Source organism: Corella eumyota, chromosome 7 (assembly GCF_963082875.1).
Source record: "Corella eumyota chromosome 7, kaCorEumy4.1, whole genome shotgun sequence".
NCBI lineage: Eukaryota > Metazoa > Chordata > Ascidiacea > Phlebobranchia > Corellidae > Corella > Corella eumyota.
The window spans coordinates 5270124-5794502 of NC_137496.1; the positions used below are offsets into that span (position 1 = coordinate 5270124).

Here is a 524379-nt window from a genome sequence, read left to right on the forward strand (position 1 = left end):
AAAAGTTTCATAACTTTTATGAATATTGATATTTTCGAAAAATATTTTGTAAACACGGTAATTGGACCTGTGCGGTTCTAACACAACAATTATTTTTCGATTTAAAATTTGTTGTTTTTTTTAAAAAAATTTGTATGCAATATCATTGGCCAAAAATATCACGTGACCTAATTAAACCCAAAAAAAAATTACCTCAAACTTTTGTTTTACTGAAAATTTTCGCGAAATGTTTTATCTTGAATGTTAGTTAGGCCAATGCTCGTCTAATAAAATATAAAATTTTAGGTTTTGAGATTTCATAAATTTTTAATAAAAGTTTCATAACTTTAATGAATATTAATATTTTCGAAAAATATTTTGTAAACACGGTAATTGGACCTGTGCAGTTCTAACACAAGAACTATTTTTTGATTTAAAATTTTTAATTTTTTTTCAAAAAATTTGTATGCAATATCATTGGCCAAAAATATCACGTGACCTAATTAAACCCAAAATAAAAATTACCTCAAACTTTTGTTTTACTGAAAATTTTCGCGAAATATTTGATCTTGGATGTTAGTTAGGCCAATGCGCGTCTAATAAAATACAAATTTTTAGGTTTTAAGATTTCATAAATTTTTAATAAAAGTTTCATAACTTTTATGAATATTAATATTTTCAAAAAATATTGTGTAAACACGGTAATTGGTACTGTGCGGTTCTAACACAACAATTATTTTTTGATTTAAAAATTTTAAATTTTTTTTCAAAAAATTTGTATGCAATAACATTGGCCAAAAATATCACGTGACCTAATTAAACCCAAAATAAAAATTACCTCAAACTTTTGTTTTACTGAAAATTTTCGCGAAATGTTTTATCTTGAATGTTAGTTAGGCCAATGCGCGTCTAATAAAATACAAAATTTTAGGTTTTGAGATTTCATAAATTTTAATAAAAGTTTCATAACTTTAATGAATATTAATATTTTCGAAAAATATTTTGTAAACACGGTAATTGGACCTGTGCAGTTCTAACACAACAACTATTTTTTGATTTAAAATTTTTAATTTTTTTTCAAAAAATTTGTATGCAATATCATTGGCCAAAAATATCACGTGACCTAATTAAACCCAAAATAAAAATTACCTCAAACTTTTGTTTTACTGAAAATTTTCGCAAAATGTTTTATCTTGAATGTTAGTTAGGCCAATGCGCGCCTAATTAAATATAAAATTTCAGATTTTGAGATTTCATAAATTTTTAATAAAAGTTTCATAATTTTTATGAATATTAATATTTTCGAAAAATATTTTGTAAACACAGTAATTGGACCTGTGCGGTTCTAACACAACAATTATTTTTCGATTAAAATTTTTAATTTTTTTTTCAAAAAATTTGTATGCAATATCATTGGCCAAAAATATCACGTGACCTAATTAAACCCAAAATAAAAATTACCTCAAACTTTTGTTTTACTAAAAATTTTCGCGAAATGTTTTATCTTAAATGTTAGTTAAGCCAATGCGCGTCTAATGAAATACAAAATTTTAGGTTTTAAGATTTCATAAATTTTTAATAAAAGTTTTATAACTTTTATGAATATTAATATTTTCAAAAAATATTTTGTAAACACGATAATTGGACCTGTGCCGTTCTAACACAACAATTATTTTTCGATTTAAAATTTTTAATTTTTTTTCAAAAAATTTGTATGCAATATCATTGGCCAAAAATATCACGTGACCTAATTAAACCCAAAATAAAAATTACCTCAAACTTTTGTTTTACTGAAAATTTTCGCGAAATGTTTTATCTTGAATGTTAGTTAGGCCAATGCGCGTCTAATAAAATACAAAAATTTTAGGTTTTGAGATTTCATTAATTTTTAATAAAAGTTTCATAACTTTTATGAATTTTATTATTTTTGAAAAATATTAAACAAAAACGATAATTGGACCTGTTCGCTTCTAACACAACAATTATTTTTCGATTTAAAATTTTTTATTTTTTTTCAAAAAATTTGTATGCAATATCATTGGCCAAAAATATCACGTGACCTAATTAAACCCAAAATAAAAATTATCTCAAACTTTTGTTCTACTCAAAATTTTTGCAAAATGTTTTATCTTGAATGTTAGTTAGGCCAATGCGCGCCTAATTAAATATAAAATTTCAGATTTTGAGATTTCATAAATTTTTAATCAAAGTTTCATAACTTTTATGAATATTAATATTTTCGAAAAATATTTTGTAAACACGGTAATTGGACCTGTGCGGTTCTAACACAACAATTATTTTTCGATTTAAAATTTTTAATTATTTTTAATAAATTTGTATGCAATATCATTGGCCAAAAATATCACGTGACCTAATTAAACCCAAAATAAAAATTACCTCAAACTTTTGTTTTACTGAAAATTTTCGCGAAATGTTAGTTAGGCCAATGCGCATCTAATAAAATACAAAATTTTAGGTTTTGAGATTTCATAAATTTTTAATAAAAGTTTCATAACTTTAATGAATATTAATATTTTCGAAAAATATTATGTAAACACGGTAATTGGATCTGTGCCGTTCTAACACAACAATTATTTTTCGATTTAAAATTTTAAATTTTTTGTTCAAAAAATTTGTAAGCAATATCATTGGCCAAAAATATCACGTGACTTAATTAAAACCAAAATAAAAATTACCTCAAACTTTTGTTTTACTGAAAATTTTCGCGAAATGTTTTTTTCTTGAATGTTAGTTAGGCCAATGCGCGTCTAATAAAATACAAAAATTTTAGGTTTTGAGATTTCATTAATTTTTAATAAAAGTTTCATAACTTTTATGAATTTTAATATTTTTAAAAAATATTTTACAAAAACGATAATTGGAACTGTGCGCTTCTAACACAACAATTATTTTTTGATTTAAAATTTGTTATTTTTTTGAAAAAATTTGTATGCAATATCATTGGCCAAAAATATCACGTGACCTAATGAAAACCAAAATAAAAATTACCTCAAACTTTTGTTCTACTGAAAATTTTTGCAAAATGTTTTATCTTGAATGTTAGTTAGGCCAATGCGCGCCTAAATAAATATAAAATTTCAGATTTTGAGATTTCATAAATTTTTAATAAAAGTTTCATAACTTTTATGAATATTAATATTTTCGAAAAATATTGTGTAAACACGGTAATTGGTACTGTGCGGTTCTAACACAACAATTATTTTTCGATTTAAAAATTTTAAATTTTTTTTCAAAAAATTTGTATGCAATATCATTGGCCAAAAATATCACGTGACCTAATTAAACCCAAATTAAAATTACCTCAAACTTTTGTTTTATTGAAAATTTTCGCAAAATGTTTTATCTTAAATGTTAGTTAGGCCAATGCGCGTCTACTAAAATACAAAATTTTAAGTTTTGAGATTTCATAAATTTTTAATAAAAGTTTCATAACTTTTATGAATATTAATATTTTCGAAAAATATTTTGTAAACACGGTAATTGGACCTGTGCGGTTCTAACACAACAATTATTTTTCGATTTAAAATTTTTAATTTTTTTTTCAAAAAATTTGTATGCAATATCATTGGCCAAAAATATCACGTGACCTAATTAAACCCAAAATAAAAATTACCTCAAACTTTTGTTTTACTGAAAATTTTCGCGAAATCTTTTATCTTAAATGTTAGTTAGGCCAATGCGCGTCTACTAAAATACAAAATTTTAGGTTTTGAGATTTCATAAATTTTTAATAAAAGTTTCATAACTTTTATGAATATTAATATTTTCGAAATATATTTTGTAAACACGGTAATTGGACTTGTGCAGTTCTAACACAACAATTATTTTTAATTTAAAATTTTTAATTTTTTTTCAAAAAATTTGTATGCAATATCATTGGCCAAAAATATCACGTGACCTAATTAAACCCAAAATAAAAATTATCTCAAACTTTTGTTCTACTCAGAATTTTTGCAAAATGTTTTATCTTGAATGTTAGTTAGGCCAATGCGCCCCTAATTAAATATAAAAGTTCAGATTTTGAGATTTCATAAATTTTTAATAAAAGTTTCATAACTTTTATGAATATTAATATTTTCGAAAAATATTTTGTAAACACGGTAATTGGACTTGTGCGGTTCTAACACAACAATTATTTTTCGATTTAAAATTTGTTGTTTTTTTTAAAAAAATTTGTATGCAATAACATTGGCCAAAAATATCACGTGACCTAATTAAACCCAAAATAAAAATTACCTCAAACTTTTGTTTTACTGAAAATTTTCGCGAAATGTTTTATCTTGAATGTTAGTTTGGCCAATGTGCGTTTAATAAAATACAAAATTTTAGGTTTTAAGATTTCAATAATTTTTAATAAAAGTTTCATAACTTTTATGAATTTTAATATTTTTGAAAAATATTTCACAAAAACGATAATTGGACCTGTGCGGTTCTAACACAACAATTATTTTTCGATTTAAAATTTGTTATTTTTTTGAAAAAATTTGTATGCAATATCATTGGCCAAAAATATCACGTGACCTAATGAAAACCAAAATAAAAATTACCACAAACTTTTGTTCTACTAAAAATTTTTGCAAAATGTTTTATCTTGAATGTTAGTTAGGCCAATGCGCGTCTAATAAAATACAAAATTTTAGGTTTTAAGATTTCATAAATTTTTAATAAAAGTTTCATAACTTTTATTAATATTAATATTTTCGAAAAATATTTTGTAAACACGGTAATTGGTACTGTGCGGTTCTAACACAACAAATATTTTTTGATTTAAAAATTTTAAATTTTTTTTCAAAAAATTTGTATGCAATAACATTGGCCAAAAATATCACGTGACCTAATTAAACCCAAAATAAAAATTACCTCAAACTTTTGTTTTACTGAAAATTTCGCGAAATGTTTTATCTTGAATGTTAGTTAGGCCAATGCGCGTCTAATAAAATACAAAATTTTAGGTTTTGAGATTTCATAAATTTTAATAAAAGTTTCATAACTTTAATGAATATTAATATTTTCGAAAAATATTTTGTAAACACGGTAATTGGACCTGTGCAGTTCTAACACAACAACTATTTTTTGATTTAAAATTTTTAATTTTTTTTCAAAAAATTTGTATGCAATATCATTGGCCAAAAATATCACGTGACCTAATTAAACCCAAAATAAAAATTACCTCAAACTTTTGTTTTACTAAAAATTTTCGCGAAATGTTTTATCTTGAATGTTAGTTAGGCCAATGCGCGCCTAATTAAATATAAAATTTCAGATTTTGAGATTTCATAAATTTTTAATAAAAGTTTCATAACTTTTATGAATATTAATATTTTCGAAAAATATTTTGTAAACACGATAATTGGACCTGTGCGGTTCTAACACAACAATTATTTTTCGATTAAAATTTTTAAATTTTTTTTCAAAAAATTTGTATGCAATATCATTGGCCAAAAATATCACGTGACCTAATTAAACCCAAAATAAAAATTACCTCAAACTTTTGTTTTACTAAAAATTTTCGCGAAATGTTTTATCTTAAATGTTAGTTAGGCCAATGCGCGTCTAATAAAATACAAAAATTTTAGGTTTTGAGATTTCATTAATTTTTAATAAAAGTTTCATAACTTTTATGAATTTTAAAATTTTTGAAAAATATTAAACAAAAACGATAATTGGACCTGTGCGCTTCTAACACAACAATTATTTTTCGATTTAAAATTTTTTATTTTTTTTCAAAAAATTTGTATGCAATATCATTGGCCAAAAATATCACGTGACCTAATTAAACCCAAAATAAAAATTATCTCAAACTTTTGTTCTACTCAAAATTTTTGCAAAATGTTTTATCTTGAATGTTAGTTAGGCCAATGCGCGCCTCATTAAATATAAAATTTCAGATTTTGAGATTTCATAAATTTTTAATAAAAGTTTCATAACTTTAATGAATATTAATATTTTCGAAAAATATTTTGTAAACACGGTAATTGGACCTGTGCAGTTCTAACACAACAATTATTTTTTGATTTAAAGTTTATTATTTAAAAAAAAAAAAATTATATGCAATATCACTGGCCAAAAATATCACGTGACCTAATTAAACCCAAAATAAAAATTACCTCAAACTTTTGTTCTACTGAAAATTTTTGCAAAATGTTTTATCTTGAATGTTAGTTAGGCCAATGCGCGCCTCATTAAATATAAAATTTCAGATTTTGAGATTTTATAAATTTTTAATAAAAGTTTCATAACTTTTATGAATATTAATATTTTCGAAAAATATTTTGTAAACACGGTAATTGGACCTGTGCGGATCTAACACAACAATTATTTTTCGATTTAAAATTTGTTGTTTTTTTTCAAAAAATTTGTATGCAATAACATTGGCCAAAAATATCACGTGACCTAATTAAACCCAAAATAAAAATTACCTCAAACTTTGGTTTTACTGAAAATTTTCGCGAAATGTTTTATCTTGAATGTTAGTTAGGCCAATGCGCGTCTAATAAAATACAAAATTTTAGGTTTTAAGATTTTATAAATTTTTAATAAAAGTTTCATAACTTTAATGAATATTAATATTTTCGAAAAATATTTTGTAAACACGGTAATTGGACCTGTGCAGTTCTAACACAACAATTATTTTTCGATTTAAAATTTTTAATTTTTTTTTCTAAAAATTTGTATGCAATATCATTGGCCAAAAATATCACGTGACCTAATTAAACCCAAAATAAAAATTACCTCAAACTTTAATTTTACTGAAAATTTTCGCGAAATGTTTTATCTTAAATGTTAGTTAGGCCAATGCGCGTCTACTAAAATACAAAATTTTAGGTTTTGAAATTTCATAAATTTTTAATAAAAGTTTTATAACTTTTATGAATATAAATATTTTCGAAAAATATTATGTAACCACGGTAATTGGACTTGTGCGGTTCTAACACAACAATTATTTTTTAATTTAAAATTTGTTATTTTTTTTTAAAAAATTTGTATGCAATATCATTGGCCAAAAATATCACGTGACCTAATGAAAACCAAAATAAAAATTACCTCAAACTTTTGTTTTACTGAAAATTTTTGCGAAATGTTTTATCTGGAATGTTAGTTAGGCTAATGCACGTCTAATAAAATACAAAATTTTAGGTTTTGAAATTTCATAAATTTTTAATAAAAGTTTCATAACTTTTATGAATATTAATATTTTCGAAAAATATTTTGTAAACACGGTAATCGGACCTGTGCGGTTCTAACACAACAATTATTTTTCGATTTAAAATTTTTTATTTTTTTTCAAAAAATTTGTATGCAATATCATTGGCCAAAAATATCACGTGACCTAATTAAACCCAAAATAAAAATTATCTCAAACTTTTGTTCTACTCAGAATTTTTGCAAAATGTTTTATCTTAAATGTTAGTTAGGCCAATGCGCGCCTAATTAAAGATAAAATTTCAGATTTTGAGATTTCATAAATTTTTAATAAAAGTTTCATAACTTTTATGAATATTAATATTTTCGAAAAATATTTTGTAAACACGGTAATTGCCCCTGTGCAGTTCTAAAACAACAATTATTTTTCGATTAAAATTTTTAATTTTTTTTTCAAAAAATTTGTATGCAATATCATTGGCCAAAAATATCACGTGACCTAATTAAACCCAAAATAAAAATTACCTCAAACTTTTGTTTTACTGAAAATTTTCGCGAAATGTTAGTTAGGCCAATGCGCGTCTAATGAAATACAAAATTTTAGGTTTTAAGATTTCATAAATTTTTAATAAAAGTTTCATAACTTTTATGAATATTAATATTTTCGAAAAATATTTTGTAAACACGGTAATTGGACCTGTGCCGTTCTAACACAACAATTATTTTTCGATTTAAAATTTTTAATTTTTTTTCAAAAAATTTGTATGCAATATCATTGGCCAAAAATATCACGTGACCTAATTAAACCCAAAATAAAATTTACCTCAAACTTTTGTTTTACTGAAAATTTTCGCGAAATGTTTTATCTTGAATGTTAGTTAGGCTAATGCACGTCTAATAAAATACAAAATTTTAGGTTTTAAGATTTCATAAATTTTTAATAAAAGTTTCATAACTTTTATGAATATTAATATTTTCGAAAAATATTTTGTAAACACGGTAATTGGACCTGTGCCGTTCTAACACAACAATTATTTTTCGATTTAAAATTTTTAATTTTTTTTCAAAAAATTTGTATGCAATATCATTGGCCAAAAATATCACGTGACCTAATTAAACCCAAAATAAAAATTACCTCAAACTTTTGTTTTACTGAAAATTTTCGCGAAATGTTTTATCTTGAATGTTAGTTAGGCCAATGCGCGTCTAATAAAATACAAAAATTTTAGGTTTTAAGATTTCATTAATTTTTAATAAAAGTTTCATAACTTTTATGAATTTTAATATTTTTGAAAAATATTAAACATAAACGATAATTGGACCTGTGCGCTTCTAACACAACAATTATTTTTCGATTTAAAATTTTTTATTTTTTTTCAAAAAAATTGTATGCAATATCATTGGCCAAAAATATCACGTGACCTAATTAAACCCAAAATAAAAATTATCTCAAACTTTTGTTCTACTGAAAATTTTTGCAAAATGTTTTATCTTGAATGTTAGTTAGGCCAATGCGCGCCTAATTAAATATAAAATTTCAGATTTTGAGATTTCATAAATTTTTAATAAAAGTTTCATAACTTTTATGAATATTAATATTTTCGAAAAATATTTTGTAAACACGGTAATTGGACCTGTGCGGTTCTAACACAACAATTATTTTTCAATTAAAATTTTTAATTTTTTTTTCAAAAAATTTGTATGCAATATCATTGGCCAAAAATATCACGTGACCTAATGAAACCCAAAATAAAAATTACCTCAAACTTTTGTTTTACTGAAAATTTTCGCAAAATGTTTTATTTTAAATGTTAGTTAGGCCAATGCGCGTCTACTAAAATACAAAATTTTAGGTTTTGAAATTTCATAAATTTTTAATAAAAGTTTTATAACTTTTATGAATATAAATATTTTCGAAAAATATTATGTAACCACGGTAATTGGACTTGTGCGGTTCTAACACAACAATTATTTTTTAATTTAAAATTTGTTATTTTTTTTTAAAAAATTTGTATGCAATATCATTGGCCAAAAATATCACGTGACCTAATGAAAACCAAAATAAAAATTACCTCAAACTTTTGTTTTACTGAAAATTTTTGCGAAATGTTTTATCTGGAATGTTAGTTAGGCTAATGCACGTCTAATAAAATACAAAATTTTAGGTTTTGAGATTTCATAAATTTTTAATAAAAGTTTCATAACTTTTATGAATATTAATATTTTCGAAAAATATTTTGTAAACACGGTAATCGGACCTGTGCGGTTCTAACACAACAATTATTTTTCGATTTAAAATTTTTTATTTTTTTTCAAAAAATTTGTATGCAATATCATTGGCCAAAAATATCACGTAACCTAATTAAACCCAAAATAAAAATTATCTCAAACTTTTGTTCTACTCAGAATTTTTGCAAAATGTTTTATCTTAAATGTTAGTTAGGCCAATGCGCGCCTAATTAAAGATAAAATTTCAGATTTTGAGATTTCATAAATTTTTAATAAAAGTTTCATAACTTTTATGAATATTAATATTTTCGAAAAATATTTTGTAAACACGGTAATTGCCCCTGTGCAGTTCTAAAACAACAATTATTTTTCGATTAAAATTTTTAATTTTTTTTTCAAAAAATTTGTATGCAATATCATTGGCCAAAAATATCACGTGACCTAATTAAACCCAAAATAAAAATTACCTCAAACTTTTGTTTTACTGAAAATTTTCGCGAAATGTTAGTTAGGTCAATGCGCGTCTAATGAAATACAAAATTTTAGGTTTTAAGATTTCATAAATTTTTAATAAAAGTTTCATAACTTTTATGAATATTAATATTTTCGAAAAATATTTTGTAAACACGGTAATTGGACCTGTGCCGTTCTAACACAACAATTATTTTTCGATTTAAAATTTTTAATTTTTTTTCAAAAAATTTGTATGCAATATCATTGGCCAAAAATATCACGTGACCTAATTAAACCCAAAATAAAAATTACCTCAAACTTTTGTTTTACTGAAAATTTTCGGGAAATGTTTTATCTTGAATGTTAGTTAGGCTAATGCACGTCTAATAAAATACAAAATTTTAGGTTTTAAGATTTCATAAATTTTTAATAAAAGTTTCATAACTTTTATGAATATTAATATTTTCGAAAAATATTTTGTAAACACGGTAATTGGACCTGTGCCGTTCTAACACAACAATTATTTTTCGATTAAAATTTTTAATTTTTTTTTCAAAAAATTTGTATGCAATATCATTGGCCAAAAATATCACGTGACCTAATGAAACCCAAAATAAAAATTACCTCAAACTTTTGTTTTACTGAAAATTTTCGCGAAATGTTTTATTTTAAATGTTAGTTAGGCCAATGCGCGTCTACTAAAATACAAAATTTTAGGTTTTGAAATTTCATAAATTTTTAATAAAAGTTTTATAACTTTTATGAATATAAATATTTTCGAAAAATATTTTGTAAACACGGTAATTGGACCTGTGCGGTTCTAACACAACAATTATTTTTCGATTTAAAATATTTTATTCATTTTCAAAAAATTTGTATGCAATATCATTAGCCAAAAATATCACGTGACCTAATGAAAACCAAAATAAAAATTATCTCAAACTTTTGTTTTACTGAAAATTTTTGCGAAATGTTTTATCTGGAATGTTAGTTAGGCTAATGCACGTCTAATAAAATACAAAATTTTAGGTTTTGAGATTTCATAAATTTTTAATAAAAGTTTCATAACTTTTATGAATATTAATATTTTCGAAAAATATTTTGTAAACACGGTAATCGGACCTGTGCGGTTCTAACACAACAATTATTTTTCGATTTAAAATTTTTTATTTTTTTTCAAAAAATTTGTATGCAATATCATTGGCCAAAAATATCACGTAACCTAATTAAACCCAAAATAAAAATTATCTCAAACTTTTGTTCTACTCAGAATTTTTGCAAAATGTTTTATCTTAAATGTTAGTTAGGCCAATGCGCGCCTAATTAAAGATAAAATTTCAGATTTTGAGATTTCATAAATTTTTAATAAAAGTTTCATAACTTTTATGAATATTAATATTTTCGAAAAATATTTTGTAAACACGGTAATTGCCCCTGTGCAGTTCTAAAACAACAATTATTTTTCGATTAAAATTTTTAATTTTTTTTTCAAAAAATTTGTATGCAATATCATTGGCCAAAAATATCACGTGACCTAATTAAACCCAAAATAAAAATTACCTCAAACTTTTGTTTTACTGAAAATTTTCGCGAAATGTTAGTTAGGTCAATGCGCGTCTAATGAAATACAAAATTTTAGGTTTTAAGATTTCATAAATTTTTAATAAAAGTTTCATAACTTTTATGAATATTAATATTTTCGAAAAATATTTTGTAAACACGGTAATTGGACCTGTGCCGTTCTAACACAACAATTATTTTTCGATTTAAAATTTTTAATTTTTTTTCAAAAAATTTGTATGCAATATCATTGGCCAAAAATATCACGTGACCTAATTAAACCCAAAATAAAAATTACCTCAAACTTTTGTTTTACTGAAAATTTTCGGGAAATGTTTTATCTTGAATGTTAGTTAGGCTAATGCACGTCTAATAAAATACAAAATTTTAGGTTTTAAGATTTCATAAATTTTTAATAAAAGTTTCATAACTTTTATGAATATTAATATTTTCGAAAAATATTTTGTAAACACGGTAATTGGACCTGTGCCGTTCTAACACAACAATTATTTTTCGATTAAAATTTTTAATTTTTTTTTCAAAAAATTTGTATGCAATATCATTGGCCAAAAATATCACGTGACCTAATGAAACCCAAAATAAAAATTACCTCAAACTTTTGTTTTACTGAAAATTTTCGCGAAATGTTTTATTTTAAATGTTAGTTAGGCCAATGCGCGTCTACTAAAATACAAAATTTTAGGTTTTGAAATTTCATAAATTTTTAATAAAAGTTTTATAACTTTTATGAATATAAATATTTTCGAAAAATATTTTGTAAACACGGTAATTGGACCTGTGCGGTTCTAACACAACAATTATTTTTCGATTTAAAATATTTTATTCATTTTCAAAAAATTTGTATGCAATATCATTAGCCAAAAATATCACGTGACCTAATGAAAACCAAAATAAAAATTACCTCAAACTTTTGTTTTACCGAAAAGTTTCGCGAAATGTTTTATCTTGAATGTTAGTTAGGCCAATGCGCGTATAATAAAATACAAAATTTTAGGTTTTGAGATTTCATAAATTTTTAATAAAAGTTTCATAACTTTTATGAATATCAATATTTTCGAAAAATATTTTGTAAACACGGTAATTGAACCTGTGCGGTTCTAACACAACAATTATTTTTTGATTTAAAGTTTGTTATTTAAAAAAAAAAAAATTATATGCAATATCACTGGCCAAAAATATCACGTGACCTAATTAAACCCAAAATAAAAATTACCTCAAACTTTTGTTTTACTGAAAATTTTCGCGAAATGTTTTATTTTAAATGTTAGTTAGGCCAATGCGCGTCTAATAAAGTACAAAATTTTAGGTTTTGAGATTTCATAAATTTTTAATAAAAGTTTCATAACTTTTATGAATATTAATATTTTCGAAAAATATTTTGTAAACACGGTAATTGTACCTGTGCGGTTCTAACACAACAATTATTTTTTGATTTAAAACTTTTAATTTTTTTTTTTTAATTTGTATGCAATATCATTGGCCAAAAATATCACGTGACCTAATTAAACCCAAAATTAAAATTACTTCAAACTTTTATTTTACTGAAAATTTTTGCGAAATCTTTTATCTTGAATGTTAGTTAGGCTAATGCGCGTGTAATAAAATACAAAATTTCAGATTTTGAGATTTCATAAATTTTTAATAAAAGTTTCATAACTTTTTTGAATATTAATATTTTTGAAAAATATTTTATAAACACGGTAATTGGACCTGTGCGCTTTTAACACAAAAATTATTTTTCGATTTAAAATTTTTTATTTTTTTTTAAAAAATTTGTATGCAATATCATTGGCCAAAAATATCACGTGACCTAATTAAACCCAAAATAAAAATTACCTCAAACTTTTGTTTTACTGAAAATTTTCGCGAAATGTTTTATCTTGAATGTTAGTTAGGCCAATGCGCGTCTTCAAAAATACAAAATTTTAGGTTTTGAGATTTCATAAATTTTTAATAAAAGTTTCATAACTTTTATGAATATTAATATTTTCGAAAATATTATGTAAACACGGTAATCGGACCTGTGCGGTTCTAACACAACAATTATTTTTCGATTTAAAATTTTTTATTTTTTTTCAAAAAATTTGCATGCAATATCATTGGCCAAAAATATCACGTGACCTAATGAAAACCAAAATAAAAATTACCTCAGACTTTTGTTTTACTGAAAATTTTCGCGAAATGTTTGATCTTGAATGTTAGTTAGGCCAATGCGCGTCTAATAAAATACAAAATTTTAGGTTTTGAAATTTCTTAAATTTTTAAGAAAAAGTTTCATAACTTTTATGAATATTAATATTTTCGAAAAATATTTTGTAAACACGGTAATTGGACCTGTGCGGTTCTAACACAACAATTATTTTTTGATTTAAAATTTTTTATTTATTTTCAAAAAATTTGTATGCAATATCATTGGCCAAAAATATCACGTGACCTAATGAAAACCAAAATAAAAATTACCTCAAACTTTTGTTTTTCCGAAAATTTCCGCGAAATGTTATATCTTGAATGTTAGTTAGGCCAATGCGCGTATAATAAAATACAAAATTTTAGGTTTTGAGATTTTATAAATTTTTAATAAAAGTTTCATAACTTTTATGAATATTAATATTTTTGAAAAATATTTTGTAAACACGGTAATTGGACCTGTGCAGTTCTAACACAACAATTATTTTTCGTTTTAAAATTTTTTATTTTTTTAAAAAAATTTGTATGCAATATTATTTGCCAAAAGTATCACGTGACTTAATTAAATCCAAAATAAAAATTACCTCAAACTTTTGTTTTACTAAAAATTTCCGCGAAATGTTTATCTTGAATGTTAGTTAGGCCAATGCGCGTCTAATAAAATACAAAATTTTAGGTTTTGAGATTTCATAAATTTTTAATAAAAGTATCATAACTTTTATGAATATTAATATTTTCGAAAATATTATGTAAACACGGTAATTGGACCTTTGCGGTTCTAACACAACAATTATTTTTCGATTTAAAATTTTTAATTTTTTTTCAAAAAATTTGTATGCAATATCATTGGCCAAAAATATCACGTGACCTAATGAAAACCAAAATAAAAATTATCTCAAACTTTTGTTTTACTAAAAATTTTCGCGAAATGTTTAATGTTGAATGTTTGTTAGGCCAATGCGCATGTAATAAAATACAAAATTAGGTTTTGAGATTTTCATAAATTTTTTTAGGTTTTGAGATTTCATAAATTTTTAATAAAAGTTTCATAATTTTTATGAATATTAATATTTTCGAAAAATATTTTGTAAACACAGTAATTGGACCTGTGCGGTTCTAACACAACAATTATTTTTCGATTTAAAATTTTTTTATTTTTTTTTTTAAATTTGTGTGCTATCATTGGCCAAAAATATTACGTGACCTAATTAAACCCGAAATAAAAATTACCTCAAACTTTTTTTTTACTGAAAATATTCGCGAAATGTTTAATCTTGAATGTTAGTTTGGGCAATGCGCGTCTAATTAAATATAAAATTTTAAGTTTTGAGATTTTGTCAATTTTAATAAAAGTGTCATAACTTTTATGAATATTAATATTTTCGAAAAATATTATGTAATCATTATAATAAGACCTACGGTTCTAACACAACAATTATTTTTTGATTTAAAAATTTTTTTTTTTTTAATTTGTATGCAATATTATTGGCCAAAAATATCACGTGACCTAATTAAACCCAAGAAATTTTCGAAAACAATTAAAAAAACAAAAATAAAAGCATTTTTCATTTCACGTACATAGAATCGTTTGCGTGACCTTTTGACCTATCAAAACTGTATACTTAGCTCGACCAATGATCATACAAGGTTTGTATGATCATTGGCTCGATTAAAAAAATTTTTTGTCGCAAAACTTAAAATTTTATAGTTAATTAGAATTGTAATGACGTTACTAAGATTCAAGATAAAGAAAGTTTTTCAAAAAGTCTAAAGAACAAAAATTTAAGCACTTTTTTCTTTGCGTATTTATAACATAATTTTTTTTTATATTACAGGTCGTAACTATAGCTATGCGTGAAAAAAAAATGAAAAAAAAGTTATTTTCAATGGGGAAGCTGTGTTTCGAACGTTAGACTTTGCTACTTACAACGTCTAGCATTACGCGTTGAGCTACCGGACTCGATATATAAGCGTTACTTATTTATATACATATGTTTGCAAAAGACTTTCGATAATAAAAAAATATTATGATCAATTTTATTAAACAAAAATGATTTTATAAAGTTGAACAACCGATGTTGTTATGTGTTGTAATGATCAATACTGCCTGTAAAACAAAAAATATATTTAATAAAATATTACATAACGTAATTTGAAAACTTAAATTACACGCGATATATGAATAAAAACTGTATACGTAATATAAAAATGATGTAATTTTTGTTCTGTTCAATATTTTTTGAATTTTTTTTTATCTTAGGTGTTCTTTTGAGTGTTTTAACATAAATATAATCTCAAGTTAAAGTAACGACATCCAACTATTTTGAAATACTTTAAAAATAAAATTTTACTATGATTGTTTAAGCCAAACACATTTTAAAAGTTAAAGCAAACAAGCCTAACCCCTAAAAGTAATCAACAAATTAAATTTATTTAAACTTGATAAACGCAGAAATGAAGTTTTGTGATCGTCAGTAGAGATATAACAAAATTAGAGATATAACAAGACACTTTGGCGCGAAGAAATACTTTTGTAAACAGTTAATATAAATAACATGTTAAAACTATGAATTTAACTTCGTCATTTTTAGGTTGCACTTAATGAACTTCTTTTGTTAACCTTCCAACTATTTACGTGAAAGCGAGAAAAACCTAATCAAAAAGAAAAAAGAAATTACAATTTTCTTCAAGACGCTTCGTGGAACTCCCCGATTTCTGTTTTTATTTATCACGCTCGGACGGTTTTAGATGTAAATTGGTTTATCCTCGATTATATAATATTTCATGTTAATTAATATTTTACATTTTTAAATATAAATTAAATCACAATGTATGTAACAAATTTTTGTTCTTAATAAGTTATTATTTTTTGTCTTAATCAAAAAATTTAAATACAGTTAAATATTTCAAGGGGTTTAAATGTAAGGGGTTCAAGTGTAAGGGTTCAAGTGTAAGGGGTTCAAATGTATGGGGTTCAAGTGTATGAGGTTCAAATGTAAGGGGTTTATGTGTAAGGTGTTCAAATGTTAGGGGTTCAAATGTAAGAGGTTCAAATGTAAGAGGTTCAAATGTAAGGGGTTCAAGTGTAAGGGGTTCAAATCTAAGGGGTTCAAATGTGAAGGATTCAAGTGTAAGGAGTTCAAATGTGAAGGGTTTAAGTGTAAGGGGTTCATATGTAAGAGGTTCAAGCGTAAGGGGTTCAAATGTAAGGGGTTCATATGTAAGGGGTTCAAGTGTGAGGGGTTCAAGTGTAAGGGGTTTAAGTGTAAGAGGTTCAAATGTGAGGGGTTTAAGCGTAAGGGGTTCAAATGTAAAAGGTTCAAGTTTAAGGGGTTCAAGTGTAAAGGGGTTCAGATAAAGGGGTTCAGATGAAGGGGTTCAAATGTAAGGGGTTCATGTGTAAGGGGTTTAAGTGTTAAGTGTTCAGTTGAAAGGGTTCAGATAAAGGGGTTCAAATGTATGGAGTTTAAATGTAAAGAGTTCAAATGAAGGGGTTCACATGTAAGGGGTTTAAATGAAGGGGTTTAAATGTAAGGTGTTCAGATAAAAGGGGTTCAAATAACTAGCCACCATTTGATCGACTCATTTCAGAAATAAATTTTAAAATTAGTTAATTAAAGGCTAAAGTTTTAAACATTGTTGTAGTTTTTTTAATTGTTTACTTGTTGGGGCAATTTTAAGTTATAGGGGCGCCCAAATTAAAAAATAGGGAATTTCCAGACTAGAATTCTGTCAAACGCTGTAGAAAGTTGGGTATTAAATAAAATATTAAGTACTTTATCCCAAAACTATATAGTACTTCTTTTTGAAAAAGACATTATATTGTTTGTTTTTCAAATAAAATGATAGGATAGGCTAAATGAATTACTACAGATAGGCATTAAACTTTTACTAGTTAGAAATTAAAAAAGTTAATAGAATGGTCTTTTAAAACAAAATTAATTAGGTAAGTTTAAAGATTCATTTCTTTATCTAGATTTCTAATAATACATGTTGAATCAAACGTTTTGTTTTGTTACCAATACGGAGGCCATTCTGCGCGTTAAGTTCGTTAAAATACAACATTCACAGTGCGTACTATAAATAGATAGTATTGGTATCGGAAACCACTTGGCTATTATTAAAAGAAAGGAAAAAGTGTTACCAGGTTACACGTGTTGTGTGTGTAAGCGATATGTATTTAGATTTGAGTATACTAGGTCTCCGTTGGAGTTTTGTTACATTCATGTGGGTAAAGTTTACGAAAATGGTAGGGGCCAAATGCCGTCTGTATTATATTTAAATAAGTAGTTAATACGTAAGATCATCAAATATAATATTAAAACTTTGTGGCAAATTTTTTTTTTTGTAAATTTACAAAAGTTTAGAAAAGGCAAGTAAAGCGGTAATAAAAAATCAAAATTTTTTTTGTAAAGTGATAATAAAAAAAATTATAGCGCACGCTTTTCTAGGAAAAAAATTTTATGTAGGAATGCAGTATTAATTAACATAATTAAGTTATCGAAATAGCTTGAGTTATATTTTAAATCGGTTAAGTGAACGAACCTAAAAACAAAACTAGAGATTTGGGTTAACCCACCTTCAAAAAAACACTTCCTGTTTAACGATGGCTTAGATAACAGGACTATATGTATAAAAGTTAAGCTGAATATTGAAGGTAAAATCCTACATGCGTAGGTTAGGTCAGTGAGTTAAGTTTTTGGCAAAGCCGTGGCTTATAAAAACACTTTTAGAAATTAAGTTGGATTATACGTGCCCTTTTAAAAAAAGCAACATCAACTGCCTTGCTTGGTACGCATTGAAAGGTTTAAAACCATTTTAGCATATTATTTATCAAACTTATATTTGCAAATAAATGCAAAGAAATTGGATATTTCGACTCAGTCACTTGGCTATGTCAGCGCTATCATACGTTTGAATATAATAGATGAAACCAATTAATATTTACTTAACGATAAAAAAGTTCATTTAATGACCTTTTGAAACGAGTTTTGTTACAATAAATGTTGAACATTATGTTTTGTTTGAGAGAGGCATTCTACGCGTTAAGTTAGTTAGAATATAACATTTACGGTACTTGTAAATAGCTAAGGTATTGGTATCGGAAACCTCTTGACTTTTTTAAGGGAAAGAAAATTCCCGATCTCAGGTTACATGTGTTGTCTGCGTAAGCGATATATATTTAAATTTAAATATATTATGTGACGGTACTTGATGAAAGTTTTGTTATATTCATATAGTTGAAAATTCACAGAAATGGTATGGGTCATATGCCGTTTGTGTTATATTTAAATGGGTAGTTATTTACTCAAGACTATTAATTGTAAATTTACGAAAGTTAAGTAAAGGCCGGTATAGGTATAACAAAAAAAATAAACTATAGTGTACGTTTTGCTAGACAATACCTTTTTTTATAAAAAAAAATGCAGAATTGGAAAATAGATTTAAGTTATCGAAATAGCCTAAGTTGTAATTTAAAGCGGCAAAGTTAACGAATCTCGCAACAAAGCTAGACATTCGAACTAATTCAAGCTACCGAAATACCATCAATTAAGCTATCTTTGCATTTTGATTATAAATAGCAACATTAACTGCCATGCTTACTGTAACGTATTAAAATATAGTTTGAAATATTTCATAACTATTTTTAAATGTTTGCAATGGTTTTAAAGACATTAATATCGCAAAAGTAAAATTGAAAAATGATACGTAGAAGTCTCGTTAACTATATTGTATTGATGTATTTTGTAGCATAAAACTTTAAATAAAAATGAGTTCATCTTCTGAGTTGAAAAATTTTCTAATCCTGAAAATAACGGTAAGTTTAGCCAAAGCATTGTTCGATCTTGTTTATTTATCTTATTATTTTGCCTTAGTATTGTGCAAACTTATCAAAAAACTTATCCGTTTTGCTATAATTGCTTAACATGTAAGTAACCGGGCTTATTCTGTAGCCCAATACTAAACTTGTTTATAAACATTTGACAATATATGACAACAATAGACTTTAAATTGACATACACAATTCAAACCAACCTTTAAAAGATCTAAAACCATCATAACATATAATTAATCAAACTTATTTTTTTAATATTTTAGGTTTAACATATTTACTTATAAGTTTTACAACGTGCGTTTCAGAATACCGAAAGCCGCCCGGTCATTGAAAACGATGCAAGAAATTTAGACACAACAGCTAAGTCACTTGGCTATGACAGCGCTATCATACGCTTGGATACAATAGATGATGCCAATCAATATTTACTCAATGGTAAGTTGTAAACATTTCTACATTAAGTATAACGGTCATTACTTTTGAACATATTTGTTAAAATGTTTTTAAATTAATTATTTTATAACAACTTGGTCAACCGTTAAAAGAGCTTTTATTTTTAAGATTATGGTTATATTAACATGTGTTTGTAACTTGACATTTAGTTGTACGAAATGTACCAGAGGACACTTACAGTCATTGGACCGAGTTCTGTTGTGTTATTTTAATTGACGAGAATGTTCAAAAAAAGCAACTGTCGCATTCAGAAGAGGGGATAATGGAAAACTTCACCAATCCTTTGAATGGAAACAACTGTCCTGCTTTAGCGATAACACCAAAGCTTTTTATTATTCATGTATGTTACTGTTATACTTTAAAAAATTTATATTGATGAATTATTTTTTATTACTTATTTAAGATTTATCCAAAAACAAAAAATCCATCTCCTTCCAACAAGAAAGCATCAGCGTACATAGATTACAAAGTTCCAGTTGAAGCTTACTTCTTGATTGTTTTTGATAAAGTTAGATGTAAGTGTTAAAACAATCGCAATCTATTAATAAATTTGTTAATTTTTGGTTTATATATATTTTTCTTCTACGTTTTTTGCAAACATAATTAAAACATAACTTACTAATAAGAAATATTCTAATTAGTTTTTGTCAGTAACAACCAAGAGTCAAGATTTATCAACACTCTGTGTGAAGAGTTGCAAAAAAGTGCATCTAGAAACATGCTACAGGTACATTGTAGATTGTTCCAATCTAATATAAACTCATATAAAAATACACTTTAACATTTTTTAACTTATATGTCTTTATTTATTATATATTTTTTATATTTAAACTCTAGTGAAATACAAATACAAAAGATACTTGCATTAGGTGACTTACTTGCATTGGGTAAAGATCTGTTTTAATTTATAAATTGACCAATATTTATTTGCTTTTCAGATTCTAAACCAAGTTAATTATCGCATTAATGATGAAATGAATGCTGATGATTCACAAAAAAAGTTCATGCTTCCAGTAATTTTCAGTCGAATGGTAGCTGCAATGGAAATAAGAAGTTCTAATACAAATCAAATCAAGAAAGACTTACAGCCTATTTATGTTAAAAAGGGATTTTTTGTGATTTTCAACCAACATGTAATTTGATATCTATGTAGTTTTTTAACGTTATATTTGTTAGTCTAAAGCGATAAAGATCCATCAATTGTCCGTTTTGATTGGCAAACGTTTTTACCTGTTTTGCTAATCAGTTTATGCAAAAATTATACGAACAAGTTAGATTAAAATATTAAAACAAACATTTAAAAATTTTAGGATTTTGAAACTGATGAGGATGGAGAAGTTAGAACCAACCCGGGCTCTGATAAAGACAGTGACAAACTTAAAACTACAATGGGCAAGTTAGGGTTTGAATGCCATATTAAAACAAATTTGACAGAAGAAAAGATCGAAGACGAACTGCAAGAAAGTTTGTATTAAAATTTCTTTTTTACAATAAAATAATAGGAGTATTTGTAAATTAACCTTTTAAAATTGTACTCAATTTCAGTAAAGAAAAAAATAGAGAAGGTAAGTTATGATTGTGTCGGTTGTGCTATCCTAACCCATGGAGATAACAATCATCTTGAAGTAATGAACGACTACGGCGAGCTCAGTGAACTGACTTTAAAAGATTTTACAAAACATTTTGACATCTTTGAGGGCCCAAAGCTATATATTGTAGACGTACGTTGTTTAAAGTATTAGAAGACCCTTTGTATTAAAAGACTGACAAAAAATAAATATAATTAAAAGAGAATTTTAAATCATATTAATTTTAAGAAACTTGCTATATTATTTTAATTTTTACACACGAATAACAACAATATAATTAACCACGCCCAATAAAACGCTAGTACAATATTCTTGCGCCAAGAATCAACAAAGTTCAAAAAAAAAATAAAGCCGTATTTGCTGTTAAGGCGTGTCGGGGAGATAACTATGACGATGGAGTAAAGATCAGTGGAGGTAGGGTTGAAGACCCTGACGCTCCAACAGTCATAACACCTCTTGTATCCGATGGAGAAAACGTTCCCATTGATATTAAACCCAACAATATAATCGCACGTTCAACACCATTCGGTGGGTAAACAGATGGGTAATTTTATACATCATGGGTTAATCGTTTGCATTTATTTTAAAAGCGTTATTTAAAAGGGTATAATTTAATTGAATAGTTTTTGTTGCTTAGATTGATTCTGGTTTAAACAAAAACTCGGAATTTTTTAAAGGTTATTTTGGGTATGGGAATGAGGAAGAAGGTTCAGGTTTTATTAACCAACTTTGCAAGGTTTTCGATCAACAAGACGGCAACAAAGAAATAACTGAGGTAAATGTCACATAACGATTTATTTTTTTTATAATTTTAACAGTTTTTTTAATTTATTACACTTTTTGCCAGTTTTTTAAGGCAGATATATTATAATATCAAAATATAACAAACTAAAATTATATCAGAGGCTTTTTGCAATTTGTTCTTTTTTCTAATAATTTTAATTTTTCATGAAGGTATTAACTGAGGTTAACAAGAAAGTGTCCGAACTTGAATTGAAAACTTCCGATGATGAGGATGAAGAGAACAAGAATGTAGCAAAACCTGATCGCGAGGTAAAGCAGATCCCAGCTTTCTGTACAACACTCACCAGACCAATGTTTCTTGAAAACTTCAAAAGAGCAGCAAACTAGAAGCAAATTAAGATTAAAAACAGATGCTGTAAAGTTTTTAAATCTGTAAAATCATGGATTTTTTACAAAGCAGACTTTAGATTAGAGACTTATTTAGTTTTTGTGTAAATAATTTATCATTTTGTATTACCTTCTATTTAAATGTTAAAAAAAGTCATATAAAATGGCTTTTAATTAAAAGTAAAGGACATATATCTAGTTTGAATCACTTTAAAAATCGTAAAAAAATTAACTTGACTTTTTAAGTTTTTTTCCTGATTAAGTTTAATAACATCGTTTCCATCTGCAAAATTCTGTAATTATTAACGTATTAACACATTAAAATTGTTTAATTATTAAAATTTTGTAAATTATTAAATAGAAAACTAAAATATAACGTTATGCTCAATTTTGAAATTGAAGTTTTGCTGTAAATCACAACCGAAATAATATAGTTCAATTTTCATAAACTGCGAATAAACAAGTTAATTTATTAAATTATAGATTAAATATAATAGTTATATTAATTTAAATAACATTAAAAGGTTAAAAATTTATTAATCTCATGTATTTATATAAAAAAAATTTATTAAAATTTTTTATAGCTGAATAAAATCTCAATTTAAAAAAATTTAAAATACCTTAAAGTTTTCTATTAAAATCTAGTGTTCATTGCAAGTTAATAAAAACATTAAAAACGTATTTATTATGTTACCTAAAAAAGTTAAAGAAAATATAAGTTACTTAAAAAAGATGATAAAAAAATGCTATCCTCAGTAACAATAATTACGGGTTGTAAAATCAATTATTAAAGGCCAAGGTAGGTTAATATATGTAACAACTAAACCATGTACATATAAATGCAGAAGATGTAGGCATCCAACTAAGCACAAGTCAATAACGCATCCACATAAGCAACAGCTAACAAAAAACAACCACATTCAATTAACACAAAACATGCGCTTACGTTTACCAATCAGCAATTCTCGCCAAGACGTGGTTCAAGTTTTAACTAAATTTAATTTAGCAAACGCAACTTTAAAATAAACAAAATTAACATTTTAAAAACCTTTGTATTTGAATCGTAATTAACTAAAAATCCATAATATTTTAATCAAAACTTTCCTTACACATTTACAAATGTTATATTTTTTAATACAACTAATTAAAACATACCTTTAATGTGTTAAATCCAATAATACATCCATTTTTTCTACAATAGCCAATTATTATAATAAAACTATTAATAACCTTAATTTTAACAATCCAATTTCATCCATATTTTAAAATTTAATCCATATTTTAGTTAGATAACTTCTATATACTCAATGGTTTAACATAATAGATATAACAAACTTAAAATAAACTGGTATAAATAAAACAACATATTAAACCATAAAACTATATTCTATTTTACACTATTCTTTTTCAAAATTTTCCCTATAAAACTAGTACAGTGCAAAACCATGCCTTTAATAAAACGTGCTACGAGTTAAAAAGTCTCGCCAGAAATTTGTAATCAACGTTCTCTCTTTACTTCTCAAGCTAAAAGCTCTTGTTAAATTTGTTATTTAAAATAACTTGTCCTCGATGTAAAATTCAATTATAACCGGCCGGTATATCGAGTATGTCAAAATACTTTAGTGAGTTTTATATAAAATTGACCTAATAATATTGTATACTGTATTAAGTCATATAATTTTCGGTTAAATTTTGGTTTCAGGCAAGTGTCAAATTTTGGTAAATTAGGCTTTGTCATTTAAATTAATTTTTATGTTAACAACGTACATTTTTTTCGTTAAAAGATTTCATATACACAAAGGAATAAAAAAGTTTAAGTAAGCCAAAGAAAAATTTCTTAGACTTATCTCGCTTTTTTTCGAAAATAGGTTGTATATATTTAAATCTCTACCCGATAATTAAAAAAACTAAAAAGGATTTAAAAAAGAAAAAAAGGAAAGTTTCATTGCTGTGATTAAAAAATTAGGCCATCTTTGAAAATCTTTTACAGTTGCATTTTTTTAAAGACAAAAAATGTTATATTACTAAGGTTAGCGTGGTGAAACACTTGGCTTTACCACATAATGTCTTGGGTTCAATTACCACTGCTTTCATGCTGTAGTGCGCTTTGTAAATTGTTAAAAAGAACTTAAACTTCTGCTATCCCTAAATCCCATTAGCAGTGAATAACAAATGTTACTTTATTTTTAGGCCATAAATTTCACCTCTCGTCCTAACAAATTAATACAAAAAAGACAATAAACAAGCAGTAACCATAAAGAATCAATATAAACCTGTAATATTTGTTACCAGAATATTATAATCTAACCAAAGCCATCTGTTTAAACAGTACTAGGCAAGCTCCCATAAAATCGAGTAAACGATGATCGTCAGTTATTGGCATTCGTCAATATTTGCATTTCCTTCATAACGACTCAGGCCTGGCCCGAAAACACTGTGAAAACCAAAAATAAACAATGGAGAAACTTGTAGAATAGACTAACATCAAGTATCTATCAAGCTTATACCTTTGCTATGTAACTGGGTCAGGCCTTTGTATAACAACAGAGCAAGCCAAAATTTGCGACTCGTAAAACAGTATACTTATCGTGTAACAACACGTCACAAATAATAATAAAATAAACAACAACAATAAAATAATAATAATGAATTAAAATAACAAATTTCAGCATTAAAACCATGCACCAATGGGATGGATAGTTTAGGAATGCTAAAACGTATAAAAAATGTATTTTTTTAAATATATAAAATGCATCTTAAAAAACATTTTAACTCGAAACGACACTGTCGTTCATGTTGTACTATTGTTAAGATGACAGCTTTTTTAGACAAACTATTAAGTCGGTATATTGTGTATAAAAATATAGAGAAATGAAAAATTGATAAAATTATTAAAAAAATTCTTTTTCGTAGCAGCGCATCAAACTGTTATTTTTTTAACATCATCAAGAAATATCAAAAATAAACCTAAGCCAAAAAGCTCCATCGACCGAATTATGCTTAAATATTAACAAAATTCAAGTACAGTATATAAACGAACGCCAAATAAAAATTTTCGATTTTTTTTAAAGTACCACCAATCAAAAAAAACTTTGTTAAATATTTTTTATTTTAAACTTTATTTGTAAATTTGAGATAAAATATTATTGGCTTGATAATGTGTTGATGGGCCTTCAGAACCAGTAGAGAGAAAACTCTATGGCTGCAAAAAGAAAAAAAACAGTTATCAACAATTTAAACAAATGACTGAACAACTGACCACTTAAAAAACAATAAGTAACAAGTAGTCCATAGATTAAATTACATCACAGAGTTTAATTTGTTTTGACAAAAAGTTGTTAAAGATAGGTTTAAAAAAACAGTTTTTTATAGTAAACAAACAAGCAGTATGTTAGGAATTATAGTTTTTTATAAAAAAATTTTGGTTTACGCATAGTTAAAACACTAAAAATTTTGTTTTTCTAAATGTGGAGTCTTGAGTTTGATTCCCATTCTCACCGCTGCTGTTTTGAGACACCCTTACAGAAAAGGTACGTATATATATCAAAAGTACACCAAACTGGCAAAGACAACTCAAAACCAGGGCTTTACTAACAAAGTTTTAAATTCAAAATTTAATTTTAAAATAAATTTACCTTATTTTGAGGGCCTTTGTTTTGTACAGGCAAATAAAGTTTGAATTCAGCTGGAAGCTCGTCTTCAGAGTACAATCGATCGGAGAAATAAACTCGTCGGATTCGGCAATTTGCATGAATCTAAAACAAAAGTGATTAAGATATTAATAAGTGTTTAAAAAACAATGCTTTTGTTATATTATATTCTAAAATCGCCTTACTACAGCAAATTGTAGGTTTACAAGTTAGCACTTAGAAGTAATGCCTCCACAAAAAGTTATCTTAGTATCAGTTATTTTGAATATCTGGTTATCTTAATAAAGCAGCCAACATCACAGGTTTAATATGGAATGCCTATTTACTATCTAGAAGTTATATATTTGATTTAAACATCTTTGGTTTATATGGTATGTCGTTTTTCTTTAATTGGGCAAATTAATTTAAGTGGTTGTATATACTAATATTACTTTAAAAAAATGTGGTATTTACTACCTACACTATTTTGCCTTTCTTACCTGTACTCGTAAGGTTTCAATATAATTTGTTCCATACGCTCTTCTCGTGAAATCAGAAAGGTTAAATTGAATCTGATTCCAGCCGTCGTCCAGTCTCATTGGCATGGTACAAATAAATGGTTTAACTCGAGTTGTGCTCTGGTAGTTGGAGGCACGGAACCGTCTGCGGACGTTCTTGTCATCAAGGACCTATGTAAAATTAAAAAATATTTGTCAAAATTCATTTAAAAAATTTACCAAATTATTTTGTAAACATTTCTTTTCTTTACATATTATGAACATTTTTATTGAAGTAATTCTATTTAGTAAAAAAATGCAAATAACTTGATAGCATTTTGGGAGTTGTTTGTAACTGATAGGATATATTTAAAATCCAGACGATATAAAAAATAATAAAAAGTTTGTATGCAAATTGAGTTCTTTATTTTACAAGTTGGAAAACCCAAGAAACCCTAATTTGTTTTAAGAAAGCGAAGTGTCTGCTTATTTCCATGTAAGCGCCCTATACTTAAAGTTAATTTTCAACAAACAAATTTATTTTGAATTAAAAGGAGATAAATTCATTGCAAATTTTTCTACAATTTATTTCAACCATTTACCATTCTTTAAATACATACCAACCATTTAATAAATAAACCAAGAACAAATACAAGCAAATATCAAATCTATAACATCGAATAATAATTACTAAATTTAGGCAAAATTACGTTTAAATACACACCTGTACTTCAAAGGTGAAATACTTCTTCAAATTCTTAATAATCATAACTAGAAAAGGAAGTTTGATTCCTAAGGTTTTGTTGGTGTCAGCTGGGCATGTAATGTACGTCGTACTGACATTGGTACCTTCAATTTCTAAAACTAGCGACTGAATGTCGTTGTCTGTTATTCTTTTAATGTGTCCATTACGTACCTGTAAGCATAGAATAATTAAAACCGCTTTAACATAGAGTCGTATACAATATAAATCAAATTTACATTAACAGGTTTAAAATTAATCCCTATTTGTATTCATAAGTTATGGACGGTATATGTTAACTATAGTTTTAATTAATAAAATTGTGATGTTGACATTGACCCAAAACTAGCATATATTATAATTAATAAGCAGGCAAACATTATGTATAGATTTTAAATTATACAGACTTGAATTTTAAAAATTAAAGCTAGAATCTGACCTCATTATATAAGTTATTATTTAATAATTTACCTTTTTATCCCAAATCTGTAAAGGTTTGCTTCCAATGCTGTATAAGATGGACAGAAATCCACTTTGAAAAGTATTTTTAAACATTCTTTATTATTTGAATTATACAGCGGCCTATCTTGCAATTTTTCTGCTAAATACGCTCGTCTTATTACTGTCTTCAAATCAAATTAAACTGAATGCGGCAAAACGAATCAGATCAAACTATAATACATGAAAACCCAAGTACTTTAGCCTGACTTCGATAACTCGTAGTTACCGTTCACGTTTCTATGAGAGAATTGGTTGTCAAGTAGTAGAAAAAATTGACAGTTACTAGGCAAGTGGCCGTAACGACCGCATATTCATCCGCCGCTAACGTATTTTCGTAAAAATTAACTGATTTAAACCGATTTTTGAATTATATTTATAATAAATTATTTAATTAATAAATTTTCATTAATATTTTAAACCTTAAACCTGTTAAAAATGGGTTAAAATGTACGCGATTCCAATAACAGGGAATGGTAATCGGCCAAGCGTAAATGTGGTCGTTAAGGACAACAAGGTGAGATTGGTTAGAAAGAAACAATCGGAGAGACAAAGCGAAGACGAAAACGAGCCGCCGTAATGACGTTGCTAAGCTACTAAAGGTGCGCGAAAAGCAAATGCCATGAAAAATGATAGCGTTCTCACACATTTCGTTGTTTACCAACTTTGACATTATTGGTGTGGTGCCATAGGCCACCAATAATTGATCACACGCAGCTTATCAGAGATTACATCGCTAATAGATACTAATAGCTCTTAGCAGTTGCCAGGGTTTTAGTATTTAATTTATTATAGTATTACATTACTATTGGTAGTTTATAAAGTATAAGTTATTAGGTTAAGAAGCTTAATCTAAATTTGATTATTACGAGTTTCAATTTATTACAAACTAAACATTGTTTCTTTGAATTGTTTAGGTTTATTCAGGTAATGTACTGTTTATAAATGTATATTTATATATTTATTAAAGTAAATTAGTGAATACTAGCCTTGTGGTTTTAATATATTTATCTTTTTCATTTAACTAATATTAGCCTTAAAAGTCAATAAAAAATTCTAATGAAGTTACATTTTCTATTTTTCACACAACAGTTACGTTTCCTCTTTTTTAAATCGTATTTGAATTGTAGTTAAAAAATGAAAATAAATTTAATTAAGTTATAATTGTAATTTTAATAGCATTTTAGTAGAACAAGCAGGCAAATAAATAATGGATTTGAGGTTTGGTGATTATACGATGATATGCTGTTAAATCATGTTTAAGTATTAAAAATAAAATTATAAATAAATATTTATTAAATAGGTTTTATTAATTGTATATATACTTCTTTTTTGTTTTTATTTTAATTGTGTAAAAAAATCAAATAAATAAAATGCGATATATTGAAATTTTAGTATTTTATTAGTACAAACAAGCAGGCTAAGGAGGTATTTAAAATCTGTCCTATATCATAACGTATACTTTAACGTATAGGTTTGATTCTGTCAAAATTTTTTTAGCATAAATTCCTAAAACCTAAAGTGTGTCTTCATTAAAGCCTACAGGGTTAGACACATAATTTTTGCTGACTCATGGGGCGGAGGTACTTTCAAAAACTCTTTTTCTCCAGTGACGTCATCAACATACTCGTCATACCTGACCGATTTCACAGTCACAAATCCTTGTTTTTCGTTGATCTTTTGAGTAAATTTTGAGGTGGACGTTGAAACTAAAAACTTGCAATCATTCTGTCTGGATATTTCAAACAGTCTAAAAACCATTTGTTTAATTAAAACTAGAAATTTATAAAGCAGACTATAACCTTATTATGTTAGCACCCTACTTAGGGCGTTACAGCCAAAAAATACGGGGGGGGGGGGCACCCAGGACCCCATAAAGGACATCTCTACATATATCACGTTTTTTCAACTTACCGTTTACGCAATTCCCCCATTATTCCTAACCTTGCGAACTTGCTTTCAATTGTGCTTACATTTATAAACATAAATTTGTGATTACCGATAATCGTGTTTGGAATACAGCTTTCAATCTTGTTCAAAAACTGTTCAATAAATAATTGTAAATTAACTAATTTACAATAATAACCGTTGGGTATACAAAAATAAGTTATTGGTAAGCATTTACCCTATGTATTTTTGCTACTTTGTTTGATAATATGTTGAGGTCGAGAGGTTTGTTTGTAGATGTTGAAAATAAGCACAATATCACACCGATTAGTTTTTGAGGGTCGTGTTCGTAGACACCAAGGCTTGCATTACTTGGAAGGGTGTTCTGAAAGCAACAATATGAGATTATTCACTAATATTATACCTTGGCCTGTATTTTTTAAAAGAAACTATCCAGAATTTAATACTCTTGTACTAAATAACAATAGGAAAAATACATATTAATAAATAGACTACTATGTCCACAATGCGCACAGTGTATACAATGTCCACTATAGGTTTTTATAACAACTTACATTAAGCGTGTGCAAAAAAACTTCGTCTCCAGAGTCACCAGGCTTGAGGTTTTGAGATTGATTTAAAGGTTCCCCGGCTACGAAATTGGTTAATATCAACTGTAACACTTGTGCCCGATCTTCATTTATCAAAACTCTAAACCTAAACTTTCTGCCGTCCTTTGCAGTTATTTCGTTGTTCATTGTAAACGCTATCCGATATAACAATAGCCTGACGACACTTTAAAAGCTAACTCAAGCCTTTTAATGTTTATATAAGACTGATTGGTCAAAAAAACGTAAATTAGTAACTAATAAATAAGTTATAAATAATTAACTTGGCCCTAATCGCCGTGACCTAATTTCTACTATAACAATCCTTTGGGCATTGAACCGTATTACTATCAGACAAACAAACTTTAGGCTGTCTTTTTTTGTCTAAACTTACCACCCTTAATGTAAAGGTGCGTAAAAAGCCCTATATTTTGATATAACATGTTAGTTAGGCTATTATTCAGCAAGGGATTATGACATTATAACATATCTAATTACTTTAAAATAGTTTTAATTTTTCAAACATCTTATTCTGCTGCTGACCTTTTAAAAGGTACCACCTACTGTTTAACTAATTTTTCCCTTTTAAAACGGTAGGTTATAAATAAAAGAATATCTTACGTTTGCAATGCATAAATAGTGGTCTACCTGCCTTTTTTACAAGCTCTTGCTAAGTAACAGGCCCATTAAACATACAGAAAAATTAATGCCTTTCATTAACGATAAGGGGGGTTTAAAATTAAAAAATACCCTGTACATTCAAGTATAGTCAATATTATTGATATTCTTCTGTAATCAATAACCTATTCCTTAATCAATAAAAAACAAAACAGACCAGCCTTTTTTGTCCTTTATCTTTAAGGAAAACTTCTAAAATTTATGTAAAATATTTTTTCATTTGTGATCTCTTCGAGTAAGACTTTATTATTTCTACAATAAATAAACAAACAAAAGCATGCACGGCGCGGAGCTTTAGCATGCACGGACGAGCGAAAATAAATAGAAAACGCCCTGGGCTTGAAGCAAATTCACTAACTAGACGTAGAGAAAATTAGCAGAATTCGTTGAAAATGGCGGCATTGAAATGCAGTCCTTAAACAGGTAAAGCTTGGTACGACAAAATGTGGTAGTTTTTATTAGATAGATTAGCTAAGGAGAACACTGTGATTTTAAAGTGCGATTAGTGGTAACACTAAACGCTGGAACAGAAAATAGAAAAGTGGAAAACTCGGAATTAAAATGACAAAAATATCAGAAACAGAGTTTAATTGTTAACTCTTATCCAACCTTTTAGTTAAGAGTAACTGTAATCTAATTTTTCTTGGCATTTTTCTTCGTCTTCGAGTTTTCCGCTTTTTCTACCTCCCATTTTTCCGCGTTTTTTTTCCATTCGCTGTTATAATTTACCCAAGATAAATAAATTTTAAAGAAAGCAGGCAACATACAAAGAACAATAGTGAAAGAACAAAAAAAAATCACAAAAACGGCTGATAGCTGTGTAGACATGCTTACAATTCGTTATTTCTAAAAACAACAAAAACTAAATATTTTGTTTTTGAAATGACAAACAATTCGAAAAAACACGATTGCAAATTTCGAAAATTGAAGGGCCTAACTGGACAACCACAAAGAGTAAAACTGTAGCAATTCAGAAATATTTAGGGTTCGTTATTCCATGTAAATCCACCAATCCTTATCGTATCCTTCGTGCACGTGGCTAAGCAAAACGCTGCGTCGCGAATCACAATATCTACGAACATTTTTTTGGTTTATTCAATTACTTACATTATTAGCTTATCCTTAACATGGGTGTGCCAGCATCAGTTGCCTGTGGTAGTTTGGGATATTAGAGATTATAATTCCCCAATAATTTTTACTGATGATTAGGCTCAGAAGAAGTTTATACTGTTTATAGCGCCTTACTCAAGGGCGCTACAGCATGAGAGCAGTGGGGATTAAACCCACGACCTTATGTGTGGTGTAACAAGTGATCTTACCACTACACCACGCTGCCGGTGTTCACTTGTTTTGACAATTGTGTTTTTTTGTGGTATATGTGCAAACACATTGTGTTGGTGTTTTAAACGTGGTATTTATACCATACTTTAGCAAGTAACAAAATAAGTGAATGTGGGTACCTGTATTTGTCTTGTACTTTCTGTTTGATTTCCCGAAGTGAAGCAGTTGTGATATCGCGTTCGAGATACTCACTTAACGTTTCAGTTGCTTTCTCTACGTCAGCTTGATTGCCCTTATTTTAAAACAAAATAAATTAAAAAAACAGCGAGTAGCAACCCAACGAAAATACATAACAAGTTAGGATGGGTTAAACACCCTAAAAGTCACTCCAAAATAACCCTCTTTTAGGGCAGGTTATTAAATAGGACAAGTCATTGCCAAAGATAAAGGACCCCTAAAACTACGCCTGATTATGCTCTTACAAAGAAGGTCACCTACAAGTTGGGTTTGCAATCCAATGTCAAAGACCCATAAAAGTTCCACCAAAACAAACGAGTTTATGGCAAATAGTTCCATAAGAAGACCAAAGATCTCCAAAAATCCCCCAAAACAGGCCAATTTTGTGGGTAACCCCATATAAAGGATTATTTTCTAAAGTTAGGGGCCACAGAAAACCAACAAATGAACCCCTTTTGATCAGGTAACACAACAATTTTTAATAGTTAAGTTAGTATAACTAACTAATAATTTTGTCTGGTAATTAAGTTGCTACCTTGTTAAAATCAAATCGGTCTGTCATATCTACCTCGAAAATTATAGACTGATTGTTCCGTTCCAGAAAGAAAGCAAACACGTAAGTGTACATTAACGTCTGCCTGCACTGACATAAAACGTCAACAGCTTTCTGCAAGAATTGAACCTCGATCCAACTCATATTTAACTGCTGCATCTCCTCCATTTTTCGTTTTACACGAGCGTATAGCTAAAGTATTTTAACAGATTAATCATAGTAACAATAAATACAATAAAGCCTGCTGGCCTATGTATACATGTATATATGGATCGATTACCGTTGCTGCTATTTTAATCTAAGATAAATAAATACTTGAAAAAAAAAGTTCTGTAAAGAAAAACGATGTTAGTATATGCGTTTTTTGTTATATAAAAAAAATATAAAAACTTTCTTACTTTATGTTCGAATCTGAGGCTTTGTAAATGGTTCATGTAGCGATTACAATAAAACAAATATCTTTGCAACATTTCTCTTGACCTCTGCAAAAAAATACAATAGTAAAAAACACAAGGAAAAAAAATTTTTAAACGTTTTAAAATAAATCTTTTTTATTTTCTTTTTTTTTTTGTATGAAAAATTGGAAAAAATTTAGTTTTAAATTGTATCAAAACACTTACTACACTACATGAGGTAGTTGGTTGGATCCCCACTGCACTTATGTTATAGCACCTTTGAGTAAGGCGCTATAAATGGTATGAGCTTCTGCTGAGCCAGCACTTAATCAGCAGCTTAATTATTGGGCAATTATAATCAATAGTATCCAAAACTACCAAAGGCAACTCAAGACTGGGTCGGGATGAGAGTTGTAACTCTATGTTTAGGCCGCAAAGTCGACCTTCCCACATCGAGGATAAAATATAAAAAAAAGCTAAGCTAAGTCGGCATAACCTACCTCTTGTAAGTCCCTGGCCTTTTTGGCATCCACAGCATTGTACCGGTTACAGTTGTACCATGATGCTCCGTGTGGGTCCCAGGCACCTAGACATACCCAGCAAAACTCATGCTAAAATAATGTAAAATAGAAAAAAAAGTTTTAGAAAAAAAAATTACTCAATGAACAGAATATTTAAATTATTTTAATGAACAAAAAAAATATGTTTTTAATATTTTATAGCAATTTGAACACTAGATTTAATAAGTATAACCAATTTTAAATACCATAAACATAAACAAAAAAATTATCAGAAAACAATTCATAAAAATCTTAATAAAAAAAATGTAAGAATTTGCGTGTCAAAAAAAACAAGACTTTTTACCTTACAGACTTGGTTCCTACACACCATGTGGTTACAACCCCCATCTTTTTCGATGGTTACCTGGCACTTCGGACATTCCTTCGTGTTGGCCGAAATCCAATTTGAGGTCTCACTGTCATCATCGCATTTCTTTAACCACTTTTTTAATTGCTAAATTATAAAAAAATGAATTAAAAGTTTTGTTTTAATAAAAAATGTGCATTAGCTATCAGTAAATGTCGAGCTTAAGGGCGAATAGTGTGGCATTGGTGCAACATAAATCAGAAACCTTTTTAGCATTGATATCGATGCTGTATACCGCACTATTGTATCTATATTTATTAGAGTTAAGTGGACAATATATATAAGTAAGTATGTCTAATTTATAGGCCTCTGAAAATAGAAAAAAACCTTCTTTTGTGGTGTGCGGGTAAATAATCATGGGCAAATATTAGTTGGGTTGCATTTTACAACAATTAAAATGCACCATACAATAATAAAATTAGGCAAATGGGACGTTTTAAACTAGAAAATTGATTTTGAATTAATAATTACCGGACATAAAACAGGATCGTGCCAGGACTCGCTGCAGGCTAAACAAAACTCTCGTCCACAGTCACACTTGACTGGTTTTCGGTCCAGATACTCCACTTTAATCACGTGGTGGCAGTCTGGAGCAGGGCACCATTTCAGCAAAGAGTTACACTAAAAAAAAATTCATTTTCAATGTCAAATAAAAGAAGGTAAAATTCTATAGCCTGGCATAGTGTAATGGTTAAAAACACTTGGCTTAACTACATAAGGTCCTGGGTTCAATCCCAAATGCTTCCAAGCAGCCCCTTAAATAAAGTACTATAAATGGTATAACATTAAGTTGCCTTTGCAATTTTGAAAATTTTATTTGAAATAGTTAGGTCCATAAGCCTCTTACACAAAATTATTACATGGAAACTGTGGGAATCAAATACAGGACCCCGGGTTGTAAAGTCGAAAAGACTGTACACACTCGATTTCAAATATTTTTTGAAAAAAAAGTCTAGTTTTAAAATTGTCAGATAAAAAGTTACAAAACAACTTAGGTTTACCTCTACAAAACTGTTTGTAATAAGATGTTGATATTTCAGTCTTACATTCTGATCTGTGATTAAACCCCTGCAAAAAAACAGAATCCTTTTTACTTTTAGTTCCATGCGATAAAATACAAAGATTTTACACAATTATACATAAGTGTTTTTTAATACTTTATCCATCATGAATAACAAAAAGCTAAATTCATATTTAAATAATAGGGGGTTTTATGTTTAAAAGTTTGAAATGATTTTGTTAGTTAGATATATGGTTAATAACAAGATGGTATTAGTAGGAGCAGAACTAAAAACCTTGCATTTAAAAACCTTAAAGCAAGGGTGTGGTTCGAACCTAGGACCCTCTAATTACATTAACAATAAATGTCCAATAGCCTATCTAAATTATCATGCAATAATCATTACCAAAAACATTTTTTATAAAATGGAAAATATACAATTTGAATGTTTTTTATTATTATTATTGTCTTTACTTACATTACAATTTTGTCGTCTACAATAATATCGCACTCATATGATGGACAGGAAATAGTCTGTAACATAAATATATAACATTTTAAATATACTTTAGTTTAAATTAGCTATAGTTATTACAGATTTGAATTCAATTTTTTGTTGCATAAAAAATGTTGAGTTTTCTAAACTAAAAAGACAATTAAAAATACGAGAGTCAGTCTATTAAGATATTACAATGGCTGTTAGCAAAACGCAATAGGTTTGAGCCGCACCAATGTCACACTATACGCCCTTGACCCAGGCATTTACGGATAGCTTAAACACAGCACAACATAGAAAAATCTAACACCTTAGAGTGACATGGAAAAATATTAAGTAAAATGCTATAAACTCGGAACTAGACAGAGGTTACAAAAGTCACCCTTTAGGCCAAAAGGTTGCCCTTTTTGATAATAAATTTATATACAACAGAGCTCAATAAACACTTCAATTTATAGGACTACAAAATAAATAAATCTGCCTTTTATGGCAGATGGGTAAATCATTACATGCAAATATTAATTGTGAGTTGAGACCATTTTACTGACATTAAAATGCAGCCTGTAGGGTGGGACATTGACTTTAAAAAACTAAAAATTTACCTGTGACATTCCCTCATCCATTATCTTAGTGTATAAATATTGTGACCAGCAACCTTTGCAGAACATGTGACCACAATCTAACCCAGTCATAAACTGAAACAATAAAATTTTGTTACACATTTTTATATAAATGGTAGATTTAAAAATTAAAAGTTATACATTTGATTAGTTTAAAAAGTAAATTAAATTACCACTAGCTAAAAGTTTTAATTGATAAATTGTATATATCTAAAACTTTTTTATTATTTTTTCAAAAGAATTTGATAAACTGGTTAGGAATATAAGCCCAAAGTTTAAGCTTTTAAAATGCACAAATGCCACACTATTCACCCTTGAATTCAGTCTTTACAGATAGCTTAAACACGCCCTAACCAACACACCCTTACCCAACAAAATCCCTAAATAATATGAAAATAAAAATTAGACATTTCTGTAAGAAAAAATTAAAATTTTCTTACTGTTTCTGAATAGGAACTAAAACAAATTTCACAGAAATTGTTCTCAAGTCTTTTGCTGTCTTTTTTGTTCTGCAAAACAAGTTAAAAGCTAATTGATTACAGCATAAGCTAGGTAATTAGGCAATCATATAGAATATACATCTAAATGGATTTTAAGTGCTATCTAAAGTGCACAAAAGTGTATATAATGGTGGACAATATGTATATATGACTAGTGTATGTGCATTAAAAGGCCTTTATAATACAAAAAAACTGCCGCTTATGATGTGCGGGCAAATTATCCTGTCCTGACTAACTGTTAGTTATGAGATGCGACCATAGTACAAAAATTAAAATGCAGCCTATGTGGTGGGCAATCGACAAGTATTTTAAAAGCAACTTACTATTATCTTTTTGTTTTTAAAAGGTGAAATAACATGCGCTTCATCAAATATTTTTTCCTGGTTGCCCTCGTACAAATAATATTTTTCCAACAATAATTCTTTGTCCCAATTAAAGTGAGCAAGAAGTATCCGTAATGTTGTCAGCGGGATCTTAAATATTGTTTAGTACTAGTTAGAATTTTACTTAATTTAGATAAAAAATAGGTTTTAAACCGAGTATTTTTTAATTAGATGTGATTATTGTTATATTATTGAAAACCATTTAACGGAATAAAAAAAAAACAAAAAAGGTTTAGAGAAGGAGGGGACAATATATAGTTAGAGTAAAAAGGGGCTTTTATGATAATCTAAATGTTGGTAAAAAGTTCTTATTTTCAGTAATATGGTCATACCTTTGCAACCCTACTACAACATGCAATGTAATGGTAACCTGCCACTTTAAATTAACAGTATAAAAAAAGAGTATGTTACTGCAACACATTGGTATGCTACTACATTTATGTTGTTTGAATTAAAAATCAATACAATAGGATTAAATATCAAAATATTAAAAATAGACAAAAAAAATAAGTAAAAAAGGTTGTATAAGTAGCGTTTAACCAGCAAAACCATGACAAAATGCATTTTTACAAGTTTGTAATAAGTAAAAAAAAAAAAAATCAAACAAAAATACTCACGTTAACGATATCGTTCACCTCCTGGAGCATCTCAGTCATAAGCTCGACAATCTGTTCTGTCGAGAGACATTTAAACGGAAATACTTCTTCCTCCTCCACAACCTCCCGACTTCCTCCTGATCGGTCATCTCCAACATCCCCTAAAAGTTTGAAAAAATTTAAATAAGTGAAAACAAAATTTTATTTGCATTGGTATATACATTATTCAAAAACATAATAAAGAACTAGTTAGAAGGGGTCAAATTTTTATCACAAGAGGGGGTAAAAAGTTTTTATCTCATTGGGTATATCGATAAAAGCAAGGGTTTTAATTGTAAAAGATTGATAGAAGTTCTGTTATCTTACCCCAGTCTCATAAACTTTCATTTTAATGATCAGTCTTAAGATTTAGTTTTAATTTTAATTAGAGCCAATTTAAAAAAAAAACTTAGTTTAAATGGCACCTCACATAAAGATATTGTGACATAGCATTAGTGGAAATTAAACCCCCTTTGCCAGGACTACACAATTCATGGGTTTGTCTCAAATCTATCTAACATAAATTACAAACAAAATGGCATAAAACAAAGTAAATTTCACTAAACTAAGGGAAACTATATTCAATTAAGTTTGTATTTGTAATAGTGCCTTGAGCTTTAGGCACCCATGCTGCTTGTTTTTTTTTACTAAAAAATGTTATATAAAATAAAAAAATAAGTTGGTTTACCCAGATATCCTTCGTCCTCTTCATCTTCCTCATTTTGAATTACTTCATTATCCTCTTCCAGATCATATTCATAATCGTAACAATCTTCACCAGAGTCCATAACAACTTACAAAAACTTAAAATTAACAACCTAAAAATATGTTAAACTTGAAATTTTTTTATATGGTTTTTGGTCTTAATTATGTCTTAATTACACAGAACTTTTTTTTATTTTTTTTTGTATTTATTTGACCCAACCCAGTCTTAAGTTGCCTTTGTCAGTTTTAGATTATAGATTATAATTGCCCAATCATTAAACTGTTAATTGGTTATTGGCTCCGCACTTAGCAGGAGTTCATATCATTTATAGCTTTTTACTTTTTTAGCTTCGTATTTATAGGCACTACAACATGCTGACATAAAAGCAGTAAAGATTGAACCCATGCAGCGTTGTATATTAGTAAAAACACTTGCTACACCATACATGAGGTTGTGGGTTTAATCTCTACTGCTCTCATGCTGTAGCGCCCTTGTGAGTAAGGTGCTATAAACGGCATGAACTTCTGCTGAGCCAGCACTTAATCAGCAGCATAATTTTTGGGCAATTATAATCTATATGATATCCCAAACTACCACAGGCAACTCAAGACTAGGTTAGACTGTTAGAGTAACTGATGTTACTCTATGTTTAGGTCGTGCATTCAGCCTTTCCATATCAAGGATGAAGATATGAAAAAATACCCAAGACCTCAGTTTAGCGCAGTCCTTAAACAGTTAAAAGCAGAGGTGTTTATATTGCTGTACTGCTGAAGGTCTTTTCTAGAGACCCTTAATTTCTACACAAGACATAGAATTTCATATTACCAAGGTTAACAATTTAAAACACTGGTCTAATCAATACGCAGACATTAATAAATGAACGAGCAGACGAGCGAAGTAGATTATAGTTAATTACTTACATTTAATACCATTAAACGTGTTACTGCATTATAATAATCATTTAATCGCAAGGGAATATACACTACGCCGTTCTATCATTTCTGTTTCGTTAACCGTGACTCTGACTACATGTGACCTAAACAAAGAAAACATAACACGCTACGCTTACCTGGAAATCGCCGAGGGATTTATTATGTTATTGTTTTTATGACGTCATGTTCAACCAAATGACGTATTTTTGCTGACGACATTTGTCCTCATTGTTTTTAATAAAATTTTTACAATTTAAAAAATCTAAAAAATTAAATGACCATGGTTTGTTTTTCGATATCAATTTTTGAAACAATAAAACATTTTCAAGTGAAATGTTGCAGTGGGTAAAACATTTGGCTTTACAACATGAGGTGATAGGTTCGATCCCTACTGCTTTCATATCGTGACGACTTAAGTAGAGTGCTACCTACAAACAGTACAAACTCCTGCTAAGCTAAAAAGTAGTTGGAATATTAAATACTGGTCAAAATAAATTTAACGCTAAGTTTAGGCCGCCAAATAAAAGATAACGATATCCAAAAAAGTTTAGTATTTAAATAATTAAAATAGTTAAAATAGTAACCACAAAACCTTTATCATTAATTTTTTTATTAAAAGTGCATATTAAACAGTGAAATAAACTCAACTACTGCAAATAAGTAAAATACTGCATTTACACTTTTACTATTACTTTATAGACAACCACTTTCAATATAGAAAAGCTAGATGCAACATAAATGTAAATCATAAAGGTAGAAATAGAATTAATATTTACTACATAATTTAAAGGAATTGTGTATATAAAAACAATAGAAAAGAAAAAAAATCGACAATATCAGAGAAATAAATTGATTTTTATTTTTTTTATCAAAAATTTCAAATAAATAAACTTATAAAAATATTTTTGGTACACTGAAATTGAATTAAAAAATTAAAATTTTTACATATCATTCAAAAATTTTTTCTACAACTTCTGTTACCCGATTTCAGAATTACCAATTTTAAAATAAAATTAATTCGATTCATCAGAAATTTCTCGGTGGTGAACAATAATGGTTGGAAAATTTCTAAGAGAAACAAAAAATAGGTTAAAAATAAGATGTTATAGTCAACTTTAAAAAGGTGGTAAATTGAATTATATTTAATTTGATTGCTTTTATTAAACATTTTACAACTTGCTGGCGGGGGTAATTAAACCATCAACCACACTCTTTAAGTAAAATGCTGACTATGGTTACAATACCATATCCCTAATACAATTTGCATGTAGTTTTTCAATCAAAGTATACCTAATGGGGCTTGGAAGACATATGTATGTTTAATTTAAAATAAAAAAACTGCCATCTGTAGTGGGAGGGTAAGTTATCACAGCCATATATTAGTTGCAAGTTGTGACCATATTATGACAATTAAAATTTAGCCTGTAGGGTTCGCAACCTACTAGTAACACTATCAATATTTAAAACTGACAAAAGCATCGTAAAACTGGTTCAGAGGAACAAATAATATTATAAGCTTTAAACTTGGACTTCTTACATTAAGGATAAATCAATAAAAAAACTTACTTATCATCTTTCTTCTTTGGAGCACTTTCATCCAACTTGACATCTTTATCGAGCAAAACTTTTTTGTCCTCCACAAATTTTTGCATCCAATCTGGAATCGATCCATCTTTACCCTCTTTTTCTTTCTTCTTCTTAGGTCGTCGGTGGGGTGTTTCAGGCAAAGTCAAGGTGTCTACAACACAACATTCATTACCGTTGTTACTTAGATTTTAATTTCAAACCTATTTTTTGCATCCTACCACCTTATGATAATATGTTTTATTTTTTATTGAGAAAAGCACTCGTGATCTGTTAAAGCTAACATTAAAAGCTGGTTTTTTAATCCAATGCAACTACTGGTATATCTGTATATAATGAAGTTCAGTGAGCGATATATCTATATATATATATATTTGTGTGTATGACCAATTAATAGCTCTGAAAAAAAACAACTGCCATTTGTGGTGTGCAGGTAAATTATCGCAGGCAAATGTTTGTTGAGAGTTGCATCCTTACTATTATAACTAAATGTTGAAGAACAGAATATGTGTGTGATTTGCATAAGGTACTAGTTTTAATTCCCACTGTTTTGCAAAAACAAGACATAACCTTGAAAAAAGCAAAAAAGTTATTTTATGATTACCCTTAGCCCTCTTACGTAAAGAATAAAAAATCAAACTAACTTGTGTCACTTGATCTTCTGTCTGTTCCCTTTTTAGTTGGATGCGGAACTTCTGATATTGTCACCTTAGGAAGCTCCCCCACTTCTTCGTCGGCTTCCAGAAGTGCTTCGTTGTCCCTGAGCAAGGATGAAGCAAAAAAAATATTTTTTTTAAAAAAAGGGTAATATGGTGTTAAATATTTTTACAAGTTGGTAATTTGTATTAAAAATTAAAACAAGAAATAAAAATACTTGAGGTTAAGTTGGGAAGGAATGCTTCTTAAATGTCGTCTTTCGAAGCCACCGCTAATCTTGTTCCGGAAATAGTTCATCTGTAAAATAAACGGGTATAAAAAAAAGCCCCAAAAAAACTAAAAGTGCTACATCAAAATGCATAGTATTAGAATTTGAAGCATTTGATCATATAACCCCTTATATACCCAAAAATGAGAAAAATCAAAATAACCCCAAAAACAAAAAAAATCAAATAACCCTCAAAAAAAACTTTAAATATTTTTAACCCAGTTAACCTTTTTTTAACACAGTAACCCCAGATTTTAACTTCTAAAAAAAAGAAAGTGCCCTTTTTATATATTTTTTAACAAAGTAACCCATTATTTTAACCCCTAACCAAAAAATGAGCTTTTAAATATATAGTAACCCCACATTTAATGGTGTCATGATTGAAGATTGTAAAAGCAAGAGACACCCATTTTAAAGAGTAATTATCTTAAAACTTAATTAAAGCTTTAGCTAAAGTTCTGGAAAACAAAAAATACCTCATCTTTGTTCATAACAGTCATGTCTCCATGAATTGTTGTTCTCCAACCAGATCGATCGTTTTTCTTCTTCATTCTGGTGGCTCGAAGGTTTGGTTCCTGCAAAAGTTTATTAAATTTATTTGTGAAAAATCAAAAAAATTTAAGATAATTTTTTTTAAATTTGTAATCTAAGAAAAAATGTATCTGTATTCAGTTAACTGTCCAATTTTGTACAAAGACTTAAAATGATTAAGATTAGGGTTTTACTTACTTTAAATTTAACATGATGTGCTTCAGGTTCTTCACTTTCAACAGTTATTACTACAGAGGGTTTTCTGCCTAAAAAGACATTTTAATATATTGTAAGACTCTAATAGATATTTATGTTTTCCCTTTACCACTAACCCAATTTATTTAATCCCTCACAACTTAACTCCTTTTTTTAAACATCCTCATTTAAGCACTTTTTTATTGGAACATCGTTACTTGTATCCCTTAAAACTAAACCCTTTTAAAATTTTTTTTAATTTAATTATAAATAAATATTAAAAAAAGGGAAAATATTCAGGACAATACATTGTGTTTAAAACACTTGATTTTACATCATTAGGTAATTGGTTCGATTCCCACTGTTTTATGTAGTTGTGCCGTGAGTAAGACACTATAAACGGTTTAAACTTCTGCCAAGCTCAAAGCATTTTTGGAGCTTTAATATATGGCAAAGTGCTTAATTGCAAACCCGCCAAAGTCTACTTTATAATGCTAAAGTAACCAATGTTACTCTATGTTTAGTCCACAAAGCAAGTCTTCCAACTTCAAGGATAAATACACACAAAAAAACATTAAATGGAAAAATAAACACAGATATAAACTATTTACTCTGCTGTAAGTTATTCTGCTTAGCAACAGGCACTACATGGTCGACAGGAAACCACCCGTTGGGTCCCAAGTACATTTTCTCGTTTCCTTTCGTCACTGAAAATGTTTCTCCCTGATTTAAATTCATCTCATGCGAGTGGCGAGCTGTAAATGACCTGATTACTCTAACTGCTCTTTTAAGTTGAACAATATCTGTGAAATTTTGATTTAAAATTAAAAAATTTGAATATTTGGCTTAAGTACATAAGATCCTGGGTTCGATCCTAACTGTTTTCCAGTTTTAAGTGGTACTTACTACTGCATAGCTCAATTTAAATGGCCAATCTTAAAGCAATAATATTTTTAACTCCCAAAAAAAATTAATACTGGACTGGAATAACATATGTTTCCCTACATTAGTATAGCCTGCCTTTCCACATTGAGAATAAACTTATTAAATTCTAAATTTACAAGTATACAAATTTTTTAGGTTCAATGTTACTCTACCATAAAGATACAAAAGTGCGACATTACTTTTATATTTTTATAAGAAGACATAAAAAATATAAAAAGACATAAAAATTTTAATTGCAAAAATTAAAACGTTTTCTAAAAAAAATCTTACTTTCAATTTTAAGTTGTTTTTCTTTCTGTTCCTGAGCAAGAATTAAATCTTTTTCTTCCTGCTTTGTTTTTCGCCGTTCCTTTCTTTTCTGTTCGTAACGTTGTTTTAAAGCTTTTTGTCTGCGGTCAACTGCCCCGTTTTCCTGGAGTTCAGGCCCGGGGGTTGGGGATGGGGTAGGGGTAGGTGTTTGGGTTTTCATTATCCTAAAAGAAAATAAGTAAAGTTTTTCATGTCACCTTAAAGAGAAAGATAGGTTTTATATTTTATTAAAAATGGATGTGTTCGTTGTGAGCTATCCAATAATGCCAGATAATTTCATGATATCACTGGTCTTCAACATAACTTTTTTTTACAAGATATCTATTCGTAAATGTGCTCAATGGACAATATATAAGTAGGTCCAATCAATAGGCATTCAATACCGGCGGCGTGTTGTAGTGGTAAAAACACTTACTACACCACACATAGGTCTTGGGTTCAATCCCCACTGATCTCACGCTGTTGCGCCCTTGAGTAAGGTGCTATAAACAGTATAAACTCAGCATAATTATCGGGCAATTATAATCTATAATATCCCAAACTGCCGCAGGCAACTCGAGACTTAGTTGGAGTAACTGATGTTACTCTATGTTTAAGTTGCGCATTCGACTTTTCCACATTGAGGATAAAGATTTATAAAAAAATAAAATAACCACTTGTGATGTGTGATAAAGTACCATAGACGAATATTTTTACAACTGGATTGTAAAAATGGATTCGGCAAAAAATAGCAGACCCTTACAGCAGCGACTTTAATAGTCTTTATATATATTGGAGCTAAGTAAATAATATGTTTGTATGCATGTTCAATTTAAAAGCCCTTAACTGCAATTCAGGGTGGGCTGGTCCATGATCGTGTAAGCATTTATTAGTTGGGATTATGATAAAGTTGCAACCATATCACAACAATTACCATATTATAGATAGTTGCAACCATATTACAATATTTTAAATACACTTCATAAAGTGGGCAATTAACTACTACACAAAAAAAATTTAAAAAACTAACTAACAAAAATTTAATTTTTTTAAATGTTAAAATTATTTAACAAACCTTTGGGAATGAATTGAGTTGGTTCTGCTTCGCTGCCTCATGGGTTCATCAATGTCTATACCTGGGGTTGGGGTTCGTATTCCCAAAGACCCCAAGGTACCTCTTCGGACTTGGTTTGGGGTACCAGCATACCCGGTAAGGGTCCCAGTACTAACACTTGCTGATTTGCGAGAACTCGCAAATATTTCAGTTAAAGTGTGTTTTGCAGCAGATGTAAATGAGGTATCCATCTTAAAAATAAATTGCTAGAATTATTCTAAAATTAAAATTAATAAAATAATAATAAAACGCAAAATCATAGAAAAAGACTAAAATACTAAAGGTAATTTAATTTCAAATTCATGAAAAAAAATAAACTGCTAGAATACCTACTTCTTGATTTAAAAAACATCGAAAAAATTAAAATGATTGAGCTACTCTTATTTAAAATCTATGAAAATAAGAGATATTTAGAACTAAAAAAAACGATATTGCATTCAACAAAATTTATGTAAAAATATTCTTAAATTTACTAATTTAATTGGTTTATGTCATTGACAGGAGTTAGTAACATTAATGGAGCCCCACATAACAGTGCTGTGACATTGAAGCAGTGCAGATCAAACTAAAAGCCTTAGGTAGAACAAAAAAATCACCTTGTTATGATTTTGTTCGTTATTTTGTGTCAAGGGTTCATTATCTTGTGCTAGCTTCTTGTAAGCCTCGATTGTAATAGCAACAAACAAGTTCATGACAATCATATCAACAATTAAATAACAGGAAACAAAATAAAACACAGCCGGCCATCCTAATAATAAAAAAAAAATATTTTTTTTAGTATTTTAAGGTGATAGGTTTTATAGTTTATTGTAGAAGAGTGTGACTTTGTGATATTTTTAAGCTATTCATAAATAGTGTGGCATTGGTGCTGCTTCACCAAGGAATCTTTTTGCTCTTAGTCTACTGCTGTATAACAGTATACCAAACTAACACACTGAAAAGCAGAAAAAAATGTAAAATTATAAATATTAGCAATGGTGACATGGTGTGTTGGTAGAACATTTAGCTTCACTACATGAGGTCCTAGGTTTAATTCTCAGTGCTTCAAGTTGTTTAGAAAGAGACTTTATCTAGCCAAAACAACAATTTACTGAATGATTATTGGGCATATGCTTAAAAATATTCCGAACTGCCACGTTTACTTGGGACTGGGTCAGATTAACAAATGTTATTTTGTGTTTAGGACAAATCAACCTTTTTTACATCAAAAATATATTTACGTTAGAAAATTATTGACAAAAACTACAGTTTGAAGTGAGTATGCAAATGTATAAAAATGTTAAAATGAAGCCCAAAGAGCGTGCACTCAACTAATACAAACAAAGATAAGTAGAGTCAACTTATTATCCAAACCAACCAAATAAATTTACAAAAACCAACATAAATCAAAAATTGACTACATTTATTTTACAGCACCGGTACATAAATTTATACAAGCCTTAAAACAATATGTCTGCAAAATAAACACAAGCGCTGAAAATAAACTACAATTGCCTATTAAAATTGTTTAAGTTTTACAGTAAAAAGTGCTCGTAAATGTAGGCTTTTAATCGATTCTGTAAAATACACATTATGTAGTGAAGGCATGCCATATGCCGTGTATGTAAACAATACCGGTGGTGGAAAACAATTTAAATTTTCAATCTGTAGAGGTTGAATCAAAGACAGATTAAAATAGATAAAATGAAAATTTAGAATTATCTTTCTTATTTTATTTTTAAACTGTAGATGTTTCTGATATTTTTGTTTTCAAATGGAAAAATTGTTATTTTTTATTATTTAATTGCTTTCATAAGCCTTAATTTTAATATTAAAATACCAACCAAATATCATTGTGCAAATATATATCACAAATAAACAAAAAAACGAAGACAAAAAATGAAAATACTAATTTCTTGTTTAAATATATATCTATTATTATATTATATAGCCAGCAGCGTGGTGTAGTGTTAATAACATTTTGCTTTAATACACTAAAAAAGTTAATTCTAGTTACCTGTATCTAGCATAGCGCCAAGCATAATCTCATGCCAGTCGTTGGTGGTAACAATTTGAAATACAATGAGAAGGGCACAAGCAAAAGTCTCAAATCCGACCCCACAACCATATTCAACATAACTCCCTTCATAGCCTTGTGCATTGCTTACTGCTAGAGTACTGTAAAAAATGGTTTTAATGTTAGAAAAAAAGAAAATCTACAACCTAAAAGAGTAACTAATACTATCACAGTAATTAAATCATTATTAACCATCTACCATTTTTACAGTCTTACTATAGGTGGCTATGCTGTATCACAGCTGGGATCAAACTTGAGACCTAATTTGGTGATAACCAGTACCCCAACTCATATATCATGCAACAGATACATCAATATAAATTGAAATCTAGTTAATGATTTAAATATATGTATGTCTAATTAAAATATCTTAAAACTTAATAAAAAACTGCTGTTTGTGGTGGCCGGGTAAAATTTTAGAGGCAAATGTTGGTTGCAAGTTGCAACTATATTACAACAATATAAATGCAGCCCATGAGAAGGACAATCGACCAGTAGAAATATTCACATCTAATATACTAAATATAACTAATGGTTATAAAGAGTATACAAAGAAAAAAAAAACTTACTCATTTTGAAAAATCTCTAACCCAATAACCGCATAAAAAAAGATGATAGAAAAAACCAGCAATATCAGGTCGAACATGACAGGGTAAATGTTCTGTAGCACTCCTACTGCTACTCTGGCATGTTGGGAGTTAAACACGGCTCTAATTAACACAGCAAGGCCAGTAATAACTGCACATGCTCCTAGATCGATTGGTGCCGCTCTTGGTGTTTTAAACCACAGAATATACCTTGATAAATAAAAAAAAAATTTATTAAAAATTTTGTATATATATTCCATGATGTGGAAAATCCATTTGGCGACCCAAACAGAGTAACAAATGTAACCCCAACCTAGTCTTGAGTTGCCTTTGGCAGTTTGGAATATTATAAAATGTAATTGCCAGATAATTATGCTGCTGATTAAGTTTTGGCTCAGCAGGAGTTCATACCGTATATTTAAAAGTTTCAACTTGAGAATAAATAAGGAATTTAAAACAACGACACCTCAAATTAAAAATCACAAAAATTAGCCAACAAATATAAAAGTATGTGTATATATATCACAACAAAGAAGTGTTTTTTATAAAAAAGTTTTTTTTTTTAAATTACCCCATTTCTAAATTGGTGTATAATAGCATATAATTTAAGTCCTAATATACCAAAATTATTCTATTGTAATAAACACAATGCCATTGTTATAAGCACAGCTGTTTAATGTACAATGTCAGGTATTTTAAATCAAGTCTCGAGTACAAAGACAGTAAATAACAAATTAAAAAAAAAAATTGTTTTTTTAAACAACTTAGAAGGAGTAAGAACTGTTAAAACGTTACTTTTAAATGATATAACTTAACAGAAGTGGGAATTAAACCCAGAACCTTATCTACATAAAATAAAGCTTGGGGAAAATATAATTAGATTAAGGGTAAGTCCAATTTATGAATAAAAATGCCATTTGTGGTGTATTATGGGTTTGTGGGTAAATTTCTTCGAGCAAATACTGGTTGAAAGGCACGCCAATATTTTGACAATTAAAATGCTAACCGCATGGCAAACTAAATTCATAACCTACAAAACTACCCAAAGTGCTCTTACCGAGACTTGAACTCAATATTCAAGATTTAAATCAACACTTACCATGCTATATCACCAACTGCAGCAATTACAACCATTGAAATATCCAAAACATCAAAAACGTTGCAAAGCATTTTACCGTCGGCAGTAATTCGTAATATCATTTCCATTACAAATAGAATAACGATAAATGCTTTAAGGCTTTGTATGGTCAACTGTGCAACATCTGTTATGCTAACCCACATTAAGCAAAATAGCAAACTGTAAGAATAAAAAAAAAGTTGTTATTTTTTTCAAGTTGTAAATCCTAAGAAAACTATTTATTTTAACTTTATCAAAAAATAAAATTCTCAAAACAAGAAAAAAACTAAAAAAATTAAAATAATAAATACAAAATAAATAAAAAAATACTATTTATAATGGTGCATAATTTTGAATCTGTGAGTGTAAATAGCAAATTATTTAATGATAATGATAGAGATTTAAATGTAGTACTAACAATCATTTACAATAGTTTTCGGTACCATGCTGTGGTTCATTTGAGTAAATACTTAATCAGCAGCTGAAATATCAGACAGTTATAATATATAATATCCCAAACTGCCAAAGGAAACTCATGACTAGATCGGGGTAACTGATGTAACTTTATGTTTAGGTCGTAAAGTCGACCTTCCCACATCGAGGATAAATAAATATAAAAAAATACTTATACTTTAATTTAAGAATTTAAAATTACAACTAACAAGTTGAACTTAGTATTGGTATAAGTTGTGACCAATTAAAAGTGCCCAATAACTTAAACTATAAAGTGTACATGCCATTACAAAAAAATTAAAGTTATGTTGTTACCTGGTAATAAAATAATATTTACTGATATAAAACTTAACAGATTTTAAGAAAAGCATAAAACGTGACATTTTGACCTTTGTAAAACTCTATTTGAGAAAATAAATTTAACAAGGACTCTGTTACCAGAAAAATTAATGTTTTGTTTGAGTTTAAGCCATTAAAAAACTGTTGTATAACAACAGACTTATACCTGTACAAATTTTATCATTTTTTGTGCTTATAAAAATTCAATAGAACACTATAAAAAATACTATGCAAAAAATACATGAAAAGTTTAATTAAAATTTTTTTTGATAATTTTTTGTGAAATTTAAACAAAAAAAATAAAGGCAATGTATAAATTTTATGTAAAATTTAATATTAAATATAATTAAATCATTTATTTTTTCTAAGCTACCAACTCTACAACAAAAATAGCAGTAAAATTAACTACTAAATTATGAACATGCCTAATAGATGGTATGATTAAAATTGCAAATTATTTTTAAAAAAATTAAAAATTTTTTATTTGGACAAAAAAATTTGTTCTCAAAAAAATTTTACAAAAAAAATTTCAATTTTGCAAATTTTTTAGAGTCTAATTGATGAATTATACTAACATGCAAAAAGCCAAGACATTTTTATACTGCGTGTTATACAAACCTGTGTATAAGTATTAAGACTAAAACGGAAATTGATATAACTTTCCCCTGTAAAAAACACAACAGAAAAAGGGTAACAAAAAACCATGCAAAAAATGATCTATAATTAATGTATGGGCCATAGGCCTATTAAAAAAAGGAATAAAAATAAAAGAACTTTTCATAACCATTTTTTTCAGGCTATATGCTTGAAGGAAAATATTTGGAAAACCACACAAAATCTAAAATTAGAAAAACCACACAAAATCTAGATTTAATTTATTCTAAATTTTTTTTATTTATTGTACTTCCCAAAAAATTTAAAAAAGGTTTTTAATCTTAAAAATAAAAATTTTAAACTATTAACTAAAAATGATTAGGTAAAAAACAAGAGTAATAATGTATAAACTTGTAAAAAAAATATTTTAAAAAATTAAAAAGAAAAAAAAATTCTAACAAAAAAGCAATTTCAACCAATTAAGGGAGGTCCATATTATCAAACAAGTGACTACTGAATAGACCTTTAACAAAGGGCCATAATAAGCATTGGCAAATAAAGACCAAACAAAACGTGAATCTCAATTGCTTGGCAAACAAGACGACACTTTTATTATTTTCATGTTTTTTAATATTGACTCTTTTTGGTCAGGTCCTTTGCCCGCACAAATTTTAAGCCATTTAAATCCCGATTAGGAATAATCTGTTTGCCTGTTGGGCGGCCATTGTTTACTTAAAGTAAATAACAAAGGCACTTTTTTGATGACGTCAATTCATATTTTATTCATATTTATATGTTAAACAAAAAACAACTATAAAAAAATATTTTTTGTGTAGTGTGACCTAACTCAAATAAGTAAAAAAATAGAAAAAAATTTTTTTTAATTTTTTACATTGTTTTAAAGCATACAAGTTCTAAAATTTAAAATAACTAAATTTTTTAAAACCAATCAATTGCAATTTAAAGTTTTGTCAATAAAAATAAGTAAACAAATGGACCTCCATAACAATCGATTCGAATTTTTACATTTGGTTGACCATAAAAACAACTTGAACAAAGGAACACAATAAAAACTGAATAACGTCACAATTTACCTTTTGCCCAAAATCAAAAATTTGGCATCAAAATACCTTATTCAAAAAAAACAACTTAATTTTTAAAGATTAAAGTTACTTTTGTAAAACAATGAACTTACAGTTAGAAAAATAACTTTAAAATTAAGTTGTTAGACAAAAAACAGATACGCCTATTTAAATTTAACGCAATAAAAAAAATTTTGATAATATATTTGGGTATAAAAAAAAAATTAAAACCAAAATTAGTGTAACTATAAAATATACTGGATCAAATAAAATAAATGAATATCAAATAAATCAAACCCCAATCATTTTAAGTCCATTTAATCCTGTATATATTACAAGTACTGCTAAAGTTAAACTAAACTGTTTTATTATAGCACACTAGTCAATAGGCCTACGGTTTGGATTTTAATTGTTGTAATATGGTTGCAACCCTCAACCAATATTTGCCTGCGATAATTTACCAGCGCACCACAAATGGCAGTTTTTTTAATTTTGCGAGGTTATAAATTGGGCATCAATATAAATAATATCCACTAAGATTTATTATATATATAAAGATAAAAATTGTACTTACATGAACAACTTTTTTGCTAAATTTCCGAAAACTATATAAAAAAGTTTTCCACTTTGAATTGGTCGGCAAATTCTCTACATTTTCTTCCTTATTTTCTTCCTCAAATTCGAAACTTAACGCATCGATGAGTTTGGTCGTCCAATCAAAAGAGTCGATTAATCCGTCGCCGTACATACTCAAATAATTTATTAGTTCCTCATTTTCCTCAACTGAGTTCTAAAAAAAAACAAAAAATGTAAAAAATTTAAATTTATTGCAAAAAAATGATTAATATTTGACAGTGATATTTTGAGCATTTTTTTACGTTGACCAGCTTTATCTTTTGAGTTTTGAGTGCTACTACATGTAAGCAGTAAGAACCAATATTCAAACCTCTAGTTCTATGTAGGTAAAATAAATTAAAAAAAAGCAATCGAAATAATTATTAGTAAAAAAATTTTAAATATAAAATGCAGTTTTTATTTTCAGTCTATATTGATATTTTAAAATTTAAACATTTCTTTTTTACCTTGGGCTTAAGAATATGGAAAAGTTTAGTGAGTAAAGGATCGTTTACACTTAATTGCCCACTTCCTAGAGGGTCCAATAGGTTCCATGCCTTAACTAACTCCTCTCTTTGCCTCCTTTATAAATATAATAATATAAATTCATATAGAAGCAATGGTATACAAATCTTAAGTCTTTTCAGCAAAAAAAGTATCAAAAATTTATTTTTATTTTTTGATTCGTTTTGTTGGAATAAGAATAAACATTTAATATTTTTTAAAAAATAAAATTATTTGTGACCAAGAAAATAGTGTACACCAACATTAACATTTAAATATTAAACCATTTTAAATATAAAAATATTGATTTTAAATCAATGTACTAGACAATTTTAACTATTTTTAACATAAATAAATATTTTTATTATTTTTTCAATTTTACAAAGTTTTTTTAATTTTTGTAGCTGATTTTTTTTATTAATTTTACCTTCGTTCTTCCTTAACATGTCTTTTACTATAATCCCAATAACTTTCGACAATGATCGCCAACAGAATTGCAGTAAGGAAGAACACGCCGGCGTATAAATACAATCCAAAATAAAAAAAATTCGCCCAATTCTTTACAAAGGCTGGTATAATAAACTCCTGCAAAATTTTAATTACATTTTTGTAAACACTGACAATAGTATAATGTACGTAAAACAATAAACAAATTAAAAATTAATGTTTTTATTATAATTTTTTTTGATTTTAATAAAATTACCGGATAATTTTCGGTTGACATTAGCACAAACATGTGTAAAGATGCTGATGCTACTTGATCAAAAGCACTTTAAACAAAAATTTTATTTAAAATTTATATTAACAAACAAAAATAAGCAAACAAATGGTAAAAATAAAATTATAAAAATTATTGTTTTTAAAAAAAAAAAAAATAAAATTATAAAAAATATTGTTAAAAATTATTGTTAAGCCAAGTGTTTTAACCACTACACCAAACCGCTGGTGTACAATATTAAAATTTGCAAATTACATTAGGTAATACTAAAAAAAAAACATTGCTCACCCGCTATATATGTTTGTACAATTCCATCTAAAAACAATAAACAATAATATTAAAATGCAAAAAATGCAAATTTAAAATAAAACTTTTATTAACAACCTAGGTATTGGTTTAGTGACTATATTATAATATACTATAGAATATAGATCCTTTATGTAAATATTATTATTTATGGCATGTTTTAAATCATAAAATTTATTTTGTCATTTTTTTATGTCGCATTATTGTCATATTTATCGTATATATTTTTTTACTTTTATAAAAACAAAAATTACCTTGTAGTTTCATTGTAGCAGGTTTGGGAAAGCGAATGATAATCAAACATAAACAAATGTAAACCAATCGATGCAAAAGTGACAATAAAAATCAAAATAATCAAAAACACCTGAATAATATCAAGTTTTAATTTGTATTTCTAAAAAAAACTAGAAATGAAACATCGTTAAGCTGCTATGAATGGAACTAACTCATGTTAGGTTAAAAACCAATCAACAGTTTAATTAAACGAATGTTACTCTAAGTTTAGGATGTAAAGTAAGCTTTTTACATCAAGAATAACAAAACCGGCAGCAGGGTGTAGTGGTAAGAACACTTGCCACACCACACATGAGGTCGTGGGTTCAATTCCCACTGATCTTATGCTGTAGCGCCCTTGAGTAAGGCAATATAAACGATATGAACTCCTGCTGAGCCAGCACTTAATCAGCAGCATAATTACCAGGCAATTATAATCTCTATAATATCCCAAACTGCCACAGTCAACCCGAGACTGGGTCGGAGTAATGTAACTCTATGTTTAAGCTGCGCATTTCGACTTTCCCACATCGAGGATAAAGATAAAATCCATGAACAAAAAAAAAATTACACAATTAGCAAAATATTGTATAACCTTTAAAAAAAAACTTATTTGCATAAAATATAAAATTTTAACATAAATACAAAATTCTTTAACATTGTTTACCTTTCCTAGTTTGGTAATAATACTAATTAGTACATTAAAAATATGAGCAACATTTTTCGACTTGCACAAAAGCATTGAAGCGCGGAGGCAGCGAAAAGGACAAAGAAGCCGCTAAAAATAAAAAATAAAATTTTCAACCTTTTTTCTAATTTCAATAAAAAATCTATTTTTTTGATTATACTAATATAACCCATGCAATTATCATTATAACTAAGTTTTTATTACAAAAAAGCTACTTTAAGGAAATGGTAATCTAGTTTAAACAATGTATTTACCACTAATGTGACCGCTTCTGCAATAAGTACAAAAAAATCCACGAAAAATAAAACCACAAGTACAAACTCCACTCTGTTACAAAATAATAGAAATTACTTAAAAATAGAAAAAAATGATTATTTAATTTTTAACCATACTAGTCATTTGCCAGTCTTAAGACTGGATTTTGATTGTTGTAATATGGTCTTAACTTGGTCTAAAATATGCCGGCTATAATCTACCCACGTACCACAAACAGTCTTTTTTATTTTAAAGGACACATATATAGCCTTTACACATATGTTGTACACTAAGCTTCTTTATATTAAAGTTAAATATATTTTTAAATCTATTTAAAAAAAACATTTACAAATTTATAACTTTATTTTATTTAACTTGCAATTATTCGGTTTATGACACTTCTTTATTTATTTAAAAGCTGGCTGGTAAAACTTTATTGTAAATCAATATTAACATAAGGCTTTAAATATACTGCCATAAATTTTAATAATAAACTTATTATCCAAAAATAATGCTTAATTTAAATTTAAAAAAAATACCTTATCCAAACATTTTCTTTTGCACTCCAAATGTTTCTCCAAGTAAGAAACAGGGTGTGTAAAATAAAATCAATTAAATAAATAAACAAACATATCGAGTTGGCCACTAAAACTGCAGGATGAATGTAGCCAATTGGCCTAGAAAAATTTAAATAATTTTTACACTTTTGAAAAGAAAAATTTTTATTTCTTTCAACAAAATTTTTAGCAATTTTTTAATAATATGGTTTCCAATCAAAACATATCAAAATAAAGAATATATTGTCTGGCACATGGTGTTGTGTTTAAAACAATTTGCTTAACAGCATGAGGTCACTAGTTCAATTCCCACTAATTCTATGTTGTACAGCACTTTAGTAAGGCACTATACCATTTTCAAGCGAAGTCCAAAACCAATCCAATCAGCAGCTTAATTATAAGGCAATATAACCAATAATATCAAAAATTGCCAAAGACACTTTAGACTGAGTTTAGGTAACAAATGTTTAACCCAGAAAGTCAAAAACAAAAATCCACTCATACAACTTATTTAACTTACCATTTTTGGCCAATAGAAGTTGGTTTAAATGGTTGCTCCCAGAACAGTAATAAACAATGAACTGCAATAGTTAAGTAAAGTACCCAGGCCCAGACTCCACTAGAAATTACACGAAAACACCTGAAAATAAATATTTAGGAAAAATGAAGAGTTAAAAACAGATAAATTAATTAAAATTAATAAAATTTTTATTAAAATGAAAAAATAAACCTAAACTAATAAAATCGTGTATTAGTTAAAACACGATATATTACACCAGATCCTGGGTACGATTCCCAGTGCTTTCATGCCATAGCTTAAACAACTAAATACAGTTAACCCAAAAATAAAGTGATTTTTACTTTTTTTCAATATCATCAGGTCAATAATATATAAAACTGGCAAAGGCAACTCACAAGTGGATTGGGGTAAAAAATGTTACCACATGTTTTAAATGTAATCATCCTTTCAAAAAGTTAAAAAAATAGTACAGTGGGTTACTCGAGCTATTAACTTACTTTTGTAGTGCCTCAGATTTAAATATAGCCCTTGCTTCACCAAATTTTCCGTATCCATTAATTGCATCGTTAATATGTGCAGCTGCTAACTTTAGTTGAAATTTTTCGCCTAAACTACTCGAAAATTTCTTAGTGAAATCATTTTCCTGAAAAATTGTTAAGGGAAAACTTAAGAATAAAGTCAAATAAAAAAACCACTTGCAAGTTTAAAAACATTTGACATATTGTCTGATAAATATATATATCCCTAATTTTTTTTTTTACTAAATTTTAACACTTGGTGTCAAACTAAATAAGAGATTGCCCGCAGTACCAGCAGCGTGGTGTAGTAGTTAGAACACTTGCTACTATACGTGAGATTGTGGGTTCAATTCCAACTGCTCTCATGCTGTAGCGCCCTTAAGTAAGGTGCTATAAACAGTATTAATTCCTGCTTTACCTAACACTTAATCAGCAGCATAATTACCAGGCAAATATATTCTATAATATCCCAAACTGCCAAAAGCAACTTGAGCCTGGGTTAGGTAAACTGTTGTTAGTCTATATTAAGATCGTAATGTCTACCTTCCACATCGACAATAGAGATATACATAAAAAAAAATTAAATAAAAAAAATTACCTCATGTAGTGAAGGCTGTAATATCCATGCAGGAGTTAAAAAACTAATATGGCCAAAATCCTCGGTCGAATTTCTTCGTTTTAGTTTCTGTTTCGAGTTAGATTCTGTCTTATTTTTTCTCGAAAAAAGAGATTTTAAAAATATCAGCGGCTTTAAAATCAGTCTTTTTTGAGGTTCTGGTACACTAGGCAGTTTATCAGATGCATTGTTCTTTTTTTGAGAAATTTTTGTATTTTCCTTTTTGATTTTTGGTGAACTTTTTTGCGTGGGAACAATACCGTTCGTTTTTTTGGCATGTCCATTGATTTTGCTTTCTGGAAATACGACATCAGGCCCTGGCAGTGGTATCACATTAACGGGTTCTGTTGCATTTTTCTCGAAAGCTTTTTTGGTTTTGAGTATAGGGGATTTTGAGGGTGTGGGTTTACCTCCTATACCAATTCTTCTTTTCCGTTTTTGAGTTTTTGGTTTTGTGTTTTTATCTGTCTTTAATTTTGAATTATCCAGTTTATTTTCCGCGTTGTCTGCTTGGGTATTGTTCTTAGTCAGGTTTATTACTGAAACTTTGGTTAATTCTTGTGCATCATTCATCTTTTAATATCATTTTAATCATGTAATGAAATTAATTTCTAGTAAAAAACCCACTGCTGTTAAAACTAAGCTGTTATTTGACTTGTCTAAAGTTTAGGCATTAAGAAGGTTTGACCTATTTTTTTGTATATCTTTAATCTTAATGTAAGAAAGTCAAATGCTTGACCTAAACATAGAGTAACATCAGTTACTCCGACCCAGTCTCGAGTTTTCTTTAGCAGTTTGGGACCCGGTAACTGTTCTTGATTAAGTGCTGGTTCTGGCTCAGAAGGAGTTCATACCGTTTATAGCGCCTTACTCAAGGACAACTCGTTTAGGTCGCGGATCGACCTTTCTACATCAAAGATAAAGATATATACAAAAAATGTTACTCATTTTATAATATATATCAAACAGCACTGGCGTCGATCCTGGGGGTGCAGGGGGTCCATGCACCCCCATTTATAATTTCAATATGTGCTGAATATATGTGGCACCCCTAGGTTGTTTTCAAATGTTGCATTTTTTGCGTATAATTGATAGCTATATAAGCGATTTTTTTTTTGATATATTGCCAAAAAACGGCATATTCTGCGTGCACAAACGGCATATTCTGCGTGCATAAAACGGCATATTTTGCGTAGATTGTCTAAAACTGGCATTATTGCGAAACAAATACCGATTGTCCAGTGCTTTATTTCACGTAATAGTTGTACTTCAGTTAGTTAAAGACTAATGTTGTCTGCTATCTTTGCGAATATTAAATTTAAGACTGTTAAGAGTTAAGTTTAATGAGCACTTTAAAACAGGATTTTTTAGCGAAGATTTTACTATTTTTTGGCACCCCTAAATTTATTTATTTATTTAATTTGGATTGACGCCCACGTCAAACAGTCATTATATGAAAGAGCTAATAATCTTTTCTAAACCTTTATTAGTTTTATAACTGTATTTCAAATTATCACAAGTCAAATTCATAGTTAAGTTAAAATACTTTTTGGCCTTATAGTACCTTGAGTATAAAAAAGAAGTAAAAACTAACAACAAAACAGTTTTCAGATTACTGATTACATTTAATTCTACAAAACATGGGGGATAACCCTTTGTTGACTTCGTATTTCAAGCTGTTTTTATTTTATTATGTTTTTTGTTATATGCTCAGCACTTGTTAGTTTACACAAATGTGTAACTTTGTTAAATAAAAATTCGTTACACAATACGTTAGCTTCGTTAACTTTAATTAGTGAAATTAAATGCAAATTAACGTTAAAATTTAAATAAAACAACCCTTTTGCTTCAAAACGCAGTTTAGTTAAACTTTTTCTCCACAATTTGAACTCCCTATGCAAAAACATTTAAATAAATTACGTTATGCACATATTTTGCAATTTTGGTAAGAAACACGTTATATATAAAGTTAAGTCGCCTTTACAGGTAAGTTTAAATTCCTTTGCCATTTAATTTAAATGCCTATATTATTTGTTTTAACCATATTGAGAAGGTGATTTAAAAAAAGTATTGCTAAATTTTTGCAATTGGTGTATATTTGCCCCTTAAGGCCTGTTCACACGAAAAGCTTGCGTTACGTTGCGCTGCGTTGCGTCACGTAACTTTACAAGTTCTAGGGATTAACAATTACAAAATATCTGGTTAAAGTATACCGCTTACGAAATCTTGCGTAAATTTCGCTTCGGCTACAAAACTTTACGAAATCTTACGTAACTTACGCAAACTTCCGTACGTGTCAACGACTCTGTTCATTTTAAATGGTTGCGAAAACTTACACTACGTTATGTTGCGTTTCGTACGCCGTGTGAACGGGCCTTTACGTGTTTTGCTAAATTTTTGCGATTGATGTATATTTGCCCCTTACGTGTAATTTTAAACCAAGTTTGAAGAGGCCTTTTGTTAGGATATTTAAAAAATGCAAAGTCCATTTAATTCTTTTTTAAACTAAATCCCCAAAATATTTTAAGTAAGCTAGCAGTAAAATAAGAATAACAAGCTTTTTAATTGGGTTTAAAAATACTAACTATCAGTTTTAAGTCGGCATTCAAATACAAAAGAACTTTTGCTGCAAATAAGTATTTGCTAGACTAAAGCTAAAGACACATTAATATAACAATCTTTGACTTTTATTAACAAATGTGCAAACAAAAAAAACAATTTTTAAATTTGATTTCATGTCATTAATGCCATGATAAAAATTGACCAAAAATTGTAAACAAAATGAAAACCTTTAAACATTAATAAATAAAAACCTATTAAATAGGTAATAATTAAATTTTTTAAAAAGGGGGATCATTTAATATGTCCAACTAATTTAGGTTTAATCTTTTTTTTTGTAGATATCTTTATCCTCGATGTGGGAAAGTCGAATGCGCGACTTAAACATAGAGTAACAACTGTTACTCCGACCCAGTCTCGAGTTGCCTTTAGCAGTTTGGGATATTATAGATTATAATTGCCCGGTAATTATGCTGCTGATTAAGTGCTGGCTTACCAGGAGTTCATACCGTTTATAGCGCCTTACTCAAGGGCGTAACAGCATGAGAGCAATGGGGATTAAATTCACGACCTTATGGTGGTGTAGCAAGTGTTCTTACCACTCCACCATGCAACCTTATTAAACGAATCTGAAAAAGTTTTAAACTTTAGCAAATAGGTTCTTTTTACTTCTTTAGTTTGCCATTGCTTTATGGTTTTTCAGGAACAATGGCCTGGTTAAGGTTGAATAAAAAGTAGGGATTTGTTTTACTTTACAAAAAGGTTTATGTCCATATTCATTGTTGTCATTATTATTATCACCAGTTTCAAGTTCGGATACTTTTTGGTTAACTTTGATCAGTACCTTAACAAAATAGCCAGTAATTAAAAAACTAACTTTGGCGAACTGTAGTAAAACACAACTTAACGTAAAAAATACATTGGCTACATATTTTGTAACCAATTCATCGACAGCGTGGTGTAGTGGTAAGAACACTTGCTTCACGACACATGAGGTCGTGGGTTCAATCCCCACTAATCTCATAAACGGTATGTACTCTTACTAAGTCAGCACTTAATCAGCAGCATAATTATCAGGCAATTATATTCTATAATATCCCAAACTGCCACAGGCAACTCGAGACTGAGTGGGAGTAACTGATGTTACTCTATGTTTAGGTCGCGCATTCGACTTTCCCACATCGAGGATAAAGATATATACAAAAAAATGAATAAATTTAGTAACCATTACCTCGGTTATTTCTTTTTCTCCATTTTGTTCATTAAAAACCTGGCAAAGTTGATTAATAAAACATGAACCTTCCTCTTTATCGGCATGTACAAAGTTAACTAAAGAATCCCAAGTTTAAGTTTAAACCAAAATTTGATATAAAAAAGTTTTCAAAACAATTCGCACATTGTAAAAATAACTTAAAACAATTTTTTTTAAAGTAAATTGTCTATGGGCATTAAACTTTGTAACAAAATTTGTTTTCTTTAATTTTAGCTTAATTATTACAAGCCACTACAGTTTCATATCCGAAAGCGTGGTGTAGTGGTAAGAACACCTGCTACACCAAACATGAGGTCGTGGGTTCAATCCCTACTGATCTCATGCTGTAGCACCCTTGAGTAAGGCGCTATAAATGATATGAACTTCTGCTAAGCCAGCACTTAATTAGCAGTATAATTATCAGGCAATTATAATCTATAATATCCCAAACTGCACAGGCAACTCGAGACTGGGTAAAATATTGCAATAGTAAATTACTGTTTAAAATATTACCAAATGGCAGCGATTGTATGATTAAAATGTTGGGTTTGGTGTCGATAGGTAAATAAACTCCTTCTGATTCAGTGTAAGTTGTTGATGGTTGATCGCCAGGCTCTTCAACCCTACCTCCACTTACTTTTACTCCATCTTCATTGTTCTCTCCTCTACTTGCCTTTAAAATTTTTTATGTTATTAAATTTATGTGTGGACTGGTTAAAGGCTACAGTCAATGAAACAAATTAAAAATAAATAATTAAGCAACTTTGTTAATTGTTAAAATCTAAATCAAGAAATATAAAAAATATTGTGTCTTAGTTATCTTAATTTTGTTTAAAAATAAAACCGATTGATTAATTTTAACAAACATACATCCACAATAAAAAACTTTGGGCCCTCAAAGATGTCGAAAAATTTTGTAAAATCTTTTAAAGTCATTTCACTTAGCTCGTCGTAGTCATCCATTACTTCAAGATGATTATTATCTCCATGGGTTAAGATAGCACAACCGACACAATCATAACACGACTGCTTTAATATCTTTGTTACTAAAATTGCAAAAAAATTAGTGGTAATTTAAAGAAAAACTGAATTCAATGTTTTAACTTGATATCAGTGAAGTAGTGTAGTGATTTAGACACATAGTTTAACTACACGACATTCTTGGTTTGATCCCCACTGCTTTCTTTCTGTAGCACCCTAAGTAAGGTGCTATAAACAGAATAAACTTCTGCTAAGCCAAAGATCAATCAGCAGAATAATCAATAATACCCAAATTTGCCCAAGTAAACTTAAGACTGGGTTGGGATAACTTAAGTCACACTTGAAGGCCATTAGGTCGATCTTCCTTTAACATGCGTAAACGAACACAAAAAAATGATATCGTTATGCTGAAGGAAAAAAACAAATTTAAACAAACTTTTGTGCAGTTCGTCTTCGATCTTTTCTTCTGTCAAATTTCTTTTAATATGACATTCAAATCCCAAATTTTCCATCATAGTTTGAAGTTTTTTACTGTCTTGGTCAGAGCCTGGGTTGGTTCTAACTTTTCCATATCTATTGATATCGAAATCCTTAAACATTAAAATGATGAATTTACCTTTTGCATTGAACTTGTTTAAATTCGCATCATTTTTAAAAGCAAAATAGTTTTTTTTGTATAAATCTTTATCCATGATGTGGGAAGGTTAAATGCGCGCCCTAAACATAGAGTAACAACTGTTACTCCGACCCAGTTCCAAGTTGTCATTAGCGGTTTGGGATATTATATAAATTATAACTGCCCGGTAATTATGTTGGTGATTAATTGCTTGCTCAGCAGGAGTTTATACTGTTTAAATAGCCTTACTTATGGGCGCTACAGTAGAAGAGCAGTGGGGATTAAACCCGCGACCTTATGTGTGATGTAGCAAGTGTTCTTATTACTACACCACGCTGTCGGTTATATTTTTAAAACTGGATTTTAAATTTGGTATTAAAACTGCCCAGGCAGACAGAGTGACTGATGTTGCAAAATTTTTAAGCTATAAACTACATGTTTACACATGAATATAAAAACAAAATTAATGTAAAAAGTTTGTAACAAACCTAGTGTCTGGCATGTACTAACATCAAACCCAAAATTTGTTATTATTATCAGAAACTTAAAAAATTGTATTTACATGTTGATTAAAAATTACGAAAAATCCTTTTTTGACATAAATAGGTTGTAAATCTTTTTCGACTTTCGTTGCATCTGAACTTTTAATTTCCATTGGAGCAGTCAAACGATTGAAAATAATAGGAAGCATGAACTTTTTTTGTGGATCTACAGCCTTCATATCTTCATAAATGCGCTTATTAACTTGGGTCAAAATCTAGTAAAATAAAATTAAATGTTTGTTAATAAAACCGGCAGCGTGGTGTAGTGGTAAGAACACTTGCTACACCACATATGAGGTCGTGGGTTCAATCCCCACTGATCTCATGCTGTAGCGCCCTTAAGTAAGGCGCTATAAACGGTATGAACTCCTGCTGAGCCAGCATGTAATTAGCAGTATAATTATCGGGCAATCTATAATATCCCGAACTGCCACATGTTACTCTATGTTTAAGTCGCGTATTCGACTTTCCCACATCAAAGATAAAGATATATACAAAAAAACAAAAAGATATATACAAAAAAAAAAAAAAAACAGACTGAACTATCAAATTTACATTTCTAATTAGTTGTGTATCATAAATGTGTAAGCAGACATTTTTTTCCTGGCTAGGCAAAATTTTTTACTCAAGGGCCAGTGGGTAAAAAACCTAGGAAGCAGTGGGTATCTAACCCAAGACATCATGTGGTGAAGTAATTTTTTTATAGTTGCCTAACTAATGGTAGATAATATTAATCTGATTTAATTGTCAGATTATTAACCCTACCTATAATTTGTTTTTTATGTAGTTGTACTGGTTTTGCTGAATGCTGCTTCAAAATAAAAGCAGAAGTAATGTATTGCGGAATTTTTACCCACTTTACTAAGTTAACATGCCTGTAACTAAAAACTAATACACGTTTTTCAATGTAGGTATGTGTTAATTGGTAGTGTGAAAAAAACAGTGAAAAAAATTACATACCTGCATCATATTCCTGGAAACACTTGTCTGCAACTCTTCACATAGAGTGTAGATAAATCTTGACTCTTGAATGTTATTGATAAAAACTAAATAGTTATTTTTTGTGTAACTACATGTTTTAGTCTTCAAGGCGATTATATGTACATTTTGACCACAAACGCTTAAAGATTTGTAATAAACAAGGTATATAATTGATTTGTATTAAAGTTTTAGTTATTATACAAATTAAAACTTACATTTAGCTTTATTGTATACAACCAGAAAGTCAGCCTCAACTGGTACTTTGTAATCAACAAACGTTGCTAATTTTTTATTGGATGCAACAACTGATTTTTTTGTTTGTAAATAAAGCTACAAAAAAAGAAAAAGGGGAATTTGATAACACAAAATCGAGTTAAACTCATAGTAATAATATACCTTAAAACATTTGTTTGAAATTATTAAGCATTTGTGGTCAGAACACTAGGCTTTACTACATAAGGTTCACGGTTTGATTTCCACTGCTCTTAAAGTTTAGGTTCTCGAGTAAGGCACTAAATTATATTCCTTAATATCCCAAACTTCAAAATGCAACTGAAGACTGGGTCAGGGTAATTTATCTTACTCTATTTTTAGGTTGTAATCAACCCTTAGACATTGAGAATAAATAAATAAAAAACCTGAATTATAAAGAATTTTGGTTTTGTAGATAAGGTAGGGCAGTTGTTTCCGTTAAAAAGATAAGTAAAATATCCCAATATTTCCTCTTGCGAATTTGACATCTTATCGTGTTGTATATTTTCTCCAATTAGTACAGCACAGCACAACTGAGTGCACTGGCTAAAATCCTTCATTCTTTCTAGCAAATTTAAATTACATTGCAGGGAAACAAAAATGGTTTAAAGCTACCCAAATGTGTATAAGCTATAACTTAAGTAAATATATTCACTACAAAAAGTATTGGGTTTAATCCCCACTGCTTCTATACTTTGATATTGTTAAAGAAAATCGATATGACTTACATATTAACCAGTCTGGAAAGTAGGGCAGCGTGCACGCACGAGATTTTTTTCAGTAGAAAAAATGAACGCCTTAAATTGCTGTTTTGCACGCCTGGCTTTAAAAGTAAATACAAAATTAAAGGTAATTACGCTAACATAAATCACGCAGGCCCGCGTAGACCAAAAATTTTATGACGTGTGCACGCGCGGTCATGCCGATTTTTACGCTTGCACGCACGAGATCTCGTCGAAAACTGCCCTACTTTCCAGACTGGCATATTAATAGGTAGGGATCACCAGTTTAGACCATAAAGTCCCGCTTTTTACAATAAGGGTTATTTTAAATAAAATTGATTTTTGAGTTACTCTTTGATAATAAACTTTGGATCTCTATTAATTTCGCACGCCGTACATAAACAGGGTTTGTAACCGAAATACGGCACATGTAATTAAACAAAGAGGTTGCATAAATTAAACCCTTACCCTAACCCTCACCTATTCAGTTTACCCATTAACACATCTGACTCGTAAAGCGGACTAAGTTATACTCATTAAAACATATTTCAACTAATTTTTAATGTCTGGTTGAACAATTGCCATACTTAGGTTATAACGCCTTGTTAAATTCGGGCGTGCGAAAGTAATAGAGATCCTAAACTTTAAATAAAAATAAAGTTTATATAAATGCTTTAACATCAATTTTGTTAAACTCACCTTTAAGAAGATACTGATTGGCTTCATCTATTGAACCTAGGGATGTGATGTTGCATTTATATCCAATTGCTTTAGCTGTGGACTCCAATTTTTTTGCATCATTTTCAATTACCTTACTGCTTACAGGTTTCTTAATGTAGTATAACAAATTAAAACAACATATTTAAGAAATAAATATTCAATAAATACAAAGCTAAAAACTTACTGTTATTTTTAATATTAGAAATGGATTTTCCACTTTGCTTGATAAATTCATTTTAGTTAACTGACAGCTTAACCTAAATAATTTAACTAGTGTTTAACGATCAGACTGTCAGACTGTCAAACGATGATCAGATGATTGATTTACAAACCAGCTCAATTTTTTGTGGTGAATGCTTTTACAATAACTTTAAAAGCGACCTAAACATTGAGTAACATAAGTTACTTATTAAGTGCTGGCTCATACCGTTCAAAGCGCCTTACTAAAGAGTTCTACAGCATGAATGGAGTGGGAATTGAACTAACGACCTCATGGTGGTGTAGCAACGGTTCTTACCACTACGCGACGCTGCCGATGTATTTATTTATCCTCGATGTGATATGGTCGACTTCACGACCTAAACATAGAGTAACGTCCGTAAACCCGACCCAGTTTTAGTTGGCTTCGACAGTTTAAAGTGTTATAGATTATAATTGCCAGAGAATAAAGCTGCTGATTAGGTATAAATAAAATGTTTATAAAGATTTATTTATTGTAACGTAAATTGCTTAATGTTTTTTGTATTATAAGCCGTAGTAATATTTACAGTATTTTATTGCGCAAAGTTTAGCGACAATCGTACATAAGTTCGTATCACGAATACCTAAACATAATTTTTCAATACATTTTAAGTTACAGGTTACGTAGACGTGGTACAGCTCAAAGTATATATATATATATATACTTTGGTACAGCCCACGTGATAGAGAGAGAGAGAGATGGTGAAAACGGGTAAATAAGATAATGTCGGATTAGTTACAATATATATATATATATATTAATAGGCAACCGGGGTGTTTAAAACCCATGTCAGATTTAAACAATTAACTCGTAGTACTTTATATTTGTTAAACACGCTTTTTTCCATAGATATTACATCACAAAGCTTTGTCCATATTGAAACATATGTCATGTTTTGATAACAACAAGGTTAAATGTTAAAACAAAAAAGGTTAACAAATAAAAAGTAAATTTACAAGTCTACTGAAAAAATAATACTTCTAAAAAGTGCCATAAAGGCTTTTATTTTTGCAAGTTTTTACGAAACTGTAAAGTTAACAGTTTTACAATAAACGAAACAATGAGAAAAATGGCAACGTCACTGTCTTGGTAAAAGTTATCATAGTCTTTCATAATTACTTACATTTAAAAATTTCACTTTAAAATGTCGTACGACATCTTACGTAAGGCAAGTTACGGCACTTAAAACAAATAAATTTTAATTGGCCTTTGTTGTTTAATTAATTTGTGTTTGTTTTTTTGTGCTTATAATTGCGTACTTGCTAATTATTGCGTTGGCGCTATAGTGGTGTCTTGCGGATCATTTGTGCTTAGGGTAGGGGGAGTTGGTGATGGTGAAACTGGTGCATAGGTTGGTGGGATTGTTGGTAATGTTCTGGGAGGTTTGAGTGTTGGTGTTGTTGTAGTGGATGTCTTCGTGGTTGTTACAGGGTAAGTTGTAGTTGTAGTTGTTACTGATGTACTAATCTTAAATTTACCACCAGACGCTTTGGTTGAAGGAATGCTTTTTCCATAAATAATACTAGAAAAATAAGCAGGAATTTTATGCGTTGGCATAAGGTTTAAGTACTATTAATTAGTACTATTAACTAAAAACACTTTAATTAACATTTAATTAATTTTTTGTGATATTCTTACCTACAATGAATATAAATATAAATCAAAATCAACACTGCTCTTCTTACACTTTTCATATTGAAATAGTTTTTGCGTTGGTTCCAATTTGAAAATAATAGGAAGCATGAACTTTTTTTGTGGATCTACAGCCTTCATATCTTCATAAATGCGCTTATTAACTTGGGTCAAAATCTAGTAAAATAAAATTAAATGTTTGTTAATAAAACCGGCAGCGTGGTGTAGTGGTAAGAACACTTGCTACACCACATATGAGGTCGTGGGTTCAATCCCCACTGATCTCATGCTGTAGCGCCCTTAAGTAAGGCGCTATAAACGGTATGAACTCCTGCTGAGCCAGCATGTAATTAGCAGTATAATTATCGGGCAATCTATAATATCCCGAACTGCCACATGTTACTCTATGTTTAAGTCGCGTATTCGACTTTCCCACATCAAAGATAAAGATATATACAAAAAAACAAAAAGATATATACAAAAAAAAAAAAAAAACAGACTGAACTATCAAATTTACATTTCTAATTAGTTGTGTATCATAAATGTGTAAGCAGACATTTTTTTCCTGGCTAGGCAAAATTTTTTACTCAAGGGCCAGTGGGTAAAAAACCTAGGAAGCAGTGGGTATCTAACCCAAGACATCATGTGGTGAAGTAATTTTTTTATAGTTGCCTAACTAATGGTAGATAATATTAATCTGATTTAATTGTCAGATTATTAACCCTACCTATAATTTGTTTTTTATGTAGTTGTACTGGTTTTGCTGAATGCTGCTTCAAAATAAAAGCAGAAGTAATGTATTGCGGAATTTTTACCCACTTTACTAAGTTAACATGCCTGTAACTAAAAACTAATACACGTTTTTCAATGTAGGTATGTGTTAATTGGTAGTGTGAAAAAAACAGTGAAAAAAATTACATACCTGCATCATATTCCTGGAAACACTTGTCTGCAACTCTTCACATAGAGTGTAGATAAATCTTGACTCTTGAATGTTATTGATAAAAACTAAATAGTTATTTTTTGTGTAACTACATGTTTTAGTCTTCAAGGCGATTATATGTACATTTTGACCACAAACGCTTAAAGATTTGTAATAAACAAGGTATATAATTGATTTGTATTAAAGTTTTAGTTATTATACAAATTAAAACTTACATTTAGCTTTATTGTATACAACCAGAAAGTCAGCCTCAACTGGTACTTTGTAATCAACAAACGTTGCTAATTTTTTATTGGATGCAACAACTGATTTTTTTGTTTGTAAATAAAGCTACAAAAAAAGAAAAAGGGGAATTTGATAACACAAAATCGAGTTAAACTCATAGTAATAATATACCTTAAAACATTTGTTTGAAATTATTAAGCATTTGTGGTCAGAACACTAGGCTTTACTACATAAGGTTCACGGTTTGATTTCCACTGCTCTTAAAGTTTAGGTTCTCGAGTAAGGCACTAAATTATATTCCTTAATATCCCAAACTTCAAAATGCAACTGAAGACTGGGTCAGGGTAATTTATCTTACTCTATTTTTAGGTTGTAATCAACCCTTAGACATTGAGAATAAATAAATAAAAAACCTGAATTATAAAGAATTTTGGTTTTGTAGATAAGGTAGGGCAGTTGTTTCCGTTAAAAAGATAAGTAAAATATCCCAATATTTCCTCTTGCGAATTTGACATCTTATCGTGTTGTATATTTTCTCCAATTAGTACAGCACAGCACAACTGAGTGCACTGGCTAAAATCCTTCATTCTTTCTAGCAAATTTAAATTACATTGCAGGGAAACAAAAATGGTTTAAAGCTACCCAAATGTGTATAAGCTATAACTTAAGTAAATATATTCACTACAAAAAGTATTGGGTTTAATCCCCACTGCTTCTATACTTTGATATTGTTAAAGAAAATCGATATGACTTACATATTAACCAGTCTGGAAAGTAGGGCAGCGTGCACGCACGAGATTTTTTTCAGTAGAAAAAATGAACGCCTTAAATTGCTGTTTTGCACGCCTGGCTTTAAAAGTAAATACAAAATTAAAGGTAATTACGCTAACATAAATCACGCAGGCCCGCGTAGACCAAAAATTTTATGACGTGTGCACGCGCGGTCATGCCGATTTTTACGCTTGCACGCACGAGATCTCGTCGAAAACTGCCCTACTTTCCAGACTGGCATATTAATAGGTAGGGATCACCAGTTTAGACCATAAAGTCCCGCTTTTTACAATAAGGGTTATTTTAAATAAAATTGATTTTTGAGTTACTCTTTGATAATAAACTTTGGATCTCTATTAATTTCGCACGCCGTACATAAACAGGGTTTGTAACCGAAATACGGCACATGTAATTAAACAAAGAGGTTGCATAAATTAAACCCTTACCCTAACCCTCACCTATTCAGTTTACCCATTAACACATCTGACTCGTAAAGCGGACTAAGTTATACTCATTAAAACATATTTCAACTAATTTTTAATGTCTGGTTGAACAATTGCCATACTTAGGTTATAACGCCTTGTTAAATTCGGGCGTGCGAAAGTAATAGAGATCCTAAACTTTAAATAAAAATAAAGTTTATATAAATGCTTTAACATCAATTTTGTTAAACTCACCTTTAAGAAGATACTGATTGGCTTCATCTATTGAACCTAGGGATGTGATGTTGCATTTATATCCAATTGCTTTAGCTGTGGACTCCAATTTTTTTGCATCATTTTCAATTACCTTACTGCTTACAGGTTTCTTAATGTAGTATAACAAATTAAAACAACATATTTAAGAAATAAATATTCAATAAATACAAAGCTAAAAACTTACTGTTATTTTTAATATTAGAAATGGATTTTCCACTTTGCTTGATAAATTCATTTTAGTTAACTGACAGCTTAACCTAAATAATTTAACTAGTGTTTAACGATCAGACTGTCAGACTGTCAAACGATGATCAGATGATTGATTTACAAACCAGCTCAATTTTTTGTGGTGAATGCTTTTACAATAACTTTAAAAGCGACCTAAACATTGAGTAACATAAGTTACTTATTAAGTGCTGGCTCATACCGTTCAAAGCGCCTTACTAAAGAGTTCTACAGCATGAATGGAGTGGGAATTGAACTAACGACCTCATGGTGGTGTAGCAACGGTTCTTACCACTACGCGACGCTGCCGATGTATTTATTTATCCTCGATGTGATATGGTCGACTTCACGACCTAAACATAGAGTAACGTCCGTAAACCCGACCCAGTTTTAGTTGGCTTCGACAGTTTAAAGTGTTATAGATTATAATTGCCAGAGAATAAAGCTGCTGATTAGGTATAAATAAAATGTTTATAAAGATTTATTTATTGTAACGTAAATTGCTTAATGTTTTTTGTATTATAAGCCGTAGTAATATTTACAGTATTTTATTGCGCAAAGTTTAGCGACAATCGTACATAAGTTCGTATCACGAATACCTAAACATAATTTTTCAATACATTTTAAGTTACAGGTTACGTAGACGTGGTACAGCTCAAAGTATATATATATATATATACTTTGGTACAGCCCACGTGATAGAGAGAGAGAGAGATGGTGAAAACGGGTAAATAAGATAATGTCGGATTAGTTACAATATATATATATATATATTAATAGGCAACCGGGGTGTTTAAAACCCATGTCAGATTTAAACAATTAACTCGTAGTACTTTATATTTGTTAAACACGCTTTTTTCCATAGATATTACATCACAAAGCTTTGTCCATATTGAAACATATGTCATGTTTTGATAACAACAAGGTTAAATGTTAAAACAAAAAAGGTTAACAAATAAAAAGTAAATTTACAAGTCTACTGAAAAAATAATACTTCTAAAAAGTGCCATAAAGGCTTTTATTTTTGCAAGTTTTTACGAAACTGTAAAGTTAACAGTTTTACAATAAACGAAACAATGAGAAAAATGGCAACGTCACTGTCTTGGTAAAAGTTATCATAGTCTTTCATAATTACTTACATTTAAAAATTTCACTTTAAAATGTCGTACGACATCTTACGTAAGGCAAGTTACGGCACTTAAAACAAATAAATTTTAATTGGCCTTTGTTGTTTAATTAATTTGTGTTTGTTTTTTTGTGCTTATAATTGCGTACTTGCTAATTATTGCGTTGGCGCTATAGTGGTGTCTTGCGGATCATTTGTGCTTAGGGTAGGGGGAGTTGGTGATGGTGAAACTGGTGCATAGGTTGGTGGGATTGTTGGTAATGTTCTGGGAGGTTTGAGTGTTGGTGTTGTTGTAGTGGATGTCTTCGTGGTTGTTACAGGGTAAGTTGTAGTTGTAGTTGTTACTGATGTACTAATCTTAAATTTACCACCAGACGCTTTGGTTGAAGGAATGCTTTTTCCATAAATAATACTAGAAAAATAAGCAGGAATTTTATGCGTTGGCATAAGGTTTAAGTACTATTAATTAGTACTATTAACTAAAAACACTTTAATTAACATTTAATTAATTTTTTGTGATATTCTTACCTACAATGAATATAAATATAAATCAAAATCAACACTGCTCTTCTTACACTTTTCATATTGAAATAGTTTTTGTCTCTGTTTGGAATCGTGTTTTTGTTTTAAATAAAAACTAATTAACAAGATTACACCAACATATGCTCATTTTGTATTTCTAAAAACTTTCCCAAAAGGGTAAAACTCAAGTTATTATTATGGGATGGATAGCATAGGGAAATTTATGTTTTTTCTAGTTACGGAATTGCGTTGGTTCCAATTTGAAATGTTGTCACTACTATATAGGTTATACGAATTTAAACTTTATCGAATTACTAATTGTTAATATTGTTTATACATTTTTACTAAATGTCATTTAAATTGATTTTTATGTCATGCACATATTTTTTAAGTTATTTTAATAAAAAAGGTTAAATTAAAATTTTATTTTGAATACATAATTGTACAAAAATTAAATTCTGTAAAGTTTTTTTAAGTATAAAAAATACTATAAAATAGTGGAGTGATTTTGTTTCCAGATATAAATATAACTTTTATATGACTTCAATACTTTTTTTAGTGTGAAATTTGATAATGCCATAGTAAAACGGGCCAACGGGCTGCATTGTTCATCTCAATTTAAACTGAATACATCACTTTTCGTAATATTGTCGCGATCAATATCACGCTAGCAAATGTTACCCTTTTTAGATGAAATTCCTAAAAATGTAGGATTACATTACCCTGATCCAAATGTAAAATCTATTGTCATTACTATTTCACCACCAGATTTAAATCGGGGCTTTGTAAGTTTAAAATTACCGCTGGTACAGTCCAATGTTAAAGTACAATGTAGTTTAATTGTTAAAAATTAAATTTTTATAACGTATGGCATCGGTAGACCCCTTGTTAGTACATCTATCTGCAAACGTAGGACAAAGAAAATTGGTTAGGCTTGAAATCAATACCAAGACCGAAATGTTTCGTTTCATTTGTGTAGTGCTCCATCTTCTACCCAGTAATATAAAACGATTTTATACATAGAGGTCCCACCCGAACAAAATTTTACGTAAAACATGTTTTTACACATTTTGTACTTAAATTTCTTACTGTTTTATAATATCACTATACCACCAACATTTCGCATAACCATTTTTAACAGATCATGAGTTTGGATCAAAAATATAACATATACTTTAAAAAAAAAATTTAAGTTAAAAATGTTAAGTTGTTACGTGTTTTTATATAACAAAACAGTGTATACATAAACCAGAGAGCTAACACCCACACACATTACAATAATTTTATGAGTCAACACATAAAAAAACATAAAATGTAAGTAAGTATTTTAATTTTTTCTTCTTTATTCTCAATGTGGAAAAGCCAAGCAAATATATAAGTCTAACTAAATAAAATGTTAAGAAGAATTATGATCACGTAAACGTTTGAAATTCAAATATTCGAGGACGCTGTCTAAATACAGTTTAGTTAAATTGTTTCAATACTGCGTTAATCTCATAAAGCCGTTGGACAATTATTAAATCTGGTAAAGTATCCTACACTTGAACAAACTAACGATAAGCAAGAACACCCTTTAAAATTAAAATACGTAGTAGGCTATGAAAGTGTTTTAGTTAACTTTTAAAATCATTTAATCAACAATTTTGTCTTTATAATTTTCAAAATAAAGTTAGTGGTGAACAAACGCAAAATAAAAGAAACAACTTGTTACAAATATTTTGTAAAAAAGAAAAATTAAAGCTAGTTGATTTGGTGATAATACTTTAAGAATTAAGGTTAATAGTTTACATAACAATTTTAATTATCCTTTAATAGGTGGAATAAATGACGTTAATGTAGTAACGTATCAAAAAAACAAAATTAAGAAAAAAAAGCATTAAGAACGTATATATTAAAAATCTTTACATAAAAATACGAAAATTGTTATAAAAGTCCATGTTGTGCAAGATTAATATTAATTTTTTAGAATAGTATTAATTTTTTTATTCGCTGGATGTTATAAAAAGTAAATCATAGAATAATAATTTTAACAAAAGTAAACAGTTAATGTTGACAACCTAAATGTAGGTTGTGGGTCCTAGTTAATTTACCCCATTTTAATAATTTTAAAGTTTAGTTGCAGTTTTTTATTCATAATATATTTGGGAAATTCCAAAACAGTTTAATGTTTTTCTAAAACCATAATAATTCTAAAATACACATTAACCATAAGATTAAACTTTTACAATTGATTAAGATTAAAATTCAGGCATACAAAAAAATACATAATTTATTTTGTAATTTGGTTTATAGGTTTTATAGTACAACCACATATAAAAAGTTAATGTAATAAAACGAAGCTGAGTTAATTATAGCCTACTAATCCATAATTTAATAAAATGAGAATTTTAAAGGTCAACGAAATTACAAAAACGTAAAACTGACAAAAAGTTAGTTCATGTTGTTCACATCAAATTATAGTCCATATTTAATGGTCAAAAGAGCAGTAAATTTATATTTCGCAGCTAGATTTTGTAAGTTGTTCTCCACTTGTTCTTGCGAACTGCTACAACTGCTGTTCTGAGGCTAGGAAGGCCCATAATTTGCATTAAAATTATTGCAATGTAGGGCGCTCTTCTACAGTTATCACAAAAAAATTTTTTTTAGTGCTTTTTAACTTTAAAATATCCCAAATCAAAAAAGTTGATTGCAGAGCATCCTTATAAAATAACCATAACCCAGTTGCAGTTTCGGATCAAACTGCCAATTGTTTTTAGTCAACATCATGGATCGAGACAGGGACCTTACCTGTTCTAATCGCTACATTATGCCACATCATTTCTTGACAACAAACTTAAAAATATATAACATAGCATCACAATTTTCAATTAAATCGAGACAACACGAAATCATGTCATCACAATCTCCTGTTTGTTGGAGGATTTCGAGTGAAGTTTGAAATTTTTTTAATGCTACTTCATATTGACCAAAATTATATTTACAAAAACCAATCCAAAATTGACAATGAGCAACATTGCTGCTTTTTGTTGGCTCATCAACAATATGTTGATGTATTTCAAGTGCGGTTCGAAATTCAAATAACGCTGCTTCGAATTGATTAAGATAACATTTGTGCAAGCCATTTTGATAATGGCAATCAGCAGTATCACTGCTCATAGTTTGATCATTAACGATTTGTTGATCATCATTTAAATCATCCACAGTTTGTTGTTGGATACCTTTTGAAGTAAGAAAAACGGATAATGCAATCTTATTTTTGCAGTCTTCGATCCATTTAGGACGACTAGCAACAATTGTGTTTTTAGTGTGCTTCATACTAACTTGTTGGTGGATTTCGAGGGAAAATTGAAAATCGGTCACTGCTTCCTTATACTGACTAAGCTGATACTTGCAAAAGCCAATCAAATAATGTCGATAAGCAACAATACCAAGGCTCTTTGTCGGATCATCAACAACTGGTTGAAAGGTATGAAGAGAGGTTTGAATTTCAGGTAAAGCGTCGTGATATTGATCGAGGAAAAAATTACACAATCCTAAAAAATAATGACAATCAGAAAGCTCATTATTGTTAATCACATCTATGTTATATTGTTGATGGATATTAAGTGAAGTTTGAAAATCGATTAAAGCTTCCTCATATTGCCTAGACTGCAATCTGCATCTTCCAATCTGATGATAAATGTTGGCTTTATATTGGAACAAATCAACTTCAAGATTGTCGTTAAAAACCCTATCACTAACTTGATGAATGATCTGAAGTGCTAATTGAAGTGAGGTTAATGCTTCTTTATATTTACCAAGATTTCTATTACAACATCCAATCAAATAATGATACAAAAACAAGTCATTGTCTTTTTTTTTTTTTTGTCTAAATTTAAGTGAAGTTTTAAAATCGACTAAAGCTTCTTTATGTTGACTAAGATGGCATTCGCACATTCCCATCATAAAATAAGTATGGCCCATTTTACTGTTATCACTTATTTTCTTGTAAAGGTGTTGGTAGATTACAGAAAATTTTCGGTAACAGCCCAAAGCTTCATTATATTGACCAAGTTTATAATTCGATTTTCCAATCCAATAATAGATAATGGGTATGCTGTGGTCCTTGTCATACCAATAATAAAAGGAATTACCATCGGTACAATTTAAATTAAATTCTTTGTATATTTTCAATGAGTATTGTAAATTAGATAATGCTCCTTGATAGTGACCAAGTTTATATTTGCACAATGCAATTCGTAACAGACCTCGAGCAACACCAGCGACATAAGAAATTTTTTCTTTTTTACTATTCCCCATTTCGAATTTTTGCCGAAACCACCATTTTATAGCAAAGGTATAATGACCTAAAACAAAACATATGTTTGGAACTAATGAAATGGGTGATGTGCTTATATTGTCTAAGTTGAAAATGTTGCCTTGAAAATTTTTTATTATTGTGAAATATTCTATGCAGCTTTTTATTCCAACTGTATCATTCATAAATTTATTTTGAATTTCTAATGCCTGAAACATATCATCTTGTGATTTTCTATTCATGCAAACTCTTAATCTTGTCTCACATGCAACAGCAATAGCAAATTTAAGATGATGACCAACTAATTTAGTTAATTTTTTGGCTTGCATAAGACTTTCCACGATGTCAAAACAACCAGATTCTTTAATGCTGTGAATTTTACCTACTGCTGAAATAAATACAGTTGAACTTCTGTAAAACATCTTTTTAATGTTCACGTCGTTACCAAACCTCAATTTATTTAGTTGAATTGATATATGAAAAACCTTTTCATTTTCTTTTATTTCATTTTCAATTGATAAATGATGAAGGCTTTTATCCAGCAACAAAACTTCACGTTTTACTAATTCTTGAAACTGTTCATAAATTTGTTGATTTTCAGCAACAAAACATGATGTCATTAACATAGCAGCCAAGTGGTATCCATTTTTTATATCTTCCCGAGATCCTACAAAACTTGCCATTTTACTGACAGTATGAATTAGTTCAAGAGTAAATGGTTTCTTTTTCGTTTTAACTTGTCTACCTAGTGGAAATTTACAAGCATGTGGCATCATTCCATCAAAAGCAATACCTAAAGGTGTTACAGCATCGTAAAAGTTAAATTTGGTTTTATCTCCATTATTTAAACTTGGGATTTGAACTCGAGAAATGTTTGTTTCCCCTAAATTTATTAAAATGATTTGAAATGTTACTGTAAACCACCTGAAATATTTTTTTATGTTTTCTTGAATATTTGGAGAAAAGCTTGTGATTTCGTCATCCAAAACTATGACATTTTCAAAATCAGAGTATGGAGTTATTTCTTTTCGTGCAAGCGATCCAAGTCCCACCAAGGCATATTTACATGGAGGATTTCCTAAAGTTTCTTTACAAAATCCAGCAACATGTTGCATAATCTTTTTGTAATCTTCACTTATAGTATTCTGAAGACTTCGCATAGTCTCAACTTTTTTCCTTTTAAGTGTTGTGAAATCTTCATCAGATATGTCTTCAGCAATCAAAGAAATGGTTGCAAGTATACTATTTACCTTTCTTCTCATTTCTGCTATGTCATAACCAATTATTTTGGAATATTCAATTAAATCTGCTTTTTGGTTTGCTGCTTCTGCAATTTTAAGTAATGCAAAACAAAAATTGTAAAGATCTTGTGTAATTTCTTCAACATTTTCCGGTTTCCGAACAATAGCTGCATTCAATAAGGCAGCACTTTGAATTAATTTAATTTTGTCACCCTGTTTTAAACCTTCAGTTTTGTAAATAAGACCTAGTTTATGAAAAATTTTTGCTGATTGTTTAGGAAATTTTTCTTTTCCATCTTTTTCACAAATTTGTTCAAGCTGTTTACTTAGTGCTTCTTCCAGTTCCATTTATATGTTACAAATTAAAAGTTAAGTGTGACCAATTTTTTTGTAGAACCCTATTATATACACATAAACAATATGCTACTTTTTTCTTTGGTTGCAATTAAAAGCCTAAAACTACAATCAAGCAAAATTTAAGATGAAAATAGATGCCATTGTTAAAAATGATAAGATACTAATACAATCCTTATTAAATGTAATATGTTTTTTACTTTAAGTTTATTTTATTTGCCAAGCAACTTTATAAAGTAAATTAATAAATCACAATTTTTGTAAAAATAGTATTCTGATTTGAGCCAATTTATTTACTCTGTGAATATCAAGGATATGTTTCTAACAAAGGCAGGGCACATTTTAAATTATTTTTTTACTCAATTTTACGAACTTACTTCTTAATTTTATTTAAACTTTTTTAAAGATGTTATTTCCAGTTTTTTAAACTACTTCCGTCAAAAGTGAATGCCTTTTTGGCATTTTTTTATTGACACCATAACAACATTTAATTTAGTCATACAGATTAGTTAGTTTTTACACAATCTTCAATAGTAACATCATTGATTACATATTTTTACAAAGTCTTAAACTGTTTAAAAATATAACTTACAGTCTAGTTAGTCTCTGCCCCTTTTTTACTTCCTTGTATGTGTAAGAGGAAATAAACAGAACAATAGATGAATAAAGTGCTGGAAAATATCTAATAAAGGTATTGAATTTGTTTTTAACATCAAAATACTTTTTCCCTTTAAAAATTGTGTTACAGTTTGTGGTTTATTTATTGTATTTAAATATTTTGGTCTAATAAAATCGTTGGTTCAACTTTTGTAAGCATTAAATAGAAAGTTTTGTAAACCAATCATGGCATCTGGTTGCAGGCTGAATGGTTATGACTTAAAGCCACACCTTTGCCACACCATTCACTTTAAGCACACATTTACAGGCAGTTTATACAAGTAACCCCTTTTTAATAAACTTGAATAAAACTATCACCTTACTAAGCTTGTAAAAGAATTCCATAAACTTAACTTTAACAACAAACACAACATTACCTACCAAAGGGATAAATTTGGTATAAACTAAGTAATTTAAATTAAATGATTTTGCATTAAGTTGAGGTTAGGGCAAGTTGTGCAAATAGAGATATTTCAAAATAAAGAAAAGTTGTAAATGCTGAAATGACAAATCTATTAGCTTTGGAAACAAAAATATAATTTTAAAGTAAGTTTTTACACAATCTTGGGGGGGGGGGGTGTCATTTAATAAATTTTTGTAAAGTTACTTTAATACACGATTGAACTGGTAAAAAAAACTTTATTGGGCCGTTTACACAACATATAAATTAGATTAAGGGATACACTTTAAAATACCAGTTGTTTTTAAAACCTTTGTTAGGCCTATAAAGAAAAAGGTTACCGACAAAAATTAATTAAAATTAAGAAGTTATGTTTTTTTTATAAATGTAATCTATTTTTAAATTTGTCAACTGGGTACATTATTGAAATATTCCAAACTAAAATTCAACCTAGTAAAATTTATATTATTTAGCAATAGGTATTCATATTTAAGTTTTTTTATTTTATTTATCCCCAATATAGGAAGGTTGATTTTACAGCCCTTTTTTCTTTTTGCAGCCTTTTAAGTGTTGCATCATGTTTTTTTGCAGTCTTATGAACCAATTGGTTTTTAATTTTATTAAGGTAAGTTATGATGCTAAAAGAGTTGTGGATTAAATCCAGGATCTTGTGTAGTGCACCAAGTGTTCTAACCACTACACCATGTTCTTACTTTTCCTAACAACAAACTTTACAATATACGAACTAGCACAGTCATTAATAAGGTCACAACAACGCTGAATCATGTTAAAGTCGCTTGTTTGTTGGAAAAATTTAAGTGCGATTTGAAGCTCGACTAATGCGTCTGCATATTGATCAAGAGTAAATTTACATTTTCCAATCCAAAAATTACAATAACCTAAATCAATTTGATAGATTTTAGTATCATCACTATTTCTAGTTGGTTGCTTACCAATTGTTTGGTGAATTTTAAGTGAAGTTTGAAAATTAGTTAACGCTTCTGAGTTATAATTAAGCTGGAATTTGCACATTCCAATCCAATAATGACGATATGCAACAACACTGCTTTTAGTTGGATCATCGACAACTTGTTTAAAAATTTCAAGTGAAGTTTGAAGTTCGGTTGATGCTTCTTCGTATTGATCGAGTTCATATTTGCACAAGCCAATCCAATAATGCTGAGCAGAAGTTTCAACGTTTTTATAACTATCCTCAGTAATTTTTAAAAGTATTTCAAAAGAAGTTTGAAAACTGACTAAAGCATTCTCATATTGACAGAGATAAAATTTGCACTTTCCAACCCTATCATAAAGATTAAGCTGTTTGTATAGTAAAGGAACATTTTCCCCAGCTGAATTATCAATAGATTTATTGACAATTTCAAGTGAAGTTTGAAGGTGAAATAATGCTATTTTGTAATGACAAAGTTCATACTGGCAGAACCCAATCCAATAATGATGATCAGCATAAAATGTGATTTCATCTAAATTCTTATTATTTTGTATGTGAATCGTAATTGATTTTTGAAAATCAATTAAAGCTTCTTTAAATTGACCAAGCTGGTATTTGCATTTTCCTATCCAAAAATAAAAATATTTGTTCTTAATTGGTCCCACAGAAAATTTTTTGTGGATTGCAAGTGAGTTTTGAAAGTCTGATATCGCTTCATTATATCGACTAAGATTCAATTTGCATAATCCAATTCGGAAGTGACCATCAGCAATATCAGTTGCAACGTAGATATCTTTATTGTTAATATACTCCTTAGTTAATTTTTGCTGATTCCACCATTTTATTGCGAAGTTATAATATCCTAAAACTAAACAAATTTTAGGAACTAATGATAATTCAGGTTTTGATATTTGGTTCAATTTATAAATAAATTCTTGAAATTGGCATATTATTAGAAAATATTCCAAAATGCTTTTAACTCCAAGTGTATCATCTATAAAATTTTTTTGTATATCTTGCGGTTCAAACATATCATCTTGTGATTTTCTATTCGTGTAAACTCTCAACCTTGTCTCGCATGCAACAGCAATGGCAAATTTAAGATCACAGCCATCTGTCGTGGTTAATTTTTTGCACTGCATCAGACTTTCTAGAATGTCAAAGCAGCAAGGTTCCTTAATGGTATGGATTTTACCTATAGCTGAAATAAATACAGTTGAACTTCTGTAAACCAATTTTTTTATGTTAACGTTTTTACCAAGCCCCAAACTGTTAAGTTGCAATGCAACATGAAATTCTTTTTTATTTTGAATTACTTCATCTTTAATCGATAATTTATAAAGTCTTTTATCTAACAAAGATATTTCATGATTAACAAATTCCTGAAATTGTTCATAAATTCGTTGATTTCCAGCAACAAAACATGATGTCATTAACATATCAGCTAAATGGTAACCATTTTTTACATTTTCATCAGATCCAATTAAACTTGCCATTTTGCTTACAGTTTGTATAAGTTCAAGTGTATATGGTTTTTTCTTTGTTTTAACATGTCTACCTAATGGAAATTTACAAGCATGTGGCATCATTCCATCAAAAGCAATACCTAAAGGTGTTACAGCATCATAAAAGTTAAATTTGGTTTTATCTTCACTATTTAAACTTGGGATTTGAACTCGAGAAATGTTTGTTTCTCCCAAATTTATTAAAATAATTTGAAATGTAACAGTGAACCACCTAAAGTACTCCTTTAAATTTTCTTGAATATTATTAGGCAAACCTTTGATATTGTCATCTAAAACTATGACATTTTCAAAATCAGAATATGGAGTTATTTCTTTTCGCGAAAGCGATCCAAGTCCCACCAAGGCATATTCACATGGAGGATTTCCCATTATTTCTCTACATAACCCAGCAACACGTTTCATGATTTTTGTATAGTCTTTACTTATAGAACTCTGAAGGCTACTTATAGTCCCAACTTTTTCCCTTTTAAGTGTTGTGAAATCTTCATCAGATATGTCTTCCGCAATTGGAGAAATGGTTGCTAGTATACCATTAACCCTTTTTCTCATTTCTGCTATATCATTAGCAATTAGTTTAGAATATTCAATTAAATCTGCTTCTTGGTTTGCTGCTTCTGAAATATTAAGAAACTCAGAACAAAATTGACAAAGATCTTGCATAATTTCTTCAACATTTTCTGGTTTTCGAACAATAGCTGCATTCAATAAAGCAGCACTTTGAATTAATTTAATTTTATCTGCCTTTTTTAAACCTTCAGTTTTGTAAATAAGACCCAGTTTATAAAAAATATTTGCTGATTGTTTCGGAAATTTTTCTTTTCCATCTTTTCCACAAATTCGTTTAAGTTGTTTACTGAGTGCTTCTTCAGTTTCCATTATTAGTATGTAAAATAAACTTTTTTTAATTCAATTGCAAAAATAGCATAAATGTATAAGCCTTATGAGTTTAGGATTCTGGATTTAGTTTAGTTCCTGTTTTTTATAAATTTGGCAAAAACTACAGAGATACATTTACATTCACCACAGAGAGCGTTGCCAAGTCGTTGCTACGCAGCGCCAGGACTGCCACTTGTATTTTTTTTTAATTTAACATAATGTTTTTTATTTTTTTTAATTTCATAATTACTTAACTAAAATAAAATATTTAAAAAATGTCTCAAAAAGATTGTTTTGTTGGTGATTCAAAAAGTAAAAATGTTTCTTTTTCAGATAAACAATATGGTAAACAAGTATTTAAGATGTAACGGTGTAGCGAATTATTAATTTTAATTTTTAAAAACTGTCCTTAGTTGTTGGTTGATACAAGAATATAAAATTCTGGCTAAATCTTACGGAAATAAACTCTGAATTTAAGTAATGTCTAAATCCATGTTTATTGAGTGGCGTCCGTTCAGCAGAACGAAATTGCCTAACTGTTTTTAAAACGAGCATTTGCACTTAATAAAAAGCCAAAAATATCGTTGGAAAAATAATTCAATACCAGAAAAACGAGGTTAGAGTTCCCATGTGAAAAGAGTTGTTAAATAACCCGCAAATTCGATAAACAAGTTATAGTTAAAAGCATTGAAACTTATTATTTAAATAGGGAGGAAAAATACGCCAAAGCCTGACAGCAAATAAATAACAATTCAATTTCAAATCAACATCAAAAACTGTTTGTTTATAAAATTAAAAGTTCGCTTATGTGGATTTATCCAAAATAAGCTACAACGGGAAATATTATGTTTTTTTAAAACCTTTATTACATTTGTAAATAACCACATTATCTCGCAGTAAGTTTTTTTTTTTATATTTTACAACATATACGTTAATATAAAACCAAATTGTATGACCCTCGGCCCAATTGTTAAAATGCGTTAATCGCGTATGACTAATAAATAAATAATAATATATTTTATGGACTTTTAATTAATATAGAACGTCGCCTTTTCCTAAACCTATCCATAGCACCAGCAGTAACTTTTACTGAATATATGGTATTGCTTCAAGGGTGAGGGCGCTTACACAGACTTAAATACAAAACAAATAAACTGTTGAATTTGATTGTAAAATTTGTATATGACACAACATTACGAAACAATATCAATTAGCAAACTATAATACACCAAATCAAGAGTAACGAGTTAATGTGACATTTTCTGTGATAAGAAATAAACCTGTTTATAGAAGTAAAACAAAAAACTCACACAAGTTGTTTAAAATAAAAGTTAACAACAATGCTTTAAAAATCACTTACGTCGACATATGCAACAAAATACTATTAACTAGAAACCTAAGGAAAAATAATGCCAACAACATACAGAAATGCTAGAAGACTTGATCAATTAGAACAAAAGATAATATTTTTTTAAAAGTTGGTAAAAAATAAAAACGGATGATAACAATATGTTTTAAAATCGAAGATCTCAAATTATTGATTTGTATAAAAATAAGATGATAATAAAATAATATTTATTTTCAGGGCAAACAATCGCCAAGAGATAACACTTCCTATTAAGAAAACGAATAACATATTGATTGGTCAAGTGAAGCAAAATTAATTCTAATACTAATTGCGTAATAAAATTATTCCCCAAAAAGCCCTTGTTTAATTTTCGTTTTTATGTTTACTTTTACTTTCTTACAGTAAAAGCTTCCACAAGGTGTGCTAAAATGGCAATGTTTTCCGTTTTCTTATCAAAATCATCATCCAATTTATTATCTAGAAATTCTTTCACATTTTGTAGCTGCAAGCAGAAGTATTCACAATTTTGGTCACTAAATGTTTTTCCAGTAATGTTGGTCATTTCGGTTGGTTTTGCAGGCCTTGGTGGTGGAATTATGAAAGGTTTTGAAGATATTCCTAAACACAGTTGTTTTAAAAAAATACTAATAAAATGCAACACATTTAATAAGGTTTTGTATAAAAAAAGCAACACATTTAATAAAGTTTACCTGGTAAAACACTATTAGAATGTTGTGGGGAGGTCTTAGGTTTGATTGGCAAGGCTGGTTTTTGTGGTGTTAATTGTCCTAGTACCTGGCTTTTTGTATGACAGTCTATCTGTCTTACTAACTGCAAAACTTCATTTAACTTTTCATTTACTAATATACAATTAGCACACTTTGGCGGATGTGCTTCAAAATACAGACCATCATCTGTAATTTTGCTATACTGGCCTTCCATTTTTTAACTTTAATCATTAAAAAAATGTTAGTAAACTTAAATGTTAATACATATGCTTTTTGTACGAGTAATGTTGCTTCTTGTGAACGTACGCGGTTATAACGTCTGGCTTTCGCGGTTATAACGTCTGGATTTTAATTGTGGTGCTTTTTTAGCGACTTACACAAACAGTTGCGAGGCATATGAGTACACACGAGACAAATCCGAACTAATGATAATAAATAAACACGAAAATTGCTTTAATATCGCGGTATATAAATAAAGTGTCATAAAAATAATAACCTATGTACTGGTAAAATCAACTGCGTTTCAGAAAGACAAAATTAGATTAAATTAATATTTCAATGTTTCGTTTAACAAATAAATATAAAATCTTTATCAATAAAACGCTATGAAAATTCAACAACAATGTGAATACTTAGCATGCTTGTCAACTTTGCAAAACTTCACATTTTACTACCTTGCAAAATATATTTTATAATACACTTTACATAGGCTGCTGTTTTATATCAAGGCAATATTTTATTAAGCCGGTAGCGCGATGTATAGTAGTCAAAGCACTTGTCAAAGCACTTGCCAAAGATTTAAGATTTCACACCCATGATAGTTCGCATTCAGTTTTAATATAAACTGGTTATCATTAAAAAGCGCTTTGTCTGAGTAATCTCTTTCGCCATCTAACTGACGTAAATCATTAAACCTCCGTGTAAAAATAGATGATATTACTTGTTATGGTTTTTTATCATTTTTTCATTTCCGCACGGGAAAAGTTATTGTATCTAAATAAAGCATGTGCCGTGCTCTCATTGGCACTTGTATACGGAATCGTAATGAATCGGGATGAAGCCCAACCCCTATATGCAGTGACAATGCACTTTCCTTACCTTAAAGCGTGTTTTTAACATTCAAATACAGCCTTGTCTAGGAACGGCGGCTGCGGCAAATGTCAACAACGAATTAAGCCTGAATCTTTAATATAAACAGCGATTAAACCATAACATAAAACCGCCAGTTTGTTTTGATAGCTAGAAAGTAAAGGCGAGGCTGGGTATGAGATCGCGTTTATTAGTTGTGCTAAAAACAGCAAATGGGTTACGTATTGCTCTAGTATATACAGTCGCGGTGTTTACATCAAGGTCACGAATTGGACACAGAAGTTAGTTTTTTGTCACGACTTACCGGTAAGTCGTGAGCTGCGAACAATCGGATAAAGTAGTTGCAAACCGCGATATTGCCAGTTCTAGGCTTGCAAAGTCGAGCCAATAAGCAGAAAAGCAGCAGGCCCAAACAGCGCCTGCTTATGTTGGCCTGTATCTATGTTTGGTTCTCTTTAAACTTGCGGGCTTGTGATTAGAGATAGCGGCCGAATTGGCCCGCTCACGTTTTCGAAATTCCCACAGAAGGTCCAGGAAAACGGCTGGCACAAATATTATGGTAAGACTCTTTTCGGGGCAAAACAAAACAAAAGAGAAACGCAGTGACTGTTATACCGAGCAAGTAAATAAACTGCGGATCTTTCCAAGAAGTAACTTTGTTTTATAATTTTTTTTTTTTAATTTAGTCAAAGCCAATCAAATTAAGTGTTCGAATATTTATTTATTGATAAATAAATAACATTTTGTATATGTTTTTTAATATAAAAAAATGTTTTTTTTAATAAATGTCAGGCTATCTTAATAACTCTAGCGTTTAAACTTGAGTACATTTTTTTGACTCGTAGAAAAATTTATACTTTACCTCGTTTTTAAAAAAAAATATATTTAATTTATAAAATTGAAAGTCTGCCACTTTTAAAATACTTTATCCAATAATAAAACCTTGTCAAAACTTACAGTGTATCTTCCAAAAAAAATGAAAAAAAATAATAAAATTAACAACGCCTGAAAACCAAATTACAACAAAATAACTGAAGTGACCTATATAATAGAACATATAGTTTGAATGTATAATTATATATATAGATATAAGCGCGTTAATTCAAACACGTTGGGACGTTTATAACTGACCCGTGACGTCATCAATTTCCCATCCCTAATTTAAAAGCGATTAAAATGTAAAAGATGCATAGGGAGGTGTTGTAAACGTAAATATCAAATGAATTAGTACCACCTACCGAAGACTAATAAGACCCAAACCATAACAACTTTTTAATCAAATCTTCGGGAATTTTTTTTGAAATTTTTTTCTTTTTTTTCTGTAAAAATAAAATGACTATTTTTAATTTGGTTGTAATACTTTTACGCCCTTTTTAAATTAAAATATTAACAGATAAAATTTAAACATAGAGAATTTTAAGATAAAAAAAAAGCTGTACATTTTAATAAGTTATACAAAAAACAAAATCTCTTAAACAGCAAAAAAATAGAAAGAATAATATATTTGATATTTTATTTTAAATCTTTAAAAATATATTTTTTTTAATAATTAATTTAAATTTAATGGTAGATTAGAAAACCGATAGTCCTTAACATTTAACAGAAAATAGTATATAACAGAAAAAAGATTGGAAAAAAAACTTCTATTTTTATTCAATTTTTTTTTATTTTTTATTCTAAGATTAGGTAAGAATTCAAATATTAGTAACTCAATTTATAAACATTATATCAATTCGTTTTTTAAATTAAAGATTAAATAATAAAATGGCGGCGGTTTCAGAAAGTATAGGTCAACTCGATTAAAAGTTTGTTTTTCAAAAATGATCCGACCAAAACATGACCGGTAGGGTGCGCCCGTCTGACAAACCCGCGTAAAGTTCCGGCACAAAAATTATAACATAAAGGCCGTTAATATCGTTACCAGAAGATTTTAAAGCATATTTAACTGAGAAAAAGGAAAATTAACACAAAAGGGTATTGTTTGGCGATACTTATTTGATTATGACATCATAAGGCATGGCGGTTAATGCGTCGGCATACTAAACGTTCTCTTACAAAAAAAGATATTTTTAGATTTCGTTTTTTGCGTGGATTTTTTGGGGAAAATGCAACAATGGTCGTGTTATTTAAAATATGCATTTAACGAAAATTAAATGCAGTTCGTTTTTTTTTAAATTAATCTATTAAACTAACATAAAACACACCCTTTACTACGAAAATCACGATGTAAAAAAGAAAAATAAACTTTTCCTGGAGCAAGTTTTAAGGTGTAGAAAAACATATTTTTTTTTAAATTTTTTTTGTAAGTCGCGTCTATAAACAATAATGACTATTGCGTTTTTTTTTAATCAAATTTTTGAATTCTTACTTTAAATTGAAATACAGATTTTGCATTAAGCATAACTGCATTTAAAACTCGTAACTTAAAATGCAGTAACAAAAAATATTATAATAACATATTTTTTAAATATTTTTTTTTAAAAACAAATAAATCTTTAAACCTATTATTTAAAAAAAAAGGTTTTTAACCCATAGTATATTTAAAACTACAAAGCCAATGGCGTGCGTTATTTTTGTTTATTTAAGTTTAGTGGATCATATTATATATATATATATATATATATGTTTGTCCAATTTATAGCCGAGCAAAATAAAAAAATCTACCGTTTGTGGTGCGCGGGTAGATATTAGCTAAAAGTTTAAACCATATAACGACTGCTAAAATCCCGATCGTAAGGCGGGCTATCGACTCGTAGTTTAAACGCCACAAGTGCTCATACCGTTTTATTAATCCAAGTCCCTATAGCATTACCCACACGATACCGGCAAACGAATTAGTGTCGCTGATCAATATGTAGTGTCAATCTAGTTAGCGACACTAATACAAGTAATTGATTTTTTCCTTTGTCCAATTCCGCGTGGGCAGAATTTAATTTGAACAGGGTGGCAAAAAGGAAAAGGTCTCGGAAAAAACTGGACAAAATAGAAACAGATTTTGTTTGCAAGTACATTTTGTAATCAATCTTGTTGCAAATCGATAATTTTAACGCCATTATAATTTGGCAAACCAAAATTTTGTATTTTAAACTTTTACGAGTTTACTTTTGCAAGTAATGTATTTTCATAATTTTCAAATTTTTTTACCTTATATGTAAAAAAGTTAAATTTAAAAAAAAAAAATTTTAAATTAAATTTTTACAAAATTTACGAGAAAAACTCGTTATTTTGGGTTGTTTGTTTATGTGCATTATAACAGTAGCATTACTTTTTTAAATGTTAATCTAGTTTTTCTCTTTCCTTATATAAACTTGCGAATAAATATAAAACGCCAAATTTTTCCTAGTAAAATTTACCAGAACATTGCCCGTAAATAAACACCTGCAAAAAATGTTCTGACATTAAAAAATCTTCAACCAAAAATTTAAAAAATTATCGGATATAATTTTCCCGTTGATTTATTAATAAATCGTTCTATTGTAGTGGCTGAATCACGTAGACAGCTAATCTTATAAATTTTGATTTGTTTAAGGTTAATGCAAGAGATCAGGCACCAATAGTACAAGAAGTATTGCCTTACTCCAACGTCAGTCCGCTCATTATAAATGCCAGATTTAACACATTTAGAGCGCACGTTAAATGTCATTAGAAATTTCATGTTAAATTTAACTCTTATAAATAACAACAAGGGGCTTTTTTGCAAATGTTAAACAAAAAAGGGTAGGATTCGCCTATATAAGCGCGCTGATCTAAATTGAGCGTTGATTTGGCACGAAAAAAATTAAAGGTATAATATATGTTCCTATTAATTAAACTCGGCAGTTTAAAAATAGGTAAGTATTAAATGTAGAAAATTTTTCAAATTTTAAATTTACTAAAACAGGAAATTTTTTTTTTACATATGGGAGAGTTAAAAACATTGAAAGTCATAACATTTACGTATTAACGTTAAAAATTATTAGAAATGTAAGAAGTCTTAATTGATGTGGGAAAATTTCAAAATGGCGAAACTATTATTTATCATTTCTTTGGTGAAAACTGACTTTGATAAATCGTTCTATTTACTGATTAAAAGAATAGCAACAACAACATCGGTCAAGCGAAGGTTTCGTGATCAACTTGCGTAAATTTGCGACCACCTAATTAACAAAAAGATTAAAAAAATCAAAACCCAATAATTCAAGACGCAATTCTCAACGACCAAGAGCGATAAAACGGGCCACCGTAAACAGAAAAACAAATAAGAAAAGGCTGATTGAAAGTCGAAAGTAAGTTTCTTGGAAAATCTTAGAAAGGCGCAATAGGCAAAAAATCCGAAGTCTCCAGATTTTGGCTTTTTGATAAGATTTTGCAAGGTTTTTAATCGTCACGTTTTTTTCGTTGCAACGCACGAAAAGCTCCGCAAAATCGTAAATAATGACAGACTATGTTGACCAACTCAGGTTTCGGTTATAAAATTTTAATATTTTTCAAATAAAATTATTTGGGAGAAAAAAAAAACTAAATATCTCCCAAAAAATAATATTTTTATTTTAAATAAAACTCATAATTTTTTTAATAATTTTCAATGTGTATAAATTATAAATACTCAAAAATTTTTAATATTAAATTTGTGATTTTTCAGTTATTTTCAATATAATTTATGAATTTTTAATATTTTACAAATACAAAATTTATAAATTATCCACATTTTTTTTGAAATTAATTAAATAAAATTATAATTCTTAAAAAATAATTTGAATGGTAAAATTCCTAATAAATATATATTTAATTTTGTTTGAATATAACAAAAACTGTTAATTAATAACGCACAAATAAATAAATAACAAGGAAAAAATTTTCAAAAATTAAATTTTTTTCTTTAAAAATTAGGCTTAGCCTGATTTACATTACAAGATAAAATAAAAACTTTAAAAAACCATTAAAATTTTTTCCAAGAAATTTTAATTTCGGTATATCGCAATAACGTTACAATAATATTTTTGCTTGTGGAACGTTAAAATTTCTCACAAATCGTTATTATCTTTTTAAAACGTTGTTGTCTTAAGTGATTCAACAAATGTCGAACAAGCCTATTAGGATTTTGATATTGACAATACTCTTTCCTGTTTCAGATAAAAGTATTTCTATCGGAACATAGATCATAAACAAATTGAGATTTTCTCGAAATAAATTAGCGAAACTAGGTTAAAATTCCTTAAAGGCGAAAACTATCAAAAGCCGTCAATATTTATGATATCATATTTACCAAACAATCGAAAGCACTATTTAATACCCGTATTATCCTTTAGTATATGCAAAATAAATAAGCAAATTTAAGAATATCGGGATAATATAGCATAGAATATTTAGGATTTGTTTATCGGTTTTTCGCGCTTAAAATAAATTTGTAAATAAACTTTTTAACGCGCTACGCGAGGCGAGACATTTTTTGTTTACAAAATGTCTTAAAATATTTATAAAATAATCGCAAAATTTTATCTATTAATACCTAATAATAAAAAGAAGTTTGCCAAAATAAAAAAATCTATGCCCTAAGAATTACAAACTTTTGCTTAAAATTTTTTTTTCAAATAACTATTTCATTTTACAATTAAGTAACATTAATTTAAATATTTTTGGTTAAATTTTGGATTATATTTAAATAAAATTTACTTTGCGTGATATAAAAATATAATTAGATCAAAATATATTTATTAATAACTATAATTTCTAAAAAATTGTTTTACTAGATAAGTTTATTAATTTAAAAAAAATGGAATAAATTTTAGCGGCAGATTGACATCTTCTACGATTCGCAAAAAAATACAAAAAATCTCGCTAGAGAAAACTTACCATCTCGATGTTGGACCTGTCTCTTTTTTTGAGCTTTTTTCTTTTTAGCGAAAACTTCTCTTTTTCGCCTGAAAACGCGATAAGTATTGTGCCGCCGATGAAAGGATGGCAAATAAATTAGTGATCAAATTAGTAGGTTGTCTTAGCAGAACCAACTAGACAGAAATAGAAACAGAAAATTATTGAATGCCGTTTTTTATGTTTTAAAATTTGAATGTTTGATTTAAAAAAAAATGTTAGTCCTTAAGAGGATAACAAGTTTAATAATAAAACATAAATTATTGTTTTTTATTTTAGGTTTAAGAAACTTTGAAAATACTTATTTACAAATTAAGATTTTTAATTGATGAAAAATAAAATGATATCAGTTCAACAGCCTTATATGAGCAGTCCGATCGAAAATCAAGACTGCGGAAATGTAATGTTTTTCCCGGAGAATCGGGCCACGATTCCCGGTCGAATGCAAAGCGAATTGCCGATGTCTAATTTGCCGAAGCCAAATGCGTTGGGATCGCCGTTAAGTTACGCTACAAACAAATTACCTATTTCAGTGGGGTCGCCTACAAACTTTTCAAACCCAGAATTTAACGGTTACCCATCTGACATATACAATTCGGCTATGGTAAATATATATTTTTTTACTTTATACAACATTTTATATTTAGGTAATGTATTACCCTTTACAATATTCCATTCTGATATTGCGCAATTCTTATTGTGCATTTGCAAAAAATTAACATTTTCAACGAAAATAAATTACTAAAAAATATTTTTACGTTTAAAATTTTGCGCATTTATGGATAATTGGAATCATACGATATCGGCCCTTAATAGAGAATCAGTCCGACGCCCTATAAACCACAATTTTTCTCAAAACAAAATTTTAAACGGCTTGTCGCTAAAGAGAAAAGTACATGGCAAAGGCTTGTAATTAGTCGATGCTTCGCCTATGAAGTATGGCTGGGACACTGCGATTAGGCAATGTCGTATCTAATTATCAGGCTGTTAAGACGTGACTTGTTAGGTATAACTTGTAGAAAGCGTTACGTTATCGGATCGATACGTCATCAGTTATAATTTGAGCAGGTATTAATGTTTATACCCCGCCATATTTGTTTTAAAGATTTCGTTTTTTTTTAAGAATTAGGCATTAATATATTTGTGTGGGAAAATCTTTAAGATTACTTATTAGATATACTTTAAATAAAGTAAACGTACCATAGAGTAAACAAGTGCACTATCGTAAAATTAAGGAGACAAATACCAAAAAAATAACACAATTTGTTTTTTTTTCAAGATTTTTCTTATTTTTTATTAACGCCATTTTCATGAACATTCTTTTAGGGATCGTGCGATATTGTCAACAGTGGAGATATGTGGAATTCCGGAGCGACCTTTCAACAACAACAACAACAAGTACCGTATTACTACCACCCCACATCACCGTACAACCAGCCCTATTCATATGATAGGTAAATATATAGTTTTGTTACTTGTGTGATCTTGCAAAAACATATCATTTGAAACAAAACTATTGAAACTTTTAAAGGACTTTACAAAAGAATTACTTAGACTGACTTTATATAAGTTCTAATATTGCTCAAACAACCTTATAAAAACCATTTTAATGTTAAAATGTCGCTTTTTCTTAAAAAATCTCATCCGGCGTGCGCCGGTTCAATCCGGGTCACGTGATTATAATAAGATTTGCGCAGGCTGCGAGATTATCACAGCGCGAAGCTTGACTCGCCGCTTTTGTGCTTAGCATAAAGGCGCGCTTGCCTGCCACATCCACTTGCAACGTAAACAAACAAGGCCGGATTTAGGCTGGGCGTTTGCGACAAATCTTGTTGACAGCAAGGCGACAAATCTAACCATAACGTAAACGCTAAGCTGTCATTGGAACGGCAACATTCTTACTCGTTTACGCACACGGGAAGGGGAGTGTTTGTTATCGAACACTGACTGACGTGTTCGACCATTACGTCACCGTAAACGTGACTTATTAATATTATTTACCTATCCTTGAACTTATATAGGTACGGCATGACCGATATGAATAGTTCCTCGCATCGCAAGAACGCCACCCGTGAGTCGACTAACACGTTGAAGGCATGGCTACAAGAACACAAAAAGAATCCCTACCCGACCAAAGGAGAAAAAATCATGTTGGCAATTATTTCCAAGATGACATTGACTCAGGTAAATTAAACTACCAAGTCTTTTTGTGTAAGAACACCAATGCCAGGATGTTTATTAACATGTAAATATAACATCAAGACACAAGAAACTAGATTTAAATATCTCCAGGCAAATTATTTACCCTTCTTTTCGTTTTCCAGGTGTCGACTTGGTTTGCAAATGCGCGACGTCGTCTGAAGAAAGAAAACAAAATGACCTGGATCCCAAAGAATCGATCCAACGAAGCTGGAAGCGAGAAAAGGGACGAGGAAGAGGAAGAAGAGAACATCGAAGACGATGTCTTCTTACAAACAGCGAACAAAGGTATTTAAAAACAGTCAAGTACATATAAACAATCACTTTAATATTTATAGTGATACACCTTTATTTAATCTTAACAATAACATCTTAGTTCATAAATTCTTTGTTTATAGATCAGACCAGCATTTCAGCATGCGGTGTTACACCAAGTTCTCTTTCAAACACGTCACCAATCCTGCCACAAAAACACATATGGTCGCCCTTAAACGACTCACGTTCTCCAATGTTTAATCAACATAACAACAACATGAACATGTCTCCAATCCAAGGCGATCACAATGTCATGCCAACATCGAAGCCAACTATATTTTCAAACACTTTCCCTACCCTGCCAAGTTCAGTTGCTGCAAGTCCACCTGCGTTTAGAGTGCGCAACAACGGCTCGTTCTACAACGAACAGACAAGTGCACAAGTTTTTCCTAATAATCAACAAAGTAGTCAAAGCCAAGTTGAGATTTTTTCGCCGGCGTCGCACACAACAAGTGACTTTGGTAAATTTCCAACGCCGCTTGTAAACCAACGTGTTAGTCCTTACACGGTTCCTGGAAATTCGCTGGCTCATCAACCTAACCTAAGCGCGACGCATTTTCAACCAAACACCCCGTATCAACAAATGGAACCCCAACAGGTGTATTCACCGACTCATTTACAACACATTTCACCCAACGCTAGTATGCCAACGCATAGCTATGTTTCCCCGAACGACTACAACATACAGAGTCCAAACCAAAGTACATTTCCACAGCAGCAGAAAATGGCAACAGATGATTTTGGCCCCCGATATTATAATGGCGGCAGCAGAGGTAAGATTAATTAGATATACCTTCCTTACAACTATATTGCATATGTAAATCTATGCGACAAATAGTATTCATATTTGTATAAGTTAAACACTTTTTTAAACATAGATTGTTTTTTACAGGCTCTTCGCCACAAGACAACAGCTCAGTCGTTTCTAGCCAGAACAGCACGTCGCTTTCCCCATGGTAGGTTATATAACTTTATTATATAACAAGACGGTAGCACAAAATAAACAAAAAAGTTTTAAAATTGCCACAGCCAAAAATGTGACAGATAGTAATTTTTATCAAAGCTAAATCAATCGACCAGGCATCCAGGTGTATTTGGGAAAATTTTTGGGGGATTTTGTTATTCTATTTTTGCACTGATTTAACGGCTTTTAATTGTTTATTTTTTCAATGCTTTAAAGATAAGCTGATATTAATAACCGTCTTACAGTATGCGGTCCCTTAAAATCGGCAAATTCAGGCGCCCTTTGTCTCGAAACCTCGGCAGTGGAAAAGCAATTAGGATTTTCGGAGTTAAAATATTTCGGCTTAGACCCGCATAATTATCGTATCACGATATCGCCAATACCGTTTAAATACCATAAGCATTTGCTTATCATAATAGTCCTGGCGACATCTACTCTATAAAACGACGATCTCAATATTATTTTAATGAAATCTGGATTTTAATCGCTAACCGGAGTTAATGCCGGCAGTCGACCATTATATAAGTTTATATTTAACCAAAGAACAAAGCATTCAATATTAGCAATAAACTTATGAAAAGATGAAAGCAAATTAATAGACGAATTGACAACATAATCAATATTAAGTTTACAATACAACGAATGAACGAAGCCATAAGATTTTGCTTTAAGATAAGCCAGATCGTAATCACTAGGCCAATATCTAAACTGCTCTATCCTCATTACGTTGAGCGGCTTCAGATTAAAACAAAAAGCACGAAAATTTAAGGAAGTGACAAATGGAATTGATCGAAAAAATTCGAACACAAATATAGCGCGTCATGGCGGCCAAGCAATCTGGATACACATGTTTATTAAACAGTTCTAATCCGACTTAATCTGCCTTGGCTACCTGGTAAAGTCGTGACTATAGTCATGACAATACGACCGCATAAGTTTGAAGGAATTTAGAGTTAACCAAGCTTCTTTAATATATAAAAAATCGGTTTTATAAGGCGTGCAAGCAATTGCAAGAGGCAAATAATTAAAAATTTGTTTAATAATTAAACTAATCTTCTATGTTTGTGTTATTCCCCAAAAAAACAAAAAAAAACTCTAATTGAACAATTAACATTGTATAAACATTGTGTCTCAACGGAATTAAGTTTTCAATTATGTATTTTTATTTTTAGGAATTGCGGCCAAAGTAATGAGATTGCAAGTACCAATAACCGAACTTTATCCGAACTATCTGTCCGGTGATGGCAGTAAAGAGCTACTTACATTTGCCATAAACTTGACCTTGAATTACAAAAATTTTTAAAAAAAACTTTTTTTTTATCATAATATTTGTTGAATTTTTAATTTTATGCTTTACATAAAAACAAATTGTACTATTGATATTTAAATTTACAAATACGTACTTACAATATGCCAACAAGTGCCGAAGTTTATTTATTTTTCTTTTTTTGTTTTTATTTTGTTGTTTAGCGACGAATGCGTTCTGCGCCAATATTTTGTTTTGTAAAATAAACGAAAAATCGCTTTACACCATGTTTTAATAGCATTATATTTATAACTTTGTAAAAAAAAAACAAGTTAAAGACGAAGTAAACTTGTTTAGATAAAGGCAAATTCATTTTTAGATTCAAATATACGTTTGCTAAAGTTACCAGTACAAGCAAACTATCTTTGTGATTTTAAATGTACCTTTTTATGATTTTTTGAGCATACATAAATTTAAAAGCTTTATTAATTCTAGCAACCTATTTAGTTTAACTTATAATTCATGGCTTAATTTTAGTTAAATGCTATCATTAATGTTGAGATGTCCTTTGTTGGAAAAAAACTAATGCTGATTGATCTGTATTAAAAACGCATTTCTCCATTGCAATTCGCACATCCTTAACAAATAAGCACAATTTCAAACAAGGGAATAAATAGCTGGTATTTCTTTCCGATTGCCCACACTCTGTTTACGTAATCAGGAAAACAACGAAGACATGCTACGTCAGGCACCACGCATTACACTTGGTCATTTGGCAGAGACTTCGCTTGCAAGTATCTGAAGAGAATCGAATCTCAATGCGATCAAAGGTCAACTTTTTAAAGCCCTGAATGACGTTGGTTGTGCGTAATACCCGGAATTTTTTACCTAAATCAACGTCAACGGAGCCACTGGAAAATGCGATTTATGCCGTAAATGTAACCCCGAAATAGAATTCATAAGGATAAACCTTTGTTCGTTCCAAAAAACAAAAAACGATAAAATCAACATGTAAAACCTTGACACATCCAAAATACCTACAACAACAAGTCTTTAAAATTTTATTTGATAATTCTCACGGCCTAAGATTTAACCTTGCATTTTTGGGTCCAGTAGTAAAGCGGCGAGTTGAAAGGCTGACGCGCGCTTAATTATAGTGAAAAATGTCCCAATTAATTCGCGAGATCATTAAGCTCGAAATCGAAAAAATGATTGTGTCAATTAAAGTGTTTTGTCGTTTTCTGGTGAGCAGAGAATTCTGGGTTTTTGCATAGAATTAGAATAAGAGGAAACCGAATGGACTACATTGATTGGTTAGAATTTAGATATGATTGGTCACACCCAAATTAATATTTTAATCGAGGATAAAGTAAATATTTAATTCAGTTACAGAAAAGTTTAGAAAACTTGCATCAAAAATCAGTTAACCAATCTTAAGAAACAATTAAATTTAACGGCCCCATTACCAATACCAATTTTCAAGATAAGTTAACTAAAATTAGCCTACGTTGAAAATTGTTTATTATAAAACGTCGAAGATAATGAATATCGCAATTCGTATCTCAAGTGTTAAAATTTAGCAATTTTTAAAAATCCTTAGTGTCTTAGATAAGCAAATCAATTAGATTGAGTTTTTTTCAAAAGTTAAAGCTTTCATTGAAGATAATATATCTTTACAAAAGCATACGAATCTGATACAAATGTCAAAATAATTTTAAAATATTTTGCCTTTTTAAAAATCTTAAAAATATTTTAATTTTTATGATTGTTCTACCTTTAAAGCAACATTTTTTCTTATTTATTTCAATTAATTAATAAATATTTGTTTGAAATAATTTTTTGGTAAAAAAAAATTCAACAAACGGGCGTATACCCTTATACAATAAATACGATGTATTTACATGTATATTGAAACGATTATTATAGCTTGCATCCTGAATTCGGATTATGCATTAGAAATATCACACGTTGGAGTACTTCTATTTTATATACTGGCCATGTGTTAGACAAGACAATACGGCGCGATATGATTTGAAAGCTTATAGGTATCAAAGAGGGAGACGCCATTTTTGTTTTCGGTCACTTAAGCTATAGGCTATTAAAGAAAGATTAAAAATTTAAAAATTGAAATATTGAAATTTATATTGGTTAAGTCAAGCAAGGAATATGAATAAGGCTATTGTGTATTTTTTCCTAAATTTGTGTGAAGAATTTATTGTTTTAGCGGTATAAAGGTCATCAAACCATTTCAAGAATCTTTACTATTTTGCATAAAATAAATAAAATACATTCCTGCAATGCCTCTGAGCTCGCCAGCCGCAATTTATCGAAAGTTATATCAGATTGTCTAAACATTCAAATCAGAAGCGTGGATTTTCAAAGTTTTTACGAATTTTCAGCGGGCAGAAACGACGCCATTAATACAATAAGTAAATTAAAATCGAAGCGATGTAGCCTAGATAGTTCGTTGAACTTAAATCAATAAACAGGACTGAAAGGGCCAGATCGCAAATAGATAATAAGTTTAGGAATTGCCCGAAATCGCAAAGGTTTTTAAATTGCCGAAAAATAATTTAGAGAGAGTGACAAAAAGGTATAATTTGTTTCAGTGGGTTTTTTGTATTGGTAATTTATCAATAAAACAATTTTAGAAGTAATAAATATAGCTAGTTTCAAAGTTAAACAAAAAAAAATTAATAAATAAAAATTAGACCGTTTTTTGTATTTTAAATTTATAAAATATTAACTTTAATGTTCTAAGTATAGTAAGCGGTGCTTATTTTTACAAAATTTTGTAATTGGTTTATTTTTAAAGACCGTATGAAATGCTAAATTTATAAAACAAATTAATGCATCATTTCGAATTTTAAATTGCAGCAAAGCCCAAAAAATTAAATTTTTTTTAAACTGAACCAAGTTTATTTTCTTAAGCCTAGTCAAAGTATAGTTTAATTTAGTACCATGAAAATAAATTTAGTAATTTTTTTTTAATTCTTTTTTTGGTTATTATTAACTTATTTATAATTTTAGTTTCTAATTCAAAAGTGTTTGAACGACATATACTTAAAATCAAAATATTTAAAAATATAAAAAATGTTTTAATTTTTTAAAACTGTTGTAATAAAATAATTTATTATTAGTTAATATTATTTTCACATATTTTTGTAGAAATATATATTTTTTTAATATAAAAGGGTAAATTTTGAATCTGTATTATGTCACTGATTTTATGCGTAAAAAATTCAATATTTTGGTATACACAAAATTTTCCGCTCAACTTAACCAAAAATAAAACCCGCAATATCTTCTTAAACCCGATCTATTTTCGGTGAATACACCAGAAGTGTATTGCCCATTGAAACGCTTCTATAGTTCGCTTACCTTCAAAAGCTATCGGGTAACGGCCGCATTTCGATTAATTGCCGCCGAGATTAATCGACTGAAATCGAGTAAAAAGGCTGCCAGTGCTTTGATAAGACAATGCGTTTTGTAAGTAGAAAGTGACACAGTAACGTTAGATGGGTCTTTGATAGCGCAACTCTCAATAGAAATAAGCGCCGATGATAGGCTAAACGCTCCATAAAAGGCGGCTAAATTATCGCAAAAAGCCTAAGGTTTTGTATGTTGGGAAAACAGCTTCATTACTGTTTGCAAAACAAGACTGACGCCCCCCGAACCCCACCTGCTTAGCTACTGACGGTTTTTAGTGGTTGTTTGTGGTTAAACTAAATGGTTATTTGTGGGCGAGGCGAAGGGCCGAAACTGTAAACTATAAGTTTACCGTTTAACGAAAAAACGCGTGTTTTATTCTATAATTTCCGATCGCGTTGTTTTGGCGTAAAATGTTGATTATAACTGCTGTACGTGTTTAATTAAACCATGTTTTTTGTCATTGTGATAATAATTGTTTATTTGGTTTTTGTAAATAACATAATTTTATATAATTAAGTTTGTCGTTGACAAGGCTTTTTTTGTAATAAAAAATCACCATATGAACTAAAAATATTCCAAGATAACCTAAATTGTTTCTGTCATTTATATTTTTAATGAAAAATTTTAAATAAAAAAAAATTAAAATTCTAAAATGGCAAATAAACAACTTAGAAGTAGTCATTTAAATAGTTAAACAGAAACATTTATGTTAAACAACAAAAAATACAAATACAAACCATTTAAAAAAAAAACAATAACGCGACATATTTTATTTGGTTAGCCGGATGTTAATTAAGAATCGAGGCGACCTTACTTGTCTTCCAGTTGGAATAAAAACCGCCCGTTTTTCTTTTTGTTAGGCCGCCAAAAACCATGTTCGATTCTGCGATGAAAGGATCGACTATAAATGGCCACCGCGCTCTGAAAGCTACAAAAACATGAAATCTAGCTCTGAAAAACATTCTTTTAAGGTCCGTTTACATGTTCGTGGGCTGTTGACTAAAGCCGCGCATAAAGGCTACGACATTTTGTGTATTATTCGCAGGTTTTAGGGCCTAACGTTTTCGTGTAATTTAAGTAAGAGCAAGAAACGACCTTAGCTATGTCAGGACGCGTTACCAACACGTGAGAACCGACAACTATTTCAACGCGACGCAACTCGTTTTGTTTTTGCTCGAAAAATCGGTTTTACAACGGGTTAACAAGTTGGATTGGTGTTTTAGGCTAAGAAATCGCCGTTTAGTCGATGTAAAACACAGAACGTTACTCTTCACTCCTATAATGGTGTACTTGTATGTAGCGAGCGTGTGCAAGTAGTTAGTACTCCGTAAACACGAGATAATACATATGTCAAATTCATTGTGATGCTGGAACATTTTTGTTTGTTTGTTTGGGTCAAATTTTGTACAACTTACACGAATAACATATCTTACAGTTTGTAAAAGATAGAAAATCACAAATACCCGTTTACTGGATGTTAAATAACATCATTACAACCAAGATTTCTAGTAATCGGCAAACACAAAATATTCCTTTAAAATCAAAAGTTCTCAAACGCCAAAATAAAAAATTATTCTTGTTTTAAATTAAAGCCTTGGTTCGACATTTTGTTTGTTATTTTAGACCAATTAATATTATATTTTTATAATTTATATATTTTTTTACAATTTTTTTATACTAAATACTTTATGAATTTGGTTTTAGATTAGAAAGAAACAAATGTGTTGAAATTGCTTAATGAATAATTTTAAATAGTATGAATTTTGGAAATATATAAAAAATTTTTATCAAAACACTATCTTTGGCAAATTAGGTAAGTGAGTATTTTAATACATAAAAAAATTAATTTTAAATTTAAATTTTTTATAAATTAGTCAATTTTTTTATGACGATTTTACACGCATCAATGTCGTATTTAAATTGCTAAATAATTCGCGTAAATATTGACGATATTTTTCCCACAAAATACACAATGAATAATATAGTACCATGAACTTCTGGTCCTCGGTCAAATCGTTATAACGAAAAAAAAGTGTCGTTGATACAATTTGAAAAAAAAAACGCGTCAAAAATTAGGATAAAAATTTAATTTAAAAAATGCATAATAAATATAATATTTATTGTTAACCCAAAAATTTAATTTCTAAACATAGAAAAATATACATGTCTTTAGGTATTATTTTTTAATTTTTAATAAAAAAAGAAAAATTAAATAGTTAAAAAAATGGACCCTCCGACATTTCAATCAATTTTAACTTATTTTGACGCTGGTATTTAAGCTAAAGGGGGAATAATGTTGGGTTAAGGCGACAGTAATCGACAGCTGGTATCCAATTAAGCAAAGATAAGGCGACACCATAGATAATTCATCCAATACAAATTAAATGAGAGCTGAAAGATCATTATAGAAAAGTTTTAAACCAATTTAAGCGAGGCGCCGGCCCTGTGCATTTAAATTCGCCAGTCTATTTTCAAACAAGCCTTTTTCATAATATTTAAAAAGTTAAAATGTATTTTAATAAAATTAAAAATTTGATACTTTTGGGTAAAATTAAACAACATTTTTATTTTTGAATAATATTGCCATTATCAAATGTCTTATATGTATTCGATTAATATACAAATTTAATATAAATATGGCCTTGTATACCAATATATTAAAACAGCACACTTTACGAAGTATTGTATCTATAAATGAAACACTAATAATAGTTTAAGCCATTTGTCATCTCCAAACATATTAGAATAATTTCAAAATGAATTGACTTATAACTATAAACGGACATATTATTCCGATAAGACCATAAGCCTACAACACAATGCTGTGACAAATCTAAGCGAGTCATTTTTCGGCGTGAAATTGACGTGGGAAAACGGGCCTCGCGATTTTCATGGTCCCGCGCAAACGGTTATGGGAAATGTAGAATTAGCTTTTTCCAATGGCAGAAGGCCACTGCAAAAAATTTTAATAAAAACCTAATTTTTTGTTTTATTTTTTAAGAAAGTATGACTATGTAATTATGGTTTTCTTTCATGGCGAATTAGAAAAATAAATGCTACGACTTGAGTAATATCTAAAAAATTTAATTAAATTAAAAAAAAAAAAAATTTTAGTATTTAAAAATGCTGTTTATTTATTTTTGATAAATACTGAATAAACGCTTTGTTTACTTCGCGGTATGTCATGATATGCTGATATGCTTTAAAACTATGTGTATAAATTCATTTATGACTTGTTTTAACCCATAAATATAGAACGGGGTATGTTGTTTTATTCAACCTTATAACATTTATAGTTTTGGTTAACTGTTTTTTTTTTACAAGCAAGTAATCAAACAGAAACATGTCATTTTAATAAAGTAGTTAAATCTGTCAAATTGTTCAATATTAGATATTTAAATTTCCAGCTATTTGAATGGACTTACCATTACCTTACTTTTTTATCACAAAAAAGCACAATTTGAATTTCTTATTACACACATGCAAAGCAAAAACGTTTAATCACGACCACTTAGGTAAATTACAAGTTACAGCAAGGACCCAGTGAATGCAAGGTTCTTATAACGTTGACATAGCCAACAACCTACTGACTACATCAAAGCAAGTGTGAGGCTATTATAATTACACCATAGGTTGCTAGAGTTCAAAAGTGACAGTGTGACTTCATGGCAAAAGTATGAAAAGAATTTCAATTTCTAGTGAAAGTAGAATTCGACTTTAAATAATTTTTTTAAATTTACAAACCAAAAATTAATATGCGATAAACTCAATACACCAAACACTTTGCAAATTAAATAAGCAAATGTTTGCAAATTACATAAGCGAGTCAAGGGGCAAACTTTTATATTTTACACCTTTACATGACATTAAAATGTTGCTAAAAATCAATAATAATATAATAACTTGTTCAATGGCGATTTTTATTATGCAAGTTTAAGTCAAGAGTTTCACCAAAAAAAGATTGCTTTATCAAGACTATCGTATATTAATTAGCAATTTTATATAAGTAAATAAACGAAAAGTGCCTGTTTAGTTTGACTGATTTACTAATAAAAGATACTTCTATAAAAAAGTGGAAGTCCTAGTTTCGATCTTGAACGACTTTTTGTCCGATCGTTTTGTCCCAATCGGTTAAACAATTAGTGTCGCGTGTGACAACCTAGAGTAATTGGCGACAAGCGAACTATCGACCGCATCGAGATGACGTCACTAAAATTCCGTGACGTCACGAAGCGCTCGATAAAACTAACGACGACGAGGTCGATCTATTGACCACGTGACCTAGCTAGTAAAGTCACGTGACCGTTATACGTTGATCAGTGCAAAATTGTTTTACAGTGATTTTAACTTTGAGAAAATTTGTTGTAATTTTTCGTGTACTAAAACCGGTTTTTACAAAGCATTTGTTGGGTATATGGAAGGTCGTATTTACTGTTATTATCTTTGAACCATCTCGCAAGATTAGCCCGAAATTTCATAATATTTATTTTGACTAAAATATTAAATTCATTATTCGTCGCCTTTTTAAAAAAAGGCGTTTTCGGATGCACGCACATGCAAAAAACAAATACAAATAAAATCAAAAGTCGTGACTGCTTTATCAAAAAATTAAATCATTTGGTTAAATATCAAATGAAAAATCAAATAAAAAATCAACTTCTGTTAAAAAAAATGCATTTACTAACCTAATGAAAGATTTTTTTTCGCGTCATAAAACCACTTCTTCATGTAATGTAGTTTTTAAATGAAGTAGTTAGATTATTCACTATTTGATAAAAAAAAAATTTCTATTAACTGGTTTTTGACGTTGAAATGCTGACCTAAAGTCTGTGGGACAACTTAACGACATAAAATTTGTTTTTAATATAATTTTTTTAAGTGATTTGTGAAATATTGTTGTAGCACATTTTATTTCGCAAGATACGAAAATCAAAAACATAAAAAAATGTGGTGCCATATTTTCTAATAACAATTTAAACATTGCAATAACTTAATGACACGACCAATCTAGGGTTAAACCATGCCATAGTTGATACATTTTTAAATAGTATATGGCCCAAATTTTTTTTTAAATAGTATATGGCCCAAAAGCATTTTAATTGTTATAAGATGGTCTTAACCCTTGACTAATATTTAAACGCTGTAATTTACCCGCGCACCACAAATGGCAGTTTTATTTGTAATTTACCCGCGCACCACAAATGGCAGTTTTAGTTGTAATTTACCCGCGCACCACAAATGGCAGTTTTTATATTTAGGCCTATAAATTGGACATACTATATATACATTAAAATATATCGTCCACTTGGCTTTATTATATGTAGATAGCTTTAAAGGAAGTCTTGACGTGTTCACATAACCCGCCAAGTATACTTAGATCGAATACACTAAAACTGAATCTTGTTTAAACCGACAGACGTGAACTTTCCGAGGTTAAATACTAAGCAATTGAAATCGCGTCCCGATATCCAATTAATAAACATGACGGATGAAGACAAATGAGCTTTGCGTTTCTGAAGCGACCGAGCAATTCCCAAGCCGAGTCGCATTTGTTTTATAATCTCTATCTCGGCTTTGCGAAGTAAGGGATAATTAAGTAAGTGTGGCAAAGAGTTCATTAAATAAACCGGACCAGATTGAATTAAAAGCGCGACATTTTTTTTGGTGAGACGTAATGCAATATATCACTGGGCTAAATACAGTCAATTAAATTCGAATTTTAACAAAACCAATGGCAATACTAAAGAATTTTAAAAATCCCTTAAATCTTGAAAACTAATTTTTTTTTTAATTTAGAGAAATTAAAATACTATTCAAAATTAAACATTTTAACATACTTAAAAACACAACGACGTTACGTATTAAACAGACTGATAATACTTCAATATTAAACAACATTTTTAGGCAATGAAACTGTATTTAAAAAGTGACAACAAAGGCCATAACCACAAATGTATTATCGTAAAAAATATCTTGTAACAGCTAAATTATGTTATGGGTAGGACCACCTGTCTTAAAACACATTTAAACGTAATTTTGCAACTACGTATATATTAAACCTAAATATAAAGCGACATCGCCAAATTGATCTAACAAGATAATACAAATGATTCACATAAATAATTTTACCATGTTAATTTATACCACGTTGCTTTGAACATAAAAATTAAAATGTTAGCGATATTTCAAATCAATTAAGACTTTATATACGTTATCATTTCGATCATCACATTTTATTTAACAAAATAAAACGAAGACAGAGTTAAAATTTTGAATGATATTTTAACCCAAAGACTATGACTATATTTATGCTATCAATTTGATCACCGAATTTAACTTAACAAGCTTAGTGGCAAATTAATAAACTGGTTAGTTAAGTTTTTTTGGTAATGGATTTATCCGGTCAGGTGCAAAAAGGAAATGCTTAGAAAAATTTTTTGGAAGAATTAATCATTTCGAAAAAAATTAAATAACTAAATATTCTAGTTTGCCTAGTAACCACCAAAGAATAACATGCAAAATATAAGATTTACGGAGAATCCAAATAACAAAATCACAAAAATTTTTTTTTTAAAAATTACAAAAAATATTTTCTAAAAAAAAATAACAAAAAGATTATAAAAATTTAAATTATTTTTTTTAGTTTGCGCACTTGCCTATGCGCACGTGCATTTTTACCCCTTGGCCATGTACGTTGCACCATATTAGGGTCATGTGTCAAATCGTGATAACTGTAGAAAGCGTTTAATGTTTAACATTAAACACTTACGGGTTATTAATAGACGCTGGTCTTTATACTAGCGTGTGTACGGTATGGAGATTAAATCGTTTCTTACAATAAGTTGGTTTAGTTTTTTCTTAAGCCAGCCAGCAAAAATTGAAAATTCAAATTTTTTAAAATAAATCATTTTCAAATTTTTTATTTTTGAAAACTTATATTTGTGTATTTATCAAAGCGCACAAAATAATTTAACCCGTAAATTCAATTTGATTTGCTACTTGAATTACAATTTAAAAGTATGTTAAATGAAAATATAAAAATATATAGTTTTTAGAGTAAAGTTTGATGTAATTTAAAATGTTTTTTTCGAAACTGAAACCAAAAAAAGGACGGTGCTCTTGCGCCGCTTGTGACTATTTTGAGGTCGAAATTTATCCCCAATGCGTATAAAATAAAAAATAAACTACATAAAATAAAGTGAGTCCCATAATATGAACTGTATTTGTAAACCTTTAGCGTTAAGCAAACTTAATTTTTTTTTTTAAATTCGTGATTAAAAAAGTTTTGATAAATGCTAAATCAGCGTTTTAAGATTCTCCCAATCGCCGAGTGTTTGTTACAAAATACAACCACACTGACGTCATATTTACAAAAATCATAACTATATATAAAACATCATCTTATCGTAAACCGACCTTTAATTATAGCGATTATTGGTAAATACAAAATTATCAATAGGAACCAAATGCAATTTTCTCCTAACGCAGTGTTTAAGCGATAACCAAAAGGGGTAGTTAGCCAGCAGTGCAGTGGCCGTAATGTAAAGCCTTCTTAGGCAAATACATTAGTTGATAAGCCCGTTTGGCTCGCAACTAATTGGCAACATTTGTTTACTGAGGCTATGTTTACGAGGGTTCACTTATAGCATCTGAGCCGGTTTGTCCAAATCGGAAATGTGCTAAGCAAGCGCGTTTAGAACACAGGTGATAGTTGTTATAAATGCACCCTTTCTCTTAGAGACGTGTGTTTGTAATGTTGGTTTATCAGTCTATGATTTCTAACCTGTAGGGTGGCTTATACGCGTGCAAAACCGAATACACAAACTTAAATTGGTAGTTTCCTAGATTCGCACTTTTTTATATTTATCCTCGATGTGAAAAATCTACTTTACAGCCTAAACATGGAATCCTTTGTCATTTCAGCCCAGTATTGTGTTTATTATAAATAGTCATGTAATGTATTGCTTTTAATAGCCCGACACTTTTGGCTTAAAACTATTTTTCTTAAAAATTAGGTATAAAAAAAATTTAACTGTTTAACAATTACAAATTATTTAACGCAAGTATAATATTATAAATTTATAAATCGTTTATATTTTTCTTAGTTTAAAATACAGAAGTACCTTAAAAACACTCACAACTTTATAAGACCACCTTAGTTACATTTGCAACATTTGTAAATTACCAAAAACGATTAATATCTTACCGGAATTTATTCACTTTAAAATTAAACCCCTGTTCCAGGTGTACAAGCCTTATGTGCTTTAATTAAACATTGTAATAATCCATGTCATTAAAAACGCGACGCAATTGTGTATTTGAAAAATAGTTTTTAGGTATGGTAAGTTGCTATATTTAACTTTAGGTAAGGCGGTACTGTAAAGAATAAAAATTTAAAAATAGGATGTTATACTTTACAAAAACTCTAACGCAATAATTAAACCAGTACGGTTTATTTAACCAACAGCCTAAATTATAGCGCTATAATAGGTATTTGGCCAAAAAACGATCAGCAGCTTTAATTGGAAGCATATATAAATTTATAAAATCACAAACTGTCGAAGTTGGCTTGATACTGGGTCAGGGTAACTGATGTTACTCTATGATTAGGTCGTGAAGTCGATCTTAATAAATACTAAAAACGCTAATTTTTAATTCCAGTAGGGTATTTCTATTTTACATTATTTCTATATTAAATAAGCTGCGAATTTATTTTAAAAATTACAACGAAAAGTTTAATTATTTACATGGTCGTGATTGAAATTCTATGACAAAAAAGCGCGTTAATTAATAGCCAATTTATCTCCAAAACATTTTAATAGGCAGCATTATACGGTAGAGCCTAATTTTCATTCAATATTAATCGAATTACGTCATCGCCTGGCCTCGTGACGTCATAATTACATCACGGAATCGACTAACATAAGTTTTGGTCCTTTAAAAATTTACGAGGGCCCCTAAATTTCGTGACATCGCTTAAAGTTTATCAAAAAATCAATATTTCTATTTTTAATCGGTGCCAGTAAGCGCAGATTAACTGACCTAGGTTATAAACAGATTAATTTCTAGGTTTATTTAAGAGTCACGTGGTTGTGTATAAATTTTATTTCCGAGTTCACGCAAATATGCTTGGTAATATTCGGAAATAAATGTCAATTTCTCAATAATATTTCTAAGGGAAAAGTTATTAATTCGAAATTTTTTTTCTTTTTTAGATTTACTTCAGTTCCAAAAATAAGTAAATTTTTCTTTGCATTTTTTGCGCACGACCATAGAAAAATAACTAATTATTCTCTTCAATTAAAAAACAAAAATGTTATTAAAAAATTCAATAAATTGAAAACAAATTAAATTCTAGTACAGCAATGGTTTAGCTCCATGATTTTAAATTTAGGTCTAATTTTTGGAAATAACAAAATTAATTTAAAAACAAGCTCGTCCATCTTGCAGAGAAATGCAAATTACTGCAGGAACCGAAGTTACGCAATTTTCACTCCGTTCAAGCGCTACCTGACATTTAAAATCTCATATCTCATTGATCAAAACTCAAAACTGTTATCTCTAGATTTCACGCTAAAGAATTGCCTCTTGGCAACTCTATAACAACCGAATAACACCTCGCATATGCGCTGGATATTCAAAAATACGCCTTTTGCGCGGCAAAGGGTTACCACTAAAGCGAAGAGAACGCGTAAACAAAATGAAGGGAGCGGAAAACTCGTGCCGCTCTTTAATTATGCAGGTATCAATCGGCCATCAAATTGGAAGATTAAGTCGCTCTCAGTTGATAGGGTGTCGTAGCTAAGCATATTTGACCGCAAAAAACGCGCGATAGCAACTCTTTAACAACGAAAGGCAACAATATGCGCCAACAACATTTTAAAACTTCTGTTTTAAAACGTAATTGAAAATATTTAAAGAGTCGTGTTTTTGGCGGGGAGCGGATATAAAATTCGTATTGTTTTAATAATTACACGCAACTTTGCGAGCTGTCAAATGCTTCAAGGAAAATTAAAAATACCGAAGATAAATTCATCTCAAATCAAGAAGTACAAAAATTCAAAAAAATGTTAAAAATTTAAATTTGAATTTTTTTTGTATTAACAGTCGCAAAATCATATTTTTAATTAATTCAGAAACTTTTATATGGCAATAATTTATACCAATCTAAATTTACCCAATAAAGATATCCAATATACAGTTTAAAGTGCCATACTAATGACTTATACAGACATAAAAAACCACAACAGATAGACCTTACTTGTAAGTATATCACCAATTCAATTTACACACTTTAGTTTCGAATATTGTAAAAACACTTGTTAAAGAAAAATGTAAGCAATCTGACATATATATCTAATCAGTAGCTAATATCATTGAATACATAAATGCAATTTGTTGATAAAATGCGTTGGAATGTTAAATAAAAAGACGTTTTTATTGGTTAAGTTGTTAAATTGTTAAACAAAAATACAGTAATTCACAATAGCAATTTTAGTAACATCTGCTTGTTTTATAATTTTGAAAATTACAATTTTATTGTTAAAAAATAGTTTCATTTAATATGAGTTTATACCAAACAAAAACCTGACGCCCTTTTAAATTACTGAGATTACAAAGTTTCTTAAATTAGCAACGTCGCTTATCTTACGTCAAATTAACAGGGAATAACGTCACTATAGTTAACATACTACCATTACCTAATCAATCACATATGTTAACCGTAATTCGTTGTACAAATTTAAAAAAATTAACGATGTAGCGAACTTACGTAAGCGCGTATCTTCCACTACTATCACGGGACCTTCAAATTTACTATAAACTTTATTTAAATAGGGGATTCCCCCGCGAAACGTGACTCGTTAACATGTTAGCGGGCGAAGCGATAACGGTAAGCAGTTCGACTGCTTTGGAAGGGTGACCGTTTGTACAGAGTTCACGACTAGTTTTGATTCGCTTTAACTAACTGAGTTAACATTTATTAAATTTTTTTGAACTCTTTTTCGTTGGATTTGTTGTTTATTTTCGAGTGATAAAATCCTTAGCGAAACGAGTAGGCGGAAGAACAGTTCAAAGAATAGAAAAAAATTCCGTGGGATTTTGCGAAACTACCAGCGGCATCGTAGTATGTCTTTATTTACCACATCAACACTCAACTTTAAACTCTACATTTCCAAAAGGTGACGTCACAGCAACGTGACGTCACATACATAATAGGGCCGTAATAAACACACGATCGCTCGCGTAGGCTCTGGACGCGACGGCGAAAAATGACGATTACGCGCTAATAGACCGAAGCCGTGTCACGTGTCCAAAACAGAAAATCAAGTTTCCCACGCGCGGTGACGTCACGTCCCAACACGACATATTACTTTGGCCGGGCCACCGGGTTTATGAATAAAATATCCAGTCACAACTGATTAACGAACAAGCATATAGCATTCCGACGGCCTATCTCCTATACAGCACATTCATTATGCATTGCGCGTCTGATCGTCATTTGCCGTATTAATTCGAACGAGTTCGCGTAATACCCATTTCCGCAAGGGATTGGGCTGTGTAAGCCTGGGATAACATAAATTTCCCGCGGAATTTGTCTTGAATAACAGATTAACAAAATGTATCTTAAGGAGTTACTAAACGACATGCAACATTAAACTGTTACAAATCGTCGAATGCTTGCTAAAGAGATCAAAGTTATACAAACCCCACCTTAAAAAATTCACACACGTTGCGCAAAAACACAGTGTTGTAACTTATGAAATGTTATTTTAAACTACTGGCAAATCACTCGAAAACAACCCAATTAGCCGAATTAGTCAGTTTGTTGTAACCTGATTTTATTAGTTTGTTTTCTTGTAATGAATTAGGATACAAATTTGATGTGCGCGTCAAATCGTATGTCAAATGCAAGTGCGATCCCGACAAAACATGATACCTTTATTTGAGAGAGGTATATAGAACAACAAATTAATTACAGAGCCCACCACACGACCAATAACATTTAGGTCAAGCCTATGTGTTGATATTAAAAGAAAAAAAACGGCTTGGTATGAGCACATAATAAAAAAACACTTTCAAGAAAAGTTACATACTTGTTCATAAAAGTGTCCTCAGTTTACCTGTATTTTGTTCTGTAAGTCGTCAGTAGCCTGGACTTATTACTTGTCGAGTATGGATCGCTTTGATTGACTCGAGCAGTTGATGTTTTGCACGCTTACGCAGTCGCCTTTGCCGATTTACGACAGAGTTCGGCGATAAGGAAACGCATTGAGTTACCGCATGTCGAAACAATAGCCTAAATAGAAGAAGAGTTCCTGAATAGCTTTCATGAATTCGATACCGAAATAAAAAACGATTAGGTGTAATTATTTTATGACGTCTTGCAAATTCGATAGAAAGGCCAATTTGCAGAGTTAATAAATGCACGATAAACCTTGTACTAAATTAATACCAAATACTTCAATAAAAAAATATTTTTGTTTTTTTTCTCTTGTACCAAATTTGTTTACAATATTATATAATTTAAATATCTTTGCATAGGGTATTCTAAAAAAATAAAACCAAAATAGCAATAGGTTACCGCAATATGCGTAAAAATGGCAACTTAAGTTTAGTGGTCGAATAAGTGCCACATTTGTTAAGCTATGATTTTCACAATAAACTTTGTATTATAATTTGATTAAGCCTTAATATTATACAACATATAAATAAATAAAACAAGATTTTAAAATTTCAAGGTTTTTAGCATTAAAACTTCCACTGTCAATCAAACCAACAAATCACTTGCCCCAAATTTGTTATTTGATTATTAGCCTAATCGAATCGTATTATATCAAGCCTCAATCATATTAAGCTTGTGTTTTTGATATCAGATCGCTCATAGGCAGAGGTTAAATGGATCAGATTTTATTATGCATAAAATGAGTGCAGACAGCCTGACATTAACGCGCTTGGAAAAAATGCATTAATGATATTCGAGCCGAGAAAAAAGCTAAATTGAATATCAATGTTCGTTTGGTCGGTTTTAACTCGCTAGTCGATACGGCCACGTCTCCAAGGGAAAAAAGTCAAAAATTAACTCTTTAAACAACCAAATATAGGCACCCTTTCGACGTAATTGTTCATTTATAATTTTAAAATACAGAAACTATGACTTTTTCAATATTTCGGTACGCTTAGTCAATTTTTTGTCATAACGTAGGTAGGTACTAAGATTTAAAATTATCTTAATTTAAACACCCCACAAATTTATAGTCAATACAGATAATATTTAACCCTAACAAAGTAATTTTTTTCACCTTTAACAAAGAAGATTAAGGTACCTCAAGTCCTTAATCACGTGACATCGTTTAGTTTGCTTAAAATAACTCTAATAAGCTAACCAACAAAAACTTCCAAATCGTTTAAAACATGCAAGTTTAAATGTCGCTTGCATGCACACCTTTGTTGGAAACTTTACTTTTCGATTGTGTCAGAGCACGACATTGCACCATGTTCATGTATAACGGTTTAAAACCAGACTGCAAAAATGTAAGGGGATTTCTGGGGTGGCGAAATTATATAAAGAATCTTTACCGTCTTGCCACTGCCTGTCTATTTTTAACTCCATAACCTAAACAAAATGTAAAACGCACTGTCACAAGACCGATGCCTACGCATGATGATCGCGCGTAAATTTTTGCTACTAATCGTGAAAGAGTATGATTTTCTAACTAGTTTATATACAATACAAATAAATACAGCGGCTTAGTCAAGATTTTAAAAACAGTACGACAATTTGACCTTGATTTCAGAAAATTTGAGCAATAGATTGCAAGTTACTTGGTGCAATATTTACAAAGTTTGGTGTAATAGATTGCAATTAAATCTTACATATTATTTCAAATTTAGTTTAACTTTTAAACAAAGAAATACATTTAATAACCAGACAACCAAATGTATTTTAATATTAACAAAACTAAAAACTAGTTTTACAACAATACTAAAACAATATTAATAAGGTTTCATCAACTGCTTTTAAACTTGGTGCATGTTTTTTGATTGTTTAAATCTCTTTGATATGATATTTTTTTGCATATGTATTTATAGCATTGTGTGTTTATATATACATTTATTAAATTTGATGTTAACATAAAATTGGGTTAAATTTGCACGATGAGAAAAGTTTCCAACCAAAATAAAAATACCCAATGGTTCTTTTCTTAACTTTTGCTTAAAATTCTCCACTTATAACAAATGCTACATAATGTTAAATTAATAACAAAAAATGATATATAAAAACAGCAGTAGAAATTTTGCCGTGTTTGATTGTGGGGCCTAATGACTTTAACATTAATCAAATTTTGACATTTCAAGACAAAAAAAATGCATTTCCGGAAAAATATTAAACAAACAAATTGCAATACCATTCTAAACTTGAAAAGAAAATACCCTCACGACTTTACTGTATTTTATATAACGTTTATTACACAACTCATGCAAAATCCATAGCCTCACTCACGGTTTCAAATCTTAACGGAAATTCTCCTTAAATGTGGGCGTGTTTAGAGTATCAAGTCGTGCCAAAAAGTAATGCCTTTTTTAAGATCATTTCAAAACGGAAAAAATCGCCCGATTAAAAATTGGAAATTTTCAAAAAAAAAATTAATCAAGATAAGAAGAACGTATATATATTAACGTCAGGACGCTGTCATAGCATTTAGATTAAGGTTTTGAAAAAACCCTTTATTAGTAAACATGTGTTTACGGAACAACAGCAATTGTATTAAGGGAACGGCGTTGTATATCACGTCGAGTTTTCTGAGTCAAGTTATCAACGACCCGAAAGATTTAGTTTAATGTCAGTTTAAGAGATTAGGTGATATAACGAATAACCTTTCTGCTCGATGTCTAACATTCTAATTAAAACGTATTTAGCCTATCTCCGAATCAACACAAACAGAACGGAAATGCTACAAAATTGAAACTATAATATTAATAGATATAATGGGTGAAAAAATTTACATATACTGTTTACCTGTATTGAACTTTGATTAAAATGTGTGTTTGTTGTTGTAATATCGACGCTTGTATATACAAAAATTTGACATTTTGATAAAACTTTAGATTTTACGTACGAGGGTTATAAGATTTTGCGTAGGTTTTTAAAAATGTCACTAAACAACGTAAAAATGATAAAATTATAACAACTACTTAATATCCAAAAGTAGATTTTTTAATTTATAAAATTTTGACAAAAATGTTTTTTCTTTAAATGAAATATTATTACATATAGTTTACAACTATGGCAAAAATGTATTTATATAAAAGCAAATTTTACGTGTTGTTGCGTTATTTAGAATTTAGAATTTTAAACGACACTGGAAATTTCACTTTAAATTAAATTATTTTAAAATTCAGCAAAATCCGAATCACAATGTGGCTTTTTAATCATTTAAAAAAAAATTATATTACCAAAAATAAAATACAGATTTAGTCAGTTCTAATAATAAAAAAACGCTTTTAGAGAATTATCGAAAAAATTAAATTTAGCAAAAATAAATTTTATATTAAAATATTTCTACAAAAATATTAGAGTAGAATAAATAATGTTGTATTAACCAACCTTTAATATTTGTCCTTTATATTTTTATATAAAATGCAACAGGTTAAAAAAGGTAAACAAGGCTTTTTTGTTTGTATTCGATGGACTTTTAAACAAGGTTTCACAGCAAATGGTTAAGAGATCTAAACTCGTAGGTTATTAAGATTGGCGTCGAGCAATTAGAACAAGTCTGCACAAAACCGAAAGCAAGCAGCCTGCTAATTTCTGAACACCTTTCATTGCGCATTTACGAAATTGTTTTATTTGTTTAAGAAAACGAAGACCCAGCGTCGCCATATACGTTGCCGTGCCTCTCGTTTTTATCTCACTTTCTCCCCGCCTTTCTCTTTGGTTCTCTCGCGGGGAGAGATTTTTTTCCCTATATCGTACGCGAAAAGTTAGTGCTCGCGAGATATTCTTGACTACTAATCAAAAGCGTAGTACGGAGCACATACATGCTTTGTGGGCGCTCGTAAAAGTATAATGACTTATATAATTTATTAAATTAATCAATTACTGTTTTTTAAATAAGGTATTTAGATTTGTCTGTAAAGTAACTTGAAAAATTTTGCTAGGAAAATTGTCAACTGCAAGCGTTGCATATGATGCTAATTCCGCAACCGGTTGGACTGGGCCACACCGAAACACACAAGCCACCAAACTACTTCATCAACCCAGCCCGGACGCCGCCTTCGATTTTGACCGGAAATCTGTCCAGCGCGCCTGGCAACATTACGAGCGAAACACCGCAGGCCGCCGGGACGTATCCGACGGGAGAAGGAGGCCTTATTCCCGGCCGAATGCAGCCAGAATTACCGGGATTAGGAATGTATTCAGGGCAGGCCGGTTCGTCGGCTCTTGGATCCCCCGTCAGTTACGGATCCACACCAGGATCAGTAGGGGCCGCACCCGGACTTATGGCGCCCCATTACGGCACGACAGGAATTGATCCCACGCCATATTACCCCTCTTTGGTAAGTGAAAATTTTATATTTCAAAATGGCGACATTAGTTTACGTCCACCCAAATAACAAAAATTAAATTTTGAAGATTTTTCAAATAAAAAAAATGAAATTATATCCTTATTTGCGTTTCCAATTTTAAAGTTAACGCGTAACCCTAGCCTGGGTTCAATGTTATTGTTATCTTAATCAATACAATATGTATAACACGAAGATTACATAAGTAGATTAGACGGCGTATAAACAAAAATAAAGTGAAATTATTGGGATACTAAAAATAAATTATTAAATTTAATCTTGTGGTTATCTTCTTATTAAAAGACATTTCTAAATTCGCAAAATTTTTATTTTGGATGAATATTAAATTATAGGATAGCCATTTTATTTCATAACTTTAGTTTTTTATGAGCAATTAATAAAAAGTTTTATTAATATTGTAATGTGGCTTTAACATTTTGTAAAATTAAACAGTAACCAAAGCTCACAAAAAGGTTATTATAATTTGGAGTATTCTGTAAGAATTTTAAAGTAAGATATATTTTTAAAACTGAATGCTTGTGTTTTTGTGTTTGTTATTAGTTTTGCGTAATTTTTTATGGTAAAACTTAATTGGCTAACTTGAGAGCACACACAAAAAAAAATACCAACTAAAAACTGCAAATTGAAGAGCGCTTTTTAATTTAACCAATTGCCAATTATAAGGCAATCACGCTTAGGCTACCGACAATCACTGTCACCCGAACTAATTAATCGTTTTTGCCTCATTTCTACTCGCGCTCAATTTGAAGCAGTCATTTTTATGCGGTTTTTGACTTTTTGTCGTCTGCCAGAGTTTGTGCGTAGCGGGGTATAGGTGCCCGAAGCGTGTTATTTTTCATTATTGGATCATTATTAAATACCAGGCCAATAATTAATGGCCGCATATTACAGAAGAGAGAGAGAGTCGCGAAAGTTCAAATTAAATATAGAGTTTTCGGTGTTTTTAATAAATAGTTAGGTATTTTTCTGCAAACACTTGAGAAATTTACATTTAAATTTTAAACAGTTTAATAGTTAGTATATAGATCGGTTAAATATCTTCAAAATATTCAAATTCAAATATCCTTTTTTGTACAAAATTTTAAAAAATTAAATAAATAAATACCAATAAAATATAATTTTTTTAATGTGTTTACAAGTACAATTAAAAATTAAAAATTTAATATAATGAATTTCATAATTTTTCCATTTTAAAATGATATATGACTTAAGCCATTTATCTGTAATATTGCTTTAAAATCACAAAAAATTTAAATGTTAACTATTTTTTTTAATTTTTTAGGGTCCCACTTACGACATGGGTTCAGGGGGCGGTGAAATGTGGACAGGAGGATATGCCCAGCCCCCGCCCGGGTACTACCCCTACGAAAATACGTTTGGACCCCAATACCCATACGACAGGTAACATAAAAAATTAATTTAATTTTTTTGATTAAAGTTGCAATATTTTTGTTGGGGAATTACATTAATTAAATTGAAATTATTACTTAATTAAAAGGACAAATAAGTTGAATAAATCATTTACAGACTTTCTAAATTACTGCATTTTACATATTAGCCATATAATAAAATAGTTTGAGTTATTTAAATCCAATTTTTAAACCCCCACAAAACAAAATAAATTAACCTTTTGCGTTTCATTTAAATATATTATCAGATCGCATCCTGAATTAAATAAAAACCACATAAATAAAACTTAATGAATAATAAATAAAGCTAATAGAAAACGCATTAATTATTCCAACTGTAAAAGATGAAATGAAAGAATTCCAGAACGAAATGTGACATCCGTCTAATTTAGTGAAAGTTTTAATTTTGTGCCAGATATATTTTGCACAATTTTAATTAATATTAATATGGTTTATCATAAAATTATTTTTAACACTTTGCAATGATTGTGGCAGTAGAATTTTTGATCTGTTAGAAGTATTAATTTACATAAAAAAAAACTTCTTTGCTGGGAGTGCCAAACATTTTTACAGTATTACAATATAAAACCTTTAATATTAAATTATTTTAACACGCCCCGTACACAATTTATTAAATTTATTTCGGCAAATAAGTTAAATATTGCGTAATCGAATCAACCTTAGAAAATAGAAGCGCCAAGTTACTCGAAAAACAAATCATGTTAATAAAACAAAGAGTATACTACATGCATAGTAAAAGTCATTAATGCAACTAACATAACTAGCCCCATTCCCACATAACAAAAAGACAGCATACTGTTATGTTAAATATACCAGTCGATAGCCCACCCACGGTCGGAATTTTAATTGTCGTAATATGGTCGCAACTCTCAACTAATATTTGCCCGCAAAAATTTACCCGAGCACTAAGCTTTATTATATATATATATAGCATATGCTATAATATGTTGTTCAACAAAACGACCCTGGTCCAACAGTGGAAAATTTCACGGGAAAGCCACGGTTGTCGAGGCGGGGAAAGACGAGCGTGTGAACCGACGTCGTGGTAAACGCTGAGATAGATTATTCGGGGAGGCAAGATGAAGTAAATTGAAAACTATGCGGATATCAATTGCCAACGCGAATTGATGTATAATAAATATAATATGCATGATGACTTGAGTTAATATTCGACCTCTAAATCGCGATCGTTGTATACAAGGAGGAGTTATTGCTGTTTTATGACCTAAAGTATGTTGAATAAAAATTTAATGACAGTGAACTTAAAGAAAACAAGATTAATACCAAAAGATCTTGATATAAACTATCAAAAAAAAAACGATTTAATATTGCCGCATTTTTTTCCTTCCAAAATGGCCTCTAAATACACGAAACCAAAAACCCAATGAAAGGGATCTTTTAGACAGATAGAGAAATATATGAAGGTTTTCGCGCCGGCGGTCATCGACCTTAGCAAAATCACACAGAGGGCACATTGTCTTAACTTTCAAATCCCTATCAACTTCGCCCTATATGAGACTGGTTGTATTTAATCATTCCTTCCTTGTTAGCTCACCTATACGTCATAATTTACCGAAAGCCATCAGTGGGCGATTAATGAATTATTTGTTTGTTGACATGTCTGGCTGTAGGTCTTGGTAATTTCGCAGATTGACATGTCATATGTAAATGATAAAAAACCACACCCAAGGAGAAGTACAGAACTCTTTGGTAATTGGAATAGTGCCACCTTTATCTAATGTGCCCCCAACTGACTGGAGGCTATTAACACACTAATTCATCAGCAAAATTCCCTTTAAGCATAATATTTTTTTCACATAAATAAACCCAAACTGTATTGTTTTTATAGTAGGTATTGCGGAATGGATATCAACGATGGGGTAAGAAGGAAGAATGCTACCCGGGAGTCGACTAACACGTTGAAGGCATGGCTACAAGAACACAAAAAGAATCCCTACCCGACTAAAGGAGAAAAAATCATGTTGGCAATTATAACGAAAATGACTTTAACTCAGGTATGCTTTTAAACAATAATGAAACACGCTGTGGTGTTAGGAAGAACGTACATGCTTAAAAATATGCATCTGTTTACTTATCTTAAAGAATAATCAATATACAAATCAAGCCCAGACGCACGACTATGGTTGCTAATGATTTTCTAAAGCACGATTCTTAAACGTTTATTTAATGTTTTTCTCAGAGATTGATCCAGAGTTAAAAATAGCTAGGACAGGTTTTTATCTGTATGGTTGCTTAATGCGATTATAGTTTGAGAAAATAAACATAGTGTTTATAGGGGCCTTGTGGAAAGCACGCTTTTCGTAAACCGTACGAAATTGCAATTTTCTACATATAAACAGAGTCAAAAATATCTAGGGCAAATATTTTTTAAAAATAAATAAAAAAGGAAAACAACCTGACTGGTAAAAATCAAGACTTTCATACCATGAAGTTGCATAAGGGTGTTAACAATTTTGAAAAAGACCTTTTTTTAAAAGTAATTTGGCTATAAATAGGACCAGGAATCAATTAAATGAACTGTATTACAATAGAAAAGATTTCAGTAACTGTAAAAAAAAATATTTTACAGGTGTCGACTTGGTTTGCAAATGCGCGACGTCGTCTGAAAAAGGAAAACAAGATGACCTGGATCCCAAAGAATCGATCCAACGAAGCTGGAAGTGAGAAGAAGGATGGAGACGAGGAAGACGAGGAGGATGACGATATTTGCTCCCAAACTCCGGACCTAGGTATTTATTTTACTGCGAAGTATTAAATGGGTACTGACTTCAATGGCAAAAGATTAAAGAGAAACTTTAGTAAAATATTTTATGGAAAATATTAAAGGGGAACTGAACTTTTTAATAAGCAGATCTTGGGCTTTGGACTTTACCCTAAAAAATCGATTACATTACAGACTTGGAAATAACCACAGTTAAAACTACTACTTATTTATGTATTGGTCTAACTGTAATATAGCTTACATGTACAGTTACCCTATAAACATGTTACATGAACTCGAAAGCATGGCGAAACCAAACCCTGTGACGTAATCGACTCCTAAAGTCAAAGTCCAATGGCCAAAAACATCTAAATATTTTTATGTTTTGTTTTTTCGTAGATAGCAAACCAGACGTTAGTCAATCCATGGATTCCGACGACTCAGCAGACAGAGGCGAAGTGACTAGCACTAACAACGGTGACGTCACAAACCCACATACACGTGACCTTGCTTCGTACGCAGGAGCGAACAACGAAAATAGCAAACTGGACGTCGAGGGCGGTGTACAGGGAAATCACCAACGAGCGGGTGATTTTTCTTTTCCACCACCTCCCCCGCTTTCAAACAATTCAGAAACATCGCATCCGTCAAGATACGAAGGCAGCGAAGGTTCGAATCCTACCATCTGGTCGCCGGTCAATGATGCCGATCCGTCGTCTTACAGGGCGCCTTTAGAGCAATCGGTAATGGCCAACGCGCCATACCAGCATTACCAAACTACCGACCATTATTCTTCATCGACCAGAGCCCTTCCCAACCACCCGATGATTAGTCCATGTCGTATACCAGCGCAATCCTGGGCTACTGGGCCGTTTCACAACATGTCTACTTCAATGACTGGTAGTGTATCAAGCCCATGCGAACAAGACTTGAGACGGGAGCGCGAGCAGGACTCTAACGAGTACAGCCAGTCCAGGCAGTTTGGTAACGATGCAATGTACGCCCGGCTTTCTTGTGCCGAACAATACGGGCCTCCTCAGGGTATGTACAACCCGGCTAAGCCTGGCGAAATGGCGTCATCGCTAAGTCCAAATCCAACGAGAATGACGTCAGGCACACATGACGTAAAATCACCATACTCATACTCAGGGTACCCAAACTCCGAATATTACCCAGATCGGGTGCTACCCCCGCCCCTCCCGGGCCACGTACAACCGTACTACCCCCGTTCAGACATTTCCCAAAGGTATAACCCCAACATCTTCACCCAGTCTGGGGAAACCAAGCCGCCGGTTACCCTGGCAGATAACTCTCCGGCCCCCGGGATCACGAATTCGCCGTCTAAGAGACACGCAGCGGCGCATTCGCCCTACTATGAATCAGCGACCATGACTGTATCGTCATCACAATCCGATTCCAATTCCTACCAAGCCCCATATTTTCAACAGCACGACGAAATAAGAACAGGCAACCTTCCTACTGCGCATGCGCCCTACACTATTCGTAAGTTTAACATAAAACGTGCTAACACTTTTGTAAAAACAATAGAATTAAAATTTTTGCACGAAGTACTTTAGGGAAGGTATGACTAAAGATAATATCCATAGGATAAGACCTTTTTCCTAGAACAATTCGAAGGTGTTTTTTTTCTAATACATAAATTGTAATCTTAAGTGTTTGATTTTTTGGTAAGATTAATTAAAATCCGTAGTTCAATAGTTTACTCAAGTTTTTATTAGCTTTTTAAAACGTTGACTTAAAATGAAAGTGTTGTAAACGTTTTCAAAATGTTACAGGTTCTCCGAATCAAGAAAGCCCAACCGTGGATCTTAACATTTCTACTCGGTAAGTTTATCTTACAATTATACAACTCATACAGTATATATTTATATAATAAAGGAGCCAAACCAGTTTACTATTCGGGTATTTTTACATGCAGTTATTACAGCTTCCTATTCTCATAATAACCAGCAAACCACACGCGACTGCCTTTCGAAATAAGGCGTTAGAAGGCAATATGAGAATGGGCTTGACATGCACAGTCAGATTCGCTTTAGCCTTTACCAGCGCTTAGGTTATGGCAACGCTGTGTTATGGCAACATTGTTCTGTAAACACCCAGTTCTATAACGTAAACGGTGCAGGCTTGAGTGGCGATTGTGAGAACGGTTCCTTCTCATGCGATGCCAAGGGAGAATTTAAATTATGTTGTGATGGTTGCGAATGGTACCACCGAAAATATAAAGCCGAAATTTTCGAATAATTTTAACCTGATTTTTTTTAGAATTTGTGGAATTGTTGGTTATGTTCAAAATGGCATTTAAGCTATGGTATTTAGGGAATGTTCGTTGAAATTGTTTTATTGTTGCACCCCCGGCGTTAAGCTCTATAGGCTATATATGAACTTAGATTTAGAAAAAAAAATTTAAAAACAAAAATATATATGCTAATATACTGCTGGATGTTACTCCGTCGGCCTTTTCGTGTTTGTTTAGAGTTCCTTAAAAGCTGAGTAAGTTTATTTACACAAAACGGATAAAAATGCGGACAGACGGAGACGCAGGATTCGGCCGGAATCGCGCGATTTATTTCCGCCGGGCATTTTACTAGACACGGCGTTGCGACCTCTAGATTCACTGGCGCCTACCCTAAAGGGTTCCTAATCGGTGTGCCCATACACCACAGTCATAAACTACGTGTTCGTAATTCCTGATTATCGGGGATTGATAGAGTAACGCGTATGCGTCGAAATAAGCCGGCGCCATGCGCTGCAGATTCGATACAAAGTCTACGACTCTTAACGATTTAGAAATCGCGCAATATTTTGCAAGACTTATCGGGTTTGTAATCCTGCGATTTTCGATCATTAGCTGTTCGGCGATCTTTTAAATATAAACAAATTGTAGGTATTTTTATAACGCCTTAGACAATAATTGCCGTATAGCTTTAAATGCAAGCTTTTTATACCGCATCATCCAGTTGATAGTTAAAAGCTATTTGCATGCATAATAAAGCCCTAAGCGTATTTACATTTAACCGAGGCAACGTTTGTAGGAGAAATGGTTTAAGGAATTATTTTTCACGTAGGCAAAAAATTAATTTGCATATAAACCTACAAAAACAACAACAACACCTTTTTAAAAATTGTTTATCATGAAAAACAACAACAACGCTTGTTTGTTAGCAAAAATGTACGTAATACAATTTTCAAACCGACTTTCAAACTCTTATTTTCTCTGATCTAGCTAAATTTATTTTTTTAGAAAAGGCAAAATGTCAGCCTTTGTTCTGGCTTTACCACCAACTAGATTTTTATTTCCCATAGATATTAATATTTAAGTTGTTGACATGGCAATAACATATACAAGACACGTGATTAGAAGCGAATTTGAAACTAATAAATAGACCTTTGATTGCGACTCGATTTCGGTCACGACTTTAGTATTGTGTGGTTTCAAAGTCAAAACAAAACCCAGCCTAATCTGTATATGATGCAATAACTTAATCGCATTTTTACCGGTTAAGAGAGCTAGGCTAAGCGTATTAGGGCCTGTCGCAGGTCGCATGGGAAAATACATGACAGGTTAAATCGTGAGGAATGGACATCACGACCTTTTAAATCGTAAAATAACAAAAACTAATCTAGGCTTAATGAACGTCCACGTCAAAATTAAGTAATTTCGTCAAGTTTAGGGCTAAAGACGTCCAGTTAAGTCATCGGTCACGTTTTCAAATTTAATATTCACATAGCGACAAGGCAATTTTTGGCAGAAGTCCTACTTATAAGACAATTTGACCGTCCTTGTGTTAGCCTATAGGCTGGTAAACAAGATGAAAGCAGCGCACGCACCTGACTTGATCTACGGCAATTAAGTTCAAAATTACAGCCTTGCGACTGGAATGTCGAAAGTAACTTTAACGCGGTCGCTCAGGCACTTGTAATTATCCTCATATCAAAGATGAACATTTGACCTTGTTTCAGTTTTTGGCACGACGCAAAATATCTTAGGTCGCGCGCTTACCCAAAAATATATATATATATATTTTTATAACAAGTCGTTTAACATACAAAATAAAATAATTGAAAATTAATATACACAATGCAAAAACGGTAAAACGGAAATTGCAAAAACTTACGGTAAAATATGCCTAACCGCTCAATTGTGACCAGTAATTAAAACTTTGCAACAAAATGGCAAACAAACTAATTTTTTTTTCTAACTTTGACACTACGCGTTAACTACATAGTATGCTAGTGCACAAAATTTTAAAATAATTTAATAAAAGTTAGGTTTGGTACCAAATCCTAAAAATATTGACCGCATTTATTAAAGATGTATAGAAACATATGTTAAAGATTATTAAAAATTTTGCACGTCCATTATCAATATTGATTTTTTTTTGTTTGCATTTTCTGATTAAGAAGAATAGGAAAGAAAGTTAATTTATTTATCAAAAATTAACAAAACATTTATAAAATTTTCAAATGGTTTAGTACAAGATATAAATTAAATTTAAACATTTTTTTCTTTAACAGAGAATAAAACAACAGCGGCCACAAAACACGTGATCAAAATTACGTCATAAAAAGTGACATCATGTCGACAAGATGACCGATCACGAGGGGTCATAGAAAAGGAGGTGCAAAGGGGTGTGGCCCAACTTTAAAAAGAGGCAATAAACAAACTAGACCGTAAGACGCCGTTCAAAAATATTCATCCGCCATTTTGTTCAGATTTTACAGCAGAACAAATGTTATTCCGCGAAGCGCTGCGTTTCAATAATTACTTGGAATAACAAATTACACTTAGTAACGTTTTCGGATTAATTTGTAATTGTAATGGCCGGCGTGAAATGATATAACCAAACACCACTAAGTAAAAATCGCATTACGTTATGGATTAAATAGTCTGATATTCTAACCATTCTTAATCATATTATTATTTATTTATCTTTAAAAGTGATACTCTTACACTAATCCTTCAAATCAAGAAAAATGTCCTTTAATTTTTGTAACCTTTTTGAACGTGTCCATATTTAAGCAATTTATCATTAGGTAATTTCAGTAATTTTTGATTTTATCAATATTTTTTTATTATTTTTGGTTGACCAATATTGTTATTAACGTTTTCATTAAAAGTTTCAACGATCTTTAACCGTGTATTTCGTTTAAGGACAGGCAGTTATACGTTTACACCTATTTAGAAAAAAATAACAAATACATAACCCTAACTAACTAGAAGCAGAAATACTAACGGCTAAGTTATTTATAAACAAAAGTTTTATTGATTTATGACACAATATTTAGGCACTTAAAAGCTTTTAAGATTTGGTTTTAAGTAATATCATTATATTTTAATTAAGCCTTAAAAAATTGTGTCACAAATTATTCATAACATTAATTTGCGTATAGCCTTTGCATATATACCGCCAGCAATTAAATTCGAAATAAATCAAATACAAAATGACACACAAGTTAAAATTTCCAGTACCACTACGCCTTAATAAAACCACGTACAAGTTCTTATAAGGTAAAGCAAGCCCATTCAATCTGAGATTAATAAAACCGTAATAAGCGCGCCTTGTTTTGGTGTTTATACAGCACACAATAAACCTATAGTTATGTCATCGGTCTGAACTCTGCACATATATATATATATGCTACTGTCAACAAGTTCATTTATGTGTCATAGGTCTTAAGTTAAGACAAAAATAACTTAAAAATTAAGAAATACGAATATAATTTGACGTTTTTGTGCTTGGCAAAAACATATTGAATCATTAGCTGAAAATGTATCTTTAGCAAGCCTTTATACTTAGACCACTAAGCATATTAAACGTTAAAGACTAAGTAATAAATTACACGTTTTATTTATTAATGCTCTGCTATCTAGAAATGTATGCTTAATAATAAAGGTAATACACAAATCAGTTTTCCTATTCAAGAAACTGTTTTTCCCATTTAAAGTTATAACAACATTTGAATTTAGATTAATAGGCATGTTAATTTATCAAATATATCATATTTAAAGAAAGTCTTGCTTCATCAAAATAAATATTACCATTTGCAAATTACTAGTGAGAATATATTTAACTAAAGCGGTGTCACAGCGACCTCTGACGGACAGTATTTTAAGGTGGATCATTTAAAAATAACAAACGCATGAGTCACGCAATAATTAATTCGACATGCACCAACACAAAGTTTAAAAGTGATTCACGTAAAAAACTTGTTTTTTATATAACACTTACAAAAATAAAGGATAAATCCAAAAAAATATATCTTACTACATTTATAACTGGTACCAAAACTGTTAAAATATTAACATCGTTTACTCCTGGTTTTAGTAAAACATAATATTTTAGTCGATAAAGCAATATATTTTAGTGTAATATGTACAACAGTTATTTAAATATACTACAAAATAACATGATAACTTACGTATCAGCTTGAATATAGCATCTTTCTCAAAAAATGTAAGGTATACAGTTTCTCAAACATGATGTAGTTTTGTTTTGCAGTATTTCTACAACCCTACATAATAACTTAAACTAAGAAATTTAGCCTAAACTTGCTAAAAAAATTAAGTTAGTTTGTATAGTAATACATAACAACAATATATACGTGTTTACCAATACAAGATCCCGTCTTACAATGCATAATCACATATTATTACAATACAATATCGCATATTATCTACACAACATCGCATAATAAGTAAGTAATTTACGCTATTATATAATTACGATGCCTGTTAAAGCATTAGCCTACTGACTCACCTATTAGTAAGGCATTCTTGTATATAAAACGTTAAACAGGAATTCTATTATTAATCGCAGTATCTTAAGGCCAAAACGTTTAGGCGAACGTACGTGTTTTGCCTAAAAGGAAAAATGTCCGCCCGTTTGTTTTGTTAAAAATTTGCTCAGCTAAAGTTGTTTAAAATAACGCATGTTACTAAAGAGAAAGCTTAATACTCATCACTAATTTGTTTTTAGATGTCGCTTTATCAAAGATTTAAGAGATCAGCTAATAAGGGGATTTTCTTAGCCTGCTAAGAACAACATTTACACAGTAGCTCTGCCCAATGATCATACAGGGTTGTATGATCATTGCTCTGCCAAACATTTTCGTGGCTAAGTAACGAAAAAACACACAATCAAAATGCTTTACTACAAAGTGTATGTATTGCAAAAAACTGTTTATCGATTGGAAGTATTATCAACAACCATAATTTTAAAAATAAAATTTGAAATTTGTTTTTGTTTTTTAGTAATATGTTTATTCAGTAAATTAGGGATATACTTATAAATAATAGGGGCGGTTACCTAACCAACCTACAAAATCCATATTATGAATACATTTTTTAAATATTTGTGATAAAAGAAAGTTAAAAATAGGGGTTATTTTGCTCAAATCCGTATTTTGAATATTTAAACTTATTAACAGGAACAGTCTTTTTTTTCACGTGTCAGCACTCTCATATCTTTACCCACGTGTTCCTTAACCCTTTACATCAATAAAAAGTTGACACCGAAAAATTGTAGCCTTTAATCTTAATTTACCAATGTTTCGTAGTTCAGACATCTTACTAATATGTTTACGAAATTTTGCGGTTTTAACCACGACTTTAAACTCATTTGCACCTTGCTTACGTGTTGTGATTTTGATACCTAGTAACTATTACCGCAAAAACTGGTTTTCAGTGTGAAAGAAGCCTAGTTTTAAGATAACAAATTTCAGTTCAGGCCTACTGGTAACCTGCTAGTACGTACAGCTTTGTCTATGATTCAACTGAATAATGTAACGGGTTTTGTTATAAAATCACTTAATTTTATTATGTAATCACAGTTGTATTAACTTAATTGTCCTTATTCAAATAGAATCAAGGTTAAACACAATACATATATACAATAACGCAATATAATATAATATCCCTATTCCAAATTTAACTAAAAGATTATACTAAACTATCAGATCAAAAGCATACACTAAAAGTACCAACACTTTACAAAAACGATAAGAAAAGTGGCTCATAGATAAGGTAAATTAGAGCCACAAGGTAAGTTAGAGTCCCCGAGGAAGTGTAAGCGTCAAAAAGCGCACAAAGTTCGCTACATTCCTCCCTTCCCAATATTTAAATAAGAAGATAATCAATACATTACACAAGTGATATACATTAAAACTACATAAACATTAACACGCACCACATAATACAAATAATAAAACGATAATCAAAATGCGAACTTTATAAAGACGAAACAACAACCATTTAACGAAGAGAAATAATGATATATACAACGATAATAATAACAATGAAGTAAATACGATAACAATATTGAATATATATTTATAAAGGAAAGTACGGTAGGTTTTTAACGATAACGATGTGGTATATTAATGTTGCGGCCTCTGCGCGAGGTTGGTAATTTAATACCATCAATAATAGTTTAATAGTTTGTACCGGTGTATTGCTTTGACCATTATTGTTTCGATACCAGTTGGTTGGCAATTTTAAACTATAACGCCATAACCGGTTTCGATTCACGACTTTTGATTGATGTTTTGGTGAACGTCTGATTCGGTACACCACGTCGTTAATACGCTTAATTATCTTAAATGGACCTTGCCACGGCGACGACAGTTTTGGGGATAGACCCTTTTTTCTTTGGGGGCAATGCAGCCATACAGGTTCCTGTTCGTTTAGTAACTTTGTCGCAGTTGAACGATCGTAATACTTCTTCATTTTTTGGCCGGATAAATGTAGTTTTGTTCGAGCAAATTCGTGAGCTTCATCAATGTTGATTTGAGCTTTTTTGGCAAATTCCCACGCTGAATATTTAGTGATTTCCGGTCGACCGAATATAAAGTCTGTAGGTAAATTTATTTCCCTGCCAAACATTAGTTTGGCGGGGGTATGCTCTGTACTTTCATGTACTGCTGTACGATATGCCATTAATATATATGGCAGTTGTTGATCCCAATCGCGTTGGCCTTTTTCTACGAACATTGCTAACTGAGCCTCCAAAGTTCGATTAAATCGTTCGACCATTCCGTCTGCTTGCGGCCAATATGGTGTGGTTCTGGTCTTTACAATATCAAAAGCTTTCATCATTTCTTTAAACAGGTGGGACTCGAAGTTGGAACCTTGATCGCTTATAATTTCGCAAGGCACTCCGAACCGTAGAAAGAATTGCTCTATAAGTAGTTTAGCCACTGTAGCAGTTTCTTGGTTCGGCATCGGGTATGCTTCTGGCCACTTTGTGAAATAATCCATTACCACAAGAATGTATCGATTACCCAAATAAGATGTCGGTAATGGCCCCATTACGTCAATGGCTACTCTTTCTAATGGATAGCCCACCTGGTGTAATTTCATTGGCTCTTTTTGTTTATTTAAAGGTCCTTTTCTTGAAGCGCACTTGTAACAGGTTTTGCAATGAGCTGCAACATCCGTCTGGCTATTATTCCAATGAAATTTTCTCCGCAATCGTTCTTTTGTTTTTTTAATACCAAAATGTCCGGAGCTTGCATTTCCATGCATTAAATCCAGAATTAGTTGTTGGTGGCACTTGGGCACAATTAGTTGCATTGTTGTTTCTGTACCACTGGAGTTTTCCTATGCCCGATACAATATACCATTTTTTACGACAAGCGAAGCCCATTGATGGTAATATGATTTAGCTGTTTGGCTTAAGGATGACACTTGGCACCAGTCGGGTCGAACATCGCTGGCTTCCTTCCACAGCAGAATACATTTTATGTCGGGGTCGCCTAGCTGAGCCTCACGCAGATCAGTGTCGGAAACGGTGTTTGAGATACACGAATAAACACAAGTATCAATTGGTAAAAAATTACTTTCTGCTCGATTACAGTAGTTGCAGTTATCACCTATGCATGGTCTGCGCGACAATGCATCTGCATTATTATGTTGCACACCAGGACGATGAAAGGTTTTAATGTCGTATTGCTCCAGCCTTTCAAGCCAGCGAGCCATTTGACCATCTGGATTTTTAAAATTCAAAAGCCATTTTAGGGAACCATGGTCACTCCTTATGTGCACTGTTCGACCGTAAATATAAAAATGAAAATGTTCTACGGCCCTAACAATTGCCAAAAGCTCTTTCCGGGTTGTGCAGTAGTTTCTTTCTTGCCTTGAAAAGGCTTTTGCATAATATTCAATAACACACTCGTTACCGGTTTCGTTGCGTTGGCTCAACACAGCTCCTATGGCGCTGTCACTAGCGTCAGCGTCAATTATAAACTGACCGTTAGGGGTTGCAAAGCTTAAAACTGGTGCTGTGATAAGTCCAAGCTTTAAGTTTTTGAAAGAATTTGCGCAATCCCGCGTCCAAACAAACTTTTTATCTTTTTCCAAAAGACCATACAACGGTTGAGCTAAATCCGCAAAATTTTGTATAAATTTTCTATAGTAGGATGCTAATCCCAGGAAGCTCTGCAATTGCTTAAGGCTGGTTGGTTGTGGCCATTCCTTAACAGCTTTTACTTTTTCTGGTGATGTTGATATTCCACTGGCCGAAATGACGTGTCCCAGGTATTCTACTTTATTGCAAAATAAGTTACACTTTGCTGAATTTAGCATAAGGTTAGCGTTCATTAGACGTTTAAAAACTACTTCCAGGTTTTCATAAAGTTGGTTAAACGTTTTAGCGTGAATTAATATATCATCCAAGTATAGGAGACAAACAGAGGATGGTATACCTTGCAACACTTATTGTTCCATCAATCTCTCAAACGTACTTGGACTACCACAAAGTCCAAATGGCATTACGTTAAAATGATATAATCCATTTCCAGTTGAAAAGGCTGTTTTTTCTTTGTCAACTGGGTCAACCAGCACCTGCCAATAACCGCACTTCAAGTCAAGCGTGGCAAACCATTTTGACCCATTGACTGCATCTAATATAGAATCTATTCTTGGCAAGAGATAGGAATCCTTTTTAGTTATATTGTTTAACTGGCGGTAATCCACACAGAACCGAGTTGTGCCATCTTTTTTCTTCACCAATACTACTGGTGAGCACCAAGGACTAAAAGACGGAGAAATTATTCCGTCTTCTAGCATTTTTTTTACAAGCTTGTCAGCTTCTACTTGCTTGGATTGCGGCAACCTTCGCAGCCTTTGTTTTATTGCTGCTGTGTTACCGGTATTAATATGGTGAAAGGTAGAATTCGTAGGAAGTTTTCCTTTAGCATGCCTTACAAAACTTTCAATTAAGTGTTTCACTTTTTTACATTGATCCGAATCTACAAACTTTACGGCTCTTTTTATCATGTTTTGGGTATCGTCGTCATTGGTAAACACGCCTTCGTTTTCTATTTCGATCATTTTTGGGTATGGCTTGTTTCTTGTTACCACTTGAAGTTTTACTTTTTCAAGGTCATTTTGAAGAAAGGTCGATGTAAGATTAATGTTGAAGCGATATTTTTGTAAAAAGTCCAGTCCAATGATTCCTTCTTCTAATATATCCGACACTAACACGTTGTGGTCATAATATATGGCATTGAATCTACACTTGATGGTACAACTTCCTTGCACTGGTAATTTTTCATTGCCTATTCCATTTAAAACGAAGTGTGAAGGCTCCAGCGACAGTTTGGCTGCTTTAAAGGCTTTAAAGCTTAATACCGTGGCGTCAGCGCCGGTATCCACGAGCATAAAAAATTTACAATTATTAATAAAAATATTACAATAAAGTCCATTTTGGCGACTGTTAGTTGTCGCACTAATATTAACAGTTGGGATGTTCTTATTTAAAGTCGAGTGCCATCCCTTAAACTCGACTACTGGCCGTTTCCCTGTCGGCCAAAGCTGCCATTTCGCGCTCGTCTTCCACTTTGGGGTCGTTCATAAACGTTACTTGGCCTTTTGCATAAGGTGTCCGTTAATTCGTTAATGGCTTGGCGCATAGAGATTATTTCGCGAGTAAGGCTTACGTCATCTTCCTGCTCAGAATTTATTGCTCGAATCAGTCGCTCTTTATTGTATCTGGTCCTTCCTTCAATTTCCAATCGTAAAGCTACTTTTAAAGCTTCGTCCATTGAAATGGGACTATACATTTTTATTGTCGAATATAGTTCCCAATTGCTTTTAAGGGCATTGGTGAAGCAATTTGCTTTTAACAAGTCTAGCTGCTCTTTGTCTACGCAGTCGTAAATGGGGCACTGTTTTACGATGTTATTGAGTTCTTCGGCTAAATTCACTAATTTTTCATTTTTTCCACGAACTCTTGTATGCAACAGAGATACCGGGTCAATAAGCTTTTTTCCAAACTTTTGGTCTAACTTCGCACGAACAATTGAGAAGTTTTTTCTTTCTTCGGGGCGTAGGCTGGTTACAACACTCGACGCTGAATTTCTTAGGTGTAGGGCCAATCTAACACCTTTTGAACTTTCTGACCAACGGTTAAATTCAGCCGCTAATTCAAACCTAGCGATGAAATCTTCCCACGACGACTGCCCATCAAATGAGTCTACTGTCACAGCATATATATTGTTGGCTGTTTCTTCCGCGTCAATTGTTGCTTCATTTAAAATACCTTGCAGGTCTTGATCTTTTTCTTTTTGTTGAAGTATAACTTCTTGTAACTGCTTCATTGTTTCGTTGTTTTCTTTAATGAAGACTTTAACCTTTGTTTCTATGTTTTTGTATCTCGTTATTAAATCAGATACCACCTCTTCAACTCTATTATACATTTTAGCATGAAATTCTCCCATTTGTTTTTTTAATTGTACATTAACTTCTTCTATTATTTTTTTGTGTATTTCATTAGTCTTTTCCTGAAGCAAATTTTCTATTTCTTCGTGCAATTTAAAAGAAATTTTCGAATCGTCCAACACATTTTCTTGAGATCTCGGCAGGACCTCCATTGTAACGGGTTTTGTTATAAAATCACTCAATTTTATTATGTAATCACAGTTGTATTAACTTAATTGTCCTTATTCAAATAGAATCAAGGTTAAACACAATACATATATACAATAACGCAATATAATATAATATCCCTATTCCAAATTTAACTAAAAGATTATACTAAACTATCAGATCAAAAGCATATACTAAAAGTACCAACACTTTACAAAAACGATAAGAAAAGTGGCTCATAGATAAGGTAAATTAGAGCCACAAGGTAAGTTAGAGTCCCCGAGGAAGTGTAAGCGTCAAAAAGCGCACAAAGTTCGCTACAATAATATGTTTTAATTTATATGTAAGAAAAGTCTTAAAAGCGTTTTTTTTTTAAGTATGCTATGGTACATCAGTTGTTGTAATCGAACCTAAAACCTCTAGAACTACTTTTTTTTTTTTCTAAAAAATTGCTATAGGGTACGTTTAATAGCGTTATTAATGCTATTTATTTGCCTTACTCTTGTTAAATTAGACTATTGTACAATGTACATTGTTTATTTTAAGTAAACTACTTCTTAAAACTGCCTCGCGAAATCTGATTTAAACTTGAAATGTGTTTATTTATTTTTAAAACTGCAAATCTTTTCCGTATAAATAGAGTAAAAAACGTAACGGAGTATAATAAAAACTACAAAACAACACACATATAGTCTACACAAAATGCAATATTACAAATATACAAAAACTTGCATATAAAAAACACACAGTGAAAAAATAACCTCTTGAAAAAAAACTTTAGTGCGTTTTCATGATTTATTTCCGTTTTTTTTCCAAAAAATTGGATTTTATTAATAAATAAGAAAAACGCCGTATACAAAACTAGCCCATGGTATAAGATGACTGCATATAGGCTTTAAATAAAATATTAAAAAATTGATTAATTTTTATAACATACGCCTTTGTAGAGGTAAGAAAAAAATAAAAGCACAATTGACACTTTAATTTTGGTATTTTGAAAATTATTAAAAAGACATTAAAAAAAGTATGATTTTAATATAAAAATTGCATTTTAAAAAGCAACCTAATAACCTTAACTTGTGTTCTGCTTTTTAGATCTTTTTCGTTTACATATTTTTTTAACAACTTGCTTGCGGCAGCCTTTACCAAACCAGGCTGGTACCAAGGTATTAGGCGGACTCGATACCAGTGAGTTTTCAGTTTTAGTACTTACAGTTTTTTCTTCAGAATCCCATCTAATTTCAGTAATTTTAGATAAGGATTCCGAATTTTTATTATTATCCAAAGTTACTGCCGCATTTTTAATAGACCCATTAACGGAATTTTCATTAAAGTTAGGCATTAAATGAGTGGAGTTAAAATCAGTATAAGAACTACTGCATTGGGCTGTATGACCGTTTATATGCTTAAGATTATTCATACTTAAATCCAAAGGTAAGATCGAAATTTCCGAACCAGATTTTTCAGTATTTAACTTTAAGTTCGATTCACTAATATCTAAATTCCCATCTAAAATTTTTTGATTTTTACTGCAACTTTGTTGTACTGGTATTGTATGTAAATTTTTGGTTGCATTTTTATATTGGTTTGCTTCTTGAAATTTGTATAAATGTTGAGGTGGTATCGTAATGCATTGAGTATTAAACGTTGCATAATCTGTTGGCTTGATGGAGACTGCTTTTTCGAAGATAACAGACTTGTCGCTAAAACGTATGAAATGTAATGTAAAAATTTAATTTGCTTTACTTTTTGTTACCTTTTTCATTGTGACAAGGTTGGCGTTAACATAAGGTTACAATTGTTACAACCACACAGTCTTAGGTTGTCTTAGGCAGTTTAGATTTTATTAATCGTAATACCAGATAAGTAATTTTTTTCTATTGGTATTGACTCAGCAGGAGATGATACCGTTTATAACAACTTACTTAAAGGCGCTACGATAAAAAAGCAACAAGGATCAAACCAATGACCCCATGTGGCAGAGCCAAGTGTTCTAACCATTGTATCATGTTAACAACTAAAATTAGAGAATTGTAAACTTAGACTGGGACGGGGTAACAGAAGCATAGGACCACGAAGTAGTTATCAATTATATATTACCTATTATATTCATCAACTTTGAGATCCAAAAATTTAATCACTCGAAGCAGAACGTCGTCAACTCTTCCTAAAAATATGTTATTTTATGATTTAATTTTTATTAATAAATGTTTTTTCGTTTTTATTTTTCTTGATGTTTAAAAGGTCCACTTTAAGACCTAAACATAAAGTAACATACGTTACCCAGACCCAGTCTTAAGTTGCAGTTTTGGATATTATTAAGCATTTTAACCTGATAATTAGTCTTCGTGTTGGTTTTGAATCAGTAGGAGCTTATACCGTTTTTACAACAGCGTTTATAGCATCGACGCAGTATGGATCAAACCCCAACCTTATGTATTGAGTCAAGTTTCTTACCACCATTTAGAGCAGGTTATATATTTAACCAAGTTTTAACTTACAATACATTTTTTTTAATTACCGTTTATTTTAAGTGTGGCTTGGGAATCCTTGGGTGTCCACTGTATGTTAATGATTGCAAGTTTAGGCCTAAGCGGTTTAGGTCTAAAAATTTAAAAACAAAAGTTGTTATAACATATAAACGGTGTTGCACCTTGACTAAACACAACAAAAAGTCTGGATTTCAATTATTGTATTTTTAAGTAAAAACTACCAATTTATCAGCAGTTAAAGATTAGAAAATATCACCAGGTCAATAAGGGTAGTAAAAAATAAATATTCCCACTATTTTTACTATTTTGCCCAGTCTTCGTAAATATGTTACAAGTTACCCAGCTTGCCCTAACTCTGAGTAATAGGTAATGGTGAGATTAGTATTAAAAGTTGCAATATTAGGAAGGGTAGTACTGGTAATAGCAAGAAGAGGGCCAATAGTCGAAAAGTGGGAATAGTGGTATAGCAATATTGGTAATAGCAGAAATTAAAGCTTATTCTTCCACACTAAATTAGTTTTCTTTACCTGTCAGTAAGCCACAACATCTTATATGATCTTAAAACTTTTAAGCTTGATCCCAGACATAAAATTAGGTCAGCTTTTTCAGCATTTTGTTTAGCCTCTTGCCAGTTGTGAGGCCAGCTAGAAAAAATAAAATAGTTAGAAATCCTTCAGAATGCAATAATTACATTTTATGTCTGTATGGCTTTGTTAAAAAACCAATATATTCTAAAAAAGAAGTTTAACTATTTTTTTGTATATTGTTATCCTTGAGGAAAGACCAACTTTACGACCTAAACATAGGGTTACATGTGTCACCCAAACCCTGTCTCAAGTTGACTTTGACAATTTTATATATTATACTATTTAAATAACCTGCAAATTGGTTTTAGACTTAGCAGAACAACATTAAAACAGTAAAAATTAACCCAAGAACTTTATGTTGTAAAGGCAAGTTTTCTTACCACTACACCAAGCCACTAGCTAAAGCGAGCATATTTAAAAATTAAGTAGAAAAACTCCTTAGTAAAAAAAAAAATAAAAACATACTTTTCGTCGCTATGTTCACCAAAATGAACAATTGTATCCCTGAGTAAACCATTACATTTATCACAACTACGGTGGGTGGAATGTTTTCTTAATGATGTGTGTTCAGTGACATCAAAAATTCTGTAATACGGCTTCTCACATTTGGAGCAAACCTTATTAATAAAAAAAATAAGTAATAAATCTAGCTATTTTTCAATAAATCTAGTTATTTCTTTTGCCGAGGCAAAAAATAGTCAGCAGGATAATTTTCTGGGAATCAAATCTAAAGTTACCCAAACTGCCAAAGTCAGCTTAAGATTGGGTCACTAATGTTACTCTATGTTTAGGTCATTAAGTTGCCCTTCCCACATAGAAGATGGATAAATGAATTAGGTTGTAAATATGGTGTAGTGATAAAAACACTTGCTACACCACATGAGGTTGTGGGTTCAATCCTCACATGCTGTAGCGCCTTTGAGTAAGGCGTTATAAACAGTATTAAGTTCTTCTGAGTCAGCTGCGAAATTGTTGGACAATTATTATTAATAATTTCCCAAACTGCCACGGGCAACTCGAGACTGGGTTGGGGAAACAGTTGTTACTCTATGTTTAGGTCATGCACTCTATGTTTCAAAAAATTAATGGACATGTAACATCAAAAATAAATGGACATGTAACAAAAAAAATATATGATCCCAAAACCAAAAACATCAAAAATTTTTTTTAAACTAGATGCAAACCTCACAAAACATGTTTCCGTGAATTTCCGATAAATTTCTCTCCGAAATTCCGCTTTTGACATGAAGTCCATCACAGTTTTGTGATACAACATGTTTGACAATTCCTTTCTCAATCAGAGCCTTTATACACATGTGAGTATAAGTAGGTATTGCATTTACTAATCCACTATCTAGACAAAACAATTTTGAATTTGTTAGAATGCATATGGGTGTAAATCAAAAAAGTAAATTTGCCCAAATAACCGAAATCCATTTGAGGGTTAAACACTTTTAAAAAAATTAAAATTTTAAAATTTACATTTTACCAAAATTTAAGTCAACATTCTTTTAGAAATAAATGAGCTTTTGTTAAATAAGGGTTAGGGTAAACTTGGGTTATAAAAAATCTTTTTTATTGCTGATGAAATTGTGTTAGAAAATAAATAACTATAGTAATAAACAGTAGTACAGTAAACGGGTAATGGGTTGCACTAGTTAAAGACAATGTGCATTACCAAATGAGGCCCTGAGATTGATTCCCAGTGCTTCCATTTTTGTGAAGTCCATGAGTAAGATGGTATAAAAAATAAAATTTTTAAGCCCAAAAAAATCTACCAGCAAATTAAAAATCGAAAACTGCTTTGAAACTTTTTCTTATTACATTCAATAGCAAAAAAACTTCATTAAAAATTTTAAAAAACTTACTCATGACTATATTTTCTCCTGCTTTAAGTTTTGTCCAAACTCCATCAACCCCTCTGTAGTCTGGTATATTAGCTGAAGTACTTATACCAGCACCAGTATACACTATCACATGGTGACTTGATAATAGCAGATTGGCTAACACGGCAGATTTTTGATCCAAGGTAACATCGTCATCAAGCATCTGAATAATAAAATAAATTCTTTTTAAACTTGCCCTAGATAGGCTTCAAACTGAAGGCTTTGGGTATTGAATTTTAAACTACATTTACCATAAATATGTGACATACTTAATGCCATGCATAATTTTAATTTTATAGAAAATAGAAATATGATATTAAAGTTCTTGTTTTAGTTACACAAATTAAGTAATTTTTATTTTACAACATGATAATATAATCATCTATATATAATCTATATAATGGAGCTAAGTGGATGATCTATATGTATGTCTAATTTATAGCCTTGCAAAATAAAACTTCGGTTAGTGGTGCAGGTAAATTATTGCAGAAAGTATTAGTTGAAAGTCATGACCATATTATAAAAATAAATCAAAAATTTAAAAGCATAGCACTAAGGAATGGCATTTTTATGAAAATTTGGCATTTTTTGAGCTTTTAATAAAAAAAAACAATAACAGTAAATCTTACTTCTTTTGCTCTTTCTTTTAGTTTTTTGTAGCTTGAGCGTCTTTGTTTAACCAAAGAAACAGATTTGCGATGGTCGTCCAAGTATAATAGATCCTTTTTGTCTAGGTGTTGTTTCTTTTCAATTTCTCTGATCTAAGAAAATATATAGTTTTTTATTTTTTATTCTCAATGTTGGAAGACAACTTTCATAGTCTAAACATAAAGTAACTAATGCTGCTTTCACCCAGACTGTGGATAACTTGTTTAGTTTGAAATATTATTAAGTGTGCTTTTTAGTTAATTTGCCATTTCATTTTTTGGCGCTGGGATTTATATATATTATATCGCCTTAATCAAGGGCACTACAACATATAAGCAGTGGGATCAAATACAGGACCTCATGTAGTAAAGCCAAAAAAGCATTTTATTGAATCTCAATAATGTATCATTAGTGGTAAAATTAGTAAAACTTTTTAGTGTATTCACAAAATTCAAAAATATTTTTTTACCTTTTTGCAAATTTCGATTTCGCTGACAATACTCTCTTTGCGAGGCCGTAGTTTTCTTGAATTAGTTGGCAGCTCATGAAAACCCTGTTTTTCCTTAGAAACAAAAACATCATCGTTTTTCGGTTGACTGATCTTGTTCGATGACATCATTATGATGTCATAAAAAATGTTGTGTTATCCAAATCCTTTCATTTTCAAATTTTGAGCAAATTTTACAGTTTTAAAAAATTTAATTTTTCCTAATACCTAAATACAAAACAGAAATATTACAATAACACAGTAAAATATTGAGATAGTTTTACATAAATTAAATATAAAAAATACAAAGTTTTAAAAAAAAATTGATATCTAAAATTTAAAATTATTATTTTTAATCCAATTTATCGAATTGCTATCTATTTTAAACAAATTTGGCAATTTTTATAGAAAATTAAAATAGTTAAAACAATAATTTAACAAATACAACACAATAAAAATAGTTTTTTTTTAAAATGCAGTGACTTAACAACAACAACAACAAAAATTAAGTGCAAATTTTATACGCAGTTGAACAATAATTAAAACACTTACAGTGATTTGGATTTTAGAATGAATTTAAGTTGGTAAAAAAATAAAAAAATTATAGCACAATATTTTTAACACTTGATTAAAATAGGATGAATTGACATTCGGATAAAAAAATATGTAAAAGGTAATAGGTAAGTTTGTAATCATATTAGAAATAATTCAACTTATCAAAAAATACAAATATGTTATAAAAATGGGAAAAAATATAAAATAATCTAAAAATTTAGAATGAAAATTACACAAAATGCTAAATAGTACATATAGTTAAAAAAATTACAAAAATAGCAAAAATTTTTTGAAATTATTTTTGAATTCTAAACAAAAATATCTTAAGTATATTCGTTAGGCAGAAATCTTTATTGATTCTTCAGGTTTGTATTTTCTTAAGTAAGACAATCTTCTTTCCTTATAAGAGGTCTCGCTAAGACTACTTTTTGACTTTATGCTAAAAGAAAATAATTTTATAAATTTTTTTCCCCTTTTTTAGGTTTTTTATTTGTTTTCCTCAAATTTTTATTTTTTTTATTTTAAGTTATTTTTTAATCATGATGTTTACTTTTTTTTATTCCTTTTTTTCATAAGATTTTCATTTTTATTAAATATTTTAATTACCTTTTTGTATTTGAAGCAGTTCTCAATGGCTGTGCTACTATTTCTTCAGTGCCTGTTGGCCTTTTTCCTTTTGTCATGATAGCATTTTCTCTCACTTTTATTATTTCAGCAGTACTCTCTTTTTTCAGAACAGTTGAAGAAGATTTTTTCTTTTTTAAAAGAAAATCACTTTTTTTGGAGCTGAGACGAGTGCCTTGAAATTCCTGTAATAATAAAAAAATATATAAATTTATTTTTAAGCATATTTCCATCCAATTGTCAATAACAATATCCGCTTTTAACATTTTTTAACAACTAACAATCTCTTATGCCCTTCCCAGTCAAATAAATTGAATGTCTGGCCAATACACTAGACATTCTATGTATGCCCAATACACTATAACCAGTATTAACTTTAACAATAATAACCTCACTTAATACGTAAAAGTACAAAGCTAATACATTGTTATTGAAAACTAAATGCTATGCGCAATTTGAGCATATTGTTTTCGAAATCGCAAAATAAATGTATTACACAACTTGGTATCTTAGTCAAATCAAATCTTTATATAATGGAGCTTGGTGAACAATATTTATGTATACATATGTATGTCCAATTTATAGCCCTTCAAAAAAAAGAAAACTGCTACTTGTGGTGCACGAGTAAATTAACACAGGCAAAAATGTGTTAAGAGTTGCAACTATATTGTGAAAACTAAAACCTGACTGTATAGCTAACGACTTAAGTAAGGCACACAATTTGTGTAAAAAAGTAAGGCACACAATTTGTGTAAAAAAGTAAGGCACACAATTTGTGTAAAAAAGTAAGACACACAGTTTGTGTAAAAAATTATAAAAACAGAGCAAGAAAGTTTAAATTTAAGATTACTTGGGGGTATAGAATGTTGCTCTGATACATTTGACTCTGTGATCCGTACAACCAAGTCTTCGAGGAAGAGTCAAAGAGCTGATGAGCCATCAGTTGGTCCTCGGTCGGAAGATCGCACTTCTTCATCGATCCAGCTCTCTTTCTCCACTAAAAAAAAAAAATTTTAGTCAAAAAATAATTTTTTTAAAAACAAAATGAAACTCTGCATTATTAGCAAAAGTCAAATTTTAAATAATCTCTTAAAATAATGATAAAACAATTACGTAAAATGTACCTGGAATAAAAATAGTCTTCTTTCGCTTGATTTGTGGCCAAATTGCGCAGCTGTTAACAGGGGGCTTTGTCCGGCGTTGTCTTTTTCATTTATCAAATCACCTGAAAATTAAGTAAACATTTTTATTAACACATATATAATTATCAGTTAATATGGCATCAGTTTTACATAATAAAACTGCATTTTTATAAAGCGCAGTTAATTGCCCACTTTACAAGCTGCAACTTAATTAACATAATATGCTCGCAACTTGCAACTAATATTTGCATGTGATAATTTACTATAGCCCCACAAACATCAAATGTTTTATTTTGTAGGCCCACAAATTCGACTTACATACATATATATTATGTCAACTGAGCTTTATTATACATAGAGATGTAGTGTTATAAGTAGAGTGGAAAGCTGTGCACATTTTTAAGTCAAAATTAAAACAGATAGAATAATAAACAAACAATAGTATCGCTAGGTTAATTAAATACCTGGCAAAATACGTTTTGAGACAGAACCACAATAATTAAATGTTATATATACTGGGACTTGTAGATGGCCTAATTACATTAAAAATCACTTTATGTATTAATATCTGGTCTTACCTGCTCCTTTATCCAACAATATTTCAATTGCTTCATCTTGTCCACTGGCTGCTGCCACTTGCAGAGCAGTTCTTCCGTTTTTTGTACGAGCTCGAAAGTCAACACCTAAAATTCAAAATTGATCATATTTTTTGCTTGAAAAGTGTTTTAAATTTATTTTAACACCCTACTTAAGGGCCCTACAACATGGAAGCAGTAAAAATTAAACTGATGACTTCAAAAATCAATAAGTGAACATACCAGTATTAAGTAGGGATTTTATAAGGCTTGTGTGGCCCCTGTGGGCAGCAACATATAATGCAATAGCAGCTCTGTCAAGAAACCATTTCTTTCTGTTGGTTGGATTCATTTGTTCGGTGTTTGGATTTTTAAACGAGCTGTCAGCCGTGACCCCTGCAGCCATTACCTACAAATTTTAAAAAAATTATAAATTTAGATAACTAACTTTAAATGTTTTTAGAAATCCTATTTTCAAGCTAATGAGAAATGATAAAAAGCTGTCCAGTACCATGCTAAGGACATAATAAAAGTGGGTTAAACATGAACCTGCTATTGTTTTAACTTCACAATCCTTAAATTGACCTTATCTTTCTAAATTTGACCTTTTCATAAAAAAAAAAATTTGTATTTGACCTCTTTATGAAATGCAACAAATGTAAAACAGTAGACTTTAACATCACGTTATTTACAAGACATAATTTTTTTTATCTTCAAAGCCAAAAGGTCAAATTTACAGCCTAAACATAGGATAACATTTTTCACATTCGTTACCCTGACCCTGTCTTAAGTTGAACTTTGGCTGTTTGGAATATTATTTTATTATGATTGCCCAATAACCAAACTGCCAATTGGTTTATGGTTCAGTGGGTTTATACTGCTTTTTACTTAAAATGGTACAACATGAAACCATGGAGTTCAAACCAAACCCCTTTAAGCTAAGTTTTCTAACCACTTAACCAGAATAATAGTTTACTTACATCTCCAATATGACCTCTTGCACTTGCTCGTAACAGAGTTGACCATGAACTCCAAATGTGCATGCTTAATAATGCTCCGTTAACTACATCATGATGCCTCAGTGTACTGTTGTCCTCCATATCTCCTGTTTATAAGTTCAAAGCAATTACAAAAAGCTCTACAAAAAAGCACATTATGCTTTACATGTTTAAAAAGATCAAATGACAATCATATGTTGTTTCTATTTTCCGCATGTTTTGACCAAAAGAATACTAGGTCAGTTGGTTTTACTACATGTAGTCCTGGGTTCAATCCCCACTCGTTCCATGCTGTAATGTCTCAAGTAAGAATTAGAATTATAAACAATATGAACTTTCACTAAACCAAAACTTAATTAGTTTAATTAAGCAGTAATATTTAAATCTGGCAAAGTAAACTCAAGACTGGGTCAAAGTAACAAGTGATTTAGGCATAAAGACAACCTTCCCACATTCTTATTTCACATATAAGCGGTACAAACAACAAACTGACAAAAGACAGAAAGAGCTTATCTGTTAATAAAAACAAATAACAAATTTTTTTAAAATAACATTACCTTGATCTAAGTACATTATACGTTGCAGATGAGAAGGTACGCCAGCAATCAATTCCAACTCCATCTTTAATTCAGCAACTTTCATGCTGTTGCTTGCATTTTTTACTTGAAAAATTTCGTTCGTATCGATCGACTTAACTTCAATTGTAAAGCGTTTGTTGAACGCCATGCTGTTTAATTTATAACCTTTCAACCAGTAATAGGAAGCAGGCGGGCTACAGCTTTAAAAACAAATATGAACAAACACGAAACATTTACATAAGCAACCTGAAATTAATTAATTTAGCAGATTGCTATTTTATTTTTGTTTCTAAGCAGAGGAACAAGGCTTATTAAAGAACGTGACAAACTTTACAGTTTGGTGGCGTGCCACAAATTGTTCTTTTTTGTATTAATTTTTTATCGATGTGGGATGGTAGTTTGAAATTTTAGTAATCGTTATTGCTAGATAACTAACCTGCTTATTGGTTTGGGCCTGACAGAAGTTTATACCGGTTATAGTGTCTTACTTAAGGGCTCTACAAAAGGAAAGGTGTAGGAACCAAACGCAGGACCTTTAAAGTGAAGCTAAGTATTTTAATCACAACACCACGCCGCTGGCCAAGTATCTTATTACCTCTTTTTAAATCGTTTTATCTAAATGTTATTATGGCATAGAACCATTTCCAATTGTTATAACTTCGACTTTTATAATTAAGTGCCAGAAATTTATTTTTTACCAACTAAAATCTTTTTGAAATGTGATTTTTATAAAAGTCATTTTCTGCTTTAAAAACAACTCTATTTAAAAAAACCTCTTATATATATGTAAACCAGATGTATTGACAAAAAAAAGCAACACAATTTACAAAACAGAAAAACTAAAAAAAAGTTAAGCGATGAAAAGTAAAAATTACTCTCAATAATTACATAGTTTTTACAATGGAAATCAAAGAAAAAATTTTTTAACAATATGAAATCCTGACAGAAGAAATTTTGTATATAATTAAACAATCAAAAAAAAAGGAGAGATATTGATATAGTAATCCAGTTTAAGAACAATGCATCCAATGTAAAAGTCTTTGTTACCTACGCATAATAGATACATTATCCATCCAATATTTAGATTAAAAACTGTAACTAACTTCCTTCAGGTATTGGATAACAGTTTAAATTTTTTTCGATTTATTTATTGTTGTTGCTTCTTCTTGTCAGCATCAGTTTCCGCATCAGCGCTGTCTGTAGTTTCTTTTTTATTTTCACTCGAATCACTACTTTCTGATGAAGTGCTACCCTGATCACGATCGGCAGCCATCTTTTTGTAAGCCATCTCGAAAAGTTTGAGACTCTTTTGTTGCAAGCTTGAGAATGCCTCGCGAATAATTTCGTTTGACTGAGTGTCTTTGTTTGCGAGGACCTCACGCAATTTTGTAATTTCTTCTTTAATCTGTTCGCATTCGTCTTGCGGAAGTTGATCTTTAAACTCGTCCATTTTGGATTCTGTGTCGTGAATTACGTTCTCGGCTTGATTTACAATCTCGACCTTTTCTTTTCTTTGTTTGTCTTCTTCTGCAAACTCTTCTGCTTTCTTGACCATGTTTTCAATTTCGTCTTTGCTGAGACCGCCCGAAGACTGAATTACAATTTGATGTTCTCGACCTGTTCCCTTGTCTTTGGCAGAAACGTTTACAATACCATTTGCGTCAATATCAAAAGTAACTTCGACTTGTGGGACCCCACGTGGGGCTGGGGGAATTCCTACCAACTGAAATTGGCCGAGCATTTTGTTGTCCAAAGCCATTTCTCTCTCCCCCTGGTGAACCTTAATCTCAACTTGGGTTTGTCCGTCAGCAGCGGTACTAAAAACTTGACTTTTTTTGGTTGGGATAGTTGTGTTTCGGGTAATAAGCTTCGTGAAAACTCCTCCGAGAGTCTCGATTCCCAGCGACAAAGGAGTAACATCCAGAAGCAAGACATCGGTGACATTTCCAGCAAGGACTCCTCCTTGAATGGCAGCACCCATGGCAACTGCTTCATCAGGATTAACAGATTTGGTTGGAGCTTTTCCGAAGATACCTTGAACTGTAGATTGAACTTTGGGCATTCTTGTCATGCCTCCGACAAGTACAATCTCACCAATATCGCTTTTTGAAACTTCAGCATCAGTAATGGCCTTTTCACAAGGCTTAACAGTGCGTTTAATTAGGTCACCAACCAATTGTTCCAACTGAGATCTCGACATCTTTAAATTCATGTGTTTTGGTCCACTTGCATCCATGGTAAGATAAGGTAGATTAATATCGGTCTGAATAGAAGAAGAGAGCTCCATTTTAGCTTTTTCAGCCGCTTCTTTTACACGTTGCATTGCCATTGGATCCTTTTTCAAATCGACACCTTGTTCTCGTAAAAATTCTTTAACCAAAAAGTTTAATATTGCGTTGTCGAAATCTTCACCTCCGAGCATGGTATCTCCGTTTGTCGATTTAACTTCAAAGACACCCTTTTGAATCTCGAGAAGAGACACATCGAATGTACCACCACCTAAATCATAAACAGCTATAACTTTATCGTCACTTTTATCAAGGCCATAAGCCAACGCAGCAGCAGTAGGTTCGTTGATTACTCGAAGAACGTTAAGACCAGAAATTTGCCCAGCATCTTTAGTGGCTTGACGTTGCGAGTCATTAAAGTAAGCTGGTACAGTGATTACAGCATTTTTCACAGGTTGGTTCAGGTAGCTTTCAGCAGTTTCCTTCATTTTAGTAAGCACAAAAGCCCCGATTTGCGAAGGGGAGTATCGCTTTCCGTCAGTACCTTCAATCCAAGCATCTCCATTCGTAGCTTTGACAATTTTGTACGAGCATATTTTGCGCTCTTTTTGGATTTCGGCATCGTCAAATCTTCTTCCAATCAACCGCTTTGTAGCATAAAATGTATTGCCTGGATTGGTGACAGCCTGGCGACGAGCTGGAGTACCGGCAAGGCGCTCCCCCTCATTTGAAAATGCAATCACAGATGGTGTCGTACGAGATCCCTCGGCATTCTCAAGAACTTTTGCCTGTTTACCTTCCATAACAGCTACGCAGGAATTCGTCGTTCCCAAATCGATCCCAACAACAGCCCCTCGCACAGCATCCGATGAATAATTTCTTAATGAAGATAAATAATTTTTGCAGATAATTGAGCCATTGTTTCTTTGTGGTTTTACATGCAAATATCTTTGTGTTAAATTTCGATAGATCTTGTTTTGAAGGCGTAAGGTTCGGCTAACATTAGAAAACATTTTTCGAGTTTTTTATTAAATAACTAAGTTTGTAAATTTAATTAAACCAAGTGTCACTGTAAAAAAAAAATCTTAAATTAGCTTGTTATATTTTTTTTAAATCTATTTTAATTTATTTCACGATCACCTTATATATTTTTACATCATAAAAAAATAAAATATTAAAAACTGTTGCTTTATCAGTTTATGGTCAGCCAGTCAGGCAGTAAGTAACAAAGTAAGATTAGCCATTAATTGTTTTTTCTTAAAAAAATTTAATGTGAACGTTATTTATCCAAAATTGCCGTGGTTTAAACCGGTACAGTATATTATTCTGTCTGCCTGTTGTTAATTGTCTGATTGTATTTAAAATAAAAAATCACAAAAACAAAAAAATCCGATAATAAACTTGCAATAAATTTATATTAAACAAATGTCGAATATTTTGCTTTTCAAATTTTGCATATAACCTGTAGATATTTAACACAAAAATGTTTAACTATCTTATTTTAATCTTTAATTCAATTTAAAATGAAAAAATGCAAATTCATTGATCTTAAAACGTAACACACGCTTTACCCTTGCAAAATGACTGTAAAGTCACATGTGAGTAAGCCAAAGAAAAATCCAGCATGGCGCTAGCCAATCAGAGACCTCTAAGGTTGTGAAATTATATGACGCAATAACCCAGATATTATGGTCACAGTCGCTGTTCACTCTTTTTTATTCAATAAGTTTAAAATATCAAAAACATGTTTAAAATTATAGAAATAATTTAAATTAATTAAAAATTGCTAAAAAATAAAAAAAGCATTACAATTTTAAATACCTAGGGTTAAAAACCGTCAAAGGGTTTTCCCCGTTTCCTCTAACTGACCGAACATATTTTTTGAGTTAGGAAATTTAAATTTTAAAGGCATATTAATTTTCTTAAAAGCCTTATAGGCTTAATAATAAAACAATATCAATATTTTAAATACCTCCGCTAAAGCCAACCGTCTACGGTATCTAATTTTGTTTCTATACCTTTAAATTCTTAACACCCAACATTTTAAATATATCTAAAAAGCCCTTAACACCAGCTTAAATATAAATAAAAAAATGTTTATATCTTTAAAAAAAAATTAAAAAAGTGACATAAACTATAAAATTCAAGCGACACAATTTATAAAAAGTACCGCAAGAAACAATAGAGTTAGCACACTTAGCAAAGAAAGAAATAGGGCAGTACCTAAATGAATTATATTTTGAAATAACTAACAAATAAACGATGGCTTCGAATACCCAAATGACTCAAAATCAACTCTGTAAACCTCGTACAGTTTTTGAGCTAAGGCCTTAGGTACCTTTTTAAAATGCTCATTGACTACATCGTTTTTTGTTCTAACTTGTCGATAATTGGCAAATAAAACATTTCTATGTTCCTTTGAAAATTTAAGACGGTTTTCTAAGTAGGCAATGTCACTTTGAAGCGTCTCAAATTTTATTATATAGTCATAGTGATAAATGCAAGGGCTACATTTAACATTATACCTAGTCCAATGGGCGTCATGTTTTTCTTCAATCAACGCGTGAACAAAATCCTCGAACGAGGCAGTCCCGACGTCGTCGGTTGAATTTCGTTCTAGCGGGTTCGCTCTCAGATGCCGAAATTTTCTCCAAATTCGCTTCGACATTGGCCCAAACACATAGGTAAACCCCTCTGAGCCCGGAATCATTTTGTCCAGATACGCGGAAACTATTCTTTCGAATGGATTTCGAACAGTTATTATCTAAAACAACGTAGAGAAGGATAACTTTTTGACAATTTAGTCAAAGGATTAAATTTAATTAGTTCCTACATTTACAGCATTGTCCCAGAACTGTTGTTGCATAGTTGCGTTTCGATTGGTCTTGACCCTCATTTTGTCCAACCCAAATACCAGTACAGGGCTCGAAACGTTCAGGGCTTCCGCTTCTGCATAAAGTTCATCAATAGTCAGAAGCCCCAGTAACCAACTGGTACTGCCACACTTGTATATCTCGCACACTGAAAGCTAAACAATTAAAAGAGTCGCTAGATAATGTATCAGGTAACTTAATACTACCACTTCAAGGTTCTTTTGACTACCATTTCATTTGTAATTAAATCGGTTCGCTGAAGTGTTAACCGTTATCTCCTCACATAAAAATAATTTAAACTATAATATTCCAAACTGTCAAAGCCAACACGAGACTAGGTCGGGGTAAATGTCTATGTTTAGGTCGTGAAGTCGACCTTTTCACACCAAGGATAAAATAAAAAAACACTTACTGGGTAGGTCTTAGAGACCATGGCGTTTGGATTTGGCGTTTTCAGAAACGAAAAGCAGTCTTTTTTCTTTAACGAACGACAACTGTTACGCAATACAGTTTGTCGTTCCGCCTGAACGGACTGTATGGCTGTTTCGAAGACCGTCCAAGCAGCGCTGTTGACAACCGGACAAGCTGTTGTGGTGGTTTTTCCTTTTGTAGTTAGGTGATCCGGGGTCGTAGTGGGTGTTTTTTTAACTGTAGTCATTGCTTTGTCATTCTAAACACATCAGCAAGTAAATGTCTTTATCAGACGATCTATGAAGCCAGTTATCGTGTTTAATGTCTCCACAAAGAAGTCTTAAATCCTTAATTGATATTTTTGTTTAACTTTGCCAATATAAAAAATAGTCATTTAACATTATATATCATAATGGACATTTTTTAGTCTGTATGATAAAGGACAAAAATGTTGGTTTAAGGCGATATCTAAATATTTGTACTTTCGCTTTTTAAAAGTGCCATACTATTGTATGTCGTAATTAATAGCCACAACTTTAAAATTAATGAATTTTAAAGAACTTTTAAGTTTTGGCAATTTCAAATATATAAAAATACAGTTTAAACACTATTTTAATGCCTATAACCCACTAAAACACTTTAATTTTGTTCAGGTTATTTCTTTTACCATGTCAAATTAAGTAATACAGTTAATAAAAAGAAAAGTAAAAAATGTTACCTTTTTAAAGAATTTGACTTTGCTGTCAAAGGTGAGCACAAACAATCCAAAGGATAAACTTGCCCCCATCAGAAAACCCCAAAATAGTTGAAATAGTGAATTCCTGCGCATGACTGGTCAAGCCTAAGCACTTTTTGTTTCATAAGTTACATGTAAGTATCTAAACGTATAGCTATTACCAACATAAAAAATGGTTGGCCTTAGTTTAATTTTGCACAATCACTTCAGTATTTTAAAAGGAAAACGCAGCTGTTTTCTTGACTAAACACTTTCTCACCATTAAAATGGTTTATTACTTAATCTATAAAATCTTAGGTCGTTGACTAAACATGTTTGGGCTTAAAAAAAGCTTTATTTACTTAGATTTACAAGTAAATAACTAACATTTCGTTATAACACTGACTCCATAACAAAAAACTCAAAAAATAAGCCAGCACAACCCAGACTAAATAACTACGCCATTTACCGGTCCAACCAGAACGACTTTGTGCGCCGATCCCCTTTGTTTAAATTTCAGGCGTGTTCACGTAGCTTTATCTATTTTAAATTACCATATGCCTTCTATCCGATATACTTTATGCCGTAATTAAGACCGTATTGCCTGTAATTATTCTTGCTTACCTAAAAACCAATATTTTTAAACCTGCGTAGGTTATAGTTTTTTCCCGTTTATAATATAAAGGAATTGCCCACACAACCTGGTTCAAAAGAGTATTGTGTTGAGACTAGATAAAAATACAAAAGTGTACATTTGCATTAAAACACCTAAGAATAGCGTACATTGTATTGGTAATCTTAAAAATAACTGTTAATTTCTTTTTTAACAAATTCAATTAAATTTAAACTAAGCACATTTTTTATGTTAAGCAACGCATCACTACGTTTTAAAGGAAATACCATTGTTATGCTCAGGTATTGTAATTTTATAAATAAACGGATTTTACCATACAATCTCTGTATGGACAATGTACGAAGTACTTGTAGTGTATTGTGTGATTTGTCGAAATCGGTAGGTAAAATTTCTTACCCCGACATAGTCTTACATTGCCCCTGGCTGTTTAAGATATAATCAAATAAGTTGACTTTCGGGTGTGTTGTTTGTTAAGCAAACGCCCACGTGGCCAAGACATTGCGTATTCCGGATACGATAAATTATTTTAAAGTATCATTGGTGTTAGTTTTAATCTATATTTGTTGTTATTGTGTTTGTTGTTGGTGATAGCCCCTACAAAATAATTTTCGATTGCAAATAATAATTGTTACGTCATCACTACGTAACCGAAACAGCTTTTAAATAACATTTTTTATTACACAGCAAGCAAATATTATGTAAATACTAAATAAATAAATTTAAAAATAGATTTATTCTTTTGCAAAAGCTTTAGTACAATGTTATATTGGGTCGACTGAAAATGAGGGAATGGAAATTGAAGGAACGGAAAATGAAGGAACGAAAAATGAAGGAACCGGAAAATGAAGGAAAGGAAAATGAAGGAACCGGAAAATGAAAAAACGGAAAATGAAGGAACCGGAAAATGAAGGAACGGAAAATGAAGGAAACGGAAAATGAAGGAACCGGAAAATGAAGGAAAGCAAAAAAGGAGAGGGCGGAATCTTAAATACTAAAACGCTGAAATACCGTTGACTGTTTATTTAGAATTACTGTCATTTATTCGAGAATTGATAAGCGATATTGAGTTAATTTTTATTACCCAAGCATACCCTAACCTTCTTCTATAAAAAGCCCGTTTATTTCTAAACTAATATTGATTTAAATACAAATAAACAGTCAACGAAATTTCCGCGTTTTATTTTTTTTTAAATTCCGCCTCTCCTTTTTTCACTTTCCTTCAATTTCCGTTCCTTCATTTTCCGGTTCCTTCATTTTCCGTTCCTTCATTTTCCGATTTCTTCATTTTCCGTTCCTTCATTTTCCGGTCCCTTCATTTTCCGTTCCTTCATTTTCCGGTTCCTTCATTTTCCGTTCCTTCAATTTCCGTTCCTTCATTTTCCATTCCTTCAAATTCCGCGTCCCCGTTATATTATCATCGTTCTGTATTTAAAAAAAAATAAAAAAATGGGGAAGCACTGATCAAGGCAAATTTTACGCACTGTGATTGGCTGATAGGAACCGCGATATTTGACTGTGTATGCTCAAAACAAAACAACGCCACAGTCCGACAGTTTAGCATTTTTAATCTTAAAAAGCGCCATTAACTGTTTTGTTTTGTAAGATCTTTAATTTCAAAGGAACTTATAGCAAGTTTTTCTGTGTGTTTAAATAACTGTGCTAAGGGACAGCATTTAAAAGACAGAAAGACTTAAATTAAACGTTCTGTTTTTTTCAGTTTTCAGTTTTTGACGTTCTATAACTTTGAACTTTTCATTTTGTAAGATCAGATATAAAAACAATCAGCTGTCAAACTTTTCATTTAAGTTGACAAAATGGAAAATCTTTCCTCCCACAACTGGGATTTTAAAGCCCCATCTTTTATGGATTTTAATGAACCAAATGCAGGGAGACTTGATGATGGAGCTGATAAATTTTTTGGTAAATAAAAATTATTTTTAAGTAAAATAGTAAAAAATATTACATTTATATATAAAATTATGTAATTACAGATATTATGCCAGATGATAAAACTGCCCAATTTGCACTGAAAGATCAAGATTTTAATAACAATTCACGTCTCACATTTGATATTGGACCAAGTCGAGTACCAAAAATTGCTGCACAAGTAAATGAAAAATTAGTAATTTCAACAAGATCAAGTAATCTGGACATCACCGATCAAAAAGAAAATGTTCCGGAAGTTGTGAAGGATAAAGGGATCCCTTCAGAAGATGTTAAACCCCAAGCAAAAGCTTCTACTAATATTATGACCCCTAGTAGACTTGCAACCTGGAATGAATCTACTATCAATAAGAAAAATTTAAAAAGTATTGCTCTTTCAACTAAAGTGTAAGAACTGTTAAAGATATCTATAGGCCTATACAATATTTTTACAATATTTAAATAAAAGTAACCCAGAGTATTAATATTTTAGTGTTCCTGCAATTAGAAGAAGTGCTTCTGCTTTAACAAAAACAACTTACAAGTTAAGGGCAAGAAGATCAGCACAGTCGATCCTGGATGAACCAGCCGCAAAAAAATTAAAGAGTTCAAAGACTAACAGCACCACTTCTACTTTAAAGCACAAAAGGGTAATTACTAAAATTTCTTTTTAAATATGGTAATTATTGCCTGCATGGTGTAGTGGGTAAAACCCTTGGATTTACATCTTGAGATCATTGGTTCAATCCCCACTGCTTTAATGGCATATCGCCCTTAAGTACAATGCTATAAATAGTACGAACTCCTGCTGAGCTTAAAACCTAAGGCAATTTTAGGCTGGGTTGGGATAGCAAATATTTCAACAGGAGAAAAGGCCTTGCCACATTGAAGATAAATTTATACAAATAAAATATAGTTTTTTTTTTGATATGGTCTTAGTTGTAGATGTCATTTTTTAACCTCTAATTTTTTTGTTTTAGGCCAACTCTGCAAATTTTGCCATTCCAAATGTTTTAAAGTAAGTTCATATTTTTGTTTAAGCTTATAACTAAAATTTTTTAACTTTTAAATGTGAAAATCTGTTTTTTTTAAGACGTCAGCCACAAACTGCGACTCAGCGCCATCGAGGGCTCACAAGCGAACAAAGAGAAATAGAAGAAATAAAAGAATTACGAGATAAAGTTAAAAGAGAAAAACAAGCAGCAGCAGAGTCTCTAAGAAAAATTAAAACCGCCAAACCTTCAGTTGTTGTGCATGCCAAAAAAACTGAAATTAAGGGTAAGTGAACATTTTAAGATTTTAGAAAGGGTTACGAATAATATTAAGTGAATAGCAAATATTTAAACATTTTTAAAATAGCTTTTTTCGCATATGGTTTTTAGTAAAACAGTTTTTGGCAATCCATTTTAAACCTATACAAAATAGTAAAAAAATTGTAATTTTTTTTTTGTTTTAGAATTTCATTTTGAGACTGAAAAAAGATTAAAAATCCATCCTATGAAAACGAGATGTGAAAACAACGAATCATTTAAGGCAAATGACTTTATCAAAGGACTAAGAAGTCATCCAAATAGCGTAAGTTGCTTTCCAATAATGAATAAACTACGGGTTTATTCATTAATCTTTAAAACTTTTATTTTTTTTTAGACACCATTTTTATCGAAAGGAAAAAGGATAAAGTTGGATGGAAAAGATAAAGTTAATCCCCCAGTTGTACCAGTTTCAATGTCAAAAATGATTTCAGATTTTCACAAAGCAACTCCGTCCCAATTGCGGGCTAGAAGCAAAAATGTTAACCCAGCGTCACACGGTAAATAATTATAAAATTTGAATTAACTCTTGTCATTTAAGGTTCTAACTTACGTTCTCTCTGATTTCACAATTCTATTTAATCCTTTTTTATATTTTATGGTTCTAAGTATTTCGAAAAACTTAAATGACAAGTGATCCAAAAATTAATGCAAGGCTTGTGCAAGAAAATTTATGAAGTATCATAATCTTTTTTAAATAATGACACAGTTAAATAAATGCATTTTTTAATCTTGGAGTAAAGGCTGACTTCATGGTTTAAGCAAAGGGGAACATAAAATATCCTAACCCAGCTTTGAGTTTGTTATTATGTATATTATTAAGAGGGCAATAAATTATGAAAGTCGGAAAATTAAACCTAGGGCCTTGTGTAGTAAAGCCAAGTAATTTAACCCATTCGCTTCCAGTTAATTATGGTCACATGCATAATGTTATTGTTTTTAGGTCCAGTAAAAGTGCCAAGGATAACAGAGTCCCACACTTCCAAACCAAACACATTTTCTGAACCAGAAGCTTTAAAGAAAGTGGAAAAGGGGCCACCGACTGACCCGGTCAAATTTAATCTTTGTGAGCTGAAAAAAGAGATTGTCAAGCCAGAACCTGTGTCTGTTTTTAAAGCACAACCTTGTCCAACATTCAACAAAGTTATCGTAAGTTCATAGCCTCCATATCATACTTATAATAATGTTAAAATCCTAATCTTCATTTTATGTTATAGGGAGTTAAAGAGAAAATAAAAACTGCCCTTACAGTACCAGAAAGCCCTGCTTTTGCCCTGAAGGATCGAATTAAACCAAAAATACTAGAGCCAGAGGTAAGCTTCGCATAAAGCTACCAGCCATTTTGTTTTGTTATTGAAAATTTGTCCCTATAAATTATACAGCATTTTTTAAACCACATGATTAGAACAGACTTTGAATGGGTTTAATCTATTTAGTTTACTTAGCCAATTTGATCCATTAAACCTATGCCGGTCAAACCATTTGACCTTCGAATGATTTGATCCATTTAAACCATTTGCTCCTTTCGATCCATTTAATCCAGCATATTTTAAAGGTGTTTATTAAATATTTAATATCTACTTGGTGACCAACAATTTTTGTTTAGACTTTCAAGACAAAATCCTACTACAGACCTGCACCATTGGGCTCTGGAATGAAATCGATCACGCTTGCTAAAAAAGCTCCACAAATCAAAACTGTTCCTTTCTCATTTGATGTTAGAGATAAGGAAAAACTTGTCTTAAAAGAACAAAAAATTACAGAGCTAAAGGAAAGTCAACTGAAAGTAAGGGTCTAAGACTGTAATTTAAAAAATTTTAATATTTAGATACTAATATTTTTTACCCTTTTTTAGGTTAAGCCGTTTAAGGCAAATCTTATGCCCATCGTAGATGTAAAGTCTCAAGGTTTACCAGAAAAATCAAAAATTAAGTTGACCAAACCCATTGCCCCACAATTCTACACGGACAAAAGAGCTGCATTGCGGGTAGAAGAATGGAGCACTTCGGTATTTTATTTTTTGTTATATTTGTTTATCCCCAATTGTAAGGTTTACCTCACGGTCTAAATATAGAGTACCATTGGTTGCTCTGACTTAGTCAGTAGTTCTTTTGTTTTTGGACTTAGCAGGAGTTTGTACCAATTATAGCATTTTACTTGAAGGTGCTACTTTATAAAACCAGTGGGAATTGAACCTAGGACCTTATGTAGTGTGAAGCCAAGACTTTTAACCAGTAAACCATGCTCCCTTAATTTTAGTTTATTTACCTAAGACCTTTCCCAAACTAAAAAATGTTGGTTTTATTTTATAAAACATTCTATTTAATAGTATCTAAATACCATAAATTTTATACAGATTGACAAAGAAGTAAGTGAATTAAGAAAAGCTGCTTTGTCCAAGACGAGACGAACGCAAACCCCAAAAGCAAAATCCGAACTTAAAAAAACAGGCAAAACTAGCACAGGTAACTATTAGGTTTTTGAACACATTAACAGATTGTAAGAGTAAAAAGTAAATTGTGTTTTTAATCTCAAATTACAGAGCCAATAAATGTTCAGCTGGCATCGGGGGAAGAAGCGCAATTGACAAAAGAAAACGAAAAGCAGGAGTCTCAAGAATCCGTAACAAAGGCCCTCCAAGACAAAGAAATAAAATAGGTGTAAAGCAGAAGCAAATCAAAATAAAAAGGCCATTTAAAATTTTTTTATTTCTTTTCGCAAAAAAAAACTGTCATACTAAAATCGCCAAAATTTTTTCACTATTTTACAAACTAACAATCAGTAAAATTATTTTTTCTCGGGTAAGATATCTTTTCATTTGTAAATATTGACATGTTTGTATTGATTGTCAATATATCTTATCAGTGTTGTGTAATAAATAACTGCCACCTGCTTAATTGATGTTGGTGCACTACCCTATTTCAGTAAAGTGTCATACTACAGTAAAGTAATTTTAAAATAGATGCATGTAGTATGACATTAAAATTTTTTTTTAAAGATTGTTGTTTGGCACAGCTAGGGAAAGTAATGTTAGCGTTTTTATTAAGGATGTTATGACATGAAAGTACTAGGAATTAATCCCTGGACCTGATATAGTAAACCTTAATGTCCTTAATACAAGCCACTACTTTAGATTTTAAAAGCATTTAAAACTGTACAAAGTTTTATAAAAATGAAATTTAGGATTAATTTTAATTATTTAACAAACACAAAATTAATGTTTAAATAGTAATATAAATATTTTAGTTATAAATATGACTATACAAGAAATTTGAGATATAATAAAAAAAACAATCAACTAATTAGATTACAAAAATATATTAAGCAAATTTCATAGCAAAAAACGATTTAAAAAAAAAAATTTTGTCTTAAAAGTGAAGCTATTTAAATTGCAATACTAATTTTAGCTGTTCACGTATAAATGTTTTTTTTTAATAGATTATGATACAATTGAAAAAAAATAATGACCTTTCAGTTCTTACTATCATGGGTTAAATATTTATACTTAATTTTACACAGAAAAATTAATTTTGATATTTTTTCAAAAAAATTTGTTTTTTTTATCTCAGTACCCATTTTTATTTTCTTCTATCTCGAAGCTGTTATTTTTCACTCCCTGATTTTGTGTGCCATTCGGATTATTATCTATCCAAACATGGTTGACCTCCATCGAAGTACCTCGCCAACGGAAAAACAGCTCCAGAAGAGCCCCACCCGGTATCCAAAGCGTGCAACATAGGGTAATGATAACACTCACGGCGACAACAAACCCCGGTACAGGCAGATCGATATTACCACCCTAGAAAAATAGAAAATTTGTTAAAAATTATTTATGTAAATTACTAGATCTGAAAATTATTTTTAAATTTAAAAAAAATAATGTAGTGAAAAATGAGCTCTTACATTTCTTTAAAAAAATATAAAAGTAATCGAAAATGTTAGTTTATCATTTTAGGAAATTTGAAAACCCATTTTTTGAGGGAAATGGGGGGCATCCCCTTTCCCTCTTTTGAGGGGAGGAACATTATGCAAAATAATTTTTTAAGATTAATAACATATCAGCATAAATAGTTACTCTTTAAAAATATGTTGTCAAAAAATGGTAATAAACCATCAAAAAAAGCAGAGACAAAAATTCAAAAACTTACCAAACTTTCCTGCCAAGCACTATATTCTAATGGAGTGATAATACTGTCATAAAGATAATAGATAAACACTGCCAGCAACAAAATAGGGCTGATAACCGGCACCGTGGCCCACCAAAAATAGGACAAACATTTCCGGAATAAGTTATCTCGTGGCGGTAGCAATTTCAACATATCACGGTTAAAACTAAATAAGAAAATTGCATTAGGCTCATTTAAAACTGGAATAGTAATAAAGTGATTAGAACACTTGGCTTCACTACATAACAACATAAGGTTATTGGTTTGATCCCAACAACTTAAATGTTTTGGTGCCAGTTAGTAAGACTTTGTTAATAGTACAAACTTTTGCCAAGCTTAAAGCCAATCAGCTCTATCAGTATGCCTACTAATATTCAGAACCCCGGCAGCGAGGTGTAGTGGTAAGAACACCTGCTACACCACATGAGGTTGTGGGTTCAATCCCCATTGCTCTCATGCTGTAGCGCCCTTAAGTAAAGCGCTATTAACGGTATAAACTCCTGCTAAGCCAGCACTTAATCAGCAGCATAATTATCGGAAATTTATAAGCTTTAATATTCCAAATTGCAACAGGCAACTCGAGACTAGGTTGGGGTACCAGTTGTTACTCTATGTTTAAGTCGCGCATTCGACCTTCACACCGATAATAAAGATGTATACAAAAAAAACTGTCAACTCGGATTGAGTTGGAGTTACAAATGCTACTGTATGTTTAAGCCGCAAAGTCAGTATTTCCACAGAAAGGATAAAGATATCTGAAAAAAGTACAATCTATGTAAACTTTTCCTTACTTGGTGTATTTGTATATCCAGGCTACAGCTATTAATTCGAAGAATGCAATTATAAGTAGAGGTATGGAGCCAGCATATTCATCAAATACATCAAGCCAATAATTTCCAGAGCCTTGGATAAATGTGAGAGACACGCAAAAAGAAACCAAAATAATTCCAACTTAAAAAAAAATGGTTTTTAATATTGATGATTTTACTTTCATAGAATGTTTTTACAAAAAGTATAATGCTGGGCTGTATGAAACTTTGCCAGCAGCATAGTTTGGTGGTTAGAACACTTACTTTTACTATACAAGGTTCTGGGTTTGATTTTCACAATTTCCATGCTTTAGTGCGTTAAGTTTAGGCGTTATAACTAATACAAATTCCTGCTGAGCCAAAAGCCTATCAGCAGGTTTACTGCAGGCCAATTTTAAATAATAATATCTCAAAGTCATTTCGAGAATAGGTACGGGTTACTAATGTTACCCAATTCATAGAATGTAAACACAGCCTTTTTACATCAGGGATAAATAAATACAAAATACAATAAGTAAATTAAAATTTTTTTAATTAATAATAAATGTTTAAAATATTCATATACCGACAACATATTCATTTCTGATTTTCTTGGTAAGCCCAATATCATTTAAAGGTGTCAACACCCCCTCTATATTCCCAAACATGGAATCCAACCCGAGTGTTAAAAGCATCAGGAAGAACAAAATAGACCAGAAAGGGCTTCCCGGCATGCTTATAATAGCTTCAGCAAAAACAATAAATGCCAGTCCAGTACCACTTGCCCCCTACATACAAAAACAAAGTAGTTTTTTAGTTTGTTGATAGACAGAATATTTTAAAAGTAAAAACACTTGGATTTATTACTTTATTTTTGTATATATCTTTATTCTCAATGTGGGAAGGTTGAAATGCAACCCAGTCTCGAGTTGCCTTTAGCAGTTTGGGATATTAGAGATTATAATTGCTCAATGATTTGGCTTATGATTAAGTACTGTTTTTTTCAGTCTAATTAATAAAATACCAAACAATCAAGGTCAACCGTAAACTGGGTCAGGAAAACTGATATTATTTTATGTTTATGCTGTAACATCAGCATTCCCACATTAAGAATAAATAAACACAAAAAGACAATTATAAACTGTCCAAGCAAAGCATGTGAAAACACAAAAACCATTTTGAAATATTATTGAATGAGAAATTGTATTTTGCATACTACATAGCTTACCCAAAAGTGACCCTTTTAATAACTGTTTAAACATTGACAACACAATTGTTAAACCCAACCAAAAAACCCCCAAAAAATATAAGTATAATCTAATTTAATTATATTCAGATTTGGTATGTACATGACATAATAAATAAAAAAAAATTTAAGTTTCTCTTTCATTTAGGCTAACCGACTATTATACAGATTTTAATATTGAAATTGTGCAAACATAAAATATGTAAAAGCCCTTTGTTGTATTGTGTTTGATTTATTCTATATTTATTATAAATATACCATGTATTGTATGACATATTTACATTGCAATTTCGTGCAATTTAAAGTAATATCAGAATTTATATACCTGAAAAAAATTTTGATAAAATCTTTAAAAAGTTTATTTTTAATAAATTTTAAATTACATTGTCCAAATTTCTTTCTACATTACATTCCTCCGTAAAGCTGTATCTTGATGTACATGCTTCTATCGACCCACACGTCTTTATGAGATAGTCATTGTATGTTGCAATCGTTATACTTTGCTCAGGAAAATCTTCTATGTCCAATATTGTTTGAATATTGCTAAAATATACAAATAATTTATTTACAACATTATAAGATTAAGTTAAAATTCATGTCTAAAAAATTGTAAAATTAATCAAAACCAAATTTTTTTCTACTTCTTATTTTGTTACATTATATAAACATATATATATATATTTTATCCCCATTGTAGATAGGTTTTAAGCCTAATTAAAAGTATAAACTCCTATTAACCAAAAAATCAATTAAAAATTGAAAGATTATCTGGCAATTATAATCTAAAATATTTTAAACTATAGAAATTTTTTCAAGACCACGCCAAAGTAGCAAATATTATTTTATGTTTAGGTTGTGATATTAGTCTTAAAAAAAGAACAAAAATAGTGCCCTGTCTACTAATTTCCTGAAATTTGTGTCTATAAAATACTTTTAAAACACATTAAAAAGGGTTTAATAGATTAAAAAAACCTAATAATATGAAAAACACTACTAGCTTACTTTTCCACACAGGCATTATAATCAACTGTAGCTTTGAATCCAAGTACAGCAAAAATAACAACAGTTGCAAGTAAACTAGTTGCACTGTTAGTTATTGTAACTATTAAGGTGTCAACCTGAATTCAAATATTTATAATAGTTTATAATAATTGGATAAAATTTAAGACAACTTATGTCATTTTAATGCAAATTGCATATAGCTAATACAACATGGCTTAATTCCTTACACACTAAATATTTTTTTGGGTCTATGTTTAATCATAGGCTTTATTTTTTATACCAGCGGCAAGGTGTAGTGGTTAGAACACTTAGCTTTACTACGGAATGTTCCTGGTTTGATACCCATTGCTTTTACGTAATAGGGCCTTGTGTAAGGCACCAAAAACGATATAAATGTTTTTGAGTCAAAAATGAATCGAATTGTTAAATATAGGACAATTATAATGTATAATATCTCAAAGTTTAGTTAACCCATAAATGGGTCAAATTAAAAATAATATTCTATATTTAAGTGGAAAAATCGACCTTACGACGTTTAGTGTAAAAAAATACCTTCTCTAAAAAAAAAATACCTTTGCTATGACCTTTTCTAATTTTTTTTTAACAATTTATACCTCGACGTCTGAATCCTTTTTATTATAACTAGAAAAGGCAATCATCCCACCAAAAGCAAGACTAAGTGAAAAAAAGATTTGTGTTGCAGCTGTCAACCAAATTTGGGGATCAGATAACAGTGAAACCTAAAAAAAATTTAAATTTTTCAATCATAAAAATTTGTTTATTTAAAATTGTTATCCTCTTCTATTTTGCATATCTTTATCCTGGACGTGGAATGGACAACCTAACAAACTAAAAACAAGGTTCCATTTTTACCCTGACCCAATCTCAAGATGAGTTTGCTAGTTTTGATACAATTGATTATAACTGCTCGATAAGGTAATTATTTTGAACTCAGCAAAAGTTTGTACCTTTTGTGATGCTTTACTAAAGGGATCTACAGCATGAAAGCAGTTAGAATCAAACCAATTCCCTCATTTAGTGAAGCTAAGTGTTCTTATAAATATATTTTATATTTAAATGCCTAAAATTGAATCACAAAACTATTAATTTTTTTCTTACATTAGGAGTGAACAAATATCTTAACCCAGTAGAACTGCCCTCCAGAGTTAAACCTCTTATCAAGAAACAAAATAAAACGACATAAGGAAAGGTAGCCGTAAAATAAACAACCTAAAAAAAAATTTTTAAATAAAAAAAAAAACTTTCACTGAAAAAAACAAATACAAAATGTGTTTAAATATTTTTTATAGCAATTTAAAAGTCATTATCGTATCACTAAAAAGTCAAATATGTATTTTCTTACTTTTCCAGAAGAGGCAATCCCTTTAACAACGCAGACTCCAACAATTAACCAAGCCAGCACTAGAGTTGCCAATAAATGAGGTTGAATCCCACCTAAAATATTTAAAAATTTACATATTGGGCCCTAGCAGAAATTAATATTGTTTATTATGCCTAACTTTAGGGCATTTCACCGCGAAAGCAGTAAGAATCGAACCATTGACCTCATGTTTTGAACCTAAGTGTTCTAACCACCTCACCATGTTTGTACTAAAATAACTCATTGCAATAACAGAGCAATTATTACCCAATATGATTAAAAAAAAGTTAAAAAGTCCCCTAAAAAAAAGGCCTTAAAAAGTCAAGTCCTCACATCAAGTAAAAAAACTACTTTTTTAAATAAAATTTTAGCTTTTTTATTTTTTACCTGAAATATCAATCTGTGGGGTGATGTTTAAGGTAGTTCGGTACCAGAAATATTCAGTTGGTGAACTCTGGGCACATTCTGATACATAGTTTGTACGATTTGCATTCACTGGACAACTATTCCATGGCAGAGGATCCTAAGATTGATATTAGTTAACAGTTTAGGTTGTTCTAAATGTTCATAGCTTATTTTTGGCATGGATTTAATGTTAAATAGAGAGAATGACTGTACCACTTACTCTAACCTAGACCTGAAATAATTTTTTTTTTAAATTAACTTGCTTTTATGGCTTGTTAAAAGTAAGTACCATTTTTAGCACCTTTTTAGGAGGTTTACATTATAGAAGCAAAAAGATTAAACCAAGAACCTTATGCTGTATATTGCCAATGTTTAAAGGATTTTTTTTGGTAACTTTTTTAATACTGCTTTAAGATAAAATATTTTATTTATTTACCTGAAAGGAATTGCACATGTACCATAGACACCATGCTATAATAGTATTGTAATACATTCCCACCAGAAAAGAAACGAACAAACTGCATATTCCCAACCCTTAATAAAAAACGTTTTATGTATTCAGCAATAGTTTATATAATATAAATTTATAATGATTATTTTAAAATAGCATCATGATCATAAAATTAAGCCCAGGCAATATGCTATTAAAAAAACATAGGGCATTAAATGGTTAAGTAAATAATCATATTAGGCCATAAGTTTGTAGCATAGCGTTATTGAGCATGTTAAGAATCAAACGCTTTAGCAAGTTAAATACATTTTATTAATAATTTTTTTTTTTAATGGTTTTACCTTTCATAAATGGACTAATTTTAATCCAGGCTCCAACGCTTCCCTGGCGTAGCCATTGACCTACCGATAGTTCCAGATACAAAAGTGGGACTCCCTCAAAAACTAACATGATTAGATAAGGAATCAAAAAGGCACCTGTACAAGAATTGATTTAAAAAATATATATTAAAATATAGTATATATAAAAATATTTAAAAAATTTAAAGGCAAAATATGTCAACCTTACGCGCTCTTTTTTAGTTTTAACGACATTTTTACTAAGACGCGAAACATTTAAAAAATCCCCCGTTATGATTTTAAAAATAGACAAGGCTAAGTTAAATTAATTTAAACTAGTGCATTTATTAGTTTTTACTATATAGTTATTTTCTTAAAATTTTGCTTAGTGTATAAGTACACAAAAACGACAGCCTTTAAATCAAAGCAGAAGACATGATATTGATGTTTTAGAAGCCAACTGTTGGACGGAAGCCTAAATACGTTTAAATCTACAGCATTTCATATCAAGGGCAAAAAGTAATTTTACCCGCAATACCCTAAGTATAGTTTATAAAACTTTTATCCTTGACACTACAGTAATAATGTAAAATAGTGCATTTCTAAAAACAAGTATTCTACCTCCTCCGTTACTCTGAAGTTGGTATGGAAATCTCCAAACATTACCAAGTCCGACCGCAAATCCGATGCAGGTAAGTAAAAACTGGGCCTTGTTATCCCACTGTGGTCGTTCTTCTTCGTCGTCGTTGTGAGACTTTGTAGACGACATTTTTTAGACGCGATTTTAATATTTTTACATTTATCTATAATAAGTTGTAGATAGTATTATTTTTTTACAATATCGCATTTTGCAGTAAAATGTAGCCTACGAATTCCAACTTAATTTTGAACGACTTATTCTGAAAGGCCTATTATCTGATCGATAGTTAATGTAATTTAATAGTCTATTATTAAATATATCCTGGGCTATCATTTTAAATAATCACAATAGTCTCTTGCTTCTTAAAAAAATAATTTAACAAAAACACGATAAAAATAGTTACTGTATTTTATGAAAAGTTGAGTTTTAACGTTATTAAAACGCCCTGACCCAATTAGTTTTTTATATGAAACGCGTATTTGCGCAAAATTTTATTAAAATGATATATTTTTTTTAAAAGAAAGTTGTTTTTATAACTTACATTTACGATTTTTACCATTAATCATAAAATTCAACGCAAAGCAAATAACAACACCTTGCGCTTTTTTTATTTAAATGATGAATTACTTTTTTTACGGGACGCTGTATTTACTTACGCTTTTGTTTAGTGCATTTTTATAGGATTTTAGTATTTTACCATCTTTTATGAGACTTTAGAAAAAAAGTTATGATCTCTTTAAAATAGTGAAAAGGGTACAAAACAATAGGTTTTTTTTACTGACTAGCTTTTTATACAGCAAACCCGAATGTTTAAGAGAGGCTATTAAACATAGTCAATGTTTGACTCAATCCTAATATTTATTTTTTGTTTTTAACTAACTTACAATATTTTGCATATATATTTAAAGTTAACTCAACAAAACTATTTCTTACAATTTAATTTGAATGTAGTTTAAATTAATATGTAACACGTTTTAATCTTAATATGTAACCAGCAAAAAAATTCCCCAGCCAAGTTTTATGTAAATATATTGATTTAATAAAGAAGGTTAATAGAACCTTTTTGTACTTTTCAATGTCTTATAAATATATCAGTTTACCATATAAATAAATTTCTTAATATATGACTGATAACATTAATTTATTGTCAGGTGCTAGGTTAACAAAATGCATATTGGTTACAAAATAACAGACCCGCCCACATTTAATTAAAGCACAAAGAATATTTCTCTATATTTATTTTGGTAAAAAATGTTTTCTCTGTGGTAAAGAATGTTTCTTTATGTTTGGGCCGTGAAGTCAGCCTTTTTTAAAGCGAATTCTTTTTTGGATCGAAAACCCTAAAAAATAATTTTGTTACATATTTTTAAGCACATATATATTCTGAAGCAGAACTAATTTTTGTTGGGCCTATATGTTCAAAAGTAATTTTACCCAAGAACTTTAACCACTAACTAGATTTATTTGATAAATAAAATATGGTTCGAAATTATTTGATTATTTTTAACATAAATTTTTATAAATAAAAAAAGATATGCATAAACATTAACTAAGAATATTACATATCTTTGATTTTTAATAAACAAACAAGCATTTAAATAAAAAAAAACAAACAAGAATCAATTTTTAACCCAGTTTTAAGTTGGTAATATTAGGATATAAATTATAGTAAATTTTAAATTCCTAAAATTGATTTTTTATTTTTATTAAATAAACAAGCATTTAAATATGATAAATAAACGAAAATTATTTTTCTAATATGTTTTTTAACTACCTATATTATAAAATATATCATATCAAATTTTTAATGCATAATGTCAAACTTTAATTTTAAATAAATAAACAATAATTTAAATACAATAAACAAACAAAAATTAAATTTTTTATCTATTTTTGAGCTACTGCTATCATGATATACAATAGACTAAGATATAAATAACAATCTTTAAATTTTATTAAATAAACACCTATTAATTAGTAAAAAAAATTTAAATTTTAAATCATTTTTGAGTTACTAATATTATGATATACTAATGGCCAACATTTAAAAAATAAATAACAATCTTTAAATTTTATTAAATAAACACCTTTTAATTAGTAATTAGTGATAAAAATTAAAATTTTAATTCATTTTTGAGTTACCAATATCATGAAACACAAATGGCCAAGATTTAAAAAATAAATAACAAACTTTAAATTTTAATAAATAAACACCTATTAATTAGTAATTAGTGAAAAAAATTAAAATTTTAATTCATTTTTGAGTTACTAATATCATGATATACAAATAGCCAACATTTAAAAAATAAATAGCAATCTTTAAATTTTATTAAATAAACACCTATTAATTAGTAATTAGTGATAAAAATCAAAATTTTAATTCATTTTTGAGTTACCAATATCATGATATACAAATGGCCAAGATTTAAAAAATAAATAACAAACTTTAAATTTTAATAAATAAACACCTATTAATTAGTAATTAGCAATAATTAAATGTTGTAAATAGGAGAATGAAAACACAATCTGATAATAAACAACAGACTAAAATTTCAAAACTGTAAATGTTTACAAATAAAAGTTATGTTAACTCAAAATTTACGGCTTATAAGACACTGGAAAAAATTAATAATGAAAATATGGTTCGAAATAATTTGATTATGTTTAGCATAAATTTTAATAAATGAAAAAAGATATGCAGAAACATTTACTAAGAATATTACATATCTTTGATTTTTAATAAACAAACAAGTATTCAAATATATTATACATACAAAAATTAATATTTTAACCCAGTTTTAAGTTGTTAATATCAGGATACACATTAGACTAAATTTTAAATTCCTAAAATTGATTTTTGATTTTTAATAAATAAACAAGCATTTACATATGATAAATAAACAAAAATTATTTTTTAAATATGTTTTTTAACTACTTATATTATAAAATACATTATATCAAATTTTAAATACTTAATGTCAAACATTAATTTTAAATAAATAAACAATAATTTAAATATAATAAACAAACAAAAATTAAATTTTTTATCTGTTTTTGAGTTACTGCTATCATGATATACAATAAACCAATATTTAAAAAAGCAATAACAATCTTTAAATTTTAATAAATAAACATCTATTAATAAGTAATTAGTGATAAAAATTAAAATTTTAATTCATTTTTGAGTTACTAATATCATGATATACAAATGGCCAAGATTTAAAAAATAAATAACAATCTTTAAATTTTAATAAATAAACACCTATTAATTAGTAATTAGTGATAAAAATTAAAATTTTAATTCATTTTTGAGTTACCAATATCATGATATACAAATGGCCAAGATTTAAAAAATGAATAACAATCTTTAAATTTTAATAAATAAACACCTATTAATTAGTAATTAGTGATAATAAAATGTTGTAAATAGGAGAATGAAAACACAATCTAATAATAAACAACATACTAAAATTTCAAAACTGTAAATGTTCACAAACAAAAGTTATGTTAACTCAAAATTTACAGCTTATAAGACACTGGAAAAGATTAATAATAATAAAAACTAGATTTATTTGATAAATAAAATATGGTTCGAAATTATTTGATTATTTTTAAAATTAATTTTTATTGTGAATAAAGATAATTTCTAATTCAAATCTAAATAAAAACATATAGAGAAGGAACTTTGTCCCTCTTTTAACATAAGTCTTATTGTAAACAAATAACAATGTTACAAAGAAATGAATTTAAAAGCTTTACAATTATAATCTTTAATTTTATTAAACAAACAACAATTTAATTATACGAAAAAACAAAAATTTGATTTTACACATTTTCTCTTAACGTAATTCGAATTTATATTGTATTTAATATTCAAAATTCAGACTAGTCATAATAAAAACAATGAGCACTCTTAGTTTAAAGCCTAGATCCCACGTCAAGGGGCTGCTCTCATCCAGGAAAAATAGAGAAATGGGTAGAAAAATGGTAATCCAAAAACAATAAAAAATAAATACATAAAATTAAATTTAAAACAAAAAATTAGAATAACAGAAAACTTGGTAAAACAAACCTAACACAAAAGGTACAAGGCATCATAACAAAGTTAATTGTTTTAAAAAAAGTGCAATAAAAAATTTGTTTAATGAATTAAAAGATGTATAAAATTTAATTAACAAAAAGTTTTAATATTATTCTAATTGATAAGCTACTGTAATCCAATGTGAGCCAGTTTCAACATCACTAAGTCTTGCAGATTGCATATCAGTATTAACAATAACAATTCGAACTCCATTATATAAATTTCGTCAAGAGGGGCGATAATTTAAAATGTCATGCCATAAAAGATTTATGGGAATAGGAGAATTTATCCAAGTTGTGGGCCGATTGTTTTCAAAATAAGCAACATGAATATGTGAAAGAATTTGTATTATATCGTCGTTATTTAAATAGTGAGCAGTATGAAAAGGTTGTTTGTTAATTATATTGTTATATTGAACAATTGTTGACTCATCGACATTTGATAAAGAACAGGTTAGCCAATCATTACCATTTATCAAAGCTTGATAAATTGACCAAGTTGCACCTATACCAATGTAACCACAAGACACACCCCGTTGAGTATTGTTAATTTCAGCTGCCACATTAAGTCCAATATTACGTAAATCTGTAACCAAATTAACAGTTACATGACTACCCATAAAATCTACAACTCGCGCTTTTTCACCAACTTTAAAAGTTATAGGAAAATTATAAGGATTGATTAAAGGGAGATTACTATTGGGATGAGTTTTTGAAGAAAAAGTTGATTTTTTAGTTTTAATGATGTCAGTGTTAGTTTTGCAGCCTTTTGCTAAAATCTTTTTTTTGAGAAAGTTTTGTAGTTTGATCTTTGGGTTGTAAAATTTTTAAGTTGGGTATGGGTTCTCTTACTGGAATAGTTTGAATATCGAAGGATTGAATACCTGTAAATAAAAAATACTATTATTAAAAAAGATATAATAAAGTTTATTAAAAGAATAAAAATTATTATAATAAGAACATTATTAGAATAAAAATTATATACATACCAAGTTTATAATTGCAATCTTTTTTTTCACATAATGCAATATAAGTGAAGTTGTGGTAGCTAAAATGAACCGATATAATTCCGACATGGCACAGTAATTGTTTAGAAGTATAAATATGGTCTAGATGAGTGGAATTTGTTGTTGTTGGACTTTCAATCAGTTGAGAGAATTGTTCTTCAACTAGTTTTTGGTTAATTGGTTGCAGTAAATGATCACTAAATAAATGTTAGTGAGAGTTAAGCTTTATTTGAACAAAAAACCCCATAACCTTATTATCAAATAAATTAAAATTGTAAAAACACCTTAAATATGTAAAAAAATCAGTAAGTTACAAGTTAAAATGTTTTACCTTGATAAATCCTCATTAAAGTCACCTAAGAGGATTAAAGTGTCATGCAATTTTTTCAAAAAAATAAATTCCAAAAGTTTTGATGTTGTTGATTTGGGCGGCCTATACACTGCACATATAACATAACTCAGTACTCTAACACAAACAAATTGGTTGTTGTACTGATCTTGAAACTGGTCGACTGGTTGCATTTGTAGATTTTTTTTGACATAAACAATTATTCCACCACCACGTACATTTTGAAGTCTATCACAACGAATTAATGAATACCCTTCTATATCAAATCTGCAAAAACACAAAAAATACTCTTTAAACAAAAGTTAATAAAAATGGACAGTGAAATAAATGTTCTGAAAATAACCTTAAAGATGAATCACAAGGCTTACACCAAGTTTCAGTAACACAAATAACATCAGATCCTAATATTTGATAATGGGATCGTAAGTCATCCATGTGACTGATCAGAGTTTGGGCATTTAACGAGGTGATCACAAAATGCGAAGTCATCTTAAGAGTTTGAATTGGGTACGAAAGGCTGCTATCAACCTTTGGCATTTTCTTGACGGCTTCAACAATAGTGTGTTTGGTATGGATAAAATCTGGATTGTAGTTCTTAAGATGCAATCCACTTAATTCACGGCAACGACTTAAAGCCACATATGCTTGACCTAAATAAAAAATAAAACAATTTTGGAACTTAAAATGCAAATAAATAACAGTTTTCTTTCACAATTTTTTTTTTAATCTACCTAAGATTTAACAAAAAAATAGGTTAATAGGTCAAAAATATCTTACCAGCACGATTTATCTTTGCCATGTTCACTACTGCTTCTGAAAGAGTTGCTCCTTGAATTTTGTGGACAGTCACAGCATAAGCTAGCCGAATAGGATATTGAAATCTAGTATAGGTTTTACTACCGCATCTAACTGGTTGGGAAAGATATGGCTCAATTAAAACCCATTCTTTAGTAAAGGTATTACAAAAAGGTTGATATATAATACGATTTTTTCCAACCAGTTGTGAATCAAACTCAACAGCTATAAATTGTGGAAGCCCAAATTTCAAGTTACCATCGATGATGCACCGGACAGTTCTCAAACAACCATTGCAAATCCCGTCAGATACATCTATATTAACCAAAAGCATAATTCGACAGCCAAGTGTCACACTAATAATTGAATCCAAAATTAAAACCTTTTTAGCAGCAGAAGCTGGATATATAAAAGGCTTTGTTTCAATTACAATTTTGTTAGCCAAGTTTTTAGATATGTCAACGGCTTTCAAAATACGAATTTCCCCAAGATTTTCAATTATTTTAGAATTATGCCTGGAAACTTCTAGATTTGTACTAAAGATATAAAGAATTTTGTCAGCAGAAGAGAAATCAAGTTCTATTGTTCGCGATTTTAAAATGTTGTTATCAGAAAAAGTTAAATTTCTATCTACTTTTACTCGAAGCCTGTTTAAAATTTTGGCAAATTGTTGATCCCCTTTCTGTCTTATGATTTCATTAAGATGATGAACTTTAAAATGTTGCCAGTGGTTAAGAATAAGAGAACCAGGATCAACTTCATACAAAAGACGCGCTCGAACAGGAGGAAGTTAATGAAAATCTCCTACCGCAATAGCGGAGATATTACCAAATGATGCGTCCTTTGAATGGGGCCTCAAGACTTGATTTAATCGTTCGCTAATTACACCCAACATTTCCTTGCTCACCATAGAAATTTCATCAATAATTAGAAGTTGAAGATGTTGATATTGAGCCCTAAGTGAATTGGCAACTTCTTCAGTTAATCCCTTAGGTTGACTCATCTTCATACCAGGATTTATAAAAAATGCGTTGTGAATAGTTCGACCGCCAATTCCAAATGCCGACACACCAGTTGGAGCTACCAAAAGCACAGAAAGGTCATCTGAATTTTCAACTATTTTTTGAAATAAACGTTGGGTTTCAAAATAAAGACAATGAATAAGATGACTTTTTCCGGTTCCAGCACCCCCAGTTATAAATAAATGTAAAGGCGAAGTTGAATGGATACACAATTTTTTTAAGCATTAAAGGTGAACGAAGCCAAAAATTGCCTGTTGATCGAGTTTAGAGTTCTGATCATGCGCATGCCTTCAGCATAAGTCAAAAGTGGTTGCGCACTTATACTTTCAGCAAACTCGGAAGATGGAAAGTCCTTAACCACAGATGTTAGTTCGGCAGGTAACTCATCTTCCTCCTCACCTTCAACAAGATCAGACTTCTTAAGCTCTTTGGTCTCTAACCGCTCAGATTCCGTTTGTGGAGCAAGACTTGCCCACGCATCAGCCAAAATTTCTGGATCCATAGATTCTACAGCGTTGTCAAGATCATCTTCAATAACACTCGTAAAAGCTGACATGTTTATTTCCACAAGATCTTTAACTCTAACAACAGCATCAGTAGAAAATATTTCACCACACTCAAAGAACTCTTCGTATGTTAGATATCCATCAGGCTTTAAGCTCTTCAGGCACACGATGTGGAATGTAAAGCCGCATTATGTTTTTAAAAAACTTTTCCCCATCTCTTTCCTTGTTTAGTTTGGTATGCTTAATTACAGCCGACCTTCCAAGTCTGCAATATTAAAATGTTTGTTTTTTTATATTAAAAATAAACATACCAATAACATGTTCAAGTAATATACCTGGATTTTATAAAAGAACATTTCATGTAAGTATATTTTTAAATGAATATGGACAAATAACAATATTACATAATATAAAAAATATTTTATTTTTTTTGAAATACAAACCTTTTTTTAGTTCGACTCATGCCTTGTTCCAATAAAAACACAGAATTTTCAGAAAGCTCTTCATTAGTTGTTTGATTATTATCTCCATATATTATTCGATACTTTGAAGAAAACACAGCTAAACAAAGATTCTGAAATTGTGGTAAATCGGGTCGAGTAAGGTAACGATCAAGGAGGCTGGTCATCCACATGTTTTCCACTCCCTCCTCAGCTTGAGATTATAGAACAGCCAAAGGAAGTGATATTCTTAAAATTATTACAAATTTAATAAAATATATATACATTTTCTTAGTCATATAAATACAAATTGAAAAAATTAAAAACACATCATTGTAAGCTACAATACAAAAAAGATAGATAACAGTTGATGTGTGTTATATATTCAAATTAAGTTTTACATACATGATACTTTATAAGGGCACCATTACACTTACCGTGTACTGTCAGCATCCACAGGAATGAACACAACATCTCTGGTACATAATTTTAACGGCAATCCTCCAACACGATAAACAGCTTCCATAACACTAACCTCCCTATGAGTTAGGTACAGGTTGGAAAGTGATTTCAGCTCCTTCATAGCATCTACATTCCCTTCTAGCGCCTCCTTATGTACTTGTTTAATTAATTTACCCACCTTTCCTTCCTCTTTGGTGATGTATGATAAAATATACATCACACAACTGTAATAAAATAAAACATTTTAGTTCATAATATAAAGTGTATTTTATCACCAATTTAATATTACTGCCTAAAAGAATGTTCTTCAAATATAATTGCAAAATATTAAAAATTATTACCTGTAAGGATCTAAAACATACTGAATGTCCATGTTTGCGCTCCAAGCTCGAACTAAATTTGGATTATACGGACTAATCCACATCTCACTTGAATCCTGTTTTTTATTTCTTGAGCCCAAAATGTCAACGGCATTTTCAAATTCAGTTTGACTTACACCAGAGTGGGAAAAAATTTCAGATGTAGAATGAAAGTGATCATTGTTTAGCTCATCGATGGCATTATGTAGTGACAACAATACTTTTAAACAACGAGACAGCAATCAAATTCTAACTGGCAAACGATTTTATAAAGTGAATGGAGAACTACTAAAAATGCAAAAATCCCCATCTTTTTTAAAATTGATGGTTACTACTTCCCCGTCAGCCATTACGGCCAAGAGCGAAAACTGGAAAAAACAAAAACATTAAACGACCAAATGGCTCTCGAGCCCCAGAAGATACCAACATCAACTCTCAAGGACAACGAGACAAATAACCACGAATTACCAGACATTCAACCAACTCCAAACCAAAATGACGACAACGATACCAACAACACCAGCACTTCCAGCAATACTTCCAAGTTAACCAACAACAAACAATCCAATCCTATTAATAGCCAACAGTCAACAACAACAGATACCTCATCCCACCTGTCCGGGCCCTTGGCAAAGAAACCACTTTTTATTTATTCAACACCACAACGCCGGGATCAACCAGTAGACCTTCAAAAATTAGACAATACAGTCTTTATGACTGAAAATGAACGAAGACGAATTGAACAATACCAACCCACCGACTCGCCTTTAAGCCACTACGGTGAAAATTCCGACACACAACAGAACTATACGGTACCTTTCTAAACTTATTCTCTTATTGTAAATCTCTTATATAATACCATGCATTTTATACTCACAATTAACGTATATGCAGCGACATCTTCTCACACTAATCTAACCACAAATAAAACATATTACAGGAAAACGTTTCCTTACAGGAAAACGTTTTACAGGAAAAGGAAAACGTTTTACAGTTTCCTTACAGGAAAACGTTTTACAGGAAAATCCTTACAGGAAAACGTTTCTTTTATGTAAACGGTGACCTCCTAAAGCAAGTAAAAATCCCTACATTTTTCAAAATTCAAGGCTACCACTTTCCGGTTTACTATTTTGGACAAAGAACCCCAAAAGTACCACAAAATGCAGATACCCAACAACAAGCATCGACTAAAGTCAACACACCACAACAAAATATCGTGAAAGAAAAACAAGACAACAACAGCCAACAACGAAGTAACAACCAACCTGTACAACCACATCATGCCGAGCAATCAATGATCAGCAGTGGATCTTCTCAAGCCTCCGGACCACCGCCTAAACGACCACTCTTTCATCATTCTACACCATCTCACCAACTATCAACTTCAAAACTAACAACCATAGACACTTGTGTATTTATAACCGACGAAGAAAGAAGAACCATAGAACAATACCACCATGAACATAATCTCACATTGGAATGTTCAACTTCATCCGACGATCAAGACTTCACCCCGGAAGGACCCCAAGCAAACCAAACGGTACCCTTTTAAATATACTCCCTTAATGTAAATGTTTTTTGTTTTTTTTTAATACTATATTACTTAATTTTTTGTTTCAATAATTCTTTAATGACTACGTTTTTAAAAGTTATGAGCCTGAATTGTAACGGTCTCACTGATCAAACCAAAAGACTTGCACTTTTTGCTCTCCTTTCTAATTCAGACAATACTATCATCTTCCTCCAAGAAACACATTCAACCCCTCAAAACGAACTCTTATGGTCTTCTGAATGGAAGTCCGGACCCTCTTTCTTTAACTCTACTCTTCCAATTCCTTTCGCCCGTGGCGGAGTTGCTACACTTATCAATACAGGTAACATAACAATTCACAACACTTTAGCGACACCTGACGGCCGTACAATCGCATTAGACATTAACACTGGGACTCATTTTATACATACAATTAACGTATACGCACCGACATCTTCTCACACTAATCTAACCACAAATAAAACATATTTTGAAGGCTTATACAACCTTATATCTTCCACTTACCCAACAATAATGGCCGGTGACTTTAATAATGTTGAAAACCTATTACTTGACAGACACCCACCCATACCCAACCGTAACAACAAAAACCCATTAAAAAACATATGTAAATCGTTCTCATTATCTGACCCATTTAGAACCCTATACCCCACTTGCAAACAATTTACCCGGACAGGCCCCAACTCCCAATCAAGAATAGACCGTTTTTATATATCAAATACACTAAACCCAATTAAACAAACAATAATACCCTCACCATTCTCGGATCACGACCAAATAACACTTCACACTACTTTCGACACTACCACATCACTACCAAAAGGAAAAAGTTACTGGAAAAATAATACTTCTATATATTTGGACACTGATTTTATACACCAATTTTCACATAAACTACCACATTGGAACGAACAAAATACACACATTTCACTTGCATGGCTCAACATTAAAAAACACGTTAAAAACATGAACATTAAATACTCGACAAAGTACCTTAAAGATCACAAAAATAAAATTCAAACATTAAACATACATTTAAAAGACCTAAAGTACAAACTTGACATTAAACACACAAATCAAGACTATAAACAATATACCGCACTAAAAAAACAAATACTACAATTACATAAATCACACCTGAAACGAAAAATTTTAAATACAACACTTTCAACTCATTTTAAAAACACACCCGATAAAACCATCTACGCACTACTAAAAGAAAAACAAACAACCACACACATCACCGAACTATACGATACTTTCTCACTTCCCTGTCATAAAACTCAAGAAATACTAAAAATAACACATGAATTTTACACAAATTTATACGCCCCAACTGATACAACCACCCATCACCCCTTCTATGATAACCCTCTTCCAAAACTACCCATGCACCAACACAAAATATTAACCGAACCTATCACAACAAAAGAAATTATACAAACAATCAAATTACTAAAAAAGCAGAAATCACCAGGCCCAGATGGCATCACTAATGAATTCTATCAAACGTTTTCAGACTTAATAGCCCCTATTTTAGGAAAACTCTTTAATAAATTTTTAGAAACTGGTAAAATACCCACACAACTCAAAACTGGAATAATAACACTAATACACAAAAAGAACTCTAAATCACACATTGAAAACTACCGGCCAATATCATTATTAAACTCAGACCTAAAACTCTTCACTAAAATAATGGCAAATAGACTTACAACTGTAACTGGCTACCTACTATCAAAAACACAATTTGCGCAACCAGGCAAATCGGTAACAGGCGCGAGCCTGCTACTGAGGGACCTTTACAATCAAAACTCCAAAACACAACAAAAATACTTAATATCTTTAGATTTTACTAAGGCTTTCGATTCCATAAACCACAAATACCTAATCGAAACACTTACCAATTTCGGCCTGCCAACTAAATTTATTAACATCATAGAAAACTTGCACACAGACACTTCTTCAACAATATATGTCAACAAGCACCCAACCGAACCAATACCCATATTAAACGGGGTAAGGCAAGGCGACCCGCTAAGCCTACACCTCTTTACCCTAGCACTAGAGCCCTTACTACTAACAATTGAACAAAACAACAACATAGCCGGCATGCGCCTATCCGGCCAAAACCCAATAAAAACAGTCGCTTTCGCAGACGACATAACACTTACCCTGTCAACAGTTAGCTCAGTAACTGCTGCCCTAGATACCCTTCAAAAATTTTACCTTGTCTCAGGCCTTAAATTAAACCCGAACAAAACCGAAGCTCTTTCAACCGTACACACCAAAGCAGATACTTACTTACCACAAAACATAACATGGACCTCAGAATATATAAAACCACTCAATATACCAATCGGAAAAAACAAATACATTACAGAACACTGGAACCAACTCATAACCAAAATACAAAAACAAAAACAACAATTAGAAAAAATATTTTCTACTCTAGATCATAAAGCCGTACTAACAACAACCAAATTACTGTCATTATTAAATATCACAGCCACAGTATACCCTACCCCTAAAAACATACTCGATAATTTTAAAAATATAATAATACTGTACGCATTTGGCAACACCCCAACAAACCTAACAGTCGAAACTCTGGCCCTGAAACGGGAAAACGGTGGTTATGGTTTCCCAAACCCTACACTATATACCGACCTGTTCTACCTTAAACCAATCATATCATACCTCAAATATCGATTCGAAATTAAACCCCCGACAATACAAGACCACCTGGTCGAATACAATATAGGCCTATCAATATCAAAAATCTGCCAAATTTCAGCACTTAACAACACCCCACACATAGACCAGATACCTACCACTTACCAACACTACCTGGACATTATAAATAAATACAACCTTAACACAAAACAATTACTTACTGGATCCACGCCAAAACTTTACACACTTCTTAATCAACCTAAAAACCCTAATTTAACAGCTAACACACCATGGGAAAATATACACAGCAATATATTACCAAACCACACTAAAACATTTAATTACAAACTAATATACAATACATTACCATTAAAATCTAAATTTTTACACAACACCTTTGACCACAAGTCATCTTGTGTCCTATGCAGCTCCGTCGCGTTTGAAAATTCATTTCATCTCTTTCATTCTTGCCCCCAAGTCTATCCTTTACTTACTTTTGTTAATAACTGTTTTTCTCTACTATCTGGAAAAAACTACAATATTTTTGAAAATACCGACCACATAAACCTCACTCCTCCTTCTAACTTACCAATTCTTTACCTTGATCACTATATCCTTCTTATCTCTACTTTGCATCAAAAAATATGGCAATTGCGAAACAAAATTCTACATGAAAACAAAATCTTTTCTATCAAGTCCTTTCTGTCAACTTTCCTTCTTTCACTTAAATCAAGACTATACTATGAGAGCAAAAAGGTAGCACCAATTAACATCACATCGATCAGTGAGGTCGTCAAATATGTACAATATACATATCATAAACCAATTACATAATTACTGTGTTTAATATCAAAATCATATTTCTATTTAGTATAATAAAACCCCATGCACAAAAATATTTAAATAACTGTAACTGAAATATAAGAACATTTTTAAACTATAACAAGATTATTCGTTTACTTTATTTTCTCCTCGCAAATTGTAACACAAATACTTTATCCTTTGTTTTCCTCTATTCTTAATTATAAACCAAATGAACTATAACTCAATCAACTAATAAACTTTTTCCTTTTTTTTTTCGTTTCTACTGTTACTGTTTATTTTTAAGTGTATTCTGCATTATTTTTTTTATTAGTGTATGTTTATATGCTAATAAAACAAAAATAAACCAACCAACATGACAGCCCAACAGCAACAGCAACAGCAACAGTCCGCCGGCAAAGCCAAGAAGACGCCGAAGGCCGCGCCGCCGGCGCACCCCACCTACCGGGTCATGGTCGCCGCCGCCGTGGCCGCGACCAAGAACAAACGCGGCACGTCTCGCCAGGCCATCGTCAGCTACATACGGAGCAACTACGACGTAAAGGACGGCACGGCCAGCCGCAACGTCACCGCCGCCGTCAAGCGAATGACCGCCGACAAGACTCTCGCGCAGACCAAGGGCACGGGCGCGTCCGGCTCTTTCAAGCTTCCCGTCGCCGAGAAGAAGAAGAAGCCCGCCGCCGCTAAAAAGCCGGCCGCCGCCGCAGCAGCGAAGAAGAAGAAGCCCGCGGCCGGCCAGAAGAAGACCGGCACGCCGTCCAAAAACAAGCGGGCCGCGGCCAAGAAGTCGGCGCCCGCCGCCTCGAAGAAGGCCACGCCGAAAAAGGCAGCCAAGAAGCCCGCCGCGAAAAAGGCCACGACGGCGGCCAAGAAGCTCGCGGCCGCCAAGCCGAAGCCGAAGAAGCCCGCCGTGAAGAAGGTCGCCGCGAAAAAGTCGACGACGGCGAAAAAGGCCAGCAAGAAGTAGCCGGCGCGGCGTTGCGCCCGTCTGGCGCGCCCTCACACAACGGCTCTTTTCAGGGCCACCCGTTGTTTCAGTCGAGAGAGATTCCCGGGGTCGGGGTAATTACGAAGCCGGCAGGTGGCCGGGCGGCGTCGCTCGCGATCGACCGCCCTTCGACGTTCGGCGCCCCGCGGCGAAGCACGAAACGAGCGGGGTGCGCGCGCTGCACGCCGATTGGTCGCGGCGGTGAAAATGCGCCAAAGCGCGCTTTCGCGTTTCGCTCGCGTCCGACTCGGCCCGTATAAAGGCGCGCGCCGGCCGAAGTCGAGCACATTCTTCAGCGGACAGCGAAGCAGCAACAACAACTCACTCACTTATCAGCAACATGTCAGGACGAGGCAAAGGCGGAAAAGGCTTGGGAAAGGGGGGCGCGAAACGACATCGCAAGGTTCTGCGCGACAACATCCAGGGTATCACGAAGCCCGCGATCAGGCGTCTCGCTCGACGGGGCGGCGTCAAACGAATCTCCGGCCTTATCTACGAAGAGACTCGCGGCGTGCTCAAGGTCTTTCTCGAGAACGTGATTCGCGACGCGGTCACCTACACCGAACATGCAAAACGGAAGACCGTAACCGCGCTCGACGTCGTCTACGCTTTGAAGCGCCAAGGGCGAACGCTGTACGGCTTCGGCGGTTAGGCGGCGGGCCACGCAGGCGACAGCAACACAATCGGCCCTTTTCAGGGCCACCCGTTTAACGCAAGAGAGAGTTACTTAGACCGGCACGCCGGGCGATGTTTTTTTCGCCGCCGAATCGACTCGCCTTCCCGGCCTCGCTCGGCGCCGTTTCATTGGCGCTCAGCGGAGCGCGCTCATTGGCCGCGCGCCGGCGCGCCAATTCTTCGACCAACGGCAAGCGACGCAGTGGCAGTATAAAAGGCGCTTCGAACCGAGCGACGACATCAGTTTCAGTGGAACGTCGTCGCAGTAAACAAGCAGACCAAGCAAAAAGCAAAGAAATGGCAAGAACCAAGCAGACAGCTCGAAAGTCGACAGGAGGCAAGGCGCCTCGCAAGCAGCTCGCCACCAAGTGCGCCGGCCACGGGCGGCGTCAAGAAGCCCCACCGTTATCGACCGGGGACAGTCGCGCTGCGCGAGATCAGGCGTTACCAGAAGTCGACCGAGCTGCTCATTCGCAAGCTGCCCTTCCAGCGACTCGTGCGCGAAATCGCGCAGGACTTCAAGACCGACCTCCGCTTTCAGGGCAGCGCCGTGATGGCCCTGCAGGAGGCCAGCGAAGCTTACCTCGTCGGTCTGTTCGAGGACACCAACTTGTGCGCGATCCACGCCAAGCGCGTGACCATCATGCCGAAAGACATCCAGCTGGCCAGGCGAATTCGAGGCGAGAGGGCCTAGGCGAACGCAGCAGCGTGCCGCACCACACAAACGGCTCTTTTCAGAGCCACCCGTTCAACAAGAAAGAGTTCCGAGTAACGTCGGCCGGCGCCGCGCGATTGGCCGACCGGCCGTGCGACGTTCTTTTGCCGCCGAAGCGACCCGCGCTCTCGGCCTCGTTTCGAGAAAGCTAGCCGGTCGGGCAAAAGAGGGAAACCCCCCACTGGCTGCGACAGGCAAGAGAGAAAGAGGCGCGCCGATCGGCCAGCGCGACGTTCTTTTGCCGCCGAAGCGACTCGCGCTCTCGGCCTCGTTTCGAGAAAGCTAGCAGGTCGCGAAAAATGAGGGAAACCCCCCACTGGCTGCGACACAGCGAGGAGCGGCGGTTGGTTCGCGCACGTGTGTTTGCCGAAAATTGGCAACGAGGGCGCGGCGCAAAATGACGACGAAAACATTCGAAGTCCGGGCATCTCTCTGCAATTCTGTTCGGGTGGCTCTGAAAAGAGCCGTTTCGAGTTTTTTCGTTCGCGCCGTCGTCGTTGCTCAGGCCTTCTTCGAGGTCTTTTTGGGCAAAAGCACGGCCTGGATGTTGGGCAGCACGCCGCCCTGAGCGATCGTGACGCCGCCGAGCAGCTTGTTGAGTTCCTCGTCGTTGCGAATGGCCAGCTGCAAGTGGCGCGGGATGATTCGGGTTTTCTTGTTGTCTCGCGCGGCGTTGCCGGCCAATTCCAACACCTCGGCGCTCAAGTACTCGAGCACGGCGGCCATGTAGACAGGCGCGCCGGCGCCGACGCGCTCCGAGTAGTGACCCTGGCGGAGAAGTCGATGCACGCGGCCGACGGGGAACTGCAGGCCCGCGCGCGACGAGCGGCTCTTCGGCTTTGCCTTCGCTTTGCCTCCGGCGTTTCCTTTACCTCGTCCTGACATGTTGATTCGTAGTTGCGGTTGGTGCTTCAAAGTAAGACTGTGAGGCCGTCGCCGCTCGATTGTTAGTTTTAAATTGTTAGTTTTTGGTAAATATAAACAAAAAATCGTTAATAGAGTAACTTTAAAGCGTTATTACAATGTTTTTTTATAAAATTATTGACAAAAAGTTACGTAAAAATGATAAACAATTTGTCCGTGTGTTGCTATTGAAACCCAGAAAAAGGGAAAAATTATACTAAAATGCAACTTTTTCCTATTCGTAGGTTTAAAATATACATATTTTAAGCTTAATATAAAATAGAAAACTTCTTTGTTGGATACTTTTTGGCTTTTATGCAAAATGAGTGAACAAGAAAAGGAGGGGTTTCCCCCTATTAAGGAGAGCGTGTTATCAACGGATCCACAACATGGGGTAAAATAATTTAAATAAAAAAAAATCATGTAAATTAAAAGAATGACCATTTTTATCGAAAATTCATAATTTGGCTTTAACTTGCCAATTAATAACTGTTTATTATCTCTTTATCTTGTGTGTTTCAGTTTTACTTTTGTTTTTGTATAAGACGAATGGGCTACTTAAACATAGAGTAACATCAGTTACTCTGACCCAGTCTCGAGTTGCGTAAGTTATACTGCCGATTAAGTGCTGGCTCAGCAGAAGTTTACACCATTTATAGCGCCTTACTCAAGGGTGCTACAACATGAGACCAATGAGGATTGAACCCACGACCTCATATGTGGTGTAGCAAGTGTTCTTACCACCACATCACGCTGCCAGTATTAATTCTCAATTTGCATTTTCAACATTTCCTCAGATTGCCTAAGGCAATTTTAGTATAACGAAAACTGTAAAGGCCAGGGTATCAAATATATAATCCTATGTTCAAGTCATAAAGTGCTGTTTCTATATCGAGGATACATATATAATTTAAAACATTATGTTATATTAAGGATACTTCAACAGAAGACGCTTCAATGGAAACTGAAAGTCAAAATGTCGATGAGAAACAGCAAACCGAGGTTTTAATTTATTTTTTGTTTTGTGGTTTTATTAAATTAATATTTAAAACAAATTCAAATAAGCTATATATAGAAATCTCCTTTTTGCCCTTAGCGCAGTTGTATTAAAACCGTTTTCTTAATTGATCATAGGTTTTTAGTATCCAAGGTTTAAGGAATTCTACATAATTACTTTTTTTAATTTTAAGAAGATCAACTTTATAATCTGATTATGGTTTTTTAATATCAAATTTTAATAATCAGAAATAAATGCAATAATTGCCAATAAAACCTTTTAAATAAACTTGAATATATTCCCCTACCCCTACTCTGCTTACCCTTACCTCTATTAACTAGATTTTGTTAACTAGACTGCTAAGTTAAATTATTGATAATTTTTATTTAAATACCACAGCCATTTTATTACCTCAAAATACCAAAGTAGGTAATATGCATACATTGTCAGCTATGATTTTATGTTTTTTTTAATCGTTGCTTGTTTTCTTAGTCTAAAGAAGCAGAAGCACCTGTAGTTGAATCTGAGGAAAAAATGGAAACAGAGGAAGAGGTGGAAAAAGTCAAGAAGGTTGAACAGCAATGTGAGAAGAAGGCGGGAGAAAAAGATAAAAGAGAAGAAGTCCAGAGCGAGGAAAAGGTGGAACAAATAAAAGAAGTCGAGAAGAAAACCGAAGAGAAAGAGGAAAAAGTTAAGGAAAATGAGAATAAAGTCGAGGAAGTAAAGGAAAAAATTAAGGAAAACACAAAAGAAGATGAGGATCAAAAAGAGAAAACGGTGGAAGAGAATATGATAAGCAGAGAAAAAGAGGAAGAAACGAAAAGTTCAGAAGAGAATGTGGAAAATGAAAAAGATGAAGAAGAAAAGAAAAGTTCAGAAGACAATGAGGAGAGTGCAGAACTTTCAAAAAGTAAATTATCATAAAAACATTTGTTTTACATGAATTTTTTTTATTTTATAAAAATATAGCCTATATTTAAACAATAATTTATTTAAAAAATTCTTTTTTTTTACAAAATCAAAACGAAATTTTTAAATTAAAATCTTTATCTTAGGTGAAAAGAAAACTTCTAAAAGTTCAGGCAAGCTGCCTGACAAGCGGACTCCAACAGTCGAAACACGCCAGAAGTCCAAACGACCACGCAGACACATTTCGACCACATCTGGACATTATGAGTAAGTATAAAATTTGGGTTGGCTGTGGTAGTTTAGTGTAATATTAAGCATATTGCCAGATAATTAAATTGCCAATTGGTTTTGACCTTAGCAGAAGTTTATATCGCTTATAACATTTTCCTTTTTTTTTCTTTATCTTCGATGTGGAAAGGTTAAATGTGCGACCTAAACATAGAGTAACATCAGTTACTCCGACCCAGTCTCGAGTTGGGTCTGCCTTTAGCAGTTTGGGATATTATATAGATTATAATTGCCTGATAATTAAGCTGCTGATTAAGTGCTGGCTCAGCAGGAGTTTATATCGTTTATAGCGCCTTACTCAAGGGTGCTACAGCATGAGAGCAGTGGGGATTAAACTCACGTCCTCATGGTGTTTTAATTACTGCATGTTGTTGAATACTAAAGAAAAAAGTACAAATATCATTATATATTTTAGGTATGACATTTCAACTATCCCAGCTACATCAAGCCCAAATAATTCTGCAAAAAAGCTGAAAAAAAATGAAGCCGGCACAGATAACCAACAACTAACTCCCTATTATGTTAAAGGAGATGTCTTGGCTGTAAGGAATGAAGATGGTAACTTTGTTGTTAAGTTTGGTAGATGTTTTTTTACAAGATTTAAATAGTTTTCTCTACACTTCTATAAATTCAGATTAGTATTGGTTATCTTGACCCATTTTGTAGTTGCTTTTACCAGTTAATAACAAGCATCTACATGAAAGCAGTAGGAATTGAACACAAGACCTTATGTAGTGAGGCCACTTTGGTGTAGTGGGTAAAACATAGAATGTCACACCTTAATTTTATTGGTTCGATTCCTATTTTTTAGGGATAAAAACTTTTAAAAAAAATAAACACTGTGCTTATTAATTTTTTAGGTGGATTTTATTTGTGCATATGCCCTAATAATATCTTTACCGTCAGCAAACCATTTAAAGTTCAATGGTTAGACAAATGCAAGGAGCCAAACATTTTCAAGCGATCCTACTTTGATTATTTGCATTTTAATTCTGTGCTTTACTCTGGCGTTGTGCTGAAAAAAATTGAGAATAATGAGTTTGAGCTTCCTGAAGTAAGGGCAAAATTTTTGAAATATTTTTTCATTATTTTTATTCTAACTATATTTAATTATTTTTAACAAATTTAGATAATTTTTTACCTTTTTCTTATTTTTTTTCTAACAAATTTTATGAATGTTTATTTAATTAATTTTTTTTGTCAGGTTCGAATTCAGATAATTTTTGAAATTCTTTTTTTTAAGGAATTCTAATTTTTTTTATTTATTTTTTTCAGGCTCAGGTAAAAAAGATTAACCATAGATTAGAAAAATCACTTCGTGGTGAATCTGAAATTTCCTCGGATTCCGATTCTGGTGAAAACGACGACAAGAAAATGACAAATCTAAAAAGGGCTGCTAAGCAAAAAAACACAGGTAGTATAGTAAGCTTTAATTTTGAAGTCAACAATCACTTTAATTTGTACAATTTGAGACTGGGTAAAATCCTGGCATGATATAATATCATTTTTATGTATATTTTTATCCTCGATGTGGGAATTCCAATTTTACGAGCATTGTAGGGTAAAATTTATTTTTCTTAGTCTTACGTTCTTAAGTTGCCTTTTACAGTTTATAATATTGTTATAAATTTAAACTGATAAATAAACTACCGATTGCTTTTGGGCTTAATAGGAATTTATAGTGGTTTACTCAAGGGCACTAAACATTGAATCAGTGGGGATCGAACCAAAGACCTCATGTTGTGAAGTGAAAGGTTTTACAAGAGGCAACTTATCAATAGTACTGTATTTGTTTTTTCTAATGTTTTTTTTTATTAGATTGGGAAAATACTGAAGACAATAATCAAAATATTTCAATTACTGCAAAAGTGGCAGCTGAACAAAAAACCGGAAAGGTAAAAATGCTTTTTTTAAAGGGATAATAAGTAATTCTTTAAAAATGTATTTAATAAAATTTTTGTAACTAATAATATATAAATTATATATAATTTTATTGTTAGCGAAAAATTACAAAGGAATTTGATTCCACTCGAAAATTGGGGAAGATCCAATTTCACGGTTCAGGAAAAACCCCCAAAAGAAAAAACAAATTTGAAATTGGACAAAACGTTAAAATCACGTCGCCCAAAAAGTCTTTAGATGTAGGTTAAATAATAAAAAAATTGGTAAATTTTTTTTTTCTGGTTGATAGCCTGCCCTAACAGTGGCATTTTAGATGTCAACACTTAGCTAATATTTGCCGGCGATAATTTACCCATACACCACAAAATGGCAGTTTTATTTATTTTAAAAGCATATAAATTGAACTTACCTTTATAAAGATGTACTTACCACTTAATTATGGGGTTTTTGATTTGATTCGCACTTCTGGCGAGTTGTACTTGCAATAGTCTTAAATTCACAGTTTCTGTAGTTGATTCTCACTGCTAGCAAATATTAATTTTTATTTAGATAAAAACTGGGGAATCAGGAGCTGTTGCAAAGAGAGGAAGACCAAGAAAGTCAAAAGAGGTAAAAACAAGTTTTTGTTGGGGCCGAGGGGGGTAAACAAACAAAAGAAATCTTTATTTTAAACAACTTTGCACTACCCATTAGTCATTTTGTTTTGTACTGTTATGTTAAAATCTGTCTTTTTATTTTAGTTACCCAACCATATATTAACTCAAAATGGCCCAATATTAACTCATATTATGTTAAATTAACTCAAAGAAAGCACTCGTGTTATCTCATTATGCAAAATTACTCCAAAACGGTCCCATATTATTCCAATTACATAAAGCTATCCCAAAAAAACTCTACATTTTTTTTTGTATATATTTATCCTCGATGTGGGAAAGTCGAATGCGCGACCTAAACATGAAGTAACATCAATTACTCCGACCCAGTCTCGAGTTGCCTGTGGCAGTTTGGGATATTATAGATTATAAATGCTTGATAATTATGCTGCTGATTACGTGCTGGCTCAGCATGAGTTCATACCGTTTATAGTGCCTTACTCGCAGGCGCTACAGCATGAGATCAGTGGGGATTGAACCCACGACCTCATGTGTGATGTAGAAAGTGTTCTTACCACTACACCAAGCTGTAGAAAGTGTTTTTACCACTACATGTAGAAAGTGTTCTTACCACTACACCAAGCTGTAGAAAGTGTTTTTACCACTACATGTAGAAAGTGTTCTTACCACTACACCAAGTACATTTACCCAACATTGTTAAATTTATTTTATTATGTTCAAGTAACCAAAAATAATAAATTTTTACAGATAATCAGCAATCAGGGGGCAGTCCACTACATGATAAACCCTGATGTGGTTCAACAAATGCAACCTCATAAAAGTAACGAAAATCTTATTCCCAACCAAGCTATCGATATTTCCTTAAAGGACCCTGCATTCGAACTGAGGTTATTTTGTTTTCGAATTAAAAATAAAAATTTTAACAAGTATATAAGATTTACAAAAACAAATTTTGGGTTGTTATTTTGGTTTGGTGTTTATTTTTCTGCATTTGTTCAAATTTTTTTTTTTTTAATTATTATTTTTTTAAATTTTAGGCAAAGTAATAGTTATTTGCCAAATGACAAGCTGGCAATTAGATCCTCAATATTACAAGACATTGATCAACTGGATATTATATTTAACGACATTTCTGCTATACCACAGGTTAGATTCAGCTAAGTTTTGCATTTTCAAGTTTAGTTTTAATTTTTTTGGATCACTTGTAATTTCTGTTCCTTTAAAAAAATTAGAATGTTAATGTAATTTAATGTGAGAACCATGAAAGTAACATAAACAATTATTAGCAAAACTAGTCAAAGGCCTGTCCTAAAGTCAGCAATTAAATTCCCGTTATATGGTTGCAACTTACAATCGATATTTGCTGCTGATAATTTAACTGCGCACCACAAATGACAGTTTTATGTATTTTGTAGGCCTTTAAGTTAAAAATATGTATATATATTTATCATACAAAAAGCTTTATTCACATATAGATAGTGATTTTAGAGCCAGGGTAAATATAGGTTTAAAATATGTAAACGTATTATTCAAAAACTGTAAAAGTAATGGAAAATTTGGTGAGGATTGTGGGTAGCAAAGAGTTTGTTCGAGGACTATAAACTACAAGAGATCCAATTTAATTAAATACAATTTTAAAATGATATATATATTTAATTTAATCTTATAAAAATAGTTTTTGTAGGTTGGAAATTGTTTAAAAAACCTGAAATTTTTTATTTACTCAAAAAAATGATCGAACAAAAATTGTTTTTAGATTTTGTGCAAAACTCGATCGGTCGATCTCGACTTGACCGCATTTCATTATTCTCTTATTGGCGGAAACACTGGATTGATTCGTTGCTTAGCAACCACGCTGTCTCGCTTGGGTGAGTTTGAGGTGAAGTCGAGCGAAGAAATTCCGATAATGTTAAAGGACAGCTGCGACACTCAGTAAATTTTTAAAATTATTTTTTTTAAGTTTTTAAATACAGTATACTTTGGGTCCAGGGTTTAATTCTTACTAGGGTATGTTTTATCATTATTAAGTTAGACTTGGGTTTTTGTTTGCTAATATCGGCTTTTAAATATTGTCTTTGGTTCAAAATTTAAGTTCTTGTTTTGATTTTTTTTTGTTCCAATGTTATGGGTTTATTTACCACTATAAGCATATTGAAACATATCTACTAGATGAAAATTGTAAATTAAATTTATGTGGAAATATCGAATTTTTTTAAAATAAAACTTTAATTTTTTTAGAAATGGATTTAAAGGTGAAGAATTATCGGCTGTGGATATCAGCAAAGGCCTAAAAGAGGGAAATCATGCTTTCTTAAAGGTTTTAAATCTTTTTGAATTTTTAGATAAAAGTTTTCTTTTATTTAATAGTCTACTAGTCGGTATAGTTGGCGTTTTAATTTCCTGTAATTTGGTAGCGAATAAATTTTCAGTGCACCACAAATGGCAGTTTTATTTATTACATAGGCCTATAACTTGGTTATACATATTTATATATATCGTTCACTAAGCTTAATATATATATAAGCTCAATTTAACCTAAATATTTTTTTGTAAGGTTAGAAAATAAAATATTTTTTATTTATTTTTTTAGGACTTAAAGCCAGTTTTTACCTCAGCCAGTGCATTGGCAAAGGACATCGCTTATTTTGCTTGTTCACAAGGATTAAAACCGGAAATCTTACAACTCTTAATTGATGTTTATCCTCAGACGAAAGATGTTGACATGAAGGTAACTATTTTTTTGAAAATATAATAGAAAATTGATTTCAATGTTTGAGTTTTCAAAATAATCAAAAAATTAGCAGCATGGTGTAGTGTTTTTTAAACTGTCCTAAATTCTCTTTGCCTGTGATTGTGCACTGTAGGAAAATCTCCTGCATGATATTTAAGGGGGCTACATAATGGAAGCACCGCAGTGGGGATCGAGCCCAAGGCCTTGTGCTGTGAAGCTAAGTGTCTTGTGCTTGGTTTTGCTACATAAGGTTCTGGTATCGATTCCAACTGCTTACAATCTAAAATGTCCCAACAATTGAAATTAAACTTGATATCTTAGGTTCTCATTGGCTAATTTAAACATGCATTGAAATGCCCGCAACAGGAATTAAACTTTAAACTTTAAGTCCTAGCATTGTTTGGTAATGCTGCAACATGCTAGCAGAAGAAATTGAACTAAGAATATAAGATTTACAAAAAACAAACAATTAACTTAATTTTTTTAAATTTATTTTTAGGAGCTGTTGTTCGATAATATTCATCGAGCTCTGGAAATGGGAAATGTCGAGACTGCTCAGTTTCTAATCAGAACCTCTCGCCACGATGGGAATTCCCCCAAGGAAACCACTAGCAGGGGATTAACCGAGTTGCACGAGTTGGTGTTGTATCTGGTCGAGCCATTACCCCCAGCTTTTACTGTGAGAAAAAAAATGTCAAAATTTTGTTTTATGTGCTACTGCTAATTTAAATGGTACAATAGATAATATAGTTAGTTACGCAATGAAAAAATGACACAACCATTTTTTTTTTCCATTTTTATAGTTTTGTCATAGTTATTAATATTTTATATGGAATTTATATGATAACTTGTTAATCATAAATCTGGCAGTGTGGTGTAATGGGAAAAACACTTGGCCTTAGATCATGAGGTCATTAGTTCGGTCCTCACTGCTTCCTTGTAGCTCAAGAGTAAGGCATAACAAATAGTACAAACTTCTCCAAACCAATCAACAGATTAAATTTTCGGTCAAGATTTTTTTAAATATCGGTTTTTCCATATCGTGAATAAATTATACCAAAAAACAACTTTAAAACATTAAAACTTTTTAGAAAATGTAAAATAATTTTTAGACCTTTTAAAATTCCTAGATTAAAGACGCTAAGAAGAAAAGTGTTGACGTTCATCGCTTACAAGCAGTCCATTGCGCAGCATGTAACCCTAACTCAACCTGTCTTAAACAACTTATAAGTGCAGCAAAGGAATGTCTTAACACTACAGATGGGAAGAATAGAAGACCTATTCATTATGCTGCAGCCTGCACCAGTACCCAGCCTCTAGAGTTTTTGATTAACAAGTAAAAAATTATTTTTCTGTATAAATGTATTTCGTAATTTGGGAAGCTAACTTTATTGCCTATTCATAGGAAAACATTTGTGCCCCGACCCAGTCTTAATTTGACATTGTTACCAGATAAATAACCTGCCAATTGGTTTTGAACTTGGTAGCTGTGGAAATTGAACCGTTCACCTTACAATGTAAAGCCGAATGTTGTAACCACTACATAAAATTGCAGATTTTTTTTAGTACTGGTTGGGGGTTAAGTGTTCACACAGTCTCTAGAGGGGATTAAGTGTTTGGCCAGGATCGTCTTAAGCATCATATTTAGGAGCGCTACCCATTGAAAACGGTGTTGAGCTAAGATATAACATTAAAAATATTATAATTTGTTAAAGGCAACTCATGACTGGATCAGGGTAACAATATGATTTTTTAGTTTTATAGTTTAGTATTTTTTATTATACAATTTTTGCATTTTCAGGGTAAGCATTGAAGAGCAGGATGTAAATGGGATGACCCCGCTTATGATAGCGGCTGAATCGGGTCGCCATAAAAATGTTGATTTGATTTTAAAAACAGCAAGTAATTCACGTGTTCTTGTGATTGTAAACGTAATTGAACGACCAGACCGTAGCAATAGGTCAGCAATACATTACGCAGCTCAGAATGGACATCATGTAAGTTTTTAGAATTATTTTGCTTTTAAATTCCCTTTAGTGGTCAAGACCCAAGGAAGTAGGTTTAAATTTCACTGCTGATAAACCATTCTTGGTAAAGGTTAACCAAGGCGTTATAGATTTAATTCTTATTGTAGCATCATAAATAACAATCTAGGGTTTGATTACAATTATTGGTATGTTTTAGCATCTAAATCTTAGCCAATTTTGAAGTTCCACTGCGTTTTTTGCGACAATATAAATGTTAAACGCTTTTATTTTTAATAAATCTAAAAAAAAGTTACATTTACATCATTTGGTTTAAATAACAAAAATTAAAATACTTTGATATAAAAAAAAACATTTTTAGAGGGTTGTTGAAATACTAGCCAAGTACAAAGCTGACTTGAGCAAACCTCTCAGCGTTTCTAAGGCTCGAGCCACTCCGTTGATGCTGGCTGCGGCACGAGGTCACATCCAGACATGCATGTCACTTATTGAGGTAACAACTTCTGTTGAATTGCCAGTCAACCGTTAGTACTTTGGTCTTTTTTAAGGTTGTAACAATATAAGGATGCGACTAAATCAAAAGTAATCGGTGGATTTGAGTATCTATATATAGCATTTGAACAAACCCTGCTTTGACAGTATAAAAAGTAGTAAGCTTTAACCATTATTTGGACACTTATTGCACTTTATGAGTGTACATCACATCTTACAAATTGTTATTACTTGTACGAGTACTTGGACTCGGATTTGACTTGGGCCTATATTAGTGTGAAGTTCACAAAATTTACATTATATTCTAATTTGAAGTTATTTTTACTGGTATTAAATTTTTATGCCAGTGCCCCCGAATTTTAATTCTTAGAAACACAAATTTAAGGTCTGTATTAAAGACTGCATTTTAACCTATTTTAGCGCTAACTATTAAATCCTGCACACTGTTAATAGTTGTCTTTCAGTTTGCTGTCATATACTTAGGTCATATATATTGTCATTTTGTTATATATACAATTAATTAAAATTTTTCTTGTGTGTTACAGTATGGTGCCAGTATAGAAATACGGGACAAATTGCAAAGAACTGCACTAATTCATGCTGCTATTAATGGACATTATCCCGTTATATCTTATCTGCTTAACAAAGGTATTTAAGTGTGTAGTATATAAAAGTTTATTTAATCAAATGTTGGGTTTAAAACCTTTGGCCTTATAGCATGAGGTCATTGATTCAATTTCCACTGCTTTTATGTTGTAGCACTCTTAAGTAAGGCGCTGTAAATGGTTCAAATTTTTGTAAAGCCCAAGATCAATCAGCAGATTAATTATCAGCAATTATAATTTATAATATCCCAACCTGCCAAAGGCAACTTGAAAGTGGGTCAAGGTGACAAATGAAACTTTATGTTGGGGCCTTCCAACATCGAGGATAAAGCTATACACAACAAAAAAGTGTGTTATACTATGAGCCAAAAGGTATGGTGTTCAAGCTGCACCAACGCCACACTTTTCGCTGTTGTGCTCGGTCTTTACAAAAAGCTAAGACACGTCACAACACCACACTCTTCCCCTATAAAAATAAATTTATTATTTTAAGATGTTAAGAAAAAAATTAAAATTAATTTTTTTCATGAAGGTGCCGATCCCAATGTTTGTGATTCCTCAAACAATTCAGCCATTCACTACTCATCAGCTTATGGATGGTATCATTGTGTTTCTCTCTTGCTGCAAGCCTCAGCCAATCCTGATGTTTATAATGATAGAAAGGTATAGGAAAAAACTTTTTTATGGTGTGATGGTAGAACTGGATTACTGTCATATTGTTTAAAATGATTTTTACTTAACAGACATTTTGCCAAATATTATATGCATAAAAACAAAACTGCATTGATACTGTGACAGTTTTTATTAACTCTCTTCTAACCTTAGCCTTTTTTAAAAAAATGCATCTTAAATTCCTAAAAAAAAACTGGGTAGATTAATTATCCGACAAAGATGATTAATAACATTTTAAACTGTCAAAGTTAAAGCAAGACTGGGATTGAGTAACTCAGGTTACTCTGTGTTTAGGTCTAACATGGACCTCCTTAAATCAAAAAAAATAAAAGAGCACCGGCAGCGTGGTGTTGTGGTGTAGAACACCGGCAGCGTGGTGTAGTGGTAAGAACTCTTGCTACATCACACATGAGGTTGTGGGTTCAATCCCCACTGATCTCATGCTGTAGCGCCCTTGAGTAAGGCGCTATAAACGGTATGAACTCCTGCTGAGCCAGCACTTAATCAGCAGCATAATTACCGGGCAATTATAGTCTCTATAATATCCCAAACTGCCACAGGCAACTCGAGACTGGGTCGGAGTAACTTATGTTACTCTATGTTTAAGTCGCGCATTCGACTTTCCCACATCGAGGATAAAAATAAATACAAAAAAAAAAAAAAAAAAAAATAACACAAAAAATGTGTGAAAATTAACTGATAACCAACAACTAAAAATTGTTTTCTGTTTTAGCATTAAATTTTTATTACATTTTTAAGATGCCTCCAATTGGAGTTGCACTGTTAAAAGATCACCGAGACATTGCTCAACTTTTATCTGATCATCATGCAGATGCAAACTTCCGAGACGAGCGTGGCCGCACTCTAGTGGACAAACTGTTGGTGGACGAAGCGTTGTCATGGAAACTAGTCGATAAAATCACTTATTTGTTGGAGAATTTTAAACCGGAAATTAACGCACAGGATGTACAGGGAATGGGCTCAGTAAGTTTGTTGTGTTTTTTTTATTATTTTATTTGTACTAAGACATTTTTCATAGGGCCCTAAATGAAGTGCTAACTAGTTTCACAAAGTTGTTTAATAAGAAAATTTATTAGTAAGCCTATAACATTTTTTTATGCTGTTAGCTAAGCTATTATGAATTTTCTAATAGCTTTTTCAACCATTTTAAAATGCTTTCTTAAACCGCTTTAAAATGGGATTATGCCTCTTGTGATAGGGATTGCTTATGTTTTTAGTGGTTGCTATGTTGCTGTTGGGTATGCAAATTATTTTGTGGTTTTGTATAAAGTTTTTGAAGCATAAAGTTTTGAATTTCATTATTTCTGTTTTTGTATCTTAATTCTTTTATTTAAAACAACAATTTGGGGTGATTATTAGGACTATAATTCTAGGTTTGGTTTCTTTGCGCCATGAAAAAATGTAAAAATTGTCCATAATTTAAACAATATCGCCTTTCAAACATTTAAATATATTTTTCTGGATTAAATCTTTAAACTCTAAATTTTTCATTAAAATATAGCTTTTAAAATACCACAATGCCAATCAAAAGGTTATTACACAGACTATATCACAATGTTAACAACAACCTAAACAGAACAGCCTAAAATATAACCAAGAAAAGTTTAAAAAAAAATTAAATCTTATTTTATAGATCCACAACCTGTCTTCCAACAGTGTTCGTACAAACAAAAAAGTTGACCAAGAAAAGCAGTCAGTTAGTTTGTATTTGGCTGAGTTATTACTAGACAGAGGAGCTGAATTGAACATGGCTGATTACAGAGGAAGATTGCCACTTTATTTTGCTGTCGAAGACGTAAGATTATATTGAATTTTTGGGATTGAATTTTTTTTTAAAAAGTTTAGAATTTAGCTTTGTTGTTTTAATTTTAAAAAAGTTAATTTTTATGTGAATTAAATTTTTTTTGTTGTTTAAAAAATTAAGTTTAAAACTTCCTAAAATTTTTTCAAGTTTTTTAATAAATTTTTTAAACACAAAATTAAAATTTGATTGGACTGTTGCTAAATTTCTAAAGATTTTTTTCAATTCTTATTAAAAATTTTGAACCTTACTAGATTTCATATTTAAAAACAATTTAAATTACTTCTTTAGATGAACGTTCCATTAGTTGAATTATTTGTGAGACGGGGAACTCATTGTCCTCGTTCTACAAACTCGACCGGAGACAACGTTCTTCACATGATTGCTAAACACTGGCACCAAGGAAACATGGCCGACATTGTGTTTGGACTCGTTAACATGGTTTGTTTTAGTTTTAATATTTTTCAGTTTGTCTGCGTGTTTAAAAAAACAAAAAACAGCCTCGTGGTGTAGTGGTAAGAACACTTGCTACACCACACACGAGGTCGTGGGTTCAATCCCCAATGATCTCATGCTGTAGCGCCTTTTAGTAAGGTGCTATAAACGGTATGATCTCGTGCTGAGCCAGCACTTAATCAGCAGCATAATTATCGGGCAAATATAATCTATAATATCCCAAACACTTGGCTTTATTATGTGAGGAGGTATTATGTGAGAAAACTTAAAAAAAGTCCAATCAGACAATGGTAGGGTTTGAACTCCCAACCTCATGTGGAGATGTTCATCATCTCTTTATACTATTGTCTAGAATTGATTTATGTTTACATATAAACTTATGTTTACATATAGACTTCACAAACTGTGCAAGAATTAGCTGCTAGAAGAAACAAATATGGATTTACCCCATTAATTTTACTTACCAAAGCAATATCAGAGGTAACTTTATGCTTTCTATTTAAAAAAATGAAAAATTATTTATACCTAAAATTGTAAAATTTAATAATTTTCTAGTTTTTAAAAGGTACTAAATTAAATATACTAAAACGTGCAAGTTCATGTTTTTTTCAAAAAAAAATTGAATATGTTATTTTTTAATGTATATTCTTAAAACAAAATTTAAAATCTCGTCTTCACTGTGCCAACATCAGTTACTCTGGATCGGTCTAGAGTTTCTTTGAGCAATTTTAATATTTTTGATTATATTTTCCTAATAATTAATCTGCTTACTGGTTTTGACGTGGAAGGAGTTTGTACTGTTTATAGTGTCTTATTATGGGCGCTACAGTATGGAAACAAAAGGGATTGAACCCAGGACCTCATGTAGTAAAGCCAAGTGTTCTAATCACTACACCTTGAGAGCTGTTTGTTTGTTTATTATTACTTTTAAACAAAAAACTTATTTTTTGTTTTGTTTTTAGCATGCGAAATCAACTTCTGTTTCTTCTGATGTAGCGTCTGCAGAAAATCAAAAATTGGTAAAAAAATGTTTTTTTGATTTTTTGTTTGTTTGATTTGATATTGGTATGGTATAGGATATTAGTTTATATTTGACAGTTTTGGATATTATTAAGCATTTTGCCAGATAATTAACCTACCAATTAGTTTTTAGCTTGGTAGGAGTTTAAACTCCTTATACCACCTTATTTAAGGTTGCTATAACATAAAAGCAGTGAGAATCAAACCAAAGACCTCATGTTATGAAGCCAAGTATTTTAATAACTATACCTTGCCGTCAGTTAAAACAATATCATAAACCAAGAATTACAAAAAAAAATTAATTAAAAAAAAAATAAATATTTATTAGCAAAAACAACTTGAAGATAATGCCTGCCCACTTATGGAGGCTTTAATTTTAGCGGCAAAATCGGACGTCAGCGCAATTGTTTGTAAAACTCGCAGAAATTACAAAAATATTCAAGATGAGGGAAAGACTGCTGCCCATTATCTTAGCAAGGCTTCTATTGATAAAGTAATTATTATTTTTGTGATAATTTTTAGCTTTTTCTTGAGCAATTTTTAAAATATTAAAAAAAAGTAGTTAAAAATATTTAAAAAAGTAAAATAATAATTTTTTTTTAATTTAATTTTTTAGGAATGCAAAGTATTTGCATGTCTTTTACGTCACAAGCCCCGTTTGGACGTGCTTGATGGACAAGGGTTGTCACCGCTTTTAGCGGCACTTTTATGCCACAACTGGCGTGCTGTACAAATGTTATTGGAAGTGGGAGCCCAACTAAATTTTTGTTCGAACAACAAAAAACATAAATATCCTGCCGCTCCTTTAATATTAGCTGTAGCTAGACATGGGTAAGATATTTTTTGATATTTTAGAATTTTTTTTTGTGTTTACTTTATTTTTTATTTTTTTTGTGATTTGTTTGTCAAAAGGCATTTTAATAAACCAGCAGTGGTTATCGAACCCTTTGCTTTTAGCTTTGTTTTAATTCTTTATTAAAACTACTTTATGCCAGCAGTAGGAATCAAAACTAAAACATTTGCTTTAACTTTTAACAAAATAAACCTACAATATAACTCTAGTTTGAATTAAACCCTGGATTTGGGGGTTTTCGAGCTTTAAAAAGAGGCAACATACAGCATGTTCGCAGTGGAAATTAAACGTAAATAAAGTAAATGGAAAAAAACAAGCATCACTTTACAATCTTACATAATGTAACTGTTGTTACTCTGACCCAGTCTTGAGTAACTTTGGCAGTTTGGGATATTATTGGTTCTGATGGTCAGTTTTCTCATTTGTTGTTTTGGTTCGACAGAAAATTTTACCAGTTACAGCACTTTACTGGAAGGTGCCACAACATAAAAGCTGTTGGAATCAAACCCGGGGTCTCATGATGTAAGGTTAAGTGCTCTAACCAATACACACTCGGATTTATTTTATTTCTTGGATTTAAATATATTGTTTTGCATATAAAGGCCAGGTGAGAAGAGTTTGTTGCCGGCTATAAGGTCGTTGTTACGAACAATTTCTGATATCAAACAAGTTTCTTGTGACCCAAGGAATGGAAGATCAGCGCTGATGTATGCAGTAGAAAAGGAAGAAGGTAAATAATTTTAAAAAGGAAAGAAAAAAATGTAAAAATAAATTTTTAAAAGTAAAAAAAGTTATTTTAAAATCTATAAATATATATTTTTTTTATTAACTTAAAGTGTTAGGTTTTCTGTATTAATATGGGTAAGAGTGTGTTGTATCATGTTAAAGTTGTCTGTAAACAATGGCTCATTGGTGAACAGTGTGGCATCGGTGAGGCTCAAACTTAAAACCATTTGGTTTGTAGGCTGATGCCATGACCGGTATACCACGCTTTCCGAATCTTTATTTTAATGTAGTGTAGTAGGCTAATACAAATATTTGTATGTCCAATTACTAGACCTTTAAAATGAAATAAAAGGCATTTGTGGTGCACAAATAATGATTATAAGCATGCATTAGTTTTTTTTTGTATATATCTTTATCCTCGATGTGGGAAAGTTGAATGCGCGAGTTAAACATAGAGTAGAGTAACATAAGTTACTCTGACCCAGTCTCGAGTTGCCTGTGGCAGTTTGGGAATTTATAGATTATAATTGCCCAATAATTATAATGCTGATTAAGTGCTGTTTTTACCTAATCACCATATCACCATACTATTACCTAATCACCATATTTAAAATGCAGCAAGTAAGATGGAAAACGACTAGAAATAATAATTTTAAGTTTTATAATTTTGTTAACCAATATTTTTTAAACTATTTTGTCGAATTTTTAGAAATTGACTTGGTAAATGCTCTTCTGGAGAAGCAAGCATCCTTAAGTAAGACCGACTTCGAAGGAAGAACAGCTTTACATCTTGCAGTAAATGCCAGTGGCCCAAGTTCTGCTCTATTTGACATCCCGGACTTGTTAATCGAGAAAGGAGCAAGTTTAACGACTTCCGATCAGTATGGAAGGGTGCCACTGCATTATGCTTACACTAAGATACAAGATGAAGGGTAAGATTTGGAATTGGTGTTTGTTGGTTTAAAATGGTGCGATTATAAAAAAATTGTTTTTTTTAAATTGGTGTTTTATGTAAAAAATTGTGTTTCCGGTTTAAAATGGTGTTTATCAAAAATAGCTGTTTTTATTAGAACTGGAGTTTATCGGTTTAAAATGGTGTATGTATGAATGAATTGTTTTATTGGTAAATTTTAGCTGATTTTTTTGTTTTATTCAATACAGTTGTATTAACTTTTGGTTAATTTATTTGTGTTGCAGAGGGGTAACGACCGGTGACTGTGACCCGATTGAGTTAACAACCCTACTTACTTCAGGAATGAAGGGTTCCGAAGTCGATTGTTGTGACTTAAAAGGTAACATTTTTTTAAAAAATTTTTTAAGTAAACTTAAAGACTAAGTTTTTTTTCAATAAATTTAAAGTAAAACTTTTTTAAATATTTTTTTGTATTGAGTTATATTAGTAAAATTTGGAAAAAAATCAAATGGCATTTTTCCGAGGGGGTTAATTCGAATGTCGATAAAATGGCATATTTTTAAATATGGTTCTTGGTCTTATTTTTATTTAGTATAATATTTTATGGTAATATGTATTTTATTGTCAGTACTTGTTTTTTATCCCTATTAAGGTCGTAGCCCCCTTCACGAAGCTGCACGCAAAGGGGCAATGATCTGCTGCATGCACTTAGTTGAAAGAGGAGCAAATATTAACCGCCAAGATCTGGATCAAAACACGCCGCTAAGTTTGGCAGTAAAAGCAGGGCATAACAGGTATTCATACATTTTGTCAGAACTTAAAGGATAAGAAATGCTTTTTATTGCTAGCCTGCTCTATAAATTATTTATTTTTTGTATATATCTTTATCTTCGATGTGGGAAAGTCGAATGCGCGACTTAAACATAGAGTAACATTAATTACTCTGACCCAGTCACGAATTGCCTGTAGCAGTTTGAGACATTTCATAGATTTTAATTGCTTGATAATTAAACTGCTGATTAAGTGCTGGCTCAGCAGAAGTTTCATACCATTAATAGCGCCTTACTCAAGGGTGCTACAGCATGAGAGCAGTGGGGATTGAACCCACGACATCATGTGTGGTGTAGCAAGTGTTCTTATCACTACACCATGCTGCCAGTAATTTTTAAGATTATATGTGTACTTTTCACAACACTCATGTTGTAGCACCTTCAAGTTAGGTGCTATAAGCAATACGATGCTGAGCCCATTTTTAACAGGCTTATTATCTTTTACATAATAGTATTAAATACTGTCAAAAACTGTGTGTTAAACTAAATGCCGGCACATGATTAGTCTGTAAAGTCGGCCTCTTAAAATTGCAAATAAAGATGTAAATATATGTTTATTACCTAATCTTAAACTTGCAGTTTAATGTTTGTGCTTGTATCAAGTTTAAAAGTTTACTTCATGCAGCAACATGTAAGCAGTAGGGATCAAACTCAGGACCTCAAGTTCTAATGCCAAGTGCATGTTACCACTGCACCAAACAGTCAGTTTTATATTTATTTTTTTTAATGTTCTAAAATTGTTTTTTTATATTTTATCTTAGTTGTGCTGTGATGTTGATCCAAAAGGGAGCGAATGTGAATTCAAATGTCATTACAATCCCGCTACCACCAGGAGGAGATAAAGAAAAGGAGCTAACCAAATGGAAATTAAAATCTTTGATTTTTCCACAAAGGAAACCAACTTGTGAACCAGTTTTCAAGGTAAATTAATTTTTTAAAAAGATTGTAAAAATAAAAAAAGTATTTTAATTGCAATTTTTTCTTAAATTCATAGTTTTTTAAAAATACAAAAATTTTTGTTATAAGCTTTAACGACCATTTTACTTTTAAATTTTTTGATTTTTAAATTTACAAATGACATTTTTAGTTTTATATTTCATTTGTTTTTGTTAGTTTATTTTTGATGTTAATTTCAATCACGATAATTTTTTAAACTGTTTTGTAAAATACATCCTTGATGTGGAGGGTCAATTTAGTGACCTAAATATAGAGTAACATTTGTTGCTTTAACCCAGTCTCGAGTTGACTTTAAAATATTATTGATAATACATTTCATATAATTAATCTGTGAATTGTGGTATGACTTAGCAAAAGTTTATATTGTTCATAGCATCTTATTTAAGGGCAAAAAAGCATGGTAACAATAGAAATAAACTTTGGACCTTATGTAGTAAAGCCAAATGTTTTAACAAGTACGTTATTTCTAGGTTGTAGTGGAAAAGGGATGGCAGGGAGTTACTTATGTTATGTTAGATAGATTGGAGGCCTGTGGAGTCAAATATGCATCAGCTGTGGAGGTAAAATACAACTAAAAATTTGTTAAATTAAATTTAAATAAAAATTTAGCCTAAACTGTCTTTTAATTATAAGTATTCACTTAAACTTGCACTAAAAAATTAAATTTAGATAAAATAAATATTTGTATTATTTTGGTAAAATTTTCCTTTGCTAAAAAAATTCAAAAAACAATTTTTTTTAGTCGGCTATGAAGGCCAGAAAGTACCAGGTGGTGCTCTCCCTGTTGCGGAAGCAGAGAGATGGAAGTAAACTGTGCGAGAAGAATAACCAAAAACAAAATTTGCTTCATGTTTTGGCCATCAACAAACCGGATAACACTGATGTTCAAATAAAGGTAAAATTATATTTCTTAAAATATTGTTTAATTCTTGTTGTAAAAATGCCAACTTTACAGCCTAAACATTTTTTAACCCGACTAAGTCTTGGGTTGCCTATGTCAGTTTTTTAATATACGTGACCTTGTGATAATGCCTTAAAAGTGTAAGTCTTGTTAGCTCATTAGTAGAGACTGCTTTGACATAGAAGCAGTGGGAATCGAGTCAAGGACTTCAGGTAGTATTGTCCCTGGTCTAAACACTTCAACCATTCTGCAATTCTTGGTGTAGAAAGCTAAAACAATTTAATATTTATTTAAATATTTTTATTGATTGTACTTCAAAAATTTTTTCGTTTTGATTTAAAACATTTTAATTGAAGACTGCTGTGACATAAATGCAGTGATAATCAAACCCAAAACCCTTATGGTTCTTTCTACTATATAAAGCTATCACATCCAAATGAAGCCTCCGGTTTTAACTTCTATTAAGGGCATTGAACCATTTTACTAAAATGCCATTTAATGAAAACCATATGCCTAAAACATTTTTTTACCGACAATGATTTGTTTTATTAACCCCATCCTACCCTAACCCTCCTTTGTGTAATCTCCTTTAATTTCTGAAAATATGTTAACCTAAATTTTTTGTAAAAATGTTGTTTACGAAATTTAGGTTTTTTTTCCGATCACATCATAAAAGCATAGAACATTTTTTTTTGTATATATCTTTATCCTTGATGTGGGAAAGTCGAATGTGCGACTTAAACATAGATTAACATAAGTTACTCTGACCCAGTCTCGAGTTGCCTGTGGCAGTTTGAAATATTATAGATTATTATTGCCCAATAATTATACTGCTGGTTAAGTGCTGACTCAGCAGGAGTTCATACCATTTAAAGCGCCTTACTCAAAAGATCAGTGGGGATTGTACCCACGACCTCATGTGTGGTGTAACAAGTGTTCTTACCACTACACCAAGCTGCAGGTCTACAACCTTACTCTTGAATTTAAATATTTTATTATTTTTGTTACTAGGTTGCCAAGGTTTTGATAGAGCGCGGAGTACCGAGTTATACAACAGATGATTTTGGTTGCACCCCGTTACATTATTCCGCCTTCACTAAAAATATTCAACTCATCAAGTTCTTTATTGGTAAAATTACGTTTCACTTGTACTTTAGGGTTTTTACACAAACTGGTTTATCTTACTGTTTTTAACTTCAAGATTTACACTTTGTCTTTGCTAATTTACTTTTTTACTTTGCAGTCCTTATTAATTCTTCTTGTACTTTATGGTCTTTGCTAATTCTCTACTGTACTTAATGGTTCTTTATATTCTATCTTGTACTATACAGTTTTTACTTTTTTTTCCATACTTAACATGCTTCTCAAATTCTCTCTGACTTTAAGGTCCCCAGTATTTTTTCTTATACTTAGAACATGCCTCCCAAATTCTCTCTCTTTAAGGTTCTCAGTATTTTACGCTCCTTGCTAATTTTCTCTTGTGTATCCCGGTCTTTGCCAATTCTTTTTTTTCTTTATGCACCTTGCTAACTTTCTTTTTTAATTATCGGGATTTGCTAATTGTTTTTTTTTTCAATTTATGATTTAAAAAATTAAAAATTTGCTTTTCTTTTATTTTTTTAATAAAAACTAAATTTAAGAGCGGAATCCTTCTTCATTTCGTGGAATGATTGCGATGAAGGATTTGACTGGTCGAAATGCATTTGGTTCATTGTTGTGGAATTCTACAATTACTGATGATGTCACAATTAACATTTTAAGGTGACAATACAGTTTTTAGTTCCAATCGTATTTTGACAATAACAATTTTTTTGAAAATTTTATTTTATAGAATTTTTATAAAATTAAATTGTTTAAATTTCGATGGCCAATTTGCATAAGGGAAAGCCCCCCGTGGCGAAGGCGGCGGAACGCCGATTGGCCGTTGCCGAGTCGCTCGAACGGCTCGCGCGCCTGCGATTGGCCGGCGCTTCGAGTGCTCATTTGCATAGCGGCGGCTTTAAAAGCGAGCGCGCCGACCAGCCGCCACACTCAGCTCGCAAACCCACCACAACCGCGACAACACGATGGCAGCATCAAAAGGCACGAAGAAGGCAGTCAAGAAGGCCGCGCCGGCCGAAAACAAAAAGAAGCGACGCGCCCGCCGAAAGGAGAGCTTCAGCATCTACATTTACAAGGTGCTCAAGCAGGTGCACCCCGACACCGGCATCTCCAGCAAGGCGATGAGCATCATGAACTCGTTCGTGAACGACATCTTCGAGCGAATCGCGTCCGAGGGCTCGCGCCTGGCAACCTACAACAAGCGGCACACGATCAGCAGCCGCGAAATCCAGACCGCCGTGCGACTGCTCTTGCCCGGCGAACTGGCCAAGCACGCCGTGTCGGAGGGCACCAAGGCCGTGACCAAATACACCAGCTCGAAGTAGTTTTTCGACGACGACGAAAAAAAAAACAGCGAAACGGCTCTTTTCAGAGCCACCCCTCGTGCTCGAAAGAGAAAAGCCACCACGCCCGTTCGCGGGCCCCATCGAAAAACACGTTTATTAATATTTTTATTATCAGACAAAGTTGTTGTTGTTGTTGTTCGCTCGTTCGCAAATAGCGGCGAGAAGATCGAAATTTCGCTCGGGCCCCGGTCGCTCGAGTGCTTTCGGCGGCCGCGCGAGCTCGCAAAACGACGGGACGGCTACGCCCCACGACGGCCAGACCTGCGCCCTTGGGCGCGCCGCGGTTCCTGCGAGGCGCCAAGGCGACGAAAGGCGGCGGCGCGGGCCCGTCGCTCGCCGAACGGGCCGAACGAGGCGAGCAAACTCGCCAAAACGCGGCCCGGCAGCGTTTTGCCGAGGTTCGGCGACCGACCGCGAGCGAAGCTCGGCCACCACGCGCACGGCGACGCGACGGGGGGCTGCGGCGGCCGAAGACGCTCGTTTCGAGCCGCTGCCGAGCTCCGTCCGAGGTCGCGCGGCCGCGCCGCAGCAAGAAACGTGCTCGCGCCTTAGCACAGATTCGCCAGCAAAAGCCGCCGCCAGGCCGATCGCTCCGTTCGCGTCGTTTCGTTTCGGTTCGACAGCGAGCTATTTATAACGCGTCATAGCAGTGGCCGGGCTTTCATAGCGAAAAGCGAAATCGAACGAAGACCAACCAACATGACAGCCCAACAGCAACAGCAACAGTCCGCCGGCAAAGCCAAGAAGACGCCGAAGGCCGCGCCGCCGGCGCACCCCACCTACCGGGTCATGGTCGCCGCCGCCGTGGCCGCGACCAAGAACAAACGCGGCACGTCTCGCCAGGCCATCGTCAGCTACATACGGAGCAACTACGACGTAAAGGACGGCACGGCCAGCCGCAACGTCACCGCCGCCGTCAAGCGAATGACCGCCGACAAGACTCTCGCGCAGACCAAGGGCACGGGCGCGTCCGGCTCTTTCAAGCTTCCCGTCGCCGAGAAGAAGAAGAAGCCCGCCGCCGCTAAAAAGCCGGCCGCCGCCGCAGCAGCGAAGAAGAAGAAGCCCGCGGCCGGCCAGAAGAAGACCGGCACGCCGTCCAAAAACAAGCGGGCCGCGGCCAAGAAGTCGGCGCCCGCCGCCTCGAAGAAGGCCACGCCGAAAAAGGCAGCCAAGAAGCCCGCCGCGAAAAAGGCCACGACGGCGGCCAAGAAGCTCGCGGCCGCCAAGCCGAAGCCGAAGAAGCCCGCCGTGAAGAAGGTCGCCGCGAAAAAGTCGACGACGGCGAAAAAGGCCAGCAAGAAGTAGCCGGCGCGGCGTTGCGCCCGTCTGGCGCGCCCTCACACAACGGCTCTTTTCAGGGCCACCCGTTGTTTCAGTCGAGAGAGATTCCCGGGGTCGGGGTAATTACGAAGCCGGCAGGTGGCCGGGCGGCGTCGCTCGCGATCGACCGCTCTTCGACGTTCGGCGCCCCGCGGCGAAGCACGAAACGAGCGGGGTGCGCGCGCTGCACGCCGATTGGTCGCGGCGGTGAAAATGCGCCAAAGCGCGCTTTCGCGTCCGACTCGGCCCGTATAAAGGCGCGCGCCGGCCGAAGTCGAGCACATTCTTCAGCGGACAGCGAAGCAGCAACAACAACTCACTCACTTATCAGCAACATGTCAGGACGAGGCAAAGGCGGAAAAGGCTTGGGAAAGGGGGGCGCGAAACGACATCGCAAGGTTCTGCGCGACAACATCCAGGGTATCACGAAGCCCGCGATCAGGCGTCTCGCTCGACGGGGCGGCGTCAAACGAATCTCCGGCCTTATCTACGAAGAGACTCGCGGCGTGCTCAAGGTCTTTCTCGAGAACGTGATTCGCGACGCGGTCACCTACACCGAACATGCAAAACGGAAGACCGTAACCGCGCTCGACGTCGTCTACGCTTTGAAGCGCCAAGGGCGAACGCTGTACGGCTTCGGCGGTTAGGCGGCGGGCCACGCAGGCGACAGCAACACAATCGGCCCTTTTCAGGGCCACCCGTTTAACGCAAGAGAGAGTTACTTAGACCGGCACGCCGGGCGATGTTTTTTTCGCCGCCGAATCGACTCGCCTTCCCGGCCTCGCTCGGCGCCGTTTCATTGGCGCTCAGCGGAGCGCGCTCATTGGCCGCGCGCCGGCGCGCCAATTCTTCGACCAACGGCAAGCGACGCAGTGGCAGTATAAAAGGCGCTTCGAACCGAGCGACGACATCAGTTTCAGTGGAACGTCGTCGCAGTAAACAAGCAGACCAAGCAAAAAGCAAAGAAATGGCAAGAACCAAGCAGACAGCTCGAAAGTCGACAGGAGGCAAGGCGCCTCGCAAGCAGCTCGCCACCAAGTGCGCCGGCCACGGGCGGCGTCAAGAAGCCCCACCGTTATCGACCGGGGACAGTCGCGCTGCGCGAGATCAGGCGTTACCAGAAGTCGACCGAGCTGCTCATTCGCAAGCTGCCCTTCCAGCGACTCGTGCGCGAAATCGCGCAGGACTTCAAGACCGACCTCCGCTTTCAGGGCAGCGCCGTGATGGCCCTGCAGGAGGCCAGCGAAGCTTACCTCGTCGGTCTGTTCGAGGACACCAACTTGTGCGCGATCCACGCCAAGCGCGTGACCATCATGCCGAAAGACATCCAGCTGGCCAGGCGAATTCGAGGCGAGAGGGCCTAGGCGAACGCAGCAGCGTGCCGCACCACACAAACGGCTCTTTTCAGAGCCACCCGTTCAACAAGAAAGAGTTCCGAGTAACGTCGGCCGGCGCCGCGCGATTGGCCGACCGGCCGTGCGACGTTCTTTTGCCGCCGAAGCGACCCGCGCTCTCGGCCTCGTTTCGAGAAAGCTAGCCGGTCGGGCAAAAGAGGGAAACCCCCCACTGGCTGCGACAGGCAAGAGAGAAAGAGGCGCGCCGATCGGCCAGCGCGACGTTCTTTTGCCGCCGAAGCGACTCGCGCTCTCGGCCTCGTTTCGAGAAAGCTAGCAGGTCGCGAAAAAAGAGGGAAACCCCCCACTGGCTGCGACACAGCGAGGAGCGGCGGTTGGTTCGCGCACGTGTGTTTGCCGAAAATTGGCAACGAGGGCGCGGCGCAAAATGACGACGAAAACATTCGAAGTCCGGGCATCTCTCTGCAATTCTGTTCGGGTGGCTCTGAAAAGAGCCGTTTCGAGTTTTTTCGTTCGCGCCGTCGTCGTTGCTCAGGCCTTCTTCGAGGTCTTTTTGGGCAAAAGCACGGCCTGGATGTTGGGCAGCACGCCGCCCTGAGCGATCGTGACGCCGCCGAGCAGCTTGTTGAGTTCCTCGTCGTTGCGAATGGCCAGCTGCAAGTGGCGCGGGATGATTCGGGTTTTCTTGTTGTCTCGCGCGGCGTTGCCGGCCAATTCCAACACCTCGGCGCTCAAGTACTCGAGCACGGCGGCCATGTAGACAGGCGCGCCGGCGCCGACGCGCTCCGAGTAGTGACCCTGGCGGAGAAGTCGATGCACGCGGCCGACGGGGAACTGCAGGCCCGCGCGCGACGAGCGGCTCTTCGGCTTTGCCTTCGCTTTGCCTCCGGCGTTTCCTTTACCTCGTCCTGACATGTTGATTCGTAGTTGCGGTTGGTGCTTCAAAGTAAGACTGTGAGGCCGTCGCCGCTCGAGTCGCTTTATATATGCTGCAGTTTTGCGCGCGCCGACCGGTCGTCGACCAATCGCGCGGCGCGCGCCGCAACTCGCTCGACTGCGATTGGTGCCCGTTTCGATGGCCAATTTGCATAAGGGAAAGCCCCCCGTTGTTTCGTATGCGCTGCAGTTAGCGCGCGCGTCGACCAATCGCGTGGCGAGCGCCGCAACTCGCTAGACTGCGATTGGCGCCCGTTTCGATGGCCAATTTGCATAAGGGAAAGCCCCCGTGGCGAAGGCGGCGGAACGCCGATTGGCCGTTGCCGAGTCGCTCGAACGGCTCGCGCGCCTGCGATTGGCCGGCGCTTCGAGTGCTCATTTGCATAGCGGCGGCTTTAAAAGCGAGCGCGCCGACCAGCCGCCACACTCAGCTCGCAAACCCACCACAACCGCGACAACACGATGGCAGCATCAAAAGGCACGAAGAAGGCAGTCAAGAAGGCCGCGCCGGCCGAAAACAAAAAGAAGCGACGCGCCCGCCGAAAGGAGAGCTTCAGCATCTACATTTACAAGGTGCTCAAGCAGGTGCACCCCGACACCGGCATCTCCAGCAAGGCGATGAGCATCATGAACTCGTTCGTGAACGACATCTTCGAGCGAATCGCGTCCGAGGGCTCGCGCCTGGCAACCTACAACAAGCGGCACACGATCAGCAGCCGCGAAATCCAGACCGCCGTGCGACTGCTCTTGCCCGGCGAACTGGCCAAGCACGCCGTGTCGGAGGGCACCAAGGCCGTGACCAAATACACCAGCTCGAAGTAGTTTTTCGACGACGACGAAAAAAAAAACAGCGAAACGGCTCTTTTCAGAGCCACCCCTCGTGCTCGAAAGAGAAAAGCCACCACGCCCGTTCGCGGGCCCCATCGAAAAACACGTTTATTAATATTTTTATTATCAGACAAAGTTGTTGTTGTTGTTGTTCGCTCGTTCGCAAATAGCGGCGAGAAGATCGAAATTTCGCTCGGGCCCCGGTCGCTCGAGTGCTTTCGGCGGCCGCGCGAGCTCGCAAAACGACGGGACGGCTACGCCCCACGACGGCCAGACCTGCGCCCTTGGGCGCGCCGCGGTTCCTGCGAGGCGCCAAGGCGACGAAAGGCGGCGGCGCGGGCCCGTCGCTCGCCGAACGGGCCGAACGAGGCGAGCAAACTCGCCAAAACGCGGCCCGGCAGCGTTTTGCCGAGGTTCGGCGACCGACCGCGAGCGAAGCTCGGCCACCACGCGCACGGCGACGCGACGGGGAGCTGCGGCGGCCGAAGACGCTCGTTTCGAGCCGCTGCCGAGCTCCGTCCGAGGTCGCGCGGCCGCGCCGCAGCAAGAAACGTGCTCGCGCCTTAGCACAGATTCGCCAGCAAAAGCCGCCGCCAGGCCGATCGCTCCGTTCGCGTCGTTTCGTTTCGGTTCGACAGCGAGCTATTTATAACGCGTCATAGCAGTGGCCGGGCTTTCATAGCGAAAAGCGAAATCGAACGAAGACCAACCAACATGACAGCCCAACAGACGAAGAAAAGCAGCATATAATTAGATCGCGAAGTTCTGCCCGATTTTTGTCTGTCAGTCTTAGTTCAGTGAAAGTTAACAAAGAGTTCTACAGAATCTTTGGATTACTACTTAATTTCTGAAAAAAAACAAGCACCACAAATAGGAGTATATTTTTCTGAAGACCCCTCAACCCAGATTATACATCCCCACTGCCAAAATGGCGAAAAGAAACAGAAATGCTGCGAAAAACAACCAAGCAGTAGCAGATACCCTAAACACTTCACCGCTTAACCCAACTCCAACCCATACTCCAACTAGGCCTGTAATACCACCAAGAACAAAACATTCTCAAAAAACCTACGACAACCAAACCCAATACCACTACATCAACAATGAAACCCCTCCCCCAAAAAATAATGAAGAAAACTATCCTTCAACATCAAAAACCGCCAACAATCAACCAACTTACGCCCAAATTACAACAAAACCTTCAACCGTTCCAAACCAAAACCAATTCGTCTGTGACCACGAAACAGATGTGTTGATAAAATTCACTGAAATGAGACCTCGAAATTGGCTTATCAACGAAATTAAAAACCTAAAATTTGAACCCACACATCTTGAAAGTCTATTCTGCAAATTCAACGGCCTAGCTATTATCACAATGAACAACAGGCAAAATGCTAAAAAACTGGAAGCCAATGTCAACAACTTAATTGATAATAAAACGTGGCAAAATGTCAGCTACTGCAAGCTCTGGAAACAGGACTTCGTACCCATAACGGTGCAAGATATACCAGGCCGATACACAGATGAACCGATTATAGAAATTTTTTTACAAACTTACAATCTGCCAGTTACAAAGGTGCATAGACAACGAGACCCAAACGGTATCCTTACAGGAAAACGTTTCTTTTATGTAAACGGTGACCTCCTAAAGCAAGTAAAAATCCCTACATTTTTCAAAATTCAAGGCTACCACTTTCCAGTTTACTATTTTGGACAAAGAACCCCAAAAGTACCACAAAATGCAGACACCCAACAACAAGCATCGAATAAAGTCAACACACCACAACAAAAAATCGTGAAAGAAAACAACAACCAACCCGTAAAACCACACCAAGCTGAGCAATCAATGATCAGCAGTGGATCTTCTCAAGCCTCCGGACCGCCGCCTAAACGACCACTCTTTCACCATTCTACACCATCTCACCAACTATCAACATCAAAACTAACAACCATAGACTCTTGTGTATTTATAACCGACGAAGAAAGAAGAACCATAGAACAATACCATCATGAACATAATCTCACATTAGAATGTTCAACCTCATCCGACGATCAAGACTCCACCCCGGAAGGACCCCAAGCAAACCAAACGGTACCTTTTTAACATTTCTCGTAACCTTAAACTTTAATATATTGATTTTTCTAATTTATATTGCTTTCATTCGTTTTATGTATAATATGCTTAACACCTGGAACCCACAGTTAAAACCAACCCATAATCGCAAAAATCAAACCAACGCTAAATTTCACAACCAAAGGCACAAAATAAACCCAATTTTACACAACAACAAATTACCAAAACCTTACCTACCTACTTTCCATAAATCGAAAATAATCTTTTTTAAATACACACCTGGATGACGTCGATGTTAAAAATTACCTCCTTGAACTGCAACGGGCTTGGCGACCCCGTAAAACGCCAAGCCCTTTTTGCCAGCCTTTCTCAGACCCAAAATTCCATAATACTACTGCAGGAAACTCACTCCCACCACCATCTTGAACAGCTCTGGTCCAACGAATGGAAGGCTGGCAAATCCTTTTTCTCCTCCTCCCCCACATCTACCATCGCTCGTGGGGGCGTTGCAATTCTAATAAACACAAATAATTTAATAGCCAAAAACGTTAATCTTACTCCAGACGGCCGCACAATAAGTATCGATATAGATACGTATACCCACACCTTTCACATAGTCAACATTTATGCACCTTGCTCCGGTCATTACAAAAACTTGACTGAAAATACCAACTATTTTAACTCTATCTTTCACCTGGTTTCATCGCAATACCCCACAATTGTAGCTGGTGATTTTAATAACATTGAAAACTTCAAACTCGATCTCAACCCACCAATTATCAACAAAACTAACAATCATTCGTTCTTTCGATTTTGCGAAACCCTTTCTATAGCTGATGCATTAAGGAAACTCCAACCAAAAATAAAACAATATACGTATACCAGTTTAACCAGTCAATCAAGAATAGATAGAATATATACATCAAACCAAATTAAAACAATATCCCACAACATAATACCATGCTGCCTTTCCGACCATGATTTTGTCACAGCAGATCTAACTCTCAGCTCAGCACAAAAAACAAACAAGGGCCAAGGCACTTGGCGAAATAACATCAAAATCTATCTGGACCCATCTTTTACACATTACATATCACATACCATACCACACCTGAACGACAACACAACAGAAATAACAAATACGTGGACTAAAATTAAGAGTTTTATAAAAAATGCCAATATCAAATTCGCCAAAAAGCACTCAAATAATTTTACCGATATGAGAAATAAACTAGAACTACAACTTGAAGAGGCAAAATTAAACTTACAAGGAAATCTAAATCAACAATTGACCCAGAAATATTTCAACCTTAAAAAACAACTGTACAATTTACACAGATCTCATACCAAAAACAAAATTCTGCAAACAATACTTTCCACAACATATACCAACGCCCCGGACAGCTACATATATTCCCTTTTGAAATCAAAAACCGAGCCCACGGAAATCCTCGAACTATACGACGACCATCTTCTGCCCTTTACAAAAACCCGTGAACTCCTAGACATAACTTTCAACTACTATAAAAATATTTACAAGCCACCAACTTTAGTAAACACCCACCCCTTTTTTAACCAACAATTTCCACAATTAACAACAGACCAATCAGATCTCTTAACCAAGCCGATAACAAAAGCAGAAATTCTGACAACAATTAAAAGCCTTACTAAAAACAAAGCCCCAGGCCCTGATGGTCTTTCTAACGAATTGTTTATCTCCCAACAGGAAGCCTTGCTTCCACCTCTGCTAAAACTGTTCAACCATTTTCTTGAAACTGGATTAATCCCAGCAAATTTCAAAACTGGAAAAATTACCCTTATTCACAAAAAAAGCTCCAAATCTGAGATAAAAAATTACCGCCCCATCTCTTTACTAAATTCAGACCTTAAATTGTTTAACAAAATATTAGCCAACCGGATAAAACTCATAACACCATTTTTACTCAGTGGAACCCAATTTGCTCAACCAGGCCTCTCAGTTGTAGGTGCAAGCCTGCTACTGAGAGACATCTACCATAAATTGTCTTACAATAAAGTAACAGGCTACATGCTTTCACTCGACTTTGCCAAGGCTTTCGACTCCATCAGTCATTCTTTCCTGTCGCAAACTCTACAACACTTCAATTTTCCTCAAAAATTCATTAAACTAATCGACACTTTACACTCAGACATTTTCTCCACTATATACATAAATAAACATCCAACATCCCCCGTCCCGATTCGAAACGGTGTCAGACAAGGATGTCCCCTAAGCCTACACTTGTTTACTCTTGCTCTAGAACCGCTACTCCTGTACATGCAACATCAACAAGATGTCATCGGAGTACGACTTACAAGCCGACATACCATCAAAACGGTCGCGTATGCCGACGACATAACCCTGACCCTTACCACCCCCCGGTCCATCCACGCTGCCCTATCAACTCTTCAACTTTTTTCAAATGCCTCCGGACTGAAACTCAATCACGAAAAAACCAAAGCACTGCTTATCAACCCACCCACTGCTGTAATAAACCTACCTCAAAATATCACTTGGACTAATTCTGTAATAACTCCACTTAACATCCCAATTGGAAAACCTAAATTTATAACGCAACATTGGAACCACATATGCCAAAAGATATCCGACGAAGAAAAATGTCTAAGAAAAATATTTTCGACACTAGACCACAAAGCTGTACTTTCCAAAACAAAGCTCCTGCCACATATTATAAATTTTGCATCAGTCTACCCAATGCCAAAAACAAAACAAATCACCATCTCCAACATAATCTTAAGATACGCCCTTAAAAATCAAAATCAATTACAGCTGGAAACCCTGGCACTTACTCGAACTAACGGGGGCTACAATTTCCCCAATATAAGGCTTTACTCGGACCTTTTCTTTCTCAAACCAATATTCTCCCACTTTAATTTTCGTAAAAACAGTACTCCTCCATCTCCGCAAGACTTAACAATCGAATATAATATCGGACTCCTCCTCTCCAAAACGTATGAAATGCCTTATCTAAATTCGATTCCACACGCCGACATACTTACACCACTTTATAAACACTACATCGACATCATTAACAATTACAAATTAACCCCAAAGCACCTCCAATTAAACTCAATCTCAAAACTTTACAAAACCCTGAACAACCAACCTAAACAAGACAACACCACTGTATGGCCGAACATACACAATAACATTCTCTCAAACAACCTAAAAACTATAAATTATAAAATTACTCAAAATGTACTTTCCACCAGATCAACTTTCTTACCCAATCTCCTAGACAATAATTCAAACTGCCCTCTCTGCAATACAAACGCATATGAAACGTCAATCCACTTACTCCACAAATGCAACAAAATTTCTCCCCTTCTCACTTATACCAACAACATTTTTACAAAACTCACTGGACATGACCATAACATATTTCAAAATTCCGACCATATGAACTTAAGCCCACCTTCAACAATTTCAATAGTAAACCTAGACCAATACGTACTACTAATATCAACACTCCACCATAAAATTTGGCAATACAGGAATAAAATAGTCTATGAAAAACATACCTTCTCACAAAAAAAATTAATCGCTTCCTATATTCAATCCATACAATCCAGACTCCACTTTGAAACAAATAAGCCATACCCGATATACATTAGCCAAATAGCCGAATTAGTACAAGTAATACAGACAACAGAACACCACTACCACACAGCAATAACCTAAAAATTAACGTACATAACACTGCCAAAATAAACCTATTTTCTCCTTACTAATCCTTTCAATGTTTTCAATTTTTTACTTTAACTATATGCATGTAAACGCCGTGAACATTTACTATTGTTATTTTGAACTTTAATGTATTTCTCCATTTTCATCACCCGTACTCCTTGTTATTTTCCTTTTTGTTTTTTTTGTTATGAATTACGCGCAATATTCTTTATTTGTATCACCCTTATGTAATGCAAATAAACAAAAAATACAACATGACAGCCCAACAGCAACAGCAACAGTCCGCCGGCAAAGCCAAGAAGACGCCGAAGGCCGCGCCGCCGGCGCACCCCACCTACCGGGTCATGGTCGCCGCCGCCGTGGCCGCGACCAAGAACAAACGCGGCACGTCTCGCCAGGCCATCGTCAGCTACATACGGAGCAACTACGACGTAAAGGACGGCACGGCCAGCCGCAACGTCACCGCCGCCGTCAAGCGAATGACCGCCGACAAGACTCTCGCGCAGACCAAGGGCACGGGCGCGTCCGGCTCTTTCAAGCTTCCCGTCGCCGAGAAGAAGAAGAAGCCCGCCGCCGCCGCCGCTAAAAAGCCGGCCGCCGCCGCAGCAGCGAAGAAGAAGAAGCCCGCGGCCGGCCAGAAGAAGACCGGCACGCCGTCCAAAAACAAGCGGGAGACGGCCAAGAAGTCGGCGCCCGCCGCCTCGAAGAAGGCCACGCCGAAAAAGGCAGCCAAGAAGCCCGCCGCGAAAAAGGCCACGACGGCGGCCAAGAAGCTCGCGGCCGCCAAGCCGAAGCCGAAGAAGCCCGCCGTGAAGAAGGTCGCCGCGAAAAAGTCGACGACGGCGAAAAAGGCCAGCAAGAAGTAGCCGGCGCGGCGTTGCGCCCGTCTGGCGCGCCCTCACACAACGGCTCTTTTCAGGGCCACCCGTTGTTTCAGTCGAGAGAGATTCCCGGGGTCGGGGTAATTACGAAGCCGGCAGGTGGCCGGGCGGCGTCGCTCGCGATCGACCGCCCTTCGACGTTCGGCGCCCCGCGGCGAAGCACGAAACGAGCGGGGTGCGCGCGCTGCACGCCGATTGGTCGCGGCGGTGAAAATGCGCCAAAGCGCGCTTTCGCGTTTCGCTCGCGTCCGACTCGGCCCGTATAAAGGCGCGCGCCGGCCGAAGTCGAGCACATTCTTCAGCGGACAGCGAAGCAGCAACAACAACTCACTCACTTATCAGCAACATGTCAGGACGAGGCAAAGGCGGAAAAGGCTTGGGAAAGGGGGGCGCGAAACGACATCGCAAGGTTCTGCGCGACAACATCCAGGGTATCACGAAGCCCGCGATCAGGCGTCTCGCTCGACGGGGCGGCGTCAAACGAATCTCCGGCCTTATCTACGAAGAGACTCGCGGCGTGCTCAAGGTCTTTCTCGAGAACGTGATTCGCGACGCGGTCACCTACACCGAACATGCAAAACGGAAGACCGTAACCGCGCTCGACGTCGTCTACGCTTTGAAGCGCCAAGGGCGAACGCTGTACGGCTTCGGCGGTTAGGCGGCGGGCCACGCAGGCGACAGCAACACAATCGGCCCTTTTCAGGGCCACCCGTTTAACGCAAGAGAGAGTTACTTAGACCGGCACGCCGCGCGATGTTTTTTTCGCCGCCGAATCGACTCGCCTTCCCGGCCTCGCTCGGCGCCGTTTCATTGGCGCTCAGCGGAGCGCGCTCATTGGCCGCGCGCCGGCGCGCCAATTCTTCGACCAACGGCAAGCGACGCAGTGGCAGTATAAAAGGCGCTTCGAACCGAGCGACGACATCAGTTTCAGTGGAACGTCGTCGCAGTAAACAAGCAGAACAAGCAAAAAGCAAAGAAATGGCAAGAACCAAGCAGACAGCTCGAAAGTCGACAGGAGGCAAGGCGCCTCGCAAGCAGCTCGCCACCAAGGCCGCCCGCAAAAGTGCGCCGGCCACGGGCGGCGTCAAGAAGCCCCACCGTTATCGACCGGGGACAGTCGCGCTGCGCGAGATCAGGCGTTACCAGAAGTCGACCGAGCTGCTCATTCGCAAGCTGCCCTTCCAGCGACTCGTGCGCGAAATCGCGCAGGACTTCAAGACCGACCTCCGCTTTCAGGGCAGCGCCGTGATGGCCCTGCAGGAGGCCAGCGAAGCTTACCTCGTCGGTCTGTTCGAGGACACCAACTTGTGCGCGATCCACGCCAAGCGCGTGACCATCATGCCGAAAGACATCCAGCTGGCCAGGCGAATTCGAGGCGAGAGGGCCTAGGCGAACGCAGCAGCGTGCCGCACCACACAAACGGCTCTTTTCAGAGCCACCCGTTCAACAAGAAAGAGTTCCGAGTAACGTCGGCCGGCGCCGCGCGATTGGCCGACCGGCCGTGCGACGTTCTTTTGCCGCCGAAGCGACCCGCGCTCTCGGCCTCGTTTCGAGAAAGCTAGCCGGTCGGGCAAAAGAGGGAAACCCCCCACTGGCTGCGACAGGCAAGAGAGAAAGAGGCGCGCCGATCGGCCAGCGCGACGTTCTTTTGCCGCCGAAGCGACTCGCGCTCTCGGCCTCGTTTCGAGAAAGCTAGCAGGTCGCGAAAAAAGAGGGAAACCCCCCACTGGCTGCGACACAGCGAGGAGCGGCGGTTGGTTCGCGCACGTGTGTTTGCCGAAAATTGGCAACGAGGGCGCGGCGCAAAATGACGACGAAAACATTCGAAGTCCGGGCATCTCTCTGCAATTCTGTTCGGGTGGCTCTGAAAAGAGCCGTTTCGAGTTTTTTCGTTCGCGCCGTCGTCGTTGCTCAGGCCTTCTTCGAGGTCTTTTTGGGCAAAAGCACGGCCTGGATGTTGGGCAGCACGCCGCCCTGAGCGATCGTGACGCCGCCGAGCAGCTTGTTGAGTTCCTCGTCGTTGCGAATGGCCAGCTGCAAGTGGCGCGGGATGATTCGGGTTTTCTTGTTGTCTCGCGCGGCGTTGCCGGCCAATTCCAACACCTCGGCGCTCAAGTACTCGAGCACGGCGGCCATGTAGACAGGCGCGCCGGCGCCGACGCGCTCCGAGTAGTGACCCTGGCGGAGAAGTCGATGCACGCGGCCGACGGGGAACTGCAGGCCCGCGCGCGACGAGCGGCTCTTCGGCTTTGCCTTCGCTTTGCCTCCGGCGTTTCCTTTACCTCGTCCTGACATGTTGATTCGTAGTTGCGGTTGGTGCTTCAAAGTAAGACTGTGAGGCCGTCGCCGCTCGAGTCGCTTTATATATGCTGCAGTTTTGCGCGCGCCGACCGGTCGTCGACCAATCGCGCGGCGCGCGCCGCAACTCGCTCGACTGCGATTGGTGCCCGTTTCGATGGCCAATTTGCATAAGGGAAAGCCCCCCGTTGTTTCGTATGCGCTGCAGTTAGCGCGCGCGTCGACCAATCGCGTGGCGAGCGCCGCAACTCGCTAGACTGCGATTGGCGCCCGTTTCGATGGCCAATTTGCATAAGGGAAAGCCCCCCGTGGCGAAGGCGGCGGAACGCCGATTGGCCGTTGCCGAGTCGCTCGAACGGCTCGCGCGCCTGCGATTGGCCGGCGCTTCGAGTGCTCATTTGCATAGCGGCGGCTTTAAAAGCGAGCGCGCCGACCAGCCGCCACACTCAGCTCGCAAACCCACCACAACCGCGACAACACGATGGCAGCATCAAAAGGCACGAAGAAGGCAGTCAAGAAGGCCGCGCCGGCCGAAAACAAAAAGAAGCGACGCGCCCGCCGAAAGGAGAGCTTCAGCATCTACATTTACAAGGTGCTCAAGCAGGTGCACCCCGACACCGGCATCTCCAGCAAGGCGATGAGCATCATGAACTCGTTCGTGAACGACATCTTCGAGCGAATCGCGTCCGAGGGCTCGCGCCTGGCAACCTACAACAAGCGGCACACGATCAGCAGCCGCGAAATCCAGACCGCCGTGCGACTGCTCTTGCCCGGCGAACTGGCCAAGCACGCCGTGTCGGAGGGCACCAAGGCCGTGACCAAATACACCAGCTCGAAGTAGTTTTTCGACGACGACGAAAAAAAAAACAGCGAAACGGCTCTTTTCAGAGCCACCCCTCGTGCTCGAAAGAGAAAAGCCACCACGCCCGTTCGCGGGCCCCATCGAAAAACACGTTTATTAATATTTTTATTATCAGACAAAGTTGTTGTTGTTGTTGTTCGCTCGTTCGCAAATAGCGGCGAGAAGATCGAAATTTCGCTCGGGCCCCGGTCGCTCGAGTGCTTTCGGCGGCCGCGCGAGCTCGCAAAACGACGGGACGGCTACGCCCCACGACGGCCAGACCTGCGCCCTTGGGCGCGCCGCGGTTCCTGCGAGGCGCCAAGGCGACGAAAGGCGGCGGCGCGGGCCCGTCGCTCGCCGAACGGGCCGAACGAGGCGAGCAAACTCGCCAAAACGCGGCCCGGCAGCGTTTTGCCGAGGTTCGGCGACCGACCGCGAGCGAAGCTCGGCCACCACGCGCACGGCGACGCGACGGGGGGCTGCGGCGGCCGAAGACGCTCGTTTCGAGCCGCTGCCGAGCTCCGTCCGAGGTCGCGCGGCCGCGCCGCAGCAAGAAACGTGCTCGCGCCTTAGCACAGATTCGCCAGCAAAAGCCGCCGCCAGGCCGATCGCTCCGTTCGCGTCGTTTCGTTTCGGTTCGACAGCGAGCTATTTATAACGCGTCATAGCAGTGGCCGGGCTTTCATAGCGAAAAGCGAAATCGAACGAAGACCAACCAACATGACAGCCCAACAGCAACAGCAACAGTCCGCCGGCAAAGCCAAGAAGACGCCGAAGGCCGCGCCGCCGGCGCACCCCACCTACCGGGTCATGGTCGCCGCCGCCGTGGCCGCGACCAAGAACAAACGCGGCACGTCTCGCCAGGCCATCGTCAGCTACATACGGAGCAACTACGACGTAAAGGACGGCACGGCCAGCCGCAACGTCACCGCCGCCGTCAAGCGAATGACCGCCGACAAGACTCTCGCGCAGACCAAGGGCACGGGCGCGTCCGGCTCTTTCAAGCTTCCCGTCGCCGAGAAGAAGAAGAAGCCCGCCGCCGCCGCCGCTAAAAAGCCGGCCGCCGCCGCAGCAGCGAAGAAGAAGAAGCCCGCGGCCGGCCAGAAGAAGACCGGCACGCCGTCCAAAAACAAGCGGGCCGCGGCCAAGAAGTCGGCGCCCGCCGCCTCGAAGAAGGCCACGCCGAAAAAGGCAGCCAAGAAGCCCGCCGCGAAAAAGGCCACGACGGCGGCCAAGAAGCTCGCGGCCGCCAAGCCGAAGCCGAAGAAGCCCGCCGTGAAGAAGGTCGCCGCGAAAAAGTCGACGACGGCGAAAAAGGCCAGCAAGAAGTAGCCGGCGCGGCGTTGCGCCCGTCTGGCGCGCCCTCACACAACGGCTCTTTTCAGGGCCACCCGTTGTTTCAGTCGAGAGAGATTCCCGGGGTCGGGGTAATTACGAAGCCGGCAGGTGGCCGGGCGGCGTCGCTCGCGATCGACCGCTCTTCGACGTTCGGCGCCCCGCGGCGAAGCACGAAACGAGCGGGGTGCGCGCGCTGCACGCCGATTGGTCGCGGCGGTGAAAATGCGCCAAAGCGCGCTTTCGCGTCCGACTCGGCCCGTATAAAGGCGCGCGCCGGCCGAAGTCGAGCACATTCTTCAGCGGACAGCGAAGCAGCAACAACAACTCACTCACTTATCAGCAACATGTCAGGACGAGGCAAAGGCGGAAAAGGCTTGGGAAAGGGGGGCGCGAAACGACATCGCAAGGTTCTGCGCGACAACATCCAGGGTATCACGAAGCCCGCGATCAGGCGTCTCGCTCGACGGGGCGGCGTCAAACGAATCTCCGGCCTTATCTACGAAGAGACTCGCGGCGTGCTCAAGGTCTTTCTCGAGAACGTGATTCGCGACGCGGTCACCTACACCGAACATGCAAAACGGAAGACCGTAACCGCGCTCGACGTCGTCTACGCTTTGAAGCGCCAAGGGCGAACGCTGTACGGCTTCGGCGGTTAGGCGGCGGGCCACGCAGGCGACAGCAACACAATCGGCCCTTTTCAGGGCCACCCGTTTAACGCAAGAGAGAGTTACTTAGACCGGCACGCCGGGCGATGTTTTTTTCGCCGCCGAATCGACTCGCCTTCCCGGCCTCGCTCGGCGCCGTTTCATTGGCGCTCAGCGGAGCGCGCTCATTGGCCGCGCGCCGGCGCGCCAATTCTTCGACCAACGGCAAGCGACGCAGTGGCAGTATAAAAGGCGCTTCGAACCGAGCGACGACATCAGTTTCAGTGGAACGTCGTCGCAGTAAACAAGCAGACCAAGCAAAAAGCAAAGAAATGGCAAGAACCAAGCAGACAGCTCGAAAGTCGACAGGAGGCAAGGCGCCTCGCAAGCAGCTCGCCACCAAGGCCGCCCGCAAAAGTGCGCCGGCCACGGGCGGCGTCAAGAAGCCCCACCGTTATCGACCGGGGACAGTCGCGCTGCGCGAGATCAGGCGTTACCAGAAGTCGACCGAGCTGCTCATTCGCAAGCTGCCCTTCCAGCGACTCGTGCGCGAAATCGCGCAGGACTTCAAGACCGACCTCCGCTTTCAGGGCAGCGCCGTGATGGCCCTGCAGGAGGCCAGCGAAGCTTACCTCGTCGGTCTGTTCGAGGACACCAACTTGTGCGCGATCCACGCCAAGCGCGTGACCATCATGCCGAAAGACATCCAGCTGGCCAGGCGAATTCGAGGCGAGAGGGCCTAGGCGAACGCAGCAGCGTGCCGCACCACACAAACGGCTCTTTTCAGAGCCACCCGTTCAACAAGAAAGAGTTCCGAGTAACGTCGGCCGGCGCCGCGCGATTGGCCGACCGGCCGTGCGACGTTCTTTTGCCGCCGAAGCGACCCGCGCTCTCGGCCTCGTTTCGAGAAAGCTAGCCGGTCGGGCAAAAGAGGGAAACCCCCCACTGGCTGCGACAGGCAAGAGAGAAAGAGGCGCGCCGATCGGCCAGCGCGACGTTCTTTTGCCGCCGAAGCGACTCGCGCTCTCGGCCTCGTTTCGAGAAAGCTAGCAGGTCGCGAAAAAAGAGGGAAACCCCCCACTGGCTGCGACACAGCGAGGAGCGGCGGTTGGTTCGCGCACGTGTGTTTGCCGAAAATTGGCAACGAGGGCGCGGCGCAAAATGACGACGAAAACATTCGAAGTCCGGGCATCTCTCTGCAATTCTGTTCGGGTGGCTCTGAAAAGAGCCGTTTCGAGTTTTTTCGTTCGCGCCGTCGTCGTTGCTCAGGCCTTCTTCGAGGTCTTTTTGGGCAAAAGCACGGCCTGGATGTTGGGCAGCACGCCGCCCTGAGCGATCGTGACGCCGCCGAGCAGCTTGTTGAGTTCCTCGTCGTTGCGAATGGCCAGCTGCAAGTGGCGCGGGATGATTCGGGTTTTCTTGTTGTCTCGCGCGGCGTTGCCGGCCAATTCCAACACCTCGGCGCTCAAGTACTCGAGCACGGCGGCCATGTAGACAGGCGCGCCGGCGCCGACGCGCTCCGAGTAGTGACCCTGGCGGAGAAGTCGATGCACGCGGCCGACGGGGAACTGCAGGCCCGCGCGCGACGAGCGGCTCTTCGGCTTTGCCTTCGCTTTGCCTCCGGCGTTTCCTTTACCTCGTCCTGACATGTTGATTCGTAGTTGCGGTTGGTGCTTCAAAGTAAGACTGTGAGGCCGTCGCCGCTCGAGTCGCTTTATATATGCTGCAGTTTTGCGCGCGCCGACCGGTCGTCGACCAATCGCGCGGCGCGCGCCGCAACTCGCTCGACTGCGATTGGTGCCCGTTTCGATGGCCAATTTGCATAAGGGAAAGCCCCCCGTTGTTTCGTATGCGCTGCAGTTAGCGCGCGCGTCGACCAATCGCGTGGCGAGCGCCGCAACTCGCTAGACTGCGATTGGCGCCCGTTTCGATGGCCAATTTGCATAAGGGAAAGCCCCCGTGGCGAAGGCGGCGGAACGCCGATTGGCCGTTGCCGAGTCGCTCGAACGGCTCGCGCGCCTGCGATTGGCCGGCGCTTCGAGTGCTCATTTGCATAGCGGCGGCTTTAAAAGCGAGCGCGCCGACCAGCCGCCACACTCAGCTCGCAAACCCACCACAACCGCGACAACACGATGGCAGCATCAAAAGGCACGAAGAAGGCAGTCAAGAAGGCCGCGCCGGCCGAAAACAAAAAGAAGCGACGCGCCCGCCGAAAGGAGAGCTTCAGCATCTACATTTACAAGGTGCTCAAGCAGGTGCACCCCGACACCGGCATCTCCAGCAAGGCGATGAGCATCATGAACTCGTTCGTGAACGACATCTTCGAGCGAATCGCGTCCGAGGGCTCGCGCCTGGCAACCTACAACAAGCGGCACACGATCAGCAGCCGCGAAATCCAGACCGCCGTGCGACTGCTCTTGCCCGGCGAACTGGCCAAGCACGCCGTGTCGGAGGGCACCAAGGCCGTGACCAAATACACCAGCTCGAAGTAGTTTTTCGACGACGACGAAAAAAAAAACAGCGAAACGGCTCTTTTCAGAGCCACCCCTCGTGCTCGAAAGAGAAAAGCCACCACGCCCGTTCGCGGGCCCCATCGAAAAACACGTTTATTAATATTTTTATTATCAGACAAAGTTGTTGTTGTTGTTGTTCGCTCGTTCGCAAATAGCGGCGAGAAGATCGAAATTTCGCTCGGGCCCCGGTCGCTCGAGTGCTTTCGGCGGCCGCGCGAGCTCGCAAAACGACGGGACGGCTACGCCCCACGACGGCCAGACCTGCGCCCTTGGGCGCGCCGCGGTTCCTGCGAGGCGCCAAGGCGACGAAAGGCGGCGGCGCGGGCCCGTCGCTCGCCGAACGGGCCGAACGAGGCGAGCAAACTCGCCAAAACGCGGCCCGGCAGCGTTTTGCCGAGGTTCGGCGACCGACCGCGAGCGAAGCTCGGCCACCACGCGCACGGCGACGCGACGGGGGGCTGCGGCGGCCGAAGACGCTCGTTTCGAGCCGCTGCCGAGCTCCGTCCGAGGTCGCGCGGCCGCGCCGCAGCAAGAAACGTGCTCGCGCCTTAGCACAGATTCGCCAGCAAAAGCCGCCGCCAGGCCGATCGCTCCGTTCGCGTCGTTTCGTTTCGGTTCGACAGCGAGCTATTTATAACGCGTCATAGCAGTGGCCGGGCTTTCATAGCGAAAAGCGAAATCGAACGAAGACCAACCAACATGACAGCCCAACAGACGAAGAAAAGCAGCATATAATTAGATCGCGAAGTTCTGCCCGATTTTTGTCTGTCAGTCTTAGTTCAGTGAAAGTTAACAAAGAGTTCTACAGAATCTTTGGATTACTACTTAATTTCTGAAAAAAAAACAAGCACCACAAATAGGAGTATATTTTTCTGAAGACCCCTCAACCCAGATTATACATCCCCACTGCCAAAATGGCGAAAAGAAACAGAAATGCTGCGAAAAACAACCAAGCAGTAGCAGATACCCTAAACACTTCACCGCTTAACCCAACTCCAACCCATACTCCAACTAGGCCTGTAATACCACCAAGAACAAAACATTCTCAAAAAACCTACGACAACCAAACCCAATACCACTACATCAACAATGAAACCCCTCCCCCAAAAAATAATGAAGAAAACTATCCTTCAACATCAAAAACCGCCAACAATCAACCAACTTACGCCCAAATTACAACAAAACCTTCAACCGTTCCAAACCAAAACCAATTCGTCTGTGACCACGAAACAGATGTGTTGATAAAATTCACTGAAATGAGACCTCGAAATTGGCTTATCAACGAAATTAAAAACCTAAAATTTGAACCCACACATCTTGAAAGTCTATTCTGCAAATTCAACGGCCTAGCTATTATCACAATGAACAACAGGCAAAATGCTAAAAAACTGGAAGCCAATGTCAACAACTTAATTGATAATAAAACGTGGCAAAATGTCAGCTACTGCAAGCTCTGGAAACAGGTCTTCGTACCCATAACGGTGCAAGATATACCAGGCCGATACACAGATGAACCGATTATAGAAATTTTTTTACAAACTTACAATCTGCCAGTTACAAAGGTGCATAGACAACGAGACCCAAACGGTATCCTTACAGGAAAACGTTTCTTTTATGTAAACGGTGACCTCCTAAAGCAAGTAAAAATCCCTACATTTTTCAAAATTCAAGGCTACCACTTTCCAGTTTACTATTTTGGACAAAGAACCCCAAAAGTACCACAAAATGCAGACACCCAACAACAAGCATCGAATAAAGTCAACACACCACAACAAAAAATCGTGAAAGAAAACAACAACCAACCCGTAAAACCACACCAAGCTGAGCAATCAATGATCAGCAGTGGATCTTCTCAAGCCTCCGGACCGCCGCCTAAACGACCACTCTTTCACCATTCTACACCATCTCACCAACTATCAACATCAAAACTAACAACCATAGACTCTTGTGTATTTATAACCGACGAAGAAAGAAGAACCATAGAACAATACCATCATGAACATAATCTCACATTAGAATGTTCAACCTCATCCGACGATCAAGACTCCACCCCGGAAGGACCCCAAGCAAACCAAACGGTACCTTTTTAACATTTCTCGTAACCTTAAACTTTAATATAATGATTTTTCTAATTTATATTGCTTTCATTCGTTTTATGTATAATATGCTTAACACCTGGAACCCACAGTTAAAACCAACCCATAATCGCAAAAATCAAACCAACGCTAAATTTCACAACCAAAGGCACAAAATAAACCCAATTTTACACAACAACAAATTACCAAAACCTTACCTACCTACTTTCCATAAATCGAAAATAATCTTTTTTAAATACACACCTGGATGACGTCGATGTTAAAAATTACCTCCTTGAACTGCAACGGGCTTGGCGACCCCGTAAAACGCCAAGCCCTTTTTGCCAGCCTTTCTCAGACCCAAAATTCCATAATACTACTGCAGGAAACTCACTCCCACCACCATCTTGAACAGCTCTGGTCCAACGAATGGAAGGCTGGCAAATCCTTTTTCTCCTCCTCCCCCACATCTACCATCGCTCGTGGGGGCGTTGCAATTCTAATAAACACAAATAATTTAATAGCCAAAAACGTTAATCTTACTCCAGACGGCCGCACAATAAGTATCGATATAGATACGTATACCCACACCTTTCACATAGTCAACATTTATGCACCTTGCTCCGGTCATTACAAAAACTTGACTGAAAATACCAACTATTTTAACTCTATCTTTCACCTGGTTTCATCGCAATACCCCACAATTGTAGCTGGTGATTTTAATAACATTGAAAACTTCAAACTCGATCTCAACCCACCAATTATCAACAAAACTAACAATCATTCGTTCTTTCGATTTTGCGAAACCCTTTCTATAGCTGATGCATTAAGGAAACTCCAACCAAAAATAAAACAATATACGTATACCAGTTTAACCAGTCAATCAAGAATAGATAGAATATATACATCAAACCAAATTAAAACAATATCCCACAACATAATACCATGCTGCCTTTCCGACCATGATTTTGTCACAGCAGATCTAACTCTCAGCTCAGCACAAAAAACAAACAAGGGCCAAGGCACTTGGCGAAATAACATCAAAATCTATCTGGACCCATCTTTTACACATTACATATCACATACCATACCACACCTGAACGACAACACAACAGAAATAACAAATACGTGGACTAAAATTAAGATTTTTATAAAAAATGCCAATATCAAATTCGCCAAAAAGCACTCAAATAATTTTACCGATATGAGAAATAAACTAGAACTACAACTTGAAGAGGCAAAATTAAACTTACAAGGAAATCTAAATCAACAATTGACCCAGAAATATTTCAACCTTAAAAAACAACTGTACAATTTACACAGATCTCATACCAAAAACAAAATTCTGCAAACAATACTTTCCACAACATATACCAACGCCCCGGACAGCTACATATATTCCCTTTTGAAATCAAAAACCGAGCCCACGGAAATCCTCGAACTATACGACGACCATCTTCTGCCCTTTACAAAAACCCGTGAACTCCTAGACATAACTTTCAACTACTATAAAAATATTTACAAGCCACCAACTTTAGTAAACACCCACCCCTTTTTCAACCAACAATTTCCACAATTAACAACAGACCAATCAGATCTCTTAACCAAGCCGATAACAAAAGCAGAAATTCTGACAACAATTAAAAGCCTTACTAAAAACAAAGCCCCAGGCCCTGATGGTCTTTCTAACGAATTGTTTATCTCCCAACAGGAAGCCTTGCTTCCACCTCTGCTAAAACTGTTCAACCATTTTCTTGAAACTGGATTAATCCCAGCAAATTTCAAAACTGGAAAAATTACCCTTATTCACAAAAAAAGCTCCAAATCTGAGATAAAAAATTACCGCCCCATCTCTTTACTAAATTCAGACCTTAAATTGTTTAACAAAATATTAGCCAACCGGATAAAACTCATAACACCATTTTTACTCAGTGGAACCCAATTTGCTCAACCAGGCCTCTCAGTTGTAGGTGCAAGCCTGCTACTGAGAGACATCTACCATAAATTGTCTTACAATAAAGTAACAGGCTACATGCTTTCACTCGACTTTGCCAAGGCTTTCGACTCCATCAGTCATTCTTTCCTGTCGCAAACTCTACAACACTTCAATTTTCCTCAAAAATTCATTAAACTAATCGACACTTTACACTCAGACATTTTCTCCACTATATACATAAATAAACATCCAACATCCCCCGTCCCGATTCGAAACGGTGTCAGACAAGGATGTCCCCTAAGCCTACACTTGTTTACTCTTGCTCTAGAACCGCTACTCCTGTACATGCAACATCAACAAGATGTCATCGGAGTACGACTTACAAGCCGACATACCATCAAAACGGTCGCGTATGCCGACGACATAACCCTGACCCTTACCACCCCCCGGTCCATCCACGCTGCCCTATCAACTCTTCAACTTTTTTCAAATGCCTCCGGACTGAAACTCAATCACGAAAAAACCAAAGCACTGCTTATCAACCCGCCCACTGCTGTAATAAACCTACCTCAAAATATCACTTGGACTAATTCTGTAATAACTCCACTTAACATCCCAATTGGAAAACCTAAATTTATAACGCAACATTGGAACCACATATGCCAAAAGATATCCGACGAAGAAAAATGTCTAAGAAAAATATTTTCGACACTAGACCACAAAGCTGTACTTTCCAAAACAAAGCTCCTGCCACATATTATAAATTTTGCATCAGTCTACCCAATGCCAAAAACAAAACAAATCACCATCTCCAACATAATCTTAAGATACGCCCTTAAAAATCAAAATCAATTACAGCTGAAAACCCTGGCACTTACTCGAACTAACGGGGGCTACAATTTCCCCAATATAAGGTTTTACTCGGACCTTTTCTTTCTCAAACCAATATTCTCCCACTTTAATTTTCGTAAAAACAGTACTCCTCCATCTCCGCAAGACTTAACAATCGAATATAATATCGGACTCCTCCTCTCCAAAACGTATGAAATGCCTTATCTAAATTCGATTCCACACGCCGACATACTTACACCACTTTATAAACACTACATCGACATCATTAACAATTACAAATTAACCCCAAAGCACCTCCAATTAAACTCAATCTCAAAACTTTACAAAACCCTGAACAACCAACCTAAACAAGACAACACCACTGTATGGCCGAACATACACAATAACATTCTCTCAAACAACCTAAAAACTATAAATTATAAAATTACTCAAAATGTACTTTCCACCAGATCAACTTTCTTACCCAATCTCCTAGACAATAATTCAAACTGCCCTCTCTGCAATACAAACGCATATGAAACGTCAATCCACTTACTCCACAAATGCAACAAAATTTCTCCCCTTCTCACTTATACCAACAACATTTTTACAAAACTCACTGGACATGACCATAACATATTTCAAAATTCCGACCATATGAACTTAAGCCCACCTTCAACAATTTCAATAGTAAACCTAGACCAATACGTACTACTAATATCAACACTCCACCATAAAATTTGGCAATACAGGAATAAAATAGTCTATGAAAAACATACCTTCTCACAAAAAAAATTAATCGCTTCCTATATTCAATCCATACAATCCAGACTCCACTTTGAAACAAATAAGCCATACCCGATATACACTAGCCAAATAGCCGAATTAGTACAAGTAATACAGACAACAGAACACCACTACCACACAGCAATAACCTAAAAATTAACGTACATAACACTGCCAAAATAAACCTATTTTCTCCTTACTAATCCTTTCAATGTTTTCAATTTTTTCACTTTAACTATATGCATGTAAACGCCGTGAACATTTACTATTGTTATTTTGAACTTTAATGTATTTCTTCATTTTCATCACCCGTACTCCTTGTTATTTTCCTTTTTGTTTTTTTGTTATGAATTACGCGCAATATTCTTTATTTGTATCACCCTTATGTAATGCAAATAAACAAAAAATACAACATGACAGCCCAACAGACGAAGAAAAGCAGCATATAATTAGATCGCGAAGTTCTGCCCGATTTTTGTCTGTCAGTCTTAGTTCAGTGAAAGTTAACAAAGAGTTCTACAGAATCTTTGGATTACTACTTAATTTCTGAAAAAAAACAAGCACCACAAATAGGAGTATATTTTTCTGAAGACCCCTCAACCCAGATTATACATCCCCACTGCCAAAATGGCGAAAAGAAACAGAAATGCTGCGAAAAACAACCAAGCAGTAGCAGATACCCTAAACACTTCACCGCTTAACCCAACTCCAACCCATACTCCAACTAGGCCTGTAATACCACCAAGAACAAAACATTCTCAAAAAACCTACGACAACCAAACCCAATACCACTACATCAACAATGAAACCCCTCCCCCAAAAAATAATGAAGAAAACTATCCTTCAACATCAAAAACCGCCAACAATCAACCAACTTACGCCCAAATTACAACAAAACCTTCAACCGTTCCAAACCAAAACCAATTCGTCTGTGACCACGAAACAGATGTGTTGATAAAATTCACTGAAATGAGACCTCGAAATTGGCTTATCAACGAAATTAAAAACCTAAAATTTGAACCCACACATCTTGAAAGTCTATTCTGCAAATTCAACGGCCTAGCTATTATCACAATGAACAACAGGCAAAATGCTAAAAAACTGGAAGCCAATGTCAACAACTTAATTGATAATAAAACGTGGCAAAATGTCAGCTACTGCAAGCTCTGGAAACAGGACTTCGTACCCATAACGGTGCAAGATATACCAGGCCGATACACAGATGAACCGATTATAGAAATTTTTTTACAAACTTACAATCTGCCAGTTACAAAGGTGCATAGACAACGAGACCCAAACGGTATCCTTACAGGAAAACGTTTCTTTTATGTAAACGGTGACCTCCTAAAGCAAGTAAAAATCCCTACATTTTTCAAAATTCAAGGCTACCACTTTCCAGTTTACTATTTTGGACAAAGAACCCCAAAAGTACCACAAAATGCAGACACCCAACAACAAGCATCGAATAAAGTCAACACACCACAACAAAAAATCGTGAAAGAAAACAACAACCAACCCGTAAAACCACACCAAGCTGAGCAATCAATGATCAGCAGTGGATCTTCTCAAGCCTCCGGACCGCCGCCTAAACGACCACTCTTTCACCATTCTACACCATCTCACCAACTATCAACATCAAAACTAACAACCATAGACTCTTGTGTATTTATAACCGACGAAGAAAGAAGAACCATAGAACAATACCATCATGAACATAATCTCACATTAGAATGTTCAACCTCATCCGACGATCAAGACTCCACCCCGGAAGGACCCCAAGCAAACCAAACGGTACCTTTTTAACATTTCTCGTAACCTTAAACTTTAATATAATGATTTTTCTAATTTATATTGCTTTCATTCGTTTTATGTATAATATGCTTAACACCTGGAACCCACAGTTAAAACCAACCCATAATCGCAAAAATCAAACCAACGCTAAATTTCACAACCAAAGGCACAAAATAAACCCAATTTTACACAACAACAAATTACCAAAACCTTACCTACCTACTTTCCATAAATCGAAAATAATCTTTTTTAAATACACACCTGGATGACGTCGATGTTAAAAATTACCTCCTTGAACTGCAACGGGCTTGGCGACCCCGTAAAACGCCAAGCCCTTTTTGCCAGCCTTTCTCAGACCCAAAATTCCATAATACTACTGCAGGAAACTCACTCCCACCACCATCTTGAACAGCTCTGGTCCAACGAATGGAAGGCTGGCAAATCCTTTTTCTCCTCCTCCCCCACATCTACCATCGCTCGTGGGGGCGTTGCAATTCTAATAAACACAAATAATTTAATAGCCAAAAACGTTAATCTTACTCCAGACGGCCGCACAATAAGTATCGATATAGATACGTATACCCACACCTTTCACATAGTCAACATTTATGCACCTTGCTCCGGTCATTACAAAAACTTGACTGAAAATACCAACTATTTTAACTCTATCTTTCACCTGGTTTCATCGCAATACCCCACAATTGTAGCTGGTGATTTTAATAACATTGAAAACTTCAAACTCGATCTCAACCCACCAATTATCAACAAAACTAACAATCATTCGTTCTTTCGATTTTGCGAAACCCTTTCTATAGCTGATGCATTAAGGAAACTCCAACCAAAAATAAAACAATATACGTATACCAGTTTAACCAGTCAATCAAGAATAGATAGAATATATACATCAAACCAAATTAAAACAATATCCCACAACATAATACCATGCTGCCTTTCCGACCATGATTTTGTCACAGCAGATCTAACTCTCAGCTCAGCACAAAAAACAAACAAGGGCCAAGGCACTTGGCGAAATAACATCAAAATCTATCTGGACCCATCTTTTACACATTACATATCACATACCATACCACACCTGAACGACAACACAACAGAAATAACAAATACGTGGACTAAAATTAAGAGTTTTATAAAAAATGCCAATATCAAATTCGCCAAAAAGCACTCAAATAATTTTACCGATATGAGAAATAAACTAGAACTACAACTTGAAGAGGCAAAATTAAACTTACAAGGAAATCTAAATCAACAATTGACCCAGAAATATTTCAACCTTAAAAAACAACTGTACAATTTACACAGATCTCATACCAAAAACAAAATTCTGCAAACAATACTTTCCACAACATATACCAACGCCCCGGACAGCTACATATATTCCCTTTTGAAATCAAAAACCGAGCCCACGGAAATCCTCGAACTATACGACGACCATCTTCTGCCCGTTACAAAAACCCGTGAACTCCTAGACATAACTTTCAACTACTATAAAAATATTTACAAGCCACCAACTTTAGTTAACACCCACCCCTTTTTTAACCAACAATTTCCACAATTAACAACAGACCAATCAGATCTCTTAACCAAGCCGATAACAAAAGCAGAAATTCTGACAACAATTAAAAGCCTTACTAAAAACAAAGCCCCAGGCCCTGATGGTCTTTCTAACGAATTGTTTATCTCCCAACAGGAAGCCTTGCTTCCACCTCTGCTAAAACTGTTCAACCATTTTCTTGAAACTGGATTAATCCCAGCAAATTTCAAAACTGGAAAAATTACCCTTATTCACAAAAAAAGCTCCAAATCTGAGATAAAAAATTACCGCCCCATCTCTTTACTAAATTCAGACCTTAAATTGTTTAACAAAATATTAGCCAACCGGATAAAACTCATAACACCATTTTTACTCAGTGGAACCCAATTTGCTCAACCAGGCCTCTCAGTTGTAGGTGCAAGCCTGCTACTGAGAGACATCTACCATAAATTGTCTTACAATAAAGTAACAGGCTACATGCTTTCACTCGACTTTGCCAAGGCTTTCGACTCCATCAGTCATTCTTTCCTGTCGCAAACTCTACAACACTTCAATTTTCCTCAAAAATTCATTAAACTAATCGACACTTTACACTCAGACATTTTCTCCACTATATACATAAATAAACATCCAACATCCCCCGTCCCGATTCGAAACGGTGTCAGACAAGGATGTCCCCTAAGCCTACACTTGTTTACTCTTGCTCTAGAACCGCTACTCCTGTACATGCAACATCAACAAGATGTCATCGGAGTACGACTTACAAGCCGACATACCATCAAAACGGTCGCGTATGCCGACGACATAACCCTGACCCTTACCACCCCCCGGTCCATCCACGCTGCCCTATCAACTCTTCAACTTTTCTCAAATGCCTCCGGACTGAAACTCAATCACGAAAAAACCAAAGCACTGCTTATCAACCCACCCACTGCTGTAATAAACCTACCTCAAAATATCACTTGGACTAATTCTGTAATAACTCCACTTAACATCCCAATTGGAAAACCTAAATTTATAACGCAACATTGGAACCACATATGCCAAAAGATATCCGACGAAGAAAAATGTCTAAGAAAAATATTTTCGACACTAGACCACAAAGCTGTACTTTCCAAAACAAAGCTCCTGCCACATATTATAAATTTTGCATCAGTCTACCCAATGCCAAAAACAAAACAAATCACCATCTCCAACATAATCTTAAGATACGCCCTTAAAAATCAAAATCAATTACAGCTGGAAACCCTGGCACTTACTCGAACTAACGGGGGCTACAATTTCCCCAATATAAGGCTTTACTCGGACCTTTTCTTTCTCAAACCAATATTCTCCCACTTTAATTTTCGTAAAAACAGTACTCCTCCATCTCCGCAAGACTTAACAATCGAATATAATATCGGACTCCTCCTCTCCAAAACGTATGAAATGCCTTACCTAAATTCGATTCCACACGCCGACATACTTACACCACTTTATAAACACTACATCGACATCATTAACAATTACAAATTAACCCCAAAGCACCTCCAATTAAACTCAATCTCAAAACTTTACAAAACCCTGAACAACCAACCTAAACAAGACAACACCACTGTATGGCCGAACATACACAATAACATTCTCTCAAACAACCTAAAAACTATAAATTATAAAATTACTCAAAATGTACTTTCCACCAGATCAACTTTCTTACCCAATCTCCTAGACAATAATTCAAACTGCCCTCTCTGCAATACAAACGCATATGAAACGTCAATCCACTTACTCCACAAATGCAACAAAATTTCTCCCCTGCTCACTTATACCAACAACATTTTTACAAAACTCACTGGACATGACCATAACATATTTCAAAATTCCGACCATATGAACTTAAGCCCACCTTCAACAATTTCAATAGTAAACCTAGACCAATACGTACTACTAATATCAACACTCCACCATAAAATTTGGCAATACAGGAATAAAATAGTCTATGAAAAACATACCTTCTCACAAAAAAAATTAATCGCTTCCTATATTCAATCCATACAATCCAGACTCCACTTTGAAACAAATAAGCCATACCCGATATACATTAGCCAAATAGCCGAATTAGTACAAGTAATACAGACAACAGAACACCACTACCACACAGCAATAACCTAAAAATTAACGTACATAACACTGCCAAAATAAACCTATTTTCTCCTTACTAATCCTTTCAATGTTTTCAATTTTTTACTTTAACTATATGCATGTAAACGCCGTGAACATTTACTATTGTTATTTTGAACTTTAATGTATTTCTCCATTTTCATCACCCGTACTCCTTGTTATTTTCCTTTTTGTTTTTTTTGTTATGAATTACGCGCAATATTCTTTATTTGTATCACCCTTATGTAATGCAAATAAACAAAAAATACAACATGACAGCCCAACAGCAACAGCAACAGTCCGCCGGCAAAGCCAAGAAGACGCCGAAGGCCGCGCCGCCGGCGCACCCCACCTACCGGGTCATGGTCGCCGCCGCCGTGGCCGCGACCAAGAACAAACGCGGCACGTCTCGCCAGGCCATCGTCAGCTACATACGGAGCAACTACGACGTAAAGGACGGCACGGCCAGCCGCAACGTCACCGCCGCCGTCAAGCGAATGACCGCCGACAAGACTCTCGCGCAGACCAAGGGCACGGGCGCGTCCGGCTCTTTCAAGCTTCCCGTCGCCGAGAAGAAGAAGAAGCCCGCCGCCGCCGCCGCCGCCGCTAAAAAGCCGGCCGCCGCCGCAGCAGCGAAGAAGAAGAAGCCCGCGGCCGGCCAGAAGAAGACCGGCACGCCGTCCAAAAACAAGCGGGAGACGGCCAAGAAGTCGGCGCCCGCCGCCTCGAAGAAGGCCACGCCGAAAAAGGCAGCCAAGAAGCCCGCCGCGAAAAAGGCCACGACGGCGGCCAAGAAGCTCGCGGCCGCCAAGCCGAAGCCGAAGAAGCCCGCCGTGAAGAAGGTCGCCGCGAAAAAGTCGACGACGGCGAAAAAGGCCAGCAAGAAGTAGCCGGCGCGGCGTTGCGCCCGTCTGGCGCGCCCTCACACAACGGCTCTTTTCAGGGCCACCCGTTGTTTCAGTCGAGAGAGATTCCCGGGGTCGGGGTAATTACGAAGCCGGCAGGTGGCCGGGCGGCGTCGCTCGCGATCGACCGCCCTTCGACGTTCGGCGCCCCGCGGCGAAGCACGAAACGAGCGGGGTGCGCGCGCTGCACGCCGATTGGTCGCGGCGGTGAAAATGCGCCAAAGCGCGCTTTCGCGTTTCGCTCGCGTCCGACTCGGCCCGTATAAAGGCGCGCGCCGGCCGAAGTCGAGCACATTCTTCAGCGGACAGCGAAGCAGCAACAACAACTCACTCACTTATCAGCAACATGTCAGGACGAGGCAAAGGCGGAAAAGGCTTGGGAAAGGGGGGCGCGAAACGACATCGCAAGGTTCTGCGCGACAACATCCAGGGTATCACGAAGCCCGCGATCAGGCGTCTCGCTCGACGGGGCGGCGTCAAACGAATCTCCGGCCTTATCTACGAAGAGACTCGCGGCGTGCTCAAGGTCTTTCTCGAGAACGTGATTCGCGACGCGGTCACCTACACCGAACATGCAAAACGGAAGACCGTAACCGCGCTCGACGTCGTCTACGCTTTGAAGCGCCAAGGGCGAACGCTGTACGGCTTCGGCGGTTAGGCGGCGGGCCACGCAGGCGACAGCAACACAATCGGCCCTTTTCAGGGCCACCCGTTTAACGCAAGAGAGAGTTACTTAGACCGGCACGCCGCGCGATGTTTTTTTCGCCGCCGAATCGACTCGCCTTCCCGGCCTCGCTCGGCGCCGTTTCATTGGCGCTCAGCGGAGCGCGCTCATTGGCCGCGCGCCGGCGCGCCAATTCTTCGACCAACGGCAAGCGACGCAGTGGCAGTATAAAAGGCGCTTCGAACCGAGCGACGACATCAGTTTCAGTGGAACGTCGTCGCAGTAAACAAGCAGACCAAGCAAAAAGCAAAGAAATGGCAAGAACCAAGCAGACAGCTCGAAAGTCGACAGGAGGCAAGGCGCCTCGCAAGCAGCTCGCCACCAAGGCCGCCCGCAAAAGTGCGCCGGCCACGGGCGGCGTCAAGAAGCCCCACCGTTATCGACCGGGGACAGTCGCGCTGCGCGAGATCAGGCGTTACCAGAAGTCGACCGAGCTGCTCATTCGCAAGCTGCCCTTCCAGCGACTCGTGCGCGAAATCGCGCAGGACTTCAAGACCGACCTCCGCTTTCAGGGCAGCGCCGTGATGGCCCTGCAGGAGGCCAGCGAAGCTTACCTCGTCGGTCTGTTCGAGGACACCAACTTGTGCGCGATCCACGCCAAGCGCGTGACCATCATGCCGAAAGACATCCAGCTGGCCAGGCGAATTCGAGGCGAGAGGGCCTAGGCGAACGCAGCAGCGTGCCGCACCACACAAACGGCTCTTTTCAGAGCCACCCGTTCAACAAGAAAGAGTTCCGAGTAACGTCGGCCGGCGCCGCGCGATTGGCCGACCGGCCGTGCGACGTTCTTTTGCCGCCGAAGCGACCCGCGCTCTCGGCCTCGTTTCGAGAAAGCTAGCCGGTCGGGCAAAAGAGGGAAACCCCCCACTGGCTGCGACAGGCAAGAGAGAAAGAGGCGCGCCGATCGGCCAGCGCGACGTTCTTTTGCCGCCGAAGCGACTCGCGCTCTCGGCCTCGTTTCGAGAAAGCTAGCAGGTCGCGAAAAAAGAGGGAAACCCCCCACTGGCTGCGACACAGCGAGGAGCGGCGGTTGGTTCGCGCACGTGTGTTTGCCGAAAATTGGCAACGAGGGCGCGGCGCAAAATGACGACGAAAACATTCGAAGTCCGGGCATCTCTCTGCAATTCTGTTCGGGTGGCTCTGAAAAGAGCCGTTTCGAGTTTTTTCGTTCGCGCCGTCGTCGTTGCTCAGGCCTTCTTCGAGGTCTTTTTGGGCAAAAGCACGGCCTGGATGTTGGGCAGCACGCCGCCCTGAGCGATCGTGACGCCGCCGAGCAGCTTGTTGAGTTCCTCGTCGTTGCGAATGGCCAGCTGCAAGTGGCGCGGGATGATTCGGGTTTTCTTGTTGTCTCGCGCGGCGTTGCCGGCCAATTCCAACACCTCGGCGCTCAAGTACTCGAGCACGGCGGCCATGTAGACAGGCGCGCCGGCGCCGACGCGCTCCGAGTAGTGACCCTGGCGGAGAAGTCGATGCACGCGGCCGACGGGGAACTGCAGGCCCGCGCGCGACGAGCGGCTCTTCGGCTTTGCCTCCGGCGTTTCCTTTACCTCGTCCTGACATGTTGATTCGTAGTTGCGGTTGGTGCTTCAAAGTAAGACTGTGAGGCCGTCGCCGCTCGAGTCGCTTTATATATGCTGCAGTTTTGCGCGCGCCGACCGGTCGTCGACCAATCGCGCGGCGCGCGCCGCAACTCGCTCGACTGCGATTGGTGCCCGTTTCGATGGCCAATTTGCATAAGGGAAAGCCCCCCGTTGTTTCGTATGCGCTGCAGTTAGCGCGCGCGTCGACCAATCGCGTGGCGAGCGCCGCAACTCGCTAGACTGCGATTGGCGCCCGTTTCGATGGCCAATTTGCATAAGGGAAAGCCCCCCGTGGCGAAGGCGGCGGAACGCCGATTGGCCGTTGCCGAGTCGCTCGAACGGCTCGCGCGCCTGCGATTGGCCGGCGCTTCGAGTGCTCATTTGCATAGCGGCGGCTTTAAAAGCGAGCGCGCCGACCAGCCGCCACACTCAGCTCGCAAACCCACCACAACCGCGACAACACGATGGCAGCATCAAAAGGCACGAAGAAGGCAGTCAAGAAGGCCGCGCCGGCCGAAAACAAAAAGAAGCGACGCGCCCGCCGAAAGGAGAGCTTCAGCATCTACATTTACAAGGTGCTCAAGCAGGTGCACCCCGACACCGGCATCTCCAGCAAGGCGATGAGCATCATGAACTCGTTCGTGAACGACATCTTCGAGCGAATCGCGTCCGAGGGCTCGCGCCTGGCAACCTACAACAAGCGGCACACGATCAGCAGCCGCGAAATCCAGACCGCCGTGCGACTGCTCTTGCCCGGCGAACTGGCCAAGCACGCCGTGTCGGAGGGCACCAAGGCCGTGACCAAATACACCAGCTCGAAGTAGTTTTTCGACGACGACGAAAAAAAAAACAGCGAAACGGCTCTTTTCAGAGCCACCCCTCGTGCTCGAAAGAGAAAAGCCACCACGCCCGTTCGCGGGCCCCATCGAAAAACACGTTTATTAATATTTTTATTATCAGACAAAGTTGTTGTTGTTGTTGTTCGCTCGTTCGCAAATAGCGGCGAGAAGATCGAAATTTCGCTCGGGCCCCGGTCGCTCGAGTGCTTTCGGCGGCCGCGCGAGCTCGCAAAACGACGGGACGGCTACGCCCCACGACGGCCAGACCTGCGCCCTTGGGCGCGCCGCGGTTCCTGCGAGGCGCCAAGGCGACGAAAGGCGGCGGCGCGGGCCCGTCGCTCGCCGAACGGGCCAAACGAGGCGAGCAAACTCGCCAAAACGCGGCCCGGCAGCGTTTTGCCGAGGTTCGGCGACCGACCGCGAGCGAAGCTCGGCCACCACGCGCACGGCGACGCGACGGGGGGCTGCGGCGGCCGAAGACGCTCGTTTCGAGCCGCTGCCGAGCTCCGTCCGAGGTCGCGCGGCCGCGCCGCAGCAAGAAACGTGCTCGCGCCTTAGCACAGATTCGCCAGCAAAAGCCGCCGCCAGGCCGATCGCTCCGTTCGCGTCGTTTCGTTTCGGTTCGACAGCGAGCTATTTATAACGCGTCATAGCAGTGGCCGGGCTTTCATAGCGAAAAGCGAAATCGAACGAAGACCAACCAACATGACAGCCCAACAGCAACAGCAACAGTCCGCCGGCAAAGCCAAGAAGACGCCGAAGGCCGCGCCGCCGGCGCACCCCACCTACCGGGTCATGGTCGCCGCCGCCGTGGCCGCGACCAAGAACAAACGCGGCACGTCTCGCCAGGCCATCGTCAGCTACATACGGAGCAACTACGACGTAAAGGACGGCACGGCCAGCCGCAACGTCACCGCCGCCGTCAAGCGAATGACCGCCGACAAGACTCTCGCGCAGACCAAGGGCACGGGCGCGTCCGGCTCTTTCAAGCTTCCCGTCGCCGAGAAGAAGAAGAAGCCCGCCGCCGCCGCCGCCGCCGCTAAAAAGCCGGCCGCCGCCGCAGCAGCGAAGAAGAAGAAGCCCGCGGCCGGCCAGAAGAAGACCGGCACGCCGTCCAAAAACAAGCGGGCCGCGGCCAAGAAGTCGGCGCCCGCCGCCTCGAAGAAGGCCACGCCGAAAAAGGCAGCCAAGAAGCCCGCCGCGAAAAAGGCCACGACGGCGGCCAAGAAGCTCGCGGCCGCCAAGCCGAAGCCGAAGAAGCCCGCCGTGAAGAAGGTCGCCGCGAAAAAGTCGACGACGGCGAAAAAGGCCAGCAAGAAGTAGCCGGCGCGGCGTTGCGCCCGTCTGGCGCGCCCTCACACAACGGCTCTTTTCAGGGCCACCCGTTGTTTCAGTCGAGAGAGATTCCCGGGGTCGGGGTAATTACGAAGCCGGCAGGTGGCCGGGCGGCGTCGCTCGCGATCGACCGCCCTTCGACGTTCGGCGCCCCGCGGCGAAGCACGAAACGAGCGGGGTGCGCGCGCTGCACGCCGATTGGTCGCGGCGGTGAAAATGCGCCAAAGCGCGCTTTCGCGTTTCGCTCGCGTCCGACTCGGCCCGTATAAAGGCGCGCGCCGGCCGAAGTCGAGCACATTCTTCAGCGGACAGCGAAGCAGCAACAACAACTCACTCACTTATCAGCAACATGTCAGGACGAGGCAAAGGCGGAAAAGGCTTGGGAAAGGGGGGCGCGAAACGACATCGCAAGGTTCTGCGCGACAACATCCAGGGTATCACGAAGCCCGCGATCAGGCGTCTCGCTCGACGGGGCGGCGTCAAACGAATCTCCGGCCTTATCTACGAAGAGACTCGCGGCGTGCTCAAGGTCTTTCTCGAGAACGTGATTCGCGACGCGGTCACCTACACCGAACATGCAAAACGGAAGACCGTAACCGCGCTCGACGTCGTCTACGCTTTGAAGCGCCAAGGGCGAACGGGCGAACGCTGTACGGCTTCGGCGGTTAGGCGGCGGGCCACGCAGGCGACAGCAACACAATCGGCCCTTTTCAGGGCCACCCGTTTAACGCAAGAGAGAGTTACTTAGACCGGCACGCCGGGCGATGTTTTTTTCGCCGCCGAATCGACTCGCCTTCCCGGCCTCGCTCGGCGCCGTTTCATTGGCGCTCAGCGGAGCGCGCTCATTGGCCGCGCGCCGGCGCGCCAATTCTTCGACCAACGGCAAGCGACGCAGTGGCAGTATAAAAGGCGCTTCGAACCGAGCGACGACATCAGTTTCAGTGGAACGTCGTCGCAGTAAACAAGCAGACCAAGCAAAAAGCAAAGAAATGGCAAGAACCAAGCAGACAGCTCGAAAGTCGACAGGAGGCAAGGCGCCTCGCAAGCAGCTCGCCACCAAGGCCGCCCGCAAAAGTGCGCCGGCCACGGGCGGCGTCAAGAAGCCCCACCGTTATCGACCGGGGACAGTCGCGCTGCGCGAGATCAGGCGTTACCAGAAGTCGACCGAGCTGCTCATTCGCAAGCTGCCCTTCCAGCGACTCGTGCGCGAAATCGCGCAGGACTTCAAGACCGATCTCCGCTTTCAGGGCAGCGCCGTGATGGCCCTGCAGGAGGCCAGCGAAGCTTACCTCGTCGGTCTGTTCGAGGACACCAACTTGTGCGCGATCCACGCCAAGCGCGTGACCATCATGCCGAAAGACATCCAGCTGGCCAGGCGAATTCGAGGCGAGAGGGCCTAGGCGAACGCAGCAGCGTGCCGCACCACACAAACGGCTCTTTTCAGAGCCACCCGTTCAACAAGAAAGAGTTCCGAGTAACGTCGGCCGGCGCCGCGCGATCGGCCGTGCGACGTTCTTTTGCCGCCGAAGCGACCCGCGCTCTCGGCCTCGTTTCGAGAAAGCTAGCCGGTCGGGCAAAAGAGGGAAACCCCCCACTGGCTGCGACAGGCAAGAGAGAAAGAGGCGCGCCGATCGGCCAGCGCGACGTTCTTTTGCCGCCGAAGCGACTCGCGCTCTCGGCCTCGTTTCGAGAAAGCTAGCAGGTCGCGAAAAAAGAGGGAAACCCCCCACTGGCTGCGACACAGCGAGGAGCGGCGGTTGGTTCGCGCACGTGTGTTTGCCGAAAATTGGCAACGAGGGCGCGGCGCAAAATGACGACGAAAACATTCGAAGTCCGGGCATCTCTCTGCAATTCTGTTCGGGTGGCTCTGAAAAGAGCCGTTTCGAGTTTTTTCGTTCGCGCCGTCGTCGTTGCTCAGGCCTTCTTCGAGGTCTTTTTGGGCAAAAGCACGGCCTGGATGTTGGGCAGCACGCCGCCCTGAGCGATCGTGACGCCGCCGAGCAGCTTGTTGAGTTCCTCGTCGTTGCGAATGGCCAGCTGCAAGTGGCGCGGGATGATTCGGGTTTTCTTGTTGTCTCGCGCGGCGTTGCCGGCCAATTCCAACACCTCGGCGCTCAAGTACTCGAGCACGGCGACCATGTAGACAGGCGCGCCGGCGCCGACGCGCTCCGAGTAGTGACCCTGGCGGAGAAGTCGATGCACGCGGCCGACGGGGAACTGCAGGCCCGCGCGCGACGAGCGGCTCTTCGGCTTTGCCTTCGCTTTGCCTCCGGCGTTTCCTTTACCTCGTCCTGACATGTTGATTCGTAGTTGCGGTTGGTGCTTCAAAGTAAGACTGTGAGGCCGTCGCCGCTCGAGTCGCTTTATATATGCTGCAGTTTTGCGCGCGCCGACCGGTCGTCGACCAATCGCGCGGCGCGCGCCGCAACTCGCTCGACTGCGATTGGTGCCCGTTTCGATGGCCAATTTGCATAAGGGAAAGCCCCCCGTTGTTTCGTATGCGCTGCAGTTAGCGCGCGCGTCGACCAATCGCGTGGCGAGCGCCGCAACTCGCTAGACTGCGATTGGTGCCCGTTTCGATGGCCAATTTGCATAAGGGAAAGCCCCCCGTGGCGAAGGCGGCGGAACGCCGATTGGCCGTTGCCGAGTCGCTCGAACGGCTCGCGCGCCTGCGATTGGCCGGCGCTTCGAGTGCTCATTTGCATAGCGGCGGCTTTAAAAGCGAGCGCGCCGACCAGCCGCCACACTCAGCTCGCAAACCCACCACAACCGCGACAACACGATGGCAGCATCAAAATGCACGAAGAAGGCAGTCAAGAAGGCCGCGCCGGCCGAAAACAAAAAGAAGCGACGCGCCCGCCGAAAGGAGAGCTTCAGCATCTACATTTACAAGGTGCTCAAGCAGGTGCACCCCGACACCGGCATCTCCAGCAAGGCGATGAGCATCATGAACTCGTTCGTGAACGACATCTTCGAGCGAATCGCGTCCGAGGGCTCGCGCCTGGCAACCTACAACAAGCGGCACACGATCAGCAGCCGCGAAATCCAGACCGCCGTGCGACTGCTCTTGCCCGGCGAACTGGCCAAGCACGCCGTGTCGGAGGGCACCAAGGCCGTGACCAAATACACCAGCTCGAAGTAGTTTTTCGACGACGACGAAAAAAAAAACAGCGAAACGGCTCTTTTCAGAGCCACCCCTCGTGCTCGAAAGAGAAAAGCCACCACGCCCGTTCGCGGGCCCCATCGAAAAACACGTTTATTAATATTTTTATTATCAGACAAAGTTGTTGTTGTTGTTGTTGTTCGCTCGTTCGCAAATAGCGGCGAGAAGATCGAAATTTCGCTCGGGCCCCGGTCGCTCGAGTGCTTTCGGCGGCCGCGCGAGCTCGCAAAACGACGGGACGGCTACGCCCCACGACGGCCAGACCTGCGCCCTTGGGCGCGCCGCGGTTCCTGCGAGGCGCCAAGGCGACGAAAGGCGGCGGCGCGGGCCCGTCGCTCGCCGAACGGGCCGAACGAGGCGAGCAAACTCGCCAAAACGCGGCCCGGCAGCGTTTTGCCGAGGTTCGGCGACCGACCGCGAGCGAAGCTCGGCCACCACGCGCACGGCGACGCGACGGGGGGCTGCGGCGGCCGAAGACGCTCGTTTCGAGCCGCTGCCGAGCTCCGTCCGAGGTCGCGCGGCCGCGCCGCAGCAAGAAACGTGCTCGCGCCTTAGCACAGATTCGCCAGCAAAAGCCGCCGCCAGGCCGATCGCTCCGTTCGCGTCGTTTCGTTTCGGTTCGACAGCGAGCTATTTATAACGCGTCATAGCAGTGGCCGGGCTTTCGTGACAGCCCAACAGACGAAGAAAAGCAGCATATAATTAGATCGCGAAGTTCTGCCCGATTTTTGTCTGTCAGTCTTAGTTCAGTGAAAGTTAACAAAGAGTTCTACAGAATCTTTGGATTACTACTTAATTTCTGAAAAAAAACAAGCACCACAAATAGGAGTATATTTTTCTGAAGACCCCTCAACCCAGATTATACATCCCCACTGCCAAAATGGCGAAAAGAAACAGAAATGCTGCGAAAAACAACCAAGCAGTAGCAGATACCCTAAACACTTCACCGCTTAACCCAACTCCAACCCATACTCCAACTAGGCCTGTAATACCACCAAGAACAAAACATTCTCAAAAAACCTACGACAACCAAACCCAATACCACTACATCAACAATGAAACCCCTCCCCAAAAAATAATGAAGAAAACTATCCTTCAACATCAAAAACCGCCAACAATCAACCAACTTACGCCCAAATTACAACAAAACCTTCAACCGTTCCAAACCAAAACCAATTCGTCTGTGACCACGAAACAGATGTGTTGATAAAATTCACTGAAATGAGACCTCGAAATTGGCTTATCAACGAAATTAAAAACCTAAAATTTGAACCCACACATCTTGAAAGTCTATTCTGCAAATTCAACGGCCTAGCTATTATCACAATGAACAACAGGCAAAATGCTAAAAAACTGGAAGCCAATGTCAACAACTTAATTGATAATAAAACGTGGCAAAATGTCAGCTACTGCAAGCTCTGGAAACAGGACTTCGTACCCATAACGGTGCAAGATATACCAGGCCGATACACAGATGAACCGATTATAGAAATTTTTTTACAAACTTACAATCTGCCAGTTACAAAGGTGCATAGACAACGAGACCCAAACGGTATCCTTACAGGAAAACGTTTCTTTTATGTAAACGGTGACCTCCTAAAGCAAGTAAAAATCCCTACATTTTTCAAAATTCAAGGCTACCACTTTCCAGTTTACTATTTTGGACAAAGAACCCCAAAAGTACCACAAAATGCAGACACCCAACAACAAGCATCGAATAAAGTCAACACACCACAACAAAAAATCGTGAAAGAAAACAACAACCAACCCGTAAAACCACACCAAGCTGAGCAATCAATGATCAGCAGTGAATCTTCTCAAGCCTCCGGACCGCCGCCTAAACGACCACTCTTTCACCATTCTACACCATCTCACCAACTATCAACATCAAAACTAACAACCATAGACTCTTGTGTATTTATAACCGACGAAGAAAGAAGAACCATAGAACAATACCATCATGAACATAATCTCACATTAGAATGTTCAACCTCATCCGACGATCAAGACTCCACCCCGGAAGGACCCCAAGCAAACCAAACGGTACCTTTTTAACATTTCTCGTAACCTTAAACTTTAATATAATGATTTTTCTAATTTATATTGCTTTCATTCGTTTTATGTATAATATGCTTAACACCTGGAACCCACAGTTAAAACCAACCCATAATCGCAAAAATCAAACCAACGCTAAATTTCACAACCAAAGGCACAAAATAAACCCAATTTTACACAACAACAAATTACCAAAACCTTACCTACCTACTTTCCATAAATCGAAAATAATCTTTTTTAAATACACACCTGGATGACGTCGATGTTAAAAATTACCTCCTTGAACTGCAACGGGCTTGGCGACCCCGTAAAACGCCAAGCCCTTTTTGCCAGCCTTTCTCAGACCCAAAATTCCATAATACTACTGCAGGAAACTCACTCCCACCACCATCTTGAACAGCTCTGGTCCAACGAATGGAAGGCTGGCAAATCCTTTTTCTCCTCCTCCCCCACATCTACCATCGCTCGTGGGGGCGTTGCAATTCTAATAAACACAAATAATTTAATAGCCAAAAACGTTAATCTTACTCCAGACGGCCGCACAATAAGTATCGATATAGATACGTATACCCACACCTTTCACATAGTCAACATTTATGCACCTTGCTCCGGTCATTACAAAAACTTGACTGAAAATACCAACTATTTTAACTCTATCTTTCACCTGGTTTCATCGCAATACCCCACAATTGTAGCTGGTGATTTTAATAACATTGAAAACTTCAAACTCGATCTCAACCCACCAATTATCAACAAAACTAACAATCATTCGTTCTTTCGATTTTGCGAAACCCTTTCTATAGCTGATGCATTAAGGAAACTCCAACCAAAAATAAAACAATATACGTATACCAGTTTAACCAGTCAATCAAGAATAGATAGAATATATACATCAAACCAAATTAAAACAATATCCCACAACATAATACCATGCTGCCTTTCCGACCATGATTTTGTCACAGCAGATCTAACTCTCAGCTCAGCACAAAAAACAAACAAGGGCCAAGGCACTTGGCGAAATAACATCAAAATCTATCTGGACCCATCTTTTACACATTACATATCACATACCATACCACACCTGAACGACAACACAACAGAAATAACAAATACGTGGACTAAAATTAAGAGTTTTATAAAAAATGCCAATATCAAATTCGCCAAAAAGCACTCAAATAATTTTACCGATATGAGAAATAAACTAGAACTACAACTTGAAGAGGCAAAATTAAACTTACAAGGAAATCTAAATCAACAATTGACCCAGAAATATTTCAACCTTAAAAAACAACTGTACAATTTACACAGATCTCATACCAAAAACAAAATTCTGCAAACAATACTTTCCACAACATATACCAACGCCCCGGACAGCTACATATATTCCCTTTTGAAATCAAAAACCGAGCCCACGGAAATCCTCGAACTATACGACGACCATCTTCTGCCCTTTACAAAAACCCGTGAACTCCTAGACATAACTTTCAACTACTATAAAAATATTTACAAGCCACCAACTTTAGTAAACACCCACCCCTTTTTCAACCAACAATTTCCACAATTAACAACAGACCAATCAGATCTCTTAACCAAGCCGATAACAAAAGCAGAAATTCTGACAACAATTAAAAGCCTTACTAAAAACAAAGCCCCAGGCCCTGATGGTCTTTCTAACGAATTGTTTATCTCCCAACAGGAAGCCTTGCTTCCACCTCTGCTAAAACTGTTCAACCATTTTCTTGAAACTGGATTAATCCCAGCAAATTTCAAAACTGGAAAAATTACCCTTATTCACAAAAAAAGCTCCAAATCTGAGATAAAAAATTACCGCCCCATCTCTTTACTAAATTCAGACCTTAAATTGTTTAACAAAATATTAGCCAACCGGATAAAACTCATAACACCATTTTTACTCAGTGGAACCCAATTTGCTCAACCAGGCCTCTCAGTTGTAGGTGCAAGCCTGCTACTGAGAGACATCTACCATAAATTGTCTTACAATAAAGTAACAGGCTACATGCTTTCACTCGACTTTGCCAAGGCTTTCGACTCCATCAGTCATTCTTTCCTGTCGCAAGCTCCACAACACTTCAATTTTCCTCAAAAATTCATTAAACTAATCGACACTTTACACTCAGACATTTTCTCCACTATATACATAAATAAACATCCAACATCCCCCGTCCCGATTCGAAACGGTGTCAGACAAGGATGTCCCCTAAGCCTACACTTGTTTACTCTTGCTCTAGAACCGCTACTCCTGTACATGCAACATCAACAAGATGTCATCGGAGTACGACTTACAAGCCGACATACCATCAAAGCGGTCGCGTATGCCGACGACATAACCCTGACCCTTACCACCCCCCGGTCCATCCACGCTGCCCTATCAACTCTTCAACTTTTTTCAAATGCCTCCGGACTGAAACTCAATCACGAAAAAACCAAAGCACTGCTTATCAACCCACCCACTGCTGTAATAAACCTACCTCAAAATATCACTTGGACTAATTCTGTAATAACTCCACTTAACATCCCAATTGGAAAACCTAAATTTATAACGCAACATTGGAACCACATATGCCAAAAGATATCCGACGAAGAAAAATGTCTAAGAAAAATATTTTCGACACTAGACCACAAAGCTGTACTTTCCAAAACAAAGCTCCTGCCACATATTATAAATTTTGCATCAGTCTACCCAATGCCAAAAACAAAACAAATCACCATCTCCAACATAATCTTAAGATACGCCCTTAAAAATCAAAATCAATTACAGCTGGAAACCCTGGCACTTACTCGAACTAACGGGGGCTACTATTTCCCCAATATAAGGCTTTACTCGGACCTTTTCTTTCTCAAACCAATATTCTCCCACTTTAATTTTCGTAAAAACAGTACTCCTCCATCTCCGCAAGACTTAACAATCGAATATAATATCGGACTCCTCCTCTCCAAAACGTATGAAATGCCTTATCTAAATTCGATTCCACACGCCGACATACTTACACCACTTTATAAACACTACATCGACATCATTAACAATTACAAATTAACCCCAAAGCACCTCCAATTAAACTCAATCTCAAAACTTTACAAAACCCTGAACAACCAACCTAAACAAGACAAGACAACACCACTGTATGGCCGAACATACACAATAACATTCTCTCAAACAACCTAAAAACTATAAATTATAAAATTACTCAAAATGTACTTTCCACCAGATCAACTTTCTTACCCAATCTCCTAGACAATAATTCAAACTGCCCTCTCTGCAATACAAACGCATATGAAACGTCAATCCACTTACTCCACAAATGCAACAAAATTTCTCCCCTTCTCACTTATACCAACAACATTTTTACAAAACTCACTGGACATGACCATAACATATTTCAAAATTCCGACCATATGAACTTAAGCCCACCTTCAACAATTTCAATAGTAAACCTAGACCAATACGTACTACTAATATCAACACTCCACCATAAAATTTGGCAATACAGGAATAAAATAGTCTATGAAAAACATACCTTCTCACAAAAAAAATTAATCGCTTCCTATATTCAATCCATACAATCCAGACTCCACTTTGAAACAAATAAGCCATACCCGATATACACTAGCCAAATAGCCGAATTAGTACAAGTAATACAGACAACAGAACACCACTACCACACAGCAATAACCTAAAAATTAACGTACATAACACTGCCAAAATAAACCTATTTTCTCCTTACTAATCCTTTCAATGTTTTCAATTTTTTACTTTAACTATATGCATGTAAACGCCGTGAACATTTACTATTGTTATTTTGAACTTTAATGTATTTCTCCATTTTCATCACCCGTACTCCTTGTTATTTTCCTTTTTGTTTTTTTGTTATGAATTACGCGCAATATTCTTTATTTGTATCACCCTTATGTAATGCAAATAAACAAAAAAATACAACATGACAGCCCAACAGCAACAGCAACAGTCCGCCGGCAAAGCCAAGAAGACGCCGAAGGCCGCGCCGCCGGCGCACCCCACCTACCGGGTCATGGTCGCCGCCGCCGTGGCCGCGACCAAGAACAAACGCGGCACGTCTCGCCAGGCCATCGTCAGCTACATACGGAGCAACTACGACGTAAAGGACGGCACGGCCAGCCGCAACGTCACCGCCGCCGTCAAGCGAATGACCGCCGACAAGACTCTCGCGCAGACCAAGGGCACGGGCGCGTCCGGCTCTTTCAAGCTTCCCGTCGCCGAGAAGAAGAAGAAGCCCGCCGCCGCCGCCGCCGCCGCTAAAAAGCCGGCCGCAGCAGCGAAGAAGAAGAAGCCCGCGGCCGGCCAGAAGAAGACCGGCACGCCGTCCAAAAACAAGCGGGCCGCGGCCAAGAAGTCGGCGCCCGCCGCCTCGAAGAAGGCCACGCCGAAAAAGGCAGCCAAGAAGCCCGCCGCGAAAAAGGCCACGACGGCGGCCAAGAAGCTCGCGGCCGCCAAGCCGAAGCCGAAGAAGCCCGCCGTGAAGAAGGTCGCCGCGAAAAAGTCGACGACGGCGAAAAAGGCCAGCAAGAAGTAGCCGGCGCGGCGTTGCGCCCGTCTGGCGCGCCCTCACACAACGGCTCTTTTCAGGGCCACCCGTTGTTTCAGTCGAGAGAGATTCCCGGGGTCGGGGTAATTACGAAGCCGGCAGGTGGCCGGGCGGCGTCGCTCGCGATCGACTGCCCTTCGACGTTCGGCGCCCCGCGGCGAAGCACGAAACGAGCGGGGTGCGCGCGCTGCACGCCGATTGGTCGCGGCGGTGAAAATGCGCCAAAGCGCGCTTTCGCGTTTCGCTCGCGTCCGACTCGGCCCGTATAAAGGCGCGCGCCGGCCGAAGTCGAGCACATTCTTCAGCGGACAGCGAAGCAGCAACAACAACTCACTCACTTATCAGCAACATGTCAGGACGAGGCAAAGGCGGAAAAGGCTTGGGAAAGGGGGGCGCGAAACGACATCGCAAGGTTCTGCGCGACAACATCCAGGGTATCACGAAGCCCGCGATCAGGCGTCTCGCTCGACGGGGCGGCGTCAAACGAATCTCCGGCCTTATCTACGAAGAGACTCGCGGCGTGCTCAAGGTCTTTCTCGAGAACGTGATTCGCGACGCGGTCACCTACACCGAACATGCAAAACGGAAGACCGTAACCGCGCTCGACGTCGTCTACGCTTTGAAGCGCCAAGGGCGAACGCTGTACGGCTTCGGCGGTTAGGCGGCGGGCCACGCAGGCGACAGCAACACAATCGGCCCTTTTCAGGGCCACCCGTTTAACGCAAGAGAGAGTTACTTAGACCGGCACGCCGGGCGATGTTTTTTTCGCCGCCGAATCGACTCGCCTTCCCGGCCTCGCTCGGCGCCGTTTCATTGGCGCTCAGCGGAGCGCGCTCATTGGCCGCGCGCCGGCGCGCCAATTCTTCGACCAACGGCAAGCGACGCAGTGGCAGTATAAAAGGCGCTTCGAACCGAGCGACGACATCAGTTTCAGTGGAACGTCGTCGCAATAAACAAGCAGACCAAGCAAAAAGCAAAGAAATAGCAAGAACCAAGCAGACAGCTCGAAAGTCGACTGGCGGAGAAGTCGATGCACGCGGCCGACGGGGAACTGCAGGCCCGCGCGCGACGAGCGGCTCTTCGGCTTTGCCTTCGCTTTGCCTCCGGCGTTTCCTTTACCTCGTCCTGACATGTTGATTCGTAGTTGCGGTTGGTGCTTCAAAGTAAGACTGTGAGGCCGTCGCCGCTCGAGTCGCTTTATATATGCTGCAGTTTTGCGCGCGCCGACCGGTCGTCGACCAATCGCGCGGCGCGCGCCGCAACTCGCTCGACTGCGATTGGTGCCCGTTTCGATGGCCAATTTGCATAAGGGAAAGCCCCCCGTTGTTTCGTATGCGCTGCAGTTAGCGCGCGCGTCGACCAATCGCGTGGCGAGCGCCGCAACTCGCTAGACTGCGATTGGCGCCCGTTTCGATGGCCAATTTGCATAAGGGAAAGCCCCCCGTGGCGAAGGCGGCGGAACGCCGATTGGCCGTTGCCGAGTCGCTCGAACGGCTCGCGCGCCTGCGATTGGCCGGCGCTTCGAGTGCTCATTTGCATAGCGGCGGCTTTAAAAGCGAGCGCGCCGACCAGCCGCCACACTCAGCTCGCAAACCCACCACAACCGCGACAACACGATGGCAGCATCAAAAGGCACGAAGAAGGCAGTCAAGAAGGCCGCGCCGGCCGAAAACAAAAAGAAGCGACGCGCCCGCCGAAAGGAGAGCTTCAGCATCTACATTTACAAGGTGCTCAAGCAGGTGCACCCCGACACCGGCATCTCCAGCAAGGCGATGAGCATCATGAACTCGTTCGTGAACGACATCTTCGAGCGAATCGCGTCCGAGGGCTCGCGCCTGGCAACCTACAACAAGCGGCACACGATCAGCAGCCGCGAAATCCAGACCGCCGTGCGACTGCTCTTGCCCGGCGAACTGGCCAAGCACGCCGTGTCGGAGGGCACCAAGGCCGTGACCAAATACACCAGCTCGAAGTAGTTTTTCGACGACGACGAAAAAAAAAACAGCGAAACGGCTCTTTTCAGAGCCACCCCTCGTGCTCGAAAGAGAAAAGCCACCACGCCCGTTCGCGGGCCCCATCGAAAAACACGTTTATTAATATTTTTATTATCAGACAAAGTTGTTGTTGTTGTTGTTCGCTCGTTCGCAAATAGCGGCGAGAAGATCGAAATTTCGCTCGGGCCCCGGTCGCTCGAGTGCTTTCGGCGGCCGCGCGAGCTCGCAAAACGACGGGACGGCTACGCCCCACGACGGCCAGACCTGCGCCCTTGGGCGCGCCGCGGTTCCTGCGAGGCGCCAAGGCGACGAAAGACGGCGGCGCGGGCCCGTCGCTCGCCGAACGGGCCGAACGAGGCGAGCAAACTCGCCAAAACGCGGCCCGGCAACGTTTTGCCGAGGTTCGGCGACCGACCGCGAGCGAAGCTCGGCCACCACGCGCACGGCGACGCGACGGGGGGCTGCGGCGGCCGAAGACGCTCGTTTCGAGCCGCTGCCGAGCTCCGTCCGAGGTCGCGCGGCCGCGCCGCAGCAAGAAACGTGCTCGCGCCTTAGCACAGATTCGCCAGCAAAAGCCGCCGCCAGGCCGATCGCTCCGTTCGCGTCGTTTCGTTTCGGTTCGACAGCGAGCTATTTATAACGCGTCATAGCAGTGGCCGGGCTTTCATAGCGAAAAGCGAAATCGAACGAAGACCAACCAACATGACAGCCCAACAGACGAAGAAAAGCAGCATATAATTAGATCGCGAAGTTCTGCCCGATTTTTGTCTGTCAGTCTTAGTTCAGTGAAAGTTAACAAAGAGTTCTACAGAATCTTTGGATTACTACTTAATTTCTGAAAAAAAAACAAGCACCACAAATAGGAGTATATTTTTCTGAAGACCCCTCAACCCAGATTATACATCCCCACTGCCAAAATGGCGAAAAGAAACAGAAATGCTGCGAAAAACAACCAAGCAGTAGCAGATACCCTAAACACTTCACCGCTTAACCCAACTCCAACCCATACTCCAACTAGGCCTGTAATACCACCAAGAACAAAACATTCTCAAAAAACCTACGACAACCAAACCCAATACCACTACATCAACAATGAAACCCCTCCCCCAAAAAATAATGAAGAAAACTATCCTTCAACATCAAAAACCGCCAACAATCAACCAACTTACGCCCAAATTACAACAAAACCTTCAACCGTTCCAAACCAAAACCAATTCGTCTGTGACCACGAAACAGATGTGTTGATAAAATTCACTGAAATGAGACCTCGAAATTGGCTTATCAACGAAATTAAAAACCTAAAATTTGAACCCACACATCTTGAAAGTCTATTCTGCAAATTCAACGGCCTAGCTATTATCACAATGAACAACAGGCAAAATGCTAAAAAACTGGAAGCCAATGTCAACAACTTAATTGATAATAAAACGTGGCAAAATGTCAGCTACTGCAAGCTCTGGAAACAGGACTTCGTACCCATAACGGTGCAAGATATACCAGGCCGATACACAGATGAACCGATTATAGAAATTTTTTTACAAACTTACAATCTGCCAGTTACAAAGGTGCATAGACAACGAGACCCAAACGGTATCCTTACAGGAAAACGTTTCTTTTATGTAAACGGTGACCTCCTAAAGCAAGTAAAAATCCCTACATTTTTCAAAATTCAAGGCTACCACTTTCCAGTTTACTATTTTGGACAAAGAACCCCAAAAGTACCACAAAATGCAGACACCCAACAACAAGCATCGAATAAAGTCAACACACCACAACAAAAAATCGTGAAAGAAAACAACAACCAACCCGTAAAACCACACCAAGCTGAGCAATCAATGATCAGCAGTGGATCTTCTCAAGCCTCCGGACCGCCGCCTAAACGACCACTCTTTCACCATTCTACACCATCTCACCAACTATCAACATCAAAACTAACAACCATAGACTCTTGTGTATTTATAACCGACGAAGAAAGAAGAACCATAGAACAATACCATCATGAACATAATCTCACATTAGAATGTTCAACCTCATCCGACGATCAAGACTCCACCCCGGAAGCACCCCAAGCAAACCAAACGGTACCTTTTTAACATTTCTCGTAACCTTAAACTTTAATATAATGATTTTTCTAATTTATATTGCTTTCATTCGTTTTATGTATAATATGCTTAACACCTGGAACCCACAGTTAAAACCAACCCATAATCGCAAAAATCAAACCAACGCTAAATTTCACAACCAAAGGCACAAAATAAACCCAATTTTACACAACAACAAATTACCAAAACCTTACCTACCTACTTTCCATAAATCGAAAATAATCTTTTTTAAATACACACCTGGATGACGTCGATGTTAAAAATTACCTCCTTGAACTGCAACGGGCTTGGCGACCCCGTAAAACGCCAAGCCCTTTTTGCCAGCCTTTCTCAGACCCAAAATTCCATAATACTACTGCAGGAAACTCACTCCCACCACCATCTTGAACAGCTCTGGTCCAACGAATGGAAGGCTGGCAAATCCTTTTTCTCCTCCTCCCCCACATCTACCATCGCTCGTGGGGGCGTTGCAATTCTAATAAACACAAATAATTTAATAGCCAAAAACGTTAATCTTACTCCAGACGGCCGCACAATAAGTATCGATATAGATACGTATACCCACACCTTTCACATAGTCAACATTTATGCACCTTGCTCCGGTCATTACAAAAACTTGACTGAAAATACCAACTATTTTAACTCTATCTTTCACCTGGTTTCATCGCAATACCCCACAATTGTAGCTGGTGATTTTAATAACATTGAAAACTTCAAACTCGATCTCAACCCACCAATTATCAACAAAACTAACAATCATTCGTTCTTTCGATTTTGCGAAACCCTTTCTATAGCTGATGCATTAAGGAAACTCCAACCAAAAATAAAACAATATACGTATACCAGTTTAACCAGTCAATCAAGAATAGATAGAATATATACATCAAACCAAATTAAAACAATATCCCACAACATAATACCATGCTGCCTTTCCGACCATGATTTTGTCACAGCAGATCTAACTCTCAGCTCAGCACAAAAAACAAACAAGGGCCAAGGCACTTGGCGAAATAACATCAAAATCTATCTGGACCCATCTTTTACACATTACATATCACATACCATACCACACCTGAACGACAACACAACAGAAATAACAAATACGTGGACTAAAATTAAGAGTTTTATAAAAAATGCCAATATCAAATTCGCCAAAAAGCACTCAAATAATTTTACCGATATGAGAAATAAACTAGAACTACAACTTGAAGAGGCAAAATTAAACTTACAAGGAAATCTAAATCAACAATTGACCCAGAAATATTTCAACCTTAAAAAACAACTGTACAATTTACACAGATCTCATACCAAAAACAAAATTCTGCAAACAATACTTTCCACAACATATACCAACGCCCCGGACAGCTACATATATTCCCTTTTGAAATCAAAAACCGAGCCCACGGAAATCCTCGAACTATACGACGACCATCTTCTGCCCTTTACAAAAACCCGTGAACTCCTAGACATAACTTTCAACTACTATAAAAATATTTACAAGCCACCAACTTTAGTAAACACCCACCCCTTTTTCAACCAACAATTTCCACAATTAACAACAGACCAATCAGATCTCTTAACCAAGCCGATAACAAAAGCAGAAATTCTGACAACAATTAAAAGCCTTACTAAAAACAAAGCCCCAGGCCCTGATGGTCTTTCTAACGAATTGTTTATCTCCCAACAGGAAGCCTTGCTTCCACCTCTGCTAAAACTGTTCAACCATTTTCTTGAAACTGGATTAATCCCAGCAAATTTCAAAACTGGAAAAATTACCCTTATTCACAAAAAAAGCTCCAAATCTGAGATAAAAAATTACCGCCCCATCTCTTTACTAAATTCAGACCTTAAATTGTTTAACAAAATATTAGCCAACCGGATAAAACTCATAACACCATTTTTACTCAGTGGAACCCAATTTGCTCAACCAGGCCTCTCAGTTGTAGGTGCAAGCCTGCTACTGAGAGACATCTACCATAAATTGTCTTACAATAAAGTAACAGGCTACATGCTTTCACTCGACTTTGCCAAGGCTTTCGACTCCATCAGTCATTCTTTCCTGTCGCAAACTCTACAACACTTCAATTTTCCTCAAAAATTCATTAAACTAATCGACACTTTACACTCAGACATTTTCTCCACTATATACATAAATAAACATCCAACATCCCCCGTCCCGATTCGAAACGGTGTCAGACAAGGATGTCCCCTAAGCCTACACTTGTTTACTCTTGCTCTAGAACCGCTACTCCTGTACATGCAACATCAACAAGATGTCATCGGAGTACGACTTACAAGCCGACATACCATCAAAACGGTCGCGTATGCCGACGACATAACCCTGACCCTTACCACCCCCCGGTCCATCCACGCTGCCCTATCAACTCTTCAACTTTTTTCAAATGCCTCCGGACTGAAACTCAATCACGAAAAAACCAAAGCACTGCTTATCAACCCGCCCACTGCTGTAATAAACCTACCTCAAAATATCACTTGGACTAATTCTGTAATAACTCCACTTAACATCCCAATTGGAAAACCTAAATTTATAACGCAACATTGGAACCACATATGCCAAAAGATATCCGACGAAGAAAAATGTCTAAGAAAAATATTTTCGACACTAGACCACAAAGCTGTACTTTCCAAAACAAAGCTCCTGCCACATATTATAAATTTTGCATCAGTCTACCCAATGCCAAAAACAAAACAAATCACCATCTCCAACATAATCTTAAGATACGCCCTTAAAAATCAAAATCAATTACAGCTGAAAACCCTGGCACTTACTCGAACTAACGGGGGCTACAATTTCCCCAATATAAGGTTTTACTCGGACCTTTTCTTTCTCAAACCAATATTCTCCCACTTTAATTTTCGTAAAAACAGTACTCCTCCATCTCCGCAAGACTTAACAATCGAATATAATATCGGACTCCTCCTCTCCAAAACGTATGAAATGCCTTATCTAAATTCGATTCCACACGCCGACATACTTACACCACTTTATAAACACTACATCGACATCATTAACAATTACAAATTAACCCCAAAGCACCTCCAATTAAACTCAATCTCAAAACTTTACAAAACCCTGAACAACCAACCTAAACAAGACAACACCACTGTATGGCCGAACATACACAATAAAATTCTCTCAAACAACCTAAAAACTATAAATTATAAAATTACTCAAAATGTACTTTCCACCAGATCAACTTTCTTACCCAATCTCCTAGACAATAATTCAAACTGCCCTCTCTGCAATACAAACGCATATGAAACGTCAATCCACTTACTCCACAAATGCAACAAAATTTCTCCCCTTCTCACTTATACCAACAACATTTTTACAAAACTCACTGGACATGACCATAACATATTTCAAAATTCCGACCATATGAACTTAAGCCCACCTTCAACAATTTCAATAGTAAACCTAGACCAATACGTACTACTAATATCAACACTCCACCATAAAATTTGGCAATACAGGAATAAAATAGTCTATGAAAAACATACCTTCTCACAAAAAAAATTAATCGCTTCCTATATTCAATCCATACAATCCAGACTCCACTTTGAAACAAATAAGCCATACCCGATATACACTAGCCAAATAGCCGAATTAGTACAAGTAATACAGACAACAGAACACCACTACCACACAGCAATAACCTAAAAATTAACGTACATAACACTGCCAAAATAAACCTATTTTCTCCTTACTAATCCTTTCAATGTTTTCAATTTTTTCACTTTAACTATATGCATGTAAACGCCGTGAACATTTACTATTGTTATTTTGAACTTTAATGTATTTCTTCATTTTCATCACCCGTACTCCTTGTTATTTTCCTTTTTGTTTTTTTGTTATGAATTACGCGCAATATTCTTTATTTGTATCACCCTTATGTAATGCAAATAAACAAAAAATACAACATGACAGCCCAACAGCTTTTCATAGCGAAAAGCGAAATCGAACGAAGACCAACCAACATGACAGCCCAACAGACGAAGAAAAGCAGCATATAATTAGATCGCGAAGTTCTGCCCGATTTTTGTCTGTCAGTCTTAGTTCAGTGAAAGTTAACAAAGAGTTCTACAGAATCTTTGGATTACTACTTAATTTCTGAAAAAAAACAAGCACCACAAATAGGAGTATATTTTTCTGAAGACCCCTCAACCCAGATTATACATCCCCACTGCCAAAATGGCGAAAAGAAACAGAAATGCTGCGAAAAACAACCAAGCAGTAGCAGATACCCTAAACACTTCACCGCTTAACCCAACTCCAACCCATACTCCAACTAGGCCTGTAATACCACCAAGAACAAAACATTCTCAAAAAACCTACGACAACCAAACCCAATACCACTACATCAACAATGAAACCCCTCCCCCAAAAAATAATGAAGAAAACTATCCTTCAACATCAAAAACCGCCAACAATCAACCAACTTACGCCCAAATTACAACAAAACCTTCAACCGTTCCAAACCAAAACCAATTCGTCTGTGACCACGAAACAGATGTGTTGATAAAATTCACTGAAATGAGACCTCGAAATTGGCTTATCAACGAAATTAAAAACCTAAAATTTGAACCCACACATCTTGAAAGTCTATTCTGCAAATTCAACGGCCTAGCTATTATCACAATGAACAACAGGCAAAATGCTAAAAAACTGGAAGCCAATGTCAACAACTTAATTGATAATAAAACGTGGCAAAATGTCAGCTACTGCAAGCTCTGGAAACAGGACTTCGTACCCATAACGGTGCAAGATATACCAGGCCGATACACAGATGAACCGATTATAGAAATTTTTTTACAAACTTACAATCTGCCAGTTACAAAGGTGCATAGACAACGAGACCCAAACGGTATCCTTACAGGAAAACGTTTCTTTTATGTAAACGGTGACCTCCTAAAGCAAGTAAAAATCCCTACATTTTTCAAAATTCAAGGCTACCACTTTCCAGTTTACTATTTTGGACAAAGAACCCCAAAAGTACCACAAAATGCAGACACCCAACAACAAGCATCGAATAAAGTCAACACACCACAACAAAAAATCGTGAAAGAAAACAACAACCAACCCGTAAAACCACACCAAGCTGAGCAATCAATGATCAGCAGTGGATCTTCTCAAGCCTCCGGACCGCCGCCTAAACGACCACTCTTTCACCATTCTACACCATCTCACCAACTATCAACATCAAAACTAACAACCATAGACTCTTGTGTATTTATAACCGACGAAGAAAGAAGAACCATAGAACAATACCATCATGAACATAATCTCACATTAGAATGTTCAACCTCATCCGACGATCAAGACTCCACCCCGGAAGGACCCCAAGCAAACCAAACGGTACCTTTTTAACATTTCTCGTAACCTTAAACTTTAATATATTGATTTTTCTAATTTATATTGCTTTCATTCGTTTTATGTATAATATGCTTAACACCTGGAACCCACAGTTAAAACCAACCCATAATCGCAAAAATCAAACCAACGCTAAATTTCACAACCAAAGGCACAAAATAAACCCAATTTTACACAACAACAAATTACCAAAACCTTACCTACCTACTTTCCATAAATCGAAAATAATCTTTTTTAAATACACACCTGGATGACGTCGATGTTAAAAATTACCTCCTTGAACTGCAACGGGCTTGGCGACCCCGTAAAACGCCAAGCCCTTTTTGCCAGCCTTTCTCAGACCCAAAATTCCATAATACTACTGCAGGAAACTCACTCCCACCACCATCTTGAACAGCTCTGGTCCAACGAATGGAAGGCTGGCAAATCCTTTTTCTCCTCCTCCCCCACATCTACCATCGCTCGTGGGGGCGTTGCAATTCTAATAAACACAAATAATTTAATAGCCAAAAACGTTAATCTTACTCCAGACGGCCGCACAATAAGTATCGATATAGATACGTATACCCACACCTTTCACATAGTCAACATTTATGCACCTTGCTCCGGTCATTACAAAAACTTGACTGAAAATACCAACTATTTTAACTCTATCTTTCACCTGGTTTCATCGCAATACCCCACAATTGTAGCTGGTGATTTTAATAACATTGAAAACTTCAAACTCGATCTCAACCCACCAATTATCAACAAAACTAACAATCATTCGTTCTTTCGATTTTGCGAAACCCTTTCTATAGCTGATGCATTAAGGAAACTCCAACCAAAAATAAAACAATATACGTATACCAGTTTAACCAGTCAATCAAGAATAGATAGAATATATACATCAAACCAAATTAAAACAATATCCCACAACATAATACCATGCTGCCTTTCCGACCATGATTTTGTCACAGCAGATCTAACTCTCAGCTCAGCACAAAAAACAAACAAGGGCCAAGGCACTTGGCGAAATAACATCAAAATCTATCTGGACCCATCTTTTACACATTACATATCACATACCATACCACACCTGAACGACAACACAACAGAAATAACAAATACGTGGACTAAAATTAAGAGTTTTATAAAAAATGCCAATATCAAATTCGCCAAAAAGCACTCAAATAATTTTACCGATATGAGAAATAAACTAGAACTACAACTTGAAGAGGCAAAATTAAACTTACAAGGAAATCTAAATCAACAATTGACCCAGAAATATTTCAACCTTAAAAAACAACTGTACAATTTACACAGATCTCATACCAAAAACAAAATTCTGCAAACAATACTTTCCACAACATATACCAACGCCCCGGACAGCTACATATATTCCCTTTTGAAATCAAAAACCGAGCCCACGGAAATCCTCGAACTATACGACGACCATCTTCTGCCCTTTACAAAAACCCGTGAACTCCTAGACATAACTTTCAACTACTATAAAAATATTTACAAGCCACCAACTTTAGTAAACACCCACCCCTTTTTTAACCAACAATTTCCACAATTAACAACAGACCAATCAGATCTCTTAACCAAGCCGATAACAAAAGCAGAAATTCTGACAACAATTAAAAGCCTTACTAAAAACAAAGCCCCAGGCCCTGATGGTCTTTCTAACGAATTGTTTATCTCCCAACAGGAAGCCTTGCTTCCACCTCTGCTAAAACTGTTCAACCATTTTCTTGAAACTGGATTAATCCCAGCAAATTTCAAAACTGGAAAAATTACCCTTATTCACAAAAAAAGCTCCAAATCTGAGATAAAAAATTACCGCCCCATCTCTTTACTAAATTCAGACCTTAAATTGTTTAACAAAATATTAGCCAACCGGATAAAACTCATAACACCATTTTTACTCAGTGGAACCCAATTTGCTCAACCAGGCCTCTCAGTTGTAGGTGCAAGCCTGCTACTGAGAGACATCTACCATAAATTGTCTTACAATAAAGTAACAGGCTACATGCTTTCACTCGACTTTGCCAAGGCTTTCGACTCCATCAGTCATTCTTTCCTGTCGCAAACTCTACAACACTTCAATTTTCCTCAAAAATTCATTAAACTAATCGACACTTTACACTCAGACATTTTCTCCACTATATACATAAATAAACATCCAACATCCCCCGTCCCGATTCGAAACGGTGTCAGACAAGGATGTCCCCTAAGCCTACACTTGTTTACTCTTGCTCTAGAACCGCTACTCCTGTACATGCAACATCAACAAGATGTCATCGGAGTACGACTTACAAGCCGACATACCATCAAAACGGTCGCGTATGCCGACGACATAACCCTGACCCTTACCACCCCCCGGTCCATCCACGCTGCCCTATCAACTCTTCAACTTTTTTCAAATGCCTCCGGACTGAAACTCAATCACGAAAAAACCAAAGCACTGCTTATCAACCCACCCACTGCTGTAATAAACCTACCTCAAAATATCACTTGGACTAATTCTGTAATAACTCCACTTAACATCCCAATTGGAAAACCTAAATTTATAACGCAACATTGGAACCACATATGCCAAAAGATATCCGACGAAGAAAAATGTCTAAGAAAAATATTTTCGACACTAGACCACAAAGCTGTACTTTCCAAAACAAAGCTCCTGCCACATATTATAAATTTTGCATCAGTCTACCCAATGCCAAAAACAAAACAAATCACCATCTCCAACATAATCTTAAGATACGCCCTTAAAAATCAAAATCAATTACAGCTGGAAACCCTGGCACTTACTCGAACTAACGGGGGCTACAATTTCCCCAATATAAGGCTTTACTCGGACCTTTTCTTTCTCAAACCAATATTCTCCCACTTTAATTTTCGTAAAAACAGTACTCCTCCATCTCCGCAAGACTTAACAATCGAATATAATATCGGACTCCTCCTCTCCAAAACGTATGAAATGCCTTATCTAAATTCGATTCCACACGCCGACATACTTACACCACTTTATAAACACTACATCGACATCATTAACAATTACAAATTAACCCCAAAGCACCTCCAATTAAACTCAATCTCAAAACTTTACAAAACCCTGAACAACCAACCTAAACAAGACAACACCACTGTATGGCCGAACATACACAATAACATTCTCTCAAACAACCTAAAAACTATAAATTATAAAATTACTCAAAATGTACTTTCCACCAGATCAACTTTCTTACCCAATCTCCTAGACAATAATTCAAACTGCCCTCTCTGCAATACAAACGCATATGAAACGTCAATCCACTTACTCCACAAATGCAACAAAATTTCTCCCCTTCTCACTTATACCAACAACATTTTTACAAAACTCACTGGACATGACCATAACATATTTCAAAATTCCGACCATATGAACTTAAGCCCACCTTCAACAATTTCAATAGTAAACCTAGACCAATACGTACTACTAATATCAACACTCCACCATAAAATTTGGCAATACAGGAATAAAATAGTCTATGAAAAACATACCTTCTCACAAAAAAAATTAATCGCTTCCTATATTCAATCCATACAATCCAGACTCCACTTTGAAACAAATAAGCCATACCCGATATACATTAGCCAAATAGCCGAATTAGTACAAGTAATACAGACAACAGAACACCACTACCACACAGCAATAACCTAAAAATTAACGTACATAACACTGCCAAAATAAACCTATTTTCTCCTTACTAATCCTTTCAATGTTTTCAATTTTTTACTTTAACTATATGCATGTAAACGCCGTGAACATTTACTATTGTTATTTTGAACTTTAATGTATTTCTCCATTTTCATCACCCGTACTCCTTGTTGTTTTCCTTTTTGTTTTTTTTGTTATGAATTACGCGCAATATTCTTTATTTGTATCACCCTTATGTAATGCAAATAAACAAAAAATACAACATGACAGCCCAACAGCAACAGCAACAGTCCGCCGGCAAAGCCAAGAAGACGCCAAGAACAAACGCGGCACGTCTCGCCAGGCCATCGTCAGCTACATACGGAGCAACTACGACGTAAAGGACGGCACGGCCAGCCGCAACGTCACCGCCGCCGTCAAGCGAATGACCGCCGACAAGACTCTCGCGCAGACCAAGGGCACGGGCGCGTCCGGCTCTTTCAAGCTTCCCGTCGCCGAGAAGAAGAAGAAGCCCGCGGCCGGCCAGAAGAAGACCGGCACGCCGTCCAAAAACAAGCGGGCCGCGGCCAAGAAGTCGGCGCCCGCCGCCTCGAAGAAGGCCACGCCGAAAAAGGCAGCCAAGAAGCCCGCCGCGAAAAAGGCCACGACGGCGGCCAAGAAGCTCGCGGCCGCCAAGCCGAAGCCGAAGAAGCCCGCCGTGAAGAAGGTCGCCGCGAAAAAGTCGACGACGGCGAAAAAGGCCAGCAAGAAGTAGCCGGCGCGGCGTTGCGCCCGTCTGGCGCGCCCTCACACAACGGCTCTTTTCAGGGCCACCCGTTGTTTCAGTCGAGAGAGATTCCCGGGGTCGGGGTAATTACGAAGCCGGCAGGTGGCCGGGCGGCGTCGCTCGCGATCGACCGCCCTTCGACGTTCGGCGCCCCGCGGCGAAGCACGAAACGAGCGGGGTGCGCGCGCTGCACGCCGATTGGTCGCGGCGGTGAAAATGCGCCAAAGCGCGCTTTCGCGTTTCGCTCGCGTCCGACTCGGCCCGTATAAAGGCGCGCGCCGGCCGAAGTCGAGCACATTCTTCAGCGGACAGCGAAGCAGCAACAACAACTCACTCACTTATCAGCAACATGTCAGGACGAGGCAAAGGCGGAAAAGGCTTGGGAAAGGGGGGCGCGAAACGACATCGCAAGGTTCTGCGCGACAACATCCAGGGTATCACGAAGCCCGCGATCAGGCGTCTCGCTCGACGGGGCGGCGTCAAACGAATCTCCGGCCTTATCTACGAAGAGACTCGCGGCGTGCTCAAGGTCTTTCTCGAGAACGTGATTCGCGACGCGGTCACCTACACCGAACATGCAAAACGGAAGACCGTAACCGCGCTCGACGTCGTCTACGCTTTGAAGCGCCAAGGGCGAACGCTGTACGGCTTCGGCGGTTAGGCGGCGGGCCACGCAGGCGACAGCAACACAATCGGCCCTTTTCAGGGCCACCCGTTTAACGCAAGAGAGAGTTACTTAGACCGGCACGCCGGGCGATGTTTTTTTCGCCGCCGAATCGACTCGCCTTCCCGGCCTCGCTCGGCGCCGTTTCATTGGCGCTCAGCGGAGCGCGCTCATTGGCCGCGCGCCGGCGCGCCAATTCTTCGACCAACGGCAAGCGACGCAGTGGCAGTATAAAAGGCGCTTCGAACCGAGCGACGACATCAGTTTCAGTGGAACGTCGTCGCAGTAAACAAGCAGACCAAGCAAAAAGCAAAGAAATGGCAAGAACCAAGCAGACAGCTCGAAAGTCGACAGGAGGCAAGGCGCCTCGCAAGCAGCTCGCCACCAAGGCCGCCCGCAAAAGTGCGCCGGCCACGGGCGGCGTCAAGAAGCCCCACCGTTATCGACCGGGGACAGTCGCGCTGCGCGAGATCAGGCGTTACCAGAAGTCGACCGAGCTGCTCATTCGCAAGCTGCCCTTCCAGCGACTCGTGCGCGAAATCGCGCAGGACTTCAAGACCGACCTCCGCTTTCAGGGCAGCGCCGTGATGGCCCTGCAGGAGGCCAGCGAAGCTTACCTCGTCGGTCTGTTCGAGGACACCAACTTGTGCGCGATCCACGCCAAGCGCGTGACCATCATGCCGAAAGACATCCAGCTGGCCAGGCGAATTCGAGGCGAGAGGGCCTAGGCGAACGCAGCAGCGTGCCGCACCACACAAACGGCTCTTTTCAGAGCCACCCGTTCAACAAGAAAGAGTTCCGAGTAACGTCGGCCGGCGCCGCGCGATTGGCCGACCGGCCGTGCGACGTTCTTTTGCCGCCGAAGCGACCCGCGCTCTCGGCCTCGTTTCGAGAAAGCTAGCCGGTCGGGCAAAAGAGGGAAACCCCCCACTGGCTGCGACAGGCAAGAGAGAAAGAGGCGCGCCGATCGGCCAGCGCGACGTTCTTTTGCCGCCGAAGCGACTCGCGCTCTCGGCCTCGTTTCGAGAAAGCTAGCAGGTCGCGAAAAAAGAGGGAAACCCCCCACTGGCTGCGACACAGCGAGGAGCGGCGGTTGGTTCGCGCACGTGTGTTTGCCGAAAATTGGCAACGAGGGCGCGGCGCAAAATGACGACGAAAACATTCGAAGTCCGGGCATCTCTCTGCAATTCTGTTCGGGTGGCTCTGAAAAGAGCCGTTTCGAGTTTTTTCGTTCGCGCCGTCGTCGTTGCTCAGGCCTTCTTCGAGGTCTTTTTGGGCAAAAGCACGGCCTGGATGTTGGGCAGCACGCCGCCCTGAGCGATCGTGACGCCGCCGAGCAGCTTGTTGAGTTCCTCTTCGTTGCGAATGGCCAGCTGCAAGTGGCGCGGGATGATTCGGGTTTTCTTGTTGTCTCGCGCGGCGTTGCCGGCCAATTCCAACACCTCGGCGCTCAAGTACTCGAGCACGGCGGCCATGTAGACAGGCGCGCCGGCGCCGACGCGCTCCGAGTAGTGACCCTGGCGGAGAAGTCGATGCACGCGGCCGACGGGGAACTGCAGGCCCGCGCGCGACGAGCGGCTCTTCGGCTTTGCCTTCGCTTTGCCTCCGGCGTTTCCTTTACCTCGTCCTGACATGTTGATTCGTAGTTGCGGTTGGTGCTTCAAAGTAAGACTGTGAGGCCGTCGCCGCTCGAGTCGCTTTATATATGCTGCAGTTTTGCGCGCGCCGACCGGTCGTCGACCAATCGCGCGGCGCGCGCCGCAACTCGCTCGACTGCGATTGGTGCCCGTTTCGATGGCCAATTTGCATAAGGGAAAGCCCCCCGTTGTTTCGTATGCGCTGCAGTTAGCGCGCGCGTCGACCAATCGCGTGGCGAGCGCCGCAACTCGCTAGACTGCGATTGGCGCCCGTTTCGATGGCCAATTTGCATAAGGGAAAGCCCCCCGTGGCGAAGGCGGCGGAACGCCGATTGGCCGTTGCCGAGTCGCTCGAACGGCTCGCGCGCCTGCGATTGGCCGGCGCTTCGAGTGCTCATTTGCATAGCCGGGAAAAGCGAAATCGAACGAAGACCAACCAACATGACAGCCCAACAGACGAAGAAAAGCAGCATATAATTAGATCGCGAAGTTCTGCCCGATTTTTGTCTGTCAGTCTTAGTTCAGTGAAAGTTAACAAAGAGTTCTACAGAATCTTTGGATTACTACTTAATTTCTGAAAAAAAACAAGCACCACAAATAGGAGTATATTTTTCTGAAGACCCCTCAACCCAGATTATACATCCCCACTGCCAAAATGGCGAAAAGAAACAGAAATGCTGCGAAAAACAACCAAGCAGTAGCAGATACCCTAAACACTTCACCGCTTAACCCAACTCCAACCCATACTCCAACTAGGCCTGTAATACCACCAAGAACAAAACATTCTCAAAAAACCTACGACAACCAAACCCAATACCACTACATCAACAATGAAACCCCTCCCCCAAAAAATAATGAAGAAAACTATCCTTCAACATCAAAAACCGCCAACAATCAACCAACTTACGCCCAAATTACAACAAAACCTTCAACCGTTCCAAACCAAAACCAATTCGTCTGTGACCACGAAACAGATGTGTTGATAAAATTCACTGAAATGAGACCTCGAAATTGGCTTATCAACGAAATTAAAAACCTAAAATTTGAACCCACACATCTTGAAAGTCTATTCTGCAAATTCAACGGCCTAGCTATTATCACAATGAACAACAGGCAAAATGCTAAAAAACTGGAAGCCAATGTCAACAACTTAATTGATAATAAAACGTGGCAAAATGTCAGCTACTGCAAGCTCTGGAAACAGGACTTCGTACCCATAACGGTGCAAGATATACCAGGCCGATACACAGATGAACCGATTATAGAAATTTTTTTACAAACTTACAATCTGCCAGTTACAAAGGTGCATAGACAACGAGACCCAAACGGTATCCTTACAGGAAAACGTTTCTTTTATGTAAACGGTGACCTCCTAAAGCAAGTAAAAATCCCTACATTTTTCAAAATTCAAGGCTACCACTTTCCAGTTTACTATTTTGGACAAAGAACCCCAAAAGTACCACAAAATGCAGACACCCAACAACAAGCATCGAATAAAGTCAACACACCACAACAAAAAATCGTGAAAGAAAACAACAACCAACCCGTAAAACCACACCAAGCTGAGCAATCAATGATCAGCAGTGGATCTTCTCAAGCCTCCGGACCGCCGCCTAAACGACCACTCTTTCACCATTCTACACCATCTCACCAACTATCAACATCAAAACTAACAACCATAGACTCTTGTGTATTTATAACCGACGAAGAAAGAAGAACCATAGAACAATACCATCATGAACATAATCTCACATTAGAATGTTCAACCTCATCCGACGATCAAGACTCCACCCCGGAAGGACCCCAAGCAAACCAAACGGTACCTTTTTAACATTTCTCGTAACCTTAAACTTTAATATAATGATTTTTCTAATTTATATTGCTTTCATTCGTTTTATGTATAATATGCTTAACACCTGGAACCCACAGTTAAAACCAACCCATAATCGCAAAAATCAAACCAACGCTAAATTTCACAACCAAAGGCACAAAATAAACCCAATTTTACACAACAACAAATTACCAAAACCTTACCTACCTACTTTCCATAAATCGAAAATAATCTTTTTTAAATACACACCTGGATGACGTCGATGTTAAAAATTACCTCCTTGAACTGCAACGGGCTTGGCGACCCCGTAAAACGCCAAGCCCTTTTTGCCAGCCTTTCTCAGACCCAAAATTCCATAATACTACTGCAGGAAACTCACTCCCACCACCATCTTGAACAGCTCTGGTCCAACGAATGGAAGGCTGGCAAATCCTTTTTCTCCTCCTCCCCCACATCTACCATCGCTCGTGGGGGCGTTGCAATTCTAATAAACACAAATAATTTAATAGCCAAAAACGTTAATCTTACTCCAGACGGCCGCACAATAAGTATCGATATAGATACGTATACCCACACCTTTCACATAGTCAACATTTATGCACCTTGCTCCGGTCATTACAAAAACTTGACTGAAAATACCAACTATTTTAACTCTATCTTTCACCTGGTTTCATCGCAATACCCCACAATTGTAGCTGGTGATTTTAATAACATTGAAAACTTCAAACTCGATCTCAACCCACCAATTATCAACAAAACTAACAATCATTCGTTCTTTCGATTTTGCGAAACCCTTTCTATAGCTGATGCATTAAGGAAACTCCAACCAAAAATAAAACAATATACGTATACCAGTTTAACCAGTCAATCAAGAATAGATAGAATATATACATCAAACCAAATTAAAACAATATCCCACAACATAATACCATGCTGCCTTTCCGACCATGATTTTGTCACAGCAGATCTAACTCTCAGCTCAGCACAAAAAACAAACAAGGGCCAAGGCACTTGGCGAAATAACATCAAAATCTATCTGGACCCATCTTTTACACATTACATATCACATACCATACCACACCTGAACGACAACACAACAGAAATAACAAATACGTGGACTAAAATTAAGAGTTTTATAAAAAATGCCAATATCAAATTCGCCAAAAAGCACTCAAATAATTTTACCGATATGAGAAATAAACTAGAACTACAACTTGAAGAGGCAAAATTAAACTTACAAGGAAATCTAAATCAACAATTGACCCAGAAATATTTCAACCTTAAAAAACAACTGTACAATTTACACAGATCTCATACCAAAAACAAAATTCTGCAAACAATACTTTCCACAACATATACCAACGCCCCGGACAGCTACATATATTCCCTTTTGAAATCAAAAACCGAGCCCACGGAAATCCTCGAACTATACGACGACCATCTTCTGCCCTTTACAAAAACCCGTGAACTCCTAGACATAACTTTCAACTACTATAAAAATATTTACAAGCCACCAACTTTAGTAAACACCCACCCCTTTTTCAACCAACAATTTCCACAATTAACAACAGACCAATCAGATCTCTTAACCAAGCCGATAACAAAAGCAGAAATTCTGACAACAATTAAAAGCCTTACTAAAAACAAAGCCCCAGGCCCTGATGGTCTTTCTAACGAATTGTTTATCTCCCAACAGGAAGCCTTGCTTCCACCTCTGCTAAAATTGTTCAACCATTTTCTTGAAACTGGATTAATCCCAGCAAATTTCAAAACTGGAAAAATTACCCTTATTCACAAAAAAAGCTCCAAATCTGAGATAAAATATTACCGCCCCATCTCTTTACTAAATTCAGACCTTAAATTGTTTAACAAAATATTAGCCAACCGGATAAAACTCATAACACCATTTTTACTCAGTGGAACCCAATTTGCTCAACCAGGCCTCTCAGTTGTAGGTGCAAGCCTGCTACTGAGAGACATCTACCATAAATTGTCTTACAATAAAGTAACAGGCTACATGCTTTCACTCGACTTTGCCAAGGCTTTCGACTCCATCAGTCATTCTTTCCTGTCGCAAACTCTACAACACTTCAATTTTCCTCAAAAATTCATTAAACTAATCGACACTTTACACTCAGACATTTTCTCCACTATATACATAAATAAACATCCAACATCCCCCGTCCCGATTCGAAACGGTGTCAGACAAGGATGTCCCCTAAGCCTACACTTGTTTACTCTTGCTCTAGAACCGCTACTCCTGTACATGCAACATCAACAAGATGTCATCGGAGTACGACTTACAAGCCGACATACCATCAAAACGGTCGCGTATGCCGACGACATAACCCTGACCCTTACCACCCCCCGGTCCATCCACGCTGCCCTATCAACTCTTCAACTTTTTTCAAATGCCTCCGGACTGAAACTCAATCACGAAAAAACCAAAGCACTGCTTATCAACCCACCCACTGCTGTAATAAACCTACCTCAAAATATCACTTGGACTAATTCTGTAATAACTCCACTTAACATCCCAATTGGAAAACCTAAATTTATAACGCAACATTGGAACCACATATGCCAAAAGATATCCGACGAAGAAAAATGTCTAAGAAAAATATTTTCGACACTAGACCACAAAGCTGTACTTTCCAAAACAAAGCTCCTGCCACATATTATAAATTTTGCATCAGTCTACCCAATGCCAAAAACAAAACAAATCACCATCTCCAACATAATCTTAAGATACGCCCTTAAAAATCAAAATCAATTACAGCTGGAAACCCTGGCACTTACTCGAACTAACGGGGGCTACAATTTCCCCAATATAAGGCTTTACTCGGACCTTTTCTTTCTCAAACCAATATTCTCCCACTTTAATTTTCGTAAAAACAGTACTCCTCCATCTCCGCAAGACTTAACAATCGAATATAATATCGGACTCCTCCTCTCCAAAACGTATGAAATGCCTTATCTAAATTCGATTCCACACGCCGACATACTTACACCACTTTATAAACACTACATCGACATCATTAACAATTACAAATTAACCCCAAAGCACCTCCAATTAAACTCAATCTCAAAACTTTACAAAACCCTGAACAACCAACCTAAACAAGACAACACCACTGTATGGCCGAACATACACAATAACATTCTCTCAAACAACCTAAAAACTATAAATTATAAAATTACTCAAAATGTACTTTCCACCAGATCAACTTTCTTACCCAATCTCCTAGACAATAATTCAAACTGCCCTCTCTGCAATACAAACGCATATGAAACGTCAATCCACTTACTCCACAAATGCAACAAAATTTCTCCCCTTCTCACTTATACCAACAACATTTTTACAAAACTCACTGGACATGACCATAACATATTTCAAAATTCCGACCATATGAACTTAAGCCCACCTTCAACAATTTCAATAGTAAACCTAGACCAATACGTACTACTAATATCAACACTCCACCATAAAATTTGGCAATACAGGAATAAAATAGTCTATGAAAAACATACCTTCTCACAAAAAAAATTAATCGCTTCCTATATTCAATCCATACAATCCAGACTCCACTTTGAAACAAATAAGCCATACCCGATATACATTAGCCAAATAGCCGAATTAGTACAAGTAATACAGACAACAGAACACCACTACCACACAGCAATAACCTAAAAATTAACGTACATAACACTGCCAAAATAAACCTATTTTCTCCTTACTAATCCTTTCAATGTTTTCAATTTTTTACTTTAACTATATGCATGTAAACGCCGTGAACATTTACTATTGTTATTTTGAACTTTAATGTATTTCTCCATTTTCATCACCCGTACTCCTTGTTATTTTCCTTTTTGTTTTTTTGTTATGAATTACGCGCAATATTCTTTATTTGTATCAACCTTATGTAATGCAAATAAACAAAAAATACAACATGACAGCCCAACAGCAACAGTCCGCCGGCAAAGCCAAGAAGACGCCGAAGGCCGCGCCGCCGGCGCACCCCACCTACCGGGTCATGGTCGCCGCCGCCGTGGCCGCGACCAAGAACAAACGCGGCACGTCTCGCCAGGCCATCGTCAGCTACATACGGAGCAACTACGACGTAAAGGACGGCACGGCCAGCCGCAACGTCACCGCCGCCGTCAAGCGAATGACCGCCGACAAGACTCTCGCGCAGACCAAGGGCACGGGCGCGTCCGGCTCTTTCAAGCTTCCCGTCGCCGAGAAGAAGAAGAAGCCCGCCGCCGCCGCCGCTAAAAAGCCGGCCGCCGCCGCAGCAGCGAAGAAGAAGAAGCCCGCGGCCGGCCAGAAGAAGACCGGCACGCCGTCCAAAAACAAGCGGGCCGCGGCCAAGAAGTCGGCGCCCGCCGCCTCGAAGAAGGCCACGCCGAAAAAGGCAGCCAAGAAGCCCGCCGCGAAAAAGGCCACGACGGCGGCCAAGAAGCTCGCGGCCGCCAAGCCGAAGCCGAAGAAGCCCGCCGTGAAGAAGGTCGCCGCGAAAAAGTCGACGACGGCGAAAAAGGCCAGCAAGAAGTAGCCGGCGCGGCGTTGCGCCCGTCTGGCGCGCCCTCACACAACGGCTCTTTTCAGGGCCACCCGTTGTTTCAGTCGAGAGAGATTCCCGGGGTCGGGGTAATTACGAAGCCGGCAGGTGGCCGGGCGGCGTCGCTCGCGATCGACCGCCCTTCGACGTTCGGCGCCCCGCGGCGAAGCACGAAACGAGCGGGGTGCGCGCGCTGCACGCCGATTGGTCGCGGCGGTGAAAATGCGCCAAAGCGCGCTTTCGCGTTTCGCTCGCGTCCGACTCGGCCCGTATAAAGGCGCGCGCCGGCCGAAGTCGAGCACATTCTTCAGCGGACAGCGAAGCAGCAACAACAACTCACTCACTTATCAGCAACATGTCAGGACGAGGCAAAGGCGGAAAAGGCTTGGGAAAGGGGGGCGCGAAACGACATCGCAAGGTTCTGCGCGACAACATCCAGGGTATCACGAAGCCCGCGATCAGGCGTCTCGCTCGACGGGGCGGCGTCAAACGAATCTCCGGCCTTATCTACGAAGAGACTCGCGGCGTGCTCAAGGTCTTTCTCGAGAACGTGATTCGCGACGCGGTCACCTACACCGAACATGCAAAACGGAAGACCGTAACCGCGCTCGACGTCGTCTACGCTTTGAAGCGCCAAGGGCGAACGCTGTACGGCTTCGGCGGTTAGGCGGCGGGCCACGCAGGCGACAGCAACACAATCGGCCCTTTTCAGGGCCACCCGTTTAACGCAAGAGAGAGTTACTTAGACCGGCACGCCGGGCGATGTTTTTTTCGCCGCCGAATCGACTCGCCTTCCCGGCCTCGCTCGGCGCCGTTTCATTGGCGCTCAGCGGAGCGCGCTCATTGGCCGCGCGCCGGCGCGCCAATTCTTCGACCAACGGCAAGCGACGCAGTGGCAGTATAAAAGGCGCTTCGAACCGAGCGACGACATCAGTTTCAGTGGAACGTCGTCGCAGTAAACAAGCAGACCAAGCAAAATGCAAAGAAATGGCAAGAACCAAGCAGACAGCTCGAAAGTCGACAGGAGGCAAGGCGCCTCGCAAGCAGCTCGCCACCAAGGCCGCCCGCAAAAGTGCGCCGGCCACGGGCGGCGTCAAGAAGCCCCACCGTTATCGACCGGGGACAGTCGCGCTGCGCGAGATCAGGCGTTACCAGAAGTCGACCGAGCTGCTCATTCGCAAGCTGCCCTTCCAGCGACTCGTGCGCGAAATCGCGCAGGACTTCAAGACCGACCTCCGCTTTCAGGGCAGCGCCGTGATGGCCCTGCAGGAGGCCAGCGAAGCTTACCTCGTCGGTCTGTTCGAAGACACCAACTTGTGCGCGATCCACGCCAAGCGCGTGACCATCATGCCGAAAGACATCCAGCTGGCCAGGCGAATTCGAGGCGAGAGGGCCTAGGCGAACGCAGCAGCGTGCCGCACCACACAAACGGCTCTTTTCAGAGCCACCCGTTCAACAAGAAAGAGTTCCGAGTAACGTCGGCCGGCGCCGCGCGATTGGCCGACCGGCCGTGCGACGTTTTTTTGCCGCCGAAGCGACCCGCGCTCTCGGCCTCGTTTCGAGAAAGCTAGCCGGTCGGGCAAAAGAGGGAAACCCCCCACTGGCTGCGACAGGCAAGAGAGAAAGAGGCGCGCCGATCGGCCAGCGCGACGTTCTTTTGCCGCCGAAGCGACTCGCGCTCTCGGCCTCGTTTCGAGAAAGCTAGCAGGTCGCGAAAAAAGAGGGAAACCCCCCACTGGCTGCGACACAGCGAGGAGCGGCGGTTGGTTCGCGCACGTGTGTTTGCCAAAAATTGGCAACGAGGGCGCGGCGCAAAATGACGACGAAAACATTCGAAGTCCGGGCATCTCTCTGCAATTCTGTTCGGGTGGCTCTGAAAAGAGCCGTTTCGAGTTTTTTCGTTCGCGCCGTCGTCGTTGCTCAGGCCTTCTTCGAGGTCTTTTTGGGCAAAAGCACGGCCTGGATGTTGGGCAGCACGCCGCCCTGAGCGATCGTGACGCCGCCGAGCAGCTTGTTGAGTTCCTCGTCGTTGCGAATGGCCAGCTGCAAGTGGCGCGGGATGATTCGGGTTTTCTTGTTGTCTCGCGCGGCGTTGCCGGCCAATTCCAACACCTCGGCGCTCAAGTACTCGAGCACGGCGGCCATGTAGACAGGCGCGCCGGCGCCGACGCGCTCCGAGTAGTGACCCTGGCGGAGAAGTCGATGCACGCGGCCGACGGGGAACTGCAGGCCCGCGCGCGACGAGCGGCTCTTCGGCTTTGCCTTCGCTTTGCCTCCGGCGTTTCCTTTACCTCGTCCTGACATGTTGATTCGTAGTTGCGGTTGGTGCTTCAAAGTAAGACTGTGAGGCCGTCGCCGCTCGAGTCGCTTTATATATGCTGCAGTTTTGCGCGCGCCGACCGGTCGTCGACCAATCGCGCGGCGCGCCCGACTGCGATTGGTGCCCGCTCGACTGCGATTGGTGCCCGTTTCGATAGCCAATTTGCATAAGGGAAAGCCCCCCGTTGTTTCGTATGCGCTGCAGTTAGCGCGCGCGTCGACCAATCGCGTGGCGAGCGCCGCAACTCGCTAGACTGCGATTGGCGCCCGTTTCGATGGCCAATTTGCATAAGGGAAAGCCCCCCGTGGCGAAGGCGGCGGAACGCCGATTGGCCGTTGCCGAGTCGCTCGAACGGCTCGCGCGCCTGCGATTGGCCGGCGCTTCGAGTGCTCATTTGCATAGCGGCGGCTTTAAAAGCGAGCGCGCCGACCAGCCGCCACACTTAGCTCGCAAACCCACCACAACCGCGACAACACGATGGCAGCATCTAAAGGCACGAAGAAGGCAGTCAAGAAGGCCGCGCCGGCCGAAAACAAAAAGAAGCGACGCGCCCGCCGAAAGGAGAGCTTCAGCATCTACATTTACAAGGTGCTCAAGCAGGTGCACCCCGACACCGGCATCTCCAGCAAGGCGATGAGCATCATGAACTCGTTCGTGAACGACAAAAATATAATAATAAAATATAATAATAACAAAACAATTAAAAAAAAAAAATTTACGCATTTTTGACTTATACTTTAACATTTTACTTAAATTTTCAACCAATATTTTTTACTTTAATAGACAGCGAAAAGGACGATTTTTGACGGCGACCAGAACGCTATTTAATTATTCAAGCGTTTAATTCACACTGATTCGTTATTTTATAAAAAAACTAAAATAATGATTAAACGCTATTTAGCTAGAGTTAAATCTTCATTTTAAATAGCAACATACAAAATAATAATACCAACAACATATTAAAATTTCAGAAAATTTAATCTTTAAATTTTAATAATAAAATATATTAATTAGTAATTAGTGACATTTAAATGTCGTAAATAGGAGGTTTGCGATTCGTTGGGATAATAACAAACATACTAAAAATTTAGAACTTTTACTTTTAAAGAACAAAAGTTATCGTCTTTCAAAATTCGGTCAAATAAGAATAAAAACAATAATAACAAACTTTAAATTTTATTAAACAAATACTTATTAATTAGTAATTAGTAACAAAAATTAAAATTTTAATTCATTTTTGATTTACCAATATCATGATTTACAAATGGCCAAGATTTAAAAAATAAATAACAATCTTTAAATTTTATTAAATAAACACCTATTAATTAGTAATTAGTGATAAAAATTTAAATTTTAATTCATTTTTGATTTACCAATATCATGATTTACAAATGGCCAAGATTTAAAAAATAAATAACAATCTTTAAATTTTATTAAATAAACATCTTTTAATTAGTAATTAGTGATAAAAAGTAAAATTTTAATTCATTTTTGAGTTACCAATATCATGATATACAAATGGCCAAGATTTAAAAAATAAATAACAACATTTAAATTTTAATAAATAAACACCTATTAATTAGTATTTAGTGAAAAAAATTAAAATTTTAATTCATTTTTGAGTTACCAATATCATGATATACAAATGGACAAGATTTAAAAAATAAATAACAATCTTTAAATTTTATTAAATTAACACCTATTAATTAGTGATAAAAATTAAAATTTTAATTCATTTTTGATTTACAAATATCATAATATACAAATGGCCAAGATTTAAAAAATAAATAACAAACTTTAAATTTTAATAAATAAACACCTATTAATTAGTAATTAGTGATAATTAAATGTTGTAAATAGGAGAATAAAAACACAATCTGATAATAAACAACATACTAAAATTTTAAAACTGTAAATGTTCACAAACAAAAGTTATGTTAACTCAAAATTTACAGCTTATAAGACACTGGAAAAGATTAATAATAATAATGACAATAACAATATGTTTCGAAATCTAAGATTTTGAACCATAATAAATACACTGACAATAACAATATATTTCGAAATCTAAGATTTTGAACCATAATAATAATAAATACACTGACAATAACAATTTGTTTCGAAATCTAAAATCTATCGAATAAATGTTATTTGCGAAATATTATGGAGATTCAATAAAATTTATCATTTGTATCAACATATTTTGTCGATAAAAATGTAAAATTTGATTTTTAATACAAAACAAGCAATTACTATTATAAACAACCAAAAATTTATTTTTAACCTTTTTTCGAGTAGAATCATAATATCATAACAAATAATTCAATAAACAAATGTTAAAATATATTTAAAAAACAAAAATAAACTTTTACAGACATTTTAGTTATATTTTTAACCAATATTTTTTACTTTAACACGGACAGCAAAAAAGACGATATTTGACATCGACCAGAACGCTATTAAATCATTCAAGCGTTAAACTCACAATGATCCATTATTTTATAAATAACCTAAAACAATTAAACGATATTTAGCTAGAGTTAAATCTCCATTTTAAATAGCAAAATACAAAATAATAATACCAACAACATATTAAAATTTCAGAAAATTTAATCTTTAAATTTTAATAATAAATTTCTATTAATTAGTAATTAGTGATAATTAAATTTCGTAAATAGGAGGTTTGCGACACAATAGGATAATAACAAACATACTAAAAATTTAGAATTTTTAATTTTAAAGAACAAAAGTTATTGTCTTTCAAAATTCTGACTAGTCAGAATAAAAACAACTACATTTATTTGATAAATAAAATATGGTTCGAAATAATTTGATTATGTTTAGCATAAATTTTAATAAATGAAAAAAGATATGCGTAAACATTTACTAAGACTATTACATATCTTTGATTTTTAATAAACAAACAAGCACTTAAATATATTATACACAAAAAAATAAGTATTTTACCCGAGTTTTAAGTTGTTAATATTAGGACACATTAGACTAAATTTTAAATCTCTAAAGTTGATTTTTGATTTTTAATAAATAAACAATCACTTACATATGATAAATAAATAAAAATTATTTTTCGAATATTTTTTTAACTACTTATATTATAAAATACATTACATCAAATTTTGAATACTTAATATCAAACTTTAAATTCAATTAAATAAATAATAATTTTAATATAATAAACAAACAAAAATTAAATTTTTTATTTATTTTTCAGTTACTGCCATCGTGATATACAATATACCAAGATTTAAAAAATAAATAACAAACTTTAAATTTTAATAAATAAACACCTATTAATTAGTAATAATAAAATGTTGTTAATAGGAGAATGAAAACACAATCCGATAATAAACAACATACTTAAATTTCAAAACTGTAAATGTTCACAAACAAAAGTTATGTTAACCCAAAATTTACAGCTTATAAGACACTGGAAAAGATTAATAATAAAAATAATAATAATAATAATATTGACAATAACAATATGTCTCGAAATCTAAGATTTCAAACCATAATAAATACACTGACAATAACAATATGTTTCGAAATCTAAGATTTCGAACCATAATAATAATACTGACAATAACAATATGTTTCGAAATCTAAGATTTCGAACCATAATAAATATATTGACAATAACAATATGTTTCGAATTCTAAGATTTCGAACCATAATAAATATATTGACAATAACAATATGTTTTGAAATCTAAGATTTCGAACCATAATTATTTGATATGTAAAAGCTTTATTTATGTATTCTCAAAAAATGTATTAACGTATATATTTACATAGAAAGCTTAGATATGTGAATTTTAGGTACAAAATGTTTGTTATTATTTAAAAGTATTTTTATTTATTTAAAAATAGTTTAAACGAATACTAAAAAAAAAAACTGGAAAATAAAAAAAAAAAATTAAAATGGGGCGCCGTCATGCGGACTTATGAAAGCGCGTTGTGGGGCGCCGTCATGCGGTGCCAAAAAAGCGCGAACAGCGTGGCGAAAAGTAGGAAGTTGATATTTGGGACTTCCAAGATTTAAAAATGGTGATTTAATACAAAATCGCTGTTTAAATTGTTAGTTTTTGGTAAATATAAACTAAAAATCGTTAATAGAGTAACTTTAAAGCGTTATTACAATGTTTTTTTATAAAATTATTGACAAAAAGTTACGTAAAATTGATAAACAATTTGTCCGTGTGTTGCTATTGAAACCCAGAAAAAGGGAAAAATTATACTAAAATGCAACTTTTTCCTATTCGTAGGTTTAAAATATACATATTTTAAGCTTAATATAAAATAGAAAACTTCTTTGTTGGATACTTTTTGGCTTTTATGCAAAATGAGTGAACAAGAAAAGGAGGGGTTTCCCCCTATTAAGGAGAGCGTGTTATCAACGGATCCACAACATGGGGTAAAATAATTTAAATAAAAAAAAATCATGTAAATTAAAAGAATGACCATTTTTATCGAAAATTCATAATTTGGCTTTAACTTGCCAATTAATAACTGTTTATTATCTCTTTATCTTGTGTGTTTCAGTTTTACTTTTGTTTTTGTATAAGACGAATGGGCTACTTAAACATAGAGTAACATCAGTTGTTACTCTGACCCAGTCTCGAGTTGCGTAAGTTATACTGCCGATTAAGTGCTGGCTCAGCAGAAGTTTACACCGTTTATAGCGCCTTACTCAAGGGTGCTACAACATGAGACCAATGAGGATTGAACCCACGACCTCATATGTGGTGTAGCAAGTGTTCTTACCACCACATCACGCTGCCAGTATTAATTCTCAATTTGCATTTTCAACATTTCCTCAGATTGCCCAAGGCAATTTTAGTATAACGAAAACTGTAAAGGCCAGGGTATCAAATATATAATCCTATGTTCAAGTCATAAAGTGCTGTTTCTATATCGAGGATACATATATAATTTAAAACATTATGTTATATTAAGGATACTTCAACAGAAGACGCTTCAATGGAAACTGAAAGTCAAAATGTCGATGAGAAACAGCAAACCGAGGTTTTAATTTATTTTTTGTTTTGTGGTTTTATTAAATTAATATTTAAAACAAATTCAAATAAGCTATATATAGAAATCTCCTTTTTGCCCTTAGCGCAGTTGTATTAAAACCGTTTTCTTAATTGATCATAGGTTTTTAGTATCCAAGGTTTAAGGAATTCTACATAATTACTTTTTTTAATTTTAAGAAGACCAACTTTATAATCTGATTATGGTTTTTTAATATCAAATTTTAATAATCAGAAATAAATGCAATAATTGCTAATAAAACCTTTTAAATAAACTTGAATATATTCCCCTACCCCTACTCTGCTTACCCTTACCTCTATTAACTAGATTTTGTTAACTAGACTGCTAAGTTAAATTATTGATAATTTTTATTTAAATACCACAGCCATTTTATTACCTCAAAATACCAAAGTAGGTAATATGCATACATTGTCAGCTATGATTTTATGTTTTTTTTAATTGTTGCTTGTTTTCTTAGTCTAAAGAAGCAGAAGCACCTGTAGTTGAATCTGAGGAAAAAATGGAAACAGAGGAAGAGGTGGAAAAAGTCAAGAAGGTTGAACAGCAATGTGAGAAGAAGGCGGGAGAAAAAGATAAAAGAGAAGAAGTCCAGAGCGAGGAAAAGGTGGAACAAATAAAAGAAGTCGAGAAGAAAACCGAAGAGAAAGAGGAAAAAGTTAAGGAAAATGAGAATAAAGTCGAGGAAGTAAAGGAAAAAATTAAGGAAAACACAAAAGAAGATGAGGATCAAAAAGAGAAAACGGTGGAAGAGAATATGATAAGCAGAGAAAAAGAGGAAGAAACGAAAAGTTCAGAAGAGAATGTGGAAAATGAAAAAGATGAAGAAGAAAAGAAAAGTCCAGAAGACAATGAGGAGAGTGCAGAACTTTCAAAAAGTAAATTATCATAAAAACATTTGTTTTACATGAATTTTTTTTATTTTATAAAAATATAGCCTATATTTAAACAATAATTTATTTAAAAAATTCTTTTTTTTTACAAAATCAAAACGAAATTTTTAAATTAAAATCTTTATCTTAGGTGAAAAGAAAACTTCTAAAAGTTCAGGCAAGCTGCCTGACAAGCGGACTCCAACAGTCGAAACACGCCAGAAGTCCAAACGACCACGCAGACACATTTCGACCACATCTGGACATTATGAGTAAGTATAAAATTTGGGTTGGCTGTGGTAGTTTAGTGTAATATTAAGCATATTGCCAGATAATTAAATTGCCAATTGGTTTTGACCTTAGCAGAAGTTTATATCGCTTATAACATTTTCCTTTTTTTTTCTTTATCTTCGATGTGGAAAGGTTAAATGTGCGACCTAAACATAGAGTAACATCAGTTACTCCGACCCAGTCTCGAGTTGGGTCTGCCTTTAGCAGTTTGGGATATTATATAGATTATAATTGCCTGATAATTAAGCTGCTGATTAAGTGCTGGCTCAGCAGGAGTTTATATCGTTTATAGCGCCTTACTCAAGGGTGCTACAGCATGAGAGCAGTGGGGATTAAACTCACGTCCTCATGGTGTTGTAGCAAGTGTTCTTACAACTACACCATGCTGTCGGTAAACTTAAGGGCGCAATGACATGAATGCACTGGAGATCAAACCTAGGACTTTATGTAGTAAAACCAAGTGTTTTAATTACTGCATGTTGTTGAATACTAAAGAAAAAAGTACAAATATCATTATATATTTTAGGTATGACATTTCAACTATCCCAGCTACATCAAGCCCAAATAATTCTGCAAAAAAGCTGAAAAAAAATGAAGCCGGCACAGATAACCAACAACTAACTCCCTATTATGTTAAAGGAGATGTCTTGGCTGTAAGGAATGAAGATGGTAACTTTGTTGTTAAGTTTGGTAGATGTTTTTTTACAAGATTTAAATAGTTTTCTCTACACTTCTATAAATTCAGATTAGTATTGGTTATCTTGACCCATTTTGTAGTTGCTTTTACCAGTTAATAACAAGCATCTACATGAAAGCAGTAGGAATTGAACACAAGACCTTATGTAGTGAGGCCACTTTGGTGTAGTGGGTAAAACATAGAATGTCACACCTTAATTTTATTGGTTCGATTCCTATTTTTTAGGGATAAAAACTTTTAAAAAAAATAAACACTGTGCTTATTAATTTTTTAGGTGGATTTTATTTGTGCATATGCCCTAATAATATCTTTACCGTCAGCAAACCATTTAAAGTTCAATGGTTAGACAAATGCAAGGAGCCAAACATTTTCAAGCGATCCTACTTTGATTATTTGCATTTTAATTCTGTGCTTTACTCTGGCGTTGTGCTGAAAAAAATTGAGAATAATGAGTTTGAGCTTCCTGAAGTAAGGGCAAAATTTTTGAAATATTTTTTCATTATTTTTATTCTAACTATATTTAATTATTTTTAACAAATTTAGATAATTTTTTACCTTTTTCTTATTTTTTTTCTAACAAATTTTATGAATGTTTATTTAATTAATTTTTTTTGTCAGGTTCGAATTCAGATAATTTTTGAAATTCTTTTTTTTAAGGAATTCTAATTTTTTTTATTTATTTTTTTCAGGCTCAGGTAAAAAAGATTAACCATAGATTAGAAAAATCACTTCGTGGTGAATCTGAAATTTCCTCGGATTCCGATTCTGGTGAAAACGACGACAAGAAAATGACAAATCTAAAAAGGGCTGCTAAGCAAAAAAACACAGGTAGTATAGTAAGCTTTAATTTTGAAGTCAACAATCACTTTAATTTGTACAATTTGAGACTGGGTAAAATCCTGGCATGATATAATATCATTTTTATGTATATTTTTATCCTCGATGTGGGAATTCCAATTTTACGAGCATTGTAGGGTAAAATTTATTTTTCTTAGTCTTACGTTCTTAAGTTGCCTTTTACAGTTTATAATATTGTTATAAATTTAAACTGATAAATAAACTACCGATTGCTTTTGGGCTTAATAGGAATTTATAGTGGTTTACTCAAGGGCACTAAACATTGAATCAGTGGGGATCGAACCAAAGACCTCATGTTGTGAAGTGAAAGGTTTTACAAGAGGCAACTTATCAATAGTACTGTATTTGTTTTTTCTAATGTTTTTTTTTATTAGATTGGGAAAATACTGAAGACAATAATCAAAATATTTCAATTACTGCAAAAGTGGCAGCTGAACAAAAAACCGGAAAGGTAAAAATGCTTTTTTTAAAGGGATAATAAGTAATTCTTTAAAAATGTATTTAATAAAATTTTTGTAACTAATAATATATAAATTATATATAATTTTATTGTTAGCGAAAAATTACAAAGGAATTTGATTCCACTCGAAAATTGGGGAAGATCCAATTTCACGGTTCAGGAAAAACCCCCAAAAGAAAAAACAAATTTGAAATTGGACAAAACGTTAAAATCACGTCGCCCAAAAAGTCTTTAGATGTAGGTTAAATAATAAAAAAATTGGTAAATTTTTTTTTTCTGGTTGATAGCCTGCCCTAACAGTGGCATTTTAGATGTCAACACTTAGCTAATATTTGCCGGCGATAATTTACCCATACACCACAAAATGGCAGTTTTATTTATTTTAAAAGCATATAAATTGAACTTACCTTTATAAAGATGTACTTACCACTTAATTATGGGGTTTTTGATTTGATTCGCACTTCTGGCGAGTTGTACTTGCAATAGTCTTAAATTCACAGTTTCTGTAGTTGATTCTCACTGCTAGCAAATATTAATTTTTATTTAGATAAAAACTGGGGAATCAGGAGCTGTTGCAAAGAGAGGAAGACCAAGAAAGTCAAAAGAGGTAAAAACAAGTTTTTGTTGGGGCCGAGGGGGGTAAACAAACAAAAGAAATCTTTATTTTAAACAACTTTGCACTACCCATTAGTCATTTTGTTTTGTACTGTTATGTTAAAATCTGTCTTTTTATTTTAGTTACCCAACCATATATTAACTCAAAATGGCCCAATATTAACTCATATTATGTTAAATTAACTCAAAGAAAGCACTCGTGTTATCTCATTATGCAAAATTACTCCAAAACGGTCCCATATTATTCCAATTACATAAAGCTATCCCAAAAAAACTCTACATTTTTTTTTGTATATATTTATCCTCGATGTGGGAAAGTCGAATGCGCGACCTAAACATGAAGTAACATCAATTACTCCGACCCAGTCTCGAGTTGCCTGTGGCAGTTTGGGATATTATAGATTATAAATGCTTGATAATTATGCTGCTGATTACGTGCTGGCTCAGCATGAGTTCATACCGTTTATAGTGCCTTACTCGCAGGCGCTACAGCATGAGATCAGTGGGGATTGAACCCACGACCTCATGTGTGATGTAGAAAGTGTTCTTACCACTACACCAAGCTGTAGAAAGTGTTTTTACCACTACATGTAGAAAGTGTTCTTACCACTACACCAAGCTGTAGAAAGTGTTTTTACCACTACATGTAGAAAGTGTTCTTACCACTACACCAAGTACATTTACCCAACATTGTTAAATTTATTTTATTATGTTCAAGTAACCAAAAATAATAAATTTTTACAGATAATCAGCAATCAGGGGGCAGTCCACTACATGATAAACCCTGATGTGGTTCAACAAATGCAACCTCATAAAAGTAACGAAAATCTTATTCCCAACCAAGCTATCGATATTTCCTTAAAGGACCCTGCATTCGAACTGAGGTTATTTTGTTTTCGAATTAAAAATAAAAATTTTAACAAGTATATAAGATTTACAAAAACAAATTTTGGGTTGTTATTTTGGTTTGGTGTTTATTTTTCTGCATTTGTTCAAATTTTTTTTTTTTTAATTATTATTTTTTTAAATTTTAGGCAAAGTAATAGTTATTTGCCAAATGACAAGCTGGCAATTAGATCCTCAATATTACAAGACATTGATCAACTGGATATTATATTTAACGACATTTCTGCTATACCACAGGTTAGATTCAGCTAAGTTTTGCATTTTCAAGTTTAGTTTTAATTTTTTTGGATCACTTGTAATTTCTGTTCCTTTAAAAAAATTAGAATGTTAATGTAATTTAATGTGAGAACCATGAAAGTAACATAAACAATTATTAGCAAAACTAGTCAAAGGCCTGTCCTAAAGTCAGCAATTAAATTCCCGTTATATGGTTGCAACTTACAATCGATATTTGCTGCTGATAATTTAACTGCGCACCACAAATGACAGTTTTATGTATTTTGTAGGCCTTTAAGTTAAAAATATGTATATATATTTATCATACAAAAAGCTTTATTCACATATAGATAGTGATTTTAGAGCCAGGGTAAATATAGGTTTAAAATATGTAAACGTATTATTCAAAAACTGTAAAAGTAATGGAAAATTTGGTGAGGATTGTGGGTAGCAAAGAGTTTGTTCGAGGACTATAAACTACAAGAGATCCAATTTAATTAAATACAATTTTAAAATGATATATATATTTAATTTAATCTTATAAAAATAGTTTTTGTAGGTTGGAAATTGTTTAAAAAACCTGAAATTTTTTATTTACTCAAAAAAATGATCGAACAAAAATTGTTTTTAGATTTTGTGCAAAACTCGATCGGTCGATCTCGACTTGACCGCATTTCATTATTCTCTTATTGGCGGAAACACTGGATTGATTCGTTGCTTAGCAACCACGCTGTCTCGCTTGGGTGAGTTTGAGGTGAAGTCGAGCGAAGAAATTCCGATAATGTTAAAGGACAGCTGCGACACTCAGTAAATTTTTAAAATTATTTTTTTTAAGTTTTTAAATACAGTATACTTTGGGTCCAGGGTTTAATTCTTACTAGGGTATGTTTTATCATTATTAAGTTAGACTTGGGTTTTTGTTTGCTAATATCGGCTTTTAAATATTGTCTTTGGTTCAAAATTTAAGTTCTTGTTTTGATTTTTTTTTGTTCCAATGTTATGGGTTTATTTACCACTATAAGCATATTGAAACATATCTACTAGATGAAAATTGTAAATTAAATTTATGTGGAAATATCGAATTTTTTTAAAATAAAACTTTAATTTTTTTAGAAATGGATTTAAAGGTGAAGAATTATCGGCTGTGGATATCAGCAAAGGCCTAAAAGAGGGAAATCATGCTTTCTTAAAGGTTTTAAATCTTTTTGAATTTTTAGATAAAAGTTTTCTTTTATTTAATAGTCTACTAGTCGGTATAGTTGGCGTTTTAATTTCCTGTAATTTGGTAGCGAATAAATTTCCAGTGCACCACAAATGGCAGTTTTATTTATTACATAGGCCTATAACTTGGTTATACATATTTATATATATCGTTCACTAAGCTTAATATATATATAAGCTCAATTTAACCTAAATATTTTTTTGTAAGGTTAGAAAATAAAATATTTTTTATTTATTTTTTTAGGACTTAAAGCCAGTTTTTACCTCAGCCAGTGCATTGGCAAAGGACATCGCTTATTTTGCTTGTTCACAAGGATTAAAACCGGAAATCTTACAACTCTTAATTGATGTTTATCCTCAGACGAAAGATGTTGACATGAAGGTAACTATTTTTTTGAAAATATAATAGAAAATTGATTTCAATGTTTGAGTTTTCAAAATAATCAAAAAATTAGCAGCATGGTGTAGTGTTTTTTAAACTGTCCTAAATTCTCTTTGCCTGTGATTGTGCACTGTAGGAAAATCTCCTGCATGATATTTAAGGGGGCTACATAATGGAAGCACCGCAGTGGGGATCGAGCCCAAGGCCTTGTGCTGTGAAGCTAAGTGTCTTGTGCTTGGTTTTGCTACATAAGGTTCTGGTATCGATTCCAACTGCTTACAATCTAAAATGTCCCAACAATTGAAATTAAACTTGATATCTTAGGTTCTCATTGGCTAATTTAAACATGCATTGAAATGCCCGCAACAGGAATTAAACTTTAAACTTTAAGTCCTAGCATTGTTTGGTAATGCTGCAACATGCTAGCAGAAGAAATTGAACTAAGAATATAAGATTTACAAAAAACAAACAATTAACTTAATTTTTTTAAATTTATTTTTAGGAGCTGTTGTTCGATAATATTCATCGAGCTCTGGAAATGGGAAATGTCGAGACTGCTCAGTTTCTAATCAGAACCTCTCGCCACGATGGGAATTCCCCCAAGGAAACCACTAGCAGGGGATTAACCGAGTTGCACGAGTTGGTGTTGTATCTGGTCGAGCCATTACCCCCAGCTTTTACTGTGAGAAAAAAAATGTCAAAATTTTGTTTTATGTGCTACTGCTAATTTAAATGGTACAATAGATAATATAGTTAGTTACGCAATGAAAAAATGACACAACCATTTTTTTTTTCCATTTTTATAGTTTTGTCATAGTTATTAATATTTTATATGGAATTTATATGATAACTTGTTAATCATAAATCTGGCAGTGTGGTGTAATGGGAAAAACACTTGGCCTTAGATCATGAGGTCATTAGTTCGGTCCTCACTGCTTCCTTGTAGCTCAAGAGTAAGGCATAACAAATAGTACAAACTTTTCCAAACCAATCAACAGATTAAATTTTCGGTCAAGATTTTTTTAAATATCGGTTTTTCCATATCGTGAATAAATTATACCAAAAAACAACTTTAAAACATTAAAACTTTTTAGAAAATGTAAAATAATTTTTAGACCTTTTAAAATTCCTAGATTAAAGACGCTAAGAAGAAAAGTGTTGACGTTCATCGCTTACAAGCAGTCCATTGCGCAGCATGTAACCCTAACTCAACCTGTCTTAAACAACTTATAAGTGCAGCAAAGGAATGTCTTAACACTACAGATGGGAAGAATAGAAGACCTATTCATTATGCTGCAGCCTGCACCAGTACCCAGCCTCTAGAGTTTTTGATTAACAAGTAAAAAATTATTTTTCTGTATAAATGTATTTCGTAATTTGGGAAGCTAACTTTATTGCCTATTCATAGGAAAACATTTGTGCCCCGACCCAGTCTTAATTTGACATTGTTACCAGATAAATAACCTGCCAATTGGTTTTGAACTTGGTAGCTGTGGAAATTGAACCGTTCACCTTACAATGTAAAGCCGAATGTTGTAACCACTACATAAAATTGCAGATTTTTTTTAGTACTGGTTGGGGGTTAAGTGTTCACACAGTCTCTAGAGGGGATTAAGTGTTTGGCCAGGATCGTCTTAAGCATCATATTTAGGAGCGCTACCCATTGAAAACGGTGTTGAGCTAAGATATAACATTAAAAATATTATAATTTGTTAAAGGCAACTCATGACTGGATCAGGGTAACAATATGATTTTTTAGTTTTATAGTTTAGTATTTTTTATTATACAATTTTTGCATTTTCAGGGTAAGCATTGAAGAGCAGGATGTAAATGGGATGACCCCGCTTATGATAGCGGCTGAATCGGGTCGCCATAAAAATGTTGATTTGATTTTAAAAACAGCAAGTAATTCACGTGTTCTTGTGATTGTAAACGTAATTGAACGACCAGACCGTAGCAATAGGTCAGCAATACATTACGCAGCTCAGAATGGACATCATGTAAGTTTTTAGAATTATTTTGCTTTTAAATTCCCTTTAGTGGTCAAGACCCAAGGAAGTAGGTTTAAATTTCACTGCTGATAAACCATTCTTGGTAAAGGTTAACCAAGGCGTTATAGATTTAATTCTTATTGTAGCATCATAAATAACAATCTAGGGTTTGATTACAATTATTGGTATGTTTTAGCATCTAAATCTTAGCCAATTTTGAAGTTCCACTGCGTTTTTTGCGACAATATAAATGTTAAACGCTTTTATTTTTAATAAATCTAAAAAAAAGTTACATTTACATCATTTGGTTTAAATAACAAAAATTAAAATACTTTGATATAAAAAAAAACATTTTTAGAGGGTTGTTGAAATACTAGCCAAGTACAAAGCTGACTTGAGCAAACCTCTCAGCGTTTCTAAGGCTCGAGCCACTCCGTTGATGCTGGCTGCGGCACGAGGTCACATCCAGACATGCATGTCACTTATTGAGGTAACAACTTCTGTTGAATTGCCAGTCAACCGTTAGTACTTTGGTCTTTTTTAAGGTTGTAACAATATAAGGATGCGACTAAATCAAAAGTAATCGGTGGATTTGAGTATCTATATATAGCATTTGAACAAACCCTGCTTTGACAGTATAAAAAGTAGTAAGCTTTAACCATTATTTGGACACTTATTGCACTTTATGAGTGTACATCACATCTTACAAATTGTTATTACTTGTACGAGTACTTGGACTCGGATTTGACTTGGGCCTATATTAGTGTGAAGTTCACAAAATTTACATTATATTCTAATTTGAAGTTATTTTTACTGGTATTAAATTTTTATGCCAGTGCCCCCGAATTTTAATTCTTAGAAACACAAATTTAAGGTCTGTATTAAAGACTGCATTTTAACCTATTTTAGCGCTAACTATTAAATCCTGCACACTGTTAATAGTTGTCTTTCAGTTTGCTGTCATATACTTAGGTCATATATATTGTCATTTTGTTATATATACAATTAATTAAAATTTTTCTTGTGTGTTACAGTATGGTGCCAGTATAGAAATACGGGACAAATTGCAAAGAACTGCACTAATTCATGCTGCTATTAATGGACATTATCCCGTTATATCTTATCTGCTTAACAAAGGTATTTAAGTGTGTAGTATATAAAAGTTTATTTAATCAAATGTTGGGTTTAAAACCTTTGGCCTTATAGCATGAGGTCATTGATTCAATTTCCACTGCTTTTATGTTGTAGCACTCTTAAGTAAGGCGCTGTAAATGGTTCAAATTTTTGTAAAGCCCAAGATCAATCAGCAGATTAATTATCAGCAATTATAATGTATAATATCCCAACCTGCCAAAGGCAACTTGAAAGTGGGTCAAGGTGACAAATGAAACTTTATGTTGGGGCCTTCCAACATCGAGGATAAAGCTATACACAACAAAAAAGTGTGTTATACTATGAGCCAAAAGGTATGGTGTTCAAGCTGCACCAACGCCACACTTTTCGCTGTTGTGCTCGGTCTTTACAAAAAGCTAAGACACGTCACAACACCACACTCTTCCCCTATAAAAATAAATTTATTATTTTAAGATGTTAAGAAAAAAATTAAAATTAATTTTTTTCATGAAGGTGCCGATCCCAATGTTTGTGATTCCTCAAACAATTCAGCCATTCACTACTCATCAGCTTATGGATGGTATCATTGTGTTTCTCTCTTGCTGCAAGCCTCAGCCAATCCTGATGTTTATAATGATAGAAAGGTATAGGAAAAAACTTTTTTATGGTGTGATGGTAGAACTGGATTACTGTCATATTGTTTAAAATGATTTTTACTTAACAGACATTTTGCCAAATATTATATGCATAAAAACAAAACTGCATTGATACTGTGACAGTTTTTATTAACTCTCTTCTAACCTTAGCCTTTTTTAAAAAAATGCATCTTAAATTCCTAAAAAAAAACTGGGTAGATTAATTATCCGACAAAGATGATTAATAACATTTTAAACTGTCAAAGTTAAAGCAAGACTGGGATTGAGTAACTCAGGTTACTCTGTGTTTAGGTCTAACATGGACCTCCTTAAATCAAAAAAAATAAAAGAGCACCGGCAGCGTGGTGTTGTGGTGTAGAACACCGGCAGCGTGGTGTAGTGGTAAGAACTCTTGCTACATCACACATGAGGTTGTGGGTTCAATCCCCACTGATCTCATGCTGTAGCGCCCTTGAGTAAGGCGCTATAAACGGTATGAACTCCTGCTGAGCCAGCACTTAATCAGCAGCATAATTACCGGGCAGTTATAGTCTCTATAATATCCCAAACTGCCACAGGCAACTCGAGACTGGGTCGGAGTAACTTATGTTACTCTATGTTTAAGTCGCGCATTCGACTTTCCCACATCGAGGATAAAAATAAATACAAAAAAAAAAAAAATAACACAAAAAATGTGTGAAAATTAACTGATAACCAACAACTAAAAATTGTTTTCTGTTTTAGCATTAAATTTTTATTACATTTTTAAGATGCCTCCAATTGGAGTTGCACTGTTAAAAGATCACCGAGACATTGCTCAACTTTTATCTGATCATCATGCAGATGCAAACTTCCGAGACGAGCGTGGCCGCACTCTAGTGGACAAACTGTTGGTGGACGAAGCGTTGTCATGGAAACTAGTCGATAAAATCACTTATTTGTTGGAGAATTTTAAACCGGAAATTAACGCACAGGATGTACAGGGAATGGGCTCAGTAAGTTTGTTGTGTTTTTTTTATTATTTTATTTGTACTAAGACATTTTTCATAGGGCCCTAAATGAAGTGCTAACTAGTTTCACAAAGTTGTTTAATAAGAAAATTTATTAGTAAGCCTATAACATTTTTTTATGCTGTTAGCTAAGCTATTATGAATTTTCTAATAGCTTTTTCAACCATTTTAAAATGCTTTCTTAAACCGCTTTAAAATGGGATTATGCCTCTTGTGATAGGGATTGCTTATGTTTTTAGTGGTTGCTATGTTGCTGTTGGGTATGCAAATTATTTTGTGGTTTTGTATAAAGTTTTTGAAGCATAAAGTTTTGAATTTCATTATTTCTGTTTTTGTATCTTAATTCTTTTATTTAAAACAACAATTTGGGGTGATTATTAGGACTATAATTCTAGGTTTGGTTTCTTTGCGCCATGAAAAAATGTAAAAATTGTCCATAATTTAAACAATATCGCCTTTCAAACATTTAAATATATTTTTCTGGATTAAATCTTTAAACTCTAAATTTTTCATTAAAATATAGCTTTTAAAATACCACAATGCCAATCAAAAGGTTATTACACAGACTATATCACAATGTTAACAACAACCTAAACAGAACAGCCTAAAATATAACCAAGAAAAGTTTAAAAAAAAATTAAATCTTATTTTATAGATCCACAACCTGTCTTCCAACAGTGTTCGTACAAACAAAAAAGTTGACCAAGAAAAGCAGTCAGTTAGTTTGTATTTGGCTGAGTTATTACTAGACAGAGGAGCTGAATTGAACATGGCTGATTACAGAGGAAGATTGCCACTTTATTTTGCTGTCGAAGACGTAAGATTATATTTAATTTTTGGGATTGAATTTTTTTTTAAAAAGTTTAGAATTTAGCTTTGTTGTTTTAATTTTAAAAAAGTTAATTTTTATGTGAATTAAATTTTTTTTGTTGTTTAAAAAATTAAGTTTAAAACTTCCTAAAATTTTTTCAAGTTTTTTAATAAATTTTTTAAACACAAAATTAAAATTTGATTGGACTGTTGCTAAATTTCTAAAGATTTTTTTCAATTCTTATTAAAAATTTTGAACCTTACTAGATTTCATATTTAAAAACAATTTAAATTACTTCTTTAGATGAACGTTCCATTAGTTGAATTATTTGTGAGACGGGGAACTCATTGTCCTCGTTCTACAAACTCGACCGGAGACAACGTTCTTCACATGATTGCTAAACACTGGCACCAAGGAAACATGGCCGACATTGTGTTTGGACTCGTTAACATGGTTTGTTTTAGTTTTAATATTTTTCAGTTTGTCTGCGTGTTTAAAAAAACAAAAAACAGCCTCGTGGTGTAGTGGTAAGAACACTTGCTACACCACACACGAGGTCGTGGGTTCAATCCCCAATGATCTCATGCTGTAGCGCCTTTTAGTAAGGTGCTATAAACGGTATGATCTCGTGCTGAGCCAGCACTTAATCAGCAGCATAATTATCGGGCAAATATAATCTATAATATCCCAAACACTTGGCTTTATTATGTGAGGAGGTATTATGTGAGAAAACTTAAAAAAAGTCCAATCAGACAATGGTAGGGTTTGAACTCCCAACCTCATGTGGAGATGTTCATCATCTCTTTATACTATTGTCTAGAATTGATTTATGTTTACATATAAACTTATGTTTACATATAGACTTCACAAACTGTGCAAGAATTAGCTGCTAGAAGAAACAAATATGGATTTACCCCATTAATTTTACTTACCAAAGCAATATCAGAGGTAACTTTATGCTTTCTATTTAAAAAAAATGAAAAATTATTTATACCTAAAATTGTAAAATTTAATAATTTTCTAGTTTTTAAAAGGTACTAAATTAAATATACTAAAACGTGCAAGTTCATGTTTTTTTCAAAAAAAAATTGAATATGTTATTTTTTAATGTATATTCTTAAAACAAAATTTAAAATCTCGTCTTCACTGTGCCAACATCAGTTACTCTGGATCGGTCTAGAGTTTCTTTGAGCAATTTTAATATTTTTGATTATATTTTCCTAATAATTAATCTGCTTACTGGTTTTGACGTGGAAGGAGTTTGTACTGTTTATAGTGTCTTATTATGGGCGCTACAGTATGGAAACAAAAGGGATTGAACCCAGGACCTCATGTAGTAAAGCCAAGTGTTCTAATCACTACACCTTGAGAGCTGTTTGTTTGTTTATTATTACTTTTAAACAAAAAACTTATTTTTTGTTTTGTTTTTAGCATGCGAAATCAACTTCTGATTCTTCTGATGTAGCGTCTGCAGAAAATCAAAAATTGGTAAAAAAATGTTTTTTTGATTTTTTGTTTGTTTGATTTGATATTGGTATGGTATAGGATATTAGTTTATATTTGACAGTTTTGGATATTATTAAGCATTTTGCCAGATAATTAACCTACCAATTAGTTTTTAGCTTGGTAGGAGTTTAAACTCCTTATACCACCTTATTTAAGGTTGCTATAACATAAAAGCAGTGGGAATCAAACCAAAGACCTCATGTTATGAAGCCAAGTATTTTAATAACTATACCTTGCCGTCAGTTAAAACAATATCATAAACCAAGAATTACAAAAAAAAATTAATTAAAAAAAAAAAAAATATTTATTAGCAAAAACAACTTGAAGATAATGCCTGCCCACTTATGGAGGCTTTAATTTTAGCGGCAAAATCGGACGTCAGCGCAATTGTTTGTAAAACTCGCAGAAATTACAAAAATATTCAAGATGAGGGAAAGACTGCTGCCCATTATCTTAGCAAGGCTTCTATTGATAAAGTAATTATTATTTTTGTGATAATTTTTAGCTTTTTCTTGAGCAATTTTTAAAATATTAAAAAAAAGTAGTTAAAAATATTTAAAAAAGCAAAATAATAATTTTTTTTTAATTTAATTTTTTAGGAATGCAAAGTATTTGCATGTCTTTTACGTCACAAGCCCCGTTTGGACGTGCTTGATGGACAAGGGTTGTCACCGCTTTTAGCGGCACTTTTATGCCACAACTGGCGTGCTGTACAAATGTTATTGGAAGTGGGAGCCCAACCAAATTTTTGTTCGAACAACAAAAAACATAAATATCCTGCCGCTCCTTTAATATTAGCTGTAGCTAGACATGGGTAAGATATTTTTTGATATTTTAGAATTTTTTTTTGTGTTTACTTTATTTTTTATTTTTTTTGTGATTTGTTTGTCAAAAGGCATTTTAATAAACCAGCAGTGGTTATCGAACCCTTTGCTTTTAGCTTTGTTTTAATTCTTTATTAAAACTACTTTATGCCAGCAGTAGGAATCAAAACTAAAACATTTGCTTTAACTTTTAACAAAATAAACCTACAATATAACTCTAGTTTGAATTAAACCCTGGATTTGGGGGTTTTCGAGCTTTAAAAAGAGGCAACATACAGCATGTTCGCAGTGGAAATTAAACGTAAATAAAGTAAATGGAAAAAAACAAGCATCACTTTACAATCTTACATAATGTAACTGTTGTTACTCTGACCCAGTCTTGAGTAACTTTGGCAGTTTGGGATATTATTGGTTCTGATGGTCAGTTTTCTCATTTGTTGTTTTGGTTCGACAGAAAATTTTACCAGTTACAGCACTTTACTGGAAGGTGCCACAACATAAAAGCTGTTGGAATCAAACCCGGGGTCTCATGATGTAAGGTTAAGTGCTCTAACCAATACACACTCGGATTTATTTTATTTCTTGGATTTAAATATATTGTTTTGCATATAAAGGCCAGGTGAGAAGAGTTTGTTGCCGGCTATAAGGTCGTTGTTACGAACAATTTCTGATATCAAACAAGTTTCTTGTGACCCAAGGAATGGAAGATCAGCGCTGATGTATGCAGTAGAAAAGGAAGAAGGTAAATAATTTTAAAAAGGAAAGAAAAAAATGTAAAAATAAATTTTTAAAAGTAAAAAAAGTTATTTTAAAATCTATAAATATATATTTTTTTTATTAACTTAAAGTGTTAGGTTTTCTGTATTAATATGGGTAAGAGTGTGTTGTATCATGTTAAAGTTGTCTGTAAACAATGGCTCATTGGTGAACAGTGTGGCATCGGTGAGGCTCAAACTTAAAACCATTTGGTTTGTAGGCTGATGCCATGACCGGTATACCACGCTTTCCGAATCTTTATTTTAATGTAGTGTAGTAGGCTAATACAAATATTTGTATGTCCAATTACTAGACCTTTAAAATGAAATAAAAGGCATTTGTGGTGCACAAATAATGATTATAAGCATGCATTAGTTTTTTTTTGTATATATCTTTATCCTCGATGTGGGAAAGTTGAATGCGCGAGTTAAACATAGAGTAGAGTAACATAAGTTACTCTGACCCAGTCTCGAGTTGCCTGTGGCAGTTTGGGAATTTATAGATTATAATTGCCCAATAATTATAATGCTGATTAAGTGCTGTTTTTACCTAATCACCATATCACCATACTATTACCTAATCACCATATTTAAAATGCAGCAAGTAAGATGGAAAACGACTAGAAATAATAATTTTAAGTTTTATAATTTTGTTAACCAATATTTTTTAAACTATTTTGTCGAATTTTTAGAAATTGACTTGGTAAATGCTCTTCTGGAGAAGCAAGCATCCTTAAGTAAGACCGACTTCGAAGGAAGAACAGCTTTACATCTTGCAGTAAATGCCAGTGGCCCAAGTTCTGCTCTATTTGACATCCCGGACTTGTTAATCGAGAAAGGAGCAAGTTTAACGACTTCCGATCAGTATGGAAGGGTGCCACTGCATTATGCTTACACTAAGATACAAGATGAAGGGTAAGATTTGGAATTGGTGTTTGTTGGTTTAAAATGGTGCGATTATAAAAAAATTGTTTTTTTTAAATTGGTGTTTTATGTAAAAAATTGTGTTTCTGGTTTAAAATGGTGTATATCAAAAATGGCTGTTTTTATCAAAACTGGTGTTTTTTGGTTAAAATTGGTGCGATTATAAATGAATTTTTTTTTTTGAATTGTGGTGTTTTATGTAAAAAATTGTGTTTCCGGTTTAAAATGGTGTTTATCAAAAATAGCTGTTTTTATTAGAACTGGAGTTTATCGGTTTAAAATGGTGTATGTATGAATGAATTGTTTTATTGGTAAATTTTAGCTGATTTTTTTGTTTTATTCAATACAGTTGTATTAACTTTTGGTTAATTTATTTGTGTTGCAGAGGGGTAACGACCGGTGACTGTGACCCGATTGAGTTAACAACCCTACTTACTTCAGGAATGAAGGGTTCCGAAGTCGATTGTTGTGACTTAAAAGGTAACATTTTTTTAAAAAATTTTTTAAGTAAACTTAAAGACTAAGTTTTTTTCAATAAATTTAAAGTAAAACTTTTTTAAATATTTTTTTGTATTGAGTTATATTAGTAAAATTTGGAAAAAAATCAAATGGCATTTTTCCGAGGGGGTTAATTCGAATGTCGATAAAATGGCATATTTTTAAATATGGTTCTTGGTCTTATTTTTATTTAGTATAATATTTTATGGTAATATGTATTTTATTGTCAGTACTTGTTTTTTATCCCTATTAAGGTCGTAGCCCCCTTCACGAAGCTGCACGCAAAGGGGCAATGATCTGCTGCATGCACTTAGTTGAAAGAGGAGCAAATATTAACCGCCAAGATCTGGATCAAAACACGCCGCTAAGTTTGGCAGTAAAAGCAGGGCATAACAGGTATTCATACATTTTGTCAGAACTTAAAGGATAAGAAATGCTTTTTATTGCTAGCCTGCTCTATAAATTATTTATTTTTTGTATATATCTTTATCTTCGATGTGGGAAAGTCGAATGCGCGACTTAAACATAGAGTAACATTAATTACTCTGACCCAGTCACGAATTGCCTGTAGCAGTTTGAGACATTTCATAGATTTTAATTGCTTGATAATTAAACTGCTGATTAAGTGCTGGCTCAGCAGAAGTTTCATACCATTAATAGCGCCTTACTCAAGGGTGCTACAGCATGAGAGCAGTGGGGATTGAACCCACGACATCATGTGTGGTGTAGCAAGTGTTCTTATCACTACACCATGCTGCCAGTAATTTTTAAGATTATATGTGTACTTTTCACAACACTCATGTTGTAGCACCTTCAAGTTAGGTGCTATAAGCAATACGATGCTGAGCCCATTTTTAACAGGCTTATTATCTTTTACATAATAGTATTAAATACTGTCAAAAACTGTGTGTTAAACTAAATGCCGGCACATGATTAGTCTGTAAAGTCGGCCTCTTAAAATTGCAAATAAAGATGTAAATATATGTTTATTACCTAATCTTAAACTTGCAGTTTAATGTTTGTGCTTGTATCAAGTTTAAAAGTTTACTTCATGCAGCAACATGTAAGCAGTAGGGATCAAACTCAGGACCTCAAGTTCTAATGCCAAGTGCATGTTACCACTGCACCAAACAGTCAGTTTTATATTTATTTTTTTTAATGTTCTAAAATTGTTTTTTTATATTTTATCTTAGTTGTGCTGTGATGTTGATCCAAAAGGGAGCGAATGTGAATTCAAATGTCATTACAATCCCGCTACCACCAGGAGGAGATAAAGAAAAGGAGCTAACCAAATGGAAATTAAAATCTTTGATTTTTCCACAAAGGAAACCAACTTGTGAACCAGTTTTCAAGGTAAATTAATTTTTTAAAAAGATTGTAAAAATAAAAAAAGTATTTTAATTGCAATTTTTTCTTAAATTCATAGTTTTTTAAAAATACAAAAATTTTTGTTATAAGCTTTAACGACCATTTTACTTTTAAATTTTTTGATTTTTAAATTTACAAATGACATTTTTAGTTTTATATTTCATTTGTTTTTGTTAGTTTATTTTTGATGTTAATTTCAATCACGATAATTTTTTAAACTGTTTTGTAAAATACATCCTTGATGTGGAGGGTCAATTTAGTGACCTAAATATAGAGTAACATTTGTTGCTTTAACCCAGTCTCGAGTTGACTTTAAAATATTATTGATAATACATTTCATATAATTAATCTGTGAATTGTGGTATGACTTAGCAAAAGTTTATATTGTTCATAGCATCTTATTTAAGGGCAAAAAAGCATGGTAACAATAGAAATAAACTTTGGACCTTATGTAGTAAAGCCAAATGTTTTAACAAGTACGTTATTTCTAGGTTGTAGTGGAAAAGGGATGGCAGGGAGTTACTTATGTTATGTTAGATAGATTGGAGGCCTGTGGAGTCAAATATGCATCAGCTGTGGAGGTAAAATACAACTAAAAATTTGTTAAATTAAATTTAAATAAAAATTTAGCCTAAACTGTCTTTTAATTATAAGTATTCACTTAAACTTGCACTAAAAAATTAAATTTAGATAAAATAAATATTTGTATTATTTTGGTAAAATTTTCCTTTGCTAAAAAAATTCAAAAAACAATTTTTTTTAGTCGGCTATGAAGGCCAGAAAGTACCAGGTGGTGCTCTCCCTGTTGCGGAAGCAGAGAGATGGAAGTAAACTGTGCGAGAAGAATAACCAAAAACAAAATTTGCTTCATGTTTTGGCCATCAACAAACCGGATAACACTGATGTTCAAATAAAGGTAAAATTATATTTCTTAAAATATTGTTTAATTCTTGTTGTAAAAATGCCAACTTTACAGCCTAAACATTTTTTAACCCGACTAAGTCTTGGGTTGCCTATGTCAGTTTTTTAATATACGTGACCTTGTGATAATGCCTTAAAAGTGTAAGTCTTGTTAGCTCATTAGTAGAGACTGCTTTGACATAGAAGCAGTGGGAATCGAGTCAAGGACTTCAGGTAGTATTGTCCCTGGTCTAAACACTTCAACCATTCTGCAATTCTTGGTGTAGAAAGCTAAAACAATTTAATATTTATTTAAATATTTTTATTGATTGTACTTCAAAAATTTTTTCGTTTTGATTTAAAACATTTTAATTGAAGACTGCTGTGACATAAATGCAGTGATAATCAAACCCAAAACCCTTATGGTTCTTTCTACTATATAAAGCTATCACATCCAAATGAAGCCTCCGGTTTTAACTTCTATTAAGGGCATTGAACCATTTTACTAAAATGCCATTTAATGAAAACCATATGCCTAAAACATTTTTTTACCGACAATGATTTGTTTTATTAACCCCATCCTACCCTAACCCTCCTTTGTGTAATCTCCTTTAATTTCTGAAAATATGTTAACCTAAATTTTTTGTAAAAATGTTGTTTACGAAATTTAGGTTTTTTTTCCGATCACATCATAAAAGCATAGAACATTTTTTTTTGTATATATCTTTATCCTTGATGTGGGAAAGTCGAATGTGCGACTTAAACATAGATTAACATAAGTTACTCTGACCCAGTCTCGAGTTGCCTGTGGCAGTTTGAAATATTATAGATTATTATTGCCCAATAATTATACTGCTGGTTAAGTGCTGACTCAGCAGGAGTTCATACCATTTAAAGCGCCTTACTCAAAAGATCAGTGGGGATTGTACCCACGACCTCATGTGTGGTGTAACAAGTGTTCTTACCACTACACCAAGCTGCAGGTCTACAACCTTACTCTTGAATTTAAATATTTTATTATTTTTGTTACTAGGTTGCCAAGGTTTTGATAGAGCGCGGAGTACCGAGTTATACAACAGATGATTTTGGTTGCACCCCGTTACATTATTCCGCCTTCACTAAAAATATTCAACTCATCAAGTTCTTTATTGGTAAAATTACGTTTCACTTGTACTTTAGGGTTTTTACACAAACTGGTTTATCTTACTGTTTTTAACTTCAAGATTTACACTTTGTCTTTGCTAATTTACTTTTTTACTTTGCAGTCCTTATTAATTCTTCTTGTACTTTATGGTCTTTGCTAATTCTCTACTGTACTTAATGGTTCTTTATATTCTATCTTGTACTATACAGTTTTTACTTTTTTTTCCATACTTAACATGCTTCTCAAATTCTCTCTGACTTTAAGGTCCCCAGTATTTTTTCTTATACTTAGAACATGCCTCCCAAATTCTCTCTCTTTAAGGTTCTCAGTATTTTACGCTCCTTGCTAATTTTCTCTTGTGTATCCCGGTCTTTGCCAATTCTTTTTTTTCTTTATGCACCTTGCTAACTTTCTTTTTTAATTATCGGGATTTGCTAATTGTTTTTTTTTTCAATTTATGATTTAAAAAATTAAAAATTTGCTTTTCTTTTATTTTTTTAATAAAAACTAAATTTAAGAGCGGAATCCTTCTTCATTTCGTGGAATGATTGCGATGAAGGATTTGACTGGTCGAAATGCATTTGGTTCATTGTTGTGGAATTCTACAATTACTGATGATGTCACAATTAACATTTTAAGGTGACAATACAGTTTTTAGTTCCAATCGTATTTTGACAATAACAATTTTTTTGAAAATTTTATTTTATGGAATTTTTATAAAATTAAATTGTTTAAAAATTTTTATGCAAAATTGTAAAATGTTGTTGTACATTTTAAATTTAAAAATTTTAGGTTTTTTAAAACTATGTTTAAAACAAATTACTGTCATGTTATCAATAACTATTTGCCATATTAACATTTTTATAAAAACCTTATGCACGACAACACTATTTTATTAAACATTTTCTAATAAACACCTCTTGCCCTAACCTTACTTTGAAAAATCCCTTCAATTTGTGAATTAATGCTGACTTAATTTTCAGTAACATACTGTTTTTTTTTAATTTTGGTTTGGTAGTATGGGCTAATATGGTTAAAAATACATTCATTAGCAACAAAGGTTTTAATATTTAATAAATTTAAAAAATTTTAATAATTTAATTTAAGGATATTCCTTGAGCACGACAAGAACAGTGGGGCCATCAACCAAACTTGCAAGTTTCCAAATTTGCCGATCGAGTCAATAGTCTCAAATTTTGAGCCTTCAAACTTAATTGAGAATTATTTCAACTCCGAGATAGAAGGAATTGTTGCAAGTCCTCTTATAAGAGCTATTCTGCTTAAAGCTCACAGGGTAATTACAATTTTTAAAATAAAATTTTATAGTCAACCTAACTCAATTGTATGTAGTTTAAATATTAGCTGTTTTTATTTGTTTTATGGCCTTCTTAATTTAAGGTCTCAATAATAAATATTTAAGGCAAATGCTGAAAAAATGAAGATATGTTACATGAGGTTCTGTGTTTGATTCCCACTGCTTTCATGTCTTAGCATCCTTAAGTAAGATGATATAAGCGGTAATAACTCTTGGCAAGCTAGAACCGTTTAAATTATTTAAACAGTAAAATGCAACTTAGACTTGGTCTGGGCAACAAATATAACCTTATGTTTAGGCTGTAAAATCAACTTATTTACATGCATTAATCACTTAAGAACTATAGTAAATACTTTTTCTGCAAAAAATCTCACTTAGTAAACACTTTTTTTCAGGTTGTTGATTTGTTGTTGGATTACAATGTTGACATTAACTTACAAGTAGAAGGAATGAGGAATCAAACCTCGTTGATGTTAGCTGTTAAACAGGTTTTTATTTTACTTATTTTAAATTTTACCTGGTTTTAATCATGCAAGGGTTGAATCTTGTTAACAAAACTGTTTTCAAGACTAGAAATCTTAGGTTTGATTCCAACTACTGCTCTTTTAAAAAATATATTGTTATGATAAAAAAAGATTTTTCAGAGCAATCAAAAAAAAATGTATTTTTTTTTAAATATTTGTACAAGGTATACTTTATAGTTAAGTTTATTTTTGAAATAATTTACATGACTTATTGAACCCGATATCGAGTTAAAATAATATAAAAATATTAAAATTATTTTTTTTTATTATTTGATATGTCAGTTTTGCTTTTCTTTAGTTATAATATTCATGCAGTTATATTGCTATTGTTTTATCTTACTACTTGAAATATAATTTTATTCGGTTGTTGATCTTAACAATTGTACCCTTTAAAATTATTAAAACGCTCGTATTATTCTACTTTGTTATTACAGAATGATGTTTATGTCGTTCGCAAACTACTTACTCACAAAACCCCTATCTTACTTTCATCGTTGGACAATGACGACAAAAATGTTTTGCATCATGCAGCAAAACCACTTGAGTATGGATACTGGGAAAACATGACTATTTTAAAGTAAGTATATTGTTACAGTATTACCTATATATAGTAGGGCTTGATGGTATATATATATATGTATGTCCAATTTATAGGCTTTTAAAAAAATGCTGTTTGTGACGCGTTGGTAAAAAGTTCAATTCTTTTATTGTACTATCTATGAGTTGCATTTAAACTTTAGGTTTTAAGTTCAAATCTCACTGCTGGCATGTTGTAGCATCAAAGTTGTTGCGTTATCGCAAATTTATTACATTTTCTCTAGCTGTTTAAATTTAAAATATTATTAATTTTAAGTTATTTTTAAGCTTGCCAGTTTTTTTAACATAAATGTATTAGGAAAATTATTTTAATAACAAAATTGTTTTGTCCTAGCCCAGTCTAAAAAAATAGTTTTGTTTAAAAAATATTTATTTTTTCAGGTTGTTATTAGAACAGGGTGTACCAGTTAACCAAGTAGACAAAAGTGGAAATAATGCATTGAGTTATGCTTTACAAGGAGGCTCTGGCAGAATGTCTGATCAACTTCAAGAAATCATGGGAATTTCTAAAGAACTTTGGGTAATTTAATTTTTTTTTTTAATTTTGTAAAATATTATAAATGCTGAAAAGTGTGAAATTTAAAATTATCAAATTGTGTTTTTTTTGTCACTGAAGTTTTAGGGTATTATTTTTTGGGGTTATTTATATATTAAAATATTTTTAATTTTTGAATAAAATATATTATTATTTTACACTAATTGTTTGCAATTAAAATAACTTTTCAGCATAAACTTCCAAAAAAACAACATTCCATCAGATTTTAAATTTAAAAAAAAATTTTACAACTGTTATGTAAGTTTTTATTAATATTAAAAACTAGTCAATAGCCCACCCGTCTGCTGGCATTTTAGTTGTAGTAATATGGTCACAACTCTTATTTAATATTTGCTCGCAATAATTTGCCAGCGCGCCACAAACAACAGTTGTATTTATTTTGTAAACCTATTAATTAAAAAAAAATATATATTACTATAAAAGTAACCACTAAGCTTTATAATATAGATAAATGTTTTTACAAATATGAAACATTTTTTGGTGAATTTTAAAATTAAAAAAAAAATCTTTGCAGGTGAAACCGACATGTATTACTGACATTGTTGATGATGGAATAATATGGGATTCAAGCGTCCCTCAATACGAGGGAGATGCTGTCACTATTTTGGATCGGATCCGGGAAGATGAGATCGAAAATGAAGGGGAGTTTCCTAATCCACATCCAGATCTCTTGTCAGCTTTAAGAGAAGCAGGGTAAAAAATGCGTACCTAAAATTTTTTAAAGTTTATTCTTTACTTTTACAGTCCTACCATATTTCTGATTACTTTCATAGTTCTCTCCTTATTTTTTAACAGTTCTTACTCTATGTTTGGGTAGTGGGTAACAGTTCTTACTCTATGTTTAGGTAGTGAAGTCAACCTTCTTACACCGAGGATAATAATATTTAAAAAAATTAATTTATATTTTTTTGGATTACTTTTTTGATTCACATATTTTACTACTTTTACTTTCCTAAAATTTTCTGAGAACCAAAAATGGGACTTCATTCAAAAATTTATTTTAACTTAATTTACCAAAGTTGGAAATTAAAATTTAAAATCTGTTAAAATTAAAATATTGTAACAGGGAAATTGTTTTCGATCCTCAAGTTGGAAAGTTGTGTGATGTCTTCTTGATTGCAGTCGATGTTCAACAAACTGGAAATGTCCAATACAACTTCTTTAGAATGCAGGTGAGATTAAAAATCCAAATATAATGGAGCTAAGTGTGAAATATATATACGGATGTCATATTTATATGCTGTTAAAAAAAAAGCCTTTTGTGAGCTAAGCTCTAGGTAAATTGTTGCAGAGAAATGTTATTTTTTTAAATTTTCTTGGATATATCTTTATCCTCGATGTGGGAAGGTCGAATACGCGACATAAACATAGAGTAACATCAGTTTCTCCAACCCGGTCTCGAGTTGCCTTTAGCAGTTTGGGATATTATAGAGATTATAATTGCCTGGTAATTATGTTGCTGATTAAGTGCTGGCTCAGCAGGAGTTTGTACTGTTTATAGTGCCTTTCTTAGGGGGACTACAGCATAAGAGCAGTGGGGATTAAACCCACTGACCACTGATCTCATGCTTTAGCGTGCTTGAGTAAGGCGCTATTAACAGTATGACATTCTGCTAAGCCAGCACTTGATCAGCAGCATAATTACCAGGCAACTGTAATCTCTATAATATCCCAAACTGCCACAGGCAACTCGAGACTGGGTCGGAGTAACTGATGTTACTCTATGTTTAAGTCGCGCATTCGCAAAAAAAAAAAAATTGTAACAAAGCCTGTAGGGTGGGCAATTGACTAGTAACTATTGAAAAAATATATTGAATTTTTTTTATTAAAAATACTTGAAAAATTTGCCAAATAAATGAGTAGAGTCAAATATGCAAAAAATTACACTGAAAATAAATTTTAAAAACATAATACTTTCAAAACTATTATGAATTTAAATAGCTTACAATATGAAAAAAAAATGATTTAGGTGATCCACCAGAAGGGAAAGAACCTGTACATGTTTTTCATGAGATGGGGTTTGATCGGGGAAAAAGGAAATTGGCAAACTTCTCCTTTTAACACACCAGCAAACGCGATTAAGGAATTTGCAAAGTATTTTAAACTTAAAACTGCAAACGAATGGAGAAGCGTCAATAAGTACTTGATTTTTCCATTAAATTTTTTTTTAACAATTTTAAAACTCATAAATAGTTCCTTCTATGCAACTAATATGTGTTCATAATAATTTACTAGCACAATGGCATTTTTTCTGTTAAAGGCCTTTTAGTTGGGCGCATATGTCATCCACTAAGCTTTATTATATATAAGTTGGTAGCGTTGCCAAATATATTCTATTTTAGTGTTGTCCTAGAAATGGAGATAGCGCAAACATGTCAATATTACAAGATAGCACAAACATGTCAATATTACACCCCTCTTTGATAAAAATAAATAATATAGCAAAGTATTTATTTTTATGTAGTACTTATTCATTTTTAGTTTATTTTTAGATTTTTAGGTGAATAAAATATGAATATTATTTAGGATAAATTTTTAATTTCAGTGTTGTCACTATTAATAAAGAAAATTGATTTTTTTAGTTTTAAGCCACAAACACGAAAGTACCAGTTGGTGGCAGCAGAGGTGCAAAGACGACGTGGGGTTGCCGACCTTGAGTTCGACCTTTACTCGGACATGACCTCTCGCCTGACCCCTGAAGTTCAACTTGCTTTCTCGGATATGGTAGGCTTGCCAAATAATTATTAAAAACAGTGTTTCAAAATATATGTTTGTAAACTTGAAATCAGTGTTTCCAAGTAAAAAAGTACCAGTGTTTCCAAATAATAAAGTACCAGTGTTTCCACACAATTTAAAATAAGTGTTTCCAAATAATTAAGTACCAGTGTGTTTCAAATAATCTAAAATTAGTATTTCCAAATGATTTAAAATCAGTGTTTCCCTAGATAAACGTGGAGAGTATGAAGGAAGCGATGAAGGAAAGCACGAACGTTGATCCAGACGTGATTCCGTTCGGGAGACTGGAAAAGGAGCGACTTTCGCTGGGGATTGAAATTCTCAACGAAATCAAGTTTGTTTATTTTCAAATTCAATTTTTTTTTTATTAATTGACTTTTATTTAATTAATTTTTTTCTATAACAACAACTTAATAATTTTTTTTTTAATTTTAATATTTTTATACTAAAAAAATTTTCTAAAATGTAGAATTAGTTTGGATTTATGCCCATTTTTGTAATTATCTTACAATATTACCGAACCAATTATATAATGGCAAAAGCAATTCAAGACTGGATTTGGCTGACAAATGTTACTTTATGTTTAGTCTGTGAAGTTTGCTTTTACACGGATAGTAAATAAATAAAAAAAAAATTGAAAATTGTTAATATTTTAGAGAATTGTTGAAATCGACTTCAGAATTAAGGAAGACCGATCCCCAAGATCAAATCAGATTACAGAGGACATTAGAAAAGGTAAAAAACGTCTTTCAGAAAAAACTAATTATTTTTCTAGTTTTCGATTTTAAAATATTGTTTATTTGTTGATAGTTTTATAGATTTCTCTGAATTATTTTATTTTTAATTAAATTTTATTTATTTTTATTATCATTTTTTTAATTATTTTTATTTACTTTTATTTTAACTGTTTTTACTTTTAGATTCAACAGCGGAGCACTGAATATTATCGAGTCCTGCCACCGAAGGGCAGCATTTTCGATCGAATTCGACCAATCAGTGACGTTTCAACACTCACTAAGTTAATGAAACAAACAAAAAGGTTGTCGGAGTTAGAATTTGCAAACAAAGTATTACTAGGAGCCCAATACAGGATCAACGGTAAATTTTTTTTTATACATAAATATGTGTTTTAGTTCTTCCTTATTCTTTTTTTTGTATATATCTTTATCCTCGATGTGGGAAAGTTGAATGCGCGACTCAAACATTACTCGTAGGCGCCTTACTCGAAGGGCACTACAGCATGAAAGCAGTGGGGATTGAACCCACGACCCCATGTGTGGTGTAGCAAGTGTTCTTACCACTGCACCACGCTGCCGGTCAGCATTCTCATATTTTGCATAAACTTATTATAATTTTTGTTGTTCAATTATTAAAAATGGCCGTTTGCCTACTTGCATTTTAATTGTCGTATTATGGACGCAACTCTTGACTAATACTTGCATGCGATAATCCACCCGCATGATAAATGACTGTTTGTTTTAAAGGCCGAAAAATTAGACATAAATATACATAAAAAAAAATTTTTTTTTTTTAATTTACCACCTTTATCTTATTTTAAATTTAATTTTTTCTTTATTTTTCCTTTTTTTTAAAGTAGTTTTAATGTTTTTATTTTTAGAGATGAATCCACTTGATTATGTTTACCGCTCGGTCGGGGCTAAAATTCAAGTCATGGATCAAAACTCAGATGAATCCCAATATTTGCTGCAATGTTTACATAATACTGGAAGTAAGTACTGTTCTAAATTTTTAAAACCTAATATTTTGATGTCTTACGATAGTGAGTTTGATTCTCATTGATAGAATGTTGTAATAGCATATGGTAATGGCTAAAAGCTATGGATTTGGTTTAATTTTTAGTACTAATATGCCATTACGACTTTGGCCCTAAAGTTTTTCGGTTTGATTTTCATTTCTAAAATTTTATTCTCAAGTATGTCTAAAAGCTGAGGCCTCAGAAGTGATTCTTATTGTGCCACTTTATTACCTTTAACTAATTAGCACTGAAGGTTCAGGGTTTGATTCCCAAGTTTTATTTATTTTTTGGGCGTTTAAAATTTAAGTATATGTTTGTTTAAGAAAATTTTTAAATTTAGTTGTTTTTTTATCTTTTAATCTTGTAGGTCCGAACATAAATGTTGAATGTATATTCCGAGTGAACCGAGTAAGTGAAGCCAACAATATTGTTTCAACAAATCTCGGGAATTACAAAATGTTGTGGGCAGGCACCAATATCCTGAGTTTGCTGACAACTTTAAATGAGGGATTACAACCCACTGAAGCTCCCGATAATGGGAATTTAGGAAAGGTGAATAATATTCAGAAATTTATAAAAAAAAATTCAAAATTTGTGTTTTGATAAATTTTTGTTCCATTTTTTTAAAATTCGCTTTAATAATTCTCTAATTGAGCGACTCTTTTTACATATGCTTTAACGTATTTAGTTATTATTGATGTGGGAAGGTCAACTTAACGACCTAAACATAGAGTAACACACCGAATCTTGATAATTAAACTTTTTATAAATTGTTACCTCAGCAAAAATTCATATCAGTTATACCTTATTTAGAATGTTATATTATAAGAGCACTCAGGGTACGAATTAACGTTTGAAAAACGATTCGCTAAAAATGAGGTCGCATTTTTAGAGTAATTATTAGGTTCAAGTCATAATCTTCGTTTTTTTGTAACACTTCACGCGTTGCGTGGCATTTTTAAAATGTAACGTATTGTTAAACAATCGTTAAGAATATTTTGCACAAAAAACGAGACATTTTTAATTCTTTTAAGGCTGTGTTATGCATTTAAAAAATTGCGCAACAACTGAACGATCTCGGGAGCGAAATTTATGCATTGCCAAAACATGGAAAGTTATTGTTATCAAATGCCCTATAGTAACCTACATTTACGCAGGATTATGATGATGTAATTAAATTAGTGTGAAACCGGTTCAAAATAGATCGTAAAAATATACACGAGAGTTTTATCACTGCCTGAACCTTTTTTTTGTTGATTCGCTATTTCTAATATATTTGTAAAAAACGATTCGCTAATAAAAAAAACGATTCGCTTTTAGCGAATAGCGACCCGTTATTTCGTTCCCTGGCACTGGTAATAGAACCCAGGACCTCATATAGTAAAGCCAAAGGTTCTAACCACTACACCACGATGTCTATCTAAAAATCAAGTTTAAATTAAAATAATTTTTAATACATTATGCTACAAAAGAAATTTTTTTTTCAAATAAAATTAAAAAAAATAAACTACTTTATTTTTTTACTAACTCAGGGCATATACTTGTTTGATATGGTGGCCCGTGCTGTACATGATTGCAAAATTTGGGGAGCCGAAAAGAAGTATTTACTCTTATGTCAAGTAAGAAAAAGTGTTTACTATTATGTCACTAAAAAGTTCTTACTCGTATATTAAGTTTATTCCTAGACGTCAATAAAATGTATTATTGTTGTATTACTAAAAATTGAATATACGTTTAAAAAAGAGATATTTTATTGACAATGAGATATTTTCATTTTAACCCCGCCTTACTTTCCCCCTCTGCTAAAAAATGCCTTATTAATATAAAAAAAATGTGCCCTGAATTTTGGTAAAATGTCAATTTTAACTTTTGTTGAAGAAACATGTCTAATAAAAAGTTTTCAGTAACATTGGCCACTAAATAAGTTTTTACTAAGGTATCAAATTTAAAGTATTTACTTGTATTTAAAAAAATTTTGAGGTATTGCAATTGTTATTTAAAAGTTCTTTTAATTTTTGTTAGGTTGCATTGGGCAAAGTTACCGAGGTTAAAGAGAATTCTGGAAAACACGACAACTCGATAAAAGTAGTCGGAAAATATTCACCAGATCCAAATAATCAACTTATCTTACCAGAAGGTTTCTAAATTTTAACTTTTTTAGGTTTTTGGAATTAATAAAAATACGGGCAGTGTGGTGTAGTGGCCAGAACATGAGGTCGTGGGTTTAATTTCCACTGATCTTATGCTGTAGCGCCCTTGGGTAAGGCGCTGTAAACGGTATAAACTCCTGCTGAGCCAACACCTAATTAGCAGCATAATTATTGAGCATTTATAATCTTTAACATCCCAAACTGCTAAAAGCAATTCGAGACTAGGTCAGGGTTACGGTTGTTACTAAAAAAATTGTTTTTCTCGCTTCCTGTTAATTTTTCACTTAATTTGTATTTGGATATAACAAAATTTTGTTAAAGCCAGCAGTGGAAATTAAACCTTTACTGTCGTGAAGACTATTTTGTAGGTGATTATATATATATATTGGAAATTTTTAGGGGGTTCTATTTCTTTGGGTCACAAAGTGAAAAATAATGAGGTGACCGGATCTGCAAACTACTACAATGAATACATGGTGAAGAATGCTGACCAGGTTATTAAAAAAATTAGTTTTTTAAATTTTAGATATTTGCATTTAAAAAAGATCAAAATTTTTTTTTAATTAAATTTTTTTTTTTAGGTTTGTATCAGATACCTGGTAAGATTCAGTAACTCTGACGAGAAGCCTTCGGGTTCGAATCCCAGCGCTTGACTTTAAAAAACTTTTAGAGATCATGTAAAATGAATTCAAACAATTTTTAAAAAAATGTTTAAAAAGGATTTTTTACTGTATAAAAACGTGCTATAATTGGTTTGTATATACTAACTACTATTGTATTTGCATTTATTATTTTTTTTTGCTATAAACAGATTAAACATAAAAAACGTTAAATTTTTAACTGATGTTGCTTTTTAATTATTTTATTATACTTTTGTTGCATGTTTTTGAATTTTTTTTGGAAATGAGTTTTACAAGCTACAACAATCATAAATCAAACTAGCCAAACTGCAAATTATTCGCCATTTTGTATATAAATGTGTTGTCTAATAAACGAATCTAATTCACGACAACTGTTATGATTTTTCCTTGCAAGGGCTGGCACTTTTACCCAAAATTTTTTTGCTCTTTATTTTTGTGTGATATTCTGGTCATGGCATCGGGCCTGGAGCTGAAAGGTTTTAAGTTCGAGATGCAACAATGCTACACTTTGTGCCCATAAGCGTGGCCTTAACGGTAAGCTTAAACACGCCACAACAAGTGGAATACTAAAAGGAGGAAGACGGAAGAAAGGCTCAACGAAAAATATTTTGCTGATAAAAATGACTGCAAAAGACTTTCCCTTTAGCCTATCCTTCCTTACTTTTGTCTTCTTTTTATTCCCTTCTTTTAGTGTTGTGTAGTGGTCCCACATCGAGGATAAATATATATATACAAAAAAAGTGTAACCCCACAACAGTACACCGTTCACCAATAAAAATACGAAAATCTACCACCCTAAGATGGCACAAAAAATTATGGTTTAAGTACCTATATAGGTAGTAAACAATTTTTTTATTTAAAGAATTTAATAAAAACTCTACAAAGGATAAAGTAAATTTTAATCAACAGCTCATTAAAAAATTGTCGCATTACGGTTACAACTTTTCTTCTGTTTATTAAGCGCTGATGTTGCTAACGTCCTTACGCTATAAAAAATTAAAAAAAATTTTACAAATTTTAAATCATGAGCGGTCGTGATTTGCATCGATTTCTAGTTCACCATAGAACCCAAGCACAAGACATAAACGAGGAAAATCATCTGGTTACGAGGTTATTTAATGGTTTGGATAGCGATCGCTATTTAAAGGTAAACCTCTACTTTAATAGGATAATACTTTGGTATTATTTTTTTTATTGTACATGTGAAAAGCGGTACCTATAAACTATACAGAATCGAATGAATCAAATGGATCGATTAAATAGAATGTACTCAAACGTATATCAAATGGATATCGAATGAACCAAATGGATCGAATGGACCAAACGGATCGAATGGACTGAATGGATTGCATGCATTATGCTTACTCTGAATGGGTGAGGGTTTAATTTATGCAATATTTTTGTTCCATTCTAGCCATTTGTTCCATTTGATCTATATGGTCTATTCGATAACCATTTGATATACATTTGATTCATTCGATCCAGTCGATCTTGTATAGTTTATAGGTACTCTATGAAAAGGCCAACTTTGCTACTTACACATAAGGTGGCATAGTGAAATATTTAGAACAATCTCCTGCTGAGCACAAAACAATTAATTTATTACTTATCAAGCAATTATAGTCGATAAAATCTCAAACTACAAAAGTCAACTTGAGACTGGTTGTCACAAAGTCAGATTAAATTAAATCTTAAATATTATTGATAAGCTCATTGCTGTACTCAATCTGCCAATGGATCATAAATGTGGAATAAATTAATTAATAGCATAAATTAAAAGGTAAACCCAAATCTTACTTATTTAGAATACACTTTATTCATGCGTATTACTTGATCATTCGATCTTGTATACTTATTTGGTTGTTAATAAAAGTAATTTAGGTGAAATTTTTAATTTAAGTAAGCTATTTTACAGGTCGATTATGAAGCACTAAAGTCAATGACAACAGCTTACAAAACCAAGGATTTAAAATACAAGAAGAAGGTTTTTATTTTTTGTAAATTTATTCCTAGAGTCAGTTAATTAGAACTTTTATTTGGAAATAAAAATATTTTGTTTTAGGTGAACGAAATTCAATCTACTGCCAAACTAGTTCATGATAAGACACTCATAAAACAACATAAAATGGTAAGACTTTAACCTTTGTACTGCTTTCGTGACGTAGCTTTCTTAAGCATAAAGCATAGGGGTATGTATAATAATATTCAATGGACGATATATATGTATCCAATTTAAAAGAATAAAAAACTGCTGTTTGTGGTGCTTGGGTAAATTATTACAGGCATTAATTAAAATGCAGCTCATAGGGCCGTTTTGACTGATGGTACTAGCTCCTGCCAAAACCTAAATCTATTGTAAAACTGACATAAGCATTTTAAGGCTGGATGGTGTGAACTAAAGTTGGTATATATTTAGGCTGTGAATTTTTTTACAGATTATAAAAAAAATTAAATAATTTAGTTTTTATATATAAAAATTTAACTTTTTTACAATTATTAGGTATGGAAAAACTCGATGGAATCATTTCGTAAAAATTTGAACACAATTGAGCAATCATGTGCCAACACTATTTCACATTTTATCAACAGAACAAAAAACTACGATACAGAATTTGCTGAAGAATTTAGCAAGTACACTACTAGTTTTATTGTGTATCTTGTTCATTGGTGCAGAAAAGTTGGTCTTAACATAGGGTTACATTTGTGGCACCAGACCAGTCTTAAGTTAACTTTGACATTTTTTTTTGTATATATCTTTATCCTCGATGTGGAAAAGTCGAATGCGCGACTTAAACGTAGAGCAACATCAGTTACTCCGACCCAGTCTCTAGCTGCCTGTGGCAGTTTAGGATATTAAAGATTATAATTGCCTGATAATTATACTGCTGATTAAGTGCTGGCTCAGCAGGAGTTCGTACTGTTTATAGCGCCTTACTCAAGAACGCTACAGCATGAGGTCAGTGGGGATTGAACCCACGACCCCATGTGTGGTGTAGCAAGTGTTCTTACCACTAAACCATGCTGCCGGTAAGTTATGATATTATTGGGCATTTTGCTTAATTATTAGTCTGCAAATTGGTTTTTGGGCTTGGCAGAAGTTTGGTACATTTATGTTTCATTTTTAACGAACCGATGTGGTGATGTTTAGTTCATTTACCACTGCACTACCGACTTTAGTAATTTTATTTCTTTTGTATTATTTTATAGTTGTGTAAACGATACTGACGAAGATATTGGAAAACTTTATAAAGCTGTAGTTGAACCGATTCAGGAATTTAAAGAGGATTTAGCTTACAGGTTTGTTAAAATAAAACTTTTTATACTTAATAAGAAACAATCTGACCTTGCAGTATAATCATAAGGTAATTTGTATTACATGCAATAAGTTGCTTTTGTCATTCTAAATAATATTATCTTGGAGACATTTTTTGTAACCTAACATTTTATTGGGGTTTGTCAGTAAAGTACCTTTAGCACCTAGCCATATCATACTGTAAATGTAAACACTGGGGATCAAACCCAGGACCTTACCTGCTAATTTATGCTAAGCGCCTTAATTACTGTACCAAGCTGCTATCTTAAAAAAATTAGTTTAATGTTCTCACAGAATTTGGTTTAAACCCCCGCTACAAAATTTAGCTTGACTTCCACAGAATTTGGTTTAACCCCACACAAAATTTGGTTTGACCTATACAAAAAATTTAGTTTAACCCCACAAAAAAATTGGTTTAACCCCACGAAAAGTTTGGTTTAACCTCACAAAAAATTTGGTTTAACCCCACAAAAAAGTTTGGTTTAACCCCACAAAAAAGTTTGGTTTAACCTCACAAAAATTTGGTTTGACCCCCAAAAAATTTGCTTTAACTCTCACAAAAATTTGGTTTAACCCACCAAAAAATTTGGTATAATCCTCACAAAAATTTGGTTTGACCCCTACAAAAAATTTGGTTTATCCCCCACAAAAATTTGGTTTGACCCCTACAAAAAATTTGGTTTAACCCCAACAAAAAACTTGGGTTAACCCCTTCACAGAGTTTTTGTTTGACTACCTCACAAGGTTAGGTTTAGCCCCATAAAATTTGGTTAACCCAATGCAAATTTAATTTTAGAATTAGAAATAATGGTTGTAAAAGTGACAAAGAAGAAGTTTTAAAACAACTAGAAACAGTAAAAAAGCAAAGTAACGAGGTTGCAATGTTGTTCTCTCATCAGCGAGAAGCCCTGGAAGAAGACCTCGCTAAAATCAAGGTTTTAAAAGTAAGTTTTTTTTAATATTTTTCTTAGCCAGTGTTAGTTGCTTAACTACATAAGGTCCGGAGTTTGATACTTATTTCATATTTTAGTGCTATTAAGTAAAGGTATATAAACAGAAAAACTCCTGCTAACTTATAAAAAGCAATCAGTAGATTAATTATTGGGCAATTTAAAACCGATAATATCCTAAACTGCCAAAGTCAACTCGAAACTAGGCCAGAGTAACTAATGTTACCAAATGTTTAGTTTTTTTTTGTATATATCTTTATCCTCGATGTGGGAAAGTCTAATGCGCGACTTAAACATAGAGTAACATCAGTTTATCCGACCCAGTCTCGAGTTGCTTGTGGCAGTTTGGGATATTATAGATTATAATTGCCCGGTAATTATGTTGCGGATTAGGTGCTGGCTCAGCAGAAGTTGATACCATTCATAGCGCCTTACTCAAGGGCGCTACAGCATGAGATCAGTGGGGATTGAGCCCACGGCCTCATGTGTGGTGTAGCAAGTGTTCTTACCACTACACCACGCTGTCGGTTGTAAAGTAACCTTCCTATATCAAGAATAAATAAATACAAAAATGATAACTTACTTTGGTAAATTAACATGTGTTTGTTATAACAATGGTCTAATATTGGCCATGCCTGGATTTGCATTGATTTAAATAAATTATATTTAAAAAATTATATTTTTAGACTGATGTACAAGAAATGCCTCCACTTGGTAAAAGTATTCCTGTTGAAATTGTTTTTGCTGACTGTCCCTTTGACGATGTTAAAAACCAAGTCACCCGACAGTTTGTGGATTTGCAGTAAGTATCACAATTTTTAATTAAAAATAAATGTAAAATTAATATTTTCCTTAAAAAACATAGTGCTCAGAGAACTCTTTATAATCAGGTAATCTTTTATTTTTTGCCCATCCACCGCTTTTTTTTGGTATTTCCAGTCTATAGCTCGCCCTTTTGTTGGCATTTTTTGTGGCAATATGGTTGCAACTTTAAACCAATATTGGAAATTTACCTGCATACCACAAATGGCATTTTTATTTATTTTTTTTTATATATCGTCCACCCAGTTCCATTTTATATAAATTGACATGGTAATATTGTCTGATCACATCTGAATAATAATCTCTATATTTAGTACCCAATACACTCTAAGATTACAACAAGAAACTGAAAGAAAAGAAATGCTTGAAAATGCAATGTCAAGTTCCGAAAGACCTCTGACGACCTTAGAAAAATGGACAGTTGAACAAATTCATGAAATTTATGAACTAAACACGCCAGAACATTTGCGAAAATTAAATTTGGAGAAAGATATGCTGTTTCGTTTATTAAACAATCGATCCAAGCTTAACATATTCAACTACATTTCCAACTTTTTAAAACTAGGGTAAGGTATAATAGCCTTTAGTAATCTAGATTTAATGGGGAGATATGTATGTCCTACTGACCGGTAATATTTGTAATAATTTTGATGGTGACAAGCCTAATGGGCAAAAATGCAGTGCAAAGGGCTCTCATTACTCTAAAAAAAAGGTATCTCTAAAAGGTAAAATCCCATGAACTTTATAATGTCAGTTTTCCAGACATTCCAGACACAGGGTTATTAAAAGGCACATAGGATGTTTGTTTTAAAACATTGACTTTTTGAATTATGTTGAAATTACAGTTGGTGTTATTAGTACTACAAAAATGTGACTGTTTTAAGACTAGATGGCAAATTGACATTAGCGAATATCCCATAAGCTTCCCAACGTATTTTAATCAAAAACACTTTTTTTTAAAACTAATTTAATTAATTACCTGCAGCGTGGTGTAGTGGTAACGACAGTTGCTACATCACTATGAGGTCGTGGGTTCAATCCCCACTGGTCTCATGCTAGCGCCCTTGAGTAAGGCCCTATAAGCGGTATGAACTACTGCTTAGCCAGCACTTAATCAGCAGCATAATAATTGGGCAATTATCAGCTATAATATCCCAAACTGCTAAAAGGCAACTTAAGACTGGGTTGAAGTAACTAATGTTACTCTATGTTTAGGTCGTGCATATGACCTTCCCACATCGAGAATAAAGATATATACAAAAAAAAATTAAAAATTTTACATCTTTTAGATTTGCGATTAAGAAAAGAAAAGAAATTGTGACATTGTATTATCATAACATGGAAGCTCTTTTTCATAAATCCCTTGCTGTATTTGCTGATGCAAGGGCTGAATATACCATATTAAAAAACAAGGGAATAGAAAAAGAAGCCCAAATGAGAATCTGTGATCAGTTACACAACGAACTAAATGCAAGTTATTTTTTCCGTAATGTTAGAAGGATATATACCTTTACGTATCTAAAACCCTTTCGGTTGCCTTTGTGACTTTTTATTAATATTGATGTAGTAATAGTGCCTAATCTCTTTTTTGCATTTTTATTAAAAGTTTTGAAATTCTTCAATACAGACTTTTTTGGTACAATGGCAGGCACTGGGGTTTGAACCCTGTACCTCATCTCGCATTGTCTAATGTTGTAACTATTGCTTCCCAATACCCATTTTATGCAATAACCTGAACGAATTGTTTTAGGAAATGCATGAGAGACAGGCCGAGATTATGAGAATCGAACAAATTTTGGAGGATGAGGCAAAACAGAATCAGCTGGAAGAAATAAGGAAACAGAAAATGTTTATGGAAAAAAGAAGAAGTCAGGTAAAATTAAGATACACACATTATAAGTAACATGAGTAACATAGCATAACAGAAGACACCCTTTAATTAGGTTATACTAGTTGTACAAGCAAATTTCAAGGTTTTGGTGACCATGCCATCATAAACTATAAAAAAATTTATGTAAACATTAATATTTATGGAATGTTTTAAATCATCGGCAGCGTGGTGTAGTGGTAAGAACACTTGCTACACCATGCATGAGGTCGTGGGATCAATTTTCACTGCTCTCACGCTGTAGCGCCCTTGAGTAAGGCGCTATAAATTGTATGAACTCCTGCTGAGCCAGCACTTAATCAGCAGTATAATTTTTATAATCTATAATATCCCAAACTGCCACAGGCAACTCAAGACTGGGTCGGAGTAACTGATGTTACTTTATGTTTAATTCGCGCATTCGACTTTCCCACATCTAGAATAAAAATATATACAAAACAAAAAAAAAAAATTATTTGCTTATTTTGGTCAATTTTTCTTATTTTGGTCAATTTAAAACTATTTTTTGTGCTTTATAATACACTAAAATATACTTTTTCTTGTCTAATTTAACTTTTACAATATTTTAAATGTTTGTTAAATTTAAAATATCAAATGTTAAGGTTCTAACCTTATGCTTCTTAGTTTAGTTTGTGGTTTTTATCTGTACCAATATGGAAAACATTTATTTAATTTTCTGTTCACAGATTCATAAAAAAGTCAGTGAGTTTCAGCGCCAAAAACAGTCCCAGGAAGAACTAAAAAGGAGAGAAAATCAACTTAAACTGCAACAGCTATATGAGCAATTAAAAAGGCAAAGAGAGCATGACAAAAAGAGGTATGTAGATATATTCAATAAATATACTTTAAAAAACAGTCAAATGTCTAAAACAATTTTTTTCTAACAGAATGCTTGTTGACATGTCATAATATTTAAATCCTGTGTCTAAATTTAACAACAATAGCAAAACACTTTTCTAGAATGTTTTAAATCACAAGATTGATACCTTAGCGTTTAAAACCTGTTCGTAACAGTTTAAAAATCATGTTTTTATTAAAAAAATAAAAAAAATATATATTTTTAATTCCATAGAGTTGAATATAGAGATAACTTGTACGAACAAAAGTTGGAAATTATGGCACAACAAGAACTAAAGATAAAAGAAGAAGAAGCCTTAAAATTAAAACGGTTAGATGCTATAAGAAGCCAGGTATTTTGGAATTTTAATACTTTGTTTTATACTTGTTAATTCTAGTAGTAATTACCCTCACTATCTAATCCCTTTTTAGCATAGTATATCAGGTGGAACAAACACAGGACCTAAGCATTTTATCCATTAACCCATTGTATTCGGTTTAATTAAGTTAGGGGTAAATTGAAGAGCAGTCCTAAAACATTACAAAATTAGGTCCATTCAGAACCTAAGCTAGGTGCGATGTAGCAAAGTTTACCTCTGTATATAAGTAACAAGCCTTTGTGTGGATAACTTACTACATATTAAAAGGTGTTTACCGAAAACCGAATTAACATTTAGCTGAAAGTCTTATGCCCAAAAAAATAATTTGTTCGACAATGAAACATATTTATTAACCCCCTTCTAATCCCAAAACTTCTTTTATAAAAATTCCTCTTAAAAATATTTAACCTGAATTTTAGCAAATTTAGTTTTTTGGGGAAACGTCTATTTAGTTTTACGGTGTCTAGTCGTCTGCCTGGGAAATTAAATCTAAAACAGCTATGACTTTTGCCTATTTAACCCTGCACTATCACAATTCTTAAATTAGGTTGCAGTACAAGCCGAACATGACCCAGCTAGATTAGTCCAAGATACGAAATCCACGAAAGCTCGACTAGGTATTGGAGTAAATGATGATGTTAACCTTCAACAACCTTTGTTTGCTATTCATGGATACAGTGACCACCAGGTAACAGTAGAGCTTTTTGAGGCTTGTAGCGCTGGTGTTTTTTTTTGTCTGGTAGCGTGTTCTATTGGTCATGACGTCTGACTACGAGACAAAGGGATTCTAATTTGAGCCGCACCAAAACCACATTATTCGCCCTTAAGCCGAATAGATTAAGTTCAACAGCACAACTCTTCCCAAGATAATAAAACAACCATCACCTTAAAGGGCTTAGAAAAAGCAAAAAAATTGGAACTTTTTGTATTTGATTACTGTCATTTAAAAATGAAATATTAAATTTTACCAATAAGACATTTGTCCAAAAACAATACTCCCAAAAACATCATTTTATAGCAATAAACCGTTTTCTATTACCCCCCTTACCCTAACCCCCTTTTCCAGAAAATGTTTTTTTATTTTTTTAAAAATGTTGAGCTAAATTTGGTGAAATTTCGTAATAGAAATTAGCCTTACCTTTAATGTATTTTCGAGTTTTAGTTTAGTCTTCTGAAACGACCTCATAATAGGTTGGATCTGTCAGTTTGTGTTAATTTATGTTTTTTTTTTGTTTATATCTTTATCCTCGATGTAGGATGGTCGATTGCGCGACCTAAACATAAAGTAACATCAGCTACTCTGACCCAGTCTCGAGTTGCCTGTTTCAGTTTGAGATATTATAGATTATAATTGCCCGTTATTTATGCTGCTGATTAAGTGCTGGCTCAGCAGGAGTTCGTATCGTTTATGGCGCCTTACTTAAGAGCGCTACAACATGAGATCGGTGGGGATTGAACCCACGACCTCATGTGTGGTGTAGCAAGTGTTCTTACCACTACACCACGCTGCCGGTAAATCGGCCAACTTGTGTTAATATAATCTATATACGTTGTTATGCCTATCCCTCGACGCTTATTTGTTTGTAGATCGGCAAAGACAGACGAGTACGAGCAGAAGAGCAAATGAGAAAAGCTGGATTGCTGAATACACAATACGCACAACAAATGTTGGCCACCCTAGCGCCACCTACCAAGCCAAGACCCGATAACGATTCCAGTGCATTTAAATCAACGCTGGACAAATTCTAGAAGAAAGACTATTGCTTTACTACAAGAGAATCAAGCAATTTTTTTTTGTACAATTTTTCTTCTTTTAAAGTGATATTTATGATTTCAATGAAGGCGTATTTAAAATATTTATTAATTTCTTTTCAGTTTTAATTTAATAAGAGTTTTGAATTAAACATGAGACGTTAACACGTGACCAAAAGCGAGGCGTGAACACGTGACCAAACGCGAGGCGTAAGCACGTGACCAAATGTCAAGCTAAAAGAGAACGGACGGGCCGGACGCCATTTTTCTTGATCATAAAAATCCGGGTTATTTTTTAAAGCGATAGGTACTAGTGGCGAATGAACAGTTTTATCCGTGCAATAATTAAGTAAAAAACATATTTTTAGCTAGCGACAGCACGGGTTTCTGTCAACAAATTAAAAAACATTACTATAATCAGCAAATTTATCTTAAAAAAAATCTTCAGTTAAAATGTGATTATTCTCACTACGCTCAAAATCGTTGTGCGGCCATCTTTGAGCAATTTAGTTTTTAATTTTCAAATATGTTTTAGAATTAAACAAACATTACAATTACAAAGATTTAAAAAATTAATTAACCTGGCGGATTAATGTCACGATTATTTTTTTGCGACTTTTAAACCACTTTGCAGATTATCAACTCTTGGATAACTTTAGTCGCTCAACTAATTTCGTCAAATTAATTAGCCAGTAAAACAAAATTTGTTATTTTAACATTTTTGGCCAAAAGCAAAAGTTAGCAAAATCAAACAATATTTATACAGAAATTGTCACTCGAGTTTTTTTTTCTAGTTTCCGTTTCTTTTTCTAGTTTGCTTTAAAGTTTTTCAGATACAATGGCTTGGTTAGAGTTGTACAGAAGCTGGGGATCTGCTTGATAATTTTGTTCTTCTTAACCTCGTCATCGTAGGTGGGAATCTCAAATTGGGAAACTAAGTTGTTAACTTCAGTTAATACCTTAATAAAAATAAATTAAAAGATAACAAAAGTACACTACTATAAGAAATAAATATTGCTAAAATTTCCCATAAAAAGACTGGGGATTATATTGCGACTTTGGATTAAAAAGCAGCGGATAAAGCATAGCCTACGTTCAAAAATGTATTGCAGAGCATAGCTTAAATTCATTAATTAACTTAAGTTATCAATAATTGCTAAATCATAACATGTCAAGTTAAATTTTAAATGTATCGCTTTTAGTCCGAAAAATATTTTCCCACTGCTCAAAAACAAAGTTTTAAATTCGCGGGCTGCTAAATACTTAGGTGCTCAATTGGGTTTCATATAATTTTGATTATCAATGTCATGTTGTCATTATATTTATATATAGTGCAAGTCACATGTAAATTATTATTACTGCTAAAAATTGTCATGTGTGTTCACATGTAAAAATAATAAATAATTTTTTAACCAAAGTAAAGGTTTAGTAAATGTTTTAACAGTGTCAAAAATTAAACTGTCCTTAAAAGATTTCGAACCACTAATTATTCGTCTTATAAATCTAGTTACCACGTCTATTTACATAAAATTTACACCTGTGGTAATACAAAACAGTAGATAATATTCTATAAGCTATAGACAAGGTTTAAACTTGATATATAATTGTATTATGAATGATCTTAACCGTAGTTACTAAATCTTAATTTTATTAAAAAATACAAGTTTTGCGACACGAACCTCAGTTATTTCCCTTTGTCCATCCTGTCGATCAAAAGTGTCGCAAATGAATCGAATAAAATAAGAACCGTAGTCTGTACCATAGGCATAGTAACCTTAACAAGAAGTTTTTGTTAAAACCTTAGTACAATTAAAAAATAAAATTCAATTTTACTACTATACAATTTAAACGTAATTAAATAAAAGTCGGGATGTAATTGATTGTTACTGCAGAAAAAATTATTTTGTCTAACATATAAATTTAAAAAAAATACCGAACGTCGTTGATCTTGCAATTACATTGTCGGGTTTTATATCAATAGGAACCTCCTCTATATCGGATTTAATTGACTTTATGCGTGGTGGAGCTTGTTGCTCCACAACTCTACCTCCACTTATATCTACTCCATCGTCATAGTTATCCCCTCGACACGCCTTAAAAACGAAAAATACATTTAAAAAATATGTTTTATTAAATGTTTCGTTTTGGGTTAACTAAAGATAAAGTAACGTAGTATAGCTTTGAAGTTCTTAAATTGTTTTTAAACATATTTTATTTTTTGCCAGTATAAAGTAGTGTTAGATTGATTTTAAACGACATACGTCGACAATATAAAGCTTTGGGCCCTTGAAGTTGTCAAAAATCTTCGTAAAATCTTTTAAAGCCATTTCACTTGAGTCGCCGTAGTCGCTCATTACTTCAAGATGATTGTTACCTCCATGAGTTAAGATAGCACAACCGACACAATCATACCTCGACCCCTCTAACTGTTTCTTTACTGAAATTGATTACATTTAAAAAGTTAATTTACAAGCTTAATTGTTAAAAAGAAATTTTAATACAAACTTTTTTGCAGTTCGTCTTCGATCTCTTCTTCTATCAAATTTCTTTTAATATGACATTCAAATCCCAAGTTTTCCATTGTAGTTTTAAGTTTTTTACTGTCTTCGTCAGAGCCCGGGTTGGTTCTAACCTCTCCATCCTCATCAGTTTCAAAATCCTATAATTTTAAAATGTCTTATTAAGTATTTTCAATAAACTTGTTTGTAAAAGTTTTGCATAGACTGGTTAGCAAAACAGATTAAAGTTAATGCCAACCAATCGTTTTGATATATGGGAATTGATAACTGTATCTTGATCGCTTTTGTTGTAAGCATTAAAAAATAAAGTTTAAGAATTATAAAATTAACAAATTACATGTTGATTAAAAATCACAAAAAATCCTTTTTTGACATTAAAAGGCTTAAAGTCCTTTTTGATTTTCTGTGCATCTTTTTTTTCAGAATGTTCTATTTCCATTGGACCAACCAATTGATTGAAAATTACCGGAAGCATAAACTTTTTTTTTGGATTTGCAACGTTGATTTCGCTATGAATGTGATAATTAACTTGGTTTAAAATCTGGCAAGAAAAAAAATATATAGGTTGATTTTTAAACTAAAATTTCTTATTACCCACTTTATGTCATTAAGCATTATTTTGTATTTTGTCCTTCTTTTTAACCGATGTTTAACTAAAAACATTGTAAAATAAATAAACACATTTTTTCTCTGAAAAAAATTAAAGGGTTAAATAAGTTTGAATTAGATTCGAACATATTTTAACGCACCTGCAGCATGTTTCTGGATGCACTTTTTTGCAACTCTTCACACAGAGTGTTGATAAATCTTGACTCTTGGTTGTTACTGAAAAAAACTAAATAGAATATCCCTTATTAGTAAGCTATGTTTGGATTACCTTAATCCTTGTTTTTAATTTTTAAAATTGCAAAAAACCTAGTAACACGTCATAAAAACCAAATAAACAAAGTTAAATATAATTAAAATTATTTAAAGACATACATCTAACTTTATTAAAAACAATCAAAAAGTTAGCTTCAACTGGAACTTTATAATCTACAAACGATGATGCTTTCTTGTTGGAAGGGGGAAAGTTTTTTGTTTGTGGATAAATCTAAATTAAGGATTAATACAATAATTTGTTAATATAACATTGCTATAACCCAACAGTTACTTACCTGAATAATGAAAAGCTTTGGTGTTATCGCTAAAGCAGGACAGTTGTTTCCATTCAAAGGATTAGTAAAGTTTCTCATAATCCCCTCTTCTGAATGCGACGAATGCTTTTTTTGAACCTTCTCGTCAATTAATATAACACAGCAGAACTCAGTCCAATGACTGTAAGTATCCTCTGATACGTATCGTACAACTAAATGTCAATCTAATTATAATCTTTAAAAAAAGCTCTTTACAGTTGATCAAATTGTAACAACAAACATAAATCGAAAGCACTTTAATATGAATAATTTTAAATATGTTTTAAACGTAATGGCCATAATTTTTAATTTAGAAATGTTAACAATTTACCATTAAGTAAATATTGATTGGCATCATCTATTGTATCCAAGCGTATGATAGCGCTGTCATAGCCAAGTGACTTAGCTGTAGTGTCTAAATTTCTTGCATCGTTTTCAATGATCGGGCGGCTTTCGGTATTCTGAAACGCACGTTGCAAAACTATAAGTAAATATGTTAAACCTAAAATATTAAAAAAATAAGTTTAATAAATAATATGTTATGATGGTTTTAGATCTTTTAAAGGTTGGTTTGAATTGTGTATGTCAATTCAAAGTCTATTGTTGTCATATATTGTCAAATGTTTATAAACAAGTTTAGTATTGGGCTACAGAATAAGCCCGGTTACTTACATGTTAAGCAATCATAGCAAAAGGGATAAGTTTTTTGATAAGTTTGCACAATACTAAGGCAAAATAATAAGATAAATAAACAAGATCGAACAATGCTTTGGCTAAACTTACCGTTATTTTCAGGATTAGAAAATTTTTCAACTCAGAAGATGAACTCATTTTTATTTAAAGTTTTATGCTACAAGATACATCAATACAATATAGTTAACGAGACTTTAACGTATCATTTTTCAATTTTACTTTTGCGATATTAATGTCTTTAAAACCATTGCAAACATTTAAAAATAGTTATAAAATATTTTAAACTATATTTTAATGCGTTACAGTAAGCATGGCAGTTAATGTTGCTATTTATAATCAAAATGCAAAGATAGGTTAATTGATGGTATTTCGGTAGCTTGAATTAGTTCGAATGTCTAGCTTTGTTGCGAGATGCGTTAACTTTGCCGCTTTAAATTACAACTTAGGCTATTTCGATAACTTAAATCTATTTTCCAATTCTGCATTTTTTTTATAAAAAGGGTATTGTCTAGCAAAACGTACACTATGATTTATTTTTTTATTATACCTATACCTGCCTTCACTTAACTTTAGTAAATTTACAATTAATAGTCTTACGTTAATAACTACCCATTTAAATATAACACAAACGGCATATGACCCATACCATTTCTGTAAATTTTCAAATATATGAATATAACAAAACTTTCATCAAGTACCGTCACATAATATATTTAAATTTAAATATATATCGCTTACACAGACAACACATGTAACCTGAGATCGGGAATTTCCTTTCCCTTAAAAAAGTCAAGAGGTTTCCGATACCAATACCTTAGCTATTTACAAGTACCGTAAATGTTATATTCTAACTAACTTAACGCGTAGAATGCCTCTCTCAAACAAAACATAATGTTCAACATTTATTGTAACAAAACTCGTTTCAAAAGGTTATTAAATGAACTTTTTTATCGTTAAGTAAATATTAATTGGTTTCATCTATTATATTCAAACGTATGGTAGCGCTGTCATAGCCAAGTGACTGAGTCGAAATGTCCAATTTCTTTGCATTTATTTGCAAATATAAGTTTGATAAACAATATGCTAAAATGGTTTTAAACCTTTCAATGCGTACCAAGCAAGGCAGTTGATGTTGCTTTTTTTAAAAGGGCTCCTACGTATAATCCAACTTAATTTCTAAAAGTGTTTTTATAAGCCACGGCTTTGCCAAAAACTTAACTCACTGACCTAACCTACGCTTGTAGGATTTTACCTTCAATATTCAGCTTAACTTTTATACATATAGTCCTGTTATCTAAGCCATCGTTAAACAGGAAGTGTTTTAAATGTGAAGGTGGGTTAACCCAAATCTCTAGTTTTGTTTTTAGGTCCGTTCACTTAACCGATTTAAAATATAACTCAAGCTATTTCGATAACTTAATTATGTTTATTAATACTGCATTCCTACATAAAAATTTTTTCCTAGAAAAGCGTGCGCTATAATTTTTTTTTATTATCACTTTACAAAAAAAAATTTTGATTTTTTATTATCGCTTTACTTGCCTTTTCTAAACTTTTGTAAATTAAAAAAAAAAAAAATTTTGCCACAAAGTTTTAATATTATATTTGATGATCTTACGTATTAACTACTTATTTAAATATAATACAGACGGCATTTGGCCCCAACCATTTCCGTAAATTTTACCCACATGAATGTAACAAAACTCCAACGGAGACCTAGTATTTTCAAATCTAAATACATATCGCTTACACACACAACACGTGTAACCTGGTAACACTTGTCCCTTTCCTTTAATAATAGCCAAACGGTTTCCGATACCAATACTTTAGCTATTTATAGTACGCACTGTGAATGTTGTATTTTAACGAACTTAACGCGCAGAATGGCCTCCGTATTGGTAACAAAACAAAACGTTTGATTCAACATGTATTATTAGAAATCTAGATAAAGAAATGAATCTTTAAACTTACCTAATTAATTTTGTTTTAAAAGACCATTCTATTAACTTTTTTAATTTCTAACTAGTAAAAGTTTAATGCCTATCTGTAGTAATTCATTTAGCCTATCCTATCATTTTATTTGAAAAACAAACAATATAATGTCTATTTCAAAAAGAAGTACTATATAGTTTCGGGATAAAGTACTTAATATTTTATTTAATACCCAACTTTCTACAGCGTTTGACAGAATTCTAGTCTGGAAATTCCCTATTTTTTAATTTGGGCGCCCCTATAACTTAAAATTGCCCCAACAAGTAAACAATTAAAAAAACTACAACAATGTTTAAAACTTAAACCTTTAATTAACTAATTTTTAAATTTGTTTCTGAAATGAGTCGATCAAATGGTGGCCAGACATTTGAACCCCTTTTATCTGAACACCTTACATTTGAACCCCTTTATTTAAACCCCTTACATGTGAACTCCTTCATTTGAACCCTTTACATTTAAATCCCATACATTTGAACCCCTTTATCTGAACCCCTTTATCTGAACCCCTTACACTTAAACCCCTTACACATGAACCCCTTACATTTAAACCCCTTTATCTGAACCCCTTTATCTGAACCCCCTGACACTTGAACCCCTTAAACTTGAACCCTTTACATTTGAACCCCTTACACTTAAACCCCTTACACTTGAACCCCTCACACTTGAACCCCTTACATATGAACCCCTTACATTTAAACTCCTTACGCTTGAACCCCTTACATATGAACCCCTTACACTTGAACCCTTCACATATGAACCCCTTACACTTGAACCCTTCACATTTGAACTCCTTAGACTTGAACCCCTTACACTTGAACCCCTTACATCTGAACCCCTTACATTTGAACCCCTTACATTTAAACCTCTAACATTTGAACACCTTACACATGAACCCCTTGCATTTGAACCTCATACACTTGATCCCCATACATTTGAACCCCATACATTTGAACTCCTTACATTTGACACGCTGTTTTTAGTAAATCTGAAATTGTTAGTATCGCATTTTTTGGACTTAGTATAATGTTTTTTGTGGTTAGTGAGAATTTAACTATTAGGTTGGTTTTACTTTTAAGTGTTATTTCAATATCGGTTATTAAAGGGAAACTCAACTGAAAAATACAGGTAGCTAATATATTTATTCAAACTGTACTAAGGCTGTGTTTACACATAGGCACAGATCTTGGTTTTCGGCACAAGGAACAGAACTCAGCCCAGTGTAAACGATAAAATCGGGTTTTAAACCAGGTTTCACAACGCGTAAAATGAGCGGTTTTCATTTCATTTGTGATTGCGTACATTTTAAAATATTACCGTAAGCTATTTTTTTAAATGCAAAACGAATTTCAGCATTTTTTAGTTTTGTACACATACGCATTTTATGTTTTCCAGTAAGCCAGGAAACCAAAAAATCCCCTTTGTAACTTCAGTATCAAAATGTTTATTAGCTTACTTACTACATATGTAAACTTATTTGACTATATAAAAAAGACAGTTGTAAAGAGTTCAGATAAAAACAATAAGTTGAAAATAAAAGATTTTAGAAGTTATAAGCTTAAAGGCAAGGAGTTCAAATAAAAGGGATTCAAATAAAAGAGGTTTAAATAAAGGAGTTCAAATGTAAGGGATTCAAATAAAAGAGGTTTAAATGTAAGGGTTCAGATGAAAAGAGTTAAAGTGTAAGGGTTTAGATGAAGGGTTTAAATAAAGGGGTTCAGTTAAAAGAGATTCAAATTAAAAGGGTTCATATGAAGGGGTTCAAATGAAAGGGGGTCAAATGTAAGGGGTTCAAATGTAAGGGGTTTAAGTGTAAGGGGTTCAAGTGTAAGGGGTTTAAATGTAAGAAATTCAAATGTAAGGGGTTCAAGTGTAAGGGGTTCAAATGTAAGAGATTCAAATGTAAGGGGTTCAACTGTAAGGGGTTCAAGTGTAAGGGTTTCAAATGGATGGGGTTCAAGTGTAAGGAGTTCAAGTGTAAGGGGTTTAATGTAAGAGATTCAAATGTAAGGGGTTCAAGTGTAAGGGGTTCAAATGTAAGAGATTCAAATGTAAGGGGTTCAACTGTAAGGGGTTCAAGTGTAAGGGTTTCAAATGGATGGGGTTCAAGTAAAAGGAGTTCAAGTGTAAGGGGTTTAAATGTATGAGGTTCAAGTGTAAGAGGTTTAAGTGTAAGGGGTTCAAATGTAAGGGGTTCAAATGTAAGGGGTTTAAATGTAAGGGGTTTAAGTGTAAGGGGTTCAAGTGTAAGGGGTTCAAATGTATGGGGTTCAAGTGTAAGGGGTTCAAGTGTAGGGGGTTTAAATGTAAGGGGTTCAGATAAAGGGGTTTAAATGTAAGGGGTTTAAATGTAAGATGTTCAAATGTAAGGGGTTTAGAGGAAGTGGTTCAAATGAAAGTGGTTCAAGTGTAAGGGTTTAGATGAAGGGGTTCAAATGAAGGGGTTCAGATGTAAGGGGTTCAGTTAAAAGGGGTTTAAATGAAGAGGTTCAAATAACCAGGGTTCAAATAAAGGGGTTCAGTTGTAAGGTGTTTAAATGTAAGGGGTTCAAATGTCATGGAACCATTTAAATTAAAAGACGAAAGTCAAAAAAGGTTAATACAAAAATAAATTTTTTTTTAAAGATTTTTGAGTTTGAGGTACGAGCTTTAGGCTAATTACTCACGAAACACTTATGTCACTGTCCCATATTGTTATTGTCCAATGATGTTACTCGCCATGATGTTACTTGCCAATGATGTTACTCGCCAATGATGTTACTCTCCAAAGATGTTGCTTTCTGAAAATGTTGCTCTCTGAAGATGCTGCTCTCTGAAAATATTGCTCTATAAAGATGTTGCTCACTGAAGATGTTGCTCTCTGAAGATGTTGCTCTGTGGTAAAATGTCGCTCCCTGATCATGTCGCTTTCACATGCTGTCACTCTCGGATAATAAGTAAGTTAAACTAAAACTATACTGGTTTATTTTCATTTCATTATATTTTAAGGCAATATTTAAGGTAACCCGTTTTCGTTAGCTGTGTTTTTGAGTTATACAAGTAGTTAATGCATAGATATTTGTGTTTTTTTTATCTTGTTGTTGAACTTTCATTTTTTTAAAGATAACAAGGACTTAACAAAATTGGCAAACATAAGTCGTGTTGCTTCACCTATGAGCTTATGTGAGAAGAATTTGTTCGATGTCACAAAAAAAGTTAAAAGAATCAGTCACCCCGACCCGGTTTTTATTGGCCTTCCCACAATCGTGGAGACAGTTTGACGAGCCCGAATTTAAGGAGACCCTTATTTCTACAACGACTGTTTGGATAAATGGAATAAAGCCTCCTCCGAGACAATATAAAAATTGGAATTACTTTGACCTGGAACCAAATGGGATGAGGAAGGAGGAAAACATGAAAGTTAAAAGTGAGAAACTTCAGGATTTTTAATAATAACCAACTTTTCGCAAGTACAGAAAAATTTTGGATTTATTTTCTGCACCTTTTAGTACTTACTTTAAATTACTGACATAAAACTAAAAACCATTTTATCAAAAAAATATTTTACTGTAAACCTTTCCCTAAATAACATTTTTTAAAGACAATATTAATCTCCTTATAAATATAACCCCTTTACATATTGGACATTAACCCCCTTACCACACCCCTCCAGAAAATGTTCTTACATTTTTTTACATACCAGTTACTTGAATTAAATAACATAAAAAAAAAATTATTGTTCTATTAGTTATTATACGAGAAAAAAAGTCAAATTGCAACCACCAGTGCAGGAAAAATATGTCCGAGTAATTCTTTGTTCTTCTTCAAAACTCAATATAGAACTGGGTCAAACAAAGATATAATTAAGTTAGTTTACTATAAAAAGTTTTTTTTATGCACATCCTTAGTTTAAAAAAACTTAGATATTTATTACATTAAAATTACAATTAAATTTTTGAGCGTAAGAGAGGCATTTTGATTGTCATAATATTGTCGCATCTTACAACTAAAATTTGTATGTGATAAGCCACTTTTTTATTTTGAAGACATTTATCTTGCATTTTTATACATATTTACGTCCAATAGGCTCTATTATGTGCTTAAAAATTGTTATTTTTAATAGCTTACCCAATTTTACATTTTGAAAAATTATAGTAAGATTGTTTTTTAATTTTTGGTTTCGATTATAGGAGAACAAGATCTGAATCACTGTCCATTGAATCAAATGAAACAGCTGAGAAAACTCTTTAAACAATAACCGAGGTAAACATTTTTTTCACATTTATTTATTTTTAATGTTAGAAAGTTGACTTTATGACTTAAACATAAAGTAGAATCCGTTTCTCCAACCCAGTCTCGAGTTGTCTTTGGCAGTTTAGAATATTATAGGTTATAATTGACAGCTTATTTTAAGCCACTGAATAAGCATTGGCTTAGCAGGAGTTTATACAGTTTCTAGCGCCTTACTCAAGGGCACTACTTACATAGTTTTTAAGTATATATGTCTTTTTTATCCATGCTTTGACTTTTAGTTCCTTTTGGTTTGTGTTTGCTAGGAGGTAGACCTATTTATGTTATTGCATGCAACCTTATTTTGATTTGAAATCTTAGATTTCGAAACATATTGTTATCGTCATTATTAATATAAATATTGTCTTGTAAGCCGTGAATTTTGAGTCTGAATAACTATTGTTGTAGTAAGTCGAAAGCTTTGAAATTTTAGTATGTTGTTTATTATCGGATTATGTTCATATCCTCTTATTTTTAAAATTTAATTATCATTAATTCGTAATTAATTGGTGTTTGTTTATTAAAATTCAAAGTTTGTCACTAAGTTTTCAAATCTTGGTCACTTGTAAATAATGATAATAACAACTTAAAAGTAGGTTAAAAAAATAATTTTTGTTTGTTTATTTTATCTAAATGCTTGTTTGTTTCTTGAAAATCAAAAATTAATGTTAGGCATTTAAACTTTTGTCTGACAAATATTATATTATCATTAACCTAAATACGGGTTAAAAATCTAATTTTTGATCATTAGGGATTGTTATTATATTGTTAAATTTTGGTCAGTTATATATCATCATATTATTAAATTTAAATGCTTGTTTGTTTATTAAAAATTAAAATTTATTAATATTAAGCATTAAAAATTTAGTATAATGTATTTCATAATATTAGTAATTAAAAAACATAATTTTTGTTTGTTATAAAAAATATTTAAAAAAAAAAAAATAATAAAAATTTGTATGCAATATCATTGGCCAAAAATATCACGTGACCTAATGAAAACCAAAATAAAAATTACCTCAAACTTTTGTTTTACTGAAAATTTTCGCGAAATGTTTTATCTTGAATGTTAGTTAGGCCAATGCGCGTCTAATAAAATACAAAATTTTAGGTTTTGAGATTTCATAAATTTTTAATAAAAGTTTTATAACTTTTATGAATATTAATATTTTCGAAAAATATTTTGTAAACACGGTAATTGGACCTGTGCGGTTCTAACACAACAATTATTTTTCGATTTAAAATTTTTAATTTTTTTTCAAAAAATTTGTATGCAATATCATTGGCCAATAAAACAAGACTTTGAGTTTCTGGCATATTAGTCACTAAGCATACAACGACCATATAAGCATAGCCTAGAAGGCAAACAACCATACAAGCGCGTAACATATAACGTTCACTCGCCCCGAACAAAAGAGACATACGCGATTTGTTTTCTCTATTCATTTAAATTAGTCCACTAAATTATTAACTTTTACAATAAACTGAAAATTTGTTTTTTTAGCCATCAAAAATAAGTGAATTAAAAACAAAAAAGGTTTAATTATACCCTCTTGCAACACAGAACAACGTTATAGTTCCACTGTCTAAAAGTATCTAGTTTTGTCTTGATATTTGTATAGAACACTGCAACAGTGTTTAACAGACTAGACTATTTTAACCCACACATATTAGTTTACCCGGTTAAGTTTTGGTACCTATCCTGGTGTGTAGGCAATGTAAAACCAGAGTAAACAAAAAGCGGATTTTGATTACCACTAGGATTTGCCATTGTTGTTAGAGTCAAATTTGGGTAGGTTAGCAATAAAATACACAGTATTAAAAAAATTAAATAAAAAAAAATTAACTAAAATTTGATATAAATATACAATTAAAAAAATATATATTTTTATAAACAATAAATATTTTAAAACAAAATTAAACTAAGGTTTATAAAAATGTTACCTTTTTAGTCTTTTATTTTTAAAAATTTCTTGATGTAAGATTGATTATCACGCTGTGACTCAAATTTCAAATCGAGGATAAATTATTTTTAATAAAAAGTTTAACAAGAGCTTTTTTTTTTCTTTTAAAATTGAAAATATTTTTGCTAGATTGATTAACACACTTTATTTTTTATTTAATGAAAATTTAGAACCAAACTGAAGACGTAAACACGTGATTAAAGAACAAAGCTCAAGCACGTGACCAAGAGCCAAGCTAAAAGCATAGGTGGGCACCGTTACTTAAAAAATCAACTTCGATAACGGGTGTTCCGTTTATAAAATCGTGAATAAAAACTAAATAAAACTTCGATAAAACTAAACCGTAACTTAAATACATACGCATGTTCCGGAAGTTACCAAGAACGCTATAGTCCTTCGTGTTTTAAAACGAAATGAAGAATGCCAGTTGCATAAATCCCGTTTTATTAGAAAATAAAGGATTATTTTAGATATTTAATTTAATTTACGCAGAAAATCTAGAAGTTTTACACCTTTTTTGTAGCGATATTTTTATACGACTACGGACCAAAGCAATTCAAGTGTCGTTAAACTAATTTGTGACTTCCAACAGTTTTATTTTATTAACACTTCTTATTAAAATAACGTAAATGTTTGCTTTATATTCTTGTTACACAGCAATTGCGCCACATTCGTCACATTGTTTAATTTGTTCGCCACCGTTACGATGTATGTATACGAGTTATCTTTAAAACAATATATACAATTTATTAAATTGACATGTCTATCTGTTTATTAAAGTCAAGTTTCGAGTAAACTTCTATATTATAATGACTAATTTGTTTTTGTAGCGCATTTCTGTTCGAAAACAACGTTTTTTAAATCGGAAGATGTCAATGAACCACATAAAATTCGTATATTTAAGACATTTTTGGTACTTACGTACTTTATCTAACGGAAGCACATCAATGTAACAAAAGTTAAGAGATCCGTTTATGATTTTTAAAGTTAACTTAAAAGTTAAATTTTAAAGTTAACTTAAAAGTTAAATTTTAACGAAAAAGTCAACTTCGTTAATAAACGATTAACGCATTAACGGTTTGGTGCCCACCTTTGGCTAAAAGAGAACAAGGTAGTCCATTTTTTCTTGATGCGTTTTTTAAGTAAGTTGTATATATATCTAATTTAACCTATGACAATAATTGTATCAGCTGTTTTAGTACCAACTTTTACAGAATACAACATACTTGTTTTAAATTAACTTTTAAACGGTATTTATTTTTTTTAATCAGAATTTATTTAGCGAAAAAAAACAAAATTTTTTGACAAGATTCGCCAAGACGCCAATTTTCTTGATACTAAGTTTCGATTTCGGTAAGTTTTTACCTTATGGAGATGAAGTTTAATTAGAAGTATATTTGCATCTATATATACACAGTTTCAAAACAAAATTTATAACACGTTTACTTTTTATTACAGGACAACGATTCTAGGTTGATCACTTTTATCTGCTTGGTATATTAAAGAAATAAGGTTGATGTGACTACAGTTTGACTTGGCGCTAACAAGGTGAAATGTTTACTATAGAATATCATTTTTTTTAATTAGACAAAAATAACTGCCCCATTTCATTTTTTTAGGATTGGCAGCGGTTGATCACGTAACACAAAATAGAGATTTTTTAAGATAATGACGTCAACTACCTTTAAAGGACAAACGAAGATGGAAGCGACAAATAATGACGCCGCCAGAAAGAAGATGTCTGTTTTAAAGTTACACTTTTTTGCTTTGTATAAAATTATGCTTTCACTTTTATGCTTTGTATAAAATGAAAACATAAAAGTTATGTAACACAAGTAAAAGTGTAATCACTTTATATTAATACATAGCATTGGTCACTATAACTGTTACAAAACTGTTGTTGTTACAGTAGATGGTAAAGCGTTTTACCAATGGAATTGGTCAAGAAAAGGAGCAATGAAAAGTGATTTTCCTAGCAATACTGGTAAAATACTAGTTTTTCTTAACTATTTATGTACAACCCGGCCCCTAAGGCAATTGCCCCACTTGCCTACAACCCAATCCTTAAAGCAATTCCCCCCACTTACCTTCAACCTAGCCCTTAAGGTCACGGGCCCACTTGTCTATAACCATTCCCTTACGGCCCACTTGTCCTCAACCTAGCCCTAAAGACCAGGTTTCCCACTTGCCTACAACCCAGCCTTTATGGCAATACCCTACTTGCCTTCAACTCAGCCCTCAAGGTCAGATTTCGTCGCTTTCGTTGTTACGTCAGTTTGCTTCGCATACGTTGTTACGTCAGATTGCGATACTTACGTTGTTACGTCAGTTGCGTCGCATACGTTGTTACGTAGGTTGCTAATTAACTTGTTAGCAAAATTGATTAGTTAGTTGCTTTTTTTTTTGTATATATCTGTATCCTACATGTGGGAAAGTCGAATGCGCGACTTAAACATAGAGTAACATAAGTTACTCCGACCCAGTCTCGAGTTGCCTGTGGCAATTTGGGATATTATAGAGACTATAATTGCGCGGTAATTATGCTGCTGATTAATTGCTGGCTCAGCAGGAGTTCATACCGTTTATAGCGCCTTACTTAAGGGCGCTACAGCATGAGATCAGTGGGGATTGAACCCACGACCTCTTGTGTGGTGTAGCAAGTGTTCTTACCACTACACCACGCTGCCGGTCTGTGTTCTTACCACTACACCACGCTGCCGCTTATATTTATTTAACCACTAATTACTAGCAACATAATATCATTCAGTGAGCCACTAGTTATTAGAATTTTATTTTAAAGTTTAGACCCTATCACTCTTATTTAAATATTAATTTTGGTGTTAATGAAATTTGTATAAATAATTTAATTTTATTAAATAATATTACTTTAAAACATATTTAACTGTTTTGCCATTTTTTTGAGATACTTCTAATGCCTTTCTGGATGACACAATTTATGAGGTCATTCTGCGATGACCCTTTGATGATGACGCCCTCCGATGATGTCACTGTTTAAAGACGCTGCATTTTGATGATGTCGCACTTTGATGATGTCGTCACAATGTTAAAATCTCAAAATCTTAAGATGTCACAATCTTAAAATTTCACAATTCAGTAAATGTCGTTTCTGATAATGCCCCTCTTTAACAATGTTGCCCTTCAGTGATCTGGTGATGTCGCTGTGGTATGATGTCACTCTCCAATGATGTCACAATCTTAAGATGGCACTATTTGTGTTACTCGCTAATGATGTTGCTTTGTAATGATATCGTTCTCTAAAGATGTTGCTTTCTAAAGATGTTGCTCTCTGAAGATGTTGCTTTCTGAAGATGTTGCTTTCTAAAGATGTTGCTCTCTGAAGATGTTGCTTTCTGAAGATGTTGCTCTCTGAAGATGTTGTTTATTTTTGTTTCAATATATTTTATTGCAATATGTGAGTTACTCGTTTTCATTAGCTGAAACTTTTAATGCAAATTATCCTTTAGTTTATTTTTTCTGAACTTAAACTTTTTTTTTAGGTTTTTTGGTTGGTTCAGTTCAACGAGTTAACAAAAGAATTTGCAACTTGGATTTAAAGTTATCAAAATATGACAATAAACTTGCGATAGAAAGTCAAACTCCTGTTAACGAGGAGGTGTATGATATAGCAACTGGCACTTTTAGGCGAGAACTTTCCTCGAAAAGTTTGACAAGGTCAGCTAAAGGTAATTAATGTCAAAAAATTATATTTTATTAAGTTAAGAAAGTTTGGGTAGCACTAACACTATGGTGTAGTGGGTAAAATATTTGGCTTTAGTTAGTTATTATATAAAGTTCTTGGTTCAATTTTTGCTGCCTCTAGGACAAACAATAATAATATCCTAAACTAAAAATATTTTAATACTTACACTGTAAATAATTGTATACCCATATCAGTCAATTACAAATTCTTGTGTGTTTTTTAAGCTTTTAAATTTAATGTTTTTAAATTGTTTATTTAAGGACGAGAAGAAAAAAAAAACAAAAATTTGCCGGCAAATTTTCTCAGGATTCCACTTACTCAAGTAAAACCTAATTTTATAACAACTCTCCTTTGAAACCACAACAATACAAATAAAACCAATTTATTCTTTTTAGTTAATTTTCGAAATAAATAAAAAGTCAAAAAGAAAACTATAGCTTCGGCAAAGGTAAGGCTTTATTATTAACTAGTCGATGATTTGTCCTTTGGTCAGAAGTTTAATTGTCTTAATATGGTCACAACTCTAATTTTTTTTTTTTACCAGCGCAACACAAATGCACCTTTTTTTCATTTTTACCACTGTACTTAATTATGTCATTTCAGCACAAAATCATTCAAGAAAAAGGGCAAGATTCTAAAATGATTTAATTTTGTTTTAATTTTAGTATATATTTTTATACTTAATTTTTTGGCATATTTTAATCATTCGAAATTAAATTTTTTTCATTTATTAACAAATATTATGTAGGTAGCCTTTCTAATTAAAAAATATACATTTAAAGCTATTATTTAAAACAACAAAAAAGGTGTGTCATTTTTTAAAATTTGTTTATTTTTTTTGTCGTAGCCCCATGCAGAAAATCAGAGCAATTTGTTAAAGAGAATAGCCAAAAATTTTGTGAGGTTTTTGCTTATGTCCAACAGCCCCAAATTTCGGGACACCTTTTTCATGGTATGGTATTTTGTCATATTAAACCTACATTACATTAAAATATATTTGTTTTTAATTCAAAAAGCAAAATAAATTTAAACTTGCAAAAAGTGGGAAAAAATGCCAAAAAAATGTTAAAAATCAAGTATGCACTGGCATTTTACAAAAGTAACATTTTGGTTTTTGATTGTGTTTTTTTACCTTACGCTTACTTTTTGCAGAGTGATGTCAACATTCTAGCTCAATCAGTTTACCCTGCATTTTGTTTGGCCTTCTCACAATCGTGAAGACAGTTTGACGAGCCCCAATTTAAGAAGACCCTTACAACGACTGTTTGGATAAATGGAATAAAGCCTTCTTCGAGACCATATAAAAAGTGGAATTACTTTGACCTGGAACCAAATGGGATGAAAAAAGAGGAAAACAGGAAAGTTAAAAGTAAGAAACTTCAGGATTTTTAATAATAACCAACTTTTCGCAAGTATGTAAAAACTTAAAACTGTTTTCGGATTTATTTTTCTGCTTCTTTTAGTACTTACTTGAAATTACTGACATAAAACTAAAAACCATTTTATCAAATAAACATTTTAGTGTAAACCATTCCTTCAATAACATTTTTTTACAGACAATATTAACCCCTATACATATTGGATATTAACCCCCTTATACCCCACCCCTCCAGGAAATTTCCTTACATTTTTTACATACCAGTTACTTGATTTAAATAACATTATTAAAAAAAAACAATTTATTGTTTTATTAGTTATTATTCGAGAAAAGAATTCAAACTGCAACCACCAGCACAGGAAAAATAAGTCCGACTAATTTTTTGTTCTTCTCCAAGACTCAATCTAGAACTGGGTCGAACAAAGATATATTCAAGTAAGTTTACTATAAAAAGTGCACGGCCTAGGTTTATAAAAAGCTTAGATATTTATTACATTAGAATTACAATTTATTTTCAAGCCTAAGAGCTGCATTTTATTTGTCATAATATTGTCGCATCTTACAACTAAAATTTGTATGTGATAAGCCACTTTTTATTTTAAAGGCCTTAATATTGCATTTTTATATATATTTATGTCCAATGGGCTCTATTATGTGCTTAAAAATAGTTATTTTTAATACCCAATTTTACATTTAAAAAAACCAGAGTAAGATTGTTTTTAAATTATTGTTTTGATGTTGTTTCATAGGAGAACAACTTTTTAAACTCTAACCGAGGTGAACATTTTTTTCACATTTATTTATCTTTAATGTGTGAAGGTTGACTTTATGACCTAAATATAAAGTGGAATCAGTTACCCCGACCCAGTCTCGAGTTGCCTTTGGCGTTTTGGAATATTATAGGTTATAATTGACAGCTTATTTTTAAGCTGCTGATTAAGTATTGGCTTAGCAGGAGGTTATCGTTTATAGCGCCTTACTCAAGGGGACTACGGCATGCGAGCAGTTTGGATCAACCCAGGACCCCATGTAGTAAAGACTAGTGTTTTAACCACTACATTATGCTGCTGGTAACACATAGTTATCATGTGTTAAATATATTTTTTGAGTGTCTGTGTTATGTTTTGTAGACTGTAAGTTTTTTTGTAGTTACATGGTTTTAAGTATGCCTTTCCTTTTCCATGCTTTAACTTTTAGTTCCTTTTGGTTTGTGCTTGCTAGAAGGTAGACCTATTTATGTTATTGCATGCAACCTTATTTTGGTTCAAAATCTTAGATTTCGAAACATAATGTTATCGTCATTATTATTATAAATATTACATTCCAGTGTCTTATAAGCCGTGAATTTTGAGTCAGAATGACTTTTGTTGTAGTTAGTCGAAAGTTTTGAAATTTTAGTATGTTGTTTATTATCGTATTATGTTCATATCCTCATATTTTTAAAATTTAATTATCATTAATTAGTAATTAATTGGTGTTTGTTTATTAAAATTGAAAGTTTGTCACTAAGTTTTCAAATCTTGGTCACTTGTAAATAATGATATTAACAACTTAAAAGTAGGTTAAAAAAATTAATTTTTGTTTGTTTATTATATCTAAATGCTTGTTTGTTTCTTGAAAATCAAAAATTAATGTTAGGCATTTAAACTTTTGTCTGACAATTATTATTTTATCATTAACCTGAATACGGGTTAAAAAATTAATTTTTGTTTGTTTATTATATTTTTATGTTTGTTTATTTATTAAAAATCCAACCTTAAGTTTAAGCTTTCAAAATTTGGTATAATGTATATCCTGATATCAACAACTTTGAACTGGGTTAAAAAATTAATTTTTGTTAGGTTATTTCATTTAAAAGTTGATATTTATTTAATTATAAAGATTTATATCAAAAATGATCTTTAGGGATTGTTATTATGTTGTTAAATTTCAGTCAGATATATACCATCATATTATTATATTTAAATGCTTGTTTGTTTATTAAAAATTAAAGTTTAATATTAAGAAAAAAAATTTTTTAGTATTTTAGCTTAGCTCTAAGAGCTCATCTCTAAGAGCACAACAGAGGGTTTGCTGAAATTTTTTTATTAGCTCTAAGAGATGAGCACCTAGAGCTGAGCTCTAAGTGCGCTCACCTCTTAGAGCTCACCTCTAGAGAGCTTAAAAGCTTAGATTTTACTTTTAGAGACTTGTTAACATTAAGTATATTTTATTATGTTAAGTATATTTATTATGTAATAAAAAGCACAAAGTAAAGTAATAAGAGCACAAAGTTAAAAAGCGCACAGAGTAAAAAGAGCACAAAGTAAAAGAAGCATAAAGTAAAAAGAGCATAAGCTAAAATGCACAAAGTTAAAAGAGCATAAGGTATCAAAAACAGGCAATAGTTAACATTTGATTCTTTTGCAAATGTAACTATAAAAAAGGTAAAACAATTAAGTAAATAGTATGAACAATATGAAAAATAAACATATTTAAAATAAGTGCTTAAGATTGGGTTAGTTCAGTGTATATATTCTGCGCTAAGAGCTGCATTCAAAGCAGCAGCTGCTCCAAAATCTGTCTCGTCTGTAGATTTCTGAAAAAAAATAAAAATTAGGCAAGTTAAACTGGAGTAGTTGTTCGAAAACTTTTTATAATTTAATATATCAGTACTAATATGATTGGAAATTTAAGGAATTGTAAGATATAATAACAAACATCTGATTCCAGAAGTAAACACACGGAACAGGGATAAAAGGTTAACTTATTTATATCTCACAGTTATGTCAATGCACCAAGCCATAAACAAATTAACTAATACCTTATGTAAAATGTCAGTATTTTCTATCAAGCCCCCCAATACCAAAGGCAATTATAAAAAATATTTAATATCCCCTGCTCAGAATTGATATAAAAAACCCAAACTGGTAAAGGGAAATTTTTATACTTTATTTGCCGACCTATATCAATATCATTATTAAATATTTTATAAAAAAAATCACCATACCTTTATTTTTATTAGTAGAAGATTACTTAAATATCTGACTTGGGTGGGTCTTGCAAATATCTATCTTATTAGCTTTCCTGTAAAATTGTTAATCAAAAAATGTTTTTTTTAAAATATATTATATTTTTTTCTGTTAATACTTTTGTTAATAATAATTTAGAACTCACATAGTAAACTTCTTGTGATTATATCTGCCAATTTGTTTGCAAATTTATTACCAGTTTTTTCAAAAAACGAGTAAGTTCTAAATAACAAAAAAATACAATTAATGTTAACAAAAGTTTACAATGGTTTAGGCAAAAAGAATTTGTTATTTTAGACTATTTAAATAAGTAAAACAATATACTAACCCAGTGAAATTAGCAGTTGTTACTTTAATAGTGTTCGAACTTTCCAGAATGCATGCTTAAAAGTCGGTGCAGTTTTAACATAAGAAGATTCGATCTAAAAGTTGAAAAAAATTTTAACCAGATATTTCTACTTTAATGTCTTGGATTAATAAAGGGTTAGGATCCAACCATTGTTAGTATTATACCCAAGACAATATGTTGTCAGCCCTTTATACACAAGGGTTAATTGAACTAAATTTAATGCATTGACAACCATATGCATTACCCAAAGAAATTTACCAAATAAAGCGGTGCATTTAGTTAGGTTTATGATTAATTATTATCCAAGCTTGCAATATGCAAATTGGAACAAATAAATACAAGTACCTGGGTTCTTCTAACTAGATAGTCCGCCCCTGTCGTTCGATTTGATCATGCTGGAACAAATATTCATCGATTAGAGGGGATCGACCATAAAGATTAATTACGCGGCAATCGAACTCTGCAGATCGACCCAACGCACTTGACTAAAAAGTAAAATAAAAATGACATGTTAAAAAACTTTAAAAAAAAGAAACAAAATTTAAAAAAAAATTTAGTATTAATTTACCGGTACATAAGGCTTGTTGTTAAATAATGATTTATTTGCGTCAGCATCAGATTTTTTTTATAACATACATTAATAAAAAAACAAAACAAAACTAGATTTATTTAATAAATAAAATATGGTTTGAAATTATTTGATTATTTTTATAAATAAAAAAAGATATGCATAAACAATAATTAAGAATATTACATATCAATTTTTAATAAACAAACAGGCATTTATATATATTATACAAACAAAAATTAATATTTTAATCCAGTTTTAAGTTGTTAATATCAGGATATACATTAGACTAAATTTTAAATTTTAAATTTGATTTTTATTAAATAAAAAAGCATTTAAATATATAAATAAATAAACAAAAATTATTTTTTAAATTTGTTTTTTAACTACTTATATTATAAAATATATTATGCCAAATTTTTAATGTTTAATATCGGACTTCAATTTTTAATAAACAAACAAGCATTTAAATATAAAAAAACAAACAAGAATAAATTTTTAAGTCATTTTTGAGTTATAAATATTATATATAATATATAACTGACCAAAATTTTAAAACCTAGAAACAATCTTTAAATTTCAATAAACAAACACTTATTTATTACTAATTAATCATAAAAATATAAATTTTAATTCATATTTGAGTTACTAATATCATGACATATAACTGATAAAGATTTAAAAAAGTAAAAACAACCTTTAAATTTTAATAAACAAACACCTATTAATTAGTAATTAGTGATCATTAAATGTCATAAATATTTGTTGTAATTTTGTTTAACACAAACATAAGCCGTAAAGTTGGTCTTCCCATATCAAGGATCAAAATGTATGAAAGTATACAAATATACCCATGTGGGCACCGAACTACCAAGGTGGGCACTGTTACTTGAAAAATCAACTTCGATAACGAGCGTTTCATTAATTGAATCGCGAAAAAAAAAACTAAACCGTTACTTAAATATGAATGTATTGAAAGTTACCAAGAACGCTATAAAGACTACTGTCAGACTGTCAACTGTACTATTAAACCTAAAAGTCTTCATAATCAGGCATACTACTATGGCGCAATAAGAAGCAAATTGCGCCACATTTGTCACATTTTTTAATTTGTTCCGCCACCGTTTATGATGTAAGTATACAAGTTATCTTTAAAAGGTTGTAAAAATAGAAACAACTTATTAAATTAACATGTCTATCTTCTTATTAAAGTCAAGTTTCGAGTAAACTTCTATATTATAACTACTAATTAGTTTTTGTATATTTAAGACATTTTTGGTACTTTCGTACTTTATCTAAAGGAAGCACATCAATGTAACGAAAGTTAAGAAATCCATTTATGATTTTCAAAGTTAACTTAAAAGTTAAATTTTAACAAAAAAGTCAACTCAAAGATTAACGCATTAACAGTTTGGTGCCCACCTTTGAATATACCACATTTAAACCTAAAATATTGCCCAAAATACAAGGAACTTTAGGAAAACACTTACTGTTGGATCAGTTTAATCCTAACAACAAAATGCACCTTTGAATTCATCCTAGATCATTGCTCAGCACATTTGGATCAATCAAGAATTTCATACTTTAACTCACTCATTATCTATTAATAAACTTTTTACCTAAAAGATGAAAATAAAATAAGTTAAAATAGAAATTTAATGAACGAATATTTGTTTAAAGGAACTGTTGAAGAAACTAATAACTGATTTTTAAAATATTTAAAACTATACTGGTAAACTTTTAACAGTAAATGCATCTTCGTTTTAGTGCTGACAAAGGATTCAAAATAAATAAAACTTTTCAAAAAGCTGGTATGGCACAGTCAATAAAAAACAAAAATAATTAGAAAATAAAAATTTAAGTAAAATAGTGCACAAATTACAATAAAAATGAAAGAAACTCACAGGCAATATAAAAGCTAGTTAAAAATATATACCATTAAACAATATTGATTTGATGTTGAGGTTTAAAATGTTAAGGCTTATTTCATTTTGTAAAAAAAGTTAAACATGTAAATTTACTCCATTAAAAGAAAAAGAAAATTTTTAAAATCATTAAAATTTTAAAACTTTTTACGACAAAATACCAAGATTATTGTGTAAAATGCTTCCATATACTAAAGAAATAATTGTATTTTTTAAATAATAATTTTCATTTCGGCAAAAAAACACTTGACACTGCATAGAAAAGAAACTTTAACTACGAAAACAGAACAACTAAACTAGATTTAATCAAAATATTGATAAAAAACTCAAGGTTTCGAGCTAAAATAATCTTTCAAGGGCGCAAATAAATGTTTTATGACAGGCACGCTCCAAGATTTTCCCAACAACCTCAATCTTCCAGAACGTGACATGTTACACACGTCAGTGTAATGATCTGGGAACCCAAATACTCGCTCAATCTCAGAAATCCACAGAGAGTCCCTCTGTAGGTTGGATTGCAACACAACCTCGCCGCTAAACAACCCCTTATCACAACTTGAGCGGATGGATTTTGTTTTTGTCGTGATTGTTCTCAGCTTCTGTGTAAGAGCAGTCCGACCTGCCTTTAAGCAATCCTGAAGTTTGAGCAGGTGTTGATCAGTGGAAACCATCGCTCTACCCATTCCGGGTAGGTTCCCCCAGAAGTTACGAGCCCTGTGAGCTGGCGATACAAGTTTGGCATCCAACAAAACAGGGCTTCGTTGCAAGAAGTGAGCAATCGTGCGTCGACTTTCCAAATCCATGCAAACCACGTTTTCAAACACCCAAAACACAAATCTTCCTTTGACTGCAGCAAGAAGCTGACAAGTTTTTAAAATTCGAACAAATTCGAAAAACAAATTTCCTGACCCCTCGCCTGACCAAATTCCTTTTCTCGCCGGATTCACAATTGAAAGATCATTACAAGGGGAACCACCTATTACGAGATCAAACGGGCCCCATTCTGCTAACATTTGATCTGTGATGTTACAAACATCGCCAACATGAGTAATTTGTTTTAAAAAATGAGTCTCGGCAACACAAATTGCATCGTTATCGATCTCAGATGCGTAATAATGATCTACATCAATTCCTAGATCTCGCAGAGAATAAAACCCGGTTGCTATTCCATCGAATAAAGATAAAACCTTGATTGGACGTCTCATGTTGGTGGAAACAGGTAAAGGTAATGGAACTACCTCAACGTTTGAGACTTGGTCGTTGTTTGTCAGAAACTGATGCAACTGCTCGCTCCAATTTTTTCTTCTTACTAAACTCCCAAACTTTTCACTCTCAACACACATGTAACAAATCCACGGAACTTTTGTTGATTCCGCCTGGAATGTTTCTTTTTTAATTAACAAATCGACACACGACATGCAAAAACACCTGCAACAGTTTTGGTTGTCGCACAACAAAATCTTCCCACCATTTCCACAAATGCAACAAAACGATGAGATTCCCCCTTCATCTAGAAGGTACATGTTTTCACGGTAAATTTCATCACAATTTTGGCACAAACCCCCCTTGAACAATGGGTGTTGGGAAAAAATGTCGTAATAACCACAACTTAGACATATTCCCTCTATGTTTAGCTTCCCATCTTTAACTTTTAACATCACCTTATTGCGCTCTGTGTCGACATCATTGAATTGGTATTTTTGCTCAAACTTATTTTCATTTTTTGAAGACACTTCATCTTCAAGTAAATCTGCATCACAGTTTTTGGAATGAGGGTGAAATTTAGCGCCACCTTCTGGGTAAAAATTACCCTTGGCCCAGGTTAAAAGCTCGTTACAATCATCGGTTAATTTACCAGTTCGTTTTGCACTCTCCATCACAGCCAAATCTACTGAAATTTTATAGTTTTTGTTGTGGGTATAAGAGTTTGCTTTAAAAAATCTCACAAAATCGTGAAAATAAGCAATTTGGTCAATGTTCGTCTCAGTGAATTTGTCCTCGCCAAACCACTTTATCCATCGAGTGGGATCGTCATCCCGATCTATGGGTCCAGAAAGTTCAGACCGATTCGCAATCCTGCCCGGCCACCATCCAAAACCTTTGCATTTGCCCCAAACTAACAAATCCTCACATGGAATTATCCTCCGAAATGGCTTTAAAGAAATTTTGTTACCTTCGATATTAATTTTTTTTTCAGTTTTTGCTTTTTTTGTTTTAGTTTCAGATGCGTCAAAAAAAGTCATTTTTTTTCTATTTCGAACAGAACTCATACTTTTTTACCTTTTTTGCAATCTGATATTTCAATTTAACAACTTAACATCGGATCTTGACATTAATTAACGATCTAGTTCACTTTTTGTTACTCCAAGGTGACTTGATTACTAATTTTTAAAACTAAAGTAAACAATCAAAATAGGTGCACGTGTTACAGGAGAGAAATTAGAAAAAAATAAAGAAAATCACCGAAGCATAAAAAATAATTGATCCCCAATTTATTATGCACAATATTTGTGTTCAGACGTTTATATTAAACAAATGGCAAGAAAGGGTAATAGTTTTAAATTTATTTACGCATTAAAACAGCAAAGTAAACAAAGCAACAGCCCAGGTCTATTCTAAATAAAGTTTTGTTTCTGAAAAAAATGTACTGAATTTTTTAATTTAAATGTCGAAGGAGGAAACATGGATTGGGATTTCGTCCACATATTTAGAGTCTTTGATCCAATACTGTCTTAGAGCTTCTACACGGTTAAACAGGCTACACATCAAGAACAGAAACGTGGCAATAATGCACAATGAAAATGCAAATACCAGTAGAACGTTAAAGTAATACAGCCAAACCAATAACTTCTTTTGTTGTTGAAGATCCCATGACTGAATAAAAGTGGTAAGGTTAAAATATTATTCATTATAATCACAACCTGTTTTAGTAGTTACAATGTTTTAACTTTAACGATTATGGCGCTTTTATTACATACATGTTTAGCAGAGGCTATTAATTTAATAATACCTCAAATAAAACATTTTTTTATCAAGTTTCAGCCTTTAACAGAATGTACTACAATTTTTAAAATAAAACAATAATTTTGAAATATAATGTTTACCTACCGCCCAATCTTTTATAGAACTTTGCACTTCTTGTTGTTTTACATCTTTGTTAAAAAACGGAATTAAAGAATTGTTCATTTTCGAAAAATGCTGTACTTAGCTTTAAAGGCTCTCTAAAAAATCTTTCAAAAATAAAGACAGTATTTTTTGACCGTTATTTTAAATTAACTGTTAACTATGCCACTATATCCCACAATTTTTTACTTTTTACAGAATTGTATTTTGATTTTATTTTAAAATTTTTATTCGGCAGCGTGGTGTATGGGTCAAATCACTTGGCATCGCTATATGAAGTATTAGGTTCGATTCCCACTGTTTTCATGCTGTAGCACTTTTTTGTTAGGCGCTTTGTATAAACTCCTGCTGAGCCAACGCTAAATCAGCAGCTTAGTTATTGGGCAATTATAATCAATAAAATTCCAAAGTGCCTTTTTAAGCAGATGAGCAGTTTTGATATTTAATTTATATTTTGAAATGTTTACCTATTACAGTAACTACAGCCACAAATAAATTTTTATAATTACTTTTCCTTACGACTTGACCTAGTTATTTTAATAAACTACATTAGGGCGATGTCTAAAGACTTAACCCTGTTTTGGTTATCTCCATAGCAGTATTGAATTAAAAGCCTGCACTTGATTATTTAAAAGGATTAACTAAATCTGCAGGCGACAGCATGGGTTTAACAAAATCATTTCCAATAGTGCCAAGAACGCAATGTAAAAATCCGAGACTAAACAGAGTGGTCACGTGGCTCTTCTTCACTTGCATAACAAAATCCAAACAAAAACTGTTTTAAGAGGCAACAACAATTTATTGATAAGACATCAAAAATGCGAACTAATTGGCGATACAGCATGCCGCTTTAAGCAAAAACATTTAAGCACACGACTACGAATTAATATAGCTTACTAACAATGACAATTAATCATTACGTTATATATATATATATATGTTTTATATGATATCTATTAGTACCAGTTTGACGCCTAGTATGCCTTTAATAGTGTATAAGTGAACTTTTAAATTTGAGATGGCTTTTTTCGATCGATTTTGAAGATTAATGTCATTTAAAAGCAATAGGTATATTACCTTTAAGATCGACAGGTTAAGATTGTTATAATTGAAGAATGTTTATACAGTTAACGCAGAGTAACTAACAGCAATACGAAAAAAAACAACAACACGTGGTAAAGCATCTAAATTTAGCTTACAGAATTTTAAATTTTCAAACTAGCTCCGTTAAAACCGACCAAAATTTGCAACAACAAACGACAGAGCAACAAAAATTAAAAAAAAAATTCGAAAAATTTTTAAAAAATAGATTAGCGCCAAATAATGAAGCAACCTTTACCATTGCGTCGCACCATAGCCCTTTTTTTACTTAACGTGACGTCATAACCAAATTACGTAAATCTATGTGACGTCATAACCAAAATTAAGAGCGTGAAGTTATCGAGAGGCGAGCATGCGCATGCACAGTGCGCCGCGATAATAAATCAAGACGTGACGTCATCGCAGTCAAAACCGGTGACGCGATTGGGTGACGTCACTATCGAAAAAAACGAGAGATGATGACGTCACTATCGTGGAAAATTACAGAGCCTACAAACAACTACGTAAATGATTGGCGAAGTTAACAATGGGCTTCGATTTTTAGAGGGGCTAGCGGGGAATTCCCTGCAAACGACCCGGATATGGTGGGGTGAAGGTTGTTCAAATTGTATCGGCCCCGAAAAGTGTCTAAATTTGTCCCTAAGCGGCGATGATCACTTTTTCTTCCCCTTTAAGAAACTTCGTCGCTTTTTTGACTTGGGGCTGGAGTCGTTCATTATCTTAATAAAAAAAATTAAAATATAAATCCAAAAATTATTAAGTCAATATTTTTTGAAAAATAAAAACATGTTTTTTTTTAACTAATATAAACACGGCCGATGGTAAAAAGCAAAAAATCGCTCGGTTTTAGATACAAGAGAAGGTATTTCCTCATATCAGTGAAATCCTTTGACCAAACAAACATTTTTCAAAAACCAAAATTTTGTATATATATTTTTATCTTTAATGCGGGAAGGTCGAATGTGCGACCTAAACATAGAGTAACATCAACTACTCCAACCCAGTCTCGAGTTGCCTGTGGCAGTTTGGATATTATAGACTATAATTGCCAGATAATTGAGCTGCTGATTAAGTGCTGGCTCAGCAGGAGTTCATACCGTTTATAACGCTTACTCAAGGGCGGTACGGCATGAGATCACTGGGAATCAACCTTGTGTATGAAAGAAGAGTGTTCTGACCAGTGACCACTACACCACGCTGCCGGCTTTTGGAAACAACATACACAAATTTAGTTCAATATTTTTTTAGAAATAAAGTGCATTGCCCAAAAGGAGGATTAGGAAAGTCTGCAGTTAATAGAAAACGTCTTATTGTCAGTAAAATGTTTTTTTCCCATCAAATGACAATAATTCAATAAAACACACCTTAAACATTTAATAAATTTCTCTATTTAGTGCAAACTGTTTTGGGCCAAAATATTTTTTTTAAACTAAAATAATTTTTTTAGAAAATAAAGAGATAATTTTTTGTACCTGTGATACTCTAGATGGTGTGCTTACGCGACTACTAAACGAAGCGTTCGGGTTTTGAAGTTTTAAAACCCACTTCTGCATTTCATCCTATGTATAAAAGAAATATAATAAATAAAACAAGTAAGATTTTTAAAAACCATAGTACAAACCAAAGTTTAATTTAAAAAGTCATTTTTTTTATACGAAAAGGTCGACTTCACGATCTAAACATAAGAGTAAAATTTGTTACCCCAACCCAGACTTATGATGACTTTCGCAGTTTCGAATATTATTGATTAATATTATTAAATATTTAATCTGCTGATTGGCTTTTGAACTTAGCAAGAGTTTGTACCATTTATAGCGCCTCACTCGAGGCAGCAGCAGTAATGTTTAGTTCTATATAGTTTAAAATTATGCAAAAATAAAAATAAAATTTAAATTTTTCCCCAAATTTGGCCCCATCAGTCCAAATCGTTGCATAAAAAATACATTTACAATAATGTAAACTAGTTTAAATTGTTTGATTTTTTTCTATTTTTTATAAATAATATTAAAAATTTAATGTAAGTATTACGTTATCCTTGGCCTGTAGTAAATATTCCGACCCTCCTTCTATTTTTAAGCGGAAAACATTTTTTCTTTTCTTGTAATCTACGGCTACTTCACAACTGCAAAAATAAACAATCAAATTATTTGTGTTAATTCAAAACAGCAAATATTTCAGAAACAAAACTTTAAAAAATTAAAAAAAAAGACAAAATCAAGATTTTTCAACATTTATTTATTCTCGATCTGGGGACGACCCAAGGCCTAAACATAGAGTCCATTTGTTACCCTGGCCAAATTTGAAGCTGTCTTTGACAGTTTAAAATATTATTAAATATAACTGCAAACTAAACTGACGAATGTTTTTTTGGATCAAATCATGTCACTTGAGGCTCTACAGCACAGGCGCAGCGGGAATCAAAGCCAGAACCTCATGTAGTGAAGTCAAGTGTTTTAACCACCACACCATGCCAGTAATAATATTTAATAATATTCTAATCTTTTAAAGGCAATTCAAGATTGGATCGGGGTAACAATTATTACTCTATGTTTTAGACAGTAAAGTCAGCTTTTCCACATCGAGGATAAAAATATACCAAAAAAATAAATTCTTACGAGACTTGGTCCAATGAGATTGCTTGCTCCCCATGGAAAGACATTCTAGAGGTTGCAGCTTTAGGGTCCTTGTAAAAAGTCAACATCTTATTCTCGACCACACAGTACATGTGGCTCCATGATCTAAATTAAAATAAAAAAATTTTAAAATAAAACATTTTTTTTTTAAATTACAAATTTTTTTCTTTTTAATTTTTTTGTTAATATTTGGATTTTCAACAAATCACAAAAAATAAAATATTTTTTAAAATTAAGTTTTTTAAAAGTATGCATAGAAAAAATAGTTAAATAAATAATTAATTTAAATTAGTTTTTAATTAGAAAAACAATTAGAAAAAATTCTGTTAATAAATTAGTTTTTTTAATTCAGGTGGTTATTAATATTAATTTTATTAAAACAGCCTATTTTGCAGAAATAAATTATTAATAACTCAAGCACAAAAACAATATTAAAGAGTTAACTACTCTATAAAATGTTCATGTAGTTATTTTTTAATTATTTAAATTAATTCGTGCAATTTATATATTACCTAATTAACCATTTGACAATATACAAACAAGTTTTCATTTAGTTTTTGATATATATTAAAGTCGGTCTTCTCACATTGAGGATAAATAATATAAGAAAAGCTTAAATATTAATCATATGGGTAATTAAATACACTATTAGTGTATCGATAAAGCAAATTGTCCGATTAGGGATTTTTTAAAAGTAAATTAATTTTTAAACAGCAATCAAATTAAAATTAGCACAAGATGCAGATTCGGCCTTTGTTAAAAATTGCAAACAAAATTGATCAGAAAAAATTTCTTAGTTAGCATACCAGAAAAAAAAATGGTTTAATCGAAAATCATAAGGAAAAAAACTGATTATTTGAAAACTAGGCAAAGCGTAAGATTTTTTTCATGCCAATCAAAGATAAAAAAAGCTAAATGTTAACAAAATTCTGCATCATTTGTTAGGCTGGCCAAAGTGGGATAGATTTTAGATTTTCAAGACATTGCACATGCAGAAAGGTAATTAAAAGCCAATTCTGTCAATCAATCAAGCGTAAGAATCAGATAATAAGCTAGACTTTAATTTTTGATTTTATCAACCTGTTTGATGCCTTTTTAACTGGACTTAGCATAACTGATTTTCGGTCGACATATCCTTGCAAAGTGTCAGGCTCGGTATTCAAATCATAGCTTTTCTTTTTCGGAGTTTGTTTTTGTCGCATCTGAACGGGGGTCGTCTGTATTTCGACCCCAGTTTTGTCGACAATGTTGGGCTCGACATATTCAGGGTTTTGGGCTGCGGGGGCAGATTTAACAGGGGTTTTCTGTGCCTTTTTTTTGTCCTTTCGACTTTTCGGTTTAGGCGGGGTCACTTTTTTCTCGCTGCTGTTGCTTCGCGAGCGACTCCTTTAAATGATTTTAAAATCAAAAATAAGAAAACAAAATAAATATTACTGTCCTAAAACAAATTATTTAATAAATATTAATTTTGACATAAAGCGGCAGTTAAAAAGATAAAATTAACTGTTGAAGAGACTCTAGACTTAATAAGTCATTAGCTTTTCAAAGCTAGTTGCTCGATTACTGATGCTATTTTTAGTTGTTATTCAACTTATTTTTGTTGTTTAACAATATACAAATTGTTGTTCAACTTTTTTGTTGTTCACCATCATAAACATGTTGTTATTCACCACCATACAAGATGTTGTTCAACTTGTTTTTTGTTATTAAACTTGTGTTCGTTCAACTTGTTTTTGTTGTTCAACAACAATTAACTTGCATTTACCTACACACAATTTGTTGTTCACCATCATACAAGTTGTTGAATAACTTGTTTTCATTGTTTAACAACATTTAACTTGTGTTCACCATCAACAAGTTGTTGTTCACCATCACACAATTTGTTGTTCAACTTTTCTTTGTTGTTCAACGCCAAACAAGCCGTTGATTACCAATTTACTTGTTGTGCAACAACAAGTTGTCCACCATCATGCAGGTAACAGTTCACCATCATGCAAAAGCGCAGGCAGTCATTTCCCCACCTTAGGTTGCCATTATCATTTCGATATTTTACGGGCTTCTTTTTACGGTGCAAGTGATCGTTAGGTTCTGTTGCTATTTTTTGGTGTTCAAAGTTTTGAAACTTTTGTTTTTGGCAGTTATTTTTACACTTTATCTTTTCATCTTGCTTAGAAAAGTTGTTACTAAACAAGGATAGTAACTCTGATGCATTGGACGAATAGGAATTATCGTCTACCGCATTAGGTAAAACACCAGGCAAATTAGAAGCACAAAAATTTTTCAAAACAGAATCGTTGACCACATAATTTTTATTTTGGACCCCATGAAAAGTGTTTTTATTTCTAAAAGGCTCATTTTTCTTTGCCTGATGATTTCCATGTCCGATATACATATTGTCTTTTCTTAAGTGAACATTATTTGCCTTGGTCATGTTTTTGTTTACAGGTAGTTCTATTTGCTTTGGTTTATCATTTCCATAATGCAAATATGAACTGGGATATTTTTTAGGCTGCAAAGGTGGAACTAAGTCATTCGAGTTAATCATCTTTCTTCGATCTGTTTTTTTGTTTTTGTACAAGTCTAACCGTCGCATGTGCGCCGTTGAGTTAAATATTTTACTGACGGCTTCTAAGTCAGAATAAGCCTTACATCGCGAATAACAAACTGAATTCGTATTTAAAATACTGGTTTTGGTCTCCAATTTTGGTTTAGAATTATCAAAGCTCACCAGATCAGTTACGTTATCATATAGGCTCCAAGTAGAGCCATAGTCTGGGTTTCTATGTACCGATACAGTGCAAATATAAGAAGGCTTATTATAATACTTTGGAAATTGAGTAAAATTATTTACAGATTTGTGCCCAAAAGGTCGGTTTAAGTAGTTTAGATGACAGTTGTTGTTAGCGACTGAAGTACAAACGAACTGTGGTACTAGTGCAGCATGTAGAGCAGTTTGATCGGTTATTATTGCCTCTTTATCACTTTTCTTAATATTAACTTGATGATTATTAATTTCTACTTTTTCAAATTGTCCTTTTTTGTTGACGGACATGTCATGTGATGCTAAATTACCAAAACCAGTTTCGTAATTTGGTTCGATAAGTCCATATCTCTTGAACTTATTCTGTCTTTTCTTTTTGTTAGTCCGCAAAATTGAAGATTTGGTAAGATCTTTTATGGAGACAGTGTTACCAACGGTTACGGAGGTCGTATATGATGTAGAAAGAGGATCAATTAAAATGTCTTCATTTCTCTTCAACTTTTTTGGTATCAGTTTCGGGGATCTTTTTACCGATATTACATGATTTCTATGCCTTTGCGAAATTTAAAAATAAATTTTTTACACTTTTTATGGAAACACTTTTTTACCCTTATTTAATTTATAACTTTAATTTTAAACCCAAAATGAAGGGTTTAAGCCCCCCACAGTCTTGACCCAAGTTATGTATAGTGATTTGAAATCACCAAAATTCTTCTCAAATAAACAATAATAACAAAAATCTAAAAAATTGCATAAACAAAAAATAAATAAATTTAAAATAAAAATTCAAATTGACATAAAATAAAAAAATACAAAACAACCTAATTTACATGCTTTATCACACATTCTAGCAAACAAAAAATTACACCATGCTTATAATAAAACATAACATAATAAATTAAAAAAAAACATTTCTTTAACATTTACAGACTTTAACTTTTTACTTGAGTTATGAACATTTAAATGGAAATGTTATCTGAATGGAAATGTTATCAACTTAAATGAAAATGTTATCTGACAATGACAGCCATGGTAAAAATGACATTTTAGTTTATATGCAAAATACTTCTAAAAAAAGTCTAGTTTTAATATTTTAAAAATTCAATTCGTAAAAAAACAGACTAAAACACAAAAAATAATTTTTTTACCTGTTTGATGCCCTTTTGCCATCAGCATCACGTTCTTGTTTGCGCTGAAGGGCTCCCTCGTGTGTGGGTGTCTCTTCGACAGAAACATGATCCCCATCGCCAGCTTCCTCACCGTTTGTTTCTCCATTGACTCCGTTAACGACCGGAGACTAAAAAAATTAAAAAAAAAATCGTTTTTTTTGGGAGGGGGAGGGGTTTAAATTAAAAAAAATTGTTTTTTAATTTTTTCTTACGTCGATGTCCAGGTTGCTATTGGTTTCCTCATCCACAATCGATTGGACTCTTTCCGCCTCCAACTCTGCTTCTTTTTTTAACTTTTCCTCCTCCTCTATCTTCTTTCTCTCCTCTTCCTTTTTCTCTTCCTCCTTGATCTTCAGCATTTCTTTCTCTGCTTCCTCCTTGCGCTTTTCATCTTGAATTTCCATCTACAGTAATTAAAAAAAATTTTTTTTTAAACTTTAGTTTGTTTAAAAATTAGTAAAAAGAACAAATCAATAAAATTTGTTTTTTATAATTAATTTATCCTCGATTAGGAAAGGCCAACTTTATAACCTAACACCAGGTAACAAATGCTACCTTGACCCAGTCTTAAATTGCCTTAGACAGTTTTAGATATTATTGATGTGTTATTGTTATTTAATCAAAAGAATTAGGACAATAAGCGTCTTACCCAAGAGTTAACATGGAAGCAGTAAGAATCAAACTCAGTACCTAATGTAGTAAAGCCTAGTGTTTAACCTTGCTACTGACATTATTTTTTTCTTTTTGTGAGATTTTTTTTTGTATATATCTTTATCCTTGATGTGGGAAAGTCGAATGCGTGACTTAAACATAGTGTAACAACTGTTACTCCGACCCAGTCTCGAGTTGCCTTTAGCAGTTTGGGATATTATATAGATTATAATTGCCTGGTAGTTATGCCGCTGATTAAGTGCTGGCTTAGCAGGAGTTCTTAGCGTTTATAGCACCTTACTCAAGGGCGCTGCAGCATGAGAGCAGTGGGGAATGAACCCATGACCTCATGGTGGTGTAGCAAGTGTTCTTACCGCTACACCACGCTGCCGGTTACTACACCATGTTGCAGGTTTATTATACCCTTATTACAATAAAACATACCTCAGTTAGTTTCTCTAAAGCAGAGAACCTGTCCTCCCAGGGTATAGAAGCTTTTTTGAATCCGTCGAGTCGTCTGAGTGTCTGTTCAACGTCCGCAACTGTTTTATGGTCTGTCGACAGGTCTTGCATGAGCGCATTTTGTTGTTGTAGCCAGGCGTCGCATGTTGCAGCGTCATGAGCAAACTGATAAACTTCCATTACTAAAAAATGGTAAAAATATTATTTGTTACCAATTTTAAAGTTAAATATAATTTGACTTAAGGCATGGTGTAGCGGGTTTGATTCCCACTGTTTCCATGCACTGTAAAGTGCTAAAAATACTACAAACTTCTGTGGAGCAATATACCAATTAGTAGTTTAATTATCAGGCAATTATAATGTATAAAATCTCAAACTGGCAAAGTCAACTCAAGACTGGGCCGTGGTTAAAAGACTATGTTTGAGCTGTGAAGTTGTCCTTTCCACATTGAAAATAAATCAATACCCAAAAATTAATTTAAAAAATTTAAGATTTTTATGTAAAGAAGGAAAAATCTTTTATTTTAAATAAACTTACGCAACGTCAACAACTCCCATTTATCTTGCCACCTGTCCACCATCTCGTTTCGTTTTTCGCTCAACTTTTCCACCTTCTCCTTGATTTCTTCAGAAGCAAAGTGTCCATTTTCCACCAGATGCTGCCCAAGGGCTGTGCAGCTTTCAAAACTTTCATTTCGGGCGTCAATCTCCGATTTTGTGCCCTGGTGAACTCGCATCGACGTTTCAACACCAGAAACATCCCTGTTAAACAATTTTTTTTATATCATCTTAAGATAAGTTTCATAGTTTATCTAGGTACAGTATGCTGTTGTAATGTATTTGTAAACAAGAGGCTTAAAAAATAATGTGGCACTGGTAGGGTTCGAACTCAAAACCTACCCATTTAAAACTTGATGCCATTAATAAACTGCTAAATGCAATAAATTTATTTTATAAAATATATGTATATGTAATAAAAATATTATAAAATATAATATATGTATATGTGATAAAGCTTGTTCACAAAAATACAAGTATGTCTAATTCCTAGGCCTTCAAAATAAAAAATGCCATTAGTGGTACAAGGCAAATAGTTGTTACCATCTTAATTCAATCAATACAATAGTAAACAAATAAGTGGTTAAGAATGAGGCCAGCCTATAGAATATGCACTTAAAAAGTTTATTAATAGGTCGGGGTTTGCTAAGACACAGAGATTTGTGCAAGAATGTCTGTGTAACTTAATAATATTTAAACATGAATGCCAAACGGTTTAATATTTTTAAAAATGGCAAAAATTTTTACAAACTGGGCAGGCTTAGACTGTTAGGCTAACCTTTTACAAAACTAAATAATCGAAATAGTTTACTTTGGTTTGTCCATGAGATCGATCTGTCTAATGATTCCATCCATCCAGTTCATTAAGTCTCGCACAAGATTGAAGAACTTGTGCTTATCGTGTGCATCCGATAGAAGAGCAGCTCTCTTCTGGACAATCTGGAGGAGTTCTCTCCACTTCTCCTCAACCTCTTGTTCTTTCTTTTCGATCTCTTCCAGACGATCGCCAGCATAGGAGTCCTCCAAAGCTTTTCCGGAAGAAGAAACGGCTTCAACCTTAAACGAAAAAAATTATTTTTGAGTCAAAAAATTAAAATTAATCAAAAATCTCAGGGAACGAAATAACAGGTCGCTATTCGCTAAAAGCGAATCGTTTTATAAAATTAGCGAATGGTTTTTAAAAAAATATTTTAGAAATAGCGAATCAACCTAAAAAGGTCCAGGCAATAATAAAACTTTCGTGTGTATTTGTGTAATTTTAAGATCTTTTTTAAACCGTTTTCACACTAATTTAATTACATCAATATAATCCTGCGTAAATGTAGGTTACTATAGAGCATTTAATAACAATAACTTTTAATGTTTGGCAATACGTTAACTTCACCCTCGGGTTTGTTTTAGTTGTTGTGCAATTTTTTAAATATATAACACAGCTTTAAAGTAATCAAAAATGGCTCGTTTTTTGTGCGATATATTCTTAACGATTGTTATATTTTCTTAACGATTGTTTAACAATACGTTACATTTTAAAAATGCTACGCAACGCGTCAGTGTTACAAAAAAACGAAGATTATGACTTGAACTTAATAATTGCTTTAAAAAAGCGACCTCATTTTTAGCGAATCGTTTTTTAACTGTTAATTCGTACCCTGAATCTTAAAAATGTAAAAAATTTACTTGGCTGCCGAGAGCTTTTATATCCTGTGCGAAGACATCATGCTTCCTCTGGAAGTCCTCCACGGAAATGTAATCTCTTCCGAGCTCCTCCGGGATCTGGTTTTTCTTCTCTTGGATGCGAGAAAGAGTTTCATTGGCATCATAGAAGAATTTGTGAAGATTATAGGATGCAATTAACATCTGAAAATAAAAAAAAATTTTAAATTTTTTTGCTTAAAATTATTTTTTTTCAATAAAAAAAAACTTAAATCTTTTTTTTATTGAAATATAACAACATCAGCAAAAAAAAACAAAAAAATTAAAAAAAAAAATTTTAGAAATAAAATAGTCCACCTCTACTCTTGTATCCAAAAGTTCCAGTAAATCTTTCCACGCTTCGTTGACATTATCTTTCCAGTTTGAAATTTCCAGGGTGTCCGAGTGTTCGTTGTCGATCAACTCGTCCGACAGTCTGTTGGCGTCCGACACTCGCTCTTTGCCAGTGTTGATCGTGTCGCGTTTAAATTCGTTAAATTGTTCCTGGATCATCTAAAATTAACCAAACAAAAAATTAATTTGGAATATTATTGGGTGCAAAATAATTATTCTGCCAATTGGTTTAGGGCTGAGCAGGAGTCCGTAAGCTTATAGCGCCTTACCTGTAGGCACTTTAACATAAAAGCAATGTTAATTAAACCTAGGACCTTATACTGAAAAGCCAACTGTTCTAACCACTACAAAACAGCACTAGTTGGACATAATTTACTCAAAAAAATGCAATTTGTTCTTACAATGGGAATCAAACCCAGAACCTTATGTTGTAAAGCCAACTTGAGTAACTGCTATAGCATGCCCTTAAAATATGCTTTACAATAAAAAACGCAATTTTTTTAAGTGAGTATTAAGCCCATACTCTAAAGCATTAAATTTTAAGAAAATGGTTCTCACAGTGAGGATCGAACCCAGGACCTTATGCTTTAAATTAAAAAAAATTGTTTTTATATCAGGGATAATGTCCCTATAATGGGGATCGAGCCCACGACCCATTGCTTTAAATTAAAAAATTTCAATCTACACTTACAGTGACATGCTCAAAATCTTGTCCAACTTCTTGTGATGAGGCGACCACTTCTCTCTCCTGTATCCACTGAAGTAGATCGTCAATTTCCCGTGACAATTTAAAAAGTTGACACCTTTCCTTCAACCTGTTGTTTCTCTCTTCCGCCAAGTCCTTGAGTGCAGCGTAGGTTCGATCAACTTGTTCTTGTCTGGTCGAAATTTGATCGCTAAAAAAATTAAAAATTATTTTTTTAGTTTATGAAAATATAGGTGCAACAACTTTTTTGGCAACATGAGGTCCTGGGTTCGAACACAACTACATAATTTTTTTTTTAAGGTAACGGTGTGCTGTTGTGATGTGTTCGAGTTAGCTGTATATGTCAGTCTTAACAACAAATGGTGTGGCATTGATGGGGCTTGAACCTGAAACCTTTTAGCTTAACGCACAATGTGTTGGTATACCAAACTATATCATATTAAGGTTAGAAAAGATCGTTTGTTGCAACGTAAAAAGGCAGGCTTAAGTAGAAGGCTTTAATGCGGCTTTAACCCAAAACTATTTGATTTATGGTCCCATGCCATAACTGCTATACTACACTACCGCACATCCAATTAAGGATAAAACAATATTAAAATAAAAAACACACACTTACCCCATCGGGTGGTCATCATCTACAAGCTGTCTGCAAGTCTGTGAAAGATCTTGAATGGTGTCGGCAAAGTCATTGATGCTCTGTTCTTGAATCTGATGTTTTTTCAGCATCTTGGTTGCACCAGGACCATCCTAAAACAGTAAAATATGTAAAACATGTACAAATCTATTATACCTTAGCTTAGTTTTATCTTAAAGTGTTATGTTACAGAGTTTTGCAATTTTGTAAGTGATGTTTATAGCATGTCAGTAAGGTTGACACTGAATCACAAAATGGCTTTAGAACCTTTAAAAATGTCTGCGTTACTTACAATTTAATTTTCAAATATACTGGAAAATGATTAACATAAAAAACCAGGTTACCATATTTTTTGTGTGACGTAGAAAGTACTAAGTAGCGTAGTTAACGTATACAAGCTAGTACTTTCTACGTCATCACAAACAGGGCTTCTCTTTTCTTTTTTTATTAATTAATTTTAATTTTTTTTTAAAGTTGTATAACTTTAAACCTTAATTGTATTTAAATAACCGATTTTTATATTTATTAATAGCATAGTTTTATTAAAACAACAGTTTTATTTTAAATGTACAAAACTGGGCAAATTTTAGAAAATCAAAAATCGAATTTCGCTTAAATCTTTTTTTAAAAAATGTTTTGACCCCAATGAAAAATAAATCACATAAAACCCTCAAAAAATTTTAAAAAAAAATAACAAACTGAACACTTTATATATAAAGGAGTCTAGTGAACAATATACATAACTCTACAAAAGAAAAAAATGCCATTTGTGGTGCATGGTGTGGTGCCAAGCTAACACAGGCAAATAATTGTTGCTAGTTGCAATCATATTATGACAATTTTAACAAATATCAATGATAAACTACCTTTGCTTTTTCTTCAGACATCATGTACAACTCTTGTTCTTCCATCCAACCAACAGCTTCGTTGGCATCAAAGAAATATTGTTGAGCTTTTTCGCCTTTCTGTAAACATTCCTTTCTGTCTTCCGTGTCCTCTAGCAATCTGTTAAAAAAATAGGTTTACATCCACAATACTTTAATAAACTTGAGGTACTGGGTTTGATCTCCCCTGCTCTCATGTTGTAGAATTTACAAGTAAGGTGCTATAAACGGTATGAACTCTGGCTAAGTCAACATTTATTTAGCAGCTCAATTATAATGTACAAAATATTAATTTCAAAATTTCAAATAACTATAAAAGTAACAAGAGATTTGCTAGAAACCGCTAAGTATAACAGTTCATTCAAGAACCATCAACCAAATACGAAATTAAAATTTTAACCCACTTCTTCCATTTGTCTTGCAGTTCTTCACATTTGTTGTTAATTTTTTCTTCATTCGTTTCATCAGGAGCAGACAAGCTTTCTCCTCGTGCACAAACTTCATCGATGACTGGCTCATGGGCAAAAATTTCACTTTTCAACTCCTAAAAAATGCACAAAAAACTACTCAGAGAACTACCTATATAAATTACTATGATAAACGCACTATTGTTATAAAGCATTAAAATGTAAAAGTTTACATGTAACAAAAAAAATCTGAATAACAGTCCATCATTTTTGGCTTAATTTAAGTTAAATTTAAGTAAGATTTGAGTTAAATTTTGAGTAAAATTTAAGTTAAATTTTAAGTAAAAATTAAGTTAAATTTTGAGTAAAATTTGAGGTAAATTTCAAGTAAAATTTGAGTTAAATTTAAGGTAAAACTTAAGTTAAATTTTAAGTAAAAATTGAGTTAAATTTTGAGTAAAAATTAAGTTAAATTTTGAGTAAAATTTGAGGTAAATTTCAAGTAAAACTTAAGTTAAATTTTAAGTAAAAATTGAGTTAAATTTTGAGTAAACATTGAGTTAAATTTTAAGTAAAATTTGACATAAATTTCAAGTAAAATTTGAGTTAAATTTTGAGTAAAACTTGAGTTAAGTTTCGTGTAAAATTTACCTGGTGTTGTTTCTGTAAAGCTTGCGCCGATTGAAGACTGTTACCCAGCTCGGTGGAACATGCTTGAGGAGATTTTTCCTCAATCCACATTTTCTCATCCTCAATATCTCTGCATAGCAAATTTTATTTCAGTTCTAATCTTAAATGTTGTTATCCAAATAATACGATTGCACAACAAACAAGCTGCACTTTAATTGTTGTATTATAGTTGCAACTCCTACCTGCTTGCCTGTGATTCACCCACACACCACAAACAGGAGTTTTTTATTTAAAACAAAAGAAATTGGACATAAAAACAAAAAGAAAGAAAATTTATATATATATATGTGTGTATTCAAGTAATAATACTGTCTGATTTTATGCCCTTAATATTTGGAAGATGCTGATAGATAAAAGGACAGTTACTGTTTTATTTTTCTATTTTACAACAGTTGGTATTAAGCCAAGCATTTTAAGTCTTAACCAAAAAACAAACCTGTAAAATTGATGAAGTTGTTTGCTGGCACCCAAAGCATCTTTTCGTTTTTGAAATGGTCCATCAAGATCCTCGATTCTCTGTTTAATGTTGTTTCTCTTCTCGATCATCTCATCGTCTTCTTCGTTTGGTTCCGCAGCATCAACTATACCAAAAAAAAACTTTTTTACCCTATTTCTTTTTTTACAAAAAAATAATTTTTTAATTTTTTTTAAAATTTACCTTGAAATGTGCCTTGACTGGCAAGCTCTTGAACTTCTTGTTTTCGGACCTCAATCTCATCTTGATGTGCATCGTTGTTCTTGAGAAGTACATTGACACTCGCAAGATCTTTACCCAGATCATCATTGCCTAATTGCTCTTCCATGTTAAATGCAAATTTCTCTAACTCTTCACAAGCCTAGAAAAAAAATTAATTTAAAGTTTCAAAAAACAAAATTCATGAAAAAAAGTTAAAAAAATTTTTTGTAATGTGAAAACTAAGTTTTTTACTTAAACTAAACTTTTTTTTGTCAGCAACAACCATTCAACTTTACTTTTACATGCAAAATATTTTTTAACCATACCTGAGTAAACAGTTCTGCTTTATTTGCTTCAAACAAACGCTTCTCCTTTTCCTCCGTGCACTTTTTAAGCTCCTCCCAATATTTTCTTAAGTCATCCAATCTCTTTTCGATCTCCTCTGTCCGCTCTGGCTTTGCTTCAATGAGCGCTGCACCTTCTTCTTCTAATCTCTCCAAACGATCTTTGTTAGCAGCTAGTTCGGCAGCAAAAGCCTGTTAACGAAAATGTATATTTTAAAATTAAGAAATAATATTCTAGGTTCCATACCTCTTGTAGGTTTGTAATGTCCTTAAAATAGAGAAAACAGCAAATAATTTTTTAAAAACTAGTTGGCAAGTTACCAACTAAGGAATATCTTTACGTCAATAAGATTTTTTATGGTGATAGGTTTTGTATTTTTATTAGGAAAGTTAGAAGTTAGGATAGTTTAAGATATATGTTTATGCCTGGCTCAAAAGCAAATAGTGTACCATTAGTGCAGCTTCGCTTAACCAAACTACCAAATTTTAAGTTAATATGTTTATTTTGAAGGTTATTGGATGACATATAAATATATGCATGCACGTATGCCTTCAAAATAAAACTGCTAGGTTGTGATCATATTATCACAATGAAGGTGCATTGCAGAGGACAGGCAATAAACTAGTTAATACAAAAAAAGGTCTCAGATTAAATTTTTAGTTACGAAAAACTTTTTAAAGTTTTTTTCAAATTTAATTTTTAATTTTTTGTACCTGATGTTTTTGCCATTTTGAATGCAAGTTTCTGGCGTCGTCGTAAGTTGCATCTTTAGCTGTCAACATCTTCTCATTAATCCATTCATTTAAGTCCTCACAATCTGCAAGGAATTTCTGCATTGCCAGATTTTCCTGCAAAAGTAAATGAAAAATAGTTTTTGAAAGCAACTAAAATTTATGATTAAATAAAAATAAAAAAATTGAAAATTTCAAAGAAAACATTTTTTTTCCAAAATTTCAAAAACTTACTCGGAGAAGATTGCTGACTTCCTGGGCCTCCTCCCTGTTCTTCTCCCTCCTCTGTGACACACGATCCGCTCTTTCTCTCACTTTATCCGCTGCATGATGGGAGATCTCGGGATCACAGAGAACCTCCGCATCCCGAAGAACAGACTCCACTCTCTCATCTGTTCCTGCCATTGTCGTGACAAAAGCCTCGTGTTTTTTAAGAAGCTCTTCTGCTGATTCTGGAGTATTGGAGGACTCGATCCCACGTCTAGCCCCCTCTAGTTCGTATTCCTGATTGCTAAGGAGTTCTTCAGCCTTCAGTTTGTAAAAAATTATTTTTAATTAAGTTTATAGGCAATGAGATAATACCTCAAGGAACAAGAAACAATCTTTGTTTTAATTTCCAACAAGGAACAATCTTTGTTGATTTATTTACAGTCTTTGTTTTAATTCCCACTAATCCCATGTTTTAATAAAAATTGAAAAACTTTTACAATTTTCTAGAATACTATAACTTGATTTTTTCTGACCCAAAAATTCAAAAAAGTCAGATATTTTAAGAAGTTCTGTACAATGAAAATAGTAGATTCACTTTTATATTTATGAAAACCATAACAATGAATAAACATTTGGGCAAAAACAATGTCCCTTTCCATGTGAAAAGCACCATTTTACATACAAAACACTTTCTATTAACCTCTACCCTAACCCTTTTAAATGCTTCTTAATTTCTAAAAATTTTAAACTTAAATTTCAGTAAAACGTAGTTAGTAAAATTCTGATTTTCAAAGTTTTCTAAATTTTGATTTTACCAAAATAGTTTATATTAAATAATTAAAAAAAAGATTTAAGCAATTTTCAGTTAAAAATTTATTTACCTGTTTACAATCGCGCACGAAGGTCTGATATTCTTGCGCTTCCTTGAGGAAGTGATTTCTGTTCTCCCACATCTTCTGAAGATCATCCCATCCTTGATCCAGAGCCTGGAGTCGCTGGCCCAAAAACATGTATTGGGGGTCATCTTCACGACCTTTGGTGACCTTTTCGCCCGTCTCTTTGATTTCATCATAATCAGTCTGTAAAAATTTACAACTAAATTAGTTTTTAGGATATTTTGCAATAAACCAGTAAAAGTTTAAATAGTTAAACCAGTAAAAGTTTAAAGACGAAAAAATTTTTCAAACAAAACTCAAAGTAATTTTAAAATGAGAAAAATATTTAAATTTAAAAAGTTTTAAAAAGTTCAATAAGAAAAAAAATTATTTTAAGAAATATGGCAATTTCCAATATTCTATTAAAACAAAAACTAAACTTTTTTGTGACAACACTTGTTACTTCGACCCAGTCTCGAGTTAACTTTGGCAGTTTTCGAGTATTATCAAGTATAATTTCCAACTAATTAACCTGCCAATTGGTTTTGGTTTATCAAGAGTTCTTATGTTTATAGCATCTCACTTTTTTTTTGTATATATCTTTATCCTCGATGTGGGAAAGTCGAATGCACAACCTTAACCTAGAGTAACATCAGTTACTCGACCCAGTCTCGAGGTGCCTTTGGCAGTTTGGGATATTATATAGATTATAATTGCCCAGTTATTATGCTGCTGATTAAGTGCTGGCTTAGAAGGAGTTCATACCATTTAAAGCGCCTTACTAAAGGGCACTACAGCGTAAGATCAGTAGGGATGGAACCCACGACCTCATGTGTGGGGTAGCAAGTGTTCTTACCACTACATCTTGCTGCTGCTTAAAAGCGCTATGACATAAAAACAGTAAGAACCAAAAAGGATTTTATTATAAAAGCGAAGTGTTTTAACCACTACACCACACCTCATTGCCAGTGATAAATTTAAAAAAAATTACTTTACTATTTATAACTCAAAATAATATTTTTAATTTTACCTGGTAATTATCAATCTCCATCTTGATGGCTTGATGTTGTTGGAGGAGTTTATCAGCTTCAGGTAACGACTGTGGAGTATCTTCTGATGCAATTGTGGTTTGTGTGGTAGACAACCATGCCTGTAATATTAATTTACTGTTTACTATATGTATTTAAGCATAGCGTACGTATATATGCCAAATTAAAAAACATCAAAAATAAAAAAAACAGGCATTTGTGGTGCATGGGTAAAGTTATGATGATAAATATAAAGGTTTTGGAACTGATAAAATTTTAGTTTTTTGTATTTATTAGATGCTATTTTAAATAAACTTTTTACAAAAAAATCACAAGCCTAAAAATGCCAAGCTTTTCTTACACGAAACCTTCTTTAGAAAAAAACTTTGAATTTCCAAAAAAATTTTAACCTAAACTAAGGTTTAATTTTTTTTTTTTTAATTTTGATTTTCAAAAATATATTTGTTCAGTTAAATGGTTTTAAGTAGTAGGACCAGATATTCTAAATAACGTAACTTTTAGCCTCATTATAGGGAAAACTTAGTAATTGCTAATTTTTTAAATTGCTGATTATGTTATATGACCTTATTATAAAAACCTAAAAATGTTTAAATTTTTTTTCCCTTTAAAGCAAAAAAACCAACCTGAAATCTGTCCAAGTCTCTCAAAAACTTTTGCAAGTTTCCTGCTTCCCCGAGCGAGTTTTCACGCTGCTTCAACATCTCTCTTAGCTCCTCCCAGACCTTCTCCATCTGCTCAAACTTGCTCCTGATGTCATCAGCCTCGTCCGGATGCTCTCGAGATAAGCGGTCGGCCTCGTCACGAAGATCATCCAATTTTGCCTAAATTATTTTTAAAATTTTTAAATTATAAAAAAATACAATTTCAAAAATTTTTTTCCAGTTTCAAAAATAAAAATTAAAATAAAAAAATTTTACCACAAATCTATATATAATGAAACTTAGAGGACAATACATATGTATATATACTAAATACATGTCTAATTTATAAGCCTACAAAATAAATAAAACTGCCATTCGTGGTGCATGGGTAAAATATTGCGAGCAAATGTTAGTTGACAGTTAATGACATATTACAACAATTTAAAATGCAGTTTATAGAGTAGGCAACAGACTGGCATAATTAATATTTGTCTATCTAAAATAAAAAAATTTAAAACAGACCTGAATTGCAGCCAAGTCTCTTTCCATGCTTGAAAGCTTTCTCTGCAGAGCTACAACACCTGCTAAGTCATGATCGTTTAACGGTTCTTCACCACCTCCCGCACTTGCTAGAACTCTTGCTTTTTCTTTAATCCATCCCTCTGTTTCATCACATTCTAGTTTGAACCCGTGCAGGCCTTTGGCAGATGCAAGTACCTCCCTTCGCTCTTCTAGAAAAGCTCGTAGCTCATTCCATCTGGAAAAGATAGAAAAGTTTGGTTTAAATGAAATTCACCTTCTGGTGACCCAAATAATTAGGCAAACTAATTATCTAGAAAATAAGATCATCAATATTCGAAGCTGAAGAAGTCAACTCGATACTGGGCTAGGGTAACATCTTTTACTTTTTTGTGTAGACCATAAAGTCATCCTTTCCACATTGAGGATAAATAAATGCAACCAAAAATAATTTGTCAAAAAGGACAAACTTTATCCTAAAATGACTTTACCAATTTTGCAGTGTCCATTAACTATATTTTGAACAGTTTAAAATACTTACGAAAAAAATGTTACATTGTATATTACTACAATAAAGTTAAATTTAAACAAAAATAAGGCACAACATATATCAAATTTCAAAAACAAAAAAGTTGTTTTTTATATTGAATAAATTTTAAAACATTTTTCATTTTTTCTTACCTTTCATTAAGGTGATGTTGCTTGACCGAAATATCTTCAGCATTTGGATGTTCAGTTTGAATTAACTGTCGAGCCATTTGATTGATGACAGCAACTTGTGGTGCGTGTTTGTTAACCTCTTTCTCATAACCTTTTATTTAAAAAAAATTTAAAACTACTTTTATGAGAAAAATTACAGTTAATAATCTTAACCAGTTAACTTATATAAAATGGATTACTGTCATTTAATTGAACACCATATGCCTCTAAACACATTTTACAACAACAAGAGATTATCAATTCACACCCTTCTCTGTAAAATGCCCTTTAATTTGTAAAAAAAATATTGACCCAGATTTTTTTCATTTTTTTTTTCAAATGTCTATTCGGTCAAAAGATTTTGATAAAATGGGTGGATACAATACAACTATAGTTGACAGGGCGCAGAAGATGCTTTTATGCTTTCAGTTTATAGCATATTTAGTTAAATGCTAAGAGTATACACTCCAGCGAAAACTCTAAATAATCAGCAGGTAATTGATTATGCAATATTATCAAGTCAATTATATATAAAAACAGCAAAGTGTAACGTAGAACTTTACAATTTTTTTATATATTTATTGAAAAAAGATGACCTGTTGTAATGTGAGTAACTGTATAACAACAGATTTAAAGGCTAGCAAGATGGCATTAGTGTGACTTAAACTCGAAACTCTTTGGCATGAAATCCAATTCCTTTTCTTATTAAAAATAAATCATTAAACAGTGTACCTTACATAAGAAGTAAACACAAAAATTACCTTCGAATCGATGTTGGACCAACTCCATGTCCTCAATGTTATCAGGAATAAGCATGGATTTTAATACTTGTTCCTTCTCGTCGATCCAAGTTAATTCAGTATCAGCCTCACTTAAAAACTTGTACAACGCTCTGAAAAAAAGTTTCACAAAATAATTTATAAGAAATTCACTAACAAAAATGTATAAATATTGTGATTGAATGTTAATACCTAAACTATTTGATTGTAGTAGAATAGAAAACAGTTTTTGAAAATTTATATATATTTGAGCTTAGTGGACATTAAAGTTTTCAAATTTAAAGGCCTTCAAAAAAAATACTGCTTGTGGTATTTTGTTAAATTATTGCAGGCAAATATTAGTTGCAAATTACGACAATGAAAATGTAGCAAGTAAAGTTAGCAACCTATTAACCATCTATAACAAAGTTTAATAGACAAAGTAGATATATTTATATATATATAATTTTATCTAGATTTTTAACAGCAGCTAATTACAGCAGGCATATATCAAATACAACTTTATTGCTCTTGCAATTTAATAGTTCCTGACCAATAGGTTAAAAAAATAAATAAATAAAAAATGTGACTACAAAGTAATAGTAATAATCTTACTAAAATATAAATAATTTTAATGATTTAATTTTAATAAATTAAACCTACCTAGCATCAATTAGTTTTTCTTTCCGTAGTTTGGCAAATTCTTTAAGCTCTTCATGTCTTCTGTTGATGCTTCTTAATCGTTCTTGTACCTCGACCGATTCAATAACTTTCTCCGGGAGTTTTTGAGCCTAAAATATAAAATGAAAAATGTTTTTTTTCAATTTATTTATTTTTGATGTGGAAAGGTCGACCTTATGGCCAGTCTTATGTATTTAGTTATTACTGAGATATTATAGAATAAAATTGTTCAATAATAAAATTGTTAATTGTTTTTTTTGGCCTAAGCTGAAAAAAGCTACATTATGAAAGCAGTGGAGATTAAACTCGGGACCTGATGAAGTGAAGCCAACTTAACAAGATAATTTACCAATAAATATTGTCAAAGTACAAGTGAAAAGAACACGAGACTCAATTGTAAGAAATATTAGTTTAATTACAGAAAAACCCATTGTAACATCCTTTGATAAGATAATAACAATACTAGCTTCTGCTTGACCAAAATATAAACAATCATCAAGTTAAATTTGAGGCAATATTACTGGATTAGTTATAATTAAATTAGCAAAAACTTTAAAATTTTAAAAATGTTTATACCTGATCCTCTAATGCTTTAATTATTTCTTCATATTCATTAAGCTCTTCCTGAACCTGCAACAATTAATTATTTACTTAGTGCTTTCATCCAAAACAAAGCCAACCGATTATAACAAATATATATACACAAAGTTTTCTTCCAAATTCTAAAGTACTAAGTTTCGCCTAATGTCATTGGTTTGATTTCCACCATTGTTTTATCACAAGATTCTTGAGTAAGAAGAGTAAGATATTTTGCTAAGCCCAAAATAAATGAGAAGTTTAAATATTTTCAAAAAAAAAATATATTTAAAAAAAAAATAATATCCAAAACTGCCAAGACTGGATCAACAAAAAAAACTGTTTTAATTTACTTGCAAGTGTTTCTTTAAGAGAGACTGCACTGTCGCTTCATCTCTTCCACAATCCTCTGTTGAAACAAGTCTTAACATATCCACCAACCATGTGTCCACATCATCTGCATCTGCATGAAACTGAAAAAAAGAATTAGTTTAATTATTTTAACAGAGTGATAAATAGTTGAATGTTTAACTAGTGTTTAAATGTTTAATAAAAAAAGTTAGTGAAAACTATATTATAATAGCAAAATAGTAAAATTTAAATTTCAGTTTTTTTTATACACATATTTTCTTCTTTTTTTTATTTTTTCTTTATACACATTATGTCCAAAACCGTTTGCGGTGCTAATGTTAGTTTAAAATTGCAACCATGTTACAAATGAAATCCAAACCTTAGGGTGGAAAATTGACTAACTTATATAAAAACAAATGCACATTTCATGTAAAAACATTTGTTTCAAAAACCTGATAAAGATCTTTCGCTTCCTGCAAGTTCTTTTTCCTCTCAGCCGATAGCTCCTCCAGGTTGTTCCACTCCTTGTTTACCTCTGTGATTCGATCCCGGATCTCGTCGGATGCAAAATGATCATGAGCAATCAAATATTCTCCAACTGACGCCGTGTTTGACAGCAAAACTTTTCTTCCGTTCATTTCATCTTCAAAAGCCTAAACAAAAAGTAAATTTTTTTAAATTGTGATTTTATTTTTAGGTTGAATGGTGCGGCATTGGTGCAACCTTAACCCAAAATCTTTCGGCCTGTGGTCCACTGCCATAACCAGTGTTACCAAAGCCCTTTTTTATATTGTCTTCTTTATTTAAACACCCATAATCATTTTTGTGTAAAGTTATAAATATTTATGTATGTCAATATGAAAGATCTTTAAAAAAAGGCTGTTATTGTAGTGTGCAGGCAACTCATCACAAGTCTTACTTAGTATTACTGAGTACACATGATTAGGAATTATGTTACCTTATATCGTTCCTAAAATAGCTAATAAAAACACTAAAAAATTTTGCAAGCAGAAATAAAAATAAATTACTTTTTGCTTAGTGAGAAGAGAGTGGACGCTCGTCAAATCTCTTCCCAGATCTTGAGATGCAAGAAGTTGCTCCTTCTCCTTAACCCAAGCCTCCTCCTCAAGCATTGTCGCAAAGAAGAGATGCATTTTCCTTGATTCCTCCAGTTTTGCTCTTCTCTTGGATGCAGACTCAGAGAGATCGTCGTAAGCAATGCGGACACGAGAGACACGATCGGCAACAGCTGATGCCTCACAAACTGAATAATCTAAAAAACAACAAGTTTTAACCAATCAATTTATTGTCATTTTAGAGAACCTGCTATTTTGCTGATAATAAGACATTTTTATTAAACCCCCTTACCCTAACCCTTCTCTTGGGTAAAGTTTTTTTTTCTAAAAAAAATTTCGACTTTAAATATATAGAGAATCAATTTTGAAATTTCGATATTGGTGACAAGTATATTTGATAATAGGAGCTCATAACCTGAAGATATAGTCTATTAGCAAAAGTCATTATATTATCTTCTTTATTATCCCTCTTACCCTAAATCTCCCCTAGAAAATCCCCTTTTATTTTTTAAATTATGCTGACCTAAATTTCGGTAAAACTTTTGTTTAGTAACAGATAAAATACCTTCTTCAGTTGGTTGCAAAAATTCTTTGCTCTGTTTCTCTATGGCCTTAACCCTTTCACCATGCACGGCAATATCCTGCTCCAGCAAGCTGTGTTTCTGGAGAATATCCTCTACTCCCATCAAGTGTTGGCCAAAATCGTCTTTTTCCAGTTGTTCCTAAAAGAAAAATGTAAAAGAATTTAAAAAAAATTTAATTACAAATTTGCAATATTTAAATTTCAAAAATAGCAGGATTGAAACACAATCTAACAAAAAACGACATACTAAAATTAAAGTACTTTTGATAATACAGCTTATAACACACTGAGAAATGGATTGGTAAAAACAATATCTAGTTATACTGAAGGTTAGTGGAATATATATTAGTTTGCCAATTTAAAGACCTGCAGTATTAAAAACTGCCATTTGTGGTGATTGTGTGAATTATCCTGAGCAAATATTAGTTAAGTGTTGCAATTATTTTTTGACAATTAAAATCCCAACCATATGGTTGACTAATGACGAGTGATATAAAATCGTAAATTCCTAATTAAAATCAGTGTTGTTGAAAAAAGCATTTTAAGCTAAAATTTCAAAAGAAATAAAGTTTTTACCTTCATTTCATCCATCCAATCTAAGAGTGAAATAATCTCCTGAAACATAAGTTGAAGTCGAACATTCAATTCCAACCTGGACCTCCGACCTCTCAGTAACTCGAGTAAATATTCCCATAATTGAAGCACATTGTCTTTTCTAAAAATAAAAAGACACATTTGATATATAGTAGAGTTTGGCGAACAATGTATATATATAATATAGATATATAAGTGTATACTAGTTAAAAGGTCGCGCTAAGGTCGTCATTTTAAATGTGGTAATATGGTTACAACTAATATTCACCCATTATAGTTTACCCATGCACTACAAATGGCACCTTATATTTGTTTTATAGTTCTATAAATTGAAGCTGAGACCAAATGGCTAAGAGTTGCAATCATAAACAATATTTAAAATGCAGGCAATCAACTAATGTTGATATTATGTAACTTTAAAAATCAAAAATAGTAGTAAGTGTTGATTTTTAAAATCAAAATAACACAAAAGTGAAAAATAGTATCAATCTTTGTTTTTGTAAAAGTCACAAAATAAAATAATGATATAAGTGTCTACTCTTATTACAGATAAAGTGTTCACCCTCAAAATCAAAAACAAGAAATATAACAAGTCTTAACAGAAAATCATAAATGCTCATTTACAAAACATAACAAATATGTAAAAAAAACTTAAAAAGGGTATTACCGTTCATTTATTCTATTGACATCGTGATAGTTTTCTCTTTGTAACTCGTTTGCCACAGCAACAACGGCTTGAACTCTTTCTTCATAGGCTTTAACATCTGTTTCAATAGCCTCGTGCAATTTTGTAGCTGCTTTAACTGCTGGTAAATCAGCGCCAAAGTTATCCTAAAAAATATTTTTGTAAATTTATAAAAAAATTGTTGGAAATTTTAAAACATTGTTGTATTTTAATAAAATTTAAAAATGTTTAATTTGTCTTTAAATGTAGTTAAAAAAATAAATTTTAAAATATATTTTCCTTAATTAATACAAATTTTTTTAAATTAGGAAAAGATAATGAAAGGATGAATTCACTTATTTTAAACAATTTAAAAACCAATTTTTCAAGCGAATTTAACAAAAAATTATATTTTTAACAGTGCTACTCTATTTTAAATAACAAACTAAATGAAACAAAACAATAAAATGATAATTCAATATCTAAAATGTTTAAATAATTATCAAACTAGACAAGACAGTATTATATGCTTTGTGATTAGAGTACTTTGCTACATAGGGTCCTGTGTTCGATCCCCACTGCTTTCATGCAGTAGTTGGGTAAGGAACTATAAATGGTACGAACTCCTGCTAAACCAAAAACTGATCAGCAAAAAAAATATCGATAAAATCTCAAACTGCCAAAGTCAACTTTAGACTAGGTTGAGGTAGCAAATGTTACTCTATGTTTAGGTTGCAAAGTTAGCCTTAGTTACTAATATTCAACTTATTAGAATTTTATTGTTTACATTTAAATCAATAAGACATTAGCATTATTGATTACACAAATGACAAATGACTTTACAAATATTAAAATATTAATATTTTAATATTTTACACAAACTAACATTTTTTTTCTTACCCCTGTTTTTATTATCTCCTTTGTAAAGTAATAAAAAATATATTTTCAAACTTTTAATTGGGTTATATAGCATAAATTAATTTTTTAGGAAAACTTTTTTAAGAATAATATTTAAAATATTATTATTCAAAAGATAGGCATTTTATATTTTAGTAACATTAATAATATATTCGACTACTGTTAAAAAATCTTCTTTTAATTTAATTGGCATTTACATTTATAAAAAAAGAATTAAAATCACTAAGTTAGGATAGTGTAGCAAAGTATTTTACATAATTTTTTTGAATAAGAGCATCTTAAAAGCAGCATCTTAAAAGCAACAAGAATTTAAAAACTAAAAAATTTACACTTTTTTCTCTTTAAATCTTTTTTTTTAAATTAAAAAAAAAACTTACCTGAGACACGAGTTTTTGGTTGTCACTCAGCCAAGTTTCCCTCATCGCAGCTTTGCGATCGAATCGACTCGACAAGTGCTCAAGTCTTTCTTGCCGGATGAGTTCGTTTCTGAGTGCGAGTTCGCGCCCGTGCTCAGCTTTCTCAAGATTCTCCCAAGTCTAATAACAAACGGAAACATTTTTTAAATATTTTTTTAAGTGAAAAATTTTTCTTTATTAGTAAATTAACCTTTAATTATTTAAAATTTTATTTTCTGTATCTTTATTTTTGTTGTGTAAAGGCCAACTTTATGACCTAAACATAAAGTGCCATTTTTTCCCAACCCAGTTTCAAGTTGCATTTTACAGTTTTGAAAATTATAGAAAATATTGCAACATATATAATGCGCTGAATGGTTGTATGTTTAGTGGGAGTTTATGTTTGTTTATAGTGCTTTTCTCAATGTTGCTATGACATAAACACAGTGGGGATCAAACCAATGACCTTATGCTGTAAAGCGCTCTTACGACTTCAAAGTGCCATTAAAACTACTAAGTTCGATTCTCACTGCCTTTATAGCAAGCTAAGATAAAATGCGAACAACACTGCATAGCATTACAAACGATTAGGAAATATTCCCAATATTTTAGATAGTAACAAAAAATTAACACTAATATAAGCTGAGAAGTCAACCTCTTCTTATAAGAGAAAAGTTAATACAAAACAAACAACTTTAACTAAATTTCAAAAAATGTGAAAATTAAAATAACAAATTAAAATAAGTATATAACGTTCCTTACCTTGTTAATATCTGATACAAGTTTTCCTTCTTTTGGAGTGTAAGCCTTTTGGTTATTTGCCCTCATTTTGCTTTGGAGAGTAAAAAGTAAAACCTCCAAATTTCCTTTTTCTTGAAATTTTCCGGGTTTCTCCATTGTCCTGTAGTTGTTGAATGCAGCTAGTTGCCCACTTACACCTGTGCAAATAAGAAATAGAAGTTATTTTTTTTTACTCTTAATTTAAGGCCTAATTTTTTACTTTATATAACCCGCCATGTGAATGGCATTTTAATTGTCGTAATATGGTCACTACTTGCAACTAATAATGACTTGCAATAAATTACCGGCACACCACAAACAGTAGTTTTGTTTATTTTTTAGGCCATAAATTGGACATACATATAAATATATATATATATATCGATAACTAAACTGCATTACATATAGATAGATGCAAATTAATTAAGCAAAAAATTCGAGATGGAGGTTTAAAATACCAACATGAAACTTTATTCATTTCTACATTACACTAACCTGATAATGAGTTAGCAAATGTTCGATCGTTTAAAATTGCAATGGTTTGTTCGATCCACTCCAAGAGGTCAGAAGCAAGGCTGTCATATTTGTCGACCATTTTGTTGCTCTCTAGTGCACTCGCAAGCACCTGACACAAAAAAATAATAATAATCAAAAAAAAATTAATATTTCCAAAATTTAAATTTTCAAAAAAAAATAATGAAAAAGTTAAAAAAAAAAAATATATAAATTAATTTTATAATTTTTTTACAGTAATTAGTTATATTTGAACTTTGTCTAACCTTTCCAATTCGTTTTCCTTCGACAGCAATAGCTTTCATTTTAGAAAAGTAATGATAATAAGTGACAACGTAAGTAATTATTGACTTCTCATCTGGTCTTTCCACAACAATATCTATAAAATAATAAAATAAAAAATTTTAATTTCACATTACACAAAGCTATATAAAAATAAGTGTTTTTCGTCCCTTGCAAATAACAGTAAAACGAAAATTACGTAAAAACTTAATAAAAAACCATATTACACTAAATTCTTAGAGGTTATAAGATCTTTCGTTAAGTTTTTAAGTAATTTATATTTTACTATAACTTCAAATCTTAATTTATTTTTTATCAAAACCCTTTTTAATCTTTAATCTTAGCCGAAATTAAGTTAGTTAACTATGATGAAAAAAATTTTTTAAAAAATAACATTTTCCTGCAAAACATAAAAAACACGGAAAATATCTATGTCCATATTAAACAAACCTAACTATTATCATACTAAAAAAATAATTCAAAAAAACAATTCTTTAATTAGTTTTCTTTAAATTAACTAACCTTCTGGGTCAAGTAATCGAGCCAAACCAAGTTCTTTATCAGCCACAGTGAATGCATTGTTAAGGTTATGCATTGGGTTGGATTTTTTCAAAGATTCGTAATCGATTAAATCAGGTCTAAAATATTTCGAAAAAATGTAATTTCAAATTTGCGTACAAGTTAAAAATGCAACTTATAATCTAAATCTTCTAAGCAATTGTCCATATGATCAAAAACATTGACCAAATAGACTTACCACAAAAATCAAAATTTCAGAAACAACATTTAACTAAAATCGTGGTTTAACTTATTTTACAAAAAATGGCATTTCCCAAAGAAGGAATAAGGGTAAGCTAGGGGTATTAGACAATGTCATATAGTTAGTAAATAACATTATTGGGCATATTGTTTATAATCAAATGTCCATTCAGTAAAATAATTTTTTTTAAATTTGAAATTAAATCATTTCAAGCCAACTTACAATATTGTTAATTTCATGATATAGTCTCATGACATTAACCTACCTTTATAAGATATTACAACATAAACAATTTGAAAAATGCACAAAAAATTAACCTGTGCTTGTGAATGATGGCATTAAAAGCAAGTCCATCTCTCCAGCTAGTTGTAAAATTATTGACATTAACATTTGGATAGCCAGCCGTCTTCATCTGACACCATAAAAGCAAGGCATCCTTCGCCGATCTTGTTTCTCTGTTGTCCTCAGTTTCAACACTAATATCTTGAATCTAAAAAATAAAATATTTGAAATTAAAATTAAAAGTCCGGTAGTGTGGTAAACCAGTCATGGCAGCAGAGAGTAGACTACAACCTGATTTTAAGTTTAAGCCACACCTATGACATGTTTACAAATTGCTTAAAACACATCACAACAGCACACCCTTACCCAATAAATATACATTAACCTATTACGTTAAGGTAATACAAAAAGGAGAATTAAAATTAAAAATGTTAAATTATAAAAAAATGTTTGATATTTATGTACACTTAAAAAAATTAAATCCTAATTAGTATATGAACTTTAAATTTAAAAACAATAAGCATTGAAAACTGAAACATAATAATTCATTAACAGTATGTCAAAAACAAGACACAAAATGGTGGCAATTAGGTAATTAAAAATAATAGTACTACTGGTAAAAAAAAATGTTTTTTTTTACTTGAATTAAGAGTTACAAAAATGAATTCTAGTACTTTAACTGAATCACTTGTACTTCACGGTTATTGAAAAAATTTGAGGCCGTAAAGTACCATTTAATTAAATATGTGAAAGAATTAGCAAGGACCACAAACTTTAAGGGTTTTTCTAAAACTGTAAGAAACAAATAATTTTTTTAATTTGTTTTTTTCCAAATACATTTGTTTAACGCTTTATCTTGTTTGTTGAACGCCGTGTCAATTTGTTTAATACAGTTTTAAGTAAGATAAGCAAAATTAAAGCAGTTCACAAGAGGCCCAAGTATAATAATAATATACCTGGAATCTAAGAATAACTGTCCAAATCAGACCCAGAATAAGACGATGGTTGCCGTCGACGATATCATGTGATCCCATATTTTCCAAGTGAACTTTTTTGCTTTTAAGAAAAGCTAAAGCCTTGCCTGTGTTTTCAAGACAGTGAATTCGCATTTTTCCGCGAGTTGGTTTTGGCTAAAAGTAATATAAAAAAGTTTGGTAACTTAATAATGCACTAGGATAACACTGACAAATGACAATAATAGGACCCTAGCTGAAGTTCTAAGTTCAACTCCTACTACAGTTATGTCAATACACCAAGGTCCAAGGTTCGATTATACCACCTACAACCATGTCATTAAACACTCATGTAAAGCACTGATGCTATTTACGATTGCCAAGATCATAATTCAGAAAATAAATGATTACACAACTTCACTTAGTTAATAAAATTTAAAACTAAAGAAAGTCTTCAAAATTAGCCTTTTTATATTAAGAATTATTTAAGAAAATATATAGAAATCCTACCAGTCTTTCTCCTGAAAGAATCTCTAACAGTTTAATTAACATCCTCCCGTCTCTTAAATCCATGTAAAGATCTTGTATGCGACATGATACTCGGACAAGATGAGAATTGACCCATTTTGTGAAAGTCTTTTTTTGAACCGTTTCACGTTCATCTATAAAAAATAAAATAATTATTTTAAATCAAAACAGCCTATGTAATGCATGCCTATAAAATATACAAAATTAAATGGACCAAACGAATCGAATAAAAAAATTATAAATTAAACCCCATTTAAAATACCCTTAATACAAGCGATTCATTTAATAAAAATTTGATATACGGGCGTATTAAAAAAGACAATGTTTGGTAGTGTGAAATAGCGGTAATGGTATGAAACTTTGGAAAAAATTATGGTTCAAGTCGCATAAATCCTACATTATTCACCCTTATGCCCTGCGATAACAGATAGCTTAAACACGTCACAACAGCACATTTTTAACAAATAAATATTGTGTACAAAATTAATCAACAAAAACCCAAAGTATAGCACCTAAAGTGTAACCTCTTATTTTTTTTAATTATTTTTATGTTATTTGTTAAAATATTTAAATACTTTGGCATTTATAAACTTTTTTTTCTAAATTACAAAACTGTTTTACTTGTTTACCTTTTTAACAAAGAAAAATCACAAAACAAGTTAAACGAATGTAATATAACAAAAAAACAATGTTACGACAACTTTACAATTGAAAATAACTGAATGTAATATAATAGCTGAGGCCTAAGGATTGATACAATTTAGTTGTAAAGAGAACAAAAGACAATGTGTAAGCTTCAATTGAAACTTGTATTAAATTTCTATTGTAGTTTGTTTCAAACTGGAAAATCTAATTTTATTTATTTGAAATGAATTTTTTTTGTCTTCAGCTGCTGGCTTTTATTAATTTTTAAACAACACTCTTATTTGGCAATTTTCTTGTATTTATTTATTTTTGATGTAAAAAGGCCGGCCTTTTGGCCCAAAAACAAAATAACATTTGTTATTCTGGCCCCAAGTTCAAGTTCACTTTGGCAGTTTGAGATATTATTGATTTATCATTGCTCAATAATTAACTTACTGATTGGTTTTAGGCTCAGCAGTAATTAAAATCAATTTTAGCACCTTACTAAATACTGTTACGAATGTAGGCAATCGAAGGACCTCATGAAGTAAAGCCAAGTATTCCTACTACTACATAATGCTGTCAAATTTTGATTTAATAAAAATTATGTTTATAAATTAAATTCTTGAAATTGGTTAGCATAAAAAAATGCTAAAATCACCTACATTAAACTTTAATTTTCAACTCAAATCAGAATTTTAATTTTATTTAGGACAAGAAAACTTTACTACCCTGGCATTGGATAAAACCCCATGCAAAAAAAATTATTTTTAATTTTTAAAATCATAAAAGTTAGTTATTAGTTTGATGCATTTTAAAGCTTTACAGTATTTATTAAAAAACTGTAATAAAAAAGTTAAATTTTGAAACTAATACAAACTGTTTGTGTTAAATATTAACTTTTACCTTATAAAAAGTTAAAAAATGTGTCCACAATCAATTAATGGAATATCAAACAGCGCCTAATAATGAAACGTCATTTTATGAAGCCTATAAACATTCCTTTATAAACAAATGTGGTTTTGTGTGAAACCTAATATTTCAATGATGTTAAATTAAAATCCGTTTTTAAAATGTATATATAATACCGTTAATGTAATAAAAAAGACAACTAAAAATAATTATGGTACTCAATCTATTAAAATATTATATTAAATTTACCTTTGCATTTTATGCCTTTGTTAAATATTTCAATTTAAGAAATATTTATTTACACCTTCAAGATTTAAACCATTAAACTCTAGTTTAAAACAAATAAAACACAGATAGACCAAAATTTGTTCTATTTTCTTTTTTTTATAGTCTATCTTATCTAAAATAAATATTTTAATCTCAGTTCGCCGTCGTAATTTTTACGTAATATTTTTCGCCGTCGTAATTTTTACTTCGTAACGTTATTTACCAATCTTAGTTTTACTTATCAATTTTTATATGCATTTAATGTACAATGTTTTCATAAAAACATCAAAATCGGCCAAACGACATAATGTAACGTAATAATAAACGCAACGAGAGTTTAGTTATTAAAATTACCTACAAATTGGTTACGTAAATTATACTTTAACCGTGGCTATGTAGAATTACTTTAAATAGTAATGTTAATTTAATAAAGGTGCAAAATCCTACTTTACGTTAAGTAAATAGTCAGACCTACGTTGTTTTAACTTGTGGACACGTGTTTAGATTGTCATTTAACCGAAAATCATATACCGAAAACGAAATTTTACCAATGTTAAGACATTTTCTATAAACCCCTTTCTTACCATAGCCCATTTTCGAAAAACGCCTTCAAATTTTGAAAAAAAGTTGACCCGAATTTTAGTAAAATGTCGTTTTCAAAATTTTAGTTTTCGGTCAAATGGTTTTCGGTTATATGGTCTCAAACCGAAAACAACTGTTTTATGTTTTATGTTATTTGATTATTTGTCGATATACATAAATTATACATTGACTATAAATGAAAAGGGTTGGCAATACTTGGACAAAAATATTAATACAATTTAACTAATTGAATCGCCAGCTTACAAATATAGATAGTTTACCCGATATAGTTCGTAAAAAAAACCTTTAAAGGACGGTTAACCAGTTAAAACGTTTTTAAACACCTGTTTGGAGGTTAATTAAAATATAATCATTATACAAGTCCCCAAAAAACATGACAGCCTACTTTTCCGCCCAAACAAACAAGTAGTTTACCCTGAAGTTGCCTAATTCGACCGTCAGCAGCCGTATAGTGATGTGCGCTTGAAAGCCCAAAATCAGGGTCCTCAAAAATCAGGCTTGCACTTCGTCGTTTTTCCCCTTTCCCAATACTGTTTCGCCTTATGAAGGCCGTGGTGTCGACATATTCTTCCGTAGACGTCGAATTACTGCGCGACAAATCCTTGGACGAATTCTGCATTTTTATAATCCTATATGCTTGTTTATACCTCCCTTTAAGTCAGTCAAAATACCATTTCTTGAACTTGAACTCAAGATTTAATAAAATAATAACACCATTTAAAAAAACAATCTGATTTGTTAAATAATAAATAAAAATGCATTGAATTCTGAAACAATTTTGTTAAAATAAGATTTTAACTCTAAATTAGCTCTAACAGTTAAACTCATATAATACGCAAACGTTAAACAAGCTTAATTTTGTCCCGCCCGATAAGAAATACGGCGAGTCATCAATATGTACTCCCGCTTTTGTGTGATCAACTTATTTACTTAAACAATAAATTAAACACCGTCAAGTGCACCAACAAAAGCCGCTATCGACCGTCGGCGGATTTCGGATTACGACATCTCTAAAAAATAAGTAGCAGAAAAAATATGTATGTTCTTGCCATATAAATAACTTTGATTTAATTTAGCATGATTCTATAAACTAGTTAGCTAACCTTATGGACAGCATTTTAGTTGTCGTAATATGGTTGCAACTCTTAACTAACATTTGTGCGCGATAATTTACCAGAGCACCACAAACAGCAGTTTTTTTATTTTGCAGATCTATAAATTAAACTTACATATGGAAAATGCGTTGCTGCTTCTAATAACTTGATTTTTTCTGTACCTTAAGGTTAAATACGATATTAAAATTCAAAAACAATAAGGTAACAAGGTTGTTGTTTCCATGGTACAAAGCAATTATATTTACAACTATGCAATGCACACAAAATCATATTCCTTTATAATTTAAAAAAAACTTAACATTCTGCATTTCGAAAAAAATCTAGCTATATCATCAATCTTAAACTGTCGACATTAACGCCATCTATTCTCTCACTAAATAAGCAACAATAGAATCTAATTCTAAATTTTCTAATACAACATTGGGCACAGGTGTTTGCCTAATCTTAAGGCTGAATGGTGCTTGTAATTTCGAAAGTGGACCCAATAACAACAGAAAAAGTGTTAACTCTTTCCTTTACTTTAATATAAACGCATTGGCCTTGCAAATTTAAATGAGATAATAAATTAAGAATTTTACATATATGCCATTATTATACTTTGCTTATAAATAAATTGTTGTGCATAAAGTTTACTTTCTATGGAAAATCTGTAGTATTTAACGCATACCTAAATCGTCTATCTGAAAATTTAGAAGGCTAGAAAGGGATTTAATTCTATTCAAACCCCTTTTTTAACCGTTTTATAACTTTTAAAACCCTTTCCAAGTCACCTAAATAACAATACGTTCTGCTAGAGCTGGTAAATAGTGATTCTGGTTAAAACTTCTGTTGCTACCTTACGCTCATAAGGCAATAAATTGGGTTCTATCAATATTATAATTTAAATAAACGAAAATACCTTACAATATTTAAAAGCAAATTAAAAGGTATCTAATTTTTTGGCGCAAAAACGACTAAAAGCCTAAAGAAGTATCAGAATTTCAAAACATATGAAACTTATCTGCTATATAGTTTAATAAAGTGATACCAACACTTATATGAAATAAAATCCTTAATTTCTAACCCTTACTTACTAAGGCTTACACTACTTCGTTTTCTATATTTGTTTCTGGTGACAATAAAAATAAGTTCACCAGAGCGTAATAGATTGTACTTAAATTTATAGGTTTATTAGGTCATAAACATAATAAAAACATGGCGTTTTTAATTTTAGACTGATTAAGAATTTAGAAATGATTTTTATTTGATTTAAAGACACTTTATAAACTTTATAACATATAGCAATACATATTAAACCTTTACTTAATTTCAATTTACAATTTTATTGCAAAAATAAACAATCATTTTTTAATTTTCACAGACACAAAAACTGAAGACATTTTAAAATTAAATTGCTTATTCGTAATACGATTATTGTTAAGTTGGCGCTTTTTTATCTAAAAAATTAACTGTTTTAAAACAAAACTGTCTTACTTAGCATATTTAGTGCTTAATTACCTATATATGCCTATTTTAAAGACTAAATCCTAATTTTTTACGCAAATTCGCTTTTTTACATTTCCCCTACCTAACACAACAACACTGTAGAAAAAACTGTTAACTGAATAAAGAGTAGCCTTGAATAATAAAGCCTAGGCATGTGTTGAACAATGGATTTCTAGTACAAAACAAATAAAAAAAGGGATCGAATAAGGTGTCATTTTGTTATAGGTAGTAGGGACCTTTTGTGTTAGGTAAGCCCGATTGCCTTTCACACGGTAGCTGGGTGAATTAAGTCCAATTGGAAAAAAGCAGTCGTCTGCTAATGTATGATGGAAAACTCCTAATAATGCGTAGGCAAAATTTGGCATTGACGGGTTTGTTATGACGTCATTACAGCTTTAAACTGCGCGAGACTAAAAATGTCGCCTGCTATTCCCTAATACTTAAAATATTTATTTTGAAAACATATAAATCAAAAAAAATATAAAAAAATGAAGTTCATGTTTAAAACGACATTTTTTTACTTTTTTATACGATTTTATGATACCACATTCTCCTATCATTTAATTAACTACAAAGTCAATCTCGCGTGACCAACACAATAACAGTGACGTCACAGGCGCGCTAAATTCGAACCACGTGACCTAAGGCCCTCACAATAATTTTATCGCTAACAAATTCATGGAAATCAAAATATTGAAAACGCATTTTTGCTGTTATTTAATTAAAATAAACAAACAGATATCCACTTATATTGGAAAGCCTATAAACTATAATATAGGTTCACCAGTTAAGTTCACAGATTTATCAAATTTAACACAAAAATGAACAACTTAAACGGCTAAACCAAGTAAAAAACTACTGTCTTCAGCCTATACTATAAGTAAAAATTGTCTTTTCTTACTTTGAAAACAACCTCACAGCTAAAAAGCCAGCATCAAAATTGCGCCTGAAAAATGCATTATTGAATGTGCAAATGTAGAAATTCTACACTACTATATAGGCCTTCTATACACTACAAAACGCAATGGTATTTAAATGAAATCAATTCGGAAGTTATTGTAGAGTAATACAAGTCAAACAAGCCTTTCTTTTTACTGGAAACCATAGCAAAATTTATGAAATGTAAAGCGATACTACTGCCACTTATATAAACGGTATATGAATTAATTTCTGTATTTTTGAATGGGTATATATACGTTAATAGGTTACCTATTAGTATAAACTAAAAAAATGGAAAAAATGATATTTTAGAGGATGAACTTAGAAAAAAAGAAAAATGCGGATAACTCGGAATCGGAAAAAAATGAGATATCCAACCTATTTTAAAGAAGGGTTTTATTACCCCCCTGCACCCTTTTCCTAATTTTAAATATTAGAGTATGGTGTACTCTTTTCTAGTTGTTATTTTTTTCCGCGTTTTCCGCTTCTTATATTCCTAATAAAGTTAGGCTATTTACGCAAAATCGAATGCTTACTTAAATTTAAATAATAAAGCTACCTATTTCCCAACCCTTTTAAAAGACTTAATAATAAAAACGCATTTTAAAATGTCGATTTTTACTACTTACAATACCACAGCAAAATTTTAATATAATCCATTTGTTATTGCATTACCTTAACGTTAGACGATATTTACAACAAAAATAGCCGCAGGCGATGTGGTTATCTATTACAATATCAACCGCTTTATCTATTGTGGAAATTGCCCATTTTCAATTTACTGGTATTAGCGCATAAAAAATCTATTCATTATATATTTAAGTATTGCGTTAAATCTGTATTGCGATTTTTAAAATACATTTATTGTAAAAAAAGGCCTACACTAAAAAAAACGTTAGAAAACAGCCTACAAATTAAATGCATATACAAAAATCGCTATGGGTGACGTCATCAATATTTAAAAAAGGTCAAAAAAGTCTTAAGAAAAGGATATTTTTATATCTCGTTATATCTGATTTAATCTGCAAGTCTTTTACGAAACATCGCCCCAGTAACATATATTACTATATATTAAGTTCATTTATTTGTAAATAAGCGTTAATATAAGCATTACATTTTGTGTTATACCTTTACCTTTATTTTTTCTATATGATTTTTTGGTAAAAAATGACAAAATCAATTTAATGATTTATAAATGCCATATAAAATCTTGTTAACATGGAGTTTATATAGATTTATACATTATGGCATAGTCACCAAACCCAGTATAAATTTATTTAATATGAATATTGAAAAAAAAACTTTTTATAAAGCCATGCACCTGTTTATCACTAAATTTAGGAATATTATTAAAACAAAAAATTAAGTTCATTATCTTTACTTCTTAGTTTATTAATCTAATTTAAGAAGTCATTTAAAAGTTGTGACAGATAAAAAAATGTATATTATAAACTCTATAAACATGTAAAAGAAACTATAACACAGTCCTATCTATTACACCCTACTAAAATTTACAAAACCACAAACATTAAAATTTTTACATAAATACATTTTACACTAAGGCTGTACATCTAGGAAAAATAGAATAAATAACTGACTAAATTAATCTAGATTAAAAATTTTGAATTCTAATCTTAATCTGTTCAATTATAAATCTAAAATTTTTTTTTCTACAACACTTTTTTTGTGTTTGCACAACCACAATAAAATCAGCTTATCTGTTAAAATAATATTTATAAATTGAAAATGATAACCTTTTTTTAAATTTGGTTATAATAAATAACATTAAAAAAAATATTTCAAATCCAATTATTCAAAAAAAAAGAAAATTTCAGATTCAAAAAATAAATCAAAGATTTTAAAATTTACTTTAAACAAATTCTAAAAGAATATCTATTCAACAAATTTTGCAGTTTATTTTGTACGTATTTTACGCACATACAAATCCCTTTGAATAAAAAATAAAAAAACTACAGTACTCTTAATTTAAAAAAATCAAAAATTTTCCTCCAAAAATAATGATTTTTTTTAATTTAACTAGATAAGTATCATACAAAAATGCACATTTTTTTATTTAAATATATATAAAACTGCAATACTTTAAATCTTAAAAATCAAATATAGTTTAAAATTTTTCCGAAAATTATGATATCCATAACCTAACTATGAACGATCACGTGTTATATCCCATATACCGGGTTGCGCAAAACCGCCCTAATGACAAAAATCGAGAAACTAATATAGCCGCGTAAAAGCGAAACGCTATCACCAATTCACACAAACCTATAAGTTAATCATTTATTTTGGCTTTCGTAGAGGATTTTTTGTTTGCCTTTTTCAGTAAAAATGAAAAGAAATTTTCGATAAGTCGAAATTAAACAAACAGCGGAATAGACGATGACGTAATAGCGCTTTGTTAAAATTTCTGCGTTAAGTTTAAGGGTATGTTACAACTATGGGCAAAAATCGAAATACAATGACATGTTTTAAACTACGAAATTGGTTTTGCCGTTTTTCTCATTGTTTCAATGCATTTTTTAAAACCACACACAAAAAAATTTATAACCAAAAGTATTAAAAATACCCCAAAAAATTGCAAAATGACCAAAAACATTTAAGTTAACTTATTTTTAGGCTTTGCAGGACGCCTAGCTAAAACCCGGGACGCCTAACTAAAACTCTACATAACCTAAGTGTTTTTGTAAAAAAACTAGTTAAAAAGTAACCCAAAAAATGGCAAATAGAACAAAAACACTTAAGTTAACTTATTCTTCAGACTTTGCAGGCGCGCCTCGCTAGAAGCCTATGTTTAATGTTAATGTATGTATAACGTGATGTAATGTACACAATACAATATGTGTATGTATTTTAGGCGGGAACAAATGCTGAGGGGGATATTTTTGAACAATAACGCCAAATTCAAAACCGGCATTTCAAGTTTTTGAGGCAAAAAATACAAATTTAGCATTTTCTAAACTTTCAAATGCATTCAACGGATATTCTGTTTTTTTATATTGACAAAACTATAGTATATATACGGTTAATAATATGAACCCGGTATAAAGTTGCGTATACATATCTTAATGTTATGAGAATATTGCAACATACTTAATCAACTTATTACTTATTTTAGGCTTATATTAGATAAAAATTTTAAATTCATATTTAATTTGGTCGACACTGTTAAAATATAATACATACAAGTTACTAAAATCAAAAGTTAATACTAACAAAAAAAATTCTTCTTTTTGTTAGCGGTAATTTTGTTAGCGGTAAATTTATGTTTTTAAATTTGATTTGAGGAAAAAAACAGTGTGATACTAAAGGGGTTTAAACCAGCAACCTTTCGGCCTGGAATCCGGTGCAAATTTGACCAGAATAACACACTAACAAATCTATTTTTTGTATGACTTATATTACACAATTTGCTTGGCAAAATTACAATGAACACAGCTTCTAGAACGTAACGTATTGGTTCGACCCCGCGTGAACGCAACAGTTAAGCCACGCCCACCACGAAAACAGAGGGCGTAGATTTACGATAACTAAATCATGTGAAGAGCGCCAGCTAATGGCCAATACAAAATTGCTATAAAGAAGGTAAAAAATCTTATAAAAATCAGTGTCATATCAATTCGACAAAACTTATTATAACTTTTATATAATGTATATATACTAGTCAAAAGCCCCGCCCTATAGTCGGTATTTTAATTGTCGTAATATAGTCGCAACTCGCAACTAAGATTTTCCCGTAATAATTTATCCACAAACCACAATTTTATTTATTTTGCAGACCTATAAGTTGAACATACATATTAGGAGTCCACTAGGCTTTATTATGTATAGAATTGTATAACCTATATAATATTACAGAGCTTATCCATTATTTAATTAAATATAAGAAAAAAATGAATTTGTGCAAATTATTAATTCTTACAACGACCAAAACGTTTTTTAAATAAACGATATTCTTCATAGTTTATCATAAAACAATATGCCTTCGTGAACAAACTTATTAAGTTTGTGTTCTTAATAAGAACACACATTTACCAATTTTATTTTTTTAGCCTTTTATTAGAAAAAAAAAATATCGAAAATCCCCAAAAAATATAAAAAATTATCAATTCTACTCAAAAGCTAACGACAAGAAAAAAATAAGCAAGCAAGCTATCTGCTCAATTTAACAAAAATTATTCTCGAAACCCACTAGACACTTGTCCCAAGTACAACAGCGTGCCGTGTTGAGTGGTAGTCGAGTGCCGGTTGCTATAGCAACGAACAAATCAGAGCACTGGCAGTATTTGTAGTTAGGATTTAAAAAGCATTTCAATTGTAAGGGCATCGTTATATAACTATGTTTTATATATTTATCTGACAGTCTTTTTATTTTTGTGTATTAGACATTTTTAAATATTAAAATAAGGGCTTAATTAATTGATTCCTAATCTATATCAAAAACTGAATTTTTTTTTGGAAATATCTCAAAGTAAATTATTTTTTAAGTATTACGCGTTTTAAAATATTAAAATGATAGCTAAATATTTAAAAAGCATTTATTAAAAGCATTTGTTTTCGAAACTGGTTTAAATTAAATTGTTTATTTCCTAATTTATTCCAAAAACTAAAAAGCATTTTTTTCGTATTATAAAAACTGTATTATAACCCTTTTTAACCTTAATTAAAGTTTACTGGTTTTTTGATAAGCATTAAAATAGTACCAACATGTTGGCATTCTTATACAACAACACATAATAAAGTAATTCTAAATTGTAAAATGTACTGTAATTAAAAATACTCCGATTGCGTTACCACCCAAAAAAAGTTTAGTAAAAGTAAAACATTGTCAGGTTTTGAATGAAAGGACAGGCTGTGCTCGGTACAAATTGCAGTTAGATTTGCTTTATAACAAACGCCAGAGTCCGCAAAAAAAGCTAACAACAATTAAGGCCTTAAAATTCAAACTCTTACAGTATGCGGCCATATACCGAACACCATTTGACCAACTGCACATTTTATAAAAACTTAGGTCAACACATTTAAAAAAATAAAAAGCATTTTTTAGAGTTTTTTTACACCTAAGCAGTAACTTGATACACAAAACAGGCATAATAAATTAAGATTGGCAAATTTTGGCGCTGAACTAACTCAAAAATCTTTATTAAAAAGCTAACCTGCTAATGCCTTGATTCTCGAACGTTCGAATAACCTCGCGGAGCTGTTGTCCAGATCAGCTTCTTCATCCTCATACTCCGCTTTATCCCATCTTCTGTCGTGGTATTCCTCCAAGGTGTAATTTAAATCTTCCTCATTACCGTTATCAATCAAAGGATGAGGCGAGGCACTGAAATATATTTTTTTTAATTTTAAAATAACTTTTTTCTTGATTTAGTTTTGAATTTTTAGGCATTTCAAAGTTGATAAAATTGGTATCTTTACAATTTTAGTTATTAAAAAGATGTCAAAACACAAATTACAAAAAAATATCAAATAATTTAAAAACATTAAAAAAATAAACAAAAGGTTTATTTAAGTTTTGGGTATTTAAAAAAGCTAAAAAAACACGTAAAAAAATTCAACAAAAAAATAAGTAAATGATACACAGCATAAAAAATATGGTCAGTTTTTAAATTAAACTTCCAAATTTCAATCATTAAAAAAATGCAATAAAAAATTCTGCATTATTAAAATAAAAAAATTCTTACACGTGAGCTGCAGCGTTTATCTCAAACTTGGCGTTGCTCTGAATTTCTCCAGACATAGTGACAATATTGCCCTCGTGATCTCTGACTACGGTATTTTCCTTTGCAGACGCTGCACTGGCGTTATCTAGTTGGCCTTCCTCAGAAATTGATTTCTTGTCGAAACCCTAAACGTTGTAAAAAGTTAAAAGCCATTTAAAAATGTAAAACGCTATTAATTTCAATATTTGTACCGATTGCAATGAATTAAAGGCGTGTAGTTCTTAAAAAGAATGTTAAAGTGTCGTTAGGATGATATTTTACCCATTTTTTTATTGTTTATGTTTTAAATGTTAGAATTATTTATTTATGTGATTGGTAGTAAAATTAGTCAGATATTTTTTTTTTTAATAAAACAATTTTTGGTAATTTTTTTAGTTTTCTAGAAAAGTTTACCCTCTTATTAACCCCCAAAAAGAAACCCACCTTAAACTAGACTACTAAACCCAATTGCCAAATAACGCTTTTTTATTTTTTTACAAACAAACTTAAAGTTAGAACATATTAAAATGCTTTAAACCAACATTTATCACCACAGTATATAAACATTATAATACATACTTGAATTAAACACAAAATTTATTTTTAAAATTAAAAAAAATTTAACAAATTAAAAAAAACTAAAATATATATTACTATACCTCAGTTCCAAATTGCGACGTTAGGTTAGCGGTAAAGTATTTAGTTGACTGCTTCTGTCGAATTTGTGAGCCTACGACTTGATGTGAAACAGATTTAGTATTGGTCGTGGTTTGGTATTTACGAACCGAGCTCTGGCTTTCAATTAAGTAGTTACGCGTTAGTTCGACCTGGAAAAATACCCGTGAAGATAAGAAGCTTTGAACTAATGACTAACATACAAAAATATATATGTGTTTATAAATTCTATATATAATAAAGCTTAGTGCACGAAAATATATTCAATTTATACTACTTTAAAATACAATAAACTGCCGTTTGTGGTCCGCAGTAATTATTGCACGAAAATATTAGTTGAAAGTTGCGAACATACTGCGACAATTAAAATGCCAACCGCAGGGGGGGCAATGGACAATTTTTTTTAAGAACCGTTAAGTACATATGATCCTATATTTATAAAACAAGATATAAAATGGTCAATTTAGAAGGCTTACCGTCTGATGGTTTGGGGTAAGATTAGGAGCCTTCTGTTCGTTTAAATTAAACAAGGGCCTAATGTTACCATCTTTGTCTACGCCAGCACTTAAATCACTGTCCTACATAAAAAATATAAAAAAATTTAACTTCATTTTGTTTAAATGTTTAAATGTTAAATTTATATAACTTTCCGCGTAATAAAAGGTATTAGTTATTTTAAATAGTGTGAATGCTTTTAATTATGCAATCTTTTATAGGCGATAAAAATGTTTAAAAAAATACATTATGAATACTACTTTATAAAGGTTAGCTTTTGTATTATTTGTATGATTGCCTAACTAAGTTAATTGTTATTAATATTTAAACAAATACAGTTATTATTAAAGAGTAATCCTACTATACCATATAAAACATCATAAAGTTCAATACAAAAATACAAGTTGTACAACAATTATATAACACTTTAATTTAAAATGTATGTATAGCCCATACAACATAAAAAGCTTGCAATTTTTTAAAACTTTATATTATTAAAAAATGTTATACAATATGTATTATAATATCCTTAGTTATATGTTTACAGTACAGCGGCATTACCAATATTATTATAACACCATTAGGCGTTGGATTTAATAAAATCGTACTGTATATAAAGGCAACTAATTTCAATTAGTCGATATTACAAAACGCCGATAAGTTACATGGCTTAGTACTTCAAATAAAAACAACGAAAAAGGGTCGCGGAGGTTCGTTTGGTAATACTAATAACAACGTCTGTCTGCGCGCCCATTGACACTGTATTAAAAAATCGATGAATGCTGTAGCGAAGGGGGTTGGATCGGCTTCTGTTACCAAATATTTTCGCAAACTAATACACATGGAGCGAGTTAAGTGTTTGATACTCGAGAAGTTGGAGCAGTTGTGTGTTTTATTCTGACAATTCAACTGAAATCAAGCGAAACACCAAATTTCGAACGCTCTAATGAAATTTACATATTTTTTTTCGTGAACGAAACTTTATCAAAAAGACTAATTTTTTATGTCGACATATATATATATATATTTTTATGTTTTGTTCATTAATTTGAACACCACTTTCCAACTACAATTTTCAGAAAGGCGTTAGAATAATCACTTTGCCGAAACGTGCAAACTACTTTACATACATTAAACAGTTACCGCCTTTTTTAACAGTTTAATTTATGCGAATCACAAAAGCGTAAACTGTGTTAAAATTAACACCAGTAAAACAGCCAAGTCTAAATTACCAACCATATCGAATTAGGTTTAAAATCGAAAAATATTTCGAAATATTTATTTTTCACTAGCGCTACTAGTCAATAGCCAACCCTACAATCAGAACTTTAATTTTCGTAATATGGCCACAACTCTTAAATAATATTTGCCCGTGATGATTAACCCAAGCACCACAAACTGAAGTTTTAACATTTTTTTAGGCCTATAAATTGATCATAAATAAACACATAAAACACTTCATTAAAATCTGATTTTTTTTTATATATTATTTACTACTATTGCGGTTATTCGCTAAATTGTAGCAGTTGTTTCGATTTTTGCGACCAAATAACTCAGACTATTCCCAATAGAGTTAGCACAATACAAAATTCCGAATCGATAAGAGAATTACTATTATGAACTAAATAGAACAATAGAGTTATGTATGTCAAATAAACGAACAAATTGCCGAAAACGACTTAATGTTAGGCTAGTTTAGAAAACAATACTGTGAAAATTAACAACATTTTTAATAGATAATTTACTTTAAAATTTGGTATATATATTTTTTATAATTAAAAAAGTTAAATTTAATCTTGTGAAAAAAAAAAATTAAAGATCGTTATTAAATCGTTTTTAAATATATTCAAAATTTTAAAGCCAAGTTCGTAAAACGTAAATAAATCAACAGGCTATTATAAAGCGCCCAATACGTAATATAGAATGACGCAATACATAAAGAGATAAATATATTTATAAACCTCACTGACCTTGAGTTCTACCTTTTAAGTAGGGCACGTACATTATTGATTACTACATACTTTTGAGCGAGCGAGTATACAGGCTTCTATAGGACACGAAATAAAATTTTAATACATTATTTATGCGCTGCTGAATGTGGCTTGAAAGGGCTTGTACTGTAATATTATATGTATTTGAAATCTCTATGCAAGGCCAATATCAAGTTTTCCAAACCCTGTTTTCAGTATAGTGTGTATTGTATTCAAATTTTTTTTAACAAATTTATTATTTTTGATGCTTTAACAATACTGTTTAAAATATCAAATAATGTTTAAAAAATACAATAACATTTACTTTTTCACCCAAAACCACCCCCCAAAAAAACATTTTTTTTGAATAAAATTTTTAAATTTAAAACTAAAAAATTTTTGGACCAGACTTAACATAAAAATGTGCTGTTAATCCTATGAACAACTTAGTTAGGTATTACTGACCATAAATATTATATAAATTACTAATGGTACAGAATGGTACCAATGTAGGCAAAATAAACAATAAAAAACGAATTGTTAAAATAACTTTTAAGCTATATAAGCTATGTAAACAAAAAATAAAAAAAGCTCAAGAAAATATTTTAAATTTTTTTTCTTTATTGACCCCACGTTTCAGTAGTAAAAATTTGTTTAAACAGTTATTAAAATTCCATTAAATTTTTAAGCCAATGATTTACATATTTTTAATGGCAAATTTGATAAAAATTACACTATTTATATATAATAAATTTAAAATAAAATGCTGACTAAATACTAAAGCATAAGCAATCATTTATTATTAAAATTTGGTGTAATGCTAACTCAGAAAATAAAATAATACAAAACCTTTATAAGAAAACTGTGTTAAAAATGATTTAAAAAGTATAAATATGTATAAAAGATAAGTAAACAATAAAAATGTATGTATATATGTGTAATATATGCATTAAGGGCAAATATTAGTTGTGAGTTGCGATCATATAATTTTTCATATTATGACAATTAAAATATCGATTTGAAAAATTTTGTAAAATGTCAGAATTTTTTTGTTAAACTAATTCTTTTACATTTACTTTTATTCGCTCTGCTATTATTAATCTTTTTCAGCGGGATATATATGGCAAACCAAATCAACGACTTATTATTTCCGCTATTTTGAAATTAAAATTAATGAGTCAAAGCTATACATGGTCATAAAGGAAATCGTAGAAAATTTGTGTTTGTAATCACGCTCACCCAAGCATGGTGCTTTTTATGGTTTATAGACTTGATAACTAAGAAGCAAATAAAATTTTACAGTTTTATGTTTTACTAAAAAGTTGAAAATAAGCCATAAAAAATGTTATTCTTTGTTGAAATTGTTTTTTTAAAGCTTAGTAAGCCTATATACCCAAAAAAATAAAAATAGAAAAATGACCAAACTGTATATACTATTAAGACTACATTTTTTCGTTCCATATTTTTTTGTGATAAATTTAAATACAAAAATGACCATATTGCATAAATTACCTTACACTATTGTCTTAGGCAATTTATAAAAAATACCTTAAATGGAAAATTAAAAATAGGCCTTATATACATTTTTGGCAGCAAAATTTTTGATAATAGTTTTTATAAATTTATAAAGGAAAATTATTAAATGACAAGACTATTAAACAAAAAAGACTAAAAATCTGTACAAATACAAGTTGTGTATTAACAAATATATCTTCCCTACTGTGTAAATGTACTTAGGCTAATAAACAAATATTGCATTATATTCCTATTTGCTCTGTATCAAGTCTGATCAAACAAACGCCTATGAAGATTGTTTAACAAATAAATAATAAAAATCAAAACAAAAGATTGAGATTGAATTTAAAGATATAATTTTTATTATGTTAGTTTTAAAAACCTTTTTTTGCTTTGATTAATAATTCAAATCCAAATTGTTATATGTGATTTTTACTGAAATACAACACCAAACATCTATTAGCGGTACTACACTGCATATCAGGTAAGGTTATTTGTAACGCTGCTACAACATATATTAAAATGTATTTATATATATATAAGGTAACTGCATAGGTGCACACCATAGCAATAAAAATGTAAACAAATTTACAAACATCTGTTAATTTATAGGGTTGAAAAAAGGGTCATAATAAGCCCTTACCCCCTTTTTTGCTGGATGTAATGGCATACGTTTATCAAAAATTAACACATTAATGTATATTATAGATATTTTTAATGACATAAAGCTCTGTGTAGAAAATTAAAGCCTTGAAGCTCTCTTTTATTTATTTTTTTTTTAATTAACCCTTTACTAACCCTCTAACTAAATATCAAAATTTAGCAAAATTAAATAAAAGTAATTTTGTCAATTATAAATCTGTTTGCTATTGTGGCGTGCATATATGCAGATTACCCACACTCACACATATGTATTGACATTAAATGCTATTACCGTTACCATGTTTACTAATGAATATCACTAAAGCAATCAATTACTTACAAACTGTTCCATAGTACAGTAAAACAGTACAAATTATCCAAATGTAGCTACTGACAGAATAATATACAATAAATAATGTTATCACAAAATTAAAATTAAAAATTTAAAAATTTTTGTTAAATGAAATACAGATATTATTTTTTTAATTTTTATTATATAAACATAACTATGTAGTCTACCTTGTTTTACGTTGTATTTGAATAGAAATTTAAATCCGTTTGTACAGCTTAACATAAAGTCAAATTTGTTTTAAAATCTGCATAAAAAAATTGATTTTTATCGTCCGTCTATTGCAAATCTTTTAAATTTTACAAAAAACTGTTTAATAATTTATGATATAATATACTTGACTAATAAACCATGCTATAATACAGTCATAAATTAACAAAACAACGCGATTGTCTTTCTATTTTATTATTTATATCATTTTGTTTTGGATTTTTTAAATTTGCAAAAACTTAATCCGGTTTAATTAAATCTTTACTCTGCTGATATTATATTAACCTGTTTATAATTACATTTTTTAAAACCCTACCCTTTCTAAATTTTTAATACTAATTTGTCACACAATTACTAAAAAACAAACGCGCTTAACATTTTTAAAAGCTGAAAGTTGCGCATTAAAGCGAAATAAACGCGTGCCAAAATAAAAATCGATCGCAGATTTTTAAAAAGTGTTGTCATTCAATAAAACAACGAGTGTTGCCAAATAAATATTTCTAAATCTTGACAATTATCCAAAAATTTGAAATAAAATAAATATTTTATAAAACGCTTAAACCTTACAATATTACATGTAAATTAAAAAAAAATTATAAATTTAGCACCCAAAGTAATAAAAAAACGTTAAGCTAACGATATATCGATAAAAGTTATTGTTAAATTAATGAATATCTTGTTGGGGAAAACCCGTATAGGTGTTTTTTATTTTGGCACGCTTTTTAAACATGTGATTCATCACGAAACAAGACAAAAAACTTCAGTTCGTGATAATTTTGGGTCAGTGCGTTCAAAAAACATATCATACAAATTAATGATGGCCAATGTTGTTTTACGTGAAAATTTTTAATCATATTTAGTACATAAGGGTTGCTACGTGTACGTCTGGTTGTTTTACGAAAACAATAATTGTGTTAATTTACTGCCCGGAAACAGCAAAATCAGAGGTCTAGACAACAATACTGTGTCTGTAATTTAAAGTGGTCGAGAGTAGAGACCAACTGGCCAAATAAAAAAAAACTTTCCAACGGTGTTTAGCGGGCTGTATCAAGAAAAGGGTGTTAATATAAAACATGATTTTTTTCTAGTGATAAGAGCAATTAAAAAGCTGTTAGCGCCTAAAAAAATGTAAAAGCTACCAATTTGCCAGAGAAAAAGGTTACGTGTTGAAAAGGTTTGGCTTAAAACTACCACATTACAGCAGTGCTTTTTGTTAAAAGCAATTGGTGCACCATAATTTAACATAAAAACAATATTTTAGTTTATAAAAATTCTTTTAAAAATTTAATAGTTGTCAAAGCAACAACAATTTTATATAAACTTATTTAGCAAATAGAACCACTAAGTATACTTGATTTTCTATAAACCCAGGGTAACCTAAACTTTTTTAACCGCTAGATATTAGGTAAAAATGACAACATGTTATGACAATGATGATGGTAAAATGCACGACGAATGTGGCGTTTTTGCTTGTGTAGCAACTGGAGAATGGCCAACTGAATTGGACATTGCCAACATCATTTCACTGGGGCTCGTTGGGCTGCAGCATCGTGGACAAGAGAGTGCTGGAATCGTAACATGTGCCAGCAAGGGGAATTTCAAAACACACAAAGGCATGGGACTGGTCAGTTCGGTATTTAATCCACACGTTCTGACACAGTTGTCTGGTAACATAGGAATCGGACACACTCGGTATTCAACACATGGTTCATCAGATTTATCACATTGCCAGCCGTTCGTGGTCGATACGCAATATGGTAAAATAGCAGTTGCACATAATGGAGAACTGGTTAATAAAAAATCTCTGCGCCAAGATATCCTAAACAGAGGAGTGGGTCTGTCAAGCGGATCTGACAGTGAGTTAATTACCCAGCTGTTATGCCTGCCCCTCGAAGAAGGTGAATGCTGTGGACCAGATTGGAAAGGAAGGTTAAAAAATCTGATGAAGCGAACTCCTTCCGCTTATTCTCTGGTTCTGTTGCATGGCGATGCTGTGTATGCTGCTAAAGATCCGTATGGTAACCGTCCACTTTGCATCGGAAAACTTGTTACAAATAAGATATCAGATAATGAGAACGATGAAGTCATGACCGAAGGTTGGGTGGTTTCATCGGAGTCATGTGTTTTTCAGTCCATGGGAGCCGAGTTGGTTCGAGAAGTAAATCCGGGTGAGATAGTAAGAGTTGACAAGAACGGAGTAACATCTCTTTTAACTGCGCCAAGACCAGGTGGCGGGCCAGCAGCTTTCTGTGTTTTTGAATACGTATATTTTTCACGTCCTGACTCTATTGTTGAAGGCCAGATGGTGCACAGCGTTCGTAAAAGATGTGGCATGCAGTTAGCCATCGAAGCACCGGTTGTCGCTGACTTGATTAGCACTGTCCCTGAAAGTGCAACACCAGCAGCATTTGGATTTTCCAAAGCCTCCGGTATCCCTTACGACGAAGTTCTCGCCAAGAACCGTTACATTGGTCGCACGTTTATTCAGCCAAGCACCCGACTTCGAAAACTGGCGGTTGCTAAAAAGTTTGGTGTCCTCAAAGAGAATGTGGCAGGAAAGAAAATTGTTGTCGTCGACGATTCAATCGTCCGTGGAAACACAATGAGCTCCATCATAAAGATGTTGAGGGAAGGAGGTGCTATAGAAGTCCATGTCCGAATTGCATCTCCTCCTGTTAAAAATCCATGCTACATGGGCATCAATATACCCACTAAAACCGAATTACTTGCCAACAAAATGGACCCCGAAGAAACCAGACGCTTTCTTGGGGCCGACTCCTTGGCTTATCTATCCGTCGATGGACTTTTAAAGTCGATACAAATGGGCAGAAAATCCACTTTTCCAATCAAAGACAAAGCAGAGGAATCTGATGAAGAAATTGTTAACACTGGACACTGTGTAGGTTGCTTGACAGGGAATTACCCAGTTGCTTTGGATTGGTAGTTGCACAATTGCTCGCAGTTATTTTCCTTTGAACACTGTTATTAAGTTCTGTATATAATAATTATGTAAACACTATTGCAATTGAAGAAGAGCTTGAAGAATTGTGTATATTTATTTAGCATAAATGTAAAAAAAATTGTTGAAATATTTGTGATCAAGTGATACCACAGTGCTTTATAACAATACACAAACAACCATGAGTTGAAAAAACATTTAAATTTAAATAAATAAATAGCAAAAAGCCTGAAGCAAACTCTTATCACTGTATACGCAATGCAATTGCAACTTTGAATAAATAAAAGGCACGCTAGCAAAAATATGAACTTTATGAGCAAAAATTTGCACCAAATACTAGATAACAGAACTCAGTAACGCCGAGTAAAACTCGTATGTTAAAAATATTAAACCAGAGGTCATTCCAGCTTTAAGCATGGCCGGGGAATAACCCTTGTACAGTCCTTTGAATCCTTCATGTTTGTAGACGGCGGACATACAGTGTCGGAAGCCGTGGTACTCGACTACTTTGCTTATGGATCCCTGAAAACCTTGCACCTAAAAGTTATTAAAATTTACTTAAAATGTTACTGTTATGTTTTTTTCGTTTATATTTATCCCTAATGTGGAAGGCCGACTTAATGGCCAAAACATAGGGTAACATTTGTTATCCTGACCTATTCCCAAGTTGCTCTTTGCAGTTTTGATATTATTGATAATATTGCATAATACTTAATCTGTCGTTTGGTTTGGGGCCTTGAAAGAATTTGACTATTTATAGTGCCTTACTCAAGAGTACGTGGTTGCACTGTGAATCGCACCAATAATCTCATGCTGTTTAAAAATTGTTATGGTAAAATGTTTTATAACTAATATAAACAGAAAAATTATCTGAAAATGCTTTTTAATGCTATTACTTTAATAAACAATAAAATCACCTGCAATCTCTTTTTTATGACATCTAGTGGATAGATTGCAGTTTTACTAACGACACCAGTACAAGCACCACATAAAAAATTACCCATATCACCTACAAAAATATTTTTATTATTTTTTGTTGGTTGCCCAAGGTATGCTAAGTTAGCTACTTGCCATCTTTAAATTTTAAGATTTTCCAACATTCTTTAAATACATAATAAAACATAAACTGAAGACCGGTGTACAGTGAAATTTGGGAAGCAGAGGGAGTAACTCCTCTATAAAAACCATGCACCCCTTCTTGTTTGTATATCATTGTTATAGCACCTTTCATACTTGTATAAACCTGTTTTGAAAAATTACTTTAAAAGATGACAATAATACAGTTTAACAAAATATTTAATTATTAGTTGAAAGAACAAATCAGAGCATAATACCAAAACTCATTTTACTTAAAATTCCATTTTACCAACAATGAGGCACATTCTAATAACCCCTTTTCACCCAAACTATACTCTTAAAATGCCATAAAATTTTCTATGAAATTTAGAAATTTGGTAAACTTTTTTAAGGTTTCAGTAACATTAGGTAAACATTAAAGGTTTTAGTAACATCAGGTAAACACATATCATAGTAAATATTAAAGGTTTTAGTAACATTAGGTAAACACATATCATAGTAAACATTAAAGGTTTTAGTAGCATTAGGTAAACACATATTATAGTAAACATTAACTGTAAAAATACAAAAAGCCCTTAAACAAATTTAAATTAGTTGCATTACTAAACTGTTTTATTTATTTTAAAGAGCCTATAAATTTGGACATATATACATCGAAATATGTTTTGTCCACTATGCTCTATTTAATATAGATGCTAAATTAAACATTCAGGGGCCTACGTGATAGGCAAACACACATATTTAAAATACAGCAAAATGGATTTTATAGCTAAAAAAACTTTAAAATTATTAACCTTTGGCTCTTTTTGAGCTGCAAATCTTGTTCGTAGGACATCGACAGGATGAGATAAAGCAGTTGCACACAAACCAGCAAGACTGCCGCATACTAAGTTTGTTGCCGATTTTACTGCATAGTCTTTATTAGTGTAGGGATATATCTTGTGAGCTTTTGTCGTTAAAAATTGAAAGAGGAAAAACTGAAAAAAATGCATCTTTTTTTAATTTATTTATCCATGATTTTTAGGGGGCAACATCACATACTAAACATAAAGTAACATTAGTTACCGCAACCCAGTCACTGGTTAAGTCTGGCAGTTTGAAAGATTTTAGAGTCTAATGCTCAAAATTAGAATGCTATTGTATTTTGGGGATCGGTGGGATAAATCTTCCTTACAGAAACTACAGCTTTAAAGCAGTGGTGACTGTTTTAACTGTTTTTTGTGTTAACTTTTACCTGACAGCCCCCGTATATCATTGACAAACACTGAGCAGGTATATGTCCCTTCCAAAATGCCTGGACGCCTTCCTCTTTCCAAATTACACCAACCGCTTGAAAAATCCCTTTGTATTTTAGTTGTGCATAGGTTGTTTCTGGTTGTAGCTGTTAAATAATCCATAAGGTTTTTTTTCTTTTTTGTATATTTTTATTTGCAATGCAGTAAGGATTAAACATATGCCTCATGATTTAAAACCAAGTGTTTTTACCACCATACCACAGGCTACCACATGAATTACACGAGACAAGGAACCTTGATAACACCTTTTTCTTGTACATTTATTTTAATGAATTAAACTCTTTTAATTTAATTTATTGGGTTATTAAAAAAACGTATTTTTCCTAAATCAATATTAATATAAAAAGTGTCTTAAATCAATATAAAATCATAAATACCTGAAATCGAATTTTGAGAACATCAACTGGAGATATTAACACCCTTGTGTTTATTCCACCTAGAACTCCACTCACCATCGAGTTAGTCAGCGTAATTGATTTATCCGCGTCATAGCCGACCATTTCAAGTGCAAAGACTACTTAAAATTTATTTTAACTATTGCTAGATTGCACATTCTGAAAAACTAAATAACTGAATTATTGTGTATTTAATACATGCTGTATTTTTCATTATTGAAAATCACTGGCATTGTCTCATGCTACTACACAAGGTAATGGGTTTGATTCCCACTCCTGTGATGTTGCACTAGTTGCCCTTAAATGAGATGCTTTAGCATCCCTGGTCCCCTTTAAGAATTTGATTTACTACATAAGATCCTGAGTTCAATTCCCACTGCTTCCATTTTGTCAGTTTGTAGTTGTACAATGCTATAATTTTAAAATACAATGCTATAATTTTAAAAATAAATAAATAGAAAATTACCTTAAAAATTACTTAAAAAAATTGTTAATTAAACTTTCTAATAATTAAACAATAACCAACAGACTAACTCAACTCTCAGCGCGGTTTTTATATCGGCACAGTTTTACTAAATACCTATTGCCTATATTAAACTATAACCCACTATTTGTTTGTGCCATATGCTTTTACAATATTTTCCAATTTCTATCGAGAACCATAAAAAAATGCAACCAATCATTCCATTTTATTTTTCGACTGCCACTGTCAGATCAACTACCACCGTCTGTTTCAACTATTCCCGAATTAAAGCTATCACTTCCCAAAGCTTATAGGCCGCCAGTTATATTACTATAGCGTAACAGGTTTTATATTTTCATTAAGAACGGGTGTGTAGGGAGGCGTGTTTAGAGCTTATGTAAACGCCGGGAAACAGCAAATGTTATGGCAGCGGTATGGTTATAACGCAAAACCTTACTGCCTGTAATCCTATACCATGATAAATATACAACACCACTGCAAAAAATATTAATGTTAAAAACCACTAAAAATATCTCGAAATCCCTCGAAAAGAGTTTAAAACTGATTTAAAACGATTTGGAACCACTGCAATAACAAATACAAGATAGCTCTTGTGCATCACCTTGCGATCCCAAAATTTACAATTAAAACTGAAGTTTTCTACTCGCCTGTACATTTCTGTTTCTAAAATACTAAATTTTACACCAAGTCCATATCACCTGTTAGTGGCCGAGCAATAGACCATATATATATAATATTAAAACAGACAAAGGCAACTTTAAAGTGAGCTATTAATTCCGTCTAAATAAATATAACAACAATTTAAATGACTAGGTGCGTCAAACAAATTTACAATATAATTAATTTTTATTTTTACGCCTGAGTCACGCAAAACCTGCACTTGTGGTTAATATAGAAATGGGAATTTTGGTGATTCATTTTACCATACACTTTCAGAAATCATCTTATACTTTTATCTGCCTGCAGGCGATAGAATAAAATGTCTAGTATATAAAAGTTCTTATCCTTGAGAACTTATACTTGCAAAAAACAGTATTAGTGCAAAGTTGCATAAAGCAAAAATACTGGTAAAATTAAATGAAGACCATAGGATTTTTATTATATATCGTTTTAGTCACAACTATTATTTCTGAAACTAAAGGTAGGTAAAAACGTATGATTAATTGTTGTGTAACAATATGTATCTGTTTTTGATATAGTGCTTAAAGCCACATGTGTTATATTTTTAGTTATAAGTCTATTTTTATGCCATCAAGTCGTCCGTTCTATAGCAAAAATATAAAACTGTTTATACTCTTAGCATGTCATTATATAAGAAGACGTAGAAGTAGTAGAAAAAAGAGGCAGACTATAGAACAAGACAACGAAGAATTTGAACTTGATTCTTCAATATGGCGCCTTTATTTTGCTGAATGCATGGCCAGCATGGTAAGCTGTCCATGCTAGCCTTTGCTATTTCAATAACAGTCCATAGATCGCATGCTTAGTTTAACTTTGCTAGAAGCTTTATTAGCCTGGTTTATGAATGCGGAAAAGAGCGGAATTTTTTATACCCCACCCTAATCTTCCCTTGCAAATTCTGCCCTTTTTCGCATTCATGTAACCGGTGGACGACGCTAATAGAGCTCCCTTTGCTGTACGTTGGTTGCTTAATTTTAAATTTTTATGTTGTTGATAAAAAGATTGGAGACGCGCGGTTCGATTGGGCCACAAATGTGGACTATACGGTTCTGGATTCGCTTTGGTATTTGGAAACAGACCAAGTGTCCTGCAGGTAGTTTTCATGTTTTATTTGAATAAATATATTAATGCCAAGGCTTCAAGAAAATTCAATTACTTTTTTGTATTATCTTGTTTTAAATATATACTACTAGATAAACGCCTAGGAGCCGCTGCCAATAAATTGAACGAACGTGTATAAATTATTATTTATTGATGTAATGCCAAAAATAGCGAAGTGTGAAAACAAGTCCGGTAGTGTGACAAACCGGTGATGGCATCAAACAACGTGCTAAAAGGTTTTCAGTTTGAGCCCCACCAATGTTATACTATTTGCTTTTAAGCCCAGCGTTAACAAATAGCTCAAAAATGTTACATTACGACCCCATTTTTCGACAAAAATATTTAAAAGATGAAAAAAAGGGGGCAATCTGCTTAAAAATCTTGCCATAGCCCTGATTTAACATATTGTATTTTTCAGCCAATCAGTTAACGAAGACACAGGAGAATGCTGGAAATTTTTCCTTAGTAGTTTTATTGACCCTGTCTCTCCTTTTTTGTCAATAGGGCATACTTGCATCGACTCATTTGTGAACAGTACTTCTATGGACCCACCAGAATGTAAGTACTATGGCGCTATGGACTACTTCGACCAGCGAATTACTGGGCATATTTTTGGGTAAGGTAATGTATAAAACAGGGTTTGGGTTAACTTTTCAAGGGCTAATAGGGGTTTAAAATATATTACTATGCAAAATAATAACAGATTTTATGACAAAAAAAGCACTTAAAAATTTATCTTAAAGAAATCTTGTATTTTTCAGTTTCATTTCAAGTAATTCAAGCAAGGAAGAAGCGCCAAGCACCTAATCCAACCACAAGGGTGCCCGACGAAACACGAAGAAGGTATACGGACTGTATACAAGAAAGCACAGATGAAGATGATGAGTTCGAGGAAGAAGAGGAAGAAGAAGAAGAGGAAGAAGATGATGATGATGATGATGTTTACAGTCGGCCTCCAAAGAGACGACGAAGGCCTAGGGTTAATTTATTGGCCAACTTTATAGAAGAACATACTATACTAAAGTAAGTTCGGTTCGGTTAAGGACGAGTTTACGACCTAGGCATTCAATACCATTTGTTACCCAACCAAGCTTCTGGTTGACTTTGACAGTTTGGAACATTATTGATCATAATTGCCGGAACCGCCCATTAATATCCAGCGTGGCATGAGTTTTTACCGTTTTTAGTACAACTTAAGGGTGCTTTGGTACTGGAAATCAAACCCAGGATCTCGTGAAGTGAAGCCATGCCACTAGATCCCGCTCGCAATACTTTTTGATTATTTTTTCACAATTTTTTTTATATAACCCTTATCTAATAAGTAGGTACATAACATACCCACAATTTTTTTTATCGAAGTACCGAGGTTTGTGACCCGCCAATGAAGTCTAGGCCAATGAGAAGACCGCGATGGCAGTTTAGGTTCGAAGCGTTGACCCGACCTGATTCAAGGCTAAGGGGGAACATAGGACGGTGCAATTTACGTTTTTTCCCTCCAGGTGGCTTGGTTTTGTAATTACTAATGTGTGCTAGTATAGCTCTAACAATAGAAAACAAGGAGTTCTGTCCCTATTTTTTGTTTATTCTTTATCATCGATTTACTCACACTTATTGCTTATTGAACCATGAGCAGTTTAGGATATTATTGAATTTAATTGCTCCAAATTTAATCTGCCATATTGTTATTGACTTAGCAAAGGTTTGTACCGTTTATAACGTCTTACTCATAGGCACTTTAGGATGAAAGTAGTAAGAATCGAACCCAGGGCCTCATGTAATAAAGCCAGGTGCTCTAACGACTACTCAACGCCGCCGATTTTAACCTACCATTTACAAATAAATTTTTTTTATGTTTTAAAACTGTCTATTAAGTTTAAATGTTGTTCAATTATGCCCGCAGATAATTTCTGGAGCAACTGGAGTCAGTTCTCGAGGTGTTCGGTCTCGTGCGGGGTCGGGATCCGGGTCCGAAGAAGAACCTGCAGATCGGGACCGGAAAGAGGGGCCGAACTGAGTGAAAGCGAATGTGAGGGGGACTCAATAGAACGAAAGGAATGTGAAAGAGAATGTGGTATGTATAATTACAAATTTACAGACACCAAACTAAGCAATATTAAAGTTTAGTGGAGAATTTGTTTACTGTGCAATTTAAAGGGCTTCACGATAAAAAAATACCGCCGTTTGTGGTACGCGGGTTAATATACAGAACAGACCTAAGTAACGTTAATAAGATATTCAGGGTACTGATATCGACACAGTTTAAATATTGTAATTTTAAAATCCTATTGTCTGTGCAGTTCCCCTTTATTCTCTTTCAAAATCTAATTTTTGTGCAGTACCCCTTTAACCTTCTCAAAATCCTATTTTTTTCTCTATGCCTCTTTTACGTATTGCGGAAGCTAAGTTGTCACTCTAATATTTCCAGGTAACGTTTGGTCAAACTGGCAAGTAGTTGACAGATGTTCAACCACATGCGGCGGTGGAACGCTATCAAGAAGAAGGCACTGCTTGTTAGGCTCCGACACAAGTGTACAACTACACAGATCCCTATGCAAGGGTTTAGGCCACGATACCGTAGCGTGTAATACACACCGATGCCCAATACGTAGGTGTTGTTGTTAACTTAATAACTTAACCAGCGACGTGGCTATACTAGCTCAAGGCACTGGGCATCATTCGTTTCCGTCATACGTTATAAACAAGCAGAAAATTTATTATAGGAAGGCCGATTTCACGATCCAAACATAGAGTAACACTCGTTGGCAGTTAGGATATTATTAATTAAAATTGCCTGATAAATAAGCTTCCGATTAACTGATGGCTCAGAAGAAGTTCATACTGTTCATAGCACTATACCGAAGAGCGCTTCAGCATGTGGGCAGTGGGATTCGAACTCAGAACCTCATGTAGTGAAGCAAAGTGTTCTGACCACGCTGCCGGTCAATTTAAACCTGCACAAGCTTGAAAAGTGACATTTTTCACGTTAAAGATCAGATGTTGACTATCTTATACCAAGGATCAATTAATAAACACTAAAAAACGTTGTATTTAATTTTCTCCTGATGCAGCTGACTATTGGTCAACATGGATATCATGGTCTAGCTGCACGGAAACATGCGGAACCGACGGAACCCAAACTCGCCAGAGAACTTGCCTATCAAGTTTAAACCCCTTATCGGAAGGCTCAAACTGCAAGGGCCATTCGAACGAAAAGAAGAAGTGCGATCCGGAACCCTCGCCTTGCTACGGATTTTGGGGGTCCTGGCTGTCGTGGGGCCAATGCCAGGAAACGTGCACAAGGACCAGACGGCGCATATGCTCGATAAGAGGTAAATGCATCGACGACGCGGCCCAGAGAGGTGAATGCACCGGTGGTTCATGTAGGGAGCATTGTGAAAATTGCGAGGAAAATTCCACTCCTTCTGCGGTTTGGGGAAGGTGGTCACATTTTGGTAGATGTGCTAGCAACGGACAAACGAGAATTAGAAGGTGTTTTCAGTTGTCGCCTGTATCGCAAGTACGCGTTTCGGTGTGTTCGGCCATCTACGGAAATAAAGGATCAGAAACGAGACCCTGTTAAGGTAGTTTTTTAATCATATCACTTTGGGGTAATAGTTTCCTATATCTTTATTGGAAAAGAGTTTGCTGTTGTGGTGTGTTTAAAGCTGTTGGTAAACGCCGGACTTAATAGCAAACGGTGTGGCACTGGTTCGACTTCAACCCGAAACCGTTCAGCCAGTAGACCGATGACATATTGACTGGTACACAAAATAAAACATAAGCCTTCAAGTAAATGTAACGCAACCTTAAAAATATAACGTAGAGATAACCCCTTTTTCTTTAAAACGTATATTTTTAATTTTTTTACTGAAAACGTTCGAAAAAGTTAAGGTTTAAGCCTTACTGTTTGCCTTTGAACCAGTTGTTAAAAAGGGTTAAACACATCACAACTGCACACCCTTTTCTTTAAAGAATTATATATATTTATCACCTTAAAATGATTTAAACACAGATTGCAAGTGACAAAAATTCGAAAAACAGCACTAATTATATTTGAGACTTTTTTCAAAGGCTCTTAGTTGTAAGAAGATAGAAAACTACTTTTACAACAAACTCTGCTTTGAACAAGAGATTGATTGCTTTACAAACAAAAAATTGAGCTGTAATGTTTATATATATTTCTGTAAAAATAAACAAAAAAATCATTTAAAATGTTATTATTAGTTTACTACATGAAAAATATTGCATATTATTACTTGACTTACCTAAAACCGACAATATTACATTTTTATTGACCTTAGCTTACTCTAACTCCTTTTCCCCCTTGGATTTAAAAAAAAATATTGACCTGGATTTTAGTTAAATATTGTTTTCAAATTTTGGTTTTCGGTCAAATGGGCGAATACCTAAATTTACAGTTAAATTGTATGTTAGATTACCATAAATTTTGTGACACAGTGACATCAATTTTAAGACTAAATCATACTTAAAAATTTAAAAAATAAACCTAATAGAAAAATATTAAACATTAGTTTTAAAAAAAAATCCAACAAAAATATTTCGTTAACTTTTAAACGGATGCATTTGCACGTGGCGTCTTAAATTACTCGTATTACCAAACCCCTTGTCGCAGACCGGGCATTTAAATGGCTTTACTCCGGTATGCGTTTGTTCGTGCTGTATAAGGTGGCTGTTGCGTTTAAACCGTTTATCGCAGTACCCGCACTCAAACGGCTTCTCGCCGGTATGTAAGGGCATATGCTGCTGGAGGTAGTTAGCGCGCGTGAAAGCCTTGTCGCAGAATGTACATTTGAACGGCTTTTTCTGCGAGTGCGTTCGCTCGTGCTTAAGTAAATCACTTGCAAGTCTCATGGCGATGCCGCAGTGCTGACAAGAGTGCGGTTTTTTTTCAGTGTGCCTGTTTAAATGGGTAGTAAGCAATGGTTTTGAGGTAAATTTTTCACCGCAGACAGTGCAGTCAAACGTCTTTGCTTCCTCGTGTATAGTACGTATATGTCGCTTCAAGTTGCTAGGATAAGTGAACGATTTTTTGCAAGTTTCGCAAATGTGCTTTTTGGTTTTCGAAGGAGGTGTACACCATAGCGAAGGATGGACGTCGGGTTTTGTCACGTGATAGACCTCTACGTTAAAAGTGTCCTCCAGCACTTCTTCCTCTTCTTTTTCTTCATTTGGATGTTGCTCTATAAAATCGATACCAGAATTTTTTTATATTTTTGAAAGTCTGAAAACATTAATTTTGCGTTGTAAAATTGTATTTATTTTGTCTCGGAGGTACTAAGTTCGATTCCGAGCCAAAATGTATCGGGTTCAAGCCACGGCAATGCGACACTATTCACCCCAGGGCCAAGCGTTTACGAATAGCACAACCACGTCTATTCCTAATGAATATATGAAACCTTAAGATGATACAAAAAACAACTGGCGAACTGTCAAAAACATTTAACTTAAAATAAAGAAAAAAATTTAAAAATAACTTTCCAAACCTTCAGTAAGGTCGTTCTTGTGTTTTTCGTGATTGTTTTTCGTGACAATTATCTGTTTATTTAAAATAGAAAGATTATCTGCATCTGTTACATCCTCTAATATTTCATTTTCCTGTAAAACAAATCAAAAATTTGTCATATACAAAAAACCTACAGTTGCAAAAAAACTTATTAACTTAACAAAATGGCCATTCAAATAAACTTACAAAAATTAGGTTTTAAAATACCTGATGTACCAAATCACATTCAAAATCCGTGGAGACTTTAGTGAAAGGATTGTTCAAAGCATTCAAGACAGCCACAAAGTCTTCGTTAGATTGAAGCTTTAAGGAGATGGTTGAAGCCATTTTAAATCATTTTAATTCACTTTCTATATGATAATAAACCCTATTTCTGTATTGGAATATAACATGGGCAGTTAATACGATGAGAAATAATTATTGTTATATTACCGAAAACAAATTTACTGAATAGACATCTGACCGAAAACGCCATTTTACCGACATTAAGACATTTTATATTAATCCCAGCTTACCCAAACCATTTTAAAAAAATGCCCTTTAATTTCTGAAAATAAATGTTGACCCAAATTTTAGAAAAATGACGTTTTTGAAATTTCGGTTTTCGGTAAAACGTCCATTCGGTTAAATAGTTTTCGGTTTTATAGTCAATAAGAATAGCGAATAAACAAACCTATGTACATAAAAAAAATGAAAAAGAAAAAACACGATTATAAAAAAAGAGAAAAAAATAATCACACTACTACAGCACTACATTGTATCATGATAAAAAAAATTATAAAGACAATATTTATAGGTAATTAATACACCAAAAAAGACGTGACTACAAAAAAAAATTTGTGATAAGCCAGTACCGTCAATTTTCTTTGTAAATTTATCTTTTTTATATCGATTAATCCAAAAAATTATTACTTGCTAGATTTTTTTAACCCGGCTAAGTCTTCACCCCCTTACCGATTTTAAACAATAATTTTTGTCTAACAATCGGAATCGAACCTGTAATATTCCACTTCAAATTACCCAGTGTCTTAGCTAAAGCGAAAATTTTAGCGATTCAAACGCTAACTTCTTATTTTCTTATTTTCCCACCTCTGACCACAGAAAAGTTTTAATAAAACACAAATCTAATACCCGAGATCTACAAGTTCATGCAATTTAAAATCATCGAGTAACTTTCCTCCGATTCCATCCGGGTGCCAGGTGGCAGATACGGCACCCCCGGTGGCAGGCCGGGATGTTGGGATGGCACGTAGTGTGGCATTGGCGCTGGGGGGTGCGACGAAACGGGCAGAAGCGAGTTGTGATTCGTGACAGGTGGCGGAGGAGGCGACACATAGGACAGTGCTAGCTCCTTTTCGTGCGTTTTTTCGTGTGTCCTCATTACGCTGTGGTGCCCGAAGCCCTTCTTGCAGTGCCTGCATTTGAACGGGCGCTCGCCGGTGTGCGTGCGTTCATGCTGTAACATATTCCCGCGAACAGCAAAGTGTTTCTCGCAGTACTGGCACTGATGCGGCTTCTCTCCCGTGTGCCACATCTCGTGCTGCCTCAAGTGGTGGTACCTCCGAAAGCCCTTCTCGCAGTAGGAGCACTTGTACGGCGTTTCGCCGGTGTGTATGCGCTCATGCTGCCTTAAGTGGCTCGAAACGCTGAAGCTCTTGCCGCAGTACTTGCAGAGGTACGGTCTCTCGCCTGTATGCGTTCGAAAGTGAGCGGTCAGCTGACCCTTCTGGCTAAAAAACGCCTTACACACCTCGCAGCAGTGTCGCTTGATCTTCAAGTGAACGTTCTCGATGTGCTTTTTCAGGACACCCTTTGTGTGGAAACATTTCTCGCACTGGTCGCATTTGTGAAGGTTTTCTGAGTTGTGGAGCTTCAAGTGCGTGTTGAGCTGGTACTTTCCCGACACCGACTTCCCGCAGATCACGCACATGTACGTCTTGATCGGATGCAGCTTCGTGTGCTCCGTTAACTTGCTCCGCTCGTCGAAGGTGTCGCCGCACTCCTTACACGCGTACGACTTGACCGTCTCGTGTACGTTCTGAATATGCCGCCTCAGCCTGTATTCCGCCATAAAGCTCTTTCCGCAAATTTCGCACTTGTATTTTTTCTCGTCCATGTGAATTCCCATGTGATTGTTCAGGGAATATTTGCGCCCGAACTGCTTGCCACAGACGTCGCACTTAAACGCCCTCTCTTTGTTGTGTACGTAACTATGTCTCTGCACATCTCCGCTCCGCACGCTCTGGTACGAACATTGCAAGCACTTAAAAACGCGAATTTCCGTGTGGACGGATTTAGTGTGCGCCTTCAAACGGTCCAGTTCCGGAAACTCGTTGTCGCATGACTTGCATTTTAAAATAGCGCCCTCATGCGTTTTTTCGTGGGTTGTTAGATCGAACGTGGTAAAGGAGCTAAAATCGCATACGGCGCATTCGTTTGTGGCTGTTTCGTGTACGTTTTTGGTGTGTTTTTTCAAGCGGTAACTCGAGGAGAAACGTTTCTTGCAGACGTCGCAAGGGAATCGGTTGTTCTTGTGTTCCGCATGCGACTTGAGATGAGATTTATAAGTGGCGGTAGCCGAAAACGTCATCTCGCAAAACTCGCACTTGAGCTCCAATGGAAATTCGTCCGAGTGGCTTTTTAGATGTTCTTTCAAATCGGATTCGCGGATAAAATCACTGAAGCACAAGTGGCAGTTGAAGGTGTTGAGAACCTCGTGGACAGTTTTAATGTGTTTCTTGAGCTTCACCCGCAACCTAAAACCCTTATCGCACAAATCGCATTTAAATTTGTCGGCGGGGGCGTCGTTCTGTGAGTGGGTGGTCACGTGTTCTTTCAACTCGTTCTTTTTGGTGAACAGTTTGTCGCAAAATTTACACTGGAAGCGTTTGTCGGTGGAGTGGGTTAACTGATGGTTGGCAAGGGTGATGGCCTGCATGCAGGTGTAATTGCACTGCTTACAGTGCAGCGTCTTCGGAATCTTACGGATGTGCTTACTCTTCATGTGGTCGGAGAGAGTGTCTTCATTTTGGAAAACCTCCTTGCAAGTTGTGCACTCATACTGGGCATCTACGTAAACAAAAATCAAAAAATTAGAACTCTTTTAAACCGCGTAGAAGCGGATACGGCAAACAAATCGGCAGTGTGGTGTAGTGGTAAGAACACTTGCTACACCACACAAGAGGTCGTGAGTTCAATCCCCAGTGCTCTCATGCTATAGCACCCTTGAGTAAGGCGCTATAAACGGTATGAACTCCTACTGAGCCAGCACTTAATCAGCAGCATAAATATTGGGCAATTATAATCTATAATATTCCAAACTGCTAATGGCAACTCAAGACTGGGTTGGCGTAACTGATGTTACTCTATGTTTAGGTCGCGCATTAGACTTTTCCACATTGAGGATAAAGATATATACAAAAAAAACACGGGTTATAACTAAATCTAACCAATATAGTTTTTAGCAAAAACCCAAAAAGAAAAAAAACACAGCTGTTATTAGGAGATTATGGCGGGGTTTAACTGATAATCTTGTCACTATCATATTAGTATAGAGTTAAGAATAAATTTTACTAAAAAAGAGCAAGAAATTCCCTTTATGCATTGCTCATATTTAGTGACAATGCCTATTTAGCTTATACTTTTTACATCGAATGCTTATTGTTTAAATTTACCATAGCAGTTACAGAAAATATTTCGCAAGCGAACAAACAGCTAATCAAATAACACTAATTAACAGCTTCTCATAGGGTTAAGATTTTAGTTACCAAAATATGGAAGCCAATTTCAACTCATATTTGCTCTTGATAATTCGTCGGACTACGAGCCGAAAGGTTTCGGGTTCGAGCCGCACCAACGCCACACTATTCGCCCTTGAGCCTGGCGTTCACGGATAGCTTAAACACGTCCCAAGCTGCACACCCTTACCCCATAAAAATATCAAAAACCCTATTCCCTTAAGGGGATATGAAAAAAGTATAAAAAAAAAAATAAAAATAAATTTCGCAAAAAAAAATAGTTTGGTATAGCAATTATGACAACGGCCAGGAGCAAAACGGTTTGAGCCACACTATTCGCCCTTGAGCCTGGCGTTCACGGATAGCTTAAACACGTCCCAAGCTGCACACCCTTACCCCATAAAAATATCAAAAACCCTATTCCCTTAAGGGGATATGAAAAAAGTATAAAAAAAAAAATAAAAATAAATTTCGCAAAAAAAAATAGTTTGGTATAGCAATTATGACAACGGCCAGGAGCAAAACGGTTTGAGCCACACTATTCGCCCTTGAGCCTGACCTTTACTGATAGCTTATAAACACATCACACTTTTACACCTTTCTCCACAAAAAATATTACAACCTAACACCTTAAAGTGATACGAAAAAAAATTACCTTGTACTTCATCTTCAAATTTCGCAGGAATCCCCAAGTGTTCAGTAAACTCATCTTTTTGCTGGATCAAAAGTTTCTCTCCACTTCCAACATCCTTACACAAGCGATAATATATTTTACCCTGATACTGATAAGCAATCAGGTTATGGTCTTCCAAATCACTAAATGAAATTAAGGACTGTATTTTATATGGGTTAATTAAAACTAATAGCTTATTACTTGAATAGCTCTGCCGTTTTTTAATTATTACATATATTTTATTCTTGATGTAGAAAGGCCAATTTTATGACCTTAATATAGAGTAACATTTGTTACCCCGAAACAGTATTGATTCGTTTGACCTTGGCAGTTTAGGATTTTATGAGCATATTTTCAGATAAAAACTGATTGTTTTTTAGATTTAACAGGAGTCAAGTGGGTTAACCACAACACCATGCCGTTTGCCATGGCATCAAAAGTAAGCATTATTCTTTGAAAAGAATGAAAAATAGATTATAGCATTCAAGAAACTCGGGTCTCTCACTTTTAAAAGTTGTTTTTAAAATTGTTGCAAAAAATTATATATATATACCAGAAAAATTACTTAAAGTAAAAATCAAAGTTAAAAAATATTATTTTAAGTACTTAGCACAACTTATATATCTCATCCAGTTGCTTTTTCTGACGTTAGCTGCATCAATGTAATGCGTAACTTCTCCTTTCGAATAAATCTAAAATAAATTCAAATTCAAACCATTTTTGTTACATTAAATGTTTAAAGCCAAGGGCAACTAGATACTGGGTTTGGTTAACACATAACACAGTTCATGTTTTTTGTAAAATATTATCTATAGGAAGGCCTTTAACTAATTTTAATCAAATTAAACAGCCGTTTTTTAATTTTGGCTTAATATGAGTTTCTACAATTTAAAGCTTTACGAAAAAGCACTTCAATGTAACCGGCAGTGTGGTGTAGTGGTAAAAACACTTGCTACACCAAACATGAGGTCGTGGGTTCAATTCCCACTGATTTCATGCTGTAGTGCCCTTGAGTAAGGCGCTATAAACAGTATAAACTCCTGCTAAACCAGCACTTAATCAGCTGCATAATTATCAAGCAATTATAATCTATATAATATCCCAAACTGCCACAGGCAACTCGAGACTGGGTAGGAGTAACTGATGTTACTCTATGTTTAAGTCGCGCATTCGACTTTCCTACAGATATATACAAAAAAAAAATGTGAAAGTAGTTGGGATCAACCAAAACACCTCATGTAGTAAATGAAAGAGTTCTAACCACTAATGTATGCCGTCAGTTTAGGCTGTGAAGTTGACCTTTTACCATCCAAAATAAATAAAAAAAATAATAAAATGTAATTATAACAACAAACCTCCCAAATTAGTCCGCCATCGAACACAGTGTGTAAATTCTTTCTTCTGGACAGCGATCGTTCCCTGCCCTCGTATGGACCAAAAACTGTGTTTTTACTGAAAGACTTTACAGTCCAAGCACTCAGGAATTTCTTGTCTTTTAAGGTTTTGCCGATAGTTATTCCATCAGGCACTGTCAGCTTGGCACGATCTTTAGCATCCTACAAAAGTTATGTTTTTAATGAACAGTTTTTCAGGAAAGTCAATAAAAAAATAACAATTTCAGCTATCAATTTTACTATTATTTACAGTATGTAAATGAGTTAAACCCTTCAGGCTGAATTTTAATTGTGGTAATATGGTAACAAATTGCAACTAATATTAGCTCGTGATAATTTTACTGTGCACCACAAACAGCAGTTTGTTTTTTTTAAAGACCTTCAAATTAAACCTAAATATTGTTCAATAAGCTCCTAGATATGCTCTCAATGAATAATTTATTTTGTTGCAAGCTTAAACAAAATTTAGGTAATGTTTCTACAAACTAAATGGCAGAACTTTAATGTCCAAATAGTTTACATAAATGCTTACCATTTCAACTTGGGTATCTTGTACATAGATGTAAGGACCATGCCTACTACATTCTCCCATTCTAAACTCTCCACAATCATCGCAAACTGGAAAATGTAAAAGAAATTTTAATAAAAATGTTTTTTTTACGAATTAAAATTTTCTTAGTAAGCATGAACTATTAAAACACTGGAATATTATTCAGTTGTACTTTATTGCAATGCTTTTAAGGTTGAGGTGTAGTGTAGTGGTTAAAACACTTGGTATTTCAAAATAAGATTAATGGTTTGATCCCCACTGCTTCCATGTCCTAGCTTTCTTGAGCAAGGCGCTATAAACAGCATATAAAAACTCTTGCCGAGCCCCCAAAAATATCGGCAGGTAAATTATCTGACAAAATGCTTAATAATATTCAAAACTGCTTGAAGTAACTAAATACTAGGCTTAAGTAACAAACCATACTCCATGTTTAGGTCTAGAAATTAGCTATTCCGCATTGAGAATAAAAACATACAAAAATATCGATTAGAATTATTAATTTAGATTTAAAAAAAATATCTCTCACAAATATGGTTGTCTACATCTAGATCTTCATCATCTAAAAATAACAGAAGTGATATTAAACCAAATATAACAGCAGTTATCTTATTTACTATAACAAGTATTCACCCAAAATTTTATGACTTTAAAAATGTTCTTTTGTTTAATTATTTTTAGGTTATAAAGACTGACTTCACAGCTTAAACATAACTTTTAATAAACAGCAAAGAATTTAGTTAACACTTTGGGCTTTGTCAGAAGTTAGTACTATCTGCAGAGCTTTACCAACGCCACAATCATATGGAATCAAACTCGGGATATCATTGGGTCATGGCCTTAACCCAGATAAAAATGTAAACATACTCTAAATTTAGTTTGTAATAATTTTTTAATTAAAAAATAAAAAACCTGAGTTATCTGATGAGGAGCAGTCCACATAATTTACAGGTGATGCTACATTAAGCATATTTCTTGTTTTCGATTTATAAATAGCAACAGAATTATTTGCAATTTTTTCGATGTTCGAATTTGCATTTTCTTCATTTGCAATAACACCTGGACTTAAAGGTTTAACTATAGCTGTAGTTTCTTGCATGGCTTCTTCTACTGTGGGCAATTTTGAAGTGTGGTCTGTCATTAAATTGTTGTTATTACAATCGTTTGAACTGTTCTCAATTGTTTTTGGACTTAAGTTATTTTCAACAGTGGGATTTGCATTGGATTGTATACTGACAAGAGGAGGCACATTACTTGATTCCATTTTTAATTCCTAACAAATACTATTCACTATAATGCAAGAAAAAAAATTTTTATAGTTTGAATTTTAGATAAACTGGGTACATACTTATTGCATAGAAACATTAAATTAAAATTTAACAAAAGAAACAGTAATTAATTAGAATGATATCTTTTTAAAACTAAACTGAAGTAAAGCCAGTTACAAGGTAGTTTCAAAATTTGCATCAAACTCTGTATGAATTTCGTTAATTAAATCAGTTGTTGTAACAGATCTACCGTGCTTTGCAAATGCTCTGGCAGCACAACCCCTTGTAATGTAACAACCAGCAAATGCTGACAACATGCTAGGATTATTAGTTCCATGATCTGGTTTTTGATGCGCCCAAAACGAAAACAACGCTGCTGCTCCAGACAACAAGTCACCTTGGCCTCCACATCTTCGAGGTGAGCCTTGTCGATCAACAACCATCACATTGTCATCTTTAGCTATAATATCATTAGGGCCTTTTCTAACAACAGTAACACCTTTTAGAGCTTTGCTTAAAGCGATTGTTTCTGTGATTGTACAATTATTGTCTGGTTTTGTTGTTCTGTTATTGTTTATACTCATTGCTTTGGTCAATCTGTTGAATTCGTTACGATTTGGTGTAATGATTGCTTTCGAGTATCCTTCTATCAACATTGGTTCTTGTTCTATGAGTAGAATTCCGTCAGCATCGATCACCACCGGAAGATTTAACGCTCGGACACTTTTTAGAATTTCTTTCGCTCGAGAAAGAGTCCCTTGCAGTCTTCCTAGACCCGGTCCGATCACAACAGCATGTAACCGTGGCAACCATTCCCGTATTTCTTCAAGACCATTTTCTTTATCCAACAAAGGATGCACAATTAATTCAGGACTGTAGGATTTTATAACTGGCGAAGCTGCTTGCGTACTAAAAACGTGTGATAAATCTGCACCCAGTTTTAACATGGACATTGCTGAAAAGTAGGGTCCCCCTGTGTATTCTTCGCTACCTCCTATTACCCCGACCCTTCCCATTTGACCCTTATGCAGGTGGTTACTTAAAGGAGGCACCAATTTTTTAAATTCACTGATAATTTCAGACTCCAAATGAAGCAGTGACATATTGCAGTTGTTTGCAAGTTTTAAGTTTAAATGCAGGGTTTCAGTGCGAAGTATGTATTGAGAAATAGGCACCAAAAGCTTAAACATTAATATTGGTAGAACACATAAAAAGCAAACGATAAAACGAAATTTCATAACAACATGACCCTAAATTCTAATGTAAATCAACTGTAATGTAATGACGTAATCAACAACATAAGAAAGGTAAGTTTTGAAAACAAATAACTGTTTCACAAATCGGTCATAACTCTTCTTTTCCGTAAAACTTGAATAGGTTTAACTAATTGACTTAAAAATGCATCTGCCTGCCAATTCAGATATTTTACCTGCCGCCACTGAATTTTAGTCAGAAAGCGGATAATAAAATTTGCGGAATGCATTCGCGGAAAGCGGAGTTTTTTAACAGCGTCTAATTTCGACAGCATCATGTTAATGTTTACATAAATATTGTAAAGTATATTATAACGTGCCAATATTTTTTGTAAAATTATAAGTCGTAGTCATTAAACCCAGCAGCATGTTTCGTTAACTTCAGCTATGTTTTATCTATGCTTAGTATGCAACTTACGTCATATTTTTCCTATATTATTCACAACCAAATTTCAAATTCAGTTCATTATTCGGCATCAGATTGAAAAAGTAGCGGGTTATTTAGCAACATATTTAAAAACCAGTTCATTATTCAGCACCAGTTCATTATTCGGCACCAGATATAAAAGCCAGTTCATTATTCGGTACTAGATTTAAAAATGAGTTTATTATTTGGCACCAGATTTAAAAACCAGTTCATTATTCGGCACCAGATTCAAAAACCAGTTCATTTATCGGCACCAGTTTATTATTCGGCACCAGATTCAAAAACCAGTTCATTATTCGGCACAAGATTTAAAAACCAGTTCATTATTCGGCACTAGATTTAAAAACCAGTTCATTATTTGGCACCAGATTTAAAATCCAGTTATGCGTAAATAGACAACTATTATCTCTTTTAAGTTAGTTGCCCAGGTTGACGTTTTAAATTTAGTGCCGTACAATAAACCTGCTACTGGTGTCTAACTTTAAGCAGGTACAATTTTATTTCATAAAAAAAAAACAACCCGACAAAATTTTCAAAAAAAATTCCAAAACACGAAGCCTTTAAATTTCGAAATATATTTTCTTCGCAAAGTATTAATTCAAAAACCAAGAGACAACAAAAAAAGAGAACAGTGATCACCTGACAAAGGAAAATCAAATGTAAAAGCACGGGAAAGGGAATGTGCCGATCGAATGTAAGAATAGTCAAATAAAGTAAGCACGCGTCATAAAAAATGCAAAAAACAGAAAAAATCTACGGCAGATAATGGAAATAACTAAAATCAAAAATAGGTTATTTTAGTGACACTTATTTTAATTAGTTAAAAAAAAGATTTAAGTTTTAAACATTAGGTATTAATTATTGGGTAACACTAAAAACAGAAAAAGCGGAAAGTAAAAAAAAGGAGTACAAGGTGGAAAACTAGGAATCAAAAAATAATTTTTCCGCCATTTTTACGTCTCCCGTTTTTTTATTCCTGTTTTTAGTGTCAAAAAAAGAAACTCATTTGCAAAAATAGGGTGGTCAGAAAAACGTTAAACTATAACATGGTGAGGTTATTAAATGTCATGGATATTACAGCACCCAAGGAATGAATAAAAGGGCTATGACATCATCATTATTAGTGAACTTTTTAATATGTATCAGTCAAAATGTGAGAATAAAATTACTTTTAAACTTTATAACCTAAAAAATGGTGAAATAAAAAAGTATGACTTTTTGATTAAAACGTGAAACAGGAAAATAAAATATATAAAAAACGCGATTAAAACAGCAAAAAAGGGAAGTAGGAATGCAAATATAATTTTGAAACTTTTAAACACATTGTAAAATTAAAAATCAAAATTGTAATAGACGTGCGTTTTAAAAACTAAACGTATGTAAGTTGATACACCATCAACACATAAAAAATTTGCATATAACGGATACCATGGAATTGGAGGCCACCGCTAGATGATGATAACGAGCTTTTTATTCGACAATTTTCAGGTTGAACTAAAAATAAAAATATTAGCTAAATTAAAAATAAATTTAAATAATTTAGGGTGATAATTAATATCTATCTATATCAAAATATATATATATATATAATGGAGTTGAGAAGAATATACATATATATACAAATTAAGTCCAATTTGTAAGCCTTAAAAAATGTTATTTGTGATTCACAAGTAAATTATCACAGACAATTTTTAGTTGTGAGTTGCGACCATATTATGACAATTAAAATGAAGCTTGTAGGGCTGCCAACGACTAGTATGATCTAACAGCCTAAGGTATTGCAAAGGTAAAATTAGCAATTTAGTAACGCAATTCAAATTTTTTTTAACGTAAATTCAACAAAAAAACAACACATTAATTTTATAATAATCATTAGGTTTTAAAATCGAATTCTGTTCTATCTCCGAAATTGTACAAACACAATACTGATGTGCGGCATTAATTCTGTTTCGGCGGGACATTGATTGAAGGCCTTTAAGCAACGAGCCTTTATAACAAATGCGCCGCGATAACAAACAAGCCAATAAATCAACTTAATCTATCAAACAACACACACACTCTTTCGCAATACGCTTTACGACCTATCAATAATGTTGGAGCGCCATTGATTGCAGCAGCTCATTAATTAAAAAAACTGAAAAATGAAAAATATAATAGGAAGGTTCTTAATTATTTTTTTTTTAGGATTTTGATTTTGATTAGAAAAGAAAGAGGGGGGGGGGGGGACTCGTTTAAGCTATTTGTAAACGCTGGTTCAAACCCGAATTAAGTGTCATTGGCGGGGCTCGAACATGAAACCTCTAGGTCTGTGACCCAATGCAGTGAATAGATAAGTGTCATAAAACCGAAAATCATATTGCCGAACGGATATTTGTTAAAAACCATATTCCTGAATTTTTTTTTAAATGAACGATAAGACATTTTCTAAGAACCCCGGCTTAGCCTCCTCATTAAAAATGCCCTAAATTTCTAAAAAAAATTGACCTAAACTTAGGTAAAATATCGTTTTAGAAAATTTATTTTTCGGGTAAACGTCTATTCGGTCAAAAGGTTTTTGGTGATATAGGCAAATACTGCCATAACCAGTATACCACTCTACCAGATAATATTTTCTTTTTTTCAAGTTCTGTTGACATAATATTTTAACAACTACTGGGGATTAACGGCAAAGAGCAAGTTTCGTGTGTTTTTTGATTCGAAATTTTGCAAAAACTAATTAACTAGTGTAACAGTATGATAAATGACGTTAAATGCCAACTCAAATCCACTCAAAACTTTTGAGTTGTTAGTTTTTCACACCGATTGAGCACTCGTGTTTGCGTTAAAGTATGATGGGTGACTGACTGAGTGTGAAATCAGTTTAACATAGGGTAAAAAAATAAAAAAGCGGAAAACTCGGAATAAAAAAAATAAAAAAATTAAAATGGGAAAACAATTCCAAATTAAGAGTTATAATTTTTTTAATTAAAGGAAGGGTTATAGAAGCTAAATATATATTTGTCAAACATTTTTGTTGCTTTTATTTTTTGTTTTCCGATTTTTCCGCATTGCCTACTTTTCCGCATTTACTGTCAATTGAATTGCCGCAGAGATCACAAAATTTAAAAAAATGGGTTAAAATTGGGACAATACTAAAGTACGGGATGCGGGATAGTGCGGGACCGTATGTAAACGTTAACGAAAATTCGCGGAATGCGGGACAGAACGGAATTTTTGTACTTTTCTGCGGGATGATTGCTGTTTTTATCTAATGAGCTAAGGGGTGATGCGGGATTAACTTTAAAGGTCAAGATATGATGCGAAATTGAATATAAAGCACAAGGGAAGATTAGGGGAGGGTATAAAAAGTCCGTCCTTTTCCGCATTCAGCGTTTTTTTTGTTAACGTTTACATACGGCCTCGGTATTTTCCGCACCCCGCAACTTCCCGCATCCCGTATTTTAGTACTACCCTAAAATTGTAACAAAATTAGAGAAGGAAAGTCTACAAAAAAATTAAATTATATTTTTCAAATTTTAATTTTAACATAATAATTATAAATGGTTATATATTGCGCAATATTAATTTTTTTATTAAATCATTACGACCTATTAATGGACTAACTTAACTAACCCTAACTTAACGGTATTAATACCCAAAAAAATATTTAAATCCAGAACTTATTAGGTCGAAAAGTTAACCAATTTCTTAGAAAAGCTGCGCAGTTATATAAGAACCGGATACATCAATAACCAAACATACGTTCCAATTCTATTTAACATCAATATTACTAAACGTAAAATGGGAATTCAATTTCAGTCAAATGTGACTGAATTTTGACAGCTGTCAGGGCTGGCAATTCTGACGTTCATTCAATTTTTAAATAGCACGAAAACCTATTTCAATCAAATTTAAGTACAGTGTGATTTGTATTAGAGTTCTGCGAACTGATTAGTTCGTTTAAATGGGCAATTCAATAGAAAATCTGCCTTTTTTAGCATCACTCAAAAATAATAGGTTTTTATATTTTTAACGAAAAATGATGCTGTTAAGAAGTGTTTAAGGTATCTGTAAACGCCGAGCTAAAGGGTGCGACTTGAACCCTAAATCTTTCGACTCGTATGGCCGGCAAAAAAAAAAAAATTTGTTTTAATTTTTTTAATTATTTTACCTTGTTTATGTATTTCACATCATGTGATCAAATCGTCGACGTCATCATCCCGTCACTCCTATGACGTCATCGCCGACCGGGCACGATCTGGCGTGATGGCGCACCTTGTCCAACGCCACCACGTCGTTGTCGTCGTCCGGGTTTTCGTCGCTTGGTGGCGGCGTGGACGAGGTGACGTCATCTATGCTGGGTTGATTTTCGGCCGGGGTGCGCGGCGACACTTCTGCGCAGGTTGGCAAGTAAGAACTAAAAATATATAAAAATAATTTTAAAGCGTCTACTTTTCATAAAAATAAAGGAAACGGCTTAGTGGAACCACGTGACCGCATGACGGATGGTCCCATGACAGCGAATCGACCAATCACGCGTCGACGTTTTGAAATGAAGAAGGATTGTGAGCGAGGTGCGTAAAAACGGTAATCGTCGATCAAAATTAAAAATTTCTTTTTCCTTTCTCGCGAAAAATCAAATAATTTATTATCATTGGGCAGGTGGTTTACAAAAAAAATATTTATTTAAAACCTCTTATTTATTAATATATATAAATGTAACTTGTTATATTCGGTCATATCACTACAACTTGAATAAACATTTGCCCGAAAACCAAGATTCGAAATCGAAAATTTACCGAAATTTGGGTTAACATTTTTATTTTACCGAAATTTGGGTCATCATTTTACCGCAATATTACAGTGCTTTTTAATAACTATATATTCGCAAATGTTAAATAATATTTTCCAGTGATAATTTACCAGCGCACCACAAATGGCAGTTTATTTTATTTTCAACGATGATTAATTACTTTTCGACATTCAGTTACTGATTTCGGTTAAAAACAGGTGTTAAAAATCGTCCAACGGGCGGACAAGCTCTGGTCAGCGAACTGACTTAACACCTGCGCCGATATAACCGCCCTTGAAGTCGTGCGTCCGGCTCTAACGACGGTCATCACTTAAAATAACCCTTCAACAGTTTTGGCGGTAGCTATTTACTCTACCTTGGCTGGTAAAGGGTTTTCGGACTGTCCAACATAGGAATCGTGTTACTGGTGTATAGGTGCAACAGGTGTATAGGGATTAATATAATTATATTATTGTTTAGCAACTTAAAATAGATTTATTACAAAGAAAATATTTTAATTTTGATTAATTTTTTTATTTTACCTATAGCACATTGCACTCTGAAAATTAAGTTTTTCGTTATCCAGAGGGGAAGAAAGGTCTTTTGACGTCATCGACTTGGTGACGTCATCGGCTGAGTCACGCTGGGGTGAATCTGTGTCTGAAATTTTGTATTCGGACCCTGTTAAATATTTAACATTAAAAAAAAAACTATTTTATAACAAAAAAAAATTAAATATTAAAAAAAAGGTGTTCTTAGTCGGAATTAAAAAATTGAACGATTTTTAAAGTTGTTTTAAACTCCAAAATTGTTTTAATATATTTTTATTGTCCCGTTCTATCATTTTTTTTTTAAAGCCTAAAATTGTTATTGAATGGCAAAAATCAAAAAAAAATTAAACAATTAAAATGTTATTCCCCCAAATTACCGAAAGCCGTTTGAACAAATAAACATTTGCCCGAAAAAATAAACTTCAAAACGACATTCGCTTAAATTTGGGTCAGTAATTTTTAGAAATTAAAGAGCATTTTTCAGAAAATGGGGTAAGAGTAGGATGGGGTTAAACAAAATACCGCATTTTCGGTAAAATCGAGATTTCAGGTATATGGTTTTCGGTTAAATGACAATAATCCAAATAGGTTACCTAAATGTTTGCGCAAATGTGCTGTAAAATCATCGACACAGCTAAAACTCGTATCGTGGCGACATGCCAAACACTGGAATGTGATTGGCCCGTTCTGCTGGTCGTCCTGGCAACGCAAAAAGGACAAGCCGCCCCAAAGGTGAAAGGTCGTCTTTTGATTACGAAACCAAGCCTAAAAAAAAAGGTAAAATTTGTTCCAAATTACAATTACAAAAAAAGGAAAAATGTAAATACTTTTTTTTTTAATTTAAGATTAATATATTCTTTTTTTAAAATTTGTAATAGTAATTAAAAAAGCAACAGTTATGGTATGACATTTCAAATGACACCAATAAAAAAAAACTAAAAAATTGCAAATAAAAAAAAAATAATGGCAACAGAAAAAAATAGATGGGGCGTCAGAAAAACCAAACATAATAATATTTAAAAACCAAAATTTAAAAAAATCTTCTAAATTAAAAAAGTTGGCCCTTTTGCCGTTTTAAAAAACAAAACAAATATCACATGGTAACTAACTAAAGCGCCTGTTAAAATGACAGCAACTGTTTGAGTTAAGTCGATTTATGCCGGGGATCGGTTGTCAAACTTTGCGGTTTAATCGTTTTTGAGGACCCGGTAAACAAGCTTGTTAATTAAACCGCAAAGCACTGGCGCAATCCATCATTAGGAACGCTTAACAACCCTTTCGCCGCGACGAACCGCATTCGCAGTTTAAAACGTTAACGATTTTTACAGCTTTGTCGCTAAAGGGTTTAAAGGCATAGACAGCGGTGAATTTTCCGAAGAAAATTTATAACATGCCACATTGAAAAACGAGCGCCCCGTGATTAAAAGGTTGAAAATTTTTTTTTCTGGCAACCTAAAAATGATGTATGCCCCGGCTTGAAGGTCTGAAAGGAAATATATTTCGAAAACTGACGAGCGAACTCTACAGAAAATACGAAGCCATCAATCAAACCGTTGAATGTCATTTGAAAACGAGAACAACAACCTACGTGTTAAAAAACTCGAGCTAAGATTTAAAGTGGGTTTAGAAAAGAAATGAGTACAAGGCCCAATTTAATACGGCACCAAATGGATTTTTTAATTAATAATGCAAAAAAATAAAGAATTTTATGAAAACGGTTTCACTTTAAGGTGATAGGTTTTTGTGTTTTTTTTTTGGAAAAGATGTGCTGTTGGGACGTGTTTAAGCCATCTGTAAACGCTGGGCAAATAATATGGCATTGGTGCGGCTCGAACCTACAACCTCTCGGCTCGTAATCTCATGCCGTGACCGTTATACACAACACTACCAAATACTTCCAAAAATTTACATTCAATTTAACTTGGACAAAAGATTTTGAGTTCAAGCCCTAGCAACAGCACACTCATCCCCAATAAAAAAATAAGTATCTTAAAAATATTACAACACAAAATTTAGAATTACTTTTATTGTGCCCTCTTTTAGTTCAGTCAAATTTACTAAGCGATCGATTTCCGATTGGCTGATCTCAAAGGTCGAAAGGTCAATAGATTGTGACGTCATGCTTTGAACAACTGATAACTGGAGTTGAATTTCTTGTGATGTGGTTAAGTCTGTAATTTTTTTTATAACTTTTAAAATTTAGACTTTTTTTTATTTTCAAAACTGTTTTAACTTTTTTTTTTAAATAAAAAAATTATTTTTTTAAAATCACCTTCAACTTTTTCCAGTTCGCTAAACTCTTCGTTTTTCTTGTTTCGTGACTTCATCTCGCCGTTGGAATGACGTCGGGACTGCTTGAGACTAAGAAGTGACGAGGCAGCATTTATTTCCAAACTTCTGTGATCGTTTTTGGTCGACAACACCTCCTTGCCCGGAGGAGAGTTCTTACCGCAATTTGGTGACGTCATCGATTTTAAATTTTCCGAAAAAATCTGTGACGTCATTGATTTTGACTTTCTAGAAGAAGTCGGTGACGTTATTACAGTTTTATTGATTTCCGGTTTTGACGTAAAATTGTTGTACGACGACCCCGTGACGTCAAAATGAGTCGATGACGTCACAGAAGAAGATCGATGCGAATTTAAAGAGGATCGTGACGTCACGAGCAATGAAGTTGGGGAGACGCTGCGATCCACCAGATCCTGCATCTTTTGAAGAGGATTAAGGCAAGAAGGATGCTCCCTTGGAATAACGAGATCGTGCAAGAGCGAAAATTTTCCTTTTTTATGCTCTTCCGTCCTCTTTTCCTCCAGGGATCGCTTTCTGAGAACAGACGTGTCTGGAAAGAGAAGCGGAGGAGGTCGCGCAGCCTCCTCCAGGTCGGCGCTGTTAACGATCTTCAACATCTCCCGAAGCGGGTTGGATGTTGCACGATCGGAAGTCGGAGAAGTGTCAATCATCAAAGGTTTGTAATCGTCCCTCTTAGAGTCCGCTTCTTTGCCCTTGGAGAAGCTTTTTCCAGCCGATGACGTCAAAAAAGTCGATTGTCGCTCCCCCTGATTACCCATAAACGAAAAGAACGACTGCATGTTGTCTTTTAGGCTCTGTAATGGATCCTTGCTCGGTACGGAGCCGCTGTAGGCCAAAAACGGATCTAAATTTGCTTGCGCAGCACAAAACGATTTCAGCCTCAGTATATCCGACTGTTTGGTGGTATCCGCGCGTTTTGGTTGTGTATCGCTTGCTGTGCTGTTAGGGCTGTATAAACTGTTTACTTGCGCCTTAGGAGACCCTAAATCGGTTTTCTTTACCTTTACGGTTAAGTCTAAGGGGCCATCGCCGGTATGCTGTTTCGCAGTGACGTGATTTTTCGTTGTTGATGACGTCAGGCCGTTTACTCGGTCACGGTCACGTGATTTTTCGCTTTTATTGTGGGAGGCGCTGCTGGGTTCGGTCTTTAAGCGTTTGAATCCGTTACGTAACTCTTTCGGTTCCTCGTACGTGCGCTTATTTTTGTTACCCTGGCAACAGTCAGTGTTTAAATCAAGCGGTCGCACCTTTTTCTCTTGTTTTATAGAAGAGCTGAATGGAGTAAACGAATTGTTGTTGTTGAAATGAAGCTTTGAGTTTTGAGATAAAGTCTTGTTCGAATGCGGAGATTCGACCTTGCTTATGGCGCTCTGAATCGTACTCTCCAGCGACTTGATAAAATCAAACGATCCGGCCTTTTTTTGATTTTTCTCTTCTTTCGAGTCCGGAGGTTGGAGGTAGGAACTCTCGCTCGGCGGCGAAGGACTAGGGCTGCCAACGCTGGTAGACGAATTACAACTGTTATTAGAGTCTTTATGATGCGACGAGATAGAGTGGCGATGGTAAGGGCGAGGTTGCGCGTTCTCGACGCTGTGACGCTTCTCTGACGTCATTTTCGGGATCGTGACGTCACCAAACGAGGTCGGAAAATGCTGGGTTTCGCGGATGTGCTCGGCGAGGCGAGTCAAGGTCGAAAACTCGCGCTTGCATTCCGTGCACCAGACTTTCCTCGCTTCCGAGTTCTCCGCGGTCGGCATAGAAACGAGGGGGGTTGCATAGGGGATGGTAAACGCATAGGGGTACATGAGCTGGGGTAAAAAGGAGGACGCCAACCAGGGGGCGGTGTACAAGAGTGATGCGTATGAAGCGGCTGCGGCAGCAGGGTTTCCAAATCCTAAAAATTAAATATTATTTTAAATTAATCAATTTTTTTTGCATTAAAAACACAAACATTTTTTAAAAAATTACCAAAAATATCACTGGCAGCCATTTTCGAAAAATTGAACGGCGCGGAAAGCGCGGAAACGTCAAATGCCGGCGGCTTTTCGGGTTCCGCGTTTTTCTTATACCAACAACCGGAGCCCGTTCTCTTCTTGGAAGCGGAATCACCGCCTGTCACGTGACCGTGCGAGCTGGTCACTTGATTTTCGGCGTCTTGCTTTTGACTCCACATCCTCAGAGCAGGAACGTTTTCGTAATGCTTGGTCTTGATCATGTGAACGCTTAGATCCTATAAAAACCATCAATAAGATTAACTAAAAAATAAAACTCATTTAAAGAGAAAAAATATAATCTATTACTAAAATACGAAATGCGGAGTTGTGGGTTGCGAGAAATAGTGCCGTTCCGTCCCGCACTATCCCGCAATCCGTAATTAAATATTGTTCAAAAAATATTTAAAAAAGGAGCTGGACAATTTTTTTACTAAGTTAAATTATCCACACACAAGTAATTCTGGTATTAGCGTTTACAAACTGCCAACAGACATACTTACGCAACCGCCAAACTGACAACAGCAAACTGTCAGCTGACATAGGATTGTCCAAGCTGACAAAAGCGTGTATCGGGATTTAAAATTAACTCGCTTTAGTTATTCAAAAACGCGTTTACTCTATATTGTAACTAATCATGACCATCAAAGCTCATTTTTTGTATATATCTTTATTCTCGATGTGAAAAGGTCAAATGCGCGACCTCAACATGAGGTAACATCAGTTACTCCGCCCCAGTCTCGAGTTGCATTTAGCAGTTTGGGATATTATTTAGTTTATAATTGCCCGGTAATTAAGCCGCTGATTAAGTGCTGGCTCAGCAGGAGTTTATACCGTTTATAGCGCCTTACTCAAGGGCGCTACAAAATGAGAGCAGTGGGGATTGAACCCACGACCTCATGATGGTGTTTTTCGAGTTTTTAATAATTTAAAAACATAAATAAATTACCTGAAGGGATTCGAACAAATTCCCGCATCCCATACACGTTAAAACTTTTTCGGAATGCGGTTCTTCTTCCAAAGTCGGTCTTTTCTTAATTTTTCCGGCGTTAGTTGGGCTAATCGACTCGTCTGTTATTACATTAAAAAATATATTTTAGATGGATTTAATAAACGCTATATTTGGATACAGGTAATTGCGTATACAATTCATTTTACAATTATTAACGCTATTCGATTGCCCACCCTACAGGCTAGACTGAATTAAATTGTGTTAAGATAGTCGCAGCTAGCTATTAATATATGCTTGTGCTAATTCACCCAATAAGTTACATTATATCCTAAACCAGTTTAATATAAAGTCGTTATTTAATGTTCAGTTGGTCTGTTGAGTAAGTTACCGCCTTACATAAAGACGCTTTAGAAATACCATAGCGGGGATTGAATTCAGGACATTGTAACGTTTTACTAAGTACTTTTTTATGCCTTTTGGGGCAGTGTAATTTGGCCGGTCACGTGGCACTATTGGCCTGCTTGGTTGTTACTTGTATTTCGGAGAGTTCTGAATAGTAGTAGAGAGCTTCGTATACTAAGGTGTTTATTTGTGATTTGTAACTATTGTTGTATATTTTAGACCCTTTTAGCTTTGTTTTATATCTTAATAATAAATCGTGATAGTTTTAATATATAGTGCACTCTACTACTAGCAAGATTGCGACTGGGGTTCCGGTGGGCCGTTAATACAGGGTTCTGGACTAAAACTGTACCAAGTTTAGTTGTTAGCTTACTTGGATCGAGTTGTCTAAAAGCTGTAACCGATGCAGCAGCCGCCAAAATACGCAATTTTAATTCAAAAGTAGATCAAAATTTAAAATTGACTTTTAAAATTTTTTTTGAGACCTTCATAAGTTAACGCTTTACTTAAGGACACTCGGCGGGGATCGAACCCAGGGCATTGCGCTGATTAACTATACGTTGTCTAAACGCTGTAACTGCGTCACGTTACTAAAATACGAAAATTTTGGCGAGTCGACTAAATTAAAATTAACTTTTTTTAAATCTTTTTTGCGGAGTTTAACATTTTATTATAACTTACTTGTTTTTGGCAGGGGAGTTTCGCTGTCAGTCGCGTTTCTTTTGTCGTCGTTCGTATCTCGAAAATGTCCAGTTTTGTTCATGTGAACGGTTAGGTCGACTAATGTGTTAAACGACTTTCTGCAGTCGCGGCAATGAAATTTACTCGCGCCGCTGAAAACTTGACTAAAAAGTTTTTCCTACAACAAAAATAGGTTTGGTGAATGAAGAAAAGAGTTATTTTAAATAGCTTTAAAAGTCATTTTCTTTATGTAAATTAAGGTTTAAAAATATGCTTATTAGACACATTTTTGAAAACAAGTCAAAAGTAGCTAGTTTTTTTTTAAATGTGCAACTTCTTGAAATTGTTTTTTTTTACCTATCGTGTGCCTTATATTAACATAACTAATATCTATTTATAACAAACAAGCAAGTTTAATCAATTTTTAAATGGATAGTGTAGTGGTTACATGACATGGTTTCACAACATGAGGTCATAGGTTTGATTCTCACTGCTTTTATGTCGTAGCACCCTTAAATAAGGAGCTTAAAGTCGTATGAACTCCTACCAAGCTTAAAACCAATCGGTACGTTAAATATCTGGCAAATAAGGTTAATAATATTCCAAACTAAGTTTAGGCTGTGACGTTGGCCCACATCGAGAATAAAGTTATACAAAGAAATCATTCTAAATAACCTTAAACCATTAGTCTTAGACTTTAAATAAAAAAATTACTGCTTTAACAAATATATCAACAGTTTTTTTACAATAAGAAAAAATCCAAATAATAAAATTCTTCACAAAAATACCTGCGTTGAATTTCCTTCGTTATTTGAGTGATTTAAATTAGATTTTTTGGGGTTGGTTATAACGTGAGCTGGTTGACCATTCGTGGATGGTCTTGCTGGTTTGTGGTTGCCACTGGTTTCGGAACCACCCTGAACGCACCATCTATATCTCTCCGCTTTGCTTTTACTTAAACAGTTGTTGTCAGGTCTCTGATTAAAAAACTTATATAATTTTTTTAACAATTTTTTAAATAAATTTTGCGAATTTTTTTTTAAACTACTAAACAAAAAAAATTAAAAATGAAAATAAAATCTGTTAAAGTCAATTTTTTATATAAAAATAAATTACAAGTTTTTTAGCGAGGTAGCATAGTAGTTTGATACTAAATTTCACGAGAAGCCCTGGTTTCGATCCCTGCTGCTTGCATGACCGCAGCGATGTATAAGCCACTTTCTTTGTAATTTGTTGTAAAATTACTAGTTATTAGACAATTTAAAAAATGTAATTAGAAGTAAAGGCTGCGTATTCTGCCTTTTACATTTAGAATTAAATAATAAATAAAAAAATGAAGCCTACTAGACTAACCTGTACGCTCATCCAACTAGTTGAACATTGGTCGTAATATTGGCGTTGTTGTCGAAGCATAGCATCCACCAGGAATTTCTGAGTAGCAGATAATGAACTTAAATCTAAACAAAAATAAATTGTCGTCATTTAACGAAATTTAAACCATAAATCATACGTAAAACCATGACGTAATCATTTTTGCCTTTTTCTTTTATTTATTTTTAAATTTCTTTTCTCATTTTAAATTTCTCATTTTAGGCACATCTTTAAATATTGCTATATCCAACTTTAGTTTAATATACTGCATCTGCGCCTACTTAACATATAAAAAGCGCGCTGCCAATACGTTATCACTTCTTACAATACATCAACAATAGTTACCGGTTGTTATTACATGTTAGTCATCGATTGAAGGAATGCATCCTGTATGTATGTACCTTTTAGTTAGATGCGCATATAGCGATTCGCATAACACAGATATAGAGGATTTTACACAATAGCGCAATTTGTATAACAGTACTGTGATACGTAAACTTTCCGTTTATTTATTAAATCGTAAACTCTGTACAGACATTCGAAGTGGCGATTTTTTTTTAAATTGACAAAATTATGAAACATTTAAAAAACATTTGATTTTTTAAAAAAAAAATTTTTGAATTTTCCCAACCCAAAAGTTAAATATTTGTTTTCCTATTTTTTCGAAACATTAATTTTGCATTTTTAATGATCACACCGATTGGCGTCACAATTTGATTTCTATGTAACCAGCGGAAAGCTGTGGCTAGTCAAGCTGTCAGGGGATTACAGTTTACAAGTAGTCATACTGCGGTCGACAAGCGTCAGAATTTATAAGCTTTCGGGGCCTGTATAGTGCGTTCGGGTTGAAACGGGCATAAATGCCAATCAAACGTTAATATGAACAATTACAGAGCGCATTTTGATTGTCAGGCCTATTATTGTGCTATATACATTGTATTGCGCACGTTGCACAAGAGTAACCGCCGTACAATCGATGGCAATTCGTTGCTGTCGAGTAGCGAGGGTTTAATTTGACGTGATGTTTTTCGCAATAAAAATGGGTAAATAAAAAAATAAATACGACAAAAACAGAACGTACGCAGAAATTTATTTAAAAACATGCTGGATTTTTTGTCTCAAGTTTTTAAAAAAAAACGAATTCAAAAAAACTTTTGTTTACATTTTTTCCCCATTTTCTAAGTGAGGCGAGTGGCTAAAGACACTGGGCATCACTACATATTAGGTCCCGAGTTTAATTCCCCTTTGTCGTAATAAGGTCGCAAACTCTCAAGTAATATTAGCCCGCGATAATTTGCCAAGGTACCACAAACATCAGTTTTTAAATTTTGCAGAGCTACAAACTAAAATACACATTAATATGTCCACTAAGCTCCCTTATATATAAATTAAAACTTTACCCATATCAGTTGGGTCGCCGTTCATATCCTCTTTATTGTTGCCCATTAGATTTGGCAGGTTCTCCTTAGACGCTAGTAAGTGAAGAGACCTGGTGAGTAATTCGAGCTCTGAGGACGAGTGATTGTTATTGTTGTGAAATGAAAACGGATTGTGGCCGTTTGTCCTGCTTGAAAGCGTCGGAGATTGAGATGACTTTCTGTATTTTGATAAAATATTTATCGTTAAAGTATTTTTTGAATTATTCATTTTAAGGCGTATTATATTATAGAAACCGTTTCACGGCGATAGTGCGAAGTTGTTGTAGGCCTACAGAACCACTACATGACGTTCTGGGTTTGATCCCCGCAACGCGGCATGTCGTTGCGTACTTAAATTTACACTGTAAACGCTACTTGAAGCCTAAAAACGAGTAACAATATATTCGCTAATATCCCAAACTAGAAATCGCACTTTTAAACTAGGACAGGGTAAAAAAAGGAACCCTATTTTTATTCTGTAAAATTGGCCATTTATTAAAAACAAACAATCAAACAAACGTAACGTTACATCAAATTTTACATACCGTTTAATTCCTTCTTCGTTCGTAGGCGACTTCCGTGATTCCACGTAACTCCGCGATTTATTTTCGCCGCTTTGTTTCGATGGATGAATTTTAGAAGAAGGCGGAAGAAACGATTTTGTAAAAGCCAACAATTTTTCGCAAGAAGAATCCATATCTATATTATCCGTTTTTTCTGTATCAGCTATATCCGTATTATCCGCGAAATCCGCTTTTTTGGTTGTATTTGAGTTAGTGCATGTAGGTGATTTCTTGGCAGTGTTTAAATCAGTGTCGGATATGTATCCGTCTACGGCTGTAAATCAAAAAAAAATTAATAAAAAAGGAGAACTTACAAAATTTCATTAAAAGATATTGAAAAAATTTGTAATTTAAATTTAATTTTAATTCTGTCTGCTGTGAATGTTATTCTAAATCCTTTTTGCAACAGTCTTGCATTATTAGGTATCTTAACTAAGTCATTTATTATATATCTGGTTTGAAAATACAATTTCTGATAAAAATTACAAATTTGTACTGCCCTGGAATAGCTTTAAACTATCACAATATTATAAACGTAAAAATCTTTATATATGTTAATAAAAACAGTACTGTTGTCATTTTTTGGGTAACAAAATGACTCACTGAGAAATTTCCAATTGCAATAACATCAATATTGCAAAAGAGTTGACATTTTGATGCGACGGATTATAATGCACTTATACTGATTGTTAGACACGCTTTAGATTAAGCTTGTTTTTAAAATTATTTATTTACGATCTTACTATAGAGTAACAATACCTACATCAGTCGGTGGCAGTTTGGGGCATTGATTAAATTATTTATTACTAACAAATAATGAATGTGTTGATTGGTTTTTAGCTTAACAGAAGTTTATACTGTTTATAGCGCCTTTTTGGGGGCGCTACGACATGGGAACAGTGGGAATCGAAGCAAGGACCTTATGTCGTGAAGTACCACCCCTTTGCCGCGTGCATAAGTTTATAAACAATGTTGACACTTTCTATAAATGCAATAACCCAACTATTTCTAAAACTTTCTTATCATCTAAATATTTGATTCCTTTTCAGGGAAAAACTCAGACTCGGAAAACCGGAAAAAGAAAAAATAACTAAGATAATTAGAATAAGTTTATGCTGTACACTCTTGTCTATCGCTCTCAATAAAAGATTGAGATAGATTATAGTAGCTTTTTTTAATTATATTTTTCAATTTTTTTAAGTTTATCCTTCCATTGCAATTTTAAATATAAACAAGCTACAAAAAACAACACTCTTTTTTGAAATTTTTCGCTGTCTTTATTAAAAAAAATATTTAAAATAAAACGCCTTCACAAAAAGTCAATAACCATCATTTAATCTTGTCTAAAATAAATTCTGGCCTGCCAAAGCGTCGTTTTAATTATCGATCTTCAATTTTTTGTCTTTCACATCAAATTGTTATTCCCAAATTGACGTTATCAATCAAGCATTAGAAATGGTTTCGATAAATGCTAAGTCAATTCCGCGAGTTTTCTGGCATATAAGCAGTTTATAAACTGCCAGAATAAGCGGGTTACTGGATTAGTAGTTATCCAATTTAACTAATGTTTTTTAGTATGTTACTTTATTTGTAAATTTAATCGTTTAATATAAAAGCCGGCTGAATTTTTATTTAAAAAAAAATTTCAACATGATTTTAACTTTAAAACTGTTAAAGTAAATTTAAGTTTTACAGTTTATAATTTTATTTATATATACCAAATATTTAGCAAAAATTAATAAATATTAACTATTTTTTTATTTTAAATATTATTTTTTTGATTTTTTGATACACCATTTTTGTTATTTAACAAAAAATGTTTAAAGTAAAACTAGATAAAAAAAAGTCGAAAAAAATAGACAAAAAGCCTTAAATATAAACCACACTTAGTTTACATATACATATAAACAATAAAATCACAGAATTCACTTAATAACTAAATTGTCTGCTAAAAAACGACAAAGCCTTTTTAATGGAACCTATTTAATTGACAAGTCTCCGCTATCTGACGTTTGATTGACAGCTCTAACAATTGACCCAGGTTATGTTTATTTACATGCCCTTATGATACAACCGGCCGCTCGCTTTGAAATTAGGTCACGTGACCATGCAAACGACAAATTCGAGTGTGACGTAACGACTTGAAGACCAATCAGTCGGGTTTAAGTTTAAAGGGTGACCTCTCTACGACCTGCGTATTATGTTAGCGGATATACTCAATTACCAAATATTGGGTAGTATTTGGACAACATAAATAAGTAACCAAATAGAAAAAAATTAATTTGGCATAAAAAAAACGGCGCCGAATTTCCTAAATATCAGACGGGCGACTAAATTATATTAAATGTATATTTCCCTGCTTATTGTTACCCAATAACGTTAACAAGGTAACATATAGAGTAAACAATACATAAGTACCATACCAAAAATTAGGGTTTAAACCAGACTATGAGTAAAAAATGATTACACATGGTTTTATGGTATATTAATGGTATACTTAACCGTAACGATATGCATTAAATTTCGTTAGTTATGTCTTTTTATTGTCACATTAATAAACCTGTGACCTGAAAATTAACAATAATTTAACATTTTACTTATTTTAAGAATTCAAAACACTAATGTAAAGGCTACAGACGAAAAAAAATATTTAAAAAAAATTCGTTTGGTTACCACGTCATAATATACCATAAAACAATGTGTAAAAGTTGAATAGTTTGGAAATGTTTTAAATCATGATATAAACTATGTCATTTTTTCAATGCACCAACATATCATTGCGCAATTCAGTTCGAATTTATTAACGCATATGAAAAACAAAGCCAAGGTAAAGTAATTTTTGAATGTAACTGGCAATCGAACCCAGGACCTTAAGTTCATGACAAAACAAAAATATTTTAAAGTAAGCAATTAAATGCATTAGGAATCGAACCCTGAACCTTAAGACCACGTCATGGTAATACATCGTTCACCTAAATTAATTCTTCAAATGCGCGGCAAATTAAACCCAACCTTAAAAACACCTAACTCAAAGTAATTCTTATAACACATTTGGATTCGAGCCTAAGACCTGAAGACCACGTGACGACGGCCACCACAACAATTAATTTACGTATTCTGTTTTTAGGAGATTAGTAATTAAGTAAACAAGGAAAATGATTTTGATTTAGATATTGTTTGTTTGTCTGCGATAACAAGACGAAATGTGACTCATAACTTTGATGTTGTTATTTACGCCTTTAGACGGTAACACAAGGACGCAGAAGTGGGAATGCGAAGGAATGAAAAACGCGGAAACCTCGGAATCGAAAAACAGAAAAATTATCCTAAAAATTTAACTAACTTTTTTCACTTTTTTTTAAATATTTTTGTTTTTTGTCTTCCAATTCCGAGTTTTCCCCCATTTTTACTTTCAATTTTTCTTTTTTTGTATATAAAATAAAACTTATATGCACTAAAAAAATTTAACAACTATGCTTTTAGACTATATGCCTATACCTATAAATTTTTTAATAATAATACTATTGAACTTAATTTTAAATCCAACTATAACAATATCACAATATGTTAATATATTTATTATTAAAGTTACACATAAAACCCAACTCATATTTTCAATTTTCAATTTCCTTACATTTGCTAATTTTCAATTTTCAATTTCCTTACATTGCTACTAAATCAAAATATTAAATACACTTTAAACTTTAATTAAACCTATATACGTTTGAATCTCACACATATGTATATATATATATATACATAAGTATAAATATATAAACTGTATATTATCAAAATATGTCGTTAATAAATTGACACTAACTCAAAAACCGAAAGCGACACGAACCATATATATAATTAACAGCGAGCAAATATACTGCGATCGATCGATCCTTAAAGGCCCGAGAAATTAGAGTCGACCTGTTGACCTCAAAATAAATCGAAACTGGGACTGACTACATTTCGACCAATGCGTTTGATTGATGGTAAGATATTGACAGTGATGCGCGTGCGCACACGCCCGGAATCGCGAGCGCGTTGGATTTTTATTTTGCGAGTTAGCGAAGGCGCCATTAGAAACGCCGGAGCGGCTTGAATGCGTGATGGATTGGCAGGGCTCGACAATAAATCTCCATTTGGCCTGCCCTTTCTCAGTGCCAGTTATATGGCAAAGCGCTGACAGCTTTGCCTAAATAATAGCGCGAGCTCGCAAAAAAATTCCGAAAACTGTACTTACTACCTACTGAAACCTAGAAAGGCTGACTGTATAAGTAAAAGGCCCAACTTCGATCAAAAATATCGCAAAAGTTGATGTATAGCTTCTAAGAAGTCAGCTAGGTTGTTTTGCTAAGCCGAACAGCTAAGCTCAACATAAAACGACAAGCCCTCATAAATCAATTATTTCGTACGCTGGCACATCGTAATTAATATTCCATTAAGATTCGCTTTTAAAAGGTCCTCAGAAAATACTTGCTTATCTAATGGAAAACCGTGAAAAGCATAAAAAAATGTCGCGCGACCGTGTAATACAAATGAACAGAAAAACAAATTGATATATATTTCTATCTATATTTTTATTTATCCTCGACGTAAATTTAGACGACTTTATAGCTTCGATTAATAGCTTAAAATACAATAAACAATAAGTTGGTTTAATAACAAATAGTATCCTCAATAAAAGGACAACATTTAAACATAAACATTTTTTTTGTATAAACTAACTGTACTAAAAAGCGTATTTATTTAATTTCAATAATGTTTCTTCGCAAATTAACTTTCATTAAGAGTTGTTTTCTGCCCAAAAATAAAAACTATGTCGAAATTAAAAAACGGTCAATCTTTAAAGCTGTATTAGACTTAAGGTTGTCAAAATTCGAAATTTTAAGCTATATTTAAATTGCGTGACAGTCACAAATGCCATTCCAAAAACAAGGAAAAAATATATATATATTTAGACAAATACCATTTAAATTGTTTTTTCTATGCATGGACAGTTTACATACCCCCATAGTAAATCAACTGTCTTTTTTATGCTGATTTTATGTAAAGAAGAGGCCTGTATTTTAAATTTTCAACCTGTCTACCTGTCTACCTGCCTACTGTTTGCAGTACATATCACTCGCGCGTGCTAGCTTACTACAGAAGTGTCGCCCGCTCTCTCGCGTTGTAAAATCAGTCAAAAAACTTCCCTTTTTCGCGCTTGTCGCAAAACATCAAACCCTCGTGTTACGTCATAAGACCTCGCTTTGCAAGTAGTATTATTATTTTGTTTCTATGGCTCTCTACATAAGCAGTTCAACGAAAGGTGAATTGGCCTTTCGCCTAGCGATCGCTCTTGAATAAGTGACTGGGTTTAAGGAGGCTAGGTTTACGGCAGGCCGTAAAGGTAACACGACCGCGCAAACTGCCCTAAGTAAATAAAATACAGGCCTATCGGGGCACAGATCAAAAAGCCAGCGTCATTGCTAATCCCATTCTGACAGCCTCAAATTCAAGACTTGTGTTACAGTGCAAATACAACGGTTGTGACTCAAAAAAAAACAAAGCCAATTAATGAGCATTTGTAAGAAAGCCGACTTTACACTTTAAAAAAGACAAAACACACATTTTTGTGTCGAATTAACTGTGTCGAATTACTACCCATAAAAGCACCATGACTAAACTAATTAATATTTAATATTTTTCGCGCCGTTTTTAAAAACTAATTTATCCTCAACGTAAGATAACCTGCCTTATAGCCCAACTAACCATAGGGTAACTTGTCCCATTTTTTATAGCAAAATATTAAATTTATTTAAACTATCATTTTTAAAGCCAGACTACCTTTGTCAGATTGATAAATACGACACCTTAGTGCGGTAACGCAATCAATGCCAGTTCAATTACAAATATCAGGTTACTCAAAAAGGAAATTAAAACTGCTGTACGATGATAAATTTGAAAAGTAATGGCGGCGGGCCGCAGTAAATCATATTTTGGAAAACCGCCACAAACGTAAGTGGTTTTATGTTATCGAGTTAACGTGTTGAGCATAAACATACAGGAAATTAAAATAAACGAAATTTTTTATTGGCCCTGACCAGTTTTTAAAAAGCTCAATCGATCTTCTAAAATTCTGTGTGTTTTGTCATACTATTCCATAAATTTAGCAACTGGTGTACGTATTAAACCATAATGTTAATTTTTTCCATGATATTATCATTAAATAATTACCGTTACTTTATTTAAATATAAGTTAAAGTGTAACAATATTAAAAAATATTAGATTACTCTTTATTAAACAATTTTAACTTATTCTATAGTGTACCAATAACTAAATGATAGCGTATATAAACAAAAAAATTCCTATTATTTTTTTAAAAATAGACAGTATTCTGTTATTTAGTTAAAGTCATATATTAGCGATATTTTTTTACTCAAAAAATAATTAAGTTGGTGTTACTGAACACTAAAATGGTTTTAACTTCAAATAATTTCACTTACTTTTTAAGTTATACAACTTTGAAATCCCTGATTGTGATGACGTAAAAAGTACCAGCGTGTATGAAACAATATGGTAACCTGTTTTTTTATATTAATCATTGTCCAGCTTTTTAAAAATTAAATTGTAAGTACCACAGACATTTTTTAAAGGTTCTAAAGCCATTTTGTGATTCATTGTCAACCATACTAACGTGCTATATACATCACTTACAAAATTACAAAACCCTTTAATTTAACACTTTAATTTTTTAGGCAATTTAAATATAAAAAATGCGGTTTTTTGGTGCTTAGAACCTTTGTGTGGTCCTATATCATGAATTTGACCGCTAAAACTCGATTATTACATAGGGCGACGAGCCAATTTATTAAAATTAAGTTGTCATTTGAGCGATGCGTTTTTCTCCGACTTTTTAATTTCGAACAGGTGAAATTCAATATAAGCACAAGCGTTTTCAAGACCCTATCCATAACCATAAAACTGCCAGCCCAACCGCCCGATAGAATCCATTTTACGACCCTCTTTTCCGATTGCCAAACCAATCAGTCAAACAAACGGCTAAAAAAATCGTAAAAAAATCCCGGAGTTGTCAAATTGCGGAAAGGTCGATAATTTTGGCAACAAATTTTCGGTAAATTGTAATCATGATTTATAACAAACAAAAAAAATTGTTAGCTATACTAAAAACTAAAAAACAGACACGTCTAAAAAGCAAGACCAAAATGCCACAATTTTACTAAAGAATTCGAAAAAATATTAGGCCTTACTTAATCTGTATCACGAACAAACCATATTAAGATACTATACACTCCATTATCAACAAAGGCTAAGGCCATTAAAGGCTAAATGTTTAGATATATAAACGTTTACAATATATATGTATACAAGTAACTGGGCTTTAAAGTTGGTCTTGGCACAGTCAAAGATACTATGATAGTAATAAAGCGTTTTACTAAAAATAGTTTTTGTAAATTTAGTTCATGTCCTTGGTAAAAAAAAACAAGAAAAAAAAGTTTTGATTATAAACCTTTATACAGCCTTTAAAATAGAGGGCAAAGGTAAGTTACTATTTTTTTTATTTTAAATATATAATTCTTTTAATTATCCATATTGTATTTTTATCTTCTAAAAATCTTATTTTTGGAGTAAGGGAAGAAAAAATATTTTATTATTTTCTTGTTTTTCTATTTTCTTACCATATTTAAATTTACAATTAACTCCGCTGTTTTTCTCATTTTTCTTTATCCTACATTAAGTGTTACGCCAAATCAATTCAAATTTAAACAATAAAAGCAAAAACAGGTGACAGGGCCAAGCTTCGGGGCACCAAAGTGACAACCCCGCGACCTAATCCATCTCCAATTACTCGTTCAAGTCGACCGGAAGTCGTATAATAAGAGGGGGGCAATAAAACGACAATTCGGACGACGCGGATTGATTGGCGTTAAACAAGGTCAGGAACAAAGGGAAATAGAAACAAAGTGCTTCTTTTTAGTCCAACGCTAGATGCAGTCGACTTACAAAGATTTGCACCATTTTATGACGTCATAAACGTGTCGCTTAAAATGTATTTGCACGTATTACCGAAAACCATTTGACTGATTGAACATTTTCCGAAATTCGAGATTTTGAAAATGACGTTTTACTGAAATTTAAATCAACGGTTTTCAGAATTTAAAGGTTGTCTTCCAAAAAGGGGGTAAGGGTAAGAGAGACTTAATAGGAAATGTCTTATTGTCGGTAAAATGCCGCTTTTGGATATACGGTTTTTGGTCAAATGTCTATTAGGTAAAATCGTTTTTGTTTACATGACTGAAGGCTTTAGTTTAAATTATCTGTTGTCTTTTGCTAGTTACTATTTTGTAGTATTTACAAGATACCGACAGCGTGGTGTAGTGGTAAGAACACTTGCTACACCAAACATGTGTGGGTTCAGTTCCCTGATCTCATGCTGGAGCGCCCTTGAGTAATATAAACGGTGTAAACTCCTGCTGAGCCAGCACTTAATCAGCAGCATATTTATCGGGCAATTATAATCTATAATATTCCAAACTGCCACAGGCAACTCTAGACTGGGTCGGAGTAACTGATGTTACTCTATGTTTAAGTCGCGCATTCGACTTTTCCACATCGAGGATAAAGATATATACAAAAATAATACACCCAAAACGTTTTTGCTTCTATTACACAAATTTCTAAAACCACTAGACTAGAGTTATACTGTTAACATTGCTTAAATCTATCAAGATTTTAACCAAACAACTTGCAAATTTTTTAAGCTAATTTTGTACTTTACTTCACAAAACTAGGCTACTGTAAATAAAATTTCCATATTTTAAACCACTGACATACCTAACCAAACAGTGCTATAGTAACACACAAAAACTTACAGTACAAACCTTAATAAGACTCGACAAGAACTAGCACATAAAAATAGAAATCGTTAAAATTGACATTTTCAAAAAGGGCGCTCGAAAACAAACAAATCAAAACCTGTCAAAAAGTTCATTAATCAAACTGAGTTTTTCTAATCAACAAGTCCAATTTCTAAGAAATGCTTAATTCCTGTGTGCCAATCACAAGACGTTATAATTACTTAATGTTTCGTAAAATTGTGCAATAAAGACTGTTTTTTGAAAACTGAAAACGGTATTATCCCGTATAACCGAAAATAATTTGACCGAAAACCCAAATTTTGAAACCGACTTTTTACCGAAATTTAGGTTGAGTTTTTTAGAAAATAAAAGCATTGTCCAGACAAGGGGGTTTTAATGGATTTGCTTTTTCGGTAATATAATTTTAAGTCAAATGTCCATTTGGTGAAAAGAATTTCGGTCATATGACAGTAATCCAACAAAAACACAGAACTGAATTCCTTAAAGGGGAACTGAAATAGTAAAAAATAATTCGTCCAAATTAGTTATTTAAACTGTAACTAACTTATAATGTAATTAAAAAGAATTTCTAGTATGTAATAATAGTGAATTAAAGCGTTAAACCGTCTATAACGGCAAAAAATCGCATTTAAAATGTTTCGCCAAAATTTCTTCAGTTCAGTTCCCCTTTAATTTACTGATAAAATTGATTAATTCGCAACGTTACAGATAATACAAAAAGGTATATTTTTAAATCCCTAAATAACACACATGAATATGATTAATTTAGTTCGGAAATTCGCAGAGCGCATCTCGAAATATCAGATACTGTCAATTTCTGGAAAAAAACTGCTGATAAATGAGCTAATTTGTAGCTCGCTTTTTCGTCGAAAGAAAGCCATTAAAGATATTACGATATATTGCTGTCAAAAATCTTGAAACTGATAAATGTGTATCGAGGATTTTTGGTGAATTTTAAAAATAGACATGCCGTATGTGTTCGTTACTGATTATAAAAAAAAGGATAATTTTTTTAAAGTTTAGTTTATCGAATAAATTATAAGTAATAATTAATTTACTAAATCAAGTTTTTTTTTTTGAATATATTTTTATCCTCGATGTGGGAAAGTCGAATGCGCGACTTAAACATAGAGTAACATCAGTTACTCCGACCCAGTCTCGAGTTGCCTGTGGCAGTTTGGGATATTATATAGATTATAATTGCCCAATAATTATGCTGCTGATTAATTGCTGGCTCAGCAGGAGTTTATACCGTTTGTAGCGCCTTACTCAAGGGCGCTACAGCATGAGATCAGTGGGAATTAAACCCACGACCTCATGTTATTTTACTAATATATGTTTTTTTTATCTTGATTTATATTATAATTAATAAGAGAAGGTCGACCTAAACATAATACAATACCAGTTACCCTGACCCAGCCTTGAGTAGCAATTCAGTTTGGGATATTATAAATTATAATTCCCTGATAATTAAGCTGCTGGTTAAGTGTTGGCTGAAAATTACATTGTTTAAACTTTTTAAATACTTTCTTTTAATTAAATAGAAATGTTATCTTTTTTTATTTCTTCAACATTGTCAACTTAAATTAGTAAAATTTAAATCAATTATAATAGAAAGTTTTCTTAAAAAAAAACAATTAAGTATCTACTATTGTCGCTAATATTATTGTCTTTTTTATATTTTCAAAATATATAAAAATTGACAAGGCTGTCTTTACGAAGCTGTTTTTTAATTAATCTGTTGCTAATATTCTAATTTAAAGCTACAATTTACGGTTTTAACATTTAAGTCAATTATAACTTTACCAAATGCAGAAAAGGGCCATTTTACCTAAGCCTACAGACTTAATATTTAAATTTAAAAGAGAATATGCCACTATCGTAATTATACTGCCTCATTTGATCAGTTAACGTTAAGAAGAAAATAACAATTCCGCCTAAAAAGGCCCACAACTCGGCAATACATAAACGCGCGACCTTCAAAACGCAAAAAACGCGCACTTAAAAGTCTAGAGAAACAGCACCAAAATTCAAGACCCCCCTCAGCGCTGCAGATACACGGTGGCCTATGCCAGACCACATTAAAAATCCAGTTGTAATTTGAAGTACACAACTTGACAAGTGCGCTGACAGCTCGAAGGAGACGACCAAATGTATGACGAGTGCTATTCGACGTGCCGTGTACCACAACTGGATAAAATTCCGATTTAATTTACGAATAAACAAGTTAAACAGGAGTTTATAAATAGCATCTCGATGCAGAATTGTTTAAGGTATAATTACGTTAACGTTAAATCGACACGCGATTAGATTTTTTACTCGTTTACAATTTTAATTTAGTATAATTTAGGTTTACCGAGTGAGGATTTTTAGTGAATAGTCTAGGCTTGTTTTAAAGTCGTGCAAATTTAAAGAAAATAGAAAATAAAATTTAAGAAACGCAATATAAAGAGAAAATTCTCTTGTCCCTACATTTACCCTTTTTTATTTTTTTCTATCCCCTTATATACATGCAACCCCATTTGTTAAAGTAGGTCGTAAAACAATTGCTTGAATTTATGTTAAAAAAAAACGATAGTATGGGTGCAGCAATTATTTTTTTTACAGTTATCTATGTATAATGGAAGAGACGATGAATAAAAATACATTTATGTTTATGTCTAATTTATTGGCCAACGAAATAAAAAAAAACTGCCGTTTGTGGTGCGTGGGTAAATTATCAGAAAAAAATATAATTTGAGAGTTGCAACCCTATTACAAAAACTAAAATATCGACTGTAGGGCTGAAATTTTAACAAAATCCTATAGTTTATTTAATGACACGGTTGCCAAGCCAAAAAGGTATGTAAACTGTAAAAACAAAACTAACGACAAGAGGAAATCATGTTATACCGGAACAACTATACAAACAGATACATATATACATCAACATAATTTGTCAGCAAATCTTATGATGTTATCATGGCATATCCGTCGCTTACTTTGATTGGTCATTAACCGGCAGCGTGGTGTAGGGGTTAAAACACTTGCCTTCGCTACATAAAGTACTAGGTTCGATTGCCACTTCTTCCCTTACGATGCCCCCTTAAGTAAGGGGCTATAAGAAAAATACACTCCTGTTGAGCTTAAAACCGATTGACAACCACATTAAAAATAAATAAATACAAAAAATTCACACATTTTAAAACGCAGTAACTGCAAGTAAAACATTAAGAGTTTTTACTCGAGACATAGATACATTTTTTTCATTTAAGCTTAAAATTGTTAATAAAACAGGATGTGCAAGTTGGACGTGTATGAGCTGTCTTTAAATACTTATTGGTTAATCGTAAGAAATTGATGGGATTCGAACCTGAAAACTTTAAGTTCGCCAGCGCAATAAATTTATAAACTAAAAAAGCATCCTTTATCGCCACCCAGCGAGTGAATACACACACTTATTGAATTGACTAGATAAATCGCAACTTTTAAGTATATTATAATTCACGTAAAGCAAATTTTAAGTCTATTTATAAGGAAAAATCGCTTTACCAACAGCCATATAAAAAAAGTATTGTAACTTTTGTACAATGTTTTTGGTAAAAATAGCAGAAGTTCGTGAAAACGTAAAAATTCATCAAAACTTAAATGATTATTTAAAATACATAAAAAATTAGGCATTTAGCATATCCACCTTAATTTTTTACAGTTCCTTTTTGATTGATGGTTGAAAAATACACCACAGTAAATCCTCTATTAACCATTTCACATATGCTGTATTAATGCATCGCTCATGACAATTAGTAGCTCGAGCGTTTGTGTAATATAACCTATACACATCGATCACCCCCCTACACAAGTCGGCGATGTCACTTTTAATTGTTTTTCACGCGTCCGATCAATCAGACAGCCAACAACATTACAATCCATCATCAAACCTGCGCGCCGTTACAAGCTACCATAACCAGACTGCATTGAATTCAGAAATTTTCGCGATTAATCTTTTCGCGAGTCGAATCGTCCCCAGAACTATTGTGGAAGAGAAAAATTGATCGAGGGGCTGTTGCTATCAATTTACAGACGCATCGTATTAATAAAGCGAAATCATTAAGGCCTAGATGTCGTCGATCACGTGAAAATTGATAGATGGTGTTTATCAATGCAAAATAGGCGCGATTACCTTTAACCATTAGCGCGGCATTATCAGTATTAGTCTATTGGCCGACAAACTGTATTTTAATTGTTGGAATATAAGGTTGCAACTAGCAACTAATATTTGACCGCGATATTTACCCATGCACCACAAACAGTCTTTTTTTATTATAAACGCTTTTAAATTAAATATGCATACATATATGTATCGGCCACCAATCTCTATTTCGCATAGATGGCAAAAATTGCGTTTGATAGTGTGGCTATACCGATCATGGCAGCGGACTTGAGCCGCGCCAATGCTACACTTTTTCTTCTGTAAGTCTGGGGTTTACCAATAACTCAAAAACACGTACAAAGAGCACATCTTTTCACAACAAAAATATAAAAACCTAAAACCTTAAGGTGGACAACGATGACAAAAATTCACGTTTAAATTTTAAAAATAAAGCATGATTTTTTTTAAACAAAACCATTTGACTCGCAAAAAAATTGCATACCTAAACACATAAACACCAATTACAAATTATATAAATGACACAAGATGGCTTAAAGTGACTCTAAGTGACTTAATAATAGCCGTTTTCAATAATTTATGACGTTTTTAAACCATATTGGAATTTTCGGTATTGTATTTTTACAAGGCTGACATGCGTTTGAACTATAACTGAACTCGTCTCTAAAAAACAAGCGCTTTTTCGTAGGAACAAAACGCTCAAGACCTCTTATAACACATCTGTGTTGGGTGCGGCGCATATACTCGAGGATTTTGATTGATAGCTAGGTTGTAGGTAGGCCAACGCAAAACTAGGCCATGTCGACAAGTCATTCGCGCAAAAAAAATCATATAAAACCACGTGTAAAAAATGTATAATTTATATTGTTTGTTTCAACTGCTTTAAAGATGAACTTAGTTTTGCCATTTGTTCATCTGCAATATATTATTGTTTGTGGTATCGTTTTTAAACTGGTACTGTTAATGGTCCATGGAAAATAAAAAAAAAAACTTCCAAAAAGATAAATAGTGTTTTTGGGGACCTATGATTTAAAATATAACCACAATATTTCTAAATACAGAGGTATGTAATATCGGCAGTAAGGTGTAGTGGTAAGAACACTTGCTACACCACCATAAAGTCGTGGGTTCAATCCCCACGGCTCTCCCTTGTGTAAGGCGCTATAAACGGTATAAACTCCTGCAAAGCCAGCACTTAATCAGCAGCATAATTACAGGGCAATTATAATCTCTATAATATCCCAAACTGCTAAAAGGCAACTCGAGACTGGGTCGGAGTAACAGATGTTACTCTATGTTTAGGTCGCACATTCGACCTTCCCACATCTAGAATAAAGATATAAACAAAAAAAATAGATATTTTAGCTGTGTAATCCTTCTTAAAATTTGTCTGCAAAAATAAACACCCCTGTTTATTGCATATTACGTAAACCCTGACCTTACCTTATATTTGTTTTACATGTCTTGGCAAACACAGGTAACCCTACTTTAAATAATGAAATTTTATGAGGTCCCATAATTCAATATTGTCTATGAGAAGGCAACAGTTGGTAAAAAAATACACAACACATAAAATAATAAAAACAGATATATTATATAAAACACACCAAAAGTAATATATATATATGCCTACCTATCTTTGTTTTAAATTTATTGTGTTGCTTCTACAACTTATTTGAATATTTTGAAGAGTTTTAGACATTTTTTCAAATGGTAGTTTTTGTTGTTTGGGCCAGTACAATTTTTGTTTAAAAATTTATACATAAATTTTTTTGTAACTTTTTAAATAGTTTTTGTATAATCTAATAAATATACCAGACATTCTAGAGTAACTTTTTAATGTTTAAAAATGGGTAACTTTCTGATAACTGGGCATTTCATATAAACTTTTTAATCTAATTTAATTGGCAAAGATATTGTAATGTCAAATATATATATATAACAAATTTAGTATTTCATTTTTAAATGTAATATGAGATTTGTAAGAAATTTAGCAATCGATATGTTAAAAATTAGTCATTAAAAATAAAATATTTTATAAAAAACAGTCTTACTATTCTATTATTTACTTAAACCTCTGCAGTATATTTTCACATTGAGAATGTAAGAGAAAGTTGCAATCTAATTTCTAGTATGGTATATATATTTAAAAACAAAACATATAAAAATACTTGATCGAATAAATGGTATAAATAAAATCATCAAATAGATAGCAAGTATTAATTGTATTTTGAATGGGTAAGGGTTAAGTTAGAGTTCAATTTATCCATTTCTTGTGCTCCATTATGATTTATTTTTATTTAATATTATTCAATCCAGTATATTTACAAGAACACTATAAAAAGTAACATGAATCACTTACCATTTAACTTTTGTGGAGCACCTTGCTTTTTCCTTGTCATGTTGAAGATTAAATGTAAACAAAATCAACTTCATTAAAATGTAAGAGTATGTACAATTATTAGGTATTTATCAAATTATTAACATCTATATAAAACAAATAATTTGTAATAGTCAATAAATTAAACGATCTTCAATAAAAAAAATATATAAAACTGCCGACTTTGGTCGATTTTAGAAACTATTTCTTACTGCAAATTCTCAAACATACAACACTTTAAATTTATTTATTTCCAAAATAAACAAACTTTAAGTAACATTTGGCCTAGTTTCAAAACACTTTTAGCAATTTAAAATATCATTAGTTTAGTAATATTGCCTATTTATAGACCAGCGCAAATATATTTCGACATGGCAAACAGAAAATTTCTAGCCTTATTATATGTAAGCAATAAGAATTAAACCCAATACCTTATAAAGTAAAGCCAGTGTCCTCATCCTAACGATTCATTACTTTTTATTAAAATAATTCACAAATTAGCAGTTTGAATTTATTAATATAAAACATGTGAATTATAGCCCAAAATGTAAATTTACTCCTTGCATAAATGCCCAACATTTAGCAACAAAAGTTGCCATAAAATTAAGTTAAAACTGTAAAAAATGATAAGAAAAAAAATTAATATATTATTTCTGAATCCCACCCTCTTTTTATATTATTAAGCCATATAGAGAATTAAAAAAATCAACAATAGTTACAACTTACAACCAAAAACGTAACTACCTGAGCTTAATAAATAGTAAACAAAAAACGAGCATGTATTATGTGCAAGTGCATAAATTTGCAAATTGGCATTTGTCTAACTTTACTTAAATCTACAATGCCAAAACTTTAAACTAATTAAACTATAGATTTTTTGCTTTACTTTTGTTTTTCTACTTGCACTTGCAGGCAATTTTTAGTAATAAAAATTGAAAAAAAACAAGGGCTTTAAGTAAACTAATCAAGAATCAATGTTTTAATTGTCAAGTCTGCTAACAGTAGTTGTAACCGCATAATGACTTTCCTTACATATAAGCATATGTACCTTTCTGTTTAAAAATAGAAATTATAGTGGAGTTTTAGGTAATAGTTGTAAATTAATAATTTTCTTCAATTTTTATTTTTTTGTGCAAGTAATTAGAACAAATTAAATCATATATAAATTTAAACAAATTTTGAATGGTTCTTTTACGCCGTCTGACGGAACAAAATTTGAGAAATTTTGAAAGTTAATTTAAACCTCCTAGGCCTTGTGCTTTTTCTTGATTTTACCCCCTTGACCTTAGAAAACTACCACTGAAATGCTACTTTCATGTAATAAAATTTAAATAAGATCTAATACATACATACAAGTAATAATAGGCCTTTACAATACTGTGAAAAGATATAAATCAAAGTTACTTTGGTACAAATACAATCACGCAAGAATAAATAAAACTCTAAAACTATTTAACTAATAATATTTTAAACTGACAGCGGGATTTAAACATTTAGTAAGGTAAAGTAAAATGCCATATATATTCACAATTTACAGTTATCAAAAAAGAAAGGGGAATTAGGGGGCTGTAATTTTGTTAAGCTTACAAACTAAGGCATAACCTAACCCCATACAATTTTTTTTTTGAGAGGGGTAACAAAAATTGGTCAAAAAAATAGGTAAATAATTTGTTCAATCTCATTCGTCGATTACAAATCCTTTCGTTTTTTCCCAACGTGAAGAGGTTGCCCCTTCTTCCCTCTTATTTAAAGGATAGGAAGCACTTGTACTGCCAGAGCTTGTTGGTTTGCTTGGGTTTTTATAGCTTGCAGCTCTTCTTAGCTCTTCCGCATCAAACAATTGGTATAATTGCTTTATTTCAGCCTGATCGTTAAATGAATTTGGGCCAAACTTTTTCTTGAACCATATTCTCTCCTTTAAAAACAAAAATAGTCATATTATGGTTTACTTAATACTTTAAAAAATAGCAGCGTGGTGTAGTGGTAAAAACACTTGCTACACCACACATGAGGTCATGGGTTCAATCCCACTGATCTCATGCTGTAGTGCCCTTGAGTTAGGCACTATAAACGGTACGAACTCCTGCTGAGCCAGCACTTAATCAGCAGCGTAATTATCGGGCAATTATAATCTTTAATATCCTTTAGCTAGTTTTGTAAGTTCAGTTTTCTTTAAGCCCCTACAGTATTTTTTATTATTTACTCAAAAAATAGGCCTTGTGATGGATTGTATAAAAATTTGTAACCGCAAAAAAGTTACAAAAGTTTCAACAATTATTTTTGAGGAAAAGTTGGCCAAAAAAAATTATACCGCAAAGGTTTTAAAAGTTATTTTCTGTTTTTGTTTATTTTTTACCTCTGATTTTAAAATGCTGACATCAATGTTTAACATGGGATAACATTTGTTTCACCAACTCAGTCTTGGGTTACCTAAGGCAGTTTGGGATATTATAAGAATGTTAACCTATCATTAATCTGCCCAATAATTTTAGACTTACAAGAAGTGAAAATTGTTTAACACCATACTAAAAGACGTACTGCTACTACCCTAAAAGCAGTGGGGATCAAACCAAAGACCTCATGTTTAGAACCCACTATGCCATACAGCATGCCTTAGTTTCTGTGCAAGTGAAATATATATCAAAAACTTACAGCTTTAACAGTGTTATCTTGATAGCTTTGCAATTGTTTTTGAAAGCCGAAGTTAGGGTTTGCACAACTTCTCTGTTGCCTCACAGCATTTAATGCATTCCTCCAATCATGTTCGGTTGAGGTAATCATGTAACAGACAGTGACCGTAACACTTCGGGAAACACCTGCTAGGCTAACACAAAATTAAAATTAAATTTAGAAATGTAATTAAAATACAAGATGGTCAAAAAAATATAAAATTGCTGAAACTGAATACTAACAAACCCAATTATACCCAAAATCAAATTTTTATTAAAAGCAATAATTTGTTAAAAATTTTCAAAAAGCACAGTATTCTAGTTCTAATTTCATTCTTACCAATGTACCAATACAGCTCCTCCTTCCAGCCTATAAAAAAGGAATATTATTTAATATTTATTTTTAAAATCAGTTAATTTTCATTGTGTAGTAGTTAGAACACTTGGCTTTACTACATGATGGCCATGGTTTAATTACTATTGCTTCTATTATGTAACCCCAAGAGTAAGGCAGGCAAAGTTGCAAGTCAATATTAACCAAAACTATTTAAAAGAAAAAAATTAATGAATGATAAACTATCTGCTAATTTATTCGACTGTTGCAGTACTTGTTGGACATCACAAAATTATGCTAATTACCAACTGCATAACTTATTTAATAACTTACCTTGCTGTGTGAATGAACTTAATACAATCGCGAAAATGAGGTACTCTGAAACATAAAAAATGACATTTTAGAATGTGTTTTAATTACTTTTATATTTACTAATGCTCAACCCCACACTGCTCTCATGCTGCAGCGCCCTTGAGTAAGGCACTATAAACAGTGTAAACCCCTGCTAAGCCAGCACTAAATCAGCAGCATAATTACCAGGCAATTATAATCTATAATATCCCAAACTGCTAAAGGCAACTCGAGACTGGGTCAAAGGAATAGTTGTTTATTTATGTTTTGGTCGCACATTCAACTTTCCCACATCGAGGATAAAGATATATAAACAAAAAAATGCATAAAACTACTAAAATTAATCTGTCATTGTTAAGAGTTCTAGGTAGTCATATACTTTTTACCGTAAAAAGGCTAAAAACAAATGGACTTCTATTTAAATAAACTTTTTTTATATAGTGGTTAAGATCCCCTTGGCTATATAACATGAGGTCCTAAGTTTGATTCCTTTAAAAATAACATAACAAAGAAAATGATCAATAAATTCAAAAACTGCCAGAGCCAGGTAAATACTAGACCGATGTAATAAATGTCACTCTGTGTTAAGGATAAAAAGTCGACCTTTGAACAATAACAATAAATAAATATATAAAAAAGATTATAAAGACTTACAAATTTTGATCAGGATTATCTTGTGCAGAAATACATAAATATTTTTTTCCCTGCAAAAAAATTATGGAATTAGCAATATAGACTTGGAAGACAAGATAGTATTAAACTGTTAAGCACTACATCAGGTTGTTAATTTTATAAATTTTATATACCTTAACTATCGGTGCTGCATTATCATGAATTGACAATATGTGGGTGATTTGGTTTTTACTTAATTGCTCCAAATCCTTAGAATCTAAAAAAAAATGTCTAAATTTATTTATCCTTAATGTGGGAAGGCTGACTTAAGAAATTTAACATAGGATAACATTTGTTACCTGACTCAGTCTCGAGTTCACTTTGGCAGTTAGTAATAATTTTGATTAAAATTGCTTGATAATAAACCTGCTGATTGATTTTAGGCTCAGCAGGAGCTTGTATAAATTACAACATCTTACTTAAAGATGCTACAATGAGTATTAAACCCAGCAGCCTATACTATAAAGCCAAGTGTCATTTAAAAAAATATTAATCTCTATATTAAAAGCCTTGAGCAAGGCGCTATAAATGGTACAAACTCCTGCTGAGCCAACACTTAATCAGCAGCATAATTTTCGGGCAATTACAATCTATAATATCCCAAACTGCCACAGGCAACTCGAGACTGGGTCGGAGTAACTGATGTTACTCTATGTTTAAGTCGCACATTCGACTTTCCCACATCGAGGATAATGATATATACAAAAAAAACACTACACTATGTTGTCAACTATAAAGTTATGTTAGCACATACATTATAAAAGTATTGCATTAACAAAAACTAAGAATAAATCCATTAAAACTTCACGTTTAAACATTGAGGATAAATATACCTAACAAAAATATTCAATTTAACTTACCCATAAAATTTCCCACATAAAGATTTGGCAAAATCTAAAAAACATCAAAAAATTACAAAATACATATATCTATAAGTATGGTAAAATTACAAAATATAAATATATTGTACACAAAATATATCATTTACAAAACTCACAACTACCTTGGCCATTCCATTTCCCATCTTTTGTTTTTTAAAGATTAAAATCAAGTCATGACAAATTCAAACTTTTAATTTTAATCAAACTTGCAGCTTGCTATCACTGACCACTTGACAACAAAGTAAACAAAATATTATTCTCTATTATTCGTTAGAGTACTTAGACATAAATCTGTTGTACTCCTACCGTTGCATCAGAATTACTGTTGTAACTTAAATTGTCGCATAATATTTTGTTTCTATGGCTAGGCGTCTGACTAAACGACGCTACAACGTAAAAGCAGTTGGAATCGAACCAAGTACCTCATTTAATAAAGCTAAAACTTCTTACCGCTACATTATACTTACCGGACCTTTTTGTTTTTTTTATTGCTGTCTTTTAATAACAAACATTGATTAGCTGACGTGAAATTGCTAAAACTAACTAACAATAACAATGCTTGTTGTAAAAAAGTTAGCACTTTATCCAATGGTGAAATGTAGTAAAAAAACTACAGTACATATGGTCTTGGGTTTTAGTACATATGGTCTTGGATTTGAATCCAATTGTTTTTACTTTGTAACAGCAAGCTTTAGTTAAGTTGCCAAGACTCAACGAATCAATTAACCCGTTGATAGAACATATCAATAATATTACTTACTAGATTAAAAATGATTAAGTTAAAAGTCTGCCCTTTTCTTAATCGAAAATAGAACAAAAAAATATTCACTGCGTTTTGTTAAATTCCGTTTTTATCGCTGTCGCTAGGTATTGCTAAAGAGCAGATTTCAACAATTTTTTATAGTTGGTTACCTATTTTTAAGAAATTTTACAGCCTCCACAATCCTCTTTTATATGGAACATTATAAATTTATTTGCAATTAAATATAAAAAATATATATAAACTATATAGCGGTACATCTAGAAAAGTAAAAAAACTATAGAAAATATAAGATAAAAAAACGGAGCGAAAATACTGCTAGAAGTTAACCTAACGCCCCCGTTTGTTCGATTTGCACTCTGTGACACAGTATCAGAACAGTCTGAAGAAATAGGGTGTATGACGTCATATTTGTCTTCCAATGCCGCGTTGTCGAAAGGCAGCGAGTTGTCATTCAACCAGTTTTTAATTAAAGTTAAATTCAATCGGCCTGTGTTGACCAGACCCGAGACGCATGAATCAAAACAAGATTTGAAATTCTTTTCATGCTTGAATTGCGAACAACGTCTATGTTTTCGTTTTTTCGCCCGCTTTTGCCGCTTTTTTGGGATCAAAAACGGCTCGCTTGTTTGTTTACTTAAAATTAATTGCGCAAAATTCGATTTGGTGTTTTTGGCCACCTTGATGGTCGCCTTTGGCGCATTTTCGTTTTCCAAGCGAAAATTTGATTTTTTACTGAATTTTCGAGGACCATTGCACATTACATTTCTGCATTTTCTTCGAGCGAGTGACTCTTTAATATATCCCTTTTCGGAAAATGTTTTGCGTGATTCGCTTCCCGTATTCGAATCATGGGAATCGGAACTCGATGACTTAGCAGCGGGCTGTAATGGATGTTCGTCGCCGCATAATTGATTTCGAGTCCGCAAGGATTTCGTGAACTCGTCAGGAATCTGAGCTCCCACTGTGAGCCGACGATTTCGCGAGCGCAAAGTAACCGTGGCGTTAATAAACCCAGCTTGAATCTCGACATGCTGGTTTGGGATTATTTCAACGACTCTGACGCTTCCGCTGGTCGTCGAACCGTCGGTAAAAGCAGAAGGCAGGTTGGCATTGTCAGTCGTGGTAGCGAGGTAGACTTTTTTCTGGGCGCAATCTCCGGCACTTCGAATGAGAACAGAAATCTATATAATAAAAACAGATTTAAATAGTTTGGATTTATAATTGAAACCTCTTGACCTAAATTAAATTTGGCTTTAAGTTTTGCTAAAATAAAGTTAAGGCACCAGTGTAAAAAATATCGATTCGTAGCGTAATGGTAAGAACACATGGCTTTACTACACAAGGTCTTGAATTCAATTCACACTGCTTTCATGTTCTAGCGCCTTATAGAGTCAGGCCTTATAAACTGTACAAACTCTTAAAAAGTCAAAGCCGATCTTCAGATTAATTTCGGACAATATGACCAACAATATCCCAACTGTCTGTCAAAAGCAACTTGTGACTGGGTTAGGGTTACTCTGGTCTTGGTCTGTAAATGTTTTTTTTTCCACAACGAGGACAATTAATTTAAAAAAAACGGCATTCTTAAATTATTTTTTATTTTGCAAAATCGCGTGTAACAATTTGACCTTCTTCTAATTATTTGTTAGTAAAACAGCAGCGACAAAGTACTTAGTTTGTTTCTGCATTACAATAACACAAAGTGCTTCAGTTGACGCACACAACGGCATTCAAAATTCCACGTGTTTACTACATATTTAATTAAAGCAAGTTGTCGTGTTAGCGTGTTCTAATTTAGCCTCGTTGCTGTCGGTTTAATAGGATTACTGAAGTGCCCCTTTAAAGCTTTTCACACACTTTAAAACGGCTACTTGGAAACGAGGTTTGTAAAACAATCGAATAAATGTGTGTATCGATGTGTTAACAGCTAAATCAATTCGCCATCAGAAGAGTAACATGTTGACCCTATTTTATGCGTAATGAATATACTCATAAGTTAAAAGCACTTTTTGTGAACGATTCAAAACATATTAATCTCTATTTCAAAAGCTATATGAATACATTCGCTAACTCCACTTTTTAACAAACTTAATTTTTTAAGGCCTACTAGCTTATCAAGATATTATAGAAAATAAAAAAACTAAAAAATCTATAAAAATATGTAAAGTTTTTACGATATTGTTAATGTAGAGCGTCTAAATGGGATGAAAGAAGACCGACTTTACAGTCCGAACATAATATTAAGCGGGTCCATGGCATAGCAAGACAAATAATTTTTAATTAAATGTAATTTTTAAAATTAAGGAACTCTGTGCCGTTTATTAGAGTTTTTTCTATTTATACAAAGACATGGAAGCCACAAGATTCAAACCTTGGCCCTTTGCGTCTTAATGCAGGGTTGTATCTTTTTAACGACCATGCATTAAGAAAAATTCACCCCCATGTGAAATGAAAGTTTAAATCACCGTATAAGCCAATATGTGAAATATAAATCAATTCAAAAATATATATTTTATACCTTTGAAGCATAACTTTTCTTTAGGTCATTCTCGTCCTTAACAAAAGTAACGGTAACTGCAAGGTAGTCGTTGTCCAACAAGGACCATGTCCCTTCTAGATAACAACTTCTTAAATCGCCTACATAACTTTGTATTTTTGAGCCTTCCAGCAGCTCGCATTGTTTTAGGGCTGATCTTCCTTTATAAGTGCATGCGCTATTTTCTCGTACGGTATGAGTAGTTAAGGTTGTAACTGAGGTATTGGGGGTGGCGGTGCCGATAACTTCTGTAGGGGGTGACATAGCCTGTAGCCGTTTGTGTTCAGCAACCACAGATGTGCAGTTGCATCGTTTCAAGTTCTTTTGATTCATATGCTCGATGGAATGAAACAACAAATGGCCGCGGCAAAAGCGTCGTATTCGAGACAGGCACCGCTGGTATTTAAGATAGGCTTTGCACTCTGCAACAACATTGTCATCTCCGGTCTTCAGGCGATGCATTGCCCGTGAATAGGGCTTGTGACAGCGCTCTACCGAACACCCCCTGCTCTGCCTTCGAGCTGAAGCTGCAACAACAATCAAAACTTTTATTTACCAAGCGCTCATTCAATTAAGGTAACGAAAGGTTAGGCTAAGAACAACATTGCGCACGCGTTGCTTTAAGATCTTCGTTTATTGACTTTAAAGAGAGCCCAAAAATTAAAAGTAAACATGATGTTGCCAGAGAAATATGTCAGATTTAATTTGGGACTATGAATGGGAGAGGGCGCAACGCAGGTTGATCACATAGCAATATCACGGTACTGAGTTTACGTGCCTAAACTATAAGCCAGGCACGTTTTCAAATGCCGTCTAAGGTGCGCAAATACATTACACAATGGGGCCCGAAACCTAACGTTATATTTAAACAGAGCCTACCAGGTGGTCTTATACTGTAATCATTGTAACCCCGGTCTTAAAATAATATAGATTATTAAATTTACTTGTCAACGGCTCTATAGAAGATTTTATGGCTCACCTGTGCCCATATAAACGAAAATTAAAATGAAGATGAAATAGCAGGCTTTGTTGATTCTAGTCCGTGGAATTTGCTCAAATCTGCCCATACCAGTCCATAAAATCGATGATTTGAAATCCTTACAGCCTCTCGATAACAAAGTTGATTTTCATATTAAATTTTATTACTTAATTTTCTATGACAATGAGCAGAACTGTTAGCAAATAAATAAAAAGAACACGGCTGCTTATTAGGCTATTGATTTATACTACGCTGGCATGATCTAACAACATTATGTAATAAAATTTTATGGACGTTCTAACCGTTTTAACAGCAAGGCAAATAAGCGATCAAAGCCCGCCTAATAATTAAATATATTTCCCAGTTATATAATCTGATAATAGCATTATTTCCATTAATTACCCAAAATCCTATTTAAATTTTTATGGCAGTCTGGTAATATTTTAATTAAATTGAGAATTTAAATATTGTATCTTATATTTTGCACTTGACTGCTTAAACAATGATTCGTTTGACTCAGTTAGTCTGTTTTGTACTTCCAATTATTAGCTGATTAAAGTATTAAAAATTATCTAACATAATTCCCAATTTTTACATTAAAAACTTGCACAATTATTTAAATAGCAATTTAAAAGCTAAAACAAACATATAACACCTTAATTCCTAACTTTAGGCCAAAACTAAGCGATTATAATCTGACAATTTACTTAACTTTTAGCTGGCCTATTTCTTACAAAGCCGCGTTACTTAACATTTTGCTAGTAGCGGTTTTCTATGCGCTATACAAAAAGGAAATAGGAGCCGCCTAGCCCACGGCAGCAACGCACTTCACACCTCTGTGGTTACAACACAAACAACAAAGAACGAACACCTGGGCCCAAAAAATTGCGCTTCGACTTCTCATAGATTAAAAACGCGCAACTGATATTCGACTAATATTTGTGTGATGATACACATCACTTGCGACTGAAACTAATTTCGTATCTGACTAACGTTATTATACACTGGCAGTGATCAACAACAGTCGAAGCCCATGCAAGATCAATAATCACGCACGCCGTTCTTTTGTTAGAAATTCGGTCAAGCAGAAAGGCATCGTTATAGCTTTCTATTGAAGCGGAGACCAGTTTTTATCAGTTTTTCCCTATGCTTTACAACTGTATATAACCAACAGCCGCGAAAAGACTAAATGGAAGGCTGAAAATCAACACAAGAACCAGTTCTCTGACTTGTTTTCTTTTCCCCCAATGTCAACACTGATTCGAATAAAAAATTAGGCCCGGAAATATGTTTGAATAACAATAACATAGCAATGATAATGGCGGCAATCTCATCTTATTAGTTTGGGGGAAGCGGCCAGAGAGCGTTGCTATTCAAATACCAGGTGAAGCGATACAAAGGCCCAGGTGTCGCGAGCGACATTTATTAAAGGACTGAAGGTGTGAACCGTATAATTAACTGACATCGAGTACGTGTGTGACCAGGCCGGAACAAAGCGACTTGAGCGTGCTACGGTAATTGTCAAATTACCTTGTGATCAGCGAGAACATGTTTTTAATAATGATAGATTATTTATTAACGATATTTATATGGCACACAGCTGTCGCAATATTACAATATCGTTTGTGGCATTGTAAAAAGATATATTTCACTTAATAAATCGCTGTGATAATTTATTTTTATTTGTACAACCTGACAATTTCTAGTTTAAACCGGGTATAGTCAGGTTTTTCATTTCAAGCCGTCCAAACACAAAGAACTGACGTACTAATCGCATGACAAATTAAATCTTATTACCAATTTTAAAATGCAATATATTTAATGGTCAACTGCGTCAAACCGAATCAATTATCCCTTCCGTATCATATAAATCAGATCGAATTCCTACAAATTCGAAAGATTAAAATTACACGCTTGCCATTACATTGAATGGCCGCCAATCCATTAAACAGCAAGTGCTGAATAAATAGCGCCAACAAAGGCCCGTTCGAACGGCAAACTTAGTTTTTTTCTAAATCGATCATCACACTTGATTAGGTAGCCAATAAAAATTTTCCAGCACAACACGCGGTCAACATTTATAAGCAACAGTACATTAATTTTTCGACGGCCGACAATATTAAAGCACGTTATACATTTTAAATATAATTATGCTGCTGAATCAGTAGGTGTCGATGTATTTTACTGAAAAATCCAACGCTGGAACATACTGCTTGGAGGTTTTTTAGTCATGATATCAATTTGTAAAAATATTATCTGAACGACACTGTTTGGGTAATTAATTAACGCTTTTTTATCCCAAAACTATTTAGCTAAGTTTAAGAAGTAGTCCTTAAGTCATCACAATTTAACGGAAGTAACACTTTCGCAAGGTTCCCACGCACCTCAAAATAACACTTTTGTCTGACCACACTACTTAACTAAAACAACGGCAAGAAATTCCTAATCAGCGCAAAAGTCATTCGTAGCTATAGTACTTACTGACTGAAAAGTCCCTTTAGCAGTTCAGAATGTTTTAATTTATATAATACGCAACAAACAGCACCTACTTATATCGCTAATGATCAAGCTTGCTATGAAATTCGAGTTAACCTTATTCGTAATCTGGGTAAGAATTTCAATGTAACAGATTTCTTGCGCCATCTCGCGGTTACTTTTTTCTAAATATAGACGTACTTTTGAAAAATTTTTCCTATTTTTTCTGATAATTAAAAATCGTATATATATTTTCATGGCAGTGTTTTTGTTTGGACATAAGTCATAATAGAGATAATGTTAAAAAATATTAATGTTAAAATATATTTCAGGCCAAGGTCTTAAATTAAATTTAATCAAAGAGTTGCAAAAAGCCAGTTATTCTCATTGTAAGTTAACCGAATAAAATATTATATTTTAATGATAGACTTTATATTTGTTTGGTCTTAAATGTTTGAACATATTGTTTGGTCGAACAAACGACATTTCTCTTTATAACCAGTTGCCATGGTCGATCGGCATCCGTTTCGGGTTACGGTAAAACATAATAGTAGAATTAATGTTAAAACTTGTGCAAATAGAACAGTTTAATTGCATAAAATAATTGAAAAAATATTTTATTTAACTAAAATGAATTTTTTTTCTCAGACGCACTAACAATTATCTGCTAATAAGTGTGAGCCGATTCTTCTAAAATAATGTCCTTAACTTAATCGAAGTTCTGGCTAATTAACTTAGGTTAGTTTGTAGAACATAAATTTTTACACAATTTTTAACTATTCTTATTTATAAAGCTTTAAACTCGCCCAATTTAAATTTGTTTAAGTTTACAACAAATATTTGGAAAAAGTAATTGGTGCAAAGTTTAGCTTTTAAATATTAAAAGTAAAATGTGTTAAAAGTGATTGTGTTTCTTTAGCTAGCAAGTATCAACGCAACATACTAGTTTGTTAAATAAGAAGTTAACTTAATTTTACAGTTGAACGGCGCTGAATATAATTATAGGTAAATTTGTGGGTATAAAAAGAAACAAAAACACAACAGTGTAAAGCAACGACGCGTTTCCCTTTTTAAATCCATTATAAAACTCAATATAATGTAATCGTACTTAACTATAAAACGTTCGAGAGTATAAATATGCTTATGAATTTGTAAAAAATAACAGTTAAAACAATCAATCTTTTAGATAATGTTTTTTTTTTGAACAGAGCTCGATATTCGTTTCCTACTAGAAACAGTTGCATTTTCTAAGACAATTTTGTAGATTGTTTTGAACAAAAAGAATTAATATAAATAAATAATATTATTAACAATTAAACTCAATAGGCAATGTTTTAAATAGATATAAAATAGTTTTCAGCAGAAGTTAGAAAGCTTTAACGTTGTTTTACAATAAGCTTAAGTTATATTTTTTCTGAGAAGGTTCAAAACGAATACCATATTTGCAAAGGTGGGCACTAAACCGTTAATGCGTTAATCGTTAATTGCGTTAATCGTCAAAAAGTTAGATTTTTCGATAAAATTTAACTTATAAGTTAACTTTAAAAATCGTTAACGGACCTGTTAACTTTCGTTAAATTGTGCTTCCGTTAAATTAAGTCCGTTAATTTAATATTTTTACAAGTTTACCATGGTAATATAAAAGTATATATGTTTTATTTTGCCGTTTAATGGGTTTAATCGTTTCAATTTTAAAGGATGTATTGACGATGTATGGACGATGTATTGACTGACGTATATACGATGTATTGACGACGATGACGATGTATTGAAATTTTAAACGATGCAGTTTTGAAAACGTCATTTAAACTTACGTTCGTGTAGTTAAAATATCAACTAAGATAAAAACTGCTGTTTTATTTAAATAGGGTCGTTTCTTTGTTTGTTTTATTTAAATTTTAACGTTAACGTTTATCGATAACTACCGTTACATTTTGTTTAAATTAACTTATTAACGTTAACGAAGTTAATATACTATGTAACGAATTACCACTTAACGAAGTTACTTTCTCGGTTAACTGTGCCCACCTTTGCATATTTGTAACGCTAAATAAACATTAAAAGTTTTAAACATGCAGGTTCTATGAAAATAAATAAATTTAGTTAATTACTTTTTAACATTTATATGAAAATAATACAAACAAATTACCCATTTTCTTGAACAAAACTAATAAGGTAATTAATTAGATAACATAACAAAAAATTACGGTATTTTAAAATTAGATGTTTAAGTGAGTACACTTTTTAATAATTACAAAATTCAATTTTTTTTATTTAAAATATGTTCTTTAATTTAAATTTTTAGAAAACATGAATAAGGTAAGAACTAAAAAAATTAAAATTTTACTTAAATTTTGATTTAATGCAATAGTATATTTTTCATTTAGATTATCTTTTAAAACTATGTTATGTTAAAATAATCCTTTAGGGTATATTTTAGTCATATTTTACAAATATAATATATATTTTTTAAACAAAATAAGAACATTTTATCCAAAAAATGTTAAATAACTTTAATACTTATTTTTAAACAACCCAAACAGTTTAAAATTTTTATTTTTGGTATTTAAATAAAAATAAAATTTAGTTATTAACCTAAAAACTTAATACTACTGTTTAAATCACTAATTTTTAAGATCTAATTAATGTTTTATGATTTTTATTTTTATGTTCATGGAACAACAGCATGTAAGTATTAAACAAAACTATTTTAACAATCTTTAAAACAACTTAGTGTTAAAATGATATTTCTTACTTAATGGAATTAACTATGTAGTAGTATTATTATAAAAAATAGATAAAATATAAACTATAATTTTAATGCAAATTAATACTAGACTCTGAAAATGGCTATAGAGAAATATGTAGGAAGTATGAACAAGGTAATCACTACTTACTCAATAAATAAAACCTGACAGTTTAAATTAAAGTAATCTAAGTCATTAATATATTGAAAAATTGTATTCTTATTTGGGCTTTACCCAAAGTTTTGTAATAAAAGGCTATCCCTGTCTGTAACTTTTTAAAAATAAAAACATTTTTCCAAAGATAGCACATGCTTTACTTAAATTATATAAATCTTTAACAGTTTTGTCAAGACCAGGCTTTGGATAGAAAAGAGTTCGAAAACCAACATCAAAAAGCTGTCGAAAGTGCCTCCAAATTTCTTCCTTCCAATCAAATAAATCAAAAAGAATTTTTGGATTTTATAATCAGGGCCAAAAATGAATATGATTCAAAGAACAACAAATATAATACGGTTTGAATAACACAATCTTTTTTACGTTCATTAGAACATAATTTGGCATTTCAGAATAACTGATGTACAAAATGGGCAATATTTTCAGCATTTTTTTTTTAGATGATACTTAGAGCTAAAAGCATGTATGCAGAAGAAATGGAAAAGGTAGATTACAATTAGTTTAATACCAATAGTGTTAGGTTTAAATAAAGATGAAATATTTCAATAGGCTACTTCATTTTTAAGCATTCTACTAAACCTTTCTATATTGTTATATTATCCATACAAAAGGACCATGTGATAACTTATTATTGTCTATTAAAAAATATATATTTTTTAGTTATCTTTTTAATAAAAAAATATTTGAAGTTGCAAGACACTTGCTATATCACTTTAAACACAAATAAGCAAGACATTACATAACTAAAATATGAGTTTATAAAATTGCTAATCAAACCAATTTTCTGAGCTTGGCAGCTATGTAAAAATCATGCTCTTGATGAGGAAGGATTAGAAAACAACCATGAAAAGTCACTAAGTATTGTTAAAGAGTTTCTTTCCCGTAATCTTTTTAACAACAAAAACTTTCAAGATTTTATAGAACTTACAAAAGCAGATTATAAAAAAATCAATGCAAGAAATTGGAAGGCAAGTTAATTTGTTAAATACAATTTGCTATAATGAAATAAAAGGATATTTAACTTAGTACAAATTATATTTATTTCTTAAACAAATTATTGTTTGAAACATTTGATAGTTATTACATAATTTGATCATTTACAATAAATTTTCATAACAATATACTTAAATAATAAAAAAAAAATTTTAATTAGAATATCAAAGAACCCATAACTATTAAATTATAATAAAAAGCACCTACAACTTTTCAGCTTACAAGACACACAATTTTCTAAAATAAAGAAAAAGGGGCAATAACAATGTGTTTTAAAGAAATGTTTAAAATAAATTCAATTACCAGAAAAAAATGTAATGCAGGTCAACAACATTCTTGAACAAGACTTATATGAAATTGCAGATGAGTGCAAAACAACGACATTAAATCTCAGAACCACTCAAAGAAGCTTAACTGAGGAAAAAAAAGTAAGTAGCAATTTCTTTTTATGAACTTTTTAGGTAAAGTTTTTATAGCTTAAACTGTATTTTTCAAAATAAATTATTTGAAATTCTTTTATTTTCACTTACAAGGTCCTAACAGTAAGCTGAAAATTTGTTTTTAAATCTTACAGACAAATGAATGTTTGGCAAAACAAAATGAAGAATTATTAAAATTTAATGACACACTTTCTCGAAAATTTCAACACTATGAAGAACAACTAAGGCAATCAGAAAAGGTATACAATTTATTCAATATAGTAAAAAACAAAGGAAAATACTTTAAATAAACTTGAAGATATTATTTAAGAGTTTTTATTAACACAGAAAATCATAAACCTTAATATGGAATTGCAAACATGGAAAGAAAAATGGTCCCAAAAAGATAAAGAATTGGAACAATCTCAAGATCAATCTACCAACAAAATCAAGGTAATCTGGCAGCGTAGTGTAGAAGTAAGAATACTTGCTACACCACACATGCGGTTGTGGGTTCAATCCCTACTGCTCCCATGCTGTAGCGCCCTTAAGTATGGCGCTATAAACAATATTAACTCCTGCTGAGCCAGCACTTAATCAGCAGCATAATTACCGGGCAATTATAATCTATATAATATCCCAAACTGCCATAGGCAACTCGAGACTGGGTTCAAGTAACTAATGTTACTCTAAGTTTAACGCTGCCGGTTAAATTTGAACCAACTCAGACATACTTTATTTGTTTAACAATAATAAGACAAAAATTTATGTTTTACAGTTTTACAGTCCAAATGAGGTTGAAATATCCACAGACAAAGGTTTTCTTGGTAGAGGAGGTTTTGGATGTGTGTACCTAGGTTTTCTTAAACATTGTGGAGTAATTGCTATAAAATGCATTTCATTAACGGGATCCAAGCTTAAGATTCAAGATCAAAGAGACAAGTAACTTAACTTTAAAATTCATGTAAAATAAAGTTAACTAAATGTCTAAAAACTTTTTTGTATATATTTACCTATACTCAACATGTTAAGGTCAACTTCATGACCTAAACATAGAGTAACATCCGCTACTCTGACCCAGTAATTTTGGCAGATTGGGATATTATAGAATATAATTTCCCGATTATTAAGCTGCTGAAAGGCACTACAGCATGAAAGCAGTGGAGATCACCTTATATCGTTGGTTCCAGAATTAAATATTACAGAAATGATATATTTAACTTGCTAATTATGTTATAAGACAAATGTGGTAGTTTTTTTTTTTATTTAACTGTTTTTCTAAGGTTTAGAATAACTCAAATAACATATTATCTGTATAAAAAAAGAAAAACCTAAAATTTTATTTAAAATTTCATTTAACAGAATTATGCATGAAATTGATATGTGTTCACAAGCTACTCATTTCAATATAGCTAGTTTCATTGGTTATACTGAGTGGGGCTCAATAAATCATAAGGAACTTTTACCAGAAATCGGAATTATTATGGAGTACATGGGGGGTGGAAACCTTGAAGATTTAATGGTGACAAGAATTAAAGACATTAAAAACATACCCGCAGTAGTCAGACTTAGATTTGTTTATGACATTTCGTGTGGCATTTCCTTCATCCACAACCTGCAAAAAGACCAAAGAATGACACATGGAGACTTGAAAATCGAAAACGTCCTCCTTTCAAGTGATCTTCATTGCAAAATTACTGATTTTGGTGGAGCTAACTTAGCAACTGTGACTGAACAATCAGATGTTGTTCTGAATACAAAAGGTGGGGAGCACACATGGCTCTACACAGCTCCAGAGCGACTTGCAAACATTAACTTAAAAGTTATGACAGCAATGGATGTATACAGCTATGGCATGATGCTTTTTATGATTCTTGCTCGAAGAAAACCATGGATAGACACCGAAAACAAGGAAAAAGAACATCACAAAAGTTTAGTGTTATCTGGAAAACGTCCACTTTTGCAAGAGATAACCGATTTAAAAAAATCAGTTTCAAACAATTCTGGAAAACTTATCACATTCCTTGAAGCTTTAATGAAAAAATGCTGGAATCAAAATCCAAAATCTCGTCCCAAAATGATTGAAGTAAGAGATCAAATTGAAGAAGAGCTTGCAAGGCAAAAGGATGTAGAAATAAAGCAAAGCATTGTAAACATTATCAAAGAAATGAAAATTGTGCCAGCGTTTAAATCTACCCATTCTTTTAAGCCAATTAAAAATTGTAGTTATTAACTGTAAATAGTGAAAAAATTTTTCTTATAAAGACAAATTTTAATAAAGGAAGTTGTCACATATTCTATATGTCAATGTTGTTTATTGTAGTTAATCAAAATGTGTTTGATTAGGAAAAGCAATTGGAATCACAAGATTATTCCAAAAAAGTAAGCCTACGTAAAAATATACCAAAATATAAAGTTAAATGTAACAGATTTTAACAACTGCTGTTATAAAAAGTTATTATTAAATAGACATAAATATATATTTAGTACATTTGAATCACTTTATGATGTTTTTTAACCATTATTTTTTATTTGTATAATTACACTTTTATATAATTTCCAATTGCATTTTTACATTATTGTTATGCCATAAAAAAAATTCTTATTAGCAATTGTAAAAGAACTAGATAATGCCCGATACGTTTTTATAGTTAAATAAAATAACTTCTAAAGTTTACATTAGATTGTTCATTTTAAATTTAATCATACATTTTATAGAACTAAAACAATAAATTTAGATACTAACAAATTAAATTGTTAAATTAAAAATTCAAAAAACTGAATTTTCAAATGTTTAACACCTGCAAATATTTTTTTTAAATTACATCCGAAGTAACTAATTTACCTTAAAAAGTGGTCCAAAGAATATGTCCCATTTTTAAAGAAATTTTATAAACAAACTCCTAATCATGTTTTTTACAAAGTTGTATTAAGCCAACCAACGCTCATTAAATAAGTAAAATTGCAAAACTATTGCCCAATGCCGCTAACAGTGTAGTGATGTTATAATAAAAAAATTCTTCAAATAATGTTAAAAGAATTTCCATCAAACAAAAAGAATTGTAATTAAACAATTCTTCTATTTTTCACTATGTCTGTACGTGGTGCACAAATTTTAAAATATCTTTACAAAATTTTAGTTCAAAAATCCAAATAATTTACATAATAAATAATAGTAATAAATATATGACTAGTTAAAAAATAACATAGATCTAATTATTTTCCTGTAACAATTGTTTAGAATAACAACGCTTCGTGAACAGAAAAGATGTGACATTTTAAAACAGACGTGTTGTTATAATTTTTTTTGTATATCTTTACAGTTACTCCGACCCAGTCTCGAGTTGCCTGTGGTAGTTTGGGATATTATATAGATTATAATTGCTCGATAATTAAGCTGCTGATTAGGTGCTGGCTCAGCAGGAGTTTATACCGTTTATAGCGCCTTACTCAAGGGCACTACAGCATGAGAGCAGTGGGGATTGAACCCACGACCTCATGTGTGGTGTAGGTGTAGCAAAGGTTTTCACCACTACACCACGCTGCCGGTTAAATAATAGAAGGACTAGGCATTAAAATTGCGTTCTTTATGCTGTTTAAAAACTACAACAGTCTGCTAAACCACTTACCAACTAACAGAATTACATTGTTAAGTTTGCTAACACCAAAAAAATCAAGAAACTTTTACAAGATTGAAAAAACGCTGTATTTAGAATTAACCATGTGCCCAGTGTTGTCATTTAAAAAAAATGTTTATTGTTATAAATATTAGCATATAAAACACGTTTAAATAAATAATACTTTAAATAAATACGTATAAATATAAAAATATTGAGCTAAGTTTACAAAGACCGCCAGCGTGGTGTAGTGGTAAGAACACTTGCTACACCACGATGAGGTCGTGGGTTCCATCCCCACTGCTCTCATGCTGTAGCGCCCTTGAGTAAGACGCTATAAACAAAAGTTTAACTTTTAAAAGGTTTTACGCATTTCGATATAACACTCTTGTTTGGGCACACTAATTAACTAAAAACAATAAACAACCTGACAACCTTAATACTGTGACGAATCCGCCATTTTCTTGTTTACGCTAAGTGTTATTATCTGTTCCTCAAGTCATGTGTTTACACCTCAAGTCACGTGTTTACACCGTTATCTCTATCATGTGGGTTGTATCACGTGATTTATTAGTTAAACGTGTTGCAATGTATTATATGTAGTATTCGTTGTACAAGCTTGTGAACGATTGTTTGTGAACATTTTCGCAATAAAATCTATAAGATTTAAACGGCTTTCATACAAAAGACTATCTGGCAAATAAACGTTACAATACCTGTTAAATGTTAATTGTGCTAAAAATGTTGCATGCCTATGTCTTTGTTGTCTTTTAACGATATTTCGCAAGTCCTGCGTATTTAAATTTGGGCACTGCGCAAAAAAGAACGCCAATTTAACAATTTTTTTTAGGATTACGTGTAATGAGTATATAAATATATATATATATATATATATATACAAAAATCTAGCAAAAAACTTTACAACAAGAAAGGCACAATGAATAAGATTAAGAAATTGGCTGTTAGAAACATGTAACAGATAATAGTTTTTCAAACTTCTAATAGTCTTTTAAACTTATAACTGTCCAGAATATAAACACATTTGATTTACGCCAGATCTAAAAATTACAAAATATTTTTATATTTGCTTTAAAGTTCTTTTTTTACTATGTATGATTAAAAAACTAACCACCAAAACACCACATTTTATTTAGAAAAACAGTGTGCGTGTGCAATTTTATTATAGGATTAAAACCTGATAGGGTTTAATATATAATATTTCCAAAAAATATTCTTATTATTTTTTCTCCGACGTTCCTTATAAGGCTTTTAACATAAGGGTAGATTTTTAAATTCGTATTAAATGGTCTTACGTAAAACATTTTAATTAATAATGCACAATAAGTCCGATTTAATTTGTTTTTACTAATATCACTAATTGAGGGTATTCACTTTTTTTATGAGAGGTTTACATTTAAGCAGTATAAGCAAAAAATAATAATTTTTTTTAATTACTATAATTTCTTTTTTCATAATTAGACCTTCTGAGAACAAAAATGTTAAATTTTTTTTAAATAACTTAATTGCAGTTTATTTTATTTAAAATTAGTTGAAAGAAAAATTAAAACAATTTCAGAAATCTAAAAGTTATTATACTTAAATTTCAAATTATTAAATTTGGAAAATGGAAAATACTGCATGTCTAAGCGAAGCTTCCTATTGTAAAGCTTGCCAACCAATTTTGGCAATCTCGTTGGTCATTGGGTTATACTTACTAATAAATAAATCGTTGTACCTGTTGTATTACACAAAATCAAAGACGAATCTCCCCGCTATTCTGACTTTTTTGGCGACGCTTTTGTTTTTCGGTTACGTTATTTGGATGGAGCTTATTTTTAACAAGGTTATAGATTTTAAGGTTTGTAAAGTCAACATTTTTATGATCTTGTTCTTTACGAACCTAATTCGCACCATTATATATTGGATTTTTTGGCACAGAGAGCGGTCAATATCGAAAAGAAACGCCCAAGCTAGTCCGGGGTCAAAGAAAATTCGAATCTTAAGCAATACTATTCTTGGAGGAATTATTTTAATACCATGTTGTATTACAACCTTACATATGTTGCAGGAAAAATGCAGGGGCAAGACGCCACTTGAATTTGCAATATTTTCGGCTCTATGCTTACTTAACAAGGTGTTTGATATCCTACTTCTTCTACTGACCCTGCGTCCTATCATAAAGAATATCACAACTGTAAAATTAGGTAGAAACAGGGTTTCTTTGTTAGAAAAGGTGGTGATTCGATTATGCATTACCACGACACTGGCCGTTGTTAACGATGTTTGGTTTTTGCTATTTATTATCTTTAGCCCTAAATCTCAACACCATTTAATTGCAGTAACAAGCACATTGAATCTTGTTTTCAGTTTAATAGCAGTAAATTTATCCTACGGCGACCATAAGCTGCAGTTTTTTCCGTGTTACGGTCATTGTTGCGTGAGATCCATATACTCAAATGCAACAGAACGACAAAGCACAGATCAAGACAGAAACCTAAGCAATAAAAACAGGGCAACTGTATTAAATTGCAACATTTATTTGCCCAAACCGAAAACCGAGTCCAGTCAGCAGTCTGTTGTTAAAAGCACAACTACGTTAAAAAGCGTTACCAAATTTGTGGAGAATCACGACAAGGCTAGCTGTAAATAAACTTTCGTTGTGAAGTCTTTTATGACTATTAATTTGAGAACAAGATTATTTGATAAATAAAATATGGTTTGAAATCATTTGATTATTTTTAATATTGTAACAAATGGCGTAAACATCCCAGTTGCCCCAATCTTTGTTGTACTTGTCTAGTAAAATATTTATCTGTATTGACACCTTCTGATAAGGCGTATTAGTTTTGGGCGCGAATTACTTCGTTAAATATGTTGTGTTACATTAAAAGGGGTTACGTTTTAAAGAATCTGCTGAACGGTTGTATTTGGTCGTTGCTAGTATATATTTTGTAAATAAATGTTATATACTGAACTCTGTACTAGTTTATGAGTTGTCGAATAGGTACGGCAGTAACTAGACGAAAAGTATATGTAACAATATAAACCTTTATAGCTAAATAAAAATATGTATAATCATTAATAAATTTAAAAAAATTTCATAAATTATAATTTAAATAAATACTTGTTACATTAAATAGGTTTTACTATTTGTCTTACTGTAATTTAACAACAAAAATTTTAAAAGTTTTGTAGCATTATTTATTAAATTTCAAACAATCAGGAATTTAGTTGTAATCATTGTAATCAAAAAAACTTAAAATTTGAACTCATTTTTTTCTCTTATTGGTTTTACAAATACATTGGACCAAATTTTAAATAATTATTAAAATTGATCTTTGACTGTTAATGTATAAACAAGCATGAAAATATAATAAACAAACAAAAATTAATTTTTAAAAATGTTTTTAAATTACTTATAACATTATATACATTAGACTAAATATTTAATGCTTAATATCGATCTCTTATTTTTAATGAACAAACAAGCATTTAATGATAATAAACAAACAAAAATTAATTTTTAAACCCGTTTTTAAGTTATTGATATCATAATATACAATTGACTAAAATTTAAAGCAATAATTACATTTTGAAACCAAGAGGATTGAAACACAAACAACAGACCATAATTTAGGAACTTTATTGTTTAAAAAACACAAGTTATTCAAAATATTTTAAAGCATTATATTAACAATAACAGAATTTTCGAAATTGAAGAATTTAAACCATAAAATAAAAATACGTGCTGTACAAAAAACGAAAACAATAAAAAATAAACCAAACTAACATCTAGGGATCTTTTCTTCTTCATTAGATTTCAATTGGTTTCTTGAGCATACTCTTCAGTTGCGTTGTAATAGATAGAACGTTGTTCTACGAAATTAATTTACAACCATAAAGTAAGATTTATACTAAGCCTTATGAGCCAAGTGTTTAAAATTAACCTAAAGTAGATGCGAAATCATAAACAAGTAAATTAATACAAACTTTTTGTTTTGTTTTTATTCATGATAAAAATTCCAAAAACTCCAAGCAAGATAGCAATAACTAAACCAACCTGACATCCAACCATTAAAAATATCCACTTGTTATCCTTTATAAAATCTAAAGCTAAAATAAGCATAATTATTTTAAAGGCCAATTTAAAAAAAAAACACGATTTAAAAAAACTTTACCGCCATTTAAATCGGAGTCCCTTTTGCATTGGTCAGATTCTACACATTCATCTTTTTTGTTGTTAGTAAAGCCTAATGGGCAGACGCAAGACTTGTTCGGAATACATAACTCTTTACAGGGTGGTTTAGGGCTTAGATTTTCACATTGTGGAATGCAAAATCTAAAAGATTTTTAAATAGTTCAGTACGTACCATTTTTTTATAATCAGATAATTCAATACAGTCCTACTTAAACATTTACTTGTAGTAATAAACTACCTGGAACAGCTTGTAACCAATTTCTTGGGAAGTTTACAAATAACTTCACAAGTTCTAGAAGTTTTTTTTTTTCAGAAATATCTGCAGATCTTAAAGGAAACTTTGCAGTTATTGAGGTTGGTGGAATAGTAATAGTTGTATCATTTGTACCCTCAACACTAAATACACTGCAAAACAAATACATGCAAATATATACATATTTATATATATATATATATCTTTATCCTCGATGTGGGAAGGTCGACTTCACGACCTAAACATGGAGTAACAACTGTTACCCCGACCCAGTCTCGAGTTGCCTGTGCCAGTGTGGTTTATTATTAGTTATAGTTGCCCAATAATTATGCTGTTGATTAGGTACTGGCTTAGCAGGAATTTATACTGTTTATATCGCCTTACTCAAGGCCACTACAGCATGAAATAAATGCGGATTGAACCCCCGACCTCATGTAGTGTAGAAAGTGTTGTGACCACTACACCACGCTGCCGGCTAATTAAACATAAAAAAATGTTAATTTTATTAGAATGTTTAAGCAAGTATTAAGATATGTTTCTTAGTGAAAATTGTACATACGCGAAGTATCCGTAGGCAACAGAACAGCTGCACGTCACTTCACTTACTACATCTCCATTAACGTGTACATTTACAACTGCACAATCTTCAGACCACCAAGCAAAATTTTCATAATGGCGACACTTTAAATTGAAAAAAAACATTTGTATATACTAAGTACCAAAATTATAAAAAAAATATTTACATAGCCTGCAAAATAGTAAATAACTTAACAGCAACATGGTGAAGTAGTAAGAACACTTGGTACACCATATGAGGTCGTGGGTTTATTCCGACTGCTCTCATGCTGTAGCGCCCTTGAATAAAGCTCTGTAAATGGTATGAACTCCTGCTAAGCCAGCACTTAATCAGCAGTTTAATTATAGGGTAATTAAAATTTGATATATCCCAAACTGCCACATGCAACTTAAGAACGGGTCGAAGGTCGTGGGTTCAATCCCCATTGCTCTCATGCTGTAGCGCCCTTGTGTAAGGCGCTATAAACGGTATGAACTTCTGCTGAGCCAGCACTTAATCAGCAGTTTAATTACAGAGCAATTATAATCTATACAATATACCAAACTGCTAAAGGCTACTCGAGACTAGGTCGGAGTAACTGATATAACTCCATCTTTAAGTCGTGCAGTCGACCTACCCACATCGAGGATAAATAAATATAAAAAAACACTTACCTCTAGTTTAGAAGGCTTTTCAACTCTATTGTTACTAAAAATTTCTGTAAATTTAATAGTGATTGCATTTGTCCAGCTTCCAATCAGTCTGTCATTAGCTTGTAAACCAGTTTCTGGATTTCTAATGGAAACCTTATGAAATATATACAAATAAACAGATATAATAATGCCACAATACACATTAAATATTATTAATACTTGTATACCGTTTACTATGAGTAACTGAAAAGGTTGACCTTCTTAAATTTTATGACTCACCATCAATATATCACTAACTCTATTTTAGATCCTACCATCTCCGAACCAAGTAACTATGTTGTAATAAAATAAACCTGTGCCAATACAGGCTCCATTGCACTAAAACAAAGAGTAATAAAATGTGTTCTAATATACTAAAACATTTTGTTTACGGTGTAAATACAATAATCATTAAGCAGGAAATCCATAATTCTTGTTCAAACATTTACTGATCATTTTTTTGTATATATCTTTATCCTCGATGTAGGAAGATTTAATGCACGACCTTAACATAAAGTAACAACTGTTACCCCGACCCAGTTTCAAGTTATGGCAGTTTAGGATGTTGTAGATTGTAATTGCCCGGTAATTATGCTGCTGATTAAGTGATGGCTCGTTATGAGTTCATACCGTTTATAGCGCCTTACTCAAGGGCGCTACAGCATGAGAGCAGTTTAAATTGAACCCACGACCTCATGTAGTGTAGCAAGTTCTTATTATCACACCACGCTGCTTGCCACTACACCACGATAATATTTATAAAAATATTGTTGACCCTATTCTAAAAAAACAAGACATTAAATAAGTTATCGCTGTGCTTTCATCACAATCCCAAGTGTCATATTCTTGACCAATTTCATTTGAAAGATCACTCAAACTGTATTTAACTTGAACTTAGTCTGAACACATACCTGATATCTTGAACTACCGACTACTGATTGGTCGGTAACAGAAATATACTTGTCCACAATTAAACTTAAGGCAAAAGTCAAAGCCTCAAATGCGGGTTCTTGGTAAGCAAAGTTGGCACAAAACTCACCCTAAAACAAACAGAATAAAAAGTAAGATCCTTTTCACATGTGTAAATACTCATTTTTTTGTATATTCTTATCCTCAAATCTGGGAAGGTCGAATGCGCGACCTAAACATAGAGTAACAACAGTTACCCCAACCCAGTCTCATTTTGCTTATGGCAGTTTGGGATGTTATAAATTATACTTGCCCGGTAACTATGCTGCTGATTAGTGGCTGGGTCAGCAGGAGTTTATACCGTTTATAGCGCCTAACTCAAGGGTGCTACACCATAAGATCACTGGTGATCGAGCCCAGGACCTCATGTAGTGTAGGAAGTGTTCTGACCACTACACCACACTTTCGACTTACTTACAAACTTTAATATAGATTTTTATAAGTATGTTTTTATACAAATAGCACCAAAATATTTTGGAATATTATAGATTATGATTTGGAATATTATGGCAGTTTGGAATATTATAGATTATAATTGCTTGATAATTTAACTGCTGATTAAGTGTTGGCTCAGCAGGAGTTCATATTGTTTATAGCGCCTTACTCTAGGGTGCTACAATATAACAGCGTTGGTGATCAAACCCAGGACCTCATGTAGTGTAGAAAGTGTTCTAACCACTACATTCTGCTGCCGATTTACTTAGTTCAAACACTAGTTGAAATAATAAAATGATTTTAACAATCTGCAAGGTGGCTCCATACAATATTAACTAATAAAGTAATTATATTTATTTGCAGGTCTTTTTATATCAAAAATTTATACCTAAATAAAAATAAAGATAATTTATTGCCTACCTGTAACTCTGTATGTATACGACAAATTTGGATCTAAAACTATATTAAAAAAATTAATTGTAGGCCCATTGTAATGTTGTTCATCTACAGTATAATTATAAATGTATGTTTTACTGCTTGGTGAGTACACAGTCACGTCCCAGGTATATTGAATGTAAGCATTTTGAGTAGAAGTTGGAATGGTTGCAAGTGCGACAGTAGAGTTGTTGCATTTCGAAAGACGAAATTTTGTCATAGACTAAATTCAACATTTTAAATTAGGCTTTTTCCATTTCACCGGCAGTGTGGTGTAGTGGTAAGAACACTTGCCGAGTCCGGGTAACAGTTGTTACTCTATGTTTAGGTCGCACATTCAACCTTTCCACATCGAGGATAAAGATATGTACAAAAAAAATAAAAACTTTTTAAACTAACATTCGTACCTTTATTTTGAAATTTTTAGTTGACTTTACTCGCCTAACTGAAGGTCCTAAGATAGTGGTTTTTATCAAAGATGTGGTGAGGTGAAATTTAATAACATGCGATTTTAATGCACTTTGTGAACCAAGAAAGTTAGTTGCTTGCCAAAGAAAAGTATAACTTGTTTCAATGTATTCCTTGAAAAATTAGGGTGGTATTATTTTTTTTTAAATCCTAATTTTAGGTGTTGAAAAGTTGATTTATTTAATTAATTTTCCTTTAATATTTACCTGTACTATGCCATCTTCACAAATTTGTCTGTGTTTGCATCTGATGAATTTTTGGAGGTTGTTACTATTCATTCCAATTGAAATGGAAAAGGACCAAAACCACTTTTTTGCGAATATATAAAAGTGATTGTTTCACACAATCCCACCGTGTGAGGCATCTTAAATTCCACCAACGGTTTTTCCAAAAAAAAATTATTCAACAATTGTAAGTTTACTATTGTGTTACTTACAGACTTATTTGCAGCATGGTGTAGTGGTAAGAACACTTGCTACACCACACTTGAGGTCGTGTGTTCAATCCCCAATGATCTCATGCTGTAGCGCCCTTGATTAAAGAGCAATAAACGGTATGAACTCCTGCTGAGCCATCAATTAATCAGCAGCTTAATTATCTGGCAATTATAATCTGTATAATATCCCAAACTGCCACAGGCAAATCGAGACTGGGTCGGAGTAACTGATGTTATTCTATGTTTAAGTCGCGCATTCAAATTTCCCACCTCGAGGATAAAGATATGTACAAAAAAAATTTTGTTTTGCAACAATTACCAATTTCTCAGGTAGTTTAACCTCTACAGCAACAGATTCAAAATCGTCAAAATCATCCTCATAAGGTTTACCAACTACTGCATTTTCAAGTAAAACCAAGGAAAAAACAGTCCAATTACGATCGTTATAATACCCTTTAAATTGCTTGAAGTTAGCTAAAAAAATGATTTGAGAATTAATAGCATAACAAGGCTTAACGTTTAAAATGCTGTTACACTGTTACTGTGCTGGTACTATTTTTTTTTTAATCTTTATCCTTGAACGGAAAAGTCTACTGCATGACTCAAACATAGAGTAACATCAGTTACTCTGACCCAGTCTCAAGTTGCATTTGGCAGTTTGGATATTATAAACTATAATTGCCTGATAACTATACTGCAGATTAAATATTGACTCAGCAGGAATTCATTTCATTTATAGCACCTTACTCAAAGGCGCTACAGCATGAGGGCAGTAGGGATTAAACCCAAAACCTCAAGAAATGTAACAAGTGTTCTTACCACTACACTATGCTTCTATTTACCAGGTTACTTTATATGTATAATAGTTAATAAGCAACAGAACTGCACAACCGTATGTTTTTACTAACCTCCAGTAGTTACAATATTTTTTTTTTGACTAAGAGGTAATAATTTACAATAAAAAAAACTTTTTTTTTGTATATATCGTTATCCTCAATGTGGGGAAGTCGAATGCGTAGAGTAACATCTTAAACATAGAGTAACATCAGTTACTCCGACCCAGTCTCGAGTTGCCTGTGGCAATTTGGAGTATTATAGATTATAATTTCCCGATAATTATGCTGCTGATTAAGTGCCGCCTCAGCAGGAGTTCGTACCGTTTATAGCGCCTTACTCAAGGGCGCTACAGCATGAGCTTAGTGGGGATTGAACCCACGACCTCATGTGTCATTAAAGCGGTGGAAAAAATAACAAAATTAAATTCTATGGTACTAAAACAAAATATTAATTTTTACTTTAGTGTAAAAACAAAGTGCGGGGCGTCGTATATCTCTACCACATCTTCAAGAGTGGTTATGTTTGCCTCAAATGAATTTAAAACATAAATGTCTATAGTAGTTGAAATATTTAATTGTGGTAAATTACAGAACATTCGATTGGTTGAAACTTTTCTAAAATATTCAAAAGGAGAAAAAAGTTAAATTTGAATAATATTAATTTAAATAAAAAAAATAAAAAAAGAAATAAAAAAAAAGAAATAAAAAAAGTCTTTGTAATTTTAAAAATAAAAATTAAAAACAAGTTTGTCAAATTATCAAAATAAAAAACAGGTAAAAAATAGGAACCTGGACTTGGTGGTATACAATTGATAATATGATAAAAATTCTTCATAATTTTCAAAAAAATCTTTTTTCAGTGTAGAGTAGACCATAACACATATAAGGTCGGAAGAAAATCCATTGCCAGTTATTAGTACTCGATTTGTACCACTTCCAATCACAGCCAATTGTGGTATCAACTTTTCAGTTACAGTCGGCCAATGAGATTTTCGAATCATAAACTGTGAAGATTTATTTTTAGATCCAACTGCAGCATCACTTTGAAACGACAAAATTATAATTTTAAATAAAATTCAAATAAGAACAAAAACGGCTTTTTTTAACAAATAACAAAATCAGCGTGCCGGCAACGTGGTGTAGTAGTAAGAACACTTGCTACACCACACATGGGTTGTGGGTTCAATCCCCACTGATCTCATGCTGTAGCACCCTTGAGTAAGGCGCTGTAAACGGTATAAACTCACGCTGAGCTAGCACTTAATCAGCAGCATAAATACTGGGAAATTATTATCTATAATATCCCAAACTGCAACAGGCAACTCGGGACTGGGTCGGAGTAACTGGTGTTTTTCCATGTTTAAGTCGAGCATTCGACTTTCCCACATCGAGGATAAAGATATATACAAAAAAAAATTTTAAATAAAATTTAAATAAAAACAAAAACGTTTTTTTTTTTTAACAAATAACAAAAGAAATAAATTCCAAAATTTCATACAATACGTTAGGTGTTTTCGTATATTGACAATCGATGTTAAACACAGTATTACTCTCCAAAGGTAATTTTGTTAAGTCCACCAAAAGGTGTAAATATTTTATTGACTTTGGTTGTTCGTTCACTTCTAAAAAGAAATTGTAGTTTTATATTAAAATATATTTTATCCAAGAGCAAAGATTGTAAGTTTTGTTTAATGTTATAATTTTTTTTGCATTTAAATTAGACACAATCAAATTTTTATAACTAAGCACCTAAAAACAATTTTTTAATTTAGCACTATAAACTTTAAAAACAATTTGCGAAAAATGAAAATAAATTTACAATATTAAAATTACTTTTTAAAATGTCTGGAGAATACTTTAATTTTTTTTAACAAATCTTTTTTAGACAATATTATAGCTGGAAAATCAGCAATTTTTCGTCCAACTGAATTTAATGTGCATTTTGCTTGTAAAAATAAACCCAAATGCCCATAAAAGAATAAATCAATACTTACATTTGGAAACATCCCATTTTTTACAACAGTTACCTTCCTTAATGGATGTACGATAGGCTGTATATTTAAACAACCTTTAAGAATAAATAAAAGGGTTAATAAATCTACTAAATCCTTTATTAAGTTAATTTTATATTTTCCATAGTAGTATATAACTAATGTTATTGTTTGTTTATTGTTTTTTTTAATTTTGCCTTTGAAATTAATAAAACGCTTACTTACTGTTAAAACATAGCATTAGTAAAAATTTAAGCAAAAGCTGTATGCGTTAAATAACTGCTTTTGCTTACTATTCTACATAAAAACCCAAAAAATTAGGTCACCCGTGTTAAAGGTTTCATTGTCTGGATGTAAGCAAATGCTTCATTGGTCCAACACAAAACCGCTGCCAATTCTTCCGTCACATCCAACACAACATGAGCTATCAGATTTACATGGGTCATGCTCAGAATTATTATTCGCTAGCAAAGAAGATGTTAAGATTTCTTTTGAAGAAACACAAACCCCACATCTAAATAAAAATCAAATTTTTTAATATATATATCTTTATCTTCGATATGGGAAAGTTGAATGCGCGACCTTAACATAGATTAACAAAAGTTACCCCAACCCAGACTCAAGTTGCCTGTGGCAGTTTTGGGATATTATATAGATTGTAATTGCCCGGTAATTAAGCTGCTGATTAGGTGCTGGCTCAGTAGGAGTTCATACCGTTTATAGCGCCTTACTTAAGGGCGCTACAGCATGAGAGTAATTGGGATTGAACCCAGGACCTTATGTGGTGTAGCAAGTGTTCTGATCACTACACCACACTGCCAAATTAACAATGATTATTAAATAAGTTCCAAAAATTAATTTTTTTAAGCAAAAATATTATAAACAAAGAACAAATATGACTTACATTAGCCATGATTTTCCAAATCAATCTGAATTACAATCTCAGTTGATAGTTGGCGGCAGGTTCCTTGGGTTACGAAAAAAAAAAAAATAAAATGTTTAAAAAACGATTAGATAAAATGATATAAAAAATACTAAAAAAAATAGAAAAAGAGTGCATTGTTACGTAAACTTCAACTTGAATGTATGCTTAAGAAGACTGATTACTGGTAATTAACGGATCCCCTTATATATTAGAATCGTAAAGTATGATAGAGGATTAGCAAGAACTATAGAGCATAAAGAGAAATAACAAAGACTGCAAAATACGAAAGAAAATCAGCTAGGATCGTTAAACATGAGAGAGACAAAAACAGAAAGCTGTAAAGTAGAAAAAGGTGGAAGAGAATTTAAGACAGTACCGCAAAGTACAAGAGGAAATTTTGCACTACCTTAAAGGGGTAAAAAAGTTAGCTAGAACTGCAAAATACAGGAGTTTTAATGAAAGCTTTAAAGTAACCGGCAGCTTGGTGTAGTGGTAAGGACACTTGCTACACCACACATGAGGTCGTGGGTTCAATCCTCACTGCTCTCATGCTGCAGCGCCCTTGAGTAAGGCGCTATAAACGATATTAACTCTTGCTGAGCCAGCACTTAATCAGCAGCATAATTATCGGGCAATTATAATCTATATAATATCCCAAACTGCCACAGGCAACTCGAGACTGGGTCGGAGTAACTGATGTTACTTTATGTTTAGGTCGCACATTCGACTTTCCCACATCGAGGATAAAGATATGTACAAACAAAAACAAAAAAAATTAACTAAAAAAAAATTAGGTTTTGGATGTTATGTCATTTTTTTAAAACTTTAATTAAAAAAAGGCCTCTCACTTTTTCTGACAATAGCCGCAATCATCAACATAGTTTTCTTCATTGCAGCCATTTGAACAATCTAGCTGAGAATTTCTTGTTTTGTTTGTCCTACCTCCGATACAAATACTACATTGATCTGTTTGTGCATCTAAAATATAAATTGATTAAAAAAATATCAAACCTAGGTTATGCCTGAAACTTTAAGCTTCCAAAACACAAAAAGTTATTATGATTGAGTTTATCTGACACAAAAAACATTTTTGTTTTTAAACTTTTTTTTATAGGTTAATCCTTTTTTGTAAATATCTTTATCCTCAATGTGAGAAGGTCAAATACGTGACCTAAAATAGAGTAACAACTGTTACTCCGATTCAGTCTCGAGTTGCCTTTAGCAGTTTGGAATATATTACAATATAACTGCCCAATAATTAAACAGCTGAATAAGTGCTGGCTTAGGAGGAGTTTATACCAGTTATATCGCCTTACTCAAGGGCGCTACAGCATGAGATCACTGGAAATCGAACCCGGGACCTCATGTAGTGTAGGAAGTGTTCTGACCACTACACCATGCTGCCGGTTTAAAAAGCATATTACAAACCTACATTTAAATCGCCAGAGCAATCAATACAAGAGGTTCTATCACCGCCACATATGCCACAGCGATCAAATTTAATTGCTGATGAAGATCTTTTTCCATCACAACCAAAAAATTTTTGTTTAAACAGTAATTTTTATATATTTCTATTCTTGATATCCTTGACTTTACTACAAAAACACAAGGTAACATTTGATACCACGACCCAGATTGAAGTTGACTTTGATGTTTTTTTAATAAAGCTATTTTCTGCTAAGCAAAAAACAAATTGTTTGAAAAGTCACCACAGAATAGGACTTTTTGACCTCTTTTAATTACAACAAAAAACTAAAAATTGCAATTTTATGCAAATTGTTAATTATTGTATAAAAAAAAGTTAAAAGCTATAATGGTTTATTTTTATAAAAAACAACAATGTTACCGTTAAATAGGCTCCATAAACTTCTTCTTTTTGGAATTCCTCAGTATTTTCGGTATCGTTTTTAAGTATATGTTCACCCTTTTTTGTATCCCACACTCTAAGTAGTATAACCATTTTCGACTATAAATTCCAAAATGTATTTGGTGTATTAGGTTCAAATCTTAGCCGTACATGGGGCATCAAATAGAAAGTTGGGGTTGTAAGTTTATATGTAACTATTTATTAAAATAAGGTGTTTTTTTAACAACCAAGAACAACGTTATAAAAAAACTATGTAGTTTTCTTTTTTGTATATATATTTATCTTCGATGTGGGAAAGTCGAATGCGCGACTTAAACATTGAATAACAACTGTCCGACCCAGTCTCGAGTTGCCTTTAGCAGTTTGGGATATTATAGATTATAATTGCCCGGTAATTATGCTGCTGATTAAGTGCTGGCTCAGCAGGAGTTCATAACATTTATAGCGCCTTACTCAAGGGCGCTACAGCATGAGAGCAGTGGGGATTAAACCCACGACCTCATGGTGGTGCAGCAAGTGTTCTTACCACTACACCACGCTGCCGGTTTAAGTTTACAGAATTAAGTAAAGCAATCCACCTTTATGATATTGATATTCTTTTTCATAAAACAAAGAAGAAGCATTCTTCCAGGAAATATTATCTTTGTATCGAAATTGCCAATGACCTTTACAAAAAATGTCATTGCTTTAACTTTTTTTATAAATAAATCTTTATCCTTGATGTAGAAAGGTCGACTTCACGACCTAAGCATAGAGTTATATCTGTAACCCCGACACAGGCTCAAGTTGTTTTTAGCAGTTTGGGATATTATTGATGATAATTGCCCAATAATTACGCTGCTATTTAAGTGCTGGATCAGAAGAAGTTAATACAGTTTATAGCGCCTTACTTAAGGCCGCTACAGCATGAGAGCAGTGGGAATCGAATTTATAACCTCATGTTGTATAGAAAGAATTCGGCTACTACACCATGCTGACACTTTAAATACAATTTATTCCTTATTTTTAAAAACTTACTTATAAGGCATTAAATTAATTAACATGTTATAACTAAATTTTTTTACCCAATGGGCTATTATAAATTTTCATGGCCACAAGTCCTAAATTTCTACTGCGCAACTCTTTAGAGACCATCTTGTTAGCAATAGGACCACTTTCGAAGCCAATGTTATTTTTTCAATCATAGGGAACAGGAGGTAACAATATTTTTTGAGTATAATCCAAAATCAGTGAAAAAGATTCAGGTGTGAACTAATTAAAACAATTAGAAATTTAAATTCAGTTAACTTTTAATTAAATGTTATTAAACTTTCTTTTTTTTGTATATATTTTTATCTTCGATGTGGGAAAGTCGAATGCGCGACTTAAACATAGAGTAACATCAGTTACTCCGACCCACTCTCGAGTTGCCTGTGGCAGTTTGGGATATTATAGATTATAATTGCCCGGTAATTATGCTGCTGATTAGGTGCTGGCTCAGCAGGAGGTCATACAGTTTATAGCGCCTTACTCAAGGGCGCTACAGCATAAGGTCAATGGAGATTGAACCCACGACAGTATTTGTGGTGTAGCAAGTGTTCTTACCACTACACCACGCTGCCGGTTAAACATGCGACCACAAAACCATTTTTTAAATACACACGTGGCAATACGATAACTACCAACTTACGAATTACAAGCAGTTTTGCAATACGCAATGCGGAGACAAATTTTCTCAATTTACACCAAAATTACAAAGGACTAACGCCGACCCAACCAGAAGAATTAAGCTTTGCGAGAACACGTTAACATACAACCAAGTAGTCTACAAATTAGCTAACCAACTAAAAGGGTCAAACAATGTAGCCTAAATAAACACCAACGAAACTAAACCACGCTAATCAAACAAATAACAACTAACTCCTTAAGTGGGACCCTTGGCGTTCAGCAACCTAAGAACAATTTTTTCTGCAGCATGCCCTGGGTTCATTTTCCACTGCTTTTAGAAGGCGATAACACCCTTGAGTAAAATGCTATAACGGGTACGAAAGTCCTTCAAGCCAAAAACAATACATATGTTAACTAAGGGACAATATAATGATAAATAATATTCTTAAAGCCTTAGTATTTATTAATAAATAACAGTAAATTAAATGTTTAAACCAAAGTACAACAGAAATTTAAAAATATTCATCCGAAATTCTGTGAAAAGCCTGTGTGTTATATGTCAGCGATAAATATTTTCTAATGTCAAAAGCCGAAAAGCAATTCTCTAATAAAAAACATTAAGCCAAATTTGTAATTTAATTTGTAAAGCTTTTATTTTGACACAAAAACTGAATATTCCTTACGTAAATAAACATTCAATAAAAATGCCGAGTTATTAGAATTAATTGGTGTGAAGTTAGGCCTCAAAACTTTAAAGGTTAGGTATAACACTTTGATAATGTGTTGTTTCTTTGCCAAGAATGGGTTTACGTCATGTACATTGTTGTAGTGTTAAACAAAAAGGTAACTTTATACGTATTTATTATTGTCTGCTTATTGTATTACATTAATACCTTGCAAAAAAAACACAACACTTGTTAAATTTTATAAATTATTAAAGATAACTTTACAACTACTTGAAAACGGAACCAAAGGTAAGACTTGTAGCTTAAATTTGGTAATGGCTAAGTTAAAGTATATAATAAATATTTTTGATAATTGTAATTAAAAAAATAAAAAAGCAGCAAAAATTTTAAATTTGTTTTTAGCTGCTGAATTTAGGTTATAAGTTTCTTACTACAATTACAATACCTATGTGTGTTGCAAAAAATAGTGTAAAATTTTTATTTTTTTAAATAAAATATCTAGCAAGTAAGAAATAAATTATGTAAAACTATAAACCAAAGTTTTGGTTATACCTTACACATGTTAGAATTTGTTAAAGGTATTGTGTGGTCGCAGTTTTTATTTTTTAATTATGTTGGAAATTATCAAACTTGCACGAGGATACCATAATTTTAAACATTAGTTAAGTAGTTTTCGAAATATCGGGATTTAAAGTTAAAATATAGTAAATAGGGAAAATCCTTACACTCGCCAGTCACGTGACGCACGACGTCATCGTCCTAAGTTCATAAGCTGGCAGACATATGGAAATAATCTTATTTAGTCCTTTATTAACCGTTTGTTGCACTAATTTCGGGACAGAAAAACGCTTTCTCAATTTTTCCGTTAAAACTGTCACCGAAGTAGGATCACTTCCGGATAGGTTAGTGACATTGCTTGCAGCTTTTCCATACAACCCAACTGCAAGCCTATAGCCGCTTTATAAGGCACCCCATTCGTTAGATTTTGATATGATGTTGAACTTCATAAGATATTGTAACGTATCTTTACGTCACGTGGGTTCTTATCTTTATTTTGTGTGCGTGCGAAATCGAGGAAAATGAGGAATCAAGGAATTATTGTAATACTAAATGAAAGAATGGGGAAAGTGAGGAAAAGAGGGAAATAAAAATTGCGGATAACGCGGAAAATTTTTTTTGGTATTTTAAAAAATAAATTTAAAAAAAAATTTAATAACAGAAAAAAAACGAGAAACAACGAAAACAGGTAAATAAGAAAACAAGGTATAAAAAGGGTTGCAAGAAATAAGGAAAACAGGAAAGTGATTAATAACGGAAGTCGATGATAGAAAAAACCAGGAATAAAAAAAATGGAAAAATTGAGAAATAGAAAAAAAGACAAATAAGGAAATCGAAGAATAGGTAAACTAGAGAAACCGAAGAATAAGATAATGGGGAAACAGAGGAATAAAGAAAATAGAGAAACCGAGGAATAAGGTAATGGGGAAACCGAGGTATGAGGAAAATAGGGAAATCGAGGAATAAGGAAATAGGGAAACCTAGAAATAAGGAAATAGAGAAACCTAGGAATAAGGAAAATAGAGAAACCGAGGTATAAGATAATAGGGAAACCAAGGAATAAAAAAAATAAGGAAATCGAAGAATAGGTAAACTAGAGAAACTGAGGTATATAGGGAGACCGAAGAATAAGGAAACTAAAGAAACCGAGGAATAAGGTAATGGAAAAACCGAGGTATAAGGAAAATAGGAAAATTGAGGAATAAGGAAATCTAAAAATAATAAAAAATAGAAAATTGGGAAATAAGTAAAATAGGGAGATTACAGAGTTAGGATAAACAAGGACATAAAAAATTGAATTACGTGAGATGCAAATTAAAAAGTTGGCACCAAACCGTTATTGCGTTAATCGTTGATTAACAAAGTTGACTTATTCGCAAAATTTAACTTTTAATTTAACTTTAAAAATCATAAACCAATCTTTTAACTTTTGTTACATTGATGTGCTTCCGTTAGATAAAGTACGTAAGTACCAAGAATGTTTTAAATATACGAATTTTATGTTGTTCATTGACATCTTCCGATTTAAAAAACGCGCAACAAGACGAATTAGTCGTTATAATATAAAAGTTTATTTGAAACTTGATATTAAAAAGCAAATGAACATCCTAAATTTTGATTTCTCTTCTTTCTTATTTCTCGGTTTCCCTATTACCTTATTCCTCGATTTACTTTATTCCTCGATTTACCTTATTCCTCGATTTCCCTATTTTTCTTATTCTTCGGTTTCTCTATTTTTCTTATTGTTTGGTTTTCTTATAACCTTATTCCTCGATTTCTTTATTTTTCTTTTTCTTCGGTTTCCCCATTACCTTATTCCTCGATTTCCCTATTTTCCTTATACCTCGGTTTCTCTATTTTTCTTATTCCTCGATTTCTCTATTTTTCTTATATCTCGATATTCCCATAACCTTATTCCTCGATTTCTCTTTTTACAGTATCCCACGATTTTTCTGATTTCTTGGTTTCCCCAATAGGCTACCTTATATCTCGATTTTCGTATTCTTCGATTTTCTTTAGTTATCATTTTTCCATTTTGTGTTTCCCCCCTTTTACTTATGTTATATAATTAAATTGTTTACGTTCTTCTTTTATATTAGTAAGTTCTTGATTTGACTGTTTAGTTTTGGACTGAATTAATATTTATTTTGTTGTTTAATGTTTATACTATATATTTAATGAGATTCTATTTGAATAAGGTTACATCGTTATTAAAACTGATAAAACAAAACTCTAAGTATATTTTTTATTACTGGAGGTCCTGCCGAGATCTAATTATGTCGGATGCAGATAGTTCAAACTCATCAGGAGTAATATCGTTTAAACCTCACAAGAAATCGGGGAAAGAATCGAATGTATTGTGAAGGCAAGAGTTGATAAAATTGGACAGCGTCTCCGCGATCAATTTCAAGAAGAAACTAAAAAGCAGATATCACAAGTTAGACGGGAAATGCACCAAGCTTTAGACCATACACTTAACAGATACAGCCTCTAGCGTCGTGACAAGCCTTAGACCTGAGCTACGTACCCAATACACTATCTTAAAAGAAAAGTTAAAGCAAAAATTTGGATTGAAAATACCTGAACCTGTTTCGGCATTACATACCAGACTGCGTCGTAGAAATGAAAGTTTGGTAAATTTGGCAGAGGGTATTAATTCATTGGTTCGACGGTGCCTAGTGTACGACGACGCAAAAGAATATGATTTGGAGGCACTTAAAGTAAACGTGTTTATAAATGCTTTAAGAAAAACTGGGATATTTATTCATCTCCAAAACTTGAAGACCCAAAGCAGCTAGATAATGCCTGGATTGGGCAATAAAATTGGAAGGGGGAAATAACGGATATATTAACAAAACCAGACCAATAAAAGCCACCAGCACCTATTTAGAAACTGAACATATTAGAAATCAACTAGAGGCAATGCAGAAGGCAATTAGTAAACTATCTAACGTTGTTCGTACATCTCACGCCAACCAAGTAATGAAAATAGGTGAAAGTAGTTATGGAAATGGGAGACGCCAATACTACAAAGGTCAAAACAATCCGACTGTAAATCGTAATGCACAACAAGCGGAAAACAGACAGTAGTCGAATTAAGGAGGCAAAATTCGACTACCACCAACTACGCCTCAAACATTGCCAATATCAGTTTAACGTCGACACAACGCCTAAATGGACTATATTGTAACGTCAAATGCAAAAATGTACTTTTAAAAATGCTGGTAGATACAGGAGCAGATGTGACTTTGCTAAACGAAAGGGTATTTGACAAACTTGATAAAGTTAAACTAGTAACTTTAAAATTTGCTTTGCGCGGAGTTGGAAATCATAAAATTTCCGTATATGGTAGCTGCAACGTGAATTTTCAACTCGGTAATAGATTTTACAAACAAAATGTTCTTATTTGCGACATTCGCGAAGATGGTATACTTGGCTTGGACTTCTTGGCGAGATATCGTTTTAGCATTGATATGACAACCCTGCAGCTTAATAATAACAATGATTCTGTGCAGTTAAATTTGCTAAATAAGAAGGAAGCTCAACTGGCGCAACCCGTTATTTTATCGTCCGATGGGGTGTTTCCGGATTCGAAAGAGACTTACAGGATGATTAAGAATTGTACATTGGAATTAAATAAGGCCCAGAAACAAATATGCGTAAATTTATTACAAGATTACGTAAGAAAATACAACTATCCAGCAATAACTGATATGACGGAGCATGGGATTGGCACTAGAGGCGCTAGGCCTATAAAACAAAGGCCAAGGCGACTGCCGCATGCTCAACAACTGGAAGCTGATAGACTTATAAAACAAATGCTTAAGGGAAAAATTATTTCACCGTCGAACAACCCTTGGTGCTTACCTATAGTGCTGGTGCATAAAAAAGATGGTTCTACTCGTTTTTGTGTGGATTACAGAAAACTAAATTCCGTGACCAAAAAGGATTCTTACCCTTTACCTAGAATCGACAGCATATTAGATTCGGTAAAAGGTGCATGTTGGTTTTCGACACTTTATTTACGGAGTGGTTACTGGCAAGTAATTGTTAAGCCTGAAGACCAAGAAAAAACAGCATTTTCAACAGGCAAGGGACTTTATCACTTTAATGTTATGCCATTTGGGCTGTATGGCAGCCCTAGCACCTTTGAACGTTTAATGGACCGGGTGCTTTCAGACGTACCTCATACTAAATGTATCGTATATTTAGATAACATCTTAGTTTATGGGCGCACTTTCGAAAGCATTTGTGATAATATGAAAGAAGTTTTTAATTGTTTATCATACGCTAATCTGTTATTGAACCCCAGGAAATGTGCACTTTTTCGACAAAATCTGGAGTACCTGGGGCATGTGATATCAAAAGAAGGAATTTCAATGTCAACCAAAAAAATAGAAGCAATCAAGAAATGGCCGCAACCAAAGATTGCTAAAAAAATTCAAAGTTTTATGGGGTTATGCTCCTATTACAGAAAGTTTATTCGTGGTTTTGCCGACATTGCTAGGCCTCTACATGAGTTACTAGAAAAAAACGCGAGGTATATATGGTCAAGCGATGGTGAGCAAGCTTTTTGTAATTTAAAAACGTCATTGATTTCCGCACCCATATTGCAATTTTCATCAGAAAGGGGTCAATATATCATAGATGCCGATTCAAGCAACTATGCCGTTGGTGCCGTACTAAGTCAAGTCCAAGCTGGTGGGACTGAGGGTGTCATAGAATATTTTACCAAATTGTTTTAAAAAGCAGAACAGAATTATTGTACGACACGAAAAGAATTAGCCGCCATAGTGAAGGCTATGGAAAAATTTCATTTTTATGTGTTTGGTAGACCTGTGACAATTCGTACTGATCACGGATCTTTACAATGGCTAATTTTTAAAAAACTGGACGGGCAAATGGCCTGCTGGATGGAGCGTTTGCAGCAGTATAACTTTAAAATTAATTATCGTGTCGGACTTAAACATAACAATGCTGATGCGTTATCACGGCGCCCTTGTGACGAATCCTGCAAATCGTGCAGTAAAGTCGAAGAAAATCAAGAAGAAATAATCACGGTTAACGTGGTAACAACAACGGAACCTGATTCGGAATCAACACTAACGACGCAACAAGAGTTGTTGGAGGCACAACGGAACGACCCCGATATCAGAGTAATTTGGGGTGCCAAAGAAATTAATGAACGCCCAGAATGGGACATAATTTCACCATTAAGTCAAGCGGCTAAATCTTATTACTTTCAATGGGATTCGCTAATTTTGCAAAATAAAGAATTATATAGAAAACGGGAAAGTGCCGATAACAGAGACTGTTATTTTCAATTACTTGTACCAAAACAAATGCGTCAAGCACTTTTCAAATTAATGCATGGAGCGCCTTCTAACGGACATTTTGAAATAAAGAAAACGTTTGATAGACTTAGTCGCAATTACTACTGGTTCGGCAGTAAAACAGATATTAGCACATTTTGCAAAACTTGTGAACTGTGTGATTCTCGAAAGGGTTCAATGAAAAAAACGAAATTTCCACTAAAGATACACACGGTTGGATATCCAATGGAACGAGTTGCAATCGACGTACCGAGTCCATTGCATTGTACCACAAAAGAGAGTGTTTAACTGGCTGAGTGTTTAACTTCGCAATTTTTTACACGATTTGGGGTTCCCTGCGAACTATTTTCTGATCAAGGTTCCAACTTTGAGTCATTTTTAAGGAAATTTAAAGGAATTTTAAAATCTTTTGGTGTAGTTAAAACAAGGACTACTTCATATTATGCCCAAAGTGATGGAATGGTTGAGCGCTTTAACAAGACCATACTTGCACAGTTATCTATGTTTATCGACATCAATCAAAAAGACTGGGACCAATACCTGCCATATTTGGTAATGGTTTATCGAACTGCTATCCATGAAAGCAGAAACACTCAGTACTCAAGAAAACACTCAGTACTCAACGATTGAATACGTTAAACAACACCAAAAACCATTGGATTCTGCCCACGACTTTGCCCGCGAAAAATTGAAAATTTCAACACGTCGCATGAAACGGTATTACGGTATTAGCTTATCCCCTAAATAAAGGCGATCCAGTTTGGCTATATCAGCCCATACGAAAAAAAGGAATATCGCCCAAGTTATCTAAACCCTGGCAAGGCCCTTTTACAGTTATTTAACGAATAAACGATTTAGTATATAAAATCAGACTGTCGCACAAACTGAAAGTAGTTAATCGCAATCGCCTTTGGCGATATGAAGGTAATTCTCCTCCAACATGGTTTAATAAACCTAACGAACCAAACTTGGGTATATTACGTGATCCCATGCCCACGCCTTCTCCAATCGACGACAATGTTTGCATTGACCATGAGACTGATGATATGAACTTTCAACTTCCTTCTATTTCTAGATCGGGCGGCCTATTCAAAAACCTGCCCGTTTTATATAATGTGTGTTTTCATGTATTTTATTGTATATTCGTAGTATATAGCTATGTAAGGGGGTAGTGTAACGTATCTTTACGTCACGTGGGTTCTTATCTTTATTTTGTGTGCGTGCGACGTAGTGTAAGTCTTGTAGCCTTCTTTTTTACTTGTGTTATATAATTAAATTGTTTAGGTTCTTCTTTTATGTTAGTAAGTTCTTGATTTGACTGTTTAGTTTTGGACTGAATTAATATTTATTTTGTTGTTTAATGTTTATACTATATATTTAATGAGATTCTATTTGAATAAGGTTACATCGTTATTAAAACTGATAAAACAAAACTCTAAGTATATTTTTGTAACAATAATCCTCGACATCAGCGTCGCCGGTGTATTTTTCTAGTTCTAGATTTTTGTAGAGTTGAATTGATTGGCATACCGTTTTTTTCAGGGAGGCCAATTTCCTTTTAATTTCGTTTAGTTCGTGTTCAACAAGGAGCTCAATTTCCATTAATACTGACGTTGTTATATAGTAGTCGATTTTTAGATATATTTATGGTAAGATCTAATACACTCCTACAATGGCTTAAACAATTATTAAACCCCAATAGAGTACGATGTAAAGATGAGCATCGATAAGAAAGCCACACTTAATAAAAATACACAAAATAGTCGTGTTAAATCAAACTCGCTAACTTATTACCAAAACCTGCCCAAGGATTCAATCTACCAAATGTAATCTGTACAAGCGGCTTTTAATTAGAATTAAAATTACAGGAAATGCGAAATAAATGCGACACAAAAATATGACATGAAACACAAACTACAAAGTATAATCAACAAATTAAGTATAAAAGCGAAGTCTAATTGTATGTTAAACCTTACTTCGGCCTTACTTATTTATGAGTTTTTACGTCCAGCGAACTGACCAAAAAGCTATATTGCCAGTTATTTAAAGCAAAATAAAATAGGAGAAAGCGCATACAAACAATAAAGAAAATACAAAAAATAATCGAAAAACAGAACAACAAATGCGTTAAATGACGATGGGGAATAAAAAATCTCCTGCAGCTGGGATCAAGCCGAATGATTCAGCATGAAACGTCGAAGCTCACTAAAAGTGACCTTTCGCGAATAAATCATTTTAAAAATTTAATAAAATCGATAATGGAAATAACATTTATGTTTATATTCGACAAGTGTGGTTTAACGATGGTAATTTCTTTCTGCAATATATTTATAAAACTTAAATTGTTGCTTCAAAAGACCAGATCTCGGCAGGACCTCCAATGTAACGTGAATTTACCTGTGGCCTTTGTGTAAAAGTCGTATTGATATTTATTAGTACTTTATTAGGGAAAGTTTCACACAATCGCCCAAGAACTCGTATCACGAATATTCTATACGTAACATTTCAATACATTTTAACTAACGAGTCACGTGGTGCAGCCCACGTGATAAAGAGAAGACGTAAATACGTGACTATAGGTGTAAATACGTGACTAAATGCAAATAATAACTTTAAGTAAATAAGAAAATGGCGGATTTGTTACAAAATAAATACAGTCCTCATCACTAAAAGTCACATGAGTTAAGGCACAAACGTATATCATACATCAATAAACTATAAACACAACAAACTACTTAAACAAAACTAAGACCGTCGGAACGGTTAACTTCGTTTTAATTACACTCAGTTGACCTGTCTGTTTCTTGTAAGTGTTTGTAAGCTGATAATCAACCGTTTTTGACTGGTAAACCTTTCAAAATTAACAACATAACCTTTGTTTGTTAAAACTTTTTAAATACAGCCTATTTGATTAAAAATTGTTCTATATATTAAGAACTGTCCTATATAATATGGCTTAATTTTGCCTTTTTTCTAAGTATGTTTTCTGCAAAAAAAAATAGAAAAAAGTACAACAAACGGCTAAGAAATGGCAAAATAAGATTATTTTCTTTGTCCACCAGCAAATGAACTTACGACAATGACGTCATGGGTCACGTGATTTGTGAGCGTGGGGATTTTCCCTATTTAGAACATTTAACTTCAAATCCCGCTATCTCGAAAACTACTTGACCAATTTTAAAAATATTTGTATTTTCATGGAAGTTGGAAAAATTCCAACATAATTAAAATAAAACCTGCGACCACACAATCTGTTCAACTTATTTTAGGTGTTAGTAAAGCGGGCAAATAAACTCATTTAAAATTTAATATAAACTTTATTAAAAAAATAAGGGTGGGCGGGGGACAATTGTTTTAATATAGTAAAAAGTAAAAGGATTAAATTTCTTATTACCATTTTTTCAAGGAGAAAAACACAAAATTTTCATCCATTCTTTATTCGTTAGGTGAATAACAATATTTCAAATATTAAAATAGTGTAATAAAAATTTAAAAAAGGTCTAAAAATATAAATTTTTATTAATAAAATACAACAGTAACAGTACAACATATAATTATTAATTGTTTTAATATTTATTTTTAGAATAATTTTTTGGGGATTTAAAAATGTCAGGTGAGAGTAAATTATAAATTGCAAATATAATTTATTAAAATAGGAGAGTATACTTTTATGTATTAAAAAAATAAACTTTCAGACTTTCTATTGTTTTAAAAGTATATTTAAAGTCAAAAAAAATTAACATTTAGTAAAAAACACCTAAACTCCTTTTTATTTTAATTTCAGGAACCAAAAGGGTAAGAACAACATTTTTTTGTAATATTATCGTACACAAGGTTTTTTAATTAAATAAAATTTCATTACTACTGTTCAACTTTAACTGGCAGCGTGGTGTAGTGGTAAGAACACTTGCTACACCACACATGAGGTTGTGGGTTCAATCCCTACTGATCTCATGCTGTAGCGCCGTTGAGTAAGGCGCTATAACTGGTATGAACTCCTGCTGAGCCAGCACTTAATCAGCGGGAAAATTACTATTCAATTATTCAATTAATATCCTAAACTGTTAAAGGCAACTTGAGACTGGGTCAGAGTAACTGATGTTACTCTATGTTTAAGTCGCGCATTCGACTTTTCCACATCGAGGATAAAGATATATATATATATAAAAAAAAACTTGATTTTAAAATTAACTATTTTATTTATGATTCAAATTTTTACAGTTGGATAACCTGGTAAGTAATAAGCATAGTAATTTTTACCTATATTTTTTGTTACTTAAATAGAATAAAATTTGTTTAAAAATTCAAATTTTAATATGACTGCATAACTTACTAATTTTAAGATTTTAATTTTTTATGATTTTTAATTTTTTTTTTATGTTTTTGAAACACCAGATGGTAAGTATACAAAATAACTAGATTTATTTGATAAATAAAATATTTTAAAATTATGTGATGATTTTAATATAAATTTTTATATTTAAATAAAGATAGGCATAAGCAAAACTTACTTAAGAATTTTAAATTAATTATTAATTTAAATATTAGGTTTTAATTATTAGACTAAACAGGGGGGCTTTCCCCCCATTTTACCATTTGGCTTATTGTAATTAAACAACAATTTTACAACAAAATTTTTTTTTTAAATAAACAAAATTTTGTCATTATTATTTAAATAATATTTTTTAATTTGACATTTTTTATGTTTTTGGAATAACAGGATGTGAGTATCCGTTTACATACTTTTTTAAATTTTTAAAATGTTTTTTTATGGTAAAAATAGCATAAGATGAGCTTGTTTATTTTAAATCCTCATACAATTGCCAAACTTACTAATAAGACTAGGATATTAAGATTTAATTTTATCAGTATTTAATAATTTACATTATTTATGTTTTCCGAAAAAAAAAGAATGTAAGTATTAATCAAAATTTTTTACTATATTCATATTTAATAATCATTTTTGCTGCTTAATTAAAAATAAAATTTGCTCATTAATTTAAAAACTTAGTTTTTTTGAGCCTACTACTGTTAAAAATTTTAAGATTGTAATATTTTTATAACTTACATTTTCACAGATAGAAGATATGGTAAGTTTTAAACAAAATCAATTTTAAATTTATTGTTTCTGTTATATAAATAAAACTAAATTTGTGTAATAATTTTGCATTAATATCAAGCATTAATATCATTGTTTAAATTACTTCTTCGAAGATTTTTTGTAAATAACAATGTTTATTTTTATGTTTTTGAACAACAGATTGTAAGTACTACACAAAATTATTTTAACATATTTAAAATTTATATATTTGTTAAATAAATAAAAAAATTGTTACCTAAAAAAAATTAAAAAAGTACTGTAAAACTTAAACTGATTAAAACTTTCAATAAGTTTAATTTTTTATGTTCATGAAACAACAGAATGTAAGTTTTTATTTTAATTATTGAATAACATTTGGTTACCATCATATTAGTACTGTGTAAATCTTATATTTAAGAATCAGTATGTCAATGTTTAATAATTTACATTTTTACAGCTGCAAGATCTTGTAAGTAATAAACAAAATATATTTTTAAAGTTACCTAAATAAATTTTGAAAAATATTTTTTTGAATTTAATAGAACTGTTTAAATTCTTTTATTTTAAGATTTTTCTTAAATTAACTTGTCAGTTGTTAATGTTTTTATTTTTATGTTTATCGAACTACAGGATGTGAGTATTATTAAAAATAGTTTAACAACTTTCAAAATTATATTTTTGTTACTTTTTAAATAATACTTGGTTATTAATTTATAATCTTAAAATTATTGTGCTAACTTTAAGATTAATGATTTTTTTGTGGTTTATATTTTTATGTTTATGGAATGACAGCTTGTAAGTATTAAACAAAATTTTGTTTATTTGTAACTGCCTTTTTTTAAGTATAGGCTATACTTTTTTTGACCATTTTTTGACTTTTATATTATTTTTTGTTAACAGTATTCAGATAATTATAATTTTTTTTGAAAAAAAAAATCTAAAGAAGGACTTAAACTTTTTTACAATTTAATGTTATAATACTATGCCTAATCTTACAATAACAATAATTTAAAATTAATAAAAGATTTAAATCTATATTTTAATGCACTTTAATTTTTCATTCAAAAAAGGCTAAGGACAAATATAAAGGAATTATGGACAAGGTGATCGATAACTCTTAAATAAAAAAACTAATACAATTTAATTAAAGTAAACTGTTTTATTCATGTAGGCGGAATTACAAAACTTGTGAGGTGGCATTAAGCAACTTTTAAGTTAAACTTAATGATCTCATTAATGGTCAAAATTTTAGAGCTATGTCGCTCGTTAACTAAAATGGTATTAGAAACTATCTCATTCGTTAAAAATAAGAGGCTGCAAAAAAAAAAAAAGAGTTTAGTGCTATGCAAAGTGATGTCTTTTACGTTTTTATGAATATTACAGGCTACATAAATGCAGCAATGTTAAATCTTATCCATGGGGTTGCTTTTATAATGCTATTTTTACAATGAAAACTTAAATCTATAGCATATAGCCTAGCAATAGCTTAAAAGTGACATTTTTTGTTTCTAATACCGATTATCTTTTTTTTTAAGTAACAAGATTCTTAACTTAATAAAATTTGTAATTCCGCCGGACTACACATTGTTACCAAGTTTTATTATATTTTAAATTTTATTCATAGCACTTTATATCAACACACTTTACAAGAAAATTGTAATTTAAAGATAAAATAGAAGTTTACCAAGATACAAGTCTAACTAAAATTAATTTTAACAGTTTTGTAAAGACCAGGCCCTAAACAACGAAGAGTTTGAAGATCAACATAAAAAAGCATTTAACAGTATTTTAGAACTACTTCCTTCCAATCTTTCAAATAATAAAGGCCTTCTTGAGTTTGTAGCAATCAGCAAAAATGAATACGAGAACAACAATAAAAAAAATAACGAGGTTTGCCTAATTTTAAATTTTATTAAAAAAAATCGAAACTGATTTATTAAATTAAAGTGATTAAACAAAACTGTTTTATTTTTAGTTTTTTTTGTTTATTGTATTTAGAGTATACTCGAAGCTAAAAGCATTTATGAACAAGAAATGGACAAGGTAGATTACATCGGTTAAAAATTGGGTTTCTCAATACCTAGATAGTTCAACACTGTGTTGTTAAAACACAGGGACATCATTATTCAAATAAATAAAAAAATTAAATCAACATTTACTTATGTTGTTAATGTAAAATAAATGTTTTTATATTTATCTCTTTTTTCTTGGAAATTTAGGATTGTAAGACATTTGTGTAAGCAGTGCACACATAAATTACTCAGTACTAAACAATCATTATCATATAAATAAATTTAAAAAAAGGGTTAAGAGTTATTAAAAACCCTTATTATTTTTAATTTTGCAGCTATGTAAAAACCATGCATTAAAAGAAGACGAACTAGAAAACCAACATGAAAAAGCAATGGAAATTGTTAAAGAATATTTTAACAAAAACTCCAATCTTTTTAACAACAAAAACTTACAAGACTTTATAAAACTTACAAAAGAAGAATATGAAATTCTCAATACAAGAAACTGGAAGGTATGTTAATTGGTTAAATACAATTTACAATAAAGTACAAAGCAGTAAATGAGAAAGTTATTACTGATAAAAACTTTTATGTAGTTCAACAACATTCTTGAACAAGACCTAAATGAAATTACAGATGAGTGCAAAACATTAAAATTAGATTTAACAAAAACTCAAAAAACCTTAAACGAAGAAAAAGAAGTAAATATATTAAAAAAATAATAAATTTGTAATATTTTAATTGGCATGAGTGTGTTTATTTTTGCACAAATATAATTTTGACAAAACAAATTAAAGAATTATTAATATTTGATAACTTAGTTTCTTAAAAGTTACAACAAAATTAAAAACAACTAAAGCAATCAAAAGAAGTATAACAATTGCACAAATATTAATTTTTTCCCAAATTTAATATTGTTCATTATAGAATACCAAACCTTAGTGTCCACAAGGTTTTATTCTAGCTAACACAAATAATTTTATATATATTTAAAAATAATTAAATATCATAACAGTTCGTGCTAAAGAATATATTCATTTAGTACACATATATACGTTTTTTAAAAAGCATATAAGGTCTTTTTTATACTTTTATTAATATAGAAAAGATAATTTTGCTTTTTAAATACAAAAATAATAATAATTTGTAATCTTTGTTATTTTTTATTAATTTTAACTTTTTGATTGAACTAAATGTGTTTATATCCTAGACAAATAAAAGTTTGACAAAACAAGTTGAAAGACTATTAAAAGTTAAAGAAACAACTTCTCAAAAGTTACTACAACATGAAGAAAAACTTAACCAACCAGAAGAAGTATAAAATATTTTTTACTCTTATTTATATTTTGTTACCATAGAAAATAAAATATTGGTGTTATGTTTTTTTTATTACAGAAGGACAAAAACCTTACTGCTGAACTGCAACTATGGAAAAACAAATGTTCTCTTAAAGATATGCAATTAAAACTAAGTCAAACTCAACTTACTGACAAAGACCAGGTGAATTATGAATATGTAGGATTAACAAAAAAATCAATGATTAATCTAACATAAATTAACACTAAAATCAGCAATGCATGTGTTTTTTGTTTTTTTTTGCATATGTTCTTATCTTCGATGTGGAAAAGTTGAATGCGCAACTTAAACATAAAATAACATTAGTTACCTCGACCCAATCTCGAGTTGCCTGTGGCAGTTTAGGATATTATAGATTATGATTGCCACTTTAGGATATTATAGATTATGATAATTATACTGCTGATTAAGTGCTGGCTAAGCAGGAGTTCATACCGTTTATAGCGCCTTACTCAAGGGCGCTACAGCATGAGATCAGTGGGGATTTAACCTACGACCTCATGTGTGGTTAACAAGTGTTCTTACCACTACACCATGCTGCCGGATCTAATATTATTACTATTATAGGTATAAAATTACATTCAGTAAGTTAACAAACTTGAATAGAATACAAATAAATATATTTAATAGTAAAAAATAAAAATTTGTAGTTTTTAAATTGACATGAATTTGTTTATATCTTAGACAAATGAAAGTTTGACAAAACAAATTGAAGAATTATCAAAATTAAATGAAACAATTTGTCAAAAGTTGCAACAACTTGAAGAACAACTGAACAAATCAGAAGAAGTATAAAATTGTGTTTATTTACTTTATTTTTACTTTTATCTATTTTTTGTTACCATAGAAAAGAAAATGTGAGTGTTATGTTCTTTTATCACAGAAGGACAAAAACCTTGCGGCTGAATTAAAAACATGGAAAGAAAAATGTTCTCAAAAAGATAAAAATTTGGAACAAAATCAAATTCAACCTACAAACCAAGTTCAGGTAAAATAGATTACAGTTGATTAACAAAAAAAAATTAAAAAATTAATCTTAACATAAAATAATAATAAATTCAGCAATGTATGTTTTTACTTTAATAGTCAATACATACTTTTTTGGTAATTAAACAAACTCAAATAAAATATATAGTCATTGTAGGTAAATATTAGTCGTTTTTAATAAAGTTGGCCATAACTTTTTTGTTTTAAATTTTAAATCAAATATTTTTTGTGCAGAAGACAGTGTTATTATTTATTAATAAAATTAAATACCTTTAAAAATAATATTTAAACCCTTAAATTTAAAATTAAGTTTAATTTATTACCTCCACTAATGTAGTAATTATTGGACATCCTAGAGATAATTAATGAACAATTTTTTAATGTTTATTAAAAGTGATTTAATGAACTGCAAAACTTTTAAAACAGGGTCTTTTTTATATGTAGAACATAAAACAGTTGTGTAGAAAAGAAAATGTCACTTATAACATAAAATAACTATATATATCAATGTTAATGTTCCAGTAAAGTCTTTTTTAATAATACATTTTAAAGGTTAAATATGTTTTTAAAAGGTGATACTGTTCATTAAAACTATGGAGTCATTTACTTCTAATTTTCTATATGGAGTCATTTACTTTCAATTTTCTATATGGAGTCATTTACTTCCAATTTTTTTTGTGAATATTGTTACAAGTATTTTTCTGACATTTGTAATTGATAATTTTATTACAGTTGTTTTTATATTTGTAGCATAAGCCTTATATGTAGGTTAAATTAAATAAGAGTTTTTTTAATAACTGTCATTTTAAGGTACAGTAGAATTAGTGTAGTTCTAAAAAAAAAATCTTTAAAAAAAAGCGTTCAATAATTGTCCCCATTAACAATAATAGTGTGCAGGTGATAATAGATTGCAAATTATATACACTGTGTTGCAAATACAAGTGTGACATTGAGCTTTTTACATCGTTGGTAATTTTAAATTTTTTAATTTTTAATTTTTCATTGGCATGAATACGTTTATATCCTAGGCAAGTGAAAGTTTGACAGAACAAGTTGAAAAACTATTAAAAGTTAATGAAACAACTTCTCAAAAGTTACTACAACATAAAGCACAACTTAACCAATTGGAAGAGGTATAAAATTTTGTCCAATTAATTTCTTTTATTCTTATCTTAAATTTCTTTACCATAAAAAACAAAATGTTAGTGTTATGTTCTTTTATCACAGAAGGACAAAAACCTTGCGACTGAATTGAAAACATGGAAAGAAAAATGTTCTCAAAAAGATAAAAGTTTGGAACGAGAACAAATTCGACTTACTAACCTAAACCAGGTAAATTTATTATTATATACAATTAACAAAAATATTAACTTGGCATTAAATAACCATAAAATCAGCAATCCATGTTATTACTAGTTACCTTATTACTTTTAAGTAATTAGACATACTTGAACAAGACAATAAAAAAATAAACATTTTTAATTGTGTTTATATTTTAAGACAAATGAAATTTTGACAAAACATAATGAAAAACTATCAAAATTCAAGGAAACAGTTTCTCTAAAGCTACAACAAAATGAAGATCAACGAAAGCAATCAGAAGAAGTATAAAATTTGACAAATCATTAATTTTTATTGTAAACTTATATTATTATTTATTTATGATATATTCTTAATATTTGTTTTATTATAAACAAGGTTTCTTTTTCGCTAATTCAATTAAGTTTATATTTACAAAAACAATAATATATAATATCATAACAGTTGGTAAAAGAAAAACTAATTAAATTCTTTTTTTAAATGACCAAACCTATTAAACTTTTTATTAATACATAACCTTCTTAAATCACATTTTAATAATACATTAAAAACTAAAACTTTGTATTTAACATGCAAACATGAAAAAAAAAGACAAACGAAATGTTGACAAACCAAGTTGAAAAACTTTTAAAATCCAGCAAAACAACTTCTCAAAATTTACTACAAAATAAAGAACAACTAAAGCAATTTAAAGAAGTATAACATTTGTATAAATAATTACTTTTACTGTAAACCTAATATTACTTTTAAAAACTACCAAATGTTAGTGTTACAATATTTTTTTAAAACCTTTTATTATTACAGAAGAACAAAGATCTTTTTAATGAATTGCAAACATTGAAAGAAATATGTTCTGAAAAAGATATAAAATTAAAACAAAATCAAGATCAGATTACCAACCAAATCCAGGTAAAAAAATGATAAACTTAAAATCAAATGTTAAGCAGATCATAAAAAACACTTTAGAAAGTTTTTAAACTGTCGTTCTCTGTTTTAGAAAACCAATAAACTTGAAAAAGAAAACGAGGAACTACAAAAAGATAACAGAGTCCTAAAAGAAAAAAATCGCAAGGTGAGATATATATGTATATATAAAATGGTGCACCGTAAACAGATATTCTGGTAAAAATAAGTAAATCAAGTTAAATTTAAAAAGCACAATGAAGTTTATCAACTATTGTTATATTGAAATTTTGTTTATTTAAGTTTGTTAATTCATTCTTTTACAAATAATCAAAGAAATAGGGATAAATTTTAACGCTGATGATTACTTTTACACTCCTTTTCCACATCTTACACTCCTCCTAATTTTACTGTACAACAATAACACAGTTCTTGTATCATGCAACAATTTACCATTTGCCAGGTTTCTATACTCTGTTCACAGTATTAAATATAGCTTTTTTATCACCAAAACTTCAAAAATGATAAATCGACATTTATGTGACTTAAATTCTAAACCAGTAATCTTTTTTTTGTATATATTTTTATCCTCGATGTGGAAAAGTAGAATGTGCGACTTAAACATAAAGTAACATCAGTTACTCCGACCCAGTCTCGAGTTGCCTGTGGCAGTTTGGGATATTATATAGACTATAATTGCCCGATAATTATGCTTCTGATTAAATGCTGGCTCAGCAGGAGTTTATACCGTTTATAGCGTACTATCCTTACCACCAACGTTTAAAGTTTCATACGCAAATGTAAACATTATTGATATATAAATTTAATCCAAGATAAACATAATAAAAACACAAAAAACTATTTGATCTCGTTGAAAAGTCGTGTATAATTTCTTCCTTCAACTCACTTTTTATACATTTTGTTAAGTTCAAAAACTTACACCAGTTAAAGTATCATCTTCATTATGCAAAAATATTACTTTTATACAAGCACAATAAAGCATCCGTTTAGTAACACACTTATTTTACTGTTTTTACGACAAAAACAGACATTTGTAAACCGACTAAGACACTAAGACACAAAGCAAAATTATCCCACCTAAACAGGGACCTATGGTAGGCCTTATAATTAGCAACTTTAGGTACATATGGTTATTACTTTTTATAGTACTGCTATCTTCCTTTTCAAAAAAAATATCTGTTTAACAAAAATATATTGTATTAAGAGTTTTTACAGTTTTACAGATCCAATGATGTGGAAATTTGCACAGACAAGGGTTTTCTTGGCAAGGGAAGTTTTGGATTAGTGCGCCTTGGTTTTCTTAAACATTGTGGAGTGGTTGCCATAAAATGTATCTCCGTAACGGGATCCCAGTTAAAAATTCAAGAGGACAAAAAAAAGTATCTAACATTTGTCTAAGATTTAAAATAATCTTATGTTTATTAATATTAATTAAAATTTTTGTTTTAAAGCTACAGAAATGTGTTAAAAACAAAATACCATTGCCGTATTTGTTTATATGAAATACATTCTTTTGCAAATGAATATAGGCTATATGACATTTTTTCTCTTTTACTAAGTAATAAAATCATAAAGCCTTAATGTAAAGATTTAATAACTATGCCGCTCTAGTTACAATAAATATAAAAGAAATAAACCAACTGATAAAAATTTTCGAAACACCTGTTTATGAAATCTACAAAAATGTTCATGTTTGTTTTGAGAAAAAAAATAGGCAAGTAACAAAAATTTGACAACTCACTAATTTTTGTTACAAACAGTTGTCATGTCGCTACTAAAACCATTCGTTAATTCAAAATGTAATAGGATTTAATACTGTTACAATTTACAAGTTTACAAAATGTAATGAAAAAATTTTTAATAACATGTAACTAATATAGATAGTATATATACAATATTTTAATCAAAAAAATACTACTCCTTTAACAGAATTCTGGATGAAATTGATATGTGTTTACAAGCCACTCACTGCAATATAGTCAGTTACATTGGTTATACTGAGTGGAGGTCTTCGCGTAATGAAAATCTCTCAGAAATGGGAATTATCATGGAGTACATGGAGTGCGGAAACCTTGAAGATTTAATGGTGACAAGAATTGATGACATTGAAGACATACCCGCAGTAGTCAGACTTAGATTTGTTTATGACATTTCGTGTGGAATTTCCTTCATCCACAACCTGCTGCCAGAACAAAGAATGACACACGGAGACTTGAAACTCCAAAACGTCCTCCTTTCAAGTGATCTTCATTGCAAAATTGCTGATTTTGGTGGAGCTAACTTAGCAACTGTGACTGAACAATCAGATAATGTTCTAGCTTCGAAAAAGGGAGAGCACACATGGCTCTACACAGCACCAGAGCGATTAGAAAATACCATGTTGAAAGTTAAAAAATCAATGGATGTGTACAGTTTCGCCATGATGGTTTTCATGATTCTTGCTCGAAGGCATCCAAGAATTGACACGGTAAACAAAAGTAGACAAAATCACGAAAGTTTAGTATTATCTGGAACACGTCCACACTTGGAAGAGATCTCAGAAAAAAAAAAGACAGATCCCAACCAAGATGACAAACTAGTTACTTTCCTTAAAGTTCAAATGGAAAAATGTTGGGACCAAAATCCACTGTCTCGCCCCAAAATAATTAGAGTAAGAGATGAAATCGACGAAGAGCTTGCAAGGCAAAGTGATGCAGAAATAAAGCAAAGCATTGTAAACATTATTAAGAAAATGAAAATTGTGCTCCCATTTAAATCTACCCATTCCTTTGAGCCAATTGAAAAGTAATAGATGCATGACTGTCAAAAGTTTTACATTTTTGTCAAAAACAGACAAATTTAAAATGAAAAATATGGTGTTAAATATATATATATATATATTGTTAAATATATATTTTGAATGTTTATTTTGTGTTTTCTTTTGTAGATTGTAAGTTTTTCTTATGGTAACTTAATTTTAAGTTATGCCTTTGTTTATGTATGCCATTGTAGTTCTCTTCTATTTGGTTCAGTGATTTTTCCTTTTTTCTATTGGGTTATTTTTTGTGTTTTGTGCTTAACTATTAGTTCATTATAGTTTGTGCTTGCTAGGGGTTAGACCTATTTTTATTAGTGCATGCAACCTTACATGTTTTGTTATTTAATTAATGCATGATGTTTACATTCTATTTGAATAAGGAATAATTAATAAGAAATAAATAATCTGGTTTTTCATATATTATTCAGTTGTTCGTTCTTAAAACAACTAAAAGTTCAAGATTCTAAAAATAAAGTTGGATTTTGTAAATAAATATTTCTGTACGAAATATATTAAAACGTTCTGTACTTTCTACTTTTTAACAAAATAGAAATAAACCCATTTATGACAATAGAAATAACTTTGTAACTGTAGCAAATTTAATTACTTTATGGTATGCTCTAAACCAGACAATCAATTTTGTTACATTTTCCAGTTGTATTATTACACTATTGTTGTCTCATATAAGTATTTCTTAAAAGCGATGTGTAAAAAAATAGATAATGATTGGTGCTTGCCATTGAACAAATAACCCTTAAAGTCTGAAAACATACTAAATCCAATACCATTTATATGTATAAAAATGATGATAAATTTAACAACAATCAGATTAAAAATTATTAAGGACAAATGGAATGACTTTGTATGTAAGTTTAACAGATGCGATTTTTTACTTGAAATTTGTTTCAAAAATGTTTAAGGTACATCTACATCTTATGTGCGCAGAGTTGCCAATAAAAACTTTACTGAAAATAAACAGTAGTATATTTGTAAAAATATTATTATATAAGTACCTAGACCAAGTATTTATTAATTCATAAATTTAACTCACAAAATATCAGTGCAAATAAAAACAACATATAAAATAATATTGTTGTTTTTAGAAATATAATTTCTAATAGTATAAAGTCATGACGAAAAGTGCACAAAAAATTAATTTTTATCGTATTTCTGGCTAGACTATATATTAAATTGACAAAAGTTTTAACAGTTGACCGTAACAGCCTAATAACATTTAAAACTAATTTATTAAAGTATATTGTATCAAGCAGCACGTGCTAAATTAAGACTTAAACCACATTTAAAAATATTTTAATCAATTTCTTTAGTCAAAGTGTTGTTTATTTAATTGCAAACAAACTTGTGCAACAGATTTAAATATAAAGTCCAATATAAGAAAACATTTATAGCTTAAGCAACAGCATAAAGGTAAAAATAATTTTTAAAGAAATTAAAAATAGGTAAATTTAGTATTATTCAGATAGTGAGCTTACATTTTTATTTCACCTTTGAAATATTTCTAAATAAACTAATCTTAAAAATACAGATCATTAATTTTTTTGTAAAAAAATGCTTTTAAAAAGCACATTATTTAAAATCAATATTAATCAGTGAAAAATAATTTAAGCTTACAGTTTAAATTATTTATTTGATTTGTAATATGTACATAGGACAAAAAAGTATTTTGACATACTAATATACTACTTTGATAAACAATTTTAATAAATTGTATATTTATATATACTGTGACAAATATAGAACGGTGCAAAATCACTTTTAGGTATTTAAAAGAGGATAAAAATATAAAAAAAATAATGCCCTAGTCTTTCCTTCTTCTCCTTTTCCAAATACCAAAATGAGAAATAGAATCAACAACGCATAATAAAACCAGTAAGACAGCATATATGGCTACTATAGACACTGATATGCTGTAATGCCTAAAAATTCAACATCGCATTAATTTAAACAAGCAATTTTTAAAATAAGGTCTGTTTTATAGTAGTTGGGACAGTTTTTCATATTTATTTATCCTCAACGTGGAAAAGTCGACTTCACGACCTAAACAGCGAGTAACATCAGATACCCCAATAAAGTGTTGGCTAGGCAAGAGTTCATAATGTTTATATCGCCTTATTAAATGGCGCTACAACATGAGAGCAGTAGGAATCAAACCCAGGACCATGTAGTAAAGTCAAGTGTTCTGACCACTACCAATGTTGCCGGTTTAGTTGGCTTAACTACCTGAGGTTCAATCTACACTGCTTTTGTTTTAAAGTTTTTTTGAGTTATGTGGTAACAAAAGTTACTGATACTAAGCCAAAAACTAATTGGCCTATTATTTAATCAGCAAATCAATAAATATTAAAACACCAAAGGTAGCCTTGAGTAGGTTTTGGTAAGAAGTGTTTACTTAAGACTAAAAAGCAATGTCTACCTTCTCACATAGAGGAATAATAACAATAGAAACATTATAACTATTTTTTTTAACATTGTAAAAGATCTTTTTGTTAAATTTTAAATTCACTTTAAGTGAGCTTTTAGACAATGCCATTTAATGTAACATGTAATCAAAATTTAAAAAATAAACATAATTATCAAAATATGCTTTAAAAAAAGCAGTCCAGTGTTAAGCTATGCCATAAATGTGAAAATATTAATTTTAAATATTCCTACTTACGGCGTTGTATTGCTGTTATGCTCATTTTCTTTTTTATGTGAATAAATAGATTCGTTCATGCTACTACAGCATTGTAATAGTACAGAACGATTGCCACAGCAGTATAGTAAATCATCTGCTTCGAATAGTCGAGGGCATGAAAATGCTGTTTGCTTTTCCCCTGATACAGTTATACTTTCACACAATTCACCACTGCTTTCTAAATATAAGATATATATTATTATATTTGGATATAGTCCCCCCAAAAAAGTTGGGGCCTGAAAAGTAATAAAGTCGAGAACCGTAAAAGTAACAAGAACAAAATAAAAAAATTATCCTGATTATAACATAAAAACCCAACATTAAGTAACAAGGATCTTATGTAGTAAAGCTAAGAGTTCTAACCCTTTTCACCATGCCATCAGTTATGCATATTTTTTTGTATATATCTTTATCCTCGATGTGGGAAGGTCGAATGCGCCACCTAAATATGGTGTAACATCAGTTACTCCGACCCAGTCTCGAGTGGCTTGTGGCAGTTTGGGATATTATAAAGACTATAATTGCCCAGTAATTATGATGATAATTAAGTGCTGGGTCAGCAGGAGTTTATACCGTTTCTAGCGCTTTACTTAAGGGCGCTACAGCATGAGAGCAGTGGGAATTGAACCCACGACCTCATGGTGGTGTAGCAAGTGTTCTTACCACTACACCACACTTTCAGTTTATATATGTATTTAATGAATAAAATCCATTTATATTTAAGGCAGATTGTAATGCTATTTCTTACTGGGCTATGGTAATAAGGATATAGTAATATAACTGTATATTTTGGTATGTTGAAAAAAATGTAAACCTAACTATATAAACAAACAAAAATTTTAACTTCAAATCAAGAAAATCACAATTGGGCAGAAATCATAGTTAACACATAAATAGGTCAATGGACAATAGGTAATATTAAATGAATACACAGTTTAGGTATATACTAAAATTAATTAAATTACCTGATTTATGTAGCATAGAAAATAGCACCAAAACATAAGTTAGTTTTAACATAATGGTTTTTACAATCTCATGTAAAATATATTCTACATATATCAGATTAACTAATTCATTTTAAACATCTGCGTAAATAAAGTTTGTTAGTTTAAAATAAATAAAAATTTTTAACATTTCAATCTAAATAAGACTACAACGCTTTTTCGCACTAGTATATTTGTGTAGAAAACCTACAAAGCACAACGTAACGTGATGCTAATTTTGTTGTAAGCCTCTCACGATCTGACTTGTTATAGACTTAAGCTGTAAAACAACTACTCTCTACCTTGGCTTTTGCTATTTCGATAATACAGAGAGCTGTAGTTTAATTATTAATGCCATGTCGGGCAATAGGCATATATTATTCAGAGCGAACCTTTTAACGGTGTTAATTGATCGGTAGAAATAAGATAAGCCGCTTTAAATAGGTTTATAAAGCAAAGTAAATACGGTATTCGGTTATGCGGTATCTTTTTAAAAGCAAACCTTTTTCTGTAAGCCAAGTTACACTAGGATTACAAAAAAGGTTAGTTTCATATATTCTTTCCTAAAAAATATATTCAAGTTTTTACTTTAAAATACAGTAGTAGACTGTTTTAATCAGTATATACCGCCAATACTTCGATTCAAACCCAGCGGGTCGGCGTATGTTTTAATTATGTATTTTTCTCTCTTTATACGAGTTTCCCCTGAGAACTTTAATCTATTGAAACGTCAATTCCGTAGAAGTCTTCATTAAAATATAATTATTGAGAAAATCGACATTGCATGCTATTAAGTTGGCAGCGTGATGTAGTATTTAAAAACACTTGGCTTAACTACGCGAGGTCATTTGTTTGATCTCCACTGCTCTCATGATAAATTGCCTTTGGGTCAGGCGCTATATAAACTACTGCTGAGCCACCACTAAATCGAAAAGTACCAGACAATTACTTACTATTATATCCCAAACAGACAAAGGCAACGTGGGTAGGAGTAACTAACTCTACGTTTCTGTTACGTTTATGCTACCAATATCTTATGTTTTTACTTATTCATAAAACCATGTTACTTTTTACTATTTTAATACAGTCGAAAAAAGCGTGAAGAACGAAACATAACACGAGAAATATTGATAAAAGTAAAAATATGCAAAAAAGTTATACGAGTGTTTATACAATTCGCAACAAAATCTTGGCTACAAAAAGTATTAAAAAAGCTTGCTTTATATTTTCTAATAGGACAATAAAATAATGTATTTTAGTAATCATATTCTACGCATATTCGAAAAAAGATAAATAAAAACGATAACGACAGATTTATTAATAAGAATATATTAGGATGCGAAGAAAATGTAAAAAAATATTTTTAAATTAAACAAACCAATTTTAAATTGAGCAAAAATTAAAAAAGATGAATAGTTTTTACCGCTCTGACCACCAGGCTATTTTAATTTTTCCAAATTAGAAATTATATAATCAAATTGATTGGAAAAATAGTCAATTAAATATTAAAAATATAGAGTCAACACTGCTATAACAAGGAATCGGAAAACAATATTTGCACGATGTGATAATCTCGTTAAAACTAATTTAAAATTAGGCTGCAAAATAAGATACAGTTTTATTTTACAAGTGGCTACACTAAAACAAGAGTTATAACCAAAAAACAGTTTATTCACTCTAGCTAAATTTAGATATTTAGGGAGTTAAACAAGGGTTAATAAACATAGAAGGGGGTAAAGGGGGGTTTGGTAATAAACTTAAATTATTGCAAACTATTTTTTTATCAGATATACAATGTTTTGGTTACAACTCCTGCTTTATTATGGCGCGTGTTACAGCAACAAACCACATCGAATTTAAACATGCAACCTGAAAAAGTGCGACAATCTGGCTGTACGTGACGTAATATTACCTACTAGCAGATTAGGGTAAACTCGACAGTTCAAAAATTCGCGAAATAACAAAACATGGCGACCCGTTAAAACATCCAATAACGGTTATTCGTTAAAGCAACTTTTGCATTGAAACACACGTTACAGCTGTCGACACAAATTTTTCTAGGGAAACACTTGATCAAATTTTGCTCTCCGCTAACTGCTTCGTATCTTGCTTGTGATTGGCTGTGATATTATTAGCCACTTGCTTTTTTGGCGACGGTGCGTTGGTCGTAGCCTTTATCACTTGGGTTTGATGGTTCTTAGTGTTATTGTTTGGCGTGCCTCCGGTCGGCGAACTAGGCGACGAACTTACGGCATCTAGCGGCAGGGTTTTCAAGGTTTCCAACCGCTTGTGGCGGTAGAGTTCGTAGTGGACTTCGGCTGTGACCTCTTTTAAATCTTGAAGATGGGTTCTGGAAATTGGACATTAAAACAATTAAAAACTGAGTTTACATGTAAGGACATAATAATAAAAACAGTAAATTTACATATACACTATTTAAATACACAATCCCTGTGATTTAAAATTTCACTATCAACGTTTTGATATATTTTTAGGGTAATAGTTTTCTCTAAAGGGTGTGCTCTTTAAACGGGGTTGAGCTATCTCTAAACAACCGGCTCAAGAAAAAACAGTGCCGCATTAGTGCGGCTTAAACCCTAAACCTTTTGGCTCATAGTCCGATACCATACATACGTACATAATGGAGCTAGATGGACGATATATAATACGTAAGCCAGTGTCCAACTTATAGGTCCACAAAATACATAAAACTGCCGTTTGTGGTGTGCAAAAAGTATTGTGGGCAAATATAAGTTAACAGTTGTGACCATATTACGACAACTAAAATTTCAACCGTATAGATGGCTATCGACTATTAATATAATGTGCATTGTGTAAGATGACGTCTTGGTCTATAATTTAATCATTCAATCACTGTCAGAAACCCATAAAATTAAGAGACCGCGCTCTAGACAGCGAAACGTTAATTACGTGTTTGAAATATTTTAATACGCAATAACATATGTAATATATAATTAACTTATAGCTTACAGTTTGAAACAGTAAAGTAATATGTCTGTAAATCGAAGCATTTTTATAAAAATTGTAATGGTAAGATGTTATATATTTAATACACATATTAAACAATTATAAATGAGAATTTAATCAAATTCCTTATATAACCCTTATTTAGAATCAATTGTAGTACGTCATTTAAATACTGATAATGCGTATTCGAAATTATCTTACGTAAGAAGATGGGGTAATGGAATTTTTTTAATATTAATCAAATGATAATGACAACTATTATCGTCATTTAAACGATTTCCTTATAATAAAGGTTTGCCGTATTTCTTATGTGTACGCTAATAACTAAAAACGACAATTTAGCAATTTTCATTCTATTAAAAAACACGCGAAAAGCAATTTTTGTTCTAAACAACTCGGTAGGCACTTTTTTGTATTGACCTAGTCATGACACAATTTAAATATTAAAAAAAACGACAACTAAGCTGTGGTGAGCTTTGAACCTGAAGCGTTTCGGACCGTATTTTGATGCCAGAAACAGTAAGCTTTAAGGATAACTAATCAATAGCCCGTTCTACAGTTGGCAATTTAATTGTCGTAATATGGTCGCAACTCGCAACTGATATTTGCCTGCGCACCACAAACGGTAGTTTTATTTATTTTGCAGGCCTATAAATTGAACATTAATATCTATATATCGTCCACTAATCTCCATTATTTCTAGATTACATATAGATATAGTTGTCAGGCCTTTCTGCAAGCTGTTAATGAACTCTTACCTAATAATCATGTCACGAAGGTGTATAAATTCGCAATGGGCTTCGTTTTCTACTTCAACCACTCCCCAAAGAGTTTTACGACCGAGTAAGTTTTTCCCGTTCACTTGATGGTGAACTGTCGATCCTACCACGGCAAACGGCAAGCGGCTCTAAAACGAAAAATGCAAAATTGAAAAAATATGACGTCACTATTTAAAAAATAATATTAAGACCAATAACAGCTAATTATCCAAGTTTATATAGCACATTAGTGTAAGGAATATAGCCAGAACAAATTGGTATTCGCCAATATTACTAAAACCCACTTGACCAAAAATTTCGAAAACAACATTTTTTCGAAAATTGAAGGCCATTTTCCAAGAAAGGGGTAAGGATAAGAAGGGGTTAATGAAAAATGTGTTATTGTCAGTAAAAGGAAATTTTCGGAAATATAGTACCGGCAGGTGGTGTAGTGATAAGAACACTTGCTCACCACACATAAGGTCATGAGGTCAATCCCCACTGATCTCATGCTGTAGCGCCCTTGAGTAAGGCGCTATAAACGAGCCAGAACTTAATTAGCAGCATATAGTTATCGGGCAATTATAATCTATATATTATCCCAAACTGCCACAGGCAACTCGAGACTTTCCCACATCGAGGATAAAGATATATACAATAAAGAAAAAAAAATAGTTTTGCTTAAATGTCTATTCGGTAAAACAGTCTTCAATAATATGACAGTAATTTGATAAATACAGAGCCTTAAATACATGTTATCTATTATAATACTTATATATTTTAACCCCCTGTTTTTAAAAAGCGGTATATATTTATTTGTATCGGTTTCAAACCAAATTTTAATTAATAAAAACAAATTAATTTTGAACCTGTATTTTGTTTAAGGTAATATAACGAATATAATATAGATTACTACAATACATTCTTTTCAAATGTACGGACTTTATATATTATCCACGTCAAATTATATACTAGTAATAGCATATTAGGTGAACAGGGTGTTATTACGTTTACGTAAGTGTAAAAATTTTAAAAGCATTTGGTGTTATACAATACCCATTCATTGAGAAAAAGATAATAAAATTTTGACATTTTTTTTTCTGTAAACCCTCTTTAAATTTTATTTTTTTGCTCAAAATTTTCTAAATTAAAAACCCTATTTTTTTCGCTTTCAAGAAACCTTTTTAATATGGAAAAGTCCATATACTAAGTTTCCAATACATATTTTCCATTTTTTTTAACGCCAGTCGCCCAATAAGCTTTAAACCACGCAAATGTAAATACTGTTACAGCACAGAAGCTTTTGTAAAAGTGCGAAGTCCAATGCTAACCACGCTACTAGTTATGATATACCATAACACTATGTACATAAACTTGGTGTTTTTATATTACCTTAAGATGAAAGGTTTTATAAATTTGTTTTTAAAGGGTGTGCTGTTGTGTCGTGTTTAAGCCATTCGTAAACGACGGGCTCAAAGGTGAATAGTGTGGTGTTGGTGTGGCTCGAACCCAAAACCTTTCGGCTCGTAATTTGATTACTTTTTTAGTGTTTTTTACGTTTTTTTTGTTAAAATTTTTACTGTTACTAATTAAACTTCATTGAATTTATTTAATTGTTTTGACCTGTAAGATTAGATTTCGTTTGATTTCTTCCTCGTCGTTATCCGAGTTATCAACGTCAGGATAAACTCGAATGTTGTTCTTAATCAAATCAGCTTGAATCTAAAAATTTTAAAAATTACAAATTAAAAATTTATTACAGTTCTTGAACATAAAATAATAATTTTAAAAAAATATAAAAAAGAAAAATCGTTTTCTACGAGCACGTTTATCGTATCGTGCTATACAAATGCGATAATCGTACGTGCTTGCAAAATTGCTCGTTGCTATGACAACTACTTTACTTCTAATACTTAATTTACCACTTTTTGAGGGGTGTTTTAACTTACTCTTTGTTTAAATGCTTTTCGTTCGTCAAGGGTTAACGAGTCAGATTTTGCAATCACAGGAATCACATTTACTATCTCCGTCAACCTCTTTATCGCTTCGATATCAACTGGTCTCAAACTTTGAAAAAAAAATAAAAAAATGTTAAAATAATTTTTTTAAATTAAATGTTGGATAAAAAAAAATGTGAGTTCTTTAAATAAAACTAATAGCCAGCCCTACGATTGAGATTTTAATTAATGTAATATAATTGCAATTTTCAACTGATGTATGTCTACAATAATTTACCCGCGCACCAAAAAACAGCAGTTTTATTTATTTTGCAGGGCTATTAATTAAACATACGTTTATATATCATTTACTTAAATGATTAGTTCCGAAATTTAGAAATTTTTAATTTAGTTCCGTAATTTAGGGACTTTTAATTTAAAAAAATGCTTTCTTTATTTTGTTTTAAATTTTTTTCGTTAACAACAACATGTTATTATAAAGTAATATTAAATTGTTTTTCTATGTTTGATAGCAATAAATTTGCGATTTAAATTTTGTTTGGTTTATATATCATAGTTCAAATACAATCGAACAACTTTTTAAATTTTTGTACAAATTTTCTTAAAAAGACGAGTTGTGGAATGAAATTGATTTTGGCAGACACCACCACATTTCCGGCAATTGTAATTAAAAATAGAAGGGCCACGTGACCAGTTGATTTTTTTCGAAAAAAAACGACAAAGTAATAAAAAACAAATCAAATTTTAAATTTCAAAATTAGTATAAAATTCTTAAATCTTACGAATGACCAGATGGAGGAATAAAATAAATACAGCAATGCACTCGGGTGTCTGGAATTCTCTTTCTTCTTTTGATCGAGATTTCTTCGTTAAGATATTTCTCGTATTGGTCATTAATGTGTTGCATAATAGGCTGCCAGCTGAAATTTTAAACAAATGTTATAGTTTTAAACCCAGGCAGTGTTACTTTTTTTAAAAACCTCCTAACACGCTGTAGCGACTAATATTTTTTTGTATATATATTTATCCTCGATGTGGGAAGGTCGAATGTGCGACCTAAATATAGAGTAATACAGTTACTCCGACCCAGTCTTGAATTGCCTTTAGAGCAGTTTGGGATGTTATATAGATTATAATTGCCCGGTAATTAAGCTGCTAATTAAGTACTGGCTCAGCAGGAATTAACACCGTTTATAGCGCCTTACTCGAGTGCGCTACAGCATGAGAGCAGTGGGGATTAAACCCACACCCTCATGTTTAGTGTAGCAAGTGTTCTTACCACTACACTACGCTGCCGGTTTGTGTCCATCATAATTACCAACCACGGACGGCAGTTTTTCTTTAAAGGCCTTTAAATTAAACATACATTTTCCACTAAAGTTTCGTTATATATAGACTGAGGTATTAATAATATTGTTCAATATAAATAGCAAATAAGCGCAAAGTTTGGCATTTTTTTTAGTTAAACTTTGCTATTTCAACATCAGTGACGTCACACCTTTGATTCAGCAATATTTATAATTACAAATTGTTAAAAAAGTTACGCTATAAACTATGGCTGTTCGTAGTTTCAAGGGCTTGTTTTTAAAGTGCTTTTAAGCGATGTATATACCTTTAAAATATATGTTAATTGTCTATTTTGTTAAATATAAAAGTTTTAACCTAGAAAATCAACAAAAAAGTTTAACTTTTACCAGTTGCTGTTGTCCACGTGATCTCCGAAGCCTGGCGTATCAGTAACTGTGAGTTGCAGCCTTATTCCTTTTTCCTCAATCACTAACGTAAAAAATAACAATTTTTTGTTTTTATTTTTTTTTCAATTTTTTGTTTTTTTATTATCCTTAATGTGAAAAAATGAATATAAAGCCTTTATACATTGGATAACATCAGTTACTCCAACCCAGACTTTGGTAGTTTGGAATATATATTTTTTTTTTTTTGTATATCTTTACCCTCGATGTGGGAAAGTCGAATGCGCGACTTAAACATAGAGTAACATAAGTTACTCCGACCCAGTCTCGAGTTGCCTGTGGCAGTTTGATATATTATAAAGACTATAATTGCCCGGTAATTATGCTGCTGATTAAGTGCTGGCTCAGCAGGAGTTCATACCGTTTATAGCGCCTTACTCAAGGGCGCTACAGCATGAAATCAGTGGGGATTGAACCCAGGACCTCATGTGTTGTGTAGCAAGAGTTCTTACCACTACACCACGCTGCCGGTCCACTACACCACGCTGCCGGTGAATATTATAGAATATACGTGTCCGATAACTAAACTGCTGATTGATTTTTGTCTTAGCAGGATTTTAAACAGTTTATCGCGGATTATTTAAGGAAGCTACATCATGAAAACAGTGGGGTTCAAACCAAAGATCTTATGTAGAGTAGCCAAGTGCTCTAACCACTACACCACGCTACAGGTCTCATAAAATTCCGTGCGAAAAAAAAATATTAACTAAATTTTACCATGACTGATCGATTTGATTTCTATGGTTTTCGGCGTTGAGTATTCTTCGGGCTGGCATGACCTCCTGCTAACCTTCGATTTGAACAATGTATTCACTAACGTTGACTTTCCAAGCCCCGCGCTACCTGTTAAAACAGTTTTGTTATTACTCAAGTGTTTCGGATAGTCGTAATATAATTTTAAAATATTTTTAGAGTGTTATAACAGCCTTAAATTTTGTGACTGATTCCCATTTTTTGTATAATCACATCCTTGATGTAAGGTCGGCGACTTTAAGACCATAACATAAAGAAACATTTGTTACCCTAGTCTCGAGTTGCTTTTGGTATGTTTAAATATTATTCGGAACTTTTTTTTTAAATATAACCTATCAAGTAAATTTGTGCTCACCAGAAGTGTGTACTGTTTATAGCATACCTTTAGGAGCGCTATGAAAAGGAAGCCTTGGTAATTAAACCAATGACCTTATGCACATATATTTCTTATAAACATATATGCAACAAATATACAACAAGTAGGCATTTCATAAAAGCGGCAAATTATTAATCTATACACAACGTCTTATTTAAATGGGCTCTCTAATGTTAATGATTTGTTAATTATATATAAGCAAAATGCATTATTTAAAATAATTATAGACTATAGTTTTTTTGTTAATTATATATAAGCAAAATGCATTATTTAAAATAATTATAGACTATAGTTCGTAAAGGCTTTTAAAATTCCACCAGGGCACATATGTTACTATTAAAATTAAATTACGTTCTTTATTTATTTTAATTAAACTAACGCATTTTAAACCTGTAAGACATAAGGTTTTGTAAAATATATATATTTATATATTACACAATTTAGTCGGTTGCCTGTCTCATGGGCTGCATTATAATTGTTGTAATATTGTCGCAACTAATATATGCCCGTGATTATTTTCCTGCGCACCACAAACGGCAGTTTTTTTTAATTATAAAGCGCTTTAAATCAGATAAGCTATGCAAATATACAATATCGTCCACAAAGTTACATTATAGTACAGTAATAAGTTATATACTAATGTTACGTAGGCTCAAGGCCCGTTTGGTTTCCCTTAACGTTGTAATACGTTGCCGCAAATCGCTTAAATAAACATCATTTAAAACGTGTGGCCTTCTTAAAACGGGCAGAGAAAAATCGTTTGTAGGTTTCGGTATATTTTGTTTGCTCAAACAAAACACTTTAAAACTATTTAGCGTGGTATTTTAACGCCATTTCCTTTAGCAGGATAACGCACTGACACTCTTTTTCTAAATGTTTTTTTAAAACGGTATATTTTTGCATTTAAAAAATAATCTGAAAAATAACTTGAAAAGTCGATCACTTTATTAAAAAGAGCTAGGGTTAAAAAAAACGCTACTCATTTAAAATCAAAAATCGCATATACAATAAAAAAACAATATTAAAACAAACCTTAATTTGATATTTAAAATATATCCCAGAATAACAATATACCGTTATTCACATTAAATACACCGGGTCCAATACCACGAAAAATGCAACCTACAAATTTAATGTAGTATACCTATTACATTACGCCGAAAATAACCGCAATTTTGGTTAGGTTTAAAATGTCAACGACTTTCAGGTAAGCTGTTTTATAACAAATAAACTTTTTGTACGCGTTGGTTTATCATAACAATGGTTGCTAATTGTAAAAAATGAATACATCAATAAAAGGCATTTCTATATACATTTTAATAGTTTAATGTTTTTTTTATAGATTTTTAGATGACATTACATAAATAGATATTAAAATATCAACGCCCCCCCTCCCCCGCAAAAAAAATTAAAAAACATCAAAGCAAAATCTACATTTATTAGTTTCAAATATTTTCAAATTTTAGGTGTTTAGTTTAATTTAACTTACCCACTACCATGACGTTGAACTCAAAACCTTGTCGTAAGGCCTTTATTCTTATTTGTTCAGTTAGTGTGTCGATACCTACATATCCTTCTAACTGTGTCTTAGTCATATTTAAACGATTTTGCTTGCCTTATAATACCGAAATTAGCCTGATAAAAGAGAAACAGTAGTATTCAGATATATATTTTATAACTTTACTAGCCGTAGAAAAATTTGATTCCACTATAAAACCTTAATGATACAGTTGGCATTATAATTTATAAAAAACACTTTACTTAAAATAAAACTATGCAAAAACGCGTTGCCTATATGGGTGCGCCAGTGTTAACCTATATTAAATAACCTACTGGTCATACATCGGTCCAGAATTAGTACAGTAGGCTATTGTGCTAAAGTAAACAAATTTATGATGGTCAGTTTGTCAGTAGCCCTCGGTAAGTAAATACACAACTCGCCTTTTTAGACTGGGAGGCACTTTATTTCGATTCGCTTAACCATAATATTATTACAGTAACATAGAAGTATTTCCGCTCTGACATTTATAAATTTAATAATTCCATTCTTCAAGGCTAGGTAGTTAAAAGCGGTCGTTTTCGAGACATTTTTAAAAGGGTGTTTGGAAAGGGTTTACTTTATTTATTTACAAACCTCTAAAGGCTCGTTTCACATATCAGTCATAACTTTTGTTTGTTTACGTAACTCCTGCGTAACTGACTTCACCCTCAAAATGCAATATTCCAACGTTGCCTTTTAAAACAACACTATTTAAAAACAAATTTAGGGCCTTTTCTTCACGAATATGTCAATACAATTTCTAACTTGTTCTACACATCATTTTCTGTCTGACTACGCTGCAAACCCTTCCACATACCAGTTTAGCAGGAAATAAATGCTTCCTGCTGTTTCAATACTCATGTCATAACACTTGTATTGAAAATAAGAGAGAGAAAATTTCACATTACACATCACCACACGAATAAGTATATCCGGCACTTTAAGTAACTTGAGACTGGATTATGTCATGCCGATACAACCTTTTCACAAGTAGTTACCGGTAGAAATCCAAACTACCCTAAGTTTTAAATTATCTATTTTGTTAGGTTAAAAGTAATGGTACTACGTTTTTACAGCGCCTACCAACTCGGAAGAATTGAAATAGTCATTTGTCAAAGTACTTATACCCACTTAACATATCTTTCTTTAAACCTGTTACGAAAACTTACATAAACTACCTCATTTTTATTTATACATGTGTCAACCTAGTTTTGAATATGTCAAATAAATATCCCTTGACTTTCAAAAAAGTGATTTACAAGTTGAAAACAAATGACTGATCCCTTGCACCTGTTGAAAAAGTCCATAAAATACGTATAACTAACATAGGTTGCTTTGTAATATAATGCGGGACGCGTATAATAATCATTCAAAAAATTGTATTTTACCTTAGGCGATTTGCTTCTCGAATTCTGTCATCAACCATTTACTACAAATTGCCGAAATCTATACAAATTGGACGACCGTAGTAATTGTCTTCGCTTTGTTTTATTGAAAAAGCACTTTGCTGGCAGCGCAAGACCGTGTACTATTATTAGAACTGCACTTGTATTAAACTAAAAACACTTTATTTCAAATGCCAAGTACATATCAATTTATATGTACGACAACAGGCTCTGGTAAGTACCCTTGAAACACCTTTCTCTTTAAGTAACTAAATAATTAGAAACAAGGGATCTAATAACTATATAAGTAAGGTAATGTAAGACTTGCTTGTAATTTAAAGTCCTTACTGATTTTTGTTTTTTAACAATTTTTTAAAATATATATTTATAGACTCTTACCCTTACTTTATATTACTATAAAAACCGTAAACTAAAAGTGACCCAACTAAACTAAATATCTGAAGAACCTTAGATGTCTTCTAAGTTAATGTGTTATGTTTAAATGAAACTACCTTCTTACGCCCACCCACAAATATAACGACCCAGCCACACTTTTAGTTCGGTAAATAGATAGGTAATTTTCAGATTATCCCTAATTTTCTAATTTCGGAAACTTTAGGCAGAACAGAAAAATATTTAAACAACTGGCATACCATAACTAAATACGTCTCATAATTTAACAGTATCAGTCTAGCAGTTACAAACAATATGCCAGGACAAAGGATTATGTTTAAATCCCAATGGACAAACAACGCATAGTTCAAATTCAGAAAAATGTTCGTCTAGCCGTCCGTATACGGTTTCAAATTACAGCTTTATAAATTATGCATTACTTCACATTTCTCGTTCCAAAACACACTATTTGTGGAATACAGTAAGCCTGCCGCTAAGAATCAACAATACCATGGTAATACTGTGTTTCTCTAAAACGATTGTATTGCTATGCATCATACTATCGAATTTTCTTTGTAATATTACTGGTAGAGCAGTAAATTTGATTTAGATAAGCAGCACAAACCTAAGGGTGTTCAATCTTACACTGCGCCCTGCATTTATTTACACAGCCTGTTCTTAGTAGGTTACTTATGTGCATTAACAAACAGCGCTAATCGGTGATTGACATAATAGTCGTGATCACAACACAGCAATCTCTTTTTATATTGCAACTCAGCTAAAACTTGCCAAAACACATAGCTTTCGAAATGTGAAATTAATTAAAAAGGGGAAGGGAATTACGTGCATGTAGTGCGACTTCCTTTTACCAGGAATTTGTGATGCCACCTTTCGTTTTCTAGCACTGTCGGGACTAGCAACTGCCAGTCGGCTAAGCCTTGTTTACTATAGGCAACCGCGGTTGTCTTAATCTATTTCATAAAAAGGGCGTTGTGGTTTTTGATAGGAAAACAACAGATTAAAAACCACTTAATTAATCTAACTTTCAGTTACTGCAATTGCATAATCATTAGGATTTTGTAGGGCTAAAAAGTATTTGGTAGACGCATTTGCAACTAATTAATTATCATTCCGTGCGTCTTTTTTTGCAAAAGTCAAATAAAATATTCTAGATATTTTTTTGCAGATTGCACATTTAAAATTATCATACCAACATGGTTTACATTACAAAAAAATTGCAATTAAAAATAAGTTCAAAAATCATATTTAATTGCGGGGTATGGTGGAACTTTAAATTATTAAAATATGTGTAAACATTTCTTTACTACTTGCATTGCATTCATTTTTTATAAGCCAACTTAACGGATAACTCTATAAGTAAATACTATTTTGCTTTTTAGGAATAAAAATAGGGGTAATCACTGAAGCAGTTACCCCTTGATAGACGTGATATTCATATACCTATATCTCGTTTTTAACCTACAGCGCCAAACATGGACAACGATCCGCTAAATTGGATAAAAAAAAACATTTTTAAATGTTGCTACTTGCATTACATTACATTATAAACCCGACTACAAATTACGGATATGATATTACATACGTTACACTAGTTAAACATAAAAATACGTTGTTAGATAAAATACTCCGTTAACATGTACTAACTTATAGAAGCTTGCTATAAAAGAACCTTCCGTAATAAACTAAGACAGTTTTACGGCCGAATCTTTCCACATATTGCTCGACATGCTTTTAATAACGTTACACTCCTAAAGAATGTATGTCCCGCTGCGGTATTATCAATTGTTTTTAGCTGACTAAGCTAAGAAAATCTGACAGCTTTTGTTTATGCTTAAGTGACATGACTGTATTGTCGCTTGCCTTGCTGAATATTGATTTTGTTAAGCTGACTGGCTGTACTTTATTTTGCAGCGCACAAATTATTCCAGGGAACCTCCTTAATCTTTAAACTGCCTGGTTTATAGGCTTCTCTAAACAACAAATGCCAAGTTTTTTTGACAGACAGGCTACAAAAACTCAAGTTAAAACTTTCTGACATGAACACGTGTGAAAGATTAATAAACAAAGGCATAGTGCTATAAATGCCAATACACACGAGACGAGATTTTGATTTATAGCTTGTAAAAAGCTCAAGCAACAAGTGAGTAGTTTTATGTAGCGCAGGCTGAGAGCGCAAGGTACTACGCCTACGGATCGTTTCCGCTTGGCTAAATCGCGTGTGTGCACGCGCAATAAGAGGTTTTGGTTACATACGCGTGCATATACAACCCTACTATGACTTAATAACTTGGGTAACTAAAGTTTTTTTGTTTTAGGATGCCTTCTTTCAAGAATGCTTTCAAGAATGCTTAGGATGCCTTCTTTGCAACATAGGTTAACTAATTGCGTGATGGGAAAGCGTTTTTCCGCCCAGGAAAACACTATTTGTATAGCAGTTGGCAGCTTGATGCCGTATGGCAATTGTTTTTAGCCCTTAATTCGATGTTTCGGGTACCTAAAAAAAATTCCAGATCGTATGGTTTAAATTTTTTATATAAGAATTTATTCTCGATGTGGAAAGGTCGAATGCGCTACCTAAACATAGAGTAACATCAGTTACTCCGACCCAGTCTAAAGTAGCCATTAGCAGTTTTGGATATTATATAGATTATAATTGCCCGTAATTATGCTGCTGATTAAGTGCTGGCTTGGCAGGAGTTCATACCGTTTATAGCGCTTTACTCAAGGGCGCTACAGCATGAGGGCAAGGAAGATTGAACCCAAAACCCTATGGTGGTGTAGCAAGTATTTCTGACCACTGCACCACGCTGCCGGTTTATCGAATGGAACGAACAACTGACTCTTCCCATACCAAATACATATGTTTTTTGTTATCATGAAGTTTAAACATTAGAATTTGTTTTATTCTCGAACAAACCCTCATTGCATTTATTATAATACCATGGTTACAAAGCCTTACAAAATTTAACCGGCAACGTCAACAGCGTTAGTTTGGGACGACTTCTTTGCGATGCAAATTGCCATTATTCCACTAACGAAGAGGAAAACTGCACTAATCCAAGCCAGAAAGAACCCAAATTGAAAACTTGCTGACAACTGACCTGCTAAGCTTGAAAACGCAATCACTTGGATGACAGTAAAAAATGCAGTGCCAAGCGCAAAAAAGATACCTGTAGCAACATTTAAAGTTATGTTTGGTCCGGTAGTGTGGTATACCGGTCATGGCATCGGACTACAAAACGAGAAGTTTTGGGCATGTGCCTTACAAATCTCACACTATTTGGTATTCTGTCCCCGGCGTATACGGATAGCTTAATAACACGTTCCAAAGGCACACCAATTTCCAACAATTGTGTGACATTATCAATCTTTTAGTTTTAAAAGTCTACCCCTTTACCCTTGTTTTCTCTGTCTAATTCTTTAATTTAATTTAAGTTTACCTGCAATTATTTCACACGACCCGCCGATAATGCCCAACTTTCTTCCGACAGGTTTTTTCCTGAGATCAAACATTCGGTTGCGACTTGGAAGAGCTAGCAAGACCCATCCAAGAATAAAAGCAATTCGGAGTACGAACACATCAAGAATTTCACCTGATGGAACCCATGCTAAAATTTACAATATTGCATCTTTATCCTCGATGTTAAAGAGCCCTTACAGCCAAGCAATTAGTCTGCTTAATGGTTTTTGGCTCAGAAAAGTTAGTTTATATCATCTTATTTAGGGCGCTACGACATGGAAGCAGCAAGAATTAAATCAACGGCCTATGTTTTAGATCTAACTGTTTGTACTCCTTCATTACGTTGTCGACAAAAGGAAGTCTAACAAAAAATACATAATGACCAAAAACCACAATTTTCAGTAGTACGCGACAAACACTTTGTAAGCTTCAGAAACAAACTCCGCTTGGTTGTTATAGTGTGTTTGGTGGATTTGGCAAATCAAATGGATCGAGTTATAGTAAATGGATCGGATATATATTAAATAGATATTAAGTGGACTATATATGTATCAAAGATAAATTAAACCCTAACCCCAACCTTTTTACCCATTTAGATCACGACACATGCGACCCTTTCGACCCTTCGGTTCATTTAAACCATGCGGTCTGACACGTTATTTTCATTAGGTTAATTAAGTAATACTTTGCATGGGAAGACCAAGTTTTGTGTAAAAAATTACCCCTTTACCCAATTTTTGTTTCGAATCCGGTGCCCAATAATGAACCGGAAACTTTAGTCTAACTTCGAGCCGGTCGCGGAGAGCTCATTTTTAAGTAGCTATACCAGCTATAAACACTTTCTACTGTCTATATTTAAAAATAAAATTCGAAAATACTTACGGATTGGTGAACAAAAGATTCCAACACACATCGAATTCAAGCCTTTATATGCCGTAAAGCTGATTGAAAGGCTTGCTAGAAGGGACGTTGTGCTGCCGTGGGTATGTGACATTTTAACCCAAGGCAAACCGAATGAAATTGCTGAAGCAATGATCGCAACGAAAAAGAGAGCATGACCGATCTTTGGAATTAAAGTTGACCGATCCATTGCGCTTAAAACTAAAACATTTTTGTTTAGTAGTTGATAAAATTTGGACTAGGTTTTTTGATTGTTACAGGTAAGAGTAACTGTTGTAATACAAATACGATTGTTTCGTTGTAATGCTCCTAATACAAAGAATTTATTTTTTTTAACAATTTT

General features: G+C 33.5%; 68 protein-coding genes, 1 long non-coding RNA gene and 2 pseudogenes across 80 annotated transcripts; 38 read left to right on the top strand and 33 right to left on the bottom strand.

The window, feature by feature from the left end:
• Window positions 1–18730: 18730 nt before the first annotated feature.
• On the top strand, window positions 18731–23018 carry LOC145759663 (caspase-7-like). The gene is made up of 11 exons (XM_082573512.1): window positions 18731–19411; window positions 19735–19864; window positions 20032–20222; window positions 20286–20397; window positions 20524–20609; window positions 20821–21015; window positions 21193–21346; window positions 21428–21603; window positions 21840–21999; window positions 22149–22246; window positions 22426–23018. Exons 1-11 carry the CDS (start codon window positions 19364–19366, stop codon window positions 22600–22602), a joined length of 1527 nt encoding a protein of 508 aa, XP_082429638.1. The 5' UTR covers window positions 18731–19363; the 3' UTR covers window positions 22603–23018.
• A 1879-nt stretch (window positions 23019–24897) lies between these two features.
• On the bottom strand, window positions 24898–28240 carry LOC145758935 (cilia- and flagella-associated protein 20). Its single transcript, XM_082572628.1, has 5 exons — window positions 27942–28240; window positions 27453–27644; window positions 26732–26920; window positions 26238–26357; window positions 24898–25804 (listed from the first exon to the last, which is right to left on the bottom strand). The coding sequence occupies exons 1-5, from the start codon at window positions 28023–28025 to the stop codon at window positions 25799–25801; spliced, it is 591 nt and encodes a 196-aa protein (XP_082428754.1). The 5' UTR covers window positions 28026–28240; the 3' UTR covers window positions 24898–25798.
• Window positions 28241–29507: 1267 nt separating this feature from the next.
• On the bottom strand, window positions 29508–30613 carry LOC145760161 (uncharacterized). Its single transcript, XM_082574039.1, has 4 exons — window positions 30431–30613; window positions 30094–30240; window positions 29883–30010; window positions 29508–29718 (listed from the first exon to the last, which is right to left on the bottom strand). Exons 1-4 carry the CDS (start codon window positions 30611–30613, stop codon window positions 29508–29510), a joined length of 669 nt encoding a protein of 222 aa, XP_082430165.1.
• A 757-nt stretch (window positions 30614–31370) lies between these two features.
• LOC145760504 (E3 ubiquitin-protein ligase arih1-like) lies at window positions 31371–38988 on the bottom strand. The gene is made up of 14 exons (XM_082574410.1): window positions 38857–38988; window positions 38151–38290; window positions 37474–37623; window positions 37091–37159; window positions 36633–36725; window positions 36013–36068; window positions 35536–35602; window positions 35006–35155; window positions 34472–34621; window positions 34108–34218; window positions 33611–33694; window positions 33228–33404; window positions 32602–32714; window positions 31371–32213 (listed from the first exon to the last, which is right to left on the bottom strand). Exons 1-14 carry the CDS (start codon window positions 38954–38956, stop codon window positions 32132–32134), a joined length of 1542 nt encoding a protein of 513 aa, XP_082430536.1. The 5' UTR covers window positions 38957–38988; the 3' UTR covers window positions 31371–32131.
• Window positions 38989–40614: 1626 nt separating this feature from the next.
• Window positions 40615–57787, bottom strand: LOC145759280 (uncharacterized). Its single transcript, XM_082573065.1, has 26 exons — window positions 57169–57787; window positions 56550–56695; window positions 56053–56172; window positions 55515–55652; window positions 54975–55047; window positions 54700–54810; window positions 54014–54123; window positions 53742–53768; window positions 53439–53505; window positions 53163–53320; window positions 52699–52813; window positions 52191–52406; window positions 50559–50605; window positions 49131–49328; window positions 48014–48241; window positions 47385–47545; window positions 45985–46136; window positions 45350–45579; window positions 44257–44459; window positions 43653–43844; window positions 43045–43112; window positions 42792–42890; window positions 42265–42344; window positions 42035–42150; window positions 41373–41544; window positions 40615–40874 (listed from the first exon to the last, which is right to left on the bottom strand). The coding sequence occupies exons 1-26, from the start codon at window positions 57757–57759 to the stop codon at window positions 40820–40822; spliced, it is 3873 nt and encodes a 1290-aa protein (XP_082429191.1). The 5' UTR covers window positions 57760–57787; the 3' UTR covers window positions 40615–40819.
• Window positions 57788–59863: 2076 nt separating this feature from the next.
• Window positions 59864–66305, bottom strand: LOC145759502 (caspase-6-like). 2 transcript variants are annotated; one of them, XM_082573340.1, is made up of 11 exons: window positions 65996–66305; window positions 65791–65920; window positions 64756–64934; window positions 64333–64447; window positions 64097–64182; window positions 63157–63351; window positions 62415–62568; window positions 61868–62043; window positions 61511–61670; window positions 60977–61074; window positions 59864–60589 (listed from the first exon to the last, which is right to left on the bottom strand). In XM_082573340.1, the coding sequence occupies exons 1-11, from the start codon at window positions 66044–66046 to the stop codon at window positions 60419–60421; spliced, it is 1515 nt and encodes a 504-aa protein (XP_082429466.1). In that variant the 5' UTR covers window positions 66047–66305; the 3' UTR covers window positions 59864–60418. The 2 variants fall into 2 exon arrangements, with proteins under 2 accessions (XP_082429466.1, XP_082429467.1); XM_082573341.1 differs by lacking the exons at window positions 65791–65920; window positions 65996–66305 and adding an exon at window positions 65098–65255.
• Window positions 66306–66583: 278 nt separating this feature from the next.
• Window positions 66584–70815, bottom strand: LOC145759454 (caspase-3-like). The gene is made up of 7 exons (XM_082573290.1): window positions 70506–70815; window positions 70301–70430; window positions 69266–69444; window positions 68843–68957; window positions 68607–68692; window positions 67691–67861; window positions 66584–67574 (listed from the first exon to the last, which is right to left on the bottom strand). The coding sequence occupies exons 1-6, from the start codon at window positions 70554–70556 to the stop codon at window positions 67691–67693; spliced, it is 732 nt and encodes a 243-aa protein (XP_082429416.1). The 5' UTR covers window positions 70557–70815; the 3' UTR covers window positions 66584–67574.
• Window positions 70816–71084: 269 nt separating this feature from the next.
• On the bottom strand, window positions 71085–72537 carry LOC145759818 (uncharacterized). Its single transcript, XM_082573669.1, has 2 exons — window positions 72201–72537; window positions 71085–72084 (listed from the first exon to the last, which is right to left on the bottom strand). Exons 1-2 carry the CDS (start codon window positions 72254–72256, stop codon window positions 71829–71831), a joined length of 312 nt encoding a protein of 103 aa, XP_082429795.1. The 5' UTR covers window positions 72257–72537; the 3' UTR covers window positions 71085–71828.
• A 6484-nt stretch (window positions 72538–79021) lies between these two features.
• LOC145759546 (uncharacterized) lies at window positions 79022–82578 on the bottom strand. The gene has a single exon (XM_082573392.1). It carries the CDS (start codon window positions 82495–82497, stop codon window positions 79840–79842), a length of 2658 nt encoding a protein of 885 aa, XP_082429518.1. The 5' UTR covers window positions 82498–82578; the 3' UTR covers window positions 79022–79839.
• Window positions 82579–83916: 1338 nt separating this feature from the next.
• Window positions 83917–84922, bottom strand: LOC145759477 (uncharacterized). Its single transcript, XM_082573313.1, has 2 exons — window positions 84556–84922; window positions 83917–84463 (listed from the first exon to the last, which is right to left on the bottom strand). Exons 1-2 carry the CDS (start codon window positions 84785–84787, stop codon window positions 84234–84236), a joined length of 462 nt encoding a protein of 153 aa, XP_082429439.1. The 5' UTR covers window positions 84788–84922; the 3' UTR covers window positions 83917–84233.
• Window positions 84923–86728: 1806 nt separating this feature from the next.
• Window positions 86729–111866, bottom strand: LOC145759478 (uncharacterized). Its single transcript, XR_014286531.1, has 3 exons — window positions 111791–111866; window positions 91495–91649; window positions 86729–86981 (listed from the first exon to the last, which is right to left on the bottom strand). It is a non-coding gene; the product is annotated as an uncharacterized LOC145759478 (long non-coding RNA).
• Window positions 91798–96475, top strand: LOC145759768 (uncharacterized). The gene is made up of 7 exons (XM_082573610.1): window positions 91798–92116; window positions 92839–92966; window positions 93534–93696; window positions 93837–93999; window positions 94110–94799; window positions 94919–94982; window positions 96163–96475. The coding sequence occupies exons 1-7, from the start codon at window positions 91841–91843 to the stop codon at window positions 96230–96232; spliced, it is 1554 nt and encodes a 517-aa protein (XP_082429736.1). The 5' UTR covers window positions 91798–91840; the 3' UTR covers window positions 96233–96475.
• Window positions 111867–116164: 4298 nt separating the features above from the next.
• Window positions 116165–125511, top strand: LOC145759475 (uncharacterized). Its single transcript, XM_082573312.1, has 7 exons — window positions 116165–116228; window positions 117538–117656; window positions 119535–119700; window positions 120276–120435; window positions 120807–121910; window positions 122204–122252; window positions 124944–125511. Exons 1-7 carry the CDS (start codon window positions 116172–116174, stop codon window positions 124948–124950), a joined length of 1662 nt encoding a protein of 553 aa, XP_082429438.1. The 5' UTR covers window positions 116165–116171; the 3' UTR covers window positions 124951–125511.
• An 8416-nt stretch (window positions 125512–133927) lies between these two features.
• Window positions 133928–139609, bottom strand: LOC145759450 (NAD-dependent protein deacetylase Sirt7-like). The gene is made up of 9 exons (XM_082573287.1): window positions 139376–139609; window positions 138888–139019; window positions 138241–138421; window positions 137557–137726; window positions 136838–136989; window positions 136313–136429; window positions 135815–135897; window positions 135394–135460; window positions 133928–134996 (listed from the first exon to the last, which is right to left on the bottom strand). The coding sequence occupies exons 1-9, from the start codon at window positions 139523–139525 to the stop codon at window positions 134366–134368; spliced, it is 1683 nt and encodes a 560-aa protein (XP_082429413.1). The 5' UTR covers window positions 139526–139609; the 3' UTR covers window positions 133928–134365.
• A 374-nt stretch (window positions 139610–139983) lies between these two features.
• Window positions 139984–144132, bottom strand: LOC145759728 (uncharacterized). Its single transcript, XM_082573574.1, has 8 exons — window positions 143845–144132; window positions 143270–143394; window positions 142533–142698; window positions 142293–142397; window positions 141697–141797; window positions 141423–141569; window positions 140555–140757; window positions 139984–140387 (listed from the first exon to the last, which is right to left on the bottom strand). Exons 1-8 carry the CDS (start codon window positions 144011–144013, stop codon window positions 140285–140287), a joined length of 1119 nt encoding a protein of 372 aa, XP_082429700.1. The 5' UTR covers window positions 144014–144132; the 3' UTR covers window positions 139984–140284.
• A 518-nt stretch (window positions 144133–144650) lies between these two features.
• LOC145759427 (stress-70 protein, mitochondrial-like) lies at window positions 144651–147179 on the bottom strand. The gene has a single exon (XM_082573260.1). It carries the CDS (start codon window positions 147104–147106, stop codon window positions 145013–145015), a length of 2094 nt encoding a protein of 697 aa, XP_082429386.1. The 5' UTR covers window positions 147107–147179; the 3' UTR covers window positions 144651–145012.
• A 619-nt stretch (window positions 147180–147798) lies between these two features.
• LOC145759125 (carbohydrate sulfotransferase 9-like) lies at window positions 147799–150263 on the bottom strand. The gene is made up of 4 exons (XM_082572878.1): window positions 150096–150263; window positions 149379–149636; window positions 148927–149121; window positions 147799–148857 (listed from the first exon to the last, which is right to left on the bottom strand). Exons 1-4 carry the CDS (start codon window positions 150204–150206, stop codon window positions 148342–148344), a joined length of 1080 nt encoding a protein of 359 aa, XP_082429004.1. The 5' UTR covers window positions 150207–150263; the 3' UTR covers window positions 147799–148341.
• On the top strand, window positions 150109–156843 carry LOC145759124 (targeting protein for Xklp2-like). Its single transcript, XM_082572877.1, has 14 exons — window positions 150109–150247; window positions 152444–152646; window positions 152718–153057; window positions 153143–153299; window positions 153630–153667; window positions 153743–153927; window positions 154106–154224; window positions 154297–154459; window positions 154903–155108; window positions 155177–155272; window positions 155566–155745; window positions 155815–155967; window positions 156316–156424; window positions 156502–156843. The coding sequence occupies exons 2-14, from the start codon at window positions 152541–152543 to the stop codon at window positions 156615–156617; spliced, it is 1968 nt and encodes a 655-aa protein (XP_082429003.1). The 5' UTR covers window positions 150109–150247; window positions 152444–152540; the 3' UTR covers window positions 156618–156843.
• Window positions 156844–157524: 681 nt separating this feature from the next.
• Window positions 157525–164505, bottom strand: LOC145760162 (sodium-dependent neutral amino acid transporter B(0)AT3-like). The gene is made up of 13 exons (XM_082574041.1): window positions 164358–164505; window positions 163740–163874; window positions 163384–163481; window positions 162930–163065; window positions 162525–162616; window positions 162281–162391; window positions 161776–161901; window positions 161162–161277; window positions 160543–160702; window positions 159500–159701; window positions 158917–159076; window positions 158108–158291; window positions 157525–157758 (listed from the first exon to the last, which is right to left on the bottom strand). The coding sequence occupies exons 1-13, from the start codon at window positions 164503–164505 to the stop codon at window positions 157525–157527; spliced, it is 1902 nt and encodes a 633-aa protein (XP_082430167.1).
• Window positions 164506–169064: 4559 nt separating this feature from the next.
• LOC145760542 (uncharacterized) lies at window positions 169065–172770 on the bottom strand. Its single transcript, XM_082574458.1, has 6 exons — window positions 172579–172770; window positions 170590–172400; window positions 170156–170462; window positions 169795–170079; window positions 169446–169660; window positions 169065–169340 (listed from the first exon to the last, which is right to left on the bottom strand). The coding sequence occupies exons 2-6, from the start codon at window positions 170939–170941 to the stop codon at window positions 169210–169212; spliced, it is 1290 nt and encodes a 429-aa protein (XP_082430584.1). The 5' UTR covers window positions 170942–172400; window positions 172579–172770; the 3' UTR covers window positions 169065–169209.
• Window positions 172771–178801: 6031 nt separating this feature from the next.
• LOC145760163 (uncharacterized) lies at window positions 178802–179413 on the top strand. The gene has a single exon (XM_082574042.1). The coding sequence runs from the start codon at window positions 178802–178804 to the stop codon at window positions 179411–179413; it is 612 nt and encodes a 203-aa protein (XP_082430168.1).
• A 360-nt stretch (window positions 179414–179773) lies between these two features.
• Window positions 179774–180086, top strand: LOC145760547 (histone H4). Its single transcript, XM_082574461.1, has one exon. The coding sequence runs from the start codon at window positions 179775–179777 to the stop codon at window positions 180084–180086; it is 312 nt and encodes a 103-aa protein (XP_082430587.1). The 5' UTR covers window position 179774.
• A 320-nt stretch (window positions 180087–180406) lies between these two features.
• On the top strand, window positions 180407–180803 carry LOC145760543 (histone H3-like; annotated as a pseudogene).
• A 522-nt stretch (window positions 180804–181325) lies between these two features.
• LOC145760545 (histone H2A) lies at window positions 181326–181709 on the bottom strand. The gene has a single exon (XM_082574459.1). The coding sequence runs from the start codon at window positions 181707–181709 to the stop codon at window positions 181326–181328; it is 384 nt and encodes a 127-aa protein (XP_082430585.1).
• Window positions 181710–181980: 271 nt separating this feature from the next.
• On the top strand, window positions 181981–309548 carry LOC145760540 (poly [ADP-ribose] polymerase tankyrase-like). 2 transcript variants are annotated; one of them, XM_082574455.1, is made up of 55 exons: window positions 181981–182121; window positions 182661–182729; window positions 183217–183363; window positions 279436–279793; window positions 279939–280059; window positions 280605–280747; window positions 281050–281243; window positions 281465–281603; window positions 282008–282084; window positions 282190–282330; window positions 282641–282700; window positions 283453–283592; window positions 283743–283851; window positions 284462–284637; window positions 284944–285022; window positions 285296–285433; window positions 285936–286115; window positions 286567–286772; window positions 287238–287433; window positions 287783–287914; window positions 288459–288561; window positions 289051–289181; window positions 289943–290167; window positions 290838–290999; window positions 291297–291446; window positions 291855–291941; window positions 292425–292481; window positions 292811–292975; window positions 293099–293313; window positions 293938–294065; window positions 294771–294993; window positions 295388–295482; window positions 295755–295896; window positions 296694–296853; window positions 297360–297449; window positions 297632–297784; window positions 298802–298919; window positions 299431–299551; window positions 300020–300206; window positions 300623–300715; window positions 301186–301328; window positions 301730–301868; window positions 302419–302597; window positions 302971–303076; window positions 303874–304043; window positions 304487–304628; window positions 304850–304974; window positions 305297–305375; window positions 305561–305738; window positions 306259–306369; window positions 306764–306948; window positions 307929–308015; window positions 308419–308533; window positions 308946–309040; window positions 309128–309548. In XM_082574455.1, exons 1-55 carry the CDS (start codon window positions 182050–182052, stop codon window positions 309197–309199), a joined length of 7608 nt encoding a protein of 2535 aa, XP_082430581.1. In that variant the 5' UTR covers window positions 181981–182049; the 3' UTR covers window positions 309200–309548. The 2 variants fall into 2 exon arrangements, with proteins under 2 accessions (XP_082430581.1, XP_082430582.1); XM_082574456.1 differs by lacking the exons at window positions 181981–182121; window positions 182661–182729; window positions 183217–183363 and adding exons at window positions 278137–278277; window positions 278820–278888 and having other exon boundaries at window positions 279376–279793.
• Window positions 184842–203165, top strand: LOC145760541 (poly [ADP-ribose] polymerase tankyrase-like). The gene is made up of 32 exons (XM_082574457.1): window positions 184842–184975; window positions 185197–185335; window positions 185740–185816; window positions 185922–186062; window positions 186373–186432; window positions 187185–187324; window positions 187475–187583; window positions 188194–188369; window positions 188676–188754; window positions 189028–189165; window positions 189668–189847; window positions 190299–190504; window positions 190970–191165; window positions 191515–191646; window positions 192191–192293; window positions 192783–192913; window positions 193682–193906; window positions 194577–194738; window positions 195036–195185; window positions 195594–195680; window positions 196163–196219; window positions 196549–196713; window positions 196837–197051; window positions 197676–197803; window positions 198509–198731; window positions 198997–199091; window positions 199365–199506; window positions 200304–200463; window positions 200970–201059; window positions 201242–201394; window positions 202412–202529; window positions 203041–203165. Exons 2-32 carry the CDS (start codon window positions 185296–185298, stop codon window positions 203163–203165), a joined length of 4203 nt encoding a protein of 1400 aa, XP_082430583.1. The 5' UTR covers window positions 184842–184975; window positions 185197–185295.
• Window positions 203444–203847, top strand: LOC145760546 (histone H2B.1-like). Its single transcript, XM_082574460.1, has one exon. The coding sequence runs from the start codon at window positions 203467–203469 to the stop codon at window positions 203824–203826; it is 360 nt and encodes a 119-aa protein (XP_082430586.1). The 5' UTR covers window positions 203444–203466; the 3' UTR covers window positions 203827–203847.
• On the top strand, window positions 205502–205814 carry LOC145759276 (histone H4). Its single transcript, XM_082573060.1, has one exon. The coding sequence runs from the start codon at window positions 205503–205505 to the stop codon at window positions 205812–205814; it is 312 nt and encodes a 103-aa protein (XP_082429186.1). The 5' UTR covers window position 205502.
• Window positions 206135–206531, top strand: LOC145759950 (histone H3-like; annotated as a pseudogene).
• LOC145760476 (histone H2A) lies at window positions 207054–207437 on the bottom strand. Its single transcript, XM_082574376.1, has one exon. It carries the CDS (start codon window positions 207435–207437, stop codon window positions 207054–207056), a length of 384 nt encoding a protein of 127 aa, XP_082430502.1.
• LOC145760138 (histone H2B.1-like) lies at window positions 207898–208301 on the top strand. The gene has a single exon (XM_082574014.1). It carries the CDS (start codon window positions 207921–207923, stop codon window positions 208278–208280), a length of 360 nt encoding a protein of 119 aa, XP_082430140.1. The 5' UTR covers window positions 207898–207920; the 3' UTR covers window positions 208281–208301.
• Window positions 215314–215626, top strand: LOC145759907 (histone H4). The gene has a single exon (XM_082573762.1). The coding sequence runs from the start codon at window positions 215315–215317 to the stop codon at window positions 215624–215626; it is 312 nt and encodes a 103-aa protein (XP_082429888.1). The 5' UTR covers window position 215314.
• Window positions 215947–216357, top strand: LOC145759082 (histone H3). The gene has a single exon (XM_082572823.1). The coding sequence runs from the start codon at window positions 215947–215949 to the stop codon at window positions 216355–216357; it is 411 nt and encodes a 136-aa protein (XP_082428949.1).
• LOC145760478 (histone H2A) lies at window positions 216880–217263 on the bottom strand. The gene has a single exon (XM_082574379.1). It carries the CDS (start codon window positions 217261–217263, stop codon window positions 216880–216882), a length of 384 nt encoding a protein of 127 aa, XP_082430505.1.
• Window positions 217725–218128, top strand: LOC145759906 (histone H2B.1-like). The gene has a single exon (XM_082573761.1). It carries the CDS (start codon window positions 217748–217750, stop codon window positions 218105–218107), a length of 360 nt encoding a protein of 119 aa, XP_082429887.1. The 5' UTR covers window positions 217725–217747; the 3' UTR covers window positions 218108–218128.
• Window positions 218828–219439, top strand: LOC145759501 (uncharacterized). Its single transcript, XM_082573339.1, has one exon. It carries the CDS (start codon window positions 218828–218830, stop codon window positions 219437–219439), a length of 612 nt encoding a protein of 203 aa, XP_082429465.1.
• On the top strand, window positions 219789–220101 carry LOC145759279 (histone H4). Its single transcript, XM_082573064.1, has one exon. It carries the CDS (start codon window positions 219790–219792, stop codon window positions 220099–220101), a length of 312 nt encoding a protein of 103 aa, XP_082429190.1. The 5' UTR covers window position 219789.
• LOC145759086 (histone H3) lies at window positions 220422–220832 on the top strand. Its single transcript, XM_082572826.1, has one exon. It carries the CDS (start codon window positions 220422–220424, stop codon window positions 220830–220832), a length of 411 nt encoding a protein of 136 aa, XP_082428952.1.
• LOC145760475 (histone H2A) lies at window positions 221355–221738 on the bottom strand. The gene has a single exon (XM_082574375.1). The coding sequence runs from the start codon at window positions 221736–221738 to the stop codon at window positions 221355–221357; it is 384 nt and encodes a 127-aa protein (XP_082430501.1).
• LOC145760139 (histone H2B.1-like) lies at window positions 222199–222602 on the top strand. Its single transcript, XM_082574015.1, has one exon. It carries the CDS (start codon window positions 222222–222224, stop codon window positions 222579–222581), a length of 360 nt encoding a protein of 119 aa, XP_082430141.1. The 5' UTR covers window positions 222199–222221; the 3' UTR covers window positions 222582–222602.
• On the top strand, window positions 234963–235275 carry LOC145759903 (histone H4). Its single transcript, XM_082573758.1, has one exon. It carries the CDS (start codon window positions 234964–234966, stop codon window positions 235273–235275), a length of 312 nt encoding a protein of 103 aa, XP_082429884.1. The 5' UTR covers window position 234963.
• LOC145759081 (histone H3) lies at window positions 235596–236006 on the top strand. The gene has a single exon (XM_082572822.1). The coding sequence runs from the start codon at window positions 235596–235598 to the stop codon at window positions 236004–236006; it is 411 nt and encodes a 136-aa protein (XP_082428948.1).
• On the top strand, window positions 237363–237766 carry LOC145759902 (histone H2B.1-like). Its single transcript, XM_082573757.1, has one exon. It carries the CDS (start codon window positions 237386–237388, stop codon window positions 237743–237745), a length of 360 nt encoding a protein of 119 aa, XP_082429883.1. The 5' UTR covers window positions 237363–237385; the 3' UTR covers window positions 237746–237766.
• Window positions 238466–239083, top strand: LOC145759503 (uncharacterized). The gene has a single exon (XM_082573342.1). It carries the CDS (start codon window positions 238466–238468, stop codon window positions 239081–239083), a length of 618 nt encoding a protein of 205 aa, XP_082429468.1.
• LOC145759085 (histone H3) lies at window positions 240085–240495 on the top strand. The gene has a single exon (XM_082572825.1). It carries the CDS (start codon window positions 240085–240087, stop codon window positions 240493–240495), a length of 411 nt encoding a protein of 136 aa, XP_082428951.1.
• LOC145759469 (histone H2B.1-like) lies at window positions 241878–242237 on the top strand. Its single transcript, XM_082573306.1, has one exon. It carries the CDS (start codon window positions 241878–241880, stop codon window positions 242235–242237), a length of 360 nt encoding a protein of 119 aa, XP_082429432.1.
• On the top strand, window positions 249242–249554 carry LOC145759905 (histone H4). The gene has a single exon (XM_082573760.1). The coding sequence runs from the start codon at window positions 249243–249245 to the stop codon at window positions 249552–249554; it is 312 nt and encodes a 103-aa protein (XP_082429886.1). The 5' UTR covers window position 249242.
• Window positions 250487–250890, top strand: LOC145759904 (histone H2B.1-like). Its single transcript, XM_082573759.1, has one exon. The coding sequence runs from the start codon at window positions 250510–250512 to the stop codon at window positions 250867–250869; it is 360 nt and encodes a 119-aa protein (XP_082429885.1). The 5' UTR covers window positions 250487–250509; the 3' UTR covers window positions 250870–250890.
• LOC145759278 (histone H4) lies at window positions 263181–263493 on the top strand. Its single transcript, XM_082573063.1, has one exon. It carries the CDS (start codon window positions 263182–263184, stop codon window positions 263491–263493), a length of 312 nt encoding a protein of 103 aa, XP_082429189.1. The 5' UTR covers window position 263181.
• Window positions 263814–264224, top strand: LOC145759111 (histone H3). The gene has a single exon (XM_082572864.1). The coding sequence runs from the start codon at window positions 263814–263816 to the stop codon at window positions 264222–264224; it is 411 nt and encodes a 136-aa protein (XP_082428990.1).
• Window positions 270915–271520, top strand: LOC145759504 (uncharacterized). The gene has a single exon (XM_082573344.1). The coding sequence runs from the start codon at window positions 270915–270917 to the stop codon at window positions 271518–271520; it is 606 nt and encodes a 201-aa protein (XP_082429470.1).
• LOC145759277 (histone H4) lies at window positions 271881–272193 on the top strand. The gene has a single exon (XM_082573061.1). The coding sequence runs from the start codon at window positions 271882–271884 to the stop codon at window positions 272191–272193; it is 312 nt and encodes a 103-aa protein (XP_082429187.1). The 5' UTR covers window position 271881.
• Window positions 272514–272924, top strand: LOC145759100 (histone H3). The gene has a single exon (XM_082572842.1). It carries the CDS (start codon window positions 272514–272516, stop codon window positions 272922–272924), a length of 411 nt encoding a protein of 136 aa, XP_082428968.1.
• On the bottom strand, window positions 273447–273830 carry LOC145760477 (histone H2A). Its single transcript, XM_082574377.1, has one exon. It carries the CDS (start codon window positions 273828–273830, stop codon window positions 273447–273449), a length of 384 nt encoding a protein of 127 aa, XP_082430503.1.
• A 661-nt stretch (window positions 309549–310209) lies between the features above and the next one.
• On the top strand, window positions 310210–319392 carry LOC145759187 (coiled-coil domain-containing protein 148-like). The gene is made up of 14 exons (XM_082572953.1): window positions 310210–310334; window positions 311103–311171; window positions 311250–311315; window positions 311688–311818; window positions 312395–312484; window positions 313297–313444; window positions 314137–314252; window positions 314587–314838; window positions 315562–315742; window positions 316023–316145; window positions 316847–316977; window positions 317233–317350; window positions 317925–318065; window positions 318965–319392. The coding sequence occupies exons 1-14, from the start codon at window positions 310212–310214 to the stop codon at window positions 319124–319126; spliced, it is 1851 nt and encodes a 616-aa protein (XP_082429079.1). The 5' UTR covers window positions 310210–310211; the 3' UTR covers window positions 319127–319392.
• On the bottom strand, window positions 319315–325078 carry LOC145759188 (caspase-6-like). The gene is made up of 11 exons (XM_082572954.1): window positions 323607–325078; window positions 323155–323284; window positions 322806–322996; window positions 322630–322741; window positions 322398–322483; window positions 321986–322189; window positions 321635–321788; window positions 321391–321566; window positions 321063–321222; window positions 320809–320903; window positions 319315–320088 (listed from the first exon to the last, which is right to left on the bottom strand). Exons 1-11 carry the CDS (start codon window positions 323652–323654, stop codon window positions 319939–319941), a joined length of 1506 nt encoding a protein of 501 aa, XP_082429080.1. The 5' UTR covers window positions 323655–325078; the 3' UTR covers window positions 319315–319938.
• A 17938-nt stretch (window positions 325079–343016) lies between these two features.
• On the bottom strand, window positions 343017–344933 carry LOC145760164 (DNA (cytosine-5)-methyltransferase 3A-like). Its single transcript, XM_082574043.1, has one exon. The coding sequence runs from the start codon at window positions 344931–344933 to the stop codon at window positions 343017–343019; it is 1917 nt and encodes a 638-aa protein (XP_082430169.1).
• A 1664-nt stretch (window positions 344934–346597) lies between these two features.
• On the bottom strand, window positions 346598–394511 carry LOC145760551 (spectrin beta chain, non-erythrocytic 1-like). 5 transcript variants are annotated; one of them, XM_082574469.1, is made up of 50 exons: window positions 394436–394502; window positions 394257–394303; window positions 389771–389872; window positions 389279–389446; window positions 388602–388765; window positions 388071–388240; window positions 376937–377088; window positions 376430–376603; window positions 375509–375681; window positions 374954–375069; window positions 374416–374528; window positions 374132–374261; window positions 373619–373794; window positions 372839–372997; window positions 371547–371710; window positions 370862–371000; window positions 370268–370424; window positions 369655–369899; window positions 369079–369279; window positions 368629–368748; window positions 368276–368329; window positions 367682–367809; window positions 367022–367152; window positions 366243–366372; window positions 365565–365799; window positions 365025–365222; window positions 364383–364502; window positions 363359–363556; window positions 362502–362795; window positions 362250–362384; window positions 361518–361727; window positions 361174–361351; window positions 360952–361096; window positions 360477–360585; window positions 359823–359962; window positions 359401–359539; window positions 358517–358647; window positions 357886–358090; window positions 357159–357353; window positions 356826–357005; window positions 355960–356204; window positions 355129–355352; window positions 354573–354772; window positions 353690–353881; window positions 353457–353605; window positions 350628–350933; window positions 349530–349652; window positions 348943–349036; window positions 348387–348473; window positions 346598–347633 (listed from the first exon to the last, which is right to left on the bottom strand). In XM_082574469.1, exons 2-50 carry the CDS (start codon window positions 394266–394268, stop codon window positions 347568–347570), a joined length of 7776 nt encoding a protein of 2591 aa, XP_082430595.1. In that variant the 5' UTR covers window positions 394269–394303; window positions 394436–394502; the 3' UTR covers window positions 346598–347567. The 5 variants fall into 5 exon arrangements, with proteins under 5 accessions (XP_082430595.1, XP_082430596.1, XP_082430592.1 ...); XM_082574470.1 differs by lacking the exon at window positions 350628–350933; XM_082574466.1 differs by lacking the exons at window positions 346598–347633; window positions 348387–348473; window positions 348943–349036; window positions 349530–349652 and having other exon boundaries at window positions 350791–352861; window positions 394436–394511.
• A 1375-nt stretch (window positions 394512–395886) lies between these two features.
• LOC145758904 (amidophosphoribosyltransferase-like) lies at window positions 395887–398222 on the top strand. The gene has a single exon (XM_082572598.1). The coding sequence runs from the start codon at window positions 395887–395889 to the stop codon at window positions 397417–397419; it is 1533 nt and encodes a 510-aa protein (XP_082428724.1). The 3' UTR covers window positions 397420–398222.
• LOC145758905 (mitochondrial thiamine pyrophosphate carrier-like) lies at window positions 397519–400360 on the bottom strand. Its single transcript, XM_082572599.1, has 6 exons — window positions 400184–400360; window positions 399746–399892; window positions 399306–399488; window positions 398506–398677; window positions 398352–398443; window positions 397519–397971 (listed from the first exon to the last, which is right to left on the bottom strand). Exons 1-6 carry the CDS (start codon window positions 400304–400306, stop codon window positions 397771–397773), a joined length of 918 nt encoding a protein of 305 aa, XP_082428725.1. The 5' UTR covers window positions 400307–400360; the 3' UTR covers window positions 397519–397770.
• A 1402-nt stretch (window positions 400361–401762) lies between these two features.
• On the top strand, window positions 401763–404814 carry LOC145760165 (uncharacterized). The gene is made up of 8 exons (XM_082574044.1): window positions 401763–401826; window positions 401986–402113; window positions 402368–402459; window positions 402886–403025; window positions 403229–403490; window positions 403827–403966; window positions 404368–404538; window positions 404765–404814. The coding sequence occupies exons 1-8, from the start codon at window positions 401763–401765 to the stop codon at window positions 404812–404814; spliced, it is 1047 nt and encodes a 348-aa protein (XP_082430170.1).
• Window positions 404815–405846: 1032 nt separating this feature from the next.
• On the bottom strand, window positions 405847–408359 carry LOC145760487 (uncharacterized). Of its 2 annotated transcripts, XR_014286589.1 has the most exons (4): window positions 408199–408359; window positions 407972–408083; window positions 406733–407668; window positions 405847–406010 (listed from the first exon to the last, which is right to left on the bottom strand). XR_014286589.1 is itself a non-coding variant. In XM_082574388.1 (3 exons), the coding sequence occupies exons 1-3, from the start codon at window positions 408316–408318 to the stop codon at window positions 407031–407033; spliced, it is 870 nt and encodes a 289-aa protein (XP_082430514.1). In that variant the 5' UTR covers window positions 408319–408359; the 3' UTR covers window positions 406495–407030. The 2 variants fall into 2 exon arrangements, 1 of the variants encoding a protein (XP_082430514.1); XM_082574388.1 differs by lacking the exon at window positions 405847–406010 and having other exon boundaries at window positions 406495–407668.
• A 101-nt stretch (window positions 408360–408460) lies between these two features.
• On the bottom strand, window positions 408461–415614 carry LOC145760486 (uncharacterized). Its single transcript, XM_082574387.1, has 7 exons — window positions 415255–415614; window positions 414872–414904; window positions 414328–414413; window positions 413757–413957; window positions 413008–413093; window positions 412384–412544; window positions 408461–411060 (listed from the first exon to the last, which is right to left on the bottom strand). The coding sequence occupies exons 1-7, from the start codon at window positions 415604–415606 to the stop codon at window positions 409130–409132; spliced, it is 2850 nt and encodes a 949-aa protein (XP_082430513.1). The 5' UTR covers window positions 415607–415614; the 3' UTR covers window positions 408461–409129.
• A 71-nt stretch (window positions 415615–415685) lies between these two features.
• LOC145759554 (ATP-dependent (S)-NAD(P)H-hydrate dehydratase-like) lies at window positions 415686–416983 on the bottom strand. The gene has a single exon (XM_082573403.1). It carries the CDS (start codon window positions 416846–416848, stop codon window positions 415784–415786), a length of 1065 nt encoding a protein of 354 aa, XP_082429529.1. The 5' UTR covers window positions 416849–416983; the 3' UTR covers window positions 415686–415783.
• Window positions 416984–417923: 940 nt separating this feature from the next.
• On the bottom strand, window positions 417924–447802 carry LOC145759232 (uncharacterized). 2 transcript variants are annotated; one of them, XM_082573009.1, is made up of 14 exons: window positions 447684–447802; window positions 432283–432574; window positions 431720–431916; window positions 430302–430405; window positions 429737–429925; window positions 428949–429126; window positions 427863–427984; window positions 426891–427152; window positions 424885–426816; window positions 424635–424783; window positions 423206–423377; window positions 422604–422742; window positions 421441–421686; window positions 417924–418784 (listed from the first exon to the last, which is right to left on the bottom strand). In XM_082573009.1, the coding sequence occupies exons 1-13, from the start codon at window positions 447721–447723 to the stop codon at window positions 421485–421487; spliced, it is 3978 nt and encodes a 1325-aa protein (XP_082429135.1). In that variant the 5' UTR covers window positions 447724–447802; the 3' UTR covers window positions 417924–418784; window positions 421441–421484. The 2 variants fall into 2 exon arrangements, with proteins under 2 accessions (XP_082429135.1, XP_082429134.1); XM_082573008.1 differs by having other exon boundaries at window positions 429737–429937.
• A 1199-nt stretch (window positions 447803–449001) lies between these two features.
• On the bottom strand, window positions 449002–452905 carry LOC145759407 (dual specificity protein phosphatase 22-like). The gene is made up of 8 exons (XM_082573231.1): window positions 452731–452905; window positions 452588–452621; window positions 451862–451944; window positions 451710–451759; window positions 451038–451082; window positions 450711–450740; window positions 450354–450525; window positions 449002–449616 (listed from the first exon to the last, which is right to left on the bottom strand). The coding sequence occupies exons 1-8, from the start codon at window positions 452749–452751 to the stop codon at window positions 449380–449382; spliced, it is 672 nt and encodes a 223-aa protein (XP_082429357.1). The 5' UTR covers window positions 452752–452905; the 3' UTR covers window positions 449002–449379.
• Window positions 452906–453564: 659 nt separating this feature from the next.
• LOC145759465 (uncharacterized) lies at window positions 453565–457057 on the bottom strand. Its single transcript, XM_082573301.1, has 3 exons — window positions 456887–457057; window positions 455890–456434; window positions 453565–454552 (listed from the first exon to the last, which is right to left on the bottom strand). The coding sequence occupies exons 1-3, from the start codon at window positions 456972–456974 to the stop codon at window positions 453629–453631; spliced, it is 1557 nt and encodes a 518-aa protein (XP_082429427.1). The 5' UTR covers window positions 456975–457057; the 3' UTR covers window positions 453565–453628.
• A 5143-nt stretch (window positions 457058–462200) lies between these two features.
• On the top strand, window positions 462201–466322 carry LOC145759468 (uncharacterized). The gene is made up of 9 exons (XM_082573304.1): window positions 462201–462243; window positions 462450–462620; window positions 462723–462767; window positions 463080–463250; window positions 463599–463703; window positions 463850–463954; window positions 464043–464147; window positions 464473–464636; window positions 465057–466322. Exons 1-9 carry the CDS (start codon window positions 462208–462210, stop codon window positions 465925–465927), a joined length of 1773 nt encoding a protein of 590 aa, XP_082429430.1. The 5' UTR covers window positions 462201–462207; the 3' UTR covers window positions 465928–466322.
• A 29055-nt stretch (window positions 466323–495377) lies between these two features.
• LOC145759261 (uncharacterized) lies at window positions 495378–505031 on the top strand. Of its 4 annotated transcripts, none has more exons than XM_082573038.1 (17): window positions 495378–495779; window positions 496396–496566; window positions 496675–496719; window positions 497024–497200; window positions 497285–497389; window positions 497899–498003; window positions 498084–498188; window positions 498729–498833; window positions 498892–499032; window positions 500060–500164; window positions 500259–500363; window positions 500532–500636; window positions 500943–501047; window positions 501156–501260; window positions 501349–501423; window positions 502491–502654; window positions 503205–505031. In XM_082573038.1, exons 1-17 carry the CDS (start codon window positions 495771–495773, stop codon window positions 504061–504063), a joined length of 2586 nt encoding a protein of 861 aa, XP_082429164.1. In that variant the 5' UTR covers window positions 495378–495770; the 3' UTR covers window positions 504064–505031. The 4 variants fall into 4 exon arrangements, with proteins under 4 accessions (XP_082429164.1, XP_082429165.1, XP_082429166.1 ...); XM_082573039.1 differs by having other exon boundaries at window positions 498928–499032; XM_082573040.1 differs by having other exon boundaries at window positions 498931–499032.
• Window positions 505032–505750: 719 nt separating this feature from the next.
• On the bottom strand, window positions 505751–507857 carry LOC145759937 (uncharacterized). The gene is made up of 3 exons (XM_082573790.1): window positions 507736–507857; window positions 506750–506948; window positions 505751–506009 (listed from the first exon to the last, which is right to left on the bottom strand). The coding sequence occupies exons 1-3, from the start codon at window positions 507785–507787 to the stop codon at window positions 505892–505894; spliced, it is 369 nt and encodes a 122-aa protein (XP_082429916.1). The 5' UTR covers window positions 507788–507857; the 3' UTR covers window positions 505751–505891.
• A 972-nt stretch (window positions 507858–508829) lies between these two features.
• On the bottom strand, window positions 508830–521634 carry LOC145760552 (septin-9-like). The gene is made up of 8 exons (XM_082574471.1): window positions 517827–521634; window positions 515926–516051; window positions 515152–515233; window positions 514240–514377; window positions 513449–513566; window positions 513123–513221; window positions 511500–511648; window positions 508830–510103 (listed from the first exon to the last, which is right to left on the bottom strand). Exons 1-8 carry the CDS (start codon window positions 517930–517932, stop codon window positions 509827–509829), a joined length of 1095 nt encoding a protein of 364 aa, XP_082430597.1. The 5' UTR covers window positions 517933–521634; the 3' UTR covers window positions 508830–509826.
• Window positions 521635–524379: the final 2745 nt, after the last annotated feature.

What these genes read in the sequence shown, in the direction of transcription:
- LOC145759663 (XM_082573512.1), top strand. Translation starts at nt 19,364, where the DNA reads ATGAGTTCATCTTCTGAGTTGAAAAATTTTCTAATCCTGAAAATAACG. An exon ending in TTGTGATTTTCAACCAACAT is followed by an intron (nt 21,016 to 21,192) that starts GTAATTTGATAT and finishes TAAAAATTTTAG; the next exon opens with GATTTTGAAACTGATGAGGA. An exon ending in CGCACGTTCAACACCATTCG is followed by an intron (nt 22,000 to 22,148) that starts GTGGGTAAACAG and finishes AATTTTTTAAAG; the next exon opens with GTTATTTTGGGTATGGGAAT.
- LOC145758935 (XM_082572628.1), bottom strand. Translation starts at nt 28,025, where the DNA reads ATGTTTAAAAATACTTTTCAAAGTGGATTTCTGTCCATCTTATACAGC. An exon ending in ATTTCACCTTTGAAGTACAG is followed by an intron (nt 26,921 to 27,452) that starts GTGTGTATTTAA and finishes AATTTTACATAG; the next exon opens with GTCCTTGATGACAAGAACGT. An exon ending in TTGAAACCTTACGAGTACAG is followed by an intron (nt 26,358 to 26,731) that starts GTAAGAAAGGCA and finishes CTTTTGTTTTAG; the next exon opens with ATTCATGCAAATTGCCGAAT.
- LOC145760161 (XM_082574039.1), bottom strand. Translation starts at nt 30,613, where the DNA reads ATGAACAACGAAATAACTGCAAAGGACGGCAGAAAGTTTAGGTTTAGA. An exon ending in AAGTAGCAAAAATACATAGG is followed by an intron (nt 30,011 to 30,093) that starts GTAAATGCTTAC and finishes TTTATTGAACAG; the next exon opens with TTTTTGAACAAGATTGAAAG. An exon ending in ATGGGGGAATTGCGTAAACG is followed by an intron (nt 29,719 to 29,882) that starts GTAAGTTGAAAA and finishes AATGGTTTTTAG; the next exon opens with ACTGTTTGAAATATCCAGAC.
- LOC145760504 (XM_082574410.1), bottom strand. Translation starts at nt 38,956, where the DNA reads ATGGACTCTGGTGAAGATTGTTACGATTATGAATATGATCTGGAAGAG. An exon ending in TTAAAAACAAAAAGATAATA is followed by an intron (nt 37,160 to 37,473) that starts GTAAGTTGCTTT and finishes CTTGTTTTGCAG; the next exon opens with AACAAAAAAGACAGCAAAAG. An exon ending in ACGATCCTGTTTTATGTCCG is followed by an intron (nt 34,622 to 35,005) that starts GTAATTATTAAT and finishes TTTATAATTTAG; the next exon opens with CAATTAAAAAAGTGGTTAAA.
- LOC145759280 (XM_082573065.1), bottom strand. Translation starts at nt 57,759, where the DNA reads ATGAATGATGCACAAGAATTAACCAAAGTTTCAGTAATAAACCTGACT. An exon ending in ACTTCTATTGGCCAAAAATG is followed by an intron (nt 55,653 to 56,052) that starts GTAAGTTAAATA and finishes AAATTTTTCTAG; the next exon opens with GCCAATTGGCTACATTCATC. An exon ending in CCTTCCCAACTTAACCTCAA is followed by an intron (nt 42,151 to 42,264) that starts GTATTTTTATTT and finishes ATCCTTGCTCAG; the next exon opens with GGACAACGAAGCACTTCTGG.
- LOC145759502 (XM_082573340.1), bottom strand. Translation starts at nt 66,046, where the DNA reads ATGAATTTATCAAGCAAAGTGGAAAATCCATTTCTAATATTAAAAATA. An exon ending in TGTATACAATAAAGCTAAAT is followed by an intron (nt 64,183 to 64,332) that starts GTAAGTTTTAAT and finishes ATAACTATTTAG; the next exon opens with TTTTTATCAATAACATTCAA. An exon ending in CATACAATCGCTGCCATTTG is followed by an intron (nt 61,075 to 61,510) that starts GTAATATTTTAA and finishes GGGATTCTTTAG; the next exon opens with TTAACTTTGTACATGCCGAT.
- LOC145759454 (XM_082573290.1), bottom strand. Translation starts at nt 70,556, where the DNA reads ATGAATTTATCAAGCAAAGTGGAAAATCCATTTCTAATATTAAAAATA. An exon ending in TGTATACAATAAAGCTAAAT is followed by an intron (nt 68,693 to 68,842) that starts GTAAGTTTTAAT and finishes ATAACTATTTAG; the next exon opens with TTTTTATCAATAACATTCAA. An exon ending in TTTCCAGGAATATGATGCAG is followed by an intron (nt 67,862 to 68,606) that starts GTATGTAATTTT and finishes TTATTTTACTAG; the next exon opens with ATTTTGACCCAAGTTAATAA.
- LOC145759818 (XM_082573669.1), bottom strand. Translation starts at nt 72,256, where the DNA reads ATGAAAAGTGTAAGAAGAGCAGTGTTGATTTTGATTTATATTTATATT. An exon ending in TATATTTATATTCATTGTAG is followed by an intron (nt 72,085 to 72,200) that starts GTAAGAATATCA and finishes TTATTTTTCTAG; the next exon opens with TATTATTTATGGAAAAAGCA.
- LOC145759546 (XM_082573392.1), bottom strand. Translation starts at nt 82,497, where the DNA reads ATGGAAACTGAAGAAGCACTCAGTAAACAACTTAAACGAATTTGTGGA.
- LOC145759477 (XM_082573313.1), bottom strand. Translation starts at nt 84,787, where the DNA reads ATGGAAGGCCAGTATAGCAAAATTACAGATGATGGTCTGTATTTTGAA. An exon ending in TTCTAATAGTGTTTTACCAG is followed by an intron (nt 84,464 to 84,555) that starts GTAAACTTTATT and finishes AACTGTGTTTAG; the next exon opens with GAATATCTTCAAAACCTTTC.
- LOC145759768 (XM_082573610.1), top strand. Translation starts at nt 91,841, where the DNA reads ATGAAAAATAAAATGATATCAGTTCAACAGCCTTATATGAGCAGTCCG. An exon ending in ACATATACAATTCGGCTATG is followed by an intron (nt 92,117 to 92,838) that starts GTAAATATATAT and finishes ACATTCTTTTAG; the next exon opens with GGATCGTGCGATATTGTCAA. An exon ending in CCAAGATGACATTGACTCAG is followed by an intron (nt 93,697 to 93,836) that starts GTAAATTAAACT and finishes TTCGTTTTCCAG; the next exon opens with GTGTCGACTTGGTTTGCAAA.
- LOC145759475 (XM_082573312.1), top strand. Translation starts at nt 116,172, where the DNA reads ATGGCGCCCCATTACGGCACGACAGGAATTGATCCCACGCCATATTAC. An exon ending in CGCCATATTACCCCTCTTTG is followed by an intron (nt 116,229 to 117,537) that starts GTAAGTGAAAAT and finishes TTAATTTTTTAG; the next exon opens with GGTCCCACTTACGACATGGG. An exon ending in CGAAAATGACTTTAACTCAG is followed by an intron (nt 119,701 to 120,275) that starts GTATGCTTTTAA and finishes AATATTTTACAG; the next exon opens with GTGTCGACTTGGTTTGCAAA.
- LOC145759450 (XM_082573287.1), bottom strand. Translation starts at nt 139,525, where the DNA reads ATGATGTCATCGAACAAGATCAGTCAACCGAAAAACGATGATGTTTTT. An exon ending in AAATCGAAATTTGCAAAAAG is followed by an intron (nt 139,020 to 139,375) that starts GTAAAAAAATAT and finishes ATATTTTCTTAG; the next exon opens with ATCAGAGAAATTGAAAAGAA. An exon ending in AGCCACACTTAAAATAAACG is followed by an intron (nt 135,461 to 135,814) that starts GTAATTAAAAAA and finishes ACATATTTTTAG; the next exon opens with GAAGAGTTGACGACGTTCTG.
- LOC145759728 (XM_082573574.1), bottom strand. Translation starts at nt 144,013, where the DNA reads ATGGCGTTCAACAAACGCTTTACAATTGAAGTTAAGTCGATCGATACG. An exon ending in AAAATCCCTACTTAATACTG is followed by an intron (nt 142,398 to 142,532) that starts GTATGTTCACTT and finishes TTTGAATTTTAG; the next exon opens with GTGTTGACTTTCGAGCTCGT. An exon ending in ACTGCTTCAAATACAAAAAG is followed by an intron (nt 140,388 to 140,554) that starts GTAATTAAAATA and finishes ATTTTCTTTTAG; the next exon opens with CATAAAGTCAAAAAGTAGTC.
- LOC145759427 (XM_082573260.1), bottom strand. Translation starts at nt 147,106, where the DNA reads ATGTTTTCTAATGTTAGCCGAACCTTACGCCTTCAAAACAAGATCTAT.
- LOC145759125 (XM_082572878.1), bottom strand. Translation starts at nt 150,206, where the DNA reads ATGCGCAGGAATTCACTATTTCAACTATTTTGGGGTTTTCTGATGGGG. An exon ending in AAGTCAAATTCTTTAAAAAG is followed by an intron (nt 149,637 to 150,095) that starts GTAACATTTTTT and finishes TGATGTGTTTAG; the next exon opens with AATGACAAAGCAATGACTAC. An exon ending in TCTGGGACAATGCTGTAAAT is followed by an intron (nt 148,858 to 148,926) that starts GTAGGAACTAAT and finishes ACGTTGTTTTAG; the next exon opens with ATAATAACTGTTCGAAATCC.
- LOC145759124 (XM_082572877.1), top strand. Translation starts at nt 152,541, where the DNA reads ATGGAAAATCTTTCCTCCCACAACTGGGATTTTAAAGCCCCATCTTTT. An exon ending in CAACATTCAACAAAGTTATC is followed by an intron (nt 155,109 to 155,176) that starts GTAAGTTCATAG and finishes TTTATGTTATAG; the next exon opens with GGAGTTAAAGAGAAAATAAA. An exon ending in AACAGGCAAAACTAGCACAG is followed by an intron (nt 156,425 to 156,501) that starts GTAACTATTAGG and finishes CTCAAATTACAG; the next exon opens with AGCCAATAAATGTTCAGCTG.
- LOC145760162 (XM_082574041.1), bottom strand. Translation starts at nt 164,505, where the DNA reads ATGTCGTCTACAAAGTCTCACAACGACGACGAAGAAGAACGACCACAG. An exon ending in ACATGTGCAATTCCTTTCAG is followed by an intron (nt 163,066 to 163,383) that starts GTAAATAAATAA and finishes TATCAATCTTAG; the next exon opens with GATCCTCTGCCATGGAATAG. An exon ending in GGATTGCCTCTTCTGGAAAA is followed by an intron (nt 162,392 to 162,524) that starts GTAAGAAAATAC and finishes ATTTTTTTTTAG; the next exon opens with GTTGTTTATTTTACGGCTAC.
- LOC145760542 (XM_082574458.1), bottom strand. Translation starts at nt 170,941, where the DNA reads ATGCTTTTGGTTAATATAGATGTATCTGACGGGATTTGCAATGGTTGT. An exon ending in GGCAAAGATAAATCGTGCTG is followed by an intron (nt 170,463 to 170,589) that starts GTAAGATATTTT and finishes TTTTTTATTTAG; the next exon opens with GTCAAGCATATGTGGCTTTA. An exon ending in TTTAATGAGGATTTATCAAG is followed by an intron (nt 169,661 to 169,794) that starts GTAAAACATTTT and finishes ACATTTATTTAG; the next exon opens with TGATCATTTACTGCAACCAA.
- LOC145760163 (XM_082574042.1), top strand. Translation starts at nt 178,802, where the DNA reads ATGACAGCCCAACAGCAACAGCAACAGCAACAGTCCGCCGGCAAAGCC.
- LOC145760547 (XM_082574461.1), top strand. Translation starts at nt 179,775, where the DNA reads ATGTCAGGACGAGGCAAAGGCGGAAAAGGCTTGGGAAAGGGGGGCGCG.
- LOC145760545 (XM_082574459.1), bottom strand. Translation starts at nt 181,709, where the DNA reads ATGTCAGGACGAGGTAAAGGAAACGCCGGAGGCAAAGCGAAGGCAAAG.
- LOC145760540 (XM_082574455.1), top strand. Translation starts at nt 182,050, where the DNA reads ATGAGTGAACAAGAAAAGGAGGGGTTTCCCCCTATTAAGGAGAGCGTG. An exon ending in TGCTAAGCAAAAAAACACAG is followed by an intron (nt 281,604 to 282,007) that starts GTAGTATAGTAA and finishes TTTTTTTATTAG; the next exon opens with ATTGGGAAAATACTGAAGAC. An exon ending in AATATGCATCAGCTGTGGAG is followed by an intron (nt 297,450 to 297,631) that starts GTAAAATACAAC and finishes AATTTTTTTTAG; the next exon opens with TCGGCTATGAAGGCCAGAAA.
- LOC145760541 (XM_082574457.1), top strand. Translation starts at nt 185,296, where the DNA reads ATGACAAATCTAAAAAGGGCTGCTAAGCAAAAAAACACAG. An exon ending in GACCCTGCATTCGAACTGAG is followed by an intron (nt 187,325 to 187,474) that starts GTTATTTTGTTT and finishes TTTAAATTTTAG; the next exon opens with GCAAAGTAATAGTTATTTGC. An exon ending in TTTATTTTGCTGTCGAAGAC is followed by an intron (nt 194,739 to 195,035) that starts GTAAGATTATAT and finishes TTACTTCTTTAG; the next exon opens with ATGAACGTTCCATTAGTTGA.
- LOC145760546 (XM_082574460.1), top strand. Translation starts at nt 203,467, where the DNA reads ATGGCAGCATCAAAAGGCACGAAGAAGGCAGTCAAGAAGGCCGCGCCG.
- LOC145759276 (XM_082573060.1), top strand. Translation starts at nt 205,503, where the DNA reads ATGTCAGGACGAGGCAAAGGCGGAAAAGGCTTGGGAAAGGGGGGCGCG.
- LOC145760476 (XM_082574376.1), bottom strand. Translation starts at nt 207,437, where the DNA reads ATGTCAGGACGAGGTAAAGGAAACGCCGGAGGCAAAGCGAAGGCAAAG.
- LOC145760138 (XM_082574014.1), top strand. Translation starts at nt 207,921, where the DNA reads ATGGCAGCATCAAAAGGCACGAAGAAGGCAGTCAAGAAGGCCGCGCCG.
- LOC145759907 (XM_082573762.1), top strand. Translation starts at nt 215,315, where the DNA reads ATGTCAGGACGAGGCAAAGGCGGAAAAGGCTTGGGAAAGGGGGGCGCG.
- LOC145759082 (XM_082572823.1), top strand. Translation starts at nt 215,947, where the DNA reads ATGGCAAGAACCAAGCAGACAGCTCGAAAGTCGACAGGAGGCAAGGCG.
- LOC145760478 (XM_082574379.1), bottom strand. Translation starts at nt 217,263, where the DNA reads ATGTCAGGACGAGGTAAAGGAAACGCCGGAGGCAAAGCGAAGGCAAAG.
- LOC145759906 (XM_082573761.1), top strand. Translation starts at nt 217,748, where the DNA reads ATGGCAGCATCAAAAGGCACGAAGAAGGCAGTCAAGAAGGCCGCGCCG.
- LOC145759501 (XM_082573339.1), top strand. Translation starts at nt 218,828, where the DNA reads ATGACAGCCCAACAGCAACAGCAACAGTCCGCCGGCAAAGCCAAGAAG.
- LOC145759279 (XM_082573064.1), top strand. Translation starts at nt 219,790, where the DNA reads ATGTCAGGACGAGGCAAAGGCGGAAAAGGCTTGGGAAAGGGGGGCGCG.
- LOC145759086 (XM_082572826.1), top strand. Translation starts at nt 220,422, where the DNA reads ATGGCAAGAACCAAGCAGACAGCTCGAAAGTCGACAGGAGGCAAGGCG.
- LOC145760475 (XM_082574375.1), bottom strand. Translation starts at nt 221,738, where the DNA reads ATGTCAGGACGAGGTAAAGGAAACGCCGGAGGCAAAGCGAAGGCAAAG.
- LOC145760139 (XM_082574015.1), top strand. Translation starts at nt 222,222, where the DNA reads ATGGCAGCATCAAAAGGCACGAAGAAGGCAGTCAAGAAGGCCGCGCCG.
- LOC145759903 (XM_082573758.1), top strand. Translation starts at nt 234,964, where the DNA reads ATGTCAGGACGAGGCAAAGGCGGAAAAGGCTTGGGAAAGGGGGGCGCG.
- LOC145759081 (XM_082572822.1), top strand. Translation starts at nt 235,596, where the DNA reads ATGGCAAGAACCAAGCAGACAGCTCGAAAGTCGACAGGAGGCAAGGCG.
- LOC145759902 (XM_082573757.1), top strand. Translation starts at nt 237,386, where the DNA reads ATGGCAGCATCAAAAGGCACGAAGAAGGCAGTCAAGAAGGCCGCGCCG.
- LOC145759503 (XM_082573342.1), top strand. Translation starts at nt 238,466, where the DNA reads ATGACAGCCCAACAGCAACAGCAACAGTCCGCCGGCAAAGCCAAGAAG.
- LOC145759085 (XM_082572825.1), top strand. Translation starts at nt 240,085, where the DNA reads ATGGCAAGAACCAAGCAGACAGCTCGAAAGTCGACAGGAGGCAAGGCG.
- LOC145759469 (XM_082573306.1), top strand. Translation starts at nt 241,878, where the DNA reads ATGGCAGCATCAAAATGCACGAAGAAGGCAGTCAAGAAGGCCGCGCCG.
- LOC145759905 (XM_082573760.1), top strand. Translation starts at nt 249,243, where the DNA reads ATGTCAGGACGAGGCAAAGGCGGAAAAGGCTTGGGAAAGGGGGGCGCG.
- LOC145759904 (XM_082573759.1), top strand. Translation starts at nt 250,510, where the DNA reads ATGGCAGCATCAAAAGGCACGAAGAAGGCAGTCAAGAAGGCCGCGCCG.
- LOC145759278 (XM_082573063.1), top strand. Translation starts at nt 263,182, where the DNA reads ATGTCAGGACGAGGCAAAGGCGGAAAAGGCTTGGGAAAGGGGGGCGCG.
- LOC145759111 (XM_082572864.1), top strand. Translation starts at nt 263,814, where the DNA reads ATGGCAAGAACCAAGCAGACAGCTCGAAAGTCGACAGGAGGCAAGGCG.
- LOC145759504 (XM_082573344.1), top strand. Translation starts at nt 270,915, where the DNA reads ATGACAGCCCAACAGCAACAGTCCGCCGGCAAAGCCAAGAAGACGCCG.
- LOC145759277 (XM_082573061.1), top strand. Translation starts at nt 271,882, where the DNA reads ATGTCAGGACGAGGCAAAGGCGGAAAAGGCTTGGGAAAGGGGGGCGCG.
- LOC145759100 (XM_082572842.1), top strand. Translation starts at nt 272,514, where the DNA reads ATGGCAAGAACCAAGCAGACAGCTCGAAAGTCGACAGGAGGCAAGGCG.
- LOC145760477 (XM_082574377.1), bottom strand. Translation starts at nt 273,830, where the DNA reads ATGTCAGGACGAGGTAAAGGAAACGCCGGAGGCAAAGCGAAGGCAAAG.
- LOC145759187 (XM_082572953.1), top strand. Translation starts at nt 310,212, where the DNA reads ATGAGCGGTCGTGATTTGCATCGATTTCTAGTTCACCATAGAACCCAA. An exon ending in TTTGCTGAAGAATTTAGCAA is followed by an intron (nt 311,819 to 312,394) that starts GTACACTACTAG and finishes ATTATTTTATAG; the next exon opens with TTGTGTAAACGATACTGACG. An exon ending in AAAGAGGATTTAGCTTACAG is followed by an intron (nt 312,485 to 313,296) that starts GTTTGTTAAAAT and finishes ATTTAATTTTAG; the next exon opens with AATTAGAAATAATGGTTGTA.
- LOC145759188 (XM_082572954.1), bottom strand. Translation starts at nt 323,654, where the DNA reads ATGAGTTCATCTTCTGAGTTGAAAAATTTTCTAATCCTGAAAATAACG. An exon ending in CAAAGCTTTTCATTATTCAG is followed by an intron (nt 322,742 to 322,805) that starts GTAAGTAACTGT and finishes TCCTTAATTTAG; the next exon opens with ATTTATCCACAAACAAAAAA. An exon ending in TTGTGATTTTTAATCAACAT is followed by an intron (nt 321,789 to 321,985) that starts GTAATTTGTTAA and finishes TTAAAATTATAG; the next exon opens with GATTTTGAAACTGATGAGGA.
- LOC145760164 (XM_082574043.1), bottom strand. Translation starts at nt 344,933, where the DNA reads ATGACTTTTTTTGACGCATCTGAAACTAAAACAAAAAAAGCAAAAACT.
- LOC145760551 (XM_082574466.1), bottom strand. An exon ending in TTGTATCAGATATTAACAAG is followed by an intron (nt 372,998 to 373,618) that starts GTAAGGAACGTT and finishes GTTTGTTATTAG; the next exon opens with ACTTGGGAGAATCTTGAGAA. An exon ending in GTCAATAGAATAAATGAACG is followed by an intron (nt 371,001 to 371,546) that starts GTAATACCCTTT and finishes TTTTATTTTTAG; the next exon opens with AAAAGACAATGTGCTTCAAT.
- LOC145758904 (XM_082572598.1), top strand. Translation starts at nt 395,887, where the DNA reads ATGACAACATGTTATGACAATGATGATGGTAAAATGCACGACGAATGT.
- LOC145758905 (XM_082572599.1), bottom strand. Translation starts at nt 400,306, where the DNA reads ATGGTCGGCTATGACGCGGATAAATCAATTACGCTGACTAACTCGATG. An exon ending in TTCTCAAAATTCGATTTCAG is followed by an intron (nt 399,893 to 400,183) that starts GTATTTATGATT and finishes ATTATTTAACAG; the next exon opens with CTACAACCAGAAACAACCTA. An exon ending in TCATAAAAAAGAGATTGCAG is followed by an intron (nt 397,972 to 398,351) that starts GTGATTTTATTG and finishes AATAACTTTTAG; the next exon opens with GTGCAAGGTTTTCAGGGATC.
- LOC145760165 (XM_082574044.1), top strand. Translation starts at nt 401,763, where the DNA reads ATGAAGACCATAGGATTTTTATTATATATCGTTTTAGTCACAACTATT. An exon ending in GAAGAACATACTATACTAAA is followed by an intron (nt 403,491 to 403,826) that starts GTAAGTTCGGTT and finishes TTTTTATCGAAG; the next exon opens with TACCGAGGTTTGTGACCCGC. An exon ending in TTTACGTTTTTTCCCTCCAG is followed by an intron (nt 403,967 to 404,367) that starts GTGGCTTGGTTT and finishes TTATGCCCGCAG; the next exon opens with ATAATTTCTGGAGCAACTGG.
- LOC145760487 (XM_082574388.1), bottom strand. Translation starts at nt 408,318, where the DNA reads ATGGCTTCAACCATCTCCTTAAAGCTTCAATCTAACGAAGACTTTGTG. An exon ending in AATGTGATTTGGTACATCAG is followed by an intron (nt 408,084 to 408,198) that starts GTATTTTAAAAC and finishes TTTGTTTTACAG; the next exon opens with GAAAATGAAATATTAGAGGA. An exon ending in CAAGAACGACCTTACTGAAG is followed by an intron (nt 407,669 to 407,971) that starts GTTTGGAAAGTT and finishes TCGATTTTATAG; the next exon opens with AGCAACATCCAAATGAAGAA.
- LOC145760486 (XM_082574387.1), bottom strand. Translation starts at nt 415,606, where the DNA reads ATGGAATCAAGTAATGTGCCTCCTCTTGTCAGTATACAATCCAATGCA. An exon ending in AAGATACCCAAGTTGAAATG is followed by an intron (nt 413,958 to 414,327) that starts GTAAGCATTTAT and finishes TAACTTTTGTAG; the next exon opens with GATGCTAAAGATCGTGCCAA. An exon ending in AGATATATAAGTTGTGCTAA is followed by an intron (nt 412,545 to 413,007) that starts GTACTTAAAATA and finishes AATTTCATTTAG; the next exon opens with TGATTTGGAAGACCATAACC.
- LOC145759554 (XM_082573403.1), bottom strand. Translation starts at nt 416,848, where the DNA reads ATGAAATTTCGTTTTATCGTTTGCTTTTTATGTGTTCTACCAATATTA.
- LOC145759232 (XM_082573008.1), bottom strand. Translation starts at nt 447,723, where the DNA reads ATGACAAGGAAAAAGCAAGGTGCTCCACAAAAGTTAAATG. An exon ending in GGCTGCCAGTGATATTTTTG is followed by an intron (nt 426,817 to 426,890) that starts GTAATTTTTTAA and finishes TTTAATTTTTAG; the next exon opens with GATTTGGAAACCCTGCTGCC. An exon ending in ACATTTGCGCAAACATTTAG is followed by an intron (nt 422,743 to 423,205) that starts GTAACCTATTTG and finishes AATATTTAACAG; the next exon opens with GGTCCGAATACAAAATTTCA.
- LOC145759407 (XM_082573231.1), bottom strand. Translation starts at nt 452,751, where the DNA reads ATGGGAAATGGAATGGCCAAG. An exon ending in TGGGAAATGGAATGGCCAAG is followed by an intron (nt 452,622 to 452,730) that starts GTAGTTGTGAGT and finishes GATGTTTTTTAG; the next exon opens with ATTTTGCCAAATCTTTATGT. An exon ending in AAGTTCATTCACACAGCAAG is followed by an intron (nt 450,741 to 451,037) that starts GTAAGTTATTAA and finishes CCTTTTTTATAG; the next exon opens with GCTGGAAGGAGGAGCTGTAT.
- LOC145759465 (XM_082573301.1), bottom strand. Translation starts at nt 456,974, where the DNA reads ATGGGCAGATTTGAGCAAATTCCACGGACTAGAATCAACAAAGCCTGC. An exon ending in TTTCGTTTATATGGGCACAG is followed by an intron (nt 456,435 to 456,886) that starts GTGAGCCATAAA and finishes TTGTTGTTGCAG; the next exon opens with CTTCAGCTCGAAGGCAGAGC. An exon ending in AGAAAAGTTATGCTTCAAAG is followed by an intron (nt 454,553 to 455,889) that starts GTATAAAATATA and finishes TTTATTATATAG; the next exon opens with ATTTCTGTTCTCATTCGAAG.
- LOC145759468 (XM_082573304.1), top strand. Translation starts at nt 462,208, where the DNA reads ATGGCTATAGAGAAATATGTAGGAAGTATGAACAAG. An exon ending in ATGTAGGAAGTATGAACAAG is followed by an intron (nt 462,244 to 462,449) that starts GTAATCACTACT and finishes AATCTTTAACAG; the next exon opens with TTTTGTCAAGACCAGGCTTT. An exon ending in GCTTAACTGAGGAAAAAAAA is followed by an intron (nt 463,704 to 463,849) that starts GTAAGTAGCAAT and finishes TAAATCTTACAG; the next exon opens with ACAAATGAATGTTTGGCAAA.
- LOC145759261 (XM_082573038.1), top strand. An exon ending in ACAATAAAAAAAATAACGAG is followed by an intron (nt 496,567 to 496,674) that starts GTTTGCCTAATT and finishes TATTGTATTTAG; the next exon opens with AGTATACTCGAAGCTAAAAG. An exon ending in CCTTAAACGAAGAAAAAGAA is followed by an intron (nt 497,390 to 497,898) that starts GTAAATATATTA and finishes TTTATATCCTAG; the next exon opens with ACAAATAAAAGTTTGACAAA.
- LOC145759937 (XM_082573790.1), bottom strand. Translation starts at nt 507,787, where the DNA reads ATGTTAAAACTAACTTATGTTTTGGTGCTATTTTCTATGCTACATAAA. An exon ending in TTCTATGCTACATAAATCAG is followed by an intron (nt 506,949 to 507,735) that starts GTAATTTAATTA and finishes TCTTATATTTAG; the next exon opens with AAAGCAGTGGTGAATTGTGT. An exon ending in CATAACAGCAATACAACGCC is followed by an intron (nt 506,010 to 506,749) that starts GTAAGTAGGAAT and finishes TTGAATTTTTAG; the next exon opens with GCATTACAGCATATCAGTGT.
- LOC145760552 (XM_082574471.1), bottom strand. Translation starts at nt 517,932, where the DNA reads ATGACTAAGACACAGTTAGAAGGATATGTAGGTATCGACACACTAACT. An exon ending in GTTCAACGTCATGGTAGTGG is followed by an intron (nt 516,052 to 517,826) that starts GTAAGTTAAATT and finishes CTGTTTTAACAG; the next exon opens with GTAGCGCGGGGCTTGGAAAG. An exon ending in GAAAAGCATTTAAACAAAGA is followed by an intron (nt 513,222 to 513,448) that starts GTAAGTTAAAAC and finishes TAAAATTTTTAG; the next exon opens with ATTCAAGCTGATTTGATTAA.